This window comes from Leucopleurus acutus (assembly GCF_964270905.1).
Source record: "Leucopleurus acutus genome assembly, chromosome: 14".
NCBI lineage: Eukaryota > Metazoa > Chordata > Mammalia > Artiodactyla > Delphinidae > Leucopleurus > Leucopleurus acutus.
Genome location: NC_139156.1, coordinates 59,581,524 through 60,158,239, shown reverse-complemented (window position 1 = coordinate 60,158,239; position 576,716 = coordinate 59,581,524). Strand labels below are relative to the sequence as shown.

Genomic DNA, 576,716 nt, shown 5'->3' with positions numbered 1-576,716 from the left:
CTACTAGGTATTTCTACTGGGATATCTCTCAGGCACCATATCAAAAAATTGCCTCATCATTCTCCACCCAAACCTGGTTCTCTCAGCCTCCCTACCCCCGAAGAGCACTCTCACACACCCAGTTACCCAAACAAATTTAGGTTTCATGCTGAATTCTTTCCTCTCCCTTACCATCCTCCAATTTATATGCCCCACGCTTACCCCTCAGGCGTGATCTGAACATCTTCCAAATCTCCAAATCTGTTAGCACCTCTCCAACTCTGCAGCCATTCCCCTAATCCAGGCTTCCAGCATCTGTTAACTGGATTATTATAGCAGTCTCCAACCTGGATCCCACTCCAATCCATCTGTAGCCTTGCAGGCAAAGTCATCATTCCAAAATGCAAAGCTCATTATGTCATTTTCCTGCTTAAAACCCTTCAGTGGCTCCCAAGTGGCATTAAGATAGAAGTCCAAACTCCTTATTGGAGCTTACAGGATCCTATAGAACCTGGTCCTATTTTCTTTTTTTCTCCCTTATATAAAGCCATCTGGGTTTGGTACTCTTTGTTGTAAGCAGATTTTTAACTATTGATCCAATTTACTATAGCTATTGAATATTTTGTTTATAAATTTTAAAAATTATTTATTTATTTTTATTTTTTGGCTGTGTTGGGTCTCCGTTGCTGCGTGCAGGCTTTCTTTAGTTGCGGTGAGCGGGGGCTACTGTTCGTTGCGGTGTGCGGGCTTCTCACTGCGGTGGCTTCTTTGTTGTGCAGCACGGGTTCTAGGCGTGCGGGTTTCAATACTTGTGGGACTTGGCCTCTGTAGTTGTGGCTTATGGGCTCTAGAGCGCAGGCTCAGTAGTTGTGGCGCATGGGCTTAGTTGCTCCGTAGCATGTGGGATCCTCCCGGCTCGAACCCGTGTCCCCTGCATTGGCAGGCGGATTTTTAACCACTGCACCACCAGGGAAGTCCCTTTTTCCAACTTTTTGAGGCAGATGCTTAGCTTATTAACTGTCAGCCCATCTTCTGTAAATAAGTATGGAAGTTAAGATGTTTCTAAGTTTCCCTTTAGCTGTGTCCCACAAGTTTTCATATCTAGTATTTTCATTATCATATTCAGTTCCAAGCATTTAAAAATTTCCATCATGATTTTTTCTACAACCTATTAGTTATCTATAAGTGTGTTTCAAAACGCCCAATGGTATTTTTTGTCATCTTTTTTTGTGAGTGACCGCCATCTTAATTCATCCTTGGGTAAGAAAATCATTCCCCAATCTGTACTTACTGGATACACCCTAGAACTTCCGTTCCCAGAAACATGCTTTTTGGCCTTTGGACCTTTGTACATTCCGTACCTGCTGCCCGGACACTCCTCCTTACCCCTTTGTTAACTCCTACTCAACCCTCAGGTCTCAGTATTTTTAATAAAAAAAAATTCTCTGCAAGCCTGCCTTGAACTTCCAAATCTGGATTAGATAGCCTTCTGCTTTTCTAAGTGCTCTCACACAGCTTGTACTTAACCTTTTTGCTTCTTTTCTGTTTTTCTCACTTTTAGATTCCTCCTGCAAACTCCTTGAAGACCTTGCTCAGTGCCTGGCCCACAGTAGGTGATCAGTAAAGAGTTGTAGAATGAATGGTGACTCTTACCCTGTCACTTGCTGGTAAAAATTCCCATTTTGGAGCCACAGAGAACAATACACGGCTGCTTCCCTCCCCTCAGGTATCGTCATATCCATTGTGTCTCTTCGTGGTTATGGTTTATCTCTGGTTGTTCATCTCCCTCCACCCCATGCCACCCAGGTCCCTGGGAGGCCTATTCTCTGGAGCAGGACTGGGGCTAGGCTGGACTCCAGCAGCTGCCCCTCCCCTGCCAGTGACTCCTGGCGCTAAGCCCTCTTGCCAGCAGGTGGCACCTAAAGCCTGAAAGCTGAACCACTCTGTTCCACGTTCCTTTTCTGAGCTGCTTGTTGGGACACATAACCTGGCTTGGGCTGTGCTTGGGCTTGGAGAGGATGCTCTGGCCTGGGAACCTGACTCCGGGCTCCCCTGCTGCTGTCCTTTCTTCCTTGTCTAGCAGCAGTCACTGTCTGGCCTTTTCCTTTGTCTTAAGAGTCTTATTCAGTGCCTGTGCTCCAACCAGACATAAAACTTGGTGGGGCACTAAAAACTATGAAAATGATGATTTTTGTATATCATGTATGTTCTTATGCTCTTTCCTTAGTAACTCTCTCTCCACATTCTCCCTGCTTGTCCTCTTAGATCATCTAGGAAGCCCAGCTGAGCCCATCAAGGAAGCCTAGCAGCCTGGCTCCTCTCTTAGTTTCATTTCCTCTCCAAAGCTTAGAGGCTAGAACTGGGGAGTTATTTATTTTTTTAAGAAGTAGAGAACAATAACAAAAGTAGACAACAGCTGTGGGTGTGTAGGAGTGCTACTGACTTGGGTCCTTGGACTCTTTAACCAACAGAAATTGATAAGAGGCCAGATGAGGAATTCAGGCAAGGCTTTACTGGGACTTGTGCTGCAGCACGAGGGAGTGACAAGTAACAGGTGCCCTTGCTCGCTCTCCGTGGAGGGCAGGCTGGCTCCTTCAGTGGGGTGAGGACAGAGGCAGATCTGCAGATGGGGCCGGAGGAGTGGCTTAGGTGTTCTGCCCACCCCCTTGGTGGTGCCGTGTGCAGGGATCATGCACAGAACCCTGCTTTTGCTCCCAGTACCTAAGTGGCAGTCGATTTGTGGCCTTTTATCTTATAATTGCCTGGACTGCTGCATGCATGCAGTTATTTTTAATTCCATTAGTTTCTTTGTACTCTGTTGCTGTGGAGATGTGTGTCCAGGTGCAAGCACTGCAGTAAAGGCCCCAGGTCACAGCCTGTCTCAGGAGGAACTTATTGAGGCACTGCTAGTATCACTTTTACCTCGTCCGAGAAATATTTTAAAATTTGCTTTTGGTGGTGGACTCTTTCTTTGATTATGTCACTGCTTTGGGTCTGAACTTTGTGGGTGACAATCTCACAAAAATTACATCAAGTTACAGCAGCGTTGTTATGGGTGGGCAGGAGATCCTTGGGAGGCAAAGGAGGGGCCATTACTCTTGTCTGGAAGAGGATTAAGGAAGGGACAGTTTGATCTGAATCTTGAAGGCAGAGGGGAAGGTTATTCTGTCTAGGTATTAGAAACAATGGGAATAAAAAGAGAAGCACATTATCAGCCTTCTGTATTCCCAAATGCTCCCAGCCTTACCCCCAAACTCTGCCTACTAAAGTCCCCTCAGCCTGCTCACATGCTTCCTTGGTGAAAGCGCCAAATCCTAGCCACTAGACCACCAGGGAGCTCACATGCTTCCTTGGTCCCTTGGTCAAGGACTTCCTTGGGGCATCCTGGCCTCTTCTGGGTGACTTAGCTTGTACCTTTCACCTGCACATTTGCCCTGTTGTGCCAAAGTGTGGCCGTCCTGTCTTCTTGAGCACCTGGACCGCCTCTGCTTCCTCCGGCTCTCCTAGGAGCTAATGGAGTTCAGTTGGAATTCCATGTACTTGTCATAGGTGCTCTTGACCCTGGGTTTCAAGATGTTGCAGGTGAGATCCTTATCCTTTCCTGCTATGCTTTGGCTTTCAGCTTCAGTGAACCCAGGCCAGTTGGCAGGTCTCTCCTGGTGAGGGTGTGAATGCCCCACAGCGGCTGTGAAAGGGACTTCTCTTTCAGGCTGGAGAAATGAGGATTGGGGAAAAGAGTGATTTGGGGATTATGGGACAAATTTAAGACAAAGCTCACATTTTGCTGATGCCTCAGCCCTGGGGCAATGAGCAAGGCAAAGGCTACACTTGGGTGCCAGGAATACGTGCCACAAGAAAGGAAACAGTGGAAGACAGATGAGGTGCATGAGTGGGAAGCTCCTTTGAGAGATAATCTAATCTGCTCCCAGAAAGGATGTTAGAAGTGAGGTTATTAAATTGCTCTGGAGAAAATGCTGGGGTTAGTACTGTCCTTGTGGAGCCACAGGTGCAGACCTATGTCTCTGCTCTTCTCTGCCTGATAAACACTCCCTACCAACTTCTAGGCCTTGCAGGAAGCACTGGGTTTTTGGTGTGGTGGTGCTATTACATTGGATGCGAGACCCTGTCGTGCCAAGGAGCACTGCCTGGAGGTTCTGGAGGTTGTAGGAATTCTGGAGAAGAGCTGAAGGAGAGGTTTCTGGACCTGGAAGAAACCTCTAAGCCCATTAAGCTCAACCCTATCTGTCATTTTATAGTTGAGAAAACATGGGAAATTGCTTGCTTGCTCAAGGTCACACTGAGTTAGTGGCAGAGTTGAATCCACATAAAACACTGGTTGCTATGGTTCATTTCTTTTTTCTTTTTCTTGGCTGTGCTGCGCGGCTTCTGGGATTTTAGTTCCCCGACCAGGGACTGAACCCGGGCCCTCAGCGGTGAGAAGGCAGAGTCCTAACCACTGGACTGCCAGGCAATTCCCGGTTGCTATGGTTCTTAACACTTAGGTCCACCGTACCAGATGATGTCTCATATCCCCCACCACCCTGTCTTGGTTCCTTCTCGTGGGGCATGAGTAATCAAGGACTACATTGGACCTGGTAGCCTTGGTCCAGGATGAAATGCTATCCAAACTTTGCTGGAAAATGCCACCACTAACCTCCAAATGCCCGTTTTGTTTATGCTTAAAGTGCCTTCTCAACAGGAAGGACCAGGCTCTGGTGGAAAGAAAACAGGTCTGCTGCTAGGATCTCAAAGCCAGTGGAGAAGTGAAATGAAAAGGGCCCCAGAGGACCCTAAAATAAAGGAGACAAGAGCCTTTGGCGGTGATTGGTGGGGCTTTACTGCAAACCGTTATAATTAAAGTGCTATTTTACAAGTGTTTAAGACAGGGCAGACAGGCTCTGAGCCAGGACTCAGCTTCAGAGGCACACGCCTGGAGGGGAAATGGCACTCGCAGGGGCCATGAGCTTAATCACTGCCGCTCATTTAATAAGCACAGTCGTGCTGGAGTCTTCTTAGGGAGCCTGGGAGGAAAAGAAGGGAGTGGAGAGAGCCATGCAGCAGCTACTTTAAATTCCTAATCTTGCTCCATTCCCACTGTGCACACTGCCTCAGAGCCACCCTGGGGACTGACACAGATCCTTCCTCTGGCCCAGGCTTCCCACCAGCTCAGGGTGCCTGGGTCATCCTCGTTATCATTCATCACTGATTTCCTTTTTCTGCCAGAGGTTTTCCCAATTTGTAGCTTAAAAAACACCAGCAGGAGGAGAAGCAAGGAATGTTCTTGTTAATATAAATCCACACCAAGATGACTCAAGAAATGGGTGTTTCCCAGGGTTGGCAGGTACATGGATGGGTCCTGCATTCTTTGTCTGTAGGGTGCTTGAATGGGTAGTACTGTTGAACGTGCCAAAGGTCTGCGCTTTTAGGACCTGCTCATGTTTTTGAGGACCTCTAGGGAGAATCACTGGTTTAGAACCAGGGCCTATCAGAACACTGGGAGAGGGGAAACTTGATGAGTCCTGAGATCATTCCCAGGAGGAGGGGAGCACTACTTCCGGAAGCAGCAGCGGGGAGGACTGTGCCAAGGCTCTGCCCAAGGGGCCAGGGTGCTTGGCCTGGAGGCGCGGCTCCTCATGCAGTTCTGGGTTACTGTTTGGGCAAAGCGAAGTCCCAGGCAGTTTCCTGTGCACATTTCCACATGGCCTGCATGAGGCGGGTGAAGCCCATGTCTTTGGGCTTCTCCAGGCCTCTCATCAGCCGTTGCTTCATGATAGAAACAAATTCCTTATTGCTCAGCTCTCCGTTGCCTAGAAGAAGAGGCAAACACAACAGGGATAAGTGACAGCCTTGGAACAAAGACAATGAGACAATTCCATTGCTCACATCATGTAGGTCCCAAAGCCTAGCGCTCTCTCACAGCCAAACTCAATTCTCTTGGTTAAAAATGAACTGGTTTGTACTGTCCTTGATGTTTCCAATTGCAACTCAGTGATAGTTCCGTGTAGTGTGACAGAAGTTGAATGAGAATATATATGTCAGGTCCTGTGCTAGGTGTTGAGAATAAAGAGATAAAAATGACTTTGTCCCTTGAAATACCATCAGGTTATGGGAGAGGCAAGTACATTATTTCAATAGTATGGTAAATGCCATAATGGGGTAAACAGAGGATGCTATGGCGGCACAGAGGAAGACTATCTAACCCAGGCTGGGGAGGGTGCAAGTACAGGTCAGTAAAGGCTTCCTGGAGGTGACTCCTAAGTTGAATCCCAAAGGATGAGCAGGAAGTGGCCAAGCAGAGGGGAGTGAGACGGGGGAGGCATTCCAGTAGTGGTAGTAGCATAAGCAAAGGCACCTGTAGGAAGCAGCACAGCTGTTAGAGAACTACAAGGAGTTAGGTATTGCTGGACACACAAAGATAGGGGTATGGCCAGTAAACCAAAGAGGAAGGCAGGAGACAGGTCCTCAAGGATCTTGTATCCTTATGAAAGGGTTTGCACTTTATCTTCAGGGCAGGAAAGGACTGGGAGAGGGGAGTAAGATGTAGTTAGATTTCCATTTTGGGTAGATTTCTCTAGCTGGATGATGGTGATAGACTGGAGTGGCACAGATGGAGTGAGTATGGGAGCCAGTTAGGAGGCTGCTGCAATAGTCCAGGTAAGACATGATGAGGCTTTTCATGGTGAAAACTAAAATCAAAACCTGGCTTTGGGTTAAGCCCATTTTCTCATGGCTTCTCATTTGACCCTCTTCAGTGGCAGACTCTCAGGTCTAGAGGAGAACCTTAAGAGCATCTGGTCTGACCCAAGGTCACTTCTCAAGCCACATGGAATAGTAACCACTCCAAAAGTAGAGGACAGTTACCATTTGACTAGATGCTCAGGAGTAAATGTCTGCTGATTAAAAGAATTGCAGCCATTACTGGTGGTGACAGGAAGCTAGCAAACAGACCTCTACTAATGATCAGTCCGGGAAGAAAGTGGTAAGAGGGAATAACTGGTTTACTTCTGTATAGAGTACCTGAAAATCTAAACGGGCCCATGTTTGCTGTCTGAAAAGAGCATGGGCAGCCTCAGGGATACCTCAGAGCAAGATTAAAACAAACAAAAAACGGGTAAAGCTAACCTATGGCACTAGAAGTTAGGGAAGTGGCCGCCCTCGGGGGTATAAGTGACCGGAGGGCAGCAGCACCAGGCAGCTCTGCGGTCCTGGTGATGTGCTGCTTCAGGATGATGCATGGGTGTGTTCAAGTTTTAAAAATTTATCAAGCTCCACACTTATGGTATTTGCATTTTTTTGTATGTATATTATACTTTAACTTAAAAAATAGCCTGGCTGGGCTGAAAGTTAATCAGTAATATGGCTTATTAAGAATGCAATTAAAAGAACAAAAAGGTCTAAATAGGATTCTTCATATTTTGTATAAAAAGAAGCTTAAGATGAGAAAACCTGAAGTTATTTTTATTTATTTATTTTTTGGTGGTGGGGCTTGCAGGATCTTAGCTCCCCGACAGAGGATCAAACCTGTACCCTCGGGCAGTAAAAACGCAGAGTCCACTGGACCACCAGGGAATTCCCCAAACCTGAGGTTATTTCATTCAAACTACTCTGGGATTTGCTTCTTGCTTCCCTAAGGCCAGGGCTGACCAGTCTGAACGGCCTTTGTTACCTGTGAATTGGATATATGACTGAATGTCATTTGTGTGCATGTGTGATCTGTGACTGCAACTCTAAATTCTGTGACAAACAAGTCTGTTTGAAAATTGGAGTTCTCTGTCCCCTGGCATTTTGACCTAACATCTTGCACTGGTAGAAATGACAATGGCTTTCGAATTTAATATCTACTTCCCTTTTCTGTAGATTAAGAAAATGAACCCCGGGCTTCCCTGGTGGGTTGGAGCCCTGGCCCGGGAAGATCCCACATGCCATGCAGCAACTAAGCCAGTGAGCCACAACTACTGAATCCCGTGTGCCACAACTACTGAAGCCCATGCACCTAGAGCCTATGCTCTGCAACAAGAGAAGCCACCACAATTAGAAGCCTGCGCACGGCAATGAAGAGTAGCCCCCACTCGCCGCAACTAGAGAAAGCCCGTGAGCAGCAGAAAACCCAATGCAGCCAAAAAAAAAAAAATTAAAAAAATTAAAAAAAACAAAAACAAAAAACCCCTAAAACAAACAAACAAAAAGAAAATAAACCCCATTTACCACCAAAAGCAAAGGTAACAAAAGCAAAAATAAACAAGTGGAATTATATCAAACTAAAAAGCTTCTGCACAGCAAAGGAAACCATCAACAAAATGAAAAGGCAATCTACTAGACAGGAGAGGATATCTGCAAATCATATACTGATAAGGGGTTAAAATGCAAAATATACAGAGAACTCATGCAACTCAACAGCAAAAAACCAAACAACCTGATTAAAAAATGTGCAGAGGACCTGAACAGATGCTTCCCAAAGAAGACATACAAATGGCCAATAGACACGTGAAAAGATGCTCAACATCACTAATCATCAGGGAAATGCAAATCAAAGCCACAATGAGATACCACCTCACACCTGTCAGAATGGCTGTTAACAACAACAACAACAACAAATAACAAGTGTTGGCCAGGATGTGGAGAAAAGGGAACCCTGTGTACTGTTGGAGAGAATGTAAATTGGTGCAGCCACTATGGGAAACAGTATGGAAGTTCCTCAAAAAATTAAAAATAAAACTACCATATGATCCAAATTCCACTTCTGGGTATTTATCTGAAAGAAACAAAAACACTAACTTGAAAAGATATATGCACCCCTATGTTCACTGCAGCATTATTTATAAGAGCTAAGACACAGAAACAACCTAAGTGTCCATGGACAGATGAATGGATGAAGAAAATGTGATATGTGTGTGTGTGTATATATATTGTGTGTACGATGGAATATTATTCAGCCATAAAAAGAAGGAAACTTTGCCATTTTTGACAACATGGATGGACCTTGAGGCCATTATGCTGACATAAATCAGAGAAAGACAAATACTGTATGATCTCAGTTATATGTGGAATCTAAAACGAACAAACAAAAATAATTGAGTTCATAGATATATAGAACAGATTAGAGGTTGCTAGAGGTGGGGGATGGAGGTGGATGAATTGTGGTGCAGGGCTTCAAAAGGTACAAACTTCCAGTTATAAGTAAGTCATGGGGATATAATGTACAGCATGAAGACTATATTTAAAAACACTGTATTGCATATTTGCAAGTTGCTAAGAGAGTAGATCTTAAAAATTCTCATAAGAAAAAAATTTGTAACATGTATGGTGACTAGACTTATTATGGTGATCATTTTGCAATATACACAAATATTGAATCATTATGTTGTACACCTGAAACTAATATGTTATATGTCAATTATATGTCAATTAAAAAATTAGGTCCCAGAGATAAAATGATTTTTTAAAGATAATAGAAGTAGATATTGATAGAGCCTCCTTCTAAAAGGCTGGAAAATCAAACATTTCCCAGGACTTCCCAGGAGAAGAGGGGAACTGTGATGCTGGTTGCCATTACTCCCATATTCACTTCACAAACCAGCTCTTGGATACTGGCTTCAAAAATTATAAAAATGTTCTTTGGAAAAAAACTCAAACTACCTAAAAGTGATTAGAGTAAAAACAAAACCTGGGGAGAGTTACTCTCTCTGCAGCAGTGCTGTCCATTAGAACTCTCTGCGATGAGGGAAACGTTTTTATCTGTGCTATTTTCAATACAGGAGCCACCAAGCCACGTGTGATACTGGAAGAAGTGAGTTTTAAATTGTATTCAATTTTAATTAATTTAAATTTAAATAACCACATGTAACTGTGGTATCATATTGGACAGGGCAGCTCTAGAGAATAATCACCCTTCCCTGTGGATGAGGACTCTCCTTGTCCTCGCTCTGGGGCTTCCATTCACTCAGACCTTGGTTGTGGGTTCAGGGGGGAGATTTAAATAACTCAAGTTCAACTTAAAAAGTTAATGAGGACTTCCCTGGTGGTGCAGTGGTTGGGAATCCACCTTCCAATGTAGGGGACGTGGGTTCGATCTCTGTTCAGGGAACTAGATCCCACATGCATGCCACAGCTAAGAGTTTGCACGCCACAACTAAGTAACCCACCTGCCGCAACTAAGACCTGGCACAACTAAAAATAAAAAACAAACAAAAAGTTAATGAACACCTGTTATGTGCAAAGTACTGTCTGAGGTCCTATTTGCAGGGGAGGGGGGTTCCAAAGGTGGATAGGACTTGTAACTACCCATAAAAAGCTCACAATTTGGTAGGGACATTAAGTCACATACACAGAGATGGAGTGTAACATGCAGCAATGTGGACAAATTGAACCAAGTTAAGGAATAAAAAAAACAGAGTGATTCATTATGCTGGGATTAAAAGGGAAGGTTTCACACATGCAGGAGCTTTTGATCTGTTCTTGAATTCTGTGAGCCTAGCTTCCTGGAAGAAGATGAACAGTGAATCCTGGCTGTGAGACAGGGAATGGAGGTCATATAGTACAGAGGGGGGCAGTGCACTTTTGGTTCAAATCCTGGACTTGCTATCTAATACTACTTTTGTGCTCCTGGGAAAACTCCTTTACCTCTCTGAGTTGCAGCTTCCTTATCTGTAAAATGTGGTTAATAACTACTCCTGTGTCAGAGGATTAAATGAGCAGCTTGCACAGTGTATCCGGCTCATAGTAAGCAATGAAAAAACTGTGAGATAACTAATAAGGACCTACTGTATAGCACAGGGGACTCTACTCAGTACTCTATAATGGTCTATATGAGAGAAGAATCTAAAAAAGGGTGGATAGATGTGTATGTATAACTGATTCACTTTGCTGCATGCCTGAAACTAATACAACACTGTAAATCAACTATACTCCAATAAAAATAAAGTAAAAATAAATTTAAGGCAAAAAAAAAAAGAGAGAGAGAAAAAACTGTGAGCCTCCATTGTTAATATTATCATCATTGTATCAGCCAACATAGCTGAGAAATAAGGCCAGAGCAGAACCAGGATCTCTTAAATGGGCTAAATAAACTGCAGAGTGCTCACAGACACAACAGACCTTGGTGTGCAGCTGGAATGCTATGATGGGTTGTAAATGACTGAAATGTGCCCTGGGTGGTGGAGTGACCAGTACCATCTGATTCCTAGAGACATTCAAATATTCAAGTGTTCCTATCTACTAAGCAGTAAGCTGGGTCTAATTTTTTTTTTTTTGGCCGTGTCACACGGCATGCGGGATCTTAGTTCCCCAACCAGGAATCGAACCCGTGCCCCCTGCAGTGGAAGCGGGGAGTCCTAAACACTGGACCACCAGGGAATTCCCTTGTTTTTATTTTTAAGATCCTTAGGGTCATAAATGAATTTAGGCCTATAGGCAAATTAGAATTATAAGAAGAAATGGAGAACACAAACCAGGACCAGGGGTGATATTTCTCAATGTCATGAGTCTGAGGGCTGAGCTACTGATGTGGGAAATGGGGAAGTTGAAGCAGTCTAGGCTGGTACCCTGGAGCTGGCTGCAAGGCTCCATCATAAAAGTGTCTACTTCAAGGGCAGTAAGGCTTGGTTTTTCCGCCGGACTCCAGAGGGCCCCACTCACCATCACAGTCAAAGAGCGCAAACACCACATCACACACGTGATCTGAGAGTTCCACTTTAGCCACTGTCCTGGCCACCTGCTGCATGGTTACTGAAAGAAGAGAGATGTTGAGTTAGCACAGCAGAGGGACTTTCATTTTGCTTTCTCTGAATGGAAGGATAAAACTATTCAGTCACAATAAAAAATTTTCAAGTGTATTTACGTCACATTTAAGAAAATGGTAATTCAGTTTTTAATCCATAACCCCCTTTCCTTTTCACTTCAGATTCCATTTTCTTTCTACTGCTGCCACAATTTAGGAGGTATATATAATTAAGTAAGAATGCCTGATACTAAATTTATAGAGAAAGTAGATTGGAGGTTACAAGGGGCTGGGGAGTTAGTGGTTAATCGGTACAGATTTTCTGTTTGGGGTGATGGAAAAGTTTTGGAAATAGTGGTGATGGTTGTACAACACTGTGAATGTCATTAATGCCACTGACTTACATACTTAAAAATGGTTTAAATGGCAACTTTTGTTATATATATTTTACCACAATAAAAATTTAAAAAGTGAAAATCCACATAATATTTAAGGATGGAATTCTAAGTCTTCAGCATGCAGTGGTGGCTTTTCTAATAAATTATTACCAGAAGAGTGCCTTGAAAAAAAATAAAGAATGCCTGATAGTCTCCGTCTTGGCATTTCCCTCCCACTGGAAAGAACACAATAACAAAAAGTCAAGGAAATAATGAGGCAGAGAAAGGATGGGGAAGTGGGGAACAAGGAGACTTGTCTGAGTGCACTGAGGCTTCACCCACCCGTTACTGACTAACAGTGGAGAATCTGCATGGCTGAGCTCCTGCCCTTCCTCCCAACAGGTTTTCCATCAGCCACTTTGTCTTTCCCAACTGTGCCGCTTGGGAGAAGCAGTGGCCCCATCTCACTAGATCAATACAGTCTCTCTTTTTTTTTCTTTTTCCAGATCTCATCAGAAACTCTCTTCTCTCTTGCCATTTTTTCTTTCTCTGACATTTACTGTTAAACACTAGCAATCACGTGAGAACTGGGTTCTCACAAAAAACAAGCCAGGAGGGACTAGGCAATTTCCCCTGCCTTCTTTGCCATTTATCCTCAAGCCTGATCCAGCTACATCTATAAATTATATTATTGCTTATAGACACACTCTTAAGTGAGGTAAAACTCAGAGGAAAGAAAAAGATGAATTTCTATTTATGAACCAACCAGCAATGAAGTGTTCCTATCTATAAACCTCAGATTAGATTCTTCTAGAAGCAATGTGAACTTAAACTAAAGGCAGTGTGCCTTCTCTGCTTATTTCATTCCTATAATTTCAGTTCTTTCTTGTCATTGTTTTTCTGCATTTGCTCTTTCACTTCACCTCTATAGCCTCCATTATATTCACCACAGGGCCCCTGAGGTCAGCTGATACAAATGCCAGAACAATGCAGAGGAGCAAGGAGATGCAGTAGAAAAACTGCTTGCAAGTCACAAGACCTGAGCTCTAGTCCTGGCTCCATCAACTTGCTGTGGTGGAGTCACCTGATTTCTTTAGGTATAATATTCTCTTTAGGTATAATATTCTCATATTCAAATGACAGGATGCCACAGGATAGCTGCTGAGGTGGCTTAGTAGTGCAAGGAATGGTTTATTGGCGTTTTCTAGAATCTGAGGGTGAGGGATAGGGGTGGAGGCACAGAAACAGCTGAAGATCTTGTGTGGCGAAGGGCAGAAGAAAAGTATAAAGGCCACAAGCTGGGCTGTACCTTAGTGTCCACAGCCTCTGGCTGGAGGGGGACTAGGCTGCTCACGAGAGCGGGAAGAGTCAGATTCCTCCTCCTGCAGCTTTAGGTTACTGCTCATACCGCCCCTCTTCCCGGGATGCGACAGTGAAAGAGGAATCAACATCCCCTGGAACTAAAAGACTTAAGCAGAATATATTATTGTGTGGATGTTCACGAGATGTGGTTAAGTGCTGATGGGGGAGATGGGGCCTCTACTAGACTGTAGAAATTCTAGGGTTTAGAAACTTAGCCTCGTAGGTCTAGACACTTGATTCTCTCAGTCGGCTCAGGAAGAACTGATTCCTGCTAACTAAATGGCCCGGGGAAAGAGGAGAAACCAGAAGGCCAATTTACAATGAAAATAGTAACTGTTAAGAGAACTAAACTGATGACAGCTGGCCATTATACTTCTCAGTAGGAAAATCTACTAAGGAAACTCAGTTCACCACAGAAGATTGCTCAGTGAAAAGAGAATCAGATCAGAAAACACTGGATGCTCTCAAACTGTGATCATTTACTGAATTACCCTTTGCGGCCACAGAAATGTGTCCTGAGAAGTGGCTCAAAACCTGTTCTACGTAGATAAACATGAATGCTTTATGTTAACCATTCCTTTCTCTGCCAATGTTTGTTAACCAGGCCTTTTTCACACTAATACCACACCTGTTATAACTGATAACTACCCTCTTTTTCTCTTTCCCAGTTCCATTTTCTCAGGGCAGAGTGCCTACTGCCAATTCCTTTTTAAAAATTGGAGTATAGGTGCTTTACAATGTTGTGTTAGTTTCTACTGTACAGCAAAGTGAATCAGCTATACATACACATATATCCCCTCTTTTTTGGATTTCCTTCCCATTTAGATCACCACAGAGCACTGAGTAGAGTTCCCTGTGCTATATAGTAGTGCTAATTCTTCTTGATGCTCCAAGTGCCTATCCTTTTCCCCATGAAGATAGACTCTTTCCTCTAAATAAACCATTAACTAAATAATATCCAAGAATGTCAGTGAGAGCTCTTGGCTTTTTTTTTTTTTTTTTTTTTTTTTTTTTTAGTGGAAAGCTCATTAAAGTGGTACTAAGTGGTTGTAGAACAGGGACTTCTGGAAGCCACTGTCAGGAATCCCTCATTACAAATACCATCTCTTGACAGAACAGTTACAGAATATGTTCCATCTCACATGGAGAGGGCTCTGATGCCATCTGTACTACAGGAGCTAAGTTATTCAAACCACTGGGATGTTACCAGCCAGCAAAGAGCCTGGCTGGGGTGCCCTTTCACAGTTCAAGATCCTCAGATAAGCCCCCAGGGTGTGAATCACAGCAGTGGAGGAAACAAACATTAAACTGGCTGGTGAGCTGTACAGCCAAGAGCACTTGGGACAAGTAGGATGACAGCAGATTACAAGCCAAGTGCTTGACAGCTGGTCCTGAGAGTTGGCTCATTCAGATTTGCTTCCACATCTCTGAACCACAAAGCCATAATTAAATCACAGAAAGGAGAACAATCCCTCACCCCCTCTGCCCCAGATCTCAACTTCTCCATGCAGACCAGTTGTTGGTACTGGAATTTGGGCCTCCCTTATTTCATGATGCTAATTGATTGATGGTTGGGGTTCTAATCTGAAAGATGTCTCTATGGAGCATGAAGTCACCCTGGAGAAGCCTACGTTTCCAAGGCCTATCTATTCCTTTGGTACAAATCTGGGCCAGCTGCCTGAACAATAGATGGACATGAGATTGGGTGGTTTCTACTAGATTGGGGTGGGAAGGAATTTGCAGAAGCGTGCTGAATTGGCACTCAAAAATGTGTTAACCATCTGGCTTTTTGAAAAGTCCAGGCAGAATCTGAATTGTGCCAGGACCCCCAATTTACTCTCTGGCACAGTCCATGACTGGGCAATTCAGCCTCAGACAGAAACTCATACTGAGTTTGTGTGACTATAATGTCAGAAGCTATATTACATAAAAGTATTCACAACAGTAGTTGAACAGAGGAAAGGAGAGTTCTGGAGGGATAAGAGCCCAGACATCCACTTGGAATCAGAATCTTAGAACTGGAAGAGACCTCAGACGAAAGGTAAAATGCAGAGAATTTGAATAACTTGCTCAGGGTCACAAGCTAACTAGTAGCACAGCTGGGTCTAGAATCAGGGTCTTCTGACTTCCAGCCAATGCTCTTTTCCCTATACACACTGGATCCACTCGACCCCTTATATGGACAATGGATCCCCCCATGAATCTGTCACTCTGTTGTTTTTTTTTTTTTTTTTTTGGCCGAACCTCATGGCTTGCATGATCTTAGTTCCCCGACACCCTTGGCAGTGAAAGCGCGGAGTCTTAATCACTGGACTGCCAGGGAATTCCCATTAATCTGTCACTCTAAACAAGAGAAAGAGCTCAGATGAAAGAAAAGCCAAGTTGGGGATTACTCCTTGCTAGTGGGCAGGGACGAATAACTGAGTAACAACTAGGGGTTGTGAAGAGCCAGCATTATAGTTTGACCACAGATCTGATTGCCCTACACATTAGCATTCCCTTGGAATGCATACTGACAATTTTAAGAACTTAAAGAAGTTTATTAAAATGCAACCCAGTGAAAAGCATATAAAACAAAGGTGGCCCTGGGAGCTTCTATACCTCTGATGCATAGATAGATCTACAGACAGTGTGACCCAGTTAGGAACTGCCTGTCTCTTCCTAATGCAAAGATGTTTAGAAAGGTGATATGCCACGTTGGGTTGACAGTCTCTAGCTGTGCGGCCATGTGATTATTCCTGTCTTCCTGGACTGCAGTGGAGAAAATCAAAAGCTGGCTGGTGACTGCCAAGGTTAAGTAAGGGAAGACATTTCTGCTTCAGCTTTGGAAGGGCTTATGATGCAGAGGTCCTAGTTTCTTAAATCCATACCTAGATGACTTCGAGGAAGGCAGGGACGGGGAAAGGATTTTCCTTTAAAAAGCACCTGTCCTTTCTTGGAAGTATCTTCTTCCAAGATACTTTGGCTAATACAACATACACATTTCAGCCTGACTGAGGGGGTGTGGGTGGGGAGGAAAGGACAATATTTAGGATGACAAGCAATTTAAGGAGCCAAGAGCAATGCAGTATACTAATAATGAAAAATATAACAATTCTGTGTTCTGCACGGTGCTTCTGAGCTGCAGGCAGGTTGACCCCCTCTGTGTGCTCAGGCAGTCCACCATCAGAGGTGATGCTGGTGATCCTGGCTCTTAAATACTGGTGTATGCCACAGAGAAAACCTGTGGTCAGGTTTTCTGAATCTCAGAGCATCATCCCAGATGACTGCTTCAATGGGCTTACATGATTAATCTAGTAAAACTGATTTACAGTAAGGTTTATTGCCATTGTCCAGTATTGTATCTGGCGTCATTAACGCTCAACACATTTTGTCCACAAAGGGCAAGCATTTCTATCAGTACCATTAGGCAGTGGTTTCAGGTGCCATGCTCAGAGGGCAATCACAGTTCAGTGGGAGAAACTATACAAACCATTAAGATGGAGAAGTACATAGGAGAACTATCAGACATTAACGGACACATATGGGTCACAGTGGAATAGACTGTACTTCGTTGGAGGTACATTTTGGATCCTAATTCTAAAGGATTAAAGAGACATACTGCTCCAGAGTTGGCAGGTACAATAGTAGGTGATGGGGGGTGGTGGTCTGAGTAAAGTACTGAAAGCAGGAAAGGATGCTAATGCCTGATTAGAGAGCTAGAACAGAGGTGCAGGTGGGGATGAGATTTTGCAGGGGGCCAGTCAAGTCTCCTTGCAGGGAAACCTTTATAACACAGCCAGGTCTTATTCGGAGACCAATTTACCATATTAACTTGCTTTTCCCTCTTTGACTCTTTAAATTTTCATTATTTTTTATTTTAAAAAGTTATTTTTCATTAGATAATACATTCAGCTGTTTCAAATGGTACAAAATGGTACAAAAGGGCTGGTACAAATGGTACAAATGGTACAAATGGTTTCAAATGGTACAAAAGGGCTGAAATCTCCCTCCCAAACTTATACCCCCGCCCCCTAGTTGTCCAGAGGCAACCAATATCTCCAGTTTCCCCAGAAATATTTTATAGATATAAAATCAAATATTTATTCTTCACTTTTTCCCACAAAATGGTGGTATATTAAATGGTTTTGCTTGACTCATTTAACAATATATCTAAGAAATAATTCCATTCCAATACATAAACAGTTCTTTTTTAACAGCTGCACAGTATTCCACCAAGAGGATGTATCATTATTTAGATAACCACTTCCTCATATTACTCTAACCTCAATCTTGAGGAGGAAGTGCCTTTTATCCCCCCCTTTACAAAATGACTTCTTTGGTGGGCTATGGGTGGGCTGTGGGTTGTCAGCTTCAACACAGTCTGAATCTCTGATGGCTAAAGTTGAAAGCAACTGAGATATTTAAGTTCAGTTTGCTGAAATTATGCCAAAAGGCTAAATACTCTTCACCTTAGCAAGTGTCTTATAAAACCTTCAGAGGCTTCTAAGGGTAGTAACCCCTTAAGCCCCCCAAAAGCAGCACATGCGTTAAAAAGTAATCTCTATACTTCCCCAGTTGGTATAATTCCTTTCTGATCCTTTTCATAGTAGGATGTAAATGTTGGCTGATGTTCTCACTTATCTATTTAAGAGGATGTTTTGGCAGTTTAGCCTACCCTCACTCTCCTCTCTCCCCCAGTGGTAATCATGAATCCCTAAAGCAGCTCCCTTCCTCCTTGGGGTACTTATATATAATTTTACTAAATCACAACATATTCAAAGCAACATAGTTAAGCCAGAATCAATCTTTAGAATTGCTAAGTAACTTTAAATTAGGGGAAAAAAATCAGGTCTCTGCAGAGAAAGTGCCTCATGAAGCAAATATTTCTTTCAGAATTTGAGCTTCCCTGCCTACATCATGAATAATTGTGTTTAAAAAATTGATGACTTTGTCTTAAATGAATGAAATCCTGGCCAACACTCTTCTTCACACATAAATGTTTTTACAAAATGCAATAACAAACTGAAGCATAGGGGCTTGCCTCCACAAACTTTAAAAGAATTTAGAAAATAGGAGCTTTTTTCCCATAACCTCTTCCCCACACGTCTTTATGACATTCCCATTTCCTGCCTTCATTCTATGGCTGTCTGGGGATGCTCTCCCATACATTTTTGCTGTGAACTTTTCCCTATTTCTGCCTTCCCATAAAAGCACTGAGTTCCCAATAGAATTCTCTAGGTCCTTCTCATGGCAGTGGATCCCGCGTACTAAAGAGAACAGTGGTATGGACGTGAGTGAACCTGAATCTCTGGTCTCAGTTTTGCATCGCGCTAGCTGTGATTTGAGCAAGTCATTTTCCTTCAAGTGTAAACAAAGAGGTTAAAAGAATAAAGCAAGGGTTTAAGTAAAATGATTTCTAAGCTCTTTTCTAGCCCTAAAATTTTATGACTGCCATTCTTAACGTCTTTTTAGATAACATGGCTTAGATCAGTTAAAATGTCCATATCTTCAGAAGTCCTCAAAGAATAGAATGGTGGTAATTTCTGGTATGGTGGGTAGAATTCTGAGATGGCTCTCAACATCCCCACACCCTGTAAAATCTCCTCTCTTTGAATGTGGGCAGGATCTGTGAATAGGATGTGATACCACTCTTGTGATTAGGTTACTTTATATGGAAAAGGTAATGGGATAGTCACTCCCATGATTACAGTTATATAAGAACCCATCTCAGCACACTGGGGGAAAGAGATTCTCCTGCTGGCTTTGAAGAAGTGAGCTGCCATATTGTAAGAGGGCCTGTGAGAGGGCCGCACGGCAAGGAACTGCAGCAGTCTGCTGCGAGTGACAGCCAACAAGAAAAAGGGACATCATTCCTACAACCAAAAGGAAATGAATTCTGCCAAGAACCCAGGTGAGCTTGGAAGAGGACTATGAACTCCAGATGAGAAAGCAGTCCTACTGATGTCTTGATTTCTGCCTTGTTAAGACTCTGAGCAGAGAACCCAGTTATGCTATTCTCAGACCCTGATTTATAGAAACTAGGGCATAAATAGGTGGTATTTTAAGCTGCAAATCTGTAGTAATTTGTTATAAGCAAGAAAGTTAAGTAGGGAAGGTATTTATGGTTGGGAATGTCCTTTTGACGTTCCTCAAATCATACTTTATATACAGCTACACTCATTCTAGGTATATTTTATGGAACTGTCACTTTTCTGCAACTACTATACCAAGCTCCATAAACTAGCTCTTATAGAGGCACTAGCCAAGATCTAATTAAGTTTTAAATTTCTTAACAAGAAAACAAATTAAAACTGCCACACTTCTCTTGGGAATTCAACAGCCTTGCTCTGATTTCAAATGTATCTGATAATTATAAGTTAGTTCATTTTCACACAGATTTGGGTATTTGGGCTAAAACATGTCCCTTAAAACATTACAACATTCAGTAAGAAGCTGATTATTTATAGAATTTCAAATCTGGAAGAACGCTTGGAGGTAATTAGTATAACTCTAACTTGAGGTCAGAGAAATTGTGACTTGCCCATGTGTCAAGGAAATTAATGACATGGGAAGGTGTCATACTCCTATCATTCTCCCCCTCACCCTAGGTTTTTATTAGAGCTTTAGCATCCTTTTCAGGATCTGACCATGTTTAGAATTAATTCACTCATTTATTCAACATTAATTAAATATCTACCGCATAAATATACATAATTCTTCTAGGCTCAGAGTAGGACACAAAGATGTGGAAAACATTGTTCTCGTCCTCAAGAGTTTACAGTCCAGTAGAAAATTCCCCCTTGAATGCTGTGGATACTAGAGATATTAATACTGCTTAGATATTCCTAGGAACAGAGAAGTTAAATAATGATAATGCCTTCTGAAAGCAATGATCCCAAGAATTTTTGGATGAATGATGAAACTTAGGAGAAACTAAAAGCTCCAATTTTCCTATTTAAAAAATACCAAAAAAAACCCACTTACAACTTCTAAACTAATACGAATCTCAAAAAGTACTGAAAAAAGCAGTAGATACTACTTTCTAAGAGAACAAAATTAAGCCTCATCAGGTTCTAGGATTATTATTTTTTTAAATAACTTTTTGGGACTCCTCTGGTGGCGCAGTAGTTAAGACTCTGCCTGCCAATGCAGGGGACATGGGTTCGATCCCTGGTCTGGGAGGATCCCACATGCTGCAGAGCAACTAAGCCCGTGTGCCACAACTACTGAGCCTGCGCACTAGAGCCCGCAAGCCACAACTACTGAGCCTGTGTGCCACACTACTGAAGCCCGTGTGCCTAGAGCCCATGCTCTGCAAGAAGAGAAGCCACTGCAATGAGAAGCCCGCGCACCACAAAGAAGAGTAGCCCCCGCTTGCCGCAACTAAAGCCCGCACGCAGCAATGAAGACCCAAAGCAGCCAAAATAATAATAATAAAAAATTAATTAATTAACTAAAAAAATAAGATAAACAGGCAGAGGAAAGTCAGTACCTTGGGGCTGAAAACAGAGCAGGCAGCTGTGTATAGTCATAATTTCAATCTAGTATAGTAATTTAGGGTTATCTCATTTAATTTTCACAATAGCCCTGAGGCAAGTAGCCTTTATCACCGTTCTACAGATCAGGAAACTGAGGTTTTGAGAGTTTCAGTGATTTGTTCAAAGTCCAAAGCTAGTGAGTAGCAGGGACTCAAAATCAGGTTTGAGTTTAAACCCAAAATTTATGCTTACAAATGTCTTGCATATATTTAGCTCTCAATAAATGCTAGATGTTGGAATCGTCTCTAAAAGTATAACAAAGTATTGCTACACCAATGAGTAGAGGTGATGAGGAACAGCTGGATCGTTAAAAGCTGAGAAGTCTATCCACATCTGTATATCCTATAATTTGATGTTCAGAAACTGACAGCTTAGTATATACATATGTCTTTTCTGTTCTGTGGTATCCTTTAAAGGGATACTAACTTTCCTTGCTACATGACCTTATTTAAGTAACTTTAGGCTTTTGTGTATTGGTTTCTTCACCAAAAAGTAATATAGGGCTTCCCTGGTGGCGCAGTGGTTGAGAGTCTGCCTGCCGATGCAGGGGACACGGGTTCGTGCCCCGGTCCGGGAAGATCCCACATGCTGCGGAATGGCTGGGCCCGTGAGCCATGGCCGCTGAGCCTGCGCGTCCGGAGCCTGTGCTCCGCAACGGGAGACGCCACAACAGTGAGAAGCCTGCGTACCGCAAAAAAAAAAAAAAAAAAAAAAAAGTAATATGGTCAGAAAAGTGAAGAACACAGATGTGTCTACTAAGATGTTCCTGTGTGGGATAAGAAGCTAGATTAGACAACTCCAGGAGTCTGTGTCACTGTAGGGTATGCATTACAGACGTCAGAGCATGTCTGAGTGGGAGAACCTGGTCCTGAACAGAAGAGACAATTGTAGGGCGAAAATGTCATATTTCATCTTCAAGAGAAGGACACTAACTCCAAAACATCATAGTTTACCAAAAGGACTTTATTCTCACCCAAGAATGGTCAACTCTTAGCCAAAGGGAACTGGGAGGAAATAGCCTAGAGCCTGTCTTCCCTAAGCTATTGAGAACCACAGTTCAAAATGGTGAACCTGCATTGTCTCCTCCTGGATTGCGTTTCAGCAATGATTTTCAAATTCCAGCAGCATTTTGGGATATACTGAGAGACAACATGATGGTGTGGAAAGAACACAGACTGGGATCAGAGAGACCTGAGCTTGAATTCTAGCTCTACTTAGCAGGGTAACCAAGAGTAAGCTGTTTCATTTTATATTTCCTTATTCATAAAATGGGGGATAATACTACCTAACTTTCAGTAAAAATACTTGGGATTGCAGAGAGTATCCTGTAGGGGATATGCCACAGGTTTTACTATTTATTTTCTTGGCTTGTCAGGTAATAAGGTAAACTGTATGTATAGGACAACTATAAAGAATTAAGGACAACCATGTCATAAATTATGATTTTCAGTTTAAGTGGGCTTGTGCTGGGGCATGAGTACTAAAGGCCATGGCCTATATCTGTGTGATTATTTCCTGTATTATAGTTCAAAGTACACGGGGGACACAACTGAACCTACAAGTTTCCCAAATCTCTAATATCCTAAAGTGCTTATAATGGGGCTTTACCATACCTGGAAACCTTTTATTCTCTTGGCAGAAATAAGAATACTCTAAGTCATACAGGCCATAGCTCATTCTAGAGCTCCAACTCAAATAATTTCTAACTCTTCCATCATAGGATGCCATGGGGAAGGACCCATGTTCAATTTTCCATTACCTTCTTCAGCAGACTAGGTAAATCATTCAGACAGCCCTTGAGAGGTTATATATCTAATTTTATGCCCAGTATGTATATGAATAAGCAATAGAACCAATTCCTCTTAAGTGCTAAACAAAAGAGATGACCTATAGTAGAAAGGTACTATAGTTCATGCAGAAAGGTTCTTTCTCCAAATGGTCAAAATTCAACAAAGACATGTCATTCTTGCCTGAGAGTTGTCATTCTCACATGAACCACGTAGAACTAAAGAAATAGCCACAATGAAATTTGGCATTTTCACTCTGAGGGACTACATCACGCTGGAATGTAAATCTGCAGTTGCCACCTGCCTGGGTTCTCCAACTGTTCTGAGGAACATTAGCTCTATAAGTTGTTAAAGACATTCTGAGGCAAGTCAAGTTTGGGAACTATATCACTCTCTTGGAGATTAATAATGCACATTAGCATATTAAAAAGTTGGCAGGAGTAGTGCTGCAGGAAGAAATTCTGTATAACCTGGCATTTTCCAAACTTATTTGAACCATGGAACACTTTTTCTGGGTTTTGTTTTAAACCCACAAAACCATTAACATATTGCAGTATATAATGTCCTTCACGATGCCGTTTCAGAAATTCTGTACTAAATTATGTCTAAAGACAGGTTTGCAAGCTCTAAAGAAGCCAAGGAAGAGAGAGTGCCAGGGCCTCTAAAAGGTGCCAATTTCTGAAGGTCCTAACCTTTTGGGAAAAAATGAAGACAGCTGAGACAGAGCAGCAGGCAGACAAAAGTACTCCTGTGCCAACCCCTGCCTCACTCTTTCCCCACCCCTCATAGGGGTCAGAGGCCCTCATTAGCACCTATCACAACAACGTGAACAGCTTGTATCCTTTTCTTTCTCCCCTAATAGACTATGAGCTTCTTGAGAGTAGAACCCTGTGCCCAGCATAGTGCCTATGCTGCTAGCTGAATGAATGGATGAACCACACTAAATCTGGTTATATCATCAACCTCATAATGGAAGCAGCAGGCATTTATTAAACATTCACTGCTTGATAGGCACAAGGTTAAGTGCTTTGTGTAGATTTATCCTCAGAACAATCCTATGAGGTGGATATTATTATCCTCATTCTAAAAACATAGAAACCAAATTCAGAAATTGCCCAGAGCTACTCAGCTAGTCAATGATGGAGCCAAGATTCAAATCCAGTATTCTTATCTATTACACTTTTCTTCCTCTCTTCTAAGATTCATCTCAGCAGTGAAATTCCATGATTCAGTGGAAGGAGAATTGGTATAGAACTCAAACGAATGGAAAAATCACTAGTATGACTATTAGGATCAGGAATGTTTAAAAGCAAAGGGGAGAGTGCAAGGAGAGCCTGCAAAAGACAGGCACATCTGGCAGAGCAAAGGAAGTGAAGACAGGCACATCTGGCAGAGGGAAGGAACTTGGAACGGTAGCCAAGCACAGGCTAGTCTTTGCATGCACCCTGCAGTACATCACTTAACATTGCTGATATCATGACCCCCTTAAGCTCGGATGAAGGTGAAATGTATGTTAAGTCTAAAAGATAGGGGTTATAGTACACAGTGAATTCATGACATGAATTTGTTCTCTGGGTCTACTGTCAAAGGTGAGGGGTTATTGGCTTGAGATCCTATGTCTTTTTCACATCTATCAAGATGTTCATTCACTCATTCATTTATTGAGCAAATATTTATAGGGTGTCTACTATATCCCAGATATTGTCCTAGGCACAGGGAATATATCCAGGAACAAGACAGATAAGCATTCTAGTAAACAGAGACAGATAATAAATGCACACATAAATATACAAGAAAATATCAGGTAGTGATAAAGCCTATGATACAGGCTGATGGAGTTACCAGGAAAGTGATTTATATGAGACCTGAGTTACAAGGAGCCAAATACACAGAGATCCTGGGAAAGAGCACTTGAAGTGAAGGAACAGCCCGAACAAAGGCTTTTGGGTGGGAATGAACTTGATATATCTAGAATATAAAAGAACATGTGGAATGGAGTGAACTGGTAAGAAAGTGATATTTGATGTACTCAAAGAGTATATAAGAGCCATGCCATATGGAGCCCTGTAAGCCTAGGTAAAGAGATCAGGACTAGAGTAGGCTAGGTGGAGAAACAGAGTCAGATTCAGGATGTTTTGGAAGCAGGGACACGATTTATTGAAGAAATAAATATGGGGATGAACGAGTACAGAATCAAGGATAATGCTTACTTTTGTTTGTTCGAGCTCCTGGACAGATGAGGCATAATTCAGTTAATAAGTATTTATTGAGGGCCTACTATCTATGTACAAAATATCACAGTTAGTAGTCTCTGCTCTACCTGATAAGTCATATTTGTGAAAATTCAAGACCATGTCTATAATTTATGGATAGGAATTGATGACAGTAGTGAAGGCAGAAGATTTTAGGTTAATGCCTCTTTTTTAAAAAACTATAAAAGCTACAGACAATATAGTTAGTTTTTTTATAATTTATATTGAGTAGTCAGGTAAGGCCTCTTTGAAGAAATAGAAGTTAGCCATGCAAAGAGTATAATTAGGTTTAAAAAAATGAGTTTTTTTTTTTTGCGGTACGCGGGCCTCTCACTGTTGTGGCCTCTCCCGTTGCGGAGCACAGGCTCCGGATGCGCAGGCTCAGCGGCCAAGGCTCACGGGCCCAGCCGCTCCACGGCATGTGGGATCTTCCCGGACTGGGGCACGAACCCGTGTCCCCTGCGTCGGCAGGCGGACTCTCAACCACTGCGCCACCGGGGAAGCCCAAAAACGAGTTTTTAAACAGACAATACAAATATTCTCATGGTAAATTAAACTCATATACTTTTTTGTTTCTATTTTTGCCTTACTTTGTAGACTATGTATGAGTGATATTTAGGTCTTGGTTGCTACAGTGCATTGAATGGTGGCCACCCCAAGAGATATGTCCTACATCTTAGCCTCTAGAACTTGTGAATATGACTTTGTTTGGAAGAAGGGGATTTGCAGATGTAATTAAGGATCTTGAGATGATACCAGGTGGGCCCTAAATCCAATGACAAGTGTCCTTACAAGAGATATAAAAAGGATAGACACACAGATATACAGAAGAGAGAAGGAGGGGGAAGACCACGTGAAGACAGAAGTAGTGATTGGTAATATGCAGCCACAAGCCAAGGAGTGACTAAGCCACCAGAAGCTGGAAGAGGCAAGGGAAGATTCTTCCCTAGAGCCTTCAGAGGGAGTGTGGCCCTGCAAACATCTTGATTTCAGATTTGTGGGCTTCAGAACTGTGAAATAACTTTCTGTTGTTTTAGATCACCATGTTTGTGGTAATTTGTTACAGCAGCCCTGGGAAATGAACACACTTGGCTTCTTCCTCTTACTTAGTATGAATCTAGGGCAGTTTCCCCTAGATATCTATCTTTTACACTCAGGGACTCCAAAGTTACACAGATAGAACAATCTAAGAAGTCAAAATAAATGCCAATATCATCTATCTCAAAACCAAACATATTTTTGGATATCAGATAAGACTGTATAATTTGTACCACTGCCTCTGTTAACAAGGATAATGAGGCATGAACTCTATGGAGAGACTAAACATCCCAGGAAATGGTTTGAAGTCATTTGAAAGAAACACTTTATCTTTTTTTTCTTTAACCACTAGGTTGCACTTTCCTTTGCTACCATTACCCTGAATCATTCTATTTTGTACATCCTATAATTTTAACACAGACAGTGATTCATCCTACATAATTGTTCTTTAAAGTGAATCTATTGTCTTTAGTTGGACTTTTCAAAAAAAGGTATGCAAATATAAATAGGAGCTTATTAATTTTATTTTAATAATGAGTGATGACTTCAAATCTTACATCTTTGGATTTGCAGATGCTGTCAAATCTGTTTTGTGAAACAAAGCAATACAACCAAAGCTATTCTGGAGAAACGACCCTGTGGTATTACACATACACATACATAACCTCCATGATTTCATTAATTTTTTCCAAAGGCTTCTACAAAGGTAAGAGGAGGTATTATTTTAAACAAACAAAAATAAATATGTAAACAAGCAAGGAGACAAATGCTGTTTTAAAAAGTTATGTGGATCAAGAAAATGAAATAAAAGGCATCCAGGATGGAAAGGAAGAAGTAAAATGATCTCTGTTTGCACATAGCATGATCTTATATTAGAAAATCTTAAGAAATCCATCAGAAAGTGTTGAATAAGCAAGACTGTGCTTATAAAACCTGAGTCGGTGCTTTGGAGAGATTTAAAAATCACAAATCACAGTACCCAATGGTGAAATAAAAACATTGTCAGATAAACCAAAAACTAAGAGAATTAACTGCCAGCAGATTCGTACCATAAATGATAAAGGAAGTTCTTCAAACTGATGGAAGTGATACCAGATAAAATTTTAGATATTCAGAAATAAATGAAAAACACTCAAACTGGTAAGTATGAATAAATGGTAAATGTGGCTAAGTATAAAAATTATTTTTTTCTGTTAATTTACTGAAAAATATAATTGTAGAAAACAAACATGCTAACATTATATGATAGGGATTATAACATATATAGAGGAAATACAAAATGACAACTATGGCATAAAGGATGGAATGACGGGAAATGGAACTGTACGAATGCAAGGTTCTTACATTTCACTTGAAGTGGTACAATATTAACTTTAAGTAAACCATGAAAAGTTATAATTTCTAGAGAAACCACTAAAATATAAAATGCAAAAAAGTATAGCTAAAAGGCCACTAGACCCAACTCTATGTCTAGAAGAGATATACCTGAAAGACACAGATAGGTTTAACATAAAAGAATAGACATACCATGCAAACAATAACTACCCAAAGAGCTGGAGTAATTAAATCAATACCAGACAAAATAGAATTCAAGAAAAGGCGTATTACAAAACATAAAGGGGGAATATTTCATAATGATAAAATGGCCAGTTCATCAAGAAAAGACAATAATCATAATCATTAAGTATGTATGCACTTAATACCAGAGCTCAAAATTAATGAAGCAAAGACTGACATCATTTAAAGGGAAAAACAGATGAGATTGGTTCAAGATGGTAGAGTAGAAGGACATGTGCTCAGTCCCTCTTGTGAGAGCACCGGAATCACAATTAACTGCTGAACGATCATCAACAGGAAGACACTGGAACTCACCAAAAAAGATACCCCACATCCAAAGACAAGGGAGAAGGCTCAGTGTGACAGTAGGAGGGGCGCAATCACAAGAAACTCAAATCCCATAACCCCTGGGTGGGTGACTCACAAACTGGAGAGTACTTATACCAGAGAAGTTCACCCACTGGAGTGAAGGTTCTGACCCCACGTCAGGCTTCCCAACCAGGGGGTCCAGCAACGGGAGGAGGAATTCCTAGAGTATCAGACTTTGAAGGCTAGTGGGATTTGATTGCAGGACACCGACAGGGCTAGGGGAAACAGAGACTCCACTCTTGGAGGGCACACACAAAGTACTGTGCACATCAGGACCCAGGGGAAGGAGCAGTGACCCCATAGGAGACTGAACTAGACCTACCTGCTAGTGTTGAAGGGTCTCCTGCAGAGGCGGCCGGTGGCTGTGGCTCACTGCAGGGACAAGGACACTGGCAGCAGAAGTTCTGGTAAGTACTCCTTGGCATGAGCCCTCCCAGAGTCTGCCATTAGCCCCACCAAAGAGCAGGGTAAGCTCCAGTGCTGGGTTGCCTCAGGTCAGACAACCAAAAGGGAGGGAACCCAGCCCCATCCATCAGCAGACAAGCGGATTAAAGTTTTACTGAGCTCTGCCCACCAGAGCAACACCCAGCTCCACCCACCACCAGTCTCTCCATCAGGAAGGTTGCACAAGCCTCTTAGATAGCCTCATCCACCAGAGGGCAGACAGCAGAAGCAAGAAGAACTACAATTCTGAAGCCTGTGGAATGAAAACCACATTCACAGAAAGATAAACAAGATGAAAAGGCAGAGGACTATGTACTAGATGAAGGAACAAGATAAAACCCCAGAAAAACAACTAAATGAAGTGGAGATAGGGAATCTTCCAGAAAAAGAATTCAGAATAATGATAGTGAAGATGATCCAGGACCTTGGAAAAAGAATGGAGGGAAAGATCGAGAAGATGCAAGAAATGAAGATGCAAGAAGAATTTAAAAACAAACACCTAGAAGAGTTAAAGAACAAACAAACAGAGATGAATGATACAATAACTGAAATGAATATACTAGAAAGAATCTATAGCAGAATAACTTAGGCAGAAGAATGGGTAAGTGACGTGGAAGACAGAATGGTGAAATTCACTGCCATGGAACAGAATAAAGAAAAAAGAATGGAAAGAAATGAAGACAGCCTAAGAGACCTCTGGGACAACGTTAAATGCACCAATATTTGCATTATAGGCATCCCAGAAAAAGAAGAGAGAAAGGACCTAAGAAATTATTTGAAGAGATTATAGTCGAAAACTTCCCTAACATGGGAAAGGAAACAGCCACTCAAGTCCAGGAAGCACAGAAAGTCCCAGGCAGGATAAACCCAAGGAGAAACACACCAAGACAGAAAGTAATCAAATTGACAAAAATTAAAGACAAAGAAAAATTATTAAAAGCAACAAGGGAAAAACGACCAGTAACATATAAGGGAACTCCCATAAGGTTAACAGCTGATTTCTCATCAGAAACTCTACAAGCCAGAAGGGAGTGGCACGATATATTTAAAGTGATGAATGGGAAGAACCTACAACCAAGATTACTCTACCTGGCAAGGATCTCACTCAGATTCGACAGAGAAATTAAAAGCTTTACAGATAAGCAAAAGCCAAGAGAATTCAGCACCACCAAACCAATTCTACAACAAATGCAAAAGGAACTTCTCTAAGTGGGAAACACAAGAGAAGAAAAGAACCTACAAAAACAAACCAAAACAAATAAGAAAATGATCATAGGAACATACATATTGATAATTACCTTAAATGTGAATGGATTAAATGCTCCAACCAAAAGACACAGGCTTGCTGAATGGATACAAAAACAAGACCCAGGGCTTCCCTGGTGGCACAGTGGTTGAGAGTCTGCCTGCCAATGCAGGGGACACAGGTTTGAGCCCTGGTCTCGGAAGATCCCACATGCCACGGATCAACTAGGCCCGTGAGCCACAACTACTGAGCCTGCGTGTCTGGAGCCTGTGCTCCGCAACAAGAGAGGCCGCAATAGTGAGAGGCCCGCGCACCGCAATGAAGAGTGGCCCCTGCTTGCCGCAACTAGACAAAGCCCTCGCACAGAAACAAAGACCCAACACAGCCAAAAATAAATAATGAATTAATTAATTAAAAAAAAACAAAAACACAAGACCCATATATATGCTGTCTACAAGAGACCCACTTCAGACCTAGGGACACATACCGACTGAAATTGAGGGGATGGAAAAAGATATTCCATGCAAATGGAAATCAAAAGAAAGCTGGAGTAGCAATAATCATATCAGATAAAATAGACTTTAAAATAAAGAATGTTACAAGAGACAAGGAAGGACACTACATAATGATCAAGGGATCAATCCAAGAAGATATAACAATTATAAATATATATGCAACCAACATAGGAACACCTCAATACATAAGGCAAATGCTAACAGCTATAAAAGAGGAAATCGATAGTAACACAATAATAATGGGGGACTTTAACACCTCACTTACACCAATGGATAGATCATCCAGAAAGAAAAGCAATAAGGAAACACAAGCTTTAAATGACACAATAGACCAGATAGATTTAATTGATATTTATAGGACATTCCATCCAAAAACAGCAGATTACACTTTCTTCTCAAGTGCACATGGAACATTCTCCAGGATAGGTCACATCTTGGGTCACACATCAAGCCTTGGTAAATGTAAGAAAACTGAAATCATATCAAGCACCTTTTACAACCACAATGCTATGAGATTAGAAATCAGTTACAGGGAAAAAAACACAAACACATGGAGGCTAAACAATATGTTACTAAATAACGAAGAGATCACTGAAGAAATCAAAGAGGAAATCAAAAAATACCTAGAGACAAATGACAATGAAAACATGACAATCCAAAACCTATGGGATGCAGCAAAAGCAGTTCTAAGAGTGAAGTTTATATCAATACAATCCTACCTCAAGAACTAAGAAAAATCTCAATCTAACCTTACACCTAAAGGAACTAGAAAAAGAAGAACAAACAAAACCCAAAGTTAGGAGAAGGAAAGAAATCATAAACATTAGAGCAGAAATAAATGAAACAGAAACAAAGAAAACAATAGCAAAGATCAATAAAACTAAATACTGGTTCTTTGAGAAGATAAACAAAATTGATAAACCTTTAGCAAGACTCATCAAGAAAAAGAAGGAGAGGACACAATAAAATTAGAAATGAAAAAGGAGACGTTACAATGAACACCGCAGAAATACAAAGCATCCTAAGAGACTACTACAAGCAACTCTATGCCACTAAAATGGACAAAGTGAAAGAAATTGACAAATTCTTAGAAAGGTATAACCTTCCAAGACTGAATCAGGAAGAAATAGAAAATATGAACAGACCAATCTCAAGCAATGAAATTGAAAATGTGATTAAAAATCTTCCAAAAAAACCCAAAAATCTTCCAACAAACAAAAGTCCAGGACCAGATGGCTTCACAGGTGAATTCTATCAAACATTTAGAGGAGAGCTAACACCCATCCTTCTCAAACTCTTCCAAAAAATTGCAGAGGGAGGAACACTCCCAAACACATTCTACGAGGCCACCATCACCCTGATACCAAAACCAGACAGAGATACTACAAAAAAAGAAAATTACAGACCAATATCACTGATGAATATAGATGCAAAAATCCTCAACAAAATACTAGCAAACAGAATCCAACAACACATTAAAAGGATCATACACCATATCAAGTGGGATTTATCCCAGGGATGCAAGGATTCTTCAATATACGCAAATCAATCAATGTGATACACCATATTAGCAAATTGAAGAATAAAAACCATATGATCATCCCAATAGATGCAGAAATAGCTTTTGACAAAATTCAATACCCATTTATGATAAAAACTCTCCAGAAAGTGGGCAGAGAGGGAACCTACCTCAACATAATAAAGGCCATATATGACAAAATCACAGCAAACATCATTCTCAATGGTAAAAAACTGAAAGCATTTCCCCTAAGATCAGGAACAAGACAAGGCTGTCCACTCTCGCCACTATTATTCAACATAGTTTTGGAAGTCCTAGCCACAGCAATCAGAGAAGAAAAAGAAATAAAAGGAATACAAGGTGGAAAAGAAGAAGTAAAGCTGTCACTGTTTGCAGATGACATGATACTATACATAGAGAATTCTAAAGATGCCACCAGAAAACTACTAGAGCTAATCAATGAATTTGTAAAGTTGCAGGATACAAAATTAATGCACAGAAATCTCTTGCATTCCTATATACTAACAATGAAAGATCAGAAAGAGAAATTAAGGAAACAATCCCATTCACCATTGCAACAAAAAGAATAAAATACCTAGGAATAAACCTACCTAAGGAGGTAAAAGGCCTGTACTCAGAAAACTGTAAGACACTGTTGAAAGAAATCAAAGATGACACAAACAGATGGAGAAATATACCATGTTCTTGGATTGGAAGAATCAATATTGTGAAAATGACTATACTACTCAAAGCAATCTACAGATTCAATGCAATCCCTGTCAAATTACCAGTGGCATTTTTTACGGAACTAGAACAAAAAATCTTAAAATTTGTATGGAGACACAAAGGACCCCGAATAGCCAAAGCACTCTTGAGGGGAAAAAAACAGAGCTGAAGGAATCAGACTCCTTCACTTCAGACTACAGGGCTATAGTAATCAAGACAATATGGTACTGGCAGAAAAACAGAAATATAGATCAATGGAACAGGATAGAAAGCCCAGAGATAAACCCAGCATCTATGGTCAACTAATCTATGACAAAGGAAGCAATGATATACAATGGAGAAAAGACAGTCTCTTCAATAAGTGGTGCTGGGAAAACTGGACAGCTACATGTAAAAGAATGAAATTAGAACACTCCCTAACACCATACACAAAAATAAACTCAAAATGGATTAGAGACCTAAATGTAAGCCCAGACACTATAAAACTCTTAGAGGAAAACATAGGAAGAACACTCTTTGACATAAATCACAGCAAGATCTTTTTTGATCCACCTTCTAAAGTAATGGAAATAAAAGCCAAAATAAACAAAGGGGACCTAATGAAACTTCAAAGCTTTTGCACAGCAAAGGCAACTATAAATAGGACAAAAAGACAACCCTCAGAATGGGGAAAATATTTTCAAACGAATCAATGGACAAAGGATTAATCTCCAGCATATATAAACAGCTTATGCAGCTGAATATTAAAAAAACAAACAACCCAATCAATAAATGGGTAGAAGACCTAAATAGACACCTCTCCAAAGAAGACATACAGATGGCCAAGAAGCACATGAAAAGCTGATCAACATCACTAATTATTAGAGAAATGCAAATCAAAACTACAATGAGGTATCACCTCACACCAGTTAGAATGGGCATCATCAGAAAATCTACAAACAACAAATGCTGGAGAGGGTGTGGAGAAAAGGGAACCCTCTTGCACTGTTGGTGGGAATGTAAATTGATATAGCCACTATGGAGAACAGTATGGAGGTTCCTTAAAATACTAAAACTAGAATTACCATATGACCCAGAAATCCCACTACTGGGCATATACCAAGAGAAAACCAAAATTCAAAAAGAGACATGCACCCTAATGTTCATTGCAGCACTACTTACTATAGCCAGGTCACGAAAGCAACCTAAATGCCCATCGACAGACAAATAGATAAAAAAGGTTTGGTACATATATACAATGGAATATTACGCAGCCATGAAAAGGAACGAAAGTGGGTCATTTGTAGAGACATGGATGGACCTATGGACTGTCATACAGAGTGAAGGAAGTCAGAAAGAGAAAAACAAAATCATATATTAATGTATATATATGGAATCTGGAAAAGTGGTACAGATGAACTGGTTTGCAAGGCAGAAATAGAGACACAGATGTAGAGAACAAACGTATGGACACCAAGGGGGGGAAAGTGGCAGGGGTGGTGGTGGTGGTGGGATGAATTGGGAGATTGGGATTGACATATATACACTAATATGTATAAAATAGATAACTAATAAGAAACTGCTGTATAAAAAATAAAATAAAATAAAATGCAATATGATATCCTTGATTAAATCATGGAGATATGAAAAAAGAAATAAAGGGAAAAACAGACAAATTCACACATCATGCTTAGAGATTTTTTTTTTTTTTTGCAGTATGCGGGCCTCTCACTGTTGTGGCCTCTCCCATCGCAGAGCACAGGCTCTGTACACGCAGGCTCAGTGGCCATGGCTCACGGGCCTAGCCGCTCTGCGGCATGTGGGATCTTCCTGGGGGCATGAATCCGTGTCCCCTGCATCGGCAGGCGGACTCTCAACCACTGCGCCACCAGGGAGGCCCCATACTTGGAGATTTTCACATTCCATTCTCACTAACTGATAGAACAACTAGCCAAAAATTCAGTAAGGACATCCAAGATCTGAACACTATCAACCACCCTGACCTAACTGACATTTTTATAACACTATATTCAAAAGCGTAGAACGCACATTCTTTTCAAATGTATATGAAACATTTATCAAAAAACTGACCATATGCTGGGCCATAAAACAAGTCTCAATCCATTTTAATGAACTGAAATGTTATGGAGTGTGTTGTCTGACCACAATGGAATTAAATTAGAAATTAAAAACAAGAGTGTCTCTAGAAAAAACAAAATATTTGGAAATTAAAAAACATATCTTTAAATAACATGAGTCACCAAAGATCATGGGGAAAATCAGAAAATATTTCAAACAGAATGATGGTGAAAATACAACATATCAAAATATAGATAAAGTGATGTTTAGAACAAAATATATAGCCTCAAAAGCTTATCTTAGGTCTTCCCTGGTGGTGCAGTGGTTAAGAATCCGCCTGTCAATGCAGGGGACACAGGTTCGAGCCCTGGTCAGGGAAGATCCCACATGCTGCGGAGCAACTAAGCCCATGTGCCACAACTACTGAGCCTGCGCTCTAGAGCCAGTGAGCCACAACTACTGAAGCCTGTGCACCTAGAGCCCGTGCTCTGCAAGAAGAGAAGCCAACACAATGGGAAGCCCACGCACTGCAAAGAAGAGTAGCCCCTGCTCACCACAACTAGAGAAAGCTCACTTGCAGAAACAAAGACCCAACACAGACAAAAAGAAAAAAAAAAAAAAGCTTATCTTAGAAAAGGTAGGTAAAGTTCCGTGTTAAGAAGCTAAAAAATGAAAAGTAATGTATACTGAAAATAAGTAGAAGGAAGGAAATAATAAAGATATGAGCAGAAATCAATGCAATACAAAAAACCAGAGAGAAAATTAACAAAGTCAAAAATGGGTCCTTTGAAAAACTTAACAAAATTGCTAACCCCCGAGGTAGATTAAATAAGAAAAAAAAAAAAAAAAAGAGGGAGAGAGAGAAGACATAATTCATCAATGTTAGGAGTAAAAGGTAAGATTTCAGATTTTATAGAATCCATAGATATTAAAAGGATAATGATGGAATATTATGAACAGCTTTATGTCAATAAATTAAATAACAGACAAAATGGTCAAATTCCTAAAAAAAAGACAACGCATTAAAATTCACTCAAGATAAAACACAAACTCTGAATGCCTATGTATTTATTTTAAAAATTAAATTATTAAAATGTTCCCACAAAGAAAACTGCAGGCCCAGATAGTTTCATTGGTGTATTCTATCAAACAATTCAAAATGAAAGAACAGTGATCTTTCACAGGCTCTTACTGAAAATAAAGAAGAAAAAATTCCCCAACTCATTTTATGAGGACAGTATACTCTGATTACAACATCTGAAAAGACATTACAGAAAAGAAAATTACAGACCAATATTCCTCAGTATTTTACAAAATGCTAGAAATAAATTTAGCAATATACAAAAAGACTAATACATCATTACCAAGTTGGGTTTATTTCAGGACAATAAAGGATAATCAATGCAACTACCATATTAAGAAAATAAAGGAGAAAAGCCATATAATAATTCCTATGTATATATATAGAAAAAGTTTTGTCAAAATTCAATATTGATGACAAAAACTTTTTTTTAAATTAGGAAAAGAAAGGAATTTCCTTAATCTGATAATGGGCATCTATGAACAGTCTAATCTAATATCCAACTTAATGGTGAAATACTGAATGCTTTCCCCCTAAAATCAGGAAGAGGCCAAGGATACCCACTCTCAGCACTTGTATTCAACACTGTATTGGAGGTTGAAGCCAGTGCAATAAGGCAAGAAAAAACGGCATAAATATAAAAAAGAAGAGGTGAAACTCTCTTCGCAGATGACATGATTGCTTACATATAAAAACCTAAGGAATCCACAAATACCTAGAAGAATGAGCAAATTTAGCAAGACTACAGAATACAAGATCAATATACAAAAATAAATTGTATTTTATAATAACAAACAATTGGAAAATGAAATAAAAATTCAATTTTTAATAGCATTAAAACCATAAAATACTTGGGCATAAATTTTTAAAAATATGTGTAAGACCTGTGCATTTAACACTACAAACCACTGATGATAGAAATAAAATAAGACCTAAAAAAATGGAGAGAGATAATATGTTCATGAACTGGAGGACTCTGTCACTAAGATGTCAATTCTCCCCAGATTAATCTATTTATTCAATGTTATTGTAATCACAATCCTACCTCTTTTTTCTTTTTTTTACATCTTTATTAGCATATAATTGCTTTACAATGGTGTGTTAGTTTCTGCTCTATAACAAAGTGAATCAGTTATACATATACATATGTTCCCATATCTCTTCCCTCTTGCATCTCCCTCCCTCCCACCCTCCCTATCCCACCCCTCCAGGAGGTCACAAAGCACCGAGCTGATCTCCCTGTGCTATGCGGCTGCTTCCCACTAGCTATCTACCTTACATTTGGTAGTGTATATATGTCCATGCCTCTCTCTCGCTTTGTCACAGCTTACCCTTCCCCCTCCCCATATCCTCAAGTCCATTCTCTAGTAGGTCTGTGTCTTTATTCCTGTCTTACCCCTAGGTTCTTCATGACATTTTTTCCCCTTAAATTCCATATATATGTGTTAGCATACGGTATTTGTCTCTCTCTTTCTGACTTACTTCACTCTGTATGACAGACTCTAGGTCTATCCACCTCATTACAAATAGCTCAATTTCGTTTCTTTTTATGGCTGAGTAATATTCCATTGTATATATGTGCCACATCTTCTTTATCCATTCATCCGATGACGGACACTTAGGTTGTTCCCATCTCCGGACTATTGTAAATAGAGCTGCAATGAAGATTTTGGTACATGACTCTTTTTGATATGGTTTTCTCAGGGTATATGCCCAGTGGGATTGCTGGGTCATATGGTAGTTCTATTTGTAGTTTTTTAAGGAACCTCCATACTGTTCTCCATAGTGGCTGTACCAATTCACATTCCCACCAGCAGTGCAAGAGGGTTCCCTTTTCTCCACACCCTCTCCAGCATTTATTGTTTGTAGATTTTTTGATGATGGCCATTCTGACCGGTATGAGATGATATCTCATTGTAGTTTTCATTTGCATTTCTCTAATGATTAATGATGTTGAACAATCTTTCATGTGTTTGTTAGCAGTCTGTATATCTTCTTTGGAGAAATGTCTATTTAGGTCTTCTGCCCATTTTTGGATTGGGTTGTTTGTTTTTTTGTTATTGAGCTGCAGGAGCTGCTTATAAATTTTGCAGATTAATCCTTTGTCAGTTGCTTCATTTGCAAATATTTTCTCCCATTCTGAGGGTTGTCTTTTGGTCTTGTTTATGGTTACCTTAGCTGTGCAAAAGCTTTGAAGTTTCATTAGGTCCCATTTGTTTATTTTTGTTTTTATTTCCATTTCTCCAGGAGGTGGGTCAAAAAGGATCTTGCTGTGATTTATGTCATAGAATGTTCTGCCTATGTTTTCCTCTAGGAGTTTGATGGTTTCTAGCCTTAGATTTAGGTCTTTAATCCATTTTGAGCTTATTTTTGTATATGGTGTTAGGGAGTGATCTGATCTCATACTTTTACATGTACCTGTCCAGTTTTCCCAGCACCACTTACTGAAGAGGCTGTCCTTTCTCCACTGTACATTCCTGCCTCTTTAATCAAAGATAAGGTGACCATATGTGCGTGGGTATATCTCTGGGCTTTCTATCCTGTTCCATTGATCTATCTTTCTGTTTTTGTGCCAGTACTATACTGTCTTGATTACTGTAGCTTTGTAGTATAGACATTTCTCCATAGAAGATATACAGATTGCCAACAAACACATGAAAGAATGCTCAACATCATTAATCATTAGAGAAATGCAAATCAAAACTACAATGAGATATCATCTCATACCGGTCAGACTGGCCATCATCAAAAAATCTACAAACAATAAATGCTGGAGAGGGTGTGGAGAAAAGGGAACACTCTTGCACTTCTGGTGGGAATGTGAATTGGTACAGCCACTATGGAGAACAGTATGGAGGTTCCTTAAAAAACTATAAATAGAACTACCATATGACCCAGCAATCCCACTACTGGGCATATACCCTGAGAAAACCATAATTCAAAAAGAGTCATGTACCAAAATGTTCATTGCAGCTCTATTTACAATAGGCAGGATATGGAAACAACCTAAGTGTCCATCATCGGATGAATGGATAAAGAAGATGTGGCACATATATACAATGGAATATTACTCAGCCATAAAAAGAAACGAAATTGAGTTATTTGTAGTGAGGTGGATGGACCTAGAGTCTGTCATACAGAGTGAAGTAAGTCAGAAAGAGAAAGACAAATACTGTATGCTAACAGATATACATGGAATCTAAGAAAAAAAATGTCATGAAGAAGCTAGGGGTAAGACAGGAATAAAGACACAGACCTACTAGAGAATGGACCTGAGGATATAGGGAGGGGGAAGGGTAAGCTGTGACAAAGTGAGAGAGTGGCATGGACATATATACACTACCAAACGTAAAAGAGATAGCTAGTGGGAAGCAGCTGCATAGCACAGGGAGATCAACTTGGTGCTTTGTGACCACCTAGAGGGGTGGGATAGGGAGGGTGGGAGGGAGGGAGATGCAAGAGGGAAGAGATATGGGAACATATGTATATGTATAACTGATTCACTTTGTTATAAGCAGAAACTAACACACCATTGTAAAGCAATTATACTCCAATAAAGATGTAAAAAAAATTGGATAATAATAACACTTAACTTTCAGTATTATTAGAATTAAAAGAAATTGTTAAGCACTGAAAAAAAATAAAGAATGGGAGAAAATATTTGCAAATGAAGCAACTGACAAAGGATTAATCTCCAAAATTTATAAGCAGCTCATTCAGCTCAATATCAAAAAAAGAAACAATCCAATCCAAAGATGGGCAGAAGACCTAAATAGACATTTCTCCAAAGAAGATATACAGATTGCCAACAAACACATGAAAGGATGTTCAACATCACTAATCATTAGAGAAATGCAAATCAAAACTACCATGAGGTATCACCTCACACCAGTCAGAATGGCCATCGTCAAAAAATCTACAAACAATAAATGCTGGAGAGGGTGTGGAGAAAAGGGAACCCTCTTGCACTGTTGGTGGGAATGTAAATTGATACAGCCACTATGGAGAACAGTATGGAGTTTCCTTAAAAAACTAAAAATAGAACTACCATATGACTAAGCAATCCCACTACTGGGCATATACCCTGAGAAAACCATAATTCAAAAATAGTCATGTACTACAATGTTCATTGCAGCTCTATTTACAATAGCCAGGACATGGAAGCAACCTAAGTGTCCATCGACAGATGAGTAGATAAAGAAGATGTGGCACATATATACAATGGAATATTACTCAGCCATAAAAAGAAACGAAATTGAGTTATTTGTAGTGAGGTGAATGGACCTATAGTCTGTCATACAGAGTGAAATAAGTCAGAAAGATACAAACAAATACTGTATGCTAACACATATATATGGAATCTAAAAAAAAAAAAGATTCTGAAGAACCTAGGGGCGGGACAGGAATAAAGACGCAGACATAGACAAAGGACTTGAGGACACGGGGAGGGGGAAGGGTAAGCTGGGACGAAGTGAGAGAGTGGCATGGACTTATATATACTACCAAATGTAAAATAGATAGCTAGTGAAAAGTAGTCACATAGCACTGGGAGATCAGCTCGGTGCTTTGTGACCACCTAGAGGGGTGGGATAGGGAGGGTGGGAGGGAGACGCAAGAGGGAGGAGATATGGGGATATATGTATATGTATAGCTAATTCACTTTGTTATAAAGCAGAAACTAACACACCATTGTAAAGCAATTATACTCCAATAAAGATGTAAAAAAAAAAAAGACCCCATTAAGAAAATGAATAGGCAAGCCACAGACTAGGAAGCTGTTCACAAAATATATATCTGATATAGGACTTATATTAGAATATATCAAGAAATTCCACAATTCAATAAGACAAGCAAACTTATAAAAATGGGTAAAAGATTTGAACAGACACTTCACCAAAGAAGATATCTGAATGATGAGAACACAAAAAGTTGCTCAATAGCAGAGGTCATCAGGGAAGTACAAATGAATAACACAATGAGGGGACTTCCCTGGTGGTTCAGTGGTTAAGAATCTGCCTTCCAATGCAGGGGACATGGGTTCGATACCTGGTTGGGGAACTAAGGTCCCATACGCCACAGTGCAACTAAGCCCACGCGCTGCAACTACTGAGCATGCAAGCCACAACTAGAGAGCCTGAGTGCTGCAACTCCAGAGCTCACGTGCTCTGGAGCCCTCGTGCCACAACTACAGAGCCCACACACTCTGGAGCCTGTGCGCCACAACCAGAGAGTCTTCGCGCTGCAAATACTGAGCCTGCCTGCTGCAACTACTGAGCCTGGGTGCCACAACTAGAAAGAGAAGACCGCACACCTTAATGAAGAGCCCGCGTGCTGCAACAAAAGTTCCTGCATGCCACAACGAAGATCCCACGTGCTGCAACAAAGACCCAACGCAGCCAAAAATAAAACAAAAAAATAAATATTAAAAAAAACCAAACAAACATGAGATACCTTTATATACATTCCAGAATCACAAGAATTAAAAAAGACTGATACCACCAACTGTTGACAAGAATGTGGAACCACTTGAACCGCTGTACATTTTTAGTGGGAGTATAAAAAAGATACACTATGAAAAAGGGTCTGAAAGTTTTTTTTATAAACGAAATACCTTTCTCTGGACACAGCAATTTACTCCTAGGTATTTATCCAAGAAAAATGAAAATACATGTCCTCAAAAAGACTAACATAAGAATGTTCATAGTGGCTTGATTCAAGATAGTCAATAACTAGAAACAGCCAAGGTGTCCAACAGAAGAGTGGATAAACAAATTGTGGTGTATTCATACAACGGATTACTATCCATAAAAAAGGAACAAACTACTGTACATGCAACAACATGGGTGGATCTCAAGCACACACTGAGAGAAACTTTAGAAAGAGTGTACATTGTATAATTCCATTTGTGTGAAGTTCTAGAACAGACAAAATTAATCTATGGTGGAAAAATACACAGAATTAAGATTGCCTCATGATAACCAGGGCAGAAATTGACTGTGAAAGGGCACAAGGGAACTGTAAAAATCTACTGAACTTCAATTAACATTCATGCTGAAGTATTCGGGAGTGAAGTACTTATGTCTCTAACTTAACTTTGAATGCGTCAAAAATTGAGAGAGATTGATAATCAGAAGGATGAATATATGCATAGATATTCTATCAGGGAAATATAGCAAAATATTCATTGAGCTGGATATATGGATGTTCTCTGAATAATTATTTCAACTGTTATGTATGTTTGAAATTTTTCATAATAAAATATTGGGGAAAAAACTGTTTTCAATTCCTCTGCTCTCTCACCTTGACTGTACAAACTGGAACTGAATTTGTATGAAGTAAGCCAATAGGGGGTGCTATTTTCAGAATCACGATTTTATCTTTTAAAGAAAAACACAAAAACTTTAACATGAAAAACAAAACAAACCATTCCTTCTCAACAAAGAATGAATTACAATGAACAGCAACTTTAGCTTCACATTATATATGTCATAACTCTGGCTCTAAAGAGAGAATTTCTGAATTTCATTCACTGTGCCTCAGCTTAGATGCCTGTTTCCAAGACTAATCATTTAAAGATGGGAATCTGCCTTGACTATATAGCCTTTAGCACAAGACAATATATTTGCTGAATTTGGCCTCCCAGGGTGAAATGCAAGGCTCATACAGTGTCAACAAAACAAATCAAAAAACAATGTCAAGAAAAATTCACGTATTACTGTTAAGAACGGGTAGTCACCTAATAGATTACAGATTCAGTGTTTATAGTGTCAAGAAAAAAATTTTGGGTTTCATTACCTTTATCAAGAGATGCCCCAGCCATATGGTAAAAGCTCAATGCAGTGTCTACATCATTAATGTTCTTTAAGAAAGTAAAGAAGTTCTCCACTTCCTGAAATGTCAGACCCTGAAAGAAGAAAGACAGTTAAGTAAGGCAGGAACCTGTACAAAAAGCAGCATAAAAATGCAGAAAACTAGGCAGTTATTCATGCCTATAAATCAGAAATTTATGCTGTGTCTAGAACAGAGACTCAACAAATTAGTCAAGGAATGTCAAATTTGTACACAACAGGGGAACAAAACTCTGGTATTTTACCCTGAGAAATGCACGTTGGCTAATTGCTTTCCCCTCATATGTAAAATCTGACATGAAGCTGTTTAAAGTTATGGCTGGATATCTTTAAAGAAAATATTTCTAACTATACCCTCCAATTAGTCACAATATCTGTTGTGACACTTCCTAAATGAGCTGTAGCCACTTGATCTGTTATACATCGTAACAAGTAAGACCCATCAGGACTTCCATTTTAATAATCTACTCATAGGCCAGTCAAGCTTTTTGAGGCTTAAGCTAATTGAAGAACCACCAAAGCCAGTAATATACATGGGAACGGTTTCAGCATTTAGCAGAACCCAAGCAACTGGGAAAGTTGTTCATTATCTCAATTTAAAAGCTACTAATGAAGCAATTTGCCATGTAACTTTAATCTGATGAAAGTCTGTGAATGAGGAAATTCTTTTCAAAAGCTGGTCAAAGATTTGCTGATCTTTGATGCTACTTTCTATGATGGCTCAAGAGAGTAGTTGGATAAACAGGGATTAGAGGGAGGAAGATTTGTCCTATATGCCTGTTTCCCATTTCTCACACATCATGCTGTGATGGAAATGAATACAATCTCTAAGAAATGAGTAACACTGGGGAGACACTGAGGTTAACGCCTTCTAATGAAGCATCAGGTCCTTTTATGGACTGCAGATGTTGACGGGCTTCTACTCAGTACTGATCCTCTTCCGATCTCCATTTCTCCAAACTACAGAGCTCAGGAATCCACATAGGTAACTCAGTAAAAAGGAAACCTTAATATAGACAATCTATAGCACATTCCTGGTACTCTCCAAACTGGCCAATGGTATCTTTCTCATTTCATCAATCAAACTAAAAGCTAAAATACTGTGTGTATGATTATGTCACATGATTGTTTTAGTTTTTCTCCTTAGAATCATAGGACTTAAAATTTTTTTAATTGTGGAATATGATGACCATATAGAAAGGCACATAAAACAAACTGTTGTAAAATGAACACCCATAAGATCTCGATTCAGGTCAAGAAACAGACAATTATCAGCATCCCAGAAATCTCCCTCTCTTCCCCAACGTGACTCTTCCCAGTTATGAGCCTCTTCTCCTCCCAGTGATAACTACTGCGACTTTTAGAATATTCATTTCCTTGCTTTTCATAAAAAATAGCTTTACTATCTATTTATGCATCCTTAGACATATGTTTAAGGAGTTTAAGTATGTCTGTTTAATTTTATAAATGGAACCATGCAATATGTATTCTATTATATATGGATTCTCTCTTTAAGATTTTTCAATGTTTTTGTGTATATCTGTAGTTCATTCATTTTTATTGCTGTAAGTATTCAATCGTGTGACTATACTATTTGGGCTATTTCCAGTTTTTGGCAATTACGAACGGTTGTCCATCTGTATTTAAGCATTCATTCAAACATTTATGGAGCAACTACTATATACCAAGCTCCATAACTTCTGGCAGTGAAAAAGGCCTATATTAAATAATTCTGCCCCAACTTGAGGTCATTCTCTTAAGGTCATTCTCAGAGGTAGGGTTCATTCCTTGTACAAATGCCATAGTATGCTATCTAATGTAAGCACTAGGCTAGAAACAACATTATAAGAGGGAAGAATTCCACTGGAACAGAAGCACAGGTTTTACAATATCACCTGCTTGTGGATGGATACACTAATACCATCTTCTCTTCCTCTCCATCTAAAGATGTGCAGAGGTGGGAACAACCCAAGTGTCCACTGATATATGAATGGATAAACAGAATGTGGTGTATACATATAATGGAATAGTATTCAGCCTTTAAAAGGAAAGACATTCTGATACATGCTACAACAAGGATGAACCTTGAAGACATTATGCCAAGGGAAATAATCCAGCCACAGAAGGACAAATGCTGTATGATTCCACTTATACGAGGTACCTAGAGCAGTTAAATTCATAGAGAGAGAGTAGAATGGTGGTTTCTAGGGGTGGGCGGCAGGGGATAATGGGGAATTATTGTTTAATGGGTATGGAGTTTCAGTTTGGGAAGATGAAAAAAGTTCTGGGGATGAATGGTGGTGGTGTTCTTTGCACAGCAGTGTATACTTACTGCTACTAAACCATTTAAAAATGGTTAAAATGGTAAATTTTGTTATGTATATTTTACCACAATTTAAAAACAGACACGCTAAAGCTTTTCTACTTCTTTTTATTAGGGTGTGAATTTCCACAGGCGAGGTAAGGATAGGGGTCTGAGTTTACGAAAGCGTTTTTAAGGCTAAAAGGTTGACATAAAATTCCTAAAACAGAAAGGGCATGGTAAAGGAATTGCATCCCACTCTGATAAACAACCTCTGATGTATGTTAGTTAATTTATTGTGAAACATCAAATGCTCAAGACCACAGTGCTTATGTTGAGAATTATTTGAGAACAGATATAAGAATCTGAACTGAGTGGTTATTCATTTGATGATTTAGAAAAACAGTGGAATACAACTCATACTATGCCATTATTAAATAAAAATGTGTAACATTTTGCCTTTTATTACACAGATATAATAAAAAATATTTATCGAGCACTATGCCAGGAACAGTGAGGAAAATAAAATTACATTGGACATGGGCCTCCTTAAAGAGAAGATGATGCCATTCACGAAATTCTTATTTCTTGGTAATTACCTTAGTAAAAAATCCAGAGGTCTATTAGAATAAAGCTAGAATAAGACTATAGCATGAGGTTCGTGGATAGAAAGTGCAAAGATAGTCTTTTTGCAAGTTGAGTTGCTCAGACTTAGAAGGCTACAGTTTAAGCACAATCTATTGTCAGGTGACTTGAACTGCAGACATAGTAGTGAAAAGGAAATATCCTTCTCTGAGGCTTGGCATTAAAGGGATTTTTTTTTTTTTTTGACATACTATGGCGAAGTGGAAGAAGCAGGAGTTATTTTATTCTGTGACTAACTGTTCAACAAACCAGTTATCTATCTATCTTCGGAAAGAAGAACATATTTAAGACTGGGCTCTAAATAACTAAAAAAAGAAGATAAAATTAACAGTACTTTGACAATAGAAGTACTTCTTTATGTTGTTTAAAAATGAATTTAACATTAGAGAAGTTGTTAAACAAGCAAATAGAATTGCCTTTCAAAACTAAAAGCAACTGATAAAATGTTTAGGAGAAAACAGAAAATCTTCATGACCTTGGGTAAGGCAAAGAGTTTTTAGATATGACACCAAATGCACAATCCATAAAAGAAAAAAAATTGATAAATTAGATTTCATCAAGATTAAAAACTTTTTTTTTTTTTTTTTTTTTGCGGTACGCGGGCCTCTCACTGTTGTGGCCTATCCTGTTGTGGAGCACAGGCTCCGGACGCGCAGGCTCAGCAGCCACGGCTCATGGGACTAGCCGCTCCGCGGCATGTGGGATCTTCCCGGACCGGGGCACGAACCTGTGTCCCTTGCATCGGCAGGCGGACTCTCAACCACTGCGCCACCAGGGAAGCCCTACAGTATCCACTTTTCATCGCCCATCACAATTTGTTTTAAAACAGAATGTTTTTGTTATGTTTAAGTAGAGAATCACACGTGGAAATACGGTCAAGGTTTTTTTCGCTGAACTTTATGGAACCCAAACATCAAAGTGATTAACATAACAAGCTAGTGCAAATGACTACATTATTGTATGAATGCATTTATATGAAATTTCCAGAAAAGGCAAATCTATAGAGACAGAGGAAGATTTATGGTCGTGTAAGGCTATGGCAGAAATGGGGATTGACTGCAAACTAGCATGAGGGATCTTTTTGGGGTGATTGAGATCTTCTAAAACTAGATTGCAATGATGATTGCCTAACTCTATAAATTTACTAAGAATAGTTGATGGGTAAATTGGTGAATTGTATACTTAAAATAATTTATATATCCTTTATGATATACAGATTATACCTCAATAAAACTGTTAAAAAATAAAAAGCAGTTATAGTAGAATGAGAAGAGGGGGAAGGAAAATTTGGCTTCCTCTGGAGTCAGCTCTAAAGCCAGATATCTAGTGCTGACAGGCCATAGGTAGTACAAACACACTGTAACGATGATTTCTTGCCTTGTCTTTTAATTGGTCATAGCAAATCCATCTGCCAAGAATCAATCTAATTGCCTGAGCTCTCTCTGTGGCCCATTAAAAAAATAAGTCTCCTTCCTTCTTCCTTCTATGCTATGTTTCTCACCAATCTAATCTCTCATCTGCTCCATTTTCTGCTTAGTTTTTAAAAACATTTAAATTATTTTTACACCAGGTAATATATGGATATGGTACAAAATGTTACACAGCACCAAGTAATTCTTCCTTTCCCTTGTCATCCAGTCTCCCTCCCTACATGTGGTCACTGTCACCAATTTCTTGGGTACCTTTTCAGAGATGTTTCTGTACTTGTCTTGCTCCAATAAAGCATTTCCCCATTGCAAAGTGCAGACTTTTCTTCAACTGGTTGGTGTCTGGCAGCAGGGGGAAATTACACCATTTCCATTACTTACATTTCTATAAGAACCTAATAGTCCTGAAACATCACTTTCTTCATATGTTCATTCCTTCTGCTGACAAAATATCAGTGACATCCACTGTCAACTGGAAAGACCGCAAACTTCTTAGCCTAGTATACAAGGTCCTCTACAATCTGATTCCATAATTTACCTTTCTAGCTATCTCACTAAGAACCTATAGGTTAGAGTATAGCAACAGTGTTTTTCTTGTTTCCTCTAAACCTTTCTGCTTATCCAAATCATGGAGAATAAACAGTGACAATAAACAGGTTCATTAGTTGGAAGATTATGGATTCTGGAATGAGACAGTCCTGGCTTTGAATCCTAGTGCCACCTCTTAAGACACTGTGTGATCTCAGACAAATAACTAAGGCTCAGAAAAAGTATTTTTCATCTCAAAAATGGGGATTCTATCCACCAAGCAGGATGTGATAATTAGGGAGAAGATAAGTAAAATGCCTAGTACATAAAAAGTACTCAGTAAATAGTAGGGCAAAGTCCTTAGTAAGCTGGCAGGCTCATTACTACAGAGCCAGCGGCAGTGAATTTACTCAGTTATGCTCTGAAATACACTCTCTTCTCTGGTATGTGTAGGGCCTTGAGGGATAGGAAATAGGGAAAAGGTTGAGGTATATGAAACTAATTGTGTGTGGGGAAAACCAAAAATAAAACAGGGGAAAAAATCCATAAAATTAAATCTCTTAATAGTAATTCACAGTTTAGTACTCCTTTGGGGGAAGTAAAGGTTTCAAAGCTAATCAGTAAAACAAAGCAAATCAGTAGAGTTCTAATCTTTTTTTAGTTTAAGGGTCACACCTCGGGTGCTATACATAGTGGCTTTGGTGGGCACCCAATAATTGGAGTTAGAGTTTTTCAAGGGCTCTGCTAGCAATGTTTCTAGAATCTGATATCCTCTGAAGACCACAATGTGGTTCACCTCTCAAATATCTGTGAGAATATGTGAACAGGGGAGCCCACATGAATATTATCCACAGAAAACATGAGAAGTTAATAATCTAATAGTTTTATTAAAATTGTTTTTTTAAGTACTAACTCTACTTAATGGCTAGTAGCAAGATTAATAAGTAATGCTATACACAAAGACTGCTGAGGAGAGGGCCGTAAGAGGAATCACATAGCAAAAGCAAATACCTTTATAACCTCTGTTTGTCAAAATCCTACTCTGCCTTTCAGGCAAAGTTCAAATTATACTTCCTCCAAGGTACAAGAATTCTTACTTAGTCTCTTCAGCTGGTTCTAATCTTTCTCATTGGTGCTCCCAAAAGATCTCATTATCTTTATTAGGGTACTTAATATACATTCATCAATGCATTTGACAAACATTTGCCTATGCAACATCGTATAGAGGATGGCAAAGATGAGTAAGACAGTGCTCTCAAGAGGCTCAAAGTTGAGTGAGTTGTGCCATAACTGTTTATTATCTGTCTCCCTCCACTTGAGGGCAGAGACTTGGTTTTGCTCATTCCTGTGTTCCCAATATTTAGAAGAGTGCCTGGCACATGGTGGATGCTCAATAAATACTGAATATGAAATTATATAGTTCTTTGCATACATCTATTTTTTACTAAACTATTACAGATAGGTGATGGTTTTATCTTTTATCTTTCTCACAGCACCTGGCTTTGTGTCTTGAACATAGCAATGTCTGCCACTGAACTGTAATTTTCAATTCATCCTTGAGTGGATTTGCTAAATTATTAAAGTTTGCAGTTTCTGCACTCTTTTTTTTTTTTTTTTTTTGCGGTACGTGGGCCTCTCACTGTTGTGGCCTCTCCCATCGCGGAGCACAGGCTCCGGACGCGCAGGCTCAGCGGCCATGGCTCACGGGCCCAGCCACTCCACGGCATGTGGGATCTTCCCAGACCGGGGCACGAATCCGTGTCCCCTGCATCGGCAGGCGGACTCCCAACCACTGTGCCACCAGGGAAGCCCAGTTTCTGCACTCTTAACCATAGAGAACGACCACTGTGAATTATACTTATGAAGTCTCAGAAAACTCTGTCTTTCTTTTAATGAGGAGAAGAAGGTAATTTGGAGGATGGAAAGTAAAAGAAAAGTTAAAGTTGAGTCAGATTTGACCTAGAAGAAAAAGTCACAGAAAAAAATATACTGAGGGGAATGGGGACAATCTGATAGAGGATAGGGACTAAACTTTAAAACAAAGCAAAAACAAAACATGTTTCTCATAAAGCAAAAAATGAAAGAAAGAGAAGAAAAATCTGTCTTTGTTAAGTAAGAAACATGGCAGTTACCCAGAGCATGAATAGAGTAATTTTTCCAGGCATGGCAGGTTCCCCAATTCTTCCAGCTATTACTCAGGAACAAAACTAGAGATGCTGATGGAGCAGGCCTTTCCAGAGCAGTGGCTCGCAAGCCTAACTGCACATTAGAACCACCTGGGGAGACTTTTAAGAACTATTGATGTCTGGACTCACCCACTGAGCTTCTGATGTAGTTACTTTTAAGAGGGTCCCAGCACCACTTCTGTGAAAAATTCACCAAGCAAGCCTACTGGGAGACCAGGTCTAAAGCACCGCTTTACAGCAAGAGTATGGTTAGGAGAAATAGAATTTTGCTAGAGAAGGGACAAGATCTGTAATAGGAAGCCCTGGATTTTATTAGTCCAGACTCTGGGTGGATCATTAATTTCTCTTTCTCTCTGTCTCTATATTTTCAAAGGTGAAATGAGATCTAACAAAGCTGTTAGAAACACAAAAAAGAAAAATGGCTGTGAAGCACTGCATAGTCATAAAGTAATACACAAATATTTATTTAATGCCACCACTAGGACCTTCAATCTTTTAGGTCTGGTTTCATATTTTGTACAGAACCCCACACAGAAAATGATTAACATGTGCCAAATGAAAACACATTTTCATGTTAACAAATCCAAAGTGGAACAAAAGAAGCAATTAGGAAGCAGACAGTGATCCCCCTATAATGGGAAATGGTCCCAGAGAGATGGGCTGGTAACCTTAGGAGCAAAGGCCCGTCATTAACTCTCATTTTAGTTAACTGCTATATTCACAAACTATTTAATCAACACGAGAGTACAATCAATCTCAATCTCCCTGCTAAGGCAGGCTAGAAATTCTGGGCCAGAAATAATTTAGCACCCCAGATTTTCATCATCTGACAAAATCTGTCCTTTCATTTCAGGGCTCTTTTGCAAGGTCTTCAGGTCTTAAATTAACTCCTGCCAAAGCTAAAATACTTTATTCCTTTAAGGGAGATGTCTCCAACACCCAATTTATTGCTTTTAAATATAAATTCACAACAAAACATGAATTAGCCTATCATGATAGATAATTATTTTAAGGTCAAATCAATGCCTGGACTAAACTTTAAAAATAGGTCTGGTCAAAGGAAAGGAGTGTTCCCTATAAAATCCACCTGTATTTGCAATTAATTTTCTGAATTACAATTTCCAACAGATATGAGCTGGTTACTAGGTAGTGTAGGAGTTCTCTCTGGGAGAAAAGCATTGTCCTCTGTCACTTTCTGTTAATGACTCTTCCTCCATAGCCAAGGGAACACATTGGGCTGGACTGAACTCAGAGAAGCTGACACTTTTTCTCAGAATCCAGCCTGTTCTCAGTTGCAGTCCACAGCCTGTTCAGAGGCCCGTTTAGCTTTTCAACATCCAAGACAAGGAGGAAAAAGTCTAGCTGATAAGAATTGTTTTCCACCAACTTGGGGCGATGCTATTCATGCAAGATTTCATGCACGAAGACTAATAACTAAGAAAACTGAGACAAGCACTAGCAATCCTATTTCTTATTTTCAGTTACTGAGTCTTTAAAGCTTAGAGTCTGCATCTAGGATAAGGCTCTTCAATTCATGAGGCCAGGAATGTTAAGTGATTTGTCTAATGTCCACAGAAATCTCTGAGGCAGGACTTGAACTCATCTTCTAGCTCCATGTCTACCACACCACGCTACCTTGGCAATCCCTCATGGAACATGTTTAGTGCCAGTTCAGTTTCCCAGTCATGGCCAAATGGTAACTGTTGTCAGGTGGAAAGGGTATTGAATTGAGAATGAGATCTGGGTTCTAGCCCTTGCATTGCTCTGTGTGTGTGTGTGTGTGTGTGTGTGTGTGTGTGTGTGTGTGTGTGTGAGACCTTTAAGAGATCTGGCCTCTTTACTAGTTTCTGGTTCAGTTTGTTCATCCCACCCCCTGGAAAACCCCACATGCTGACTCAATTCTACCATCTGCCTCTTCCTGTACGAGGTACAGCTCTGAAGGGTGTCACAGAGCAGAGTTGACAAGTGTCATCACAAATCCATGGTCTCTAATCTCAATGCTGCTCAAAAAAGGCCCAATCATCTCCTGAAATCTCTAATAATCTTATTCTCAATCTTTTTGCTTCTATGCTTGCTCCTTTCCAACTGCTCTTCATAAAGCAACTAGAGTCATCTCTTTAAACATACACACAACCATGCCATTTCACTGATCACAACCCTTTAATAGCTTCTCTTTGCACTATGAATAGAATCCCAACTTGTTCCACACCTACAAGGGCCTGCATGTTCTTGCCCCCCATCTCCCTCTCAGACCTCACCTTAGACCATTATCCTCTTTGTTAGTATGCTCCAACCACAATAGTCCCCTTTTAGTTCCTCATACATGCCAGATTCATCTTTCCTCCTTGTTATGGACTGAATGTTTGTGTCCCCCCCACCCCCAAACTCACACACTGAAGCCTTAACCCCCACTGTGGCTATATTAGGAGATGGGGTCTCTAAGAAAATAATTAAGGTTAAATGAGGTCACAAGGCTGGGGCCCTGATCCTATAGGATTAGTGTCCTTATAAGAAGACACATTAGAGAGCATGCTTTCTCTCTCTGCACAAACACTAAGATCATGTGAAGACATAGCAAGAAGGTGGCTGTCTATAGGACAGGAAGAGAGCCCTCATTAGAAACCCAGTTTGCTGGCACATTGATCATGGACTTCTAGCCTCCAGAACTGTGAGAAAAGAAATTCCTGTTGTTTAAGCCACCCAGTCTGTAGTATTTTGTTATAGCAACCTAAGCAGAGTAATACACTGCCTCAGAGTTTTAAACATATGCTATTTCTTCTTTCTGGAGCTTCCTCTCCATTCTTCCTCTTTCCTTCTTTTCTACTTCCTTACTTGTTGTTCTAATATGCCTTCCAATTGGACCACTGTAATAAAACAGCTCTCCCAAAGGTCACCATTTTACCAAAACCAATGGGTATTTATCATCTCATTTTACTGGACCCTTTCGGTTCCATATGACACTGTAGACCCCTTAGTTCATGAACACTCTTCTTCCTTGGCTTTGATTTCACTACTTCCTCTAGGTATTTCTCTAACCATTTCCTCAAGATTTCATTCTGGAGCTCCTTAAATGTTTCTGTTCTAACTTGATCTTGCCCTTGGCTCATAGTTCTTTTCTGTTTAATATCCTCCTTGGGCAACTTCATCCATTCTTGTGGTTTTAATTCCAATAGTGTGTTGATGATTCCCAAATCTATCTCAGTTCTCTAAAGTAGATTTGAATATCCAGTTGGCTGCTAACCATCTCTGCATGGACAGTCCACAGGCATCTTAAACTCAAGATATCTACAAGTGAACACTTTATCTCCCTCTGTAAACCAGCCTGTCTCTTTAAATTCGCAATCTCAGTTCATGGTGCCACCCGTGGTCTGAACAAAAAACATGGGGTCATTTGGGGCTCTCCCCTCTCCCTCACTCACTGCTCTTTTTTTTTTTTTTCAGGTACCAGAGATAAATTGAAATCAGTCATAATTAGTCATTATTTCACTCTCATTATGTTAGTGTCTTTGCAATAACAATATGCTCCCATGGTTCCTTTTCTTCCTCTAGGCAAAGATACCTACCTTTCCCTCTTTGAAGTGCTTCTTGAGCTGCTTCTGCATGGCAGTCAACTTCTTGGACTGTACCCCACTGTAGGCCAGCAGCATGCCACCAAACTGCCTCTCGGTGATTCTCCCATCCACAGGGTCATGGCGTTCAAACTGGGAAGGGAACAGAAAGAGTGTTCATGGGGTCAAATGGAAAGTACTTTGACATGGAATGTGGAATGATCAACTGTGTTGGATGGCAGAGAATAGGTGATGGCTGGGACCATATTTTGAACTATAATTCTCACCAAGATTTAAAAAAATCAGTCAGAAACAAAAGATTTTTGTTTTTTTTTTTTAAATGTATCTATTTTATTTATTTATTTTTGGCTGTGTTGGGTCTTCATTGATGTGTGTGGGCTTTCTCTAGTTGCAGTGAGCGGGGACTACTCTTCTGTTGAGGTACACAGGCTTCTCACTGCAGTGGCTTCTCTTGTTGTGGAGCATGGGCTCTAGGTGCGTGGGCTTCAGTAGTTGTGGCATGTGGGCTCAGTAGTTGTGGCTTGCAGGCTATAGAGCACAGGCTCAGTAGCTGTGGTGCGTGGGCTTAGTTGCCCTGTGGCATGTGGGATCTTCCCAGACCAAGGCTTGAACCCTTGTCCCTTGCTTGGCAGGCGGATTCTTAACCAACGCGCCACCAGGGAAGTCCAAAGGATTTGTGTTCTTATTCCAGTTCTGCCACTAAGTTACCCAACTACTCTAAGCCTCAATTTCCTCACGGATAAAAAGAGCTGCTATAACATCTTATATACCTTCTAGATGAGGAGCTTCCTTCTGGGAATAAAAACAATGTTAAAACTCCATTCAAATTCATGAGTAATAGTATTAGTAATAAGTGCTCTCTGGATCATCCATGTCCCTGCTACTCAGAGAAAACTTAAAAGCTAATTATTACAAATTTGATCAAGTATACATATGTAAAAGTCATATCAGTTCCTTGATCTGTACTTAATATTGTTATACATTCAGACCTCTAAGCATTTCAAAGAAGAGTAGTGTCTTCAGATTTCCCCCAAAATGGTAATCAAATGCTAGAACAACAACAGAGCTTGAAAAAAATGTATAGAGCGTAGGATGCCTCAATTAGACATGCATACTTATCATAAAGCTACTAAAAAATCATGAAGTGTATTTAAACATGCAGATGGAGAGGTTAAGTATAAAGGACCTCTAGCTAATCTAAGTAATATCAGAAAACTAAGATTTTCATTTAAAAATGGAGAGAAGGGGCTTCCCTGGTGGCAGAGTGGTTAAGAATCCGCCTGCCAATGCAGGGGACACAGGTTCAAGCCCTGGTCAGGGAAGATCCCACATGCCGCAGAGCAACTAAGTCTGTGCGCCACAACTACTAAGCCTGCACTCTAGATCCCGCGAGTCACAACTCCTGAAGCCCGGATGCCTAGAGCCTGTGCTCTGCAACAAGAGAAGCCACCGCAATGAGAAGTCCATGCACTGCAACGAAGGTAGCCCCAGCTCACCGCAACTAGAGGAAGCCTGTGCGCAGCAACAAAGACCCAACACAGCCAAAAATAAATAAATAAAATAAATTTAAAAATAAATAAAATAAAATAAAAATGGAGAGAAGAAAGTTATCTCAATGCCAGCTGCAGTGTTAATGATACTTATAAATGCATAAATAATAAAATGGCTAAAGAGAGGCCCAGAAACCAATTAGAAAGCAAAATGATTTCAAGACGGTAAAATTTCCCCATGGTTTTATTGGAAAATATCAGTTACCAGGAAACTTTCAGATTCCTATGTGGCAGGGCATAATCCTCTTCTCCTAAGAGGGTTATATATATAGACATAAGACATGGCCAAGTAAGGTCATGTCAACAAACATTTCCTGAATGTCTACTAGTTATTTAGCAGTGTGTTCGTCATTGTGGAGTATGGGAAAGAAGAAGATTCAGTTTCTGTCCTTAGGAACTTCACCATCTAGTAACAAGATAAGATTTACACATAAGACACAAAATAAGGAAATATGTAAAGAATGAAATTCTCTCTCAATTTTTTTTTTTTTTTTTGGCTGCACCACGCAGCATGCAGAATCTTAATTCCCCAACCAGGGATCAAACCCATGCCCCCTTTAGTGGAAGTGCAGAGTCCTAACCACTGGACCGGCAGGGAATTCCCCTCTCTGTTTTTATTTCCTCGGTTAGCTTGGTAAGTTGATATACACCTTAATTTGTCTCCTCACCGGTCAGACTTATGTCAGTGAGCAAGACACAGAATTACATTTTAACAACAGCAATCACTTACTGAAAATGTACTACAAGCCAGGTACTTCACCCATATATTCTTTCATTTAATCACTGTAACAACCTCGTGGAGTAGGTATTATGAGCTCCATTTTACAGATGAGAAAACTGAGCGAACATGAAGTTAGAGCTTAGAGTCAAACGCGGCTCTATCTGGATCCAAAGACTGTATCTCAATATCATACTATTTCCTCCTTTTAAGCAGTAGTACATATTCATCCTATAGGATAGCATTATGTTGTTTTGGATAAACTTATAAAGCAATGGGATTTAATCTTATTTGAGTGAGAAGCAAAACTATTTCCAAAGAAATCAACATCATCAATATTAAGTGAAAGCCTCATTTGTAACTCAACCACTCAGTATTTCATGTTTGTCATACCATTACTTCTACAGAGCTGATTAATTTTTGACAGTACCAAAAGTTTTCAGGATTTAAGTTTGATTTATGATTCAGTTTACCATCCTGAAACAAAATGGAGGACTGATAAAATTTTTACACATGGGAGTACTATCTGCAGTGTTTAAATCAGATTTGCAGTGAAATGTGATACCCCGGCCAAAGTTGGGCTTCTTCAAAGCAAGCGAAGCAAAGCTATGGTCCTAGGCTTCAACAATTTAGGGTGCTCACTTTACCTTTATCTGGGAGATTTCACAGCTGTGGAGAAATCCCATACATTTGAACTAGATGAGTTAAGCTGCATCCTACAAGATAGATTCAAGGTTGCAATGTCTCTTTTCATAGTGTTGGCAGCAGCAGCAGTGTGCTCAAGGTTTATGAAAGACTGCATTCATCTGCTCTCCACAGGTGCATAAAACCTCACCTCTGCTATGTTTCAAAGGCAGTAAAGAATTTCCAGTGGACATCCCCAAGTAACAATTCCAGTGCTCAAATCAGCATTTTTACTCATGTTCTTTGAAAACACAGACTTATCTTTTTCTAGCATTATTATTATTGTTAATATTTTGATGTGGTTGGAACCTGAAACGGCTTAAAAACTATAAAACTCAGCTCCATGCAGTATAGCTCACTTCAAAGTTTACTACCTCCTCTGTAATTTGATTTGGGGCGACACTGAAGACCTACTAGGCTAGGGAGCTTTAATAGTCGTTTCTCAAGGACCTGCATTAGGGCTAAATTTTCAAGGGCAATAGCTTGACATCATGTGGCACCATATGAATGTAATTCTCAAGGTCATGAGAGGGTCTTTGGGGAAAGACATAGGTTATTGCAAAATTATCACAGTGTAGAAAGTTCCTAATTGTATATCTGGAGGCAATTCATATGATTGGCTTGTATTTTATTTACCAAATATTGCTTGAGCATCTTAAGTTCCACTTCAATGACAATTAAGAAATCCCATTCTATTTGATCCTGTGGCACAGAATGTGTGTGTTCCAGGACACCACCCACAATTTTCATTGCTCCTTCAGACTATACGACAAAGCTACAGCAATCCAAACAGCATACTGGCATGAAAACAGACGTAAAGATGAATGGAACAAAATAGAGAACCCAGAAATAAACCCACACACCTGTGGTTAACTAATCTATGACAAAGGGGGCGGGAACATACAATAGAGAAAAGACCATCTCTTCAATAAGTGGTGCTGGGAAAACTAGACACATGGAGAACAAAGAGACTAGAACATTCCCTCATACCATACATAAAAATAAACTCAAGATGGTTTAAAGACCTAAACATAAGACCTGAAACCATAAAACTCCCAGAAAAAAACAGTTTAACATAAATTGTAACAATGTTTTCTGGGATCAGTCTCCTAAGGCCAAAGGGGAAAAAAAAAACAAAAACCAAAAACCAACGGACCTAATTAAACTTAAAGTATTTGTAAATGATGAGACCAACAAGGGATTAATATCCAAAATGTACAAACAGTCCATACAAGTCAATATCAAAAAAACCCAAACAACCCAATCAGAAAATGGGCAGAATACCTGAATAGACATTTTTCCAAAGAAGGCATACAGATGGCTAACAGGCACATGAAAAGATGCTCAACACCGCTAATTATAAGAGAAATGCACAAATTGAAACCACAATGAGGTATCACTTCCCACTTGTCGGATTGGCTATCATCAAAACATTTACAAATAAGTGGTGGAGAAGGTGTGGAGAAAAGGGAACCCTCCTCCTTTACTGTTGGTACAAATGTAAATTGGTGCAGCCACCATGGAAACAGCATGGACGTTCCTTAAAAAACTAAAAATAGAAGTACCATATAACCCATCAATTCCACTCCTGGATATATATCTGGAAAAAATGAAAATGCTAATTCAAAAGATACATGCAACCCAATGTTCATACCAGCACTATTTACAATAACCAAGACATGGAAGCAACTCATGTGCCCATCAATAGATGACTGGATTAAGAAGATGTAGTACATATATGCAATGGAATACTACTCAGCCATAAAAATAAGAATGAAATATAGTCATTTGCAGCAATGTGGGTAGACCTAGAGAACATTATATTTAGTGAAATAAGTCAGAGAAAGACAAATACTGTATGATATCACTTACATGTGGAATCTAAAAATGATACAAATGAATATATATACAGAACAGACACAGACTCAAAGATATAGAAAACAAACTTATGGTTACCAAAGGGGAGAGGAAAGGAGGGAGGGACAAATTAGGAGTATGGGCTTAACAGATACAAACTACTATGTATAAAATAGATAAACAATAAGGATATACTGTATAGGACAGGGAATTATACCCATCATCTCGTAGTAACCTATAATGGAGTATAACCTGTAAAAATACTGAATCACTGTGCTGTACACCTGAAAAGAACACAATATTGTAAATTGACTATACTTCAATAAAATTTAAAAAAAAGAAATTCCATTCTTTTGGATCCTGTGGCACAGAACATGTGCATTCCAGCACACCACTCACCATCTGCATTGTTTCTCTGAGTCTAGGAAGAGAAATGAACAACTTAGCATTTTCTCTTCTGTGCCACTGCCACTTTCTCAAATGGATGTAAGCTGTTGGCTCCCTGTTGTTTCCCCAGGGGCCTGCAGAGCAGGCAAAGAGGGGCCAGAGAAGAGGAGCCGAAAGACTGTCTGTAAGATTTTTCTTGGCTTCTTGTTCCCACCCTTGCCCCTTGTTGAGAGAAAGAACAGCTTTTTGGAAGGACAGATGGTCTATATATCCATTAGCATCTAGAGATGAAATGATTTAAGGAAGAAGGGAAGTCAGGAAGGGAAGAAAACATGTATTATAAACAAAGGCCAAAATAAGATTAGAAAAATAGTAAAAGGAAAAAGAAATCAGTATCTGCAACTGGGTCTTGATTTATTAAAGTCTTTTGAAGTTAATATATTTCAACAAATGTAAACGTCAACCTTATTCTCTTTCACAAAATTATGTTTCAGGAGACTCTGTCTATCCCTCAGAGTAAACCCTGCCCTTTTACAAGTATTTCAGAATGATAATTTTATTCATAGGCTTTTTCTAGCTTCTGAACTGTACGATTCAAGTAATGCATAGTAATCTCAAGCCACTGAGCTGAATATATCTGTTTTTCAATCTGACAGTATTTGGCTTTTGAGATCTGAACCATGTCACTGCTGCTACTACCAGGAGTCTCAGAAAAACTGTCTGTTTTGCCATCAGGAGGAAAAATGATTACAGGCAAAGTTCTCTACTGCAAACCACCCAGTGAGCATAACATACATTTCACAGTTTGAATATGCAATCTGTTTCTACAATTGGCAATGGACATCAGAGAGCCCCAGGTCAAACTGCCTGGAGCCTGAATTTTCTTGATCTTTAAATATAAGATGCATCTTCACTGTCAACCCTAATATGATTGTCTTTTGGCTAAGGAAGAAGGCCTACAATTTGGAATGAAGGCAACATGGTTCAGTGCCCTGAGCAAGGACCAAAACAATCCATTAGCATCTGGGACCATGAGGTTATAGATTACCAAACTAAGCTGCTTGACTCTTCTGCTTCAAATCCAAGAATTCTTTCCATTTAAAATGGTTTTTAAGGGACTTCCCTGGTGGCGCAGTGGTTAAGAATCTGCCTGCCAATGCAGGGGACACAGGTTCGATCCCTGGTCTGGGAAAATCCCACACGCTGCGGAGCAACTAAGCCCATATGCCACAACTACTGAGCCTGCACTCTACAGCCCGTGAGCTACAACTACTGAGCTCGCATGCCCCAACTACTAAGCCCACGGGCCGCAACTACTGAAGACCGCGTGGCTAGAGCCCATGCTCCACAAACGAGAAGCCACCGCAATGAGAAGCCCGCACAACACAACAAAGAGTAGCCCCTGCTTACCGCAACTAGAGAAAGCCCGGACGCAGCAATGAAGACCCAGTGCAGCCAAAATAATATAATAAATTAATTAATTAATAAAAAATTAAGATAAACAGGCAGAGGAGAGTCAGTGCCTTGGGGTTGAAAACAAAGCAGGCAGCTGTGTATAGTCATAATTTCAATCTAGTACAGTAATATAGGATTATCTCATTTAATTAAGAAAGTTCATGCTGGCGAGCAAATCAAGTGACTAAAAGACATGAGTACCAATCACACAGACCAGAAAAGGATTAACTTTCCAGTCTGATAGTAAAAATTAGGAAGATAACAAGACTGATGTATGAACTTAATACAGGCTAATAAAAATCAGGGTATATTTGACTAAGGGTGTTGGAGAAAAATATTTTAAATCTGGAACAAAGGGATTCAAGGTTTGATAAGTTTGGGTTTCATTCCATACAAGGTAATATATTTAAATGACTAAGAATACAGGCTTTAGAAACAGCAAGCCCTGGGTCTGAATTTCAGCTTGAACCCACACTTGCTGCTGTGACTTACTCCCTCTAAGGCTTCAAAATCTTCCCACTAAAAAATGGAGATAATATTCACAACCTCAAAGTGCTGTAAGGATTAAATGGGATAATGTATGTAAAGAAATTAGTACAGAGTTTGGCGCATAGTTAGAATTCCAATAAATGTAGCAATTAATATTCTTATCACCATGATATCACTTCTCAGGAAAGTGCCTCAATTGATTATTCTGTTCTCAGTAGGTTTTAATTAAATTCAACGTACTAGGTCTCACTTTTCTTTTCATAATTGCTTTTGGCCAGTCTCCGTTTACAGAATATTACTTTCATATTTGAAGAGCAGAAAAAGTGAATGCAACAAATTTTATTTATTATTCACAACAGAATCATTTCAAGATTAAACTACTTAGAGGTGGCTGAAGCAGAACAACTTAAGTCCTGTAATCTGGCCATATATTACTAGACAGAAAACTTCCATAGAGGAGGTGCTCAATAAATATGTAGCCAGTGAACAGAGACAGAACACCAGAAAATTAATTCACAGCACTCTGTCCTACTGTTGAGAGGATTTCCTATCTGAGGCAAGGATTACCTCTCCATTTCTCCCTTAATACCTACTTCCATGATATAGATTTCTGTAAGAATACGCTCGAGAATGTCATTTTTTTTGGCCTCACCTGAGGCTTGTGGGATCTCAGCTTACCAACCAGGGATTGAACCCGGGCCACAGCAGTGAAAGCCCGGAATCCTAACCACTAGGCCACCAGGGAACTCCCGAGAATGTCATTAAATATGGCTAATCAGTAACATATTTGAGTGCTTACTAACTTGCCAGGTGCTGTCCTAGGAACTTACCTGATGTAATCCTCACAATGTTATATAACAGGTATTATTATTGTTGTTGTTTTATTTTATAGACATGGACACAAAAGCAGAGAGAAGTTAAATAACTTGCTCGCACAGTTAATTTGGGGAGAAACTTCTCTCTGGTCTCAATCAAAACAGTTGATTTGTTTTCTTATCTTAAAGGCACCAACAATCATGTTTCCTTTTTTATCCTGGTTACTAAAAGCTTAGAGTCAAGTTTGTGGCCCCCCTCTAATAAAAACAGGAATTTATGACATATTTTTCATAATAACCTTATTCCTGGCTTTCTCTCAACCTTCTTCCACCTCTTTTTTTTTTAAGATTTATTTATTATTTATTTATTTATTTTATTTATCTTTGGCTGCATCGGGTCTTAGTTCTGGCACGCGGGATCTTCGTTGAGGCATGTGGGAGCTTTTGTTGTGACGCCCGGGCTCTTTGTTCCTGTGCACCAGATTCTCTCTAGTTGTGACACACAGGCTCCAGGGTGCGTGGGCTCTGTAGTTTGCGGCACGCAGCCTCTCTAGTTGAGTCGCACTAGCTCAGTAGTTGTGGCACATGGGCTTAGTTGCCCTGTGGCATGTGGGATCTTAGTTACCTGAACAGGGATTGAACCCACGTCCCTTGCATTGTAAGGTGGATTCTTTACCACTGGACCACCGGGGAAGTCCCAACCTTCTTCCATCTTTTAACTTTCATTTCTCAGCAAGTTTTATTTTACTTTTGTCTCACTGAATATATTCTTTAAGCCTTTCTTAAATCATTTTTGAACAAAGCAGGATATAAAAAATAGTGTTGGACATCTAGGTTTTTTCAATTTTTGGTTATAATAAATATCACCACTGGGATAAACTTTTTCTGTATTTATTTTTTCATCATTATTTTGGGGTTGATCTCTAGAAATGAATTATGAAATAAAAATCTATAGGCTCTGACAATATTTTATTATGAAGTATTTGATATATACAAAATAATATATATAATAGACAAGTCATGAAGCATAATAAAAAAAACACTCATGAACCTACCACTAATCTGAGAGAGGAAGCATTAGAACGAACAGTTGAAGCTCATCCCTCTGCCTCCCCTAAGAGGTAACCACCACTGGACTTCTTTCTTTATTGTCTTGTTATTTTTGTTTAGTTTAAAACACGTTTGTGTCCCTAAACAATATTATTTATTTCTTCTTGCTTTTGAACTTTTTTTTTTTTTTTTTGCGGGACGCGGGCCTCTCACTGTTGTGGCCTCTCCCGTTGCGGAACACAGGCTCCGGATGCGCAGGCTCAGCGGCCATGGCTCACGGGCCCAGCCGCTCCGCGGCAAGTGGGATCCTCCCAGACCGGGGCACGAACCCGTGTCCCCTGCATCGGCAGGCGGACTCTCAACCACTGCGCCACCAGGGAAGCCCACTGCTTTTGAACTTTATAAAATGGTATCATGCTGGATGTACTCTTCTGAGATTTGCTTTTTTCAATCAACATAGTTCTAGAATTCATCCATGTTGCTACATTTAAGCATGCTTCTTTCATTTTTACTCTACTATAGATTTCTAGTATTTGAAAATACCACTATTTATCAGTTTTCCTATAGATGGACATCTGAGTTATTGTCAGTCTTTTGCTATTAGGAACAATGCTATTATGAATATTCTTATACCAGTGTCCTGGTGAAACAGTAACAAGAGTTCCAAGTCTAGGGTATATATCTAGAAGTGGAACTGCTGGCTTATCAAGGTAATATCTAATTATTTTCCGAAAGACTCACACCAATACTTTTATCAGCCATGTATAAGAGCTCCCATTGCTTCACACCTTCACCAGTACTTGGTATTGTCGGACTTTTAATTTTTTGCCAATCTAGTGTGTGTAAAAATGGTAGGTATAGGGCTTCCCTGGTGGCGCAGTGGTTAAGAATCCGTCTGCTAGTGCAGGGGACACGGGTTCAAGCCCGCAAGCCACAACTACTGAAGCCCACACGCCTAGAGTCCGTGCTCTGCAACAAGAGAAGCCACCGCAATGAGAAGCCCGCGCCTGCAATGAAGAGTAGCCCCCACTTGCCACAACTAGAGAAAGCCCACGCAGCAACAAAGACCCAACACAGCCAAAAATAAATAAATAAATAAATGTATTAAAATAAAAAAAAAAGAATAACTTGGAGATATCTTCAAGCTATGTTTCAAAAAAAAATGGTAGGTATAAACTCTTTAATGCTTTTGACATATATTGCCTAATTAATCTCCAGAAAGATGTACCAATTTATAATCTTAATAGTATATTAGAACACCCTTGACAACATCAAGTATAATTTTTAAAAATCTTTGCTAGAGTAAAAATGGTAACCCATTTTAATTAGTATTTCTTTGATTACTAGTGAGGCTGACCGTTTTTCAAACATGTGTACTACTCATTTCTATTTCTTCCGCTGAATTTTTTATGTTCCTTGCCTATTCACTTACAGAAGTGCTGATATCTGTCTCATTAATTTATAAGATTAAAAATATTTACCCTTAATTAATACAGTATAAATTTTTTTACCCAGTTTGCCCATCTTTTAATTTTAAGTCCGTTTTATGTACACAAGTTTTAAATCTTTATTGTGGTGAAACGCATGGATCTTTCTCTCTGCAACTTGTTTCACTGGTTTATATCTAGCAACTCTTTCCTTGTTAGATAAGAGGCTAATTAAGTATTGACTTATCATTTCTTCATTTAAAAAAAGGAAACATAACCTAAAATATTAAAACATATTCCTCAGTGTCAATCAATGAAAATGATTAAATCCTCAGAACAAAAGCTAAGTTTGTTTTAAAAAGTCCTCCAGATACTGAGTGAAGTAAGTCAGACAGAGAAAGACAAATATCATATGATATTGCTTATATGTGGAATCTAAAGAAATGGTACAAATGAACTTATTTACAAAACAGAAATAGAGTCACAGATGTAGAAAACAAACCAATGGTTAACAAGGGGGAAGGGGGGAAAAGATAAATTGGGAGATTGGGATTGGCATATACATACTACTATATATAAAATAGATAACTAATAAGAACTTACTGTATAGCACAGGGAACTCTACTCAATACTCTCTGATGACCTATATGGGAAAATAATCTAAAAAGGATTGGATATATGTATATGTATAACTAATTCACTTTGCTGTACAGCAGAAATTAACACAACATTGTAAATCAACTATACTCCAATAAAAATTAATTAAAAAAATAAAATCAACTGGGAATCTTTAAAAAAACCCAATAAATAAATAAATTAAATTAAATTAAATAAAAAATAAAATCCTCCAGTCTGCTGACTTTTTTTTAAACTAGTCTTAATGTTTGGGAATTTAGACTAAAATGGGGTCATTTAAGCCTAACTTAACCAGATTCTCCTTATTGAGGGAATAAGCTCAAGGAAATTCACTCCAGTTAACTTCCTTTTTTTGTTTAAATGTATATAATCAGCTACAGAGTGATGGAGAAAGCAAGAAAAAAATAGTCAGTTCCAAAGAAAAGAAGGCCTAAAAGGACTTAGTTAGAAAAATTCCTCAGGTTGTTAAAGAATAATCCATTCTCTATCATTCATAATAGCAAATACTTATATAGCACTTATTATGTGCCAGATCCTGTTCTAAGTGCTTTCTATACACTATTTCACACAGCATTTTGAATTATACAAAATTTGTGTGCTTATTTTTTCCTAAGATATGACCTTGATCAATATGAACAAGCCCCCAATTCTGGCAACGTTAACAGCTATTTAATATTCCAGTCAATCCATGAAGTTAGTGTTTCCACATGGAATTGCTATATCACGTTAGTCTCAAACTATTTTTTTTTTCAAACTATTTTTTTCTCTGAGATAACTCTTTCAGCAAGCAGTAGATCTTACCATATCCAATTTCTGCTTTCAACAACCATTTTATTCTAAATCACAGCAACATGAACAAAACCTTAGTCTTGGCACTATATATTCCTTTGAGATTTGAGGCCCAACGTTATTCAGAGTTCAAGGCCATTCTTCTTTTCATAAGATCACAATAGTTTTGGAAAACAGAAAGACTATCTATTGGAAAAAAATATAAAAGCTCCAATTTTAGGCGATAAGAACCAAGGACTAATCCTGGTAGGAGAGCAAAGTGCTATTTTTTCTCATTTGAGTGTCAGTTTGTTTTCCTCTGACTTCATTATTTCTGCAGATAGCTCTCTGGGATCTACTGTCTAGCTGAAAATACAACATATTTCCATACTGCTTTTGTCCGAGCATTGCTGACAGTACGTCAGCACTCAGAAAAAAGTTGGAGGTTTAGCGTGTTCATTACTTGACACCTAATGACCACTAGAGAAGGCCTGATGTGCTGATTTTACCTATAGGTGTAGTGAACTGGAAGGCACGAGCCAGTGTGAAAAGCTGTTAAAAAATAATGATGACAATTAAGACATACAGTTTACTCTGGGCTTGGTGTATTCATATTTGATCACTTCCTCATCACAGTGAATGACTGAATAAAGAAAAATAAAAGCCTCAACAAAATATTAGCAAACCCAATCCAGCAATATATGAGGGATTAAATACTGTGACCAAGTGAAATATATCCCATAAATGAAAGGATAGTTTAACAACTGAAAGTCAATTAAGGTAAGACATATCAATAAAATAAAGGTCAAAAACTACATGATCAAAAAAAAAAATGGGGAGAGAAGCAAACAATTCTTCTTGCTACGATTTTTCATATGAGAATACGGGTAATTTCTCCCACTTCCATAATGGGAGAAAAACTCTCTAAATCAGCAGACAGCAATTACTGGCAAATGATCAGAATATCAGAACTTGCCTAATAGAGGCAAGGAGGATATACATTTTTAGTGGGCCCCAGTGAAAGAGCAGGGAAGGGCGCAGAGCACAGCTTCTAAAAGAATGATGGCCGTTGAGGATATGACAAAGACTGGTTAGAACCGGTTAGGTCTAAGATGGCAGAAGATTTGACTTCCAGTGGACCTTAAATTTCATTATACGCTCATTGTAATATGTTAGCATGTTAAGTGACACACCCACCAGCACCATGACAGTTCCAAGGCTGACCATAAAAGGCCAAAAAGTGGGCAGTGGCCCAATTCCTGGAAATCTCTGTCCCTTCCTCAAAAAATACACTAGAAGGAATCAATAGCAGAATAACTGAGGCAGAAGAACGGATAAGTGACCTGGAAGACAGCACGGTGGAATTCACTGCCATGGAACAGAATAAAGAAAAAAGAATGAAAAGAAATGAAGACAGCCTAAGAGACCTCTGGGACAACATTAAATGCAACAACATTCGCATTACAGGCGTCCCAGAAGGAGGAGAGGGAGAAAGGACCCGAGAAAATATTTGAAGAGATTAGAGTCAAAAACTTCCCTAACATGGGAAAGGATGTACCCAACCAAGTCCAGGAAGTACAGAGAGTCCCATATAGGATAAACCCAAGAAGAAACACACCGAGACACACAGTAATCAAACTGGCAAAAATTAAAGACGAAGAAATATTACTAAAAGCAGCAAGGGAAAAATGACAAATAACATACAAGGGAACTCCCATAAGGTTAACAGCTGATTTCTCAGCAGAACGTCTACAAGCCAGAAGGGAGTGGCATGATATACTTAAAGTGATGAAAGGGAAGAACCTACAACCAAGATTACTCTACCCAGCAAGGATCTCATTCAGACTTGATGGAGAAATTAAAACCTTTACAGACAAGCAAAAGCTGACAGAGTTCACCACCAGCAAACCAGCTTTACAACAAATGCTAAAGGATCTTCTCTAGTCAAGAAACACATGAGAAGGAAAAGACCTACAATAACAAACCCAAAACAATTAAGAAAATGGTAATAGGAACATACATATCGATAATTACCTTAAATGTAAATGGATTGAATGCTCCCATCAAAAGACACAGACTGGCTGAATGGATACAAAAACAAGACCCATATATATGCTGTCTACAAGAGACCCACTTCAGACCTAGGGACACATACCAACTGAAAGTGAGGGGATGGAAAAAGATATTCCATGCAAATGGAAATCAAAAGAAAGCTGGAGCAGCAATACTCATATCAGATAAAATAGACTTTAAAATAAAGAATGTTACAAGAGACAAGGAAGGACACTACATAATGATCAAGGGATCAATCCAAGAAGAAGATATAACATTGTAAATATTTATGCACCCAACATAGGAGCACCTCAATACATAAGACAAATACTAACAGCCACAAAAGGGGAAATCAACAGTAACACATTCATAGTAGGGGACTTTAACACCCCACTTTCACCAATGGACAGATCATCCAAAATGAAAATAAATAAGGAAACACAAGCTTTAAAGGATACATTAAAAAAGATGGACTTAATTGATATTTATAGGACATTCCATCCAAAAACAACAGAATACACATTTTCTCAAGTGCTCATGGAACATTCTCCAGGATAGATCATATCTTGGGTCACAAATCAAGCCTTTGGAAATTTAAGAAAATTGAAATTGTATCAAGTATCTTCTCTGACCACAATGCTATGAGACTAGATATCAATTACAGGAAAAGGTCTGTAAAAAATGCAAACACATGGAGGCTAAACAATACACTACTTAATAACGAAGTGATCACTGAACAAATCAAAGAGGAAGTCAAAAAATACCTAGAAAGAAATGACAATGCAGACACGACGACCCAAAATCTATGTGATGCAGCAAAAGCAGTTCTAAGAGGGAAGTTTATAGCAATACAGTCCTACCTTAAGAAACAGAAAACATCTCGAATAAACAACCTAACCTTGCACCTAAAGCAATTAGAGAAAGAAGAACAAAAAAACCCCCAAGGTTAGCAGAAGGAAAGAAATCATAAAGATCAGATCAGAAATAAATGAAAAAGAAATGAAGGAAATGATAGCAAAGATCAATAAAACTAAAAGCTGGTTCCTTGAGAAGATAAACAAAATTGATAAACCATTAGCCAGACTCATCAAGAAAAAAAGGAGAAGACTCAAATCAATAGAATTAGAAATGAAAAAGGAGAAGTAACAACTGACACTGCAGAAATACAAAAGATCATGAGAGATTACTACAAGCAACTCTATGGCAATAAAATGGACAACCTGGAAGAAATGGACAAATTCTTAGAAATGCACAACCTGCCAAGACTGAATCAGGAAGAAATAGAAAATATGAACAGACCAATCACAAGCACTGAAATTGAAACTGTGATTAAAAATCTTCTAACAAACAAAAGCCCAGGACCAGATGGCTTCACAGGCAAATTCTATCAAACATTTTGAGAAGAGCTAACACCTATCCTTCTCAAACTCTTCTAAAATATAGCAGAGGGAGGAACACTCCCAAACTCATTCTACGAGGCCACCATCACCCTGATACCAAAACCAGACAAGGATGTCACAAAGAAAGAAAACTACAGGCCAATATCACTGATGAACATAGATGCAAAAATCCTCAACAAAATACTAGCAAACAGAAGCCAACAACACATTAAGAGGATCATACACCATGATCAAGTGGGGTTTATTCCAGGAATGCAAGGATTCTTCAATATACTCAAATCAATCAATGTGATACACCATATTAACAAATTGAAGGAGAAAAACCATATGGTCATCTCAATAGATGCAGAGAAAGCTTTTGACAAAATTCAACACTCATTTATCATAAAAATCCTCCAGAAAGTAGGCATAGAGGGAACTTTTCTCAACATAATAAAGGCCATATATGACAAACCCACAGCCAACATTGTCCTCAATTGTGAAAAACTGAAAGCATTTCCTCTAAGATCAGGAACAACACAAGGTTGCCCATTCTCACCACTCTTATTCAACGTAGTTTTGGAAGTTTTAGCCACAGCAATCAGAGAAGAAAAGGAAATAAAAGGAATCCAAATAGGAAAAGAAGAAGTAAAATTGTCACTGTTTGCAGATGACATGATAGTATACATAGAGAATCCTAAAGATGCTACCAGAAAACTACTAGAGCTAATCAATGAATTTGGTAAAGTAGCAGGATACAAAATTAATGCACATTCCTATACACTAATGATGAAAAATCTGAAAGTGAAATTAAGAAAACACTCCCAGGGCTACCCTGGTGGCGTAGTGGTTGAGAGTCCGCCTGCCGATGCAGGGGACATGGGTTCGTGTCCCGGTCTAGGAAGATCCCACATGCCGCAGACAAGCTAGGCCCATGAGTCATGGCCGCTGAGCCTGCGCATCCGGAGCCTGTGCTCCACAATGGGAGAGGCCACAGCGAGAAGCCTGCGTACCGCAAAAAAAAAAAAAAAGAAGAAGAAAGAAAACACTCCCATTTACCATTGCAACAAAAAGAATAAAATATCTAGGAATAAACCTACCTAAGGAGACAAAAGACCTGTATGCAGAAAATTATAAGACACTGATGAAAGAAATTAAAGGTGATACAAATAGATGGAGAGATATACCGTGTTCTTGGATTGGAAGAATCAACATTGTGAAAATGACTCTACTACCCAAAGCAATCTACAGATTCAATGCAATCCCTATCAAACTACCACTGGCATTTTTCACAGAACTAGAACAAAAAATTTCACAATTTGTATGGAAACACAAAAGACCCCGAATAGCCAAAGCAATCTTGAGAACGAAAAACAGAGCTGGAGGAATCAGGCTCCCTGACTTCAGACTATACTACGAAGCTACAGTAATCAAGACAGTATGGTACTGGCACAAAAACAGAAATATAGATCAATGGAACAGGATAGCAAGCCCAGAGATAAACACACGTACATATGGTCACCTTATCTTTGATAAAGGAGGCAGCAATGCACAGTGGAGAAAGGACAGCCTCTTCAATAAGTGGTGCTGGGAAAACTGGACAGCTACACGTAAAAGTATGAGATTAGAACACTCCCTAACACCATACATAAAAATAAGCTCAAAATGGATTAAAGACCTAAATGTAAGGCCAGAAACTATCAAACTCTTACAGGAAAACATAGGCAGAACACTCTATGACATAAATCACAGCAAGATCCTTTTTGACCCACCTCCTAGAGAAATGGAAATAAAAACAAAAATAAACAAATGGGACATAACGAAACTTCAAAGCTTTTGCACAGCAAAGGAAACCATAAAAAAGACAACCCTCAGAATGGGAGAAAATATTTGCAAATGAAGCAACTGACAAAGGATTAATCTCCAAAATTTACAAGCAGCTCATGCAGCTCAATAACAAAAAAAAATAACAACCCAATCCAAAAATGGGCAGAAGACCTAAATAGACATTTCTCCAAAGATGATATACAGTTTGCCAACAAACACATGAAAGAATGCTCAACATCATTAATCATTAGAGAAATGCAAATCAAAACTACCAAGAGATATCATCTCACACTGGTCAGAATGGCCATCATCAAAAAATCTACAAACAATAAATGCTGGAGAGGGTGTGGAGAAAAGGGAACACTCTTGCACTGCTGGTGGGAATGTGAATTGGTAAAGCCACTACGGAGAACAGTATGGAGGTTCCTTAAAAAACTAAAAATAGAACTACCATATGATCCAGCAATCCCACTACTGGGCATATACCCTGAGAGACCATAATTCAAAAAGAGTCATGTACCACAATGTTCATTGCAGCTCTATTTACAATAGCTAGGACATGGAAGCAACCTAAGTGTCCATTGACAGATGAATGGATAAAGAAGATGTGGCACATATATACAATGGAATATTACTCAGCCATAAAAAGAAACGAAATTGAGTTATTTGTAGAGGTGGATGGACCTAGAGACTGTCATACAGAGTGAAATGTAAGTCAGAAAGAGACAAACAAATACTGTAGGCTAACACATATATATGGAATCTAAAAAAAAAATGGTTCTGAAGAACCTAGGGGCGGGACAGGAATAAAGACGCAGACATAGAGAATGGATTTGAGGACATAGAGAGGGGGAAGGGTAAGCTGGGACGAAGTGAGAGAGTGGCATGGACATATATACACTACCAAATGTAAAACAGATAGCTAGTGGGAAGCAGCTGCATAGCACAGGGAGATCAGCTCAGTGCTTTCTGACTACCTAGAGGGGTGGGATAGGGAGGATGGGAGGGAGACTCAAGAGGGAGGAGGTATGGTGATATATGTATATGTATAGCTGATTCATTTTGTTATAAAGCAGAAACTAACACACCATTGTAAAGCAATTATACTCCAATAAAGATGTAAAAAAAAAGGAGTCTAAAATGTAATATATATTTGTATGTATATATGTATAACTGAATCACTTTTCTGTATACTTGAAAGTAACAGCATTGTAAATTAACTATATTTCAATTAAAAAAAAAAAGAGCAGACTCTAGAGGCAGACTGCCTAGAATCCAATCTCAGCTCCTCCTTTATTATGTGAGAGACCCTGGGCAAGTTACTTAACTTCTTTGTGCCTTAGTTTTCTCATTTGTTAAATGTGGATAATTATAATACCAACCTCACAGTGTTGTGAAGATTACAGGAAATAATGTACATACAGCACTTAGAGTAGTGCTTGGCTTATGGTGAACGCTCAAAAGATGTTGGCTAGTATTTTTATTAGGAATATGTACTCAAATTATTGTTAAAATGCTTGGTACTGCTAGAGGTCTACACCCACAGACTGTTGTGGCTAGAAGAGTAGGCACAGATTATACATTCACAATCATCTTCTTTCATACTACTTTTCATTTTACTGTATCACATTCAACTATATTGTAAATTAAATATTCTGCTGTAAGACTAAAAAAATTTTCACTGTATTCTGAATTCCAAAGCGTTGACCTATGAACTTTTGATATGCTGGTACACAGCTCATTCATAAATTGAGAAGCATTTGTTTTCTACTAAAAAATGGTTGATAAGACTATTTGAATGACAGACTGAGGAAAAATTTCCCTCAGAGAAAGATCTGATTTTCATGATTTATTTATGAGCCCCTTTTTTCTTGTGGCCAGTTTAAAATTAACTTAGAATGTAAATTAGAGACATGTGACGACAGGAAAATCCTGGTGATTGCCAAGTATGATAAAAGGTATGACTAACATATTGACTTTGGAATTGCAACACTATCTGCAAATAAAAAAACAGTATTAATCTCTAAGAGTTTTCTGCACTTTAATGATCAATCTGAAAGGTCAGATTCAGAAGTACTCATTAATGCCTTTTAAAAATCACGCCTAGATCATGTATTTTAAGCAACAAAGTGTCACTCAACTTTTCCCTTCATTGTCCAAAAAATATGAAACAAAAAAGCACTGTTTTGTATAGTTTTTACAGAGTAATTGTCAAGGTTACATTTACAACCTCAAAGGAGCTTTATATCACCAGGGACATTCTACCATGTATAGTATTTCCAGTCTGATTCTACCTATAAGCCACAAATGATAGCAAACTTGAGCTACAGGGTGTAAAGGGAATTGCAAGTTAAATGAGTTTGGTTTTGGGTGTTACATATCTTCTTCTAATGAGAAGATATATGTAACTCACCCTGAGAGCTAACTTGGTTTCATCAGGGCAAGACTTTGAACCTACCTGACAATGTGGTACAGAGAGAAGACAGAATTAGCTTTAAAAAGTATTGACATCAAGTCATGGGTGACTGATTTATAAGGAATTATTGAGGGCAATTAAATTTTTATTCTATTATTTTATATATTTCTATTTTTTAAAAAATATTTAATTAATTAATTTATTTAGGCTGTGCCGGGTCTTAGTTGAGGCATGTGGGATCTTCACTGCAGCATTCGGGATCTTTAGTTGTGGCATGTGGAATTCTTAGGTGTGGTATGCAGATTCCTTAGTTGTGGCATGCAAACTCTTAGTTGTGGCATGCATGCGGGATCTAGTTCCCCGACCAGGGATTGAACATGGGTCCCCTGCATTGGGAGCACAGAGTCTTACCCACTGGACCACCAGGGAAGTCCCTATATTTCTATTTTTTAAAGTGATGATTATTTCCTAAAAAGTCCCTTGGTGTCCTAGGCAAAGAAAGACTAGGTTTAAAACAAGGTTATTAAGATAATAATAAAGGTTTTTTTTTAAACCTTTAAACATGTACTTGGCTCCTTAAAGTTATAAATCCCTAAAAGAGACAAGTACTCTTTAATAACCCTTTTAATGACTTTTGGAAAATTCAAGCTGAAAACATCTAAGGATGGAATAAGAAACTATAGATTTATTACTATCCACATTCTGCTTTGTAGAGGCAAAAGTGGAAGAATAAAACTAAAAGAAACCCAATGAACATATCACATATTGTTTCTTAGATTTAATTAAATCAAAGCCAACTCTCATCTTTAAGTTTACATAATAAGTGTCAGTTTCCCAGGGGAAAAAAACCCCAAAACAGGATGCTAAGATAAGAAGAAATCTGCTCTGCCAAGAGTGTTCTAGTTCCAGAAAGTGTTTGGTTTAGTGTTTGGTTGAAAGCATTCTGGTCTCATTTCCCACAATCTTTCAGCCAAGAAAAGAGCTGAAGTTTGTCTTTCAATACGGCCCTCTGTATCGGGACAAGAAAGATTTAATTCTACTTTAGTACTTTAAAGAGACGAGTACAAAGATGTCAGCCTGATGATCTAAAGGGTAGGTGATTCTGGAATTCCTTAATATTGAGTTCCTAAATATTTAAATTAAATTAACCCTCATTTTTTTGCTCTACTCTTATTGGCAGATGGGAATAATTAGCATAGTTCTTTATGTTTCCCTGTTATCTTTCTTTCTGACTGAACAAATCTAGTTCACTTCAATATTTTTTTTCTTGAAGACTGGGAATGTAAGACAGTTACTGTTACCCTTTGAACTATATCTAATTTACCTTCAGATTATTGATACTTATTCCATCTTAAAATGTGATAATCTTGTTGGTTATGCAATAAGCATGCGAGCCCCCAAAACTAATAAAAAAGATCATGCTACAGATTGGAATTCCATTAGATGATACTGTTTCAGTTTCCTTGTTGCGTATTCTGGAGTTGGTTTCTTCCTTCTTGTATAAATTAGTTTTTGCTTTTCTTTGACATAATGACAGCTCCTTTTTCTCCTCCCCCCAAATTAAAATTAATCATAATCTTTCAAAGAGTTCTGTATTACCTTTCATTTTTGACTGACATCCTACTTGCTGTAGTCCTCAAGAAATCAATGAATATATTAACTGAAATTAGACTTGGCACCTGTCTCCAAGGAACTCAGCTAAATAGCTCTTGGGAGACTTAGATGGAATTTTTAATAACTTCAAAAGGGATTTTTAAAAAAACTGTGCATTCTTTTTTTGACATTAAGCCATTGCGATTTATTAAAATGCATGTATATGTGGCTCTTATATGCATGTGAAAATTTAAGTATTTAATTAAATAGTTCATAATTTTATTCCAAGTCATTATAACTCCTTTTCCCAACAGCCTTAAACACAAAGGTATTTCACTATTGACTTATCTTTTCTTATAAAACTGTGCATTCTTAAGTCACTCTTTCAAACCCATGCTTTCTGAGTTCCCAAATAAAGACATAAGGGTAGAATAAAACAAATATGACCAGAGGTAAGAGCTTTAGAACACTCTAAAAAAACTAACAAGTTAATGATTGTTATGAAAAGAAACTAAACGGCTAGTTTAGGTAGTATCTTATCAACACAAAAGAACAGTGTATTTCTTCTCAGCCACAACATTCAACTTGAAGGGCAAAGGAACTGGAAAAACATGGTGCTGAAGAAGGGAGACTACAAATATTCAAGACTTTTTGTTTGTTTGTTTCTAAATTTCAGAACGTTTTGTTTTTCTTTAGAGCTCTAAATAAGTCAGGTACAGAAACCTCATCTCAGACTAAAAGTAATAACAATCAGATGATGAATAGAAAAGAGTTTAGTCTGAAAGAGTGAGTTGGAATCCTGGTTGTACCATTTAATAGCTCTGCAACTTTTATCTTTTCGAATTTCAGTTTCTACCTCTGTAACACCGGTATAATACCGCCAAACCCAATAGGGCTGGCAAGAACTAAAATAAAGAAGGCATGTAATATCTGTACAATGCCTGGCTCATAGTAGGCATTTGATAAATTTTCATGGACTTTCTCCCCTTCCCTAACCACTGTGGAAATTAAAATTGACAGATAAATAGTGTTCTCTTCACTCTCAAAGCTATTGTGGTGAGAAAAAGATAGAAATAACCAAATGGAGCTATAAGTCTCCTCGATCTAAAATTTTAAAGTAGATAAGTAAGCAGTGAAATAAAACTGGTAAGAGATAAATAGAATAATGGAACTATAAAACCCATATGAAAGCTAAGATACTGTTAATCATTCCTATTTTCCTCTTGGCTGTGATGATATTATATTTCATATTCAGTGAGGGGATAAATTACCCAAACTTCGAAAAGTAAAATTAAAAGTGTTTCACAAAAACAAAAAATGCTTCTATTTTCTAGATGTTTTATCAGAAAAATATTTCAAAATGAAAGTAAGGCCTTTCAGTCATTCATCTGAGATGACCTGTTTACGTGTCTATTACATGCCAACTGTCATACTAAAGGGCAGAGCGTATACAAAAGAAGGTGGAAGAATCTGTTAAAGGCGTAGTACATGCCAAGTGTTTCAGGCATGCACCACTGTGTTAGTTCACTAGGGATGCCATAATAAAACACTACCAACTGGGTGACAAATAGCAGAAATTTATTTTTTCACAGTCCTGGAGGCTGGAAGTCCAAGAACAAGGTGTAGGCAGTGTCGGTTTCCTCTGAGGCCTCTCTCCTTGGCTTGCAGTTGGCTACCCTCTTGCTGTCTCTTCACATGGTTGTCCCTCTGTGTACGTACACCCCTGGTGTCCGTGTCTCTTTCTGTGTCCAAATTTCCTCTCCTTATAAGGCTACCAGTAAGACTGGATTAGGGCTCACCTTAATAGCCTCATTTTAACTTAATCACATCTTTAAAGGCCCTATCTCCAGACTGGGGGTTGAGATTCAACATAGCAATTCTGGGGGAAGACACAATTCAGCCTATAAGAAACATCATCTCACTTAATCATCACCACATTGTATAAATGAGGATATAGGCTTTGAGAGAATAAATAACTCATCGAATGTCAGATAGCCAGTAAGTGGTAGAAGGAAAATTTTAACCAAGGTCTCGTTATGAGTACACCAAAGCCTTTGCTCTTTCTGCTATTCACATCTCCTCAAAGAATTACACATCAACTTGGGAAGACATAGTACTGACTGATGAAACTGTAAATATGGGGCTTACTGATAAGGAGACAATTATTCACTGAACTTGTGTATTATATGGAAAGAAGGGACTCAGGATTAATAACCATTTATATAATAAATAGAATATTTATTACATTTTAGGCTGGGTTCTTTCACAAAAGAGTCTATTGGTTTCCTTACAGGAGGAACTGCTGATTGTCAAACAGAACAGTGTTGGTATGTCTTGGCCCAAAGCCTACAGAAGATCCAAGTCAATGTCAAATACAAGAGTGTTTTCTAGAATAAATATCTTAGATATACTCTTTTAGATCTCTTTTCTTCTACATTTGGGTGTAGGTTATGTGCAGGTATACATGTATGAAATCCCTAATCTGCTTTAAAACATTCTACATTTATCGTTTAGAGTTTGTTAAAAGTACCATTCTAGCTTGTGCTTTATTCTCTAACTACATTTGATGGATGTATACTATATGTTAAACTGTAATTACATAATTAATAAGTTAAATAATTTACACTCCTAGATTATGTTATAAGGCTTCCAAAGAAGACCATTACAGGTATGCATACTAAGGCATAGGTCTAGAATCCTGGTACATACCAACTCTTACACAAAAACTGTTGGACTCCTCAAAGCCGGAAGTAAAACTCCCATGTGAAAGATGTCCTCCTTATACTACCAGGAAAGAAACAAAGAGAGGCAACTGTGGATGAGTAACTAAAGTATATGGGGGACTAAAGAAAGATAAGAATTATTTTAACAAGATCTGTTTGTACAAATTACTCTCGACTTTGACTCCCCTTTTCTGGTGATAAGAATGCAAACTTCACAAAGCTAAGTTGCCTCTCTTTGTTCAACTTAGTATATAAACAATTAGGCCTAGCCACTCCTTTGGGTCTTCATTTTCCTATGGGGATTCTCATGTATGTGTAAAAATCTGTATACTTTTCTCTTGTTAATCTGTCTGATGTCAATTTAAGACTCAGGCCCAGGTGGAGACCCTAGGAGGGTAGAGGTAAAGTTTTGTGCCCCCTGCACTATATATATAATAAATATATAGTACTTACCATGTATTATAAGGGCTACAAGAGCCTCCTGAAGGAGGCTGAATTGTGGAAAACCATTATTTTGAGGTAAGTTCCTTGAATATTAATTATACCATTTCCCAAAAAAACAGTACAAAAGCACATTCCAAAGTTAGATCTGATTTTTAGTATGATTTATTCTTCTGCTTCTCTCCTAGAGAATGAATATTAAACAGTGTTCTTATCAGTAATGGGAATTCAGTTGTGATTTTTCAAACTGTCTCAACTGAGGGAAGTGGGTGGAAGAGGTGGGAGTAGTATATTAGAATCTCCAGGGAAAAAATGGGAGAGCAGATAGAGAAGTAATATTCAGAGTTTAAAAACAAAGCAGTGCTTTTCTCCAATACTTTTATGTGTTTTTAGTCATAGGATTTAATGTTTTGAAATTTCAAGTAACATTAAGGCAGGGCATATGTTAACCAAAAACAGAGGTTGAGGAACACCAGCATAAGGGAATTTTTAATAATCAGAAGAAATCAGACACTTCATTTTTTTGTCTCCAGACTAAAGTGCATATAGAAGGCATTTAATGAACGTTTTGAACTGAACAGACTCAGTAGCCAATTAACCCCCAATTACTTACTTAATTCAACAAGTACACGCATAGAAAAAGGTAATGTTCTTACAGAGTTGTGTCCAGGAACTGAACACCATGATGGTCTAAACTTTCAGTGGAAAAGTAAATCCCCAAACCCAGTATGACACCTTTGTAACTCTGAGCACATATATTTTTATTTCTGACATTTTGTGTTTCCAGCTGTTACTACCTTTGTAAACTTTCATAGAAAGAGTTCCTTATTATCCCCCTCTCCTTACCCCTTTGGTGCCTTCTACACAATAAACATACATGCTCAGGTTGAGAACTGCTCTGACCCCTGAACTTCTTTTTCCTCAAGCTGAGTATCCAAAGACAACTAAGATTTTCAATTTGACTTTTTTGGCTTTCAGTCCCAGAACAAACTTATTGTAAGACATATTATTTCCTACCTGCTGTCTGGCTGTAGATCACTGATAAGGCTCAAACTAATCAGTTCTCATGGTTGGAGGCAGATTGAAAGAATACTTACAGTACAGGCCCCTCCCAACCCAGCAGCTCTACATGCATACATGATGGACAGTGCCCTGAAGTCCAAGGAATACCTACTTCCAGCTTCAGAACATCGTGCTGAAGTTTACGCTGAAATTCAAGGAAGTTTTTGATTGTCAGCTTCCCCTTGAGATCAGCTCCAAAAAAGTAGGTTGTGAGGGCTGAACACAAGCCAGACTTGAGGGTGTTACCAGTTGTAGAACGATCTCTGTGACGCATTCCCATGCTGGTTTGGGAGCGAATGATGCTCTGAACCTAATGGAGAAGCAAACCCCCGTCCAGAAAAACATTACAAGGTGGAAAATATGGAAAAGTAAGAATAGTAACTGACTATCAACTGCTTACTGTTTGCCTACACTGCGTTACAATGCTCTCTTTTAATGCTCACAACAGTCCTATGAGATAAGCCCCATGATTATTCTCATTTTACAGATGAGGAATTTGAGGTACACTGCTAAATAACTTGCTTGAGGTCAAGTAGCTAGCAAACAATTGAACTGGTATTCTAACATACATGCTTGACACCTTTATAATTGGGATGCCTTTTAAAATCTCTCTTTAGAAAAAAGTATGCATTTGTTGTAGGTTCAAAACCTCACACACAACATTAAAATAATCATCAACCTCACAGTAATACCTTCCATATCTCAGGAGACTTTCAAAAATTTCACACTTCTCACTACTGACTCTCCAGTTGTGATGAGAGGCGGTATAGCTATAGGCAAATACTTGATATCACACAGATATTGAGATAACACATTTATTAGAATGATAATGTGAAACATAAAGTTGGTATGAAGTAATTCTCCAAGAGAAGATGGAGAATTAATCTGAGAAGTTTTAAATGAGCTTTTGAAAACAAACAACCCAATCCAAAAATGGGCAGAAGACCTAAATAGACATTTCTCCAAAGAAGATATACAGATTGCCAACAAACACATGAAAGAATGCTCAATATCACTAATCATTAGAGAAATGCAAATCTAAACTACAATGAGGTATCATCTCACACCAGTCAGAATGGCCATCATCAAAAAATCTACAAACAATAAATGCTGGAGAGGGTGTGGAGAAAAGGGAACCCTCTTGCACTGTTGGTGGGAATGTAAATTGATACAGCCACTATGGAGAACAGTACAGAGGTTCCTTAAAAAACTAAAAATAGAACTACCATACGACCCAGCAATCCCACTACTGGGCATATACCCTGAGAAACCATAATTCAAAAAGAGTCATGTACCACAATGTTCATTGCAGCTCCATTTACAATAGCCAGGACATGGAAGCAACCTAAGTGTCCATCGACAGATGAATGGTTAAAGAAGATGTGGCACATATATACAATGGAATATTACTCAGCCATAAAAAGAAACGAAATTGAGTTATTTGTAGTGAGGTGGATGGACCTAGAGTCTGTCATACAGAGTGAAGTGTAAGTCAAAACAGATAGCTAGTGGGAAGCAGCCACATACCACAGGGAGATCAGCTCAGTGATTTGTGACCACCTAGAGGGGTGGGATAGGGAGGGTAGGAGGGAGACTCAAGAGGGAGGAGATATGGTGATATATGTATATGTATAGCCGATTCATTTGGTTATAAAGCAGAAACTAACACATGACTGTAAAGCAATTATACTCCAATAAAGATGTTTAAAAAAATACAAAAAAAAAAATGAGCTTTTGAGAAAGAATAATTTGGGGGACTAGCAACCATGGCTTAACTATATAAAATGAGCTTTTTGAGGCAAGTCTATGATTGATATAGCATTTTTTTTCACAAGTTCCTGCAATCTTTTCTACCTCTTCACAAGCTAAAATAACAACTATTCAGAATAATTAAAATTGTGATATGTAAGAACAGATAATAAAGGTATATTATATAAATAAACAATATATATAGCCTTGTGGATGATGATTTTTAAATTGCCAAATTAGAAAAGCATAATACTTTAAAACTTAAGATTTGTAACAATGGATTTCCATGGTTAAATGTCTTTTATTTGTTTTATTTATTACCTATGACCATAAAAAGACTTGTTTAACACAATTTAAAAGTCTCTGGCTCTAAAAGGTAAAAGTAGTATAATGGAAAGACACAAGATGGGGAATCAGGACACACGGGGTCTAATTCTGTTGCTCTGCAGTGAAAGCACAATTTATGCAGTTCATTTAACTTCTTTGGGCCTTAGTTTTCTCATTGGAAAAGTTCACGGTTTTGTCTCTAAGTCTCCTTATAACTCTAGGTTAATATCATAAATGCTTCTGATTATGATTTTTTTCTGGGTTCATGTTTTATCATGTAAATAAGATTTCTTGACATTTGTTTTTCATGCACACGGAGACTTGAAAGATAGGTATACAATGGATTTTAAAATTATTTAAGTTGAAGTTTTTTAGACATTAAATTGAAATACAGGATAATCAGTACAGTGCTGCTTCTATTTGAAGGCAATACACAATTCATTTTCTCTGCCTGGGTATGAGAACTGAAGAATTTTCCAATAGCAGTGAACCAGTATTGAGCATCAACGTCAAGACCTGTCATGATTTAAATTTTGTCTGTGCTATAATATTGCAGCTTATACCCTTCCTATGGTGGAAATGTATATGTTAGCTTCAAAAATGTGGTGCTGAAGAGTGTATGTGGAAATTTCATTCCCTTTCTCCTGTCTCACAACTCATACTTTCATACTAAAAAATCATTTCTGTCACAGCCTCGGGTGAATGTAGCCCAAACAGTTATGAGATTTCTTAAAAAATATCTTTTGCTAGGTTAGTTCTGTTTTATGATCTGCTATGAAATGGGTTAAAGAAAAGGATCTGGGGGCTTCCCTGGTGGCACAGTGATTAAGAATCTGCCTGCCAATGCTGGGGACATGGGTTCAAGCCCTGGTCTGGGAAGATCCCACCTGCCGTGGAGCAACTAAGCCCGTGCGCCACAACTACTGAGCCTGCGCTCTAGAGCCCGTGAGCCACAACTACTGAGCCCACATGCCACAACTACTGAAGCCCGTGCGCCTAGAGCCTGTGCTCTGCAAAAAGAGAAGCCACCGCAATGAGAAGCCCGTGCACCACAAATGAAGAGTAGCCTCTGCTCACCACAACTAGAGAAAGCCCACGTGCATCAATGAAGACCCAGTTCAGCCAAAAATAAATAAATAAATTAAATAAATTTATAAAAAAAGAAAAGAAAGGTCAGAGAAAACCTACACTATTTACAGTCATGTAATGTTTTTTAGTAATTTATGTTTATGCATGATCAAAGTGATTTTTGAAAAAGATGAATAAAAGAGTAATATTAGGTATTAGCTTGCTTCACACCACATTGACTTTGAAGATACACAATGATGAAATGTGTGTGTCCTCATACTGGTTCTGTTTTACGTTTTTTGTAAGCTTGACAAATTTACCGTCAAGAAAATACCTATTTAGCTGGAAATCAAAGTTTGAATGTTTTAAAGCTTAGTGCACTTTCAACTTAAAGAATTATTATATTGCCCAAAAATGTAGAACGTAGAACAATGAAGCAGAGAAACTTCTAATGAGAGCTATTCACTCCTGAACCACCTCATAATTATTTTTGTTTCTCTAAAGAGTTTTTACATCAAAATTCCTTGTGATCAATATTACAAGTTCCATCCGTTTAACAAGGCCAGTTATCAAGGGATCATATTAGATGAAATTAATACTCCCTTCTCTGTCAAGTGAGCAGAATGGTGGAGTGACTGCTCCAAGTCATTCAGCATTTCAACAGCAATGCCAAAAATGTTGGTGAGGATGTGGAGAAAAGGGAATCCTCAGGCACTAGTGGGAATGTAAATTGGCGTAGCCAGTATGGAAAACAGCATGAAGATTCCTCAAAACATTAAGACTAGAACTATCATATGATCCAGCAATTCCACTTCTGAGTATTTATCCAAAGGAAACCAATCACTATGTTGAAGAGATATCTTCAGCACCCCCCACCACATTCATTGCAGCATTATTCACAATAGCCAGGACATGGAAACAACCTAAGTGTCCACTGGCAGATGAATGGATAAAGAAAATATGATACATACACACACACACACACACACACACACACATACTGGAATGTTATTCAGACATAAAAAAGGAAGTAAATCCTGCCATTTGTGATTAACATGGATGAACGTTGAGGGCATTATGCTGGATGAAATAAGTCAGAGAGAGAAAGGCAAATACTATATGATCTCACTTATATGTGGAATCCAAAAAAAGCTGAACTCACAGGCACAGAGAACAGATTGTTGGTTGCCAGAAGCAGGGGATGGAGGGTGGGCAAAATGAGTGAAGGTGGTCTAAATTTCCACTTATAAGATAAATAAGCCTTGGGGATATAAGCATGGAGACTATAGTTAACAAAACTAAATTGTATATTTGAAAGCTGCTAAGAGAGGAGATCTTAAAAGTTCTCATCACAAGAAAAAAAACTACGTGTGGTGATGGATATTAACTAAATTTATTGTGGTAATCATTTCAAAGTATATACATAGGTCAAATTATTATGTCATACACCTAAAACAATGTTATATGTTAACTATATCTCAATAAAAATAAAATAGTTCTGTGTAAAATAAAATTAAAAATACCAAAATAAGTCTATTTATAATCATTTGAGGCTGCCTGGTAACACCAGTGAAGTGCAGAATTACGAAAAGTGAAGGTATTAGACAGACATAGCTTGCAAATTTGAATAAGTATCTGTAGGTATTTTGAAATATTTGTCTCTGTGCATTTCTTATTTAAAGATACACTATTCCTGATACTTTCTCCCACTTCCTTTTTGCCTCTTTACTCATTGTGAATACAAAATGTTATCTCCCACATATATATTTTTTTCTGTTTTGAAACCACTTCTACCAAACATAATAATTATACCTGGAGAGACACCATGGCCCTCCAAGAACAGAAGTTTGATGGAAATGTAATCTCTTCCTAGGATTCAGAAGAAACTATATACTTTTATGGCTGGAACCTGCTACAGTAAAAGGCATCGTACCATTTTTCCTTCTCTTACAGAAATCCTTTCAGAACATATGTCATTCATCCTTGTATTCTGGAACTGCCTAGCACAAAGGAGCTATTTAATAAATGTTGATTGGATATATGATTGAATAACCGTAACTTAGCCTCTCAGCATTAGATCTAATTCATGTTGGGGAATCAGAGCAATGTTGACCTTAGTAATATGCTCAAATAATTCCTTACATTTAGAGTAAAAACAAACAAAAAAACTTCACCTATTAAAAGTGGAGATAATTCTGAAAAATGATACATTTGGTACTTCAAAAACTGGATAGCATCAGAATATACTGACCAAGACCACAGTAACTCCAAGGCACATGAAAATGTGTTAAATATTAATGTATTCAAAGGAAATTTCCAGGAAAACTTGCCTGTTCAAACTCCTCCATGTCTACTTCTCCATCTCCATTCAAGTCAAACATCTTGAAGGCAATTTCAAAATTTCTCTGAGGAGCTGCAAGTTAGGAAGGAAGGAAGGACAGGAGGGAGGGAGGAAGAAAAAAGAAAAATATTTAGAAGGTATTGACCAAAAATAATCATTCCTTTAAGAAAAAAAGATAGTTAAACATTAAAATGTAATATCAAGTCACAGAATGCCACCATATGTATCTTAATCAACCTTTTAGCAATAGTCCTTAAAACCAAAAGAGAATTTTACCCTGGCCAGTAAAGATAGCACTTGTCTATCTTTGTGTTTCAACACTCTCTTTTTAAATACTTCAGCTTTGCTTTCTTAGAAACCATCCTCTTAACTGAATAATATTAACATTGTTCTGTTACTTAAATATAGTGTTATTTATCTGGGCATGAAAGTCTATTTGGGGTGAGATATACTGCTGCAAAGTAAGAAGCTAAAACTCTAAGTCTTTGTCTTGCCTTTTTAAAACAAGCTAGCTTTCTACTTTGTTTTTTCTAGTCTCTCCACTGTAAGTACAACCAGGAGTTCAGTGGATATCATTCTGCCAACAGGTTATTACCTACACCGCTCTACTCAATGTCACTATAGCTCTGTGGTAAGGCAGAAAAGCACAATGTCAGCTACCCAGCCCCCTATTTTAACCATGTCAGCTGGGTACACAAATTACTAAGCAAAGTACACTTAAATGTTTAAAAAACAAAATGAAAAGTGCAAAGCTTGAGAAGACAGTATATATTTTTTTCCTTTAAGTGAATGATGAAAGTGTTTCAAGACTTCTTTAATGTTCCTAGGTTAATCAAAATAAAATTAATATATTTGTGCATTAGGATAAAATATAAATAGAACAGCCCTCCTTCCTTACCAATGCTAAACGTTCTACTAAAGAAAATAGCGACTTCCCTGGCAGTCCAGTGGTTAGGACTCGGCACTGTCACTGCAGGGGCCTGGGTTTGATCCCTGGTTGGGGAACTAAGATGCCACAGGCCATGTCGCGTGGCCAAAAAAAAAAAGAAGAAAGCTAAGTCGTTTACCTCTTTCCTTTGGTGCTTCAAATTTATATAGCTATAGAGAATAAACCAAAATAAAATTTCCTATATATCCTAATACTACTGAATTAAATTTTCAGTTAATTATCACTTTTAGTAAAAAAAAAAATAACAATTAAAGATTATATGTAGACAAAAGGGCTTAGTGTATTATGCATTGTTACAGACAGTCCATATTCCCATCATGCTCATGAATTTGTCAGTATCAACACTTTCTAGGCTTAAATTCCATTTTCACCTAGCTAGCCAACTAAGTGGGTAAGTTCCTGGTTTTTAGTTGCCTGGGTGAATCACGTGCTTGTCAGTTTCCAATTGCCTGTTTCACTTGATAATGGCTTCCAACAGGTTTGCTCTTCTTAGGCCACCAGTATGATTGCTGAGAAGGATGCAGTGGGGGGGGGATTAGATTTTCGTATATTTATTGTCACTTCTCAAATTATTCCTACCTGTCTGGATGCTATCGTTTACTGAAGAGTTACTATGTACCAAGCACTGGGCTGAATAATTCTAAGCTGTTATCTGATTTTGTATTCTCAATACTGAAAATTTTATTTCTTTCTTAATTTTTTCAACAGAGTAGGAAATTGGGGCTCAAAGTCACTAAATGACTAATTCAAAATCACACAGCTAATAGGCAGCAGACCTGGTAAGTGAACATAGGTCAACACTGACTCCAAAGCCCATAATTTTTTCATTATGTTCCACAGCCTCCAATATGAAGACAGTGGTACTTAAAATAATAAACCAATACTCTTTATTCTGGTATGTTTTGACTTAGAAACAAAACAACCAAACATGACTCACTGGTTACATCAGTCTCTGCAATAGCTCAGAGTTTCAAGTGGTCCATCTAAAGGATTTACCTGATATCAAAGAAACATTGTATGTGAGGAGCTCAGTAGTTTAAGCTTGGTTGCACTCATAGGCATAGACAACATCAGATTCTCTGATAGACTTGTCACATATTTTTAAAAATTCTAAATATGAATTTCTTTAAACAGGAGTGCCTCCCTGTTCTCCCCTATTGTCTCAAACTTGGACCACTGCACTCACATACATTATTTGCCTAATCCTTACAGATTCTTGAAATTGTAAGAACTGCAGACAATATGAGGTCACTGAAAGTTTTAAGTGGAGGAGTGCCACAATCACACAGGCATTCAGAAAGAACTTCTCTGGCTACAGTGTGAAGGATGAGTTGGAAAACAAGAAGCAGCCTCAGAGAAGATCATAAAAGCTCTTGTAAATGGTGCAAATGTGAACTGAGGTGATGGCGGTGGTCATGGAGAGAAGGAAACGTATCTGAAATAACTTGAGGCAGAAAGTATATAACTTAATGATTAATTAGCTGTGATGAGTTAAGAGTAAAAAAGGCGGACAGCATGACTGGCTTAGGCTACCAGGTAGCCTGCATATCACTAATCAAGAGATAAAAGGAATGGAAAAGGTTTGAGAAAAAAAATGAATTCAGATAGGACCTCCTGAATTCAAGGAGTCCATAGCATATTCAGATGAAAATGTTCAGGAGATAGGTGGAAATATGGGTCTAAAGCTTAGAAGAGAGAGGTTAAAGCTGGGAATCATTAGCATAAATATGTTAGCCGCAAAGACCTGAAATGAAGTTGTCCATGGAGAACTGAAGGTTGAGGAGAAGGGTAAAGAAAGGGTAGAATGAGCTGGAAACCAATACTTAAGGTGAAAGGAAAAAGAAAGGAAGCAGTGACAGAGGAGGCGGTATCACAACATCAAGGGAAATGTGGTCCAAATGAATAGAAATAGGGAAAGATCTGGCCAGAAGCAGTCAAAGTGCTGCTACTCCTGAATTAAAGCAGCATTCTCATTCCCTATCTCCACTGATTACAGAGGGGACACAGAGTTCTCAAAATTTTAGCTTTATCATGATCTGTTATTCCTACTATCCTGTGAGTTCTGTGATGGCATATGCCCAGTCATTTATATGACTGAATGAGTTATTATGGCAAATCATACTTATATGTTCTCCTACAACTAAGGTTAAATTCACTTTACCGAACAAAGCACATCCTATACTGCTTGAGGTTTCTTTATCTTTTTATCCTGGCTTACTCCCAGGATATCTGCTTTATGTGGAGCGACTCAGAGTGTTTATTAAAGAATATGTGCTGACACTCTCAGGCTGAGCTCCTGTGCCCTGGTCACTGATATGGCAAGTCAGGGCAGCAGCTGTGCACACTCCCACTTAGGCCTTAGCAGTCTATCAGGCAAGGAGTAGTTCTCTCAGTCTATTCAATCTTCATCTGTTGATCATGTCAAAGCACTTAAGTAAAAAACCAGCTTGCTTTAAGTGAAACATGCTACACAGGAATATGCTGCTAGGCAATTTTCTCATACTCTCCTGTCTCCCTTTAAATGTAGGCTTTGGAGTAATTTTTAAATCTAGCTGCTCTGGAAAGCTAAAGGTGTCTTGAGTTTACATTAATTCACAACCTATTTCCATAGAAAGGTACAGAGAGAGGAATTCTTTTGAATTCCAGGCTGCTTGTAGAGTGACAGTGAAGCTCTGCTCTGCCCGCTCCTTGTGTTAATGGCTTAATCTACTTTCTGCGCATCAATTTCTAAAACAATTATACATTGGAACTGATCAAAACAATGGAATTCTATACAAAGTTCATCACTATACATCCTTTACTCATAATTCCATGATAGTCTTTGCTATAAGTAAATGGATATACATTAGATCTGTTCTAGTTAAGAATAAAACATTTTTACATTATTCTATCATTGACAATAATGACAACAGCAATAACAACTCTTGACTTGCTCAAAGCACAGTAGATTTTTCTACGTTGTTTTAGTAATAAGAAAAAAAAAAGTTTTTCTATATGTGGTAAGTCAAATAATCAGATAGCAACAACACTATCTGTCTCAAGATTTTCATGACTTTCACTTATTTTTCTTTAACAGAAATGCAAATGACTTGGGCTCTAATTCTGGCTTTTCCACAACATAATGAGTCATTATGCCTTAAATTCTCTTTTGGTAGTACTGACGGAATGAACAACAACAAAAAAAATGGACAGGTTATAACATAAACAAGTTTCTTATTTTCTTTTTTTTTTTTTAAATAAATAAATAAATAAATTTATTTATTTTTGGCTGTGTTGGGTCTTCGTTTCTGTGCGAGGGCTTTCTCTAGTTGCGGCAAGCAGGGGCCACTCTTCATCACGGTGCGCAGGCCTCTCACTATCGCGGCCTCTCGTTTCGGAGCACAGGCTCCAGACGCGCAGGCTCAGTAGTTGTGGCTCATGGGCCCAGTTACTCTGCGGCATGTGGGATCTTCCCAGACCAGGGTTCGAACCCATGTCCCCTGCATTGGCAGGCAGATTCTCAACCACTGCACCATCAGGGAAGCCCAGTTTCTTATTTTCTGTTGGTTTGATTCTCCTACCACAAAATTCCCACCTCTACCATTCCTGTTTTAAAATGATGCCTAGGACAAATGAGGTATTAATATGCAATATCAGAGAACTCTGAGTTAGAAAAGAAATTCATATAATATGACACACCTCTCTTCAATGATGAACCTGCCTACTGAATTTATAAGGATGATCACACAGCCTCTGATTATTTCTGAGAGGGAGGTCACCACTTCTGCGGTGTAACCATTGTTGGCCATATTAATTGAACTTTTTTCCTCATGCAGAGCCCAGATCTAATTCTTTGTAGCTCTTACAAATTGTCCTAATTTAATTTTCTAGAGAAATAAAAAAATATAACCGCTTCCTCATATATGCTGGCCCTCTGAATACATAAAAGCATAGTGTCATGTCTTTACTAAAGGTTTCTCAGAACTTGTTTCCAGAACTTCAACATCCTAATAGCCCCCTCTGGGGTACTTGAGAGGGCCAATGCCTCCCATAAATGCAGTATTCTAAATATAGTTAATTCTGGAATGACTTATCCTTTCTAATAACAATAGGACTTCTTCTTTGCAGACTAATATATTAACATTTTTCTTATATAAGGGCTTAGTGTCTTGTTTTCTCACATTAGGCTTGGGAAAAGGAGAAGAAAAACCTGCAAGATTAGGTTTCAAAAAAACTGCCCCTCTCTCAGTTCTTCTGAATTCTTCAAGGTATGATGCCTAGGTGCAGCCTGGAAGAATCTTTCTGCCCTTTTTACACAGAGTGGAGAAAAAAAGTTCCTATGGTATGATGCATTGTAGTTGTACTATAGCATTTCCTTGGGATGATTTAGCTTCCAAAGAAGGGTGCTACATTAAATGAAAATGTCCTAAGAATTTTTTTAAAACATACTTAAGCAACAGCAGATCAATTTTCTTTTCAATGACCTAATTGCCTTCTAAGTCTGATTTGACTTCTGTTAATAAAGTATTTTACAGTTACTTTGATAATCTATTAGTCTCTTCAGCATTTTCTAATATTAGGTTTCATGATAAGAGCCAGTCTAACATTATACCTAGTAAAAGGACTGCAGATATTTGAAAAACAGAAGACTTACAGAATGATAAAAGATAAGGACAAAGTCAAGGAATATTTCCTTTTATAAAGCTATGTATCTTATTTAATTTTTATACACAGTTAACTTTGTAAAAAGGTGTATTTATGTGAAGCAAGGCATAGCATGAACAATATCAGTGGCTCAAAAATTTAACAATTACACTTTCTGCATCAACTCAGAAGTCCCATAGTCAGGCTTGCCCTCATCATTGTCTTGTAGAATTATCTACTGACCAAAATATCCACTATTAATCATGTCATCTGAAGTCAATGGTGATGATGAGAATAACTAAGGCATTTTGCTCTGAAATCAGGCAAATGATTATTCTTGAAATGCAAGATCTGAAATGACAAATTAAAAAAAATCCACATCTACTATAATTGGTTATAGAAGACACTGTGTTATGATATACAGTTAAACCAAGGTTTTCGCTGTTGGTTGTGCTAGAATTACAATTTAAAACACTGTAGGGACTTCCCTGGTGGTCCAGTGGCTAAGACTCCATGCTCCCAATGCAGGGGGCCGGGGTTCGATCCCTGGTTGGGGAACTAGATCCCACGTGCTGCAACCAAGAGTTCGCATGCCACAACTAAAGATTCTGTATGCTGCAACTAAAAGATCCCACATGCCACAACGAAGATCCCGTGTACTGCAACTAAGACCTGGCACAGCCAAATAAATAAATAAATATTTTTTAAAAAACATGGTAATAACTTTCTGACTATACTAACAAATTTTAATTAATAACCATTTAGTGATTGAATATGCTCAAACATGGGTAAGTTATTTAGACTGTTTCCTGAATATGTTTTCTGTGGCTGTGCAGCTGTATGCTCCCATTAAATTGAAATACAGGGGGCCCAAACTATATAAAATAGTAAACATTCTACCACTTAAAATATCTAGTTTTTCCCATGATTTGCAATTTGAAATGATAAAATGATATGACATTTTTATTGCTAACTTTTGGAATATAATATCCAGAAATTTTCCTTAGTGGGGAAAAAGGAAAGACAATAAAGTGATCTGAAATAGCTGAAGTTCATGGTGTGTAAATGTAACAATCTAGCTTTTCTTCTTGGGCTTGCTCTTTTAAGACAGGAAAAAAAAAACCCTCCCCTAGTGAAATGACAAACGCCATGGATAAAGAAAAAGAGACCCCAACTATACAGGAAGAAAAAAAAAGTTATCATAAAGAAGAAAATATTGGGTTGTATCATAATTCTCAACAACATGAACACCACAGAGCAAGTTCTATAGAATCTTGAGGGAAAACAAATTTTATTTATTCATTTATTTATTTATAAAATTTATTTATTTGGCTGCACCAGATCTTAGTTGCAGCACATGGGATCTTTATTTGTGGCACCAGGGAAGTCCTGGGAAAACAATTTTCATTTAAGAATTACATACAAGTCAACTCATCATTTACCTATATTAGCAACAGAAGACTGTCTCAGACAGGCAAGGACTTTGAAACTATATAATCCACAGATTTTTCCTAACAAAATTCCACAAAAAACAGTAACAAAATTCTTAAGCAAGGATTGGTAAACTATGATCTGCTGGCTAGCCATTTGATTATGTATTGTCCATGGCTGCTTTTGAGGTACAAGGGCAGAAATGAGTAGCTGTGACAGAGACCTTATGGCCAGCAAGCCTAAAATAATTATCTTGTCCTTTAAGAAAAAGTTTGCCAACCCCTGGTTGAGGAAATTCTTCAGCCAGCAATGACAAAAAAATCAATCAAAATAAAGAAATAAAGATGGGGAAGGTGAGATCAATTCAGAAATGAGCAGTAAATTAAGTGAGCAATAAAATCAGTAGAACAGAGTTAAGCTTAAATAATGGTTATTGATAAAATAATCATGGCATGTCGACTTATTAAATGTTTATTATGTATCAGGCACTTTATATGAATTATTTAATCCTCCCAACCACTCTGTGACATTGTACTATTATACCCATCCCCTGTTAAAAAAGAGGAAACTGGGACTCCCCTGGAGGTCCAGTGGGTAAGACTCCACGCTCTCAGTGCAGGGGACCTGGGTTTGAACCCTGGTCAGGGAACTAGATCCTGCATGCATGCTGCAACTAAGAAGTCTGCATGCCGCAACTAAAGATCCCACCTGCCGCAACTAAGCCTAAATAAATAAATATTTTTTTTAAAAAATAGAGACTATTCTTAAAAAAAAAAGAGGAAACTAAGGTATTGGGTGTCCAGAGTCAAAGAGCTAGGATTCAAATGCAGACAGTCTACCAGAGTATGCACCACTCTTAGCCATTATGAGAATGGCTATAGAATAATGAAGTGTAAGATTATTAAAAATGTAAAAACTGTGTGGAGAGAAGAAAGTGAAAGGAAGATAAACTTCTTGACTTCCAATAGAAGACATCAAAACACATAGATGATTCTGTCCTACATAAAAAAGCTACATACTGGGACTTCCCCGGTGGTCCAGTGGGTAAGACTCCATGCTCCCAATGCAGGGGGCCCGGAACTATCAGAGAACTGGTGGGGGAACTAGATCCCACATGCCACAACTAAAAGATCCTGCATGCCAAAACTAAAAGATCCTGCATGCCGCAACGAAGATCTTGCATGCGGTAAACAAGACCCAGTGCAGCTAAAAAAAAAAAAAAAAAAAAAGCCACGTCTCCCCGCAACCCCCACAGATACATATACAATACACATTTAAATTAACTCAGATTACCACGAATAGGAGAGCATTAAAATTACTTGGGAGAAAAACCCAATGAATAAAGCAAAAGCTTAACAGAAAAAAAAAATGGAAAGAAAGCACAGAAAACAAGACATAAGGTGATAGATGTAAGAACAAATAAATCACAACAAAGTTAAATGAACTAAACTCCTCTATTAGAACACATGCTCTCAGACTGGGTCTGTTATTTATAAGAAATATACTGAAAACAAAATAATATAGAAAGATAAAAAATAAGAGGAAATACAAGAAAACGAAACAGTAAGAAAGCAGAGGTGGTAATATTAATGAGACAGAAATGAACTAAGAGCAGAAGGATTAAGAACAAACACCATTTTTATATTACTCATAACTACCATCCATAATGAAAATCTATTATATATTTTTATGTACAGGACAACATCACAGCAAAATATATAACAAAATATTAGTTAGATGGAAAGAATAAATTACAAAAATTACTGTAATATCTAAGCCTTTGACATATTTTGTAGAAAACTTAATGAGGTTATGGACACTTTATATAATACAAACCACAAGTTCAATTTAACAGATATATATATTGAACACTGCTTTCTGGTAAACAGAGACTGCATATATTTTTTAAATCTTCAAGGGAAATTTAGAAAGACATTAGATATTAGTCGACATACACACACACACACACACACAACAAACACAAGTAAAAGAAGAAATTGCAAATGTAGAATTTTTACAACTATAATGCAATAAAACTAGGTCACAGGAATAAAGCCACTTTGATCATCAGGCTAGATGCTGAAAAAGCATTTTGACAAAATTTTAGGTCTTCCTAATCTTTCTTTTCCTGAGAAATAGAGGGAGGAGGAACTTATTCAATATGGCAAAGAATATTTATCTGACACCAAGATTCACAATATACTTAACTGAAAAATGCCAAGGACATTTATTTTAATATAATAAACAAAGTGGGGATGCTCACTATTACGGATATTATTTTGAAAGTTCTAGCCAAAGCAAATATATAATGAGATGAAATAAGGCACACGTTAGAAAAAACAATTATCATTATTTGAAGATTATATAAATATAAATGTCTTCCTAAAAACTCCAAGAAAATGAACGAAAAACTTTCAGAACTACTAATAACAGTAACGTGAAGTTATAAGATAAATATATAATAGATATATTTATATCTGGGATAGGTGGAGTATATAAATATGACTGGAAAGTCCTGTTTCTAAGCCTCTTGGGGGTTGTGGGGGGAGAACTCATGAAACCAATGATTGGTTGGAACAATTCTGGAAGTTGAAGAATGTTGACTTCTTTTGATTTTACCTGCTTTTAGTTATTGACTAAATGGTGTGTGTATAGGGAGGGGCAAATAATGGGAAGAGAAGAGAACGACTTTTAGGGGGATAATACTCATTTACACATAGAACTTAACATGTATTTTTTTCCTTGTGGTTTTACTGAGATATAATTGGCATTCAGCACTGTACAAGTTGAAAGCATTATAGCATAATGATCTGACTTACATATACCATGAAATGATTACCACAAAAGTTTAGTGAATATCCATCATCTCATATAGATATAAAATAAAGAAAAAGAAAAAATATTTTTTCCGGGCTTCCCTGTTGGCGCAGTGGTTGAGAGTCCACCTGTTGATGCAGGGGACACGGGTTCGTGCCCCGGTCCGGGAAGATCCCACATGCCGCGGAGCGGCTGGGCCCGTGAGCCGTGGCCTCTGAGCCTGTGCGTCCGGAGCCTGTGCTCCGCAACGGGAGAGGCCACAACAGTGAGAGGCCCGCGTACCGCAAAATAAATAAATAAATAAATAATTTTTTTTCCTTGTGATGAGAACTCTTAGGATTTACTCTCTTAGCAATTTTCATAAAAAACATATAGCCGTGTTAATTATATTAATCATGTTGAATATCACATCCCTAGTACTTATCTTATAACTGGAAGTTTGTACCTTTTGACTACCTTCATCCAATTCCCCCTCCTGCCACACCCAGCCTCTTGTAACCACAGATCTGACCTATTTCATGTGGTCTTTCTGAGTTCATTTGTTTGTTTGGGATTCTTGTTTGTTTGTTTGTTTTTGAAGTATAATTGACTTACAACACTATGTTAGCTCCTGTTACACAACACAGTAATTCAATATTTCTGTACATTACAAAATGATCATCATAATAAGTCTAGTTACCATCCATCACCATACAAAGATATTACAATATTATTGACTATATTCCCCATGGTGTACATTTTATTCCCATGACTCATTTATTTTATAACTGGAAGTGTGTACCTTTTAATCTCCCTCACCTATTTCACTCAACCCACAACCCCTCCCCTCTGGCAACCACCTGATGTTCTCTGTATCTATGACTCTGTTTCTGTTTTGCTATGTTTATTTATTTTGTTTTTTATGTTTATTTATTTTTATGTTTATTTATTTTGTTTTCCTTGAGAGGGATGGTGGTGGCGAGAGCACATAGGATCTTGAAGGCCACTGTAATGACTTTGGCTTTTACTTCGAGATTAAAATCCAAGAGAGAATGGAAGCCTTGGGGGATTTTGAGCAGAAGGATGATGTGATTTTATGGCGGGATTCTGGATTATTTCAAAGTAGAGCTGACAGAATTTGGGGACAGATGAAATGCAAATATTCAGGCTATTTTAAAAAACACACACGTACTTGACACACACACACACTTTTTCTTTTCCCAAAATGGAATCGCGCAATATGTATGTTCTGACTCATCAGTATATTGTGAACAGTTTTCTATGCTAATAAATCTCTGCATTACATATATGAAGTGCTGTATTAAATTTCATTGCATAGATTTTATTGTAATTTGTTCAGCCAGCTGTTTGATATTTGAGTTCTTCCCAATTTATTTTTTGACCATCAATATCATTATACATGTGATCATTTTATTAGTCTAAACTTGTAGAATTGCAATTCCTGGGCCAAAGTGTAAGCACGTAATGAAAGTGTTTGGGAAACACTGCCAAGATTCTAAAAAAGCATGTTAATATTTTATACTTTCACCAACAGTATACTGTCAATTAAATTTAAGTGTCATTCCAATAGTTAATTCTGATGCACAAAGAGCTTTGGGTACACTATGGATTTGGTAGTCAAATGAGAGGAGGAACAACTAATCGCCCCTTCAAAAGAGGTAAACAACACTAATCTTTATCCTAGTTTCTTGGAGTCCTTTAGACCTTTGAGAGTGATCTCAGTTTAGGAAAGACTTCATCACCCCATGTAGTTTTGAGGACTAAGCCCAAGTCTAAGCTAGTTTAACTGTAGGGTAGACCAGGTGGTAAAGCTGCCTGAGATGCAAGGTAGAGCCACGATGCCTACACTTTGTATAGTTCCTAGACAAACCCATAACCTTTGATTTACAGGTCTATAGTCAGCCACAGGGTAGCCAGGACCCCATGAATATGGGGTAGGAGGAAGGGAATTAAGTTGCTATTCCTAGCAGCACTAATTGGAAGGATTTGGTTGGAAGACCCATGTTTCTACTTTAACAGATTTTGACCATAAGGAAAAAACACTGAGAAATTTAACATATATTCTTATAACAGACTTAAAATTCATATTGACTTAGTCTTGCTTTTATTTGAAAATCCTAAGACAATGAAAGAAACCACAGAAGACGTTACTATGAGCTTACCACCAGCAATAGCTACAGAGAGAGCTCTTTATTCTTTATTGTGTCTCAGTGTGATTTATTTATTTAATGTCAACTGGCAAGGTTTTCTAAATAATATGAAACGCTACCTGTCAAAAACCTGAGTTTAAAAACTTCATAAGATTGTGAAATGTTTCTGAATTCCTTCAACAAGGTTTTAGCTGTATAGACACTTATTCCTTCGAACTACTGCTCTTCTTCCATTTACATCTTTTCTAGAAAACACATTTCAGCCCTGATTCTAAAATATTTTATATCTATATATAAAATTTATATGCTTATCTATCTATCTATCTATATATCGCTAAATAAAATTTTACACCTGAAGAAAAGAAATAGCTAATGTTCATAGTTCACAGTACATAACCTGTCTTTGAGTTATACCTCAGCCTTACTTACTGGATGACCTTCAGAGAGCTGCCAGAAACAGTCCTTCATTTAAATTGCTCTTCCTTAACACTGTTATTTGACAGTTGTGCTACAGGAAGAGTATTCAATGTCAGAGATGTCAAAAAGCTTTGATTCCCCAAGAGTTCCTGGGAGATAAATTCTAAAAGGCATGCCAGTGTTTTAGCCTTGTATTAAGGTCACGTTCTTTCGAAATATATTTTCTTCAAATGCATGTTACTATTTTTATGCCCAAGTTACATATGCCTGTGTGATAGATTCCCCACCCCTATCTTCAGAGATCTAAAAAAAAAATAATCATCTGCTTGACATTCATTTCATTCTATGTGGTTTCATTCCATTCCATGTGCTTAATAACAGCCACACTTATGCCAAGATACAACTTAATGAATACATGCTTACAATTAGCTGCTTTAAAAAAGAGATTGGATATTTGATACTTAATTTATGCTCATTTTGAAGGACCCTCTTTACATGTGACTTAGTTTGGTGTTCACCCAAAAAACTATTCTACTTTTCAGTTTAGTGTCCAAATAGAAAAAAATTTTCTATTCTAATTAATTTTCTAGCTTTCATCATGTATATATAGATAGAGAATAGCTATAATTTTAAAAGTTTTAAATACTAGGCAGGATGCTAAGGGTACTTGGAGCAATATAAAATTTTAGTATGTATACTAAAGTAACTACTCAGAAAAATTCTTAGATACTTAGCCAACAAATATACATGGAGTACTTATTATGTGCCAGATACTGGGCTGGATACCTTCTCCAGAAGGGATAGTGATTAGGTAAACCATTCCATGACAACCACTATTTCTTTCCCTGGTTTCCTTTCAAATTCTTCAGCATTAACAAATAAGCATTTTCTAAAGCTATTCCAGGAACAGGTAAGCAACACATCATTAAGCCTAAGCATAACCAAATACTATTAAGTTGTGGGTTTTTGGGAAAAGTCAGACATATAGAATGGACAGATACATTTGATTCCAGTCCAGCTTCTAAGAGGCAAACAATGCAAAAAAGTGGGACACATAGACCACAGCAAAGATTTTTACACATCATCAATTACTGAGGGCTGAATTCCTACAGAGCCACCCCAATCATAAACAAAACAAGACATGGTAGAGGCTGAGGAGGATAGGACAGATGTTGGGTGAGTTATAAGAAGGGAAGTTTCTATAATCTGTTCTTGGGAAATGAAGGGAAGACTCTGGCAGGAAGGTAAACTGAGGTCCATTTGACACTGTAATGTATGGAGATGGATGGGTGGCTGGGTCACCTTTCTACCTAGAAGAGACCCAAAGAAGCCACATCCCAAATATCCTTTCATTCAAATATTTTTGGAATGACTAGTATTAGTAAGATACAGCGTTAGGTACTTTGGAGATACAAAGCCATATGGCATAGTTCCTACTTCAAGATATTATTTAGTGATAACACAGACACTGTCTAAACTTGCATCAATTAGAAATTCCTTCGAATTAACAAATACCTCTGGAGCTGTTATGAGGTACCATAATTCATTCACAGTTCAATGTAAAAAAGTTTTTAAAATTCTGATGTTTAAAACAAGTAAAATCTTAGCTAAGATATGCTATAATAATAATAATATTATAATAAATAATAGATAATGTTATAGGTTAGGGTACTTTCTAGAAGGCAGAGAATTTAGCCTATTTGGAGTTTTACTTTTCTTGCTTCAGGAATTTTCTCCCATTGATAAATGAGACCTAAGAAAGAGGGAAGCCTTCCCCTGTTAGGCCTTCCTTTCCGAGAACCTAAGGAGCAGAGAAGGAAAACCAAGGGCAGACCTCCTCCTCTTCTCTGTTCTAGAGCTCCTATATGAATCTCATATATCACAGAGAAGGGGCTCCCTGGAAAAGTGGCAGAAAGCTTTACAGGCCAATATAAGCCATTCAAGAGAAGACAAAATGTATGCAGACATAATAATAATTTTAGTGGCAGCATCAGCTCATAGAGCGTACAGAAAACACTCTTAATTACCTCACTCAATACTCTTTTGTTGGGACTTCCCTGGTGACACAGTGGTTAAGAATCTGCCTGCCAACGCAGGGGACACAGGTTTGAAGCCCTGGTCCGGGAAGATCCCACATGCCACGGAGCAACTAAGCCCATGCGCCACAACTACTGAGCCTGTGCTCTTGAGCCCGGGAGCCACAACTACTGAGCCCGTGTGCCACAACTAATGAAGCCCACGTGCCTAAAGCCCATGCTCTGCAACAAGAGAAGCCACCCCAATGAGAAGACCACGCACTGTAACAAAGAGTAGCCCCTGCTCACCACAACTAGAGAAAGCCTGTGTGCAGCAACAAAGACCCAACACAGCCAAAAATAAATTAAGATAAATAAATTAAAAAAAAATACTCTTTTGTTTTTAGAAAATAGGCCCATCTTGACTACTTGTATTGAAAGGGTAGAGCTACAGAAATCATGTGGTCTCAACCAGATTTCCATAAGATTTTAGGTCAATATTAGAATTCTATTAGAATTATTATAATATTACAATTAAAAAAATGAAAATGGATCAATTCAAATAAAACTATTCATAAAAAGCATGAAAAGGCTAACAAGAACTGATTTTCTAATGGGTGTAAAATTATAAAATCTTCCTCAAGATACAGTCAAAATACATTTAGACCTTATTTTTGTATAAGCCACAATTTTGCTTCTTTAGTCTCTGTTCTCCCCTTCGCCTTGTGAACCCTCAGAACAAATCTCAAGCAATTGTTCCCAAAGGATAAACTTCCTTTTGCAGATGAAATAGTTTGATCTTCTAGTATAGTCACAAGGAGATCTGAGAGAGTTAAACACAAACACCACTTATTTCTTGTTAATGTGAACAAAATTCTTGTGTGGTTGTTGATACAAAGATGTAAATGCTTCAACTTTCTGTAACAATGGGCTCTACTGAAATGACACATTCAAATAAATCTCTGGCTCAAAATGAATTTAACTTAATAAACATTTAATATATTTAAATGCATTATTTTATTGTTTTGATAGAAGCTACATTATTATAAAATCAATGAGTTAACCATAAGAACAGGTTATGCTAGCGAAAGAAGTTAATGGTAAACAACACAGTGAAATATAATACTTTTGGCCTTACGGCATGCAAATGAGTCTTTCTGAAGTTCTAAGCACTTTTTATAGGGTAAAATACCACTGAATAAGATTAACCCTTTTCTGCTTTGTCTTACCCTTCATAATATCAATTAGGCAATGGCAGATAATCCTAGACACAAAAATTACACAGAAAATAGCTAAACCAAATTCTCTCTATAACTTCCCCAACTCTGATGTGTCAATAAAACAGATTTGTAACTGCCTTAGATCTGTTAACAGAACTCAGTATGTTGCCTTGCCCGTATTTTTTTTAATTTTTAAAATTAAAAAAATTTTTTAACATCTTTATTAGAATATAATTGCTTTACAATGGTGTGTCAGTTTCTGCTTTATAACAAAGTGAATTCGTTATACATATACATATGTCCCCATATCTCTTCCGTATTGCATCTCCCTCCCTCCCACCCTCGCTATACCACCCCTCTAAGTGGTCACAAAGCACCGAGCTGATCTCCCTGTGCTATGTGGCTGCTTCCCACTAGCTATCTATTTTACATTTGGTAGTGTATATATGTCCATGCCACTCTCTCACTTTGTCCCAGCTTACCCTTCCCCTTCCCTGTATCCTCAAGTCCATTCTCTAGTAGGTCTGCATCTTTATTCCCGTCTTGCCCCTAGGTTCTTCTGACCGTTTTCTTTCTTTTCTTTTTTTAAATTCCATATATATATGTGTTAGCATACAGTATTTGTTTTTCTCTTTCTGACTTACTTCACTCTGTATGACAGTCTCTAGGTCCATCCACCTCACTACAAATAACTCAGTTTCATTCCTTTTTATGGCTGAGTAATATTCCATTGTATATATGTGCCACATCTTCTTTATCCATTCATCTGTTGATGGACACTTAGGTTGCTTCCATGTCCTGGCTATTGTAAATAGAGCTGCAATGAATATTTTGGTACATGACTCTTTTTGAATTATGGTTTTCTCAGGGTATATGCCCGGTAGTGGGATTGCTGGGTTGTATGGTAGTTCTAATTTTAGTTTTTTAAGGAACCTCCATACTGTTCTCCATAGTGGCTGTATCAAGTTACATTCCCACCAACAGTCCTTGCCCATATTTTTCAACAGACTCACTCAACCTGAAAAACTTATTTTCATCTATAACTTCTATAACATTTTCATTAGCCAGAATGGCACAGAATGGTACCGCTATCTCCAAGCCACATACACTTTGTGATCAGCTCTTGACTTCAATATGGCAAGAGGAATAAAATATTATAAACTTTCACTTGAATGCTGCTGCAATTTCCCAAAAGGTTTGTATATTTGTGAGAAAGATGCATCACAATGAGGATGTAGTTTGTCAGTAAATCGAATTCTCCTACAGTGAAAGCCCACTTAATTAAATTTCTCTACTAATTCCTTCAAATATAAAGAGGGAATCAAAATCAGAACACATTGACCTATGCCTGATTTTCATTAGGTCTGTCCTAGGTACTGAACATGCCATAGCATTTTTTGCTTTTGATTTTTCTGGTGGCTTTTCAAAGATTAATAGTAAATAGTAAGAATGCTTAATAATCAACTTTTTGATCATTTTATTACTGTCTCCTCAAGCTATCTAGAACTGTTTTTATGTTATTAGCCCACAGGGTCAATAACTTTAGTTAGAAAATGTGTGAAGACAAAGAACAAAAAATAAATATTTCATAACTGTCAGTGGCAAAGATCCTGATTCCAAGTTATATTATCATAACCTAGTGAATCTTAGCATTAGCTATTGAATGCTCCAAATCAATAAATAATATATAGCATTCAAGAGAAACCTTGACAACCTTTCTCTGTACCTAGTTATGGAGAAAAATCTCTGACTTCAACTATAAGATTTAAGACCATCGCTAATGTTGTAGTTGGTTAGTGCAGAGAACTAAGCCATGCTTCTGTGTTCTCATTCAATTCCTATTAACCTACTTTAAGGATCAAAGGCTCTTTGGAAATTATTTAATAATAATTATTATTAACAGTCTCTTTATCTTGCCTAGAATGAATCTGAATTTATTTTATTAATGAGTAGTTATTTAGTAAATACTTAATATTCTACTTAATACAGATGCTATGGCTCACGTTGACAACTCTTCAAGTTAATCCTTCAAACCTGATCAGAGAGATAGGGTATGAAGCAACAGAATTTATGGATTAGGGTAAGAGGGGGATACAAATATGTGCATTCTGAATTATAAGAAACCTTGTAGTTATTAGAAAGTATATATACTTCTTATAAGAAAGCTTATTTAGAAGTAGATTAATTTAAAAACATGTTTCCCTCACTCCATTGGTGATGCAGACTGAGGACATCAATGGCTAAAAGAACGGCTCTCAATTCAGGATATAAACAGCAAAGTCAAGTCTCATGTTTGATAAACTTCCTTTTGGAGAAAATTGAAAAAAAAATTCTTGCTTTGTTACTTTGTCACAATGCTTTTTATACAGTAGATATGTTTGTGATGAATATGATTACAAATTTGTAGTGAGTATCATTACAAACCTATGATCACTGTCAGGCAGTTACATTCTAGGTAGGAAGATGGACAATAAAGAAGATAAATCAATTATCCACTTCTGGGTAGTTATCCAAAGAACACAAAAATACTAATTTGCAAAGATATAGGCATCCCTATGTTCAATGTAGCATTATTTACAAAGCCATGCCATGGAAACAACCTAAGTGTCCATCAATGGATGACTGGATAAAGAAGATGTGGTATACATATAAATATAATAGAACATTATTCAGCCATAAAAAAGGATGAAATCTTGCCACTTGTCCAACCTGGATGGACCTTGAGGGTATTATGCTAAGTGAAGCTAAGTCAGATGGAGAAAGACAAATACCATATGATTTCCTTCACACATGGAATCTAAAAAAACAAATGAAGAAACAAAATAAAGCAGAAACAAACTCACAGAGAACATATTAGTGGTTACCAGAGGGGAAGGGGGTTAAAGGGTAGGCAAAATGGGTGAAGGGGGTTAACTGTATGGTGATGGATGGTAACTAGACTTGTGATGGTGATCACTTTGTAGTGTATGCAAGATGTTGAATTATAATGCTGTATACCTGAAACTTACATAATTTTTTAAAAAAAGAAATCAATTATATAGACTGTTAAATAGTGACAAGTGCCAAGGAGTAAAAAGAAAGCAAAAATGGGATTTAGGAGATGTGTATGCATAAGTGTGTGTGTATGACACAATAAAAGGTATTTAAAATTTTAGGCTGGCCAAAGAAGGCCCCCATTATCCAAAGCACATACAAAGAAGAGTGAGAAATTTATGCCACTGCTTATTGTAAGCAAAGCTATTGCTGCCAAATTGGTTGTTATTCTGGGTGTGTCCAAAAAATTCTTGTTTAGCTAAAAAAATGAAACTTCTAAAAAGTTTAAGAAGAATTAACTCTATTTAATGCAGGAAATTACACTGCATAACATGCATTTTTAGTAAAGCAGCTTTCCTTTTTTTTTCCTTTTTAAAAGTATTTATTTGTTTGGCTGCACCGGGTCTTAGTTGAGGCACATGGGATCTTCGTTGCCGTGTGCAGGATATTTAGTTGTGGCGTGTGAACTCTTAGTTGCGGCATGTGGGACCTAGTTCCCTGACCAGGGATCAAACTCGGGCCCCATGCAATGGAAGCATGGAGTCTTAGCCCCTGGACCACCAGGGAAGTCCCAGTAAAGCAGCTTTCTTAATTTTATTTTTAGGAGACGAATCATGAATCGAAAGAGAGAAAACAAATAATTTACTATATAAGGTTGTCGAATTTTATTTTAGACAACATGGTAGAGTTTCTAAAGTACTGAGAGGTTCCAAGTGTCAATCCATTTGGGCAGAGTGTTTATATTCTTCAAAATGATGACAATTTCTTGAACATCATTGAGTCTATTAATTTTGAAAAAAACCCCAGCTAATTAGAAATACAACAGTCTTGCATTATCTGGGCTATGCTGTTCACGTTGCTGTGGCTGGTTTTCCACTGGAAATCTCAAGAACGGTCCATGTTGTCCACCAGAGTAACAGATGAATAAATATGCTAACGCACTTCCCCTAGTCCCAAGCCACTCCCTAGCAAAGCTTTTCGTGTTTAAAGAACTGCATTCCTTCTTGCAGGACAACCTGGGAACAATTTAGTGTATTTAGATGTAATGATTCCTTGTTATCCACAAAGAAGTTGATCCACTGAGTGCCTCATTTCTTATCGTCCTAGCAGCAATTAGAGTGTGGGAAATAACTTGTCTCAATGTAATTTCTGTGGCATATTTTCCTCCATGTCTTGTTAAATAAAGTAAACAATGCAGTGTACAACATTCAGATTGCAAGGATGCGTGAACTGCCCATTATCTACAGGAGAGTTTTATGACCAGCCTTTCCACAGCCCAGCCTTAGAGAAAGAAGAGGCACTATGGTAAGCTATGGCTTATCACTGCTGAAAATGTGACCACAGCAGTAAAGCCAAGTGACAGGAGCCCATATGATGGGATGGCCTGGGTTCAAACCCTGAATCATCTACTTACTGTGGGACTTGAGGAAAGTTCTTTAATCTTGTGTATGCCTCAATTTCAAAATGAAGATAATAAACTACAAACATTATAGGGTTGATATGAGGAAAATATATGTGTAATTGAAGTCCTCAAAGGAGAGGATGAGGAAGCAAAGTATTTGATGAAATAACAGCTGAAATTTTTCCAAATTTGATGAAAATTATTAAACCCACAGACCCCAAAACTCAAAGAATCCCAAGACAAGAAACATAAAGAACACTATTTCGAGGTACATAATAATACAGAAGCCAAACAACCCTGCTAAAAACCACATCTGTGGTTCTCAACCAGGGATTATTCCTCCCCATTCCTACTCCCCCGGGGACATTTGACAATTTCTGAAGACATTTTTGTTTGTCACAACTGGGAGGGGAGGAGTATGTGTGACTGGCATCTAACGGGTAGAGGACAGGAACGCTGCTAAACATCCTATAATGCACAGGACAGCCCTCACAACAATGAATTATCCTGCCTAAAACATCAGTAGTGCTAAGGTTGAGAAATACTAAAAGCAAATAATAATCAAGGCTTAAAACTAGTGATAAAGAGAAAATCTTAAAATCATATCATAATTTCCTCATTCCTGACAAATATAGAAAGTATATGATATTGTAATATTAAGCATTTTTTGGTAAATTAGTCACCATGGTGAGCCAGGAGCTGAGCACCAGTAAGTAAAGGCGCCCAGACCTGTAGAGCTACTTGGAGGGGTTTCCAGAACTCACAGGTCAATGTGACCTTTTTTTTTTTAACCTAAATTTACAGAGCTACACAGTGTGCAAAGCATTCTGAAGATTCTGCTGTGGTTCTCCTGACACTTAATCACAGGTAAGAAGTGATGGGACCAGAATTTGAACTGAAGTCTGTTTTGGAAACACACCAAAATAATAACTAATAATACACAATTTAAGATCAAAAAAGTGCTCTTAGTTTACTATCTTGGATCTTCATAACAAGTCAAGGCACATCTACGTTGCTAGAGCAGTGGTCCACTACAAATTTATTCAGATACTTTGGTAGCCCAAGACAGCTGTGGTGAGGCCTATTAGTCTATATTTCTTCATTTTTCTGTCAATTGGAGGGAAGAAGAGTGAAGAGTAGTCATAGCTATGGCAGGAACCGTGTACGTCATTTATTGAAAACTGTTTATAGTTTTTAAAAAAATTTTTATTGGAGTATAGTTGATTTACAATGTTTTGTTAATTTTGCTGCACAGCAAAGTGAATCAGTTACACATATGGATATATCTACTCTTTTCTAAATTCTTTTCTCATATAGGTCATTACAGAGTACTGAGAAGAGTTCCCTATACTATACAGTAGGTCCTTATTAGTTATCTATTTTATATATAATAGTGTGTATATGTCAATCCCAATCTCCCAATTTATCCCTCCCCACCCCTTCTCCCCTGGTAACCATAAGTTTGGAAAACTGTTTATAGTTTTATCTTTATAGATGCCTAGCCTGGAGAAGGGAAGGAAGATATGGTTATTTTTGTTTGATATGTTCCCCCATGGAAAAAAAATTGAGAATCACTTCTTTGAAATATATAAATCAGATCTCTTTGGATCAATTTAGGTAGATTTTAATAGAATGTACACAGAGAGCTAGAGACATACTTTTTTTTTTTCTGAATGGTTAAAAAAAGTCACACTAAAGGAAAATAATACTAAGAACACTCATAGTAGCATACTAATCAACAAAACTGTTTAGTTTAGAAAAATTAGAAATTCATCAGTGCTCTAAATGAGTCAAATTTGAGTTCTGTGTTTTAAGAAGTTATCTTCCAAGGTTGAAAAATTAATATTGAACACAATTAGAACAACCGAGCCAATCTTCTTCTTTAGTAGAGGAAATACTAGATCAATATGTGTTTTACTGAGGAAGTATAAATATTAATTAGGGCTAGAGGAGTAGGCAATATATAATTTATCTTGAGTTTCAAACAGTTAAAAGTAGATGTGACTTCACAGTTTTGTTCTTTTTTTTTTTCTTTTAACTTTACCTTTTAACTTTATTTTCCTTCCTCTTTCTCAGGTGGTTCTATATACAAGTTACAGAGAACTCGAAATGAAATTTGATGTAACTTATCATTCATTAACTTTGCAAACATGCCTTGTTTCCCCCTCCAATCGACTTAACTCTTTTTACAGTCCTATATATTCCCTATAAATGAATAATAAGAAAAGTTTATACTTACTAGAAAGAACAGTCGTAAGGAAAATGTAGTCTGAAAAGGATATGAGTCCACATTCTCCAAGGGTGTAAAATATACTGCCTTCGTCAGCAAATTTTTCTCGTTCCTGGGCAATTTTCTATTGAATGTATGGGTTCCACCAAAAGATAAAAAGAAGATATAACAGAATGAGAATATAAATAGTTAGAGATGAATCACCATTTATCTGACAGTTTTATGCTATTTATCATAAGCACTTCTCTGATGGCCATTCCAAATTAATGGATCCTTTACAGTTTTTAAGATGATTAAAATTATAAGAAAAAAGATGATTTTGTTTGTTTGTTTCAACACTGGTTTAATGTGAACAATGGAATAAAATTTTCAATTTTATGAACTTCCATTTAACATATAACAGGCCCACTTCAGGGCTGGTTTTATCTCTTAGTTTGAAAAACAATCTACCTTTTTCTATAGAGGTATATAAGGTAGAGAAAAAAAAAAAGAAAAACTAAAATAAAATCAGTTCTAAATGCCCAAGAGAAACTATACAACTAGTAATGAGAAATGAAGAGGTAAGCAACTATTGTAAACACCCACACAAATGCTCAGAAAACTAATTTCTGAAATGCTAATTTTAACTTTTACCTTATGAACCCCAAGAACCTTAGTTTGGGAATGTAGAACAGTTTACAAAGTAAACAGCATCTCTGAAATATAATGTCAAGTCAGACACACACCAAACTTTAGGCATGAGTTAATTTAATTATATTTACTGTGACCTTGATGGAGGCTCCTAAATTTCAGCTATTTGAAGAAACTCTCCCAAAACTTAGCTTTTACTCTAAGTATGTATTTATTTTCTTTAATCTATAAAGCTCACAAAGAGAGTTAATTCTCAGGTTCAGTAATGGTCTATCTGGGAAGCAGTCTCTTCCTGGGTGTTTAAGGAAACTTACCCTGTTTTCTGATTTGCTACCAAACCATAAACTTAGTGGTGACATTGAAGATACTTTCAAAAACTGAAAAGGATCCACCAAAGAGTTAGACTTGAAACACATTTCCATAAGTTCTGGACCAACCAAAGAAATTTCAGGAATTATTCTGGGTACCAAAAAAAGAAATAGGAGGTTTTAAAAACCCAAACCAACAAAGCACAATCAAAGTAATAATATCATGCAAGCACAAAATAAGAAGCAGCACTGCAAGCATAACCTTGGGAGGAGTATCATGAAAATTAAACCAGCAAGCACCACCACACCACCATCCAGGTACACAACTATCCAATAGGTTACCTCTGTCTAGTGAAGGTCCCATCATACACCACAAAGGAAAGAAAACTGGTTAACCAATTGAAGACACAAGTACCAAATGAATCATCATGATCTTCTTAGTAAACCCACTCAAAACAGCCTCTACTGGATATCTGCTTGTAATAGGAAACAGTAACCATGGACAGGCAAAAATCCATAGTTGAACGCCTGCAAAGTGGTAAGAGGTTTTGATGGCAGTTTCTACTTAGGAAAGTGCTTCTGACTCATTTGTGATGGGCAGAAAGCCTGGTCCGGCCTGACAGAATTTAGAGATTACGTCTTTGAGCCAAAACCAAAACTGAGCCCCCAGTCCAGTATGTTCAATTAAGGTTAGATCTCATATCACACTTGATCATCTACCAATAGATTAAACACAAATTTCAGACAAAAGAAGGCTATTGGATGAAAAGAGCAGCAAAGCTGTTCACTGGGAAGTTAATATTTTAATTTCTCAAAAGAAAAAAATGTACATTTTTAACATTATCCAAGATACTGCAAAAGTAAAGCATGTGAATAAGAAAAAATTCACAAAATGAGAACAGGCTGTCAAAGGCATACCATTACTAGCCAGAATAAATTTGTATAGAAGCTGAGTAACCCATGTTAATTATGTAATAATCTTAAGGAGAGACTGCTATAAGCAAATAAAATAAATAATATATTGCGATCCAGAAGTCGAGAAACAGACAAAAGTCTAAGGACAAACTGAAATGAGGCAGATAAGCCAAAAAAGCATATCTAACATTATTTTTCTAAGAACCATCTGGACTATGCTGCTGCTCAGAAGATAAAAAGAAAAATCCAAGTTTGTCCACAACTTTGTATTTTGATATACTTTCAAACTCATAAAAGTGGAAAGATCCGTATAAGGAACTCTCATATGCTTTTTACTCAGAATCACCAACAGTTTATGTTACCACTCTATTTGCTTTTCATTTTATGTAGATACATATTTTCTTTTACACCATATTGAAAGTTGGAGACATATGCCCCTTTACACTTAAATACTTCAGTATATATTTCCTATGAACAAAGACATTCTCTTACATATTACAGTACATATTTCATAAAACCAGGATATTTAATACTGATACATACTATTATCTAATCCACAGTCTATTATCAAATGTAGTGAATTGTCCCAATAATTTCCTTTCCTTTATCTTCCCCCCAGTCCAGGATGTAGTCCACAATCATAAATGGCATTTAGTTGTCCTGTCTTTTTAATCTCCATTAATCTAAAACAGCTTTCTTTGCCCATCTTTATTTTTTCCTTTGGAGGTTTATGCCCATCTTTGCTCTTTCCTTTGGAGGCTTATTATTATTTTTGATTGTGGTAAAATTCACATGACATAAAATTCACCATTTTAACCATTTAACCATAAAATGTGTGGGCCTTTTGGGTTTGGCTTCACGTATCATATTTTGTAGGTTCATCCATGTTGTAGCATCAATCAGTGCTTCATTCCTTTTTATCGCCAAATAATATTCTATTGTATATATACCACAAATTGTTTATCCATTCATCCACTGAAGGATATTTGGATTGCTTCCACCTTTTGGCTATTGTGAATAGTGCTACCATGTACATTCATGTACAAGTATTTGTTTCACTATCCGCTTTCAGTTGTTTTGGGTATACACCTGGGAGTGGAACTGCTGAGTCGTATCATACCCCTATGTTTAAGTTTCTGAGGAACAGCCAAACTGTTTTCCACAGCGGCTACACTATTTTGCATTAATACCAGCAATGTAAAAGGGTTCCAATTTCTCCACATCCTCAATTTTCTTTTTCTTTCTTTTTTTTTTTTTAAATTATATCCATCCTAGTGACTGTGAAATGGTATGTTATTAAGGTTTGACTTACATTTCCCTAGTGCCTAATGATGTTGAACATCTTTTCATGTGTCTGTTGGCCATCTATATTATCTTCTTTGGAGAAATCTCTACTCAAATCATTTGCCCATTTTTGAGTTGGGTTATTTGTCTTTCTGTTGTTGAGTTTTGTAAGTTTCATTATATCAATATATTCTATACACTAAACATATCAGATATAGGGTTTGCAAATATGTTCTCTCATTCTGTTCATTGCCTTTTCACTCTCCTGATAATGCCCTTTGGTGTACAGAAATTTTAAATATTGATGAAGTTCTATTTGTCTATTTTTTTCTCTTATTACTTGTGCTTTTGATGTCGTATCTAAGACTCTATCACCAAATCTAAGATCATGAAGATTCACCCCTGTTTCTCTAAAAGTTTTGTAGTTTCAGCTTTTATATTTAGGTCATTGATCTACTTTGGGTTAATTTTTGTATTAATGTGAGGTAGGGGTCCAACTTCACTATTTTGCATGTGATATCCAGTTGACCCCCTACCATTTGTTGAAAAGATTATTCTTTCACCACTGAATGGTCTTGGCACCCTTGATCAAAATAAATTGACCATATATACGTGGGTTTATTTCTGGACTCTCAATTTCATTCCATTGATCCTTGTGTCTATTCTTATGCCAGTACCACGCTGCTTACATTTTTATAATTTTTAAAAACTGTGGTAAAATGTACATAACATAAAATTTACCACAGAACCATTTTAAAGCATAAAATTTGGTGGTATTAAGTACAATCACAATGTTATGTAACCATCACCACTACATAGTTCCAGAACATTTTCATAACCCCATTTGGAAGGAAACCCCTTATCCATTAAGCAGTCACATCCCACTGCCCCCTCCCTCTAGCCCCTGGAAATCACTAATTTGCTTTCCATCTTTATGGATTCATATTTTTGGATATTTCATATAAATGGAACCATACCTAGTTATTTTCTTAGTGGCCACTCTGCAGATTACAATTAACATCTTAAATTTACAGCAACCTAGTTTGAATAAATACCAACTTAGCTTCAATAGTATTAAAAAACTCTGTTCTTGTAGAGTTCCATTTCCCTTTATGTTATTTTTGCACATTACATTTTTATACAGTGTGCCCATTAACATAGATTGATAATTACTGTTTCATGCATTTGTCTTTCAAATTACAGGGATAGATAGGAGTTATAAACCACAAATAAAATAATGCTGGCTTTTATATTTACCTATGTTGTTACTGGTACTGGTGTTATTTCTCAATATAGCTTCAAGTTACTATCTAGTGTCCTTTCTTTTCAGCCTTAAGTATTACTTTTAGCATTTTTTGTAGGGCAGATCTACTAGCAACAAACTCCTCCACTTTTGTTTATCTGGGAATGGCTTAATATCTATCTCCTTCACTTCTGAAGCATAATTTTGCAGGTATAGAATTCTTGGTTGACAATTTTATTTTTCTTTCAGCACTTTAAATATGTCATCCCACTGCCTTCTGGCCTTCATGGTATCTGATGAGAAACTGGTTGTTAATCCTATTGTGTATAGTTTGTGTGTGGAAAGTTGCTTCTCTCTTCCTGTTTTCAAGATTCACAGTCTTTAGCTTTTGACAGTTTGATTATAATGTATCTCAGTGTGGGTCTCTTTGAGTTTATCCTATTGGAGTTATTTAGCTTCCTGGATGGGTAGATTCATATATTTCATTAAAGTTGGAAAGTTTTGAGCCATTATCTCTTCAAATATTCTTTCTGTCCCCTTTTCTCTCTGCTTGCCTTCTGAGATTCCTATTGTACATATGTGGCACACTTGGTAGTGTCACATAGGTCTCATAAGCTCTGTTCATTTTCTTTTTTTGTTTCTCAGACTGGAAAATATTAATTGACCTATCTTTAAGTTCACTAATCATTTTTCCTGTGTATTCAAATCTGCTGTTGAACCCCTTCACTAAAATTTTCCTTTCAGCTATAGGAAATTTTCAGTTCCAGAATTTCTATTTGATACCTTTTTATAATTTCTATTTTTTCCTATTAGTTCATACATCATTCTCCTTGTTTCCTTTAAGTTCATTGCCTGTAGTTTCTTTTAGCTCTTTGAGTATATTTAGGACAGTTGATTTTAAGTCTGTCTGTAATAAGTTGCAATATCTGAGCTTTCTCAAGGATAGTTCCTATTCCTTTTTTTTTCCTGGGCCATACTTTGTTTCTTTACAAGCATAATATTTTTGAAAACCGGACATTTTGTATATTACAATGTGGTAATTCTGGAAATAGGATTCTCTCACCTCCTCAGGGTTTGTTGTTGCTGCTTGCATGGGTTGTAGTCATTTCTTTAATAATTTTTGTAAATTCTTTTGTAAATACTTTGTCCAGCATGGTCACTCAAGTCTCTGTTTCATACCTTAGTAGTCAGCTAGTGATTTGACAGAGATTTCCTTAAGTTCCTGGATCCAAAGGGTGGGGAAAAAAAAAAACCTCTCAAGATCCTTGCAGACTGGCTCTGTGTTGGCATTCTTTCAATGCTTAGTCACTATTTATAATTCTGCCCTTGCCTTCATTTCTTGCTTGCTTGGAAGCTAAACATCAGCCAGAAGTGAAAGGTTAGGGTCTGTTGGGGTTTCCTCTAAGTATTCATTTGGCCCTGGGTGTGCACATGGCCTTCCAGATTCACCAGTATATGGTAGAGCATTTCAAAGTCCTTGTTCTCTCATCTATCTCCTGCTGCAGCCTCTTCTTTCCCAGCTGTTTTGGTTTGTCTGCTGCTTGTCTTCAGCTGCTGTGGCTAGTATATTTACCTTTATGCTTTTAACAAATGCCACCTGGGAGGTCACCCCAGCCTTAAGAAAGCTCCAAGGTAGGCAAAACAAACACAAACCCCCAAGCTGATTCCTCATTGGCCAGACAGATCAAGGCCCACATTCACATTCTCTGAAAACAAGGTCTGCCCTGCCCCCTCTGGCACCAGGGAGCTATACCAAGAACGCACAATCTTTACGGCTGCCACTGTGCTGGGGGGTGGGGGGTGGTCATCAGAGAAGTTAAAACACCACAACATTCTCTTACCAAATTTCAGCAGCTTCTTTCTTCTTTAAGCATTCCCCTAGTTGCTTAAAGTCTGATTAGTTAGATTCCACAGATCTGAAAAAGCTGATTGACAGTTTTCACTACCTTAATTATTGTCTTAGTGGACGTGTGTAGTTTTGGCGTTACCTACTCTGCCAATTTTGGTCTCTTTATACTTTTTGACCTGGAACAATTTGAAAAGTACAGGTGAATTATGTTGTAAAATATCCCTCAATTCGAATTAGGCTGCTGTTTCCTCATGATTACGTTCATATCTATTATATCTATTATAAACTATGAATTCATAATGATATCTCTAATTCCATTCTAATACCACAGAGCACAATTTAGTCTTGTCCTTTACACACGTGTTACTCCCTTCTGCAACAGAGAGAAATCTGGTTCCCATTATCCACAATATATTTACTCATTTGCTCAAGCTTAGAATACAAGGAAGACAGTTTCACAATTGCTAATTATCCCTGCAAAAAACGAATGTATCATCTAGAGTTCAATATCTGTTACAGTTTTAAGTAAAATCTACTTATGGTGAAATGCACAAATCCAATATACGATTCAATGAGTTTTATAAATACATATCTGAGTAACCCAGATATATATTTGGGTTATAGAACATTTCTGCCATCCCTGATGTTTCCTTTATGCCCCTCCACAGTTAATTCCCACCATATTTTTGCACCACAGATTAGTTTTGCTTTTTCTAGAACTTCCTATAAATGGTATCACCAGTATATACTCTTTGATGTCCAGCTTCTATGGTTCAGCATAATGTTGGGGAGATTCATCCACACTCTATTTATCAGTAACTCATTCATTTTTATTGCAGAGCAGTATAATACTCACCAATAAAATTAAAAATATTAAAAATAAATAATTTATGCAAATTATTTTGCATATAATTGTGCATATAATAATGCACACAAGTAATATCACAATTTATTCATTCCTTTAATGATTAAACAGGCACTTTTCAGTTTTTGGCTATTTTGAGTTTCCTCAAAGTTGTACTTCTTTTACTTGCACCATCAATGTATGAGAGTTCTAGTTGCTCCACATCATTGTCAACATTTATGTGGCCAGTTTCTTTAATTTAGCCATTTTAGTGGTATCTTATTGTGGTTTTTTTGAGCATTTCCCTGATGACCAAGTGTTTTAAGCACTTAGTTTATTGACAATTAATATATCTTTCTCTGGGAAGTATCTGTTCAAGTCTTTTGCCCATTTTTAATAGTTGATTGACAATTAATATATCCTTCTCTGGGAAGTATCTGTTCAAGTCTTTTGCCCATTTTTAATTGGGTTGTTTGTCTTTTTATTATTGATCATTATATGTTCTGGATGTGAGACTCTTTTCAATGTGTTAGCCAGACTCCAAAATAACCCCAATGTTTCTTGCCTCCTTGTGTATTCATGTCCTTGTGTAGACCTAGTCTCTTCCCACACTGAATCAGGGTTGGTCTGTATAACTAATAGAATACAGCAAAAGTGGTATTTCTGTTTGCAGGGCTATCTATGAGACCTCTGCTGTACTGAATACAGTTACAGGGACCAGGAGAGGCCAAAAGAAGGTCAAATTGCTGTACATAAGAAAAAGTTGAAGAAGACATCTGGGAGAAAAAATATAGAAGGAAAAGGGACCCTGGAAAGGTGAGCCAAAAAGAGGAAGGAGACGTGACCAGAGAGTAATAGAAAGTATCAAAGTTGGGAAAACAGAGAAAAGAAAGCATATGAGCACATATGTGCACACATGTGTTTGAGAGAAAGGACAGAGAATACATGTTTTGCAGTAGCTCTTTAAAAGCAAGAAAGGGACTTCCTTGGTGGTGCAGTGGTTGAGAGTCTGCCTGCCAATGCAGGGGACACAGGTTTGATCCCTGGTCCAGGAGGATCCCACATGCCATGGAGCAGCTAGGCCTGTGCGCCACAGCTACTGAAGCCCCCCTGCCTGGGGCCCATTGCTCCACAACAAGAGAAGCCACTACAATAAGAAGGTCCCACTCGCCACAACTAGAAAGGGCCTGTGCGCAGCGGCGAAGTTCAGTTGGGTCTTCGCACTTGGTGAAGACCCAACACAGCCAAAAATAAATAAATTAATAAATTAATTTTAAAAATAAATAAATAAAATAAAAACCAGAAAGAAAGATGTTTAAAGAGGACTTTTAAATTAGCCATGCTTTGTGATGTGCCCTGTGCAATACAGTCTTCTAATTCTTTAGTAAAGGTCTACATTGTTCTTCCATGCTTCAGGAGTTGGGGTGGGGGTAGAAGGAGACAGGGAGAGAAGTTACATTATGTTTTCTGAGGCATCCACTTGTCAAAGAGTAGTTCAGGTACATTTAGGATTACACAACTATCTATCAATATTAATTCTAAGAATTTATAAGTGTGTTTTCAAGTATCTAAAACTCCAAAGATAACTGTTATAAAATTCATGACATATATTAATCACAAACACCTAAACTGTCATAAAACCATCATATTTGATCCCTCAAATTATTTAAAGTTAGGAGGAGAATTAAATAAATATGTCAAGATTTGGAAAGAAGTGGGAATTACCAGAAACCAATTTTTAGACTATTTTGTGTTGCATGACAGTTTGTTAGCTGGTATTCTTAAATCAAAGGCCTGATTCTACCATAAATGATATACTCAAGTCAAACAGCCAAGGCACAAGGAGAATCTGTGAAAATAGATATATTGGAGTTTAATAATGAATAAATTTTTAAAAGCACCAAAGTACGGTGAAAATGGAAAATCAAGATTCAAAGGAGAGTGGAAGGAAGGTTTTTGGTTATTTTTTCTTATTCCTAAAGTCTTATCAGTGTTTAATTTTGCAAATTGAGAATGTCAAGTAAATCGTTCCTTCACTTAATCTTTTGGATAAAGTTTAATCTTTGACTAAATTTTAAGTCATTTTTGTCCTAAGCAAATACCATTTATATACTTCAGGGGTGATATGGAGTCACACTGCAAGGAAAACATAATCTTCCTTAGCAGATTGGTAGTAATGTTCTTTTTCTCTCACTGTCTCAGAGGTGGTTATTTATATTTTTTGTTCCTAATGAACATTTATATTAATATGCATTTTTACTAGTGTAATCTATCACAAGGATTTGTATTTAATTCAATATAAATAATAAATTCAATATAAATAATAAACATAAGACAAACTAAAATGAAGAACTCTATATAAAAGTCAAAAGAAATAGAATATATTTCAATTCTATTGTAAGACCATATAATGTGAGATTAAGTAATACATTAACATATCATTCAGTAAAAAAATTTATAGAAACTTATATTAAAGCTCCTGAGGTAAAATTCTAGCAACTACTTCAGTGTATATGCTGAAAATTAAACAGAACTGGGTATTTTAAAAAGAAGCTATAATTGCAGATACCTTACAGAGCATTATACTATTTTATGCATCTTAGAAGCTACATATCAGACATTACTCTAATCACTTGAAACTCTGAAGTTAAGGCTGTGAAAGTGGAATGCAGGTAAACTGCTCACAATAGAATTTCTATTCAATTTACTGACAAATGTTCCTCCTGTTTTGGAGAACAAGACTATGCAAAATATTTCAAAGCAGTGTGCTCACTGACTTAAAATGAAATTTAACTGTTTTACTATTCATTTACATGACCTAGTCTTAGATCTTATATGTTTTAAAACTTAAAACATGGCTACAGACTCAACATCACTAAAACATTCAAATGACTGACCTTAAGTACAGGCAAATAAATTAATAACCTCATAAGAATCCTGGTATTGATCTCAACTGCAACATACCCTGAATCTTTTAATTTTTTAGATAAGCAGAAAGACTTAAGAGTAAACTTACAGCAGATCAGCAATTACATGTGTAACTACTACACTTCTCAGGTAGTCTAAAACCTCAATTGTTTTACCAGGATGGCTTTGTGCTGAAGCATTCACACTCTGGTTTCTGATCAACCACAAAAACTTATAAAACATCTGGCTAAAGTTGCAGGTACCATCAGGAGCCCTGGGACTGGGAATTCCAGACATGATTCCAAGTTGTTAATACTCACAGTGCTCAAACAGTGAATCCTGTTATAATAGGATTGAACAAAATAGGGTCAATAATTTTGTCTTCTAGGACTCGACTGGATAAAGCCAAAGAGAAAAATCATATCTAGGAGTTTAACCTCATTATTTATTCTAGTTAAGATCCACTTTTCAAGTTCTATAGTTTGAAGTAAACTTTTTTCTATCGAGTAGAAGTTGATGCACTATGCCAGCAAAATAGATGCTAACACATCATCTAGAACCTCCAAACATCTCTGGTATATAGAAAATCTGATAAAGAATGCAGCTTTACTATTTAAATTAAGATGTCATCCTTTATGAAACTGAAATAATTGGACTGTTTTAATATTAACATTTCTCTATATTGCTGAAATACATTTCGAAGCCTATCTAAATCCCTCAAGAAGTACTTGTGTTGTATTTCAAAAACAAATTACTGATAATAATATGCTTCTCCCAAAAGATGCAATTTCAGCATATAATTTCCAAATTACAAATAGTATTTCTACCTAAGGTTGGGGTGAGGGCAGGGAGAACAGGTGTTAGAAAGAGAAAATTCAGCAATTTCCCCATGCAATTAATGCTCACTCTTCATTATTTAGTTGGTGTACAGATAGATGCCAAAGCCTTTTGTAAGATATCAATCTTAAACAATCACACTATTCTCAATCAAACAGAAAATGTTGCACAGTTAAAATATGAGTTATTTTTCTTCCCCCATCCCATACCTGAACTTGCAGAAGATAGAATTTGGGGATATGTCAGATAAAAATTAAACTGAGATGTTTCTAATTTACAGTACTTTATGATTTCTACTTCTGACTCAGAGTTTCCAAACTTTTTAAAGGTATTATTGCATTTGAGGCAACAAACACAAATTACTGTGCAACAAACTGTGGAAGGTGAATGCTTAAGATTCTGGAAACTTCACTCTGCCAGAAAGCCATTCTCTTTTCAGTCCCCATTCTAACCACTTTAGCTCTGAGAAAAACTCCAAACACCTAGAATGCAAATGTTTTCCTATTTCATTAACTAGATGGCTAAAGAGAATATGGATACAAATGAAGATGCTTAAAAAAAACAGTGGCAGAAGATTTGATTAAAGCAATGATAAAAATTCAAAAGTCTACTGGAATAGCATTAACTTCAAAGAAATGATATAACTTTATTGAAATGATTTATTTCAGTCCTCAGTATCTGATGAGGTGTTCTCAAAACCCTAGATGGGAAAAATCATCAACTCTATTAGTTTCTACCACATTATGCCTGCAAACTTGCTTCAAGGCAGCTCTGGGTGGGAGAATCTATATTTTGTCATTATTGATTATCTGCTACCCAAATCTAAGAATTTAATTTTGAATGTTGGCCACTCAAGTCAATCAGTGCTGAGAAGAACTGTCCTGAGCTCAGCAGCAGTCTTGGCTTCAGTCACATGGGTTAGAAAAGGCTTCCCTATCACTTCATGGAAAAACAACCTCACATACAAATTTTGAAAAATAAGTCAATATAGTATTTCACCTTCTCCCATTTGGAAAAAATTATTACAAGAAAAAATGCACCATAAGAACAAAAAAGAGTTTCATTCTGAGGATCACTGTTCACACCCTTGATTTACACTGTTCTAGTAACTATCATCTCCCAGGAAATCCTTTAGAAGAAGAATTTTTCAATCATTTTGAAATCAAACATTTTTAGGTATTCCTTGAATACCACCAACCATTAAAGACATATCAAGAATTTTAAAATTATAGTTTGCACGTTCTATGCCAGGAACTGTGCTAAACACTTGCATTATCTCTTTAAGTTCTCACTGCAATTCTATGAGATAGGTGATACTACTGTCTGCACTTAACAGATGAGAAAACTGAGGGTTAGAGAAGTTAAATAAGAAGCCCAAGGTGACAGTGCTATAAAGTGGCAGGACACGTCATGGTCTGACTCCAGAACCCATGCATGAACTATTAAATGTTGTACTGTATCAAATGCACAGAAATACATCAGGTGTCTATACTGTTTGCAATTTCTAAAATTTAATGCAGATTGAATATTTTTGGAGCAAAACATAGTTTATTATTGTAAAATATTAATCTCGAGGCTTAACTTGTATTAGCTCATTTATCTTGAAGTTGAAAATCTAGTTAATGATGTAGGTGCACATCATATTTTTATACCCTGATTTGTTCAAATGTATATTTTAATCATTTTCAAAATGAGTATCATTAAAAGAATGTAATGATTCTCTATAATCTTAATTAATAGATGTTACATTGATCTATAACTGGAGAAGCTTTTTATTTATATATAAAACTTCTAAAAAATGCACCATGGCAAAGCCAAATATGCAAACCAAGAACTATCCTCACACTTTCTCTGCAACCAAAGGTCATCAATACATACCAGCTGAGAACCCATTTTTACCAGAACAGAAGAAATAAAATGTTTTGAGTGGTTTTCATAGAAATCTATTTGTGTAACTTTGAAACATGCTAGAGTGTTTGTGCTAAAATAATTTTAAAACGGAAGTTAGTTTGGAACGAAGTCCTCTCATATCAAAGTGAATTTCAAATCTTGTTTCATGATGGAAAAGCTAAACATAAAGGTGTTGGAAATGTAATGGTTAGTCATGTTTATGCTTTCAAATCAACAATGATAAATCAAATGGGTTCACAGATGATCCCAAATTCAAACACAACAGAATCTAAAATAAAAATGTATTTAAAGACATCTTAATAGAAGTCTTAATATTTGGGACAACCAAGTAAACTATACCCTCCTTGGGAGCACTTAACGATTATATTATTGTTTCTCTGTTCAAGATGAAAAATCAAGCACATGGTTTAAATCAACAGACTTTAGTAGTGGTGGAACTCAGAGACTGGAAAGAGACATTATGGATACTCCTCACAGCAATATAATAAGTACTGACACCATTCATAAGCTGCATCTGAAGAACAGCACTCATACTATGCTACCAGAAAAACAAAATGATTCCAGCCTCTCCACAGGCAATAGGAACTTAGCATGCAAAGGACAAATTCCTGTAAGGAAGCAAGCAAGAAAGTCCTCTTGTATAAAGTAACTGCTTATTGACCTTTGGAAGCTTAAACAATTTATACTAGTGTCACCAAAATGAGTGATATTTATAGAACCCAGTATAAACAATTCCTCCACTACCTATTCTAAGAAAAAGAGTTTATTATTTTTAATATAAAATATAATTATTTTATATATAATATAAAAAGCTTATTAATAAGATATCCTTAAGAATCCAATAAAACTTGATTCTGAATCCTTGATCAACAAAGGATACTACCTTCAATAGTCAAAGTTTAAAGAAGGCTGATGCTCTTTGTCAACTACAGAGGTTAACTACTCAATGCTGCAGGTTCTGGAGACTTTCAAGTTCTTACCAATTCCTACCTCTCTTCTCTTCTCCTCATTGTCTAGTAAGGACACCTAAGTGAGACAAGTCATTTTAAATCTCTAAGCCTTAAACCACACAATTATCAAAGGAGAGGAAGAATTTTTAGCTGCCTCCTACAAACTGTCCTGCCATAAACAGAGAACTGGAAGTGGCTGTCCTCAATCACAGGTGTTAACACCTCATTTGATTTACACTCCTTAGCACTCTGCATGATGGTTGTGCCACAGCTATTCTAAAACAAAATCTCCAGGATTAGAAACATTGATAATGGGATTATCAATAAATTATTCTGATACAGTAATTTAAATATTTGTTGGTTTGTTTCAGAATGCAATTAAAGGTAAAGGTGGTAAAATAATCTACTGCACCAATAACAGGATGATTGGTTTGGGGGTTTGGTAAGGAGACTACTAAAAATATATACCATTTTAAGAACAAGGAAGCACAAGAAAAATGTATAAAAATAAACAGCACCTTGTGACCTTCATTAATTAAACAATTATTTTAAACCAAAGGATGTTCTAATTAAGCTTAGTTTATATTTTTATTAAGAAATGCAAGAGTAATGTTTTTTAATGAATATATTTTGAATACATTTTAATAGTTTATAAACTATAATTAAGAAGTCTAAGCCTTCAAAGATCAATTTGAAAAGTACTTCTTAGGCGTGTCCTTGAAATTCTCCTTTGTCAGCCTACAATCTATATATTCTTTTTTATGATTTTCTCCATGTATTTGCTGCTTTTCCATTTAAAGTTGTTGATTAGCTCAAAAAAGCAAAATGAAGTCTTTCTAAATGTTCCATCTGTTTCCCTTTAAGTCATTTTATTGAGCAAAGTACAACTAAGCAACTGCTTATCTGTATTTATTATTTAAGAAATTTCAAAAGAAAAAAAAAACTACTAATTTTTCACTTGAAGTTACTGTTGTCTCACCATCACTGCTACAGTTCAACTAGGAACATGGCATCCCTACTAAGACTATTTAAATGACCCAAGTAACTGAGTATCCATTATACAATGATTAAAACAGTTTCTTGACCTTTGGTGTGACACATAATGTTAAAACTTCCTTTTAAGTTATGCTAGGTACTACATTCTCAAGGACTTGTGCAGTGTTTGAATTGTCATATTAAAGATTTGTTAATTTAAAGTGACAGGAACTGAATCATTCTGAAGGGAGCAGGGAAAGGACATGAACATGCACTGAACCTTTGTCCCTGAAGCGTTACTATGGGTTTTGAAACATTAATTAATTTAAGGCACATGCTGCTGAGTCAGTACCTGCCAGAAATCCTGATCAGAAGATGAGAAAAAGAAAAAAAAAATAACATTGTTTGATTATATGAACAAAAACTCCCAAATCAAATATATTTATATCACAAACTATTATAACATATAAAGGACCAAATGTGATTTGGAATAAAATCACTGAACACCCGAAACAGGAAATGAGGAATACATAAAAATATTTTATATATTATCTGCTAGGTACAGTAAGACAAAACGAAACAAAAACCCAAATAACTCAATTCCTAACCTCGCTGAAATAAAACATACAATTACAGAAAAACTTCACATTACTATAAAAAGAAAACACATGAATAATTACCTATTTCTTAAAGAAAAGGGAAAGCAAACACTTAACTTTTTTCCATGGGTAGTGAAACCATTTCTTTAATTAAGGTTTCCTTTAAGGGTATGTCACTATCATTTCATGATATACTATTTATTAACTTCATGGCAAATTCATTGCTTTACCACCTATATTTAACATATAGGCAACCAAACTCAGATGAGTTTAGAGGATTAATAACTACTCTAAGGAAGAGTTCAGAATGACTACTTAGAAACAGGTCTCTTGCAAAATTATGTTGCACTAAATAAGGTACTATTCATGTTAGTAACAAAAAGCCAGCCATCATGGAGGCTGGCACTGTTGAAGCAGTTTAAGTTAGCTAATTCAGCTGGGTACCACTCCAAAGTACCTTCATATACCAAATGGTTTTAAAGATTTTTTTTCAACAAATAAACTTCACTGGCTGTGAAATAAAATTTGACCTGAACTTATCATACTTCTCAAACCAACCTTAGTAGCATGATAAAAGTTCTTGACTGAAAAATATATGCTATCGACAATTTACAAGCCCAAGGCTAGGACTGATGTGACAGAGACCCAAAGGATTTTACAGTACTGTGATGAGATGAATCACTGTGAACACAGAACAGCTCAGATATGAGAAATCAAACCAGAGGTCTCTCTTCAGTTCATAGACTAGCCATTTAATCCCGGCCAATTGCTCATTACAGAGATAGCACAAGGAGATTTTTATAGCTGATTTAACTGGAAAGGAAAGAACAACGGAGAGAGCAATTATGAAGAGCACATGCTTTTCTATAGCATTTCATACAAACCGAGAAAGAAGATAACATACATGATAGCAGCTAACTCCTTTCATAAATTGAGTAAAGTGCTGAAAGTCATGCAAAATAGCTATAATTTGTAGAGCCAGATAGTTTGCTTATTGTCCTGATTTTATAGTTACAGAAGATAATTGACACTCAGATGTTAAGTGGTCTCTTGCCCAAGGTTATCCATCAAGTATGTGGCAGTGTCCATATCTGAATACAGGATTGTCTATATCCAAAACCACATTCTCTCATCCTGCGCTATTACACACTAACAAGTACAGCAATCCATAATTTTGTATTTTTCATATTCGATGCAGAATACTTACATCTACTAACTGTTTACATGTAGCTTGTCAAATACTTAGATGCTCAAATTGGAAATCCCTTGTAAAATATTTCAGACACCAAAACCAGATTTTCTGAGGACTGCAGTGTGTTAAAGAGAACTAAAATTGCTAATTTGTAAGAAGAGAGAAAAATGAGAAAATGGTTTTAAAATAATTTAAAGAACTTTGGATGGGAAAGAAGGAAGACAAAAAAATCTGAGACTAAAAATAAAACAGGAAATTACAACAGGTGTCAAAGGATTTTCTGAAATGCTGAATCTGTACTTGATTTCATTTTGGTAATGTAATTACATTTTAAACTTTTGCTTGTCTAAAGACTAACTATAATGAGTAGCTCTATTCAAATTATTCTACATTTAACACACAACCGATCAGTATTTGAAAGAGTAAATAGTTTAGTTTGTAACAGAAATACCATTTTCTCTGCTATCTTGACTACAATGAGCCAGGATCCAGTTTTCGAAATACAGATGACACTTTTCACCTTAAGAGTGATGCCTTCGATTAAAAAAAAAAAGAAAAAACGACAGCATTTTCAAAATGCAAGTGGTGTTCATGGCATATGAGAAAACAATGGTGCAAATAACAGTGAAGTTGAAATTCTAATTTCTAAATTCAGGCATTATAATTTGTATATCTCTTGTTTTCTTCCTTTAAAATGAAACACTATGTGGTTTCTCAGGTTAATATTGGCTTCTAGCTGTACTTCATCAAAGCAGAAAAAATTAACTTCAATACTCTTACCAAAAACAACGTGAAATAGCAAGTTCTTTCTCGCACAAATAGCATTAAGTTAGTAAAATAAAAGAAATATTTGATGAGAAATTTCTATTTACAAATAGATCATACAGACAAATAGCTTAGCTATATGAAAGGTGATATAGCATGGTCCTTAAGATGGTGAACTCTAGAGCCAGACTACCAATTTGGAATCTTGGCTCCACCACTTACTAACTGTATGATCTTAGGTCAAAAAAAAAAAAAAAAAGTTACTTAACTTTTATGTACTTTAGTATCTTATTTGTAAAATAATGAAAATAGTAAGCTATCTAAAAGGGTGGCTGTGTGGATTAGAGTAATTATGTATAAACACTTAGAACAGTGTTTGGCATATTATAAACACTCAAAAAACTTCAACTATTCTTCTTTTTCATATTATTATGATTAGTAGTAGTAATAGTTCCCTCAAGAGACAAATAGAGTCAAGCATTTTTCATTTAGATTTTACTTTCAACTGGAAAAATAAACCACTGACAACCAATGAGTGGATATGTTAATGGGGTTTTTTAAAAGGGCTCAATTATCACCCCTAAAATAATATATAATTATGAAAATATTTGTGGAGAACTTCAGCACTCGAAGAACTGAAATACTTTATCCTCTTAGAATCTGTTACACTTTTTAGGGCAAATGGAAACATGGATCAAAAAGACATGGAGCAAAAATAAAAAAATTCTGCCTATACATTCACATTTATCAATAGAAAGACCTGAATAAATACATCAATTCACCAAGAATTTAGAATTGACTGGTTTCAAGTCTCTGGAAACCAAAAGAAAGAGTGAGAGAGATGTGCCCAATTAACAATGCAGAATTCATAAGAACATCAATCCTGCTATAAAAATTTGAGCAAAATTAAAGCAATTCAAATAAATGTGAAGATTCACCAAACTCTATCCTATAAGAATTTCAGCAACACCCCCCCAATTTACATTTGTTTGATCTGCAATACAATGTACTCTCAGAAGACAGGAAATCCCTCACATAACTTACTATACATGTCAAGGAGTAATAGTAATACTAGACCTTATTCCAGACTCATATTTTATCTGTGATATGAAGTAAATAATCACAACTCAAATAAAGCATTAAGAGTATTACATTGCAGGAAAAAAAAATGTGTCCACACTCCCCTTGGGGAACCACGACTTTCCCTTAAAGGGAATGGAATTTTAAACTTCACTTACCAATATTTTTAAAAGAACTTTTACCTAGTAAGCAATTAAAAGCATTTTGTTATATTAAAGCTTTGCTTTTTAACTACAGCTCCATCTTTTTTTCTGCATATCTTTTCTATTATAAACACTGTAATTGGTATTTCCTTTTCTAGACTTTGACCATACTTTTATCTCTTTCACCTCAATGTGGCCATTTCATCTTAATTTGATTTAAATTGTTTTCCTGTTCCATGTAAACAAACATTCTTGTAAGTATCATAAAGGAGATGGGAATAAAACACATGTTAATTCTTTCTCCCAAATTAGGAGAGATCCTAAGAGGACTGTAATTACAAATAATGAAAAAATTCATTCCAGAGGCAGGACTTCTGAAATGTTCAGGGAGAGGTTAGGGAAAAAGGCAACTTCATAGAAAGGAAAGAATAAAAAAAATCTATTTTCCAAAAAAAGAAATACATGGTGGAATGATAATGATGGACAATTAGTTTCAATGGGCGATTCACTGTTACTTAAAAGAAGAGTATGAACTTTAAAGTTTTTAGAAGAGAGAAGAGGACTACATCAAAGCTCTGGAATACTGGTATTCTTTGCTTAGAAACAATTTTACCCAGACCATGCAGTTTTCTACTGTAACTTAAAAAAAAAAAGGTAGGGTTTGAGATGGAGAAAGTTGTCTATTATAGGCGATAGGAACAGAAAATACAAACCATAATTTCTATATTTGGTATGCTGAGGAAAACAAGGAGAAGTAAGAGAAACAGGATAATGAAGGGTATAAACCACTTAAGATAAACCACACCAATACAGGACAGCAATTAACTGATTAAATGAACAAATATTTGACGATTATGTAAAATACAGGCTCCACTTAGAAATGGTGCTTTGTTTTATAGACCAATTATTGGATGATAAAAAATTAAACTCAGGAAAAAATATAGTTTTCATTAAAGAAATAATCTAAAATTCATGAAATAACTGCATTAACAAATCATAAGGAGAACGCATAGACAATGTAGGGAGAGAGTGCATTTCTAAAAAATCTGTGATATATTACCCTAAAACAAAAGCCAGACCATATTTTGTATTATCATCTATATACTAGTGCTAACACTCTATTTATAATAATTTTCAAATATCCTCTAATAGAAAATCTGAACTCTTTCAAGCTTTGAAGTTTTTAAACTTTTAAACATATTCTGAATATTTTTACAAATATCATTTAACTACAAAATATATTCTTAAAACCAAAGGTCACTGACTATAGCTTCTTTATATTGAAATACGCCTGTGTTAGTAGATGGTAGATAGTGAAATGCATAAATGATGCAAGTGCCAATAACAAGGTACTGCAAGACTCTTCTACAAAGGAAATTGCTAAGCATCCTTAAAGGATTAGCATACATTAACATAAGGCAGTGATAAGCTCTGGAAAAAGATCTTCCCCCAAATTCAACAGCTGCTTAATCAAATTCAGTTTCACAGACTATCAGTTGAAACAGGAATGTTTCATTTACTTCTTGAGAATTTTCTAGTCAAAAAGAATAGGAGAAAAGATGACAAGTATCAAAGTAAGAAATAACTGTTCAATTATTTGTCAATATCAGTTGGGCCATTCTTTTCTACTTTGTATCTGGAGTTTATATGAAATTCAAGTACAAATGAGAAAACACCCCAGGAAGATGATACTACTTCTACATTTGTTCTTGCTTTCAATGACAAAAGCATTAAAGTGCAATTCAACTAGAAGGCAATAAAATAAGCTAGTGTTTCTTACTGGTCAAATGATGGACTTAATTAAATGGTGTGCCTAATGTTAAAACAATGGGGGGAATAAGAGGATGAGAATAAATATTTCTCTAAGCAATTTATAACTAGTTCATCTTCCAAGTTGAAAAAAAAGAGAGCGAGAGAGAAAGAAAATTATCCATTAAAAAAATCAAAGTAAGTTTGAAAGGAAATTCCTCGAGGGTGTTAACTTTCTACTAATTTCTAATCATCATGCATGAAATTTACTATAATTGCCATGTACATCTGTTTTTTCAACAGGATATTATCTTAGGAGTTATATACTCTGGAAACTGCTACTCAAGAATTGAGATTTTCTGATTGGGAAAACGAAAGAGTCATGAAGATCCAAAGGAAAATAAGATCGACAGTTGAATAAGCATTGATTCTTATAATTATCGAGTGAAGAACTTGATGCATGGCAAAAACCCCTGGAAAAACTACTAAACTGATTAAACACTGAATGAAATTTGTACTCTTCATTATATAAGATTTAAGAACAGTATAGAAACTACTTTCTTAGACTTCATATGAAATAAAAGGCAATTCATAAAGATATAAACTAGAGGTGAACTAAGTTTAAGAATCCTATTTAGGAAACATAACCTTCACTCCAAAACAAAACCTTAATAAATATATTTGATAGAAATTAATACAGGACTTAAATGAAGAACCTGGCAAAGGAATTAAACATGCATATCACAACATGGATGAAAGGGAAATCTGTGCACTCTGCTAGGGGAACAAGCTATCTGGCTCAGGGTCACTGGCTCAGTTTTATACCTCCTTATATAAGTATCCCATTCCTCTATTTGCTTTCAGAACCCGTTCCCCTGGATGAAGTCAACTTTCATATGCCTGACTTTCATGTAGGTCATACTTTCAAATATTATACATTAATATCCTTAAATCTTGCCTTTCCTACTCTGATTTCAGAATTTTATGCTTCAGTGCATAAACACTTGCAACTATAATCTGCTAAGATTGCCTTCCAAACATAGAAGCACTGCCATTTCTGTTTCCATAGCAAGATGGGTACACAAATACTTTATGTTTTACTGCATTTTACTCTTGCTATTTCATAAAAATGAGTGGAAATCAAAAAAAATGCAAATGGCACAAATGATAAGAAATGTAGAGCTCATAAATTTAATACAATTGAAACAAACGTGGAGCTCATCAGTCATGCCAAAAGTTGCAAATTTTTAGGATCAAGTGGACAGGTACTGGCCAAAACAGGAAAAAATTAAACAGCACATATGAAACATGAGTTACCATTAGGACTTTTATATTCGGGAGCTCTCTAGGAATGGAAATTCCCCTTTTAACATGTAAAGTTGCTGTTTAACTTGCACATATTCAACTTCTTTACATGCTTTCAGGTTTATGAGAGAGGACTGAATTCTCATGCTACTCTGGATTCCTTCAGTAGCCAAAAAAAAAAAAAGTGATCTATAAAATTGATTTTGCAATAAGATATTAGTGGCATAATGAGTCATACTTCCAAGAAATATGTGATTAACTGATTTTCTTCCAAGTCATCAAACATTTATTGATTACCTCTTATGTGCCAGGCATGCTCTGGACTCTGAGTGACATAAAGACAGATAAGACAGGGACCTAACCTGCCAAAGACTCTGAAATCAGAGCCTGACATCAATGTCTGCAGCAACTCCTCACATGGATAAGGTATTTTATCATACATAAAGCAGAGACACCAAGGATCAGAGAGAAGATTGGTCTGTCCCAAAGCAGAGCCAGGACTCTAAACCTGGGTCTCCTAACATCTAAATGCCCTTTTTGTTCATGCTTTCTTTTAGAATATGTGACTTTAAAAAGAGGATACCCACAGATGGAGGCACGGTGCCACCTGAATAGAAAAGGTAATTTTTAGGCTGGAAGCCTTGGCTGAGATCTCGCAGCTCTTAAGGCAGCCACTCATTCCTTCTACTTGTGCAAAAGACCTTAGCACTTATATCTTCACCTTACCAGTACATGTAGTTTTACATAAGGATGCAGGATTGACACATTCCTGCAAGATCAGTCCCTACTAACCCTGACTTCTACCCACCTAGACCCTTGTTTGTAATCCTGCCTTTTCCAGCCACTTCATCATTTTCCTTCTGATTTCCTTCTCTTTAAGCTTTGTAGAGCCATCCCTGACTCGCTCTTCTTCCTTCTGCGCTTTCTTCCTCCTCTTTAAAATTGACCTTTTACTTTTCTTTCTGACCCTGTGTAATATTTTCTTTTTCTTTTTGGAGAATTCAGCCTGAAAGGGGTAAACATGTTTAACTGACTGCTTTGAGATAATAAAATTTAAAGTTTTATTTTCTATACTAAATGATTTATTATATGATTTATTCAGGCATAAAATAAAGAATTGAAAGTAAGTATAATGCAAATTTATATGCAATTTGGGGTGCTCTTCATAATTGTTATAAAGCTGTAAGGACTTCTGTAATTTTCTAGTTAGGATTATTGCTATATACTATCAAAGCCTAAGGAAGGTCAAATCAGATAGGTGTTTTTATAAGAAATGTAAATGTAATATTGGGGGGCTTGTTAACCTTTATAATGGCTATTGAATTAAAATTCAAATGTCAACATACACTGAATTAGCCCTTAATATATACAGCGGGTAACCCATCAGTATTACCCTATACGGAAAAACACAGAAGAGCCTTCTGCTTGATTTTTTTCTGTAGAAGCATCTGAAGCACTTACAGGCCTCCCAATCTAAACAACTAACTTTTTTGATAAGACAAACAGGTATTCAGAAATTTCTCACAAATAATTCTAGAGGAACTTAAAAATCTTCTTAGTAAACAACAGGATATATACGTTGTATCATAGTTCACTCACCTTTCCATCAAAGCGTTTTATTGTATATTGATCCAGACCCAAGTCTGTAAAAGAGAAAAAAACAATACTTAGTCACTGATTATAACTCAGGTGAAACATATGAAATGACAGCTCTGTTTTGTTTCCAATCATTCAATTAAATGTACTAGATGGTTTAGCCACAACATTATTCAAAGTCCATATAAATGAAAATTTTGTCCCACAAAGTGTCAGTGCTAAAAGATACCAACCTTTTATTTTATATATGAGAATATGAAGCTCTGAGATAAAGAGGGTAAAAGTTCATGAGCAAACCTATTCAACAGTAGAGCCAAACTAGAACCCTGGACTCTTCCCAAGGTGATGTTCTTTTCCATTACATCAAAATGATATATATTACCTCTACACAAGGTGAGGGATATTAGTTTAATCTGAATGCATAATAATTTTTTGTATAAAGTTAAAGAGAGAAGACTTTAATATCAGAAGACATTTTGCAACACACCTAAACAGATAAATAGACCATCTCAATATTACTTTTTAAAGGTGGGTTAAGGGATTTCCCTGGTGGTCCAGCGGCTAAGACTCCGTGCCCCCAATGCAGGGGGAAAGAGTTTGATCCCTGGTCAGGGAACTAGATCCCACATTCCACAACTAAAGATCCTGCATGCTGCAAGTAAAGATCCCACATGCCGCAACGAAGATCCTGCGTGCTACAACTAAGACCTGGCACAGCCAGATAAATAATAAATTAAATAAATAAATAATAAATAAATAAATAATAAATAAAGGTGGGTTAAATAATAAATTTAACCTTGGGAATCCCTAGCATTGTGAAATCCTAAGCACTATGAAAGATAAAAGCAAGTATATTAAGTGCTCCTGAGTGCTGGGATTTTCTGTCTTTGCTGACTGCTTTATCCCAGTACTTGGAACAGTGGTTGATCAATAAATACCTAAAAAAAAATTGAATGAGTAAGATACAATCCCTGCCCTGAAGAGTCACAATTCAGTAAGAAAGACATATACATATAGTAATATTACAAGGAAGGATACAATGAGTTCAATAAGAGGGTGGTGTGGGAGTTTTTAAAGTGGAGAAATCAGTTCCCAATTACACTTATTTTTCTTGCATAATTACTCAGTTCTTTTCTTTCAGTTCTCACTTTATTCATGCCAGTTCAGACCCTTACCTCATTATGCCCAGAGTACTACAAAGATAGGATTATCACTGCTCCCAAAGGAAGCTTTTTGCATTTCTGCTTCCACACATTTGGTTACACATGCTCCTTATCTAAAATATGCTTCACCTTCTAGAAGCCTGCCCTGAACAAAATGAACCACTGACTGAAAAAGAAAGAGATAAGTCAGCAAAAAGGAAAATTTAAAAACAAATCTAATTTGAAACCTCACAGATACTCAAAAAGATACCAGTCATAAAGGTAGAACATGCTTCTATGATAAGAGAACAGAAAACAAGAAAGAGTTGTAGACAATTAAAACTATGATTGCCTATCTCCCCCCTATTTCTTAATATACTGTCAAAAGATTAGGAAAAGGTTATCTCAGGACCCCTGCCAAAAAGACAACAGGATGGAAAACAGAAGAGAGAATTATAGAGAAACAGAGACTCAATACAAGATCTTATGTCATACAAGACCTTTTCTCATTCAGAAATAGGTAAGAAATAATCCAAAAAGTATTACCAGAAAATTTCTCAGAGCTGAAGAGTGACACAAATTAAAGAACTTATTTAAGCAAAATGAACAAAACCTACTTGTAATCCAGTTGTATGCTTGTAAAATTTTAGAATACCAAGAAAAAGAAAATCCTCAGAATTCCCAGAAAAAAACCTTCCTAGTCCTTTAAAAAGGAATGAGAATTAGTCTAGGATCAGATATCTCATGAGTAAAACCTGGTACATCAACTAAGGGAAATATATGCTTACTAATTAGAGCAACACTGTCCAACAGAAATATAATGTGAGCAATAAATGTAAGCCACATGTATAATTAAACATTTTCTAGGGGCTTCCCTGGTGGCACAGTTGTTGAGAATCTGCCTGCCAATGCAGGGGACACGGGTTTGATCCCTGGTCTGGGAAGATCCCACATGCCACGGAGCAACTAAGTCTGTGCGCCACAACTACTGAGCCTGCGCTCTAGAGCCTGTGAAGCCACAACTACTGAGCCCACGTGCCACAACTACTGAAGCCCACGCGCCTAGAGCCCATGCTCCACAATGAGAGAAGCCACCACAATGAGAAGCCCGTTCACTGCAACGAAGAGTAGCCCCCGCTCGGCGCAACTAGAGAAAGCCCACGCTCAGCAATGAAGACCTAACACAGCCAAAAATAAATAAATAAATAAATTTATTTTAAAAAAAAAATTCTAACAGCCACCTTTAAGAAAGCAAATAGAATGTATAACTGATTCACTTTGTTATAAAGCAGAAACTGACACATGATTGTAAAGCAATTATACTCTAATAAAAATGTTAAAAAGAAAGCAAATAGAAACAGGTAAAATTAATTTTAATAATACATTTTATTTAAATGAATATATCCAAAATAGCATCATTTCAACATGTAATCAATATAAAACTTACTGAAATATTTCATATTACTTTTTACAATAAGTTTTCAAAATCTGGTGTCTATTTTACAATTATAGCACATCTCAGTTCAGACTAGCTACATTACAAGTTATTATCGTAATATCCAAAAGAACTCAAAAGTTAAAAAATATTAAAGTGATTGCTTCTGTGACATAACTGGGAGGGTGGAGAAATTGGAACAGATCTGTGTTTTTCATTAAGTGTTCTTCACTATAGTTTGGAAAATATTTTACCATGTGCATCTGCCAAATAAAGGAGGGGCATGTAAGGACAGCCTGGCATGTAGTGAGAATTCCTTCATTTAAAAGCAAATACAGGGACTTCCCTGGTGGTTCAGTGGTTAAGACGTCATGCACCCAATGCAGGAGGCCAAGGTTCGATTCTTGGTTGGGGAACTAAGATACCACATACCGCAACTAAGCCTGTGCGCTGCAACTACTGAGCTCGTGTACTCTAGAGCCCACGTGCCACAAGGAAGACCCAGAGCAGCCTAAATAAATAAATAGAAGCAAATACAGACATAAAGTAGGCCAAGAGATTCATAATTTCAAGTTGGAAGAAATGATTATTTCATCTTATTATATTTAGATTTCTTTACCTGTCAAATGAAGCAGATGGTTGGATTAGATCAATTCTTAACATGGTTGGGGATGGAGTGTGGAAAGTGTGGATGGATTAAAGAATTCATGCTATCCTTACTCACTACTCCTCTTGAGATTCTAATAGGGCAAATTATTGGGGGAGGGAGAGTATGGAGAAAGAAAGGAAAAAACACAGCATGTGTAGTTTGAAAATATAATCAAATGACTATCCTTCCATTTCTCCACCCTCATTCTTTGGGTCCCAGCTTAGAAACACTGGATGTTATGCCGTTTTCCCTAGGGTGCTTTCTATGAATCTCAGACTTCTCTTCAAAGAACTCTCACAGTCATTTAATGCTGACACTATCTCCCCCTTTTCATTAATGAGAAAGCTGACGCTCAAAAGGATTAAACGATTGTTTCTGATTTTAAGTCTAACAATCTTTTTAAATAGTGGCAGTTGCCTGTCTTTTTGAATCCATGACAAAAATAATGTAAACATGCAGAAATACTATAAGAATAGTCTCAGTTTAAGCTTCAGAGTGAATATCTAAAAGGAGGCTTATTTTAAAGATGATAGCTACTCATTTTGCCAAAAGAAAAAAGTGAAACAATCAAATATGTCATTTTGATATCTATAAATTAGAGCTTAGGTAAATGGAAGCTCTATACAATTTTACTTAAGAAGTCCCAGCTATCTCTCAAAAATTTAGAGATTCATTTTTTCAGTTTAATACTAGAATTTATCCTAAAAATTGTACCCAAAGAATACCCTAAAATTTTATTAAAATAATTATATTTTCAGCTTATGTAAGTCAGCAAAAGTACAGTTCATCAGGTATGAGATAATTTTTTTTTTTAATCGAACTGCTGAAAACCAACGACAAAGAAAAAAATCTTTGAAGCAGCCAGTTTAAAGTGCTGAAAGAAAAGAACTTCAACCCAGAATTCTTTATTTAGTGAAAATATTCTTCAAGAATGAAGACAAAGGGCTTTCCTGGTGGCGCAGTGGTTGAGAGTCTGCCTGCCAATGCAGGGGACACGGGTTCGTGCCCAGGTCCGAGAAGATCCCACATGCCGCGGAGCGGCTGGGCCCGTAAGCCATGGCTGCTGAGCCTCCATGTCTGGGAGAGGCCACAACAGTGAGAGGCCCGCGTACCGCAAAAAAAAAAAAAAAAAAAAAAAAGTATGAAGACAAAATAAAAATGTTCTCAGATGAAGGAAAACGTAGAAGATTCATCACCATCAGAACTGCTCTAACAGATGTTCTATCCTTCAAGGCAGAAGAAAATGATACCAGAAGAAAGTATGGAACTTAAGGAATAAATAAAGAGCAACAGAAGTAGCTAATATCTAGATATATATATAACAGACTAGTTTGATGGTTGAAATAAAAACTTAAAACAATGTCTGGCAGAGTTTTCAACATATGTAGATGTAATACATATGACACTACACCATAAACTGGGGAGAAATCTTTATAGTGGTTAGATATCTATATTCCACTTGAAGTGGTAAAATTATAAATTCTCAGCAAACTGTGAAAAGTTAACTATGTATATTATAATCCCAATAGCAACCATTAAATTAAAGATACACAAAGAAGTATCGTCAAACCCCCTGCCAAAATCAATTAAAATGAAATATTAAAAAAATCTTCAAATAATCTGAAAAGAAGGCAGGGAAGGGGTAAAAGAGGAACATAAAAAAGGGAAAACAAATAATAAAATTTGTTAAATTTAGGTAGACCTAAATTTAAACATATCAACAGTTACATTAAATATAAATCATCTAAACACATTAATTAATAAAAGGTAAAAACTGTCATATTGGATAAAAAACATGATCCAACTATATGTTGTCCATAAGAAACCCATTTTAAATACAATGATATAGGTATGGTTACAAGTAACACGATGGAAAAAGATATATCATGAAAAATGAATCAAAAGAAAGACTGAGTGGCTACATATCAGACTATGTGGACTTTAGAGCAAAAAATATATATATATTAGCAAGGATAAAGAGGGTCAATTATATAATGATAAGAGGGTCAATTCACCATGAAGCTAGAATAATCCTAAGTGTGTATTCACCTAATAAGAGTTTCAAAATATTTGAAGCAAAAACTGATACAATGGAAAAGATAAATAGACAAATCCACAAATAAAGTCAGAGATCGACATCCTTCTCTCAATAATTGACAGAGAAAGGAAACAGATAATCAGTAAGGATATGGAAGACAGAAAGATGGGCTGCCTGGGACTTGCCTGGGAAAAAGTGGGAAGGCAGGATTACAAATGGGTATGAAAACATTCTAGAGGGTGATGAATATGTTCATTATATTGATTGTGCTTATGGTTTCACTAGCATATACATGAGATTAGTATATCAAAACTCATCAAACACTTTAATTAATGCAGATATTCTATGTTAATTATACCTTAATAAATCAGTAAAAAGAAAGAGACAGTACAAACAACCAAGGAGAAGAATGGTATGTTTGAGAATATTGACACCTTCTGTATATTAAAAATTATCAGAAACAAAATAAAAAGATGGGCCACAGACTAGGAATAAATATCTGCTATATGGCAGACTCCAATAGAGAACACACATAATACTTTTACTAATCAAAAAGAAATCAAGGCTTCCCTGGTGGCACAGTGGTTGAGAGTCCGCCTGCCGATGCAGGGGATGTGGGTTCGTGCCCCGGTCCGGGAAGATCCCACATGCCACGGAGTGGCTAGCCCGTAAGCCATGGCCGCTGAGCCTGCGCGTCCGGAGCCTGTGCCTCGCAACGGGAGAGGCCACAACAGTGAGAGGCCCGCATACCACAAAAAAAAAAAAAAAAAGAAATCAAATAGAAAAGTGAGTAGAGAAGATAAATAGGCAATTCATACACATGGCAATGTGAACAGCCAATAAACATTTGGAGATAAGCCTTACTGGTTACTAATGAAATGCAAAACAAAACCAGATACAATAATTTCCATCAGATTGCTAAAAATTTAAGTCTGATAATACCATGTCTTGGCAGGAATGCAAAGGAGGAAACTCATACATTCCTGGAGAAAATAAAAATTATTTTATCCACTCTGGGAATCAATTTGGCAATGTTTAGCAAATTTGAAGAGGGTATCCTACAGGCCAGCAAGTCCAACTTCCAGGTATACATGTTGAAAATAACTTTTTGTAAATATGCACCAGGAGACATACAGAAGAATGTTCACTTCAGTATGGTTTACAACAGAAAAAACACTGGCATGTTAGATTTTTGTTCTCAAATCTTCACTTCCTCCTCCTTGACCTCTGTGGAAAATCCCTTAACTTTGGGCTTAGCCATGTAATTTGCTTTGGCCAATGGGATACTGGCAATTATGACATGACTCAATCCTTAAAATGGACTTCTGACATTGGCTTGCTTTCTTGCACCTCTGCCAACAGTATGAGAGGATAATATCCCAGATAGCCCTTTGGTTTAAAAAGGATGAGAAACATATAGAACAAACTAACAAATCTGACAAAACCATCAAGCAGAGATGACCTAGACCAGATTAGCCAGCCCCTAGACTATCTAAGCAAGGCCAGCTGAGATCAACAGAGCACACCCTTTGTGACCTGCAGATGCATGAGGTAAATAAATGCTTGTGTTTTATGCCACTGACATTTTGTATGGCTGTTTGTTATACAGCAATAGCTGACTGACAAAATTGGAAGTGTTCATCTACATGGACATGGGTAAATTAAATACTGGCATATTTATACAAGTTTAAACAACTGATATACACAACTATATAGCAGTGAAAATAAGAGAACAACAGCTACCTGTGTCAACAAAAACACACATATAAACATAATATTTAACATATAAAAAAAGCATGGGAAACGTAGCAGCTTGAAAAGGCTAAGTTATGCTACAGTAACAACTTTAAAATCTCAGTGGCTTACAACAAGGAAGGTTTTATATAGTGCTCATGCTACCTATCTATCATACTGGCTACAGCTCTGCTTCACATGGTATTGAATCTGGGATCCAGGCTGACAGGGCAGCAACCTCTATTTGGAACATAGCAGAGGTAAAAGAGAACACAGCAAATCACAAACTGACTATTAAAGCTCTTGCTTGAACATAGTGTATATAGTTTCTGCTCACATTTCATTGGTCAGAGGAAATCACATGGTTAGGTCCAAACTCAATGCTAGGAGATGAATACAATCATTCCCTGGGGAAGGACAGTGGATATACGTGAATGTTATAGTCTTCATCAAGAATGATAAACACCAGGGACTTCCCTGGTGGCACAGTGGTTAAGAATCCACCTGCCAATGCAAGGGACATGGGTTCAAGTCCAGGAAGATCCCACATGCCAGGGAGCAAGTAAGCCTGTGCACCACAGCTACTGAGCCTGCGCTCTAGAGCCCACAAGCCACAACTAGTGAAGCCCCCGTGCCACAACTACTGAAGCCCATGTGCCTAGAGCCTGTGCTCTGCAACAAGAGAAGCCTGAGCACCACAATGAAAAGTAGTGCCCGCTCACTGCAACTAGAGAAAGCGATCAACGAAGACCCAACGGATCAACGAAGACCCAATGCAGCCAAATATAAAAATAAATAAATAAATAAGAATGATAAACACCAAATTAAGGACAGTGGTATCAGGAACCAGGGGCAGAGACCCTTATTTCTTACTATAAGAAACCCTTGTTTCTTATTATTCCACAAGAAGTCAGCAAATATTTTTTTGTAAAAGGCCAGATAGTAAATATTTTAGGCTTTGTGGGCCACTTATAGTCTCTATTGGAACTCCTCAACTCTACTATCATAGTACAAAAGCTGCCATGGACAATACATAATGAATGAGTTCCAATAAAACTCTTTTTATGGACACTGAAATTTGAGTTTCATGTAATTTTCAAGCAGCACAAAATATTCCTCATGTGATTTATTTTTTTTAATGTAAAAAATATTCTCTGCTCATGGGCCATGCAGAAACAGGGAAGTTCACTGTAGCTGACCAACACCTCCTCTATACTCAGCATCACTGCAGGAAATTAAAATAAAGGATACATGCACCCCAATGTTCACTGCAGCACTATTTACAATAGCCAAGTCACGGAAACAACCTAAATGTCCAACGATAGATGAGTGGATAAAGAAGATGTGGTACATATATACAATGGAATACTACTCAGCCATAAAAAGGAACAAAATTGGGTCATCTGTAGAGATGTGGATGGCCCTAGAGTCTGTCATACAGATTGAAGTAAGCCAGAAAGAGAAAAACAAATATCGTGTATTAACATATATATGTGGAATAAAATGGTATAGATGAACCTATTTGTAGGGCAGGAATAGAGACGCAGACATACAGAACGGACATGTAGACACAGTGGGGAGAAGGGGAGGGTGGGACGAATTGGGAGATTAGGTTTGACATAAATACACTACCATGTGTAAAATACACAGCTAGTGGGAACCTGCTGTATAGCACAGGGAGTGCAGCTCGGCGCTCTGTGACAACCTAGATGGGTGGGATGGGGGGGGTGGTTGGAGGGAGGTCCAAGAGGGAGGGGATATAGGTATACATATAGGTGATTCATGTCATTGTACAGCAGAAAGTAACACAACATTGTAAAGTAATTTTACTCCAATAAAATTTTTTTTTAATAAAATAAAAGTAGAAGACAAGGTTCTTGTATGGAAGGAACTTACCTTGTTGGGGCAAAAACATTAGAACAAAATTGTTTCAAAAATACATTCATTGTATATACTTTCATGTGTTTCTTGTTACTTAATAGTGCCCTTTCATTTCAGCTTAAAGAAGTCCCTTTCACATTTCTTGTAAGGCCAGTCTAGTGATAAAAAATTCCTTTAGCTTTTGCTTGTCTGAAAAACTCTCTCTCCTTCAATTCTGAAGGGCAACTTTGCTGGGTAAAGTATTCTTGGCTGGCATTTTTTTCTTTCAGTACTTTGAACATACCATGCCACTCCCTCTGGCTTACAAAGTTTCTGCTGAAAAATCTGCTGATAGTCTTATAGGGGTTCCCTTGTATGTAACAAGTTGTTTGTCTCTTCTTGCTTGCAAGGAGTCTCTCCTTGCCTTTAACTTTTAACACTTTAATTATGTGTCTTGGTGTGGGTCTCTTTGGGTTCATCTTTTTTAGAATTTCCTGGGCTCCTGGATCTGGATGTCTGTTTCCTTCCCCAGGTTAGGGGAGTTTTCAGACATTATTTCTTCAAGTAAGTTTTCTACCCCTTTCTCTTTTCTCCTTCTGGAACCCCCATAATGTGACTGTTGGTCTGTTGATGTTTTCCCATAAGTCCCTTAAGCTATCTTGACTCTTTTTCTTTTTTTCTTTTTGCTGCTCTGACTGGATAAGTTCCACTGTCCTCAAGTTCACTGATCCTTTCTTTCACTTCATCTAGTCTGCTATTGAACCTCTCTACTGTATTTTTCAGTTCAGTTATTGTTTTTCCATTCTGTGGCTTCTATTTGGTACTTTCATGTATTTTCTATCTCTCTGTTGAAATTCTCACTTTATTCATGCATTGTTCCTGTGAGCTTGCTAAGCATTTTTATAACCGTTATTTTGAACTCTTTATCAAGTAAGTCACTTATCTCAATTTTATTAAGGTCTTTTTTTGAGGTTTTATCTTGTTCTTTTGTTCAGAACATATTCCTCTATTTCTTCACTTTTTGTAACTGAGTTGGTTTCTAGGCATTAGATAAAACAGCCACCTCTCCCAGTCTTGAAGGAGTGGCCTCGTGGGGAAGCTGAACCTTATTCAACCCTGCCCTAGCTCTTGGTTGTCCCTCAAGCCTCTGTGATTGTCCAAGTAGCCTACTTTATTCTTGGAGGCTCCCAGTAGTTGAGGCTCCTACTTTGCTCTTAGAGGCTCCCAGTAGTGCCAAGAGCCATCAGTGTCCCAACAGGGAGGATCTCAGTCAGCACCTAGATTCAGGCTGACTGGAAGCCAACACTCAGGCAGCAGTTTTTAAAGTATGCAAATAAACTTCTTTCAGGAGAAGGCTGGGAGATGAGTGTTTGTTTGATTCCTCTACACTGAGCCCTGGGGTGATAGCCAGTTAAGAACTGTTACTTTGTTTGCTACCACCTATGGAATCCATGAACACAAGCCCCACTGGTCACCAGAGCCAAGCTATCAAGGGATGTGTCCTCTGGGTGGCAGCCACAAAAGCTGGGGAGCCAGACATGTACACAAGCTCCTTTTACATAGATACCAGCAACCTGGGTCAGGGCAGAGGGAGGGCACAAAAATGATGCTCACTGGCCTCCCCAGTCTCTGGAGAGGACTGTAGTCAGACCATAGATATGTGTTTAATTAGAAGCCTGCCCCTCAGGCCACAGCTATAAAGATAAGTTAATAAGCCTCTTTTACAGAACAATTGGGGTATATTTCATGCTGGTTATCTGTGCTGTGCCCTGGGAATGGGATAACCAGTTAAGAATTGTTTCTCCATTTGTTACAGTCCTACGGGACCCCGAGAACGTAAGCCCCAGTGGCCACCAGAGCCAAGTGATCAAGGGATGTGTCCTGGGCGCCAGCTGCAAAAGTCAGTACGCCAGACATGTACACAAATTCCCTTCTGGGAGATACCAGTGACCTCAAGCAAGGCAGAAAGATACGCAAAGATGGCTCCCACTGGCCTCTGCAGTCTTCGGAGAGTATTTCAGCAGGCATTCAGATGTGTTTTATACCAGAAGCCTGCCCCTTAGGCCAAAGGCTCAAGGCAAGCAAATGGGCCTCTTTCACAGAAACACTGGAGGTGTGTTTCAGTCTGCTGTCTCTGTGCTGTGCCCTGATGGTGGTAGCCAGTTAAGAATGGTTTCTCTGTTTGTTACAGAGCCCACCAGCCTGTCTTTGGAGAATATTTCAGTAGGCCCCTAGATATGTGTTAAATTAGATGTCTGCCCCTCAGGCCAATGCTTTAAGATAAGCAAATAGGTCTCTTTCACAGAAAGACTGGGCACTTTTCACTCAGCTGCCTTTGCACTGGGCCCTGTGGGGCAGCCGGGCATGAGCACTCTATGCTCCCCAGTTCACTATAGCCTTGTGGGTCTTGTAGATGCAAGCCTCTTCGGCTTTCAAACCTAGATGCTCTGGGGGCTCATCTCTCAGGTGTAGGTCTCAAAAGCTGGCATGCCAGATTGAGGTTCAAACCTCCTGCTCCTCAGATAGAAGCTCAGGTCTGTGAGTTCTCTCCTGACCACTGGTTACTGTAACAGGGGTAGAGTTTATGGTGAAATTGTGTCTCGGCCTCTTCTATCTGTTTGGTTTTGGGTTTTTTCTCATTTGCCTGATGTGTAGGAGTTGTAGATTTGGTGTGTCTGTGGGAGGAGGTGAGCTCAGGATCCTCCTACACCACCACCTTGAACCAAAACCACTGTATATAATCGAGTGTAAAATTATGTGTCTCAAACTAAAAGTGCTCTAGTAAGAGTATCACTAAGGGCATGACTCATCCTAGAGAGAATATGGAGTCGAGGACAAGTAAATCACAGTATGATCTGTGTTTCCCCTTTTCACATCCTTTTTGTCTTCCATGAGACAAAATCAGATCAAGATGAATAGGTCAGCCAGTGGGATATGGTGGAAAGGAAACAGAGATCCTCTTTGCTCTGACGAAAGCTCAAGTATGCTTTGCCTGACAAAAGCTTAAGATTTTCTATATAGTACTTTAAAAGCTCCCCCCATGCTGCTGCTTCTCCAAGTCATTGGCTAGCTATGCAAAACTGGTTACTACAAGCAGCACGACCCAGAGCTTGAAGCAACTGCCTTATCCACTATATCCAGAGACTTTGATGATACTAAGATTGCACAGAAAGGGAGATGAGATGTATTCCAGTCATACACTATATATATTTTTTCCTTTTAATGTCCTTCTTACTTACCTATGGCTACTCTAAATTCTTTTGGTATTCAGTACAAAATTATTCTTAATCAGCTTGTTACTGAAATTCATCAGCACTCCACTCATTTAAAAACTGCTTAATTTTAGGGCTTTGTGATTATTTTTGAACTGTTCTAAAACTAAAACTTACAAGTTTAGATCTGTTAGGTATCCTGGGATACGGTATGTGTGAAAGACATGACAAAACAAAGTTGAAATATGAGCTACTGGCTAGAGTCCAGCCATCTGATGATAGAAAATCAAATTACAATTTGAATTACAGCCTCACTCTTTTCTTTATTTCAACCCACATGGGAATAACACATATTTTTACTTCTGCTACATCAACATTTGTGGAAATCTGTGTTCATGAGCAAACAAAAATGAAGCCAAATTTTCCATTAAATCTCATTTTAATATACTACAATTTTCCCTCATGATTATTATCTTAAAAGAAAAGCCATCATTCATTATTTTGGCTTTTTATGAAAACCAGAAATGTGCTTGGTATATTAGACATTTAGTAACTATTCTGTCCATGTGACAGGTCTTTCAATAATTAAAAAAACAAAATTACAAAGTTAAATGCCAAAATGTGTGTAAGCAATTAGAGTATATAATGATTTCCACAGGAAAAAAACTTCCTTAAATGTCCAGATAATCTTTAGTAAACTACCTAAAGTGTTGCTTCATTTTCACTGTCACACTGGAAGCAAAGTACAGTTTTATTTAAAGTTACTGTTACATATTAGATTTCATCTGGTTTTAGAAATAATTTGACAAGTACAAAATATTTTACCATCATAAAACCCAGGAATATATCTTGCAATCCTTTTTTCTGTCTTACACACAAGTCTTCTTTAATCCTTCCTTCCACATGTCACAAAACAAGGTGCTAAAACTAATTCAAAAGGCTCAAAATCTAAAATTCAATGCAATTAATGGAAACTTTATATACCTTCTTTCTGATTATAAAAGATTGTATACTCTATAAAGGAAGAAATTTTTGTCTGTTTTATTCATTCCTGCATGCCCTGCACATAAAATAGTGTCTAACCCATAGCAGAGCTAATTGATCAATACTTGTTGAATGAATGCATGTGAAGTTTATTAGAAAATAAAGGAACAAGGAATAGTCAAAGAAGAATAAAATAATTCCTCAAAATTTCAACATTCAGAGAGTTAACATTTTGGTATATTCTCTTTCACCTGCTTTCTACATATTTTCTACATGGCGGAAATACAAAGTATAGAGGAACATATTAAATAACACCATGGAGATACAATCAGTAAAATCCAAAATGTGGGAAATTCTAGAATATAAATGACTTACATTCTTTCACAAATAAATGATGTACAGTTTGAGTTTCAAAAGTAGAGAGCCAGTGCAAGAGGACCAGGAAAAGTGAAACAGGAAAGGAAGGAAAGCCAGTTCAAGGGTGTGTCATTGAGCTGATTACTGCTGTAGAAAACTAGGGCTCAATACTCCTTAGCCCACCCAAGAAACCATGTAGTTTGTATCCTCAGAATTGACCATCCAAGACAGTGGAGAGGAGAGTATTTATGCACCAAGTCTCAACAAAGAGTAAAGTCCTTTATACCTCTGTATGTGTGCACGTGCCAACACGGTTGAGCAGGCTCCCGAAGGGGACCCATGCTATAGCAGCAGAGATGCTCTATAGCAGAAACAAGAGACACATAGTGTAGCTGACGGTCTTTCCTGTTAGGCTGTATCTCTATCCTGATAAATGCTGCAGCAACAATCTAAGCAAAAGGTAAAAGGTGGGCTGAGAGATGTGAAACAAGGCATAAAACTGGTCTTGCTTAATGGCAAGGAAAAAATGGCAAGAAGAAAAAGAGAGAGAGAAAAACCCATAAAGAAAGACTGAAGAGATATCAAACATAGCGTGTGGCCATTTTTGGAGGTTGATTTGAATAAATCAACTGTAAACAACATATTTTAGATAGGGAAATTTGAACGATGCCTAGATATTTGCTATTAAGAAATTACTGTAATATTTTAAAATTATTGTTATTACTGGTACTACTGTTTTTTTTTTTTAAAGTACTTATCTTTTGGAGACACATACAGAGGTGTCTTTAAAATTGCTTTAAATTGGCTTTAAAACAATCTGGGGTGAGGAGAGGAAGTAAAAAGGTTATAGATGAAATAAGATTGGCCACGTGTTCATAGCTGTTGAATCTAAGTGACAGGTACATATGGGTTCATTATACTACTCTGTACTTTCTATGTTTGAAAATTTCCCTAAGAAAAAAATTTAAATATACGGCAAATTTCCTGCACCTTTGAAGATTTCATTTTTCCTAGAGATATATGAATGTTAATAAACATGGGCAGGGGCTTCCCTGGTGGCGCAGTGGTTGAGAATCTGCCTGCCAATGCAGGGGACACGGGTTCGAGCCCTGGTCTGGGAAGATCCCACATGCCGCGGAACAACTGGGCCCGTGAGCCACAACTACTGAGCCTGCGCATCTGGAGCCTGTGCTCCGCAGCAAGAGAGGCCGCAACAGTGAGAGGCCTGCGCACCGCGATGAAGAGTGGCCCCCGCTTGCCACAAGTAGAGAAAGCCCTCGCACAGAAACGAAGACCCAACACAGCCAAAGATAAATAAATAAATTTATATTAAATAAATAAATAAATAAAAATAAACATGGGCAAAACATTATAAATTCCTTGGTTAGAAAACACCATAACTGTTTCTGGTTCCCCAAGCTCACACTGTTATTTCACATGTCTGTATTTCTTTTTTTTTTTTTTTTTTAACATCTTTATTGGGGTATAATTGCTTTACAATGGTGTGTTAGTTTTTGCTTTATAACAAAGTGAATCAGTTATACATATACACATGTTCCCATCTCTCTTCCCTCTTGCGACACATGTCTGTATTTCTGACCACACAGTTTACTCACTCTGAGTGATGCCCACACAATTTACTCACTCTGAGTGATGCCTCTGCCCACTCGTGTATACAATGATAATAATATAATAATATAATATCATAATATAATAATAACTATTATTCACTTTTTGAAACCCATCTCAAATGCCACCCCCTTTAGGATGCCTTCCTTATAATGCATAGTTTCTTTTTCATAGCCTACTACTGTAACATATATGATTGATTCTCACTAATTGTGAGAGTTATGTTCTATAAAGTTGCCATGAACAAAGAATCAGTGAATACTGACCTATTACTCTTAGGGGAAATACAGGGTTAGGTTCCTATGAGCCTCTGGTCACAAGTTTTTTTTTAAACCAATCAATACATAACCTTATTTTATGTGTTTTTTTTTAGAGACACCTTTTTTCCTCTCCCCTCCTTCCATACATATTTGATATATCTATATATATATTTGATTCATTCTTTCTCTATATATATCCTTGATTAATTAACAATGAACTCACAGCCAACTCAAGCCTGAAGAAAGCTTATCTCACACACATATTTTCTCCTTAAGGCACATTATAGCCTTCTTATGTTTAAGAACACTAGACAGCACATCGATACTACATGGAGCAGGGGGAAGAGGGACAGCAATCACCAAGATAAAGCACAAAAATTCTAAAAACATGGCACTAAATAAACAAAGCAAAGGACACATATGAAAGCTGAAACAAAAAGGCAGAGCATTACTTTGTTTGACCTCAGCTGGGAACATGTACACGGGGTGACTCAAGCTTTTTGCTGCACTGCACATAACCACAGATGACTGCAAAAGTACCATTAAGTACTGATTATGGGGTTACAAGTAAGTTTTAGTGAGCATGCAAATTTGCAAATACAAAATTTGCAAATAATGAGAACTGACTATATATTCTTTATTCCCTTTTTAAATTGAGGTGAAATTCAAATAACATAAAATAACCATTTTAAAGTGTCCAGTTCAGTGGCATTTAGTACACTCATAGTGTTGCATAACTACCACCTCTACCTAGTTCCAAAATATTTTCATCACTCTAAAACAAAAATAAAAACAAAAAGACCCACCTTGTATCCATTAAGCAGTCAGTCCTCATTCCCCCAACCCAGCTGCTGGCAACCAACAACGTGCTTTCTGTCTCTATGGATTTATCTAGATATTTCATACAAATGAAATCATATACCAATATAAAATAAAAATAAAAAAAAAGAAATCATATGACATGTGGCCTTTTGTGCCTGGTTCAGGGTTCATCCACATTTGAATAATATTCCACTGTACGTATTTATCACAATTTGTTTATCCATTCATCTGTTAAAGGACATTTAGGATGTTTCTACTTTTTGGGTATTGTGAATTGTGCTACTATGAACATTCATATACAAGGACTTGTTTGAATACCTGTTTTCAATTCTTTTGGGTTTATACTAGTAGTGCAATTGTTGGGTCCTATGGTAACTTTTTACTTACATTTCTGAGAAATTGTTTTTCATAGTGGCTGCACCATTTTACATTCTCACCAGCAACATATGAGGGCTTCAATTTCTCCACATCTTTACCAACACTTGTTTGCTTTTAAATTAGAGCCAACCTGTGAGATGGTATATCCTGGTTCTGATTTGGATTTCTCTCATGACTAATGACATTAAGTATCTTTTCATCTGCTTACTGGCTATTTGTATATCTTATTTGGAGAAATGTTTATTCAAGTCCTTTGCCCATTTGTTAATTTCTTGTTAAGTTGTTAGAGTTCTTTTTCACTTCTGGCAGTTTGTGTATTACTAGGAATTTGTTTCATCTAGGTAATCCAATTTGTTGGAATATAATTGTTCACAGTATTCTCTTATAATCGTTTTTATTTCTGTAAAGTAGGTAGTAATGTCCCCACTTTCATTTCTGACTTTAGTTATTGGCTCCTTTTCTCTTTTTTTCTTAGTCAGTCTACCTAAATGTTGTTGATCTTTTCAGAGAACCAACTTTCTGTTTCATTGATTCTATCGTTTTCTATTCTCCATTTCATTTATCTCTGCATTAACTTTCATTATTTCCTTATTTCAGCTATCTTCGGGTTTTGTTTGCTCTTTTTTTTTAAAGTTCCATAAGGTGTAAAGTTAGGCAAGTGATTTGAGGACTTTCTTCTTTTTATTTTATTTTATTTACTTTTTAATTTATTTATTATTTTATTTATTTTTGGCTGTGTTGGGTCTTCGTTGCGGTGCGTGGGCTTCTCATTGCAGTGCCTTCTCTCATTGTGGAGCACAGGCTCTAGGTGTGTGGGCTTCAGTAGTTGTGGCACGGGGGCTCAGTAGTTGTGGCTCGCGGGCTCTAGAGCACAGGCTCAGTAGTTGTGGCACACGGGCTTAGTTGCTCTGTGGCATGTGGGATCTTCCCGGACCAGGGTTCGAACTCATGTCCCCTGCATTGGCAGGTGGATTCTTAACCACTGCGCTACCAGGAAGCCCTATTCTTTTTAAATGTAGGTGTTTACAGCTATAAGTTTCCCTCTGACCACTGCTTTTGCAGCATCACATCAGTTTTGTTAAGTTCTGTTTTCTTTTTCATTCATCTCAAAGTATTTTTTAATTTCTCTTGTGATTTCTTCTTTGAGCCATTGGTTGTTTAAGAATGTATTGTTTTATTTTCACATATTCAAAAATTTTCTATTTTTCCTTCTGTTATTGATGGATAGTTTCATTCTGTTGTGATCAGAAAAGATATTTTGTATGAATTTAATCTTTTAAAATTTATTAAAATTTGTTTTGTAGCCTAACATATGGTCTATCTGTCTATTCTGGAAAATATTTGATGTGTGCTTGAGAAGAAATGTATTCTAACGCTCGAGTACAGTGTTCTATGCATGTCTATTAGGTTTAGTTGGTTTACAGTGTTAAGTCTTCTATTTCTTTAAAGACCTTCTGTCTAAATGTTCTGTTCATTGCTGAAAAAGGGTTATGAAGTCTCCAACCATTATTGTAGAACTATTTCTCCCTTCAATTCTGTCAGCCTTTCACATATTTTGGGGTCTTTCATTTGGTGGGTATATATATTTAGCATTGTTATAACTACTTAATGAACTGACCCTTTTATCAATACACAATGTCCTTCTTTGTCTCTTGCAACAATTTCTTACTTAAAGTCTATTTTGTCTGATATAAGTATAGTCACCTCAACTCTCTTTTGGTTACTATTTGTACCCTTCATTTCCAACCTATTTGTACTCTTTCATTTTCAACCTATTTGTGTCTTGGATCTAAAGTGAGTTTCCTGTAGACAATATAGAATTAGATCATATTTTCTTCTCCTGTCAATCTCTGTCTTTTAACTGGTGAGTATACTTTTATATTTAAAGTGATTAAAGATAAGAAAGTACTTGCTTCTTCTATCTTGTTATCTGTTTTCTATATGTCATATCTTTTTTTGTCCCTTGATTCCTCCAATCTTGCCTTCTTTTGTGTTTGATTGATTTTTTTCTAGTGTACTATTTCTATTCCCTCCTCAATTCCTTTTCTGTATATTTTTTAGTTATTTTCTTAGTGGTTAACCTGAGGAGTACAATTAACATCTTAAATTGAAAATAATCTAGTTTGAATCAACATTAACATATTTAAATTGTTGTTTTACAAATTTGTCTTTTAAACCATACAGGAAAAAAAAGATTGTTAAAAACCAAAAATAAAACAATACTGATATCTCCCTATGTAGTTACCTTTACTGGTCTTTATCATTTTAAATTTTTCTTTGTATAACTTTGGTTACTATCCAGTATACTTTCACTTCAGCCTAAAGGATTTCATTTAGCATTTCTTACAGGGAATGTCTACTAGCAACAAACTTCCTCCACTTCTGATTATCTAGAAATGTCTTCATTTCTCCTTCTGGGACTCCTAATATGCATATGTTGGTACACTTGATATTGTCCCACAAGTATCTTAGGCTCTATTCATTTTTATTCATTCTTCTTGCTCTGCTCCTCAGACTGGACATCAATTGACCTATCTCCAAGCTTCTGGTCCTTTTATCTTTCTGCTCAAATCTGTGTTGAACTCTTTCAGTAAATTTTTCATGTTATCTACTTTCCTTTTCAGCTCAATAATTTCTACTCGATTCTTTTTGACAGTTTCTATTTCTTTATGGGTATTCTCTATTTATTAATACATAATACTCCCTATTTCCTACAGTTCTTTGTCTATGGTTTCCTTTAGCTCTATGAACATATTTAAGATAGTTGATGTAAAGTCTTTGTCTAGTAAGTGCAACGCCTGGGTTTCCTCAGGAATGGTTTCTGTCAATTTCTTTCTTTTTTTTTCCTATTAATGGGCCATACACTCCTGATTATTGTTGATACGCCATGCAATTTTTTAAACTGAAAATTAGATACTTTGAATATTGCTATGTGGTAATTCTGGAAATCATATTCTCCCTTCTTCCTAGAGTTTGACATGGTAACCTGCTGAGGACCACAGTCATCACTTTGTTGAGCGATTTTTCCAAACTATTTTTGCAAAGATTATATTCCTCATTACGTGTCATCATTGAAGTTTCTGCTCTATTATCTAAGCAGCCATCAAGTGACCTCAGAGATTTCCTTAAACGTTGGAGGCAAAAAGAATGAAAAAACAAAACAAAACAGAACCCAGCTCTCCTAGTGTTTGTAGATTGGCTCTGAGCTAGGGCCTTCTTTTGATGTTTAGCTAGATTCTCCTACAACTCCACCTTAACTTTCACCTCCTTCTTGCATGGAGCACAACTATACAAGCCCACTCAAGTCTTTTCCTAGTATGTGTCTGGCCTGAGCATCACTCTGGATTCCCCAGGCAGTAGCCCTTCAAAGCTCTTATTCCCTGAAATGTCTTTATCCTCAGCCACCTCCTTCTGAGGCTTTTCAGTCTGTCTGCTGTTGGTCCCATCTGCCCTCTCTTGGCCCAATGGCTACAGGTGGTATATGCCTTTAAATTTTTTCAGTAGATGACACCTGGAAAGGTACTTTAGCTTGAGGTGGGTGAAACAAAAGGCAAGCCTTTGTGCTGGTAGCTCAGGAAACTACCAGATGAGTCAAAATGCACAACCACTTTTTTTGGAGAAGTGGTCTATATTGCCTCCCAGCGATCTCCCCATCACTAGTAAGCCAAACTAGGAATGCAGGCTGCCATCCTCATGGCTGCTGCTAAGCTGGGAAACAGGGCATGGTAGGCAGGTAAGCAAAAGGCCACAACACTTTCTTTCCAAAATTTAACAGCTTCTTTCTTCATTAAGCAGTACCCTGGTTGCTATAACTTTTTTATTAGATTCCAGTGATCCAAAAAAAGTTGATTCCATCCATTTTGGGCAGCATAATGATTGCTTCAGTGAAAGAATTGATTCTTGAAGCTCGCTACTCTGTCATTTTTTCCACCATGTCTCCCATATACATTTGTAAGTAATTACCTTTAACTTATAATATTAAGCCCTTTATCTTCTTTCCTCACAACTTGTTTGTTCGGCCATTTCCTCTAAATAAGACTCTTTCCTCTATTCTTTGTTTGTCTAACTTTTATTCAAACTTAGATGTATTCTCTAGAACCATTCTCTAAACTTCCAGACTGAGTTAAGTGTTCATTCTTTATACTGCCATAGCACCTGTTCTTTAACAAATCACCACATTCCTGAAATTACCTGTTACTGTCTCTGTCTATCCCACCAAAGAGTAACTTGACAGCAGTCACATATGTAATCCATTGCCTTCAGGAACAGTCTAATTACAAGCAATGACTCTCAGCCAGAGGTGTATAATCTCCTTAGCGCTTTAGATTATATGCTCCTCTTTTCTACTCCTAAAGCCTAGCATAATGCCTAATATTCAGTAGCTACACAGTGAATATAATTATTACATGGACTTATACAGTTTAGGCAATACATAGAGAAACAAAGAAGCATATCAAGAAATAAATATCACAATCTTATTTTTCACTTCAGCAACTTACGTTCTGGTTGTTTTTCATTGGGTGTTATGGATCGCACAAAGTCTTGTGGTGTCATAAACACTTCAGATTCACCATGCTCACTGATTACTTTCAAGGTAGCAAAATATCGGAAGATTTTGTCTGGTGTGGAATATGCGCGAATCCTATTCTCATATTCCATCACCTAAAATTGGAAATTCAGAGAGTGTTACTGTATTAAGCATCTCATTTTCATGTATATTCTCTTATTTGGGGGGCAATTTTATATCATTTTTTTCTCTAACTGGATTTTTTATATTAGAAATTACTTGCGTCTCAAAAACTTGTGATATACGATTCATACTCCAGTTGAGGCAATGCTTGTATAAGTTTTCTTCAGAATTTTAAATATTTTCTAATTTCTTAAATCATTGAAAGCTAGCAAAATTGAAAAATGTCATAAAAGAATTCAAAAGGTCTCAGTAAAAGAGTATAATACCATATATATGGGAGCCTATCATTTTTTAAACACCTACCAAATTTTTAAAAAGGGACTGATTTTACAGTTTTTACTTCCATGCAATTTCTTGAATTCAAAAACAAAACAGACGTGGGACTTCACAGGTCTGAATAGCTAACAGTCCTTCAAACAGAAAGTACATTACACAATAGCACAAAAAAATAAAATTACATATCATGGAAACTCAATTATTAACAGGTCTGAAGCAATAAGACTTTTACTTTTGATTTAAAAATTAGACTTCCAGGGACTTCCCTGGTGGCTCAATGGGTAAGACTGCGATCCCAATGCAGGGGGCGCAGGTTTGATCCCTGGTCAGGGAACTAGATCCCACATGCATGCCGCAACTAAGAGTTCGCGTGCCACAACTAAGGAGTCCGTGTGCCACAATTAAGGAGCGGGCAAGCTGCAACTAAGAAGCCCACCTGCCACAACTAAGGAGCCCACCTGCTGCAACTAAGGAGCCAGTGAGCTGCAACTAAGTAGGCTGCCTGCCACAACTAAGACGCAGCATGACCAAATTAATTAATTAATTAATTAATTTTAAAATGTAGACTTCCAGAGAACATTTAAATATAGCATATTTAGAAAAGAGTGGACTTGGGAAGAACACAAGCAAATATTTGAATAGGAGCAAAATTATATATGGCATACATTTAATTAAAAGATTATAATGTTAATATAAAAGCCTGTTTCCTTATCCAGCACCCGAGTCCCCATTCTGTACACGAAACATACAAAATACTGTATCTTCTGCATAATATTCTTCTACAGCCTACACAGTACCTTGGTGAAAAGATGTCTCTCATACCTGAATTTTATATGTTGAGTTAACCAACATTAAATAGTATCTTATAAATAACTGGTTAGAAAATGTGTCAAGGCAATACGATCTAAAAATCCAGTGAAATAATAAAATAAATAAAATAAAAATCCAGTGAATTCAATGTCTATAAAGCAATTCACTATATTTAAAAAAACATTATTAATGTTTTAATTTAACTTATTAACGCAGCTATTAGTGTAACTGTCATTTCTGGCTAGATGGTCACTTGACGTCATTGATGGCAGCTGCTTAAAAATGGTCTCAATTCCACTATGAGATATGCTTTCAACCACTAAGAAAGGAATGCTAATTTGTAACTATACATGACAGGAACCTTTCTAATGCTAATTTGCATTAAAGTCTGAATACTTATTTCAGAAAATTTTTCAATAGATTTGGCATGTGGCAAACACACTAAGCAGTCCCATGGCACAGCAGTCGCCAACTTTTTGGCACGAGGGACCGCTTTTGTGGAAGACACAAAAAGCTTGGGGGGGGGATGGTTCAGGTGGTAATGAGAGCAATGGGGGGGGATGGTTCAGGCGGTAATGCAAACAGCAAGGAGTGGCAGATGAAACTTCACTCACTCGCCTGCTGCTCACCTCCTGCTGTGAGGCCCAGTTCCTAACAGGCCACGGACTAGTACCAGTCTGTGGCCCTTGGGTTGGGGATCCCTTCCTTAGCAGCCTTTCAACCCCTTAGCAGCCTTAAGACTTAGCTATGAGTCTTAAATCAAAGGCATTTTATATTTAACTACAACTATCTGCTGGATCATACCAGCTATAGAACAAAAAATAATCAGTTTACAATATTTAGGGTATGGGCTACAGCTACTGTCAAAGATGGCTTTGTAAACTAAAAAGTCAATCATATACAAGATAAAGATAGAAAAATAACAACTTAAAAGTCAATGATTTACAGACTGAAAATCAGATCCTTGATTGTTACCAAAAAAATATGCTGCTGAATATTATTAATTAGTTTTAGTTTGAAATAATAGGTTGAGGAGATAGACCTTCTCCATTCCTGCACTGGTAGAGTTTAGTATAGACATACTGTATAGTATATTTTTGCTTTTTTTCACTTAGCAATGTATCTTAAAGACCATATCACACAATTTGATATGCAGCTGCCTCCTTTTAAGTAGTCATGTTAAAGGAACACTAACAACTATTATATAAAGGGTTTAAAATATAGCATCCAAGATAACAAAGGCTTGGAAGCTAAGATATATAGAAAACTGTTGAAGAATTTTGGAATGTTTAACCTGGTGAAAAGATTTACTAAGGAAATTATAATAGTTACATTCAATCATCTACTTAAAACATTCTTGAGTTTCATGATGTTAAGAGAGCTGTCTTCACTAAAACAGCCAGACTTACTTGTATCAAAATTCAGCATTATATTTCCTATATGAAAGGCACAAGTGTAGCCAAATAGAAGCTGCAACCAACTACTCTGAGAAATGGCAGGGTGGATAGGCTGGGTGGATAGGCCAGGTGGCTGGCACTTCCCAGATCCATGCCTTCAGCCAGCCAGCCAAAGCCCCCTCCCCACACCCCCACCCTGTGCCTAGTGACCCTACCCTAATGCCGCACAACCCAGCTGGGCTCACAATATCTGCCCTGGGCATTTTACTGCATCCAAGACCCTTGCTCCTACCCACAGCTGTAGCTCCAGAGACAAGGGTCCTGATCTACCCCCACTCTGAGTCTGCTTGGATGGAACCTCTCCCAACCCCCATTTTTCATCAGTTTCCCCTGATGGCTTAGGGGGCTCATGTGAAGGGAAGTCAGCACTGAGATGCAGCCTCTGTTTCTGGAGCCTCTTGTAAAGCTCAGAAGATCCTGGAAACGGCCCAGACCAACTTGGATAAAAGAACCCCCAATCCATCCCCAAAATTTGTGCCTGGGAGAAATAGGTCCCTCTCAGCTCTACAGTTCACAGCCCTGACAACTACAACCCCTGCAACAAAAGTAAAGAACCAACGTCAAGATGAAAGCAGCCAACATGTGGCTTCCAAGGTCAGTTCTACTCAGGGCCATTCCAGCCTGCAAGAAAGAGAGAAAGGGCATTGAAGAACCTTGTGGGAGATATTGTGTGCCAGGTCTAGAAGTGGCTAACATCACTTCTATTCAGTGGAAAACTAGCAAACTAGTAATATCCATTAAAAAAGGTAAAGTAAAAAAACAGGGCTCAGGATCACCTTTAGAAATCTGAAATGGCATGATGTTAACTGACCTAGGGTACACCATGAGCAAAATTTTGTAACCAAAACATGTTATGTTAGAAGAATGCAATGGAAAGAGCAAGGGTTTTAGAGTTACACAGGCTTATATTTGATTCCTTCTATTATAAGTAACCAGCTATACTACTTTAGACAAGTTACTCAGTTGCTTCAAGCATTAAGTATATATGTAAGTATGTATGCATACATGTATATGTGTGTATATACACACACATATGCACAAACATACACACATTTACATGTGTGCATATGTATGTACATATACTATGCCTGGAAGACAGAAAATGCTCAATAAATGTTACTTTCCTTCTGTTTTTCATTTGTTCTGCTATGTGTGTAATAAGTAAACTTACTTGGGTTTTCTAGTCACCTAAGTTCTTAAGGATTTTGTTTGGTATATAGAGCATATTTTATGTCTTTTATTATTCATGTTCACCTATCAATCAATTTAAAAGTATCTACAATTGTACTGAACCAAATAATTTGGCTTCTTAATATGAAGATGCCATTCCAAATCCAAAATAGCGACATCAGAAGCTCTGAACTCCCCATCTCCCATGGATGCACCAAATGTACAGCTATACATGGAGTATTTCCCTCTGAAAGAAATCCAGAAACTAGCTGAACAATGCCTATACATTGGGTTAACGAGAAAGTACCAACATCAAAACTGGTAGGAAAGACTGAGACACACTCTTGCCATAAATCCCACCTCTGGCACAGTGCCACACAAATGGGAGAGAACTCTCAAACTCCAGCTTCTCCCTGAGCAGTAAAGGGTTTGGATGCTGCATCTAGCACCCCAACTTGTAAGACTCCCACTTGAAGGATGGGCCCCCAAAACAACTACTATGAAAGCCAATGGGACTTGCATCCATGAGACCCACAAGACGACAGAAAACAAAGAAACAGTTTTTAACAGGCTCTGGAGAACTCAGAGTACCTGTTGCCCCAGGGATCAGCGCAGAGGAAGAAGGCAAAAAACACCTACCTCCCAGTCTTCCCTTGAAAAAGGTCTATTTGCATATATTAAAAGCTGCTGCCAGAAGGTCAGGCTTCTAATTTAGCACACATCTAAGGGCTGGCTGACATCCTCCATGGGGACTGGGGAAGAGAGTGGATGCCTCATCCAACTTCTCCATCTAGCCTACTCCAAATTGCTAGGATCTCCCTGGAAGGAGCTTATACACACGTCTGCACCTCAGCATTATTAGCTGTCATCTGAGGTATAAGTCCCTGAATCACCTGGCTCTGCAAGTCAACAGGGCTTGCATTCTTGAGTCCCACAGGACTGTAGCAAAAAAAGCAGATTGTAATGGGTGCAGGAGCACAACCCTATGGCTATACACTTGGGCCAAGCTCAGGGAAAGCAGGCAAAAACCCCCATCTCCCAGTTTCTCCCTGGAAAGGGCTTAACTAGTTAGTTTCCCAGATGTTTCCTGAAAAGCCAGCTTCCAATCAACATGCATCTAAGTGCTGACTGTGATCCTTTGCTTTGGGACACTGACAAGTCTTGGCACACTCTCAACTACAGGGAGGCACCAAAAACAAAGAAGGCAACTTGGACAATCAAAAAGGTTTTAGAGACAATCAAGAGCTTGGGCCAGGCTGATTGGCAAGGTTCATCTCATACATGAGACCATTCTGCCAAGACAGGGAGAGATGGCTGTTTCAGCTAAGGACTAGAAACCAACACAGAAAGTCTAGGAAAATAAGGAAACAGACAAATATGTTCCCCAAAAAGAACAAGTTAAAACTCCAGCAACAGACCTTAATGAAACAAAGGTAAGTGATTTCCATGATCTAGAGTTCAAAATAACACTTATAAAAGGATGCTCACCAAGGTCAGAAGAACAATGCATGAACAATAAAAAGAATTAAAACACAGAGACAGGGACTTCCTTGGTGGTACAGTGGTTAAGAATCTGCCTGCCAATGCAGGGGACACAGGTTCGATCCCTGGTCCGTGCAGATCCCACATACCACGGAGCAACTAAGCCCATGCACCACAACTACTGAGCCTGCGCTCTAGAGACTACAAGCCACAACTACTGAGCACGTGTGCCACAACTATTGAAGCCTGAGCGCCTAGAGCCCATGCTCCGCAGCAAGAGAAGCCATCACGGTGAGAAGCCCGCGCACCACAACGAAGAGTAGCTCCCACTCACCGCAACTAGAGAAAGCCCACATGCAGCAACAAAGACCCAATGCAGCCAAAAATAATAAATGAATAAATAAATAAATAACTTTATTAAAAAACAAAAAACCCCCACAGAGATAGAAATGTACCAAAGAGAAATCACAGAACTAAAGAATGCAATAAATGAACCGAATAATTCAATAGAAGGGTTCAACAGCAGACTAGATCACACAGAAGAAAGAATAAGTGAACTCAAAGACAAACAGTGGAACTCATACAGAGGAGCCAGAAGAATAGAGAATGAAAGAGAATAAAGATATCTTAAGGGACATATGGAATACCATCAAGTGAACCAAAATACACATTAAAGGGGTCGTAGAAGTAGAAAGAACAAGAAAAAGGGGGCAGAGTGGGAGAGGGTTGGATTGGGAATTGGGGATTAGCAGATGCAAACTGGTATATATAGAATGGATAAACCACAAGGCCCTACTATATAGCATAGGGAACTATATTCAATATCCTGTGATAAACCATAATGGAAAAGAATTTGAAAAAGAATGTATATATATATGTATAAATGAGTCACTTTGCTATACAGCAGTAATTAACATAACACTGTAATTCAACTATACTTCAATAAAAAAATGAATTAAAAATAAAAATTACAAAAAAAGAAAAAGGGGGCAGAAAACTTAATCAATGAAATACTGATGAAAACGTCCGTAATCTGGGGAAAGAAACAGACATCCAGATCCAGGAAGCCTATAGAGTTCTAAACAAGATGAATCCAAAAAAAAACACACACTGTCAAAGTTAAAGGCAAGGAGAGAATCATAAAAGCAAGAGAAAAGCAACTTGTTATATTCAAAGGAACCTCCCATAATACTATCAGCAAATTTTTTCAGCAGAAACTTTGCAGCCAGAAGGGAAGGGGATATATTCAAAGTGCTGAAAGAAGAAAACTGACAACCATGAAAACTCTACCTGGCAAAGTTGTGATTCAGCATTGAAAAAGAAATAAAGAATTTTCCAGATAAGCAAAAGCTGAGGGAGCTGCATCAGCACTAGACCAATCTTACAAGAAATGTTAAAGAGCTAATTAATTCCTCAAGCAGAAACAAAAATGTAATAATTATTAACAGGAAAACATGTCAAGATATAAAACTCACTGGTAAAGGTAAATATATCCAGAATGCTCTAATTTTTAATAGTAGTGGGTAAATCACTTCTAACTCTAATATGAAAGGTAAAAGGAAAAGGTATTAAAATAATTACAATAATTTTAAAATGGACATACAATATAAAAAATATAAATTGTGATATGAAAAACATAAAATATGGGGGGGAGTATATAGAGTTTTTGTATATGTTGGAAGTTATCAGCTTAAAATACACTGTTACAAATATAAGGTGTTTTATGTAAACCCCATGGTACACACAAAGCAAAAGCCTATACTGGAAACACAAAAGACGAAAAGAAATCTAAGCATATCATTGCAAAAAATCATCAAATCACCAAGGAAGAGAATAACAGAGGAACAAAAGGACAGAGGAATTATAAAACACCAAGAAAACAAATAACAAAACAGCAATCATAAGTGCATATTCATCAACAATTACCTTAAATGTAAATGGACTAAACTCTAAAATCAAAGACACAGAGTGGCTAAATGAATTAAAAAAACATCCAACTATATGCTGCCTACAAGAGACTCACTTCAGCTTTAAGGACACACCCAGACTGGAGGGAAATAATGGAAAAAGGTATTCCATGAGAACACAGCCAACAGAAATCAGGGGTAGCTAAATTTGTATCAGGAAAAATGAACTTTAAGCCAAAGACTGTAACAAGAGACAAAAAACAGAACAATATAATTATACAAGATCAATTCATAAGGAGGATAAAACATTTGTAAACAGTTTTATACCCAACATGAGAGAGCCTAAATTTATAAAGCAAATATTAATAGAACTAAAGGGAGAAAAAGACAGCACTATAATAATAGAAGGGAACTTTGATACCCCATTTTGAACAACTGATCATCTGAATATAAAATAAATGAGGAAACATTGGACTTGAACTACATATTAGACCAGATGAACTCAAAGACATTTACAGAAAATTCCATTCAAAAGCAGCAGAATACACATTATTCTCAAGTGCACATGGGACCCTCTCCAGCAGGGATCACATGTTAGGTCACAAAACAAGGCTTTATAAATTTAAGACTGAAATTATATCAAGTATCTTTTTTGACCATAATGGTATGCAGCTAAAGTTCAACTACTAAAAGAAGAAAACTAGAAAATTCAAAAATATGTGCAGATTAAACAACACATTCCTGAAAAACCAATAGGTCAAGGAAGAAATGAAAACAGAAATCAGAAAGTATCTTAAGAGGAATGAAAGTGGAAACACAAAATATCAAAACATGGGATGCAGCAAAAGCAGTTCTAAAAGGAAATTCATAGCAATAAATGCCTACATTAAGAAAGAAGATTTTGGATTGGAAGAATCAATATTGTCAAAATGCCTATACTACCCAAGGCAATGTACAAATTCAATGCAATCCCTATCAAATTACCAATGGCATTTTTCACAGAACCAGTACAAAAAATTTTTACATTTATATGGAGACACAAAAGACCTGTGTCTGTGTGGAGACACAAAAGACGGAGCTGGAGGAATCAGGCTCCCTGACTTCAGGCTATACTACAAAGCTACAGTACTCAAAACAGTGTGGTACTGGCACAAAAACAGAAATATAGATCAATGGAACAGGATAGAAAACCCAGAAATAAACCCACGCACCTATGGTCAATTAATCTATGACAAAGGAGGCAAGAATATACAATGGAGAAAAAACAGTCTCTTCAATAAGTGGTGCTGGGAAAACTGGACAGCTACATGTAAAAGAATGAAATTAAAACATTCTCTAACACCACACACGAAAATAAACTTAAAATGGATTAAAGAGCTAAATGTAACACTGGACACTATAAAACTCTTAGAGGAAAACATAGGCAGAACACTCTTTGACATAAATTGCAGCAATATCTTTTTGGATCCACCTCCTAGAGTAATAAAAACAAAAATAAACAAATGGGACCTAGTTAAACTTAAAAGCTTCTGCACAACAAACGAAACCATAAACAAAACAAAAAGAAAACCCACAGAATGGAAGAAAATATTTGCAAACAAAGTGACCAATCGGAGATTAATCTCCAAAATATACAAAGAGTTCATTCAGCTCTGTTAAGAAAACAAACAGGGAATTCCCTGGTGGTCCAGTGGTCATGACTCCACACTTTCACTGCCAAGGGCACAGGTTCAATCCCTGATCTGGGAACTAAGATCCTGCAAGCCGCATGGCACGGGGGAAAAAAAAATCGAAAAATGGGTGGAAGATCTAAATAGACATTTCTCCAAAGAAGACATACAGATGGCCAAAAAGCACATGAAAAGATGCTCAACATCACTAATTATCAGAGAACTGCAAATCAAAACTACAATGAGGACCTCATACCAGTCAGAATGGCCATCATCAAAAAGTCCACAAACAATAAGTGCTGGAGAGGGTGTGGAGAAAAGGGAACCCTACTACGCTGTTGGTGGGAATATAAATTAGTACAGCCACTATGGAGAACAGTATGGAAGTTCCTTAAAAAACTAAAAATAGAGCTACCATATGATCCAGTAATCCCACTCCTGGGCAAATATCTGGAGAAAACCATGGTTTGAAAGAATACATGCACCCCAATGTTCACTGCAGCACTGTTTACAATAGCCAAGACATGAAAGCAACCTAAATGTCCGTCGACAGATAAATGGATAAAGAAGATGTGGCACATATACACAAGGGAATATTACTCAGCCGTGAAAAAGAATGAAATAATGCCACTGGCAGCAACATGGATGGACATGGAGATTATCATACTAAGTGAAGTAAGTCAGACAGAGAAAGACAAATATCATTGATATCGTTTATATGTGGAATCTAAAAAAAATGACACAAATGAACTTATTTACAAAACAGATTCATAGACTTAGAGAACAAACTTACGGTTACCAGCAGGGAAGGGTTGGAGGGAGGGAGACACTGGGGGTTTGGAATTGACATGTACACACTGCTATATTTAAAATAGATAACCAACAGGGACCTACTGTATAGCACAGGGAACTCTTCTCAATATTCTGTACTAACCTAAATGGGAAAAGAATTTGAAAAAGCGTAGATACTTGTATATGTATAACTGAATCACTTCGCTGTACACCTGAAAGTAACACAACATTGTTAATCAACTATACTCCAATATAAAATAAAATTTTTTTTAAAAAGATAAAGAGATAACAAGTGTTGGTGAGGGTATGGAGAAAAGGGAACACTTTTACACTGTTGGTGGGAACATAAATTGATTCAGTCACTATGGAAAACAGTACAGACGTTCCTCAAGAAATTAAAAATAGAACTACCAGGCTTCCCTGGTGGCGCAGTGGTTGAGAATCCACCTGCCAATGCAGGAGACACGGGTTCGAGCCCTGGTCCAAGAAGATTCCACATTCTGCGGAGCAACTAAGCCCATGTGCCACAACTACTGAGCCTGTGCTCTAGAGCCCGTGAGCCACAAATACTGAAGCCCGCACACCTAGAGCCCGTGCTCTGCAACAAGAGAAGCCACCACAATGAGAAGCCCACGCACCGCAATGAAGACCCAACACAGCCAAAAATAAATAAATTTATAAATTAAAAAAAAATAGAACCATATGACCCAATAATCCAGCTTCTAGGTATATATCCAAAGGAAATGAAATCAGCATCTCAAAGAGATATCTGTACTCCATGTTCACTGCAGCACTGTTCACAATTGCCAAGGTACGGTAACAACCTATGTGTCCATCACGCAATCTCAAGGGACTCCAAAGACCCAAAATAATTTTGAAAAAGAAGAACAAATTTGGAGGACTCCAACTTCCTGATTTCAAAACTTATTACAGTCATAAGAAAAATGTGGTACTGGCACAAAGACAATCATATAGAGCAGACAAATAGAAAAGAAAGCCCAGAAATAAACCCTCAGACACATCATCAAATGATTTTGACAAGGGTGCCACAACCGTTCAATGGAGAAAGGACAGCCTTTTCAACAAATGATGTTGGGAAAATTGGATATCCACATGCAAAAAAATGAAGTTGGGGGCTTCCCTAGTTGTCCAGTGGTTAAGACTCAGCGGTTCCACTGCAGGCGTGTGGGTTCAATCCCTGGTCAGGGAAATTCCATGTGCCACAAGGTGTGGCCAAAAAAAAATTTTTTTTCTTAATTAAACAAAATTCTTAAAAACGGGATATGGCTTCCCTGGTGGTGCAGTGGTTAACAATCTGCCTGCCAATGCAAGGGACATAGGTTCGAGCCCTGGTCTGCTAAGATCTCACGTACCGTGGAGCAACTAAGCCCATGTGCCACAACCCGTGAGCCTATGCTCTAGAGTCCGCGAGCCACGACTACTCAGCCCACGTGCCACGACTACTGAAGCCTGCACGCCTAGAGCCCATGCTCTGCAACAAGAGAAGTCACCCCAGTGAGAAGCCCGTGCACCGCAACGAAGAGTAGCCCCCACTTGCCACAACTAGAGAAAGCCTGCGCACAGCAATGAAGATCCAACGCAGCCAAAAATAAATAAATAAAAATTTAAAAAAAAACGGGATAGAAAAAGAGTACGTTTTTAAATAGGTTCTTGGGGAGACAAAATGACACATGGAATGGTTACCCATTCACTGAGACTTTAGTGAAAGAAATAAGAACTATTTCAGATATAGATTAGAAAGGTTTTATAACTACTAATTAAGTAAATTACACTGATAGCTTTCATTTTTTCTGTGAAGCATAAGATATAGTCATCTGCTAAGCAGAAAGCGGGAGCAGAAAATGGAAGATTCAAAAATAAACATTTACTTGGGTCATTTTTGCCCAACACTGTAAAATGTAAAGTTTGACTATAAGTGAAGCTGATTGTGCAAGATAAATTTGAACTTTCCTCAAATTCACTCAGGGCAAAAGATTAAATAAATGTGTCATTTTGTAAAAAATGGCATGATAGATAATTAAGTTGTGATACATAACTTTTGTTCAAATTCAGTTTAATCAGAAGTGGATTTGGGAAATGAGAAGACATATTTAACAGCCTTATCCAAATAAACAGAAGATCCAAATTTCTCTTGCTTGAAGTTATACAGCCCCCCCAACACACACAAAGTAACTCAAATTATCTTGTTGCATTGATTAGCTATATTTTAGCAAGTAAAGGTAATTCCCTGAATTTCAATGCTAACATGCAAAATGTCTAAGAAATTCAACCTTTTGACTTTTCATCACTGGTCTGCTGAATTCAAATGCCCAATATCATAGGCATTATTACAGAGGAGTTAAACTTTTCTCAGGTAAAACTGTATACAGCATATTGTGTTAAAGATATAAAATGCTGGAATTATGTTGAGTTTATGCTGTCCTCAAAATTAGTTGATTTTTTGGAAATATTTGTATATTTCCAAAGAGATTTTATTCTGCCTTTACAATTTGGCATCATGACAAATCAGTATAGCACAGACTCAACTTCACATATATGAAAACATTCAGAATCAGAAAGATCTAAAAAGCAATAATCACCTTAGGTGGTTGAATTGAAAGAACAAAGAAAATACATGTTAATCCTGATTACCAATCCTAGGTCCTTTTCACTATCCCAATTAACTTCACATTCAAAGAGTACATTTGCCTTAGAACATGATGGAAAATAGCAAAGAGGTGAATAACTTCAAAGTGAATATAAGCCATCTGAAATATACGATAAAAGACTCAACAGCATTATTCTAAAATAGAATTAACTATAGTTCTAATAATTTATAAGACTGTGTTCCATACTTTTCTGTCTCTGAATCCAGAACGTTTCTTCTTTTTCTCTTCTGGATAAGGCTCAAGACAAATACCTGAAGCCTTTTTTTCGTGGTTACAATCTTCCCCTTCATCTTTACTCTTCCCTTTATCACCAAGTTCACTCTTTAGGTTGTTTACAGATGGTGGGGATTGTGCAAGGGCCCTGGATATTAAAAAAAAAAAAAATCTATCAATCAAGAAGGTCCATCATATTAAACAAATAAAGACTTTCAGATAAAGCTAAGCAGGAGCAACAGCAATGAAATGCGTGAAAAGTTCGACATGAACAGGTTCCTCAAAAAATTAAAAGTAGAACTAACATATGATCCAGCAATCCCACTTCCGGCTATATATCCGAAAGAACTGAAAGCAGGGTCATTCAGAGATTTTTGCACATTCATGTTAATAGCAGCATTATTCACAATAGCTAAAACGTGGAAGCAACCCAAATGTATACTGATAGATAAATGGATAAAGGGAATATGGTATATCTGTATAACAGAATAATATTCAGCCTTAAATATAAAGGATATGACACCAAAAGCACAGGCAACAAATCAAAAACAGGCAGGATTATATGACACTAAAAACCTTCAGCAGAGCAATAATCAACAAAATGAAAAGACCATCTACACAATGGAAGAAAATATTTGCAAACCATATATTTAATAAAGGGTTAATATTTAAAATGTATAAAAGGAACTCTTACAACACAATAGCAACAAAATAAATAACCTGATTAAAGGTGCTCAACATCAATAATCATCAGGGAAATTCAAATCAAAACCACCACGAGATATCACCTCACACCTGGTAGGATGGCTTTGCTCAAAAACAAAGAAACAAACAAATAACAAAACAAAAACCCAAAAGATAACAAGTGTAGGCAAGCATGTGGAGAAAAGGGATGCCTGGTACACTGTAGGTGGGAAAGTAAATTGATACAGCCACTATGGAAAACAGTATGGAGGATACTCAAAAAACTAGCAATAGAATATGTTAGTTTTCTAACTAGAATATGATTAAGCAATCCCACTTCTGGTTACACATCACAAGGAACTGAAATCAGGATCTCAAAGAGATATATACACTCTCATGTTCAGTGCAGTATTATTCACAGTAGCCAAGATATGGGAGAAACCTAAATTTCTATCAATCAACACAGAATTTGCAAACGAAGCGACTGACACGGGATTAATCTCCAAAACATAAAAACAAACAACCCGGGACTTCCTGGAGGTCCAGTGGTTAAGACTCTGTGCTTCCATCACAGGGGGCAGGCACGGGTTTGATCCCCGGTCAGGGAACTGAGATCCCACATGCCACGTGGTGGGGAGGAAAAAAAAAAAAAGTATCTCTTTAAAAAAAAAAAACAAAACAGCTCAAGCAAAAAATGGGCAGAAGATCTAAAGAGACATTTCTCCAAAGAAAACATCCAGATGGGCAACAGGCACATGAAAAGATGTTCAACATCACTAATTATTAGAGAAATGCATATCAAAACTATAATGAGGTATCACCTCACACAGGTCAGAATGGCCATCATCAAAAAACCTACAAAAAATAAATACTGGAGAAGGTGTGGAAGAAAGGGAACCCTCCTACACTGTTGGTGGGAATGTAAATTGGTACAGTCACTATGGAGAACAGTATGGAGATTCCTTAAAAAACTAAAAATAGAGCTACCATATGATCCAACAATCCCACTCCTGGGCATATATCTGGAGAAAACCATAATTCAAAAGGATACATGCACCCCAAAGTTCACTGCAGCACTGTTTACAATAGCCAAGACATGGAAGCAACCTAAATGTCCATCGACAGACGAATGGATAAAGAAGATGTGCTACATATATACAATGAAATATTACTCAGCCATGAAAAAGAATGAAATAATGCCATTTGCAGCAACAAGGATGGACCTACAGATTGTCATACTGAGTGAAGTAAGTCAGACAAAGACAAATATCATATGATATCGCTTATATGTGGAATCTAAAAAAAAGGGTACAAATGAACCTATTTGCAAAACAGAAATTGAGTCACAGATGTAGAAAACAAACGTATGGTTACCAAGGGGGAAAGTGGGGAAAGGCATAAATTGGGAGACTGGGACTGACATATACACACTACTACATATAAAATAGATAACTAATAAGAACCTACTGTATAAAACTGAAGTATAGTTGATGTACAGTAAGTTACAGGTATACAATACAGTGATTCACAATTTTTAAAGATTATACTGCAGGATGGTGAATTTTATGTTATACATGTTTTTTACCACAACAACAACAAAAAATGCACTGAAAGAAGAAATGTGAGACCAAAAGAATCACAAACAGGTATTTAGATAAAAACTTGCACTTGAAAGAAAATTCTACATGAAGACAAATCATCTGATGGGCTTCCCATGTTCATTCTATTATGAACAGCAAGAAAAAAACTGAATGTTCAGTAAAGGCTCCTTGGGCTAACTAGAGATTGAAACTGATAATCTATTCTATAAAGATTTTCCCTACTTACTCAGCCAAGGTAATGACTCTATTCCTTCAAATTCCTACACTATTTAGTGACTGAGCCTTAACATGTAATTTAGGCTGGTTTTACAAGACCTTCACTGTGCTTACCACCCTCTGGTTTAATGAAAAGGACTAAAGGCATTACTAAGACTCTATTGGCAAAATTTGTAGAGGCCCTCCAAATACCTTGACCAAAGCATTGTCCCTGGTCCTTCTAAATCTCAGATCCACCCCTTTTGGAACTCATAAACTCTCACCCTTTGAAACAGTCATAGGATGCCCAATGCACTTGTCTCCTTCTTCTGACCCACTACTGATAAAAGAAGAGATACTCCAATATTCCAAAGACCTAATTGCTTCTATTAAAAATAATCATGCTTTGGTAAAGCAATCTTTTCACAGTGCACTGTTCGGAGATGAAGACCTTAAGCATCACACCTTGCACCTGGAGATTCTGTCTATTGGAAAAGACACCTCCAGAAGAACTCTCTTCAAGCTTGCTGGAGAGGCCTCTGTCGGGTACTGCTAACCAACCTTTGTGCTGCCAAACTCCAAGGAAGAGACTATTAGATTCACGTCAGAAACCTAAAGAAAGCGCCAAATCCTGACTGGACCTGCACATCATCTGGTGACCTGAAACCAAAGATTTCCTGAAATTGAAGGAGACAACTTCTGATGAGACAGCTATCCCAAGATATCTGAACAAGGCCTGTTGGAAATGTGTTGCCGAAACTTTTAATGATGACAATGTTTCAGATGATTTCCAATGTCTATGATCTTGGTAACAGTGAACTTCAGATAAAACGTGCATGAGAGTTCTCCCTCTTACACCTCCTTGTTACTCAAATGTGACCTCAACAGTTTTCCAATCTATGCACTTCCTCTCCAACATGAGACATTAGACCCAGGAAAGTTCCTCCCTGGCACTGAAATATGAAAACTCACTGATAGTAGAAAACCTGATTCTTGATCAGCAATGCTTTCAGAGAAAGATCTTGGTCAAAAGGGGGAAATGTAAAAAATTAATAAACAGAAGCCTCAATTACAGTCAGCGGGAGCTCTCACACTCTGTAATGATAGCAGAGCCCAACAGGAAGAAGAAAGACACCTCTTCTTTCCTGACAAGGACTCAGCCAATAAAAAGCCATGGACTCTTCGCTTATTATGCCCCTCCCAACTTCTTTTTCACCCTATAAAAGACAGACAGACCTTGAAGCAGAATATTTCCTATTTGTTGCTTTGACATGATAGCCTAATTCCCTGAAACATCTTATTTCATAGACAAATATTATCAATGCCAAATGATTTAGCAAAGAAATTTCGATACAAAGTCAAGCCAGAAATCAATCCCTTTTAGATAACAGAGACAACTGGAAGAATAAAAGTACATGCAGGAACAGGATGCTCAGATAACACTCACCTCTTCCACAAGAGACCAGTACTTGCAGTTACTGCAGATGCTCCAAGAAAAGCCACCATCATCAGCCGTCGCCTGATCTGGGTGGGCTGTGATGCTCCATGGTACCATCGAGAGCCCACTGCCAGCTCTGCCAATGCAGAAAGAGAGTTAAGACGAAACATCCTGTGAACAAAAAGTAGAAATGTTATTCCTAGCTGGTGGCAGTGACAGTGATGATGATGATAATAACAGTATTAACATCACCAACAAATACTAAGTACTTAATGGCAGACAGTATTCTAAACACTTGGCAATACTATGCATTATCCCATTTAATCCTCAGAACAATCTGATGAGAAATGTACTACTACTTATAAACCTTACATATCAGTCAAGGTATAATTAGAAGAAACCAGATGGTAATTTGAACAGGGAAAATTTAATATAAAGCATTATTAATTACAACAGGCAATTGAGTACTAAGCGGTAAAGAGACATTAGATACAGGGAGCAGTCACTACTTAAAGGGCTGTTGCAGAGCAACAAAGAAGGAATAAATCTGTAAACAGGCCACTCCCAACAGGATTGAGATCTGGAAACTCTGGTGAGGATACAGCCATGGATGTCAGAGAAATTTACTAAAGTGCTACACCAAAAGAACTCACTGTAAAGCCATCTACAGGTGACTGAAGGAGAAACAGATATTTCTTCTTGATTACATGACTTTTTGTAGTGGCAGTTCATTCAAATCACACAAAGTATCCATACTTCTCCCCTTTGATTTTCTCAAAGCATAGTTTATTTCTTCCTGATTTAAATTACCTTGCACTTTGTATGTATATTCACATATTCACGTATTTGTTCATACATAACTTTGCCTCCCCTCAACCCCCAACATACACAATTGGTTCTGAGGCCAAAATTATTCTTTTCCTCTTTGAAAACACACAGTCTAACACAGAGCCTGTTACATTACAGCTGCTTAAAATATTTAACTATTTTACTTTAACATGAAAAATGTCAAGTTGCAAATTATACAGGTACTGGCTCTGAACATTTAAGTACATTTCTCAACCCCAATACACTAAGAAAACTATGTCTTTCATTGTTTGGGTTCAGGTCAAGTTAGACTATTTAGCTGTCTCCTAACATCACCGAGGTGGTTACTGATTCTTCTCTGGGACCTATACCTATAATCTCTTAAGTAAACCTTTCTCTTAGCCTCCTTCATTCAACCTAGGTCCAATGCCAAAGCTGGAGCTAAATCTTGCCCTTAAAGATAAAGTGGGAAATAATTAATTTTTTCTCCTATATGCTATGACCTAAGCTTCAGCACCACAATTCTTACATCCCTTCCAATCCTAGAAATCACCTCATTTTATTGCACATACTCTAGCAAATTCCAGCACCAAGGAGATTGTCTTTTATGTTTTCTTACATCCGTCAACTTCTGATTCATTTTTAAATTAACATTTTCCAAACCCACAAGTGCATTCATACATAGCATTGCTTTTGTCTGTAACAAAGACAAGCACAACTAAAACATTCATATCTGGAGAAAACATTATTCAACATTGACAACAGAAAGAAAAGAGCATTTGAAAGTTCTCAGTGTGAAAGACAAATAACATAACCAGTTCAAAAGCTGGACTAGGCAAGGGGTATAAGGCTGGAAGATAAGTTTACAACATCTGATCAGATATGGAGAATATATAAATGATCAAATAGGAAAGCCATGATCACTTGAGAAGATCCTTTGAATGCTGGACTGAGAATTTTGATCACATATACAACAAACAGGGAGCCACTGAAGTCCTTAAAAGGAAAATAACATGATGCAAACATTTTTAAAAGAATTCCAATCTATCTAATAGCAGTGAATAGAATAAACTACAAAGAACCATAGGCAGAGAGAGCTAACAGGGAAGTAATGAGTACAGTCAGAGGCAGCTAATAACCAAAAGTATTGTGATGAGCACCTAGATCAGGATGGTTAAGTATAGAAACCAAAAATAAAATAAAATAAAATTTTCCAAAGAGAAACAAAACTATCAGATATCAGTGTTTGACATACATCAATATCTAACTGCATTGGAATTCCCTGATGGTCCAGTGGTTAGGACTCTGCACTCTCACTGCTGAGCGCCCGGGTTCAATCCCTGGTTGGGGAACTGAGATCCTGCAAGTCGTGTGGTGTGGCAAAAAAAAAATCTAACTGCATAGAAGATGAGGAAGACAAAAAGGGAAAAGAAATTAAAATAATGACAACACTGAGGAATATGGTAGAAAGTGAAATGGAATAGGAATCCAATGACGCAAGATCTAGTCTCAATTCTACTACTAAACAGTTAAGCACAAAGGAAGTTCATCTCTCCTCCTCAGAGAAGAGTATACCCATTGATGAGAGAACTGCCTACAGGAGCTTTAGGGTTTCTTTTATTTCTTTAATGTTCTCATACCTCTGGTGAAAAAAGGTATGGCAAAACTTAATCTATTTCAATTCGGGGGGAGGGACTAAGACCATATGATATATTCAAGATTTATTAGCTTTGGGAATCCATATCCGTATGCTATGGCTCCAGAGAATTTTAAACTTTGGAGGTTCTGAGTTACACTAACATTCCACTTACATCTGATGTTGTAATTCAAATGTTACTGCCTACATCTCTTTTCACCACTGGTTTTAATCTCATTCCCCAAAGTACACATCAATATATATCTAGTCATCTTCTCTAGTGTAATTTCCAATAGATGCCAAGTAAACTGAGGAAAAGAATTATCCCACTGAGAACAGGCTCTATTATAATTTCTCAGCTTTGTACTGAAGAAATAGTGTAACTAGTCGAATGTGTTAATTTTTGATGAGAGACCGTTTAAACAGATTTAAGGAGATCAGCTTTCCAACTGAGTCTGGAAAACTGAATAGGCCAACTGGCAGTTACGCAGTAATGAAGATTAACATGCACATTTATGACATGGATTAAATTAAATCAAAATCAGTGCATTTTTCTCTTTCCTAACAGTCCCTATTCTTCTCCCAAAAAAAGGCATGCCTCTAAAAAATAGCTTTGATTGCAACTGAAAAAAGATGAAGACGTATTTCTAATCAAGAAATGTCAAGAGAAGCAAGTAAAAGATAATCTTGTTACCAAAGAAAAGCATTATCTACCCAACAAGAAACAGAACAAGTTGTTTTTTTTAAAAAAACAAAAAACCTGTAACAGTATATCACTGCTGTGTTTCTATATCTATTATTTTTAAACTATCATGCTTAATGTATTGCTTTTGGTAACTTTCAAAGGGCCACAGAACCAGAAAATCACTTAATTCAACATCGTTACTTTACAGGTGAAGCAACTAAGATCTAGATAAGTTATGTAGTTTACTTATAGATAATTAGTACAAAAACCTACAATAGATCCCAAAATTCTTGATTCCCAAATAAATAACGTAAGGGGGGGAAACCTCTTCAAAACTGTTCCCAGAAAAATAAATATAATAGCCGCACTTCAAAAGGAGATCAAGTGTCGAATTACAGAAAGATACCCAATGTAATGACAGAATACAATGTAATATAAATATTAAAAATGATAACCATTAAAAAGTATTAAAATATTATTTCACAAAATAACAAAGTTGGGCTAAAGATATAAAAAGACAGTTGAAAAACAGAAGTAAACATGGCTCTATAATCTATGAAAAGATACTTAATATCACACATAATAAGACAATGCAAATTAAAAATATATTGACAAACTGTTTTTCACTCCTTAAGCTGGCAAAATCCAAAAGTTTTAAAACATACTAGTTGGCAATGCTGTAGAAATGACACTGCTGAGGAATGTGTAAATTGGTACAATCTACAGAGGGCAATTTGGTAATATCCATCAAAATCACCTATATAAACTGCATATATTGACCTAGCAATTCCACTTCTGATATAATACGCTATTGATATACTTGCACACCTTTGAAACTACACACACAAACATTCATTGCAACATGGTTTGTAACAAACAGCAAAAGACCAAAAACCACCCCAGTGATCACCAAGAAAGAACTGGTTACACTACGATAAATATCAATATATACAAGGCAATATCACATAGCAATAAAAAGAAAATGAAAAAACTATGTATAGATTTGGAAAGATTTTCAAGACATACTGTTATCTTAATAAAGCAAGGTGTGGGACAACATATATAGTATGATACCTTTCGTGTAAAAAGAGGGGAAACAAGAATGTGTATTTGTATGCTCTTATTAATTAATTCTGGAAGGACACACAAAACAGTAATAGCAATAGTGCCGGTGGGGGTGGGAGGTGGGTGAGATATGAGACAGGGAGATTTTTTTTTCTAACATCTTTATTGGACTATAATTGCTTTACAATGGTGTGTTAGCTTCTGCTTTATAACAAAGTGAATCGGCTATATATATACATATATCCCCATATCTCCTCCCTCTTGAGTCTCCCTCCCACCCTCCCTATCCCGCCCCTCTAGGTGGTCACAAAGTACGGAGCTGATCTCCCTGTGCTATGTGGCTGCTTCCCACTAGCTATCTATTTTACATTTGGTAGTATATACAAGTCCATGCCACTCTCCCACTTCATCCCAGCTTACCCTTCCCTCTCCCCATGTCCTCAAGTCCATTCACTACATCTGCATCTTTATTCCTGTCCTGCCCCTAGGTTCTTCATAACCACTTTTTTTTTTAAGATTCCATATATATGTGTTAGCATACAGTATTTGTTTTTCTCTGACTTACTTCACTCTGTATGACAGTCTCTAGATTCATCCACGTCTCTATAAATGACCCAATTTCGTTCCTTTTTATGGCTGAGTAATATTCCATTGTATATATGTACCAAATCTTCTTTATCCATTTGTCTGTCGATGGGCATTTAGGTTGCTTCCATGACCTGGCTATTGTAAATAGTGCTGCAATGAACGTTGGAGTGCATGTGTCTTTTTGAGTTATGGTTTTCTCTGGGTATATGCCCAGTAGTGGGACTGCTGGGTCATATGGTAGTTCTATTTTTAGTTTTTTAAGGAACCTCCATACTGTGCTCCATAGTGGCTGTATCAATTTACATTCCCACCAACAGTGCAAGAGGGTTCCCTTTTCTCCACACCCTCTCCAGCATTTGTTGTTTGTAGATTTTCTGATGATGCCCATTCTAACTGGTATGAGGTGATACCACATTGTAGTTTTGATTTGCATTTCTCTAATAATTAGTGATGTTGAACAGCTTTTCATGTGCTTCTTGGCCATCTGTATGTCTTCTTTGGAGAAATGTCTATTTAGGTCTTCTCCCCATTTTTGGATTGGGTTGTCTGTGTTTTTAATATTGAGCTGCATGAGCTGTTTATATATTTTGAAGATTAATCCTTTGTCCATTGATTTGTTTGCAAATATTTTCTCCCATTCTGAGGGTTGCCTTTTCATCTTGTTTGTAGTTTCCTTTGCTTTGCAAAGGCTTTTAAGTTTCATTAGGTCCCATTTGTTTATTTTTGGTTTTATTTCCATTACTCTAGGAGGTGGAACAAAAGAGATCTTTCTGTGATTAAGTCAGTGTTCTGCCTATGTTCTCCTCTAAGAATTTTATAGTGTCCAGTCTTACATATAGGTCTCTAATCCATTTTGAGTTTATTTTTGTGTATGGTGTTAGGGAGTGTTCTAATTTCATTCTTTTACATGTAGCTGTCCAGTTTTCCCAGCACCACTTATTGAAAAGGCTGTCTTTTCTTCATTGTATATTCTTGCCTCCTTTAACAAAGATAAGGTGACCATATGTGTGTGGGCTTATCTCTGGGCTCTCTATCCTGTTCCATTGATCTATATTTCTGTTTCTGTGCCAGTACCATACTGTCTTGATTACTGTAGCTTTGTAGTATAGTCTGAAGTCAGGGAGCCTGATTCCTCCAGCTCCGTTGTTCTTTCTCAAGATTGCCCTGGCTATTCGGGGTCTTTTGTTTCCATACAAATTGTGAAATTTTTTGTTCTAGTTCTGTGAAAAATGCCATTGATAGTTTGATAGGGATTGCACTGTATCTGTAGATTGCTTTGGGTAGTATAGTCATTTTCACAATGTTTATTCTTCCAGTCCAAGAATATGGTATATCTCTCCATCTGTTTGTATGATCTTTAATTTCTTTCATCAGTCTTATAGCTTTCTGCATATAGGTGTTTTGTCTCCTTAGGTAGGTTTATTCTTAGATATTTTATTCTTTTTGTTGCAATGGTAATGGGAGTGTTTCCTTAATTTCCATTTCAGATTTTTCATCATTAGTGTATAGGAATACAAGAGATTTCTGTGCACTAATTTTATATCCTGCTACTTTACCAAATTCATTGATTAGCTCTAGTAGTTTTCTGGTAGCATCTTTAGGATTCTCTATGTATAGTATCATGTCATGTGTAAACAGTGACAGTTTTACTTCTTTTCTGATTTGTATTCCGTTTATTTCTTTTTCTTCTCTGATTGCTGTGGCTAAAACTTCCAAAACTATGTTGAATAATAGTGGTGAGAGTGTGCAACCTTGTCTTGTTCCTGATCTTAGTGGAAATGGTTTCAGTTTTTCACAATTGAGGATGATGTTGGCTGTGTGTTTGTCATATATGGCATTCATTATATTGAGGTAAGTTCCCCCTATGCCTACTTTCTGGAAGGTTTTTATCATAAATGGGTGTTGAATATTGTCAAAAGCTTTTTCAAGATAGATTTTTATGAAATACTATTTCAGTTTTAAAACTATGCTTATGTATTTTTCCAGACAACAGACAGTATTTCATGCAAGCATCTTGAGTGAAGTTTAAAGACAGAATACAAGGTAATATGTGCATGCCAATTAAAATAATGTAAAATATGTGTACCTTTTTAATTTATAAAAAAATTTAGATGATGCAAATAAAATTTAAAGATTACTCCGGGGGTAGAGTTTTACTCAAACTTTTTCATTTAAAGAAAAATAAAGGCAGACCCAGGTTGATGTTTCATCCTCCTCAGCCAAGAACTGTAACTTGCCAGCCCTATTAGTGGGCTCAGGCCCAATAATGTCTCAGAAATCAACCCATATCATGGTAAATTTCCCTAGTAAGATAAGCGTTACTTAAATCAAATTCATATCCTGATACTCTGATTACTGGCACATCCTGATTCAACTTACCAAACTATTAGAATTCCAGACCTTATCCTGAGCCTGACTTATCTGCTTGCACTTTCTATGTTATTATGCCTCTGGTATTTATGATCTCTGGCAACTGCACATTCATAGAACAACTGCTTGGCTCTTCCACTCCTGACACTGGCCTACATAAACCTCTTTTGTACTATTTCTGACTGTTACCCAGCACTATTGTTAAAAGCAACATCTGTTAATACTGAGGCCAAAATAAATTTCTGAGATCTACCTAAATTTGGCTATCAACAAAACTCAGACCTCAGTTAACTAAAACTTCAAGGTTTCAAAGTGTTTAGTCTACATGAACTAAGATTCTGAGAAAACAAGGACTGAGTGTCCTTTATATCTGTATTTCTAGACTCTGATACAGCACCTGTCACAGCTAGTATACATAGCTGATTGGTCAGTGCACTCCATGAACCTGGAACATTTTTGCTCTCTGAGAACCACATTATAAAATCAGCACTATCTGGAGTGCCCACAAGAATTCCCTCTAGTCATTCCAGTGGCAGCTGGATACTAACCATAGATTTGGATTCAGTAGGCCATCAGAGCCTCAGCCATTAAGTATCTTAATTATACACTTAACTCTCTTTTATTCTATTTCCATGCTCAGTAAGTAATTTGTACTTCCTACTTACATTGCCTTCAAAGAGAGAACATGTTGATCAGAAGATGGGAGTTTCTAGTTCTTATGGTAAATTAATAAATTGGCAATCTGCAATCTGGTTTATAATTTTAATCTCCCATGATATTACACAGTCTAAAGAAGCTTCTCTGAATCCAACCAATTCCAAGGCACTGATATGATCCAGTTTAAGGACTTCCAAGGTTCAAAGCCAAGGTCTTGGACTATGGTGACATCTTGTCCCTCTGCCTCGCCATTTCAATCAAACTTACACCCCAGTGAGAATTTCTCAAAAGCTTTGTATGGCCAGAGTCATTGAATCTAGGGATCCACACTCACTCTTCCTTCTGCCCGGGGTGTAATCAAGTTAGGGGAAGAGAATAAATGAAGAGTCTAAATAAAGGAAAATCATGGGAATATTGTTTTGCTGGACATGATACAGATTTTTGTGTGGAATAAGCAAGACTACTTGCATTTTTGTTACAATAATAATACAGGAATACACTTTTATTGTTGAAAATGTTGTTGTAGAGAAATACATAAGAAACTATGTATTCTTTTTCACACATCTGAAATTCCACCACTCTCCCTAAAAGAAAGAAGAGGGAAAATAAGATGCATATTTGTATATCCCATCAAAGGATATACAGACATACTTCTTTAACTGCTACAGAGTATTTCATTCTATGACTGTTCCACTATGACTGTTTAACTATTCGCCAATTAATACAGTAAGTTGTTTCCATACTTTGCCATTACAAATATAGCTCAGGGACTTTTTTCCCTATGCATTTATTTTTATTCAAGTATATCTGTGGGACAGATACCTAAAAATGAAACTGTTAGGTTAGAAGAGTGTGATCGTTTTTAAGTTTTTAAAAAATTTTATTGAAGTATAGTTGATTTACAATGCATTAATTACTTCTGTACAGCAAAGTGACTCAGAGATATATATATATATTCTTTTCCATATTCTTTCCCACTATGATTTGTCACAGGATATTGAATATAGTTCCCTGTGTTATACAGTAGGACCTTGTTGTTTATCCATCCTATATATAATAGTTTGCCTCTGCTAATCCCAAACTCCCATTCCTTCCCTCCCCTACCCCCATTTTTGACTTTGATAGATACTGCCAAATTACCCTTCAATACTGACATTCCAATTTACACACCACCAGCAGTGTATGAGGGTATTCCTTTCCCTGTACTTGCTATTCTCAATCTTTTCCATTTATATGAGAGATAAATAATCTAAGTAAATGAGTTTGATAATATTTGATTAGTAAATGAATTTGATAATATTTACTTTTCAAGAGTTCACCTTTGGTGTTCTGAGGACCATTAGAATATTAGGCTGCATTTATTTTCTTTTGTTCTAGTAATATTCCCAGTCCTCAGGCTTCATCTTTCCTTATTTGCAAAAAAAAAAAAAGGCGGGGGGGGGGCATTTGTTTCACCTAGATTATTTTAGATATAAAACAGGATGTTTACGCTAGATGTAATATTAACACCATTTCATTCAATGTTATTTTTGAGTAGAATGTTATTTTTATTAAACAACAAAAAGGCTATAACTTCCTTAATCTGAACCATTTCAATACTCTTCTTATTCAATCTGACTGAGCTCCACCAGATCTGACTGGGAAGATTTTTTCCATCTAATGTTTTGCTTTCTAATGGCTAGTTATACTTTCAAAATACTTGAATTGATTATCCATTCATCACATTACTGAAAAGAATTATTTAATCTAAACAGTAACAAAATTCTCAAATATACCCCTCAAGTGTTTCATCTTCACACAAGCTAAAATTTACACTTCACACATACTAAAAATTACAGTGTGCCCAATTCAACTTCAGTACAGGGACATAGCTACTTCAGTGTTTCACAACAAAGACGGATGCACTTTTTCATATGTACTTTTTTGTAATTTATTTTACGAAAGCTACAACCTAGAACAACTTACTAAATACACACTAGGCAGTAGTGCAAACATCAACAAGTGTATTTATTTCACTGATATTTGTAATACTTCTTCTCTGCAAAGGGTGTGTGTTATCCCCAAAGTACATGCAATCTATGAAAGCAATAGTTGCAATGAACATAGGAGAATAAATAACAAGGAAAAAATGAGTATCTCCTATTGCTATATTTAAGATTTATGGACTTCTGAGAGCAGAATTAAGTAGCTTCAGATTAGCCAGTCAAGTTGTTCCTTGGGCAAACTATAATGATTACTGTAGTTAATATTTTCATAATTCATTTCATATTCATAGTTTATATACCCACAGAGCTCAAGAAACTGGGCTTATATGTCTTCATGAAAGCACAAACATGAGGACTGTAACTAATACAATACACAAAGCCTAATACAATACTTTGGGCATTAGATAGATTTAAATAGAAATATATTTTGAATAATGCCTAATAATTATAAAAATATTGACTATATAATAGGCTATTGGACTGGAAGTAAGGATAGTCAAGTTTCTGGCTTGCTTTTATTATTGTTTCTAAATGTCTTAACATGACAAACTATTTCTGTATTACTCCTCTGGCCAGCCCCTCTTTATTTTTTAAATTTATTTATTTTTGGCTGCATTGGGTCTTCATTGCTGCGCATGGGCTTTCTCTAGTTGCAGTGAGTGGGGGCCACTCTTTTGTTGAGGTGCGCAAGCTTCTCACTGTGGTGGCTTCCTTGTTGTGGAGCACAGGCTCTAGGCATGCGAGGTCCAGTAGTTGTGGCACGTGGGCTCAGTAGTTGCGGCACATGGGCTTAGTTGCTCCATGGAATGTGGGATCTTCCCGGACCAGGGCTCGAACTCGTGTCCCCTGCATTGGCAGGCAGATTCCCAACCATAGCGCCACCAGGGAAGCCCGAGGCCCTCTTTAGATGCAAATGAAATCCCACGTCGTCCATAAAAGCTATGTAAAATAATCACCACTCTTGATTTCTTCCTCTGATTTCCTGTAGAATTAACATTCTGTACCATTATTATGGTACCTTGTTTATTAAATCATTTTCATGTATACCTGCCAACTTACCAAAGAGACTGCAAATCTAAAGATATGAAGTATATTTTAGGCTTCTTAGTATCCTAAGTGCCAGTTAATAAATCTGAAGTTATTACTAACAGTAATAACAGATACTAATGTTCAATTACACTAGAGTTCATATAGAAAACTTAGGGCCTCTTTCTACCTCTACTACCATCCTGTTATGTGACCAGTAAAAACCTTATCTTCTCTAATAATGCAGGGAGATGCACGGCACAGGTGGTTATTCCTAAATCTTTTCTGGCTTTAAGAGTTCATTTCAGAAAAACAAAATGTAAAGGTGTTTTGTACTTTTTGGAAGAAAGTCATCCTGAATGGTTATTAATGACATAACATCCTACATTAGCCTCACTGGCTTAAGAAAATTTCATATAATCCAAAATGTCCAATTGTCATTATTTCATTTAAGTCATTAGCTATTTATTGAGCAAGGTACTGTGATGGTACTGCAAGAGGCACAAAGATGAACAAGACATAATGTGCCCAAGAACATCTTATAATTTGGTAGTGGACATAAAACAACTATTCAAATAACCATAATGCAAAGCAGGAAAAAAGGTAAGAGCTATAAGAACACAGTAACATAGAGTCAAAGAAAGGAAAAATTACATTAGGTGGGTAAGTGGAAAGGGCATAAGAAAGGATCCAAGGAAGATTTACTTAGGGTAGGAAAAAGCTAAGCATTCTTTACAAAAGACTTTGAATGCATTATCTTAGAAGCCTTTGTTATTTTACCTGAGGAATGAGATAAGGTACCAGAAATATAATCTTTACCGCACAACTATGACATTTCTAAAAATGCAATAATATATTAGATTTCAATTATGCCAAATAATTTTTAAAACATCTCTATACATTTCTTTTAGATGAAATGAATCAGACTGAAAGTTCTGCAATGACACCAGGATGACTGCCAAAATACAGTAAAGATTAATATTCACGTCTAGAAAAGATGCATTTTCATACCTCAAAGTGACATTACTGACGGCATAAATAAGGAAAGCTCACACTTCAGCTCACTCTGTTCTGAGAAGTGAGTATTTTTCAACAGCAGAGAAAGAGCTATTTTAATGATCTGGGGAATGTAAAGTTAATTTTAAGTCACAGAAGTCTCTAACAGAAAAAAAAAAGAAAAAACCAGTTAACTGTAGGCACAAGAATCTTCTCACAGAAATGTTAGGTTTGACACAGAACTTTTGTACATATTCTTGCTAAATGAAGATGCTATGGAAAAGCAGGTCAATATCCCATAGTACTCAACTTCCTGAAACTCTGTGAAACATTCCTTCATCCAGCTAAGAACCTCCGAAGTTCACTTTTTCAAAATACATACACACCCGGATGCACACACATATCATAGAGCCTTTTTTTTTTTAAACATCTTCATTGGAGTATATTTACTTTACAATGTTGTGTTTCTGCTGTATAACAAAGTGAATCAGTTATATGTATACATATATCCACATATCCCCTCCCTCCCACCCTCCCTATCCCACCTCTCTATGTGGTCACAAAGCACCGAGCTGATCTCCCTGTGCTCTGCAGCTGCTTCCCACTAGCTATTTTACATTTGGTAGTGTATATATGTCAGTGCTGCTCTTTTACTTCATCCCAGCTTACCCTTCCACTTCCCCGTGTCCTCAAGGCCATTCTCTACATCTGCGCCTTTATACCTGTCCTGCCCCTAGGTTCATCAGAACCACTTTTTTTTTTTAGGTTCCATTTATATGTGTTAGTATTTGTTTTTCTATTTCTGCCTTACTTTACTCTGTATGTTAGACTCTAGGTCCATCCATTTCACTACAAATAACTCAATTTCATTTCTTTTTATGGCCGAGTAATATTCCATTGTATATATGTGCCACATCTTCTTTATCCATTCATCTGTTGATAGACATTTAGGTTGCTTCCATGTCCTGGCTATTGTAAATAGAGCTGCAATGAACATTGTGGTACATGTCTCTTTTTGAATTGTGGTTTTCTCAGGGTATATGCCCAGTACTGGGATTGCTGGGTCATATGGTAGCTCTATTTTTAGTTTTTTAAGGAACCTCCATACTGTTCTCCATAGTGGCTGTATCAGTTTACATTCCCACCAACATTGCAAGAGGGTACCCTTTTCTCCACATCCTCTCCAGCATTTATTGTTTGCAGATTTTTTGATGATGGCCATTCTGTGGCCATGAGTTTGGGAGTGTTCCACCCTCTGCTATATTTTGGAGGAGTTCGAGAAGGATAAGTGTGAGGTGATACCTCATTGTGGTTTTGATTTGCATTTCTCTAATGATTAATGATGTTAGCATCCTTTCATGTATTTGTTGGCAATCTGTATATCTTCTTTGGAGAAATGTCTATTTACATCTTCCTCCCATTTTTGGATTGGGTTGTTTGTTTTTTTGATATTGAGCAAAATGAGCTGCTTGTATATTTTAGAGATTAATCCTTTGTCAGTTGCTTTGTTTGCAAATATTTTCTCTCATCCTGAGGGGTGTCTTTTTGTGTTGTCTATGGTTTCCTTTGTTGTGCAGAAGTTTTTAAGTTTCATTAGGTCCCATTTATTCTGGTTTTATTTCCATTTCTCTAGGAGGTGGGTCAAAAAGGATCTTGCTGTGATTTATGTCAGAGAGTGTTCTGCCTATGTTTTCCTCCAAGAGGTTTATAGTGTCTGGCCCTACATTTAGGTCTTTCATCTATTTTGAGTTTATTTTTGTATATGGTGTTAGGAAGTGTTCTAATTTCATTCTTTTACATGTAGCTGTCCAGTTTTCCCAGCACCACTTATTCAAGAGGCTGTCTTTTCTCCATTGTATATTCTTGTCTCCTTTGTCAAAGATAAGGTGACCATATGTGCATGGGTTTATCTCTGGGCTTTCTATCCTGTTCCATTGATCTATATTTCTGTTTCTGTGCCAGTACCATATTGTCTTGATTACTGTAGCTTTGTAGTATAGTCTGAAGTCAGGGAGCCTGATTCCTCCAGCTCCATTTTTCGTTCTCAAGATTGTTTTGGCTACTTGGGGTCTTTTGTGTTTCCATACAATTGTAAAATTTTTTTGTTCTAGTTCTATGAAGAATGTCATTGGTAGCTTGATAGAGATTGCACTGAATCTGTAGATCACTTTGGGTAGTATAGTCATTTTCACAATGTTGATTCTTCCAATCCAAGGACACGGTATATCTCTCCATCTGTTTGTATCATCTTTAATTTCTTTCATCAGTGTCTTATAGTTTTCTGCATAAAGGTCTTTTGTCTCCTTAGATAGGTTTATTCCTAGGTATTTTATTCTTTTTGTTGCAATGTTAAATGGGAGTGTATCCTTAATTTCTCTTTCAGACTTTTCATCATTAGTGTATAGGAATGCAAGAGATTTCTATGCATTAATTTTGTACCTTGCTATTTTACCAAATTCATTGATTAGCTCTAGTAGTTTTCTGGTAGCAACTGTAAGATTCTCTATATATAGTATCATGTCATCTGCAAACAGTGACAGATTTACTTCTTCTTTTCCGATTTGGATTCCTTTTATTTCTTTCTCTTCAATGACTGCTGTGGCTAAAACTTCCACAACTGTGTTGAATAATAGTAGTGGGAGTGGGCAACCTTGTCTTGTTCCTGATCTTAGTCAAAATGGTTTCAGTTTTTCACCATGGAGAATGATACTGGCTATGGGTTGGTCATATATGGCCTTTATTATGTTGAGGTAAGTTTCCTCTATGCCTACTCTCTGGAGGGTTTTTATCATTAATGGGTGTCTGAAAGCTTTTTCTGCATCTATTGAGTTGATCATATGGTTTTTATCCTTCAGTTTATTAATATGGTGTATCACATTGACTGATTTGTGTATATTGAAGAATCTTTGCATTCCTGGGATAAACCCCACTTGATCGTGGTGTATGATACCTTTAATGTGCTGCTGGATTCTGTTTGCTAGTTTTTTGTTTGTTTGTTTTTGCGGTACACAGGCCTCTCACTGTTGTGGCCTCTCCCGTTGCAGAGCACAGGCTCCGGACGCACAGGCTCAGCGGCCGTGGCTCACGGGCCCAGCCGCTCCATGGCATGTGGGATCTTCCCAGATCGGGGCACGAATCCATGTCCCCTGCATCAGCAGGCGGACTCTCAACCACTGTGCCACCAGGGAAGCCCTGTTTGCTAGTATTTTGTTGAGGATTTTTGCATCTACATTCATCAGTAATATTGGCCAGTAGTTTTCTTTTTTTGTGACATCTTTGGTTTTGGTATCAGGGTGATGGTAGCCTTGTAGAATGAGTTTGGGAGTGTTCTGCCCTCTGCTATATTTTAGAAGAGTTGGAGAAGGATAGGTGTTAGCTCTTCTCTAAATGTTTGATAGAATTCACCTGTGAAGCCATCTCCATAGAGCCTTTTTATTGCAATAATAAAACCTGAAACTCATGTCTGATGAAGGAAGAATGGAAGAGTAGCAGTTTCCCTTCCTTGAACAACTGCACAGAAAAACAAATCAACCTAAGAAAGTCTATTCAAACCAAAAGCAAACAAACCATCCAGGAAACTACACAAGTAATGATAACCAATATAAATTTTCTAAGACCACTAGGATGTGCTAATGTGTTGAGATAAGTAAGCTTTTTTCAATATTTAAAATTTCCATAAAACTACATCTCCAGGGCTTCCCCAGTGGCGCAGTGGTTAAGAATCCGCCTGCCAATGCAGGGGACACGGGTTCAAGCCCTGGTCTGGGAAGATCCCACATGCTGCGGAGCAGCTAAGCCCATACACCACAACTACTGAGCCTGTGCTCTAGAGCCCGTGTGCCACAGCTACTGAAGCCCATGTGCCTAGAGCCCATGCTCCGCAACAAGAGAAGCCATCGCAGTGAGAAGCCCGTGCACTGCAACGAAGAGTAGTCCCTGCTCACCGCAACTAGAGAAAGCCCGTGCACAGCAACAAAAGACCCAACACAGCCTAAATAAATAATAAAATAAGTAAATTTATAAAAAAAAAAAAAACTACATCTCCAACTTTCGATTCAACCTTTGGAAATTAGGTAGCCATGGAGTTTTAATGGTTAATAAATACTTTTAATGTACTTAAGAACCATTAGAAAACTACAGGGTGAAAAAAAAATCAGCTATCAATAAGGACAGTTTAAGCACTGCTCCAAAAGAAAACAGTGCCAAGAAAGTACTAACTGCACAAAGCAAAGGTCAGGGTGTGTAGAATTGAAGAGGAAGAAGAGCAGTCTAGAAGAAGCACTGTGGAAAACCACTTTTTACTCGCCACCTCGCCTAAACATCTTTGGTTTATCCAAAATTAAGATACATTTCAATTTCAAGCCCTAACTATGCCTCAAAAATTTTATGGTCACTTTGCCATATTTTTGGCAACACCAGCAGTCACAAAATCTTAGTATATAACAGAAAATTTCATTTAAAATGTTTCTGTTTAAACAATTCTTATTATAGGATAATCCAGTAATATGCTGCTAACCAATATTTGATTATTCATTTGGAATATTCTAAATGTTAACTCTCACAGAATACAAAACTTAATCTTTATCATCAAATCAAAGTAGAAAGTGTTAGGTTAGGATTTGCTATGATGTATATGATTTCAAGACAACAAACAGGCGTAGCTGAAGACATTACAGACGTCTCATTCCTATCTCCCAATATTTTCTCCAAAAGAAATGCAGAACAAGAAACGGAAAATAACTACATGAAAACCATGCATAAGGGCAGAAGGTATATGGGAAATCTCTACCTTCTCCTCAGTTTTGCTGTAAACATAAAATAACTCTTAAAAAAAAGTAAACTCTTTTACAAAATTCATGTGGAATCTCAAGGGACCACAAATAGCCTAAACAATCTCGAAAAAAAGATGAACAAGGTGGAGGACTCTCACTTCCTGATTTCAAAACTTACTACAAAGCTACAGCAATCAAAGCAGTGTGGTATGACATAAAGACAGACATATACCAATGACATAAAATATAGAGAGCTCAGAAGTAAATCTTCACATATATGGTCAATTGATTTTCAGCAAGGGTGTCAAGACCGTTAACAAAGAGAAGACCTCTTTTCAACAAATGGTGTGGAGAAAACTGCATGTCCACATGCAAAAGAATTAAGCTGGACCCTTAGCTTACACCCTATGCAAAAATTAATTCAAAATTGACCACAGATGTAAGCATAACATCTAAAACTATAAAACTCTTAGAAGAAAACACAAGGGAAAATCTTTATAACACTGAATTTGGCAATGGCTTCTTGGACTGAACATCAAAAGCACAGGTAACAAAAGAAAGAATAAACTGACTTCATCAAAATAAAAACTTCTGTGCATGAAATTACAGTATCAAGAGAATGAAAACACAACCCACAGAACAGGAGAAAATATTTGCAAAGCATATGTCTATTAAGAATTAATATCCAGACTATATAAAGAACTCCTACATCTGAACAACAAAAAACAAATAATCCAATTTAAAAAGGACTTGAATAGACATTTCTCCAAAGAAGACACACAAATGGCCAATAAGTACATGAAAAGATACTCAACATCATTAATCATTAGGGAAATGCAAATCAAAACCACAGCGATATACCACTTCACACCCATTAGAATGGCTATTGTCAAAACTAAAAATGCACTTCTCAAACCTTTAAGGTTTTAAAGCTAGAACTCAAATATGTAATGTACTGACATGATAACAATACATCATGGGAATAATATCTCCATCATATGTAGTCCTAAAGTTCTTAATTGTTAATTTCTAGAAGAGCTTAAAATAATTAAACAAAAAATTCAAGGCCACAAAAAAAAATTTTTCAACGCCCTGGAACACAATATATTAGACTTGAATAACACAACTACACATTATTACCTTACAGAACTTCAATCTTTGTGGATTGAAGGATTGTGCAGGATGAAAAAATGCATCAGAAGGAATATTTTAAAAACCAGAAAGGATATATTTTTATCACCATGATCAACAACTTAATGTAATGGACACATATATAATAGAACACTGAACAGCTGTATATTACACACTCCTTTCAAATACACACAAAAATTATAGAAATTAACCACATGAAATGTAATGACGTCAGAGTTTCGCATTTAGAAGTCAAGTGACAGTGGGAGTGGGAAGTTACAGATGAAGGACTGGCCAAATGTTGATAAATAATGAAGCTGGGTAATGGGTACATGGGGATTTTGTATTGTATATTAAGACATTTTTCATAATTTCATATATGTTTCAAATTTTTCACAACAAAAAGTATTTAAAAAGTGATTATAGAGGTTCTGGCTCCAGTTAAGATGAAATGAGCACACTCCTTCCTGTCTGTCCCACTGAATGCAACTGAAAGCCCTGGATGGAATATCTATAGCCCTGGATGGAATATCTATCTAAGGACTCTGAAAAGTAAATGTCAGCAGGCAGAATGGAAAAGGAAATAGATCTCAAGGTAGCGCTGAAATGGAAGTGAGCTTCCAAATTTCTTCCTCTGGTCTCTCCATGCCAGAATTCAAACTTAGCCTGACACTAAACATGTGTACTGGATGCAGACATAAAGATCTCCAAGAAGAGCCATTTATTTCTGGTTTGATGAGTGGGAAAAGGGACTTACATGAGTAAGAGAGAGTGGGAGAAATTCCCTGGATTTGCATGTGTGTGTGTGTGTGTGTGTGTGTTGTGTGTCTTTTTTTGTTTTCTCCCATCCCAGCAACAAAGCACTCCTACAGAGGAACCAGCAGCTGGGAAGTCATGTAAAATCAGAAGAAGGGAAAAATTCTTTTCTAACCAGAGGAACTGTGCTCCAAGAGCACTGGGGCAGCTCTTCTATTTTTCTATCCTCTGTTCACTAGACCCAGGAGGCTGATGTAGTTGAATTATATGACAGGGTAGGGAAAGGAAAATTTCAGGTTTGAATCACAAGAAGCAGGGTCCTTGGGAGCAAGTAAGTGTTGGGGATATCACAAAGAAGAGGAGCTCAATAAAGTGAAACCATAAGGTTCAGTATGATCTCCTGAGCTCACCTCCAAGGTACACATGTAGATCTTACCCTAAGCAGCATAGCAAAGGATCTATGAACTAAAATATGGGGTAGACCACCACCAAGGTTCAAGACTGGGCACTGTGTGGGGCACAAAAGGGTCAAATATGGATAGTACTGAAAAGGCTAAGAAAACTGAACTGACACTGGAACTACAACTCATAAAAGGTGGGTTGGAATTTGCAGCCTGAACCTAACTAGGCCAACTGCCTGCTAAAGAAAAAAAACCAACATTCTTTACAGGATTTAAGTAAGATCTGTAGTGTCAAAACATGATATTCTAGGAGAATTATTTGCTCACAGACCCACTCCAAAAAACTATATAAAGTTCTTCAGATGGAAAAAAAAAAATACTGGAGGGAAACTTGGAAATTCGGGAATGAAGGAAAAGCAACAGAAATTGGCTTTCATCGTTTCTGAAAAGTTTGCTGTAACTCTTACCTTTGTTCCTTTGTGTGTAATATGTCATTTTTCCTCTGAGTACTTGTTATTTGGTGCATGCTAGACTGGTAGCAATGGGTTCTCTGTTGTCCTGGGATAGCCACAATTTTCAACAGTGACCTTGTGTCACTGGGTCTTGTGCATGGAGCTTTCTCAGTGGCCCTGTCTCTCCTCAGATGTAGAGTTCTGAAGATCTCAGCTTCTGGCAGTTTCCTGCCCCTCCCCCAGAGGTTGAGGATTTCTTTTTCTTTTCCTCTTCTCTAGAGTTAACGGATTTTCACCTGTGCTCTGAGGTGACAGGGTTGCCTTACACACTGGTAAAATTAAGTCCAACAACACCACATATTGGCAAAGATGTGAAGCAATGGGAACTCTCACACTTGATGTTGGAAGTGTAAATTGATTCGATCACTTTAGAAAAGTTTGACATTATCTTGATAAATTGTAGACATGAATACCTTTAACCCTGCAATCTTACTGTAGAAAAATTCAAACATATTCTGAGATATGAACAGGAATGTTCATAGCAACACTGCTTGTAATAACCAAAACTAGCAACAACCCAAATGTCTATCAACAGTTAAATGGATAAACATGTCCTAATTCCTAATGTGGATAATGAATAAACAGGGATCCACGTTATAGTCATTAATGAGTAGCTTTATTTTTTTACACACTTCACTTCAAAATAAAATATATTTTTTAAAAAAGCAGTTACTAAATTAATTTTGGAAAATTTATATCCTCCCCCCAAATGCTTTACAAATAACACACTGTAAGTCTCATAAATATAATGTTCAGTGGAGAAGCATATCATAAAAGAATATACATGATTAGATTTCATCTATATAAAGTTCAAAACAAAGTGTTTAGTGATACACATAACCATGATTATAACCAAAATTCTGGAAGATAATTTATCTCCTGAAGAGATAAATTGTTTTATCAAATTATGCTCAGAGACTGAGATTGTCTTTGCCAATGACTTATTTAACACAGGTTAATTGCGGGAATCATATAATAATATGTCACAAGCCAACAGCATACAGGATAATGTCTCTTAATAAGCCAATAAAGAAATATACTCTAAAGCAATGGTAGATTGCTTTGGGTGGTTGATTCAAATGATTACACTATTGTTCCAGGCAAAGGGGAGATGAAAGAAATAAAGCCCAAATTGAGTTGAGGTGTTCCTTTTCTATAAGTTGGTTTTCCAAACAGTCAGCTTAGCCAACCAAGAGCTGCCAGAGCAAACTGAAGTCCCTTGTTGCTAGAGCTGGATGCTAGTGGAATGAAGGCACCAGTGCTGGCTGACAAGATGATCTCCTTCACAAGACCGCTGCACTGTTTTCATCACTGCTGGCAAAGAGTAACCTTGCCACAGCAGGTCTCTGGAGAGTTATTTTAGATCAGCAAAGAGTAGCCTTGCCCAGACTGAACACTCTCAGTAAGTCCTCACAAGTTCTTGGTATTTAAAGTTTAAATGTTCATTACAACATAGTCACTCCTCCATATGTTCACATCAACAAGCACTAGTAGCACAACAACTTTGATGATATCATCTTGACACAGCCTTAGATCACCCTTAGATCAAAACAACTTCACTTAAGCCATAAACAAGTAGGTATGAAATCATAACAAACCAACACACAACAAGCTGTGTGATCAAAGAAGGGCACATCGGGGACTTCTGGGGTGATGTAAATGTTCTTTTTGGCCTGATATGGCTCACTTTTTAAAATTATTCTTTAAAGTGTACATATCTGTTTCATGTAGTCTTCTTTATGTGCTATATGCCATATCTATATGTGATATATACAATATAAAATTCTTTTTTAACGATACCCAACCATTCAAAAGCTGATATTAGGCTGAGTTAATCTAACCATACAAGAGAACAAATCTAAATGGCCTATGTAAACCTACAACCATATCCTCATTTGTAATTTGCTAACTGTCTAATTCATTCATTGCTAAGTCTGTTTGCTTTGCTCATAAAGCTGTAACATGGGAATGTATAGCAAAAGCAGCGGTTGACTAAACCTAACTTTACAAAAAGCTGAGACTAACCCCAGGAAGAGCACATTTTTTAAAAATAAGGGAAACACAAAATTTTGATCAACAATAATGTATTATATGTACCATAGAACAAAGAATACTTTATGCACTTCCCTATTAAATTAAAAAGCTCTAAATCCTACTGAGATATAGAAATATGTGAACATAAAATGAAGGAATCAATATTTAATAAGAATGTCACCTTACATTTGCAGAGAACTTTATATTTTAAAATGCTCCAACAAATACTCTCATTTGCACTATACTCAATTTCCAGACATGGAAAACGAGGTACCTGTATTAAAATGTAATAACAATTCCATGTCAGAACTCAACTGTGAGGCCATGACATGTTTCTCAGAGTCTCATTCAACAGCAAAGAATCTGTAAGAATAATATACATTTCTGCCAAAGGAAGTCTCTTTCTACATAAATAACAATTTCAGCAGAATTTTTTAGTGTTCACAACAACAGACATCTTTATTGATACTCTTTTATAACAATCTGTCTATATTTACGTTCTCTCTAGAAACAAACCTCCTAGGCTGACAGCAATATTAGATATTTCACAGGATGTTTTCCTGCCTTTTTTACCTTTACTCCAATTTCTATTTACCCAGGTACTTCTTTTTTGTTAAAACTTTCGCTTATTTACTTGAAGATGTTTTAAATCTTAGGATTTAATTAAAGCAAAATTAGAACATCACAAATTAAAGTTCTACTAAACATGTAGATAAGTTTGTATTGTTGTATATTGTTTTGTTCTGCTTTGTTTAATAAACTGAGGCCCAGAAAGTTAAGTGTCTTACTCAAGGTAACCTAGTTAACTTGACCTCTCACTGGCCATTAATTTTGAAGTCAGCCAGACCTGTGTTTCTGACTTTGGCAACTTTGTACTTCCACAGAACAGGGATACTTACTGCAAAGAACTATGAGGAGGATTAAATGAGAAAATTCTTGTAAAAAGCTGAGCACAGTAGCAAATTATGAATAAATGTTTGTTTGGAAGGTAATATAAGAGAATGCTGCTAACGGTGATAAATCAAATAAAAACTGTATAGTGTAACATAAATTTCACTAAAGTGTTACATAAACATATAAGGCCTAAATATTTTCCTTTTAATGCAAACCTTTAATTAAAACGCAGAGTAAGGGCTTCCCTGGTAGCACAGTGGTTGAGAGTCCACCTGCCGATGCAGGGGACACGGGTTCGTGCCCCGGTCTGGGAAGATCCCACATGCCGCGGAGGCCGCGGAGCGCTGAGCCTGCGTGTCCGGAGCCTGTGCTCCGCAATGGGAGAGGCCACAACAGTGAGAGGCCCGCGCATACCGCAAAAAAAAAAAAAAAACGCAGAGTAAGACTCCAATCATAAACTTATCTATAATCTATCCTTGCTATCTAATCAAGGAAATGGACATTTTTGTTTCTTTTTCTAATCTAAATACATGGAATACTAATCAAATACATGGAATCACTTTGCCACTAATCAAATACATCTAATCAAATACATGGAATCACTTTGCCATTTCTAAGAAACCTTGTATTTTGACTCAAAATTATCTACTCCAACAAGAAAAAAACAAACAACCCAATTCAAAAATGGGCAAAGGATTTGAATAGACATGTCTCCAAGGAAGATATACAAATGGTCAATAAGTACATGAAAAGATGCTCAACATTATTAGGGAAATGCAAATCAAAACCACAATTAGATACCACTTTACACCCATGAGGATGGCTATTATCAAAAAAACAAACAAGAAACAGAAAATAACAAGTGCTGGAGAAAATGTGAAGAAACTGGACCCTTGTACACGGCTGGTAGGAATGTAAAAGAGTGCAGCCGCTATGGAAAACAGTTAAACATAGAATTACCATGTGATCCAGCAATCCCAACCTTAAGTATATATCCACAAGAATTAAAAGCAGAGATTCAGGGACTTCCTGGTGGTCCAGTGCTTAAGAATCCGCCTTCCAATGCAGATGACCGGGTTTGGTCCCTGGTCAGGGAACTAAGATCCCACATGCTGCAGGGCAACTAAGCCCATGCACTGCAACTACTGAGCCAGCGCACTCCAGAGCCTGCACACCACAACTAGAGAGCCTGCGTGCAGCAAGTACTGAGCCCGTGAGCTCTGAGGCCCGTACACCACAACTAGAGAGAAGCCTGCGTGTGCCACAATGAAGAGTTCGCATGCTGCAACAAAAAGATCCTGCATGCCGCAACGAAGACCCGACACAGCCAAATAAATAAATAAATGCAGAGATTCAAACAGATACTTGTATACCAGTGTTCATAGCAACACTATTCACAATAGCGAAAGGTGGAAATAGCCCAGAAGTCCAACAACAGAAAAACAGATTAAAAAAATATTCTGTGTACATACAATCGATCATTTGGCCTTAAAAAGAAATGAAATTTCGATACATACTACAACATAGTAGTCAGATTCTATTTTTAGCTTTGGGTCCTTTAAATTCCCCTGTACCCCTTATGGCAGCATGTAGTGCAGCTGCAAACGCCTCCAGATCATCATCCACTCTATCCTGCCTGTATGTAAGTTACCCACAACAAACTTCATAAATGCACTTTATGGAGTTGCCTGCTTTGTTTTTTGGTCTCAAAGTTCCTTCTCAGTTCAGAAAATATTATTCAGTATCTCTGCTTTCCAACATGGGTCAACAGTAGGCTATTAGTAGTTAAGTTTGGGGGGAGTCAAGAGCTGTATGTGGACTTTTGACTGCTCGGCGGGGGGCGGGGGGGTGTCGGTGCCCCTAACCTCCACCTTGCTCAAGGGTCAAACATAATTATCAACCTACAAAGAGGGAACCAAGAAACTATATACCCAGACCTCACTCTCCTCCCATCCGCTGCCACTGGCCAAACCCTACTGGATACCAGAGCGAATGGAGCTAGTAGCATGTAGTCCATAAAGGTCAGCTTCTTGGAGCACAAGCAGGATGGAGAAGGGTAAAGAGTGAATACAGGGACTTCCCTGGCGGTCCAGTAATTAAGACTACACACTTCCACTGCAGGGGGAATGGGTTCGATCCCTGGTCAGGGAACTAAGATCCCCACATGCCGCAGCAGCCAAAAACAAAAGAAGAGTGAATATAGAGGGGGCAAATGAAGACTATCGGGCACAATATGACATACTGCTTTCCTTCACATTTCTATTTTATTATACAAAAGGAGGAATTATAATCAACATATTTTTCAGTACAAAGAAGTTGTTCCTGTTGCCACAAAAAGTAGGGAAGTGAATAGGTTAAAAAGAGAAAGGTTTTTTGTTGTTATTTAAAAAGAAAAGGAACGTACACATTTTTGACAAGAGGATTCAGTACACAGTCTGCCACAATACCCTTACAAACACAGAGATAAAATATGAAGAAAGAAAAAGGAACAATATACCAGAATATTAGAGCTAAAAGAGACCTCAGAAATTTTCAGTACAAAAGGAAACTGGCCAGAGAGGATGATTCTTCAAGAAACGTCATCAAAATCATAAAGCTACTTAGCAGCAAAGTTGGAAACAGAAACTAGGTCTATAACTCCCATAACTCCTTGTCTAATTTTTTCATCATACTTATACTATAGAAATAAAGCTGGAAATGCTTCATATTGGGAAAATTAACTAGCAAACAAGTTAAAAAACAATAACCACCACTAAGACTCATAGGTTAGCATGCTTCTTATAGTAGTAGAACCCTAGGTTTCCCACAATAACAACATTCTGCCCTCTACCCTCTTAACCAAAAAATGACACTTTGTGAATCTTAATACAGTACACATAGTACCTAGAAGTTGAACAGAGACTTAACCTGAGCTTAAAGAAAATATGCAGTCAGGAAAGAAATTATCAGTGAGTTGAGAGCCATTTTCCTATAGAGCATGAAATTAAAACCTCTGGGTTAAATAAGTAATGGGAGTAATCTAAAGCTTTGACAATTGAATTGCTCCTTCAAAAGCTAGGCTATATATGAAGAATGCATACTCCATTGGTCAGGATGAACACAAAAATCACTTCCTAAAAAGGACACTAATTACATACTTAGTTAAAAAAAAAAAAGAGTAAAAATGGAGTACCTGGAAGACAAAACCCATAACATCAGTTATAAAGAGAAACTAATGAAAAAAAAAAGGAGAGAGGAACTAAGTGTTAAGGATTAAATTATTTATAAAAGTAAAAGCAAATTAAAAATGGCTTCTTTTGGGACATCCCTGGTGGCGCAGTGGTTAAAATCTGCCTGCGAATGCAGGTGACACAAGATCGATCCCAGGCCCAGGGAGATCCCACATGCTGTGGAGCAACTAAGCCCATGTGCCACAACTACTGAGCCTGCACTCTAGAGCCCGTGTGCCACAACTACTGAAGCCCGTGCACCCTAGTGCCCGCCTGTTACAACTACTGAGCCCGCATGCTGCAACTACTGAAGCCTGTGCGCCTAGAGCCTGTGCTCCGCAACAAGTGAAGCCACTGAAACGAGAAGCCCACGCACTGCAATGAAGGGCAGCCCCAACTCATTGCAACTAGAGAAAGCCCGCACACAGCAACGAAGACCCAAAGCCAAAAAACAAAAAAAGGCTTCTTTTCCAGAAAAGAAAGCTATTAACGGGGCTTCCCTGGTGGTGCAGTGGTTAAGAATCCGCCTGCCAATCCATGGGACATGGGTTCGAGCCCTGGTCCAGGAGGATCCCACATGCCACGGAGCAACTAAGCCCGTGTGCCACAACTACTGAGCCTGCGCTCTAGAGCCTGTGAGCCACAACTACTGAAGCCCGCGTGCCTACAGGCTATGTTCCGCGACAAGAGAAGCCACTGCAATGAGAAGCCCACGCGCCACAACGAAGAGTAGCCCTCATCGCCACAACTAGAGAAAGCCTGCGCGCAGCAACAAGGACCCAACTCAGCCCTAAATAAATAAATAAAATTTTTTAAAAAGATATTAACATCAAACCTTTATAGTTCATTTAAAAACTTTCAGACACTCAAAAAATTTCAAAGAATACTATTATGAACACCACATGTACATTACCTAGATTGAACAATTAACATTTCACCTATTTGCTTCATCTATCTATATCTATCAGGCTATTTTTAAGGCAGACAACTTCAAAGTTACAGACATTAAAACACTTCAAATATTTCAATAATGTTTTCCTACATAGCTACAATACCATTATCACACTTATTCAAATTAACTGCAATTTCCTAATATCTTCTAATAGTAGTACGTATTCAAACTTCCACAAAATATATAGCTGATTTTTCAAACTAGGATCCACACAAAAATCATGTATTATCTTTGGTTTTGTTTCTCCAATCTCTCTAATCTAGGACAGTTCCTTCATATACAACCTTTTTCTCCCCTGACCACCCTAATCTTATTTTATTAGCTATACATAACATAAAATTTATCCACACCCAGTAGAATGACTATTATGTTTGTTTGTTTATTCATTATATGAAAGTGGAATCCTTAGAAAAAAAAACAAAAAAAGAAAGTGGAATCTTTGTGCACTGCTAATGGGAACGCAAGACGGTGCAGTCACTACAAAAAACAGTACGGCAATTCCTCAAAAAATTAAACATAGAATTACCATATGATCCAGCAATTCCACTCTGGGGTATATACCCAAAAGAACTGAAAGCAGGGACTTGAAAAGGTGTTTGTACACCCATGCTTATAGCAGCACTATTCACAGTAGCCAAATGGTGAAAGCAACACGAGTGTCCATCAACATGAATGGATAAACAAAATGTGGTTTATAAACACAATGGAATATTACTCAGCCATAAAAAGGAAGGAAATCCTGACACATGCTCCAACATGTATGAATCTTGATGACATTATGCTAAGTGAAATAAATCAGTCACAAAAAGATAAACACTGTATGATTCTGCTTAGATGAGGCACCTAGAGTAGTCAAAATCACAGAGACAGAAAGTAGAATTGTGGTTGCGAGGGACTGGAAGGAGGGGTATTGGAGAGTTATTTAATGGATGCAGCAATTCACTTCTACATGATGAAAATAGCTCTTGAGATGGATGATAGTGATGGTTTCACAAGAATCTGAATGTACTTAATACCACTGAAGTGTACACTTAAAAAATGGTTAAGATGGGGCTTCCCTGGTGGCACAGTAGTTGGGAGTCCACCTGCCAATGCAGGGGACGCGGGTTCGTGCCACGGTCCGCGAGGATCTCACATGCCGCGGAGCAGCTGGGCCCGTGGGCCATGGCCGCTGGGCCTGCGCGTCCAGAGCCTGTGCTCCGCAATGGGAGAGGCCACAACAGTGAGAGGCCCGCGTACCGCAAAAAAAAAAAAAAAAAAAAAAAAAAGGTTAAGATGTTAAATTTTATATTATGTGTATTATACCACAATTTTTAAAACTGAAGAAAAAGGAAGGAAATTCTGATACATCCTACAACATGCATGAACCTTAAAGACTTACATTAAGTGAAACAAGCCAATCACAAAAAGACAAATACTATACGATTCCACATATATGACAAACCTACAGTAGTGAAATTCAAAGAAACAGAAAGTAGTATGGTGATGCCAGAGACTGAGGGGAGAAGGAAGTAGAGAGTTATTGTTTAATGGGCATAGTTTTCTGTTTGGGAAGAAGAAAAAATTCCAGAAATGAATGGTGGTGATAATTGTACAACAATGCAAATACACTTTATGCCTGCCAATTGTATACTTTTAAATGTTTTTTTTAAATGGTAATTTTTTTAAAACAGTGGTAAAATATACATGAAATTTACCATTTTAACCACTTTAAAGCTTATATTAAGTATATTCACCACACTGTGCAATCACAGCACAACCCTAATTTTTTAACAGAACAGGACATTTATATTGCATTTCTCAAATTCTGTATTTATCTAATTGCTTCCTTGTAGAATGGTTTAAATATTTCTCTAGCCCCTTTATTTCCTGTAAACTGGAAGTTACATCTTGACTTAAGTTTTCTTCTCCCATGTCTAATCTGCCATTAATAACATCAAGTGTATCTTTCATCTCACACTGTAGTTTCCATCTCTGGAGGTTCAGTTGGGTCTTTTTCATATCTTCCATGTTTCTATTTAAACATTCAATCTTTCTTCTAGTTTCCCGACCATACAGAATACAGTTTTAAAAAACTGTTTTACCATCCCTCTCCACTAATTCTATCACCTGTGTCCTTCTGCTTCAGTTTTCATTGTTTTTCTTGTCATTATGAGTCATATTTTCCTGCTCCTTTGCATGCCTAGTAATTTCTGATTGGACGCCAGACACTGAATTTTACCTTTTTGGGTGCTGGATATTTTTGTATTCCTGAATCTATTCTTGAGCTTAGTTCTAGGACATGAATACGTTACTTGGAAACAGTTTGACTGTTTCAGGTCCTGCTTTTAAGTTTTTTGGCTGGGTCAGAGCAGTGTTTAGTTTAAGACTAATTTACCCCACTGTGGTTTGGCTTTCTGTAGCTTGTTACCAACAGTTAACCTTGATCCAAGAATATTAAATGCAAAATTCCAGAAATAAACAATCCATAAGTTTTAAACTATGTGCTATTCTGAGTAGCCTGATGAAATCTCACACTGTCCCACTCCATGCCCCGTCCCCTGTCCCGCCTGCCCCCTGTATGAATCGTCCCTTTGTCCATCATATTCATGCTTAATATGCTACTCACCAGTTAGTATATACAGGCTTTGGTACTCCCCAGTTTCAGGCATCCACTGGGGGTCTTCGAATGTATCACCCACAGATAAGGGGAGACTACTGTACTCCACCTGGTGACCTGTTAAAATATATTCCACTCTGGCTGGTAGGAAAAAACACTATCCCTGCCTTTGTTCGCTCTTTTCAGGTAGTTCTTTTCCTAGCCTCGGTGAGTTATTGTTTAATGGGTGTAGTCACTGATCAATTCTCAGCTGAATACATGAGGGTTCTCCCTCCTTCTGACTCTCTCATCTCTAGCATTCTGCCCAGCAAACTCCAGCTGTCTTGGCCTCCCCAGACTCTCTCAATTCAGGAAGACCACTGTTCTCTGCCTGGGTTCGCCCTCCCTACTCTGCAGCTGGGAAATGCTCTCCAGGCAGCAAGCCAGAACAATCACAGAGCTCACCTCGTTTGTTTCCCATCTCTCAGGGATCACTGTCCTTTGCTGCACAATGTCCAAAATCCAGGAAACAACTGTTTTGTATATTTTGTCTCCCCTTTTAGCAGCTCCAGGTGGGAGGGTAAATATGGTCCCTGTTATTCCTTCTTCACAGGAAATGGAAGTTAAGATCAATTTTTGTCCCTTTTATTCCTCATTGTCTTTGTAAATTATTTTAAAGCAACTCTCAGACATGGTATCATTTCACTGCTATATAGTTTAGTATGCCTCTCCAAAAATATCGACTTTCTTTTTAGATAAACATGTCACTGTTATACTTAACAAATTTAACAATAATTCCCTGGTATCATCTAATGTCCAGTCCATATTCCAATTTCCCCAACTTTTCAAAAAATTCTTTTGCTTGTAAACAACTGGTTGTTCAAATTCTCTTTAATGCTAGCATCTAATGAACACTACTCTGTGAGGGATACTATGCTAAATGTTTGATATCCATTACCTTATTTAATCTCAATAACCCTGAGCTAAGTATTATTATCACTTCTATTTTACTGAGAAGGACACCAAAACTCAACACTTTTAAGAAATTTGCCAGTGGATGGCAGGGTAGAGTTTCTCTGATCCCAAGGCCATTGCTCTTAACCATTATGCTTCATTACCATCTCAGGAATTATGAGGATAGAAAGTCAGATGATATCAATGCTTAAGTTGATAATCAAATTCTGAAACAACTTAATTTAAATGTTATCATAGATCAAAGACCCAAGAAAATTAGCAATGCTTCTTTATTTGAAATACATTACAATAGAATCTACTTGATCATTTTTAAAAATACAATTTCCAAATCTAAAAGTAAGTTTTATTTGAACAAGGAAAATGATTGAAATACAAATTAACTATCATCTGAAACTAGCAAATGTAGATATAAGTGTATTTATAATAATCCACAACAATTCTGTCAAATAGAATGTGTTGGGATGATAGAAATGTTTCATATCTGCACTGTTCAACACAGTAACCACTAAAACAACCCAATCAAAAAATGGGAGGAAGACCTAAATAGACATTTCTCCAAAGAAGACATACAGATGGCCAAGAGGCACATGAAAAGATGCTCAACATCGCTAATTATTAAAGAAATGCAAATCAAAACTATAATGAGGTATCACCTCACACCTGTCAGAATGGTCATCATCAAAAAATCTACAAACAATAAATGCTGGAGAGGGTGTGGAGAAAAGGGAACCCTCTTGCACTGTTGGTGGGAATGTAAATTGATACAGCCACTATGGAGCACAGTATGGAGGTTCCTTGAAAAACTAAAAATAGAATTACCATATGATCCAGCAATCCCACTACTGGGCATATACGCAGAGGAAACCATAACTCAAAAAGACACATGCACCCCAATGTTCACTGCAGCACTATTTACAATAGCCAGGTCATTGTAGCAACCTAAATGCCCATCAACAGACAAATGGGTAAAGAAGATTTGGTACATATATACAATGGAATATTACTCAGCCATAAAAAGGAACGAAATTGGGTCATTTGTAGAGATGTGGATGGACCTAGAGACCGTCATACAGAGTAAGTCAGAAAGAGAAAAACAAATATTGTATAGTAACACATATATGTGGAATCTATAAGAATGGTACAGATGAACCTGTTTGCAAGGCAGAAATAGAGACACAGACGTAGAGAACAAACGTATGGACACCAAGGTGGGGATGGGGCAGTGGGATGAATTGGGAGATTGGGATTGACATATATACACTAACTAATATGTATAAAATAGATAACTAATGAGAACCTGTTGTATAGCACAGGGAACTCTACTTCACTTCACTATACAGTAGAAACTAACACAACATTGTAAAATAACTATACCCCAATTACCTAAAGTCACCATAAATTCTGATCTGAACTTCCAAGGTGCTCAATGCTTAGCTTCCCTTGCATAGTGAAGGAACAGGCTATCTTCCACTTACTGAGCTTTACTGAGCTCAGAGTTTGTGTAAAGTTCACTCAATACATTCCCCCAGCCTGACAGTTATACTTGGAGGAGGCAATCTTTACTTTTTATGTTTTTTTAATTGAAGTATAGTTAATTTACAGTGTTGTGTTAGTTTCAAGTATACAGCAAAGTGATTCAGTTATACACACATATATGTGTGTGTGTGTGTCTATATATATATATATTCTTCTTCAGATTCTTTTCCACTTTAGGTTATTACAAGATATTGAGTATAGTTTCCTGTGCTATATAGTATGTCCTTGTTGTTTACCTATTTTATATATTGTAGTATATATATGTTAATTCCAAACACCTAATTTATCTTTCCCCTGCCCCAGCCCCACTATCCCCTTTGATAACCATAAGTTTGTTTTCTATGTCTGTGAGTCTGTTTCTGTTTTGTAAATAAGTTCATTTGTATCATTTTTCAGATTCTACATATAAGTGATATCATATGTTTGCCTTTCTCTGTCTGACTTACTTCACTTAATATGATAGTCTCTAGGTCCATCCATGTTGCTACAAATGGCATTATTTCATTCTTTTTTATGGCTGAGTAATATTCTGTCGTATATGTGTACCACATCTTCTTTACCCATTCATCTGTCAATGAACATTTAGGTTGTTTCCATGTCTTGGCTATTGTAAATGGTGCTGCTGTCAACACTGGGGTGCATGTATCTTTTCCAATTAGAGTTTTCATCTTTTCCAGATACACGGCCAGGAGTGGGTTGCAAGATCATATGGTACTCTATTTTTAGTTTTTTAAGGAACCTCCGCACTGTTCTCCATAGTGGCTGCGCCACATTACACTCCCACCAACAGTGTAGGAGGGTTCATTTTTTTCTACATACCCTCTCCAGCATTTATTATTTGTAGATTTTTTGATGATGGACATTCTGACTGCTGTGAGGTGACACCTCATTGTAGTTTTCATTTGCATTTCTTTAATACTTAGTGATATTGAGGCTTTTCATGTGCCTGTTGGCCATCTGGATGCTTTCTTTGGAGAAATGTCTATTTAGGTCTTCTGTCCATTTTTTTGACTGGGTTGTATTCTTTATATATATCAAGCTGTGTGAGCTTAAGCAATCTTTAAAAACTTAGGCAGTCTGCTAATAATTATGTAGTTTAAACAAAGTTTTCTCATTTATTGCTATATCTGCAATATAGAATTTTAAAACCTGCTAACATCAAGACAAACTGAATAAAGAACCATCTTGCTAATTCTGCAGACCCCTATATATTTTAAACTCTCTGGGGCTAAGCATTCTGAAATTGGGAAAATAAACTCTTCTAGACATTTTTTGTCATTGTTATTATTAACAATTACATTTAATGAGAATCCACTACATCCTAGGCACTTGGCATATGTTAATTAATCCTTACAAGACCCTTATGAGATAGGTATTATCATCTCCATTTGTAAATGAAATAATCTCAAGTTCAGAAAGATTAAGTAACTTGCTCAACATCAAGAAGTGATGGAGTTGGGTTTTAGAATATAGACCTGCCTGTCTAAACTAAAGCCTGTTAGCCAATTGTTAGCCACCAATGTTAGCAATTAAAGTTCAAATGTCCATTGAATCAAGCTACTAACATCTTTTAAATGAAAACAAGAGTAAACAATATGTTGCTTCTATTATATTTTCTCTTAAAATATAATGAATTGTCAGAATAATCCATAAAGATATAAAACCAGACATTAATGTTAACTGTAGATTTAAAGTTAACACCCAGTGACAACAATTAGCGACAATTATCTTTTATATTTTATACAATGCTCAAAATGAAGTCGTTTCTATGCAGATTTTTGAACATGGAATAATTAAAAGAATCAGCATGTAATCATATTTACTATATACACTTAAATATTTAAAACACTTTTATTTACTGTTTATAAACTACAGTTTATATAATCAAGTTCACCCACAGTACAAAAAATACTTACCAATAATCAATTTTAACAAGCTGGCCAAATATACAATATATTTAAAGTTAGAAAACCTGAATACTCCAGAGCATGTGTACTTATACATGTAATAACAATACAAATAGGCGCAAAGAGTTTAAATTTCAAGTTTTATAAATTAATAAAATAATACACATTAAAAAAGGAAAAATCAACATGTAAATTTTAAAATACAATTAATTTATACTGGGAAAGGAAAGAAATTAATTTTTTTAAATATATGTAAAATTATTTTAGTGAACATCTGCTGTTTTTGTCTGCCCAGCAATCTTTCTGCCTTCTCCAGGAAATGATACCTCAATTTTCCTTTAGGAACTGTATGTCACCTACCCTTAATTCATGTGGTTTGAAAATGTATCCCCCTCCACCCCACTCCAGGGTGGGAATAAGGTCCAATCCTGGCCACACAAAGCATTCCATCTGTCTGGCCACAGAGATTGCCTCTAAGATGGGTAATGACCCAAGTCAGGCCAAGGAGACTCCCACACAGTAGTTTGGTGTTATCATAGAGAAAGGGAAATCTCTCTTCTGGAGTTTCTGAGGTTGTAGGATGTAAGCCTAATACTATTAGTACAATTTTTCCCAGGGACTCTGACTCCAGACTCTACATTTCCACACTGATTCCCAAAAATGCAAGGGGAACTAGTGGTTACCTGGTGGCAGGGAAAGGATAAATTAGGATTTCAACTTTGTGTCATACTTTCTACAATGTTTCTATTTTTCAAAAATAAGCACATATTACTTTTATAATAGGAAATATAAAACATTTAAAAATACTACCCCTGTGTTTTCTTCTCAAATACGCTGAGATATCAATATTTCATGTCTTAAAAGCATTAATAATTTTCTCATAATTTACCAAAGTGAGTAAACATCTACTTAAAAAGAATCAGCTTTTTCCCTTGGCACGAAATCAAGCTATTTTCATTTTGAGTGGGCGGAAAAAAGCTGTGAGTAAACTTTTTTAAAAAATTGGCTCTCTTTTAAAGGAAATAGTAAAAAAAACTCTACTCCTTACGGAAAAAAAAATGGTAAACATTCAGCAATTGCTGCAGCCATTGTAAAAATTGCTCAAGAGGGAAAACTAAAGATTGAAAGTGGCCAAATTAGGTATAATAACTTTATCACTTTTGTCCTATAATTCTGAATAATATAAAATCTTAAGTGTCTGTTAAATCTTTCAGTTATAATTATTTTACATAATATTGCATTATGGGAGAAATTACATACCATTGTTAAATACAGGAAAGTCACTCTCAAAATGCACCCCTTGGAATTGTTAAAAAGTCTACTGAATATAGTAAATGTTCTATAGATTATAAATGAAGATAGCAATACACTCTTTTGTTCTCTTGCTCTTATTAGTTTCTATCACTCTTTCCTTTTCTCCCCAGGCACAAAACCAACTCCTGAATCTTTCCTTTTTGTTAGCATTACTTTGTGTCTTATAATCCTCAGTAAGGACACTTAGAGCAGCTGGAGGCCAGAGCCACCTTCTCACAAACAAGTGGCAGTGGGTTCTAAAAATTTTTTAGAATAAGGCAATATTTAACAAGCTCAATACCTTACCCAACGCTAGGAAGATAACGGGTGGTCGAACTGGCCAACACCTGTCTCAAGATGCTGACATTTTATTAATTTGTCATACAGTTTAATGAAACCTAAACTCTCCTACAGCTATCAACCCCAAACTGTTTCACTCCTTTCTACTGCTAGATCACTTGCACATGTAACTCAAAGGAATACTTTAACATAAACAAAGGTATACCCAAGAAACTGCCCCCAAACCGATAGACACATCTATTGATACTTATAAAACAGAAATAAAATAGGACTTTCCAGGTACCACAAGGAAAATAAAGTATTTTACTCTAGTCCCTTAACTATAATATGGTTATTCTACTTATATTTACAAATATCTACAATACTTTTTAGGCATCTGAAAGAGAAGATAAAGAAACCATAAACCATAACACAACAGAGATCGCAACCTAAAGAACAGTTCGTTTTAAACTCTTTTCCCAACAGTCACACTGAGTCAATAACGCCCGGCTCATTCTCAAAGCATCGTATTGTGGGCCAGGACAGTATGGTGAGAAGGAAACTCGACAGAGAATGAAAACTGGTTACGGCACTGGGAAAGAGAAAAACTGAACAGTCCAAGAAGCCTGCACTTTGTTATGTTCCTTCAGGTCCCAGTGATTTTTCCACTTCTTCCTTCGTTTCAAAGATTAACACTTCCCCCATAAGAGATCTAACTGTAAACTCCGCACCCACTTCCAACCACATCCACAAATCCCAAGGATGTGTCCCTGGTCACCCGTGAGAAGAGGGACGTCAACGCTCAAGTGAACCCTGAGGTTGGGAACTCGGTAGAAGTTCTCCTGGCACAGGGAGAAGGGACTGGGTGAGGTGAAGGAAAGCTGAGGAAGGGAAGCAGGCAGGATTAAGGACTGCTCTCAAACCCCTAAACTGAGCACATCAGGGAGAGACAGCTATCCCGCTCGACCAGAGAAGTCGCCTGACCCCAGAGCAGACAAACAGCCGGAAACAGCCGGCCCCGGAGGTCAAATCCGTAAAGCTGTTTCGCATCCCCTTCCCTTTCGTCTTTCCTAAAAGGCTGTCTCCTCATACCCTTCAGAGTCCAGGACTTACCCGTCCACGCTGGAGCTCCAGCTGCTTCTCCGTCAAAGCCGCCCACCTCTGAAAACCATAGAGACGAAGAAACAGGCGAGACCAGCCTCCAGCTCCACCGCCCATCCTCACGTGACGCTCCTAGCCGCTGAGCCTGTCGGGATCGTGGTGAAATGCGTGTGGGAGGGGCACGGAGGAAAAGGAGTGGGGAGAGCCCAGGGAGGCAACCGGCCCCTCCCCGGCCTCGGGCCCCGCCCCGGCCTCGGGCCCCGCCCCCTCAGTGTTTAGGCGGGAAGGTGAGAGAGTACCCAGAAGCTCTCTGGCCGTTTCTCTGGCGTTCGTCCCTCCCCGCCCCCGACACACAAGGGGTACAGGAGTCTTTTAAAGAGATTTATTGTGCCTGCTGCCACCTTGTTGGTACCCTTTTACGTGTTGGCTATGCAGAAAGGAGTCAGTGAAAAGGAAATTGGACCACAGTAAGTTGGGAATTGTTCTTTTTGAACTGCATCTATGAGATTTAGGCGTCTGACAAAATTTGCCTATTTCTTGACCTTGAAGTTTTTTCCAATTTAGAAACCACCTCACCGCTTCCTCTACTGTGAGGTTTCTCAAATGTTCTCTTTGCAAACTAATGTTATTGGAGAGTTTAGTCAGTAAGCTGTTAGGAGCATGTTTTTCTCTGATGTTGTTATCCGAACTGAGGCTCCAGAGGGGTCTTCTCTTCTGCTGTGGAAATAGAATGACAATATTTTGATAATGATATGACAGAACTTTTAAATAAAAATTTCTTCAAGAATTTACTTAGAGCTGTAGAAAAGCTGCAACCATGGAAACAAAAGGAGGCAGACAGAACTATCACTGGGTTAAGTTGTGAAGTAAGCAGAACAACTATTCTCCATTTCTTCTCAAAGGACCGTCCCTCCCCACTACCCTAAGAACGACAAATTATTGTGTTCATGGCACTGCTGCTAGCACTTTACAGGCAACCCAATGTTTCTTTACAACCACCCTGTCGATGGAAACTTTTTTTCCATTGCAGGTAGGGAAGCAGGTGAAGACCCTTAAGTGACTCAAAAAATGCTGGAGCTGGTAAAGACCTAATCGAAAGGTCACCAAGGACATCTTAAGCAGTTTTCTTCAATCTGCTGTCCTCTGAATCTACTTGCCACAGGAGTTAGGAATCTGCTGATTTGCTTCTCAGCTATCAAAATGTGCCTTTTCTGTGTTACTTTCCATTTAGAACCTGTTCTCTGTTAAATGATAAATCTGATAAAGACATCCTTCCAGGTTTACTTAGTAAACCAGGTTTACTAAGTTACTAGGCACTTAGCACGGTATCCTTCTCAGGCAGCATGTCCATTCACGCTAATGATGGGAATTTCAAGTTGTGTCATAGATTACTCTCCAGAACTCTGGGGGCTCCTGGAATCTTAACTCGTAGCTCAGTCAAGTGTGTCTCATAATAAGAAAAAGAAAGTTATCAATAATATTTATATATCTATAAGTTATAAATGTTGAACAAAGATCAATTTTTAATACTTGGTGAAATTCAATACTGATTTCGGTCAAAATTTGTCTGTATAAAACTAAATAACCAGCTCAGCTAATTATTAAGTAACCTGTAAAAACATAAATCGCTGGTCTCAAACTCTTTGGTCTCAGGACCCCTTTACACTATTAAAAATTATTAAGGACCCCAAACAACTTTTGTTTATGTATGTATAACTATCAATACTTATCGTGTTTTAGAAATTAGAACTGGAAATTTTTATTTTTATTTTTTTTTTGGTACGCTGGCCTCTCACTGCTGTGGCCTCTCCCGTTGTGGAGCACAGGCTCCCTCAGCGGCCATGGCTCACGGGCCCAGCCGCTCCGCGGCATGTGGGATCTTCCCGGACCGGGGCACGAACCCGTATCCCCTGCATCGGCAGGCGGACTCTCAACCACTGCGCCACCATTGAAGCCCAATTTTTAATTTTTTTGGTCATTAAAAATAAGCCCATTATATGTTAACATAAACAACATATTTTTTAATAATAACTATATATTTTCAAAAATATAAGTGAAGCATGGTTTTACATTCTTGTTAATTTCTTAATGTCTAGCTTATAGAAGACAGATGATTCTCATATTTTTCTTCATTAATATGCTTCAATATCACTCATCACGTAGCCTCTGGGAAACTCCACTGTACACTCAGAGAATGAAAATGATAAAGGCAAATAACAGCTTCTTATTATTAGGGAAAAAGTCTTGACCTTATAGATCACCAGAAAGGATTTCAGGGAACCCCTGGAGTCCATGGACCATATTTTGAGAACCTCTGTTTTAAACCATACAAATGTTATCTACTTTTTTTTTTTAAAACCATTTGTCATCAAGTGGAACATTTAGTGGAAAGAGGAACAAGACAGATAATTTACAGAATAAACCAATCTTGTAAACGGGAGTATTCTTTCTTCATTTATCAGGAGCATAGAGTAAGTTAGCAGAATTCAGGTTCATAACTGAACACAACTACATTCTGCATTAGAAATCAGTCTACCAATCCAATACTGTCTTTCAGCTTGCTATGCAAGGAGGTTCCTGTCACATGAATATATAATATCACTAAAGTGGGTTTATATCCCCTGCACAAACTAATATTAAGACTCAAATAAAATTTGAAGTTAAAATTATTTTCTTAAGCATATATTGAATGTCTACTATATGCAAGGCTCATAATAGGTGCTGGGCTTATAAAAATTTATAAGCACAGTTCCTGCCCTCAGGCAACTTATGTATATATAATCAGACTTACACCCTGAAATAAATATATTTTCTGCCACGTTCAGTAGTTCCCAAATCAGCTTTATGATCAACTGTCTCAGAATTATCTGGGGAGATTTTAAAGATACATATTCTTAGAGTAAGAGATATGATGTTTAAGTGCACCAGGGTGATGCTCAGGAATTTGGATTTTTAAAAAGTGACCCGAAAAAAAAAAAAAGAAAAAAAAAAAAGAAAAAAAAAAAAAAAAAAGTGACCCGAGTATTCCCATATAATGATGGGTTTGGGAATGAATACAAAGTACATGCAACAGAGAAATGCACTTGGTCTTTGTCCCTAGTACTGTCACACATAAAATGTGATCTCTTTATTTCATCTTCAATATTTCAAAAGTATATCATTGTTCAAAGACCCGTGTTATCAACAGAGTACATATTTAATTTCATTCAGTTAAAATAGAAATTGATGTACTTATTTCAAACATTTTATAGTTCATCTGCCTTTATCACATAAAAATAATGTGAGATGTTACCACAGCAGTTTGCAGCACAAGAAGCAAAACATCTTTTGCAACAAGAATCTGATGACAAAAAGTGTTATTTTATAGAGCTTTGATTCAATTTCTTTAAAATGAATTCAGTGAGATGTCCCATGTTTCATTACACTTATCTTCAGGATTCCACAGATTAGCTTATAGTATTTCAAAACCTACGCAATCTTCCATCACAAATTTCTTTTGAGGATATATTATATTCAAGCAACTATTGAGAGACTTATGATCCATAGTTGCTATTGCAATCTGTGTTCTTTGCTAATATTGTAGCCAGAATTATATTCAAGTAAATATGAAAAAATTTAAAAATAAGCTTAATGTTTCCTTTCTTCTTACCACAAAGGGAAAAAAAGGAAATAGCTAAATCAGCCGTAAATATGATGATTTATAAAAATTGATATATATTCCTCTCGATCTTATGATTGAAAATAACTTCAAAATTAAAGACTCCCTACACAGATCTTGATTTCTAAATAACTTTCCCCATGACAAGGAATCAAAGCTTCTTGAAGAAATGGCTGATTTCAGGGCTAGAGCAGGAAGGTACAAGATGATCTGGAATATCTTGTTGGGCCAGAAATAAGAAAGTGCTCAAAAAATAAAATGGGGGCATACCAACAGCAACCAGCTTGAAGGACCTCTCACTGGGCAAATCTGGGGTAACTAGAGTATGAAAATAAGAACAGTAATGAATTATGATCTATTGAATAAAATAAGAATTCATTCATATATTCTAATGAGAGAGAGAAAGAGAGGGAGATGGGGGGAAAAGGAAAGCTGTTCTCTAAAGAAAATGCCCACTGATAAATACAGAGAGAGTGGTGGAGTTGGAAAATCACCATTTTGCAACTATCATAGAAAAGATTGGTTTGGAAAACATCATCAATGGATTCTAAATCTAGGGGGAAATTTTGATAAGCAGTATACTTTCAGATCTTCAAAGTATCTCTCCACAGATTGTATATTTGTTAAAAGGGGGAAAAAGTAACTATACAGTGGAGAAACTAGGCAACACTTTGATCAGTGACCATATGCCTCCTGATGTGATACCCTGAGAAAGATATAATATCACTTGAATCTAATCGTGAGGAAACATCAACCAAACCCATATTGAAGAACATTCTATTAAATAACTGTCATGAGGAGGACTTCCATGGTGGTCCAGTGGTAAAGAATCCGCCTTCCAATGCAGGGGACGCGGGTTCTATCCCTGGTCGTGGAGCTAAGATCCCACGTGCCACGGGGAAACTAAGCCCGCACGCCACAACTTTGGAGCTCGCGTGCCTCAATGAGAGAGCCAGTGTGCTGCAAACTACAGAGCCCATGTGCCCTGGAGCCCACAGGCCACAACTAGAGAGAGAAAACCCTCTGCAGGCCACAACTAGAGAGAAGCCTGCGCACCGCAACAAAAGATCCCACATGCTGCAACTAAGACCCGACACAGCCAAGAAAATAAAAAAATAAAATAAATAAATATTTTAAAATAAATAAATGTCATGAAAGACCCCCCCTCCAAAATGCTGAGGAACTGTTACATATAAAAGGGACTAAAGAGACTTGGCAAAGTCAATACGTGATCTAAACTGGAACTTGTACCACAGCAGGGGAAATACTATAAAAGATTTATTGAAACAGTTGACACAATTGGAATATGGACCATAGATTAGAAAAAAGTAGCTCCCACATTTGATAACTATGTGGTGATTATATAAAGTAATATATATATTTATAGTAAATATACACCGAGGTATGAAGAGGTAAGGAGGCATAATACATGCAATCTATTCTCAAATTGTTCAGAAAAAGTAAATGAAAATATCTAGAGAGAGAGAATGCAAATGCAGCAAAATGTTAAAAGTTGGTGAACTTGAATAAATAATATTCAGGAGTTCTCTCTCCTATTCTTGCAATCTTTCTGTAAGTTTAAATTGTTTTTAAAAAGAAAAAAGTTAAGGGCTCTCCAATTTCTCTCTCTTAGACTTCATTCCAAAATGGGCTAGAACATTCATCATGAACCTTTTAATTTATTTAGTTTTTTTATTTTCACTATTATTACTAGTCAGGTGGTAATTATCTTTTATAACTTTAGTTGATTATATACTACCAGTAAGAAGGAAAGCAACTGACATTACAAAAGGCAAAAACAATTCCTTTTTTTAATTAAATAGCATATTTTTATTGAACCCAACATATCCAAAATATCACTTCAACATGTAATCAACATAAAATATTATTAATAAGATATCTTACAGTCTTTTCTTTTTTGATAACATGTCTTTGAAATCAGTGTGTATTTTATACTTATTTTATACTCACATTTTGATTTGGATTTTTTTTTTTTTTTTTTTTGGGCCGCACTGCATGGCTTGTGAGAATCTTAGTTCCCCAGCCAGGGATTGAACCCCAGGCCATGGCAGTGAAAGAGCTGAGTCCTAACTGTTAGCACTGTTAACACTGACTGAAACCGCCCACCCTGGCCAGGCAAGATAGTAGCCATTTGCATGCATTATCTTAGAACAGGGGATCCTGGTAAGGAATGTGGAACTAACAAGTTATCACCAACTGGAAGAATTCGGGAAAGGTCAAAAGGAGAGAGGGGACACCAGTCCATGCATCCTACCAACCTCCCAGGATCCTTCTTGCTGGAATCCATCTTGGCTGAGCAATGTGCACACCACCAGGAAGGACCCTGAGTCAGAAGGATTGGCCAAGGACTTCCCTGGTGGTTCAGTGGCTAAGACTTTGCACTCCCAGTGCAGGAGGCCTGGGTTCAATCCCTGGTCAGGGAACTAGATCCCACACGCCACAACTGAAGATCCCGCATGCCACAACTAAAGATCTCGCGTGCCACAGCTAAGACTTGGTGCAGCCAAATAAATATTAGAAGAAAAAAAAAGAATGATTGGCTAGAGACAACCCTGAAACTAACCCCATCACCATAAAACCTGAGACTGTGAGCCATGTGGCAGAGCAGTTCTGGGTTCCCTTACCCTTCTGCTCTCCACCCGGGTGCCCCTTCCCAATAGTCTCTTGCTTTGTCAGCATGTGTGTCTCCTCAGACAATTCATTTCCAAGTGTTAGAAAAGAGCCCATTCTCGGGCCCTGGAAGGGGTCCCCCTTCCTGCAACATAACCTGGACTGCCAGGGAATTAATTCCCCATGGATTTTTTATTTTAATTGAAGTGTAGTTGATTAACAATGTTGTGTTAGTTTCAGGTGTACAGCAAAGTGATTCAGTTATACATATATATCTATATATATATATTCTTTTTTCAATTATAGGTTATTATAAGATATTGAGTATAGTTCCCTGTGCTATATGGTAGGCCCTTCTTGTTTATCTATTTTATATATAGTAGTGTGTATATATTAATCCCAAACTCCTAATTTATCCCTTCCCCCCAAGTACATCTCAGTTTGGACTGGCCACATTTCAAGAGCTCAGTAGCCACACATGGCTAAATGACAGCATTTGACAGCACAGGGCTAGGGAAAAGATGCAGTCAAGGGGACTTTCTAAACACAATAGTAAATACAGTCACAGATTATGTTCAGGATCACTCAACTGGTGGAGTTTGGACTTGAGCCTCCAGTTACCATCCAACCCCAGACCTGTTCATTCTGCCACACGTAAGAGACTTTGCCCACTTCAGTGGCCTCATGGCTGGCTGGCCTCAAACAACGAAACTTAATATATCCAAAACAAAATTCATCCTCTTACCACAAATACCTCCTCCTGCTCTCCCATTTTCTATTTCAGTTGATGGCACCATTATCTACCTGTTCACTCAAGTCATCTTCATTACATCGTTGAGCAAAAGAGCACCTTATCTAGAAGATAATTTAAAATCTAAATGCTTATCAAAAAATGCACCCTCCACTCCACCCCAACTAACTGAGCTAGTTCAGGCCACTTTCGTCTCTCACATGGGTCTCAAGACCTTTTTTTTCCCCCAGTTTTATTGAGATATAATTGACATACATCACTGTATAAGTTTAAGGTGTACAGCATAAGGTTTGATATAGATACAATAAAAAACTGAAAAAGAGGGCTTCCCTGGTGGCGCAGCGGTTGAGAGTCCGCCTACCGATGCAGGGGACACGGGTTCACGCACCGGTCTGGGAATGATCCCACATGACGCGGAGCGGCTGGGCTCGTGAGCCATGGCCGCTGAGCCTGCGCGTCCGGAGCCTGTGCTCCACAGCGGGAGAGGCCACAACAGTGAGAGGCCCCGGGTACCACAAAAAAAAAAAAAAAAAAAAAGCTGAAAAAGAAAAATTTCCTTAAAAATATGAACCCCTTCACAAATTTTCATGGCATCCTTGTGTGGAGGCCATGCTAATCTGTATCACTCCATTTTAATGTTCTGCCCAAACCCGCGCTGGTTGGCTGGTTCCCTTACTACTTCATAAGGCCCTTCATGGCTCTCCATCCCCTACTTAACAAAGGCCATGATCTTTTTTATGTAGCACAGAATTTCCTCCAGGGTCTGATCTTTCCTTATCTCTTTAACAATGCTCAGTTGTTTACCTTTCCTAGTCCTTGAACAAGTTCAAGTTCTCTCACCTCCTCTGAGCCTGCTATTCTTTTGTAAAAATAGCCATCCTAATCTCTCAAAAAGTTGAAATGAAACAAAAAAGTTGCCCTGAGGTTTTAAAGGAATATACTTTAAACAATACACAATCAAGGGCTTACTGTACCCATCACTCCTTTTTATCTATATCTATCTACCTAGATATTTATTGAATACTTACTAAGTGCTAGGCACTTTGTGGGACACAAGACAGAGGGAATACAGAAAAATAGATTGAATAACGTGACCTTTGCCTTCCCCAAGCTCATTACAATATAGTTTCTCAACCACTACCTTTAAGGACTAGATAATCTCTAATGTTAAGAGCAAATCAGGGGGTCCCCAGAAGTTCACACTGGGCTGCCCCCCCAGGCACCACCACATCCCAGCGCCTCTCAAAAAATTCCTAAGCCCAGTTGCAGGAAATTTTTATATTTGCAACTAAAATTTGATTCTAGATGTTTTAAGAAATTAACTAATTGAGATAATTGTTTAGATGAATCAAGGTTAAACAAAGGAGAAAAAACAAAGTTGGTACACTTATTCCAGTTTCCTTAAATTATTTTAGAAAATTAATTTTTCAACTTCCTATAGGCATCATCAAAAGTTTCCTCTAAAATAATTGGTAAACTGGGGGTGGGGTGGGGTGGGGTGTCCTATTTTTTAGTTTTAGTCTGTCCCATAATTCTTAATTACTTTCTAATTACAAACATATGCATGCCCTTAAATTCAAACAATTGAGAAGTGTGTGAGACAAAAAAATATAAGTCCTTCTCTATACTCTGATGTTACCCACAAAGATAAAACCGCTGTTAAGTTTTTCCATGCTTCTATCAATGTGTCTATCTATGTGTGTAGACAGTTTTTTTAAAAATGGGAATCATTTTGCACAATTTGTTAATTTCTTATTTAACAAGCAAGTCTTTTTAAATTTAATTTTTAGTTTATCAAAGCTATGCATATATAGTTTTTTATAAGTAGTATAAAAGTCAAATAATTTGACTAGTAAAAATCGTTTCTAGGGCTTCCCTGGTGGCGCAGTGGTTGAGAGTCCGCCTGCCGATGCAGGGGACGCGGGTTCGTGCTCCTGTCCGGGAGGATCCCACATGCTGCGGAGCGGCTGTGCCCGTGAGCCATGGCCGCTGAGCCTGCGCGTCCGGAGCCTGTGCTCCGCAACGGGAGAGGCCACAACGGGGAGAGGCCACAACGGTGAGAGGCCCGCGTACCGCAAAAAAAAAAAAAAAAAAAAAAAAAAAATCGTTTCTAATCATTTATAACACATTCACATGGTTTAAAATTTTAAAAGTACAGTGGTATATGCCATGAAAAATCTCTCTTCCACCTCAGTCCCTGAGACACCCAAATCTACTCATGGCAACAAATGACATTAATTTTTATACATCCTTCATGCGTGTACAAATATATACACACCCACATACCCTTTGAAGACCTTTTTATATATAAAGGGCTTCCTCAGTTTTTTATATAGCTATGTGGTATTACATTGTATAGACATGCCTTTATTTAATCAGTCACCTGATTTGTTTAGTCAGACCTTTAGAGTGTTTCTAATTCTTCCTCTAAAAATAATCTGCTAAGAGTAACCTCAAATATTTATTGTTTTGCTGATATGTGGGTAATCTATGGAATAAATTCCTAAAAGTGGAGTTGTGGGTCAAATTTTTCACAGGTTAGGTTTTCTGGGAAGCAGATTCTGGGACAGAAATTTAGAGTTCAAGGTGTTTGTTTATTAAGGAATGCCCTTGGGTTCAACATCTGCGGAAGGGAGAAGGAGGAAATGGGATTGAGCAGAAGGAGGAGTTGAGCTTTGAAGGTGCCCCATGCAGCCTCAGCCAACCCGACAGGGAAGCTGTGGAGCTGAAATGACCTACCAGAATTGACCCACATTGGGTGGAAAAGGCTTTTATACCCCTTCCTCCATCAGTGGGCTGCCCCAAGAAGGCACTGACTTTAGATGGGGCAACTCTTTGCAGCTGAGGCAAAACTTGCAAGGGCTGACAGTTGAAGATTGTCAGCTGACAGATCTTCCAGCAGCGGGGACAAGACCTTCCTTGAAAGGGGATATCTGGGAGGCCCATCTCCATGTCCAACCGAAAAGGGTATGTGACTTTGGTAGATTTTGCCAAATTGCCATACCAATTTATACTTCCACCAGCAACATATGAGAATGCCTGTTTACTCATATCCTCCCCAACACAGAATTTTATCAAACTTCTGGATCTTTGCCAATCTGATTAGGTGAAACATGATGTCTTGGTATAGGTCTAATTTTCTTTTCTTTTATTCAGAGGGAAGTTCAACTTCTTTTTGTCCTTTTTTTTTTCTTTCCTTTGAACTATCTGTTTATATCCTTTGCATATTTTCCTACTGGGATAATTTTTTTTTTAAAGTAATTTGTAGGAACTCTTAGTGTTAAAGAAATTAGCCATACTCTTGCCACATACCCTCCCAATATAACCATATATCAATAATATTTGATTAAATTAACATTTTGTGTTTCCATCATTATGACCTTTCCTTTCTTATATCATTTCTGGTTTGTTTGGTTTCTTTTTAAGATGTTGGGAGTAGGAGTTTATTAATTAATTAATTTATTTTTGCTGTGTTGGGTCTTCGTTTCTGTGCGAGGGCTTTCTCTAGTTGTGGCAAGCGGGGGCCACTCTTCATCGCGGTGCGCGGACCTCTCACTATCACGGCCTCTCTTGTTGCGGAGGACAGACTCCAGACGCGCAGGCTCAGTAGTTGTGGCTCACGGGCCTAGTTGCTCCGCGGCATGTGGGATCCTCCCAGACCAGGCTCGAACCCGTGTCCCCTGCATTAGCAGACAGATTCTCAACCACTGCGCCACCAGGGAAGCCCCATTTCTGTTTTTCCTATAGTTAATACTTTACTCATCTCTTAACTTTGCTTAGTTTTGTATGTGTCTATCACTAATTCCTCTTTCATCCCTTCCACCATGTACCACTGTAGTGTGTGCTACCAACATCTCTTGCCTGAATTATTGGGATAATTGCTTCTTTATTAGGCAATTACTAGGCAATCCAATTGCCTCCTTATTATAGTAAGTCCCCTACATACGAGCCTTCAAGTTGTGGACTTTCAAAGATGTGAACATGCGAACGTTTATTCAAGAGGTTGGATAGAATTGAATCCAGCAAGGAACCAGAACCTGTGCCGTCAACGTCAGGCATGAGGGATATTGCAGCTTGCCCTCTGTCTCTTGTTGCTGATGATCCCTCAGCTCTACCATCTCCCACCTCCTCTCCCTCCTCCAGTCAGTAACTCTTCTTGCCTGTTCACTTGATGCCAGCCCCTGTATGCCAGCTATTGTACTGTACTGCTGTACTTTTCAATGCACTGTACTGTAAGATTAAAAATGTTTTCTTCATTTTTTGTGCTTGTTTTTTTATGTATTATTTGTGTGAAAAGTATTATAAACCTATTACCGTACAGTACTACATAGCTGATTGTGTTTGTTGGGTACCTAGGCTAACTTTGTTGGACTTATGAACAAATTAGACTTGTGAACTTGCTCTTGGAACAGAACTCATTCGTATGTAGGGGACTTACTGTATCTCCCTGTTTCCACCCTTATCTGCCTATAGTCTATTCTCCCAAAGCAGCCAGAGTGATCCTTTTAAAATGTAAGCCAATCATTTCACTCCTACAATGGCTCTCCATTTCCCTCAGAGAAAAGCCATTTTCTTCAGTGATCTGCAAGGCCGTGCATGACACATCCCCCACCACGCACCTCTCTGACCTCATTTTCTACTACTGCTCTGGCATCTCTCCCCCTCATGTTTCTTCACCTCCACTGGCAGTTCCCTCTGCCTAGAAGGTTCTTCTGCCAGATAGCCACATGACTAATTCCCTAATTCCAATCCTTTCCAGTACAATTCTTGGGTCTTACCTGAAGTGGCACTTTACAGTGAGGTTTATTCTCACCATCGTATTTTAAATTGTCATATACACGCTACCCCCTCCCCACCTAGAGCAATTTTAATCTTCCTTACCCTGCTTTACTTTTTCTTTTTTAATAACATTTACTGCCTTCTAATATAGAATTTATTCTTTATTATGTTTATTATCTTACTCCCTGTGCTAGAATGAAAGCTCCATGAGGATAGTGTTTGTGGGTCAAGGTGAATATTCAATAAATATTTATTGTGAATTAATATCTTTTTTCTTTATATGTTCCAACTCATCAGAAAAGCTATTTCTGTGCGTCTTGGAACTCCCTGTCTTTACCTTTTGTTTTGTTGGCCTCCTGTACATCTGTTATTCATGAACTTGCCTTCATTTTCAATTTGAGAATCCCCTTCACCTCTCTGCTATGGTAGATCTCCTAGTACCTAGACCCTTGTCTTCTTTATTGCTTTTCTCCCTCTTTTTCATGAGCATTTCCTTTTTCTTAGTTTATTCTTTCTTTTTGGTGGTAGCTTTCTAAGAAAGAACGCAAAGCTTCTGAGATTTTATATGTCAGGAATTGTCTTTCATCTGGCTGTAAGCTTAATTGATAGCATGACTAGGTATAGAACTCTAAATTAGAAACAATTTTCCTTGAAGATTTTTGAGACATTATACCACTCTCTTCTAGCTTCCAGTGTTGGTCTCAAGAAGTGAGATGAAACTTTAGTTCTTGATCTTTCATATGTTTTTTCTCTCTGAAAGTTCTTGGGTCTCCTTTTTTCCCTAGTGCATGATATGTCATGTTGTGGGCCTTTTTCTTATTTAATCTGCTGGCCACTCAGTAGGTCCTTTCTCAGGAGACTTGAGTCCTTTAGTTCTAATAAACTTTGATTTGTTTCTTTGATAATTCCTCCTGTCTGTTTTCTCTGTTCTCTCTAGAATTTCTTCAGGTGTGGGATCTCTTTTCAAAAAACACTCAGCAGATTGGTGTCTAGATTCTATTTATTAGACATAATTTGCACAATAGTACAGAAAGAGAACTGAAAGAAACAACATAATCCAGGATTTAATAACACATGAAATCCTCATCAAGAGACAGAATCAGTAGGCTATCACTTTCTAAGAATAGCTGAGCTAAAGGTGTCTCTTGCGCCAAACAGGAAGTCATCTCCCCTTTCAAGTCTCTCCAGATATCCTAAAACCTAGAATAGTACCTAGCACATTGTGCGAAATTGGTAAATATTAATTGAATGAATAGATGTCCTTCACAAGTATTTGCACTTAAGTACATTCATTAGATAATAGAAAATAAACACTGCACACACACCCCAAGCAGCATTATCTCTGGAGAGTCCCTAATTTTTATCCCTTAAAACATTTAAAATAATGAAGATCTAATATTTACATTTTTTATCACATTTACTTCTCTATCAACCTGGAGTCACAATTCACATTCACTCTGGAGAAAAGGGAGCTATTTTGCTACAATACAAAAGTATCATTTTTGATATTTCAAAATTTCAATATCATTTTGATGTTTGACATTGTCAAAAATTTAGTATACAGGTTTTTTTTTAAATTTTGTTGTTGGCTGCACTGGGTCTTTGTTGCTGTGCACGGGCTTTCTCTAGTTGCGGTAAGCCGGGGCTACACTTCGTCACCGTGCATGGGCTTCTCATTGTGGTGGCTTTTCTTCTTTGCAGAACATGGGCTCTAGGCTTGCGGGCTTTAGCAGTTGCAGCATGCGGGCTCAGTAGTTGCGGCACCCGGGCCCCAGAGTGCGCAGGCTTCACTAATTGTGGCGCGCGGGCTCAGTAGCTGTGGCTTGAGGGCTCTAGAGCACAGGTTGAGTAGTTGTGACGATGGGGTTAGTTGCTCCGTGGCATGTAGGATCTTCCCAGACCAGGGATCAAACCCGTGTCCCCTGCATTGGCAGGCATATTCTTAACCACTGGACCACCAGGGAAGTCCTAAAGTTTTTTTATTAAGTGCTGGATATTTTCTAAGTTGAGGGGCTTAGAAATAAGCCAAGAAACTATGATACTGTTCCTTTTTCCCCAAATCAAACTTCCTTTCATTTTTCTTCATGGATATCATATGATTTTGTCACATGATGAGGAAAAAAGCCAAGTGACTATGACTTTATTTTTTCTTTTAGGAAATCAAGACAAATACCCTCAAGGAATCCACAGCTTTCCCAGCATGGTATAGAATGGTATTTGAGACACAAGGTAGGTGAATTAGGTCCAGTATCAGTTGGCTTTGAGGATGCCCAGGGTTTGCCGTTTCCATTTTTGTTTGCTTTGCACTATAAAATATGAATAAACCGTGAACTATGATTGACCTCTTTTTCTTTTACTTTCTGTTTTTACTTCTGCTGATATGCCCTCAATGGCATGTAGAAATACAGGTCCTTAATAGCTCATAGCCACCCTTAAGAGCTAAGAACAAGTGAGAGGGTAGAACTTGATTCTGAATGGAGAAGAATTCTGCTTTACATAATCACGCCACCCCAAAACTAGAAAATAGTGCTTAAATGATGGATAGATACACCTTCTAAGATCAAACCCAGGAGATATTCTGATTGCTAATAAAGACCTTAAAACCATTCAGTAATTTACATGTATATTTGCATTAACATTATTTTTACGTTAAAGTATGTATTCTAATATTAAGCCATCTATTTGTCTATATAGTTTTCCAAGAAATTGTTTATTATACTTGCTATAAACAGTTGTGAGTTTCACCCAGGGGGGCTAAATTCTTATGTAACGTGTGTCAATTTGAATCCTTGGAGAAGCAGGCAGCAAGATGAAATCTGATGTATAAGGGATTCATTGGGGAGAATGCTTATGAAAGACAAAGGGGAAAGGAGAAGGGGCATATAGGGAGAGTGAGGTAGGTCTAACACCTGTAACAGGAGAGAGGGAAGGAAGGATTGTGTGGGAAGAGCCTCAAACCATAGAGCAATTCTGAGAAAATCTCACCCAGGCCAATGGGAAGTCCCTGAGGTGAAGTTGCCAGTTAAAGGAATCCTGCTTTGTGTAGGAATGGACTGGTTCTTACACCCTGCTGTGCTCATTGGCTGGGAGTAGCCTAGAGGAAGTATGGCCTGACCCAAAAGCATGAGAGCCAAAAGTGTATCAATTGTCAATCAGCTAGGCTCCCTGCAGCAGAATCTCTTAAAGGGAGATCTGGGTGTGGTACCTCAGTGGCTACCACAGTAAACCTCTCGTTCTGCACAAATCCATTTCTTCATTTATGTTTGGGAAGTAGATTTGCCGTGGTTCCTGTGGGCTTATTTTCCTAAGGGGAAACCTAGAAAAGGAAGATTAGTGGGACAAGCTACAGTTTCCCACAACAGCAGTTAATCTCAGGTCACAACTAGTGTTCATCATTTCCCTCCTTCACTATCCGTTCTAAGTTTCTCTTGCTCCCAGCTATTACCTCCACGGGTCATTAGCATGAATCAGGTAAGTGTAGTATATTCAACAGAGTATATGTCCCAATTTTAGGAACGTACTTTCCAGTAATATGTTCATGAGGTAGACAATGTGAAAAGTTCCTTCAAGAACTATCCAAGGACCCCATCTTACATGTGTGTTTAAAAATTTGGATCATGCCCTCTTAATTTCTTTTTTTTTAATTAATTAATTAATTTGTTTTTGGCTGCCTTGGGTCTTCGTTGCTGCATGCGGGCTTTCTCTAGTTGTGGTGAGTAGGGGCTACTCTTCATTGTGGTGCGTGGGCTTCTCATTGTGGAGACTTCTCTTGTTGCGAAGCACAGGCTCTAGGCATGTGGGCTTCAGTAGTTGTGCTGTGTGGGCTCAGTAGTTGTGGCTCACAGGCTTACTTGCTCTGCAGCATGTGGGATCTTCCTGGACCAGGGATCAAACCTGTGTCCCTTGCATTGGTTGGCAGATTTTTAACCACTGCACCACCAGGGAAGTCCTGGATCATGCCCTCTTAATTTCTAAACAATTGTGGTGTCTATATTAGTGAGGAAAATAAAGTAGATAGTGAAACACAGGGAATATGAAGAGACCACTGTTTTATTGGAAACCCTTTTTGATTGATTACTAGATATTTATTCTTTTTCAATGGTTCTAATATTATGTAATATATTTTACTATTAGAAAATTAAATTTGCTCTACACAGGTAGATTGTACAGTATTTGGTTGAAGGGAAACAAGTGACATGCCATACCTTTGTAGAAGGGTTATATTCTTTTATATTTTTATTACTAATTCTCTTTAATAATTCTGTGTATTTATAGTACTGAAGTCCCTTAGGCCACTTTCTTTAATTCTCTGGGTCTCAATTCCTCAGCCATAATCTATTATGGTATTTGTCACTAGATCATGCAAATTAAATAAGAATAGTATTTATTATAATTAAGTTTTAAAACATCTGTGAGGACTAATTGTTAATACCAGTTAAGTGCCTGGAATATTTTGGCTCAAAACAAATATACTATAGTCATTTTCTTTTTTAGGCAACTTAACAATTATCCTTGCAACATGTTTTTGGTCAGTCTTCATACATGGCAGAAATTACTTAGAGGAAGATGAAAGCCACAGCTTTTGACTAGCAGTATAAGACATTTTCTTTGTACTTTTGTGCAAGTAATTTCAAAGTTAAAAGTAATTGGAATTTCTCACGCATATCACATGGGTATATTATAATCATTAACATTTAGAACCATTAAAATCTATGCAAGATAAATTGTTCAGTATTTCAAAAGTAACCAAGTACCTGAGAATGGAAAGTTCTTTTTTATAGGAGAATTCTAGCTAATACTTACAGGAGAAATCATAGAATTTTAAATTATGCAGCTCCTAATGAAATAATGGACCTAGGCCACGATAACCAATAGATGCTAAAACCATTAAGAGGAAGGTTGAGTGGAGAACTTTATGATGGATCCATCTACCTGAAAACACTTGAATCTACTGGTCAAAATGAACATCATTAAAAGTAAGGCAGCCTTGGGATCCTGGTTGGGATCCTGGAACAGGAAAAGGGCATTCAGTAAAAAACTGAAGAAATCTCAATACTGCTGAACTGAGCTTGGATCTGTTGGCCCACCACACAGCAAAACCAACCTACTGACATCAGGTTGTGGTGAAGGAAATTACGGCATTGTTTGCAGGGTGCCAAGCAAGGAGAAAGGGCAGCTAATGCTCAAAAGACCGGAACCCCCAAATGGCTTTCAAGGAAGTGTTTTTAAAGGCAATATATGAGGTGAGGATTGCAGCTCATGGACTTTCTTCTGATTGGTTGGTGGTGAAATAACAGGGTGATATTTGGGGCATCTTAATAATCATCCCTGGGACTTCCCTGGTGGTGCAGTGGTTAAGAGTCCACCTGCCAATGCAGGGGATACAGGCTTGAGCCCTGGCCCAGGAAGATCCCACGTGCCGTGGAGCAACTAAGCCCGTGCACCACAACTACTGAGCCTGAGCTCTAGAGCCAGCAAGCCACAACTACTGAGCCCACGTGCTGTAACTACTGAAGCCCATGCACCTAGAGCATGTGCCCCACAACAAGAGAAGCCACAACAATGAGGAGCCCGCGCACCGCAACAAAGAGTAGCCCCTGCTCACCGCAACTAGAGAAAGCCCATGCACAGCAATGAAGACCCAACGCAGCCCCAAAAAATCAATCAATAAATAAATTTTTTTAAAAAAGAAAAAAGAATCCATCTGACAATGCAGGGGACACGGGTTCAAGCCCTGGTCCAGGAAGATCCCACATGTCGCGGAGCAGCTAATCCCGTGCGCCACAACTACTGAGCCTGCGCTCTAGAGCCTGTGAGCCATAACTACTGAGCCTGCATGCCACAACTACTGAAGTCCCCATGCCTAGAGCCCATGCTCTGCAACAAGAGAAGCCACCGCAATGAGAAGCCTGCGCACCGCAATGAAGAGTAGCCCCCACTCGCCACAACTAGAGAAAGCCCACATGCAGCAATGAAGACCCAACACAGCCAAAAATAAATAAAATAAAATAAAAATAAATTTAAAAAAAAACTTAATTTCTTTCTAAGCTAAAGCATTTAGTCAGCAATACTAACCATTTATTGTTGTGAATCCAACCCTTGCTTGTCCTATTTCTCCACAAGCACGTTAAATATTTCTCTTCCAAGGGACTACTTCTTGACCAGAGGCTAGAAAACCACCCCTTTTTTCCCCTTGCTTACCATCATTATGCCCTAGGTAGGAAGAGTTTCTCAATGAGCAGTAATGAACACAACTCCACAGCCTAGATAAGGCTTTATTCTGAGTAGCAGTTAAAGTACAGCCACATCCCTTGGGAAGCTGCCTCCATGTCTCCTGAATTAGTTTAGGGATGGGAAATCAGAGCTCAAAATACTTGCTCTAGCTAAGTCACATTAAAAAAATAGTACTTTGCTGTGTTTTAATTTTTTAATTTAAAAAGTGATATATGCACATTAACATTTTTTAAACAGTACTGCAAGGTACAAAATAAAAATAAAGATATTTCCATTTCTTGATTTATCAACTTTCAACAATATATATTGGTTGCTAATTATGAAAGATACAAAATTTAGCACTCTTAAATTACTTCTCGCTTTTCCTTATTTTCTCTCCCTTCAGTTTTAGTTGTTTTTTTCTAGTAGTTGGCTTTATAACTTTGTTTATTTATTTATTTATTTATAAATATCTTTATTGGAGTATAATTGCTTTACAATGTTGTGTTACTTTCTGCTGTACAGCAAAGTGAATCAGCTATATGCATACATATATCCCCATATCCCCTCTCTCTGGAGCCTCCCTCCCACCCTCCCTATCCCACCCATTTGGGTTGTCACAAAGCATTGAGCTGATCTCCCTGTGCTATGCGGCAGCTTCCCCTTGCCATCCATTTTACATTTGGTAGTGTATATATGTCAGTGCTACTCTCTCACTTTTTCCCATCTTCCCCTTCCCACACCCCCATGTCCTCAAGTCCGTTTTCTACATCTGTGTCTTTATTCCTGCCCTGCCACTAGGTTCACCAGTACTGTTTTTTTAGATTCCATAAATGTGGGTTAGCATACGGTATTTGCTTTTCTCTTTCTGACTTACTTCACTCTGTATGACAGACTCTAGGTCCATTCACCTCATTACAAATAACTCAATTTCATTCCTTTTTATGACTGAGTAATATTCCATTGTATATATGTGCCACATCTTCTTTATCCATTCATCTGTCGATGGACATTTAGGTTGCTTCCATGTCCTGGCTATTGTAAATAGTGCTGCAATGAACATTGGGGTGCATGTATCTTTTTGAATTATGGTTTTCTCAGGGTATATGCCCAGTAGTGGGATTGCTGGGTCATATTGTAGTTCTATTTTTAGTTTTTTAAGGAACCTCCATACTTTTCTCCATAGAGGCTGTATCAATTTACATTCCCACCAACAGTGCAGCAGGGCTACCTTTTCTCCACACCCTCTTCAGCATTTATTGTTTGTGGATTTTTTGATGATGGACATTCTTACTGGTGTGAGGTGATACCTCATTGTGATTTTGATTTGCATTTCTCTAATGATTAGTGATGTTGAGCATCTTTTCATGTATTTGTTGGCAATCTTATGTCTACTTTGGAGAAATGTCTATTTAGGTCTTCTGCCCATTTTTGGATTGGGTTGTTTGTTTTTTTGATATTTACCAACATGAACTGCTTGTATATTTTGGAGATTAATCCTTTGTCAGTTGCTTCGTTTGCAAATATTTTCTCCCATTTTGAGGGTTATCTTTTCATGTTCTTTATGGTTTCCTTTGCTCTGCAAAATCTTTTAAGTTTCCTTAGGTCCCATTTGTTTATTTTTTATTTTATTTCCATTACTCTAGGAGGTTGGTCAAAAAAGATCTTGCTGTGATGTATGTCATAGAGTGTTCTGCCTATGTTTTCCTCTAAGAGTTTTATAGTGTCTGCCCTTACATTTAGGTCTTTAATCCATTTTGAGTTTATTTTTGTGTATAGTGCTAGGAAGTGTTCTAATTTCATTCTTTTACATGTAGCTGTCCAGTTTTCCCAGCACCACTTATTGAAGAGGCTGTCTTTCTCCATTGTGTATTCTTGCCTCCTTTTTCAAAGATAAGGTGACCATATGTGTGTGGGTTTATCTCTGGGATTTCTATCTATAACTTTAAATTAGTTCTTTCTTTCTTAATCTCTCAATTCTGGTTTGAAAAATATTTCATTTCACCAGGCTAATGTTTTGTGGGATTGCCATCAATGTCTAGAACAAGACAGGTGCATTATCTAGTGCATTTAAAATACAGCCAATAATTCTATGGAGTTGAAAACTATCAGCATTCTTTAACTAATGGAGCATTTAGTATCAAACTAATAAAAAATTAGCAATAGGTTTATAGAATTTCTAGATTTTGAGAAAAAAATATTTTACAACCCTTGTTATAAACTCAGACTCTATGAAATATGAAATCTCATTTATATGAAAATGAATTTTAAAAATTTACCCCAGAATTTATCACCATTTTTATATCTCCTCAACAATTCACTTTTATTAGAGGAGGTAGAATTATTGTAATTCAGCTAGATTAAGTCCCTCTTTATAAATAAATAGTTCTAATTAAATTTTCAAAATAAGAACTTACAGTAATAGTATCAACAACTTTAATTTTGAATAGTACATAGTACTGCTTATCCGATATCAGGGTGCATTTGCTAAGCTCTTTGTCATGTGATAACCATAAAAAGTACCAATTTAGATCCTATGGGATAACATCTAAATTAAGATGAAGCAATAGAAATACAAGTGATTATCTAAGAAGGATCCCCAACCACTTCTTGTTCTTTTATCTACAGGAAAAAAATTCTCCCACGAGAGAGTTAGGGGAAGATTAGCCCAAAAGAAAATGAAAACCCTGAACTTTCTACACAGATAAAGATGCAAAATAGATGTACTGTGTGCTATCAATCATTACACCTTTGCAATAGGTCAAAGGCTGTTCTAAGTAAAATAAGATGAAAAGAGAAAAGCAAAAGTGGGAAATGATCCTCAGTCAATGTTTATATACTGGTTAAATCAGAAACAATATTCCAGAAAGAAATTACTTTTACCTGGTGTGGAGTACTTTATAGTATAAATTCTTATTTTGCTGAGAATTGTATTTAGGATGAAGGAGAATAATAGTTGTATCTATCTCAAATTTTGCAAATAGTTACAGTCCTAATACTATATCCTGAAAATTTCAGATCTCCTTTGTTTCCCTGTAAAAGCATATTTTGCAGTGCAAGCATGAAAATGCCACCAACTGTTAGTTTTCTAAAAATAAAGTTCAGTCTTTTATCCTGCAAAGATTTTATACATTAGTACTAACTGGAGACTGAAGTATCCACCTGAATTCTGTCAAGAATGTTGGTAGGCCAAGGGGAAAGGCACTCTGAGTTGGCATTTGAAGCAGAGCTAGGTTGTTATCTCTGCTAGTTTTTAACCTCTCTGAGCCTCAGTTTCCTCCTCTGATAGTGAGGATATAATATTATCTGCCATCCTACTTCTCTGGGGAATTTTGAGGATCAGAATGAGATAATGTATCTGAAAATGCATTATCATCTATAAAACAGTATATGAGTATTTATTATTACCTCAATAGATATTCATGGAGAACCTAATATAAGAATAACATATTAAGTAATATGAAAGCAGAGGAAAAGAAATGGATCTTGTCCTCAAGAAGAAAGAGACACCCTGCAACAATAACAACTAGGAGGAGGGAGAAGGGAAGAAGAGAAAGGGAAGGGGAGGAGGTGGAGGACGAAGGAGAAAGAGACATGACCAACATATTTTATTGTTTTGCTCAGAGCCATATTTGACAGTGTCTTTTGGTCTTCAATACAGGGGTCCTAGAAAAGTAAAAAGGTTTTGCCATAACTTCTCAATGTTCTTCCCTCTACTTTCATGGTGATCATAGTTAATATTTTATTTTATTGTATTTATTATTTTTTAATTAATTTTTATTGGAGTGTGGTTGCCTTACAATGTTCTGTTAGCCTCCACTGCACAACAAAATGAATCAACCATATACATACAGATATCCCCTCCCTTTTGGACTTCCCTCCCATTTAGGTTACCACAGTGCAAAGTTAATATTTTAAAGAAAGGTTAAATGTGTGAATTATTTTATTTAATCCTCACAAAACCCCTCAAGGCAGGTATTATTAATCTTCTTTTATGAATTAGGGAATCAAAGCTCAACATGTTTAAAGTTATTGGTCCAAAGGCCCACACCCGGATCTTCTGACTCCAGGTCCAGTGCTTTGAATTTCCATTTACTGAAGCAATTTCTTCTAACATCTGGTCTTCCAGAAAAATATTATTCCTAATCCTACCTGAAAATTGACAGTTGTGTAATAGCCCAAACTGAAAACAAGCCAAATGTTCACCACTGCATGAATGGACAACCACAAAAGACCCTGAATAGCAAAGCCATCTTGAGAAAGTAAAACAAAGTTGGAGGCATCATGCTTCCTGATTTCAAACTAAATTACAAAGCTATAGTAATCAAAACAGTATGATATTGGCATAAAAACAGACACAAAGATCTTTGGAACAGAATAGAGAGCCCAGAAATAAACCAGAAATAAACACATATATGGTCAATTAATTTATGAAAGAGGAACCAAGAATACACCATGGGGAAAGGACTGTCTCTTCAATAAATAGTGCTGGGAAAATTGGACAGCCACACACTGGATCACTAGCTTATACCACAAAAATTAACTCAAAGTGGATTAGAGACTTGAATTTAAGACGTGAAACCATAAAAATCCTAGAAGAAAACAGGCAATAAGCCCCTTGACAGTAGTCTAGGTGATTGTTTGTACGGATTTGACATGAAAAGCAAAGGTAACAAAAGTAAAAATAAAAAAGTGATACTACATCAAACAAAAAACTTCTGCACGGCAAAGGAAACCATCAGCAAAATGAAAAAGCAACCTACTGAATGGGAGAAAATATTTGCAAATTGTTTATCTAAAGGGTCAATATCCAAAATATATAAAGAACTCATACAACTCAATAGCAAAAAAAAAAAGAACAATCTAATTTTAAAATGGTTAGAGGATCTGAACAGACTTTTTTCCAAAGAAGACATACAAATGACCAACAGACACATGAAAGGATGCCCAACATCACTAATTATTATGGAAATTCAAATCAAAACCACAGTGAGGTATCACCTCATACCTATTAGAATGGCTGTTATTAAAAAGATGAATAACAAGTGTTGGCAGAGATATAGAGAAGTGAGTAGCCTTGTGCACTGTTACCAATAATGTGAAACCACTGTGAAAAACAGTATGGAGGTTCCTCAAAAAATTAAAAATAGAACTACCATACAATCCAGCAATTCCACTTCTGGGTATTCTTTAAGAAAGTAAAAGCACTAATTTGAAAAGATATTTGCAACCCCATGTTCATTGCCGCATTATATACAATAGCTAAGATGTGGAAACAACCTAAATGTTCATCAATGGATGAATGGATAAACAATATATGGCAATTATGTTATTCAGCCATAGAAAAGTGAAATCTTGCCATTTGCAACAACATGGATAGACCTTGAGGGCATTATGCTAAGTGAAATAAGTCAGACAGAGAAAGACAAATACCACATGATCTCATAGACACAGAGAACAGTTGGAGGGTGCCAGAGGCAGCAGGTGGGAGGAATGAAATGGGTGAAAGGAGTCAAAAGGTACAAACTTCCAGTTATAAAATAAGTGAGTCATGGGGATGTAATGTACAGCATTGTGACTATAGTTAATATGGTATTATATATTTGAAAGTTGCTAAGAGAGTAAATCTTAAAAGTCCTCATCACAGAAGAAAACTCTGTAACTATGTATGGTGATGGATGTTAACTAAACTTATTGTGGTGCCAGTTTCACATGTTCAAATATCAAATCATTTTGTTGTACACCTGAAACTAATATAATGTTGCATGTCAATTATACCTCAAGTTTTAAAAATACATGAATGGACAAATTGAGGTATAGCCATACAAGGAAAATAATTTAGCAATAATAAAGAACCATTGATTTGCACAACAACATAGTTGAATCTCAGAATAATTATACAGAGTGAAAAAAAGCAGATAAAAAGAATATATACGGTTTGATCCATTTATATAAAATTCTAGAAAATGCAAACTACTGTATAGTGACAGAAAGTAGATTCGTGATTGCTTGGGGACGTGAGTAGAGAGGGAGGGCAGGATTACAAAGAGGTACAAAGAAATTTTTGGAGTGGATGGAAATGTTGTTATTTTAACTGTGGTGATGAATACATGTATCTAGACTGATCAAATTGTACACTTTAAACATGATCAGTTTAGTGTATCAATAAATAAATCAAGCTGGAGGAGGGAGACAATTAAAGAAAAATTTATTGTTTTAATCTCCTATAGAATGATCTGTGATTCTTTCGAAGAGCAGCCTACGTTGTCCATAATTCAAGAGTTCATTTAATTAGGTCAGTTTAATAATTTCTCAATTTGACTTGTAAGTGGTTTTTACAACACTGACACCTTTATTTTAAAATCTGGACACTGTACAAAAAGCTGAGGAGAGTGTTATGATTCTTTCTCAGTAGGTAGCCTACCTGTCTCCAATATCTTTGCAGAATTTCTAAAAGGAATAAACTTTTCTCATTGTACCTAGCATTTTCTTAAGCTTTGGAGTTGCAAGAAATGGAGAATTACTCGTAGGCTATTTTAAAGAAAGGAAGTCTATTGTAAAGCTACACTTAGACTAAAACTGGAACTGGATTTCAAACTGGAAAGTCAGCAGGATCTGAGGCAACTCTAGGAATTAGCTGTCCTTTCAGTCTTTCTTGCGGGCAGCATGCTCTCTCTCTTTCTCTTTTTCTTTCTACATGTCTACTCTATTGTCTTCCCTCTACCCATTGTTTTATTCTCTCTTTTTATCTTGCTGTACCTAAAATATCTTCCATTTGCCCTTCTGGATCCACTCTTCAGCCTTCTGCACAGTGCTCTCTTTCCTGGAAGCCTGGCCCTTACAGATTATGTCAACAGAATGAGGTCAGTGTATTTATTCTCCTGGCTCCCTCTTAGCAAGGTTACTTTAGGCAGACTGTATCCCTCAACCAGACCACCGCTCCTCTCAAGATGACTCACTCTACACAACTCTCCCCTTTCAACCACTTCTTTCGTTTGCCCCTTCAGGTCTAGGGGTGGTAATAGCTCCCTTGCTACTTAGATTGGGTTCCTCCACTATCTCTGTGGTTCCCCTACACCCTGCCCACACATTTGTCATTCGTTCCTTTGTAGATAAACTCTCCTCACCTTATCCTCATTTGCACGTCATGTTTTTTGTTAGGATCCTGAGTTACATACTTGTTTCTCTTTTGTTTTTGTTTTTGATCTTACACCTTCTCCTTCAGTTCACCATGTTCCACCATGGCTCTAGTTCTACCATTTCCCGACATTCTCTGTATTTTCTAATTCCAATATTTGAGTGAGAAAATCTGAGGCAATTGACTCACTTTGTTTTGTTTTGTTTTGCTTTTCATGCCAGGCTGTGTGGGAAGACACAGGCTAGAGTAAAGACTGGCAGCTCTTAGGACAGATGCTTGTCCCTGGGCCACACACCTGGGGAAGGGAAGTATGAAAGAGAAAAGTAACAAAGCACAGATTGCTCTGTCATCAGGAACCATGAGTGAGATGATTTAGAAAGTACTTTGAGTATGGCAAGTACAATAATTGAAATGAAAAAACTTAAGGATGAATAAAATATTCTTGTTATTCTTAACCATGCTAACATTTGGTAATATACTAATATCCATTCTCCTATGGCCTTATTACATTAAGCTTGCTTGTTCTCATCATTTATGATGATGACCTTGAGGAATCCAAGACTTGAGGTTGACTGAAATCACAGTCTCAATAAGATAGCATAGGCAGCTGAAGTATCAGAAGTAATACAAGCTTTAAAGACAAATAAGCTTGGATCAAACCCCTAAAGCTGCTACTTATTTGCTTTATTACTCTAACCTCCCATTTCCTCATCTGTAAATTAAGTATACTTATATCTACCTTATAGAGTTTTTATGCAGATTAATGAGAGCATATCTAAAGCATAAAACATAGTACTAGATACCCAGTAAATGGTAGTTATTATGATCTCATATGCTTGTTTTAATTATTCACAGCAAAAGTTTTTGGCTTAATTTAGAAAAAAATTTTAAAGGGAGGGGAGAAGAAAAAAGAAAGCAGTTTATTACTCCTTTCCCTGTCTTGCCCTACTTAGCTGCAGGTGCCTAAGATCTTCTAACTTGGTGAGTTCAGTCACAACTGAATTTCAGAGTCAATCCACATCATGCCTAATAATAGATTGGAAATACCATTTCCACCAGCAGATGAGTCTGCAATCAATCTTGCTTTGAAAACGTATCCTATATACCTACTGTATGCCTTTTCCTCAACTCTCATTGTTTTGACAGTCTGCAGAATTTTTAATTTGATTGCTGATTTGCATTATTTCTTCCCGTAGGATCAGTATCCTAACTTGAACCTGGCCTGGCTGTCTGGGGCTCAGAAAAAAAATCTGCATAGTGTAGTGCTTGGCAGTCCCTTCTCCCTGAAGCTGACCCAAACTCTGTATCCCTAGCTGATGGCTAGGGACCTTCTACAAACTGGAAAGATCCTAGTAACCCTACTTCTATCCTTATGTGACCAGAACCAGTTTGGCAAGTAGGTTTCATATAAGGTAAGAGCACTTTACTGGTAGTCACTGCCTGGAGCACTGTGTTGGGTAGTAGAGGGCTTTTTCTGGTGGGAGAGAGAACCATAACTGACAAAGAAAGTCTGCCTTGGGGGCCAGGTTGGGGGATGTAAAAGAGAAGGGTTGGTGGTGCCACACATCAGCCAGCCTTGGCTCAGAGATTCCTACTGCTTGATCCCCATACTAGGTTAGAGTCCTTATGCATTAATGCCAGCCATTAAACCTCAAGTTTTCCACATGCTTTTGAACACTGTGATTTGGACTGTGGTTACCCTCACGGTCATGGCCATTCTAGCCATTAGGTGGCTGTGACTGACAGTCATTGTTCTTCTCAAGTCAGAAGAGCCCACTCTACATAACCTCTCCCTTTAGACTTAGGGTGGTTGTAAGGTTTCTCACTGTTAGAAACCCTGTGTTACTTCACTATCATTTGCGGTTCCCCTGCATTCCACCTATCCCTTTATAAATGGTCTCTCCTCAAGTTATCCTATTTTGAGTGTGCCAGTTTTTTCCTGTTGGCACCCTAATTAGCACGAGTACTTACTATGTACCAGGCACTGAAGATATAACAGTAAACATAGTGATTAAAATTCACACTTTCTGGAAATTACATTCTAGCCAGTTTCAAAATGCCTTATAGTCAGGCCTGCATAAGTTATAGCCTTGCCTGTCTGAAATTCATATGCCTGTCTTGTTATGAGTCATGATTAAGGAAGTGCACACATGTGCCTGCAAGTATATTTTTGTGTAAACCCCTATAATTAGGACCTTAGGAAACTCTAAGAGTAGGAACTCTCAGACTTCCTCAGATCTCTCATGTGTTGCCTTCATTTATTAAACAAATATTTATTAAGAGCCCAAGTTCTCAATACGTGTAAGTTGCCTGTTACTATGTTCTAGGTATGCTGCAAGCTGAGAGATGGATGGTGGGTAGGGAAAAGGAAGGTACAAAGATGCATAGGATAGGTTGTGTGAGAAATAGACTCATAAACAATCATTGCACAATGTAAAAAGACTATAATAGAGGTTTGTGAGAGGTGCTGTAAGAGTGCAGAGGAGAGAATGACAATTCATTTGGGAAATTGGGAAAGTCTTCTCAGAGGTAATGTTGATGTATGGTCTGAACTTGGATGGATGAGTAATACTCTGCCAGAAAGAGGAAAAGGGAAGGATGTTTAGGGAGAGGAAAGGAGTTTTGAAAGGTATTGAAGGTGTGTCAGGAAATGACAAATAGTTTGCTTTGCAATGTAGACTAGGGGGGATGGTGGCAAGGAATGGTGGCAAGGAATGAGACTGGTAAAGGAATGCAGGGTCCAGATTTTGAAGGGGAATTGTGTATGAAGAATTTGGAATTTATTCTAGTAAGTAGTGGGAAACTCTTTAATTTTAAACAAAGGAGTGAAACAATCAGATTTATGTTTTAGAAAGAAAATTGGGGGAGTTGGGTATATGGAAAAAGATTAAAAACACATAGACAGGGCTTCCCTGGTGGCACAGTGGTTAAGAATCCACCTGCCAATGCAAGGGACACGGGTCGAGCCCTGGTCTGGGAAGATCCCACATGCCGCAGAGCAACTAAGCCCGTGTGCCACAACTGCTGAGCCTGTGCTCTAGACCCCTTGAGCCACAACTACTGAAGCCCGCGTGCCTAGAGTCTGTGCTCTGCAACAAGAGAAGCCACCACAATGAGACGCCCACTCACTGCAACGAAGAGTAGCCCCCGCTCTCCACAACTAGAGAAAGCCTGTGCAACAACGAAGACCCAACACAACCAAAAAATAAATGAAATAAATTTTTTTAAAAAACCACATAGACATAGACTTTTATTGCAACAGTGTAAGAGAGAAATGTTGAAGGCCTAAACTAAAACAATGACGATGGGAATGGAGAGATGAGGGGTGGTGAATTTCACTGATACTTGGAAGGTAGAATCAAAAGGTTCCAATGACTTATTAGATGTGGACGAAGATGGAAAGGGAGGAGACCAAGATGATGCAAATGTATGGAAGAGCAGTCACTAATCTGATAAAACTAATTTGATAAAAAGAGAAATTGAAATCTGTCTTGCCAAACGAGAAGCCAACAAGAAGCAAGCTGATTATGTTGCAGAAGCTGAAAAAGTTCAGGAATTGGAGGTATCGGATATATCAGAAGCTGAGAGGTGAGCTGAAAACAGGTGAGTAGGTTGATAATTCTAATGTACAATGAGCGTTAGACCCACAGATCCTCTCTGTCCCCTTGGCAGAGTCAACAAGCATCCCTTGTCCACTCTAGCAATATCTTCTTGAACTAGAAAGGTCTTGAGGTCAGAGATATGAGGCAAGGTAGAGGGCCCAGATGAGACATAAAAAGAGGATTAAGTGAGTCTCCCAAATCCTGAGATTGCCCCCTTCCCACTCAACTCCTGGAACATTAGTACCCAGTCAGAGAGTCCCCAGGCAGATGCCTCTGAGCAGCCTCTCCCCCTATGGAAATGCCCGCTAGGCAACAAGCCTCTCTCTTACACAGTAAACTTATAATCAGTTCTTTGAGTCCCTCTTAAATATGAATGGACACTCAAGAATCAACAGAAAAGTGAAGAAACTCTGTTAACAAGAAAGCCAGAAACAGACGCAGAGAAAAGTGTCTTGGAGTAAACAGAGAGAGCATAGGGAGCTGAAGAAAATATTTTTAAAAATTATTTTCCTCAGATAAAAGAAGATATTTCATTCTTGAAACCATTTAAAGAACAATAAATAACTGGTAGATTAGACATATGATATAATTAAAGATTAAAGGAATTTCCTAGAAGGTAACACAAGAAATCAGAGGTGAAGCATAGGAGAGAAGAGAGAAGAAAATGAAAAAAATCAATCCAGGGACTGTGAGAGAAAAGAGAAGGTGGAATGGAAGAAAGGATCAAATAAATAATATAACAAAATCATCAAAACTATTCATCAAGTGTAACAATAATGACATTTCAGACTTCAAGGACTCAAAAAAATTTATCTCCTTTATACTTTTCTCAGGAGGCTACTGGAGGATACCCAAATGCAAAACTAACCGCCCCCCTCCAAAAAAAAAGGGAAGAAAAGAGATCCAGGAAACAGAAATTCAATACAGAAGGAAGGTGTAGAGAATCCAAAGGAAAGCTGTAAAATTGAATCTCAGGATGACAGTTAGTAGGCCTAGAGACAGCACCACATCCGAATTAGAGCAGGGCAGAGGTTTCTAGAAGAAATTACTCTAGGAGGAGAAAAACAACAACAACAACCAGATATAGTGAGCATATTGAAAGGATGAAAATGTCAGCTTACCATTTCGGTCTTTCTCCCAGAAACATATAACCCCAGTCTAATCATGAGAAGAATATCAGACAAATCCCAATTCAGAGACATTCTATACAAAATACTTGAGCAGTACTCCTCAAAACTGTCAAGGTCATCAAAAACAGGGGAGTCTGAAAAACTGTCAGATGTAAGTCCAAGAGGAACCTAAGGAAACATGAGTGCAAAGCAGAATGATACCCTGAAACAGAAAAAGGACAGTAGGTAAAAACAGGAAATCTGAATAAATTATGAACTTTAGTTAACCTATCAACATTCGTTCATAAATTGTAACAATAATTAATTAATTGTAACAGTAGTATACCATACTAATGTAAGATGTTAATAATAAGAGAAACTGGATATAGTTTAGGAGACCCCCTGTACTATCTTTACAATTTTTCTGTAAATCTAAAACCATTCTAAGTTTGTTTGTTTTTTAAAGAGCTAATTGGGAGAAGTGGGAGGCAATCATTAACTTCAGGAAAGCCAAGAAATTATATAAGGAAATGCTCTCATAGTATATCTCATGGCTTAGCAATTAATAATATTTATTTAATCCTAATAATGTAAACACTAATTATCGACTTCATGAGACATCATAATTAAATTGAGTTAAGAAAGAGGAGAAGTAAATGTGTGGGTGTAGGTATAAGATTTTCAAATCCTCATCTTCCATAGAAAGAAGTTAGTAAATAACGTCTAAATTAGAAAACTCAAGAAATAATAGCATAAATATATTATTTAGAAATATGGATGGAGGTAAGTGCCAGTAGAAATAGTTTTTAAAAGTTGAAAATGGCTGCCTCTGGGTAGCTAGTTGCAGGGAAAGTGTTGGGAGAGGAGAGGCAGTGCGCTATCATTTTTTGCTATAATCATTTTAGTGTTACTGACCTTTAAACCTATGTTATATATTACAATAATTTGATAAAAATAAAAGTTTTTAAAAGAATGGAAAATATCTAGACTAAAATAGGGAGAGAATGATATTTCCTTGATGCTAATAGTCTAATAGTTAAACCTATGGTAGTTAATAAAAGGGAGCAAATGAGATGTCTTTCAAAAAAAATGGGTATTAAATTGCCCTCGGAGAGACCACAGAAATAATATGTAGATAGATACATATCTGAAAGATACAGAACACTCGATGTACTGACTAACTGTACTAATATGGTTAAAGAACGATTCAATTAGAATATGGATCAGTCAGCCACAGAAGTCTAGAAAATAAAGGCTCTCAGAGACCGACAATGGCAGTGCCTGTCTAAAGCCTGGCCAAGTGAAAAGGTGCCCTGTAGCAAGTGCTCTATTCTGGAGATGATGCATAAACATTTGAAATATTTAGCAAACTTCTTTTTCTCTGATTCCATGCTCACCCAGCAACCTTGTAATTATAATTTGCCTTCCCATGTAAACTTCCTAAATGATGAGAAAGGATTACAAGGGTTAGTTTTCTTGACAATTATACTTTTCATTGTGAGATAAATAATCCGTGTTCTTATTTTACGTTAGTTTCTATGAACTAGGTTAATATCAGTCAGCCCTCTGAGTGTCTTGACACCATTGTGTGGCTGACATATGAGGCCTCTGAGCCTTTGAAACTGAGGCTAGGTCCTAGCCTGTGAATTCACTCAGGTGGTGACCTTGGCAATACCCTGACTTCTCTATGTACGACCATCTCCTTTGAACTTCCTCACTTATGCATGAAGGGGTATTTTAATAATGTGACACAAGATACACATATCATCTTTTGAGAATCAGTGCCTACATACACCCACACAGACTGAGATTTTGAACCCCATTGCTACTGGCAGTGATGTTAAAGGACAACTCACTGTCCACTACATCTGGACAGGATAATACCACTAGTCAGGTTGCAATTTCTTCTAAAGCTCACTATCATAGAGGTAGGTTCATGACAGAGAAAGGAATCAAGTTTGCTGTTACCTTCTTGCATTATAGTTCAGGCCTTGCCCTTAAAAGGGTAATATATGAACCAGCAGCATTAGCAACACTTGGAAGCTTGTTAGAAATGCAGACTCTCAAGCCCATCCCAGTCTTACAGAATTAGAATTTGCATTATAACAAGATCTCTAGGTGATTCAAATGTACTGAATCCACCCCCATCCCAGGTGTAAAGTTTGAGAAGCACTGATCTGGGGCCTGTTTTTCAAGCTGCGGTTGCAGCCCATTAGTGGGTCATGAAATCAATTTAGTGGTTCTGCCACCAGCATTTTTTAAATGAAATAGAAAATATAAGAGTGGATTGCATGTACAAGAGTAAGTATTATTTTGTGAAACTCTTTTTTTCAGTTTTTTTAAAAAAATTATTGAAACATAGTTGATTTACAGTGTTGTGTTAGTTTATTTCGTGAAACTCTTGTTTTAGTTAATACATTTTTTAATATATTTATTTATTTTTGCCTGCGTTGGGTCTTCCTTGCTGTGCGTGAGCCTTCTCTAGTTGTCGGAAGTCCCTAGTTATAAATATTTTTATATTCACTAAATCCTGATGTAATGTATGGGTCCTGGTCAAAAAACGTTTGAAAGTCTCTGGTTTAGGGCACTGTTTCTCAAAATGTTGTCTACATGGAAATTCCCAAAAGTATTTTAAAATTTTAGGCCCACACTGAGGAAGGAATAGGAATTTGAATTTTAAACAAATACTCCAGGTGATTCTGATTGTGATGAACACTAAATCGGAGAACCCCTAGTCTGGCAGTGATTCTCAGTCTTTAGCATGCATTAGAATCACCTGGAGGGCTTGTTAAAACACAGGTGGCTGGGCCTTACTTTCTGAATTTCTAATTAAGTAACTCTGGGGTGTGGCTGGAGGATTTCAATTCTAACAGATTCCCAGGTGATGCTGCCGGTGGTCTAGCCACAAGTCCAGAAACATCAAAATGCAACTGAGAAGGACTTAGAATCAGGATATTTGCTTTAAGCTGAATTATTTCTCTAATTTATGGCTAAACCCATCAACTCAACAAACACTCCCATTAATTTTTTTATACATCATCCCAGTATCATCATATAGCAAATGGCCCTTTATAAATGTTTCAAGAAGGTTCTCTATTGAATACATAGAGCTTTTTACAATTCTAAGAATCATGACTCTATCCAGCCAAGAAATATATACCTTTTGCCAGTTTCTCCTTTCTCTGAAGTGTACCTTCTATAGGCATCAGATTTGCACTCAGACAGGACTGTGATTAAAGTTCAGAATTTGTGAACTTTTTTATTTACAGATTCTTTTATATCAGTACTAACCAATGCATGGTCCTTGGATAGGCAGATCCCCTCTCACCTAAAAATGATCATCAGAAATGCAAATTTTTCTATACCACCCCAGACCTACTGAATCAGATTCTCTGAGGTGGGGACTAATAATCTGCTTTAACAAACTCTCTAGGTTGTTCTTGTGTACCATAAAGTGGGAGAAGTACTGCTCTAGGTTTCTTACAGTTGATAAAGTGTAATATCCCTGTATCACCATACTTAGATTCAACTATGCTACTGGGGCACCTAGCAGCAATATCAACTTTGAGGGTGTGACCCTCGATTTTCAGACACCACAGCCAACACAGGGTATACAGCCTGTAGCCATTAGTCAAAATTTTCCTATATTTATTGGAAATGTTTGTGTGTATACACTTCAAGAGGTTACCAAAGCAAGTTACACATTTATATTTCCTGAAGCTCATCATCAGAAATTCTTTTTCTCCTTTCCTGATACAGTGATTTTTTTCTTTAAACCTTCCAATACATACATGGAAGTTAAGTATCATGGAAATATGTTAAACTGAAGGTTATGGGTGGTAGATTTTATAACAGAAGAAAAGTTTTAAAATTCAGAGGTTGAATAGAAACCTAAATTGGATGTATGTAGGCTGTTCAAGCATATGGAAATGTAAATCGTGGGCCAAAACCTGTCCTAGCAACTCATGATCAACTCCTAATGAAGTAAGCTCATTCCATTTGGTGCAGTACAATAGAGTTGCCATTGCCAGAGAATCTTCATTTTTTAAAAATTCCCTGAAAATTGATTACTTCCCTATCACATTACTAGTATAAATCCCCCCAATAGAGACTGAAGCTGCTACTTTAGCACAACATACCTGATAACCCCATGAAGCTAACAATGTCCAAGATTGCTGGAGATTGTGTGTGTGTGTGTGTGTGTGTGTGTGTGTGTGTGTGTGTGTTTACTACTTTTCAATACAAAGTGAGAATAGTTTTTTTAAACATAACTTTTAGCTCCTTTTTTTTTTTTATTTTAAACAGGAGCAATTAGTCTTAGCAATATTCTTTCTAGTAATTAGTTACCAAAATATATATTGATGTGCTTTGCTTTCTGCTTCACATATGTACCCAATTTGCTGCAATCCCTAACTTTGTACAGTGTACACTCAGCAGCTGCAAATTACTTCCATTTCAACTACCTGCCAGGGTATTGTATCAACATTAGAGATTTGTTTATTACTGGTGACAGATACATTGCAAAAGGCCCAGAGTAGTTACAAAAAGTACAAAAGTCTTAAAAGTACTGTAAGCCCCTCTGAGCCAGATGGTTTAGCTATGTAATCTCTAGTTGTAAATTAGGAGAGTGAGTTGTGTAATAGTTAAGAGCATGGGTTTTGGAGTCAGACAGGTCTGGGTTTCAAATCAAAGCTTGAGTATTAACAAGCTGTGTTACTTAAGCAAGTTACATAAATTCTCAGAGCTTCATTGTTCTCATCTGGAAAATAGGAATAATAGTAAATAAGGTTGTTGTGAGGATTAAATAAGATAATGCATGTCAAGCACTACCAGTGCCTGGCATAAAATAAGTGCTCAGTGATTGTTAGTTATTAGTAGTAGTAACTGTAATTATTTCTCAGGCCACAATGATTTATTCATGGTGAGTACCAAATGTTTATATATCTCAAAAATGTAAATCCATCTGCCCCTAGATATAGAATTACTTTATTCTCTTCATGTTGACTCTCCTTTTTTTCCTTTGATTGTATTTTTCTTCTTGTGAGCTAACTCATGCTTCATAATAACTATATAATTTTATGGTAGTACCTATATCAAATATCAGGTTACAGGGAACTTCATGGTGTGGATGAGGCTTGCTGTCTTGGAACCCGTTAGCTTTGAATCTGTTCTTGGCAGGAAGAGTGTTCTTTCTTTATACCCTGCACTGTTTTCCTACTGATGTTGATTTTAATTCAAAATATTTCTCTTTTGCCTTTGGGTGTTGGGTGGGTGCACTATTGCATCAGATATGATTGTGGTGCTTCTGTGGGTGAGGTGAGCCTGCATTTGTTCTTAGTTTTAAATATGTGTCAGCAACTACTTCAATAGTATGATTACGTCCAACTTCCTAGGAGGGATCTGGCAGTCCTAGTCTCGGACCACAGAAGTGGGTTTTTGACCAGCTGCTATGCTGCAACTTGGAGCTTAAAAATGGAGGAAATGGCATGAACAGTCCAGAGGAAAGTATCTGCTTACCTTTAAATATTCAGGGATCCCCTTTCATCTGCATAGTAACCAGATTTTGGAATTGGTTATGAGCCGAAGATGAAGCTACATGGCTGGACTCCGGGTGGGATTTAGTATATCGGCAGTAAAAGAACTTCACAAAATATCCCCAAAACAAACATCTGAGGAGTCATAAATTAGAATAATTCCTAATTAAAGTTGATAGTATCTCTAAATCTTTTCTTATGGTAATTCCCTGGCAGTCCAGTGGTTAGGACTCGGAGCTTTCACTGCGCCGCGGCTCAGGTTCAATCCCTGGTCAGGGAACTAAGATCCCTCAATCCACTGGGCATGGCCAGATAAAAGAAAATAAATCTTTTCTTATGTAGAACCTAATGAATTATAGGCACTTACCTCCTTTCATTCAATATACAAAAGATTGAAAATTACACTGTGCAGATGTAGACCTTATTATGACTCATTGAAAGCACGATAGGTCAGGAATGTTTATATTTGCCTAATACAACAACTCAAGCTTCAACACAAGCTTTTGCAAAGTAAATCAAGGAGGGGAAAGATTGGTGTATATTTTTTGCAACTGTTTTTTAAAAATTGAACTTCATTTGAGAATCTCAGGATGACTAATTTATATGTGCTACCTTATTAATGAAACTACTACTTGAATGAAAGTATGAATTCGATTTCTGTATCCTTAGTACCTGGCACAGTACTTACCCTATTAAATGCTGGTTTGATGAATTGTTGATTGAATGAGTGAATGAGAAAGAGAAAGAGAAAAGGAGAAAAAGAAAGAAAAAGAATGAAAGGAAAGAAGACAGATGGATGAATGGATGAATGGATGTGGGATCATTTATCCCTCTTTTGAAGGTGGATAAATGATAAATTAAAGTGATCCATTGATGAAAGTCAGACTGGCAATAAAACAAATATACCCAAGTGTTCTAGACTAAAAATATTCACTCCCTGTCCCCCCCACAGTGCATATGTCTTATCCTTTAGGTAGTCCTCAAACCTAGCTATTATATTACATATTATATTAAAATCACATACAGTACTTTTTAAAAGACATCGATGCCTAATCCCCACCCTCCACCCCATCCCAGTATTTTTAAAAGGTGATTCTAATGTGTAGTTAAAGCTGAGAATCACTGCATTAGAAAATTATAATTGCTGTTTAAGATTTATAAAAAAAAGTGAAAAGATACATTTGCCAAAACATTTTTTTTAAGATTTTTTTGATGTGGACAATTTTTAAAGTCTTTATTGAATTTGTTACAATACTGCTTCTGCTTTGTGTTTTGGTTTTTTGGCCCCAAGGCATGTAGGATCTTAGCTCCCTGACCAGGGATCAAACACGCACCCCCTGCATTGGAAGGGGAAGTCTTAACCACCGGACTGCCAGGGAAGTCCCCAAAACTTGTTTTTGCTTTCCTTCCAAAGCTTTTAAAATTCGGGGTTAGGTGTTTGCTATATCAAAAATAGTCTTAGTCTGTTTGGTCTGCTATAACAGCATACCATAGACTGGGTGGCTTAAACAACAAAACTTTATTTTTCACAGTTTTGGAGACTGAGAAGACCAAGATCAAGGCACCAGCAGATTAGGTGTCTGCTAAGAGCCACTTCCTGATTCACCAATGGCCATGTTTTTGCTGTGTCCTCACAAGGCAGAAGGGGCAAGGGAGCTCTCTGGGGTCTCTTTATAAAGACACTAATCCCGTTCATGAGAGCTCCACCCTCACAACCTAATCACCTCCCAAAGGCTTCACTTTGAAATACCATCATATTGGGGATTAGGGCTTGGAGGGGGGCGGCAGTGGGAACAGAAACATTCAGTCTAGGGCAGGTAAACACTAACAAGACACAAAACAGAACAAGATATTTTTGTTCTGACCGTGTACATTAACCTATTAACCTGAAAAAGGAAGTTTGCTCACTGCTACTGTAGTCAACTGTAAAAAAATTTTTTGTTTGAAATTAAATATACACCACAAGATTGGTTTGCCCAGTGTCATTGTAACGGCAGGTTAGGTAATCCAGAAGTTAAAGCTCAAGGGTGCTACAGAACACCCTGGGGTGTGTCTAGGTAATGCAATATTCTATTAATTCCAAGGCAGAAAAGCCTGTACTCTTCTAACTTGCTTGTAAATCTCATGACTCATTTCAGCTTAGTTTCTTTTAAGGATATGATCTTACTATGGTGTCCACAGACAAGTAAAAGAAAATAATTGTATGAAAGCCAAATTGCATTTTCTTTTATCTCAACTACTGCAATAAAATTTCCAGCCAGAGGCCAATTTCAGACTCATGTTTTAGAGTTGTTAATGATGTCTGAAAATATAAGATCCCTGAGGGCAGGAATATTTTGTTTGTTTTTTTGTTTACTGCTCATCCCAGTAAGATAGACTACTATGCACATAGTAGATACTTGATGAATATTTTGTTGAATGAATAGGTATTGTAATTAAGGTGTTGAATGGTGATACCCAATTCCCAAACACTGAAAAACTCTGGGAACTCTTTAAGAACTTCATTTTTGTCACTATTATTATGAGAGTCTACAATGAATGTTACAATGGATATCTGTTATTTTAGTCCTTTCAGCATCACTTCCTCCTCCTTCAGATGATGAAACTCCTCTTTCCCATTGGGAACCAGCTCAGTGTAGACTCCTTCTCGTCACAGGCCGTAGGGAGTGTACAGTGACCAAGACCTATCCCATCAGAAAATGATTACATCCCTTATTCGCTCCCACTCACTCCCCTCCACATTTTAGTTCCTAATCCAAGTCAAGACACTCAGCCTGCCCTATGACTTTCTGCTGGAGCTAATAGGGAAGATTGTTTCTATCTGTTAGAGTTGATTGTAGATACAGTTTTGGAGTCTGGAGCCAGCGACAGTCGTCTTTCCCACTTTGGGACTAGAACCTGTATGTAGTAGTGAACCCGTAAGTAGTAGTAAGCCAATTAGAGGCAAGCAGAATTGAAAGATGGAGAGAGTGAGAGCACTTGTTTTCTCATCAACAAAACCTCATACATACTATTTTTAAAGTAGAAATATCCTTCTTGTTTTTTCTGATTATGAAAGTAATAAATGCTCATTGCAAAAAAATCAGAAAATATGAAGAAAATTAAACTTATATTGAGTTCAACATCCACGAAGTATCTTTTTGATATTCTTCCCATGCATATATACATGTGCTATTTTTTCCTTATTTTAAACAAAAGTGAGATCCTGTTTTTTATAAGCTCCTTTCATCAATTTATGTATCATAAATCTCTCTCCATGTCAATAAAGACATATTTAATCATTATTTTTAAAACTATGTAATATTCCATTGTGTAAATTAATTATAATTTACTTAACCACCCCTGTTGTTGCAGACAGCTCTTAAAAGCTTTTGGTTGTTTTCTGAAAAAGCACTAAATCTTACATTGATTGATTCCTCATCACTCTCTCCTTATTCTAAATTTTCCTGGCGTAATTCAAACCGTTGCAGATTATTGTAGGTGAGGTGGAAGCAGATTTTTTGAGCTGTAGAAAGCATAGAAAGTAGTACTTTTGTAACCATGAGATCTTTCTTACCAAATTTTAAGCTTATTAATTTCATAGAAATGAAGAGAAAGCACAATTGAGCAGAATGGGGCCTTCCCAGGACAGACCGCTCCCCCAGAACACTTTCAGCTTTAGCTCCTCTGCTTTAACTCCGCTCTGAAGTACCTGGATAATAGTAGCTGATGCACATTTCCTGAGTTTTTTTTACAGATGCTAGACCCCCCACCAAATGGAAGAAATTAACTACTTTGATGAGCACGTGGCCTAGGGATTGATAATGTTAACCCCTGTGTCAATGCCCTGTTATCTCACCAGCAACCAAACAGAGAACTGTGCATGAGCTGATCACATACCCTGGGACCACCCCCCACCACCACACACACACCTTACATCGCCTTTAAAAAGGTTTTCCTGAAACCCATCTGGGAGTTGGGGTATTTTGAGCACTAGCTGACCTGGATTCCTTGCTTGGTGCCCTGCTATAAACATAGCTCTTTTCTTCACCACAGCCCAGGGTCAATAGATTGACTTTACTGCATTCGGGCAAGAGGAGCCAAATTTGGTTCCGTAACATAAGCATTATGTCCCTAGTGTTTAGTCAAGAGATGCCTCTTGGGAGGGAGGGAGACGCAAGAGGGAAGACATATGGGAACATATGTTTATGTATGACTGATTCACTTTGTTATAAAGCAGAAACTAACACACCATTGTAAAGCAATTATACCCCAATAAAGATGTTAAAAAAAAAAGATAAGTAGAAGAGAAAAATCAGGATTTATTTTTAGCATATAAAATAAAAAACAAAGGAAAGCCAAAAAAAAAAAAAAAAGAGATGCCTCTTGACTAGTTTCCAAATTCATTAAAAATTCATTACGGGACTTCCCTGGTGGTGCAGTGGTTAAGAATCCGCCTGCCAATGAAGGGGACACGGGTTCCATCCCTGGTCCGGGAAGATCCCACATGCCGCGGAACAACTAAGCCTGTGTGCTACAACTACTGAGCCTGCGCTCTACAACCCGCGGGACACAGCTACAGAGCCCGTGTGCAGCAACAACTGAAGCCTGCGCGGCTAGAGCCCGTGCTCCGCAACAAGAGAAGCCACCGCACTGAGAAGCTCACCCACCGCAACGAAGAGTAGCCCCTGCTCGCCACAACTAGAGAAAGTCAGCGCGCAGCAATGAAGACCCAAGGCAGCCAAAGATAAATAAAATTGAAAAAAAAACTTATCTTAAAAAAAAAAAATAGTGTTTTCATAATACCTGTGGCGTACTATTTTGCTGCTGACTGTACCACTCTCTGATGACTACCAAATCTCTAATTATAAGGGTGTGATTATTCAATAGGATGTGTAAAACCAGTTCCACAGCAGACACCATTTATGCTTTAAGATAACAAAGCAAGGCTTAGTAACCGGAAATCAAGTAATTACAGAGATCTAGAAAAATGTATAAATAAATATTCAGTGTAAAGAAACTTGATAAATCAAAAGCAGAAGATATATGTTTCATAAGCAAGGGCTTTTGAAAGCAAGATGAGAAAATGAAACCATATCTCAAAGACTTTTAAAATGACAAAAGGCAACATATAAATTAATAAGTCTTGGACACTCTTGACATTATTTTCCAATGTAGCCAGCTTCTTTTGAAATGGGAGCCAATTATAACAGAAGCCAATAATATAATGAAATATCTTTGATAGAGCCATTTTGAAAAAGAGATGTAGGGCACATGAAGCTGCTTTTTGTGAGTGCCCGCTCATGCCTTATGCTTTCCTTTTACAAAAAACAGTTCCGTTGCTATGGGGCAAGTCCAGTTTCCTGGTTATTTTTGGAGAACTAATGCATTTGTCATATAATTAAGAAACTTAAACATTGTTAGGAACAACTGTGGATAAGACTCTAAAGCATTACCATAGACTCCTAGGAAAATACTTCAAAGTGAATGTTTCTATTACCTTTCATCTGAGTTATATATTAAAGAAAAGATGACATAGTGGAGCTCTGTAGAGACCTATCCAAAAGCATGAAAGCTAAGTAAGTAGTTCATGTTAGGACAATGGAATTTAATTTTCGTTTTTTTCCCCCAGCTTTATGGACATATAATTGACAATTTAAAAATTGTATATATTTAAGTATACAACTTGATGTTTTGATATACATACACATCATGAAATAATCATCATAATCAAGATACTTAACATATCCATCACCTCACCTAATTACCTTTTGTGTGTGTATGTGTGTGTTGACAGCACTTAAGATCTACACTCAGCAAATTTCAAGTATACAATATATAATACAGTATTGTTAACTATAGTTATATTGTACATTAGATCTTGCATAACTGGTACTTTGTATCCCTTGACCTACATGTCCCCATTTCTTCCCCCTACTCTCAGCCTCTATCAGCCATCACTCTTTGTTTCTTTGAGTTTGAATATTTTAGATTTCACATATAAGTGAGATCATGCAGTATTTGTCTTTCTGCATCTTGCTTATTTCACATAGGATGATGTCCTTGAGGTTCATCCATGTTGTTACAAGTGGCAAGGTTTCCTTCTTTTTAAAGGCTGAATAGGGCTTCCCTGGTGGCGCAGTGGTTGAGAGTCTGCCTGCGGATGCAGGGGACACGGGTTCGTGCCCTGGTCCGGGAAGATCCCACATGCCGCGGAGCGGCTGGGCCCGTGAGCCGTGGCCGCTGAGCCTGCGCGTCCGGAGCCTGTGCTCTGCAACGGGAGAGGCCACAACAGTGAGAGGCCCGCGTACCGCTAAAAAAAATAAAAATAAAAAAAAAAATAAAAAAAAAATAAAAATAAAAAAATAAATAAAGGCTGAATAATATTTCATTGTATATATATACACCACATTTTCTTTATCCATTCATCATCAGTGGATGCTTAGGTTGTTTCCATATCTTGGCTATTGTGAGTAATACTGAAATGAACATGGGAGTGCAATTTTTACTTTTTTAAGTACCAAGAAATATGTACCATAATTAAGAGTCTTATAGAGATTCTTAACATCTCTCAATTTCTACAAGGTATCTAAGAATTTTATTATTTTAGAAAAAAAATAAAATTGAGAAAGAAAATCTTTCCTTTGTTAACTTCTAGGAGGCTATAAGTGATTCATAGGCAAATTAACGTATGTGGAAATAACTTGAATTAGGACAATGAGTACAAGTAGCTCTATTGTTAAATTGTTCACAATGCTTAGGCTTAAGTTTCAGGAGCATTGTGAAAGGTTTATTGCAAGATATAAAATATACTCAAAGACATGTAAATTTATACTTTCAATCACTTTGAGTTTCTTATTTTTTTTATTTATTTGCTTCAAAGAGAAATATTTCTTCTTGCAATTCATAAGAGAGTTTCCCAGGGAGAACTTTGCATAGATGTTTTTGTCACTTTTAAGTCCTAAAAAATCTTCTTCCATCAAACTTCTGAGACATAGAGGTATTGTTTCAGACAATACTGTAGAATTCAATAGCATGAGTTAACTTTATAGACTTCTTTCCTTGTGGTTAACCTAATAAGTAATTGTTAATATAATTAGTAATATCGGGGAAATAACATTGTTCTAGCAAAGAAAAAAAGACTGTTGTTACTATCAAAGTCTTTGTAATAGGTACAATGATTCTGAAAGTTGATGTGGGAGAGTAAGAATGCAAATAATAGAAGAGAAAAAAAATTTTAGGACTAAGTCAACTGAATATAATAATATACCCAAACTACTATATTAAAACAGGGAAGTACACATTAAAAAAATAGCCTAGTGCAGAAATAGTCCCATTACGTATAGGAACTTACTGTGCAATACAGGAAATTTCATAAATCAGTAGAGAAAAAGGACCATTTTGGAATGGTTATCAATTTAGAAAAAATAGCTTAGATCAGCTTCTCATACTATACATCCACATAAATTCCAGATGAATTAAAGAGTAGGTATAAAATTATGGTTAAACAATAAAAAACCAGAAAAAAATAGAATGGAATGTGTAATAAGCCTCTGGAAGGTGATTATTTTTTATACTTAGCAGCAATTTTTTTAAAAATCAAAGGAAAATATGAATAGATTTTCAGATTTTTCTTTAAGTAACCAAAATGAATAAGTAATAACAGAATGGGGAAAATATCTGCAAAAACTACTAAATCTAAAGGGCTATTATCTTTCTTATATAAAGAGTTCATGTAAATTGATAAAAGTACACTAGGCCTCAAAGAAATGGAGAGCAAAAAGACATATTAGTGATCAAAAATGTAGAAAAAATATTGTTTCACTAGTAATCAAAGAAATGCAAACTCAAACAATATTAAAGTATCCATTTTCACTTAGGAACTTATAAATATTTTAAACAATCATATCAAATAAGCAAGGGTGCAATGAACAGTACTTTCATACATCACTAAAGTCTTTTTTTTTTTCCTTGTCTGCACCACACGGCTTGCAGGATCTTATTCCCCAACCAGGCATCGAACCCATGCCCCCTGTAGTAGAAGCCTGGAGTCTTAACAACTGGACTGCCAGGGAATTTCTGACTAAAGTTTTGATAAACCCATAAGTCATCAAAATGTTCCTATCCTCTGACCCAGTAATTCCACATCCCCATACACATAAATATGTCTGGCAAAACAAGACTAATGCTCAAACCAAGTGATTCTGCTAAATAGGGAGTTTTACCGAGCTATGGAAAACAACTTATGAAAACATTTTAAATAAAAAAATATTAAAGCTTTGAACAAAAAGCCAGTAGGGGAGAATGGGAAATGGAGAATGAATATATTTAACAAAGGGAAAAAAGAACATTTGTGGAAATATTTAGAAACAGTGAAGTGGAAAGATTTGGGGAAAATTGGGGATCAAAGACGCATTTTTTTCATAGTCTCCTTTGTCATTTTCAAGTTTTTGTTGTTTTAATTACCATGTTTGCAATTAATATAGATATTTTTATTCCCGCTTCTCTTGAGAAATGAATCACCAAATGCTGCGCTTTTTCATTGTTGTCCATATATATTCTGTGTGTATATATATCTATATATATACTGTGTGTGTGTGTATATATATACATATATATATATATGTGTATATATAGTAAAACTAAACTGTATTGTTTTTCTAGCTGGTTCACAGGAATATTTAGACAATTTCTTAAGTATCCTTACTGTTTCTTTCTTACGAGGCCTAACAACATAATATAAAATTCTGGATATAGGAAATTCTCACAGATATGCAGTCACCACTCACGGCATTGACTCATCCCCATTTTCTCTTCATCCCTTGCAATATCAGATATACAAATAAGCAGTCCAAAGCTGTTAATCTCCCTTGTTAACAGTTTGTAATTTGTTCTAGGTTTAATTCTATTAAGGCATTGATTGAATATAGATGCTAATCTCTTTTAGCAATTCCTAGTTTGGTCAGTAATTAAGGCCTTTCTTTCCTTATGTGGAATTCCTTGTGTGTCTGTCTCCTACCACAATTTCCTCAGTCCTCCACCCTCCCTTGCCCCAACAGGGAAGACCTCCTGTAAAACCATACTGTATGTAAATATGTTGGTTCATCCCCTATCATTGCCTTCAGAGCTGGTACCACTAAATTCTCAATTACAGATTTAACCAGCTCTGGGGACAGGGAAGGACTGGGGAGCCCTCATTTGTAGCATTTGCCAATTTTTGTATTGTAAATACTCACACCATGGCCAATTTAAAGCTACTGACATAATATCACTGAACACAGAGTTGAGAAGAGATGCACAGTAGCACACCATTATACAGTATTTCTGTCATATAGACACAACAAACATAAATAACCTCAAGAGCATAGATAATAGTAAAATGTATTAAAATAATTAGGAAGTAATGAATTTCAATATTTTTACCTTTGTGTTTAATATAATTTTCTAGCTGTAAGTGTATATACTTAAGTTTAAAACATGGCTATGTTTAACACCTGGCTTGCAATAATATCCTGAAAATAGCAATTGGCTCCTGCTAGCTAGAACAACTTAGCTCTAACGTACCAATGCTTTTAACCTTGCCCCAGATTCTAGAACCAAGCCCTAGTTTAGTAACTCAAATGAGTTTAGTAACTCAAATGAGTCTTCTATCAGAACAACTCATCTCAAATACATGGAAACTAGATTCAGATTAGATTACTGGTGTGCACTGAACATTCCCATTTGTTTCCTATTGTTCTAGACCATAAGGATGCAAAGTAGGTTAAGACCCCTCCCACAATTTTCCCTGTGTCAATAAACAGCCACTCCGTTTTCAAGTTTTTCAGGCCTAAAGTCTGTGTCATCTTTGACTCCTCTCTTTCTCTTCCCTCTTATTTCAAGTCCATTAGCACATCCTGATGGCTCTACCTTCAGAATATAACCATATTCCCATCACTTCTCACCCCTCTACCACACCTGGATTATTGGAATAGTATCCTAAATGGTCTCGCTTCCATCTTGCCTCCTTGTGGTCTAGTCTCAAAACAATAGTCAGACTGATCCTTTTTAACTGGTAAGTCACGTTGTGCCCTTCCTCTGCTCAGTAATCCCCTATAGTTTCTCATTTCACACAAAGTAAAAGCCAGAGTCCTCACAATGATCTTCAGGACCCCAAATAATTGGTGTGTCTCTCTCTTTACTTCTCTGACATAATTTCCTATTCTTCCCCCTTCCTCGCTCTGCTCCAAATATGATGGCCTCCTTACTTTTCCTTAGATGTGCTGGGCAGGATCCTGCTTCAAGCAAGGTCTTTACATTTGCTGTATTCTCTGCTTAGAACACTCTTCCTTAGCTGCATGACTCTCTTCTTCCCTCTTGTCTTGTCCAAGTCTTTGCTTTTATGCCCTCTTCTCAGCGAGGCCTTCTCTACCACCCTATTTAAAATTGCAACCCCACTTCCCACTCCCAGAATTGGCCACTTAAATTTTCTCCATAGACTCATTTCTATTGATATACCATATATTTTACTTATTTGTTTGTTTATTTTCTGCTTCCCCCCTTAACTAAGATATAAGCTTCACAAGGCCAGTGAACTTTGTTCTGTTCACTGCTGATTCCCCAGTGTCTAAAATAGTGGCTGGCATACACTGGTGCTTAATATATATTTATTGAATGAATAAATGAAGATCTGTCCTCAAGTAGTTTTACAGGTTTTCTTTCTGTATTTTTTGTAACCAAAGTAACTGGATTTCCTACCTTAGTAACTGGATTTCCTGCCTTCACCAGTTTCCTAGTGATTAATCCTCAACACTTGTTACCAGGCACCTACAGTTCTGAACAGCCTGCAAGGATCTCTGTCAGTTACCAGCCTATTTTGGGTCTTCCTTGGCTGAGTTTTTTTTTTTTTTTTTTTTGGTACTTATGTTCCTCTATTCCTTTAAATTTGCCTTTCGGTTTCAGACCTGTCTTTGAATTAATATGATTTTCTGACTCAGTCTGAGAATTTTTTCCTTCACTGTCTGAGTTTTGGATTTGCTAGTACGCTAATGTGACAAAGAGATTGTATAACAAAATACATTATCATCACAATCTTTAAAAATTAAAATGGGCATTGTAAGGATAATACTTCTTTTAGCAATTAAGTAGGTTATTACTTGTTATCTATCAACCCTCCTATTATCTACATGAGATAGGTGAATATCCCTATAAAATTCTTATGTTTGACACACACAAACCTAAATAGAGTAGCTGTCAACAATGGTTAGATTTTAAGATCCCTCACTACCTACACACTTTTTTCAGGCACTTACAAAAATCCTGGAATAACTAGGATCAACTGAGTAGTATCCTCATTTGTTAGCTGGTATTTGCTAGCTAGACAAGATAGCTATGGACAACTCTAAATTAGTAAGCAGTCTCCCTCAAGTTAAGATGATTAGGGGTGATAATGTGAATCAGAATTTTTAACTGCCAACAATCACAAATTTTGTGGAATAATTTTGTTTTCTTAAAGCATATTCTCTATAGCCTATTTTATTTTTGCAAAGATTCTGCAAAGAATGGCAGTATAAATAGTACTCTTTTCTAAGTAGAATTGATATGTCTCAAACTCAGGGAGCATTGGTACCTAAAAATACCAGTAGATATAATAAAAAGGACATTTCTCTTTATGTGGCAAAAGTCTAAAGAGATCAAAAATCTTTTTCTTTTATTATTTATTTATTTATTTGGCTCCACTGGGTCTTAGTTGTGGCATGTGGGATCTTTTAGTTGCAGCATGCAAACTCTTAGTTGCAGCATTTGGGATCTAGTTCCCTGACCAGGAATCAAACCTAGGCCCCCTGTACTGGGAGCATGGAGTCTTACCCACTGGACCACAAGGGAAGTCCCTCAAAAATCTTTTATAGCGCTGACACAATTTCCATCACTGTATTTCTTTGAGGAAACTGGGGGAAAGAGGAGCAAATAATTTATCATGTTTTTACAGGTAAAGAAACTGAGGCATCAAGTTAGACAATTTCTTGCCTGAGACCATAATGGTACATCCATTGCAGGAATAAGACTGCTGCATCCTCTTAGTTGTTAGCTTACAGGGTGGTTTTTCCAGATCATTCTGCACTGCTAATATAACTGAGATTCTGAGTAATAATAGAAGATGGTCAGGGCAAAGTAATGGTAATGAGCCAGAGCTAGAAATGAAAATAGAGTCCAAGTCTTCTAACTCTCTGCCCACTGATCCTGCTGTTAAGCTGCAGGACTAAATTACTGGACTTCATCAAAAAGTGGCAGCGTAATGCTATTAGAGATTTACCAGTGTCAGTTCAGTTAACTTTTCATTATAAGTGGACAGAATAATTCATATTTTAAAAATCTCTAAAGGAAAAAAATCTCAAATTGAAATTCTTTTTGGACGTTGTCATATTTCTTCTGTTATTTAAGTGTTTACTTGTGTAATGTGAAAAAGGACCTTGGTTGACTGAGGCTCATTAGGAACCAGAAAAAAAGACCAGAAAAAAAATACTTATCTCTTTGCTTAAAGATAGTGTGAATCAGCAAGCTAGAGAGCTCAGGTTTTCAATGGGTTGGCTAGTCCATTGTGTCAGTCTGAGAATAGGCCAGAGGAGGAGAAGAAAATATAGAAGAGAAAGGGAGGAGGGTCATCTTTTGTCTTACATTTAGGAAATCTATTGCTTAACGTGGTAGATTCAGATGAATGAGACCAGTCATAATTCAGAAATCAAGAAACTTTTCACTAGATCCCAGATAACAAAAGCAATCTTGAGAAAGAAGAACAGAGCTAGAGGTATCATGCTCCCTGATTTCAGACTGTACTACAAAGCTACAGTAATCAAAACAGTATGGTGCTGGCATAAAAGCAGACACATAAATCAGAACAGAATAGACAGCCCAGAAATAAACCCAGGCACATAGAGTCTATTAATCTGTGGCAAAGAAGGCAAAAATATACAATGGGGAAACACACAGTCTCTTCAATAAGTGGTGCCGGGAAAACTGTACAGCTACATGATAGAATGAAATTAGAACATTTTCTTGTATGATATACAAAAATAAACTCAAAATGGGCTTTCCTGGTGGCACAGTGGTTAAGAATCTGCCTGCCAATGCAGGGGACATGGGTTCAAGCCCTGGTCCAGGAAGATCCCACATGCCGTGGAGCAGCTAAGCCTGTGCACCACAAATACTGAGCCCACGTGCCACAACCATTGAAGCCTGTGTGCCTAGAGCCTGTGCTCAGCAACAAGGGAAGCCACTGCAATAAGAAGCCCATGCACTGCAATGAAGACCCAACACAGGCAAAAATAAGTAAGTAAATAAATAAATTTATAAAAAAATAAAATAAAATAAACTCAAAATGGATTAAAGACCTAAATGTAAAACAGGAAACCATAAAACTCCTAGAAGAAAACCTAGGCAGAATAGTCTTTGACATAAATCATAGCAACATTTTTTGGATCTGTTTCCTAAGGCAAAAGCAAAAGTAAACAAATGGTACCTAATTAAACTTAAAAGCTTTTGCACAGCAAAGGAAACCATTGATAGAACCTACAGAATGTGAGAAAATATTTGCAAATGATGTGACTGAAAAGGGGTTAATATCCAAAATATGTAAACAGCTCATATAACTCTATATTAAAAAAACAAACTATTTAAAAAATGGGCAGAAGACCTGAATAGACATTTTTCCAAAGAAGACATACAGATAGGCAACAGGCACATGAAAAGGTGCTCAACATTGCTAATTATTAGAGAAATGCAAATCAAAACCACAATGAGGTATCACCTCATTCCTGTCAGAATGGCTGTCATTAAAAAGATCACAAATGGGACTTCCTGGTGGCACAGTGGTTGAGAATTCACCTGCTGATGCAGGGGACACAGGTTCGATCCCTGGTCCAGGAAGATCCCACATGCTGAGGAACAACAAAGCCCGTGTGTAACAACTACTGAATCTGCACTCTAGGGCCTGCGTGCCACAACTACTGAGCCTGTGCACCTAGACCGCACGCTCCACAACAAGAGAAGCCACTGCAACGAGAAGCCTGTGCAACCACAACAAAGAGTAGCCCCCACTCGCCGCAACTAGAGAAAGCCCGCGCGCAGCAACAAAGACCTAATCCAGCCAAAAATAAATAAATTTAAAAAAAAGAAAAACACCACAAGTAACAAATGTTGGTGAAGATATGGAGAAAATGGAACCCTTGTGGAAAAAATGGGAATGTAAATTGGTGGAAAATAGTATGGAGGTTCCTCAAAAAACTAAAATAGAACTACCATATGATCCAGCAATTCCACTCCTGGGAATATATCCAAAGAAAACAAAAACACTAATTCGAAAAGATACATGCACCCCAATGTTCATAGCAGCATTATTTACAATAGCCCAGATACAGTGGTGACCTAAGTTCCATCAACAGAAGAATGGATAAAGAAGATGTGGAATATACATACAATGGAATACTTCTCAGCCATAAAAAGAATGAAATTTTGCCTTTTGCAACAACACGGTTGGACCTAGAGGGTATTATGTTTAGTGAAATAAGTCAGAGAAAGACAAATACTGTATGTTATTACTTATATGTGTAATCTAGAAAATAAAACAAATGAATGAATATAACAAAACAGAAACAGACTCAGATATAGAGAACAAGCTAGTGGTTGCCAGTGGGGAGAGAGAAGGGGAAGGGGCAAGATAGGGGTAGGGGATTATGAGGTACAAACTACTATGGATAATATAAATAAGCTGCAAGGATATATTGTATAGAACAGGGAGCATAGCCAATATTTTATAATAACCTTAAACTTTAACTTTTATAATAACTCTAGAATGTCATATATCTAATATTGAAACTAATATTGTAAATCAACTACACCTCAATAACAAAACAGAACACTTCACCGAATGAAAAATGTTCTAAGAGATGCACAATAGTGAGCTGAGTTCTCATTATATAAGCTGACACGTGGTACTCTTCTCATGTATTTTCAAGGGCATGGACATTTTGCCCTGCTGGAAGAGATATAAATCTCATGTAGACGTGCTCAGTGGTGAAACTCCTCATATAAATCAGAACCGCAGAAAGGTAGGGGACAAATGAACAAAGACTTTATTATCTTCCATAATTCTTTTCCTAGTTTTTGACAACAATTTAGTAGATGAAGAAACATTAGTTTCCCTGGGTATCTCTCATATATACAGGGCATATACATGTCATTAAACTTGTGTTGGTTTTTCTGCCGTATAAAAAAAGAAGGAGAGAAAAGAGAAATATCTTTAACATAAAATTTCTGGTTTTGATTAAACTGATATTTTTAAAGGTGCCACATAGCTTTATGTACATTATTATTATTTTTAACCTTTACAACAACTCAGAGAGGAGAATGTTGTTTTACAGATAAGGAAGCTGATGTTAAGTATTTTGCCCAAGGTCACACAGATTACATAGTAGTTAGACCTGGGTTTAGAATCTAGATCTCCAAAATCACTTTTTTTTTTTTTTTTTTTTTGCGGTACGCGGGCCTCTCACTGTTGTGGCTTCTCCCATTGCGGAGCACAGGCTCCGGACGCGCAGGCTCATCGGCCATGGCTCACGGGTCCAGCCGCTCCACGACATGTGGGCTCTTCCCGAACCGGGGCATGAACCCGTGTCCCCTGCATCGGCAGGCGGACTCTCAACCACTGCGCCACCAGGGAAGCCCCAAAATCACTCCTAATACCCTTTCTACTATGTCACAGAAGGCCATGGTAATACTTTAATTTTTACCTTTAAGGCAATTTCTAGGTAAACTTTAGGCTACTCAATGGCTTTTTGAGAAATAGATTCAAGAATATTTGTTTTTCATCCCTATTTTTCTTCTTGTATATTTCTTCAGCAAAGTGTAGACATTAGATATCAGATTGTGGGTATTTTTGTTGCAATATTGTAGAAATGCATTTCCTCAAAAGTGCTGGGCACTATATGCCTGTTTGTTTTGGGTTTACCAAGGGTACTGTAAGTCGAACTTGACGGTTGCAGGCAGAGTCCTGAAGTGAGAACTGTGAGTTGACTTGCTATAAATAAAGGATTTCCTATACTTTCTAAAACAAGGTAGAGGACCCTAGTGGATAAACTGAGCTACAAACTTTTTTTTTTTCACACACACACACTGTATTTTATTTTTACAAGAGAGAAATAGACTGACACCAAGCATTGTAAATGGATGACCACAACAAAAGCAACAATGATTGCAATTACCAAACATGAAACACACTCATACTATGTCCTAATATTGACATTCAGTCCAGTAATCTTCCACTGTAACATGAGCTACAAACTTTTAATATTACTGCAGGCTAACATATCAGAGAGCCTTTAAATTTTAGAGGAAAGGGCAAGCAAGTATTATTTTCAATTTACTTACTTCCTAGAAAGGTTATAATTATTGAGCATTTTCTGACTACCACCAATTCACAAGTTGTCACGTGAAACATAGATTCTAACTCAACCGCTACCCAGTGAAATGTTGTCTCAGTGATTTGGTGATAAAATTGTCAAAATCATTAATTATTAATTCCTATGGGACTACACCTAGAGAACTTGAGGTAAAGCCTCTGCCTTCTCTAACCAATCAATAAACCAAATAAATATTTGAATGTTCTCCATTATACACCAACTTCAGTGTTAGGCACTGTAGTGCCTTCTCCATAGCAAAAGCTCAATATCATTCAATAATGATTGAGTGAAGGAAACAGAAGAAAATCAAAGGCATGGCATTTGCCCCAAAGGTGCTGACTATCTAGTACACTAAAACATAAAAAAGAAAGTAATGTAGCAAAGAAATTATTTTAAAAACATCAAATCTCTTTTTTATTTTTATCATGATGCTACTCTCTGTGGGCTCAGAGTGATTACTTTGGAGCTAATAGTCTAAGTTTCTGTAGAATTTACTCTGAGACCACGTCCTGAACTATTCCATACCAGGAGAGGTAGTATAGTGGAATAAGTTAAGTGTGTGGACTCTGGTGTCAGATATCCTAGATCTTGGCCTCACTACTTACCAGCCAGGGGATCTTTAGCAAGTTACTTCTCAATGTCACAATTTTCTCATCTGAAAAATGGGGGCTAGTATAGTATTTTCCTCATAGGGATATTGTGAAGATTAAACAAGAAGTTATAATGTAGTGTTTATGTAGAACACAGCCCAAAACCTTGCAAATATCTAGTACTCAATATTGTCGCTAACAATATTTCTTTCTTTCAGGTTAAAAAATACTCTAAAATTTGGACTTAATTAACCTTCTTATCACCTTGCCAAAGGGCCTGCTTCCACATGCTGCCTGCCAGATGGTCCACTTACCAATGAGAAACCCATGTGCTTACCTGTGATAAATTAGACCACTGAAGCTCAATGCTTTGTAGTAAAGAAGAGAGTTGGCATAACTGAAAATATACAACTACACAAATTATAGGAAAGCAATTTTCTGTATAGGGGCATGGTATAGTGAGACAAAAATAAGCATGAGTCATCTCAATTTGATTCAGCTCTGCACAAAGTGTTTAGCCTCTTCGAATGATTTCTTAGTTAGGTGCCTTTGGGAAATTACTTAAACTCTTTGGGCTATTATTTTTCTCATCTGCAAGGTTGGGGAAATAATAGCTAATTCACTGATTTTTTTGTGAAGACAGTGACTACACAGAGTAGGGGCTCAGTGAATTGAGGGCGGTGGCCAGTACTGTGAACGTTAGTTCTCTTCTGTTTTTCTGTAGCTATCTTGGGAAAAGAGTAGCAACAGCAGGGGTGGCAGGCAGGGCAGCCGCTCGACAACATTATGATGGATGTGATTTATCCAAGTCTGTCATAACTGGTCGGTCAGTGTACGAGGGGGCCAGTGAGGGTAGAAATCCAGTCTGGGCTCCATTCTCCAAGATGTGCAAGGGGCCTCTTTTGCTAATTTGTACAAAGATGCTCTATTCTCCACCCCTTTTCTTCCTCTCCCGTTGCGGAGCACAGGCTCCGGACACGCAGGCTCAGCGGCCATGGCTCACGGGCCCAGCTGCTCCGCAGCATGTGGGATCTTCCCGGACCGGGGCACAAACCTGTGTCCCCTGCATCAGCAGGTGGACTCTCAACCACTGCGCCACCAGGGAAGCCCTCTCCACCCCTTTTCTAAGCCACTTCCTGACTTTCAGTTTTTTCCCACCCTCCCCAGGTGCTCAGTAGCCTCATAGGATCACAACCCGTCACTGCTGTTCCCACTGTAACCTACTTCACACCTCTCAGGTCTTCCTATGCTATTGGATCCTGCCATGAAAATCCTAGTCTTTCCAGAGTCCCACTCCTCCAGTACTCTTCTGAGAGACGAGTACTAATTAGGTAAACGATTTCCAGCTAAGGAAGACCTTCCTTTCGTTATACCGTCCATTGGTATCTTAATAAAGTATTTTTCCAGTGTTTCAACCCAAAGGAGCAAACAGTGTGAGGGTTTGAGGTATAAAGGTAAAATGAATGTAGAGAAGCAGTTTGAAAACAGAGGGGACTTTTCAGCACAGCACACAGTAGCTGTCCATCTGGAGATGGTATTGAATATGGACCAGGAAGTAGAAACTGTGTACATTTAATGAACAACCTTGCCTGTCCCATATCAGCCAGTCCAATTAAAGAGTCAACAAGAACTTTGGACCCTATACCAATACCAACTTCTGAAAGAAGAGAATGTGGGAGGGGAAGATTTTGTGGTGTAGTGAAAAGAGAACTGCCTTGAGACTTAGGAAACCTGGCTCACATTTCCGCCTGCACCTCCAAACAGCTTTTGGCATTGGGAAAGTCAGTTGCGTGCTTAGAATTCAATGACTTCACTGTGGACTATGAGACTGAATTAGAAAACGCTTTTTCAGGTCTAACCGTCTGTGTTGCTTTTTTTCCCACTGCAAACTGATTAGCCTGGCAGTGGGCAGGTGGGGGAAGCAATGCTAAATTGTAGCTTAAAGAGTACTATACTGAACTTAAATCAATGTAGTATAATGCTGGCTTCCAGAGAGGCAGATTATGTTAATGGTTAAGAGTGTAGGAGCTGGAGTCCTTCATTCCTGGGTTTTGGTACTGAACTTGGACAAATCACTTAACCTCAATTTCCTCATCTGTTGTTCCTCATCCTAATTAATATTAGGAATACTAATACCTATGTCATAATGTTAGAGAGAGGATTAAATAAGCGAATACATATAAAAGCACTCGGCACAGTGCCTGATACCTAGTTAAGTCCTCAGCAGTTGGTGATGGCATGTTTCATCCTAACTCTGCTACTAAATTAATTCTTGATTGGCTAAGTCACTCACTTCTCTGAGTCTCCTTAAAAGAAAAATGTTTTTTTTGGTCCAGTCAGAGTATAGGACTAGATTATTTCTAAGGTGTTTTCTATTTCCATCTTTCAATCTCTATTTTTTATGTTTGTAATAGAAAATTTTGTTTTAGAAATTTGGCCAGTCTTGAATTAAGTAGCTCAATTATCCCTCCTATGTGCACAGAATAGTTTCCCAGAAAGATCACTAAGTCTGAACTACTCCCATTGTATGTGGGAGGATCATTGCTTGCTACCAGGATATGAGTTGTACAATTTTAATCCTCATACCAGTGGCTGCTGTACCTCCACTCCCAGTAACATGAGAACCTACACCTTTAGATTTCTGGGTCACCGGCCACACGAGAGTCCTAGGAGTCATCATTATTGTCACATTGCTAAAATGCAGCAGCCACTTGGAGCCCCCAAGACATTTGTCTCAGCAGGCAAATAATCACATTCACTCATAGGTCATAATTTGATTGTGTGAATATACTGCATGTCACTGATTACTAGCATCATGTTTCTTTTGGCAAGGAGCTCAGCACTGTAGTCAAGCCCAATGACTTGATCATAACAATCCTTAAATCCCATATTTGTGGGTCTGTTTCCTGGATCATTCCTGGTGCCAATTCTGTATCAATCAGGAGAAAAAAACCATACCAGTTCCATGAACAGAGACAATTTAGTATAAATAATTGTTAACTAGATATAAAGATGTTAACAAGGGTAAAAAGAAAACTTGAATAAATCATTAGGTAGCAACTGCAGGAAGCAGCTACAATCCCTAGGGCTGAGAAAACAAAGGAAAATGGTTAGAATTATTAAAACTTAGAGAAGAGGTTCTTATTAACAATTCTTTATATTAAATTGTCTCTTTTCAAGTAACTGGTGTGGTTTCTGTCTCCTGAATGTACATACTGTGACTGATACAGTGGTTGTACCAATTTACAACTCTCATCAGCAACAATGGAGGTTGAGATTGCACCATAGCCTTACCAGAACTTGATATTTTTCATCTTTTTCATTTTAACTATTCTGGTGGGCTTGAAGTACTATTGCATTGTGGGTTTTAATTTGCATTTCCCCCATGGGGAATGAAGTCAACCAGCTTTTCATTCGTTTACTGGTTATTTTGATCTCCTCTTTTGTGAATTATCTGTTCAAGTCTTTTGCCCATTTTTCTGTTGAGTTGCTGCCTTTTTCTTATTGATTTGTGAGAGCTCTTTATATATTTTGAACATGAGTTCTTTGTTGGATATATCACCCCAGCTCTCTCTCAATATGCCCAGTTAGACTTACTAGTTCAGATGTGCTTCTCTAGATTAAATGTTCCTAGGGACTGAATTACTCTGTTGTTCTTATTGTAGTACCTCAACAAATATAAGAGTAGTGGAGTGGAAGTACTATAACTTTCTTTGGGACTTCCCTGGTGGCACAGTGGTTAAGAATCTGCCTGCCAATGCAGGGAACACAGGTTCAAGCCTTAGTCCAGGAAGATCCCACATGCTGCAGAGCAACTAAGCCCGTGAGCCACAACTACTGAGCCTGCGTTCTAGAGCCCGCGACCACAACTACTTGAGCCTGCATATCACAACTACTGAAGCCTGCACACCTAGAGCCTGTGCTCCATGACAGAGAAGCCACCTTGATGAGAAGCCTGTGCACTGCAATGAAGAGTAGCTCCTGCTCGCTGCAACTAGAGAAAGCCTGCACGCAGCAATGAAGACCCAACGCAGCCATAAATAAATAAATAAATTTATATTAAAAAAACTTTCTTTATTGTGAGAAGACAGGAATATGTATTTCATTCATGTGTTTATTCATTCATTCTACAAATCTCTTTTTTTTTTTTTTTTTTTTGTGATACGTGGGCCTCTCACTATTGTGGCCTCTCTCGTTGCAGAGCAACAGGCTCCGGACGCGCAGGCTCAGCGGCCATGGCTCACAGGCCCAGCCGCTCCACGGCATGTGGGATCTTCCCGGACCGGGGCACGAACTCATGTCCCCTGCATCGGCAGGCGGACCCTCAACCACTGCGCCACCAGGGAAGATCTCTTTAAATACACAGATCTCTTTAAATACATGTTTATTGAGCATGAATTATGTGCAGGGAATTATGCTGTATATAAGTTCGCTTCTTTCTGAAGTATTAGAACTCAGCTTGGGAACTTTACACATATTGTCATTGTAATAAAATAAGAATCTTACATTAGATTTAAAAAACTTTTTCAGGAGCCCAGAACATTTTTGAAGACCAAACAACTCATTACCACTATCTGAGGCCAGTGAATGTCAGTCACCTGAAAAATTCCTGTGCAAATATTAAAAAGGCCTTCTAGTATTTGTTGACGTTTTTATTCATTTACTCAAATCAAATATTTGTTAAGCACATATTATGGAAGCACATTAAATGGAAACTAATTTCTTAGATCTTCTTTTCTTCTGCATACTCATCCTTGGTGGTGTCATGCGGCTTCAATTACCAACTATCTATATGCTGATGACCCCCACATCTATTTCTATAGCATAGATGTACTTCATGAGTCTTAGATTCAAAAAACCAAATGTCTGATGAATATTTTTCCTGGGATGTCTCAAGGCACCTGGCATACATTTTCAAAACTGAACTCATCATCTTCCCCTAGCAAATCTTTTCTTTCTGTGTTTCCTCTTTCAGTGTATGGCATGAGCATCTACCCAGTTGTCCAAGTGAGGCACCTAGAAGTCTCCCTTGACACTTGACTCTCCTTCCTTCCCACCCACTAATATCCTACTAATTAACAATACTTTTCAATTCAACTTCTTATACAGTCTCTCTCAAATTAATCTGTTTTTTTCTATGGACAATACTATAAAACATGTCACCAGTATTTCTTGCTTAGATCTCCTAATTTGTCTCCCTGCCTTTAGTCTTTCTAGTCTCCAACTATTCTCTAATGTCTCCCATTTCTATAATCCTTCAAGACTTATCTATGCTCTTTGGGTTAAATCAAAATTCCTTAATAGTGTTTATAAAATCCTATGTAACCTGCTCCTGTTGCCTCTCCCATCTCACGACTCTTTGGCATTTACTCCTACTCATCTTTCAGGTCTCACCAAATATTACTTTTCCTGAGATGCCTTCCCAGATCCTCAAAAATGGGTTAGATGCCCTCTTACAATACTCTCCTGCTTCCCTTATCCCTTATCATTAAACACTAGGTTCTGTGAGACCATAGCCTTTATTTTGTTAGCTGTGGCAACTCAACCAACAAATCACATTATTTATGGAAATAATGAATGAATTTCTTGAAACTCAGGGAAAGCCACTACTGAAGTTACAGAAGAAACTCTTTTATTATATTAAAGAAATATTTCAGGGCTTCCCTGGTGGCGCAGTGGTTGAGAGTCTGCCTGCCGATGCAGGGGACACGGGTTCGTGGCCCGGTCCGGGAAGATCCCACATGCCGCGGAGCGGCTGGGCCCGTGAGCCATGGCCGCTGAGCCTGTGCGTCTGGAGCCTGTGCTCCGCAATGGGAGAGGCCACAACAGTGAGAGGCCCGCGTACAGCAAAAAAAAAAAAAAAAAAAAGAAATATTTCAGATACTTTAATACACAGAGACATCTGGGCATAATGTAGTTACAACTAACACACTTGGAATCTGTATAAGCCAAAGTTTGTCTTATTTATTCAGGTGCTTTTAGTGAGCTATTATTTGTGATGAGCATGTGTGAAAAATTTATCTGCCAAGATAGAACAAAGATCGAGAGTTACCATCCTAAAAGATTCATTTCAGAAATGACTAACTAGGGTTTTACTTTTCAAAATTGCCCTATATGTAAAATTTAATTTAAAAGTTCATTCATTTCCCAGGATTATTTCTGAGAGAACGACCCATGTTGGCAAACAGGAAGATTTTGTGTATGTTTATATTTTTTCACCTTCTAAAATACAAAATTGATAAGAAAGCAGAAAAGTCCATTTTAAAAGAACCATCAAATCTTTACAATCTTTCTCAAATCCTCTTAAGTGGGTTCTATATCATGGGAATTAATAAAAATGGCATTTTCCAATTAACTTGGGATTCTGAGTTTGGATCCTTTCACGTGCTCTCCTGGGTTTATAATCTAGAGGTATTTGTGAAATTTTCTTCTTGACAATAATTGTGTTTTGGGTTTTTTGGGTTTTTTTTTTGCGGTACGCGGGCCTCTCACCGCTGTGGCCTCTCCCGTTAAGGAGCACAGGCTCCAGACGCCGTAGGCTCAGCGGCCATGGCTCACGGGCCTAGCCGCTCCGCAGCACGTGGGATCTTCGCAAAAGGGGGCACAAACCCGTGTCCCCTGTATCGGCAGGCGGACTCTCAACCACTGTGCCACCAGGGAAGCCCAATAATTGTGTTTTTCATTGAATAGGTAATAGGTCTAATTGCTTCAGGGCCTTAAAGTAGTAGCATCTATAAATGCTATAAACCTTGCTTAAATTTTAACAAGTTATTGAACGTGTTATTTCCTCTGATGCTGGATAAGCCAAAGGACCCTGTTTCAAACTAATATATATATATATATATACATATTAGCAAAGCAAGGCATGAAGATAGGAATGCAATGTCCTCTTAAAATGCTCTGAGACTAGGCTTCCCTGGTGGCGCAGTGGTTGAGAGTCCGCCTGCCGATGCAGGGGACATGGGTTCATGCCCCGGTCTGGGAAGATCCCACATGCCGCGGAGAAGCTGGGCCCATGAGCCACGGCTGCTAAGCCTGCGTGTCCGGAGCCTGTGCCTCGCAACGGGAGAGGCCACAGCGGTGAGGGGCCCGCGTACCGAAGAAAAAACAAAAAAGCTCTGAGATTAAATTTTGTTTATACTCTAGGCAGTAAAACAGAAATTATTTAAGTAGAACTGAACCCTACCACACATTGATAGCAAAAACTACAATTTCTTCATATGTCTTCCTAGTAATGTTGTTGGGTGTGGTGGTTATTACATTAGTAGTATGTTTTCAAATACACGTTATATTGATGCTCTGATATAACTCAAGCGATCTTTCAGGAATTCTGAGTGATATATAAATGTTATGGGAAGAATTGATCCCGTTTCAAGGTTAGGATGGATAAATGAGCATTTTAGAAAAAGAAATACATGATGCAGAAAATGTGAATTTTGGAAAATTTCTCCTAGCATATTGCCTGGCATATAATAGGCATTCAATATATTTTTCTTGATTGACTGATTGAATAAATGAATAAATAAATTATACTCATTCAGATCTTGTCCCCTACTCTTATCCCATCTCTCAATCAATAGTAATTATTTTCTTAGTCTCCACCCAAATTTGAGATAATTTGGCTCCCAAGTTTTGGGAGCTGGAATGATTTTAAAGTGCCTAATTAAGAACAATTTGTTAATGATTATTATCTCTTCCCCTTTTCACTCTAAGCTGTCTTTACACTTTCCAAGTCTCATGCTGCTTTTTATTCCTTAGGCTAGTTTTTATTAAAGAAAAGAGAACAAAACTGTTTCTCTCTGTCTTTTAATAAACATGACTCTTTCTGTCATCCTTTCCTTGATCCTTTCCAAATCAGCCGTGGTTGCCATAAGTGATGGCTGAGAGACAAGATGCCAAGTGCAATGGCTAAATTTAAAGAGCAGCATTCGCACCTGTTGTTAACTGGCAATGACCAGTCTCACACCCACAGTTTCCTCCACCCTCTGCCTCCCACCAAGTGCAACCCATAGCCCAGAATTTGTGTTCATGTATAAAAGTACTGATGACGATTATATACATTACATAGAAATGGAGAATGAATACAGCATTTGACACTAAATTAGTTCAGTTTCAGAGGAGCTGAACTTTGGGCAACACCCAGCATAATATAAAGATGTATCTGACCTTGAAATAAGCAGGTGGAAGTGACTAGGTATTTGATGAATTTCTGAAGACTATTAATGGACTGTCTCACCTGAGAATAATTTTCTTAGACCTGCCATACTTTGTGAAATTATTTTGCCTTTTAGCATTGGAGAGTCCTCTAAATGTAAATGTTTTGTAAAAGAGGCAATCCAAGAAGTACTTATCTAAAAAGTCAGCTTAAATTAATTTGCCAGATTGGCAACTCTAACCTGGAAGAGCTGTGTAGGAGAAAGATGGTAACATAAATAATTCTGATAGAAAATACACATAAAAAGTGAGAGAAGAAAGGGACTGTGGCCCAGCGAGGCAGATTAGTCTCATCAAGTAGGTTGGATACACAAGGGAGTGGCAGCCTCATTGTCAGACCAGGTCACATCAAGTACCAAAGTACTGTGATAGAAAGTCAAACAACAAATTCTGAGAGTTTAATTTTACCTGAGCATTTCCTCTCAGAGGAAGCCAAGCCGGTCTTCAGGAGAATAGAACAGGTGACTTATGGGTACAGTAGGAGCAAAGAGTTGGAGGTTGGAAGGTCAGGGCATGTTCAGGGTATGGGTAGTAAATACCTGGAGAGTGCTGAGAGAGGGGAGCCCTTTACCAATTTGGAATTTTGTTGTAATTCAGCCTTGTCAGAGAATGTTCTTAGGATTTTGGGGGGCACTTTTGAATACTCTGGAATGGATAGTGTTGGGTTCCATAAAAATGTGTGCTGAATTCCTATACACTTAGGAGGTGTGGTTTATTCAAGTTCAGAATCAGTGTCTTGCCCCTTTGGATCATTTCAGATAGGGACAAAAGACTTCCTGACTCCAAAGGTCTACTGAATAGCAAAGGCTATAGGAGGCCACAGGCCAATCCAACACAAAAAGGACAGTGTGAGGGACTTCCCTGGTGGTGCAGTGGTTAAGAATCCGGCTGCCAATGCAGCCAACACGGGTTTGAGACCTGGTCTGGGAAAATCCCACATGCTGTGGAGCAACTAAGCCCGTGTGCCACAACTGCTGAGCATGCATTTTAGAGCCCGTGCGCCACAACTACTGAAGCCTGCACACCTAGAGCCCGTGCTCCGCAACAAGAGAAGCCACTGCAATGAGAAGCCCAAGCTCCACAACGAAGAGTAGCTGCCGCTCTCTGCAGCTAGAGAAAGCCCGCGTGCAGCAATGAAGACCCAACGCGGCCAAAAATAAATAAATAAATAAAAATTTAAAAATCGATTAAAAAGGACAGTGTGAAAGTTAGCTGCCAACCTCTCAGATCCTGAGAAATATGAACAAAGACAGTCCTATTTGAACAAGCCCTGCCCTTCTCAACTCAGTGTTTTCCCAGTGTTGCATGCTTGACAGACATAAATAAATAAATAAATAAACTTGCAGACTGGATGTTTCGGACCTAAAAGAATGTTAGATTAGGGTCACTAAGTTATAAATGAATGTGGAGTCAGTCATCCTTTGGAGGCCGGGGCATGAGTATTTGAGTCCTATAGATGGGTAGGTATAAAAAATAGGAATAATGACATCTGGAAAAATAGTGAAGCCAAATCACCAGAAAACAGATCTAAGCTGTGGTTTATGATATTTATTTAAAGGCTAAAACCCCTTTCTTCTCCCTCTCCTTCACATACTTTTTTTGATCTTTAAGAATTGCTGATCTCACTTGAATAATAACTCATATCATCAGTAAACCATGAAACATAGCCCCCAGATCTCTAAGCAGATCCCTTTCATGTTTTCTTGTTCACGTCAGTAAGCTGTGTGCATCACCTACCCTGGCTATTCTGGAATGCTTAGACAAATACTCCATTGAGTTGAGTCATACTTTGGAGCTGACTTTAGTGTACATTTTAGTAGGGAATCTAGTTAGAGTTTCACGCTCCAGAAAATCTGTTCTGATTAGTTTTAGCTAAAAGAAAAGATCAACCTGTTTTAAGGATTGGCACAGAAAACAATTCTGCAGTCATGTAGGTTTCACTGAACATATTTTTGTAATAATAAAAATAACATGCAGATGGGAAAAAGTTAAACCATTCAAAGGGATAGCTACCCCTTAAAATTTCCCAGAGGTAACTTTTTTTTTTTGGTTTATTCTTCCAGAAACCACTTTGGGTGTGTGTGTGTGTGTGTGTGTGTGTGTGTGTGTGTGTGTGTGTGTGTGTGTGTGTGTATCTGTCTAGAGGATGACTTTCTATTGAGCTATCTACATTTTCTCCTTATTTGGCCTAGCCAACCAGCTGGTATGAGATATGTCCTTTGCAGCTGTGGAAAGGTTTTCTCTGTGAAGAGATAACTGACATTTGTTTTTTTTAATTTATTTATTATTTTTTTTTGCAGTATGCGGACCTCTCACTGTTGTGGCCTCTCCCGTTGCGGAGCACAGGCTCCGGACACGCAGGCTCAGTGGCCATGGCTCACGGGCCCAGCCGCTCCGCGGCATGTGGGATCTTCCCGGACCGGGGCACGAACCCGTGTCCCCTGCATCGGCAGGCGGACTCTCAACTACTGCGCCACCAGGGAAGCCCTGACATTTGTTTAGATTAATTTCTATCCCTGTATTATTAGAACTCAGTTTAGTCAGTGGATCCTCAAAATATGCAGCCTATCTGTGGTTAATCAATGGTTTCATCTTGGTAGATAAAAAATGACACATTTTGGTAAATAAAGAGGAAGCTTTTGGTAATCCCTCCAGTTTCAGATTTATGCACTTGAAAAACAAAAAAACTATCGTGGTTCTTTTGCAAATCCACAGAACTAAATCTCAGTAATGCAGGATGCATGTCTCATTTTCATATTTCGATAAATAGGGGAAAGGCAATTCCAGTAGAACTTTTCAAAGTGTAAGATGGAGTGGAGGGCACAATTCTGATTCATAGCCAGATTTGCGAAGACAAAGTAAAAACAAAACTAAAACCCGTGGTAATACTAGTAAGAAGGTGTAAAGGGGCAAGAGAGAAGGGGAAATGGCAGAGCATGGGTAAATACATAAAATGCAGATGGGATAAATATAGATGAGTGGAAAATGATTGTAAGTGAAGTTACCCCAGGAATGTCACAGATTTCCAACTAGGGGGATTAGTGTGTGCAGCTGTTGAATGGGGGCCTTATCTCATTCCTGAGCTCTCATGTTCCACTGTTGAGCAATAAATGCCTTTTGGGTGAGTGGTTTGAGTGTCTCACCTGGAGAAGCCAATCATCTTACAGTTCTGGGGTGGGTGGAAGGATTAAACAAACTAAAAGCTTCACTTCATTATTTAGCTATTCTTGGCCAAAAAAGTAACATTTCAGTCAAACTTTAAAGAATATTATTAGAATAAGTGATACAATAAAATTGTGTGCGTGTTGTTTTGTTTTAAATTTATCACCTTAGGGTACACTAGAAAGATGTTTCCCAAAATTTAGGATAATACTTTTATTTGCTTACCAAACTGTTTTGCTGCTCCAGACTTTATTTTATTTATTTTTATTTATTTGCTTTTTTGCGGTAAGCGGACCTCTCACTGCTGCTCCCGTTGCGGAGCACAGGCTCCGGACGCCCAGGCCCGGCGGCCATGGCCCACGGGCCCAGCCGCTCCGTGGCACGCGGGATCCTCCCGGACCGGGGCACGAACCCGCGTCCCCTGCACTGGCAGGCGGACTCCCAACCACTGCGCCACCAGGGAAGCCCCTGCTCCAGATTTTAAAAGGAGGTGTGAGAATTAACTAGCTCATAACAATAAACAGACAGCAAAGAAATCCTCTTCTGAGGAAATTCAGGAACCTCAAATCTTTCTTTCAGTCTTCAATGAGCTATCATTATGAGCTTGTCTCTGTGGAAGGATTTTTCAAGAGAAAGGGTTATTCCAAAGTGTATTCTAATGGCTAATTTAGCTAAATTATGAAAATTAATTAAGGTAACCTTTACGTGATTTTTATTACATTATCAGCATGCTCTGTTTCTATAGTTTAATAAGTTGCACATAAGGTCAAAAGTCGTAAGAAAATAGAGTGTTGCTTCTGGAGAGTGTAAGAATATCAGTATAAAGGTGCTGTAAAAGTGAACTGAGTATCTGAAATGTATACAGTTCTGTTAATTCACTTTGATAACATGTACTCATTCTGGGACTTTGGTATCATAATCATTCTAGCCCTCCTGTACTATGCTACATATCACAGTCATTGGATCACTCCATGACGGGATAATTTCAGCATATCCAAATACCATTATTTATGAATGATAACTCTGGGCGTGTCGTTGGGAGTTCCAACGTACATAGCTAATGATTACTAATTTGGTGTCTATTTTGCCAACTTAAAACACGAAGCACAGAGCTTTGTACAAATATCCATTTCCCCAGTTACCCTTATCTTAGCTGTATCTTTGGTGAGGATTAGCCGAATCGAATATGCCATCTCTATTGGTGGTATTCTGAGGGGCTCGGGTGCCAATTACCGGTTCCCTAGAATTTGCCCGTAATTGACTATGTCCCACAATAGGTAACTCTGGAAGTGACAGGCAGTCTCTAGTGTGGTTCTCCCGCCTGTCGATTGGGCCTTGCAAGAAGCCCCGCCTCATCAACTCAGTCAAGGGCGACAATTGGACCGGCGCCGGTGAGTGGCGGGTCTTAGCTCCGCCCCGGCCGTCCGCTGCGCTGCCTGGGTCGGCGCCGTTTCCAGTTGAGAGATGGCGGCCGCCGCAGGTAGATCGCTCCTGCTGCTCCTCTCCTCCCGAGGCGGCGGAGGCGCCGGCGGCTGCGGAGCGCTGACTGCAGGCTGCTTCCCCGCGCTGGGCGTCAGCCGCCACCGGCAGCAGCAGCACCACCGGACGGTAAGCGAGCGCGCCCGGCGGCTCCGGGGAGGGCGGGGCGGCGCTGCCGTGTGGGATCAGCAGGCGGGCAGGCCGCCGGGGCAGCGGGCGAGTTACCTCAACTCGCGGCCGCTCCAGAGGTTGCCGGGCACCGAGGAGCCGCCGTGCCCTTCAGGCGCCTGCGGCGGCAACCAGGAAAAAAGGCAGGGCGGAGGAAGCCGAGAGGAGGAGGGGCGACGGCAGGGATGTTCCCGCAGGACCGGGGACACCAGGGCGGGGAAGGGACGGGACTTGAACCTCTCTCTGACCCGCCCCCGATCTCGGTCCCTCCCTCCTTTTTACTTAACAGCTCTGCCCTATTGCTCCCGAACTGAGCCTCGTTCAAGTTGTCCCCTTTCCCTCCTCCTCCAGGCGGGTTGGGGTGTCCTGAGTTGCCGCGGCTGCCTTGTGTATGTGTCAGGAGAGTGGCAGTGCCATACTGCTGGGAACTGTCCCCCGGAGGGCAACCCAGGACCCCAGCGGGGCCGCTCCCTAGTTCTCTTCTCGACCCTCTGGGAACGGGCAAGACAGAAAATCAAACTTTATCCCCCTGTGTGACTTCCTGCGTGTGGGCATGGGGAACAGCACCCTTGCGATGGATGCTGCATTGTTTCAGGAGGCAAGCTCCAACCTCTTAGTTCCTTAAAGGTCCTCGGTGGTGCTTTTGGAGGGCTGCTTTATAAGCTTGTTCACGCGTGCCTGAAGAAGGAAGGTGGGCAGCAGGCAGAGGGGAAGAGAATATGACAAGTTGTTCACAGCGGCAGGGATTTGGTGGTTGTATTAGCCAGTTATTGCTGGCTTTCATTGGCTGGCAACGCACGGGAGTTTCTATTTGAACAGCCTTGGTGTGTGTGTGTGTGTGTGTGTGTGTGTGTGTGTGTGTGTGTGTGTGTGTGTGTGTGTGTGTGTGTGTGTGTGTGTGTGTGTGTGTGTGTGTGTCTTTTTCAGTTGCAAGAGATCAACTTGGCATGGGGTTCTTGACCTAACAAGTCAGCAGGTTCTCTTCCCTTGGACTTTCTAGACCCATACCGTTGGTCTCGAGAAAGTGTAGGTTTTATTTCCTAGGGCTAAGTTGTATAGTGTGGTAATAAGAGAATCACTGCAGACAGCCTGATAGCAGAAAGTAGTACCTTCAGCTCTCAACAAATACACCCACCTGTCTTGTTCTGATCACATAGCTCTTGAGGGAAAATTGAACTGGAGCTTTTCAGAGGATACCCCAAGACTGATGACATTGTAAAATTAAGTGTCTGAAAGAGCAGTGAAAAGAACTAATGCTCTTTAAATGCAAGATGGTATTGTTATTATTAGTCATAGGTATGGACCTATCCTCGTTCTTATGAGAAAACTGTACTTCTTCATTTTGGCATACTGACATATTGCTTTGCTGAAGCTTTTGGGTGAGAGCCGAGCTTTCCACAGTTCAGTTTAGATTTGCATGTTTCATAGCCTCCAGTTATGTGTTTTGTTCTCTTAAAAACATAAGGCAATCCAAAAATCTGATTGCATTCCCCTCCCCCTCAAACTATTTAAAGACTTACCAAGTTGTCTTTATCTCTGTATTTTGATAATACATCTTCTGACTTTGCAGTTTGTTTTTAAGACTATTTGGGTGTGGTATTCATTTAGCATTTTGAAATTTGTGCCTTGTATATTTTCCACTGTGCGAATCTTTCAGTCTGTGAGTGCCTTCCTTGTGCGGGTACTTCATGAAAGTGTTTTTCTGTGCTATTCTGGGGTGGATAAAAGTGATGTGCTGAATTTGAGGTGAAAGCACAACTAAAATGAAGTGTTATTTCTGAAGGGCAGAAGTGTTATATGCATGGTGACTTGCAAATGAACTTAGAATTGTAAGATTTTGAAAAAAGTTGTGCCTGATTATTTAAAATATGTAAACAGTTTTTTTCTTTTTCTACGATTGCTCCGAAGCTATCATGTATTTAGCTCTCTCCATCTGTTATTCTATGATTCCTCGCAAGACTCAATTTGAAAGGTATCTCTTAGAGATTTAACTGTTGACATTTTATGCTTGAAATTAAGACCCAGAAAGGGAGAGACTTGGCCAGGATTACACGATGAATATACAACAGTTTTAGGACTCCCACCCACTCCAGATATTCTGACCCCCTTATTGTGTTCTTTTTATTATAAAGTACAATTTCTCCTTCACATCTTTCTCCTCGCTTATAAAACTTACTATTGTTTGTTATGAAAGTACTGGTATCTCAAAACCCGGTGAGTGAGAATTCTCCTCTGTTAGTTTGAGACACATGTATTAGGCAATATAGGAACAAACCACTGGCTCTTACAAAGGTCCCTGAGAGACACTAAGGTTGAATCTTGCAGAGGTGACATCCTGTGTATGTGCAGCAGATGGCACTCTGTGTCGGACTAGATCACAAGTCCTGCTTTTGCCACTTTTGTTCTGCTGTAGTAGGTATGGTAAATTAGAGCCAGGGGGACATAACCAATTATAGTACTGGTTAATTTTTTGCTTGAGAGGTATGTTTTTTGGAATTCATTTTTTCCAAGTTTGAAGAACAAGTCCAGAGCAATACAGTTCAGCTAATATAGGTAAATGTGATTGCAAAGTAATAAAACATAGCTTGTACCGCCCCCCCCCCCCCCCCAATTAAAACATCATTCAACTGAGTAAATAGGAGAAAAGGTTCAGGGGCTTATTCAGTATTTGTAGCACCATCTAGTGTAATTTTTCCTTTCCTATGTGAAGAGCCTGTTATTGCTTCCCAGCTTGTGACTGTAACTGAGTCTGATGTAAAATATCTGTTGCATGCTTTTCTGTGTGGTTAGTGAAGGTGGCAATTTTCAAGGATGATTCTTTGAGGGGAACAGCCTTTCATTGTGAACTGTGTAATTTCTTTGCTAAATCAAACTGTCTCATCTCTGATTATGACAGCCTGACTGTTGGCATTTCCTAGTGGTCAACGGCTATGCTGAATTGCTAAATCTCTTACTTAAGTCTGTCATTATACTGTTATAGATTGTGGCTGTCCCTTTTTACTTTACACATTGTAGTTCTTTGGCAGTGATGTCATTTCAGTTTAACCTGAAAGTTTTTTTTTTTTACTTTTCTTTTAACCTGAAAGTTTTAACAGAGGTTACATTGCCTGACACAGAGGTAAGTCCCAGTTCTTTAATTGGGCTCCTCATGATCTGGCTAAGTCTTACTTTGCCAGATCCACCCAGCACAAATACTCCACTGTACTTAAGCCAGTGTCTCCTATACCCATATTAAATGTCTGTGCAGTTTTTGCAGGGGAATTTCAGTCTTAACTACTCCACTAACAGCTAAGGTTCATTTTAGGTGAGAGACTGTGACCTTTGACTCCTCTTTGAATCTAACTCCCTCACTTTACAGATGAGAAAACGGACCTAATGGGAACTGAGGGAAGTGACTTTTCTGTTATGTTTGTGGTTAATGACATCTGGGATAAAAATTCTTTTAAATGGAGGTGGATTCAAGGAGAAATCCTAGTCTGAATCTTCACATGTGTGTTTCCTAGCTCTTAATCCCTTTCCATTGTTCTATTCTGTCTTCTCTGAATGCTGATAGGACTTATTATTTTCAGGACACAGATTGACACTGGCTTGTTCTCTAAATGTTTCATTTGTGGGTACCTTATCTTACTGGGCAGCGATTGTGTATCTTGTTACCTTTTTGTCTCTCATAGACTCCAGAGCAGTACTAGGTACGTAGATAACACTCAGACAAGCATTAATTGAATACGCACCCTTTTGTCTGCTTGCCAGTGAAAAGGTGTGCTCTACTCCCCACCCCACCCCACCCCCCACCCCCCCCACCCCCCCCCACCCCCGCCTCCCGGTTTGACTTTTTTAATGACCTGTTGCTTAGGTAACCACATTTGGGTTACTGCTTTAAGTTTGGTATTGCCAGTGCTGTCTTTGGTTGTACATTACACTTCTTTATGGTGGACTGATGCAGAGTTGGTAACATTGGATTAGCTCTACAGTGGTACACACTTTCTATCCAAAGAAGCAAAAGTATGATAAATACCCAGATTATTAGGAATATATGTTTGAATCAGAGTCTAGATTTATTGTTGTTTTAGTTGACGATAATATTAAGATTTTGAAGGTTGTGGATAAATATGCTTAGAGCAGATTTATTATGGAAACTTTATCTTAAAATCTTGCTTATTTTGAACCCCATAAAATAGTCGAATGAGTAAATTTGGATTTAGTCAACAAATTCTGATTATTTGAACTTTTCTGAGTCTCAAGGGGCTCTATTTTATGCTTTATGGAACTCTAAGAGGGAATCTAAATAGAAATGCAGCATCAAGAATGGTGTATGTTGGACTTCCCTGGTGGTGCAGTGGTTAAGAATCCACCTGCCAATGCAGCGGATATGGGTTCGAGCCCCGGTACAGGAATATCCCACATACTGTGCAGCAACTAAGCCCATGCGCCACAACTACTGAGCCTGCTCTCTAGACCCCGCATGCCACAACTACTAAGCCTGTGTGCCACGACTACTGAAGCCGGTGCGCCTAGAGCCCGTGCTCCACAACAAGAGAAGCCACTGCACTGAGGAGCCCACACACCACAACAAAGAGTAGCCCCTGCTCGCCGCCACAACTAGAGAAAGCCGGCGCGCAGCAATGAAGACCCAATGCAGCCAAAAAATTAGTTAATTAATTAATTAAAAAAAAAAGAATGGTGTATGTTGAAGACAGTAAATTGAATGCGAATTTTGGTTTTGGGGCTGCCTACTGTTTGAAAGGGAAATCAAGGAGTGGTCATGGTCTTCTATAGTAGCACTTCGTTGATACCATAGTCTGAATAACTACTAAGATGTTGCTTTTATTTCTTTTTATATTCTAGCTTTGTGCTCTGTGGGTTTTCTTTAAAAAATTACTGTTTGTTTTCCTGTGATTAAGGACAACATTACCTTTTAAGATCTCAAGATAACCACTCAATATAGGGGAATCCTCTATTCTTTATTTGACTGATTAATACAATACTGGAACAACGTGTTATTAGGAAAACTAAGATGTTACCATGGAAGACATGTACTTAAAAGAGTCCTAGAATTTAGAGCTCAACAAGACAAGGTTAAGTAAATAAAAGTTCAGGAACAGTAAAGTGGCTTTTTCCTTGGTAGCCCAGCAAGTTACTGCAGAGCTGAAAATGGCTCACACATCTGCTGGTTTTCCCATTAAGTTCTTTTTCTATGAAATTACAAAATTCTGTGTTTCATTCTAAAAATGATTAAGCTGAGACTGGTTGTTAGAAGTGAATTGGGGGAAGTGATGCACGGCCCTGTCTGGGAGGCTGCCCTGCCCCCGCTTCCTTTCACCCTGTCGCTGCCCGCAGGTGGTTGTGGCCGCAGTGCCCAGAGGGAGGTGGTGGCAGCGGTGGCTGCGAATGATGCCTGGGAAGCTCCTATGCGGGGACATTATGGAGTTGGAGGCGCCTTTGGAGACAGCCAGAGGAAGGAGAGGCAAAAGAGCTCTGTGGATGTCGGAATTTCAGATAAGGGATTATGGACGTGTACTTCCCTTATAGGGTTGTTAGGAAGATTTAAACTAGATAAGCTGAAAACTTATTACACAATGCTGGAGCGATAGAAGGAAGTCAAGGCACCATTATGACCCAGATGAGAAATCAGAAACAAGAGGAAATGGTGTTGCAGGTGACCTGGATGCTCCCAAACCCAAAAAAAGCTAAAATGAAAGAGAAGCTAAATGGTGACACCAAGGAAGGATGTCATAGACTTTCAGATGAATTTTCTAAATCTCATAAGTCAAGAAGAAAAGATCTGTCAAATGGAGATACTGATGAATATGAAAAAAAAAGTGAGTGTCATCCTTAGATAGTTCTACTCAGAAATCAAGTGATAATAAACTAGAAGAGACCCTAATACGTGAACAGAAAGAAGGAGCCTTCTCCAATTTCCCTATTTCTGAAGAGACTATAAAGCTTCTGAAAGGTCTAGGGGTAACATATCTCTTTCCTATTCAAATTAAGACTTTTGGTCCTGTATATGAAGGAAAAGATTTAATTGCTCAAGCACAGACAGGAACAGGAAAGACATTCTCTTTTGCCATCCCCTTGATTGAAAGACTCCAAAGAAATCAAGAGACAATTAAAAAAAGCCACTCACCAAAGGTACTTGTTTTGGCTCCTACAAGGGAACTGGCAAACCAAGTAGCCAAAGACTTCAAAGATATAACTAGGAAACTCAGTGTGGTGTGTTTTTATGGTGGAACATCATATCAAAACCAAATGAATCATTTTCGAATTGGTATTGACATCTTGGTTGGGACCCCTGCTCGTATCAAAGATCATCTGCAGAGCGGCCGATTAGATCTTTCTAAACTGCACCACGTTGTGCTGGATGAAGTGGATCAAATGTTAGATTTAGGTTTTGTGGAACAAGTTGAAGATATTATCCACAAATCCTACAAAACTGATTCTGAAGACAATCCTCAGACTTTACATTTTTCTGCAACTTGCCCACAGTGGGTATACAAAGTTGCAAAAAAATACATGAAATCCAGATACAAACAGGTTGACCTTGTTGGGAAAATGACTCAAAAGGCTGCAACTACTGTGGAACATCTGACCATCCAGTGCCATTAATCTCAGAGGCCAGCAGTTATTGGAGATGTCCTTCAAGTCTACAGTGGGTCTGAAGGGAGGGCTATTATCTTCTGTGAGACCAAAAAGAATGTAACTGATATGGCCATGAATCCACACATAAAACAGAATGCCCAGTGTTTACATGGCGACGTTGCACAGTCACAAAGAGAAATTACACTGAAAGGCTTCAGAGAGGGTAGTTTTGGTGGCAGCCAATGTTGCTGCCCGTGGTTTGGACATTCCTGAGGTTGACCTGGTTATTCAGAGTTTACCTCCACAGGATGTTGAGTCCTATATTCATCTCTCTGGATGCACAGATAGAGCTGGTTGGACAGGGATTTGCATATGTTTTTATCAACCAAGAGAAAGAGGTCAACTAAGGTATGTGGAACAAAAAACAGGAATTACTTTTAAACGTGTAGGTGTTCCTTCTACAATGGATTTAATCAAATCTAAAAGCATGGATGCCATCAAGTCTCTGGCTTGCATTTCTTATGCTGCTGTTGATTTTTTCTGACCATCAGCTCAGAGACTGATAAAGAGAAAGGGGCAGTGGATGCATTGGCTGCAGCATTAGCCCACATCTCTGGCGCATCAAGTTTTGAACCACGTTCTTTGATCACCTCTGATAAGGGGGTTGTGACCATGATTCTGGAAGCCCAGAAGAAATACAGGATGTTAGCTGTGCTTGGAAAGAACTTAACAGAAAGTTGAGTAGTAATACTGTGTCCCAAATTACCAGAATATGCCTCCTAAAAGGAAATATGGGCATTTGCTTTGATATTCCCACAACTGAGAATGGTTACAGGCAGAGTGGCATGATTCAGACTGGGTACTCTCAGTGCCAGCCAAGTTGCCTGAAATTGAAGAATATTATGATGGAAACACATCTTCTAATTCCAGACAGAGGAGTGGCTGGTCAAGTGGCTGGTCAGGTGGTCGATATGGTGGCCGGTCAGGTAGACAGAGTCGACAGGGGAGTCGGTCAGGAAGTCGACAAGATGGTAGAAGACGAAGTGAGAACAGAAATTGATCGAGAAGCGGGGGCCACAAACAGAGTTTTGACTGAGATAGTTAATCTACCAGTGTGAGCTTGCCTGTTTCTGCCTAATCATGTACATTATCCACCAAAAATTAGGTCATCATAGTTGAGGTCTGTGTCTGCTGTTTGCAAAGAAGTTGGTTGTATTTTTTTTAACTATTTCGCAAGAATGGTTGTAAACAAATCTACTTATCCAGTTATACCTTTGAACAAAAAAACCTCCTTTAAAAAAAAAAAAACGTGGGCTTCCCTGGTGGCGCAGTGGTTGAGAGTCCGCCTGCCGATGCAGAGGACACAGGTTCGTGCCCCGGTCTGGGAAGATCCCACATGCCGTGGAGCGGCTGGGCCCATGAGCCATGGCCGCTGAGCCTGTGCATCCGGAGCCTGTGCTCCGCAACGGGAGAGGCCACAACAGTGAGAGGCCCGCGTACCACAAAAAAAAAAAAAAAAAAAAAAAAGTGAATTCGGGTCAGATTCTTCCAGTAAGACCCTAAAGTCAAACTGAATCTTGAATAGTTACTTCCTGATTTAGATCAAGCTTGAGGACATCTGATAAAAAATTGACCTCTGCAGCTGAACACAGAAGGGAAACAATCTGTTTATTTATTTCACTGCACTTTGCTTGCATTGAGACAGCCTGTGTAAAAATGAAAGTTGACTTCAAGCAAAGTAATTTTAATAAGTTTAGTGAATTCTTGACTCATAAACCGTGTACAGGCTTGATTTTTTTTTATTGATAAAAGCATAACTTGGTAAATTATATCATTGACTGGGTCTAATAGCATACTAAAGCTGAACTTTTTCTAATACAGTTCTGGAATAATTGGATAGTATGACATTGCATTTTGACATCTCTCTTAAAAATAAGAGGCTTTCCCAAAAGTTCTTTAATGACATTAATAATATTTATTAATCCAAAAGAGTGAGGTCTTTACCTTTTATGCTTCGTTACTAAAGTTTTCAGTTTTTACATTTTTTAAATTTATTGTCCACTTTATTTTGGGGAGAGCACTTGTAATAATCACCAGAAAATTGTTGAGCAGAGCCCATTGGGTGTATGATACTATCCAGAGGACAGTCTCAAATGTACAGTCCTGAGCCGTACTACCTTATAGGTTTCAAGATTTTTTTTTTTTTTTTTGCGGTACGCAGGCCTCTCACTGTTGTGGCCTCTCCCGTTGCGGAGCACAGGCTCCGGACGCGCAGGCTCAGCGGCCATGGCTCACGGGCCCAGCCGCTCCGCGGCATGTGGGATCTTCCTGGACCGGGGCACAAACCTGCGTCCCCTGCATCGGCAGGCGGAGTCTCAACCACTGCGCCACCAGGGAAGCCCAGGTTTCAAGGTTTTTTAAATTCTTTTTTTGCCTTCTCAGACAGGCCCACTTTGTATAATACTTCTTACTTACCTATAGTAAATGGTGTTACAGGATGTTTAAGAGTATTAATGTCTGCTTTAAACTTTAGAGGAAGTTAATGCAACTGATAGTTTATAAAATAACAGGAGAGCAAATAGGTCAGCTGAACTACCTGACCTGTAAAGATAGAGGAGTAGATACGGAAGAAAGCATTTAAGAGCTAAACGCACTGTGTTTCCATGTTTAATTCTCACCATAACCCTATAAGAGGTATTATTGTGCTAGTTTGATATATTGTGCTAGTTTGAGGAAATTGAGGACGGGATAGGTTCATTTCTTCTTACGTGTCATAAACTGTTTTAATGATAGGGATGCAAAGATGGACAAATGTTTTGGAGCTGGGATTTAAGCCTACGTCTGGCTAGAATTAAAGCTGTACCATGCTGGTTGTCAGTGTGGGTCTTCCTTCCTTTTCAGCACCTGCTCCTTCAGTTTTGTTACTTTCTCAAGCATCTGCTGCAGTTTTTTCCAAGACACCTCACCATCCCTCCCACTGACTACATTTCTTAAATCTCTTTCTCCACCCTCTCCCCCCCCCCCCGTATTAACTGATAAGAGTCTAAGGTATTACGCCTACCCCCCACCCCCCTCCAAATCTTTGAAGTTTAGTTTAAGATTCTAAAAAGTCCCACCCAGTAAACCTGGTAATTACTGAGCATTGCTTCTATATCAAGCACTTTTATAACATTGTGTAGTATACTCCACAACAACCCTTCAGGCAAAATACCATCCCCATTGTACAGATGAGAAAATAAAGACCTAGAAAGGTTAATACCTAGAGTCATTCAGAATATATCTGTGGAACTCCTATTCTGTGAGACACTGTGCTGGTAAGGAGAGATGTTTCTGTTGTGGTTCTAAGAGTTCACAGTCTGGCCAGGAGACAAGACTATAAACAAGACTGTAACTGGCTGTGCTTTTTTTTTTTCCCTATGGAGGTCAGTGGGAGCACTTAGACTTACCCGAGGATGTTGGGGAAGGTTTCAATGGTGAGGCCTTGCTTGAGCTGAAATATGAGGAAATATAATGTGTGGGGGACTGAAAAGGTTGGTTCATATTCCAGGCAGCACTAGTATCTAACATGACAATATGAGGGAGTATGATGTATTTGAGAAACAGCCAGTAATTTGTTACAACTGGATATGAGCAAGAATAGCTGAAGATTATTAGGCTGGACAGTAGCAGTGATACCAATAATAATTAATATTTATGAAGTGCACCATGTGCCAAGCACTGTACACAGTCTCACTTAATTCTTGTGACACCCTGTGAGTAGGTATTGTTATTATCCTCATTTTACAGATAGTGAAACTGAGTTGCATCAGATTGGTTAAGTGATTTGCCCAGACAGTCAGTTAGTGACACATAGCTAGTAAATGACTTGCCTAGGATAACGCAGCTAGCGAATGGCATACCCAGCATATAAAGCCAAGTAGTCTGGCTACAGAGCCTGTCTCTTCACCACTTGCTGTGGTGAGGGATCAGATTGTGAAAGGACTTGTGAAGGAGCTGACATTTTATGTTGTAGTTCAGTGGTTTTTTAAAAAACTCAACCCACAGTAGAAATACCTTTTATGTTATGATTGAGCACATGCATGTGTGCATAAAACTAGGAAAAGTCTCATGAAGCAATATTTTTACTATGTATGCATAGTTTCTGTTCTCTTTTCTTAAGGAAATTCTGGTTGGGACTCATTTAAACTGATTCTACAATTTAAGCCACAGTTTGGAAAATTACTACTTGTCCGTAGGTGAGCATTGGAAGAATTTCAAGTAAGGGAATCACATGGTTATGTTTGTGCTTTTAGGTAGGTCACACTGACAGCAGTGTGAAGGCTTAATTGGAGAGGATGGGACTGGAAAGACAGACACCAGTAAGGAACATCTTAATGGACCAGGCAAAAGATGTCTGAACTAGGACAGCAGCCTTGACGATGGAGAAAAGAGAATAGAGAGAAGGGAGATATAGGAAGTAGAGTTGATAGTCCACAACTAATCATCAAGTTCTATCACTCATCTACTAAGTACTAGGTAGAAAGACAGTTCAATTCAAGACCTGTGTTACTGTGTTACTCAGGTACTGAAATTTTATTTCTTGACTTTTTTTGTGTGTTCCTTTTTATCATCGTGTGAAACATGCTTCTTTGTTGTCTTTTCTACACCTCTGCTTTTTTTGTTTTGTTTTGTTTTTTTGTTTTTTTGCGGTACGTGGGCCTCTCACTGTTGTGGCATCTCCCGTTGCGGAGCACAGGCTCCGGACGCGCATGGCTCACGGGACCAGCCGCTCCGCGGCATGTGGGATCTTCCCGGACCGGGGCACGAACCCGTGTCCCCTGCATTGGCAGGTGGACTCTCAACCACTGTGCCACCAGGGAAGCCCCTGCTTTTGTATTTTAAAAAAACTGGTTTAATTATTTTTAAATGATTTAAAAATTTATATATAAAATCAGACATCCACCTTATCCCCTTATTTCTGCCTCCCCCTGCCCCCACCTCATACTATCAGAATCTGGAAGATTTGCATAGCAGTATGAAAAAGTTCACATAGCATGATGAGCACTCGGCAAATCTTTGCTGAAAGAATGTGTCCTGTGTATTACACTCTCCCAAAGCAGAAACTCTTAACATTATGTTCATTAACTAGAGGAATACTTTTGAGTAATTTTCTTGAACTCTGTCCTCTTTAACTTTCCATTTTTGTAATATTTGACTCCATTTAGGGAATAGTAAGCATTGTATGTGTGATGATCTTTTTAAAAAACAAACAAAATAAACAACATAACTAGCCATTCCTAAGCATGAAATCTTAGTAAAATTTTAGCAGTTTTTCTTCCCATATTATAAATGTAGATATACAAGATTCCTACCGCTTCTGCCACTCTAGTTTCTCAAGAGCATTATTATATATATATATAATTGAGAACAAGTTATTTGGAGTGATTCTCTAACACTTTAATTGACTGGACCTTACTGGATTGCTGTTTTTAGAGAGCACATATTCTTTGGTCTTCTAGGTATTATAATACAAAGGTAAGTATTTACTTGATAATTATAACAGTTTTTTAGAGACATTACAGTATCTGCTCTACCAGAGGAGATTGTATTTGAGATGTAGTTGATGAACCTTTTGAAATCTTATGGGAGCAAAGAATAGCTGTACCATCACAGAATCTTTTAATAGTTTTCTGAGAGTTAAATAAATGAAAAGATGGAAGTGGTGAGAGAGAGAGAGAGAGAGAGTGTGTGTGTGTGTGTGTGTGTGTGTGTGTGTGTGTGTTTTGCAGTCACCAAAATAAAGAGTAAGTAATTGAAGAGAATTAGGTGCCATGTGGTATAATAGTTAGGGGTCTGGGTTCTGCTTTCTCTTCCATTAACTTGCTGTTTGACCTTGGACAAGTGATGTAACCTCTTTGATCCTATTATTTTTGTTGCTTAAATAAGGATGCTTGATTAGGTGAGCCTAAAGGGCTTCTTTAATTCTAAGTTATGTATCATTTTTATATAACACTTGACAAGTAACTTTTATGTTGTTTCATTGGGTAGCTTGTATAAAATCATAAACAGACGGACATATATTTGCTTATTCTCACAAGGGCCAAGGACTTGAAGTGAAGAAAAAGAGCCTTCCAATTCCTTTTCAGGACAGTTTGCATAATTACTTTCTGACATCTTGGTGAACAATTTACCCTGCATTCCTCATAATTCATCAAGCCTTTATTCCCATCTTTCTCTTTTTTCTTATCAGTTCAAACTGCTGAGGGAGTTGGGGAAGAGGTAGAGATGTGGTGGGGAATTCAGAGTTGGAGAGAGAGGAGGAGGAAAAAAGCAGTTAATGCTGGAGTGTTTGAGGGGAGACAGGACTGTGCTAATAATTTAATTATGAGTTGTGGCCTGCCAGCTTGAAACAGAAAATGTTTCTTTGTATTTACACTACAGGAATCCCCAGTGGGAAAATCTTAAGTGATTAATTGCTGGTAGCAGTCTGTTCTCCCAAACTCTGTGAACTGAGTCTAATATAGTGTCATGAATGTAGACATTCAGTCAGTGTTGGACAAATGAGAGTCCAGCACTGAGTTAAAAAATCCTAGGGACCATTGTCTAAATCCTTCAACCTGGTGAATAATGCAGGTGTGTATCATCTTGTTCTCTGCCTAGATTCTGCAGTAATGGGAATCATAGAACTATGAAGAAGGAATTACTTTTCTTTGATTCAGGCAGCAGCTAGTAATCTTAAAAGAGTGCACAGATTGTGCTGAAACAAGCATGGCTGTATAAAACGCTAAGTAAAAATAGTAACGGAAAAAGATTGTAGTGCTGTTATGCTATAGGTAATTTAAGAAATTGACACAATGACAACTACCTGGTAGGTGTTTGGAGCAAGTGAGGGAGAAGAGAGAAGAGTGAAGGACTGGGCACTGCCGAAGAGAGAAAGGAACTATTTAAACAAGGTGCTGCCAACTCTAGATTCCCTACAGATATATATTTCCAAAGATGACAGATTTTTGGAGGTGTTTATTTTGGAGCTAATCTTCTGTTTTTCCATTCTACCCCTACTGTATCCTGTATCTTGTACTGCCAGAATTCTGCTAGCTGCCGTGAAGCAGGGCTGTGGCAAGTGGCCAAGTGTGATTAAAAATCTCTTTTTCATTTTAAAACAGAGTATAGATATCAGAATACTTTAAAGAAGTATTTAAAGATAGATTGAATGGAGTGGAAAAAATAGTAAAAACCTAATAAGAAAATTGAAAGTTTTTGATTTGGTTTTGATGGAATAACATTTCTTTTGTAAACAGAATACCAGCTTATGTCTATCTCTGTCAGTTTCTCTTTCTTAACCTCGCTTTCCCTGATCTTTGAGTGCTGGGAATAGAAGCTGCTGAGCAGACAGGGAAAATGAGTTTTCTGACCAGAAAGAGGTAGTAGTGATTTTTTGTTTGTTTGTTTTTGAGGGGATCCCAAGGGTATATGCTGTGTGAGTGTCTCATCTATATGCATGTTAATAATTGGGTTTTGTTTCCTTATTTTGTTCTCATTTTAACCCCAAAGAAAATGAAATTTATTTTTTCCATTTCTAGCCCTGACTTAAGCTTCAAAACAATATGTTGTTCATGCACAGTTGAGATGATAGAACAGAATTGTAGTATACCATATTACAGAATTTTGGAATATTCATTTATTAAAAGGAGAATTGAACTCCAGTCAGTACTTTCTTTAATTTTAATATCTCAGACTGCATTAGTTGATTCAGAATCAACTACTAATAGAGTTCATAGCTTGGCCAAGTGCCACAAAGTCTGGTGAGCTTTAGATACATAATGGCTCTCTTTTCAATGATTGCTAGAGCTTTTGGCAGTAAAAGGGGGAAAATGAAAGGGAACTATGTGTAATAGCTTTCTTGCCTGAAACGAGTATTCTTGGTAAGATTAAAAGTAGAGACAAGCTGAGGCTCTGAGTTACGGATCCGAGGTCACATCACAGCCAGCATCAGAAAGTAGCAGCCCTAATAGAAGAAAAGACAGAAAGTAACTACTGAGGAGCAGGCTCTCAGAGAAGCTCACTTGGAAAGGCCATACCAACGTAGAGGGTTGTTGTTTTTTGGGGGTGGGGATGGGGAAGGTGGATGTCCTTCATAAGGAAATTATGTTGTGTTCAGTCAAACATATAAGGGGAAAGTATTCTTTTTAAATTATGAAGTATGTAATATCTATAAAAACAAGTAGAATAATGTATTTCCTTTAGCTTGAGAAATTAAACAATACAGCTATAATTGCTACCCCAAGTTTCCTTCCTTAATCCTGTTTCCTCTCCTGTTTTCCCAAAAGTAACATTCTCTCCAGTTCGGTGTTTCCTGTGCATGTGTTTATGCCATATATATCTCATACAATATTGTAAACATGTTTTAAACCTTATTTAGAAGATATTATACTGTATAATATCCTTATGCAATTTGTTCTTTTTTGCTTAATACTTTAATTATGTAGTTGATACCTGTGGTTCTGATTCATTCATTTTTAACTATGTGGTATTTCTTTCTCTATTGCACATATTTAACTATTCTCCTGTTGACTGAAAGCCTTTTTAGCTGAATATTTTAGGGGGGCAGGAAAGAGAAATACGTTATGTCATTTTAAAAGTTAGATTACGAATGTTGTTTTGACTTTCAAAAAAGCCAGTTTCCTCTTTTGGTGTGGAATGTCCTCATTTATCGTTTTCCTGGGAAAACCCTTTATACTTCCTGTGAGAAGGCGGAGAAGAGTAATGTTTCATTACACAGATGAACGTGTCTTGTACAAAATGCAGAACAGCATCTGCTATATTACAGTGAGCTCATGAGGGACTGAGCTGCAGCGAAAGCTTGGTTAGTTCTATTGAAATTCTCAGATTTTTCAAGCGCAGAGAAGCTGTGAATGAAAACTTGTTGGTATTTATTCATTGTTTCTTTTCTGTGTTTGGAATAATTTGCAATTTGGAACTACCTGCTTTATTTTGTAAAAGGATATGTCACTTATATGGTTAAAAACACAACTGTTCTTGGATTGTGTCATGGTTTTGATGGAGTGAAGGAAAAACAAGGTGTGGGTCTGAGGGGAAGTACTTCTTTTTGAGGAAGGTAATTGGTGTGAAATAAGTATTTGTTTTAGTAATAAATCATATATATATATATATATGGCAGTGTATATTCTTTCTTTGTAGTCATTGATTTAAAAGATCTCTGATAAATATTTTTTCTTCCCAGTTTCATGCTGTCTTTTATTTGCAATATCTTTGATATGGTTTGAACAATTTTGCAGAATACACAGTATAGAACTTCATTCAGGTTTCCCTCCAAATGATTTGCCATAATGCATTAACCAGAAATGCTGATGCAGTGAGGGAAACACTAATAAATGGGATGCTTTCCAGGGACTGTAGCTAAGGCAAAGCAAACACAAGCCAAAACTAAGAAGAAAACATTAGTTAGGCACCCAAGATGTAGGCTGGTCAGATATGCTATTAACAGTGAATATCCCATTCTAATTAAATTAATTGAGGCCTGGGCAATTTGAATCACCAGACTGTCTATTAAAAAAGTGACCCAACTTTAAGCATATTAGAATTAAGGGCTAGTGCAAGAATAGTCTTTCGGCTATAATTTATTTAGAATGAAAACTTAAATTATTTGCTTTTTCTTACTGGATGGATTCTGATGCCTCAAGAATGATTAAACTCAACTGTCTGTTTTTTCCATTGTGGTTCTGATGGAAAGGGTGCTGAATGGACCTGCAAGTAAAAGAAGAGTTTTTTGTTTGTTTTGTTTTGGTAGGAATAATTAGATGGAAAGAGGAGAGAGGGTATTGCTAATTAAGAATGATTTTTGTTTTTTCACTATTGCTATTTTTCTTGCAAATCACACTAATTTTTTTTTACATCTTTATTGGAGTATAATTGCTTTACAATGGTGTGTTGGTTTCTGCTTTATAACAAAGTGAATCAGCTATACATATACATATGTTCCCATCTCTCTTCCCTCTTGCGTCTCCCTCCCTCCCACCCTCCCTATCCCACCCCTCCAGGCGGTCACAAAGAACCGAGCTGGAGCTGATCTCTCTGTGCTATGCGGCTGCTTCTCACTAGCTATCTGCCTTACGTTTGGTAGTGTATATATGTCCATGCCTCTCTCTCACTTTGTTACAGCTTACCCTTCCCCCTCCCCATATCCTTAAGTCCATTCTCTAGTAGGTCTGTGTCTTTATTCCTGTCTTACCCCTAGGTTCTTCATGACATTTTTTTTCCCTTAAATTCCATATATATGTGTTAGCATACGGTATTTGTCTTTCTCTTTCTGACTTGCTTCACTCTGTATGACAGACTCTAGGTCCATTCACCTCATTACAAATAGCTCAATTTCGTTTCTTTTCATGGCTGAGTAATAATATTCCATTGTATATATGTGCCACATCTTCTTTATCCATTCATCTGATGATGGATGCTTAGGTTGTTTCCATCTCCTGGCTATTGTAAATAGAGCTGCAATGAACATTTTGGTACATGACTCTTTTTGAATTATGGTTTTCTCAGGGTATATGCCCAGTAGTGGGATTGCTGTGTCATATGGTAGTTCTATTTGTAGTTTTTTAAGGAGCCTCCATACTGTTCTCCATAGTGGCTGTACCAATGCACATTCCCACCAGCAGTACAGGAGTGGAGTGTTCCCTTTTCTCCACACCCTCTCCAGCATTTATTGTTTGTAGATTTTTTGATGATGGCCATTCTGACCAGTGTGAGATGATATCTCATTGTAGTTTTGATTTGCATTTCTCTAATGATTAATGATGTTGAGCATTCTTTCATGTGTTTGTTGGCAATCTGTATATCTTCTTTGGAGAAATGTCTGTTTAGGTCTTCTGCCCATTTTTGGATTGGGTTGTTTGTTTTTTTGTTATTGAGCTGCATGTGCTGCTTGCAAATTTTGGAGATTAATCCTTTGTCAGTTGCTTCATTTGCAAATATTTTCTCCCATTCTGAGGATTGTCTTTTGGTCTTGTTTATGGTTTCCTTTGCTGTGCAAAAGCTTTGAAGTTTCATTAGGTCCCATTTGTTTATTTTTGTTTTTATTTCCATTTCTCTAGGAGGTGGGTCAAAAAGGATCTTGCTGTGATTTATGTCATAGAGTGTTCTGCCTATGTTTCCCTCTAAGAGTTTGATAGCTTCTGGCCTTACATTTAGTTCTTTAATCCATTTTGAGCTTATTTTTTTGTATGGTGTTAGGGAGTGATCTAATCTCATACTTTTACATGTACCAGTCCAGTTTTCTCAGCACCACTTATTGAAGAGGCTGTCCTTTCTCCACTGTACATTCCTGCCTCCTTTATCAAAGATTAGGTGACCATATGTGCGAATCACACTAATTTTTTTCCACAAATTATTTCACCCATAAATAGTGTAGGTATGGAGAGAGGAGATAGGTATGTAAACAGGCTTTTAAAAATTGCTGTTCTTGTTTTTGAATGATCTCTGACTAATTGGCCAAGAGTCAAGCATGTTAAAACAGGACTCCTGGGCTTCCCTGGTGGCGCAGTGGTTGAGAGTTCGCCTGCCGATGCAGGGGACAGGAGTTCGTGCCCTGGTCCGGGAAGATCCCACATGCCGCGGAGCGGCTGGACCTGTGAGCCATGGCCGCTGAGCCTGCGCGTCCGGAGCCTGTGCTCCGCAACGGGAGAGGCCACAACAGGGAGAGGCCCGCATGCTGCAAAAAAAAAAAAAAAAAAAAAAAAACAGGTCTCCTAAACCAGAGAGTTGTATAGCTAGGCAAGTGAATTGGATTTTTTTATTTTAACTGTACCAAGATTTCTAAGTTTTGTAAACTTGTTTCTGAAATTAATGAAAGTTGCTGAACGAACCTGGGTAGCCTGAGACTTCCATTGCCAGGGACCCCTTAAATTTTTTAAAATATTTCTTATTTCTTCCTAGTTTATCAGGGTTCTATCTGTTTTTCAAATGCTGGAAGGGTAGAGGTGGGGTGAAAAAAAATTCCCCTTAATACTATTTCTAGAAGTATTGATTTATGAGTTGTTGCTTCAAATTCTCTGTTTTTATTTCTCTATGAGCCTACTATGTGGTTTTCTAGGATTTAATACTTTCTTTCCTTGAAGAAAAAAAGTATTATTTCAGAGTTTCTCATAACCAGTCTGGATTTATTCTAGGTTATAACTCATATTCTTTTAAAAGTGCCCTCTTGTCCTAAGGGTCACTTGTAATAACCAGCAGCTAAGAATGGCTTAAACAAGAGATTTTCAGACATTCTTTGAGAGATTTTCAGACTTTCTTTTCTTTTTTGGCATTATATGCTGAGGTACCCATGTCAGCAGGCTCAGGAAGGCCTTTACCTTTGACATTGACTTTACTTTTTTCTATTCTTTTAGGTCTTTCACTACCATTCCTACAGTGGTTGGCAAGATATCGTTTCCACCTCACTCTCCATGTACCATGCCAGTGACATCTTAGCTGCTAGAGTGTGGAGCTGGACTGTGGGAGTCAAGTAAGTGCCTTTTTTACTATTTGGCATGGTTTTTGCTTACTTTGCAAAGCCATGGAGAGGAACTCGAACTCCTTAAGATTAGTTTTTAAAAAGGCACTTGCTTGATCCTTGTGGGCCGGCTCTTTGCTCCAGCCTGCTATTGAATACCTGGTAGCTAACATGATGCTGCATTTAGCAAGGTGACTTATCACAGAATGGAACATTTTTACTAAGGTAGACCCTAAGGGAGGATAGATCTGATCTTGGCTTGATTAGACCATTTATAGCGATGAGCAACCCCTGTCCCATCCCAGAATGAATCAGAGCTTCTACATTAGCACAAACAGTTAGTTACTCTGGCCTCCTGGAAATTTAACAGGTTATGGATGACCAAGCGTCTGCTGGTCTAAACCACTTGAGTTACGTGGAAACTGAACAGCTCTCCCAGGGAAGCCAATGACCTTGGCAATTTTCTGAATTTATTTAGCTTACTATAAGGAAGCAGTGACTGTTGGTGTTAATGAGGTTTGGGTTTCTGTATTTACTGCTAAAGTTGCTAAAACCTGGTATTTTACTTTTGCAGGTCACCTTGTAAATTTTGCCTATGTAAATTAACACCCCCCCTGTTATGTCATTAACAACCATGTAAGGGAGAGTGTTTTCCTGCTCTGTCTTAGGTATTGGTGATGTGACCTGTTCACGCAGGGGAAACTTGAACATTCTCAGGTATGTGAAGATCCTGATTCATAAGCATTTTCACCCTGCAAGCAAAACACAGTTTATTTCAGTGTGCACTCATGTTGCAGTTTTACAAAATCAATCTTGCCAATTGATTTTCTTGCCCCTGATATTACAGAATAGGGATTGGCAAACTACAGCCGAGACAACTGCTTGTTTTTGTAAATAAAGTATTATTGGAAGAGATACATTTGTCATTTACATGTTGTCTATGACTGCTTTTGCACTACAGCAAGAGTTGAGTTGCAACAGAGCCCATGTGACCCACAAAGCCTAAAATACCTGACTCTTAAAGAAAACGTTTGATTTCTGCTATAAAAGAACCAAACTTCAAGTTGTATTTAGATATAAACTTGGTAGAACCACAGTTGAATTCATTAGGTAGCAGATTAGGGATAGAACTAAAGCTAGAAGCTAGGTCTCCTGCCTCGTTGCCCAGGGTTCCTTCTACTAGGCCGTATACCATGTTAGGGCTACTTGTTTTCCCTACTAGCTGTAAGGCACAGTCTTTTTCCTTTATTTTCCATGAAGTAAAAGCAAAGACTCAATGATTTAAACCACAAAGAAATGATATATTGGAGAATTGACCTTACTTGGAGTTTAGATACTTTTATCATTTGACGATAACTGGGGAATTGCTTCTTAATGAATCACTAAGTGCTTGTAGTGTATACTCAAAAAAGGTTAGGTTAGTTGGAATAAAAAGAAGTTTGAGGCTTAATAATAATTTTATAGCTAGGAGCAAAACTAAAATTGGCGCAGAGAGAATGTTTCCTTCATGTAACTATGTGTCTAAGCTCACAGATAGCAGGATTGTATGTATGCGTGTGTGTATGTATGTCTGTATGGGTGTCTTTCAGCTCTCAGAGTGCACTTGGATTGCATTCTGAGAAGAGTTTAGCAGGTGTATTACAATCTGCAGATTACGTTACAGAGTTTTAAATGGAGTTTTAAAAATAAATTTTATTTTAAAACAGTTTTGGATTTACAGGAAAATGTACACAGAATTCCCATATATACCCTATCCCCATTTCCCCTATTATTAACATCTTACATTAGTACGGTACATTTGTTATAATTAATGAACCTATATATACATATTTTTGTAATGAACCAATATTGATACATTATTATTAACTAAAGTCCATGCTTTATTCAGATTCCCTTAGTCTTTGCATAATATTCTTTTTCTGTTCCAGGATTAAATGAATTTTTATTAGTGTGTTCACTGGTGTAGAAGGCATTTATATGACCACCTGAAGGTTAAACTAGTTTTGAAGTCTCTTTCAATTTCCAGGGGTGTGATTAAATGAGTACAGGCTTAACTACTGCAGAGTTCTGACTTGTAACATTTATATTCTGTAACTTGTCAGGAAGGTGGTTACTTTACCTTATTGGTAATAATGGCTTTTCAGTTGTTGATCCTAAATTTTTAGCATCATCAATTCCAGAAAGGATAAGACAGACTTGGTTACTTCTGTTATTGTCACATGCAGAATTGCTGGTGAAAATATTCAAAAGTAAATTGCTTTCTTTGGAAGCAGTGTGGGTCAACTGTCCTATTTAAGTATGTTTATCCTTCTGAAAGTAGTTTTGGAAGTCAGCACCTTCTGATGAATCATTAATCATTCAAATTTCTCTGTAAAGACCTTAAACTATTTTCTTCCTTAAGTTTATTAGTTATTTACCAAAGTTAAACACATGGATGTTCTGTGACTTAGCATTTCCACTTCTAGATTTATATACAACAAAATTGTGTGCATATCGGCACCAGAAGAGATGGACAAAATGTTCATAGCGGGCCTAATTGTAGTAGTCCAAACTGGAATTTTCCTAATGCCTATCAACAGTAGAATGGGTAGATAAGTTTCTGGCATAATCACACAATGAATGTTAAACATTGGTCACAGTGAACAAGGAACAGCTATATATAATAATATGTGAATCTCACAAATATAATATTGAACAAAAGAACCCAGACACTAAAGAGTGTCCATTTACATAAATTTCAAAAACAGGTAAAACTATCTGTGGTGTCAGGAGATTGAATACGCTTGTGGGAGATGGAGAAAGTGTTCGGATTGGGATATGAAGGGGCTTCATGAGGTGCTAGTAATGTTCTGTTTCTTGTTTTGAGTGCTGGTTACGTGGGTGTGTTCACTTTGTGAAAATTCACCAAGCTTATATATTTTTCTGTATTTATGTTATTCTTCAAAGAAAAAAGTGTACAAAAGTAATAGCAACTCTGAAAAACACACACAGAAAATTCACTGCTAACATTTGAGGGTTATATGGAGAAAAAAACTGAACAAATTAACCTTATATCCTAGAATATATGGTGTCTGAATTATAGGGTTATCAAAGTGTCATTGTGTTACTGGAGCTGTTATAGTCCCCTTTGTATAATGAGATGAATAAAGTAGGTGTTAATGGCTGCTCTTTATTGTAACAAGGTTTGGGGAATGCCTCAGAAAAGACATCTTTTCTATTTAGTCTGTATTAGAAAGAGAAACCAAGTCACAATGTCCATCAATTCTTTTTTTAAAAATTTTTAAATTAAATTAAATTTATTTTTTATACAGCAGGTTCTTATTAGTTATCTATTTTATACATATTAGTATATACATGTCAATCCCAAGCTCCCAATTCACCCCACCCCCACCCCCACCACTTTCCCCCCTTGGTGTCCATATGTTTGTTCTCTACATCTGTGTCTCTATTCCTGCCTTGCAGAGCAGTTCATCTGTACCATTTTTCTAGGTTCCACATATAAGCGTTAATATAGGATATTTGTTTTTTTCTTTCTGACATACTTCATTCTGTATAACAGTCTCTAGATCCATCCATGTCTCTGCAAATGACCCAATTTTGTTCCATTTTGTGTCTGAGTAATATTCCACTGTATGTATGTACCACTTCTTCTTTATTCATTCATCTGTTGATGGTCATTTAGGTTGCTTCCATGACCTAACTATTGTAAATAGTGCTGCAGTGCACATTGGGGTGCATGTGTCTTTTTGAATTATGGTTTTCTCTGGGTATATGCCCAGTAGTAGGATTGCTGGGTCATATGGTAGTTCTGTTTTTAGCTTTTTAAGGAACCTCCGTACTGTTCTCCATACTGGCTGTATCAATTTACATTCCCACCAACAGTACAAGAGGGTTCCCTTTTCTCCACACCCTCTCCAGCATTTGTTGTTTGTAGATTCTCTGGAGATGCCTGTTCTCACCGGTGTGAGGTGACACCTCATTGTAGTTTTGATTTGCATTTCTCTAATAATTAGTGATGTTGAGCAGCTTTTCACGTCCTTCTTGGCCATCTGTATGTCTTTGGAGAAATGTCTATTTACGTCTTCTGTCCATTTTTTGTTTTATTAATATTGAGCTGCATGTGCTGTTTATATATTTTGGAGATTAATCCTTTGTTGATTCGTTTGGAAATATTTTTTCCCATTCTGAGGGTTGTCTTTTCATCTTGTTTATGGTTTCCTTTGCTGTGCAAAAGCTTTTAAGTTTCATTTGGTCCCATTTGTTTATTTTTGATTTTATTTCCATTACTCTAGGAGGTGGATGAAAAAAGATCTTGCTGTGATTTATGTCATAGAGTGTTCTGCCTGTGCTTTCCTCTAAGAATTACATAGTGTCCGGTCTTACATTTAGCTCTCTAATCTATTTTGAGTTTAATTTTGTGTATGGTGTTAGCGAGTGTTCTAATTTCATTCTTTTACATGTAGCTGTCCAGTTTTCCCAGCACCACTTATTGAAGAGACTGTCTTTTCTCCATTGTATATCCTTGCCTCCTTTGTCATAGATTAGTTGACCATAGGTGCGTGGGTTTGTCTCTGGGCTTTCTATCCTGTTCCATTGATCTGTATTTCTGTTTTTGTGCCAGTACCATATTGTCTTGATTACTGTAGCTTTGCAGTAGAGTCTGAAGTCAGGGAGTCTGATTCCTCCAGCTCTGTTTTTTCCCCCCAAGACTGCTTTGGCTATTCGGGGTCGTTTTTGTCTCCATACAAATTTTAAGATTTTTTCTTTTAGTTCTGTAAAAAATGCCACTGGTAGTTTGCTAGGGATTGCATTGAATCTGTAGATTGCTTTGGATAGTATAGTCATTTTCACATTATCGATTCTTCCAATCCAAGAACATGGTATATCTCTCCGTCTGTGTCATCTTTGATTTCTTTCATCAGTGTCTTATAGTTTTCTGAGTACAAGTCTTTTACCTCCTTAGGTAGGTTTATTCCTAGGTATTTTATTCCTTTTTTTGCAATGGTAAATGGGACTGTGTCCTTAATTTCTCTTTCTGATATTTCATTGTTAGTGTATAGGAATACAGGAGATTTGTGTGCATTAATTTTGTATCCTACAGCTTTACCAAATTCATTGATTAGCTCTAGTAGTTTTCTGGTGGCATCTTTAGGATTCTCTATGTATGGTATCATGTCATCTGCAAACAGTGACAGTTTTACTTCTTCTTTACCAGTTTGTATTCTTTTTATTTCTTATTCTTCTCTGATTGCTGTGGCTAGGACTTCTAAAACTATGTTGAATAATAGTGGCGAAAGTGGACATCCTTGTGTTGTTCTTGATCTTAGAGGAAATGCTTTCAGTTTTTCACCTTTGAGAATGATGTTTGCTGTGGGTTTGTCTTATATGGCCTTTATTATGTTGAGATAGTTTCCCTCTATTCCCACTTTCTGGAGAGTTTTTATCATAAATGGGTGTTGAATTTTGTCAAAAATATTTCTGCATCTATTGAGATGATCATATGGTTTTTATTCTTCAGTTTGTTAATGTGGTGTATCAGATTGATTGATTTGCATATATTGAAGAATTCTTGCATCCCTGGGATAAATCCCACTTGATCATGGTGTAGGATCCTTTTAATGTGTTGTTGGATTTTGTTTGCTAGTATTTTGCTGAGGATTTTTGCATCTATATTCATCAGTGATATTGGCCTGTAGTTTTCTCTTTTTGTGACATCTTTGTCTGGTTTTGGTATCAGGGTGATGGTGGCCTCATAGAATGTGTTTGGGAGTGTTCCTGTTTCTGCAATATTTTGGAAGAGTTTGAGAAAGATAGGTGTTAGCTCTTCTCTAAATGTTTGATAGAATTCACCTGTGAAGCCATCTGGTCCTGGACTTTTGTTTGTTGGAAGATTTTTAATCACAGTTTCAATTTCATTACTTGTGATTGGTCTGTTCATATTTTCTATTTCTTCCTGGTTCAGTTTTGGAAGTTTATACCTTTCTAAGAATTTGTCCATTTCTTCCGGGTTGTCCATTTTATTGTCATAGAGTTGCTTGTAGTAGTCTCTTACGATGTTTTGGATTTCTGTGGTGTCGTAACTTCTCCTTTTTCATTTCTAATTTTATTGAGTTGAGGCTTTTCCCTCTTTTTCTTGATGAGTCTGGCTAAAGGTTTATCAATTTTGTTTTTCTTTTCAAAGAACCAGCTTTTAGTTTTATTGATCTTTGCTATTGTTTTCTTTGTTTCTATTTCATTTATTTCTGGTCTGATCTTTATGATTTCTTTCCTTCTACTAACTTTGGGTTTTGTTTGTTCTTCTTTCTCTAGTTCCTTTAGGTGTAAATTTAGATTGTTTATTTGAGATTTTTCTTGTTTCTTGAGGTAGGATTGTATTGCTATAAACTTCCCTCTCAGAACTGTTTTTGCTGCATCTCATAGGTTTTGGATCATCATGGTTTTGTAGTAATTTGTCTCTAGGTATTTTTTGATTTCCTCTTTGATTTCTTCAGTGATCTCTTGATTATTTAATAATGTATTGTTTATCCTCCATATGTTTGTGGTTTTTACGTTTTTTTCCCTGTAAATGATTTCTAATCTCATAGTGTTGTGGTTGGAAAAGATGCTTGATATGATTTCAGTTTTCTTAAATTTACCGAGGCTTTGTTTGTGACCCAAGATGTGATCTGTCCTGGAGAATGTTCTGTGTGCACTTGAGAAGAAAGTGTAATCTGCTCTTTTTGGATGGAATGTCCTATAAATATCAATTAAATCTATCTGGTCTATTGTGTCACTTAAGGCTTGTGTTTCCTTATTAATTTTCTGTCTGGATGATCTGTCCATTGGTGTAAGTAGGGTGCTTAAGTCCCCCCTATTATTGTGTTATTGTCGGTTCCCTCTTTTATAGCTGTTAGAAGTTGCCTTATGTATTGAGATGCTCCTATGTTGGGTGCATATATATTTATAATTGCTGTATCTTCTTCTTGGATTGATCCCTTGATTATTATGTAGTCCTTGTCTTTTGTAACATTCTTTATTTTAAAGTCTATTTTATCTGATATGAGTATTGCTGCTCCAGCTTTCTTTTGATTTCCATTGGCATGGAATGTCTTTTTCCATTCCCTCACCTTCAGTCTGTATGTGTCCCTAGGTCTGAAATGGGTCTCTTGTAGACAGCATATATATGGTTCTTGTTTGTGTATCCATTCAGCAAGCCTGTGTCTTTTGGTTGGAGCATTTAATCCATTCACATTTAAGGTAATTATCGATATGTATGTTCCTATGACCATCTTCTTAATTATTTTGGGTTTGTTTTTGTAGGTCCTTTTCTTCTCTGTGTTTCCCACTTAGAGAAGTTCCTTTAGCATTTGTTGCAAAGCTGGTTTGGTGGTGCTGAATTCTCTTAGCTTTTGCTTATCTGTAAAGCTTTTGATTTCTCTGTCAAATCTGAGTAAGATCCATGCCAGATAGAGTAATCTTTGTTGTAGATTCTTCCCATTCTTCGCTTTAAATACATCGTGCCACTCCCTTCTGACTTGTAGAGTTTCTGCTGAGAAATCAGCTGTTAATCTTTTGGGAATTCCCTTGTATGTTATTTGTTGTTTTTCCCTTGTTGCTTTCAGTCGTTTTTCTTTGTCTTTAATTTTTGTCAGTTTGATTCCTGTGTGTCTTGGTGTGTTTCTCCTTGGGTTTATCCTGCTGGGGACTCTCTATGCTTCCTAGACTTGGGTGGCTATTTCGTTTCCCATGTTAGGGAAGTTTTCGACTATAATCTCTTCAGATATTTTCTCAGGTCCTTCCTCTCTCTCTTCTTCTGGGACCTGTGTAATGCAGATGTTGTTGCGTTTAATGTTGTCCCAGAGGTCTCTTAAGCTGTCTTCATTTCTTTTCATTCTTTTTTCTTTATTCTGTTCCATGGCAGTGAATTCCACCATTCTGTCTTCCAGGTCAGTTATCCGTTCTTCTGCCTCAGTTATTCTGCTATTGATTCCTTTTAGTGTATTTTTCATTTCAGTTATTGTATTGTTCATCTCTGTTTGTTTGTTCTTTAATTCTTCTAGGTGTTTTTTCTTTAATTCTTCTAGGTCTTTGTTAAACATTTCTTGAATCTTCTCGATCTTTGCCTCCATTCTTGTTTTGAGGTCCTGGATCATCTTCACTATCATTATTCTGAATTCTTTTTCTGGAAGGTTGCCTATCTCTACTTCATTCAGTTGTTTTTCTGGGGTGAATGTGGTTTTCGTTCCATAGGCTGCAGAATTGTAGTTCTTGTTTCTGCTGTCTGCCCTTTGGTGGATGAGGCTTGTCCTTGCAGTCTTTATTATGGAAAAGACTTATAAGCAAAGTAGTTGTGACTTGGGTGTATTGGTGTGTTTATACATGCTGGAATTTCTCCTTCCCTCTGATTGTTGTTAGATCAGTGAGTGAGCTTTCAAACCTAACCAGAATGTAGAGTCCTTTTTCCAAGTGGCACCCCTTTTCGTGACTTTACTGTTTTTTTCTTATTGGTACCTTTGGTTCTTCCAGGTACTTGAATTACAATTATTTTTTGGCTCTTCCCTTTTCCTTTGCACCCCTTTCTTACTCTTAAGAAAATTGTGGTTGAAATACACATAACACAAAATTTACCTTCTTAACTGTTTCTTAAGTGTGCAGTTCAGTACTGCATACCTCATTTTATTGTACCTTGCTTTATTGTGCTTCACAGATATTGCATGTTTTACAAATTGAAGGTCTGGGCAACCCTGCGTTGAGCAAGTCTATCAGCACTATTTTTCTGAGCATTTGCTCACTTCATGTCTCTGTGTCACTTTTTGGTAATTCTTGCAATATTTCAAACTTTTTCATTATTATATTTGTTATGGTGATCTGTGATCAGTGATCTTTGATGTTACTACTATGACTGGCTGAAGGCTCAGATGATGGTTAGCATTTTTTAGCAATAAAGTATATTTAAAGCAAGGTATGTCCATTTTTTTTAGCGATAAAGCTATTGCACACTTAACACTACAGTAAACAGAACTTTCAGATGCACTTGGAAACCAGAAAATTCATGTGACTCACTTTATTGCAATATTTGCTTTATTGTGATGGTCTGGAACTAAACCTGTAATATCTATATCTGTGTCCCACCCTTTTATTTGGTAACTAAATCTTAGTTGGAGTCTACCTTTCTCATCTCACTTATCTTGTACTTTGTGTTCCCATTGTCACCATCCTTACTTGCATGTAAACTCTTATCGTGTGTCTGGACTTTTGTCTAAATAGCATCTCAACTTTCAATGTTTCCTCTGCAGTCAGTCAGCATTTCCTCCCACAAAACTTTTGGTTGACACCACCTTTAGGATTTAGTACAAATTCCTTAGTCTGATATTCAGGACCTTCTAAAATTGGGTTCCAGTCTGTCTTTCCACCTTTAATAATAATTTTTTTTTTTTTTTAAGAAGAGGTTGGGGTTAGGAGTTTAGTAAGTTATTTATTTATTTTTGCTGTGTTGGGTCTTCGTTTCTGTGCGAGGGCTTTCTCTAGTTGTGGCAAGCGGGGGCCAGTCTTCATCGCGTTGCGCGGGCCTCTCACTATCGCGGCCTCTCTTGTTGCAGAGCACAGGCTCCAGACGCGCAGGCTCAGTAGTCGTGGCTCACGGGCCCAGTTGCTCCGTGGCATGTGGGATCCTCTCATACCAGGGCTCGAACCCGTGTCCCCTGCATTAGCAGGCAGATTCTCAACCACTGCGCCACCAGGGAAGCCCAATTATGTTGTTTTGATAACCAGTGATTGCTTATTAACTTCCAGGTTGTGTGAAGCACCATACATGCATGGTTTTATTTAATTTATTCCTATAAAGTAGGTACTGTAATTACCACTGTTGAGGAAATAGAGGTGGAGGGTTCTAAATAACATGCCCAAGCTAGTACAAGTTATAGTTGTAACTTCTGTCTCCTGAATGCCTTGAGTAGACCTATCCCTAACCACCAAGTACATTTCCACCTTCATCCTAGCTCTTTCACTTTGCAGATCCACAGCTTGGAAGGCCCTTGCTTGTTCCTTTCTTCTCTCTCTCAGAGTCTCATTCTATTCACCCTTCAATGCCTAGCTCAAGTTCCATCTGTTCAGTGATTTTTTTTTTTTCCCTCCCTGCCTCCTGGCAGTTTATAGAATACTCACTAGCCTGACCACATATTGTTTTACTTTTATTGCCTTGAATCTGTATTTTTTAATATATGAATGATTTAGTTTAGTCTTTAGATTTTTAGCCTCCTTAAGGTTGAGGGCTTGGATTATAGGGTTTTTTTGTTTTGTTTTGTTTTTTTGCGGTACGCAGGCCTCTCACTGTTGTGGCCTCTCCCGTTGTGGAGCACAGGCTCCGGATGCGCAGGCTCAGCGGCCACGGCTCACAGGCCCAGCCGCTCCGCAGCATGTGGGATCTTCCCGGACCGGGGCACGAACCCGTGTCCCCTGCATCAGCAGGCGGACTCTCAACCACTGCGCCACCAGGGAAGCCCCAGCAGGCAGGTTCTTAACCACTGTGCCACCAGGGAAGCTCCCACACATTTTTTATGGAGTTCATCTTGCCTCTGATAAAAGAATCATTGATCTTTATATACAACATAAAAGTATGTAACTATATTTTGCTGCATTTGCTTAGCCTTTTACCAAATATTAAACTTGTCATGAACATTTAATGACAGCATAATATTCCAAAGAGTGGCTGTACATTGCTTTTTTTATTTTTTGCGGTACGCGGGCCTCTCACTGTTGCGGCCTGTCCCATTGTGGAGCACAGGCTCCGGATGCGCAGGCTCAGCAGCCATGGCTCATGGGCCCAGCCGCTCCGCGGCATGTGGGATATTCCCGGAGTGGGGCATGAACCCGTGTTCCCTGCATTGGCAGGCGGACTCTCAACCACTGCGCCACCAGGGAAGCCCCACATTGCTTGTTTTTATAATACAATTTTCAAAATAGATTTTGTTGGTGGCACATTTGGGAATTTTATTGTTATTATTTTTTAACATCTTTATTGCAGTATAATTGCTTTACAGTGGTGTTAGGTTCTGCTTTATAACAAAGTGAATCAGCTATACATATACATATATCCCAATATTTCCTCCCTCTTACATCTCCCTCCCACCCTCCCTATCCCACCCCTATAGGTGGTCACAAAGCACCGAGCTGATCTCCCTGTGCTATGCGGCTGCTTCCCACTAGCTATCTATTTTACATTTGGTACTATATGGAGTGGCTGAATGGATACAAAAACAAGACCCATATATATGCTGTCTACAAGAGACCCACTTCAGACCTAGGGATGTATACAGACTGAAAGTGAGGGGATGGAAAAAGATATTCCATGCAAATGGAAACCAAAAGAAAGCTGGAGTAGCAGTTCTCATATCAGACAAAATAGACTTTAGAATAAAGACTATTACAGGAGACAAAGGAGGACACAGCATAATGATCAAGGGATCAATCCAAGAAGATGATATAACAATTGTAAATATTTATGCACCCAACATAGGAGCACCTCAATACAGAAGGCAAATGCTAACAAACGTAAAAAAGGAAATCGACAGTAACACAATCATGGTAGGAGACTCTTAACACCCCACTTTCACCAATGGACAGATAATCTAAAATGAAAATAAATAAGGAAACACAAGCTTTAAATGGTACATTAAACAAGATGGACTTAACTGATATTTATAGGACATTCCATCCAAAAACAACAGAATACACTTTTTTCTCAAGTGCTCATGGAACATTCTCCAGGATAGATCATATCTTGGGTCACAAATCAAGCCTTGGTAAATTTAAGAAAATTGAAATTGTATCAAGTATCTTTTCCAACCACAACGCTATGAGACTAGATATCAATTACAGGAAAATATCTGTAAAAAATACAAACACATGGAGGCTAAACAATATGCTACTAAATAACCAAGAGATCACTAAAGAAATCAGAGGAAATTAAAAAATACCGAGAAACAAATGACAATGAAAACACGACGACCCAAAACCTATGGGATGCAGCAAAAGCAGTTCTAAGAAGGAAGTTTATAACAATACAATCCTACCTCAAGAAACAAGAAACATCTCAAACAACCTAACCTTACACCTAAAGCAATTAGAGAAAGAAGAACAAAAAAACCCCAAGGTTAGCAGAAGGAAAGAAATCATAAAGATAAAATCAGAAATAAATGAAGGAAATGATAGCAAAGATCAATTAAACTAAACACTCGTTCTTTGAGAAGGTAAACAAAATTCATAAACCATTAGCCAGACTCATCAAGAAAAAAAGGGAGACGACTCAAATCAACAGAATTAGAAATGCAAAAGGAGAAGTAACTGACACTGCATAAACACAAGGATCATCAGAGATTACTACAAGCAACTATATGCCAGTAAAATGGACAACCTGGAAGAAATGGACAAATTCTTAGAAAAGTACAACCTTCTGAGACTGAACCCGGAAAAAATAGAAAATATAAACAGACCAATCACAAGCGCTGAAATTGAGACTGTGATTAAAAATCTTCCAACAAACAAAAGCCCAGGACCAGATGGCTTCACAGGCGAATGCTATCAAACATTTAGAGAAGAGCTAACACCTATCCTTCTCAAACTCTTCCTAAAATATAGTAGAGGGAGGAACACTCCCAAACTCATTCTACGAGGCCACCATCACCCTGATACCAAAACCAGACAGAGATGTCACAAAAAAAGAAAACTACAGGCCAATGTCACTGATGAACATAGATGCAAAAATCTTCAACAAAGTACTAGCAAACAGAATCCAACAGCACATTAAAAAGATCATACGCATGATCAAGTGGGGATTATTCCAGAAATGCAAGGATTCTTCAATATACGCAAATCAATCAATGTGATATACCATATTAATAAATTGAAGGAGGAAAACCATATGATCATCTCAATAGATGCAGAAAAATCTTTTGACAAAATTCAGCACCGATTTATGCTAGAAACCCTCCAGAAAGTAGGCATAGAAGGAACTTACCTCAACATAATAAAGGCCGTATATGACAAAACCACAGCCAGCATCATTCTTGATGGTGAAAAACTGAAACCATTTCCTCTAAGACCAGGAATACGACAAGGTTGTCCACTTTCACCACTATTATTCAGCATAGTTTTGGAAGTTTTAGCCACAGCAATCAGAGAAGAAAAAGAAATAAAACAAATCCAAACTGGAAAAGAAGAAGTAAAGCTGTCACTGTTTGCAGATGACATGATATTATACATAGAGAATCCTAAAGTTGCTACCAGAAAACTACTAGAGCTAATCAATGAATTTGGTAAAGTAGCAGGATACAAAATTAATGCACAGAAATCTCTTGCATTCCTATACACTAATGATGAAAAATCTGAAAAAGAGATTAAGGAAACACCCCCATTGCCATTGCAACAAAAAGAATAAAATACCTAGGAATAAAGCTGCCTATGGAGACAAAAGACCTGTATGCAGAAACTATAAGACACTGAGAATTTTAAAGAATAAACATTCTTTCCCCTTGAAAAAAGTTTCAGGAAAATTGAAAACAATAACAACAAAAACACCCCTGTGATGATCCTTCTGTTGTGTGTTACTATGTGAACAGAATTGGTTACTGTTCTGACCACAATCTTATACACTCAAAAGTAACAGCCACAAATTACAATAAAGTTATTTAAAGCATCTTTAAAAGTGCATGTATTTGAGATGCTGTCTTCTGAAACCTTTTGCTATTTTAGTAAAGACTGTTAGGTTCCTCTATGGCTGTTGGAAAGCTTATCCTTCTGTCTGTAGATTTGGTAATCAAGAACGTTAAGAAATAAACTCAAAGTGCGGATGGAGAGAACCTACCTCAACATAATAAAGGCCATTTATGACAAACCCACAGCCAGCGTCATACTCAATGGTGAAAAACTGAAAGCCTCCCCACTAAATTCAGGAACAAGACAAGGATGCCCACTCTCACTGCTTCTATTTAACATAGTGTTGGAAGTCCGGGCACAACAGTCAGACAAGAGAAAGAAATAAAAGGTATCCAGTGGGCTTCCCTGGTGGCGCAGTGGTTGGGAGTCTGCCTGCTGATGCAGGGGACACGGGTTCGTGCCCCGGTCCGGGAAGATCCCACATGCCACAGAGCGGCTGGGCCCGTGAGCCATGGCCGCTGGGCCTGCGCGTCCAGAGCCTGTGCTCCACAACGGGAGAGGCCACAACAGAGAGAGGCCCGTGTACCGCAAAAAAAAAAAAAAAAAGGTATCCAAATTGAGAGCAAGAGGTAAAACTGTCACTATTTGCAGATGACGTGATACTCAATATAGAAAACCCGAAAATTTCCGCACAGAAACTATTAGAACTAATAAATGATTTCAGCAAAGTAGCAGGAAAGAGAAAGTGAAAAAACCATCCCATTTAAAATTGCATCAAGCGAAACAAAACAAAACAAAAAACTTAGGAATAAACTTAACCAAGGAGGTGAAAGGCCTATATGCTGAAAACTATAAAGCATTGATAAAGGAATTGAAGATGATTCAAAGAAATGGAAAGATATCCAATGCTCTTGGATTGGAAGAATTAACATTGTTAAAATGGCCATGCTATCCAAAGCAATCTACAGATTTAACGCAATGTCTATCAAATTTCCCATGACATTTTTCACAGAACTAGAACAAATAATCCTAAAATTTATATGGAACCACAAAAGGCCCAGAATTGCTAAAGCAATCCTGAGAAAAAAGAACAAACCTGGAGGTATAACCCTTCCAGACTTCAGACTATACTACAGAGCTACAGTAATCAGAACAATGTGGTATTGACACAAAAACAGGCACAAAGATCAATGGAATAGAATAGAGATCCCAGAAATAAACCCACACATCTATGGTCAATTAATCTATAACAAAGGGGGCAAGAATATATGATGGAGAAAAGACAGTTTCTTCAGCAAGTGGTGTTGGGAAAGCTGGACAGCTGTATGTAAAACAGTGAAATTAGAACATTGCCTCACACAGTATACTTTGTAAATAAACTCAAAATGGTTTAAAGATCTAAATGTAAGACATGACACCATAAAACTGCTAGAAGAGAACATAGGCAAAACATTCTTTACCATAAATCATGGCAATATTTTCTTAGATCAGCCTCCAAGGCAAAAGAAATAAAAGCAAAAATAAACAAATGGGACCTAATTAAACTTAAAAGCTTTTGCACAGCAAAGGAAACCATCAATAAAAGGAAAAGACAGCCTATGGAATGGGAGAAAATGTTTGCAAGTGATGCGACGAACAAGGGGTTAATATCCAAAATATACAAACAGCTCATACAACTCAAAAGAGACAAACAACCCAATCAAAAAATAGACAGAAGATCTGAATAGACATTTTCCAAAGAAGACGTACAGATGGCCAACAGGCACATGAAAAGATCCTCAACATTGCTAATTAGAGAGATGCAAAGCAAAACCACACATACCAGTCAGGATGGCTATCATCAAAAAATCTACAAATAATAAATGCTGGAGAAGATGTGGAGAAAAGGGAACGCTCAAACACTGTTGGTGGGAATGTAAATTGGTGCAGCCACTGTGGAAAACAGTATGGAGGCTCCTTACAAAACTGAAAATAGAACTACCATATGATCCAGCAATCCCACTTCTGGGCATATAAACAGAAAAAATGAAAACCATTTGAAAAGATATATGCACCCCAGTGTTCATAGCTGCACTGTTTACAATAGCCAAGACATGGAAGCAACCTAAGCATCCATTGACAGATGAACCAATAATGATGTGATACACACACATACACACACACACACACACACACACACACACACACACACACCACATCAATGTAATATTACTCTGCCATAGAAAAGAATGAAATAATGCCATTTGCAGCAACATGGGTGGATCTAGGGATTATCAGACTAAGGAAGTAAGTCAGACAGAGAAAGACAAATATATGATATCACTTAGATGAGGAATCTAAAAATATGATACAAAGGAACTTATTTACAAAACAGAAATAGACTCAGAGACATAGAAAACAAATTTATAGTTACCAAATGGGAGGGGCAGGAAGGGACAAATTAGGAGTATGGGATTAACAGATACAAACTACTTTACATAAAATAGATAAGCAACAAGGATTTACTGTATAGCACAGGGAATTATACTCAATATCATGTAATAACCTATAATGGAATATAATCTACAAAAAAAATCACTCTGCTGTACACCTGAAACTGACACAATATTGTAAATTGACTATATTTTTTAAAAAAAGAATATTAAGAAACAATCATATAGGGACTTCCCTGGTGGTGCAGTGGCTAGGACTCTGCGCTCCCGATGACGGGAGCTGGAGTTCGATCCTTGGTCAGGGAACTGGATCCCACATGCATGCCACAACTGGGAGTTTCCATGCCACAACTAAGGAGCCCACGTGCTGCAGCTAAGGCACTTGCCTGCTACAACTAAGACCCAGTGCAACCAAATAAGTTAAAAAAAAAAAAAAGAAATAATCATCATATAAACTCTTCTTTTAGAATTGCTATCTGGTGTTTTTATAGCTTGGGATTCTTTCATGTAGGTGTGTACTTGTACTAAAAAAAAATTAGTTCCCTCTGTTATACATTTGTTTCCAGTTTTTTTGCTATTATTTGCATTGCTATAGTAGATAACTTGGTGCAATCATCATTGCTCCTGTATGAGATTATAGAATGTGTTCCTAAAAGCAGAAGGTATGAGAATTACTGTCTGCTTACATCTTTGCCCCTGTAAAGTGTTACCAACTTTCGATAACAACACCAAACTGTCTAAATATACATTGGTACCTCAGTGTATATTTAATTTGCATCAAGTGACTGAAGTTGAACATCTATTTTTTTTTTAAAGATTTTTTTTTAAAGACCTAGACCACTTTTAAAGTCTTTATTGAATTTGTTACAGTATTGCTTCTGTCTTACATTTTGGTGTTTTGGCTGTGAGGCATGTGGGATCTTAGCTCCCTGACCAGAGATTGAACCTGCATCCCCTGCATTGGAAGGCAAAGTCTTAACCACTGGACTGCCAGGGAAGTTCCTGAACATCTATTTAAAGAACTGTATGTTTTTGTTTTTTTTTCTGTGTACCACGTATCTTATTTCTTAAGTCTTATAGTGATGTTGGTCTTTTTCTTTGTGATTTAACAGGAGCTCTTTGGTGAAAAAATGATACCTCAATGTATATTTAATTTGCATTAACTGAGTGAAGTTGAACATTATTTAAAGAACTGGGTTCTTTTTGTTTGTTTGTTTCTCTGTGCACCAGATCTCCAATTTATTAACTATTATAGTTATATTGGTCTTTTTCTTTGTGATTTAATAGGAGCTCCTTTTTTTTTTTTTTTTTAACATTTAAATCCCTTAAGTCTGAATCTACACATTCAACTTCTAGGCACATTTTAAGGGCTGTATTATGTATGACAGTAGGGAGCTACCTGTAGTTGCTGAGTGAATAAAATATTAGTCCTTAAAATATCTGAAGACAATTATGTGCATGGAGGTTAGATTAGATTCATTCCTTCTCCTTGTGGAGAAGCAAATTTCAGCTAAACACATGCAAGAATTTTCTTTGATTATGTCAGCTTTAACATTGAATGGGTATCCTTGGGACTAGATGGATTCTTTATTAGATCAGTTACTGGAAAGGAGATACTGACCCTTGTTCCTGTTCATTGCGCAAAATAGGCACTTAGTGTTGAATAAGTGAATGTTTGGATGATCAGGAAGGTTAGATTAGCTGCCTTCTAAAAACGCTTCTTTTAAATTTCCATATTGTTTTTATTTTAAAGATACTAATTTCAATGTCTACATATATTTTTATATAACTATGAATGTATTTTTTTTCTCCTTTCTTGCCTAATTTCCTTTCTCTCTTTTTGTTCCATTTGCTGTAAGGTAACCATGAGTATTTATCCTTCCTTATTTTTCTCCATACTTGAATCTTTATCCTATCTCTTTCTTGTCTACCTACCTATCCATACATACACACTCTCCTACATGCATATATGTAGTGTTTTTCATTTAACTTTGTTTTATAAAATTGGATCATATTATGCCTTCTTTTCTGTATCTTGTTTTTCTCGCTCAGTAATAATTAGTAGAACTTCCTCTAAGTCAACTAGTTTAGCTCTAAGTCATTCATTTAATGGGTATATAAAATATGGCATTATATATGAGATTACTCCCTGGTGCAGCTGGTACCATTGTTTATTTAGTTAATTCCTTGCCCATGAACATTTACTTTGTTTCCCATTTTTGTTGCTGTGAACATTGTAGTATTCATCTTTTGTGGCACATTTATTCTTTTTTTAAAAAATAAATTTATTTATTTACTTATTTATTTATTTTTGACTGCGTTGGGTCTTCGTTGCTGCACACGGGCTTTCTCTAGTTGTGGCAAATGGGGGTTACACTTCGTTGTGGTGCACGGGCTTCTCATTGTGGTGGCTTCTCTTGTTGTGGAGCACAGCCTCTAGGTGCGTGAGCTTCAGTAGTTGTGGCTCACGGGCTCAGTAGTTGTGGCTCACAGGCTCTAGAGTGCAGGCTCAGTAGTTGTGACACACGGGCTTTGTTGCTCTGTGGCATGTGGAAACTTCCTGGACCAGGGCTCGAACTCGTGCTTGAACCCATGTGCCCTGCATTGGCAGGTGGATTCTTAACCACTGTGCCACCAGGGAAGTCCCACATTCAGGACTTCCCACTCCTCAGCAATCAGGAGTGGGATTGCTGGTTTAAAAGATGTATACGTATGATATGTGTATATTTAGTAATATTTAATGATTACTGTCAGGTTGTTTTCTAAAACCAACTACATAAGAGAGTCTTTCTAAGGTCCCTGCTGATTCATGGAAGACCATAAAATATAATTATGTAGCCTTTTAATAGTTGTTAGTTACAGGATTTGCTGGATTCTTAAAAGACTTTATCTGAAGAGTTATCCTTATAAAACCGATTGTCTTTCTGTGTTCTGGGTGGCTGTGTTGCTTTAATACAAAGTAAAATTTCCTACTCAAAGCTCTAGTTCATGTACTTAGTACCAGTATAATAGTTTAATAGACTAGAGAGTAGATGGAATTGAGACAGTTTTTAAAATCTGACTTTGGGGATGAGGTTGGGAAATAAAGGCCATTTTGGTAATTGATTTTTATCTTTAAATTGGGTATTCGCTTGGTTACAGGAGGATTAATTAAAGAATCTCTTCCTCTGGTAGTCTCTCAGCTTGAACAGATAAATATAGAGCACCAATGTTCAGAAGGGGAATGCTGTAGAAAATGTGTGGGTAGCTGTTGTAGTTTTACACAGCTGATAACATCTAGAATAAAGAATAGATGAAAATGCTCATTGAGGTTTAGTGTTCTTGAAACATCATCAAATATACCATTCCCCAAGCCTGGCATTCAGAGCCATTCATAATATTGCCTATCTTGCATATCTAAGATATTTTCCACCCAGCTCAACACACTTTTCCTTAATTCCATATTTCATGTTTGCCACACTCATTCCCAGTGCTATTCATTTGTTCTCATCCTTTAGAAGTCATATATCTCCCCTTCTACACCCCTATAGAAAGATGGATTACAGTCCATCGTTTCAGTACTCAAGTGCCAGCTCCTTCATGAAGCCTCTGACATCTCCAATCCACACTGATCATTTTTAGCTCTTAACTCCTATAGCACTGATATTTTGAATTTCTTCAAACTGGTTCCCAAGTACTATGCATTTATGTAGCAGTAAAGAGGTTTTTTTTGTTTTGTTTTGTTTTTTAGTTTTTATTGAATGCCTCTTGTATGTGCAGCACTATTCTAAATACTAGATATATGGGGATGAACAAGCTAAACGATGTCCCTGTCCTCATGGAGTTTATATTCTTGTGGGGAGAGGCAGCCAATAAATAAAATAATTAATAAGAAAATAGCAGACAGTAAGAATATGATGAAAGCATTTATGAAGAATGAATCTGATATCTTAGTTGCAAATGGCAGAACCCCCTCTAGTTATTTAAAACAAAAAAATTTTTTTTCCCATTTTAAAAAAATGAAGTATAGTTGATTTACAGTGCTTCAGGTGTATAGCAAAGTGATTCAGCTATGTACATATTCTTTTTCAGATTCTTTTTCATTATAGGTTATTACAAGATATTGAATATAGTTCCCTGTGGTATATAGTAAGTCCTTGCTCTTTATTTTATATATAGTAGCTTGTATCTGTTAATCCCAAGTCCCTAAATTTATTCCCCCCTTTCCCCTTGGGTAACCATAAGTTTCTATGTCTGTGAGTCTATTTCTATTTTGTAAATAAGTTCCTTTGTATCATATTTTTAGATTCCACATCTAAGTGATAACATACAATATTTGTCTTTCTTTGTCTGACTTACTTCACTTAGTATGATAATCTCTAGGTCCACCCACGTTGCTGCAAATGGCATTATTTCATTCTTTTCTATGGCAGAGTAATATTCCATTGATTGTGTGTGTGTGTGTGTGTGTGTGTGTGTGTGTATGTGTGTGTGTGTGTACACTACATCTTCTTTATCCATTCATCTGTTGATGGACGCTACTTAGCTAGGAACATTGCCCAATTTATACCACTGGTGACTCCACCACTTTTGCCACTGAGAACAGGTATTTGAATTTGCACTGTCTATGCTGAGTATGAGGTGCACCTGCCAGGACCTTTGCCATTTCTGTGTCTGAAAGAAAGCTGATATTTCTATGAAATGTTCTTCAGAATGGATTCCAAAACACGGTGTCTCCATTATATCATATTTGTGATTGGACTGTCTTGTGGATGTGTTTGATGGACAGAACATAGGTCACATACCTGCTTCCTGTTTGCAAGAGAGGCTGGGAAAGTGAATTTCTGACTTCTGACGTGGAGAGGCAGGACTTATGAGATGAGAAATTCTCCAAACATGGAAGCTGATTAAAGGTGCTAGGTAGTTAAAAACCACAGGGAATCTGATACAATAGAGAGGGTTGCAGGTTTAATTTATATTTGAGTACAGTGAAGGTCTTTCTGGGGTCAAAGTACTTAACCTGAGACCTAAATGACAAGAAGAAATCCATGTAATGATAAGGGTGAAGAATATTTCAGTAGAGGGAACAATGAAAAGGCCCTGGTTTGGGATCAGGATGAGGGGCTGGGGCACAAGATAGTGAATGAGGTTGGCCTATTAGAGGAACAGAAGGATGGCTGATATTGCTGGAGTGTGTTGAGTGCGAGGGATTATAGTGTGAGATTATGGAGAGAGAGTTTTGTTTTAATGTGCTCATCTTACTTCCTTTTTCTTCCCCTGAGATGTCCTGTTGAGAGTAGGGATGTAATTGTAGATGTGGAGAAAAGAAAGACATTTCTGTGTTATTAAACCCCATGACCTGTTGGATATCATGGAGTGACTGAAATTATTTATATACTGTTTAGGAGGAGAACACCATGAGGTTTCAAGCAAAGATAAGAAATACTAGAAAGGCTATGTGCCAGTAAGTATTGGGATTAAGCCTTCTGTTTTCATTCCAGTGCCCCAACACGGTGGGCCTTGAAAGAAATTGCTTCTTTATCCCTCTTCCCTTGATGTACAGGAACAGTGTTTTGTGGTTACAGTTACTTGTAATGCACTAACTCTAGTGACTGCCTTCAGATTAGCAAAAGTCTCCAACCCCAAATAGCACTGACAGATCTTTCCTATTAAAGAATTGCATTATATAATGAAGTGATAGAAAACTGCTTTTTAGACTCCTTTTTAAAAAGAAATCAACTACAAGCCACAAGAAATATATTTTACATCAAAATTCAGTACACACACATATACACATACACAGACAAGTTAACAATCATTCTATGAAATAATACTTATGCTTACTATGCACAATGCACTCAGATATTTTTTGTATTACACTTATTTTTTTTTAATTGATTCTCCCTCTACTAAACTGATTTTATGACAGTTTAATAGGTCATATCTGGCAGTTTCAAAACTACTAGCTTAGGCTAATCACAGCTCACATGGGAGACAAGGGTCAAATTCAGAAACCATACTGCTACTGCACAATGGGGAAAAGGTGAAATCGTTATTGAGGCATCAGCCATTACAGCAATTAACATTGCCCACAGTGAACTTTCACATGCATTATCTTGTATGATCTTACAAAAGTAGTATTGGAAAAATCCAAGGGATATGCACACAAGGAAAAGAGATTTTATCTTCTCATTTTGAAGCTATGTTAAATCTTTCTGCATATTTAGGATAAGGACGTCATATTCAGAAACTGTACATGGATGCATTCTCTGGAAAGCACCTGCAGGATATGGCCAGCAGACATTATTAGAAATGACAATTAGAAGAATACATTTTAAAAGAAGGCAGAAAAGATATAGTTAGAGCAGAATGTCTAAAGACATTTTTCTGACCTCAGAAAATAGCTATGGGGCTTCCCTGGTGGCGCAGTGGTTAAGAGTCCGCCTGCTGATGCAGGGGACACGGGTTCGTGCCCTGGTCCGGGAAGATCCCACATGCCGCGGAGCGGCTGGGCCCGTGGGTCATGGCCGCTGAGCCTGCGCGTCCGGAGCCTGTGCTCAGCAACGGGAGAGGCCACAACAGTGAGAGGCCCGCATACTGCAAAAAAACAAAAACAAAAACAAAAAAAACAGCTATGTTTTTTTTTTTCTGGTATGTTTGGTTGTATTTATTTCTCTTCAGAGTATTTAAAAGGAAAAAAAATGATTTGTCTCATCCTTTTTAAATGGCCAAAAATGTTAATAATTAAAGATGTACAGAGAACAAGCCTGTGAGAAAACAAAAGTTACTACCTCATTTAGGCTTAGAGTCTTTTATTCTAGTCTGGTATTCTTGTCAGTGAGCACCCATGGAATGGATATTGGGAGGCTCAATGAGGTAGTAACTTTTAATGCTGTCCTTAACTTCAGTGTCACATGATAGGAATCTCTCTCTTTTTTTTTAAATGACAGCTTTATTGAGATATAATTTACGTACCATAGTTTTCACCTTTTGTATACAGTTCAGTGGTTTTAAGTATATTCACAGAGTTCTGCACTATCCAATCCCAGAACATTTTCATCACCATAGAAAGAAATCGTGTACTTATTCGCAGTCACTGACCGTTCCCTCCTATATCCATCCCCTGGTAATCACTAATTTAACTTTCTTATATCTATGGATTTTCCTAATGTGAACATTTCACTTAAATGAAATCACACAATGCATGGGCTTTTGTAACTGATTTCTTTCACTTAACATAATGTTTTTAAAGTTCATCCATGTTATAGCATACTTCAATAATTCATTCTTTTTAGTGCATAATATAATCCATAATATTTCATTGTGTGGATATACATATTTTATTTATCCATTCATCAGTTAAATGATGTTTGGGTTGTTTCCATTTTTGACTAGTGCGAGTAATGCTGCTATGACCATTCCTGTACAGGTTTTTTTGTCGATGTATGTTTTCGTTTATCTTCGGTATATACCTGGGAGTAGAATTGCAGGGTCATAGGATAATTTTATGTTTAATTTTTTGAGGAACTGCCAAACTATTTGCTAAAGAGGCTGCACCATTTTACAATCCCAACAGCAATTTATGAAGGTTCTAACTTCTCTGCATCTTTACCAACACTCATTATTGACTTTTTTATTTTAGCCATGCTAGTGGGTGTGAAGTGGTACCTCTTTGTGGTTTTGATTTGCATTTCCCTAATACCTAATGATGTTGAACATACTTTCATGTGCTTATTAACCATTTGTATGTCTTCTTTGGAGAAATGCCTATTCAATCCTTAGCACAATTTTACTTTGGGTTGTTTGTCTTTCTCTTGTTGAGTTGTAATAGTAGGAATGCCTTTTAAAGCTTTTCTTCATTATGAATCTATCATCCATTCATTTTGCAAACTGACAACTCAGAGAATCTTTTCTCAAAGAAGGCAGTCATGTGTCCTTTTCAGTGTCTTTCAGTTTTTCAAAGTGTTGGTCATAAAGAGAGTAAGTCATGTTTTTTAAAAAGTAAAATGGAGATTGTTGATGTACAGACAGATAAATGGAAGAAATTATAAAGCACTATAAATTTTGATCAAGTGTTATAGGATCTGGTGAATTGAATTAAATCCCATTAATTCCTGTGGGAATCTGATTGAGCAAGGAAGACATGACTGCTAAATGTGTCAAACAAATGCTGTTGGTTTCTGGCACACTCCTTCAGCACATTCCCTCACCAGGAATATAAGAAACATTTGTACCTAGTATTGCAAGGTTTTGTGTGTAACATTTAGATTATGTTTGTTTTACTCTCCCTCAAAATGAATTTGGGTATTCAAAGAACTCATAACTGGTTTAACTGGACCGTGAGAACGATTTACATAGTTATCATATGTACCATCTTTTGTAGTAGCAAATGGAGGCTATAAGTGTATTCTCAGCTTGATTAAATTACAGGAGAGAGCATCCATGAGACCAAAAATGTCCTTTTGATTTATTTTTCTCTACATTTAGTGGGTTTAATGAGTGTAATCTTTCAGTAAGAGCTCTTATGCCTGATTAGTATTAAATGGGAAAAAATAAACAAATAGAATATCTGTAAGGAGTACTGAAAGAAAGGTAGAGAGAGTTCACACAGGCTTTGGTGCTAGACTGGGTTTCAGAATCTACCATTTTCTCCTTGGTTGACCTTGGACAAGCCACCTTAGTCTCACTAAACATTGGTCTTCTCATCTATAAAATGGGATGGATAAAATCTATCTGGTAAGGTTGTCGAGGCAACGTATGAAAAGCATATAAGCTAGTGCTCAGTTGATGATACCTGCTATATAATATGTTTCGATTTAGATGGTCTTAGTCTTATTTAGCTCAATCTTTTTTTTTTTTTTTTCCGGTATGCGGGCCTCTCACTGTTGTGGCCTCTCCTGTTGCGGAGCACAGGCTCCGGACGCGCAGGCTCAGCGGCCATGGCTCACGGGCCCAGCCGCTCCGCAGCATGTGGGATCTTCCCGGACCGGGGCACGAACCCGTGTCCCCTGCATCGGCAGGCGGACTCTCAACCACTGCACCACCAGGGAAGCCCTGCTATTTATATTTAATGATGTTAAAACAAATGACAATGAAAGCATAATTTCTTACCTCTTATTTCACATTTCAGATAAAGAACCTCTTTTGACTTGAAGGATAGTATGAGGATAGTGAAGAGTCTGTAGGAGCGCATAGAGTTATCCCAGAAAAAAATAAACTACATGGTAGTCAGAACTTACATATGAAATTGTCTGAGGTACAGATAACTTACATGTGAAATTATCCGAGAAATCTTAGAAAATGAGAGAAATACCGGAAAATTGAAGATGGTTCTTCTGAGAAAGAGAAGAAAGTAGATTTGCAGACCAAAGAGAGATTAGTGACACAGGCAGGATTCTAGAATAGATGATTAAAAATGGATTTAAAAAATTGTAAATATATTAGGGACTTCCCTGGTGGTCCAGTGATTAGGAGTCCGTGCTTCCACTGCAGGGGGCACGGGTTCAATGCCTGGTCAGGGAACTAAGATCCCACATGCCGCATGGTGTGGCCAAAAAAAAAAAAAAATTGTAAATATTTCTTAAAGAAGGAAGTAATAGTTGCAGAGTACCCTAATGTTCTTTCTAAATAGAGTTGTGAAACTAGTAGTTGAGTGAAATGCTTTGTCTATGCTGTCCATTGTGGTAGTAACTAGCCACAGGTTACTTGAAATTTGCCTAGCTCAAATTGAGATGTGCTGTAAGTGTAAAATACACATCAGATTATTTAGATGTTGAAATGGTAATATTTTGGATATATTGTGTTAAAATATTTTATTAAAATTAATTTTACCTGTTTTCTTTCTTTTGTTAATGTAGCTTCTAGACTATTTAAAATTGTATACGTGGCTCACATATTTCTCTTGGAAATATATTGGATAGCACTGTGCTTTAGACATAGTAATAGTTACTAAGTTATTTTTGAAAAATTTAAAGTTAAGGTATTGGATATTGAACCAAAGTTATAATAATTTCTTTGTAAACAAGAGGGGAAAAATGAGGACTTTACATTCTTATAATTAAGTGGACTTATAAGTAGTTAAACCCAAAGAATTCTGATAAAAAGAATGCATATGTCTAATGGTGGGATGTTCTAGTTGTACTGACCATGATACGAACAGACAGTGGGAACATGGTAGCAATAGGCAGACACTATACTTTTCATCTTCTGTTCAGCATTTTAAAATTTACTTATTTTTTCAAATTAAACTTTTAACTTTGAGATAATTATAGGTTCACATGCAATTGTAAGAAATACTGCAGAGAGATCCAGCGTGCCCTTTACCCATTTCCCCCCAGTGGTAACATTTTGCAAAAGTGTAGTACTATATCCCAACCAGGATATTAACATCAGTACAATCCCAAGATTTTATTAGATTTTCTGTTTTACTTCTACTCATTTGTGTGTCTGTGCGTTAGTTCTATGGAATTTTATTATGTGTGTAGGCTTCTGTATCTGCCACCACAGTCAAGATACAGAACAGTTCCGTCACCACAAGGATCCTTCCTCTTGTCCTTTTAAAATCCTACCTATCTTTTTGCTCCCCACTCCCTAACCCCTGGCAATGACTCATCTGTTATCCATTTCTATAGGTTTGTCATTTCAGGAATGTTGTATAAATGGGCTTATGAGGTATGTAACCTTTCGAAATGGGCTTTTTTTCACTCAGCATGTATCAATACTTCATTCCTTTTTTTCTTTATTGTGGTAAAATATACATAACATAGTATTTATTTTAACCATTTGTAAGTGTACAATTCAGAAACATTAAATACATCATCACTATACGTAAAACTTTTTCATCATCCCTCCAAATACTCTAAAAATTAAACAATAGCTTTCCCTTCCCCCAGCCCCTTGTAATCTCTACTCTTCTTTCTGTTCCTATGAATTTGCCTGTTCTAGGTACCTCATATAAGTGTAATCATACAATAATTTTCCTTCTGTGTCTGGCTTATTTCATTAAGCATAATGTTCTCAGGGTCCATCCATGTTGTAGCATGTATCAGGATTTCAGTCCTTTTTTAATAGCTGAAAAGTATTTTTGCATTCAACATTTTTATTAACATGGATGAACTATTGATGACTTGCTTTGCAAATCCATATAGCTGGCAATAAGTTATATAGCTAATGTGTCATTTTTTCAAAATAGAGATTGAAAATAGTTATTAGACTAAAAGGATGGACTAAATGATCAAGATGTGTTGAACATCAGTAAGTGTAAAAATCCATGTATGATTCAAAAAATAAGTGTAATTGTAGCTAGATGTGATGTGGTTTAACAGCAAATAACATGAAAAATACCTGGGGGGGTTTCATTTGACAGAATGTTCATTGTGAGTCCACAGTGTGATTTGAGCTCTGTTAATAGAAGTAAAGTGTCCAGAATAAGGACTATGATTGTTGCAGAGTATTGTGTTCATTTCTGGGTACCTTATTTTATGGGTGCAAATTAACAGCACACATACTCAAGAGAGAAACCAGCATGATCTGACAGGAAGGTAATAGCCACTCAGTATTAGAATAAAGGCTGTTGTGAAATGCCTTTGGGAGGTAATCAGGTCCTTTTTTGTTCAAGCAGAGGCTGGCTGAACACTGGCCAGGGACATTGTAGTGTATTTTAGTATCTCTAGCTGGGAGTGGAGGAGGTGCTCCATTATACATACAACCTATATGGATCCTCAACCTTGAGATTTTGTAATTATAGAACATTATAAGATCCTGGGGTTTAAACTTTTAATAATTGTTGTCTCCGGGGGATGAGTTGCAGGGGACTGTCACTTTCCGTGTTATGTATTTCTGTATTTAATTTCAGTTTTTACAATTATTATGTATTATACCATTTTTTAAAAAAGCAAGGAAAGCCATAAATGTTCTTGTTTTGCAAATCAGCACAATTTAATACTTTAATTTTTAAAGTTTCAAATATAACAGTAAATTAGTATAAGCATTTTTAGTGTTTAAAACCCTTTATGTGTATTGAGAGGTGTGTGTACACATGGAGGTTGGGTACATGATTTTTTTTTATGCCTTTGGGAGAGTACTTTGCTTAATGCTTGCCTTTGTTCCTTTTAGTAGTTCTCTGGATGGTGACAGTGAAAGTTGGTTGGGCTTTGGCAGATCATTCTGCATGCTCAGATTTACCTCTAACCTCAGGTCTGGATTATCAGATAACTAAATAGTAAGATTCTGACTAATTTCTGTGATTCATTTTCTGCCCCACTGACTGCTGCCTAGTACCCCTGTACTTGCAAAGGCTGATAGTTCTAAAAGGAAGTGAGAGGGGAAAAAATTGTTACATTCTCTTAGGAAAATGTTTCTTTCTAACCCAGACATCCTTTGTTTTCTCTCGGATGGTTCTGTTTTATCCCCTGGAGACCGAGTGTTGGCCCTTTATTCTTGTTGGGAAAGAAGGATTATGACCAACATTTGCCTCCTGGAGGTGTTAGGAGAAATGTTGCTAAGCTGCCTTTGTAAATAGGTTGTAAACAAAAACTCTGAGATACACCTCCTCCCCCTCATTATTATCTTAGTAAGTTTTAGCTTTGTTTTTAATTTTATTTTTGGCTGTGTTGGGTCTTTGTTGCTGCGCCCGGGCTTTCTTTAGTTGCCACGAGCAGAGGCTACTCTTTGTTGCAGTGTGCAGGCTTCTCATTGTGGTGGCTTCTTTTGTTGCAGAGCACAGGTTCTAATTGTGTGCTCCAGTAGTTGTGGCTCAAGGGTTGGCTTCTCATTGTGGTGGCTTCTCTTGTTGCGGAGCACAGGTTCTAATTGTGTGAGCTTCAGTAGTTGTGGCTCAAGGGTTCTAGAGCGCAGGCTTAGTAGTTGTGGCGCACGGGCTTAGTTGCTCCACGGCATGTGGGATCTTCCCGGACCAGGGCTTGAACCCATGTGCCCTGCATTGGCAAGTGGATTCTTAACCACTGCGCCACCAGGGAAGCCCCTTAGCTTTGGATTTTAATGATTTAAATGCTACAGTTCTCTCATGTATTTTAAAATCCGTAACATTTGTCAGGGAAGAGATTTATTACCATACTCCTTTGCCTTAGCTTAACAGTACCCTTTTGATGATTTTTAGGCCAAGAATTTAGCAGTTAAGTGGTGGATGATCTTGGATATTGTTGCTTGATGTCAGCATGAAGTTGTTTGGTGTTAGAAACTGTAGTACAAGAAGAAATGGTTCTGTTAGCATTTGATCAAAGTGCTTTCACAGATTGGTTGCTTTCAATGTTTATGAAAAGTTTCTATAAGAACTTATTTATAATTCACTACAGTATTATATAAAGCTTCTTAGTCTTGTTAGTGAAGCATACAGGGCATGTGACTTGTGGCTTAAACTCTAAATGGCCACAGACATTTTTCTTGAAAATAACTTGTTTTTTCCAAACTTCAGGAATTCTTCAGTTAGTACCATAATAGTGAAAAGTCCAAATGAAAAGTCCAACTTTCCACTCATGATTTGAATCTCAGAGATGTTAAGGAGTAACTGTGTCTTGGAAGTAAGAAAACAAATAAAGAAGGGTGATCACAAATGTAATAGTAGGAGCTTTCTGTTAGAGCTGGATAGGAACAAAAGTGGTAAAACAGATGAGCAGAAACCTCAATTCAAGAAATACTTATTCAAGAAAAATGCTTAAGAAAAAATTGACTTTTTTGTACCTTCCATGTAAAAGACCCACATTGCTAGGCCATGGCCCCAGACCTCAAACAGCACATAACCTAATTGTAAGAGGTTTTATAACTTAAAGCTTAAAAGGAGGGAATAAGGGAAGCAACCCTGTATGAACTCCACAAGAGGAAAGTTGTCAGTATTTCCCCCTTTTCTGCTTCTTAACTTTTTATCTGATTTTCAAGAGTGGACAATTCCGGGCTTCCCTGGTGGTGCAGTTGTTGAGAGTCCGCCTGCCGATGCAGGGGACACGGGTTCGTGCCCCAGTCCAGGAAGATCCCACGTGCCGCGGAGCGGCTGGGCCCGTGAGCCATGGCTGCTGAGCCTGCATGTCCGGAGCCTGTGCTCCGCAACGGGAGAGGCCACAACAGTGAGAGGCCCGCGTACTGCAAAAAAAGAAAGAAAAAAAAAAAGAGTGGACAATTCCTTTATATAGGCTTCAGGTGCAGCAAGCTGTTGATTACATGCTAACAATTCTTTGTCTAATACTTGTAAGTTGGCGTAGGAGTAGGGATAAGCCATGGTATAGATGGGCTGGGTACGATTGTAGGTATAGTTGCTGCTTTAGTAGTCATGAGGACTTGCAGGCTTCTGGGAGTTAGTGCAGCTGGAGAAATCCTGTAATAATTTAAAAGAATGAGAAAACTTAGACTAGAACTGGGGACAGAGTTATAGTCTGTTATATAAAACCACTGGAAAGCTTTCTAACTCTCTTAATGGAATAAAGCTTAGAATTATAGTCATCAAAAAGTTTTTCTGAGGAAGATGAAGGGGGGGAAAGGAGTAAAGTTTTATGAGTATGTTCCCTGGAGGCACTGAGAAATTCCTCCCACTCATCCCTCCCTTACTTATATGTTCACCAAATCAAAAATAACCTCATAGAGTGGGGAATAGCACCAGTCATATATAGTAGTAAAGTAGTGTGTACCCTATGTGCCAGATTTAGCTTTCAGACTGAGCAAATGTTAGAAAAGCCTCTACTTTTTCTTCTGGTTTGTGCTGTTTGTTTTAGGTAAAATGGGACAAAAAGACAAAGCCTTTCTAGAAAGTTTATCCTAAGCAAGGAAATGTGGATTTTTGTCTTGAATAAAGAGATGTTGAGTACTGATAACCATAGTGTTGACATTCTAGCTTCATATTTCAGTAGTTTAGGGTTATAAATAACAGAACGTGAGGCAATGTTATGTGAAACTTGTAATTTCTTATCTGTGGAAATTCTGTATTTGGTACACAGTTTTTAATGGTCACCCTTCTTCAACTCTTCTGCCTGTTGCCTGGAGAATAAAGCTTACAATTCGTGAGCTTTGGTATTGAAAGTCCTTCATGGTTTGAACCCAGTCTAACTTTACAGGTTCTTCTTTTTTCTTCTCTCCCTTTAGCAACATAGGCTTTTGCTGTGCTAGATTCCTGAGACGTGCCTTGTGGTTCTGTCTTTGTTCATGGCCTCTTTTTATGTCAGCTGTCCTCCTGACCCTTTCTATTGGTCAAAATGCTGTTGGTCCTTCAAGGCCCCAGCTCTTTATTCAAGGCCCCAGTAATTTGTACTATTATTTGAATACCCCCTCATTATTATATTCAGCTAGAGACAAAAGTATATTTGGATATGTATTAGAAGGCAAGTAATATGTGCACTTAGTATAAATACCTAGGCTTAAATGTTGTGCCACAGGGATATGCTGCTCATAGTAGAGGCACAGGAAATTGTTTGAATTACTAAAGTCCGAACTGTAAATTGGAGTGTCTAGGAGTAACTTTCCTTAAACTTTTTTTGACTACTAGTGACTAGTTGCCAGAAAAGAAAAGGCTGGAATGATGAGTATACATTGAAGTCCATATTAAGATTTGAGATAGACCATTCCCTTTTATACACTTTAAAAATAACATTTGAGATTATGTTTAGCATAATTTGAATATTGTAAAATTACATTGTGTCAAATAGGGTTTTTAAAAATCTGAAGTGCTGGGAATTGGAAAGATGATAAAGTCAGACTAGATATATATATATGCCTGTTTTCTTTGACTTCTAGCTAAAAAGTGTTAATTTCAGTTCTAGACAAATTTAGCATTTTAATAGCCTTCCTTGCAGCAGTCCTTCAGGCTGCTCTGTTTATGAGATAGAGGAAAAAATTTCATTTTAAAGAAAGCCAACTTCTTATGCTCCTGTAGTCTGACTTTTTGCTGGAGTAGGGCTGGGGGCAGGGGGCGGCTGTGGTTATTCAGCCTCTTTCTCCTTAAAGCAGGCTTAATATATGAAGTTAACCAGTGAAGAAAATTAAGACATTTAATGGTACTCTGCCTTGAACCTGTCAGTCAGTGTTTTTTTCACCTTGCTGTATTTTAATTAACAATAGCTGGAAAAGTGTATTCTCTCTCATCATGATTTTTTCCCTTCTAGTGTGAAGCTTTTTATTCTCTTACCTCAAAATAGGAAGCTCCATAGTTCATGGCTGATCGTGACAGTGAAATGTCAAACTATCCTATTAGGAATGATTTTCCCAAAATAAAACTTCTTATTTATCAGTGTTCTTGGAATTTCTTGAACAACGAAGCTTCAGAAGTGTGATTTTTAGTTCTGCATTACTTTCTGACTTCTGACTCCTTTCTGTATGCATATCCTAGGTGTTATTTGTTTTCTTGATTTCTGACTTTGACTCCAGTGAGGTCATAAAAGCTGGTATAATTCAAACCAAAAGGTACTGTGAGTCATTTGCTCCTTTGCCCAGATAGCCAGTGTGTTGCTCTTAGGTGTGGTCATATCTCTTAATGAACTATCTGTCAGGACAGATACTTAAATCCAGTTGTGGCGGTGGGGAGATCAGAGCGTGGTTCTGAGAGAGAAGGGTTTCTAAGTCTGATAGGCACAGACTTACTGAGTGTGTAAAACGTTTCTAGCTGTGTTTGGCATAATGTGGGCTGATCCAGCATATTTCAGTAATTGTTAATAAAATATTAATGCATGTATTCATATATTTAATTATAAACACAATTAACTATCTTTTTTCCCCCCTCAGATACAACAGTTCATGAGTTTAATAATTGAACTCTTGAGAGAGCAGCATTTAACTGGCCATGACTGAATATAGGTTTCAATTCACATAGGCAAATTATGTCAAAAATATGCCCCTGTAATTTATAGACATTCACTGCAAAAGATAAACATAGAAACAGTCTTCTTTTGAAAGTGGAAGGTATTTTCATACCAGGTAGAATGAAAGACATCTGTACTGCGAGAAGAGTGTCCATGTTCCCTGCGGTCAGTGGTCACTTGACATTTCCTGTGCCATGCTTCCGAGTTGACTGTGGCTTGTGGATTATTTATATCTAAAACTTCTGTTTGATTAGTGTTCTTGATTCCACTTGTTTCTGTTTTTTCTGTGTAGTCTGTCCGTCTATGTCAACATGGAGGTTTCTTGAGACTTGCAGTTCTATTTAATTTATACTCTGTTGCATTACCATTTTTCCTTAGAGCTTTTCAGCATTTTTAGATACATTTCAGCCACTTTTTAGACTTCTAGGCCTTTGATTAAGTAAATAGTGCTCAGAAATGAATACAACTCTTATAGTCACAACCTACTGGTCACCACTGGTCAGTGTTTTTATTTATAAATTAAGAGCCATCATTTTCATGTGTACATTGAGTGCTTGCCTATTCATTGACTAAAGTCACTGTGTGAAAACTGTAGCTAGTAGGGTTCATGTAGGACACACTGGAAGATAGGCAGACATATGTCTTGCCCAACAACTTTCACACATATGGGTATGACTGATAAGGAAGAGCCATTAATTATAAAAGGAATCTGTTGGCCATGGGCAGGAGTATGGCTAATTTTCAGGGAATGATTTTCCCCATTGGAGGAGATAGAAAGCACCAGAGAACCTGAGTTAGGAAAGGTCTTTCTCCTAAAGACAGAGTTAGAATGGCTGCTTGCTCTTTGGACAACCCTGAGCTGATTTTTAGGGGGTGCAAAGCTGTAAATACTACTAGGAATTTTATGCAAGGCAGGAAGTCAGGGAAAGGGGGGAAACAAGTACTTGATATTTGGCTTTGGTATCAAATGTATATGTGTGTGTGAGTGGCGGGGGTGGGGGTGTGGGGGCAAGAGAGAGTGTGAGCGTGAGAGTGAGCCACTCGGTCACCACATTATGTTTCACGGCCTTGCCTGCTGATCAGCTGTCTAGAGAAGGGTTTCTCGATCCCCTTTAACATAAACATCATTATGAGGGGGAGATGGTCAACTTATCCATAATTCATTCCTTTAGTCATTCAGCAAATATTTGTACTTAGTACCTTCTGTATATCAGGCACTGTTCTATCATTGGAAGCTTTTCTTTTTTTATACTTGTTCATTTAAGGTGCTATATAAGCACCTATATTTGAGGTGCTATATAAGCACCTATAAGCATATTTCTACTTCCAGAAGCTTGCAGTGTAAGCTTTATGATGTAGATTAGTTTATTATGAACTTAGAGGCAAATGAAAGAAACTTTAACAAAAAAGATGGATTTTGCATTATCAACTAGTAGAGCTCTTATTGGAAGAGTAGCTGTGAAGAAACTGTGAAAGATGAGTATATGCATGGTAGAGTTTGAGACAACTAATTGTACTTGAAAATAACCCTTGTTCTATATAGTAGCTTTACGTCTACTTGAAGTTCTCTTGGTCCATGATGGCAGCTGATTCTGAGATGCTGAGCAGATACCATTCTATAGTATAATTAAGCTCTGGGGATCTTTCCAGTAATCCAGCCATTTGTTTTTTGTAAATTATGCTGTAACTCATCTTCATATATTTTTTGTTTTGTTTTGTTCTATTATTTGAAAATTATTTTAACCCAATTCCTTTTAAACCCACCCTTAATATAGGAAGTATTTTCTATATATTTTATAAATTTTGTTTTTGTAGTATGTAATAACTGTCTTTTGGCTTCATTTTTCCTATCCTAGATCTAAAGCAGGGTTTTTTTGTTTGTTTTTGTTTTTGGATGGTTAATGTTAGCCGTAATATGATGTTCCTACTTAGTGACAGACTGAGTGCAGACTTGATCAATGGACTGATTTCATTTTGTCAACTAGCTCCTTAAAACCAGAAGAGTTTGGTGAGGAGGAGAAAATACTAGAATTTTTGGCTGACAGGTCACAGCTTTGAGACAGAACATAAAACTGCAAGGCTGGTGGTTGTTCAAAGTCACAGGCCCCCTCTCCTTTCTTAAAAACATCTGGTTCATACCAGATTTCTTTGAGCTGCAGGGCAGATTTCCTTCTGCCAGACCTGTGCCTGTGAGTTTTATTGGAGAGTATGCAAGAATGTTCACATAGACCTCTGAGTCAGCAGATAGTCCCCGTATCACCAGTTGAGATTTCATATTTTCTTTCAGCCACTGAGCGTTTGGTTTAAGAGTTTTCTCTCCTTAAAGCGACCTGCCCCTCTTCTTTTGGATTTGTGTAATAAGATCTGCAATAAGTATTTCATATTAATATTATAAATTGTTTATGTGGTTAGTTTATGTGAGTTAAAGATATATATAAAATTGAAGAGCTTATGGACAACTTAGAACAGTTTAATTCAGTTTTTTATTTTTTTGTGGTACGCGGGCCTCTCACCGCTGCGGCCTCTCCCGTTGCGGAGCACAGGCTCCGTCCGGACGCGCAGGCTCAGCGGCCATGGCTCACGGGCCCGGCCGCTCCGCGGCATGTGGGATCTTCCCGGACCGGGGCACGAACCCGTGTCCCCTGCATCGGCAGGCGGACTCTCAACCACTGCGCCACCAGGGAAGCCCCTAATTCAGTTTTTTAAGCAAGCAGGTTTATATCTAAAGGCTCAAATTCTGTCTACCTAAAGGTATACTTAGTTTTTCTTCCAATGGAGCAAATAGTATTTAATATTTTACACATAAACAACTACCATAGTATGTTACTTTTTGTGACAAGGACTTAGCAAACACAGATATTTTGTAAAACAGAGTATCCTCACAGTACAACTTTTTCAGTGAGAGCCTTTTTGCTTATTTTAAAGTTTTTTTTTACTGTACCATGTACCATAATATTTTACATGGCCAGAATTTCTCACCATAGTCTCAGTATCTTCCTGTGAAAGCTGGTAGTCACACTTGGCTGAGGAGCTGTTAAATATTTTTTAACTGTGTTACAATATACATATTAAAAAATTTACCATTTTAACCATATTTAAGTGTACAGTTCAGTGACATTAAATACACTGACATTGTTGTGAACCGTCACCACAATCCATCTACAGTACTTCTTCATCATTCCATACGAGTAGCTATTTTTTTTTACATCTTTATTGGACTATAATTGCTTTACAATGGTGTGTTAGTTTCTGCTTTATAACAAAGTGAATCAGTTATACATATACATATGTTCCCATATCTCTTCCCTCTTGTGTCTCCCTCCCTCCCACCCTCCCTATCCCACCCCTCTAGGTGGTCACAAATCTCTCTGTGCTATGCGGCTGCTTCCCACTAGCTATCTGTTTTATGTTTGGTAGTGTATATATGTCCATGCCACTCTCTCACGTTGTCACAGCTTACCCTTCCCCCTCCCCATATCCTCAAGTCCATTCTGTAGTAGGTCTGTGTCTTTATTCCTGTCTTACCCCTAGGTTCTTCATGACCTTTTTTTTTTTCTTAGATTCCATATATATGTGTTAGCATACGGTATTTGTTTTTCTCTTTCTGACTTGCTTCACTCTGTATGACAGACTCTAGGTCCATCCACCTCAATACAAATAACTCAAATTCATTTCTTTTTATGGCTGAGTAATAATATTCCATTGTATATATGTGCCACATCTTCTTTATCCATTCATCCAATGATGGACACTTAGGTTGTTTCCATCTCCTGGCTATTGTAAATAGAGCTGCAGTGAACATTTTGGTTCATGACTCTTTTTGAATTATGGTTTTCTCAGGGTATATGCCCAGTAGTGGGATTGCTGGGTCATATGGTAGTTCTATATGTAGTTTTTTAAGGAACCTCCATACTGTTCTCCATAGTGGCTGTACCAATGCACATTCCCACCAGCAGTGCAAGAGTGTTCCCTTTTCTCCACACCCTCTCCAGCATTTATTGTTTGTAGATTTTTTGATGATGGCCATTCTGACCGGTGTGAGATGGTATCTCATTGTAGTTTTGATTTGCATTTCTCTAATGATTAATGATGTTGAGCATTCTTTCATGTGTTTGTTGGCAATCTGTATATCTTCTTTGGAGAAAGGTCTATTTAGGTCTTCTGCCCATTTTTGGATTGGGTTGTTTGTTTTTTTGTTATTGAACTGCATGAGCTGCTTGTAAATTTTGGAGATTAATCCTATGTCAGTTGCTCCATTTGCAAATATTTTCTCCCATTCTGAGGGTTGTCTTTTGGTCTTGTTTATGGTTTCTTTTGCTGTGCAAAAGCTTTGAAGTTTCATTAGGTCCCATTTGTTTATTTTTGTTTTTATTTCCATTTCTCTAGGAGGTGGGTCAAAAAGGATCTTGCTGTGATTTATGTCATAGAGTGTTCTGCCTATGTTTTCCTCTATGAGTTTGATAGTTTCTGGCCTAAAATTTAGTTCTTTAATCCATTTTGAGCTTATTTTTGTGTATGGTGTTAGGGAGTGTTCTAATCTCATGATTTTACATGTACCTGTCCAGTTTTCTCAACACCACTTATTGAAGAGGCTGTCCTTTCTCCACTGTACATTCCTGCCTCCTTTATCAAAGATAAGGTGACCATATGTGCGTGGGTTTATCTCTGGGCTTTCTATCCTGTTCCATTGATGTATATTACTGTCTTGATTACTGTAGCTTTGTAGTATAGTCTGAAGTCAGGGAGCCTAATTCCTCCAGCTCTGTTTTTCTTTCTCAAGATTGCTTTGGCTATTCAGGGTCTTTTGTGTTTCCATACAAATTATGAAATTTGTTGTTCTAGTTCTGTGAAAAATGCCAGTGGTAGTTTGATAGGGATTGCATTGAAACTATAGATTGCTTTGGGTAGTAGAGTCATTTTCACAATGTTGATTCTTCCAATCCAAGGACATGGTATATCTCTCCATCTATTTGTATCATCTTTAATTTCTTCATCAGTGTCTTATAATTTTCTGCATACAGGTCTTTTGTCTCCTTGGGTAGGTTTATTCCTAGATATTTTATTCTTCTTGTTGCAATGGTAAATGGGAGTGTTTTCTTGATGTCACTTTCAGATTTTTCATCATTAGTATATAGGAATGCCAGAGATTTCTGTGCATTAATTTTGTATCCTGCTACTTTACCAAATTCATTGGTTAGCTCTAGTAGTTTTCTGGTAGCATCTTTAGGATTCTCTATGTATAGTATCATGTCATCTGCAAACAGTGACAGCTTTACGTCTTCTTTTCCAATGTGAATTCCTTTTATTTCCTTTTCTTCTGATTGCTATGGCTAAAACTTCCAAAACTATGTTGAATAATAGTGGTGAGAGTGGGCAACCTTGTCTTGTTCCTGATCTTAGTGGAAATGCTTTCATTTTTTCACCATTGAGGACGATGTTGGCTGTGCGTTTGTCATATATGGCCTTTATTATGTTGAGGAAAGTTCCCTCTATGCCTACTTTCCAGAGGGTTTTTATCATAAATGGGTGTTGAATTTTGTCGAAAGCTTTCTCTGCATCTATTGAGATGACCATATGGTTTTTCTCCTTCAATTTGTTAATATGGTGTATCACATTGATTGATTTGCATATATTGAAGAATCCTTGCATTCCTGGAATAAACCCACTTGATCATGGTGTATGATCCCTTTAATGTGCTGTTGGATTCTGTTTGCTAGTATTTTGTTGAGGATTTTTGCATCTATGTTCATCAGTGATATTGGCCTGTAGTTTTCTTTCTTTGTGACATCCTTGTCTGGTATTGGTACCAGGGTGATGGTGGCTTCATAGAATGAGTTTGGGAGTGTTCCTCCCTTTGCTATATTTTGGAAGAGTTTGAGAAGGATAGGTGTTAGCTCTTCTCTAAATGTTTGATAGCATTCGCCTGTGAAGCCATCTGGTCCTGGGCTTTTGTTTGTTGGAAGATTTTTAATCACAGTTTCAATTTCAGTGCTTGTGATTGGTCTGTTCATATTTTCTATTTCTTCCTGATTCAGTTTTGGCAGGTTGTGCATTTCTAAGAATTTGTCCGTTTCTTCCAGGTTGTCCATTTTATTGTCATAGAGTTGCTTGTAGTAATCTCTCATGATCCTTTGTATTTCTGCAGTGTCAGTTGTTACTTCTCCTTTTTCATTTCTAATTCTATTGATTTGAGTCTTCTCCCTTTTTTTCTTGATGAGTCTGGCTAATGGTTTATCAATTTTGTTTATCTTCTCACAGAACCAGCTTTTAGTTTTATTGATGTTTGCTATCGTTTCCTTCATTACTTTTTCATTTATTTCTGATCCGAGCTTTATGATTTCTTTCCTTCTGCTAACCTTGGGGTTTTTTTGTTCTTCTTGCTCTAATTGCTTTAGGTGCAAGGTTCGGTTGTTTATTCTAGATGTTTCCTGTTTCTTAAGGTAGGATTGTATTGCTATAAACTTCCCTCTTCGAACTGCTTTTGCTGCATCCCCTAGGTTTTGGGTGGTCGTTTTCTCCATTGTCATTTGTTTCTAGGTTATTTTTGATTTCCTCTTTGATTTCTTCAGTGATCACTGCATTATTAAGTATTGTATTGCTTAGCCTTCATGTGTTTGTATTTTTTACAGATCTTTTCCTGTAATTGATATCTAGTCTCATAGCATTGTGGTCGCAAAAGATACTTGATACAATTTCAATTTTCTTAAAATTACCAAGGCTTGATTTGTGACCCAAGATATGATCTATCCTGGAGAATGTTCCATGAGCACTTGAGAAAAATGTGTATTCTGTTGTTTTTGGATGGAATGTTCTATAAATATCAATTAAGTCCACTTCTCTAGGCAACAGTGAGAGGCCCGTGTCCAGCTAAAAAAATAAATAAATAAAAAGAAGAAGCCTCCATAAAATATTTGAATGTGGCCAGATTTTAAAGGAAAAATACTTAAAAGGAAAAAATACTTGATCAGAAGCTCTAAGTCATAGCACATACCTGAGAATCCAAAAGATTTTCTGTGGTTGTAAAAAAAAAAAACCTTTGTACAGTAGATTTTTAGTTAACTTTAAGTATCAAAGAGGCATAAATGTCACCTGCTGTCTATATAAATATTACCTCCTTTTTAAATTGGATAAATCTGGCTCTAGAGAGATATATCATTTGAATTTTTTTTTTTTTTTTTTTGTGGTACGCGGGCCTTTCACTGTTGTGGCCTCTCCCGTTGCGGAGCACAGGCTCCAGACGCGCAGGCTCAGCAGCCATGGCTCACGGACCCAGGCGCTCCACGGCATGTGGGATCTTCCCGGACCGGGGCACGAACCTGTGTCCCCTTCATCGGCAGGCAGACTCTCAACCACTGCGCCACCAGGGAAGCCCTGAATTGTATTTTTTGAAGCTCTGTCTGTCCTAAGCAGTAAGTCTAAGGTCCATTATTTTTAGGTCTCCTATTCCTTCTAGGATATGTAATAAGATTCAGTGCTTGAAATATCTGAAATTGCTTCCAAACAGAGATTATACTAGCTGCTTTGTGTTTGGAGATTTTATGCTATTTTTATAATTGTAATGTCAGGAGCCATCTGAAATTAATGCAGATTTGTTACAATTGCTACCATGTAAGGTAAGCCAGGATATAGGAGAAAGAATTTATTTGGTTCTTCTAATGCCAACTCTGAGATATCAAGACTTGTCAGTACTTAGGGGGATTGGGCGGGGCCTGATTTATTATCTCTCACTTAGGAGTTTGGTAAACACTTCATGGTAGGTTGTGAAGCATGAAGTTACTTTATTTGAAATTTGGAAATAAAAGGGGAATTCTGAACCCAACAATGAAACTGTTTAGGCCTTTTCAGCCTAAATCTGGAGATGTGACCAAAGCAGCTAAAAATATAAACTAAAAAAAAAAGGAAAAGTTTAGGAGGAGATGCAGGACAAAGTGTTATGGAGTAATAGTTTGCACTTATTTTTGTTTGAACGTAGGTTGCCTCCTATTTGCTGCATTTAGTCCAGCGGTCCCCAACCTTTTTGGCACCAGGGACTGGTTTCGTGGAAGACAGTTTTTCCACAGACGGGGGCGGGATGGGGGCGGTATTGTTCAGGCCGTAATGCAATTGATGGTTCTGGTGGTAATACAAGCCATGGAGAGCCATGGGGAGCAGCAGATGAAGCTTCATTCGCTCGCCTGCCAGTCACCTCCTGCTGTGCAGCCCAGTCCCCAACAGGCCACAGACTTGTACTGGTCCACAGCCCAGGGGTTGGGGACCCCGATTTAGTCTGTGTACATGGCCGAGGTCTTGTTTCCTCATCTTGCATAGTACTCCTCTGTAGATGTGGGTTTCCTAAGCTGCCATTGTGGTCTTAGATCTATGGTTGGTTGCTTTGAGATATTTCAGAGATTGCAGAGTGCCCAGACAAATAGTTAAGAATACTCCTTGAACCAGTAATTTTTAAAAAGAAAAAAAAAAAAAAAAAGAACCAAAAAAATGAGGAGCATTACATTTAAAAAATATTCCAAGTTTTGCTTTGGTTTTCATTTTCTTCTTTTAAAAATCTGTTAAAGAGAGTATAGTGCTTATTACTATAGAGATAACAGGGACTGTTCTTGTTACAGATAATTTTGTTGCTTTGGAACTTTTGGTGCAATTGCAAAGACTTTATAACTAACTCAGTATTATGACTGCTATTGTTACTATGAAAATGATTATGGAAACACATCAAAACATAGTCTATTACAGGACTGTTCAGTAGAAATATAATGCAGACATATATGTAATTTAAAACGTTTTAGTAGCCGCATTAGAAAAGGTAAAAAGAAACAGGTGAAAAAAATTGAGTTATTTTACATTTTTTGGTACTAAGTCCTCAAAATCTTACCACACGTCTCAATTATCACGTGACTAATGGCTGTCGTAACATACAGTGTAGGTCTATTGTTTTATTCTCTTTATCCCATCACATCTATTACCAAGGAATGATAGCAAGTGTTAACTGTTTCCTGTCCAGTGACCTGTACAAAGGGTGAATGTTAAGAAGGAGATATAAGGAGTCTGGGTAGTTCATTCCCTGAGGATGTTAAGTTCATTGTTTTAGATAGACTTTAAAAGAAATTCATCCTGGTCCATGTTTGTTATAGTCTCAAGAAATAATTGTAATTTGAAACCTGTCCTTTCTTTGATAATGATAGCACATCAAAGAAACAGAGGTAAACTTTCCATCTGGAAAATAGCACCCTAAAAGCACTGGCCTTGGATAAAGAAGGTGTGGCATATATACACAATGGAATATTACTCAACCATAAAAAAGAATGAAATTTTGCCATTTGGAGCAACATGGATGGACCTGGAGGGTATTCTGCTTAGAAAAATAAGTCAGACAGAGAAAAACAAATATTGTATGTTTTCACTTGTATATGGTATCTAAAAATTAAAACAAACAAACAAATATAACAAAACAGAAACAGACAGATACAGAGAGCAAACCAGTGGTTACCAGAGGGAAGAAGGATGGGGGAGGGGGTAAAATAGGTGAAGGAGAGTAAGAGGTAAAAACTATTAGTTATTAAAATAAATAAATTACAAAGATGTAATGGACAGAACAGGGAATATAGTCAATATTTTATAATAACTTTGTATGGAGTATGATCTATAAAAATATCAAATTACTATATTGTACACCTGAAACTAATATAAGCGTGTGAGTCAACTATACTCCAGTTTTTTAAAAAAAGCACTGGCTTCTCTACACATTAAATGGCTTTAAAACAAGAATGGAGACATGGGTAGAGATTTTAAATGGGTGATTTGTTTTTCTTCAACATGACTCATAGGAGAGTTTCTCCTAAAGTATTAACCCTATGGGTATGGATTAAGTAGAGTTTCAGGTTATTTATAGAATCCCAAGAAGAGAATTTTATTAGCTATAATTCACAAAATAAGTAAGTACAACACATTAGATTAATTAAATTCATTTTTTCCTGCCTTTTTTTAAAAAAAAACTAGTACAAGGGCTTCACTTTGTAGGACTACTTTGTATGTCTTGGTGATAGGTAGGGTTTGTGAGTTAGGTTTCTAAAGGGAAATAGGTTAAGGGTGGAATGGCCATATAATTTGTTGTCTAAACCTCAGCACCTTTAGGGTGAAAGAAGGTGCTGTTAAAACTTATGTCAGCACAGAAGGTGTTAAACCAGGGCTGTCCCAGGCAGACTAGGACACATGGTCACCTGAGTTAAAGGGCGCTGTTTTAGCTTTGCTACCTTTTCTTTAGGTAATCCTGGTAGGCTGTGGAAAGTGAATTCATGGAAGTTTTCACCATTAATGTCCTGATCTGTGGGTGGGGTCTCCTTCATCTAAGGATTTAGATAACTTTTTATTCAGGGAACACTGAAATTGAGAAGTTGAATGAGAAGGAAAAGATAGAGAATTTTAATTTAACAGACTGGCAGTGTCTCCCATCCCTGCAAGAAAGTTTTGCAGGCATGAAACCATTGTGACAGAAAAATGTTTCCTTTAATTGTGCAAAGTTATTGTCTTTAAGTTCCAAATTAACTTCATAAAACAAGTACAAAAAACTGAGCACGTTCTTCCTAAGAAAATTTTGTTGTAAGACATTGATTACATATTTGACTTTTATTGTTCAGTGCCCTTATTTAGGCTTTTTGTTAACCATCTTTGAGGGAGATGTCATAGTATTTATGTGGATGGTCATCTAACTGCATGATGGCCTTTTATATTATGTATAAAAGTATATGATCTATGATTTATATATTTATATGTATTATGTATAAAAGTTATATGATATATGGTGTCGTAAATCTCAGATATATATCTCTCTGGAGGAGAGCTTGATTTTTTTCAGACTTTTAAAGTTTATATATAATAAAATTGGCTTTCTTGGGTATACATTTATATGAATTTTACACACATGGAGATTTTTTTTTTTTGCTTTTTATTTTTTATTATTTTTTTTTACATCTTTATTGGAGTATAATTGCTTTACAATGGTGTGTTAGTTTCTGCTTTATAACAAAGTGAATCAGCTATACATATACATATGTTCCCATATCTCTTCCCTCTTGCGTCTCCCTCCCTCCCACCCTCCCTATCCCACCCCTCCAGGCGGTCACAAAGCACGGAGCTGATCACCCTGTGCTATGCGGTTGCTTCCCACTAGCTATCCACCTTACGTTTGGTAGTGTATATAACACATGGAGATTTGTGTAACCACCTCAGCAGTCAGAGTGCAAAACAGTTTCATCACCTCTAAAATTCTCTTGTGCTCTCTGTTATACTCAAACCCTCCTCTCATCCCTAATCCCTGGCAACCTTTGATCTGTGTTCTGTTCCTATACTTTTGCCTTTTGCAGATTTTCATATAAATGGAATAAAATAGTTTGTAACATTTGGAGATTGGCTTCTTTTACTCAGCATAATGCCTTTGAGATTCATCCATGTTGTTCCAGTGGTTCCAACAACATATTCCATGTTGTTCCAATGGTTTGTTCTTTTTTATTGCTGAATAGTATTCAATTGTATGGATGTACCACAGTTTGTCTTCCATTTTTGTGTACCATATCTTTTTCTCCTCTGATGACATGGATGTTGTGCTTTTTGGTATTGTCCCACAGATTCCTGAGGCTCTGACCTCCTTTGAGAACATTGCCATTCATCCCTCAGTGTCATTCATTCAGCAAGCAGTTTTTGAACATTATCTATTCATCTATTGATCGTCATACAGCTATTTCCATTTTTTTTCTTAATAAAAATGTGGCTGTGAACATTATTGTACAAGTCTCCTTCGGTACATGTGCCAGGCTATCTCTGTGGTTTGCCTGTGATTAGGATTGCTGGGATATAGGGTTTACATATTTTTCTTTACAGATGCTACCCAAAGTGGTCATAGCAATTTACTTTTTCACCAGCAGCGTTTAAGAGTTTACATTGTTCCATATCCTTTCAACACTTGTTATTGTCAGGCTTTTTATTTTTTGCCTATATGATGTATATGAAATGGAATCTTAAAAGTCTTTTAAATCATTTTCCTGATTACGAGTGAGGTAGAGTATTTTAAAAATATTTGTTAGCTATTCATGTTTTTCCTACTGTGAGTTGCCCATTTATACCTTTAATCCATTTTTTATTTAAAATCAGCTCTCAGGATCAATTTTAAATGCTTTCTGTATAATTACACTGTTTTAAATGTCATTACATCAGAAAAACCCTTTTAATGGCCTCTGATATGAAATCAGTGGTCCTTAGTTTGTCTTTTTAGATCTTCTGCTTCAGAGATCATTGCTTGGAGCTTCCAGGTTGGTGAACATGTGGACATGCAGGGAAAATGATCTGCCTGGAGAGGCCCTCCTGCCCACACACCTTGCCCTGTGCATCTGTTCCATCTGGCTGTTCCTAAGTTTCTGACTCTCTCTCCAGGTAGATAGTGTCAGAATTAAGTTGAATTCTCGGACACCCTGCTGGTGTTCAAGAATTGCTTGTTGGTGGTGTGGGAAAACCCTCCATGCACATATGTTGGAATTGAGTCCTGGAGCCCAAAATAGTTGTTATGTGTCAGGAAAGGGAAGATGGCACAGGAGAACAATCCCAGATGAGGTTTGGAGCATCTGTGAACCATCAGAGTCAGCCAGCCAGCTCCTCAGAAACCATAACACAGTTTTCATGAAAGAGAGAAAAATTAAAGTGAATAGACTATACCTTAAAGAGTTTCAAAATTTAAATTTGACTTTAAATGGTTTTTAAATACATTTCATATAAACTATGGCCACAGGAGCATAGATCGTCTATCAGATGCAAATCTTCAATAAGAACCTCTGTGTCAAAACCTCTGTGTTTCAACTTTAAACACACATCTAGTTAAAAAAAGCAAAACAAAACGTTGCTCATTTCTGCCTTCTGAAAATTTGCACACTGTTTTATTATATATTTTATGGACTGTGTTCTCTGTATAAATTCAAATTGGTGATGCATTTCAGCAGCTGAAACATATTTAGTGTTTTAAAACCAAATCAACATTTACTTCATCTGTGGACCTCAGGTCTAGATGAGCAGCCATTTTAAACTTGTGATATGTGATATCAGTGTTGCCGTACATTGTTAGCAAAATATTGTGCCAGTGACAACATATTTGTACACTATTTAGCACACGAGTATTTCATTTTGGAATATAATTTTGGAACTATTGTGTTTCTGGCTTCTAGCTAAGTCGTCTTTTAAAACCATTTGAGGTGGTTGTTTTATTTCTTAGGGGTATGTTTATATGTGAGATTAGAGATGTTGTGCTTTAGTAATAATTAATACACATTAAGTAAAGAAAATAATTCCTCTCTAAATGTGGAAAGTGCACATTAGCAATAGCAGTTCAGTATTACACTTGACGTTTGGCAGCTGTGTTCATCTGCCTGTTCATGACACAGGGAGACTTGTCCTTTGACAGATTATTTTGCTGGATGTCTAGTGTTTCCTTCCCAAATGGAGAAGCTTGAGTCACATGAGTCTGGCCTTGATCTTATTGGAGGTCAGTTTATATATAGTTTGTAGAGCTGCCAAGTAGAAACCAAAGATTACATGAAGTTAATCCCTTGAAATGCCTCATAGGACAAACTTTTTTGCTTCTGTGCTCTGTTGCGCATGATTCTCAGGTAGTAAAGGAGCCTGGGAGAAAGAACAGGGAGGTTTTTTGTTGTTTGCAGTTTGGAGGTTTGTCCTGCCCCAAGGAAGGCAGTGCATTTTAGGAAAAATAACAGTGAATTTAGCCTATTTATTGCTCCACTTCTGGCTTTATCTTTTATTTCATATGTTTAGGTGATTGCTCAGACTTTCCTCATTTATTAAATGGAGGTGTCCCGTGCCCTGAGTAACCCTGAGAGATGTGAGGATAGGCATATTTGAAGCTCTACTTTTACTGCCGTTGTGGGATAGCATGCGCCACATGAAATGCTACTAAACAAGCCAAAAGAATGCAGCAGGTATTGGCAAACAGATTGTATTGCTGTTGAAGCTGATTATCCCAACTGTCAATACTTATGCTTCCAGAAGTTTCCAAATTATGATTACCTTTTGATTGAGCCATTTGTGTGTAGTACCTGTAGCAGGTACTGTAATAAGATTCCAAAGAATTAAAAGGTGATGCAATTCATAAGGCTTGCATTAGAATGTTTCTATTCTTGAGAAGCACTTTCACTTTTCTTTTGTCGTTTATTGAAATAACTAAAACAGGGATTTTTTTTTTTCCTCACTGGACATTCTACTTTCTTTTTTTTTTAACATTTTATATTTGAGTAGAGCCAATTAACAATGTTGTGATAGTTTCAGGTGCACAGCAAAGCGACTCAGCCATACATATGCATAAAACAGGAATTTTTATACCTATTTGTATGACATAGTATTGGCAGAAATAATTATTTCCATATGTATGTCATTTTATAATAGAAAAAATCTTTTTCATACATTATCTCAGGGGAAACTCACAGAGGTTAAATGATTTACTGAGGACATAACACTATTTAGTGACAGATTCAGATTTGAATACAGAGCTTCTTGGTCTCTGTCCTATCAAAATGTGTCTTGATGGGGAGAATAATCCACAGTAAATATAGAATGTGCTTTTTGTTAGAGTGCCAAGAAGATACAGGCATAAAGTTGGGAAAACATTCTTTTCGTTCTTTAATACTGTATCAGCAAATGTGTAGCAAGCATTCTGGTGGTGGGATAAGATCTGATAGCAATCTTAGGTCTTTTATTTTGCGTTTTTCCTGCTGTATGGTCAGAGTAAGCATCATTCAGTTGCAGAATTGGAGACCTGTTAAATCCACTGGTTTGTAGGCCTGTGGTATATGTTCCTTGTGGCTGAATTATGGCTTCTGTGAGACTATAAGCTTGGAATTTATGGTAATAGAAGCTTTAAATATCCCAAACATTGCCATAGGGGTGGAAGGAGCTCTTTTCTTAAGGGACCAGGATCAAATATCTATTTTGAAGTTGAAATGAATCAACAGGCAGTTTCTAAGGAACACTGTTTCCAAGTTCAGAGAAACTGCAGCTTTGCCACTATGTGTAAATCTGGTGATTTATGTGTGTTACGTGGATATAAAACACAGTCTTTCCTATTGAGAGGTTCTAATGTTAATCAAGAAGGTTTAGTGTTCTTTGAGATGATTTTTCCTTTTTTTTTTAGAAATTATCTCAAACCTGATAGATTGTAGGATTTGTGGGTTTTTTTTTTTTTGGACTGGATACCACTTAGTCTTAGACCCCTTAAATTTGTATTGTTTACAGAGCTCTCTAATGAGTTAATTTTCCTCTCACAATTTAAAATGACCCATGAGCATGATTATTCTCCCTAAAATAAGTAATACGCCCAACATGAATATATGGTGTAAAACTGTTAAATAAATTGTCAATTCTAACAGCAACAATATTATTTAACGTTCATCGTGCGTTTACTAAGCACTAGGTACCAAGAACTTTCTGTATTTGCTAATGCTTTAGATAAAAATTATAAGTAAACATGAAGTAGCTTATTGTCACAATTCAACATTCATGGAAATGGCTTACAAAGTAGATGGTATTCATTTTAACAGATGAGGAATCTGAGGCTCAAGAGAGGTGTGATACTACACATGGTTGTTATAATTTATTGGTTACAATTTATTGACCACTTATTCAGTGCCTGGCACTGTACTACACCCTTTACTTGCATCATTTTATGTAATCCTAAAAACCTCACCATGAGGGAAGTACTATTTTCAAACACTTTTTCCACAAAAGGAAACTGAGGTTTAGAGTGGTTAAGTAACTTGCCCCAGATTACCTAACTAGTAGTAAGTACTGGAGTAGGAAGTCACCACTAGCTTATGAGACACTTTTTTTTTGTTTGTTTTGTTTTTTGCGGTACGCGGGCCTCTCACTGTTGCGGCCTCTCCCGTTGCGGAGCACAGGCTCCGGACGCGCAGGTTCAGCTGCCATGGCTCACGGGCCCAGCCGCTCCGCGGCATGTGGGACCTTCCCGGACCGGGGCACGAACCCGTGTCCCCTGCATAGGCAGGCGGACTCTCAACCACTGTGCCACCAGGGAAGCCCTATGAGACACTTTTCAAATAGAAAAAGGCACCCCCTGTGGTGAACCAGTAAAATAACTGAAACTTCTTCTGGGCTGCCACACTACTCTAGTCAGCAGCTTAGGGCCTGGGTTAGGTGCCACCTCTTCTAGAAAATGGAGCTTCCCTTCCAGGGTGGATGGCTTGGTGCGCTGAACATGGGCAGAATTTCATCCCCATTTTGCTTTCTTGATCAGGTGCCTTTGTTCTATGCATAAACTTTATCACCCTACACAGTGGTCTCAAAGCCAGGATTTCAATCTATTGGGTTGGCCAAATAGTTCGTTCGGGTTTTTCCATTAAATGTTATGGAACGAACTTTTTGGCCAACCTAACGTGTCTATCTGACTCCAGAGCCTGTAGTCTGTTTAATTGCATACTGTGAATTAATTGCAAAGTTACCTTCAAACCAGTTTTTCTGACCATAAACACTTTACTCTTTCTGTTGTATACCATGCAGGTTGGCTGACTTACAAATGACACTGGAGTTCCTATACTATGCTATGCCCATTGCCCAGTTTCACAGGCATTGTTTGTTGGTGTGATGGTAAAGACTTCTGACGGTTTAGCAGGGAAGAGCTAAAGAGTTATAACCCACATGTCTCATAACAAAGTGTAACTTATACTGAATTCCTGGCTTCACCACCTGCTTAACTGTATGACCTTGACCATGTTAGGGAAGAAATATAGTATAATGGTTAAGAGCACAGACTCTGGACTCTGACTACCTGGGATCAGATTCTAGCTGTTACTTAACTATGTGAACTTGGGAAATTTACTTTATGTCTTTAAGCCTTGTCTATAATTTTAGAGGTGGAGTGGGGAAAAATAGTTCCCATCCCAATGAGTTGTGAGAATTACTGTATGAGTTAAATATATAAAGTACTTAGAACAATGCCTGACACATAAATATAATAAGTACTATTTAAGCGTTAGTTTATATTTTGTTGTTATTGTTATTAGTATTACATCATTATGAGTTTGTGTCTATAAGTCAAAGCAGTTTGATTTGCTAAAACATCAATGATCATCTAAATATGGTCTCTTGGGGGAATTCCCTGGCGGTCCAGTGGTTAGGACTCTGTGCTTCCACTGCAGGGGGCATGGGTTCGATTCCTGGTCAGGGAACTAAGATCCTGCATGCTGCGTGGCGTGGCCAAAAAAACCCCCAAAACAAAACAAAAATACATATGGTCTCTTGGGACTTTTCCCTGCCAAACAGGAGTTTTCAAAGATTGTGTCAAAGTACTTGCTTTAGGGATACTAGCCCAATTCCTAAAAGAGGTTTGCATAGCCATATAGTATTCTCCATTCATTTTTTTCTGGAATAAATAATGTTTGTGCTGTGTTGTGCTTTAAGAATTGCAGTTTTAGTAGATTGCTCTAGGTTATAGCCACTAACAATTACTCATACATAAAAAATTTCTTTTGGATCATTAGTCAGTTTGGGGAGCCTTTCTGAAGAAACTTCATAATTCAGTGGAGGTTTTTAGAGGTTATAATAGCATTATCATCATTTGCTGTATTCATTGTCGGTATACTTAACTGTTTTTTTTTTTTTTTGGCGGTACGCGGGCCCCTCACTGTTGTGGCCTCTCCCGTTGCGGAGCACAGGCTCTGGATGCGCAGGCTCAGCGGCCATGGCTCACGGGCCCAGCCGCTCCGCGGCATGTGGGATCTTCCCGGACCGGGGCACGAACCCGTGTCCCCTGCATCGGCAGGCGGACTCTCAACCACTGCACCACCAGGGAAGCCCTAGCTGTTTGTTTTTTGTTTGGTTGTTTTTGGTTTTGTTTTTTGGCAGTGCCGTGTGGCATGTGAGAGCCTAGTTCGCTTATCAGGGGTTGAACCTGCACCCCCTGTATTGGAAGCACGGAGTCTTAACCACTGGACTGCCAGGGAAGTCCCCCTTACCTGTTTTTAATGGTACTTTTGCTGTATTCAAAGAATAGCTCAACCATAGAGACTCCCTGGTTGACATTACTTTGGCACACCCAGCATAATACCTGAGAAGGCTTTGCCATCCATTTTGTTTGCTGACCTTCGCCGTCTGCCTTTTCTCCCCTCTCCACTCTCCGTCCTTATTTCAGCATGTGCCCTGAGAAATTTTGATCTCAGAATCCATAAATTCAAGCTTAAGATTTTTCTATTTTTCAGTACGCGGGCCTCTCACTGTTGTGGCCTCTCCCGTTGCAGAGCACAGGCTCCGGACGCACAGGCTCAGTGGCCATGGCTCACGGGCCCAGCCGCTTCACAGCATGTGGGATCTTCCCGGACCGGGGCACGAACCCGTGTCCCCTGCATCGGCGGGCGGACTCTCAACCACTGTGCCACCAGGGAAGCCCCAAGCTTAGGATTTTTACTTGAGGAATTACATTCAGTATTAAAGCACAGAGTATGTGAAAAAGCTAATTAACATTTCAAAAAGCAATAAATGATACAAATTGCCAGTAAGTGGTTTTATCAGTCAAAATCTCACTAGGAAGACAAACCGTCTCAGCGATTCTCAGGTATTTACAACACAAGGAATTTTATGCAGGAAAATTGTAACACAGGTAATGAAGGAGCTGAGAACCAAATAAGAGATGGTGAAATAATCTAGAGATTATCAACAAGAAGTCACTACTAGGAGGGACCTTCAAGATGGTGGAGGAGTAAGACGTGGAGATCACTTTCCTCCCCACAAATACATCAAAAATTCATCTACATATGGAACAACTCCTACAGAACACCTACTGAATGCTGGCAGGAGACCTCAGACTTCCCAAAAGGCAAGAAACTCCCCACGTACCTGGGTAGGGAAAAAGAAGAGAAAAACAGACAAAAGAATAGGGATGGGACCTGCACCTCTGGGAGGAAGCTGTGAAGGAGGAAAAGTGTCCACACACTAGGAAGCCCCTTCACTGGCAGAGACGGGGTGGGCGGGGAGGGGCAGCTTCAGAGCCACGGAGGAGAGCACAGCAACAGGGGTGCAGAGGGCAAAGTGGAGAGATTCCCACACAAAGGATCGGTGCCAACAGGCACTCACCAGCCCGAGAGGCTTGTCTGCTCACCCGCCGGGGTGCGTGGGAGCTGGGAGCTGAGGCTCGGGCTTCGGAGGTCAGATACCAGGGAGAGGACTGGGGTTGGCTGCGTGAACACAGCCTGAAGGGGGCTAGTGTGCCACAGCTACCCGGGAGGGAGTCCAGGAAAAAGTCTGGAACTGCCTAAGAGGCAAGGGACCATTGTTTCAGGGTGCACGAGGAGAGGGGAATCAGAGCACCGCCTAAACGAGCTCCAGAGATGGCTGCGAGCCGTGGCTATCAGTGCAGACACCAGAGACGGGCATGAGACACTAAGGCTGCTGCTGCAGCCACCAAGAAGCCTGTGTGCAAGCACAGGTCACTATCCACACCTCCCCTCCCGGGAGCCTGTGCAGCCCGCCACTGGCAGGGTCCCGTGATCCAGGGACAATTTCCCCTGAGAGAACACACGGTGCGCCTTAGGCTGTTGCAACGTCAGGTTGGCCTCTGCGGCCGCAGGCTCGCCCCATGCTCGGTACCCCTCCCTCTCCCCGGCCTGAGTGAGCCAGAGCCCCCTAATCAGCTGCTACTTTAACCCCGTCTTGTCTGGGCGAGGAACAGACGCCCTCAGGCGACCTACACACAGAGGCGGGGCTAAATCCAAAGCTGAACCCCAGGAGGTGTGCGAACAAAGAAGAGAAAGGGAAATTTCTCCCAGCAGCCTCAGCAGCAGTGGATTAAATCTCCAAAATCAACTTGATGTACCTTGCATCTGTGGAACCTGAATAGATAATGAATCATCCCAAAATTGAGGCAGTGGACTTTGGGAGCAACTGTGGACTTGGTGTTTGCTTTCTGCATCTAATTTGTTTCTGGTTTTATGTTTATTTTAGTTTAGTATTTAGAGCTTATTATCATTGGTAGATTGTTTATTGATGTGGTTGCTCTCTTCCTTTTTATATATATATAAATATGTTTTTTCCTTTTTGTCTTTTTTTGAGTGTGTATGTATATGCTTCTTTGTGTGATTCTTTCTGTATAGCTTTGCTTTTACCATTTGTCCTGGGTTCTTTCTGTCCTTTTTTTTTTTCGTATAGTTTTTTATCAGTTGTTATCATTGGTAGATTTGTTTTTTGGTTTGGTTGCTCTCTTCTTTCTTTTGTTTTTTTTTATTTATTAAAAATTTTCTTTATTTTTAATAATATTTTCTTTCATTTTTTAAAATAACTTTATTTTATATTTTTCTTTCTTTCTTTCTTTTTCTTCTCCCTTTTCTTCTGAGCCGAGTGGCTGACAGGGTCTTGGTGCTCTGGCCAGGTGTCAGACCTGTGCCTCTGAGGTGGGAGAGCTGAGTTCAGGACATTGGTCCACCAGAGACCTCCTGGCTCCATGTAATATCAAACGGTGAAAGCTCTCCCAGAGATCTCCATCTCAATGCTAAGACCTAGCTCCACTCAAAGACCAGCAAGCTACAGTGCTGGACACCCAGTGCCAATCAACTAGCAAGACAGGAACACAAACCCACCCATTAGCAGAGAAGCAACCTAAAATCATAATAAGTTCACAGACACCCCAAAACACACCACTGGATGTGGTCCTGCCCACCAGAAAGACAAGATCCAGCCTCATCCACCAGAACACAGGCACCAGTCCCCTCCACTAGGAAGCCTACACAACCCACTGACCCAACCTTACCCACTAGGGGCAGACACCAAAAACAATGGAAACTACAAACCTGCAGCCTGCGAAAAGGAGATGCCAAACACAGTAAATTAAGCAAAATGAGAAGACAGAGAAATACACAGCAGATGAAGGGGCAAGGTAAAAACCCACTAGACCAAACAAATGAAGAGGAAATAGGCAGCCTACCTGAAAAAGAATTCAGAATAATGATAGTAAAGATGATCCCAAATCTTGGAAATAGAATGGAGAAAATACAAGAAACGTTTAACAAGGACCTAGAAGAACTAAAGAGCAAACAAACAATGATGAACAACACAAAAAATGAAATGAAAAATTCTCTAGAAGGAATCAATAGCAGAAAAACTGAGGCAGAGAATGGATAACTGACCTGGGAGATAAAATAGTGGAAATAGCTACCACAGAGCACAATAAAAAAAAAAGAATGAAAAGAATTGAGAACAGTCTCAGAGACCTCTGGGACAACATCAAATGCACCAACATTCAAATTATAGGGGTCCCAGAAGAAGAAGAGAAAAAAAAGGGACTGAGAAAATATTTGAAGAGATTATAGTGGAAAACTTCCCTAATATCGGAAAGGAAATATTCAGTCAAGTCCAGGAAGTGCAGAGTCCCATACACAGGATAAAGCGAAGTAGAAACACGCCAAGACACATATTAATCAAACTATCAAAAGTTAAATACAAAGAAAACATATTAAAAGCAGCAAGGGAAAAACAACAAATAACATACAAGGGAATCTCCATAAGGTTAACAGCTGATCTTACAGCAGAAACTCTGCAAGCCAGAAGGGAGTGGCAGACATAATTAAAGTGATGAAAGGGAAAAACCTACAACCAAGATTACTCTACCAGCAAGGATGTCATTCAGATTCGACAGAGAAATTAAAACCTTTACAGGCAAGCAAAAGCTAAGAGAATTCAGCACCACCAAACCAGCATTACAACAAATGCTAAAGGAACTTCTCTAGGCAGGAAACACAAGAGAAGGAAAAGACCTACAATAAAAAACCCCAAACAATTAAGGAAATGGTAATAGGAACACACTTATCAATAATTACCTTAAATGTAAATGGATTAAATGCTCCAACCAAAAGACACAGACTGGCGGAATGGATACAAAAACAAGACCCATATATTTGTTGTCTACAAGAGACCCACTTTAGACCTAGGGACACATACAGACTGAAGGTGAGGGGATGGAAAAAGATATTCCATGCAAATGAAATCAAAAGAAAACTGCCAGAGCAATTCTCATATCAGACAAAATAGACTTTAAAATAAAGACTATTACAAGAGACAAAGAAGGACACTACATAATGATCAACGGATCAATCTAAGAAGAAGATATAACAATTGTAAATATTTATGCACCCAACATAAGAGCACCTCAATACATGGGGCAAATGCTAACAACCATAAAAGGGGAAATCGACAGTATCACAATCATAGTAGGGGGCTTTAACACCCCACTTTAATCAATGGACGTATCATCCAAAATGAAAATAGATAAGGAAACACAAGCTTTAAATGACACACTAAACAAGATGGACTTAATTGATATTTATAGGACATTCCATCCAAAAACAACAGAATACACATTTTTCTCAAGTGCTCAAGGAACATTCTCCAGGATAGATCATATCTTGGGTCACAAACAAGCCTTGGTATTTTAAGAAAATTGAAATCGTATCAAGTATCTTTTTTGACAACAATGCTATGAGACTAGATATCAATTACAGGAAAAAATCTGTAAAAAATACAAACACATGCAAGCTAAACAATACACTACTAAATAACCAAGAGATCACTGAAGAAATCAAAAAATACCTACAAACAAATGCAGCAAAGGCAGTTTTAAGAGGGAAGTTTATAGCAATACAATCCTTCCTCAAGAAACAAGAAACGTCTCAAGTAACCTAACCTTACACCTAAAGCAATTAGAGAAAGAAGAACAAAAAACCCCCAAAGTTAGCAGAAGGAAAGAAATCATAAAGATCAGGTCAGAAATAAATGAAAAAAAAATGAAGGAAACGATAGCAAAGATCAATAAAACTAAAATCTGGTTCTTTGAGAAGATAAACAAAATTGATAAACCATTAGCCAGACTCATCAAGAATAAAAGGGAGAAGACTCAAATCAATAGAATTAGAAACGAAAAAGAAGTAACAACTGACACTGCAGAAATACAAAGGTTCATGAGAGTTTACTACAAGAAACTATATGTCAATAAAATAGGCAACCTGGAAGAAATGGACAAATTCTTAGAAGAGCACCGCCTTCTGAGACTGAACCAGGAAGATATAGAAAATATAAACAGACCAATCACAAGCCCTAAAATTGAAACTGTGATTAAAAATCTTCCAACAAACAAAAGCCCAGGACCAGCTGGCTTCACAGGTGAATTCTATCAAACATTTAGAGAAGAGCTAACACCTATCTTTCTCAAACTCTTCCAAAGTATAGCAGAGGGAGGAACACTCTCAAACTCATTCTATGAGGCTACCATCACCCTGGTACCAAAACCACACAAAGATGTCACAAAAAAAGAAAACTACAGGCCAATATCACTGATGAATGTAAATGCCAAAATCCTCAACAAAATACTAGTAAACAGAATCCAACAGCATATTAAAGGGATCATACACCATGATCAAGTGGGGTTTATCCCAGGATTGCAAGCATTCTTCAATATACGCAAATCAATCAATGTGTTACACCATATTAACAAACTGAAGGAGAAAAGCCTATGATCATTCTCAGTAGATGCAGAAAAAGCTTTTGACAGAATTCAACATCCATTTATGATAAAAACCCTCCAGAAAGTAGGCATAGAGGGAACTTACCTAAACATAGTAAAGGTCGTATATGACAAACTACAGCCAGGGTCATTCTCAATGATGAAAAACTGAAACCATTTCCACTAAGATCAGGAACAAGACAAGGTTGCCCACTCTCACCACTATTATTCAACATAGTTTTGGAAGTTTTAGCCACAGCAATCAGAGAAGAAAAAGAAATAAAAGGAATACAAATCAGACAAGCAGAAGTAAATCTGTCACTGTTTGCAGATGACATGATACTATATGTAGAGAATCCTACAGATGCTACCAGAAAACTACTAGAGCTAATCAATAAATTTGGTAAAGTAGCAAGATACAAAGTCAATGCACAGAAATCTCTTGCATTCCTATACAGTAATGAGGAACAATCTGAAAGAGAAATTAAGGAAACACTCCCATTTGCTGTTGCAACAAAAAGAGTAAAATACCTAGGAATAAACCTACCTAAGGAGACAAAAGACCTGTATGCAGAAAACTGTAAGACACTGATGAAAGAAATTAAAGATGATACAAACAGATGGAGAGATATACCATGTTCTTGGATTGGAAGAATCAACATTGTGAATATGACTATACTACCCAAAGAAATCTAAAGATCCAATGCAATCTCTGTCAAACTACCAATAGGATTTTTCACAGAACTAGAACAAAAAAATTTCACAATTTGTACGGAAGCACAAAAGACCCCGAATGGCCAAAGCAATCTTGAGAAAGAACAACAGAACTGGAAGAATCAGGCTCCCTGACTTCAGGCTATATTACAAAGCTACACTAATCAAGATAGTATGGTACTGGCACAAGAACAGAAATATAGATCAGTGGAACAAGATAGAAAGCCCAGAGATAAACCCACGCACCTTATCTTTCACAAAGGAGGCAAGAATATACAATGGAGAAAAGACAGCCGCTTCAATAAGTGGTGCTGGGAAAACTGGACAGCTACATGTAAAAGAATGAACTGGACAGCTACATGTAAAAGAATGAAATTAGAACACTCCCTAACACCATACACAAAAATAAACTCAAAATGGATTAAAAACATAAATGTAAGGCCAGACACTATAAAACTCTTAGAGGAAAACATAAGCAGAACACTCTATGACATAAATCACAGCTAGATCCTTTTTGACCAACCTCCTAGAGAAATGGAAATACAAACAAAAATGAACACATGGGACCTAATGAAACTTCAAAGTTTTTGCACAGCAAAGGAAACCATAAACAAGACGAAAAGACAACATTCAGAATGGGGGAAAATATTTGCAAATGAAGCAACTGAGAAAGGATTCATCTCCAAAATATACAAGCAGCTCATGCAGCTCAATATCAAAAAAACAAACAACCCAATCCCAAAATGGGCAGAAGACCTAAACAGACATTTCTACAAAGAAGATATTCAGATTGCCAGCAAACACATGAAAGGATGCTCAATATCACTAATCATCAGAGAAATGCAAATCAAAACTATAATGAGGTATCACCTCACACCAGTCAGAATGGTCATCATCAAAAAATCTACAAACAATAAATGCTGGAGAGGGTGTGGAGATAAGGGAATCCTCTTTCACTGTTGGTGGTAATGTAAATTGATACAGCCACTATGGAGAACAGTATGGAGGTTCCTCAAAAAACTAAAAATAGAACTACCATGTGACTCAGCAATCCCACACTGGGCATATACCCTGAGAAAACCATAATTCAAAAAGAGTCATGTACCACAATGTTCACTGCAGCTCTATTTACAATAGCCAGGACATGGAAGCAGCCTAAGTGTCCATTGACAGAGGAATGGATAAAGAAGGTGTGACACATATATACAATGGAATATTAGCCATAAAAAGAAACGAAATTGAGTTATTTGAGTGAGGTGGATGGACCTAGATAGAGTCTGTCATACAGAGTGAAGTAAGTCAGAAAGAGAAAAACAAATACCATATTCTAACACATATATATGGAATCAAAAAAAAAAAAAGTGTTCTGAAGAACCTAGGGGCAGGACAGGAATAAAGATGCAGACGTAGGGAATGGACTTGAGGACACGGGAAGGGGGAAGGGTAAGCTGGGACGAAGTGAGAGTGTAGCATTGACATATACACTACCAAGTGTAAAATAGATAGCTAGTGGGAAGCAGCTGCATGGCACAGGGAGATCAGCTCTGTTCTTTGTGACCACCTAGAGGGGTTGGATAGGGAGGGTGGGGGGGAGACGCAAGAGGGAGGAGATATGGGGATATATGTATATGTATAGCTTATTCACTTTTTTATACAGCCGAAACTATCACACCATTGTAAATCAATTATACTCCAATAAAGATGTTAGAAAGAAAAAGGTCACTACTACCACCACCACCCCTTCCATCTGAAGAAACTCAGGGAGGTACAACATTATTGCACAGAGTACAAACATCATTTCAGGAAAAAAAAAGAAAGAATATTTAATTTGGTTAGGTAGAGAGAAGTACAATGTGATTCAACTCTCTATTTCTCTTTCCCCTGCTCCCCAGAAGCACAGAAAGCCCTGTAAAAGTTGCTATTTTTGAAGAGGAAGCTTCTCACTTTTTCTAGGAGGTGCCAGCCTGCATGTCAATGCTGAAGGGTAAAAGTATTTTTAAAAAGCCATAAAAATTGTAATCACATCACCTCGTTTTATGGGTTTTTAAAAAATCTCTAAAAAGAGGGAAGGAACTTAATGTGTAGCCAAAGTAGTGTGAGGAGTGATACCGATCACATATAAGCCAGTGTTTTTCCCTACTGAAGAAGTGCATACCCCCACCCCATGAGAATGTTCTTTGAAGTAACCTTTATGCTGTATCATGACCAAAGGTATGGTCTATTATTTGATTCTCAAAGAGATGGTTTATAAAATCTCTGCCACTCAGAGGAAGTGAAATATAGTTATTAAAGTAATACATTCCTGTTTTCTGCAAGCATGAATAGGCAACTTTTAGCTTCTGGAAATGATTATCTAACTCCAACTTGCCCGTGGGTGGATTAGCATCCTTGATGAGGGTTGGTCAAGAAAGAAGCCAATGACTTTGCTGAATGTGCCAGTTTTTTGGCTTTCTCTAAAAGAAGAAATCACAAAACCATAAGGTTAATTAAACTGATTTTCGTGGCTCTGTTTAATCTATTTCCTTGGCTTTGAGAACTTCATTTTTTTCAACTCTTCCGTTTCTTTAATATTACTTAAAATTTCTGTTGAAAGAATTTTAAGACAGATTTTAGAAGTAATGTGAGAGAGGACAATGATAAAACATTTAGAAATAGAAGTTTGAAAAATGCAATGTTATTTAATAGGATGAGCTTCAAAGTTAAAAGGCTCAAATTCTATTTGTAATTCTGCCTCTATTCAGTTGTATTGTTAATGTTATATTCCTTAACCTTTCCATGTCTGTTCCCCGAGTCTGCATGTAGGATAATAGTATTTCTATTCATTGCAGAAACTTTGCATGAGGTTTGAATGAGGTCTATAAAATTTGCTTTAAAATAAAAGCCCCTCAGTACAAAAATACAGTAATACTCTTTGTTATGGACTGAATGTTTGTGTCCTCCCAAAATTCGTACGTTGGAGCTCTGACCTCTAATGTGACTGTATTTGGAGTCAGGGCCTGTGGGGAGGCGATAAAAATTAAATGAAGTCATAAGGGTCGGGCCTCAGTCCAGCAGGGCTGGCACCCTTGTAAGAAGTGGAAGGAACGCTAGAACTCACAGCATGAGGATGGCTGTCTACAGGAAGAAAGTTACCACCAGAAACCAACCCCATCAGACCTTTATCTGGGACTTCTAGCCTCCAGAACTGTGAAAAATAAGCCTTTTGTTTAAGCCACCCAGTCTGTGGTATTTTTATTATGGCAGCCCATGTAGATTAAGGTACCCTTGACATTACATTATCTTTAAATCCTACAAAACTTTTAAATCTTCATTCAAGAAATGGCTCGCTGAAAAACCTGGTTTTACCACTTAAAAGTCACACTTTAAGAGAAAGGAATACTACTAACACAACACTGTAAATCAACTATCCTTCAATAAAATATATTTTAAAAGAGAAAGAAAGGAATATTTAATGAGTACTTACTTAGCACCAGACATTGTTTTAGGCGCATTTTAAAAAATGTATTTAATAATTTAACCCTCAGAAGAACTGTAGGTGGTAGATATTTTTGTCCCTATTTTACAGATAAGGCAACTAAGACTTACCCAAGGTTGTATAGTTAGTTAAGTGATAGGAATGAGATTCAGAGTCCCTCTGAAGCTTTTAAATTACACTCTAATTCCTTCTGTGTTTCTACTACTGTACTGCACTCAGTAGAATGCCAGGCAGAGTGCAAAGACCAGAAACTTAGTGAAGTGACTTACGATCGCAGAGCTAATTAGAGAAGTGAAGATCAATATTGCTCACATTTTGCACTCCATTTTTAAGCCTGTGTAAGTGCTAACTATTAGTCATGAGAAATATCAGAAGATGTTGAACAAAATGAGTTGCATATGGAACCAATCTTAAACCATAAAATGAGCCTGAAATTTAGAATCTTTCTACTTTTTGTCTCTCAAAGAATGGAAGTAACAGTTGATAAGAAAGATGGATAGTAGTGACATATGATGTACTGACCTGTCTTCATCCTAGAAAACAGATTCTAAGGTACAAAGAAGATGAAGTTATGGCTAGATACCTTTTCTCACTTTCAAATGATGGTACTTTTTGGTATTTTATGATAACCACTGCCATATCTTCATGGGTACCTGTCACTCTGAAAACTCTTTGTCAAGTGTGAAGGTTGACTTTTCCCAAATTCCATTTTTGATTAGTAGAATGAGCTATATAGGTATTGATCTGAAAAGTTCACTTCTTTTTACTCTTTAATTGACTTTGGATTTGAATTCCCAACTCCACGACTTTTGAGCTGTATAATTAATCTTGGGCAAGATACTTAATACCTCTGAGCTCCCACCCCCAACCCATTGGGGGTAATAGAATCACATTCAAAGGGCCATTGTGAAGATTAAGAACGCTTGGGACTTCCCTGGGGGTCCAGTGGTTAAGAATCCGTCTTGCAATGCAGTGGACATCGGTTCGATCCCTGGTCAGGGAACTAAGATCCCACATGCCACCCAGCAACTAAGCCCACATGGCACAGCTAATGAGCCTGCGTGCCACAGGTAGAGAGAAGCCTGCGCACTGCAACGAAGAGCCTTCATGCCACAACGAAAGATCCCGCGTGTCACAACTAAGACCCGATGCAGCCAAAAAATAAATAAAAATTTTTAATAAAAGAATGCTTGTGAAACAATTACCACAAGGTGGGCACATATTATGGCCTCAGAAATGTTAGCTGATCTCATTGTGAACTATGGTATTGACCATACCTCTGAAGATGGGAAAATAACATCAATTTTAGAGGGTTATAAAATGGTACTTTGTACCTTCTGAATATTTCTAAAACCTTGATTCAGGAGATGAACTTCCAGTACTTATTTATTTTGTCAGATACTCAGGATACCTAAATTAAAAACACTGTGGATGAATAAAATACAGTTGACTCTTGAACAAATTGGGGTTAGGGCCGCTGATCCTCTATGCAGTGGAAAATCCCTCTATAACTTAGTAGTTAGTTAGCCTTCCATGTACGCAGTTCCTCTTTATCTGTGGTTCTGCATCCTCGGATTCAACTAATCTTGGATAGGGTAGTACTGTAGTATTTACTACTGAAAAAATTCCACGTGTAAGTGGACCTGTGCAGTTCAAACTCATGTTGTTTAAGGGTTAACTGTAGTTCTTAATGGATATTGGGATAGATAGAACTAAAAATATGTTCCTAATGACAATATATATGATTTAAAAAATATTGATATAGGTGGTAGGACAGGAACATGGATAAAAAAAGCTACATACCTTAAGTTCCATGAGAAGACTGTGTCATAGTGAGTGAGTACTTACCTGTTAATAAAAGGAGACAAGTCAGAAGAAGTAAACAAGTATTAATAGATCTCTGTGCCTGAAATGACTGGTGAGGAATGAAAGCAGTTCATGTTGCCAGTTCTGAATTGAAGAAAAATGTTTTAATTATAGTAGTAGGATCTTTGTAATTAAATAATGCACATGTATCAGTTCTAAAATACTACTGAGCATCTCTATAGACAAGAACAGTGCTAGGTTACTGGGAATACAATTTAAAGTAAGATAGAGTTTCTACCCTCAAGCAGACACAGACAGTAATAGAAAAAGTCCCTAAGTATATTAGATTTTATTGCTGCAGTAAGAAATTACCGTAAACTTAGTGGCTTAAAAGAGCATAAGTTTATTAGCTTCAGTTCTGTAGGTCAGAAATCTTATGTGGATCTCACTGGGTTAAAATCAGGGTGTCAGCAGGGCTGTGTTCCTTTCTGGACACTTTACAGGAGAATTCATTTCCTTGCCTTTTCTAGTTTCTAGAAGCCACCCATGTTCTTTGGCTCATAATCCTTTCCTCCATCTTCAAAACCAGCAGCAATGGGGGTCCAGTTCTTTTCACACTGCCATCTCTTTGGGTCTCTGTAGCTGGGAATGGTGTTCTGATTATAAGCACTCATGTGATTAGATTGGGCCCACCTGGATAATCCTGGATGATTATTTATTTTTAACATCTTTATTGGAGTGTAATTGCTTTACAATGGTGTGTTAGTTTCTGCTTTATAACAAAGTGAATCAGCTATACATATCATATATCCCCATATCTCCTCCCTCTTGTGTCTCCCTCCCACCCTCCCTATCCCACCCCTCTAGGTGGTCACAAAGCACTGAGCTGATCTCCCTGTGCTAGGCAGCTGCTTCCCACTAGCTATCTATTCTACATTTGGTAGTCTATATATGTCAATGTTACTCTCTGACTTCATCCCGGCTTACCCTTCCCTGTCCATGTGTCCTCAAGTCCATTCTCTATGTCTGTGTCTTTATTCCTGTCCTGCCCCTAGGTTCATCGGAACCAATTTTTCAAATAGTTTAGCAAAAACCAGTAGGTGGGAAAGTGTTACTCAAGAGATTGTTCCTTGTGGGGTGGGCGGAGGGGGGGGGGAACTCTTCTAAAGCACCTGGCCTTGATTCTGTGGCTTCTGTTCCTTTTTAAATCAATTGTTTTGAGGTATAATTTACTATGCAATGAACTAAGCCTAAGTGTACAATTACTGAGTTTTGACAAGCATATAAATCTGTGTAACCACCACCACAGTCACATAGAATATTTCCATTGCTCCAGAAGTTCCTTGTGCCTCTTTGCAGTTAATTTCTTTCTGCTTCTGGCCACAGAACGGCAGTTAACCTGCTTCTGACATTACAGATTAGTTATAGATTCTGTATTAAAAAGTATTATTTTTTTGAAATTCGGATTATTTTATGGTTTTTAAAACTATTTTAATGGATTACGTTGGTTTAGAACTTCAGGGGTTTCCAAATTAAAACAGTTTTCCTTCTGCTGTTTATGCTGGTCCTCTCAGCACTGAGGTTTCCTAGGAAAGATATTACCTGCAGTTTACAGATAAGAAAACTGAGACACAGTTATAGAGACCCAGAGTTAGTATAGGACAGTGTGAATTCTTGCTTGTTGAAAAAGGAGCTCAGTTGGAAGTTTTATGAAGGGAATGAAAATATCTATCTTGATTTGACTGTGTCTGTGCATTTTTGTTTCAAATCAGTTCTTTTTACCTCTTTTGTCTCTAGCACATTAAGTTCTGATTTTTTTTGGTTAAGTTATTTTATTTATTTTTGGCTGCATTGGGTCTTCGTTGCTGCATGTGGGCTTCCTCTAGTTCAAGCAAGCGGGGGCTACTCTTTGTTGCGGTGCTCAGGCTTCTCATTTGTGGTGGCTTCTCATTGCGGAGCACAGGCTCTAGGCGTGCGGGCTTCAGTAGTTGCAGCACGCAGGCTCAGTAGTTGTGGCTTGCAGGCTCTAGAGCGCAAGCTCAGTAGCTGTGGCACATGGGCTCAGTTGCTTGGCAGCATGTGGGATCTTCCCGGACCAGGGCTCGAACCTGTGTCCCCTGCATTGGCAGGTGGATTCTTAACCACTGCTCCTCCAGGAAAGTCCCAGTTCTGATAAATTTATAAAGAATGAAAATAAGGATTTAGGATTTGTGCTGAGTCTCTCCCCCTCCCCCACTTTATAAGTGACTTTGATCAAATCACCAAGTTTCTGAAGTTTAGTTTTCTTATCTGCAAAATGAAAATTAAAATTCAGAGTTGTCATAGGAATTAAAACAAAGTGTATGAATGGACAGAAGTCTATTTAATTTTGGGAGAGATTGTACTGGTTGTTTTGTCTTCTTCTTGTTAGGTTCTTTTAATTTAGGCACATGCTAGATGATCAGATCAACTTAAAAAAACAACCTCTAAGGGAACATAGAGAATGCTAAGACTCTTAAAATGACATGTACTATCTGTTGGAGTGAAAATTTTCTAAGGGGAAAGAAGAAGATTGGAAATAAAGAGTAGTCAATTTTTGATCCTGAGAAGAAAACAAGAAAAAAAATGACTTATAATTTTCTTTTTTAAAATTGCATTTATTTCTGCTCAAAATAAAATTACCATAGAATCTTTCATACATCCTATCTCTTGAATCCTAGAATCCTCTTAAATGAAACTACTTGACTCTGATGTCATTTTGGTATTATAAAAATTCACCCCTCTTGCCCAGGTTGCAAGATAGACATGTTCTCTTTAAAAATCTGCTTTATAGGGACTTCACCGGTGGTGCAGTGGTTAAGAATCCACCAGCCAGTGCAGGGGACATGGGTTCCATCCCTGGTCTAGGAAGATCCCACATGCCGTGGAGCAACTAAGCCTATGCACCACAACTACTGAGCCTGCGCTTTAGAGCCCACGAGCGGCAACTACTGAAGCCCGCACGCCTAGAGCCTGGGCTCTGCAACAAGAGAAGCCACCACAAAGAGCAGCCTGCGCACCACAATGAAGAGTAGCCCCCGCTTGCCACAACTAGAGAAAGCCCGTGCGCAGCAACAAAGACCCAACACAGCCAAAAATAAATAATTAATTAATTTAAAAAAACAAACAAAAAAATAGGTTTTAAAAAAAATCTGCTTTATAGTCAATAATAATAGGTTCTGAAGAATTTCTCTACTCGGGATTCTGGTAATTCATTTCTTGATTTAAAAACCTTTCAATAGGACTTCCCTGGTGGCGCAGTGGTTGAGAGTCCGCCTGCTGATGCAGGGGACACGGGTTCGTACCCGGGTCTGGGAAGATCCCACATGCAGCGGAGCGGCTGGGCCCGTGAGCCATGGCCGCTGAGCCTGCGCGTCCAGAGCCTGTGCTCCGCAAGGGGAGAGGACACAACAGTGAGAGGCCCGCGTACTGAAAAAAAAAAAAAAAAAATATATATATATATATATACTCCAATTTAGCTCTATTTCCTCCTCCCCTTCTGTGCTATTGTTATTATATATATTATAGCTATGTATGTTAAAAACCTAATAGTGTAATAATAATTATATAATTTTATGCTTTTTAAAGAAGCAGAGAGAAGAATGGAAGCAAGTTTTTTTAATAGAGTTTCTTATACTAAATCTTATTATTTATCATTTGTTATCTTCCTTTCTGTGAATTCAAGTAACTTTTTGGTGTCATTTCCTTACTCCAATACAACTTTGCTTCTTCTTACTTATCTTATGCTGTTATTATCAAATATATTACATTCCTAAATGTTGCAGGCTCAATAATACAACTATATACATATTGTTTTATATATTCATTAATTGCTTTTTAAATAGTTGAGAGGTGAAGAAATATTATATCTTTGATTTTTTAAAGTGGATTTGAATTACTTTGGGGGTCATATGCTTTCAACCTGAATAGTTTCCTTTACTATTTCTTGTAAGGCAGGTCTGCTAGCAATGAATTCTCAGCAATGAATTCTTTCAGTGTTTGTTTATCTGGGAATGTCTTTATCTGTCTTCATTTTGAAAGATGGTTTATGGTTTTACTGAATATAAGATTCTATTTTTTTGGGGGGGAGGCTGCAGCAAATGGTACGTTGGATATTAGTTCCCCAACCAGGGATTGAACCCATGCCCCCCGCAGTGGAAGTGCAGAGTCTCAACCACTGGACCACCAAGGAAGTCCCCTGAATATAAGATTCTTGGTTGACGTATTTTTTGGGTTTCAGCACTTTGAATATGTCATCACACTGCCTTTTAGCCTTCATTATTTTTGATGAAAAATCTGGTGTAATCTTTTTGGGATTTCCTTGTGAGTGAGAAGTTGTTCTCTTGCTGCTTTCAAGATATTTACTATGATATGTCTTGTATATGTATGATGTCTCTTCGTGCTTTCCTACTTGGAATTTGTTGAGCTTCTTGGAAATGTAGATTGTTTTAATCAAATTTGGTAAGTTTTTAGCCATTATTTCTTTGAATATTTTTTCTCTTCCTTTCTCTACTTCTGTGAAAAAAGTTTTCTTCTCTCTGCTCACCATGTATATGTTACAGTGCTTTATGGTTTTCCACTTTTCTCTGAGACTGTTCATATGTGTTCTTTCTTTTTTTCTCTATGTTCTTCAGATTGTACAATGTCTATCCATCTATTTTCAAGTTCGCTGATTTTTCTGCTAATTGATATTTACCGTTCAGTCCCTGGAATGCATTTTTCTTCTTGGTTATTGTACTTTTCAACTCCTGAATTTCCATTATTTAAAATAATTTCTATATCTTAATGATATTGTCTATTTGACAAGAAATTATCAGGGCTTCCTTTACTTTTTTAAAGCATTTTTTCCTTTAATTCTTTAGACATATTTATAATAGTTGTTTTAAAGTCTTTGCCTGCTAAGTCCAACATCTGAACTCTTTCAAAGGCAATTTCTGTTGCTTGCTCTTTTTTCTTATGTAGGGACCATACTTTTCTGTTTCTTTGCATGTTTCATAACTTTTTACCAAAAACTGGACATTTTATTTTATTTTATTTTTTAAATTAATTTTTATTGGAGTATAGTTGATTTACAGTGTTGTGTTAGTTTCTGCTGAACAGCAAAATGAATCATTTATACATATTCATATATCCACTCTTTTTTAGATTCTTTTTCCGTATAGGTCATTACAGAGTATTGAGTAGAGTTCCCTGTGCTATATAGTAGGTCCTTATTAGTTATCTATTTTATATATAGTAAAAACTGGATATTTTAGATAACGTATTGTAGCAACTGAGGATATGATTCCACCCCCAATTCCCACACATTCACCAAATTGGATGTTGTTGTTTACTTGTTTATTTGTTTAGTGGCTTGGCTGGACCATTTTAGTGAAGTCTATTTTCTCTATAGTGTGTAGCTACTGATCAGGAGTCACAGTCTTTGGCATGCACAGAATCATCCTAGGATGATGGTGGTTTTAGCAGGGCTGTCTTTGGTTGTCTCTTTCTCTGTTCTCTTTGTTTAGCTGTCTGTCTCTATAGGTATCACACCCATCTGTTAGCTTCCACTAATTGCTCATTATCATTATAATTAGCTCATTATCAGTACTGCCTGTAACATAAATTCTTCCACAGGCTGATGCAATTAATATTGGTCCTCATTGCAGGTGTAATTTTGCAGCCAGTCTTTGAGGTTTTCTTCTCAGGAGGACTCTTTTTAGCTGCTTCTTTCCCTGGTTCTCCCTAGTAAAATTCTAGCTGTTGTAGCTTGTTACTCTCAAAGATTTACCAGTCTCTTAACTGCTTACCACCAAAATCTCTATTATCTTCTGTAGTGCCCTCACTATTAACTTTCCCACACTGTGTTCCAAATAAAGTCATTTCCCTTGGGGAACACTTTGGAGCTTTCTCTCTTTTTCTGTCCTGCCTTTACCCCTGGGCTAAACCTCTGCCACTGCCTGGAGTAGGAAGTGAGCTAGTGGCCCCTTCTCTTGGAATGACACTGCTGCTTGGTCTTCTGGGTGTCTTCTGTTGCAGAAACTTTAACCGTATGAGCAAGCTGGGGCAAGGGCATTTGGGATCCCAGTGTTCCTGGCTTGCCTGCTGTGGTAGAACTTCTGTCCCACAAGTGGGGGCTGGCTGGAAGAAGTGAGGACCAGACCTCTCAGCTGCTCTTGTCTCTTACAGAGCTTCTGCAACAAAGAGGTGGAAGTAAGAGAAATGCAGGTGGACTGCCCCTCCTAGCAGATATCATAATCCTCAATTGGGATTTGGGTGTAGAGGAAGGCCTACATTCTTGGTTGCTCTCATTTGAAATAGCAACTGTGGCTTGATAGTATCTAAATTTCCTTACAACTTATTTACAAATTTAGAAAACAGTATCTATTTGTAAGCTGCATAATGTTGCTCTAATAATGTCTTTAACACTCATACAAAAGTGTAGTAATATCAGGATAGCTTAAAATAGCAAAAGTTGCAGTAATTTTTTTACATAGGGTTTTTATATGTTATATATGTTACAAGCTAGTGAAGAACATGTAGCACACACATGAAAGGATATATTATTTACTGTTTTCTATTATGCCTAAACAGTTGAAAATACTGAAAATGTATAACCATTTGTCCTTGGGCCTTATTGGATGTTGAATGCAGTGAAGTATTTTTTGGATCTAGGGTATCTGTGATTAGCTCATGACAGCATTAAGCAATGAGGTTGCCTTTTATTGCTGTTACTTGTTATCAAATAGAAAAATGCCTTTAGGCATTAGGTAGCAGAAGGTGAAATACTTCGTTTCATTAGTTCCAGAGACTTGATGCAATATAGTTACACACCTCACAGCTGAATGACAAATCTTTGCTACTCTTAAACTCTTTGGGAAGGTTATTTTGGATTATATAGATGGGTCTGATATAATCACAAGGGTCCTTATAATAGGGAAACAGGAGATGAAAGTTAGTGGTAGATGTGATGTGAGGAAGGGGTCATGAGCCACGGAATGGAGGAGGCCTCTAGAAGTGGAAAAGGGTAAGGAAACAGATTCTTGTCTCAGAGCCTCTAGAAGAAACCAGCCTTACTGAAACCTTGACTTTATTTAGCCCAGTGAGACTTACTTCGAATTTCTGACCTCCAGAACTGTAAGAGAATAAATGTGTTATTTTAAAACACTAATTTTGTGGTAATTTATTACAGAAAGAATAAGAAACGAATAAAACAAGGAAGACCTGACTTACTGTAACTGTGTGGTAAAGGTAGTCTAGTGCTAATAAAATATTTGTATTTTCTGAGTACTTTGATTTTTGTTTCAGGAAAAACTTGTCTGACTTTTAAAGTTTTAGGCATCTTCATAGTTTTATATCCTAGCAGTTAGACTGCACTAGGATTATCTGATGTCACCTTTCTTCTCTTTCTAAAAGTGAAATGAGAAGTAGATCAGAGCAGAAAGGTTTAATTAAATTCACACAAATAATCCCATAGGTTAGTATTATACATTACCAAATTAATGCTTTCCTTTTTGTTCTGTATTACTAATATGATTGCTTACATTGTTGCCTCAAAACCAAGACTTAAAATCAACTATTAAAGGCAAATAAGTTCTGTCATCACAGGCTTATCTGAGACTTCTGTTCTGAGCAAATACAGGCTTCTTTCAGAAGTAAATGGATTTTAAAAGCACAATGAAAGGAATGTTCCATTTAAATGGTTAGCTAATAAGTGTCAGAAATACAGTATTTTTTTGGAAAACATTTAATGTTTTTTGATTAACATTTAATGCAGTTATAAAATTTACTGCATAATTCTCAAATTGTGTCATTGGGAAGCTGTATGAAAACTGCCATATATTAAGTAATTATCACATGAAAGATGTTCAACACTGAGAAGAAAATTTGTAAAATGACATGCTTTTTTTTTTTCTCTCCTTTTTTTTTTTTTTTTTTTGCTTATTTATAGGTAAATCCTCACTGAGACTACCTAGTATAAGAAACAGGGAAAGGATGATTTTTTATTTTTAAGCTGTTTGGAACCTAAGTCATAATTTGTAACTAGAGCATGGGGGTCTTTTTGCCAAGACTGCCCTGAATGACTAGGTTGCCCAGGCTAAGTCTGTTGGCTGGTTTGATTTTTATTATTTAAAACTCTGTTGTTGTTTAGCAAGTGATATTTATTCACTACAAATAAATTAGAACATGCAATTGTGTGAAAATAAGACCTAGTGATACATTCACTTTTAACAGTTTGATATAGAACCTTCCTGACTTTTCCTGTATATGTTATTTCTAAGCTGTTTTTATCACATAGCATTACATTGAATATCTTTTCATGTGACACTGACATGAGAATTTTAATACGTGGCAGTTTTTCATAAAGCTTAAGTTCAGAATCTAGAATCAGACTTTGATTCTGGACTTTTCAACTTAACACATGAGTTGGAAAATAAACCTCAGTTGTAAAATGGAGATAAATTATAGGATTGTTGTAAAGATTAAATGAGATCATATGAAGCATTTAACACAAAATCTGATATACAGTATCATTTAATAAATGGTCACTATCTTTATTCAGGTGTTCTGTTACATGAACATACTATTGGTAATGTAACAATTCCTTATTGTTAGAAAACTTTTTCTAATGTTTCACAGTTAAAAAAAAATGCAACATTTAAGCAACCTCTAAAATGCCAAGAAGCCTTACGAGGTGTGGGATTGGAGGATTGAATTTTGGGACGGCTCATGATCAAGAGTAACATCCATATACTCTTTTTTAGTTTTTAATAGAATGATAGCTCGGTCTTATTTTGTAGGCAAATACATGTAAAATAATGTACTGCTATAGTCTGTTTATACTGTATCTCTAATACTGAGTTATTTCACTGTTTATAAGTTCAATTTAGAATGTGGTAGGCGAAAAGAAAAAACTTCCAGTTATGTTTACCTAACTATGTTGTTTAAACAGGACACTGAGATATACAATAACAATTGGTGCATGAGATGACCTATAGTTGTAATGCTCTCTTTGCCAGTGGTTAGGTGTGTGATTTTTGGACAAGTTACTAATACCACTGGACTATAGTTTCTTATGAGTAAAATGAAGACAGTGGACTAGATCAGCAATTTTCAAATTTGAGTATTGTGCAGATCCTTTCAAAGGAATATTCAAATTCTTAAACTATATTGTTGTTTTTAATTATGTACTCAGCTTTAGTGTAGACAAACATGAAGCTAAATAAGAAGTTCCCTTTGCTACATCCATGTAGAGCTACAAAACCAAAACAAGTGTAGTACAAACAAAACTACAAAACCAATGTATTAACAACATCAGCATGATGAATGATAATGGTTTGCTGAAACTAAAATGCTGCTGCTTCCCATGTGAATATGTTATTCCTTGCTACACTATAGGTTCTTTTGCATTGGGCTACCTAGACTACAGTGCATGAGATGCCAATTTAATTCTCCTGACATGTTGTTTTTATTAAAACTATTATAAATCTTTGGTTTAGTGTATCATGATATCATTTGGCCTTCACTGGCTCAACTGTATTACCTGCCTCTCTACTTTTCTCATTAGCCTAGGATAGTGAGGGAAATTGATGATTTCCTGTGTTGGTAAATACAAATATGGGCACAAATATCCTGGCAACACTTAATTATAAAGTATTCATTCAAATGACCCAAATTTTCAAAGATCATCCATGGTAAATGCAGAAAATTTTAAACGTTTTATAGAGAACTCCTAAATTCTTGAATATACAGCCACAGATTTGGGCTGTGGTCCATATTGAGAACATCAAACTAGATCATTAAGACACTTCTGTGATTCTGCGACTAGGAAGCTGTTCCTGTAAGTAATGATGGCAACATATCCACACATTCCAGGGTGTCTTACTCTCTTAGATTAGGAAAATGTATTTATGAAGTAAGGGTATTTTTTTTTTTAAGATTTAATTTTATTTATTTTTGGCTGCATTGGGTCTTCCTTGCTGCGTGGGGCTTTCTCTAGTTGTGGCAAGCAGGGGCTATTCTTCATTGCTGTGCACGGACTTCTCCTTGCAGTGGCTTCTCTTGTTGCGGAGCACGGGCTCTAGGCGCACGGGTTTCGGTAGTTGTGGTGCACGGGCTTAGTTGCTCCATGGCATGTGAGATCTTCCCGGACCAGGAATCGAACCCGTGTCCCCTGCATTGGCAGGCGGATTCTTATCCACTGCACCACTGGGGAAGTCCCGGGTATTTTTTAAGTAAGCAAAAATTATATTGTCTAATTGCTGGAGGGCGGTGGTTCTCAAGAGGAGGTAATTTTGCCACCTCCCCCCCTTCCAGCCCATAGATATTTGGAGACATTTTTGGTTGTAAAAAACTGATTGGGGGCAGCATTGATTCTGGCATCAGTGGCTAGAGGCCAAGGATGCTTCTAAACATATTACAATGCACAGGACAGCCCCCTACAACAAAGAATTATCCAGCCCAAAATGTCACTAGTACTGAAGTTAAGAAACCCTGCTGTAGGCCAAGGGTCCCCAACCCCTGGGCCCCAGATTGGTACCGGTCCTGTTGGGAACCAGGCTGCACAGCAAGAGGTGAGTGGCGGGCGAGTGAGCGAAGCTTCATCTGCCGCTCCCTATTGCTCCCCATAGTTCACATTACCGCCTGAACCATGCTCCCTCCCCCACCCCCCACTGCTGCTGTAGGGCATTATAACCAAAACCAAGGATAGTTTTAGAGATAGGGAACAGCATGATCATATTCATAAAAACTTCATTATTAGAAGTACAAAACGCCCTGTAGCTTATCCTATAATATCAACCAGGACTACTTAAAATCAAGTATTTGTGAAATAGATACTAACTTTAAGAAAAAAATTTTTTTTCTGTAATGGATCGAGGAACAAAAGAATGCAAGTATGGTGCCACTCGGGTTTTTTTTTTTGCCCGTGTTGGGTCTTGCTGCACGCGGGCTTTCTCTAGTTGGGGTGAGTGGGGGCTCCTCTTCGTTGCGGTGCGCAGGCTTCTTATTGCGGTGGCTTCTCTTGTTGCAGAGCATGGGCTCTAGGCGCGCAGGCTTCAGTAGCTGTGGCACGCGGGTTCAATAGTTCTGGCTCATGGGCTCTAGAGTGCAGGCTCAGTAGTTTTGACACACGGGCTTAGTTGCTCTGTGGCACGTGGGATCTTCCTGGACCAGGGCTCAAACCTGTGTCCCCTGCATTGACAGGCAGATTCCTAACCACTGCGCCACAGGGAAAGCCCACTACTCAGGCTTTCTTAAAGCAAATGTGGTTTCTATATGTCAGTTGCAGAAGCTGTTACCTAAGAAAATAAACTTTGATTTCTCATACATTTTCTCTTTAATTTTTGGTATAAGTCTTTATGTTACACAATTGAATTTGAAAGAATAACCTTTCTAATTGTGGTTCAAAATCATATCAAAGCGATGCCTGAAATATGAAAATCTACCTACCTATCCTGTATGAAACCTTGCTGAATGAAAAAAGCATTGTGTTTTAGCACTAGGGTCGCTTTTTCTTTTAATATTTTTTGGTTTAGTTTTACTTCTTATCATAGAAAAATTTCAAAATACACAAGGTGAGGAGAAAAATATAATTAATCCATGAACCCCAACGTACCCATTATTCAGCTTCAGCATGTGAACATTTTGCTAATCTTGTTATATCTTTCCCCTCCCCCCACTAGCTCCCTTCCCAGAATTATTTTAAATCAAATTACAGATATCATATTATTCCATCCATAAATACTTTGTAACTAAAGTGAAGTCAGAGAAGGTGTTATCTTGTGGGTACGCTATGGGGGAAGTGGAATTGTGGCAAGTCTTTGGAATGGTGGCTTATTGCAAATAAGTGGATAACCCAAAGCCTTCCATGTAGTAGAAGCTCTATTAAATATTTATTGAATTGAAAAATCTAAGTTATTGTGTGAAGTAATATTACAATTTTAATGTGCCACAAAGGCAATTTACTCATTTTTAAAAATAGTTTTTATGCTGCCTTTAATTTTAGCATTGGCTTTAATCACAGCCTGGCCCCCACTGCTGCTTCTCTCTTTCCTCCTGGCATTTTACTAATCCATATCTTTTCCTTTGGCCCTTTCCCAAGTATATACTCATGACAGTGAACTCTTGGAAATCTGTTACTGCTTTTGTTCTTCCCCTTAAATATTTGCACTTTTAAAAATTCTTAAAGCTAGTGAAATGGGTTTTAAGCAAGAGAGTGACATGAAAAGATTAACATTTTAGAAAGATAATTTTGGTTATGTTATGGAGGATAGATGGGAGGCAGGGACTTGGAGATATAGAAACAGATGGATTTAACAGCTATATAAAAGCTAGAACTCACAGTTTTTGGTGACTGAAGGAAGGAAGGTGGGAGGAAGGAGTTAAGAATGATAGCCAAGTTTATAATTTCAACAACTAAATGATAGTACCATTTTCTGAAAGGAGGAGTACAAGGGAGAGAGCAGATTTGTGGGGAAAATATTCTTCTATGTGATTTCCTAATTTGGTGAGTGGCGCGGGGGAAGAATCTTCTCTTGACTCTCAGTATGGTGTTCTAGTGAAACGAGAATTGTTTCACTTGGGCAGTACTGTGATTTCATTCATGATTTTAAACTAGTTTATGAGAAGAAAATCTGCTGGGCTGTTTGTATCCCCATTTCTTCATGGCATGCAAGTTTTGTGTAGTCATTATCTAGACCAACACTTGTTACCTGACAGTCACATGCCAGAGGTGGTAGACAAGAGAAATAACAATCAAAGTTGGATACATGTTATAAGGGAATCCTCCAATCCCCCGTCCATTCTTTACTTAGTTGTCTTTTATAACCTAGAGACCACTAGATGTTTGATTTACACTGGTGATAGAAGCCCAAGTCCTGAGGGAAAGTGACCCCAGATTTTCCTTGTTCCATGTACCCCTAAGCTTACTTTCTTAGAATACTGTTCCATTGTAGAATTTTCTTTGCCTGGTGAAGGGTCAGTGTAATATATGTACTAAGAAACTTTCAAAAGTTTCATTTATTCATTAGTTAAGATAGATTTCTTCCTTCTTTCCTCCCTCCCTCCCTTCCTCTCTCCCTCCCTCCCTTTCTTTCCTTCCTTCCTTCCTTCCTGCTTTGGAGCAGTTTATTTTTTAACTTCTTTATAAATACTTAAATTCTCACAATTAACAACTCTTGTTTTTAGTAGACACATAAGAAATTTAGTGTGTAAATCTTCACTAATTTCTGTATTATCTTCACAAAAGAACATTTTACTCCTCTTTCTTTTCTGTTTCAGGTTATATATATGATCTTTATCCAAAATAGTTGGCACTAAGTCATCAGTAGTTTCATCATTCTCATCATTTGAATCAGGTGTGTACCAAGATAGGGCTAATACTAGTACACTAATTGAAGCTGAGTGCATTTGTTTCATGTGAGTTTCTATGACCAAAGGACACTGAGAACGTCTCAGGGTAAAAGCTGGAGCCACTGTCATCTCGGGGGCTGGGTCTCCCTTGTGGATAATTACTGGCTATTCTAGGGTCCCAAAGCTCCAAGACTAGATGGTTCCACCAAATTGTAGATTTCTGTACCAACTGTAATAAAATACATGTAACTAATAATTCAGAAGTGACAATTCTCCCAGGTAAGGTTCAGAGGTTTTGGAGGGTTTCATAGTGATCTCAACAGCTTTAAATTCTTGATATTTGTTTCACTGCTGATTGTGTCACTCTTTGGGGAATCAAAATTTTCCACCAAGTGAGTAGTTCATCAATGAAGTTCTGGAAGAAGATCAAGTCCAAAAGGATCTCCCAAAGTAGCTTTATTTGGTCTTCCCATTTTTAAACCTATCATCGGAAAGAAAATAAATAGAATACAAAGTGACAAAATGATACAAGTCCTTTTTTGAAACTTCGATGATGGCATGCTTTAAACTCCAAAATAGTAAATGTTTAGCTGCTTATTTCTGGGAAGGACCAATTCATACAGTCCTTCAAACTCTGTACTGCATAACTCTAGGGGGTAAAATTCCTATATATGGAATGTAGCAGCCCAGGGTCTAGGAAGCTGGCTGTCAGCAGGGAGTCTGCCAGCAGAGCCAGTGAGGCTGGGAGTAAAGCAAAAGCCAGCAGCCTCAGCACAGCAGAGACCCAACCAGCCCCGCCACCCAAAAGGAGCCTGAGGGGCGGGACAAAATAGATTTTCTTTATGAAACTTAAAGACAGTAAGGAAAATGGTACCCAGTGGAAAACATTTAGAAAAATAACTTTTGAAAAGAAGTGATTTGCTTCTCCTCAAGTCCATCCCTATGTCTCCCCACCTCCATTACTCTTTTTTTTTTTTTGATAGGTAAGACGTGGATTTATTTAGAGAGATACACATTCGATAGACAGAATGCAGTCCATCTCAAAAGTCAAGAGCAGCCCCAAAATAGGGAGTGGTTAGTTTTTATGGGCTGGGTAATTTCATAGACCAACAAGTGGGAGGATTATTCCAACTATTTTGGAGAAGGGGTGGGGATTTCCAGGATATGGGCCACCGCCCACTTTTTGGCCTTTTATGGTTAGGCTTGGAACTGTTCTGGTGCCGGTGGGTGTGTCATTTAGCATATGCTAATGCATTTCTATGAGTGCCACCTTCATTACTCTTATCATTCTTTAAAACAATAACAAACATCGCAAAACCTTGAAGTTAACCTTCCAGCTACCATTGGCCATCAACACCTAATGGTTATTAGAATATTATACTTTCTTCTTTCTCAGCTTTGTGGCAAATTTTAAAGGCTGGGGGAAAGTATAGTAGACAGTGTACTTTAACTTTACTGTTACTATTTATCACCAAGATAGCTTTTTGGAATTTTGTGGCGTGATCTGTCCCTGGATTTTAGTATTGGATTTCAGATATGATCTAAATAAATGCGGGTGCTTCCAGTTAAAGATGGTAGATTTTTTTTCCAGCTTTATTGAGAAATAATTGACATACATCACTGTATAAATGTAAGGTGTAGAGCATGATGGTACAGTTTGATTTACATATATTGTGAAATGATTGTCACAGTAGGTTTGGTTAACATCCGTCATTTCATATAGATACAGTAAAAAGAAAAGAAGAAAAAAATTCTTTTTGGTGAGAACTCTTACGATGTATTCTGTTAACAGCTTTCTTATAAGTATACCCTTATTCATGGTTTTGCTTTCTGCAGTTTCAGTTACCCATGGTCAATCACGGTCAGAAAATATTAAATGAAAAATTCCAGAAATAAACAATTCATAATTTTTAAATTGTGAGCTGTTCTGAGTAGTGTGCTTGCCATCCTGCTCTGTCCTGTCCAAGATGTGAATCATCCCTTTGTCCAGCATATCTCTCCCATTAGTCATTTAATAGCCATCTAGGTTATCAGATGGACTGTCTTGGTATCATAGTGCTTGTGTTCAAGTAACCCTTATTTTACTTAATAATATCCCAAAGCACAAGAGTAGTGATGCTGGAAATTTGGATGTTCTCTTACTGTGCCTAATTTATAAGTTAAACCTCATCATAGGTACGTATGTATGGGGAAGAGCATAGTATATCTAGGATTCGGTCCTATCCACAGTTTCAGGCATCCACTGGGGGTCTTGGAACATATACCCTGCAGATAAGGGGGGACTACTGTATATCGTTAACTACAGTCAGATGGTTCATTGAACACAGATTTACCTTCACTCTTTCTCAAAACTCCACTAAAATAACAAAGGTTTTTGGTTTTTTAGGCATAAATCCACAATGGGAACAAAAGACAAAGGAAAGGGGAGGGAAATGGAAGGGACTGGAAATTTTAGGTTTAGAAATCTGAAGAGAAGAAGAATGAGTACTTCTTTACTGAATCCTGAAATTAATAATGGTGTAAATTGAAAAGGAACCTGGCTTACCCTGAAACATCTTCCAATACCTTCGTGAAATGGGAATGAGACAACAGGAGAAATTACTTGAAGGATTCATTGAAAATCTCTTTACATGGTACTTAGTCCCCCAGATTCTCTTCCCCCATCCTGGAAGAAAACTGAAAATTCAATCCCCCCAAAAAAATGAAACAGATTTTGTGGAATGAGGAACCCTGGACACCATGAGGGCAGGGGTAATGTACTGAAAGAGGAGGAATAAGTGGAAATTGACATACTGAATATTGGTATTTCTAGCCTGCTTCCCTCATTTATCTGAGAACATTGGCAGACAAGCTTTTACCTTCAAAATAAGAGATTGGTAAGTTTCTCTGGAGAACCTGACATAATCTGAAAGAAAAGACTTAAAGATACTAATCATTTGGGTATCCCCAGGGAAATAGCAGAACCAGAGCACTTTTGCAGTGAAGACCACTATTTGCATAAAGTTTCCAATCAGCTTTTTAGCCATCACTCCCCACTCCTAAATATGAGGAATCAGTGAAAGATCACTAGATATTTGAAAAACAATTTTAATATGAGCAAAGCCAAAGCAAATAGGAAACAGCAACTTAAAGGGAACAGAGCTCATGAAGGAAGAAGGAAAAAAAATTTTAATGTATCACTAATAATCCTCAGAAAAAAAGTAATGCATCTAGTATAGGGTGCTCTAAAAAAGGAACTTTCAGAAAACCAAACAGATTTTAGAAATTAAAAACATAACAGAGTATTCCATAAAAGTTTTGAAGTGACCAAGAAACTAGAACTAAAAGAAAGAAATATAATTTAGGAGAGGAGAGTAAGAAAATTAGAGGACCCGTCCAAGAGATTCAGTAACCAAAAGAGGTTCAAGTAATAGGAGTTCCAGAAATAGAGAATAGTAGAAATGGAGGAGAAGAAATCATCAAAGAAGCCATTCCAAGAAACTTTCCATAACTGAAATACAAGTTTCTATATTGAAATAATCCAACAATTGCCAAGCATAGTGAGATCCCCATCAAAGGACCTCTTAAATTTCATAGTAATGATTTTAAAAAAGAAAATCCTGCAGAATCAAGAGAAAAACAAGTTTTACTGCAAAAGATCAGAAATCAAAGCTCAAGCTTCTCAACAGTGAAATCTACTAAATATTGGAGAAATGACCTCTAAATTTTGAAGGAAAATAGGTTTTTTTAAAAAAAAATAAATTTATTTATTTTTGGCTGCATTGGGTCTTCGTTGCTGCGCACAGGCTTTCTCTAGTTGGCGGTGAGCAGGCCACTCTTCGTTGTGGTGCACGGGCTTCTCATTGCGGTGGCTTCTCTTTGTTGTGGAGCACGAGCTCTAGGTGCACAGGCTTCAGTAGTTGTGGCACGTGGGCTCCGTAGTTGTGGCTTATGAGCTGCAGAGTGCAGGCTCAGTAGTTCTGGTACATGGGCTTAGTTGCTCCGCGGCATGTGGGATCTTCCTGGGCCAGGGCTCGAACCCGGGCCCCCCTGCATTGGCAGGCAGATTTTTTTTTTTTTTTTGATGTTGGGGGTAGGAATTTATTAATTAATTTGTTTATTTTTGCTGTGTTGGGTCTTCGTTTCTGTGCGAGGGCTTTCGCTACTTGTGGCAAGCAGGGTCCACTCTTCATCGCGGTGCGCGGGCCTCTCACTATCGCGGCCTCTCTTGTTGTGGAGCACAGGCTCCAGACGCGCAGGCTTAGTAGTTGTGGCTCACAGGCCTAGTTGCTCTGCAGCATGTGGGATCCTCCCAGACCAGGGCTCGAACCCGTGTCCCCTGCATTAGCAGGCAGATTCTCAACCACTGCACCACCAGGGAAGTCCCAGGCAGATTCTTAACCACTGTGCCTCCAGGGAAGTCCCCAGAATGTTTGTTTTAGTTTGATGATATTGTGATGCCCATTTAATTGGTCTGACAGGCACTAGAGATAGTAATTCAATGAACAGTTTATTCATTTATTTCTGGATATTTTTGCCACCTTAATTTAATTTTAAGGATTGGAACACTGGAATGGGGTGAAGGGGGATGATACTATGGAGGGAATGTTAGATAGAGAGCTTTTTGCTGTAGAATTTGGGGTCTTGTTATTGGTAATCAGGAAAGATTTGATGGTTTGAATTTGTCAGGCAAGGAGTTTGGGGATAAGAAGTTGTTGAGGCTGAGGCTACTTGGAGCCAGTAGGGACCTCTTTGTTTAGATGTATAAACTGATCATATCCTCAGCCTGGGCTGCCAGCTTTTAAAATTTTTCCCCATGTGTTACTTTTTGCTGCTGACACTTTGCTTTTTGATACAGCCTCTTCAGTTTCTTAGATTTAATAATTTTAAATGAATTGTGGGGTTAAATTCATCTTAAGACCAGCCAGGCTTTAGGTTGTATTCTCAAAGGCAAAATATACACAAAGTATACTGTGTGTGAAACATCATCCATTCATTCCATTTTTGATTAAAACAAGGCTTTGGGAGTTGGGGTGTTTATGTCTGTTTTCAGAAACAGATGGTTGTGTGGTTGTACTAGAAGCAGATGTTTTGTTTTTCTGGGAGTTGATTGAGACTTAAGTGTGAAAGCTTAACCTGAGCTAATTCTTAGGGAAGGATGAGAAAGACAAGTTGCTTAGTTCCCAAACATACTTTAGAAAAATAGCTATCTACTTTTCATGTCAGTTCCTTTTTTTTTTTCCTTCCTTCCTGTGGTTGCTCTGATATAGTTAAAGTCTTTGTGGCTTGGCCAAAGGGCCAGTGATCCTGGAACCCATTTTAGTGAGAGGATCTGTAGATGATCCAAATGGTCAGTTCTAATGAAATGAGGACACTGTGATCTGTGGTCATGCAGAGGCCACAAAAAGGGGAAAATCCTTTTCACTCTCATCAGAGTGGGGGGTCACTTCCATGAGGGAAACCAGTGGGTATTGCCAGGACTACAGACTCCTCTCTGTAGTCCTTGGATCATGATTCTCCATACTCTGTCCTGGATCTGTTCTTCACCATTGCTGATTCCACAAAATATACCCTAACCACACATCCAGTGGGAGGAACTCAAGAATTGGCAATACAGAAGAATGCATATCCCTTCTCAGTTTACCCAAAAATCTCTGTTGTGAAGTGGTTATAGAGGTGTAGCAGTACTTGAACTGGTCCATTTCCACTTATAGTGTGCCTGGTACATTCTCACCTTCATACCATACGTATTCCTTAGCCCATGCACTCCCAAATGTTCTTTATTCTTTCTCTAAATTCTACTTATTTTTAAAAGTCTAACTGAATTTCTACCTCTTCTGAGGAACCCAGTTTTAACTTTCGTTTTCTTATTTAACGTTGCAAGGATGTGTGTCTAGTTTCCCTTACTAGTTTTAAATTTTTTTATTTATTTATTTTTGGCTGTGTTGGGTCTTAGTTTCTGTGCGAGGGCTTTCTCTAGTTGCGGCGAGCAGGGACCACTCTTCATCGCGGTGCATGGGCCTCTCACCATCGCGGCCTCTCTTGTTGCGGAGTGCAAGCTCCAGACGTGCAGGCTCAGTAGTTGCAGCCCATGGGCCCAGCCGCTCCGCGGCATGTGGGATCCTCCCAGACCAGGGCTTGAACCTGTGTCCCCTGCATTGGCAGGCAGACCCTCAACCACTGCGCCACCAGGGAAGCCCCCTTACTAGTTTTTAAGTCCCTTATATGTAGGCTTTATTTGTATCTTGGCTGGTAGTTAGCAAAGCCAGGAACAACAGAGGTTATTGTGATTTTAGTGTAGCTGTCTAACCATGAGCCAACATCCTGCAGTAGTATGTCAGGGACTAGCCCATTTATCAAAAGATAAATGATCAAGAATCCAGAGAATTTAGAAATGTTTGTGACTGGTGGTGTCTCTCACTGGACCCTTCTTCTGCTATGGCAAACCTGAGTAATTTGTAGCCTATAGTTCTACAGGAAAGTGTGAAGGGAATTCCCAGACCAAAAAAAAAAAAAAGAAACAGTAACTCAAGTGGTTTGAATTTTTTGCTGAATGTACTTTAAGCATAATCAATATCCACCCTAAGTACTTCACTGAATAGTTTAAATGAAACCACTGCATTGCTCGTGCTCCACCTTGGCTAGAGAATGTCATTATGTAGATTGTTTTTAAGTTGGATTTTATTACCTGACAAAGGTATGCCATCTGGGTGCATCTAGTGAAACTTCTAGATATTTGAAGGATTAGATTATGGTTTTTAATTCCCTCCGTTCCTTCACCCCTACCCTCATTTCCAAAACAAGTGTGATGCTATTCATTTTAGAATATTATTTAGGACAAAAGGTATGATAAAAGCAAACTAGTGGCTCCTTGAAGGAGTGTGTTTTGGACTCAGATATGGAATTGCCACATGCCACTACTTTGGGCCTGTCTTTAGCATCTGAGAGACTTTTGCATGTACTGTGTGAACACTCTCTTCTTCCCTAGGAGAGCTTGGTTAGTGGAACAGTGTTGGGATTTCTAGCCCATTTTCTGCTGAGGGAAAAATCTGTCAAGTTAAACACTGCAGGATGAATAGAGGCTTTTGGAGCAGGGGCATGGGGAGAGCTGTAGTATCCAAAGTGTTATCAGAGGAAGGGAGAGAGCAGAGCTCATACCAAGAAAAACACAAGAGTGGAGTGAGGTGGAGAACAAAATGTTAAGTCCCTAAAATCAGATGCATGTGGGAAGGATCTTCTTCATACTTAACTACAAATGTTTAAAAAAAAAAAAGCAATACTGTTTTTTTCTTTCTTCTTTTCTTTTTTAAAAAATTCTTTTACTTTGAGTTTTTGGTTTCAAAAGCAGGTTAAATAGAAGCTTATTATGAAGTCTAGAACCATAGGCATTATTGAAATTTACCAGCCCCCAGAAGTCAATATCTAATTACTGTACCTTTTTGGCTGTTCCACATAATTAACCCTGCTGCTTGATCCAAGGGAAGCCAGGGGGAGACCAGGCACTGTTGGATGATGTAGCTCCTTGCTTAAGCCTTCATGTTGTGCTGCAAGGTTGAATAGCCCATTTACTTGCATCTGTGAGGGGTTGCATTAAGATACTTACTTCTGCTCCCTCTTGAGAACCAGTGAAAAGAGAATGCCTAATTCAGAGAGAGAGAGAGAGATTGCTTGCTTTGAATTTGACTAAAAGGAAGTACATAGGCTTTTGTTTTCTTTACTTTTGTTTTTTTCAGATCTTCTCAAATTAATACTGCCAAATTTGGGAAAATGTGGCTCTGTTTTCTTAATAGATCTCTTAGAAGCACGTGTCTTATGCAGATAGTAATTGTGGTTTTAAAAAGCTAATGTGTGTAAGTTACTTACTTAAAATCAAGCTGTCTTGTAGCCATGCATAATTTTCTTGAGCATTTCGTTGAAGGTAGTTACACTTTTTAACTGGCTACATATAGTTTTAGGAGAGGTTAAAGAATAGATTTAAGTAAGCTGGCTGCCTGCTGGCATGTCTAAGAAGGGCAGAAAGTCCTGCAAAGCAGTTGTTGGCAGGGATTAGATCTCTGGATGCCCTTGTCTGTCAGGAAAAGCCCTCTGTGCACCCAGCAGCTCCCATAAATGTTAATGTTGCACTATGCAGGGAGCCAGTGCTGGGGAAAAGCCTGTCCCTGGGTAGGCGTGGGTGAGTGTGAGAGGGCTGCTGGGTGATCTGCCTCTCTGGCTGAAGTAGATTGCAGAGCGACCTTGCCTTTTCAGGGCACTGGTGTGGGGAATTCATGCTACCCAGTGAATTTGGGGAGATTCCTAAATGCTGATATATTTTCAGCTCTAAAGTGATAATGCCCTTGTCGGAGTGAGGAGCAAAAAGCACATAGGGGGTTATTTTAAAACATGAATCAACCAATTCCTCGTGTATGTCGTTTATTTGCTTGATAGAGCTGTTCAAGCAGAGTCTTACTGTTGTCAAAGGAGTTGGGATTCCACATAGTTCAGGGATTGCCCTTCTTTTCCATTCCCCAGGGCTCCTTCTTCCTTTAAATATTTAGCATGCAGATGCAGTTTCATGATCCAGCAGGAGAATCTCCCCAATTTCCACATATATCACAGGGTCAGCGAAGCAAATGATTATAGTGGCAGCTCCACACAAACCTGGCAATGCTACTGCTAGCAGGTTTCCTGTAACCTTGGTGTCTCTGCAGCAAGGTTAGTGGCTGTGTATTTACTGAAGCTACAACTTTCTTTTTCTCTTCTCTCTCTGCTTCCACACATTTCCCCACCTCCCCTCCTGCTACCACCCCCTACCACTTAGGTTTATAAACTTGCAAATGGTATGCAGGGACTAGATGTGCATTTAAAAAATACATTTTAGAGTTTTTTAAACAGTGTATTACAGAAATATATTTCAATGTCCAAAAACATGCTCTAATTGTCGCAGTTAGTGGCAGATTAAGGAAACAATATAAAATAGACTATATTCTAGGAAGTCACGCTTCTTGAGTAGGCATTTATCCGACAAATTGAAATGAGCTGCTTTTGTGTGTTGGCATATATTCCAGAGTTGCAATTGTATTCACTTTTTAGTGTTTATGTAATTTTTGTTGGCTCCTTTCATGGAAATAAGGGCTCACTTTATCTCTGACCCTTTTCTTATTACAAGTAAGATCCTACAAGAGCAGCAATATTCACCTTAGTATAATTTGTAAAAAAGAAAAAAAACCATTATATGTGTAGCCACTTATTTTAATTTAGTGTTAGTTATCTAATAGTAGAAGTGGTTGAAGGAATCCTTTTGGAAAGGAGATTTTTTTTTAATAGAAATTAAAGGGGTGTTGCTCAGCAACTCTTAATTCTTCGATGTTTATCGAATATATACTATGGGAACATATAGAGCACTTTACAGATTCTAAAGAAGAAGAATATGTCCTTGTCTACAAGGTGTTTCTTACCAATTTGAGGAGATGAAAGTTGCCTATGGAACAGTAAGTGAACAAGACTGTTTTAAATAAGGTATTAAGCAATGCAGTAGAAGTTCAAGAATAGAATGATACATAATGGACTGATTTGCCATAGAAATGTTTTCATTAGACATGAGATTAGTGTTCAGAGATGTCACCCAGTTTAGTTAATGTAGTTCAGGGTAGCTGTTGGTGGAATTCTGGCTAGGTTTATACACACAGACATACACACACACATACCTGTTTTATGCGGTATTTGAACACATCAGCCTGGAGTGAGCAGCCATTATTTTTTGCTACCTAAAAACAAGTCACATATACTAGAAAGAGATGAGTTTTTAGAATCAGATACATCTGATTTCAAATCCTAGCTGTGCTTATTCTTAGCTGTATAACTTCCCTGCACCTCAGTTTTCTCATTGGAAGGATTAGGATAATAGTTACTAATTCACAGATTTGTTGGGATTAAATTATTTTGAAACACAAACATTGTTTCTCCAGTTTTCTCACTGAATTCAGTCCTCCTGGAAACATGCCAACACTGGTAGAAAATGTGAGTTTGAAGCTTTAGGTATTTCCTACAGTACTTGTTCTTATGCAAACCAACAAATTAGTGCTTTCCTACCCTCTCTTATAAATCTATACCTTCTGAACTTCAAACAGCAAAATAGCCAAGAAAATTTCTATAGAGAGAGGGAAAGATTTTTCAGGGACCATATTTTAATCTCAAACTTAAAAGGGTAAACCTTCTCTCAGCTTAATAATGTAATATAAAAAGATTTTAGTATTAAGCCAAACAAAACATAAGTTGAAAGACAAACCTGCTGCCCCCTGCACCTTATAAAATATATTGCTGGACCCAGCTGAGGTCCCACCTCCAAGAAGGCTTCTCTGGTCACCCCTGCCCACAATAATCTTGACTCACTGAAAATTCAGTTTCTCTTGGTTATTTAAATTTCATTGAGTTTCCTCTGATTTGGCACTTAAACATTGTTATAAACCAGTGTATGTGCATTTTATGATTGTATCACATCTTGCTAATTAGATTGTATCCTCTTAGCCATCACAGACCTTGGCTTAATCCTCTCTATTTTCTTCACAGCACCCCAGTGTTGCTCTGTACATAATACATACTGAATTGATACCTTTTTCTTGAGGAAAGTGATAACAATTTTCAGGAAACAAGGACAGAGTCTATTCTGTACTCTAGTCTGTGGAGGGAATTCTGGCCTGTTCATTTAATAGATATCTAGGCCATTACCTAAACAAGTAGTTGTTGACTTTGAGAATATGACTCCAGCTAGTTAAACAACTCAGTGACTGCTTTCCAATGTAGCACTGAAATTATGGGGTTGTAGTGAAACCACATAGGTAGTAGGCTGTATAAATAGTTGCACATACAAACTAGGGATGAGTACATTTCATCTAATACGTTCTCTTTAGAAACATTACACCACAACATATTGCTAAGGGATAGGTAAAGAAGATGTGTTTAAAAAATCATTTTGTATTTTTGCATTGTCACCTAGTAGCACATCTTGAGTAGTTGACTCAACAGAGTGCTTTGCTTGGTAGTCTATAACATCCCCTGTTTTAAAAGCTGCTGTAACGGACCAGGTGGTTTGTTGGAATAAACCTCACATTTGCTAGGTAGGGACTCGAGAGAATAAGCATTGGGTATGTCTGAATTTCTTCCTCTGGCAACAGTCTAGAATGGGGCATGATGTCTTGGAGCCAGTTTTGCTGTTTTCCTGAATCTTTTATGTCTTGTTATCTCTTTCCTTAAGTGGAAGAATAAGACGGTGCTTAGAGTCCTTGAGTCCTGTAACTGGTTCATTTGCGCCTATCTCGAATGATTATTGTGTCTACTCCTTGAGGCTTATAAGGGGTGAGTTTGGGGTATTAGATGAGTAAAAATTAGAGGGCAGGCTTGTAATTTCTCACTTCTTTTCTTTGGGTCCTCCCATTGACTATCTCTAAGTTCACCAATGCTCAGGTACACTCTAGGGACCTTAAAACCTACCACAGTCAAGTGAGCAGAACTGAGACGCTGGATAACTTGACCAGTTCCAAAAATGGGATTGAATGGCTAGAAATTTTGGAAACAGGGTACTTAAGAGTATAAGCTTAGCACAATAGGCAGTAAGATGTTTTAGATTTAAATAATATTATGTAATTCACATTCTATCATTGGTAGTTGAGTACCAGTTAATACATAACAGTCAAATGGCTGGAATTTGAGTGATTGCTAATGCATATTCATTATATTACGGCATTCCTCAAATGTCTATAGCTTCTGTGATGTATTTAGAACTACATTAGCTTTAGCTTGATATCAAGCAAGTGTTGAAGCTATAAGAATTTATAATGCTAGCTTTATATTATTTTATAGCCTAATCATCTTATTTGAGCTTTCTCTCTCTGATTTTGTTTTATGGGGAAATTACTCCATTTTCATACTACATCCAGATAAAATAAGGTTAAACCATATTTGACACACAGGATTAGCTCTTCCTCTCATCCCTTCATTCAAATGTAAGATTGGGGAAGTTCATCTCCAAGGCTTCTAGCTTTCCCTTTCTGTTCCTATTAACCCCTATTGAGTCCTGTTCGCTCAGAATTCTCCATCAAATTTGCATCCAGGAAAAAGATAGACTATCACTACATTAATCTTTGTGACCCTTCTGGGCTTCTGAAATTAGATTCATATTTCTAATCATGGTACTTAAAGCAATTATCCTCTTTCAAAGGCATTTCGGACTTCATCAAGCCATCTAAGTCACACAATAAAATATGGAGTACTAGAAAAGAAATTTGAAGACCAGCTAGCATGATCAGAGATCCTCAAAAGGATGTCAGTTCTTCTTCTCACCACATGGCCCACCAGCCACTTCTGATATATTTACTGGCTTTGGTTCTGGTTTGAACAGTGGCTCAATTCAGGAGACTTTGTGGGGACCTGTTCTGTACCATGCATTGTCATAGACCACTTAAACTGTAGACATATACATCAGAATTCTGAATTCTGTAGATCTTTCTTACCCCTACAGCATTACAGTCCAGCATTTTGGTCTGGTTCTAGTGTATGTCTTTCACGTTGCAAAATTTAGCAAAGGAGAGGGAGGAAAAGCTGTTCCCTGAATCTGTATCAAGTGAATGTTGGCTTTTTTCAATAGAATGAGAAGGGCAGTAACCTTTAGGCTAGTTCCAGACTTGTCTATTTTCAGTACTTTCTGTCCCCCTTCTTCCACCCTCCTTTGGGGTTGGGTGGGGGGGGTAAGATACACAGGAAGTTGTATGTGTCATATACTTCCCAGCAGCCTAAACAAACATACGAAGATTGTTACCTGAATGAGGTCTAAGATGAATCATATATACTCCTCTTAGAAACTGTGGTGTTAAAAAGAAAACTCTGCAAGATAATTCTGATGTGTTTTATTTTTGAATTCTATTTTCTTGTAAGTAAATGCAGATGAAAGTATAGTAAGTGTGGAGTTGAAATACACACCTCCTGTTGGGTTTGGTTTAGTTTGGTTTGGTTCTTTTCAGCTGCGCCTTGCAGCATATGAGATCTTAGTTCCCTGAGCAGGGATTGAACCTGCACGCCTGCAGTGGAAGCACGGAGTCTTAACCACTGGACCTCCAGGGAAGTCCCCATCTCCTGTTAAACTGAATCTCTTTTTGCTTTATAAAATAATAACCCTGGGTATTCCTGGGATTCCCTTGTCTTTATTATTTATAAGTTTGTATCTAGGGAAAGCTCTGGCTACACAGTAAGAGCTGCTAGGCATACTGTATGGCACTATGCTCAGAAAGCTTTGATTGCAGAAGTAGTTTTGTGAATAATAGCACTTCATTTGAAATGTAATCTCCTAGGATCTCATATCCAGTATATAATTTAAATCATAATAGTGCTTTTCGTTTTGATTATAGAGAAATAAGAAGCAAAGAAATATATTGTGGTCTGACAAAGATAAATCAGATACTTTAGAGGCATTTCAAAATCGTGAAAGCCTTGCTCTATTGGTATATATTTAGTGGATATTCTTCAGAGTGATTGATTCTCCCTGGAAGGAATAATGTTCATATCGATATACTTTTTTTAAAAAATAAATTTATTTAGTTTATTTATTTATTTTTGGCTGCATTGGGTCTTTGTTGCTGTGTGCGGGCTTTCTCTAGTTGCGGTGAGAGGGGGCTACTCTTCGCTGTGGTGCGTAGGCTTCTCATTGCGGTGGCTTCTCTTTGTTGTGGAGCACGAGCTCTAGGTGCGCAGGCTTCAGTAGTTGTGGCATGCGGGCTGTAGAGCGCAGGCTTAGTAATTGTGGCACATGGGCTTAGTTGCCCTGCAGTATGTGGGATCTTCCTGGACCAGGGCTTGAACCCGTGTCCCCTGCATTGGCAGGCAGATTCTTAGTCACTCCGCCACCAGGGAAGCCCTCATATGATATACTCTTGATAGTCTTTGTAGATGGGGGAGGGGTTGAAAGTATTTTAAGAGAAATGATCGTATTGTTGGGGGCTAAGAAGTGGTGGGTGCCACTTTTTGTCTTTGTTGCCCTACTTGTTCCCAACAATTTAAAATTAGTGAAAGGTCTTATGTCTTAAGTTTCTTTATATTATTAAATGACTATAATGTTTTCAAGTCAAATTTAAGTCTATAAAACTCAGCTGCTGGCCAGCTGCCTCTTAAAGTTGTGCAAAATGGACAAAAGAGAATTTTCATTTAATGCCATATATGGACTGCAAACTGTAATCATTAGTATTTATTATTTTCACTCCTTTCTGTATTATTACTCTCCTTACCATACCATCTATACACCTAGTCTAGGGGGAAGGGTATCAAAGTTTTTTATGCTAGTCCTTAGATGGATTCTCTTTAGAGAATGTTTTTCTCTTTAAAACAGTGCTGAAAAAGTTATACTCTTTCTCTTTCTCTTTCTTTGAAGTTTCTGCTTAATTATATATCCTATTTAGATATAGGATAAATTACTTTTGTTTGTATCAGGAAGGCTTTCAGCCAATTTGCTTTCCCTTAGTTATTGAAATTCCATGAATCACCAAGTACGACTAATCTGAATAATTACTATTTGAGTGCAGGTATATTACTTGTAAGATGATCTCTGCGTATTTATGTAAGAATATGAAATTCTATTAATTTATTAAAAAATTTCCCCTTCTGAACATGTTTTCTTCTGTGTGGGAAATTCTTTCTAAATGCTGAAAAGCAACAGAGATTTTTAAATGACTTTATCCAGAGGAGATTGCTACCTCAGTTCCCTTTATCAACAGGAACCATATGAATAATAAAGTGTGGGGCCTTTGAAGTCAAGTTTGAATCCTGGCTATTCCGCTTCCTAGCTGTGTGACCTTGGATAAAGTCATTCAGTATCTCCATGTAAATATGGGAATAATGGTAGTACCACCTCAGGAGTTTCTTTTGAAGATTAAATGACATCAATGCATGTAAGGTATAGTGTGTTACATGGTTAGTGCCCAATAGATGCTGGTGGCAATGATGATTATGCTGCTTTTCAAGGTTTACTGCAGTAATCTGAGTAGGAGCAACAGCTATTGAAACCACTCAAAAAGAGAATAACCAGAAAAAGGAAGAACTATCAGAAAATTTTTATAGAAGCTCAGTAGTCTTGGGCCACTTAATATATAGGTAAATAGGCCTCTATCCTTTTGTGGCCATGAGGGTTTAGTTTATTCAGGAGGGGTAGACTGGGTTCATGTTATATATTACTTTGTAACAAATCACCTTGAAATTTAGTGACTTAAAACAACAACAGTTATTATTATCTCTCATGGTTTTGTGGGTTGATTGGGTGCAGCGAGATAGTTCATGCTTGGGGTGTCTCATGTGGTTACAGTCAGATGATGATGGGGTCTTCCTCAACATGTCTGGCTGGGCTAGCTGTCAGCTTGTACCTCAGCTGGGGCTGTATTATGGAATATCTATATGTGGCCTCTCTATGTGACCTAGAATTCCTAAGCACATGGTGACTGGCTTTCAAGAGTGAATCTCTTGAAAGAGCCAGGTGGAAGCTTTGTTGCCTTTTATGACTTAGTTTCAGAAGTCATATTGTTACTCCTTCCATGTTCACTGTTCTACCCAGATTCGAAGAATCATAGATCCTTCTTTTGATGGAAAGAATTATTGGCTTCACCATATTGTGAGAAAAACCTGTGGGATAGGATATGTTGTGGTGGCCATCTTTAGTAAACACAATTTTCCAGTCTGCCCTCTATCCATAAGCATTCATTTTCCTCATGCAAAATACATTCAACTCCTCTACCAAGATCCTCAATTCACATTCCATTACAGCAGCAACTCCAAGTCTAGGATCTTATCTATATCAAGTCCAGGTGTGAATGAGGCACCACAGGTACAAGTCCCTGCATACAACTCCTTGAGAACCATCCCTTCTTGATTTGAAGACCTGTGACTAAAGAGGTAAGTTATCTGCCCCACATACATTGCAACATATAATGGCAGTACAGGTACTATAGGATAACCATGATAGATGCTCCCATTGAAAAAGAGGGAAAAACAAGCGATACATAGCAGTCACGGATTGATAGCAGTTCTGGAATCCAGCCAAACACATATTGCCAGTTGCTTGATTAGGCTCAATCTTTGTGTCTTTGAAGTTGTTTGCTAAAATTCTTGGCTCTGCCCTCTGGACTCTTGATTCTGCTGAGTCATCCTTTCTTTTGCATTAAAAATTAGTCTCTATTAGTCTCTTTCTTTCTTTTTCTTTCTTTCTTTCTTTTTTTTTTTTTTTTTGCTCTTGAGTAACCTTATAGAAGTTTGGGAGGTCCAAAGCCTCCCTTCATTTTGTTTTGTTTCTGACCTTTTCTGTCCATGTCAGTACAGTTTCTGCAACCCAACTTCTGTGGGCTTCTTACTAAATCAGTTTATAAATTCACTCCATTAGACAAACCCGCACCAAAATTTTCTTCAAGGTAAGCCCTTCTCAACCTCGAGCTCCCAGTGAGACTGCAGTGGGACAAGACCCTTCAGAGTCTCAGAAACCCTGTTGTTAAACAGAGAGTATCTGTGAGGCATACCCTCATTGATAGCCTTTTTGTTTCTGTTTGAAAGGATCTATAAGGCATCACCTTAAGTCTTGTCAAGGTCTTAATGAAGGATCTTAAAGGTTCATTTTCAATTTGATGTTTGCCTAGAACCTACTTCTTTTTTTTTTTTTTAACATCTTTATTGGAGTATAATTGCTTTACAATGGTGTGTGAGTTTCTGCTTTATAACAAAGTGAATCAGCTATACATATACATCTATCCCCATATCTCCTCCCTCTTGTGTCTCCCTCCCACCCTCCCTATCCTACCCCTCTAGGTGGTCACAAAGCACGAGCTGATCTCCCTGTGCTATGTGGCTGCTTCCCACTAGCTATCTATTTTACATTTGGTAGTATATATAAGTCCATGCCACTCTCTCACTTCGTCCCAGCTTACCCTTCCCCCTCCCCATGTCCTCAGGTCCATTCTCTATGTCTCCGTCTCTATTCCTGTCCTGCCCCTAGGTTCTTCATAATCATATTTTTTTGTTTGTTTAGATTCCATATATATGTGTTAGCATACGGTATTTGTTTTTCTCTTTCTGACTTACTTCACTCCTTATGACAGACCCTAGGTCCATCCACCTCACTCAATTTCGTTTCTTTTTATGGCTAAATAATATTCCATTGTATATATGTGCCACATCTTCTTTAGCCATTCATCTGTCGATGGACACTTAGGTTGCTTCCATGTCCTAGCTATTGTAAATAGAGCTGCAATGAACATTGTGGTACATGACTCTTTTTGAATTATGGTTTTCTCAGGGTATATGCCCCGTGGTGGGATTGCTGGGTCGTATGGTAGTTCTATTTGTAGCTTTTTAAGGAACCTCCATACTGTTCTCCATAGTGGCTGTATCAATTTACATTCCCACCAACAGTGCAAGAGGGTTCCCTTTTCTCCACACCCTCTCCAGCGTTTATTGTTTTGTAGATTTTTTGTTGATGGCCATTCTGACTGGTGTGAGGTGATACCTCATTGTAGTTTTGATTTGCATTTCTCTAATGATGAGTGATTTTGAACATTCTTTCATGTGTTTGTTGGCAATCTGTATATCTTCTTTGGAGAAATGTCTGTTTAGGTCTACTGCCCATTTTTGGATTGGGTTGTTTTTTTTTTTGATACTGAGCTGTATGAGCTGCTTGTATATTTTGGAGATTAATCCTTTGTCAGTTGTTTCATTTGCAAATATTTTCTCCCATTCTGAGGATTGTCTCTTCGTCTCGTTTATGGTTTCCTTTGCTGTGCAAAAGCTTTTAAGTTTCATTAGGTCCCATTTGTTTATTTTTGTTTTTATTTACATTAGAACCTATTTCTTAATTTGAGAATAGTTTGCCTACTGTAGAGATAAGTTTTGAAATGAGAAAAAGTTATTTTCAAACCCAGAAAATCCCAGGTTATTTATATATCCTCTAAAATTTTTTTGAAAAGAAAAAAGGTAGATTTTTTTTTTAATAGCTTCTCTCTTCCACTTGTATTTTACTATAGATAGCTACAAGAAGGTAGGTAGCACCTTTAAAACTCTGCCTCAAAATCTCCTTAGCTAGAACATTGAGTTCATTAGGTACATTTCCTTTTTTCTATGTTACCGCAGGTTACAATATTGCCAAAATTTCCACCACTACATATATTTCCTCTAGCTTCTGATGAAATTGTCCTCATTTTCCTTTAAGCTCTCAACAGCAGTCTCTTTGAGGCCTATCGTGCCTCCACCTGCCGCCCCATTTCAGAGTCAGCACCACATGTTTTAGGTTTTTGATATAGCAGCACCCCACTTCCAGGAATATTGACTTTGGATTGTCAAATAAAAGTTGTTTCATAATCCATAACTAAAATGAGTAAATTTAAGAAAAATTTCCATTAAAACTGCTTAAAAATTGAAAATGTGTGTCTGTGATCATTGTGATTATGTTTTAAAATAATTTTATCTTTTAGAGATATTGAAATATTAGTGTATAAAATGATATAGCTTCTGGGAACTTGCTTCAAAATAATATATAAGTGGGGGAAATGGAGTGTGGGGCAGATGAAATAAGATCAACTATAAGTTAGCAATTGTTGAATCTGGGTGATGGGTACATGGGAATTCATTGTACAATATATTTGCATAAAATAAAATATAAAGTAAAAATACTTTGGGAGTTCTTCAGAGGAAAATTAAAACTTAAAAAGGTTTTATACTTAAAAGGGTAAGCTTTAGTTTCATGGAAAAGTCACTTATGTGGAATACTCAATTTTCTGATCGTGCCAAGCAAATGAGGTATTATTATATGGTGCTTTTGGTCACTTACAGTTGTGCACTGAAACTTCTGTTCTCAATGTTTTCCTTTTTTTTTTTTCTTAATTTTATGATTACTTTATTTATCCACAAAAGCTACCTCATTGTTTACTTTACTGGATCTCGCCTGGCATTGTAACCAAAAAAGTTACTATACCAGGTGATTTTCAAGCTATTCTCCTGCAGTACCTCTAACTACAGAGAGTGAGAAATAGACCCCCTCAGGATCCTAGGGTATCTTTGGCAGGTATGAAGTTTCTTTGAAATTCCATTTTCAAATTCCCATTTGAAGCTTGCATACATTTTTAAATTCTACTATATACTAATTATGTATATCTTTTTTTAAAATAAATAAATTTATTTATTAGGTGCGCAGGCTTCAGTAGTTGTGGCACGTGGGCTCAGTAGTTGTGGCTCGCAGGCCCTAGAGTGCAGACTCAGTAGTTGTGGCACGCGGGCTTAGTTGCTCCACAGCACATAGGATCTTCCCAGACCAGGGCTCGAACCTGTGTCCCCCGCACTGGCAGGCAGATTCTTAACCACTGCGCTACCAGGGAAGCCCTATCTTTTTATGTATAAGGTTTCACTGGTATCCAAAAGTAGAGCATTCCTATGAAACTTTGTAAGCAGAAATGGCATAAAACAAAGAAGCAATTACTTTAGGACAGCTCTTGCTAATGGGTGCACAAAGTAAATCTAAGTAAAGCACAGATTCTCACAGACACAATTGAAAGCTCTGGTGGCTTGATGCCAAGATGCTGAGTGTTGTTCCCAGGGAAGGAGGTTGGCAGTGCCGCTCTCATAGCTCGGGTTGTGCACTGCCTGTACCATGGCTTATTGCAAAACAAATACTGAATGCTATTTTTGCCTTTTTTCATAAAAATGAAAATCATCTTCAGATTTCTTTTCGTTAGTGAAACCAGGTACTAATGTAAGTCTTCCATAAAAGTGAAGTAGGTAAAGCAAACTTTCAAAAAGTGGGGGAATATCAAAATACTTTCTATCAGATTCCAAGATAAATAAACTCTAGGGAGTTGTGCCAAGTTTTCCTCTAACACCAAATAACACCTGGGCACACTGTTAACTTATTCATCCCTCAGTTGGATCACAGATCCTGGTGACTGGAGATGCTGGCTTCTGATAAGGTGCCTATGATGTGGTATCTGTTTCTTGGCCCAAGTGAACAGATTGGTTTAAAATAATGCTACTTTGTAACTGTTAGAGCTCATTGATCCACCAGGGGTTTCCACAAAACACCAGGAAAGCCAGGTCCATTCTCTGATTACCTTTGCCCTAAACTACACACATTAACATTTCTTGAATAGAAACATTTAAAACAATTATAGAGATATTGCATCCTATATAAGGCAAGGCCAAAGCCTTAAGAAGGAAATTTAAACAATCCTTATTTCCTCTTTGACCAAGAATTGCTTAACAAACAGTTTTTGAATTTCCAGGCAGAAGGACTTTTTTATTTTCTGGTTTTGCTACAAATTTCTAGTTTTATTGCACTATGATTACAGAGTGTTTCCTTTATTTTTGCTACATTTTGGAATTTATTTGTATTTTCATTGTGACTTAATGTGGTCAGTTTTCATAAATGTTCCATGGACATTTGATAGGTACAGAATATACCCACATATCTATATACATACATATTCTAGCTTATTAACTAGATTAACTAGCCTTTTCCCTATTATTTTTGTCTACCTGATCATGTTGGTCTAAGAAGTGAAAGTCTCCTGTTACTAATATATTTCTGTGTGTTTCATCTTGTATCTCTTCTCTCTACTTTATGATAAATAGCTTCTGTGCTATTTGGTGCACAGATGTTCATAATTGTTATATTTTTGTTGTGAATCATAACTCTTAGGGAACTGCCTTAGATATCTTTTTCTAGCTATGTGACCTTGTAAATGTTATGTAACCTCTATGAGCTTCAGTTTGATGGCAAAACAGTATTAACATAATTAAATAACTTGAGGTTTTGACATTTTTTATGTTATTTTTCCCTAATTACAAAAATAATTCATGTTCTTGATACATACAATTTGTTTTTTTTTTTTTTTGGCCACGCAATGTAGCTTGCAGGATCTCAGTTCCCCAACCAGGGATTGAACCTGGGCCATGGCAGTGAAAGCCTGATATACTAACCATTAGGCCACTGGGGTACTCTCCCAATTTGATTTTTTTATTTTTAATTGGAGTATAATTGCTTTACAATGTTTTGTTAGTTTCTGGTGTACAATGAAGTGAATCAGCTATAGGTACACATATATCCCCTCCCTCTTGGACCTCCCTCCCCACCTCCATCCCACCCATCTAGGTCATCACAGAGCACTGAGCTGAGCTCCCTGTGCTATACAGCAGGTTTCAATTTGATTTTTATAGAAATGAATAAAGGGGTAAGAAAACTACCCAGTGTGGCATTATTTTTTATTAAACTAAATGCATTAAAGGGAAAAAAAAGCTACCCATTATCCCAGCATCCACAGGTAACCACTGTATTTTTATTGCATCCTCCCAGAACTTTTTTCTATGTGCATTAAAAAAATTTTTTTTTAATTTTAGAAATCTTTTCTTATTAGAGTAGTATGTGATATTTGTAAGTAAGTCAGAAAATACAAAAGTGTTATAGAGTAAAAAGCGAGTCATCTCTCCTAAGAGATAAAACCATTAACAGTTAGATGTAGATTCCAGACTTCTCTATGCATATACAAATGTGTGGATATATTTTAAGCGCAAATACAGGATCATATTATATATTTTAACATTGTATTTAATTTTATAACTTAATTTTTGTACATAAGAGGTCCATGATACATTCTTTTCAAAGATTTGTATGTGGATCAACCTCATTCTTTTTTAAGAGCTATATAGTATTTCATTGTATTGCTATATCATAATTTATTTAGATTGTTTCCAAATATTCACTATAATAAACAGTGCTATAGTGAACATTCATTCATTCAGTAAATATTTAATGAGCACCCTCTGTGTGCTAAGCACTGTTTTTGGTTTTGAAAACATGGTGGTAAACAAAACTAAATTTGGAGGCTTCATGAAGTTATTCTCCAGTGAACACTCATATCTATATACTTGTGACAAGTTCAGTATTAAAAATGAAAGCAGAATTGTTGGGGCAAAGAGCACCTGTTAGATACTACTAAATCTCTTTATTCTAAAGAAAAGCCCAACTCATTTCATTGTTTTTAATAATTGTCATTATTAAGATTGAACATTTTTTCTGGTTATTTGGCCATTTGTATTTCTTTTATGAATTGCTTATTTGTATCTTAAGGATTGTAAATAATATATGAAAAGTGTGTCATAAATTACTTTTGAAATATATTAGACATCTAACACTTGGTTGGATCATTATAGTTTCTATTAATTTTTTTATAGTGAATCTGACAAGTAATGCAAAAAGATGGAAAAGCCTCTTTTTCATCTATCAGCAAGTAAAAATTTACTTACTGAATGACTTAATGAATCTATTAGCAAGTAAAAATTTACTTACTGAATGACTTAATGAATCCATATATCTACGCTGTCTAGAAATTATGTCCTCTGAGTTAGTCTCTTCATTTGAAAGCCTGAAAATCACTGAAAATAAAAGCAAACATCCTCTAAGAGAATACTGAAAAAAGAGAAAGTTGTACTTTCCTAAAGAAAATCTTTGAGTTGAATTGTGTTTGGATGATTTTTTTAACCTTGCCAGCAAGCACTAAAACATTTTTTTAACCGAAATATAATTTACATCCAAATAAGCACACAAATTTTAGGTGTTGGATTTTTTAAAAACTGTTTCAGTGAAGGGAGAAACCAAAAAGTTTAGCATACTATCATTAACTTGGGGAGGTGGGGGTAGGCAGAGACCATATCCATGGTGCTTTGAAGACTGCCCTCTAAAAAATTTATAGTACTTCTAGTGTTATAATACAATATCATCTGTTAAGCTAGGTAACTATTACTGTGTGATAGAAATTTAAAATGCTTTAAAAATAGAGGTGGTGAGGGGTTCAAATTGATTAAATAATTTTCTAGATAATTAGTATTAACTTGACACTTCTAGTCCTTTTTGCTGAAAGTATTTTCAAAAGATCTATTCTGTTGATTTTATAGGTATACACTGTGTTAATATGACTTTTGAATGATTATAATGCCAGGTATAATAACTTCAGGGACATTATTTTGAATATAAATTTATTTTTCATCTTCTAGGATTGTATTATAGAAACTGTAGGATCAAAATGACTTGATAGAATTTTATAGTCAGGACCTTAAAAATCATCTAATCCAGTCCTCACGTCACAGATGGAGAAACTGAAGTTCAGAGAAAGGTGAGGGAGTTGAGAGAGGTCGTGGTCTTAGCCAGTAATGGAGCTAACATTAGAACTCTGGCCTTCTGACTCGAGTCATGTGTTCTTCCCACAAGCCCAATTTCCTTTTGAGAGGCTTGGACTGACTCTGACCCACAGATTTCTTAGAAGATTATCTTTGGTAATTCTTTGCCAGCTTGTTTTCTTGAAAATTGCTACAATATTCTAAAAGAAAATAGGAAACATATCTTGTTTCTTGAGGGTTCTAGGTAATTAATTCAAGGTAACCCTCAATTAAGCATGTTTTCCACATTCATGTAAGATTTCCTTTAAGAATACATATGTGGCCTTTGAGGAATTGTGATACCAAGTGTTCAACTGAAAAATGCAAACTTCCACAGTTGAGAGATCAGCCCTTACTATCCTGAAGGCCATAAGGCATTTCCTGATACAAATGGTTCTAGAGGCAGACTCTTAGTGTATTCTGAGGATTTTCCTTGCCTCCTTTGAGACAATCATCTATCCTTTGCTTCAGTAACTTCAGCATTTTCAGTGAGTCTAGCAAGCATAAAAGATAAACAAGACAAAGAACTTTTGTTAACCCCATTTACATTTAAAAATAATTTTGTATTTAATTGAACTACAAATCAAGCCTATTTGAGTTTTCTCTAAAAAAGAAAATAAAGGTTAATGAGTGACTCAAAGCTAATAGCTCTGGTCAGGGCTTCTGAATGTCTTAAAAGTTCTTTAGTGAAACTGTCAGGAACCTATAAATGAGGCCGACAAATTTGTAATTTCATCAGAAACTGAGTGAAAAAGGAAAATTATGGTGAAGGCAAATACTTAGCTGCCCTAGGCTGTTGGATAGCCGCTGCTCTCAGAGACAGCCTTGTGCCACTGTATTCAGTATGTATATATCTTCAAAATATTCAGCCTTTGTTTTTATTTATTTATTTGTTTGTTCATTTGTTTAGGCTGTGTTGGGTCTCCATAGCTGCACGCAGGCTTTCTCCAGTTGCGGTGAGCTGGGGCAACTCTCTTTTGTGGTGCGTGGGCTTCCCATTGCGGTGGCTTCTCCTGTTGCGGAGCACAGGCTCTAGGCATGCGTGCTTCAGTAGTTGTGGCTCACGGGCTCCAGAGCGCAGGCCCAGTAGCTGTGGCGCACGGGACTAGTTGTTCCGCGGCATGTGGGATCTTCCCCGACCAGGGTTTGAACCCGTGTCCCCTGCATTGGCAGGCGGACTCTTAACCAGTGCACCACCAGGGAAGCCCTCAGCCTTTGTTTTTAAAAGCAAACAGAACGTTGATTTCTTTGCATAATCTTTAAAGATTCACCTTCTGTTTTCTGTTTTCTGCCTTTATTTCAACATTAAAATAATATTTGTTTATATATTTCTTCTTATTCTATAAATGCCTATAAAAAGTGAGCTCGTAAATCTGTACAATCCTTTACAAAAACAGCACCACTCAAACTTATTTTGAAATATTTGTAACTCCCATGTAATTGGGTTGAGTAGCTTTTCACTACAGCTTAATCTACGTGGTTTCATTCCCTGTACAACCTTCAGGTCATGTACCAAAAGAACCAAAAGAATTGTATCTTATTTCATTTGTATTATTCATGACTCATTGTTTCTCTATTTCTCTTATAATAGAATAATACCCTGCCCCATTCTTCTTTGTGAGTTTTATTGTCAGAGAAGATAGAGTTAAAACAGAATACTTTGCAGGAGCAAAAGAGTTAAAACAGAATACTTTGCAGGAGCAAAATTAGGTGGGTTTTTCCATCTGAATAATCTGTTTTGTTTTATGTTATTGTGGAGGAGAATATAGCTCACAGAGTAGATGGTTATTTTTTTCCTGCTTGTGTGTTTGCTTTAGAAACCATTTCTTCACAAAATCAGCAGCAGTTCTCTCTAATTTTTCCTGTATTTTTTCGTCCAATTGGCTCTGATTTTCCCCTGCTTTCTGCTTGCCTATTGTAATAAAGACTCAGTGAGCCTACGGACACTGCAGAACTTTCATTGAATAATGCGGTAGTGGAAAGAATGAAAAAATACTTGCCACAAAGAAACAAAAATCCAAACCTGTGAATCTGGATTGTTCTGTTTGTTCCTGAGTAGCATCCTCTACTATTAATTTATCTATACACACTGAAAACTCAGGAAAGGGGGCTTGTCTTTGAAGGCTTTTCTTGGAGAATCCCAGTATGTACTGAATTCCTATCCTCCTAGTTTTTTTGTAATCAATAACTTTAAGCTTCCATTTTATATTCTTAGTATTTTATTATGAAAATTTTAAACTTTTGTGAAAGTTGGAAGAATGGCTTAATGAATCCCATGTATCCATTACCTAACGTCATCAGTTATCAACCCTATGGCCGATATTTCATCTTTACCCTCACCTATTTCCTTGCACACACACAAACAGATACTGGATTGTTTTATGCAAATCATTTATCATATCATTTTCAAAAAAAATACTTCAGTGTATTTCTCTGACATATAAGGATAACCGTAGTACCATCATCACATCTAAAAATATCAACATATTTCCTTCATATCATATTTAACTAGTAATTGTTCAAATTTTCCTAATTGTCCCATACATGTTTTATTAGAGTTGGTTCACTTAAAGCAGAATCCAAACAAGGACCATACATTATATTCTCTTTTAATCTATAGGTTCCTATTCCCTCACCTTTTTTTTAAGCAATGTAAGTGAATATTTATTTAGAATGAGAAAAGAGCTCTAACAATTTGTACATTTCAAAAGCCAACAAATACATATTCCAGAATAATAACAAAATTTTTAATTAATTGACTTCCTGAAACACTTCTATAGTACTTTTTGATGCCTACATATTTTTGTCTTCATACTCTTTGATCACTTCTTCATATGACAACAGTTTTTTAAGGTATTTTTCTATAGAGGGCAAAAACTAATTCAGCCTTTTCTCTAGCATGGTTGATTGAAATTTGTTTTTTATTGTCGAAAGTTTGGGTGCAAAAAAAGAACAAATTGACACACAGATGCACTCATTGTTTATAGTATTACTACACATAGGAGTACCAAGTAATTCTGTTTTGTGCTATTTCCAACAAAAATGAAAAAAAGGTATGGTGCATTATAATTGTATGCATGTGTTATCAAATATATTTCTGACAAAAGAGAACTTCATTTTGCCTAGGTATGATTGAGAACTAAATCTTCCACTTAAATTTTTTCCCCTTGTCATTTATTTGTTGAGACAAATCAGATCACTTGTGCTGTAGAAATTCCCTATAAACTTTGCTAATCCTTGTGATATCTTTTAACATATTTTCCTCTCACCTGTATTCCTACATATTGTTAATTAAATGTAGAGGTGCAATCACATTCTAGTTCAATTTTTTGGCAAGAATACATCACAGGTGATCCTGTATACTTCCTATTGCATCACATCAGAGGGCACAATGCTTATATATCTCTCCTTTTGTTAAGATATATTAACACTACCCCCAATTTTCAGTTTAACTTTTTTAAGCAGTCTAAAAACCTGATGTTGAAACTTTGCTTTAATATATCAATTTGGAAATTTTAACATCCCAAAACAAATTTATGTTTTTCTTTTGTAATGTTAGACATGTAATGTTTTCTTAAAAAAAAAAAAAAGACTCAGGTCAATTCGAGTACCCAGAATAGACCTTTTTTTTTTTTTTTAACTTCTTTATTGGAGATTAATTGCTTTACAATGGTGTATTAGTTTCTGCTTTATAACAACGTGAATCAGCTATACATTTACATATAACCCCATATCTCCTCCCTCTTGTGTCTCCCTCCCACCCTCTATACCCCACCCCTGTAGGTGGTCACAAAGCACTGAGCTGATCTCCCTGTGGTATGCGGCTGCTTCCCACTAGCTATCTATTTTACATTTGGTAGTACATATAAGTCCATGCCACTCTCTCACTTCATCCCAGCTTACCTTTCCCCCTCCCCATGTCCTCAAGTCCATTCTCTACGTCTGCATCTTTATTCCTGTCCTGCCTGTAGGTTCTTCAGAAACATTTTTTTTTTTTTAGATTCCGTATATATGTGTTAGCGTACAGTACTTCTTTTTCTCTTTCTGACTTACTTCAATCTGTATGACAGACTCTAGGTCCATCCACCTCACTACAAATAACTCAATTTTGTTTCTTTTTATGGCTAAGTAATATTCCATCGTATACATGTGCCACATCTTTATCCATTCATCTGTTGATGGACACTTAGGTTGCTTCCATGTCCTGGCTATTGTAAATAGAGCTGCAGTGAACATTGTGGTACATGACTCTTTTTGAATTGTGGTTTTCTCAGGGTATATGCCCCATAGTGGGATTGCTGGGTCATATGGTAGTTCTATTTTTAGTTTTTTGAGGAACCTCCATACTGTTCTCCATAGTGCCTTTATCAATTTACATTCCCACCAACAGTGCAAGAGGATTCCCCTATCTCCACACCCTCTCCAGCATTTATTGTTTGTAGATTTTTTGATGATGGTCATTCTGACTGGTGTGAGGTGATACCTCATTGTAGTTTGGATTTGTATTTCTCTAATGATTAGTGATGTTGAGCATTCTTTCATGTGTTTGCTGGCAATCTGTATATCTTCTTTGGAGAAATGTCCACTAGGTCTTCTGCCCATGTTTGGATTGGGTTGTTTGTTTTTTTGATATTGAGCCGCATGAGCTGCTTGTATATTTTGGAAATTAACTCTTTGTCAGCTGCTTCATTTGCAAATATTTTCTCCCATTCTGAGGGTTGTCTTTTCGTATTGTTTATGGTTTCCTTTGCTGTGCAAAAGCTTTTAAATGTCATTAGGTCCCATTTGTTTATTTTTGTTCTTATTTCCATTTCTCTAGGAGGTGGGTTAAGAAGAATCTTGCTGTGATGTATGTCAGAGTGTTGTGCCTATGTTTTCCTCTAAGAATTTTATAGTGTCTGGCCTTACATTTAGGTCTTGAATCCATTTTGAGTTTATTTTTGTGTATGGTTTTAGGGAGTGTTCTAATTTCATTCTTTTACATGTAGCTGTCCAGTTTTCCTAGCACCACTTATTGAAGCGGCTATCTTTTCTCCATTGTATATTCTTGCCTCCTTTATCAAAAATAAGGTGACTAGGGGCTTCCCTGGTGGCACAGTGGTTAAGAATCCACCTGCCAATGCAGGGGACATGGTTCAAGCCCTGGTCTGGGAAGATCCCACATGCTGCGGAGCAACAAAGCCCATGAGCCACAAGTACTGAGCCTGGGCTCTAGAGCCCGTGAGCTGCAACTACTGAGCCTGCATGCCACAACTACGGACTCCTAGAGCCCGTGCTCCGCAACAAGATAAGCTACCGCAATGAAAAGCCCATGCACCACAATGAAGAGCAGCCCCCACTCACTGCAACTAGAGGAAGTCCGCACGTAGCAACGAAGACCCAACGCAGCCAAAAATAGGATAAATAAATAAATAAATAAATATATTAAAAAATAAGGTGACCATTTGTGCGTGGATTTATCTATGGGCTTTCTATCCTGTTTCATTGATCTATATTTCTGTTTTTGTGTCAGTACCATACTGTCTTGATTACTGTAGCTTTGTAATATAGTCTGATCAGGGAGCCTGATTCCTCGTACTCCGTTTTTCTTTCTCAAGATTGCTTTTGTTATTTGGGGTCTTTTGTGTTTCCATACAAATTGTGAAATTTTTTGTTCTAGTTCTGTGAAAAATACCAGTGTTAGTTTGATAGGGATTGCATTGAATCTGTAGATTGCTTTGGGTAGTATAGTCATTTTCACAATGTTGATTCTTCCAATCCAAGGACACGGTATATCTCTCCATCTGTTTGTATCATCTTTAATTTCTTTCATCAGTGTCATAGTTTTCTGCATGTATGTCTTTTGCCTCCTTAGGTAGATTTATTCCTAGATATTTTATTCTTTTTGTTGCAGTGGTAAATGGGAATGTTTCCTTAATTTCTCTTTCAGATTTTTCATCATTAGTGTATAGGAATGCAAGAGATTTCTGTGCATTAATTTTTTATCCTCTACTTTACCAAATTCATTGATTAGCTCTAGTAGTTTTCTGGTAGCATCTGTAGGATTCTGTATGTATAGTATCATGTAATCTGCAAACAGTGACAGACTTACTTCTTCTTTTCCAATTTGGATTCCTTTTATTCTTTTTCTCCTCTGATTGCTGTGGCTAAAACTTCCTAAACTGTATTGAATAATAGTGGTGAGAGTGGGCAACCTTGTCTTGTTCCTGATCTCAGTGGAAATGGTTTCAGTTTTTCACCAGTGAGAACGATGTTGGCTGTGGGTTTGTCATATATGGCCTTTATTAAGTTGAGGAATGTTCCCTCTATGCCTACTTTCTGGACGGTTTTTATCATAAATGGGTGTTGAATTTTGTTAAAAGCTTTTTCTGCATCTATTGAGATGATCATCTGGTTTTTCTCCTTCAGTTTGTTAATATGGAATATCACATTGATTGATTTGTGTATACTGAAGAATGCTTTCATTCCTGGGATAAACCCTACTTGATCATGGTGTATGATCCCTTTAACGTACTGTTGGATTCTGCTTGCTAGTATTTTGTTGAGGATTTCTGCATCTGTATTCATCAGTGATATTGACCTGTAGTTTTCTTTCTTTGTGACATCTTTGTCTGGTTTTGGTATCAGGGTGATGGTGGCCTCGTAGAATGAGCTTGGGAGTGCTCCTCCCTGTGCTATATTTTGGAAAAGTTTGAGAAGGATAGGTGTTACCTCTTCTCTAAATGTTTGATAGAATTCACCTGTGAAGCTATCTGGTCCTGGGCTTTTGTTTGTTGGAAGATTTTTAATCACAGTCTCAATTTCAGTGCTTGTGATTGGTCTGTTTATATTTTCTGTTTCTTCCTGGTTCAGTCTTGGAAGGTTGTGCTTTTCTGAAAATTTGTCCCTTTCTTCCAGGTTTTCCATTTTATTGGCATTGAGTTGCTTGTAGTAATCTCTCATGATTCTTCGTGTTTCTGCAGTGTCAGTTGTTACTTCTCCTTTTTCATTTCTAATTCTATTGATTTGAGTCTTCTCCCTTTTTTTCTTGATGAGTCTGGCTAATGGTTTATCAATTTTGTTTATTTTCTCAAAGAACCAGCTTTTAGTTTTATTGATCTTTGCTATCTTTTCCTTCATTTCTTTTTCATTTACTTGTGATCTGAACTTTATGATTTCTTTCCTTCTGCTAACTTTGGGTTTTTTTTTGTTCTTCTTTCTCTAATTGCTTTAGGTGTAAGGTTAGGTTGTTTATTTGAGATGTTTCTTGTTTCTTGAGGTATGATTGTATGCTATAAACTTCCCTCTTAGAACTGCCTTTGCTGTATCCCATATGTTTTGGGTCATCGTGTTTTCATTGTCATTTGTTTCTAGGTATTTTTTGATTTCCTCTTTGATTTCTTCAGTGATCTCTTGGTTATTAAGTAGTGTATTGTTTAGCTTCCATGTGTTTGTATGTTTTACAGGTTTTTTCCTGTAATTGATATCTAGTCTTATAGTGTTGTGGTCAGAAAAGATACTTGAGGGCTTCCCTGGTGGCGCAGTGGTTGAGAGTCCACCTGCTGATGCAGGGGACACAGGTTCGTGCCCCAGTCTGGGAAGATCCCACATGCCACAGAGTGGCTAGGCCCGTGAGCCATGGCCGCTGAGTGTTTCATCCGGAGCCTGTGCTCCGCAATGGGAGAGGCCACAACAGTGAAGGTCCGCGTACCACAAAAAAAAAAAAAAAAAAAAAACTGAAAAGATATTTGATACAATTTCAATTTTCTTAAATTTACCAAGACTTGATTTGTGACCCAAGATATGTTCTATCCTGGAGAATGTTCCATGAGCACTTGAGAAGAAAGTGTATTCTGTTGTTTTTGGATGGACTGTCCTATAAATATCAATTAAGTCCATCTTGTTTATCATTTAAAGCTTGTGTTTCCTTATTTATTTTCATTTTGGATGATCTGTCCATTGGTGAAAGTGGGGTGTTAAAAACCCCTACTGTGATTGTGTTACTGTCGATTTCCCCTTTTATGGTTGTTAGCATTTGCCTTATGTATTGAGGTCCTCCTATGTTGGGTGCATATATATTTACAATTTTTATATCCTCTACTTGGATTGATCCCTTGATCATTTTGTAGTTTCCTTTTTTGTCTCTGGTGATAGTCTGTCTTTTAAAGTCTATTTTGTCTGATATGAGAATTGCTCTGCCAGCTTTTTATGATTTCCATTTGCATGGAATCTTTTTCCATTCCCTCACTTTAAGACTTTATGTGTCCGTAGGTCTGAAGTGGGTCTCTTGTAGACAATGTATATACGGGTCTTGTTTTTGTATCCATTCAGCCAGTCTGTGTCTTTTGGTTGGAGCATTTAATCCATTTACATTTAAGGTAATTATTGATATCTGTGTTCCTATGACCATTTTCTTAATTGTTTTGGGTTTGTCATTTTAGGTCTTTCCCTTCTCTTGTGTTTCCTGCCTAGAGAAGTTCCTTTAGCATTTGTTGTAAAGCTGGTTTGGTGGTGCTGAATTCTCTTAGCTTTTGCTTGTCTGTAAAGGTTTTAATTTTTCTGTCAAATCTGAATGACATCCTTGCTGGGTAGAGTCATCTTGGTTGTAGGTTTTTCCCTTCTATCACTTTAATTATGTCCTGCCACTCCCTTCTGGCTTGCCGAGTTTCTGCTGAAAGATCAGCTGTTAACCTTATGGGGATTGCCTTGTATGTTATTTGTTGTTTTTCCCTTGCTGCTTTTAATATTTTTTCTTTGTCTTTAATTTTTGATAGTTTGATTAGTATGTGTCTTGGCATGTTTCTCCTTGGATTTATCCTGTATGGGACTCTCTGCACTTCCTGGACTTGATTAACTAATTCTGTTCCCATATTAGGGAAATTTTCAACTATAATCTCTTCAAATGTTTTCTCAGTCCCTTTCTTTTTCTCTTCTTCTTCTGGGACCCCTATAATTTGAATGTTGGTGCATTTAATGTTGTCCCAGAGGTCTCTGAGACTGTCCTCAATTCTTTTCATTCTTTTTTCTTCAGAATAGACTTTCTTAAATGAAAACTATACAATGAAAAAGCTACTTAGTTACATTGAGGAAGATTCTCTTAAGTTTTGTTTTCCTTCTTCATTCCAGAGGTATTTATACATATGATAAATACTTATTGAGAGCCTGCTATGTGCCAGGCGCTGTAAAAGTAACATGGTTCCTGCTTTCATGGAGCTTATAGTCCAGTAAAGGAACAGATATTAATCAAATAATCTAGCAATTAAATATAAAGTTATAATTTTTAATTGCTTAGAATAGAGCTATGAAGAACTCTGAGAGCATTTTTTAAGGGGATTGTCCTAGTTTGGTTATCAAGGAAGTAGTGATTGAATGAGATCTGCAAAAATGAATAGTCATTAATCAGCTGAAGGAATAAACTGGGGTCTTTCTTTAAATGGACTGAATGAGGAAAGACCCCATGCCCAAAGAGGAGAATGTAGAATGTAAGTAAGTGCAAATGTAAGTAAGTGCAAAAGCAGTGTATTCTGACTTACAGAGAGTGAGGAGAAGTCTGGTCTGAGACATAGGTCAGCAATAGGTCATGAAGGGCTTTACAGCTAATGAAAGAAAAAACTTGAAAAGCAATCACTGATTTCTGTCCAGATTCTATTTACTTATTTAAACATCTAATTACTTTTCCAAATAGAAACAGTCACTTAGATACAATCTAGTCAGTAAGCAAGATGAAATAGGAAACTTTATGATAATTTTTAGACACACTTATTTTAGTTTACTTGATTATAAATGATTTCTGTAAGAAGTACTTAGGAAAAGAATAACATGAATTTTAAAAATAGATATATTTTACAACAACAGATCATCCCTAATGGATATTAGGTTTCTTTTGTCATTATATTTAGAAGTTGGCTTACCTTTTCTCCCACCTGCTATCTCTGAAACTCAGCCAGATCCTCTTGTCTTTAGCTCTGATGCAGAGCTCATGACCAGCCAAATAAAAAAAGGATTCAAGTTAATGTTTGCCCTGAAATTAGATGAATCTACTGTAGAAGTTTTTTGTGAAATAGGAACAGTTATGGGCATCTGAAATACTACAGAAGGCTTATAGAATCCCAAGAAAATTTTTTACAATTTGACAGAAGAACAAAGTTTCCCAAAGAAAAAAGAATTGTTAAATTTTCAGGTGAATTCTTCATATTCATGGGGTAGACAGCTGTTAGATAAAGGAAATAATAAGCCTCTAATAACACACATTTTTAAGGTTATGATTTAGAAGGAAGTATCCTTCTAGTACTTTGAGGAAGAGCTGGGTTCGTTTATTTTGTGGAAAACATTGAAAATTATAAGAAGTGTTGGCATTATCCTTTAAGCAAAGAGAAGCGAATGAAAGTGTTTTGAAGAGGGGATAGTATCATCCCGTCTTTATTTAGGGGGTGACTGGTACCACTCTGATGAATATATTAGAAGGATGGGGCTATTACAGGAGTCGTTAACAATAGCAAAAAAAATTTTTTTTTTAGTGTTTTTGAGTGTCAGTGCTTTTATACATTAGCCCTTTGATACCTCACCTCTGGACTTACAGATGCAGAAACTAAGGTTTGAGGTAGTTAAAAACTAAAACAAAACTTGCTCACAATCACAAAGCTAGTAAATGGAGCTGAGAATCAAATCCATTTGCAACTTCAGGGCCTGTGATCTTAACCTCTGAATTATACCAATATTGGTTTAAAAAAAAAAAAGATTTAAAAGGAGTAAAAAAGGAGCTAAAAGGGTGGTGGTGGACTTAATAAGCTATGGAATTGGCTAGGAGTAGGAAGTGAAGATTCTAAGATGGCTGTGAGGCTTAAAGCCTGAGGGAATAACCAGAAGATTGGAGTTAATTAATCAAAATGGGAAACACAGGAGTGGAACAGGTTTGGGAACATACAGTTCAAGAAAATGTAGGTATATTTGATAGAGATATCTAGCAATTGGAAATTTGGATCCGAAAATCAGTACAGAAAGGACTCAAGTTATTATTTTCATTGTGATAATAATTTGAAGTTCTAAAAAAGATTGTGCTCTCTAGGCATAATGAAGTGTGACAAGAGAAAGGCAAAGAAGAGACCTAAATAAGGAGTATTTTGGGGATAGCTGAAAGAGCAATAGTCAATGAAGGAGACAACTAATCAAAGACACAGTAGGAAAAGAAGTAAATTCAGAAATTCTTATAGCGTGATAAAATTCAAAGAAAAGAATTTCAAGAGGGAGGAGGTAGTCAATAGTGTCAAATGTTGCCAAAAGGTATTAATATTTGAGAAATGGGGAAAGGGTAATGGAAAATTTGACAGTGAAAAGACTAGTTTGGGTCGATAGTAGTATCAGTGAAGGTAGAGTTTGTGAGGTGGATGAATGTATATAATACATAAATAGACATGTTTAAGGTTGGGGAAAAGAGCCAGAACTGAAGGAGTAAAGAGATTAACTTTGAAAAGAATACAGATGCTTCATCTCCTGATATAGATTAAGAGAGAAACTAATACAACATTGTAATTCAACTGTATGATAGATAGATAGATGGATAGATGGATAGATAGATAGATGGATAGATAGGAGGTAGATAGAGAGGAAGAAAGAAAGAAAATTGAGAAACTTTTCTATGGAAAAGAAAGAAGTCTTGGGAGTGAATTTCAAAAGATCTTGACCTTGGTATAGTAGGAGGTGAGGTCATTTACTGAGAGGTATAGGAAGCAATTCTGTAAGGCTCTTTAGGGAAAAAGTCTGAGTGTCTACTAGAAATGTGTGAAAGCATTTACTGAGCAAACTTCATCATCTGGCTAAGGTTGGATAATGTGAATTTGAAACAATATCTGTTAAGACAATTATATTGCCTTTTTTAATAATCCTTGCCTCATCCTATGATAGGAGTTTAAACTCAGATCTTGTACTGCCAGTTTCTTTAAATGAAAATGCATAATTTATAATGTAAGAAAAACAGACTATAAAATAGATGATCGGATTTAAGTACACACTGCCTTTCAGTTTTTTTTGTAATGGTTGTTGTTTTGAGAAAAAGGTTATTGATGTTAAAGGAAACTCACATTGTAGTGTCGATGAGCCAAAATAACATTTGTTGATATCTTGTTGATGTGTTCATATATGTTTTTTGTTGAACTGAATTGGCATTTTTATGAGATAAGCATTTTCTTGTGCCTTTTGTAGTTATTCGGGTAACAACCAGTAGACTTGATCTTCTATAAATACGTTTAATAAGATTTGTACTGTAAGATCAGTGGGACTCATTCAGATTATTTTTACAGTTGAATTTCCTTTTCCTGATCAGGCAGCCACCCAATCCTTGTTTGCTTTTCTTTCAACCAGTGCACTTGAATTTCAGAGCAGGAGGAAAGGAATCTTTCAAACTCGGTTTAGTTTGATAGAAAAGGCACACTGTTATAAAAATGCGTAAGTTGTCTTTGAGCTTTTCCTTTTATCTCTGTATTCAGAGACTGAGTAATGAGACTGTTTAAATATTTGAAAAATATATTTCATATTAACCAACTTATCCTTGAAGATAAATGATAATTTCTCAAGGTAGCATGAATATTTTTTTAAAAGAATTTTACCAAAAGACCTTACTTGCTTTTTCAGTCTAATTTTGGTACCTGTAGAATTCTAAATGATGTCTTTTCTTTCATTACAGGTATAACCTAAAACATTCCCCTGTGTCTTCCTTACATTTCAGGAGAAAAACAAATTTCACTCAGCCAAGCCTGTGTTCCTTGTCATTTATATGCTCGATACATTTGAAGGCAATTTCCTATATTTTATATATTTAATATTTTATATATATTAGATATATTTATATATATTTTAGGAAATGATATTATCTCTATTCATTTTGGATGTGTATAGTGATTTTTTTAAATATGGAAAGTATAATGCTTTTAATTGTAATTTCAGTGTTTCTTATACTTCATTATCGATCTGAGGTGGAGACAGTGGGCAGAGCAAGAGACAAAAGGAAGAAAAGGGACCTCTGATCAGTGACCAGAGAGAACAGAATTCTATAAAGAGATTTAAAGGTTGAATACAGGATGTGAAGGGGCAAAGGAGCTTCAGGGGTGGTCTCTAGTGAATAATCTTTAGTATTCATTATTGAAGATATGCTCTAAAATAGCATTTGAAGTGAGAGGCTGTTTTCTGATAATACCTAACAAAACATATTATTGTTGCAATATGAAGCAAATTTTTGCAAAGCAATATAAAGAGGAAGTGAGCTTTCTCCCCATTACTGCTTTAAATAGTATTTTATCAAATACTTAGGTTTTATGTTGTCTGTTTATTAGTGTCCTGTGGGAGATTGGTGGAGCGGGACATCCAGCCCTTGAGTAAACATAAGATCTACAGCTTGACGGTTTAGTCATCTCTGTGGCTTGGAGATTGAAAATGTGCTTTAACTGTCACATCTTATTCCTGGATCACTTTCATCAGTGTCATTTCTAAGCTGTAATAAACATTAAATAGCATGAGGACGCACTGCTGCCAGCACTTGGAACACAGTCTATTTGTTAGTCCAGAAGCCCAGCCCAATGTTCTGGAATTTCATATATTGAGGATGACTCATGTCATCCAAACAGATTCCCAGAAGGAAGCTGAAATGAGGCAAGCTTTTAGCAAGATGAGTAGAACCCACTGGAACACAAATTCAAATGATATAGTCAGCCATACACTGCTGGTGAGAGCTGCTGACCAGCTAACTTGGAAATTAACACTTAGGGACAGAGAATCCTTTTATGAGCGAAGGCATCAACCAGCAATGTGATGTAAGACTCAAGAGCTACATGTAAACAACTCTGAAGACTGCAGAAACCCAAACCTTCACTTATAGACAGTGATTTTAAAAAATCAGGCAAAATTTGGGAAAGGATGTAAGAGGGTTTGTTAATGTGAATACCATATCTTTTGATATCTGCACTATGGATAGCATATTTTTGTGATTTTTTTTTCTGATTGTGAAATAATACATGATTACTGTAAATAATTTGGGAACTATACAGATATAATCACCTAAAATCTGTTTGGCACATGTCCTTCAAGTCAATACATAGATGTTTTTAAAACATAATTCAGCTTCATACTGCACAATGTGTATTATAACTAATAGCATGACCTAGACCCAAAGAATTTTAAGCATTAAAAATCACTTAATCTAACCTTCTAAAATTGGAGGAGATATTTGAACCAGAGTGGCAGAAGATGGAAACGTAAAAGCAATTATATACATATGTGTCAACAAATAAGGGCCAAATCAAATAAAAGAGTACAACAAGGGATTTCAGCGATGCTCAGGTGAAACTGCTAATAGTAACCCTAAACCTAATTGTAAGCATGCTGTGGAAATCTTTTAGAGTACAGCATTCTGCAACTACATTTAATCCAAGTGATACAACTGATTTGGCACAGCTGCTCGAACAGATCTCCAAACAAATGTTGTACCTGGCACAGGCTTCTTCTAAGCAGTTCTTTCATACTGCTGATGTTGGATTTTTATCTTCCATTCCCCTATGCATTAAAACCTATCAAGCCTATAATTTATTGCTTTAAAAGATTAACTCATTTTAAAGTATAGTGTGTGAGGAGAAGACTTCAGTTAAAGGTAGCAGAGTGAAGAAAGTTTTACTCTTCCCTTCTCCTTTGAAACTCACTAAAAATAAGAAGACAGGAAAATAGAAAAGAAGTCCATCATTAGAGAAATGAGGCATAAGGCTAAGCCCCAAAATACAAACAATGAAACATAATTTGCTGGGACTTCCCTGGTGGTCCATTAGTTAAGACTGTGCTTCTAATGCACGGGGCCCGGGTTTGATTCCTGGTCAGGGAACTAGAGCCCGCATGCCGCAACTAAAAGGGCCCGCATGCCGCAAGGAAGATCCTGCATATGGCAACAGATATCCTGTGTGCCACAACTAAGACCCGGCGCAGACAGATAGATAGACAGACAAATAAATAAATAATTTAAAAAGGAAAGAAACATACTGTAAATACTATAAAATCTAGACCACACACAGGAGGATGTCTGAACCCCTCCTTGGAACCCCAAGCAATATACTGATTTCACTAAAAGTAAGTGTTGTAATACTTTAAAGGTCTAACCAGTGAGCCTTTATTGGAGTTGTGACATGTCATTGTTCATAGACTCAAAGAAATTATATGTATGATCTGTAACAGAAAATATAGTAACAATTTTTTAAAACCTCACCAACACAGATGTTAAGAGATATTAGGACAATAGAAGGAGATGAAATATCAGTGGGTAAACCTCAGGAAAGAAGTATAAGAGAAAAGGAAAAGCATTAGAATAATGAAAATCATATTAGAAATTTTAAGAGAGAGTAAATGTAGTCAGAGACATGGCTGAAAGGCTTGAAGAAATTTAATAACGTTAAATAAGAAAATATAAGATAAAAGTTATAGAGAAGATGATAAGGGAGAATAAAGGAGATCTAACATCTATATGGAGTCAGCAAACTTATTCTGTAAAGAGACAGTAAATATTTTAGGCCTCTGTGGTCAGTACAGCTTCTGTTGCAGCCATTCAGCTCTGTCTCTTATAGTGCAAAAGAAGCCATAGATGCTACGTATGGCTTTGTTCCAATAAAAAATTATATACAGAAACAAGTGGTAGGCTGGATCTTGCCTGCTCTGTTTGCCAACCTGTGTTCTTAATGAAAACAACAAATGGAACTGACAAAATATTTAGAACTATAATAGAAGAAAAATTTTCCTGAAATAATCAAAACCTTGAATCAAAACGACTACCCTTTGGCCTGGGAATAATTAATATAGATGAGCTGATATCAAGGCATGTTTTGGCCAAATTACTGAACTTGAAGAATAAAGAAAGAGTTTTGTGGACATCTAGATAGTGGGGTGGGGGACAGAACTTTAGCTTTTTCTTCAACAAGAAACAATGTTAGAAAACAGCAGGGGAATGTCTACCATGTCCTGAGGTTTATCTAGTATTTTTCAACCAGCCAAATACTTTAAGCATGACTACAACACATAAATGTACTCTAGCATGGAAAAACTCAACAAACATAATACCCATAAGACCTTTTTAAAACAAATTATAGGACTTCCCTGGTAGTGCAGTGGTTAAGAATCCGCCTGCCAATGCAGGGGACATGGGTTCAAGCACTGGTCCAGGAAGATCCCACATGCTGCAGAGCAACTAAGCCTGTGTGCCACAACTACTGAGCCTGCACTCTAGAGCCCGCAAGCCACAACTACTGAGCCCATGTGCCACAACTATTGAAGCCCCTGTGCCTAGAGCCAGTGCTCTGCAACAAGAGAAGCCACCTCAATGAGAAGCCTGCGCACCACAATGAAGAGTAACCCCCACTCGTCGCAACTAGAGAAAGCCCACTAACAGCAACGAAGACCCAACGCAGCCAAAAATAAATAAATAAATTTATTTTAAAAATTTTTAAAATAAAAAAATTATATCATAATAAAATACGATATAATCAAAAGATGAATCAAAATATTCAGAAATAAACCATGACGAAATAGTGTAACAGTGAGAAATTGAATTCATTTCATTCCAGAACTTATATCCCTCAGTGGAAATTATACTTTTAGAATAGATTATAAATTTATAAACTGTAATATTATAAAAATAATAAAATTGACAAATCAGGTGGGGAAGGGGGATAAAAGGAAGTATAAATGTGCTCCTTTCTTCATCTTTCATAGCATGTAATCAATAAATACTCCTTAAAATTGAACATAGGTAAAAAATTGCTCTGGGCTCTTAATATTTTTCATAATGTTTTTTCTTTAATCTAGAGGGATCTTTTAAGAATGTCATATGATGCAGCACTCATTAGCAATTCTTCAATTTTACATCAGATCCTTTTTCTTCAGATAATTCAATGAAAACTTTTATGTACTCTAAGAATAACATTTAAGAATGTGTTGGAAGGGGCCAAAAATAAGAATTCATTTGGTTGTATAGTAGAGTTTTTAGTAGTCATTTAAACAAAATGAAATTTCCTCTCGCTTCCTGTACTTCAGTCACTGAAAAGTATTGCATTTGGTGTGTGCTTTCGAGTAGCTAATACAGGATATAATTATAAGGCATAACCTAAGGCATAAACTGGTGAAGTTACTGAGCTTCATTATAAAAAGTCTTCTGAGAAACCAGGCAAACAAGCAAGTCCATATAAGCAGGATGAGGAGTTGGTAGCATAATGTCATAATTTAAATAGTTGAATTTAACAGTTTGATTGATTAACAAAAAGTGTTATGCAGCAAACTTTTTGTCAATCTTTTTTTTTTCTATTTCTTTTCATTGCTGTGAATTTATAGTTGCTTATTGGAGTTGGTTTCCTTCATACTCCTCCCCTGGCATACACTCTAAAATCCGTTTAATCCAGAAGGATTCAGAAAATAGTGTTTGGTTGGTTCTCTCCTTATAACCTCTATTACTCTGTTGCCTTGTATATATACATTTCAAATAACATGATTATGTAAGTAAGTTTTTACTTTGGAGGGTAGACTCTCCTCAGGTATGTTTGTTTCTTACCTTTCCACCTGGCAGCATTTACACAATACAGTAATAGAACCCTATAGTCTTAGCTAGTTTCATCTCATCACATACCCTTTCCCTGCAGAGTGCCAATATTATTTGGTTTTATTGACCTTACCACCTTCTTTTTTTAATATATAAATTTATTTATTTATTTATTTATGGCTATGGCTGCATTGGGTCTTCGTTGCTGCATGCGGTCTTTCTCTAGTTGCGGCGAGTGGGGGCTACTCTTTGTTGCGGTGCACGGGCTTCTCATTGCAGTGGCTTCTCTTGTTGCAGAGCACAGGCTCTAGGTGCATGGGCTTCAGTAGTCGTGGCTCATGGGCTCAGTAGTTGTGGCTCACGGGCTCTAGAGTGCAGGCTTAGTAGTTTTGGTGCAGGGGCTTAGTTGCTCCGCGGCATGTGGGATCTTCCCAGACCAGGGCTCAAACCCGTGTCCCCTGCATTGGCAGGAGGATTCTTAACCATTTCCACCAGGGAAGTCCCAGGCTTACCACCTTCTTGATAGTGGCCTGAGGTATGCTGGCTTGCTAATACTTTATAAGGAAACCTAATGTTATTTTATTTTGGATACGCATTTGAATCTGTTCTTTAGGTGTTGCTTGCAGTGGCCAATGGCCTTGGTATTAGAATTATTATTGTCTTTAACATGACAGTTACTAAGTGGCTACTATAAATTAGTATTAGGAGAAGTACATGACACTGTTTTCAAAGGGCTTGCAATCTATTTGGGAAAAGTATTATAAATGTTAGTAAAAGCTGGAAGTATCTTATTTTGTATTAATAAAGTGATAGAGGGAGAGTAGTGGAGACTTAGTGAACTTGAGTGACCCAGAGGACTCTGAAATGTTATCCCAAAGGAAATTAACGTTTACTGAGTGCCTTGCATGTACTAAGTACTTCAAAAATTCAATCAAGTAGTAATTCTAATCTCTAAATGTGGATAATATTTTGACTTGTTTTATTCTTTTAGAATTATTTAAAATGGAAAATAGCTGTTTGAAAATAGGCAAAATCAACAGTGTTCAGCTTCCTTCTTGGAAAGGAATTAGATGATAGGGTGATAATAGAGTAGAAAACCTAAAAGACTTAAACAGCTTATAATTGAACAACTGTTCTAGCTGTATTATAGGATTGAAAACATGTGATTTTGAATGTAAAGTTTCACTTGGTAATATAGGTCTTTGTCCTCTTCTGTGACTTTTCAGATTTTCATGTGCTTCAAATGTAGAATGATTAATGGGAGGGGTGGACTAAGTGTGAGCAAGTCATGATTGGTCTGTTGTGGTAATAATGATGTTCACAGTGTTTTTGCTAACTTACTCTATGAAATTAAAACAGAAGGTACCGTTCAGAGAAGCCACTTAAGTTTCCTTTGGCCTTCCTGACTTCTGTGATTATTTCTATTTTAGAACCTTGAACTCCTTTAACACACCCTGATTAAAGAATCAACTAGCTTCTATTTATTGCAGTTGTTACTGAAGATCAACTATTGAATTATTTAGTAGTGTTGAATTAAAAGAGAGAGAATTTAATATTGTGGCCATCCTCAAAGAGCTTGTGTTGTCAAGGTATGTAAAGACAACATTGACTCAGAGCATTGTTTAAATGATGCTATTCAGTGACATTAAACATATTGGCACTGGATGTTCTTATACACTGGAAATAAAAATAACTTTTAGGGCTTCCCTGGTGGCACAGGGGTTGAGAGTCCGCCTGCTGATGCAGGGGACGCGGGTTCGTGCCCCGGTCCGGGAAGACCCCACTTGCCACGGAGTGGCTAGGCCCGTGAGCCATGGTCGCTGAGCCTGCATGTCCGGAGCCTGTGCTCTGCAACAGGAGAGGCCACAACAGTGAGAGGCCCGCGTACCACAAAAAAAAAAAAAAAGGTCAGGTATGTATGTATGTATTTATTGGCTGTGCCAGGTCTTAGTTGCAGCACATGGGATCTTTTGTTTGCGGCGCACGGGCTTATCTCTAGTTGCAGCACACAGGCTCTTTTGTTGTGGCGCATGGGCTCAGTAGTTGCAGCGCACAGGCTTAGTTGCCCCGTGGCATGCAGGATCTTAGTTCCCTGACCAGGGATCGAACCCGCGTCCCCTGCGTTGCAAAACAGGTTCTTAACCACTGAACCACCAGGAAGTCCCAGAAGTAACTTTTAACTCTTAATGCTCTTACTCCTCCTTTTATAAGAACATTAATTCAATATATAAACAGATGTCAGTTTTGATTGTTGTATTTCTAAAATACTTTCTTCTGCTCCGTATGATAGGAAAAGATTTGAGATATTGAGTGCCATTTGAAAATTTGGTGGGTGAACCTCATAGAGAATGGTTTCTGGATCCTAACCAGCATCTCTAAAAATCAATAGCCAAGAGAGATTTAGGTCAAATTTTATTATTTTGACAAATTGGGGTGAACCAGGATAGGCCTCATAACTTGCATAGTTCAACTGAAAAGCTGCTTTGAGGAAATAGCTTTCAGTGCAAGTCCAACATTTTGGTGAGAAGGGAGAATGGTAATAGAGAAAGAAGAGAGAGGAGAAAACATGTTTGCATGTTTATTTAATGAAAGATGGGCTTTAGGGATTGACACTGCATTTCATATAGAAGCACTAAAGGAGGTATTACTGAGACCCTCCCATTGGAGAGTAGTGAGGGCAGAGGTAAATCTCCTGAACCACTGCCAGTCTGTCACCATTAGACCTCCATTTAGATATTGCAAAGTGTTTTTGACTAACAAAATAACCCATCATGACTGTAGCAGCTCCTATTTGACTTATTAATAAGGAATTTATTACCTTCCTTCTCTTCTGCTTAGATTAGCTTTGGGATATTGAAGATCTTAATCTGTCCTAAAATTAAGAGTATTTTTTTAGGCAAGGCTTTCAAGGAAGAACTAAGACACACATGTATGCACGTGCACAAACACACAATGTTAAGGCAAGTTGTTAGTCCTTTCATCACTTGTTGCTACTCCTATTTCCCACTGTTTGCTTCACCCCAACATGTTAAATACTCATCAGGAAGTTTAGATATCAGCACACTAAGTTTAAAATATCAAGATAAATATAAGAAGCAGTCAGAGAAAAAAGTTTTTTCATTCAAGGAGCTTAGAATAGTATAAGTATTTAGTACTTGTAGTTCTCTTGTCTGTAATAACCTATCAGCCTTTGCACTTGTGGATTTTTAGTAAATGCTTTCCTTTTTAACTTTTTATGTAGAAAAATTTTAAATCTACAGAAAAGTTGAAAGAATAGTATAGTGGACATCCAAATTCCTTTTATATAGATTCACTAATTGTTAACATTTTGCCAAATTGATTTTTTTCCCCTACTGAGCCTTTTGAGACATCATTAACACTTCATCCATAAAAAAGTGCAGCCTGTGTTCTCCAAGAATAAGAATATTTTTCTGTGTAACCATAATGTAATTGTTACTCAAGAAATTTAACATTGAAACAATGCTATTAACTAATAGACAGTGTATTGAAACATATCATAATTAGATGGTATTGTTGACTTAAGGAAACATGTTTTTTCTGCCCACCTCAAAGATAAATACATTTTCCCCCTTGAAAATGTTTGGGGACTTGCCTGGTGGCACAGTGGTTAAGAATCTGCCTGCCCATGCAGGCAACACGGGTTCCAGGAAGATCCCACATGCTGCAGAGCAACTAAGCCCGTGCGCCACAGCTACTGAGCCTGCACTCTAGAGCCCACGAGCCACAACTGCTGAGCCCACGTGCCACAACTACTGAAGCCTGTGCGCCTAGAGCCTGTGCTCTGCAACAAGAGAAGCCACTGTGATAAGCCCGCGCACTGCAACGAAGAGTAGTCCCTTGTCGCCACAACTAGAGAAAGCCCGCACGCATCAACTAAGACCCAACACAGCCAAAAATAAATTAATTAATTTTAAAAAAATTTATTTTATTTATTTTTTTATACAGCAGGCTCTTATTAGTCATCCATTTTATACACATCAGTGTTTACATGTCAATCCCAATCTCCCAATTCATCACACCACCACCCCCACCTCCCGCTGCTTTCCCCCCTTGGTGTCCATACGTTTGTTCTCTACATCTGTGTCTCAATTTCTGCCCTGCAAACAGGTTCATCTGTACCATTTTTCTAAGTTCCACATATATGTGTTAATATACAATATTTGTTTTTCTCTTTCTGACTTACTTCACTCTGTATGACAGTCTCTAGATCCATCCATGTCTTTACAAATGACCCAATTTCATTCCTTTTTATGGCTGAGTAATATTCCATTGTATATATGTACCACAACTTCTTTATCCATTCGTCTGTCTGTGGGCGTTTAGGTTGCTTCCATGTCCTGGATATTGTAAATAGTGCTGCAATGAACATTGGGGTGCATGTGTCTTTTTGAATTATGGTTTTCTCTGGGTATATGCCCAGTAGTGGGATTGGTGGGTCATATGGTAATTCTATTTTTAGTTTTTTAAGAAACCTCCATAGTGTTCTCCATAGTGGCTGTATCAATTTACATTCCCACCAACAGTGCAAGAGGGTTCCCTTTTCTCCACACCCACTCCAGCATTTGTTGATTGTAGATTTTCTGATGATGCCCATTCTAACTGGTGTGAGGTGATACTTCATTGTAGTTTTGATTTGCATTTCTCTAATAGTGATTTTGAGCAGCTTTTCATGTGCTTCTTGGCCATCTGTATGTCTTCTTTGGAGAAATGTCTATTTAGGTCTTCTGCCCATTTTTGGATTGGGTTGTTTGTTTTTTTAATATTGAGCTGCATGAGCTGTTTATATATTTTGGAGATTAATCCTTTGTCCATTAATTCATTTGCAAATATTTTCTCCCATTCTGAGGGTTGTCTTTTGGACTTGTTTATGGTTTCCTTTGCTGTGCAAAACCTTTTAAGTTTCATTAGGTCCCATTTGTTTATTTTTTTGTTATTTCCATTACTCTAGGAAGTGGATCAAAAAAGATCTTTCTGTGATTTATGTCAAAGACTGTTCTGCCTATGTTTTCCTCTAAGAGTTTTATAGTGTCTGGTCTTACATTTAGGTCTCTAATCTATTTTGAGTTTATTTTTGTATATAGTGTTAGGGAGTATTCTAATTTCATTCTTTTACAGGTAGCTGTCCAGTTTTCCCAGCAACACTTATTGAAGAGACTGTCTTTTCTCCATTGTATATCCTTGCCTCCTTTGTCACAGATTAGTTGACCATAGGTGCATGGGTTTATCTCTGTGCTTTCTATTCTGTTCCATTTATCTATATTTCTGTTCTTGTGCCAGTACCATACTGTCTTGATTACTGTAGCTTTGTAATATAGTCTGAAGTCAGGGAGTCTGATTCCTCCAGCTCCGTTTTTTTTCTCCAAGACTTCTTTGGCTATTTGGGGTCTTTTATGTCTCCATACAAATTTTAAAATTTTTTGTTCTAGTTCTGTAAAAACTGCCATTGGTAATTTGATAGGGATTGCATTGAATCGGAGATTGCTTTGAGTAGTATAGTCATTTTCACAATATTGATTCTTCCAATGCAAGAACATGGTATATCTCTCCATCTGTTGGTATCATCTTTAATTTCTTTCGTCACTGTCTTATAGTTTTCTGCATACAGGTCTTTTGTCTCCCTAGGTAGGTTTATTCCTAGGTATTTTATTCTTTTTTTTGCAGTGGTAAATGGGAGTGTATCCTTAATTTCTCTTTCAGATTTTTCATCATTAGTGTATAGGAAAGCAAGAGATTTCTGTGATTTTGTATCCTGCAACTTTACCAAATTCATTGATTAGCTCTAGTAGTTTTCTGGTGGCATCTTTAGGATTCTCTATGTACAGTATCATGTCATCTGCAAGCAGTGGCAATTTTATTTCTTCTTTTCCAATTTGTATTCCTTTTATTTCTTTTTCATCTCTGATTCCCATGGCTAGGACTTCCAAAACTATGTTGAATAATAGTGGTGAGAGTGGACATCCTTGCCTCTTTCCTGATCTTAGAGGAAATGCTTTCAGTTTTTCACCATTGAGAATGATCTTTTGCTGTCGGTTTGTCATATATGGCCTTTATTATGTTGAGGTATGTTCTCTCTATGCCCACTTTCTGAAGAGTCTTTATCATAAATGGGTATTGAATTTTGTCAGAAGCTTTTTCTGCATCTTATGAGATGATCATATGGTTTTTATTCTTCAGTTTGTTAGTATGGTGTATCACATTGATTGATTTCCATATATTGAAGAATCCTTGCATCCCTGGGATAAATCCCACTTGATCATGGTGTATGATCCTTTTAATGTGTTGTTGGATTCTGTTTGCTAGTATTTTGTTGAGGATTTTTGCATCTGTATTCATCAGTGTTATTGGTCTGTAATTTTCTTTCTTTGTAGTGTCTTTGTCTGGTTTTGGTATCAGGGTGATGGTGGCCTCATAGAATGAGCTTGGGAGTGCTCCTTCCTCTGCAATTTTTTGAAAGAGTTTGAGAAGGATGGGTGTTAGCTCTTCTCTAAATGTTTGATAGAATTCACCTGTGAAGCCATCTGGTCCTGGCCTTTTGTTTGTTGGAAGATTTTTAATCACAGTTTCAATTTCATTGCTTGTGATTGGTCTGTTCATATTTTCTGTTTTTTCCTGGTTCAGTCTTGGAAGGTTATACCTTTCTAAGAATTTGTCCATTTCTTCCAGGTTGTCCATTTTATTGACATAGAGTTGCTTGTAGTAGTCTCTTAGGATGCTTTGTATTTCTGCGACGTCTGTTGTAACTTCTCCTTTTTCATTTCTAATTTTATTGATTTGAGTCCTCTCCCTCTTTTTCTTGATGAGTCTGGCTAATGGTTTATCAATTTTGTTTATCTTCTCAAAGAACCAGCTTTTAGTTTTATTGATCTTTGCTATTGTTTTCTTTGTTTCTATTTCATTTATTTCTGCTCTGCTCTTGATGATTTCTTTCTTTCTGCTAACTTTGGGTTTTGTTTGTTCTTCTTTCTCTAGTTCCTTTAGGGGTAAGGTTAGATTATTTATTTGAGATTTTTCTTTCTTGAGGTAGGCTTGTATAGCTATAAACTTCCCTCTTAGAACTGCTTTTGCTGCATCCCATAGGTTTTGGATCGTCATGTTTTCATTATCATTTGTCTCTAGGTATTTTTTGATTTCTTCAGTGATCTCTTGGTTATTTAGTAACGTATTGTTTACCTCCATGTGTTTGTGTTTTTTACGATTTTTCCCCTGTAATTGATTTCTAATCTCATAGCATTGTGGTCAGGAAAGATGCTTAATATGATTTCAATTTTCTTAAATTTACTGAGGCTTGATTTATGACCCAAGATGTGATCTATCCTGGAGAATGTTCCATGCACACTTGAGAAGAAAGTGTAATCTGCTGTTTTTGGATGGAATGTCCTATAAATATCAATTAAATCTATCTGGTCTATTGTGTCATTTAAAGCTTCTGTTTCCTTATTAATTTTCTGTCCTGATAATCTGTCCATTGGTGTAAGTGAGGTGTTAAAGTCCCCCACTATTATTGTGTTACTGTCGGTTTCCTCTTTTATAGCTGTTAGCAGTTGTGTTATGTATAGAGGTGCTCCTATGTTGGGTGCATATATATTTATAATTGTTATATCTTCTTCTTGGACTGATCCCTTGATCATTATGTAGTGTCTTTTCTTGTCTCTCGTAACATTCTTTATTTTAAAGTCTATTTTATCTGATATGAGTATTGCTTCTCTAACTTTCTTTTGATTTCCATGGAATATCTTTTTCCATCCTCTCACTTTCAGTCGGTATGTGTCCCTAGGTCTGAAGTGGGTCTCTTGTAGACAGCATATATATGGGTTTTGTTTTTTAATCCATTCAGCGAGCCTGTGTGTTTTGGTTGGAGCATTTAATCCATTCATGTTTAAGGTAATTATCGATATGTATGTTCCTATTACCATTTTCTTAATTGTTTTGGATTTGTTTTTGTAGGTCCTTTTCTTCTCTTGTGTTTCCCACTTAGAGAAGTTCCTTTAGCATTTGTTGTAGAGCTGGTTTGGTTGTGCCTAGTTCTCTTAGCTTTTGCTTGTCTGTAAAGCTTTTGATTTCTCCATCGAATCTGAATCAGATCCTTGCTGGGTAGAGTAATCTTGGTTGTAGGTTCTTCCCTTTCATCACTTTAAGTATATCATGCCACTCCCTTCTGGTTTGTAGAGGTTCTGCTGAGAAATCAGCTGTTAACCTTATGGGAGTTCCCTTGTATGTTATTTGTCGTTTTTCCCTTGCTGCTTTCAATAATTTTTCTTTGTCTTCAATTTTTGCCAATTTGCTTACTATGTGTTTCAGCATATTTCTCCTTGGGTTTATCCTGTATGGGAGTCTCTGCGCTTCCTGGACTTGGGTGGCTCTTTCCTTTCCCATGTTAGGGAAGTTTTCGACTATAATCTCTTCAAATATTTTCTCGGGTCCTTTCTCCTCTCTTCTCCTTCTGGGACCCCTATAATGCAAATGTTGTTGCGTTTAATGTTGTTCCAGAGGTCTCTTAGGCTGTCTTCATTTCTTTTCATTCTTTTTTCTTTAGTCTGTTCTGCAGCAGTGAATTCCACCATTCTGTCTTCCTGGTCACTTATCCGTTCTTCTGCCTCAGTTATTCTGCTATTGATTCCTTCTAGTGTATTTTTCATTTCAGTTATTGTATTGTTCATCTCTGTTTTTTGTTCTTTAATTCTTCTAGATCATTGTTAAACATTTCTTGCATCTTCTTGATCTTTGCCTCCGTTCTTTTTCCGAGGTCCTGGATCATCTTCACTATCATTATTCTGAATTCTTTTTCTGGAAGGTTGCCTATCTCCACTTCATTTAGTTCTTTTTCTGGGGTTTTATCTTGTTCCTTCATCTGGTACCTAGCCCTCTGCCTTTTCATCTTGTCTATCTTTCTGTGAATGTGGTTTTTGTTCCACAGGCTGCAGGATTGTAGTTCTTCTTGCTTCTGCTATCTGCCTTCTGGTGGATGAGGCTATTTAAGAGGCAAGTTTCCTGATGGGAGGGACTGGTGGTGGATAGAGCTGGCTGTTGCTCTGGTGTGCAGAGCTCAGTAAAACTTTAATCCACTTGTGTGCTGATGGGTGGGGCTGGGTTCCCTCCCTGTTGCTTGTTTGGCCTGAGGGGACCCAACACTGGAGCCTACCTGGGCTCTTAGGTGGGCGTAATGGCAGACTCTGGGAGGGCTCATGCCAAGGAGTACTTCCCAGAACTTCTGCTGCCAGTGTCCTTGTCCTCATGGTGAGCCACAGCCACACCCCGCCTCTGCAGGAGGCCCTCCAACACCAGCAGGTAGGTCTGGTTCAGTCTCCTATGGGGTTACTGCTCCTTCCCCTGGGTCCCGATGCACACAGTTCTTTTTGTGTTTCCTCCAAGAGTGGAGTCTCTGTTTCCCCCAGTCCTGTCGAAGTCCTGCAATCAAATCCCACTAGCCTTCAAAGTCTGTTTCTCTAGGAGTTCCTCCTCCCGTTGCCAGACCCCCCAGGTTCAGAAGCCTGACGTGGAGCTCAGAACCTTCACTCCAGTGGGTGGACTTCTGTGGTATAAGTGTTCTCCATTTTGAGTCACCCACCCAGCAGTTATGGGTTTTGATTTTATTGTGATTGCACCCCTCCTACCATCTCATTGTGGCTTCTCCTTTGTCTTTGAATGTGGGGTATCTTTTTTGATGAGTTCCATTGTCTTCCTGTCGGTGATTTTTCAGCAGTTAGTTGTGATTCCACTGTTCTTGCAAGAGGGAGTGAGAGCATGTCCTTCTACTCTGCCATCTTGAACCAATCCCCCTAAATCAATAAATTTTTAAAAAATTATATTAAAAAAGAGAAAATCAGTTTGAAGGGAAAGTGTTTGCCATTTATTCTATGAATTTGAGTGGTATATATCCACTACAGTGCAGGAAGTAATAATTGTGCTTGAATTGGGCATCTATTATCAGTGAAAATCTGTTGAAAGGTGCAATCCATTTGCCTTACATTTGTTCTTCAAAGAATATTTCATCTGTGCTGTGCATGTGTGTAATATATATTTACAAACCTTTTGTTTTTATTGCTATTGCTTGCTAACATTTGTAGAGAATTTCGTCAGTAAGAAATAAGATATTATGTGCCATGTATCATAAGGACTGTTAGATTTGATTCTTAATAATTTTTCTCATTCTCCTCTTAGACAAGCTATACTCATGAACTGCCCAGCTTCACTGTTGGAAGGAAATAAATATTTTTTGTATCTCGGTGCTGCTTTGCCTTCATGCTTATATTAGCTGGAGGGCAAACGATTAGCTGATTGTCACAATTACTCATGCTTTGCTTTGAAAGAGAGGCATAACAAGGAATTATTTGATATTTTACTGGCAGATGGTCAGGTAGATGTCTCCTTTTGGACTTCTTATTCATCCATTTGACAAGGATTTTTTTAATGGAATAATAACATGAAGTTTCACAGTGTTTTGGTCAGTAGTTATTCCCTACCACATCCTGTATGTGTTCTGTCTGTTTGTTTGTTTTTCCCCAAATGCTGACATGATACTAGATTCCACACAGTCATATGCTGTCAACTCAGTTTTGACACCAGGATTTGAACTTTGTACATCAAATTCTATTCCTCAATTCAGTGCCCATTCTGCCAACTGAAATTAATTTTTACTTTATCTCTAAAGCATTGTCCCATTTTTAACTTTCTAACTCCTTTGTGATCATTACTCCTGTCTAGGAGAAGCAATAGGCTTCTGTATTGCAGGAAAAAGACTAGAAAGGGAACAATGATCTGTGATGAAACTCAAAGAGCAAAAGTTTATAAGGGCTTAAAAAATTCTTTTTCATCAAAACATTTGGTCCCCAAAGCCTGCATGAAATACAAGATAGATATTTTCTTAATGAAGTGTTCCCTTCATGTAAAATATAGTGAAGTAATCAACTAATTTTAAACTTCATCTGGTGTTTAAGTATTATCAGTTATATGTGATAAGCTTTTTGAAGAATGTATATTCTTTCTAGAAAACTGGTTTAAAAACCAATTAGTCATGTAGCTCTAAAGAGTAAAACAACCAGTCCAACCTTTGCTTCCAGCCTCAGTAAGATTAATGTGCATGCCTGGGTTCTTAACATGAAATCTATCTAATCATCAGAAGGAAACAAACATGCTTTTCTGCTTGACTTTAACCCCACCGTGTTTAGGGAAGCAGTTTATTCTGTTTGGAAAGTTCCCCACAATAGTTTCTTGAAACAGCATGTTTCTTTACAGGAGTCGAATTGCTTTCCAGTCAAGCAAGAAACAAACTTAAGCCCTTTAATTATCACCAAAAATTGTCAGCTTTAACTCAGTGGTATTAAAAGCCTCTGGCAACACCACATCCAACAACTGTAGGTACTTGGCTATTTTCAAATGCACATTGAACGTTTTCCAAAATTGACCATAAGCTAGGCCATAAAACAAATCTTGGAAGACTAAACATTGTTTGATTGTCACTTCTCCCTAAATTGATCTATGTATCCAGTACAAACCCCAGGAAAAATTTTTGTGAGAATTAATAAGCTGATTTTAAAATGTATAAGGAAATGCAGAGGGCTAAGAATGGTCAAGACTATCATTAAGAAAACAAAATTGAAGGATTTACAATATCAGATATTAAGACTTAGTAAAGCTATAGTAAGTAAGATAATGTAGAACTGGTGCAAGAATAGATGAATAGACAAATGGAACAAAGTAGAAAACACAGAGATAGATCCACACACCTGATTATGGCAAATCCTCCATCTCAGTTCAGTGGAGAGAGGATGGTCTTTTCAATACATGGTGCTGGGTCAATTTGATGCCATATAGAAAAAATAAATTTAATCTTGGCTTCACCTCACAGCAGGTAAAAAAAAAACTTCCTGGTAAAATATAGATATAAATATGAAAAGTAAAATAATAAAGCTTGTTAAAACACAGAATATCCTTATGAACTTGGAGTAGGAAAACATATCTTAAATAAGATACAATAAGTACTAACGATAAAGGAAAAGATTGCTAATTGGATTAACATTAAAAATTTTTGTTCATCAAGATACCATTAAGAGAGAAGCAGCAAGCTACCGACTGAGAAAAGATACTAACAATATGTGTATCTGACAAAGGGCTCATATCCCAACTATACTAAGAAATTTAATAATCAATAAGAAAAAAAGGTTATCTGACAAAAAACTGAGTGAGAGTCTTGAATGGATACTCACAAGAGGGTATCTAAGTGTTCACTAAATATGGGAAAAGGATCTCAACCTCATTAATCATCAAGGAGTAAAACTACTAGGAGATAACATACACACCTACCAGAATGGCCACAATTTAACAAAACTGACAGTACCAGGTATTCACAAGAATGTGAAGTTGGGCTTCCCTGGTGGCACAGTGGTTAAGAATCTGCCTGCCAATGCAGGGGACATGGGTTCGAACCCTGGTCTGGGAAGATCCCACATGGCGTGGAGCAACTAAGCCCGTTTGCCACCACTACTGAGCCTGCACTCTAGAGCCCGTGAGCCACAACTACTGAGCCCACATGCTGCAACTACTGAAGCCTGTATGCCTAGAGCCCGTGCTCCGCAACAAGAGAAGCCACCGCAATGAGAAGCCTGTGCATTGCAACGAAGAGTAGCCCCCGCTCACCACAAGTAAAGAAAGCCTGCGCACAGCAACAAAGACCCAACACAGCCAAAAATAAATAAAATAAATTAAAAAAAAAAGAATATGGAATATCTGGAATGCTTTAACGCTAGTAGGTGTCTAAGTTGTTACCTGCTATTTTGCAAAACTAGCTATATCTGTTGAAACTGAACATATGCATATCCTGTGACTGAGCAATTCTACTCCTAGCTATATACTCAGACAGAGGATGTGCATACATAAGTGCACCAAAAGACGTAAAGAATGTTCATCAGAGCATTATTAGGCAAATCTGGAAATAGCCCACATGTCCCTTTTGGAATATTCACTCAATGGATTCATATAATGGATACATAGATATGCAACGATGAAAAAGAAGTAACTACTGCTATACTCAACAACATGGATGAATCTAATACATATAATGTTGAAAACAAAAGCCAAATTCAAATTAATAAATTCTGTATGGTTCCATTAAAATAAAGTCCAGGCCTTTATCAGAAAACAAAATCTAACTTTTTTCCAGCTCCCATGGAAAGCCTAACTGGAGAAATGGTGTTTGTCAAAGACTGTTTAAAGGATAAACTGTTCTTTTTTTTTCTTTCTTTTTAATAATTTGGAAATTTTTAACACAGAAGATTATGGAGAATTATACAGTAAAACTCACACTTAATCTAAATATTTATATTTTGATATATTTGTATCAGATTTTTTTTTTAAATACATGTGTTTATTTTGTTTTTGGCTGTGTTGGGTCTTTGTTGCTGTATGTGGGCTTTTCTCTAGTTGTGGTTGAGGTGGAGCTTCTCTGTTGCGGTGCGCAGGCTTCTCATTGCGGTGGCTTCTCTTGTTGTGGAGCACGGGCTCTAGGCACAAGGGCTTCAGTAGTTGTGGCACGTGGGCTCAGTAGTTGTGGCTCACGGGCCCTAGAGCGCAGGCTCAGTAGTTGTGGCGCATGGGCTTAGTTGCTCCGTGGCATGTGGCATCTTCCCGGACCAGGGCTTGAACCCATGTCCCCTGCATTGGCAGGTGGATTCTTAACCACCATGCCACCAGGGAAGCCCTGCATCAGATCTTTTTTACTAAGAAAATAAACAATAAATATACAGTACAATACAATAAAGTTAATGCTACCTTTGTTCCCATCCCCAATTCCAAAACCCTTTTTCCCCAGAGAGTATTACCATAAAAATGATATCTTTCCCATTTATTTTAATAGTTAATATTTAAATATATTATTGTATATACTATATATAAATACATGTGAAAAGGAAAACAATAATATGTATGTATATATTTGTTTCTTTTAAACTTAACATACAGAGTACTCTAATTTTCTTATCCTTCTATAATTTTTAAATCTTGAGATTTATCAACTTATAGATCTATTAATAGCTCTTAATTCTAAATGAACTTTACTATATGAATTATTGCACTTAATTGTCCATAATATTTTATGCTGTTCTAAATTATAATCTTTTGAAATCAAGCTGACACTGCCAAAAAAAACAAACAACTTGATTTGTATTGTTTTACTCCCTCAAAGATTGCCTTTACTCAATTGTATTTTAAGATGATAAAGATAGTCTCATCTTTCATCAAAAAGTGATATAAGAAACAACCTTGTGAAATTTCTTATTTAATATCCAGAATTTGGGGGGAATCCCTGTATCCACTATTATTACTCAGAGCTTACTATATCAAGTGCTGCATCAAAAATTTCTTTTAGAACTTTGTGCTAGAAAATATTTGCCTTTCCTGACAAATTGCTATGCTTTGTCCCTTCTATTAATGAGAATTATCACTGATTATGTCGCCTTTTTGTCTTGGAGGCTAGGAGGCTGTAATAGTTTTTTATTGTTTCTCTAACAAATAACAACAAACTTTGTGACTTAAAACAACATAAATGTATTATCTTATATAGTTCAGTAGGTTAAAAGTCCAATACAAGTCTCAATGGGCTAAAACCAAGATGTCAGCAAGTCTGTGTTCCTTTATGGAGACTGTAAGGGAGACTCTTGTTTACTTGCCTTTTCCAGCTTCCAGAGGCTACACCCTTGCCATGGCCTCTTCCTCTAGCAACACTGGGGAGAGTCCTTGGTCTTTGTCACACTTAACATCTTTTTGGTTCTCTATAGCCACACCTTCCTCTATTTGAAGGTCCCTGTGATAACATTGGTCCTATCCAGATAATCTCCCTATTTTAAACTCAGTTTATTGGCAACCTTAATCCCATCTGCAGCCTTAATTTTCCCTTGCCAAAGTAACATGCCCACAAAATCCAGAGATCGGGACATGGACATCTTGTGGGGCGGTGGAGGGGGGGGGCGGGCGGCAGGGGAAGGGTGTTATTCTGGCTACTGCAGAGACTTAGAGCCAAGTATGGAACTTAATTTAGCCTTGTTGAAGGTTTTTGGTTTTGTTTTTAATATTTATTTAGGCGCGCTGAGTCTTAGTTGCAGCACACAGGATCTTCGTTGAGGCATGCAGACTCTTAGTTGCAGCATGAGGACTTTTTTTTTTTTTTTTTTTTGCGGTACGCGGGCCTCTCACTGTTGTGGCCTCTCCCGTTGCGGAGCACAGGCTCCGGATGCGCAGGCTCAGCGGCCATGGCTCACGGGCCCAGCCACTCTGCGGCATGTGGGATCTTCCTGGACCAGGGCACGAACCCGTGTCCCCTGCATTGGCAGGCAGACCCTCAACCACTGCGCCACCAGGGAAGCCCCATGCGGACTTTTTAGTTGTGACATGCAAGCTCTTAGTTGCAGCATGCACGTGGGATCTAGTTTCCCTACCAGGGATCAAACCTGGGTCCCCTGCATTGGGAGCATAGAGTCTTAACCACTGTGCCAACAGGGAAGTCTTGACCTCATTGAAGATTTTGATGGGCCATATCAAAACTTCTTTTCTCAAAAAAAAAAAAAAACTTCTTTTCTCCCAATTTTTATTTTCTAATATTTTTATTTTTATTGGTCCTGGTTTTTTAATTTCAATTTCAGAATTCTAAAAACATTTACCACCATTTTATGGTGTGTTTATATTGTAGTTACCTCAAATTCTTTGTACAACAGATGAAGGATAAATAAAATAATTTGAAAACTTAGACCTTGTGCATGCTTAGAAGATGAAGATGATGGTAATGATAGTGGTAATGACCTCTCTCTGTATATAGATAAGGATCTGCTAGTCTCTCAATCTCAGTCTCAATTGCGTAAAGTTGTGACCAGAATTTAGCTAAGACAGCACACTATTCACATGTTAGCCAAGACATGGAAACAACCTGAATGTCCATCAACAGAGAATTGGATAAAGAAAATGTGTTATTTGGGCTTCCCTGGTTGCTCAGTGGTTGAGAATCCCCCTGCAAATGTAAGGGACGCAGGTTCAAGCCCTGGTCCAGGAAGATCCCACATGCCACGGAGCGACTAAGCCTGTGTGCCACAACCACTGAGCCTGCGCTCTAGAGCCCATGAGCCACAACTACTGAGCCCGTGTGCTACAACTACTAAAGCCCACATGCTTAGAGCCCATGCTCTGCAACAAGAGAAGCCACTGCAATGAGAGGCCCGTACACTACAACGAAGAGCAGCCCCTGCGCGCAGCAACAAAGACCCCACGCAGCCACACAGAAAAAAGATGTGGTATTTATATACAATGGAATATTACTTAGCCATTAAAAAGAATGGGGGCTTCCCTGGTGGCGCAGTGGTTAAGAATCCGCCTGCCAATGCAGGGGACACCGATTCGAGCCCTGGTCCGAGAAAATCCCACATGCCGCAGAGCAACTAAGCCAGTGCGCCACAATTACTGAGCCTGTGCTCTAGGACCCGCAAGCCACAACTACTGAAGCCCATGCACCTAGAGCCCGTGCTCTGCAACAAGACACTGCGATGAGAAGCCCTTGCACCACAATGAATATAAGCCCCTGCTCACCACCACTAGAGAAAGCCTGCGTGTAGCAACCAAGACCCAACCAAAAATTAAAAACATTTTAAAAATTAAAAATGAAATAATGCCATTTGCAGCAACATGGATGGACCTAGAGATTATCATACTAAGAGAAGTAAGTCAGAAAGACAAATACCATATGATATCGCTTATATGTGGAATCTAAAATACAACACAGATGAACATATCTGAGAAACAAAAACAGACTCACAGACATAGGGAACAGACTTGTGGTAGCCAAGGGGGAGGGGGGTGGGGGTGGGAAGGATTGGGAGTTTGGGATTAGGATATACAAACTATTATACATAGGATGGATAAACAACACAGTCCTACTGTATAGCATAGGGAGCTTTTCAATATCCTGTGATAAACCATAATGGAAAAGAATATGAAAAAGAATATATATATGTATAACTGAGTCACTTTGCTGTGCAACAGAACTTAAACACAACATTGTAAATCAACTATACTTCAAAAAAAATTTTTTTAAAAGAAAGAAAAAACAGAATTGTTAGCTAAGAGATTGGCCCCCATGTGATTCCTAAACAGATGGAGAGGTCAGCTGGAGTTAGAGTGGGCTGAGGAACATTCTGGGTTGAGTGTTTTCAGCTTTGAATTACATGAAAATCATCTTAACTATCATATTTGTTCTTACCCTTTGTACTTACTAAAACCTTTAATGACTATTATTCCTTTGTATTAATTTTAAGTAATGTATTTATTATCTGAAGTTACACCCTGGAACAGCTTTGTTAAGAATATTTTTAAAGATCAAACAAATTAAAATAAATCCCCTTCACTAAAGATAGTAAAAGGAGGAAAGTTAACCAAAATCTGTGCATCTATATGAGGCCAGAGTGGTAAAGACAAATAAGACTTATGAATGTTTTAAAATTTCCAATTAGTTGAAGCTGGATTTGTTGTTCTTATGGTGTTCCTGTTGGATAAATTCTGGAAGGAATGAAGGAAGAACACCAGTCAGCTAGTACATGATTCTTTTGCTCGTATTCCAAATTGAGATTTACAATTACACAGGACAGTTAACGTTAGAAATGTAGGCAGCACGTTTATTTTGTTTTTAATTAGGTACAATAACTTACAAGAAACGAAAAAGGAATTCTGAAACAAAATAGCTACTTTCCCATTTTATGTTTTGCTCTTCTCATGGTATAAGTCTGTTACACTTACACAATACATGGGAGGGTAGAGAGTGATTTTTATAGCAGCTGTTGTGTCCCTCTCATTGCAGAGGAATAAAAAGAGCCTGTAGTTACTTATATTCGTGAGTGTTAACTACGTTCTTTTTCATTATTAGCTGAAGCTAGAGTGAAAATAAAAATCACAGAATGGGCTTCCCTGGTGGCACAGTGGTTGAGAGTCCACCTGCCGATGCAGGGGACACGGGTTCGTGCCCCGGTCCAGGAGGATCCCACATGCCGCGGAGCAGCTAGGCCCGTGAGCCATGGCCACTGAGCCTATGCGTCCGGAGCCTGTGCTCCGCAACGGGAGAGGCCACAGCAGTGAGAGGCCCGTGTAATGCAAAAAAAAAAAAAAAAAATCACAGAAGGCCTACTTTTGGCTTGAAATCGTTTACTTCATTAATGTAAGGAAGATGTGACACAACTTCTCACTACCACTTCTTTCTCCCCTTTTATTTTATCCTAAGCTAATAAAAAATTAAGCAAGTCTGTAACTAAAAGACAAAATATAGAAGCAATATGGGAGTATAAGTTACTGCAATTTTATATGTAATGATTTTTTTTCCCCTTCCATCCTAGCTTTTCTCATGCATTTTAAAGGTTTCAGAAAAATAAATAAATCCACTATATTTAAAAAAGAGAGAAGAATACAAGAAGATATTTGGGGGTCAGTAAATATTATATTTATGTTAATTATTTTTCTTTCTCAACTTTTATTTGGAAAAAATTTCAAACCTACAGAAAAGTTGCAGAGAGATTACAATATACAGTCTTACACCTTTTACCTAGATTCATCAATTATTAATACTTTGCCACATTTGCTTTATTTCTCTCTCTTTACATACATGTGTATATATGTATACAGGCATACTATTATTTATTATTTTCTGCTTTATTTGACAGTGTCATATATCCTAATCCTTCAGCTCTAAATGCTTCAGCCATGTTTTTCCTAAGAACAAAAGTATTCTCCTGCTCTTGTTCAAAATACAGACTCTGATTTTACTTTTTCGTGAATCCTATTACCTGTGTCTTATCAGCATTCAAGAACAAAGGAAGCAGTGAGGGGAATTATTAATAGCAGCCACCCACTTCCTAAGTTATTCACCACTATGCATCTTTTGGAAACCAAGTGTGAAAATGAAAGATAGAGGTTGATTTTCAAACCTAAATAAATATAAAGTAATTGATGGACAAGGCCCCTGTAGCATTAAAAGTAAGCCCTATTTCGTAAGATATCGCATACAGTTGAATCATTTCCGCAAATACCTATTAGTGTTTATTTTCATATATTCATAGACTTTCAGAGTTGGAAGGGCCTTACAATGTATGTTGTATAACTCATTCATTTTACAGATGAGAAGAACTGAAGTTCAAGGTCACACACCAGAGATGAGATTAGAATCTGGCTTTTCAAACTTTTAATGCAATATTCTTTCTTTTATGTCATGTTGCCTCCCCATGAGCTCTTGTTGCTTGTGTTGGGGTCTTGATAAATGCAAAAGGTAAAATGTCTGAGACTAAGACACCTAACTAACTAATGTATCCCTAATGTAATCTAATCTGGATGAACTACAGCCGTGCTTCTCAGACTTTAATGTGCATGTGAATTTCCTAGTCATGTCGTTGAAATGCAAATAATGAATCAGTAAGTCTGAGATAGGGCCTGAGAATCTGCATTTCTAACACATTCATCTGATGCTGATGCTGCAGATCCATGAACTACATGTTGAGTAGCAGTTATCTAGAACCAGCACAGAAATCTCATAGCCTCCGGACACTGGCAAAGTAGAAAAAACTACAAAATACGTAGGTTATATAAAGTATAGAGAATAATATAACTAATACCTATTTACTCATCATCAAGCCAAAATAAAATACTTTTAAAAGTTCTTGTTTTCCTCAAATATCGTATGTTAACGCATATATATGGAATCTAGAAAAAAGGTACATATGAACTGGTTTGCAAGGCAGAAATAGAGACACAGATGTAGAGAACAAACGTATGGACACCAAGGGGGGAAAGCGGGGTGGGGGGTGGTGGTGGGATGATTTGGGAGATTGGGATTGACATATATACACTAATATGTATAAAATAGATAACTAATAAGAACCTGCAAAAGAAAAATTTTTTTTAGAGTTCTTGTTTTCCTAACTTTTATGTCACTTTAGAGAAGGGAGTTTTATCCCAATACATTAATTTACAGATGAAACTACCTATTTCCCCAATATTGTTATATACTGAGATTCCACAGACTTTAATGGTACTATGGAAGGAAATATTAATTCAGGTGATGAAAAGAACCATAGTCAAACTGAACTGTCAGTCAAAAAGCACAACCAATGAAGTTCCATTTTTACTCTCAATAAAAAGATCTTTTAAACCAGCTACCTTTATTCATTTAACAAATACTGAGAGTTCACACTCCCATGTAGTTTACATTCTGATTTCATTCCTTTATGTCTAAGTCTGTGTGCTGTTTTGAACTGTCTAAATGATTATTGAAAGGTACAAATGCTAGGTGTTAAGGATTTTGCATTTAGGTTTTTTGTTGTTGTTTAAAAAAGAATAACTAGCAGTATACTTAGTGCCATCTCAATACAACATGGAATACATTTGTACCTGGAGCAACTAAAAATAAAAGACATTTCATATATATGAAGAAATTTGTTCTCTGAATATCTCCCAAAATGCTTATAGAAGTAATAATTACTTCATTGTTACTCAGAGTAGTTTTAGCAGTAAAATAACAAGGCAAAGTCATAAAACATGTCAAGGATAGTGAGGTATAAGGAGGAAGACAACTCAATTAGGTAAATATTAATTAAGCTTCTACTTTCTCCTAGTGTAGGGGGGTGGGGTACCAATATATAAAGAAATGAAGGCAGTCTTCAAGGTGATCATTGCTCTGAAGGGGAGGCAGGCATCCAAACATAATTAGAATACAGTGTGACAAATGAAAACAGGTATGGACAAAATCTAGGAGCAGTGCAGGAAAGTTGCCGAGGAAATGGAGTTAGAGAATGTAATATATTTTAAAAATGATTAAAGAAACTATGAGAATTCAGAATTTCTATAAAAGAGAAGGATGGATAGATAACATGATAATATAGAGTCTAGGTGAAAGGTATAAAAGGGTGTTGACTGTAAAATTCAACTTTGCTGTTTGTTTGAAGTTTCATAATAAAATGTTGGGTAAAATAATAGTTATAAAAAAACAGGTAGTATGATATAGAGTGGTCACAATTTTTACTTTTCTTGTGAGTGAGCGTAGGTTCTTAATAAATAGAAGGAAAGGAATAAAATAGAAGAGAACTTCCCAGTTTACAGTGGGGAAGGCAGGTTGTCACTGAAGTAAAGCAGAAATGCCTTACACTGGTGTCTTTTTTTTTTTCCGCGGTACGTGGGCCTCTCACTGTTGTGGCCTCTCCCGTTGCGGAGCACAGGCTCCGGACACGCAGGCTAAGCGGCCATGGCTCATGGGCCCAGCTTCTCCGCGGCATGTAGGATATTCCCAGACCGGGGCATGAACCCGTGTCCCCTGCATGGGCAGGCGGACTCCCAACCACTGCGCCACCAGGGAAACCCTGCACTGGTATCTTTAACGTGTCTGTCCCAAGACCCAAGAGAGTAAAAGTGCATCCATTAAGGAAAATGTAGCAACCATCAGGGTGTGAGGACATTCCAAACGTAGGTGTAGAATTGCCTCAGACACTAGGAGTTTCGACTACACAATGAAATTTTAATAGATATTGGACTCTAGTTCTTATGCAGTATAAACGATAGGTTGTAATTTTGGGGTAATATCAAAATCTTAAATAGAAACATTGTTTATCAATGAATTTATACCAAATTAACTTAATAAGTAGTGATATACTAGAAATATTGGTAATATTTTCAATCTTAGAGCCTAGATATTGATTTCAAAACCTAATTTAAGAGAATTTGCTTGAATGAGCATTTCTTGATACTATTAAATGGATAGCTATTTGTATTTACTTGGATTTTTTTTTTTTTTTTTTTTTTGCGGTACGCAGGCCTCTCACTGTTGTGGCCTCTCCCGCTGCGGAGCACAGGCTCCGGATGCGCAGGCTCAGCGGCCATGGCTCACGGGCCCAGCCGCTCCGCGGCATGTGGGATCTTCCCAAACCGGCACACGAACCCGTGTCCCCTGCATTGGCAGGCGTACTCTCAACCACTGCGCCACCAGGGAAGCCCTACTTGGATTTTAAAATGACCTTTATGTCAATTTATATTACGTTAAATGATATGATATGCAGCTAGTTATGGTTAAGGTTTAAATGCTCTGATTATTTTAGTCTGTTGTTAGATCAGCAGTGAAGATTTTGTGGCTAAGGTCTTGGCTTTGTATGCTTTTATATACATGTATGCTATTATATACATATGTCTTTGTCTATGTTTGATCCTCAGAGCACTGTGAGTTGTTGAACAAGTATTACTTTTTAAATACCTTATTGATAATTTGGGAGCTAGATTTGATTTCCTAATTAGAAAACTGATATTGAAAGATACAATGAAAAGTCCTTCATATTGCCTTGTTTTGTAGATGTGAAATTCTCTTGAAAATCAAAGGTATATAAATTGAATCATGACTTCCATTCGAAGTCACAATACATTCTAAGAGGGAAATGTTGCCAATGTTATAATAAAATGTAGGAACCATTTAAAATAATATATTCAAGGAGAAAATAATTTTCCAGTATTAAACTGTATTATATAATTTAACTCATACTTTCACTTAAACTGTATCAGGAACTTTGTTTCCTTGGTGAGTTATTGAAAGAAGAATAAAATATGCCCTGTAGGTAGTCTAACCCTTTAAGTGTTTTTTACAGTGCTTTCTGAAGAGATCCTCGTTTAAACCTTCAGGTTTCTAACTTTAACATCACATGGTGTTTATATTGTATAATATCTCTTTGTTTAGAGATAGTTTTGGCTTTTGAAATGTGTTAAACTTACTAAATTCTTTTTAATAAGAGACCCTTAAAGAGATTGATTTGTTTTAAGTTTTGGGGTTTTTTTTTTTGGCTGTGCCACGCAACATGCAGGATCTTAGTTCCCAGACCAGGGATCGAACTCGTGCCCCCTGCAGTGGAAATCACTGGACCTCTAGGGAAGTCCCTGTTTTGAGTTTATATTTCTGAATATCTTAAATTTTGGTAGGATGTTGGTCATTCACATGTCCCATTTATACTGTCACTTATCCTTAAATGAAATCAGCCTTGTGAAATAGTTAGTTTTGTTGTCATTGCTGTCTTTAATTTAACAGCTGGGGAAACTGAGACTTTGGGGTTGAAATTCAAGATTTCAGCTGGCCCCAACTCTTCTAACCGCAAATCTCCTATATCTTGCGGGTTTGAAGTCACGGTGCTTATTTTAGTATGTTTGTAGAGTTGAAGTAGTGAAAAATTATTGCCGATGTAATGCTTCAACAGTTTTATTACGTCAAGGGTACAGATAAAACTGATGCCAAATTGTAGAAGCTGTTATAGGTGTGTCTTGCTTTAGAACACCTGAAATAGGTTTACACTGTTAATCCTAGTATGCTTGTAAGCACTGGATTCTAAAGGTAAGTTTGGCAAAGTTGTTGAAACCTGGGTACCCTGGTCTTAAAGAAGAGAAACTTTTGGAACATGTATTGAAAGGATCCATTCTCATAAGCATTCCTTGTTATTACTACGGGAAATGTAATGGGAATATCATTTGACATCTAAACTCATGAAATAGTAAGGCTATTTATAACAAGATTTTAGCCATGGACAAGTATATATAATTATTCCATCTAAAGCTTTTTGACATAATTAATGTAGTATTTTTTATACAGTTTAACATAGGTAACAGATATTTGTTTCCTAATAAAATTAGGTCCCAAGATTTTCATAAATAAAGGGAACTGGGTTAATAAGGAAATACCTTTTTCCTCTTTCTTTTGTTCTCTATTTTTTTCTATTTCCCCGCCTCTGGTTTAATGTCCAACTGGCTGTGAATATTTGCAGGGTATTGACAGGTTATTTAGACTTGACAGTCTTCCCAAGTTGCTGGCAGGAATACATTGCTGAGTTTGCTCTTCTGAACAGTGAATGGTGTGTGTAGGGGAAATTGCATAATTTATGATAGAACTAAAGGATTTTAAAGTTAGTTTTGACTTGAATTTAATAATTTGCTCTGGGGTCATGGAATGTCTTTTTATAATAATAAAGTTTGATTTTTAAAATTATCCTGAATCTTATGACTTGGGAAAATAAAGTTACAGTGCTTTGTACTCAGACTCTTAACTTGATAATACTAGCATTTTTCTTCTCCTGGGGTTAAGATTTAAGGGTAATGGTTGTAATACCAGGGCAGTTGTTAATACTTTCCTTTACTTCACTCGAAGCCCTGTTTTTCCTAGAGGTTCTCAAGTTACTTATCAAAGATGTGGACTATCTCATACCAAAAGTATAAACTTGTATTTTCTTTTCAAGGGACCGAGTAGGCACCAAATCACCTTATTCAGTTGACATTGATTGCCTAGAGGTTTACTCTTTCTCTGATGATTTCTGCTCATTCTGAATATTTACTTTCTTAACCTTAATCTTGTTCTCTGCCTATGAAGTTTAAATATGTGAATAATACATGCCATTTGCCTGAATGTTTTTCTTTTTTTACTTTCTTGACATATTTTTAAAACGTTCAGCATCAATTAAGTATTTATTAAACTCTTCCTATTTTCTTGTGATTTATTAAGAACATACAATTTAAACAACAAAATACATTTCAGTCTAGGAGAGTCATGGAATACAATTTAGAATGCCAGTGCCTCTTTGGTCTTGAACACCTATATTCCTTTCCTTATATTTTTTTGTCTTTGTTTTGCTTTTGTTTGTTGTTGTTATTGTTGCCATATTTCAAAGAAAAAAGGCAAGAGCAAAATCATTTTTGTTCCCATTGGCCTTATTAGACTATAGGCTGTTAGAAGGGTTAAAGAAAGGAAAGGACCTATGTGTGTTTGTGGACACTTACTAAGTAATATTTTGTAATTGCCAATGTCATTGTAGAAGTGACTGGGAAGACTTTGGGAAAGTGGGAAAGTGAATTATCTCAAAACAACAGAGGGGTTCTACAGCAAAGATCAGCAAATATTTTCTTAAAGGGCCATATGGTAAATAGTTTGGGCTTTGTGGGCCGTATGGTCTCTGTTGCAGCTACTCAACTCTCCTGCAACTACACAGCTACTCAATTCTGCTGTTGTAGTGTCAAAGTAGATGAATGAGCTCTACATAGTAAGTAAATGAGTTTGTGTTCTAATAAAACTTCATTTACAAAAACTGGTGGCTGGCCTGCCAACCCATGTTCTATAGCATTCTAACAAATAATATTCATAAACAGCCATGTATTTATTTAGTTCTCTGCCCCAGATATACATCTTTTATTAATGTTGAGGATAATCTGTAAAATCATAGAGGACAGAGGATTTCCTGTTTTAAAATGGCCTAGTAGATGTATACTGAAATATTTTCAGGTAAAGCAATATGATGTTTGGAATTTCCTTTAAGATACTCTGTGGAAAAGACCTGGTTCATATAGATGAACCAGGTTTGACCAAATGTTGGTAAATATAGAAGCAGGTGATGGGTGAATGGAAGAAATTCATCACACTGTGTTCTCTACTTCTGTGTAAGTTTGAAAAAGTCCATATTAAAAAGTTACCACTTAAAGAAATAATGGCCCAGTAATGGTAGCAGTTTCTTCCTTCTCTTGGAATCACTTTGAAATAGAAAGGAGAATAAGAAACAGAAATACAAGCTCCATCTTCAGTACAACCAGAGACATCTCTGCAATCCCAAAGCACAATACTGAAGAACGGCTGCCAGATCTAGTAAAGGGAGTGTGTGAGAAGACCCCAAAAGAGGATGCCTATGATATGGTTGCAGATCCCCAGCAAAGTTCAGAGAGCTTGGTTCTCCAAAATGAGTGGCTGGCCTCAGACTTCTACACAGCAGCAATCAACACTAAAACTTTACCCACGAAGTCCTCAAGGAAAGATTAATTTAGGAATCTTGTGCCAAGCCAAATAATCATTCAATATAAAGGCAAAGACAAATATTTTTTAACATGCCAAGCTTTAGGGAATTTAGCTCTCATGAGTCCTACGTCTGTAAGATGAAGTTCAGCCAACCAAGAAATGAAAGGAAAAACGACAGTTGAAGTATTGGTAGTAAGCCTAGAGTCCATCAATCTATAAAATTATAGATAATGAACTTGCAAAGATTGCAGTTAGAGTAAGTTACAGAATCAGAATCTGAACTCAGGAGTGATTATAGATTCTATGCTCTTAATCACAGTGCTGTGTTATTTTTGAAGCTGATTGTGTGTGTGTGTGTATCTGTGTGTAACTGGAAATACTGACTCTGAAGTTCATATGGAGATACAAATAAGCAAAAATAGCCAGGAAAATTCTTAAAGGAAAGTAATAAGGGAAACTATCCCACCCTGCCAGATGTAAAAATATAAAGCTAGGATATTTAAAACAGTGTGGCTACTACGACATGAGCATATAGATCATTGGACAGAAAAAGATCCAAATTCATATAGGTATTTGGAAAATTATCAAGGTAGCATTTCAAATAAGAGGGAAAAATGAATTATTAAATATAACGGTTAGCTGTGTTATCATTAGAGGTTAGTTGGATTGCTGCTTCTTAACTGACTAAAATTAATTCCTAATAAATCAAAGATTTAAACTTGAAAAATCAAACTAGAAGCCATGGAAGAATTTTATAGTATTCTCGAAGTAGGGAAAGCTGCTGATATATGACACAGGACCGTTAAACCACACAGAAAAGATTGAAAAGTTTGACTCTTAAAACATGAAAATTGTGTGCATACAACAACACCATTAACAAAGTAAAAATAAAAACAGGGAAATTTTTATGACATATTTCGTTGACCAAGGGATAATTTTCTTAATATTTAAAGAACTTCTACAAAATAATATTCAAAGACCAAGATCCAAATTTTAAAAATGGCAAAAGATGTAATAAATACTCAGTGCATAGAAAAGCAAATACAAGTAACTCAGATTAAAACATGTATAGATTATCACTCTTAGTACAAAAAATGCAAATTACAATTATGGTGAAATACTGGTTTATCTTGAAATAAACCAAAATGTTCATCACTATCATCTTAGGATGATAGGAGTTTGAGAGACTTTTCTTTTATCTGTATTTTTAAATTTTTCTACAAAGAATACATACTATTTAAATAATTAAAAAGCTATTATTTATTATATACATACACATGTGCATATAACATTTGTTGTTGTGTACTGACAATGGATGTGTCTTTATGTATTTTCTAGGTGCACCAGAGGCTCTCTTCTTGGCCTAGCGGAGTTGTTTATTGCAGTACTGTTGTGCCCTCTGATGGTGAGTTTTGGCAAATCCATTTTTATGTCCAATGCTTTTTTTTCTTTAACTGTTTCCCATTCTCAAACTGACATATAGATTTATAAACCATACTCTTTCACTTGAGATGGGCTTGGAGTCAGAGGGAGAAGGTGTTGGGGGGGACTAAAGAAGAGAAATAAAATTTGAATGAGGATATAGTAAATTTAGAAGAGAAATCAGGAAGAAAAATTAATAGACTTAAGTTTTCATAGATCATGGAATAATACTGTCTACTCTTTCCATTTATGTTTTAAAACTGGGAACATAGTTAATGTGAAGATCGCAAAAGGACCACCTTTGGAATTTCCTAACCATTGAGTCTTCATACTATGGATAATGATCAAACACTCCAGCTCCTTCAGGGTATCAGAGCCTAGACAGAAGCAATTCAAAGTCTTGAAACCTCCTGTCCTTTCTTGTCTTTTTCTTCCCTTACGCTCAGGGCTGTAATACTCTTCTCTGTTGCGAGAAAAAATTGAAATAAGATGCTTGGGGACCACAGTCCTTTGGAAAAATCCATGATGATGCAAATTGGCAAGAGGATCTAAGCTTTGATTTTATTTACAGTAGTGGAGGAGATAAGTTTACAACTCTTCTTGTCATTTCTTTTACCTAGCATTACACATTTACAGTTTAGACTGTTTGCTTAGGGTTGACTGTTAAATATATTTTCTCTTTGTAAAGTTTAGTATGATAGAACTCTAACTTCAACCTTATAAACATTAATTCATAGGCATAGCAACCATTGAAGGAGCATCCTGCAAATTTACAAGGACACCTGAAGTTGAAGAAACCTCAGATGAACCATTTGAAACTCCTAGGATCCCCTGTATTTAATCAGTGTAGCTATTTGCAGTGTTATCAGAACCTGTCCCAAAGCTGTTTAGTTATTGGAATACACAGACAGTGTGCTCATATTCCCTGAACTTGGAGGAAGTATCCATTTTTGATTACTCAATTGTAGTATGGAAAGGTTAAAAGGAAAAATAGGCCAGAATCAAAACAATGAAAAATGGTAGCTGGCTTTCTTTTTCCTATCTCTTAGAGACATAGAGAGTTGATAAAGTGATATTAGTATATAAATTAAAAAGCAGTAGGTGGGTATCACTCTTGCTCTTAGAACTGGCTTGGCCCATTAAACAGCCAAATGGGGGCTGTCCACATCTATACCAGCACCACTTCAAGGTCTTATTACTGTCCTCCATTGCCACTGCAGGATTACATCATTGGATAGTTTCAATAAAGAGAGAATTTCTCCAATATAAAAATATTGTTCATAGTGCTAAATCCTCTCAGCTTTTGCTGAACTAGCAGCAATTCATTTAAAAATTTCTTATTTTTATAATGTTGTCAAAAACTGTTAAATATTCAGTGTCAGTATTTATATATATTCATTAAGTTATATATATTCAGTGGCAACTAAGTCACACTACAACAGAACACTTGTGCCAGTAGTTGTTATTACATTCAGTGGCAAATAATTTGAACTAATGAATTCATACTGAAATTTTTATTATGAATTTTACCATGTAATACAGTTACTATTATCCTAATAACAATCTGTATAGAAGCCTTTCAGTAATGTAACAATGTACAGTTGTACTGGGGTATCTGGCTGAATGTTATCCCAGGACAAAAATGCTAGTATGTTGCCTCTATGTTGTGTGAGGGGTTGAAGACAATATTTTTACAGAGGTAAAAAGATACATACTTAAAAAAGAAAAAGAGATGCTCCCAAAATTCCTACCAATACTATTGCCCTTCTTAAGAAAATCAACTCGTGTTCATTATCAAGAAACAGAAGCAGAAAATGATTTGATTTAATGCAACTCAGTGTCCTTACTACTCCCAAATTATATACCTTTCTTATGTTGTACTTCTAAATTAATCTTACCTTAGGCTGGTATAGCATATATGAAAACTCTGCTTAATACACAGCTACTTCAACAGAATTTAGCCACCAGTAGTAAACATCTCTACCATCATTCATTGCTTCTTGTTATGACTACTGGGTCATATTCTATAGCAAGTGAGAGCTTGACCCTTTTTTTTTAAATACAAAATCTAAAATACCACATTATATAATTGTGATATTTACATACCTAGTATATAATATATATACCTAATATATACTGCCTCTCGATACTTGCTTGTTAGTTTTGTTGTTTGACAAAATCTTCTAGAGGGCTTCCCTGGTGGCGCAGTGGTTGAGAGTCCGCCTGCCGATGCAGGGGACATGGGTTCATGCCCCGGTCCGGGAGGATCATATGCCGCGGAGCGGCTGGGCCCGTGAGCCATGGCCGCTGAGCCTGCGCGTCCGGAGCCTGTGCTCCGCAACGGGAGAGGCCACAACGGTGAGAGGCCCACGTACTGCAAAAAAAAAAAAAAAAAAAAAAATCTTCTAGATATGACTGATATCCGATATGTAAAATATATAGGTTATCTTAAAAGTTTAACCTCCCTACCAAAGCAATCTAAAAGGTTCTTTATTTTTCTTGTGTCATAAATATTTTTGAGGATCTGGTGAAAGCTCTAGATTCTCTCTCTCGAAAAAATATTTTTATATACACATAGGAAATGTTATGTATAATTTCTTAATGATACAGGCTCTCAAACCAGCTCATGGAATCCCTAGTCTCATGAACCTCAACTCAAGAACTGCTTTGGCTACACTGCACACAGGTGCACATGCACATCCCTGTACCCAAGCCCGTGTTCCTTTTCATGAGAGGCATTAGGCTTAGAGGTTAAGTGTCAAGCTTTGGAATCAAGGTTTGCATCCCAATTCCACAACTTAACCACCTTTTAACCTTAGGCAAAGTAATGAACTTCTTAAAACCTCCTTCCTCATGTGTGAAATGGAGATAGTAATAATTACCACCTCCAAGAGAAAAATGTACTTTGCCTACAGAAATAGTACTTACCCATCAGAAGCTCTTATTCTTTTCTTTTTTAATATATATATTTATTTATTTTATTTATTTATTTGGTTGCACCAGGTCTTAGTTGCAGTAGGCGGGCTTCTTAGTTGCAGCTTGCTGGCTCCTTTAGTTGCAGCACATGTGCTTCTTAGTTGCAGCACGTGGGCTCCTTAGTTGAGGCCGGTGGGCTCCTTAGTTGCAGCTCACCGGCTCTTTTAGTTGTGGCACGTGTGCTCCTTAGTTGTGGCATGCAAACTATTAGTTGCGATATGCATGTGGGATCTACTTCCCTGACCAGGGATCAAACCCAGGCCCCCTGCATTGGGAGCTCGGAGTCTTAACCGCAGCTCTACCAGGGAAGTTCCCAGAAACTCTTATTCTATAAAAAGTGCTGTGGTAGTGTTAAAGACCCCTAGTCAAAAAAATGTGGTTTGGGGCTTCTTGTTTTAATTTTTCTGTGCCCCATATCCTCAATTGTAAAATGACTAACTGAAATTTTTATGATTGTATGGCTTGTAGCTTATTTAAGGTCTTTCAAATCTTTCAGGAGTTCCCCTTCATGGTAATGAAAATTAAGGATTAATGTTGAAAGTAATTCTGTTATAGACAGGTTGACTGTATTATTTCTCACTCGACCCAGGACACTTTTGAGAGTAAAAAGAGGACACCCAGAGTTGTCCTGACAATTTTAAATATGGTAAACCAGGACACATCTTCACTGTAGGTAAGCTAGAGTAAGAGCAAGAAAAATAGTCTCTCTGGTTGCCTTCATTTCTCTATCCAGAAATATAATGTTACTCAATTAGCCTTGTATTGGGAATTGCGGTAGAAAGCTGTGTCTTTTGTGTAGTTAACAAAAAATGTAAGATTTCCTTACAAAAATTGTTTGAGGACAAATAATTTTAGCATTGAACAGTTATTGAAATTCCTGTTTAATAATAAACAATCATCTGTTTAACTAACCCAAATATAGATAATATATATAAATTCTTAACCTAAGTAAAGTCTGTGGATGGTTTGGGGAACTGGATATATGCCCCAGTTTTTCCTTTGGTTTTTGTCCCATTCCTTTTTTAAAAAACTTTATTGATGTATATTTTATATATCATAAAATTCACCTATCATCATGCAAGCATAATAACAATCCAGCTTTAGACTATTTCCTTCACCCCTAAAAGTTCTCTTGTTCCTGTTTTGCAGCCAATCCCTGCTCCTACCCTAAACCTGAGGCAAACACTAGTCTGCTTTTTCTCTCTGTAGTTAAACCTTTTCTAAAAATGTCATATAAATGACTCATTCAATATGTAGTCTTTTGCATCTAGCTTCTTTTACATATCCTGTATGGATATATGTTTTCATATCTCTTGGGTAGATGCTTAGGAGTAGAATGACTGAGTCATACGGTAAGTATGTGCGTAATATTTTTTAATTGAAGTACAGTTGATTTATAATGTTTCAGGTGTACAACAAAGTGATTCAGTTTACACACATATATATATTCTTTTTCAGATTTTTTTCCCATTATATATTATTACAAGATATTTAATATAGTTCTCTGTGCTATACAGTAGGTCCTTGTTTTTTAACTATTTTATATACAATAGTGTGTATCTCTTAATACCAAATTCCCAATTTATCCTTACCCCCCTTTTCCTTTGGGTAACCATAGTTTGTTCTCTGTGTCTGTGAGTCTATTTCTGTTTTGTAAATAAGTTCATTTGTATTTTTTTTTAGATTGCACATATGAATGATATCATATAATATTTGTCTCTCTGTCTGACTTACTTCACTTAGTATGATAATCTCTAGGTCCATCCATATTGCTGCAAATGGCATTATTTCCATTGTATATATATACCACTTCTTTATCCATTCATCTGTCGATGAACATTTAGATTGGTTCCATGTCTTGGCTATTGTAAATAGTGCTGCTGTGAACATTGGGATGCATGTATCTTTTCAAATTAGAGTTTTTGTCTTTTCCATATATATGCCCAGGAGTGGGATTGCTGGATCATATGGTAACTCTATCTTTAGTTTTTTAAGGAACCTGCATACTTTTCTCGTAGTGACTACATCAATTTACATTTCCACCAACAGTGTAGGAGGGTTCCCTTTTTTCCACACCCTTTCCAGCATTTATTATTTGTAGACTTTTTGTTGATGGCCATTCTGACTGGTGTTAAGTGGTACCTCATTGTAGTTTTGATTTGCATTTCTCTAATAATTAGTGATGTTGAACATCTTTCCATGTGCCTCTTGGCCATCTGTATGTCTCCTTTGGAGAAATGTCTATTTAGGTCTTCTGCCCATTTTTTTTATTGGGTTGGGTTTTTTTTAGTATTGAGCTGTACAAACTGTATATTTTGGGAAGTAAGCCCTTGTCAGTCAATTCATTTGCAAATATTTTCTCCCATTCTGTATGTTATCTTTTCATTTTGTTTATGGTTTCCTTTGCTGTGCAAAACCTTTTAAGTTTAATTAGGTCCCATTTGTTTATTTTTGCTTTTGTTTCTATTACTCTAGGAGACAGAGCCAAAAATTATTGCTGTGATTTATGTCAAAGAGTGTTCTGCTTATGTTTACCTCTAGGAGTTTTATAGTATCCAGTCTCACATTTAGGTTTTTAATCCATTTTTAGTTTATTTTTGTATATGGTGTTGGAGAATCTTCTGATTTCATTCTTTTACATGTAGCTGCCCAGTTTTCCCAGCATCACTTATTGAAGAGACTTTCTTTTCTCCATTGTATTCTTGCCTCCTTTTTTTTTTTTTTTTTTTTTTTTGCGGTACACGGGCCTCTCACTGTTGTGGCCTCTCCCGTTGTGGAGCACAGGCTCCGGACGCACAGGCTCAGCAGCCATGGCTCATGGGCCCAGCCACTCCACGGCATGTGAGATCTTCTTGGACTGGGGCACGAACCCGTGTCCCCTGCATCGGCAGGCAGACTCTCAACCACTGCGCCACCAGAGAAGCCCTTGCCTCCTTTGTCATAGATTAATTGACCGTAAGTGCGTGGGTTTATTTCTGGTCCTTCTGTCCTGTTCCATTGATCTATGTGTCTGTTTTTGTGCCAGTACCATACTGTTTTGATGACTGTAGCTTCATAGTATGGTCTGAAGTCAGGGAGCATGACTCCTCCAGCTCCGTTCTTCTTTCTCAAGATTGTTTTGGCTATTCAGGGTCTTTTGTGTTTCCATACAAACTTAAAAAATTTTTTGTTCCAGTTCTGTGAAAAATACCATTGGTAATTTGACAGGGATTGCATTAAATCTGTACACAGCCTTGAGTAGTGTGGTCATTTTAACAATATTGATTCTTCCAATCCAAGAACACAGTATATCTTTCCAACTGTTTGTGTGGTCTTCAGTTTCTTTCATCATGTGCTTAACTTTTTAAGAAACTGCAGAATTGTTTTCCAAAGTGGCTGTCCCACTTTGCATTCCTACCAGCAGTGTTTAAGTGTTCCAGTTTCCCCGTATCCTCCCCAACACTTGGTATGGTCAGTCTTCTTGATTATAGACATGGTAGTAGATTTGTAGTATTATTTCATTGTGGTTTTAATTTGCATTTCACTGATGACCAAGATGTTGGGCATCTGTTAATGTACTCATTAACCATTCAAATATTTTCTTTGATGAAGTGCCCAAACTTTTTGCCCATTTAAAAAAATGAACTGTCTTTTTAGTATTGATTTGTAAGAGTTCTTTTTATTCTAGAATTTTTCCTGTTACTTTTAAAATAATTTTGTGGGAAAGGGTGGACTTTTTAAATCATGTTTTATTATTAATGGCTGCTCATATACAGTTGGAGATTCTATATTTATTGTCATCACTATATTGAGGACATAAACATACCCCACCACTGTCTTTCATTCCAACTTTTAAAAACTTGACAACAAAAAAGAAATGAAAGTAATGAAATCATGAACAATGATAGAAGAGAAAGCCACAGTGTTTTAATGTGGGCAGAGTTCTCATCAACCCAAATGTGAAGTTGGGAAAGCTGAAACACCATTTTATTTTTCCATTTTAAAAATGTATCCTACAGTTTGAGGTTTTTTTTGTAAGTAGAAGTTTCATATTTTGAAAATACCAAAATATGGTTGAACATGTTCCATCACAAAAGTCTTTTTTTGAAGGCTTGTATAAAATTGGCTTTCACATTGCTAAGAAAAACAGCCATATGAACATGGAAAGACGTTTAAGCTTTATGTGCTGACAGTATTTAAACTGGCTTAGTGTGGAGCAGAAGTAAATTTATGTCAAATTTCAGATGATATTATCCATTCTAGGATTGCTGTCATTTGTTTCAATATTTTGAAGTAAGTTTTGAGGGAATTTGGAAACTATCCAGTTTTGTCCAGAGTGCATGTGACTTCATGAAATTACTGATATTGCTCTAAGGAGTTAGTTTCTAGTTTTTGTCTGTTAATACGCATGTTGATACAAAGAAAAATCCCAAATATGTGATTTCTGGTGGAAATTAGAAAAGCTGTTAACATTAATGGCTATTACCATCTTTGAAATAGTGTTAAATTTCTTTTCCAAAATAACTACCAGGAAAAAATTTTTTTTTTACTCTAAGGAAGATCTTGGTACTCTACGAACAGATGGCACATCTTCCAAACTTAGAGCCATGCATACTTATATGGCCTCAGAGAAGAAAGGAGCTCTACCCAGTGCAATAATACATTGGTTTTTTTCATTGGCACATACTGGCAGTGAAGACTTCGAACAGCCCTAAAAGAAGGCCTGCCTGCTACCACAGAAGTAATCACTGTTATGAGAACAAGATTTTATGAGAAAAAGAATCAAAATAGAAATTTTTCCTTTGCTAGATTAAACTTGGGACAGGAGTTTGCTTTTTAAGAGAAGAGAAAATTTATCACAAGGAAGTGTTTAGTTATGGCTTGATTTACTTGGGGATATTTGGGCCTTTATGAATGAGCATAATCTTCCAATTCAAGACCTTACAGTCATTATTATGGATTTGGTAGAAAAATCATGAACCCTTTCAACCAAGCTGTAGCTCTGAAGTAGGTAGAAATAGACAACCTTGTGAATTTTCCAGCTGCTGAATGAAGTTTCTCTCTAGGCTAGTCACGAATGGAGAGGTTTGTCAGTTTCTCTACAAGAATTAGAAAAACCTTAGAGCTCTTGAAGATTACCTCCACTCAGAAACCTTAAAACTGGAACTCAGATTTCCAATCGTTTCACTATTGATATTGCATCAAAACAGTGAGTGATATGAATTCAATTCTAAGAGTCTTAGAAAAATCTTTGGTTCCTTGCATATGCCTAGCCAAGCATCATCTGGTGAAGTGAACTATGAGAGCTGCGATTATGTTTGTTACCACATACCTTTCCCAGAGTCTCAGAGTTTTTACAACTTCTTTTCATCAAAACAGAAAGGTACAACCTTTTTAGATATCAAAGATAATGTGCAAGTTATCATGTTCCAAAACCAGGCCATTATGTGACTTCTTTATTCAAGCCAAACAATAGCAGCCTTGTAATTGAAATGTTCTTTTATATAGAATTAAAGTTTATTTTCTGTTTTAATTTGTAAATTTTTGTTTTATTTCTTAAAAAAAAAGAAACAACAGAAAATGGCTGTTAATTTTGATTTAAAATGAGGTAAAATGCTTCAGTTTTTGTAAACATTTATTTTTAAAATACTTCAATGCAGTAGTCTGCTCATAACAAAATACTGTAGACTGGGTGGCTTAAACAACAAAATTTTATTTTCTCACAGTTTTCGAGACTAGAAGTCCAAGATCAGGGTGCCAGCATGGTTAGGCTCTGGTAAGAACTATTCCTAGCTTGCAGATGACCACCTTCTCACTGTGTCCCCACATGGTGGGGGCTGGGGAAAGCTCTTACTCCTCATGTAAAGCCATTGTCCTATCAGATTAGAGCCCCACCCTTATCTTCTCCTTTAACCTTAATTACCTCTTAAAGACACTATCTCCAGATAGTCACATGGGGAATTCGAGCTTCAAAATACAAATTTTGGGAGATCAAAATTCAGTCCATAGCAGGTAATATGAAGGAAATCATTTTCCAATGCAACAAAATGATTGTATCTAAAATTTTTATGTATAAATCGTTTTGAATTTTTTCAGGAAGTAGGTCTAAGAAGGGAATCCTTACCTTCTTCGGGTTCTTAAGGAGGTCTATTATCCAAAAATACCTGTATAACTTAAGCTTTTCTTCCCCTGTTGCCCTCAGTGGAACAAGTCATTTTTGTTCTCTTGGGGTTTAAAGGCATGATTGGAAATTTTCTCACGGAAACTTATATGATTTTAGGCTTTGGGTTTTAAGACTGTAGATTTTAGAAAAAGCAAGAAAAACTATTAAGGCAAGCGTTTTTCCATATTCTCATTGAATCTCCTAAGCAGCCTTCTGAGGTATTAGACTCTCTGCATTATAGGTAAGGAAACGGAGGTAAAGTTATATTCAGTGATGGGCTCATGTATTCAAGGTGTCTCCTGTGGTAGAACTTCAGTACTACTAAATCTGAGATTCCAAAATCCATCATTCTTCTACTGCACTTCACTCTCTGTACTTTAGGATTATATTCAACTTTTTACCACCCAGAAATTAAAATGGACCAAGGGTCAAGGTTTAATGAAGTTACTTTCAAAGCAGCACCATAAAAAGCATTATTCTTTTTTGTTTGTTTAAATATTATTTATTTATTTATTTTGGCTGCATTGCGTCTTCATTGCCAAGTGCAGGTTTTCTTTAGTTGTAGTGAGTGAGGGGCTATTCTTCATTGCGGTGCATGGGCTTCTCATTGTGGTGGCTTCTCTTGCTGCGGAGCGCGGGTTCTAGCCATGCGGGCTTCAGTAGTTGTGGCACTCAGGCTCAGTAGTTGTGGCTCGTGGGCTCTAGAGCGCAGTCTCAGTAGTTGTGACACATGGGCTTAGTTGCTCTGCGGCATGTGGGATCTTCCCAGACCAGGGCTCGAACCCATGTCCCCTGTATTGGCAGGCAGATTCTTACCCACTGCACCACCAGGGAAGTCCCAAAAGCATTATTCATAGAAAGAAAAATATGTTAGAGCACTATATTAGGACAGGATTTTATTTTTACAAAAGCAAAATAAAATAGTTAATTCTCAGTAGAATGAGTAGATGAACGGAAGGAAGGAAGAGGATGACCTTTTACTTAGCACAAATGCTTTTGACATTTATGAGAGATTAATTATCTTCATAAACAGATTTTAAAAGAACCAGATTTAATGAAAGCTACATAGGTTGTACTACTATTTAACATAAAACCAATAATACCATGCATTTTAAAAAGATTTATAACTTTAAGTCTTTTCACAACTTTTATCATTTAAGCCTCGTAATAACTTCACACAAATGTTTTTACATAGTTCTACAGAGAGAGGTTCAGTTGTACAAATACTAATTCACCTTAGGTTCACAATGAAATATATAGCTGATTTCACTAAGTTCATTTATACTACCAGTTGGAAGGACCCAAATGACTGGATTTATCAAACTACTAAAGTTATGATTCTATAATTGGGCTTTCTTATACTGATATAAAAAGATTTTTTTACATAAATATTTACCTGCTTTTCAAAATGAGTGTTCTTCAAATGATAGTATGTGACAGATTTAGCATTTTTAATATACTATGAATAATTTTTTTGCCTTAATGTATGCCTTAATGTATAAGGAAGGGCCTTACTATCACCTAAATAATATTTAATTTATTCTATTAAGATGATAATCTTATGTTTTGTCTAATATATCATAATTTAATGAAAAAGGATATGGACTTCCGGAATTATATTTATGAACAGAGAAGTGAATATTAAAAATAAATTATTTGAAAGTATCTATGAGTGAAAACTAATTTAAAAATCTGTAAAGCATTTATTGAGAAGAATAAACTTTATTGAAGGACCTAAAAAAAGATAGAAATAAATGCAGAGTTATAATATGTTAATGAATATGAGGACAACATTGTAACAATTGTCAGTTTCCCTCACATAAATTTATAAACTCACTACAGTGCTAATATGAACCTCAATAGGAGCTGATGAACTTATTCAAAAATTCATATGAAAGACTAAAACTATACAAATACTTAACATAAATTTGGAGTAGAAAGGGGGGGAAAGGTTTACCGAAACCACATATTAAGATGTACTTTTAAAACCATAATAATCAAAACAGTGGAGTATCGGTACAGGAAAGATTGTAGGATCAGATTAGAGAAACCTTGCATATATGGAAATTTGACATGTGATAGAATTAGCTTTGAAAATCAGGAGAAGGGGCAGAGTCAATGGTGCTGTTACAATTGATTTGTTATTTCACAAAAGTATATTTCAGACGACATAAGGAGTAAAATGTGAAACAGCTCTAGAAGAAAAAAAAAGTTAGCCTAATTTATATCAGAAACTAAAACATGCCTCCAGAAAGCTATTAGAACTAATAAATGAATTCAGTTAAATTTCAGGGTACAAAATTAATATATAGAAATCTCTTGCAGGAATTCTCTGGTGGGCCATTGGTTAGGACTCTGCACTTCCACTGTGGGGGCACGGGTTTGATCCCTGGTTGGGGAACTAAGATCCTGGAAGGCGCATGGTGCGGCCAAAAAAAAAAAAAAAAAACTTATGTTTCGATAAACTAACAATGAACTATCAGGAAGAGAAATTAAGAAAACAATCTCATTTACAATTGTATCAAAAACAATAAAATACCTAGGAATAAATCTAACCAAGGAGGTAAATACTTGTACTTAGACAACTGTAAGACATTGATGAAAGAAATTCAAGATGACATGAACAAATGGAAAGATATACCATGCTCATGTATTGGAAGAATTAATCTTGTTAAAATGATCATACTCCCCAAGGCAATCTATAAATTCAGCACAATCCCTATCAAAATACCAACGGCATTTTTCACAGAACTGGAACAAATAACCCCAAACTTTGTATGGAAACACAAAAGACCCCGAATAGCCAAAAGAATCTTGAGAAAGAAGAACAAAGCTGGAGGTATTGTATTCCCTGGTTTCAGACTATACTACAAAGCTACCATATCAAAATAGTGTGGTACTGGCACAAAAACAGACACATTGATCAATGGACCAGAATAGAGATTGCAGAAATAAACCCACACTTACATGGTCAATTAATCTAAAACAAAGGAGGCAAGAATATACAATGGGGAAAAGACAGCCTCTTCAATAAATGATGTTGGAAAAACTGGACAGCTACATGTCAGAGAATCAAAATGGACTACTTTCTCACACCATATACAAAAATAAACTCAAAATGGGTTAAAGACTTAAATATAAGACCTGAAACCATAAAACTCCTAGGAGAAAACATAGGCAGTACACTCTTTGACATAGGTCTTAGCAATATTTTTTGGATACATCTCAGGCAAGGTAAACAAAAGCAAAAATAAACAGATGGGGCCACATCAAACTAAAAAGCTTTTGCACAGCAAAGGAAACTATCAACAAAATGAAAAGGCACCCTATTGAATAGGAGAAGATATTTGCAAATGATATATCTGATAAGAGGTTAACGTCCAAATTATATAAAGAACTCATACAACTCAACATCAAAGAAACAAACAACCTGATTGAAAAATGGGCAAAGGACCTGAAGAGACATTTTTCCAAAGAAGACAAACAGATGGCCAACAGACACATGAAAATATGCTCAATATCACTAATCATCAGGAAAATTTAAATCAAAACTACAATGAGATATCATTCACACCTGTCAGAATGGCTATTATCAAAAAGACGAGAAATAACAAGTTTTGGGGAGGATGTGAAGAAAAGGGAAACCTCATGCACTGTTGGTGGGAATGTATTGATAAACTGGTGTAGCCACTATGGAAAACAGTATGGAGGTTCCTCAAAAAATTAAAAATAGAACTCCTATATGATTAAGCAATTCTACTTCCAGGTATTTTTCCCTGTGTTCATTGTAGCATTATTTACAATATCCAAGATATTGACACAACCTACGTGTCCATAGGTAGATGAATGGATAAACAAGAGGTGGTATATATGTACAAGAGCATATTACTCAGCTATATAAAAGGAGGACGTCTTGCCATGTGGGACAACATGGGTGGATCTTAGGAACTTCATCTAACCTTGCTGGACTTTATTGTTCTTAGCTGTAGAAGAAGGGCTTAGTCTGTATGATTTCTCTGACCCTTCCAACACTAAAATTCTATTATTGTATTTCACATTCTTGATGCAGAATAGAACAGAAAAGGGAAAGAAAAGAAACAGATGATGGCAAGATCATAAACCACTGGAATCATCCATCATATAATATAAAGTTCAGTTCAAAGTATCTCTGCAGAAAACACCCTAAATGTGCTTCCTTATTGTACCAGTTCCCGTTCATAATAAGTCCTTAAGAGATATACAGTCATGTTGAAACCAAGCAGGACCCTGTGGGGCTCCTGGGTACAAGTCCTTTCTGTGTCCCTGTTTCTTGTTTGTAGAAAATGGGCTTCATTCAGCCTCAGCCTTCCCTGAGTTCCTAAGGGCTGATTCAAACAGTTGCTAATCAGGGAGGGGAGTGAATGCAGAAACAAGGGAGGAACAGTTAAGAAGCAATAGTGCAGCCTTGGGGCAGGGTCCTGGTTCCTCCTCAAGGAATATACATGATAGTATCTTGGAGTTCTTCTGCAGGAACTAAGGCCCCGACCCAGGTGGAAGATGGTAACTTCAGGCTGGGCACATGATTCCTGGGGCACCGCCCTGTTACCTCACCACCAACCAATCAGAAGAAAGTCACAAACCCTGCAGCCCTCACACCAAACTTTGCCTATAAAAACTTCTCCCTCAAAACCATTGGGGAGTTTGGGATTTTTGAGCACAAGCCACCCATTCTCCTTGACTGGCCCTGCAATAAACCTTTCTCTGCTTCATACTCTGACGTTTCGGTTTGTTTGGCCTCACTGTGCATCAGGCACACGAATTTGTGTTCAGTAACAGTGTTCATAAAATGATATATTTTAGAGGAGATTTTACTAATTATTTTGAGCACCAACTAATTTTCCTACTATGAGTTTTTAACAGTTGGCTAAATAACAAGCATTTGTATTATATGACTTTTTCTACACCTAATGCTCCAAAGCTTTTTTTTTTTTTTTTAATATATTACTTCTTCAACCCCATGTGTCTGTTGTCCTTGCACTTCTCTTCTTACTCTGGAAAATTCCTTGTCTTTACTTTTTATTCCTAAATCAGTTGTCATATTCTGTCTCTCAGTATTTGTATGGGATGCCCCATAATTTCTAGGTTTCTTTGAACCACACTGCTATAGAACATACCTAGATTATTTCTTACTTATTGAAATGGAAATCAAAGCAAAAGATTTTTTTTAACCAACCAAAAAGTTACTTGATGCAATTTACACTTAAAAAGAGTATTTATCTCTAGAGAATAGTAGCTGACAGCTGTCATTAGCTTGTAAATTCCCATTGTGACTTCACTACAACCAACAGCAATTTTTTATATTGTTAAACTTGAGGAACTATGGTAATTGTTATTCTTTGGTTGCAAAACAAGAAATCTAACATTTGCATTACAATCCAATGTGTGGGAAAGAAGGAGACCTGGGGATTTATTTCAAAAGCAGTATTGTAATAAAGGTTTGTCAGTTCTGAAATGTGCTATCCATGCAGAGTTTCTCAAAGCTTTCATATTTAATTCCTTTTAAAGGCTTCATAATCTTTAAAGGAAAAAGTTAAACTGAGTGATAAAGACCTTAATTTTATCTGTTGACTTTGTCTCAGTTATTTAAAAACAGTAACCCCTAAGCACTTTCCTGTGAAACTGATGTATTAGTGAAATCTTCCATACTTTATGTGTTTAAGATTCACAGATTCCTATCTTTTATTTAAATCCAACTCTGTCTACTTCTTGAAATCTGTGTGTGAATATTTTTGCATATATCAATAGAAAGAAGACTGGATTGGAGGGAAGAAAGCACCAGGTAGACAAGTTAATCACCTAATTTTATGACCCCATCATCATTACTGCTTATAGAACAAATAGGCATATTTATGTTGCTGGCTCTGACTTTACGGAAACAATGGATTGCTAAGGATTCTTTTAAAAATGAGAAAGAAAATGAAAAAAATTTCAAGTTACTTTAGATATTGAAAACTTTAGGTGGTACATGCTATGTATTAAGTTTATATTACTATTTTTGGCCTCTTTTTCCTTAGGAAACTCAGACTCTCCTTTTGGAAGGAATAAACAGAGATTTCTGACTTTGCTTCTTTTTAGTTTTTATGTAAAAATTCAAATCATGTATCCACAAAGGATTAACTGCTGTGGGAATTGCTGTCCTGCTGTCAACAGCTAGAACACCAGATAGAATACATGAAAATACTGTTTCTAAACATTGGACAGTAGGCAAGACAGGACTTTGATCTCTGAGAAAAGAGAAACAAATGAAATTAATCTTACATTGCTTCAGCTTGTAGCCTGAGGGTTTGGTTAAATTCTAAACCACAAGGCCAGGCTATAACAACTTCCAAGGAAATAGCAACTACCAGAAGCTGTAAAATGAATAACTCTTAGTGCTCACTCAGGGCCAGAAATCATTTGACTTCCCAGCAGCTAGAGAGGAGAGACATCACTGAATACATGAACATTCAGCAGAGACTCCCAGAAGAACCATAACTTGGAAGTGGGGCCAAATTGGCCCTAGAATAAAGGATTCTCTAGATCTGTCTTAAAAGACCTGAGAGGATCAAGCTAATATGCAAGCAACTTAACTATACAACAAGATCCGGTATTCAGCAATGTAAAAGTCACAATGTCTAATCTCCCATCAAAAATTACTAGGCATGTGAAGAAGCTGCAGGGTGGGGGGTGGGGGTGCCAGAATCAGTCAATAGAACCAGATCTACAAATGACAGAAATGATGGAATTAACAGAGGATTTTAAAATAGTTATTATAAATGTGACCCTTATATTCAGAGAGAGAGAAGAAAACATAAGCATAATATGAAGAAAAATAGAAAATAGAACAATAAACAAAGGGAACTTCTAGAGGTGAAAAATATATCTGAAATGAAAACCAATATAAATGGAATTAATAGCAGATTAAACACTACAGAGGAAAAGATCAGTGACATTGACATACATGGCAATTAAAACTATCCAAAATGAATCTGAGAGGGAAAAACTAAAATAATATGAACAGAGTTTTAGTGCCCTGTGTGACAGTACCACATGGTCTAATATAAGTATAATTGGAATCCCATAAGGAGAAGGGTGGGAGACATAAAAAATATTTGAATAATGGCCAAAATTTTTCCAAATTTGATGAGAACGATGAGCCCCCAGAGCTAAGAAATTTAACAATTCCCAAGCAGAATAATCATAAAGAAAACCATAGAAAGGAACATTATAATCAGATTGCTGAAAACCAATGATAAAGAGAAAATATTAAAAGCAGCCAGAGGGAAAAAGACATATCACATACAAAGGAACAAAAATAAGAATGTACATAAATTTATCATATACTGTGCAAACCAGAAGGGAATTTCTTTAGAGCACTAAAAGGAAAAAAAAAAAAAGCCAACCTATAATATTTTACATAGCAAAAATGTCTTTCAAAATTGAAGATGAAATAAAGACTTTTTCTCACTTTACCAAAACTGAGAGAACTTATTGTCAACATATCTGCACAACAAGAAATGTTTAAGGAAGCTCTTGAGACAAAAGGAAGATGATACCAAATGGAAATGTGGATCTATACCAGAAACAATGAGGAACACCAGAGGGTAAATATGTGTATAAATATAAAAGACATTTTTCTCATTTTAAAATTTCTTTAAAGTATAATCAGTTATCAAAGTAAAAATAATGTGTGGTTTATAACATGTAGAAATAAAATATAGAACAATACAGGGGGAATGGAAGTATATTGTTGTAAGGTTCTCTACACTATACCTAAAGTGGTATGATATTACTTGAAGGTTAACTGTGATAAGTTAAAGATGTATATTGTAAACCCTTGAGTAGGGTTCAGCAAACCCAATAGGCCAAGTCCAGTGCACTCCTTATTTTTGTAAATAAAGTTTGTTGAAACAGCCATGCATATTCGTTTACATATTGCCTAGGGCTGCTTTTGCACCACAGTGCAGAGTCTAAAGTTGCAGCAGAGATCTTATGGCCTACAAAGCCTAAAGTATTTCATGTCTGTCTAACCCTGAACAGAAAAAATTTGGCAATACCTGCTATAGAGTAACCCCAAAACATGAAAAGGTACAGTTAATAAGCCAATAGTAGAGATTAAATGTAGTAAAAAAAAATACTCAGTTAATCTAAAAGAGGGCATGAATCGAAGAAAAGTGGAAGAAAGAAGAGTTGAGTCAAGAAAAGTAGCAAGGTGGCAGACATACACAACAATATTTATAATTTATTAAATGCTAATGATATACACACTTTAATTAAAAGACAGATTGTCAGATTGGATAAAATAGGAAGACTCAACCATATGCTGCCTGCAGGAAACCCACTTGAAATATAAAGACGTGGGTAGGTTAAACGTAAAAGGATGAGAAAAGGTATACCATATGTCCACACAAAGACTTGTGAGTAAATAATCATAAAAGGTTTATTCATAGTAGTCCAAAACTGGAAACAATCCACATGTCAATCAACAGGTGAATGGTTGAACAAATTGTGGTGTATCCACAATTTTAAATGCTACTCAGCAATAAAAACAAATTAACTACTAATGCATGCAGCAACACTGGTGAATCTCAGAATCATTATGCTGAAAGAAAGAAGCCGGATACAAAAGAGTACATGCTGTATGATTCCAGTAGTGTAAAACTCTAGAAAAACTAAATATAATCTGTGGTGAAAAAATCCAATCAATAGTTGCCCAGGGGTTAACTTGAATCGGATCAAGAGAATTTGGGGGGGCTAATGGAAATGTTCTTTATCTTGATTATTATGTCAAAATTCATCAAATGTTCATTTAAAATAAGAGTGTACATTGTTATTTATAAACTATGCTTCAATAAGGGTTACTTTTAAAATTTAAGTCACGGAACAATGTAGTGTGAGGCTTTTGTATTCATTGTAGGCATTATAATTTACTAGACCAGGCGAGGAAATAAGATGTAAATGACTACAACTATGAAAAGTTTGATGTATTTAGAATCTCCAGAACATTATTATTCTATGTATATTTCCTCTCGGCTCTTCAATTTTGAGCGATACGAATCCTTAAAAACTTTATAGAGTGTATCTTTTGAGTCTTAAAAAAAGCTAATAAAGAAACATTATTAGGGACTTCCCTGGTGGCGCAGTGGTTAAGAATCCGCCTGCTAACACAGGGGACAAGGGTTTGAGCCCTGGTCTGGGAAGATCCCACATGCCGCAGAGCAACCAAGCCCGTGTGCCACAACTACTGAGCCTGTGCTCTAGAGCCCATGAGCCACAACTACTGAAGCCCGGGCGCCTAGAGCCTGTGCTCCGCAACAAGAGAAACCACCGCAATGAGCAGGCTGCACACCGCAACGAAGAGTAGCCCCTGCTCGCTGCAACTAGAGAAAGCCCGCGTGCTGCAAGGAAGACCCAACGCAGCCAAAAATTAATTAATTAATTAAATTTAAAAACATTTTTTAAAAAGAAACATCACTCATCTTAAAGCAGTATGCTAAGTGGGGTTTTTTAATTTATTTATTTATTATTTTTGGCTGGATTCCATACCAGATTTGATTCCAAACCCTGTTTTCCTTTCACAGACTAGTGATAAATTATCATCTTTATTTATTTTTTTAATATTTATTTATTTATTTGGTTGCACCAGGTCTTAGCTGTGGCAGGTGGGCTCCTTAATTGCAGAACATGGACTCCTTAGTTGTGGCATGTGAACTTTTAGTTGCAGCATGCATGTGGGATCTAGCTCCCTGACCAGGGATTGAACCCAGGCCCCCTGCATTGAGAGCACGAAGTCTTATCCACTGTGCCATCAGGGAAATCCCTAAATTATCATCTTTAAATGCTTGGTTGCTTGTGTAAAAAATTCTGGTTCAAAATTTATTTATTAAAAGATTCATTTGAAAATTTTTTTGAAAGAGTTATTCTGGCATTTGTTTTAGGGACTAAGGTTCTATAAATCAAGACAGTTAAGGAACAAGATAAGGAAATAAGGAATTCTGTGCCATTCTGTTGTAGAAAATCCTTTCAGTTGTGTAGCTTATTATAATGGTTCCCTTAATAACGTTTTGTTAGTAAATCCCAAAAGTTGAGCTTTGGCCTCTTGCTAACCTCAGGAAAATGTTCAAGAGAACTTAAAAGGAATTGTTTTTTATTATATCATAATATGTCCAAGTTGTATAAGAGAATGCTTACTTATCAAGCACCTTGGATATAATATTATACGTACTACAGAAATATGAGTTGATTGTCCTTGAGTAAGTCTCACTTATTAGTGTACTTTCACATGTCATTCCCCACAGATTCTTAAAAAAGCTCTGGCTCCTGAGAGCCACCTCCTACAGGGTATAGAATTTGGCCCAGCAATCTCTGGCTACTTAATAAAAATTTACTAAATGGATTCAGGGTTTGTATTCACCAATACCAAGAACTGTACCTTAAATTCCTGGGAAAGCCTCTCCTTGACCCACTTAAAAGATAATCCTTTGCATATTTTCTTTTTTCTGCAAAGTGTTGTGTGATAGATATGATCTTCCATAAGCCATTTCCTGGAATAACCTTCAACTAAAGCTAAAGGGCATATTCTTGAACCTTAGAAAACATTTTAAGCCACACTAATAATAATAAACCCCCATTTAAGAAGATTAATAATGTCACTTTAACTTATAATGAAATCTAATTATCATATGGTTATGGGTCTTTTTCATTCAGATGTGACAGTGGTGTATCAAAATGGGTTACCTGTGATATCTGTGAGGCTACCATCCCGGCGTGAACGCTGCCAGTTCACACTCAAACCTATCTCAGACTCTGTTGGTGTGTTTTTACGACAACTACAAGAAGAGGATCGGGGAATTGACAGAGTTGCAATCTATTCACCAGGTATAGTCACCTTCATTATTTTTTTTTTTTTAATTTTTATTGGAGCCTAGTTGCTTTACAATGTTGTGTTAGTTTCTGCTGTACGGCAAAGTGAATCAGTTATACATTTACATATATCCACTCTTTTTTAGGTTCTTTTCCCACATAGGCCATTAAATAGACATTTCACCAAGGAAGACATACAGATGGCCAAGAGGCACATGAAAATATGCTCGACATCACTAATCATTAGAGAAATGCAAGTCAAAACTACAATGAGGCATCACCTCACGCCAGTCAGAATGGCCATCATCAAAAATTCTAGAAACAATAAATGCTGGAGAGGCTGTGGAAAAAAGGGAACCATCCTGCACTGTTGGTGGGAATGTAAATTGATACAGCCACTATGGAGAACAGTATGGAGGTTCCTTAAAAAACTAAAAATAGAACTGCCATACCACCCAGCAATCCCACTACTGGGCATACACCTTCATTATTAATTCCCACCCACCCATCATTTCACTCCAAATTGTTTTTACACACACACACACACACATACACCACTGCAAAAGAATCCCATGCTCTTAACTTTAGGACACAATCTTTTGCTTAGCAAATGTCAAGAGAGACAGTGATTTCTCTCCCAATTTTCAGAATATGATTGCTCAGTTTTAGCAAGGGTATATACACAGGGATCTCATTCAAAAGCACCTCACATATAATGCCATGGGCAAAGATGAACCATCAATCACATTTATACTTTTGAGACCTTTTGTCATTACCTTAGGTGTAGAATAAACTTTTCTAGTAGTTGAGCCATCATCTCTGAAGATATGAAATATTACGCCTTCTTTTTAAATCTTCTTAGGTCTTTCACATAAATGTTTACAAAATGAAGACATATGGTTTGAAAACAATATAAAATAAGGCACTAAAAATTCCCATTTGACATGATATCCATTTCATTTATTTACTTTTTAAGCGCCTTACATTTTTCCCACTTTCACTTTGAAAAATTTTAAACCTACAGAAAAACGTAAAAGCCTAGTACAGTAAGTACCTATTTACCCTTGGATTTACTCAGTTGTTGCTAATTTGCCACATTTCTGTAGTTTAAATATTTTAAATATTCTTAATTCTCAACTCATCTTGTAATGTAATTAATAGATCAGCTTGGTGTACTTTGCTAACCCTAGCATCTGCCCCTACTGGATTATTGGCAACTAATCAGTAACTATACTGCAAAGTACCATATATTAGAAAACATTGGGTGTTTTACTCAACCAACTTCCATCACAGACATCCATGCACCTCTCCCAGTGACCCTAGATTTCCAGCTGACAGCTATACATCTATGTAATTATTTCACTTGTTCATAAATTTCTTCCAGAAAAACACGTTGTTAAATCTTCACCAAAAAGATTGCCATGAAAACAAAAAGCCTCAGATAGTATAAGCTTTGTTTAGCATAGAATTTAGGGATAAGGCAAAAAGTTAACTGAAATTTACAAGAGAAGTCATAATTTTAAAATCTATTTTGAGGATTGCTTTTTTCCTGACCATTCTTGAATAATTATGGACATATGACCTTAAAATTTTCACATTTAAATTTTCACAGATGGCGTTCGAGTTGCTGCCTCAACAGGAATAGACCTCCTCCTCCTTGACGACTTTAAACTGGTCATTAATGACTTAACGTATCATGTACGACCACCAAAGAGAGGTAACAAGTAACCTTGATAAGGTCAGAGAAATGTGAGAACGGCTTTTGGAAAGAACTTTTTTTCCCCTGGGTAAAATTGAGAAAGTATTCAAAGAGCAGTCAAAGTTTTACATATAGGTAGCACTTCGCTAGTACACTGACTAAAACATAGACACCAGAATGCTTTATTATCGGCTCTTGTCACTGTTTCGCATAAATGAGTGTTCTACATAACTTAAACTCCTTCCTTCCATACAAGCTAAAAGTCATATTATTTTAATAACGTTACTGGGGGAATCTTTTTTTTTTTTTTTTGCCGTACGCGGGCCTCTCACTGTTGTGGCCTCTGCCGTTGCGGAGGACAGGCTCCGGACACGCAGGCTTAGCGGCCATGGCTCACGGGACCAACTGCTCCGCGGCATGCGGGATCCTCCCGGACCGGGGCACGAACCCGCATACGCTGCATCGGCAGGCGGACTCTCAACCACTGTGCCACCAGGGAAGCCCACTGGGGGAATCTTTTTTAAAAATTATGGAATTCCCTGTCCTCTTAAACATTTGTAACAGGAATTAACCCCCTTTTTTGATGGCTCAAGGTTAGCAGTTTGAAAGTCAACTATTGTACAATAATAGTCCTTGGGAACTTCGGACGAGAATATGCTTTTATGCGAAAAAATGGGATATTTGCCTCCAGTGCCAGAAAACTCAGTAATCAAATATTTTCATGAACTACTTTTAAAAACCAAAGTTAATGCAAAAAATCTATGATAAAGAAAATATCAAAAATTTAAATAAAGACAAAGTTAGTTTTACTGATTTTTCTTTTTACCCCACACTCCAATATGGCTTTGCACAGTACTGATGCTATTAAATAGCCCTCTAAAATAACATTTTGAAGTGTGTCTCTTTTGGTCATCTTTCTCTCTTTGCCCTTGATGTTCATTGTCACTCACTGCTGTCGTTAATTCCCCTTCCACCACCACCACCCCCTCCATCAGCTTCCTAGGACATTTGTTATTTTCCATTCTGCTTTTGAGAATTGTGTCTAATGTAGAAAAAGTTCTAAGTAAAAGCCTAAGTATTGAATGCCTCCAAAATCTGGTCCACATCTACCTTTAAAGTTTTTCTCTTTTCCTCTTAAAAGATTCCTACTTTTCCTCCACCCTCTAGTTCCTTTGCTCTTTCCTTTACCATCTCAGTGTTTTCTCACCTTTCCTCTAAGATGCCTTTTTCTTTTATTCCTAACCTCCTATTTCCTCAGGTCAAAATCATCAATGTCGGCTCTTCCATGATCCCATTCTTTCTTTTTCTTACTCCCAGCCAACCAGAAGTGATCATTCTCTTCTCTGAATTCTTCATTCCTTTTCTTTTCAAATGATCAGAGGGAAGGCACTGTGATTTTTGTATACCCCATTGACTTAGGTAGTCATCCTATATTGAGCGAGTTAAATGAGTTAAAGAATCCTTTAAATAGTAAGACATTACTGAATCAGATTTTATTAAGTTGGAATAATTGAACATGTAGACCAAGGATTGTTAGCTATATATTAGCTATACTAATATGTTTTTCTTCTTTATTCCCTGATTCTTGGACTAGACGTTCTCTTTAAAATAACAGAAGTACAGGCCTTATTTTACTTAGTTTTTTTTGTTGTTGTTGTTCTTTAAATTTGCTCTTTATTTTTTTCTGGCTTTATTGACATATAATTGACATATAGCATTGTGTAGTTTAAAGTATACAGTGTGATGATTTGATACACTTATATGTTGAGAAATGATTACCACAACAGGATTAGTTAATACCTCCATCATCTCACATAATTACCATTTCTTTTTGATGAGAACACTTGAGATCTACTTTCTTACCCACTTTCAAGTATACATTACAGTTTTGTTAACTATAGTCACCATGCTGTACATTAGATCCCCAGAACTTATTCATCTTATAATTGGAAAATTGGTACCCTTTGACCAACATAGAACTACTGTATGATCCAGCAATTCCACTTTTGTGTATATATCCAAAGGAAATGAAATCAGAATCTCAAAGAGATATCTACACTCCCATGTTCATTGCAGCATTATTCACAATAGCCAAGCTATGGAAACAACCCAAGTGTCCATCTACAGATGAATGGCTAAAGAAGATGTAGTGTGTGTGTGTGTGTGTGTGTATCTAAAATATTATTCAGCCATGAGAGAGAAGGAAACCCTGCCATTTGCAACAACATGGATAGACCTTATGTGTGTATGTGAATTTCCTAGGGAGTTCATTCTATTTTGATTTTCTACTGCATTAGTAAAATATTAAAAGTTGACTAATATATTCTTATATAAAGTATAACAGTCAGGAAAGTAAAGATTTATGTTGTCAAAAACTAGAGGTATTTTAATCAATGAATAATTCTAACCATCTTGTCTAATACTGTGTTTTTAAAAGAGAAATGAAAGTTTTAGTTTTTTAAATAAGGCTATTCTCAAGTTGAATAGGGAAAGTAAAGGTAGAAACTGAAAAGGGGAGAAATTATATTTGATTGTCTGGTAATCAGTTTGGCAGCCTTCCAACTCTTTGTTTTATCTGTATCTCAGAACTGTGGGATATCTGTCCACCTTCCCTAGAAGTCAATTAGAATGTGAAGTTTGCAAGGGTCAGAAGTCTATAATTCATGGGATAATTGTAATTTGAAGTATGAAATTTGGTAATCTCAATAGTAGCATTAGTATAAAACTTTAAAAGACCATTTTAATATTTAAATTTAGACATCAAATCTCTCTCAGCTCTGTTATTATTAGTCAATGAGCGATTATGTCATTATATACTTTTGTCACAGAAGCTTAAATAATACTGTTTTAAGTTCATAAACACTTTTCCCTCAATTTTTAAAACATAGTAAAAAAAATCTTTTTGTCTTTTGAAATAAATGTAAGATAGGTTTTAATTTTGTTTCCATCATATTATCTTCCTCCAAGTCACCACTGTTTGTCAGCTGTGGTGAGTAAGAGGACAGTTGAATTTCTGTATTTGAGAGGGATGCCGATCATACAGATGAGTAAACTCTTCCCCACATTGTAACTGTTTTTAGTGAACAAGCTAAATGGAGAAAAGAAGTTGAAGGCACTAGGTTTTGGGTATTAGATAATGAGAAGAAAGAACACTAGGATTTTATATATACATGAAGCAGATGGAACAAATATACTTTATCTAATAAAAGTTAAAATAGTTAATGAAGGAAAACTTTTCCAGAATAGTTTTAAGTTTTGACACAGTTTTTTTCTACTCATTCCTTACGCCCCTTTAACTTTCTCTTTTCTCTCCTATTTTTCTTTTCCCTGTGCATGGATAGCACTTTAGAACTAAAAATGCTCTATGAATGTTGTGCACCAGTAAACCTTAACTTCACATACTTCACCAGGCACTGAGGATAGAGGGCTTATTCATATAGGATCTAATATAGCCATGTTTGATGTTTATGTGGGATTGGCAGTCATAGGTATTACGAATACCTAAGTACTGACAACCCTTGTACCTAATGCCAAAATTGGAGGGAAGAGGCAGGAAAAAACTGAAATGGCACAGGGGGCAGGTCATAGCAGCAAGGCTAGTTGCAAGTTCCATTGCATTCTTTTGGTTACCAAAGCTGTATATGGCTGGGTTCCCCTGTGACCACTGGTCGTTGAAAGTTTTTGTGCTAAGGGAACTCATCTTGATTGGCAACACTAAGCCCTTTCCCCCATTTATCCATCCAGAGGATATTGGAGACCTTGCTTCTCTCCTAATAATGTAAGTAATTGAGAGAAAATGTTGAACAGGCAAACCAAATACCAACTATAATGAATACCTTATCAGAGACTCAGATAGCCAGAATCCTTCCCAAACCATTATAGTAGCTGAAAAGACTTTTTAATCCCCATTATTTGTGCACATCTTCCTGTCTTTGTGTACCTTAATTATCCTGGCACTGATGGCATGTGAAGAAACATTAATAAACATCTTAATTGCATTTTTAGGGAAGCATACACGGATCATCCAGAAGTGTTTTTGTTAAGCCATTAGCAGATTTACCTTCTCTTTTCCTATAATTTCATCTCCAAATAGGTGGGCAGATTTTTGAGGGTCAAGGGTTTGAGGTTGTTGTTTTCCTCCACCATGACAATACCTTGGAAGCATATTCTTCCTGTCAAGAAAATCTAACAAAATAAAGCTAAGTCTCTTGAGTTTTCCAGGGCTTTACTGATCAGAAAGATAACAACTCTCTGTTCAGCCAGGTCTAGAATTGGACATCTGTGAGATTGATCCTATGAATTATCATTTTATAGTCTTTTCATTGCTGTTTGAATGTATGTTGTAGCACATTAAATTTTATTTGTTTTGAATGATAATGCATTCACAATGTTCAACTCCCAAAGTCAAAGAACATATGGGAAAAGATTTTCTCATCCCTGTTTCACAGCCACCCTTTTCTCCTCTTACCAGTAAGCATTGTTCTTAGTTTCTTGTTTCCTATCAGAGAGTCAGTGCATTCATAAGCAAATGTGAATGCATAATCTTTTTTCCCTTTTTATGCAAATAATAGAATATCATACATATACTGTTCATGTCGGTCAGGGTTCAATTGGGGAAGCAGAAGCATGTGAATAAAGTGGAATAAAAGATTATAGGAATGAGACTTTGTACAGTTGTAGATGAAGGTAAAGAAGTAAGAGTCTGTAAAGGGGAGCTTGGAAGATCAGAGAAAAGTTACTAAGTTTGAAGTGATGGCACATGTGGACAAATCAGAGCTTGCCAGGGAACCTGGAAATTCAAGTGCGTCCAACTACTAGGATAAGAAAAATTAACAAAGGAGGGCTGGAAGAGAGATCCCTAGGACAGTGTTATCAAATAGAACTTTCTGTGACAATGAAAATGTTCCATTTCTGCACTGTCCAATATGGTAGCCATCAGTCACATGTGCCTATTGAGCACTTGAAATGTGGCTAGTATGGCTGAGAAACTGAATTTTAAATTCCATTTCATTTTAATTAATTTAAATAGCCACACACAGCAAACAGTTCCTGTTTTGGACAGCACAGCTTTAGAAAGCTGCATCTGGCTGTGGGTGTGGATTTGCTGTTAATCATCAGAGGTGGCAATTGAGAAAAAAGAGCTGGATGCAGAGCCAGGGAGAGCAGGCACACACTGGCATCTCCAGGCACCTCTGCATCTGTCTCTCACTACTAACGACAACCTTCAGAGCATGATGGCTTCTGCTTCACTTCTGCCTTCTAAAACCTCACTTGAATCTCTGTTTTGGCTAACTCTAATTCAGAACCATACAGGGAATTTGGGGGAATGTGGGATATATGGGGAAACATAACTCCAGTTTAACTAGATGTCAAGGTATAAAACCACCAAACTGCTTTTCTTACCTAACAGTGTATTCTGAAGATCTTAAAATACCAGAACATAAAGAATTCCTTATTCTTTTTCACAGCTGCTATGTATTACATTGTATGAATGTATATTATCATTCACTTAGCTGCTTATTTTATAATTTATCATAGTGAAAAAAATCAAAAGAGAAATAGTTTTACAAACTTGGAGTGAGAAATATGTTTCTACCTATAACATAAAACACAGAAGAAGCCATGAGAGAAAAGACTGATATAAAAAATAAATTTTCTACACAGGAGAACCTGTAATATGAATATTAATTTTAAAAGAATAAGTCTTCGATGAATGACATTCTAATAGAAGCTCTTTTATAAAACAAATACCAAGCCTGAGTTCAGATTTTACAGATTTTCAGGTTATGATTGTCTATACATATTTGATCATTAATGTGTGTGTGCTTCATTAGGAAAAGGAAGAGGAGAGGGTCTGTTTAGTTTGTTTGCTTGCTTCCTTCTTTCCTCCCTTCCCCCCTCCTTTTCTCCCTCCTTGGATTTCTAAGCAAATACAGTGTAATTATGGTATTGAAAGTGGAAATGGAAAAAGAAAGGACATGGAATAGAAAAGTCATTGGACTACCAGTCAGAAGATCTTTTCCCACTCCCTGCTAGCCATGCAGCTTTGTGAATATCATTATTAGACCTCATTAAGGAGAGAAACCACCTCATATTTGATTTTTTCCCCTCTCTAGTGAATAGATCAGTACCTAACACAAAAATGTTTGTTCATCTTATCTCTCTAGGACTCAAAATTCCTCATTTATAAATTGTGGATTATATGCTGCCATGAGGATAAATATGGGATAATATATGTGAGAGAATTTTGTTTACCATAGATAATTTATACCTACCTAAAAAATTATCTTTTTGAAAGAGGACTGAGGACTTCCCTGGTGGCGCAGTGGTCAAGAATCTGCCTGCCAATGCAGGGGACACGGGTTTGAGCCCTGGTCCGGGAAGATCCCACATGCTGCGGAGCAACTAAGCCTGTGCACCACAACTACTGAGCCTGCGCTCTAGAGCCCGTGAGCCACAACTACTGAAGCCCGCGCGCCTAGAGCCTGTGCTCCACAACAAGAGAAGCCACCGCAGTGAGAAGCCCGTGCACCACAACAAAGAGTAGCTCCCGCTCACTGCAACCAGAGAAAGCCCGCGTGCAGCAACAAAGACCCAACGCAGCAAAAAATAAAATAAATAATAAAAAAGAAAGAAAGAGGACTGAGCTTGCAGGAGAAATATTAATATTGATATAGTAAAAGCCTCATAACTCAGTTCCAGGCCTGGGGGGTCAGGAGGCATGGACTCTACCACTTCACTATGACATTCTAGAGTACAGTTTTCTCTTTTTGTAACTTTGGAAAGTGTAGAACCATATGTGAATGTGAGCTGCAACTTTAGTGCAAAGCAGACTCTGTTGACATAGACGACTTCTAGAACTCAAAGTGTTCTTGCTTTTATCTGTTCCCATTAATGCAGCACACATTCATTGAAGCATGCAAGATACTATGCTAGGTGCTATATCCCATTTTACTATATCAGCTCTTCTCTAATCCAATTTGCTACCCTTATTTGAATTTTTTTATTGATTGAATTTCTGTGATAACTATACTAAAGGACATCCTTGAAGAATATTTGAAATACACACATGACTAATTCTGACTGTGGCTTATTTTGACTTAGAAAAAGGCTGACCTTCTGCTGTAGCTAACAAAATGTCACATTTAAGGCTAATAAGATTCTAAAACAAAAGCTTTACTTCTCGTGCTTTTTAAAAAGTTATTTGACAGCTGAGATCAGCTGACATTTTATTAAATTTTCAAAACATAATTTTTAGATTTCTAGAAGCACATGCTACTCACAGAAGAGGATATTGAATCAAAGAATTATTTAATCTTTTACCTTTTTAGTTATTCTCATAACTTCATGCCCTTTCAAGCTTGATATTGAGATCCATACAGCTATTCTATGTCTTTGCCCAACGGGAATAAATAAAAATTGATATGCTAGGGGGAAGGTATATAGGGGCTAAGATTATTAGGATAATGGTATTTTTATTTATACCCTTGTATTTGCAAATTTGAAATACTGTATATTTTTTTCTTAAGTGTTAGTTACTAAAGGGAAAAAATGACCACTTAAAATGGCAAGACCACAGATAAATTTTAGATCTGAATTTTAATAAGCATGATAATCAGATTAATTCTAAGCCTACTAGTTTTTGACATATTACTTTAAATTTTTTGTCTTTATCTAATGAAGATTATTATTACTCGTAGCCTCATTTGTAGCACTTATACTTCCAAGAATATAATGGTGGATGTTGGCTTCAAAATTTTCAAGTTGCCCAAATATGAACTTACTTTGTAGGATTTATAGACTCTTCCTTTTTAAAAAGGAACTATCCCTTTCCTTCAGTTTAACATTGAAGGTGGGACCCCTATAGTGGATGAATCTGCCTTGTTCTTATCACTAATAGCCCTAAGAATAGCAACTCTTCATTTAAGGCATATTTTTTTTTAAATGTAATCTTTTTCTTTCAGACCTCTTAAGCTATGAAAACGCAGCAACACTGAACGATGTAAAGACACTGGTCCAGCAGTTATACACTACTTTGTGCATCGAGCAGCACCAGTTAAACAAGGAAAGGGAGCTTATCGAAAGATTAGAAGATCTCAAAGAACAATTGGCGCCCCTGGAAAAGGTGCAGATTCAAATTTCACACTTTTCTCTTCACCAGTATTTTTTCCAGAGCATATATGTTTGCTTTTTTCCCCTCCGAGTTTTGTGTGATTGCATTGTGTCAATCAAACTAGTCCACTAGTTTTGGGAACTGAATCATAAAAAGCTTCTGATTAAAGCTAAGAAAGGACTTAAAAAGGAATAGTTTGGAGCCTTGATAATGGACATAGAGCTTTGAGATCTAAATATACTGCCCTTAACCAGACTTACTACTTTTACAACAAAGATTGGAATAATTGCTGATCAAGAAGGGTTTCTAAGTGAGGTGGATAATCATTTTAGCCAACTTAAGAATTAATATTATATGGAATATTATGCAACTGTTAAAAACAATCATGTAGATCTAATATTCTATAGAAAACACTTCATGATATTTTATGAAAAGTAAATTACAAAATGTGTATATTAGTGCATACTATGATCCAGTTTTTAAGTGTATTATGCATATAGCCATACACACAACACACATACACACACACACACACATACACATATATACAACGAAAAAAATCAGAGGGAACATATTCCCAAATGCTAATAGAATAGTAGGATTATGAATGATTTTTCTTCTTTATACTTTCCTAGTAAGTGTTTTACAATGAACGTGTGTCATCCTTTTTTTTTTTTAATAAAAATACAAGTATTTCCATTTTAAGAAACCAGACTATATTAGAGATTAAGGAAGGGAACAAATACTCTTAATACTGTGCTTTTTCTGATTTCTTTAAAAGTAAGGAACACATATCTCAAGGTTGTTTTCATTAAATTTAAGACCATTAGAAATGTTGGATAAATTAAATTTGAGGAACTGTTGTGAAGGGGGATGAAATTTAAATCTGGTATTTTCAAAATGTAAAGCATTTTTTAATGTACCAACTATAGCAAAATAATTATCATCCCTTATTGAATATTTACTATGTGCTAGGAATTATCCTAAGTATTTTACTTGTATTCTCTTATTTAATCCTCAGAACAACTCATTAATGAAGTTATGGTAATGTGCAGATCAGGGCCTAAACTCAGCCGTTCTGAATCCAGAGTCCATGCTCTGACCCACTGTGCTGTTTTGCCCCTAGTAGACCTTTTGAGTAAAAAACTAATGATAGATTAAATCTTGTACGCTACAGTGAGAGAACATTGGCATGTTTTTATTTCTGTCTTTCAAAGAAAGCAATCTTGTGGTTGGATAAAGACCCGCTGAAACTAACTTATTCACTCCCATAATTTCACCATATTTTCAGCTACTTCTAGGATGAAACATAAAACACAAGTGTATCAAAAATGTTATGCCTATAAAATAGTACTCAGTAAAAACTACAGATATTATTTAGGAAGACAAACTATATTTCCTAGAATTGAGACTAACATATCTTGATTACAAGCCCTGTTTCTTTAGTGAACATTGAACAGTTTAAATAAGAGTTTAAAATTGGTTCTATGTCAAAATGCTTTACAGTTGACCAGTCATGTGTGCCCTGTAGGTACGAATTGAGATTAGCAGAAAAGCTGAGAAGAGGACCACTTTGGTGCTATGGGGTGGACTTGCCTACATGGCCACACAGTTTGGCATTTTGGCCCGACTTACCTGGTGGGAATATTCCTGGGACATCATGGAGCCAGTTACCTACTTCATCACTTATGGAAGTGCCATGGCAATGTATGCATATTTTGTAATGACACGCCAGGTAAGAATTCCTCTTCAAGTAACTTTCCATGAGATAGTACAATGTTGGTTGTCAAAGTAGTTCTCTTTTCTCTCATCTTCTTTCTAAGGCCAGTTCCCTTGAAGTAATCATTTATCCTTTATACATACTCACTCATACAAACACACATATGTGCACATGCATGTGCATGCCAGTTATGTATGAGGCACTGGTCTGGGTGCTAGAGATAGATAGATATGACATGGCTTTGGCCCCCATGGAGCAAACAGACTATTAAGAGAGCCATATAAACCATTAAATTCATAAAACTATTATAGTAAGATATAGAATAAGAAGGCAAAGGAGAAGAGTGGTCAGCTGTAGGATAACTTAATCAGTTGGCTTGTCTTTTTATGTACTGTGTAATTAATTTAGCAGTCAGATGGTGTAGTCCCAAGCTTTTGGGTTTTTTTGTTGTTGTTGTTTTGTTTTTTAATTTTATTTATTTATTTATCTGTTTGTGCCCAGTCTTAGTTGCGGAATGCATGTGGGATCTAGTTCCCTGACCAGGGATCGAACCCGGGCCCCCTGCATTGGGAACGCGTAGCCTTATCCACTGCACCACCAGGGAAGTCCCAAGCTTTTGGGTTTTATTGAATGTTTGGAATGGAGAATTGGTGATAACTAATCAAATAGTTAAACTAAACTCTGGGCTACTTCTAAATATATTAGGAGTATAGGTGTGTGTTGTTGTTTTTACTTCATGGAAGAGAGGTGAAAATTAGATATCTAATCACTATTCTATTCTTTATCATCCAAGGCTCATATTTTAAATATCAGTGTCTAGAACTAATTTTTATTGTTAGTGCTGTATTTTTAGTAGCTTGGAAATCCATAATGGTCACTTTAGGAAATATGAAGGATTTATTATCACTTATTTATTACTGCCATGTGTGATACAACCACAGATCCAGGCTCCCTTGAATAAAAAGTATTTGAGGGCTTCCCTGGTGGCACAGTGGTTGAGAGTCCGCCTGCCGGTGCAGGGGACACGGGTTCGTGCCCTGGTCCAGGAAGATCCCACATGCTGCGGAGCGGCTGGGCCTGTGAGCCATGGCCGCTGAGCCTGTACATCCGGAGCCTGTGCTCCACAACGGGAGAGGCCACAACAGTAAGACGATCGCGTACCGCAAAAAAAAAAAAAAAAAAGTATCTGAAATAGCTGAGAGATATGAGAAACCTTTTCTATTTTCTTAGGTATCAGAAGAAAGTTGAGAGTTGCTTCTCTTATATTTTTATATGGCCGCTATTGAACATAGGCATTTTGTTTCTGTTGTCATTAGACCAATGGTCATAGGCCTATTTTTGTGCAGGAAAATGAAAGCCCAAGGGTGTTATTTAACCTTTCCGGGCCTCCCAAATATGTCTAGTGGAGAAGAGACAGTAAACTGTTCGTGTCCTGCTATTGTTTGCCCAGTGTCTCTAGCACCTAATCCCTTGTCTGGCTCATGTTCGTCACTCTACCTGAACAGAGCTGACAGCCAAATCAATCTTATCTAACCACACCTCTGGACATGGCTTGCATATGTGTATATGTCTGTCTGTGTTTCTTTCCCGCTTCCTCTGCCCTGTCACTGTCCCTCATATACCCCTTTAATGGATTCTTTTTATCGACTGAAATCCAGACTCCTTAGCCCAATATTCATAACTGGTTGCTGTCCTTTCCAAATGTCTCTCAGCTCCTCTGTGTATGTACTAGGTATTTTAAACACATCAAATTACAGGTGACCCTTGAACAATGGGGGTTAGGGGCGTCAACCCTCTGTGAAGTAAAAAAATCCATGTATAACTTAAAGTCAGCCCTCCATATCATGGTTCCTCTGCATCCATAGTTTTTCCATATCCATGATTCCACATCTGGGGATTCACCCAACTGCAGATCGTGTAGTGCTGTAGTATTTACTATTGAAAAAAATCCGCATATAAGTGGACCTCTGCAGTTCAAACCCATGTTGTTCAAGGGGCAACTGTGTAGTCTGTATTTCCCCCCAAATGCCCTGAGTTTTTCACCACTTCCTTCCTTACTTCATATCATTCTATTAACTGGGAAGGTTTTCCCTGTAGATCGCTACCTGTCATATTTCAAGGTTTACTTAAATGCTTATTTTTCATGAACCTTTGACTACTTCCCTGCAGCCAACTTTGATCTATCCCTCTTCTGAATACCTATAGCACATTGTGCCTCTCATTTCACTTATCCTATGCCATCTTGTATTATAATTATTCATGTTCAATGTCTTTTCCCCTCTACTAGACTATGATATCTTTTGAGGCAAGGCGTTCGGGTGATTTTTTCAATTTTTATTTCCTTACCATGCCTAATACAGTGCCTATCTGTCCTACTGTTTAAATGCTGTCCTACTTCTGTGATTCCTCAACGTTTTTGCTGCCCCCAAGTGACAAGTTGTAAAATAGCAGTAGTAAACAATTTAGTCTTTTGTGAATAGGAAAACACTGACCAAATAAAATGTAAATAGTTTCTCATGTTAAATATTCTTCCCCATATCAGTATCCATAATTAACACCCATGAAACAAAATGCCTGTTCAACAGCATTTAAACTGGTCAATGAGCATTTATTAGCAACCTAAATATATTCCAAAAGTATATTAAGTTCCAAAGAGTTTTCAAAAGATAAGTTCCTTGACATCATAAAATCAAGTGAAATATTGAATTTTACTGACTAATATTTCAGTGAGACCTGAGTACCATTTTCTATCATGTGAAAAAGGAGCCTGACAATAAGAATTGCCATTCAGCAAAGTTACTTCAGCAGGCATGTGAACCACCATTCAGCCCCCTAGCCCAGGAGTTTTCTACAAAGGGGAGGTCACCCTCAAGGGTGTGAAAATTGGTTCTGGGGGAGTAAAACATCTTAGATATTACAACAGATAAACAGATACACAGTATATTTGTGGTGTTGAAACTTCTTTGAGGGACTTCCCTGGTGGTCCAGTGGGTAAGACTACACGCTCCCAATGCAGGGGGCCCGTGTTCGATCCCTGGTGGGGAAACTAGATCCTACATGCATGCTGCAATTAAAAAGCCCGCATGCCACAACAAAGATCCCACGTGCTGCAGCTAAGACCTGGCACAACCTAAATAAATAAATAAATATTTAAATATTTTTTTTAAAAAACTTCTTTGGGGAGGAGGGGCAATTAAGGAAAATATATCTAAAAAGGCAACTTAAGGGAACAATGATGAATAAAGGTTGAGAAACACTGACCTAGCCTTTAATACCCTTTGTCATCTCAATTCCAACATCCAGCATTTATATTCTACTCCAGCAAACTACTTCAGTGGCCATTCAGGACCTACTTAGAATAAAAATTAGCATGCCTAATAATTTAGTATGCCTAAACCTTTAGGCTCCTGACGTCTCTCAACTTTTTTCCTTCCTTCCTCGTGTGTTGCTTCCTTTTCTGTCGAAATTAGACCATATTGTCATTCTGTTCAATCTCTGCTCCATTGTCTTTCCACCATATATACTCTATAAACTCCTAATCTTGGATAAATTTAACCATTTATCCTATATCCAGGCTACTGAACATTGCTAGAGAAAAATCATGTAATAGTGTGGATTGGACCACTGCTTGTGTTTCTAATTAGATTTTCTTCCCCCATAACCCTCTCATTAGTTATTCTAAGACCTCACATCAGGCTCCTCATCCCACATTTAACTTTGCCTCCTACCTCTCCTGGAAAATTGAGCTTAACAGATACAAGCTTGCAAATTCCTAAACCCTGTGAGTTTAATAGTATCCATACCTACTTTCACACTATTTCCTTAAATTCAAGTAAGAGGTGGCATTTTCCTGCTCAGGGCTAGCTCTTCCACCTGTTCTTAATCCCATTACCCCCTTCCAGAATCTTATGCCAGTATATTTTTTGTGTTCCCTATGTTATCAAACTCTCCCTCTCTGACTCTCTTTCCTTCATAACCAAGCTCTATGTGTATGTCTTCTCACTTACTATCAAAGTACCAAATTTCTAGAAGAGAGTCTAGCATGTAGTCGCTTAGTAAATGCTTGTTGCCCAAAAGAGGAAGCATAGAATATATCTGAATAAATTGAATTAGTGTGTACATTTACATCCTCAGCAAAGATAGGTAAGTGGCCTAGTAATAGCAACTTAGATGAAACCTAGAGGGCTTTCCCTCAAGTTTTTAATCCAACAGTTATCCCTTAGGTCAGTATTACTTGATTCAGACCACGATTCTATCCATTTTTAAAAAGCTTCCACAGTCCCTTCAACCACTATTTGTTCATTATCTGTCGTCATCAATAATTAAATATTTACTTCTGTTTCTAGTTATGGCATCCTAGGTAATCAGAACAATGCTCCCACTAGGAAATGTTAAAATAGTTAGACAAAACATAAAACACATCTGCCTGTAGATTCTAGAGAGCTAACAAGATAGCAAAAATTACCAGGCAAGAACCAGAAGAAGAGAAGTCCCAGGAAGGTGAAGCTGGTGTTTAGATGTGCTTTTTCCTCTGGGGATTTGTATTGATTAAAGAGGGTAAGGCTGAGAGGCCAAGAAGCTGAGCTATACTTGATAACCTAGAAAGACCAAAGCCATAGAGATTCATGTCCAGGGATTGCTAAAGTAGGTTGAAACATTTTTGCTTTGGTTTGGAATTTTAAAGGCCACTACTGTAGAACAGAAGAACCTGTTGTAGCCTCTCTCAGAGACTGTAGCTCATCTTTCGATCATCCCAATCTTGTAAATTGGATTGAGGTAGTCCTAGAACACTGGTGATCCCAGAGTGCTGATATCGCTGGTTCCAGGCCAAAGAAAACATTAATCATCCCTGGGAGGAGATAACATTATCCTAAACCTTACATTATTTCTACAAATAATTTTGCAAATACAAAGTTAGTCATACAATAAAAAATAAGCAGATACACAGGAAAACACCTACAGAAACAGTAGACATTTGAAACAGACACAGATAGGAGATCTAGTTACTGGATTTATCAGACATAGCCTTTAAAATAATTATACTTGCTAGATTCACGGAGATAAAAGGTAAGGTTGAGAGTATTGGCAGATAACTTGATTTTTTAAAAAACAAATGAAAATTTTAGAAATAAAATTTAATAGATGGATTTAACTGCAGATTAGACAGAAGAGAGATAGAGTGACCTGGAAATAAATCAGAAGAAACCATTCAAAATAAAGTATGGAAAGACAAAAAGAAGTAAAATATAGGAGAGGGTGAGAGATACAGAGGATAGAGTGAAAAGGCCTAATATATTTTTAATTTTATTAGCATCTCAGAAGGAGAGGAGGGAGAGAATGGGAAGAAACAATATTTGCAGAGATGGTGGCTGAGAATTTTCCAAAATGATGAAAGACATTAATTTATAGATTTAAGAATTCCATCAAATACAACCAATATAAAGGAAAAGAAATCCACATCTAGACACATCAATAGTAAAACTGCAAAAGACAAAGACAAAGAAGAAATCTTAAAAGTAGCCAAAGAAGAACAAGAAAGGCTTGCCTTCAAAGGAGTCACTGTTAGATAGCTGACTTCTCAACAGCAGAAATGAAAGCCAGAAGGTAATGGAATGGTACCTTCGATGTGTTGAAAGAAAATAACTGTCAACTTAGAACTCTATACTCAGCAAAAATATCCTTCCAAAATAAAGGTGAAATAAAGATGCTTCCAGACAAACGAATAGAGAACTTGTCACCAGTAGATCTGTACAAAAGGAAATACTAGAGAGTGTTCTTTGTGCAGAAAGAAGATTATCACAAGTTGAAAGTAAAAAAAAGCAGGAAGGAATGAAGAGCAATGAAAATGGTAAATCTGTGAGTGAATCTAAATGAATATTAAATGTATAAAATAATTATAATAAACTCTTATGGAATTTAAAATACAGAAAAAACTAAAACATGTGACAATAGCATATATGTCTGGAGCAGGTAAGTGAACTTGAAATGTTCTAATGTTCCTTCATTGTCTGGGAAGAGGGTAAAAGTACCACTCCCATTCAACTTTGAATGAGAAGTCCTAGCCAGTACAGAAGGCAAGAAAAAGATACAGAGGATGAAAATATTGGAAAGAAAAACAACTGGCATGATTCATAGATTTTGTACATAGAAAAATTTTAAAAGCGTATATAGATAATTAGTTAGAATTCATAAGTGAGTTTTATAAGTTTACTAGATACAAGGTCAATATATATAAATGAATTGCATATCTATATGCCAGCCAAAAATAGTTAGAAAATGAAACTTTTTAAGAGATGCAACTCAAAATGACTTTTAAAAATAAATCATGCAAGAGATAGCTTCAAGAAGGCAGAGGATTAGAGATCACCTTCTCAGATGATGATACAAACAGATGGAGAGATATGCAATGTTCTTGGATTAGAAGAATCAACATTGTGAAAATGACTATACTACCCAAAGCAATCTACGGATTCAGTGCAATCCCTATCCAACTACCAATGGCATTTTTCACAGAACTAGAACAAAAAATTTCACAATTTGTATGGAAACACAAAAGACCCCGAATAGCCAAAGCAACCTTGAGAAAGAAAAACAGAGCTGGAGGAATCAGGCTCCCTGACTTCAGACTACACAAAGCTACAGTAATCAAGACAGTATGGTACTGGCACAAAAACAGAAATATAGATCAGTGGAACAGGATAGAGAGCGCAGAGATAAACCCACACACATATGGTCACCTTATATTTGATAAAGGAGGGGAAAATATACAATGGAGAGAAAATTGCCTCTTCAATAAGTGGTGCTGGGAAAACTGGACAGCTACATGTAAAAGAATGAAATTAGAACACTTCTTAACACCATACACAAAAATAAACTTAAAATGGATTAAAGACCTAAATGTAAGGCTAGACACTGTAAAACTCTTAGAGGAAAACATAGGCACAACACTCTATGACATACATCACAGCAAGATCCTTTTTGACCCACCTCCTAGAGAAATGGAAATAAAAACAAAAATAAACAAATGGAACCTAATGAAACTTAAAGGCTTTTGCACAGCAAAGGAAACCATAAACAAGCCCAAAAGACAACCCTCAGAATGGGAGAAAATATTTGCAAACGCAGCAACTGACAAAGGATTAATCTCCAAAATTTACAAGCAGCTCATGCAGCTCAATATCAAAAAAACAAACAACTCAATCCAAAAATGGGCAGTTGACCTAAATAGACATTTCTCCAAAGAAGATATACAGATTGCCAACAAACACATGGATGGATGCTCAACATTGCTAATCATTAGAGAAATGCAAACCAAAACTACAATGAGGTATCACCTCACACCAGTCAGAATGGCCGTCATCAAAAAATCTACAAACAATAAATGCTGGTGGGAATGTAAATTGATACAGCCACTATGGAGAACAGTATGGAGGTTCCTTAAAGAACTAAAAATAGAACTACCATATGACCCAGCAATCCCACTACTGGGCATATACCCTGAGAAAACCACAATTCAAAAAGAGTCATGTACCACAATGTTCATTGCAGCTCTAATTACAATATCCGGGACATGGAAGCACCCTAACTGTCCATCAACAGATGAATGGATAAAGAAGATGTGGCCCATATATACAATGGAATATTAGTCAGCCATAAAAAGAAACGAAATTGAGTTATTTGTAATGAGGTGGATGGACCTGGAGACTGTCGTACAGAGTGAAGTAAGTCAGAAAGAGAAAAATGCCGTATGATAACACATATGTATTGAATCTAAAAAAAAATGGTTCTGAAGAACTTAGTGGCAGGACAGGAATAAAGACGCTGACCTAGAGAATGGACTTTAGGACATGGGGAAGGGGAAGCTGGGATGAAGTGAGAGAGTGGCATGGACATATGTACACTACCAAATGTAAAATAGCTAGTGGGAAGCAGCCACATAGCACAGGGAGATCAGCTCAGTGCTTTGTGTCCACCGAGAGGGGAGGAATAGGGAGGGTGGGAGGGAGACGTAAGAGGGAAGACATATGGGGATATATGTTTATGTACAGCTGATTCACTTTGTTATAAAGCAGAAACTAACACACCATTGTAAAGCAATTATACTCCAATAAAGATGTTAAAAAATAAATAAGTAACCAAATAAATAAATAAATCATGCAAAATATGTACAAAACCTCTATGTAGAGAAACATAAAATTATAGGAGAGTTAATAAATATAATGATAGAGCATGTTCATGGACTAGAAAAGTAAATACTGCAAAAATGTTGGTTTTATGCACATTGATCTATTAGATTCAGTGCAGTCCCAGTCAGAATCCCAACAGATTTGGAGTTGGGGGAAGATATTTTAATAAACTGATTCTAAAATGTATATTGAAATACAGAGGACTAAGAAAAGTAATAAACACTTGAAGAAAAACTAGGTAAGAGGATTTATTCTCAGATATGAAGACTGCAGCTTTAGTTACAATACTGCAGTGATTAAGACAGTGACACAGGGATGGACGAATAGTCCGGTGGAATAGAAGAGAGAAGTAGAAATAGACCTAGTATAAATGAACTTTTGATTTTAAAAAAATGGCACTGCAGGGAAAGAGTTTTTTGATAAATGGTGCTAGGACAATTGAATATCCATATAGAAAAAAGAAATGACCCCATCCTTACACTATAAACAAAAATTAATTCCAGACAGATTGTTGATCTAAATATAAAAGGTAACACGATGAAGCTCCTGGAAGATAATATAGAATATCTTAATTACTGTGGAATAGGGAATGATTTTTTATACAGAATGAAAAATGCTAACCATAAAGAATAGGAATGATAAATTAGGCTATATTAACATTAAGGACATCTATTTATTAAAGAGCACCATGAAGAGGGAGAGTGGGCTGGGAGGAGATGTTTCCAGTATGTATATCCAACAAAGGATCCATATCCATAATATAGTAACAAATCCTACAAATCAGTAAGAAAAAGACACACAATCCAGTAGGGAAAAAGTGGCAAGAGGTTTGTACAGGCACTTCTAAACGAGGATATGCAAATGGCCAATAATATAAAAGAGGATATGAAAAGGCCTCAGCCTCATGAGTGATCAGGAAAATGCTATATCTCTTCAAGAGAAATAAAAACGTGTCCACACAAAAATTTTTACACAAATGTTCATAGCAAGATTATTCATAATGGCCAGAAAGTGGAAAAAACCCAAATGTCTATCAATTGACAAATAGATAAATAAAATGTAGCACAGTGGTCCCCAACCTTTTTGGCACCCGGGACCGGTTTTGTGGAAGATGATTTTCCCCTGGGGGAGGGGATGGCAGGGGATGGTTCAGGCGGTAATGCGAGGGATGGGGAGCGGCAGAGGAAGCTTTGCTGGCTCACCCACTGCTCACCTCCTGCTGTGCGGCCCAGTTCCTAACAGGCCGCGGACCGCTACCAGTCTGCAGCTGGGAGGTTGGGGACCCCTGATGTAGCATATTCCATTTGATGGAATATTATTTGTCAATAAAAAGAAATAATGCACTGATACATGCTACAAATAGATGAGCCTTGAAAGAAGCCAGACACAAAAGGCTTTTTTACAATTCCACTTGTGAAATATCCAGAAAAGGCAAATCTATAGAGACAGAAAGGCTAGTAGTTAACTTAGAACTGGAAGTATGGAGGGAAATAGGAAGTGATGTTAAAGGGTATGGGGTTTCTTTGGGGGATGATGAAAATATTCTAAAAATTATTGTAGTAATGGTTGTACAATTCTGACTATGCTAAAAAGCATTGACTATTATACTTTAAATGGGTAAATTGTATGGTATCTCAAGTAAAGTTGTTTTTAAATGGGTAAATTGTATGGGTAAATTGTATGGTATCTCAAGTAAAGTTGTATGGTATCTCAAGTAAAGTTGTTTTTAAATGGGTAAATTGTGGGTATCTCAAGTAAAATTGTTTTTAAAATGTAGTAATATATTGGGTAAATTGTATGGTAAATGGGTAAATGGGTAAATTGTATGGTATCTCAAGTAAATGGGTAAATTGTATGGTATCTCAAGTAAAGTTGTTTTTAAAATGTAGTAATATAAATAATATAAATTAGGAGTTTGGGATTAACATATACAAACTATATAAAATAGATAACCAACAAGGACCTATAGTATAGCACAGGGAACTATACTCAATATTTTGTAATAACCTGTAAGGGAACAGAACCTGAGGTAGTATTTCTGCCTAACTCGTTTTTTAACTGACAATACCAGGTATTGGCAAGTAGGTGAAGTGATGGCAACTCATGTCCTGCTTATGGGAGTATAACTGGTACAACCATTTTGATATCTACTCCTTAAATTTGAACACAAGCATACACTATGGTCCAGAATTTCCATTCATAGGTTTATACCGAACAGAAGATAAGTCCAGAGATGATCTTGACAGCATTATTTACGACAGCTAAAACCTAGAAACAACCCAAAAATCTATCAGTAGTACAACAGATAAATAAATTGTGATGTAGCCACACAATAGAATATAACATATCAATGGAAATGAACAGACTACAGCTACACGCAAAAGATGAATATCACAAACATGATATTGAGTGAAAGTAGCCATACACAATGCATACTATCTGACTCCATTTTTATACATTTCAAAAAACTCAGCTGTAGAGCTCAGGGGAGTGTATGCTTAAGTAAGAAAGCTGTAAAGAGAGCAGGAAAACAGTTACCATAAAAGTCAAGATAGTGATTACTTTGGTGGGGAAGGAGGGGTTAGTAATTGGAAAGGGGCAGGAAGGGGGCTTGTGAGTTACTGGTGGTATTCTATTTTCTCTGTCTGGTGATGATTAACATTTATTACATGATGATGATTCTTTATGATGTACATTTTTTGTGTGTGTACTCTTCTGTGTGTGTTGTGCAATAAAAAATGTTTAAGAGGGCTTCCCTGGTGGTGCAGTGGTTGAGAGTCCGCCTGCCGATGCAGGGGACACGCGTTGGTGCCCCGGTCCGGGAAGATCCTACATGCCGCGGAGTGGCTGGGCCCGTGAGCCATGGCCGCTGAGCTTGCGCATCCAGAGCCTGTGCTCCGCAACGGGAGAGGCCACAACAGTGAGAGGCCCACGTACCGCAAAAACAAAAACAAAAAACAAAACAAAACAAAAAAATGTTTAAGAAATAAATATTTAATATAGCACATGTCAGTAGTGTATCTTTATATATGCTCATGTATATTGAATCTAATCAACAGTAAATGCTTATTTTGTGAAGATAGTGTGCTAAGGAGTATAATTTAATTTCTTCTTTATTTTTGTAGGAATATGTTTATCCAGAAGCCAGAGACAGACAATACTTATTATTTTTCCATAAAGGAGCCAAAAAGTCACGTTTTGACCTAGAGAAATACAATCAACTCAAAGATGCAATTGCTCAGGTAAGTTTTACAAAAATTAAAGTAAATCCCAGCCTCATCTTGTATGGCATTATCGTCATCATCATCGTCTACAGTCAAGTACTTAGATGCGTAAACTCTGAAAGAATGATCCAATCCTCTTCTTCCTATGTAAATTATTCCTCAGTTGATAAAAATGACTATTTTACATGGTCAACGCTCCAGAAAGTTTTATAACACAAGCAGATGAAAAGATAATGAGTCCTATCTATCCTTTTATCACTAGCATATTGAAATTTTTAAACCTATTTTTATATTTTTCATTTTGTTTCTTTAGAGAGGTCTGTTTTTACTTTTCTCTCTTTTTTTATTCTTTCTGCAATTGACCCAAAGATCTCTCACCTGAGATGTGTGGTAGCAATGGAGCCAAAATAAAATCCAGGTCAGAGAGAGACTACTAGAAATGTTTGCTAGGTGCAGGTGAGAGATTATTGAGCTAGAAATTTTTTTTTAAAGACTGATATCTTATTTTTCATAACAGCTACCTCTTTCACATTTCTGATTGTGCCTCCCCCTCACTCTGATATCTTTGATTTTGGTGAAGAAATCCTCATTTCTTTTCTCTGCAGTCTTCCATGACTTGAGAGATTTTTTTTATAAACCTCTGGAAGCCCTTCCATTCTCTTTAATGTTTAATTACTCTTCTCTGGACCTTCTCCGCCTTCTAAGTAAGGCACTAAGTAAGGCACTCTTACTTTGAGAGTGATTGAGATGATTTCTCTGACTCATAGTGATGGAGGAAAGACAGTTTCCTCTTCTCGGGAGACAGTAATATCATTGAAAGCTTGGCTAGCCAGTTTTCTCACCTTTTGTTTCTATTTTAGGCAGAAATGGACCTTAAGAGACTGAGAGACCCATTACAAGTGCATCTGCCCCTCCGACAGATTGGTGAGGAAGATTGATCTGCAGAGAGCCTCTGAATCCCAGCAGAAAGAACACCTGTTTATAACTATGGCCTTTTTAATTAAAGCATTGCAGGTGGAAGCTGGGAGCCACGTCTGGGTAGAGGGTTTTTAACTTTAATTAAAAAACAAAAACAAAAAGATCTTAGGGAAGAAAGGAATGTTAAAATCTGACCATCAGGCTTTGTGGAATATAAGCTCAAAGGGCTTAGTGAATATTGTCTTAATCAAGAATCTCAGTTTCTGGATGAAAATCATGTATTATTATTATAGTTGAGAGAAAGTGATGCTAGGGGTGTTGTTTCTTGCATCTTCTTTTCAGGGTCAGCAAAATAGTAACACACCAGCACCCCACTCAGCTCTAAATTTTTTTTTAATTTAACTTTTCTTATTTTTGACATAGCAGTAAATAAATGTACCAGAAAAGCAAACCCTCGAGATATGTGGGTGGCAAACAGAGTCTGAGCCCATGTCATTAGCATTTATTTTAGATTGGACCCAGTCTCTGCAAAGTTACCAGGAATCTCTCCCGTTTGTGCCCCATTTCTGACCACCCACACCTGTTGGTACACTAATTTTATCCATATAATTGGAACCAACTTATGACTGTTCGATAATTGACACTTTGGATTATCCCTTAATACCTTCTTAAATGTCTCAATATTCCACTTCTCTGGATCACTGTCTAGAAATAATTGGCAACAATGCATGAGGTTTTTTTGTTTTGTTTTGTTTTTTACTAATTAATCTTTAAGAGGAGGACAGATTTCCCTCCTTTATTTGACTATCCCATTGATACTCCCCTCTCCCTCCACAGCTAAAGCCAGAGGCGGAGTGTTCAGCTGTATTACCAAATCAGGAAGATGTAAGGTTTACAAAATGGCTAAAAACCATGGCTCTGTAGCCATTTCAGAACCAGAATAGTTTCACTGCTGTTAATCTGTTTGTGTGACAGCATTCCAGGCCACCCAGATGGCACTACCTTGTCTGGAGGCCTTGTTAATCTCGAAGGACACACACTCCCACACTGTTTGTGAGCCCTCCCACCTCCACCACTTCAGTAGTTGTAAATCAAGTGTGTGGATCTCAAAGGGTGCAATTTATCTTTGTACAGGAATACATTTCTATGGCTTCTTTCAGCCTACCCTCTTCACCCTATTTTTTCTTAAATTGAGAGAAAAAGGAGTTAATCTTATACTCTATCAAAATATTTTCTACCATATTTCCAGATGACATCACACTTGAAGAGTCAAAGGAATCTGTGTCTACTATCCTGCTTTTAACTACTGCGGGGGCAGGATGGAAAGGATGTTGGGGCTTGCCGCACAGCTGATTGATTGGCTTTTTTCTTTCACATGATTGATCCCTCTTCATTGTGGCAAGGGGTTTCTTTCTCTTTTTCTTCCTCCTTTGGGATCATTGTGTATGAAGAGAAACACTTTAAACGACAAACCCAGACTGCAGGTGCCTTGCAGAGGTTGAAGGCCAGCCAGGATTGCTGCTGCTGCTCCAGCCACCACCCTTTCCACTGGCATGACGGAATGAAAGGATGCATGTCTCCACTTCTCATCCCTCCTCCCACTTCCTTCCCCACCCGCCCCCCCAGTCGTTCAACCCCCTTCCCTCATTTATTTCTGTTAAGTTGTGTGAATTATTTTTAAACCATTTATCCTGTTTGTACGCAGGGTTTTTAAGAAGAAACAGCACAGTGCAATGAGCAAATCCTTTCAGGGTGTGTGGGAGGCAAGGGGAGGGAGAACGTGGAGAAAAGTCCTTTAAACAAATAGCAAAATATTGAACATGTGTAAAATCCTGTATCATTTATGAAATATGTATAAAAAGCAATGTACCTTCTGGAACAATAAATACTTACTCAATTTTTGAACTATAGCTTCTCATTCTTTAAAGCAAAACAACCAAGATCAGAAACAAAAACAAGCTTATTCTGATTCAAGGTGGAAAAGTTTTTACCTCTAAAATTAATTTTTATAAAAATACCATTTTGAAATTAAGTTTTGTTCCTGGAGCCTATATTTTTACAAGGCATTTCATGAATTCTTCCTGAACTTAAGATGGTCAATATTTTCCTAGTTTTCCAGAGCCACTAGAGGTTCGGTGACCTCTGCAACTGTGATAGAGCCAAGGACAGCACTGACACTAATATCCTTATCTCCTGATTAACAGGAAATATCTCCATTATATCAGATCATCAGATTGCCCAGTGTGGTCTCCTGGACTCCAGAAACTTGTTCAAGGATGAATTAAGATCAAATACTCATTATTTTAAGAGTTTGTATCAAATTTATAATGATCACCAAATGGGAAAATATCACATGCCACCTAGTCCATCGAAGGCATATCAAAAAGCATGTATTAAATGTCTGCATTAAGTGCAGTGTGAGATGTACTAAGAACCTCCACAGCTACAGTCCTGCCTCTCCTGGCAGCTCACAGCAACCGAACACAAACATCCCTAAGATATGTAAGGTTTAAGAAGATAAGATTGAAAATATTAAGCCATTGTTTGCATTCAACAAATAATAACTACACCCATGCACCTATGGTCAACTACGACAAAGGAGGCAAGAATATACAATGGAGAAAAGAGTCTCTTCAATAAGTGGTGCTGGGAAGACTGGACAGCTACATGTAAAAGAATGAAATTAGAACACTTCTTAACACCATACACAAAAATAAACTCAAAATGGATGAAAGACCTAAATGTAAGGCCGGATACTGTAAAGCTCTTAAAGGAAAACATAAGCAGAACACTCTTTGACATAAATCACAGCAATATCTTTTTTGATCCACCTCCTAGAGTAACAAAAATAAATGAGACCTAATTAAGCTTGAAGGCTTTTGCACAACAAAGGAAACTATAAACAAAATGAAAAGACAACCCACAGAGTGGGAGAAAATATTTGCAAAGCAACCAACAAGGGATTAATCTCCAAAATATACAAACAGCTCACGCAGCTCAATGTCAAAAAAACAATCCTATCAAAAAATGGGCAGATTTAAATAGACATTTCTCCAAAGAAGACATACAGATGGCCAAAAAGCACGTGAAAAGATGCTCAACATCACTAATCATTAGAGAAATGCATATCAAAACTACAATGAGGTATCACCTCACACCAGTCAGAATGGCCATCATCAAAAAACCTACAAACAATAAATGCTGGAGAAGGTGTGGAGAAAAGGGAACCCTCCTACACTGTTGGTGGGAATGTAAATTGTTACAACCATTATGGAGAACAAAACAGTATGGAGGTTCCTTAAAAACTAAATATAGAGCTACCATATGATCCAGCAATCCTACTCCTAGGCATATATCTGGAGAAAACCATAATTTAAAAAGATACATGCACCCCAATGTTCATTGCAGCACTATTTACAATAGCCAAGACGTGGAAGCAACCTAAATGCCCATCAACAGAGGAATGGATAAAGAAGATGTGGTACATATATACAGTGGAATATTACTCAGCCATAAAAAAGAATGAAGTAGCACCATCTGCAGCAACATGGATGGACCTAGAGATTATCATACTAAGTGAAGTAAGTCAGAGAAAGACAAATATCATATGATATCACTTATATGTGGAATCTAATAAAAAAGTGATACAAATGAACTTATTTACAAAACAGAAACAGACTCACAGATCTCAAAATCAAACTTATGGTTGCCAGAGGGGAAACATGGGGGGAAGTGATAAATTAGGAGTTTGAGATTAACATATGCACACTACTATATATATAATAGATAACTAATAAGGACCTACTGTATAGCACAGGGAACTCTACTAAATATTCTGTAATAACATATTTGGGAAAAGAATCTGAAAAAGAATGGATCTATGTATATATATAACTATTCACTTTGCTGTACAGCTGAAACTAACACAACATTCTAAGTCAACTATATTCCAGTAAAAAAAAAAATTTTTTTTAAGGCAAATAATAACTACATATTCCACAACATCCTCTTAGGCTCTGGTGAATAATGGAGAGTGTTAAATCCATTAGTGAGCATAGGTAATGCAGTTTCGCTAAGGGATCATAGACTTTTAGAGCTGGAGAAAGTAAAAGTGTTCTCAGAGTATGGTTCCAGGAACAGCAACCTACCTCTCCAGAAATGCAAGTTCTCCACTCCCTACTGAATCAAACTAGGAGAGGAACCAGCAATCTGTGTTCAGCAAGCACTCCTGGTGATTCTGATGCAAACCATTGACCTCATCAAACCGTGGCTTTAAAGAGAAGGAAACTGAGGCATAGAGAGGGCATCTGTGTCATAACTCATCAGTGAATTCTATGATCAAACAACCAGACTGAGTGAGGATTGGTGAGTATGGTGACTATGGTAAATGGAAAGGATAGAGATCATGTCACACGTGCGTACTATTGTATCTTGCCTGTGAGGGTGTAGTGGTAAGCACACAGTAGATGCTTACAAAAACAAATACAAATAGGTTGAATTTTTAAAATCTGGAAAGATTTCACAGAAATGTGGAACTTCTTAGATTTCAGAATTCAGTTTCACCAAAACTGTTAAGGGTTGTCATTCATTTTTTTTAAAATTTATTTAATTTATTTATTTTTGGCTGCATTAGGTCTTCGTTGCTCTGCACGGACTTTCTCTAGCTGCGGTGAGTGGAGGCTACTCTTCGTTGTGGTGCACGGGCTTCTCATTGCGGTGGCTTCTCTTGTTGTGGAGAACGGGCTCTAGGCTCACGGCCTGAGTAGTTGTGGCTCGTGGATTCTAGAGCGCAGGCTCAGTAGTTGTGGCACACGAGCTTAGTTGCTCCGCGGCATGTGGGATCTTCCCGGACCAGGGCTCGAACCCGTACCCCCTGCATTGGCAGGCGGATTCTTAACAACTGAGCAGCCAGGGAAACCCGGGTTGTCATTCATTTTTATCACTGACAACAACCTTTAGTTCGTTGCTCCCCAAATAAGTCCAAACTCCTTGTCTTCCAAAATGGACTATGTGGTTATTTCCTTAGGATAAATGTATAGGTTAATTTTAACAAGACCTACTGAATATAAAATGACCCACTTTATAAATATTCATTTATGTATGTTTTATAAATGCATCATCCACCGAGCAATCCTTCCACCTTGAAACTGCCCTCAGCTCTTGTGATGACTACTTCTCTGTAAATCTCTGACTACTTCTCAGCCTATTTTGCAGCATCCTCTTCCTCTGCCCACATCTTTATATTAGGCTTCTCCAAGGTTCCATCTTGGACCCCGTTTTCCATGAATGATCTCATCCATTCTCCTCCCCCAATTTCAGTTACCATTTATATGCTGGTAGCTCTCTCAAATTGTTATCCTAGCTCAGATTTCTCCTGAAGAGTACATTGGTTAATCTATCTCCTAACTGATCTATTTCCACCATTCCTGCCTGTGCATTAAATTTGTTCACTGTCACCGGAGTATTTTTGTTTTAATTTCTAATAGCTCATACTTTAGAAAAATAGATGCTTACATCTCCCTGCGCACCTCCCAGCACAGAGGAGCCCCAGGCGGGCAGGGAGGCTCTGAGTAAGCATCGGTTGGTGGACGTGGTGCCTGCGCGTCGGGCCTGAGAAGCTCTGGGCGAGAGCGCAGAGTCGGCTCCTGGGGCGGTGCGGGGCGCATCTCAGGTCTCACACTTGTAAGTTTCGGCAAAGAATGCTGTGCTTCTTTAGGCACGCTGAGCCATGCCGTACAAAGCTTCAAATCTTGGCGCAAAATCCAGAGACCTTGCCAGAGCAAACAAGAAGTACAAATGGACGACTGGTCAAAAGGGCCTAGATAAGTGGTGGTTGTTATTGTTCTTCCAACCAGCTATGAAAGAAACCTTCATTGCCTGTATTTTATAACCAACCAGTGTATTTTAACACCAGGACAGTGCTGCATTAGTCCAGACATAACCCATAGTTATCTTGAACAAGAGACCACTGGGAGAAATAAAAGTACACAGCCAGATGAGCAACTGCCTGTGAATTCTAAGGGAAGCATGCAACAGAAATCCAATGAATTAGTTAATGAAGCTACATATGAGGGCATAGAACTGCCAGAGCAGAGATCAAGGAATTTTCAAGTCATCAGTCCTCATCTAGGTGATGAGAAAGCTCACTGTACCAGAGAAAAAGCCAACATTATGGAACATAGAAATAATGATTTGCATTACAAATGTATGATTCCTTGTCAAGTTACTTCAGACTTAAAGAGGAGACAATAGCGTTGCTTCGAAAAGAATTGGACATTCTCAAAGCAAGCAATAAAAAGCTTCAAGAAGGGCTTCCCTGGTGGCGCAGTGGTTGAGAGTCCACCTGCCAATGCAGGGGACACAGGTTCGTGCCCCGGTCTGGGAAGATCCCACATGCCGCAGAGCGGCTAGGCCCGTGAGCCATGGCCGCTGAGCCTGCGCGTCCAGAGCCTGTGCTCCACAACGGGAGAGACCACAACAGTGAGAGGCCCACATACCACAAAAAAAAAAAAAAAGCTTCAAGAAAAACTGACTAAAGAAGATAAAGAACAGAGAAAACTAAAGCTTAAACTGGAACTCCAAGAAAAAGCAACAGAAGCTCAAATTGCTGAAAAAACAGCAGCTCTGGTTGAAGAGGTGTATTTCACAGAGGGAACGTGATGAAGCTATTATGTCTCAACTGCAGTTAGCCAATGAGGAGAGAGATGAAGCAATTGCACGAGCCAAGCATATGGAAATGTCTCTAAAACTGCTAGAAAATATTAACCCTGAAGAAAATGACATGACATTACAGGAATTACTGAACAGAATAAACAGTGCAGACACAGGGATAGCTATTCAGAAGAATGGAGCTATAACTGTGGATAGAATCTACAATACCAAGGAATGTAAAAAGAGAATAACTGCAGAAGAAATGAATGCAGTGATTGAAGAACGGGATACTGCTTTGTCTCAGGTGGAAGTTTTTCTCCCTTTGGAAGTAATAAGACCTCTGGATTAGCAGAATCTCAGTTTGCAGAGATGGGAAGCAAAAATCTTGCTGTTGGATCACTACGGGTAATAATGAATGAAGCCACTCCCATTTCAACCCCTTGATTCCTGGACCCGTGAATATTGGCTGTGGATGAAAAAGTACCATATGTTGGATTCTGGTTTAGAGCATATACACTGTCATGGAGAACCTTGTCCTAGCCCCACCAGGTATTGCCACATATCGGGCACTATAATCAAGTCTTCAAAAATCCATTCCACTGTTTTATCAAACTAGCTGTGTCAGGATGATGCAGAACTTGGTAAGATCAGTGTTCATGAGCATGAGCCCATTGCCACACTTCATGTGCTATGAAGTGAGTTCCTTGATCAAAACAATGCTGTGTGGAATCTCATGGTGATATGTAAGGCATTCTATAAGTCCATGGATGGCTGTTTTTGCATAAGCATTGCATTCAGGGAAGCAAGTCCATATCCAGACAAAGTGTTTATTCCAGTAGGAAGAGTAAAGAGCAGTTTTAGTAAGAAGGTAGGGAATGAAAGTTTGTGATCCAAGAGCAGAGTTTCAGAGTTAAGGATTAAAGAGGACTAAGGACAAGATATGGCCAAGGTTATTGTTTGAAGGTATATTTTATTGGAATAAATGAGTCAAGAAATTGTGAGGCTAGAGTGTTGTATGGGTGATTCTTGCTTTTATCTAGAATATTGGCAAGAAAAAAAATTTTTTTAATCTGGGAAAGTAACCTTTGTTGTCAAATCACAGTGGTACAGATGAGAAGCAGGTCATCCAAATCAGTGCTTCTCAAACTGTCTGTGGTGAAAACCAGTTTAAAAAAACGTTGTTCCAATGTGTTATGGGCCACTACTTTTATAATGTATAATAAAAATGACTTATTAAAAAAACTAAAAAATAAATGTGAGAGAAAGGAAAAGACACCACACAAAGTGGTCAGTGAAACTCAGGATGTGAGACGTTCTATAGGACAAAAGACTGGGTTTCTTCAACAAGTAGCATGGGAGGTAGAGGGACTGTTATAGATTAAAAGAATTTAAGAGACCCAACCACAAGCAATGTATAGCTCTTGTTTGTTTTGTTTTGTTATAAATTTATTTTATTTATTTATTTATTTTTGGCTGCGTTGGGTCTTCGTTGCTGCACGCAGGCTTTCTCTAGTTGCGGTGAGCAGGGGCTACTCCTCGTTGCAGTGCGCGGACTTCTCATTGCGGTGGCTTCTCATTGCGGTGGCTTCTCTTGGTGCGCAGGCTCTAGTAGTTGTGGCTCACGGGCTCTAGAGTGCAGTAGTTGTGGCGCATGGGCTTAGTTGCTCTGCGGCATGTGGGATCTTCCCGGACCAGGGATTGAACCCGTGTCCCCTGCATTGGCAGGTGGATTCCTAACCACTGTGCCACCAGGGAAGCCCCTATAGCTCTTGTTTGAATCCTGACTCAAGCTAGCAATACAAAGAAATTTTTGAAACAACTGGGAAAATGTAAATATAGAATGAGTATTAGATGATATTAAGGAATTACTGCTACTTTCCATAGTTGTAATAATGACAATACGATTATATAAAAAAGAAAGGCCATTTGTTAGAAATACATACTGCTGTATAAATGAAATAAGATTGACAAAATGTTAACTATTATTGCAGCTGGGTACTCTTTATTGTTTTTTCTACTTTGTATATATTTGAAATTTTCATCATAAAAAATTAAAATGAAAAGGCTGGTCAACTAAAAAGGAAAAAATAGGAATAAGAAAAATATCCTACCATCCTGGGAAGACTTGTTTACAGAACCAAAGGACTATCTGGTAAAAGTCCTTGACTCTAGCAATCAATCCTGGCAGCAAATCTGGGTTTATCTCACGCACACGTCCTCCGTTTCTCTGCAACACATATGAAGCAGTCAGATGGCTTCTCAGGGACAGGAAATTGCACGGTTTTGTTATTTCTGTTAAGACCATTGCCACTTAGCAGCACTACCCTGCAATGAAACAGTTCCTCAGTTAAGACCATTGCCACTTAGCAGCACTACCCTGCAATGAAACAGTTCCTCAGTTAAGACCATTGCCATGTAGCAGCACTACCCTACCATGAAACAGTTCCTCAGTCCCAGAGTCATCCATTGCTGCCATCAGATTGCAACTTAATAAGCTAATAATGATCAAGTTGCCTGTGTCCCACTAGCATTAGTGATAAAGTAGCTGAGTACAAGTTAAATCAATGGAAACCCCTTGCTAGACTGTAAAGTCTGCTTGTGGGAACCTCTTTTACCTTAATCACTGTCAAATACCCGTGACCAGCATGTTACCTGGCCCTTAGTAAGCATTACTGTTTAACTGAACCGAAACCCTAGAGGAAAGGGGCCACAGTAATTTGAATGCTACTTAGTGTAATAAGAAAATGTGCTAAAAGATTATGAAGACAAATTTAGGGACTACTTCCTAAATGACAATAATATTTCTTTCCCAGGCACTAGAAGTTCTGTTATTAGGAAAAGAAGCATAGATGAAGAAAGTTTAGAAATAATAGAAGCCCAAAGCATCATGTCAAGGTAAGATTAGGAGAGAAAAATTTTGGTTTCACGTGGATCCTTGTTTAATATCATATTTAAAAACAACAAACAAAAACCTATTCTCTACCCTTCTTTTTATCCTTCCCCTTCACATTATCTTCAGTAATAGTGCTTGCCAGTTCTCATTCTACACACTGTAGGATGTCAGGAAGCTGGAAAACTCCAAACGTGTAACTACTAAGGTTATGTCTAGTGACATGTCATATACAGGACCCTACATTGTCCCTCTCTTGTCTAAAACTGAAACTCTAGTAAACTTTGTCACTTACTTTTCAGTGTCGTCAATTTAATGAATAGTTCCTAATCTGAAGCCCCTACCCCTATCTTACTGTGAGAATTAGTGAAATAAATAACACTAAACCATTTTAAATTTGGAGAAGAAAGGCACTATGAAAACATGAGATACTGCTGCTCAAATACAACTTGAACCTTGTTTCTTTAGGAAGTTTTGATACCAAAGACCATAATGAAACAGACTTGGATGTTTGCTTCAAGAGAATATTGTCCTCATTCCACACCTGTCCATACTACTCTTTTGTGTGCTATTGTAAACTCCTTGACCACCTGATCAAGACATTTTCTAAAGATCATTTCCAAAAATTAGGCTTTATCCCATTCTCATGTAATCTGCAATGCTATGGCTGCAATATCATGAAATCAGTTCCTTGAAATCACAAAACAAGATTTTGACGTGAGGGGATGTCCCTCTTTTAGAGTTCCCTTCTGGATAAGATACTGGAGGACTCATTGCAGGGAAGTCTTGAGAAAAAAACAATAGGAGGATGAAGGATTGTGAGGGTTTTTCTTTTTTTTCCCCTGAAGAAAAATATCAATAAACTAACTCTGTTGACAGTGTAAAGCAGTGCTTCTATCTGGGGTCAAGGCCAGAGCAATGGACACCTTATCCCACTCATCCTCTTCCTCTGATAAAGCCCCAGCCAGTACTGAAAAGTCATCTTCACAAGAGCCTAGAGGCCTTTTTAAAAAGTGTTTGAAAAAGAAGCGGACAAAGGAAGACTGAAATTAAGAGGATTTTCCAGTCTGTCTCTGGTGGCTGGTCCAAAAGGATGCTTCAATTCCTGCTCTTCACCTGCCTTTTCACTACAGTAACACTGGGGTCACCAACGGGTAAGTCTTGTGTCAAGTACTTGACACGATGTACTTTTTGTTGGAGGAATTTGCTGTTATGTACAGGTAATTAAGAGCAAGATTCCAGTATCTTAAATACTGGTTCTAGAATAGGAGAAGAAAAGTCATTGAAAACCTGTGGAGATATATTTTCAGAGAATTTCATTTTATGTTCCGTTTAGCCTTTTGCCTGGGCATCCAAAATTTCCATGGATCTGCCAAATCCAAACAACTTTCCATGAGCTAAATATTTCTTGGAGTATCTGTAAAAGGAATCCTAACCTCTTTATATTCTAGGCACTTGTATAGTCCAAACTTTAAGAGGGAAAAAAAAATTTTTTTAGAGCAGAGGATAGAGTTTTTTCTTTCATTAATACAAGGGACTGAGTGTGCCCCTAAAGGCACAGATCTGGATAAATCAGACTTCTTAGTCTTGACATCTGAAAATACGACTTTTTGCAGAGATTGAGTGAACCTTAAACTGTCTCCCCACTTGGTACCTCCAGACTTGATACAAAACTGGCCAAAAAGCAAAGTTTTAATTCCATTTAGTAACAAATGTCTCTCTCCTTTTCCCATTAGAATTTAAGTTCTAACTAGAAGAGAGAGTGAGATGGCAAGAACCATCCTTCTTGGCACCTCTGAGAATCTCAGTGTTTAATTGCCCCTATTTCTTCGGGTAACTAAGGCCTTGCTTCAGTACCTTTAAGAATAAACATTAAAAATAGGCTTGAGACCCTAAGGAGACATGTAAAACTAAATGTCATGTGGTATCCTGGATGGGATGCCAGAATAGACAAAAACAGGCAAAAACTAAAGAAATCTATGGAAAAACTAAAAAACTGAAAAAACTAAAGAAAACTATGGACTTGAGTTAATAATAATGTATCAACACTGGTTCATTAATTGTGGCAAAGATACCACACTAGTGTACGATGGTTTCATAATAGGGGAAACGGGGTGCCAGAAAATGGGAACTTTTTGTACAATTTCCTCAATTATTCTCTAAATCTAAAACTGGTCTTAAAAAGTCTTAAAGATAGGTTTGAGCTAAGTTTAATCACCCTGTATCTGCTACCAGTAAGTAACCAAGAGTCGCTTGAGTCAAAGTGGTCCTGCCCTCAACTTCCTCCCCGCTTTCTCCCCACTCTCTTCCCTGGCTTACTCCTCCCTCTAGTACCTCCTGTACCCTCCCATCAGACACCTTCTCCTTTCCCAAATCTTTTTTATTTTATTATTTTTTTTCCAGCCCTTCTAGGACGTTTGACTCAACGCCATAAGCAAGATAAAGGGAGAACTTTGGGGGCTAGGGATTGGGTGGGGGTGCAGTTGCCTGAGAGGAAAGGGTAAGCGAGAAAAAAGCAGAAGAAGGGAGGGTGGAAGGCGGGAAGCGAAGGGGGAGAGGGAAGGAAGGAGAGGAGGGGCTTCCGGCCCGAGTGCGCAGGGCCAGAATCTGGCGATCCGGACTATCCGAGGGGCGGTGCCCGGGGTTCGGACCGGGAAGGTCAGGGAGTCCTGGTCCCCGGGACGAAAGGGCGGGGGTGCTGACGTTTGCTCTCTGCTTTCGGCCACGGCGAGGTGCCGGCCCTGGGCGCGCACGGACGTCCGGGCTGACGAGCGAACATCCTAGTAAATAAAGGCTGACCGGCTGTCTGCCAGCTGGGGCCCCCTGACTCGAACTTTGCCCACCGGGCTGTTCTCTGAAGCTCTCTCATTTGAGGGATGTATTATGTGTGCATGTGTATATATACGTCAGTAATTCAGGACGCAACATGCATAATACTGAATTCGGGCTCCACATTGAGAGACTGAAAAAAGGAATTAACGCCAGCGGCCAGATTATTAAAGGATTAAATTACTCCCTTTAAAGGGGGTGAGTGGAATGGGTTTATTTAATGTTAGGAAATATTGCATGGGTAACTTTTAAAATATGTATTTAGTTTACAGAAGATAGTAAATTTCTCCTATTTGTGGCATGTATCACCTACAACAAGAGAGGAAGTAAACTTTCAACAAATAGCACAAGAAATGATAGTTAAATTTAAGGAAAAACTTTATAAATCATGAAATAGTTATTGAGGGAGGTTTAGGAATTTCTGTAAAAGCTATTAAAAGTTGAGTACTTAACCATTTCTTATAAAATTAGAGCCAAGGAGATGAACCAAATATTTCTATGAATTTATAATCACCTGTGAAATTGCCCTGGAAATCTGTCTTCATAAGAGAACCACAGCTGGGAGAGCAGATAAGGGAATTTTTCCCTTTTCAGAGGGTAGAGAGTCTGTATGAGGACATTTCTTCCTCTCAAGGGACATCAAACCATGGTCTAGGGCACAGTCAGGAAACCGCAGGGACATTGTAAGGAGAGGGTTGCTCCTGGCACGTGTAACTGCAAAAGTGTTACTTCCAGAATATGCAATATCCTACTTATTTCTTGTCCCAAACGGTTATTATACTCTAAATGGGGACCTTAGCACTAGGCTACACCATCCTCTACATGTGACTGAAGTTTTGAGATTAAACTTGAAATTGAAATGTAGACTGGGAAAACCCAAAATATTTTCTAGATAACTTAGATTTTTTGATCATGGCCTATCCACACTTAATTATTGTGCAGTATTTGCTGAAGCTGAATTTCCTGCCCACAAAGTATTTCAGCCTTAATATGAATTCCCTGCCTACAATGTCTATTAAGTCAGCTTCACATGCATTAAGAAGGATAGTACTCTGGCTAGGACTCCTTTCTAGAATTTCTTGATTTTATAGATTCTTTGTAAGAACAATTTGCCTGTGTTAATTCAATGTTTTCCTGAAATTGAGAGAACCAGTGAACTGGGGATATTGGTGTATTCAGTCATTAAAATGTTTTTGATGAGGTATTTGTCCATGTTATTTATGCACTAAAAATGCATGCTTGAAATGTTGCTATATTCTAGACAGTGATGCCCTGGCTAATTGTGAAGACACAAAGTTCATGGTGTTTTCAATAGGTGATGGAACATATACCAACATTCACATGAAGAATATCTTTGATAATTACTTGACACTATACTGTGTTTTTCAAAGCAGCTGACATATGCCAGAGGCCTATTCCTTCTAAGGTGGAATGAACTTTACACATTCATTATCAAGCCAAACTGCCTGCTAATGCAAAATTCCGTCCAAAATCTTGCTTACAAATGACCATCCAACTACTTTTTGAAAATTTCCAAAGATGAAGAGCTTACCACTCTATGATACAGCCTCTCCATTACTAGATAGCTGAACTGAAATGCACTTCCCCGTAACAATTTGTTCCTGTCATTGTAACCGAAAGCTAATTCCTCTTTCACAAGCCATTCCAGATTTTTGAAGACTGATGCATATTCTTCAGGGTTTGGTTTTTTTTCTCCAAACAGTAGTTCTCAGCTTCTTCCCCAGTAAATAATTGTTAGGCTCCCTTCTAAATCTGATCACCTTCCTCTGGACATCAAGTTTGTCCATTACTTTCATAAAATATAGCCTCCAGGTGTGAACACAGTACTCAAAATATAGTCTGACCAGTGCAGATTTCAGTGAGACTATAACCTCCCTTGGTCTGAACAACTATCCTATCAGATGATTACTCTGGATGAAAGGTTTAGTTCAATGCAAACACAAAACCTTAAATAGATTTGAAATAATTTTTCAAATGTAAAAGGCATTTATGAAATATGTTTACATCAACTTGAGGAATCTTAAACAGCTACTTTTGGGGACTTTAGATTATTTCTTTCTTGAACTAAAAAGCCAGAATGTAAGACCAAGAAGGTGGACTCAGGCTATTGCCACTGTGATCTGAAACATCACAAGGTGCCTCTGAGGTGTCCTTTTCATTCCCAGCCCTAGATCCTTGTTCCGCTTACATCAGTCTGAATGAGCCGTGGAGGAACACTGACCACCAATTTGATGAGTCTCAAGGTTCCCCTCTGTGTGACAACAATGTGGATGGGGAGTGGTACCGCTTCACAGGCATGGCAGGGGATGCCATGCCCACCTTCTGCATACCAGAAAACCACTGCGGAACCCATGCACCTGTCTGGCTCAATGGCAGCCACCCTCTGGAAGGTGATGGCATTGTGCAACGCCAGGCCTGTGCGAGCTTCAGTGGGAACTGCTGCCTCTGGAACACCACGGTGGAGGTCAAGGCTTGCCCTGGAGGCTACTATGTGTATCGTCTGGCCAAGCCCAGCGTCTGCTTTCACGTCTACTGTGGTCGTGAGTACCTTCCCTGGGCTCTTTTCCCTCCCCCCACAAGGCCACATATGGCATCAAAGAGAAAAACACCATAGGAAATTTGGTTATGGTAGTATCTCAGAGCCTGAAGAACATTGATTTAGGGCCACGGATACCTCCAGATCATGATTTCTGAGGTCTGTTTTTAGATTTCTGAAAAATTCCTGAAGAATAGAAAGGGAAAGGAGCTATGACTTTGATCAGTTTTACTTTGTCTTCCACTCCATTCAAACAGAACAGTAGAAAGTGAAATGTTGACTTAGATTATTTAGTGTGGATTTCCAGCCTTTTTGAGCATGGAGGACCCCTTCTCAATATATATTTCAGACATCCATACGGTAGCATTGTGCTTAGTGCCCACTGATTTTTTAAATGATGTATAATGGGAAGAAGCCACTTGAGATCAGTAATACTTTTAAGTGAATTTTCATGTTATTAATCTCATAAAAATCTGTATACATTTAAAAAATAGACTGCATAGAAGGGTAGGACATAATGCTTACTTAATCTACAGCTCATGTTTGGTGAGGTTTTAGATTTGCAGAAACTCCATGGTCACCCAAGGATCTGAAGTTGGGACTCATTGAACTCAATGACAGAACATGTCCCTAGGCAGCACCTCTTGCCAATGGGCTATATAAACGCTGATCAATGAGAATTCTCTTGATGTTGGCTAGGAATTCATACCCCATGATTGAACTCATGAGGCTTTCTCATGGATGAGAGTGTCCTCTGGTCCTCGCCCTTCCTGAAAGGTCCTCTTTATCCTCCATAGATTTTTATGACATCTGTGATGAGGACTGCCACGGCAGCTGCCTGGATACCAGTGGGTGCACTTGCTCTCCAGGAACCGTGCTAGGCCCCGACAGACAGACATGCTTTGGTAAGAAACCCATCTTGCGGTAGAAACAGGCTATTAGGAGTAAAGCACAAATCAAAAACTCTTCCTGACTCAGAGCACCATCATTTTTCCAGTTTGTGTCTCTGAAAACTCAGAATGGGGTTTGTCTTTTTAGTTCATAACTAAAGCCTCAAGCCAAATTTATATCATGTGTCGGGACAGTCTGGGATTGCGTTGTCCAGTACACTAGCTACTAGCCATGTGTGGCTATGTGGCTTGTGTGACTGAAAAACTGAATTGTAATTTTACTTAATTTTAATTTAAAAGCTAATATTTGATTCAGTCATTGGAAAACTAAAAATGTGTGGGGCAACTTGAGTGAACTGTAAATTTAATACTCTAAAATACAGCTCAAGTATTTCTGATGAAAATTTATCATCCAAATTGAGACATGCTGTAAGTATAAAATACACACCAGATTTTGAAGATTAGTTCAGAAAAAGAATAAAAGATCAATAATTTTAATATTGATTATATATTGAAATGAAATATTTTAGACATACTGGATAAAATGAAATCTATTTTTTAATTTATTTTATTTATTTATGTATTATCTTTTGGCTGCACTGGGTCTTAGTTGCGGCCTGTGGGATCACATGGGATCTTCAGTTGTGGCATGCGGGATCTTTCATTGAGGCGCACGGGCTTCTCTCTGGTTGTGGTGTGCAGGTTTTTCTCTCTCTAGTTGTGGCGCACAGGCTCCAGAGTGTGTGGGCTCTGTAGTTTGTGGCATGAGGACTCTCTTGTTGAGGGACGCAGGCTCAGTAGTTGTGGCACACTGGTTTAGTTGCCCCACAGTGTGTGGGATCTTAGTTCCCCAACCAGGGATTGAACCTGCATCCCCTGCATTGGAAGGCAGATTCTTTACCACTGGACAACCAGGGAAGTCCCTAAAATATTAAGATTAATTTTACCAATGTCTTTTAACAAATTTTTTAATGTGACTACTAGGCAATTTTACATTACATGTGTGTCTTGCTTTGTATTTCTGTTGGGTAGCTTTGGTCTAGAATTATCTAAGGACATACTCCTATAGCTTCACTAATATAATTTTGGTTTGTCTGAGTAGCAAGAAAGGGGAGTCGGATTATTTGTAGGAAATCCAGAGTTGTCCAATTGTATACATGTTTTGTTGTCTACAGCAGGGAGAAAATAGAGTTGAAAAACCCAGGACTGAAGATCATCTATTTTCTGTTTAGTGTTATGAAGCTTTTTGTATTCAGACTCAAATAGAGTTAAAACAAGTCTAGAGAGAAAGGGGAGGACTACCCCACAGCTGCCTCCTCCAGAAGAAGAGTAACAAGATCAGGATGGGATAGGGCATCAGGATGAAAGGGATATCAAAGGGTTCTTATTTTAGAAAAGCTTTTGTTCCTCAGTCTCTTTAATGAACCCCACTAGCCATCCCATGGAGCATGGTTAGGCGCTCCCATAACAGTTGTTAGGGCTCTTGCCTGGTTGATTTTGACTATGTGATTTAATGTAAACAGGTTCAGGGTGTGGGGGACGATGGTTCCTACAATTACCCCCAACCCCTCACACTGCACACACACACACACACACACACACACACACACACACACACACACACACACGTGTCTGTTGGAAAACATTTGGCTTCCTCTTAAGGCAGGAGTTGTTCATTCATCTCTTCTTTTGTTTTAATATAACTTTTGAATAGGTAATGTATTTAAATGGCTCCCAAGTTAAACAGCATGAAGGTATACAGTGAAATATCTAGCTCTCTGTCCCCCATTTGCTCCACTTCCCTCTCCTCCAACTCCATCCCAAGTAAACTCTTTTTTTTTAAATATTTATTTTATTTCTTTATTTTTCTTTATTTTTTTGGCTGTGTCGGGTCTTAGCTGCAGCACGCGGGATCTTTCGTTGTGGAACACGGGCTTCTCTCTAGTTGTGGCACATGCGTTCCTGGGCGCGTGGGCTCTGTAGTTGTGGTGGCCCGTGGGCTCTCTCGTCGAGGCGCATGAGCTCAGTAGTTTTGGCGTGCAGGCTTAGTTGCCCCACAGCATGTGGGATCGTAGTTCCCTGACCAGGGATCGAACCCACGTCCCCTGCATTGTAAGGTAGATTCTTTACCACTGGACCACCAGGGAAGTCCCGCAAGTAAACTCTTACATTATTTACTTACGTATGCTTCCAGGGTTTCTTCAGGCAGATATAAAAATAAAAATATACATATTTATTTGTTGCCGTTTTTTAAACCAAAGCTTGCATATTATACACACCATACACATCTCTTGCTTAACAATTTATCTTGGACATCTCTGCCTATCGGGACATAGGGAAAAGCCCCCAGTTCCTGCCTGGAGTCTGTCTGTTGGTTTCAGGGAGATCATGAACTCCCTGAAATTAGAGGCAAAGTTTTGTGTTTATGTGCATGTGTCAATGTTACTTTAGTTTTTTAAAAAATATATAACAATTTTAATTATTTATTATAAATTAGTTTTTTCAGGCAGAGTATAGGAAAATAATATAACAGACACTCATGTACCCAGATTTATAGCTAAATTTTTCTTCCTTTTTGAATTAAAAAAAATTTTTTTAATTAATTTATTTATTTTTGGCTGCATTGGGTCTTCATTGCTGCATGTGGGCTTTCTCTAGTTGTGGCGAGCGGGGGCTACTCTTTGCTGCGGTGCATGGGCTTCTCATTGCGGTGGCTTCTCTTGTTGTGAAGCGTGGGCTCTAGGCACGTGGGCTTCAGTAGCTGTGCCTCGCAGGCTCAGTAGTTATGGCGTACGACTTAGTTGCTCCGCGGCATGTGGGGCCTTCCCGGACCAGGGCTCGAACCCGTGTCCCCTGCATTGGCAGGTGGATTCTTAACCACTGCACCACCAGGGAAGTCCCTCTTCCTCTTTTTAAAATAAAATTTTACAGATACAAATAAAACCATCTCACTCCATCTCTTTTACCTCTCTCACCCTCCAGGGGTAAAAATCACAGTTTTGAAGTTAGTGTGTGTCCTTCTGCTTTATGCTTTTATTATCTATGTAATAAATAACAATAGTAATATAACTTAACAATAGCAATATATAGCATTGTTTTGTGTGTTCTTAAAATTAACATAAAAATGATACGTTACCTCACGTGTGAGATTTTCTCCAGAGTATACCCATAAAAGTGGAATTGCTGGGGCATAGAGTTTCTAAGGCTGTAAGTGACAATAAGCTCCCAGATAACAATGGCTTCAGTAAGCAGAAGCGTATTTCTCTCTCAGGTAAAATACTCAGTCTCCAGGTGAGCAATCCAGGCTTTCGACAGAGGGTGAACCCAAGCACCAGTGTGGCCACTCCCAGGAGGGCTGCTAGCACCTCTAGCCATCCACTGTCCAGGCAGTAGGGGCCCTGATGAAGGATCTAATCTTAGCAACTATATTTTTCATTTCTACGAGTTCTGTATGTTTGTTTTGTTTCAATTCTGCCTTGTCTACCTACACAATTTTATTTTGGTTACTGGCCTTACTCTTACCTGTTTAGTAATTTTTTAAATCCTTGTATTATGGATTTTTCTGGATTATTCTGTTCTCTCCAGTTCAGAGCCTCCCATTGGTTATCTTGTCAGCTTTCTCATAGTGGATCATCTCCTCCTGCATATGTTTTATGATACACCACCTTCTGTTGTCATTGTTTTTCTGTGGTACTCCACTCTTATTATCTGGTTTGAGGAGTTCTTTTTTACTACAGAGAGCTTTTTGATTGCTTGTGTCACAGAAGCTTCACCAGTCCAGGCCAAACTTGACATCAGTTTCTCAGTTTCAAGATCCCCACGCCATGTGGGAATTATGAGTTCATACTTCAACCGTGGCAGGGCCCAACTTGGGGTTTATGAAGGCTTTTCTCTTACCTAGAGCCTCAGGCAGAGAGCTCCTTATTTCTTTCCTGGGCCTCGGAGCAGAGTCCTTCTCCTCCCCCTTTCATTGTGGGGATACGTTTTCCAGGATCCTAGACTTGAGCAGGGTTTCAGTGCTAGCTCGTCTCCTCTCGTGGGCCCAAGGCCATGCCTCCTGTCACCTTGTGGGTGTTTAAACCCCAGTCCCTGGTTTATATCCTGTATCCAAGCCATGGCAAATTTAACTCCTCAAGCTCCCCTGTTTTTGTTTGTAGAAGGAAGGGGATCGACATTTGTTGCCAACTGTGCTTATTCTTTTTATAGCAAGAGTCCATGTCCTTCATCAGATTCTTCAAAATGTTAGCAATCATTGCTTAAGTACAATGGGGGAATATTCCAATATTTAAAATAGATTTGAGGGCAGTTCTTCATGTTTTAAAGAAGACTGCTTCGCAAAAAATTTTATCCAACATATCCTCTGCAATGCAAATTCCTTTAATGCATTTAAAACACAGTTTGATTTATGTTTTATTTATTTAGCAAATCTTCAGGAATTGCAGAAAGTGAGACTCTCCAATACAAACAAGCAGGTGAACCCAAATACCAAAGGGGACTTCATTTCCCCAACAGTTTTGCCCTGAGGAGGGAACTGGCAAGCAACCAACTAACTGCCTTCCGCTCCAGCAGAGGGCAGAGGGACAAATAACTTGGTGGGGAGACCAGGTTAATAAAACTGATTATATTGGAGTTGGTTTGTGGAAAGTCTATGGACAGGATCTGAAAAGATGTGGAGTTTCTGCTAAGGGGCTTGGGAAAAGGTTGCATGGCTCAGCAGTATCTAAATGGTGTGGTCTCTCTTCTACAGATGAAAATGAATGTGAACAAAACAATGGTGGCTGCAGTGAGATCTGTGTAAACCTCAAAAATTCATATCGCTGTGAGTGTGGGGTTGGCCGTGTGCTAAGAAGTGATGGCAAGACATGTGAAGGTGAGATGGGCAAAAAGGGATTCACATCAAGAGCCCCCAGTAAGCCATTGGCTTATTCTTTGATGTTCATAAAACTGGCCAACGTCGGAAGAGAGGAACAATCTGGCTGTGTAAAGAAACCACAAATCATCATCTCTGAGAATCATTGCAGGATGCTCGTGTTGCAGACAGAATGCAGTGTTGATTTTGTCTCCAAGCTTTAGCAGGAGGGAGCTGTTGCATTTTGCAAGAGGCAGAGAGCTGCATTTTAATTGGTGGTATAAAAATAGGGTATTCCGTGTTTCTCAAACTTTAATGTGCCCACGAATCACCTGGGATCTTGTTAAAATACAGGTTCTGATTCAGTAGGCCTGGGGTCAGGTGAAGATATTGCATTTCTAAATAACTTCTAGGTGACACCTGTGCTGCATATCCAGGGAGCACATCTGGAGTAGCAAGATAATGGAGGTAGGTAGCATAACAAATGGTTTACAGCAGTGTTTCTCAAACTTCCCTGCTGAGAATCACCTGGGTGCCTTTAAAGCTGGCCTTTCCCAGGCCTCTCTCCTGGAAACTCTGGTTCAGTGGGGTGGGAGGGGCCTTACAGTTTGTGTTTTTACCAAGTTTCTAGGTGAGTCTTACCATCTTGGAAGTTTGGGAAACTGGCTTACATGAAGCCATTTTTTTTTTTTACTCATATGCTTTGAATTTATTAGAGATTAATACATTTTTAGAGATAAGTAAACTTATCTTTTTTTTTTTTTTTTTGCGGTACACGGGCCTCTCACTGTTGTGGCCTCTCCCGTTGCGGAGCACAGGCTCTGGAAGTGCAGGCTCAGCCGCCATGGCTCACGGGCCCAGCTGCTCTGCGGCATGTGGGATCTTCCCGGACCGGGGCACGAACCTGTGTCCCCTGCATCGGCAGGCAGACTCTCAACCACTATGCCACCAGGGAAGCCCTAAACTTATCTATTTTTGATAGTAGAAATGCTGTATACATTTCATATAATTAAGTGCTAAAAAGAATTTGTAATGTATGTCAAATAATTGAAATGGAAATTGTCTACTATTATGACATGAAACTTAGATAATGTCCCTTCTCTAAGGCCCTTGCAAATTATCCCAAATAAAATTTCATCACTTCCACTTTAATAAGTCTGAATCTCATGATATTGGGAGTTGAGAGACCAAAAAAGGAAAAAATTCTGCAGATTATATGGAGAGATAAATGGCTTAATTATCATTATTTACAGAGGACATATGATTTGTCCCAGAGGGTAATTGAATTTGTGGCATAACAGATTATAATACTGCTTATGATTTCACTTTATTCTGGTTATATTCAAAATAATAAAATACTACCCCAAAAGGAAAAATTATGGCTAGTGCTCACAATTCATTTCATGCAACAAAATTTGCGTTATTAACTCAGGGACCATTAACCAGGATATCAAATTACTGTCCCTTGTAAAAAGACTAAAAGTACTTTAAATTTTATTGAGTAAGAGTGATGTCCTGAATCCTCCTTAAATCTTATTTTATGCAATAATCTTTACATATTTAAATATTAATGAAATGTTCCATGAGGAACATTTATAATTACTCATGAGTATTTCATTGGAAATATTAAGTTAATCCTCATATAATTTTAAAACCTAATAATCATAACTGAAAAGTATTTTAGCAGAAGATAAAATTTGAATATGAATTACACTTTAGGATTAAGATTCATATTTGAAATCCTGTTTTTTTTTTTTGTTTATTTGTTTTTATGGAAACCCTTACATTTTATTGATAGTCCAAACATATTTGTTTCTTTAGCTAGTCTGTTAGATTAGCATATCTTCTTTTTTAAAATAAAAAGCTCTTTTTAATTTTTAAGTAACTTTTATTGTTTTGTTTTATTATGAAAGAGTTATGTTCATAGAAGAAAATACAAAGGAGTAAAAGAACAATAACCAAAATGACCACAATCCCACTTGCAGATATAGCCATTCTAAACATTTTGGTATGTCCTTGGAAGAGACTTAAAATCCTTTAAACCAAATAAGAATTTCAGTTTATTTTGTGCTTTGCAGTTTTAGACCTGGAAATATCCTGAGTGAACATTTAATCCAACACTTTCATTTTACATATATTGAAATTGAGGCCCAGGGAAATTAACTGACTTAAGGAAAACCATTTTTAAGAAAAAAATTTCCTATTAATGTTGACTTTAACATTTTATAGCATATTTTATGCTTTCTTCTGCACCATTATATATCATTTTCAGCTATTTCAAAAACCCATAGGAATACTCTTATCCTTTTTAATTGTACAGATTTATAAACAGGTGATAGCCTAATCTCTCCTAAGTTTTGCAAAGATTAATTCATTGCAAATTTATTCTCTCTCCCTGTTTCACAAAAATTGATTCATCTCAAGTTAATTTACTAAGGACTAATATTTTTATTATTAATGAACTGAGACTAATAGCTATAACTGGAAATTGGCTCATATCTTTTCTTGAACATCTTAAATGATTTGAAAGCATTCCCTTTTTTTTTTTTTGGCCATGCCATGCGGCATGTAGGATCTTATTTCCCCAACTAGGGATCGAACCCAGGCCCCTGACAGTGAGAGTGTGGAGTCCTAACAACTGGACCACCAGGGGATTCCTGAACGCATTCCGTTTTATTATCTTACCCCTAAAACAGGGACCAGCAAACTTTTTCTGCATAAACACAATAGTAGATATTTAAGGCTTCGCGGACCATATGGAATCTGTTGAAACTACTCAACTCTGCCCTTGTAATGAGAAAGCACCCATAGACAATAGGGAAATAAATGGGTATGACTGTGTGCCAATAAAACTTTATTTACAACAACATGTAGTAGGCCAGAGTTTGATGACCCATGATCTAGAAGATCATATCCAGAGCCCACAAAGGTCATTATGTTTCCTCGCTAACTATGACATTATGAGGTAGTTTCTTCGTTTTTCAACTGAATATTTTTCCTTTTTGCACATTTGATTGAGTATGCTTTTTGAAAATGTGAAACTTTTAAAAAGAAAACTTTAAAAAACTATGTCCTAAGAGGAATGTCACAAAGAGCTCAGCTGAGTGGAATCTTTCAGTGTGTTGTCCAGGTTTCATTTTTTTTTTTTTTGCAGTACACGGGCCTCTCACTGTTGTGGCCTCTCCCGTTGAGGAGCACAGGCTCCGGACACGCAGGCTCAGCGGCCATGGCTCACGGGCCCAGCCGCTCCGCGGCATGCGGGATCTTCCTGGACCGGGGCACGAACCCGTGTCCCCTGCATCGGCAGGCGGACTCTCAACCACTGCGCCACCAGGGAAGCCCCCAGGTTTCATTTTTATAATGTGCTGTCAGCCCAAGAAACATATCTCCAGTGCTATTATTCCTAGAGGTTTGAGGAGAGGGGCTGGTGATCCAACCACTGGTAATAGCTCTGACTAACTCTGATCCATTTAGCTGCTCTAGGTGAATTTATATTCTGTCAGTCCCTTTTACTTCAATAATACTCTATAAAATTTCAAACTGGGTGGACTAAATGTTACAGAAATTAAGAAATGACTTTTGGGTCTTCCTCCCCAAAATTGTAGTCTAACCATGAGAAAAACAGACAAAGCTGGGTTGAAGGGCATTCTACAAAATGACCAGCTTAAATAGTTAGAGCTATGTGTGTTGTAAGATTGCTCTTTGTAGCTTTAACATTTAATAAACTTCTTTGTGGACATCATGTCTCAGTGACTGAGTTGGGCCCCAATGATACTGTGGTAAGTCAAGTACAATGCCTGATGCAAAGTACCAGTCCAAGAACCAGAATTCTTGGGGAAGAGGGCTACAATATCATTCCCTTTTCTTTTGGTTTTTATTGCAGACATTGAAGGATGCCACAATAACAATGGCGGCTGCAGCCATTCTTGCCTTATGTCTGAGAAGGGCTATCAGTGTGAATGTCCCCGGGGCTTGGTGCTGTCTGAGGATAACCACACTTGCCAAGGTAGTACATGCTCAACCTCTGCTCTTAATTCCTCCCTCTTAATCTCCCTGCCTTCCTCAACCGAGTGTGTCAAGATTCTCATCTTTTAGAACACCACCTCTTTTAGCAGCATGTGTACACTCTGGAATCATTTAAAAATTGTGGTAAAAAAATATAACATAAAATTTACCATCTAAACCAATTTTAAGTGTATAGTTCAGCAGTGTTATATATATTCACATTTTTGTGCAACGAATCTTCAGAACTTTTTCATCTTGCGAAACTGAAACTCTATACCCATTAAAACAAGGACCCCTCATTCCTTCCTCCCTCCAGCCCCTGGCAACCACCATTCTACTTTCAGTTTCCATGAAGTCAACTACTTTAGGTACCTCATATAAGTGGACTCCTACGGTATTTGTCTTTTTGTGGTTGACTTAATTTCACCTAGCAAATTGTCCACAAGGTTTATCCATGTTGCAGCATATGACAGGATTCCTTCCCTTTATAAAGCTATTCCACTGCATGGGTATACCACATTTTGTTTATCCATTCATCCATTGATGGACATTTGGATTGCTTGTCAATAATGCTGCTATGAACATGGGTGTGCAAATATCTCTTTGAGGTCCTGCTTTCAATTCTTTTGGACCTATGCCCAGAAACAGGATTGCTAGATCATACAGTTTCCTTTGCTTTTTACTTTTGATTTTTTTCTCTAATTTCTATTATTAGTTGTATAACTAATACTTAATTTAGATGGAATTCCTCTCTTTTCTAACAGATAATTGGCTTATGAAAAGTTGAAAGCCCTAGGGAACTGATTCTTCCCCCTACACATACAATCTGATCATCAACAATCCTCTGAGAACTATTTTCTGGAAATCTAGTTATTTATGTGAGAAAATTAATTCACTCATCCATCAAGTATTTAATGAGCACCTATATGTGACTTCTTTATACTAAGCCGTTGCTGTGATATGCCCTCACATATTGATATCGCCCTCACATATTGTCTGACAGTACCCTTTGTACTCCTTTTAGAGTATTTGTACAGTCTAGAGGAGTGAATGCTAAGGAAGAGCAATCTTTTTATATTAAATTAAAGTGAATTTTATAGTTTATGGTTTATTGAGCAATGCAAGGACAATTTAGAACTCTTCCCCAAGTGCGCTAACGCTGTTTTTATTACCTCTGTTTTATGGGGCAGTAATTAATGGGAAAGTCAAAGTGGTAGCGTTATGGAATTTAAGCCTATATCAAAGCAGTGCTTTTTCTGTATTGCCAATAAATTTTGTTTGTGCTAAAAGTTCATCCTTTAGGTGTTTCAGCGCATGGAGTTATGCTAGACACACTTTGAAATAAATGTTTGTTGGATTGAAATTTTGATAACAGTATTTTCTCATTTGGGAAACAATATAGTATTTGAGGAGCATTATTTGACCACAACCCTGGGAGTCAGGAGTCCAGGTTTTATTCACCAATGTGTTTTGAGCCTCAGAGGTTTCCTTGAGGATAGAACAAAAAGTTCAAGGTGTGGAAGGGAGAAGTTATTTCTCCTAGAATCCTCCTTCCCTTCTCCCAGTCCCACTTTTCTGGTTCTAACAGCAGTTCCTGTCCCCGCAGTCCCCGTGTTCTGCAGATCGAACACCATTGAAGTGAGCATCCCCAGGGACCTGGTCGGCGGTCTGGAGCTCTTCCTAACCAACACCTCCTGCCGAGGCGTGTCCAATGGCACCCACGTCAACATCCTCTTCTCCCTCAAGACATGTGGCACAGTGGTCGATGTAGGTTCTTCCTGAAGGACCCTTGGGGAATGACCAAATCCAGTTATTTGGGAAGTTGTTGACAGAGGTGTGCAGTGTGGCTTGCATCATAGATGAAATATTTCCACATAAAAGAACGGAGTTAAAAAAAAATCATATACCATTCATTTAACAAATGTGTTATTGAGCATCTGCTGTGCTGTGGTCCCGACACTGGGAGGACAGTGGCTTAAAAAGAATTCTGCTCTTTCTGTTCTCAAATGGTACCATCTCTCCAATATGTGCAGACATTTTTCTGAGTGCATCAGCACCAGTACCCGGCGGCTGGCTATGTCTCCTCTGACCAATTATTATACTTGAAGATAGTGACTGATATAGATGATGTTTCATTTATGAGGTAGTAAATGAGTTCAGGGATTGAACCAGTTAGAGGTAAAAGGTTTGTACTTTCCTGCAAGAATCTGTGCACAGCCCTGTGCTGGGAGCCTGAGGGATATGTGAAATAAGATTCCTGACTTTTAGGAATATCCACAGTAGTATTGAGATGAAAACACACACAAATTATAAATAAGAGACAGTGATACAGTTGACGGGTGGTATAGGAGTCCAGAAAGGGACAAACAATGGAACAGTCACGACAAGTGGGACTTGAATTGGGGTGGAAGCATGTGTGTGGTTGATACAGGCGGAAACGAAAGGAAAGGGCATTTCAGATGGGAAACAAGTGAGCCAGTCTCAGACATGGGAATTCTTGAGGCTTAAGCTGAGTGAATGGGCAACACAGCCTGACTGGAAAAGGAGACTGGAAAAATAGATGGGGGGAGACTATGCTTCCAGACATCTGCTTTGTGTGCTGGGGTGAGACGTTTGGGCTTTTTCCCATAGGAATGGGATTAAGCAGGCTCTGTCATAATGAAATCAGAAGTGGGCAAGATGGATAGAAAAAAGAGGACCTGGACCCAGGAGATAAGTGTAGAGGCCCTTGCAATGAAATAAATACTTACTTATTGAATCCAACTTAGAGAAAATCAGAGAGCTAATGAGATTTGGGGTGAGACATGGGGGAGATATATGAGGAGAATGTCCCGCTTTAGGCAAATTGTGTTTGTTGTATCTGTGGATAATCAAATGGAAATGCCCTACGATGAGCCAGGGGTTCTGGCACACAGGAGAGCAGACAAGGCTGGAGATGAAGAACTGAAAAATCATCTGGGTAAACGCGACAGCTGAAGTCTGCGTGGGGTTGAGCTCAGCACAATGTCATGCTGCAGCACCATCACCAGGTCTAGGATTCCAGAAAAAGAATAATGTACAGAAGCTGTTCTTTTCTAAAATATCAGAGCTTTGAATTGGCTGATTCTGCATAGCTCAGGTTTTTATGACTAATACTCCAAAAGAATGTGTGGGTTGACCATGAAGTGGTATGTAAAACTCTTTAACAGTCAAAATATCTTGCTAAAAGGAGGAGAAGCAATTAAAAAAAAAAAGAAGCCTCAGGCTTCAGCAACCAAATCTCTCATGTGCTTTGATGTAAAAAGAAATTTGGAGAACGTTACGGTGGGCGGGGGGCGGGGGCTGAGGTGCTCTGTGGAAATAAACATAGACTCTCCTCTCCTGGCCCTGGCCTGGCTCAGGTGGTGAACGACAAAATCGTGGCTAGCAACCTTGTGACAGGTCTACCCAAGCAGACCCCAGGGAGCAGCGGGGACATCATCATCCGAACCAGCAAACTGCTGATCCCTGTGACGTGTGAGTTCCCGCGCCTGTACACCATTTCCGAAGGCTACGTCCCCAACCTTCGCAACACCCCGCTGGAAATCATGAGCCGCAGTCACGGAATATTCCCTTTCACTCTGGAGATCTTCAAGGACCATGAGTTCGAAGAGCCCTACCGGGAAGCTCTGCCCACCCTCAAGCTGCGAGACTCCCTCTACTTTGGCATTGAGCCCCTGGTGCACGTGAATGGCTTAGAGAGCCTGGTGGAGAGCTGCTTTGCCACCCCTACGTCCAAGATCGACGAGATCCTGAAATACTACCTCATCCGGGATGGGTAAGTAGGCTGCTTGGACGATGGATGAGCCCCAGTTTACATCCGACCTCTGGGCACGAGAGCAAACTCAGTCATTTCTTAAAACCACCGCAGCACTCTCACCAGCTCTTAATTAGTTCAGAAACCGTTTGTGCGCATTTTGGTGGTAAAAACTGGTGAAGGAGAGGGGAGTCCAAAATGACTCCAAGGGGTCTAGCTCGTGTGACTGACTGGATGCCCTTAACCAAGATGAAAGGACACAGGTGGAGAAGCAGACTTGCTGTGAAAATATTGAATATGATAATTCCAAGTAATAATATTGTATTGTAAATACCTGCAGGATACTAAGGCAGAGAAGTTCAGTGGGCAGTTGGAAATGCGTGTCAGACCCAGGAACAAGGTCAAGACTAGAGACAAAGGACAGAGAATCGCCCCTGTTTATAGTCAAAACTATAGGATTAACCTGCCCAGAGAGATTGTAGAGCATGGGTGGCAAGTGGGGGCTGAGAAATGCAAGAGGGTTAGGAAGTGGGAGCAGCAAATGCAGGCCCCTCTTTTTTTTTTTTTTTTTGCGAGACGCGGGCCTCTCACTGTTGTGGCCTCTCCCGTTGCGGAGCACAGGCTCCGGATGCGCAGGCTCAGCGGCCATGGCTCACGGGCCCAGCTGCTCCGCGGCGTGTGGGATCTTCCCGGACCGGGTCACGAACCTGTGTCCCCTGCATCGGCAGGCGGACCCTCAACCACTGCGCCACCAGGGAAGCCCCAGGCCCCTCTTTTAAGAAGTTTGGTAGTGAAGGAGAGAGAAGAAACACTTGGTCAGTTTTAGGAGAAGAAAGATCAGGTGAAGTTCGTTTCTGTTTGCTTGTTTTATACAAAGGAGATTTCCGTATTCCCTGAGGATGCTTGGATTGAGAACTTTGCTTGTCTCCGTGTATCATTGGAAGCCTGCAGTTACCACACCCACTGCTTACATTCCCAGGAAAATTACACTCACATCCCAAACTCATAGTAGTATCTCATCAGTTTCTTCCTCATCCTCAATGTCAGATGGGGCACATCTCAGGCAGATCAGGACCTGCAGCTTAAGAAAAGGCAAATAGTCTAGTCAGAGCACCATAGGCGTGCCCGGGTTCATGCCCTTTGCTAATTGGCCTGGTAGACTCTGAAATTTCTCCTTTGCTTTTAACTCCCCAGATCTCTCACCACAGGCAAGCTTCACCTGCTGCTATCGATCTCCTGCACAATGATTTTCAACCCTTGATGCACATTAGGATCAACTGAGAAGCCTTTCTAAAAGTAGCAATACTCCAACCTGGTTCTCCACTCTTATTGCCCTAATTCCAGCTCTCATTATCTGTCACCCGGACAGGTAAAACGCTTTCTAAAAGCCTCCTAAATCCCAGCTCTCAAGTCTCAGCTCCACAGAGCCCTGGGTATCCAGCCAAAAGAAAAAATATTATATGTATAGTCAGATCCCTGCTGAAAACATTTTGATGCCTCTTGATTTCCTTTGGTTGGTAAATTTAACTGTTTATCAGCAGGAGTACTTCTAGTTTCAGATTCCTGTAGCCTCCTTAGCTTGTTTTCAGAATCTGGAAAATACATCACTCTGAGCTGCTTTGGATGGCTAAGAGTAGGTCTCATAGCGGGCTGAAGCCCTTAGGTTTCTTGCCATCTTAAAGGGTTCTCCACAAAGTTTTAAAATGAAACGTAGAAGCATCAATTTTTATGTCTTTTTTTAAGTCACATAATTAGTGCTAAGTAGATTAGGAAATGGATTTACTTTTGGGGGAGAATGGATTTGGGTTCCTTTCAAATTTTTTTACAGCTTTATTGCAGTGCTATTTGCATACAATAGATGTACATATTTAAAGTGTACAGTTTGATAAGTTCTGAGGTATACACCCTGGTGAAGCTATCACTACAATCAAGACAGTGAATATTTCTCTTACCCCAAGTCTTCTCCTGCCCCTCGTATTTACTTTTTGCAAACATAAACGTATAGTCTTAACTCATTTACTGGGAAAACATGTAACCTGCAATCTCAATAAAGCTTGTTATTCAGACCCTCAGTTAGGACTGACTATATATTTTTATTTTAGACAGTTCTAAGAAGAAGCTGTGCTATTTAATTTTCTAGCCGTTAGCACACACAAAACAACAACAAAATGCTATGGAAGATGTTAAAATTGTTAAAAAGCATAGACAGAACTCAAAAACACTGCTGTGTGGGCCTGTTTCCACTATTCACAGGAAAACAGTCCCATTTCCGGTGCAATATTGTATAATACAATATCGGCTAGGACAATAATGGTGCATTTGAGATAATCCTTCAAGATAAAATCCAACTCTCAGCTTGGCTTGCTCTTCCTCGCCCTCTGACCTCTACCTTCTCCAGTTTCTGCTCCTGCCAAAGGGAACCATGGGCAATTCCCAAATTCTGTTGTTCCTTACACCCTCCTGACTCTGCACCTGCTGTTTCCACTGCCTGAAATCTTCTTCCCTCTTTCTTCCTGTCTGATTCTTACTGGTCCTTTGAGACACATTGGGATTTCTTTCCTCCATGAAGCCTTCCCTGATTCCTTCTGACCTGAACTAGATATCTTCCTTCCTTCTTCCTCCTCAATGCCTTGCCTATAGTAAAAGTCATTAAATATTTGTCTAATGAACTATTGAATGAGTATTTATCATAATAATAATCTGGGGCTAGTTCAGAGCCCTAAAATAAACATAATGCAGTTTACTTATATTTGTAAATTATTTGATTATTCACTGTCTTCAGCTTAAATTTAATTCAGGCTGATATTTAACACATCTGATTCACTTCCCTCTAGTTTGGTTGGCATATGCTCTGAGAATGCAAAATAATTTAATGCAAACCTAAGCAAAGTAGAATTAGAAAGTTTATCTCCAGAAAAAGAAACATTGAATTCCAAAGTCAAATATTGGACAACTTTTGGGTAATCAGTTATTTTGGATTTTCCTATACCATTGTTACTTTCTTTTAGCACATGAACTTGGAGTTGATGAACTAGCATTGTCTAATCACAGCAAACACCAAATCAAGAGCCAGAATTTGTCTTGGGTTCTATTCCATAACATGTTGCCCTGTAACTCTTTCTGCCACATCTTCTCTTTAAAAAAAAAATCGTATTTTTACTACTCAGCTATAGAAAAGAATGAAATAATGCCATTTGCAGCAACATGGATGGACCTAGAGATTATCATACTAAGTGAAATAAGTCAGACAGAGAAAGACACATCTCATATGATATCACTTATATGTGGAATCTGAAATAGGATAGAAATGAACTTATTTACAAAACAAAAACAGACTCACAGACAGAGAAAACAAACTTATGGTTACCGAAGGGGAAATGGGGGGAAAAGTTAGGAGTTTGGGATTAACAGATACAAACTACTATATATAAAATAGATAAACTTCAAGGTCCTACTGTATAGCAGAGGGAACTATATTCACTGTCTTGTAATAACCTATAATGGAAAAGAATACGAAAAAGAATATATATGTATAACCAGAAACTAACACAACACTGTAAATCAACTATACTTCAATTTTTTAAAAATAGTATTTTTAGGTAAAGATAAATTGAAAATGCTGAGGCATTCACATGAAAAGTGCCATTTTAATGTCACGTTACTATTGTTATCATAGGTACTGGGCTTTAAGCTCCCTGACGTCACAGACCATATTGTTCATCTCTATCTCCTGTGCAGCCCCCAGCAGAGTGTGTATGCATTAGGTATTTATTAGAGAACATAATCAGAAGATGGTATAAATTCATTTAACCTCAGGAAAATGAAAATGCGTACATAAATACAGGAAATAACAGAAACCACATTATATGTTTAGATCCTCTTCAGTTTAGGGGAATAAGGTAGTAGTGGTAATACAAGTCAAGATGTGTTATTTTTAAATAATTTTATTGGATTTTTCAACTGCCCTGAAACAGCAATTACCAATGAACTAGAAAGCGGCCTGTAAGCATGTGGAGCAAGTATCAACTTTTATAGGCTTTTATATCTGATCCCACTTTTTTACTGGCCTGGTAGACGGGAACTATTAAGTGTCCATAAAAGGAAAACAGTCAGGAAAAAAGTTCATTTTGAATTCAGAATGGAAAACATAATACATGTGTGAGCCCCGGCCTTTAGGAGAAATGGTTGATCAATACTACACCGTCGCCTCAAAGTGGAGCGTCACTAACCCCTCTTTACCCTCAAGTAATCCTGAGGCGAGCCTAGGAGTTTCACTTTAAGTGGTAGACCGGAGATTAAAACCCCAAAGCCCTATCAAACTGAAATTTAGCATTAAATCTGGGAAAAGAGGAATTAAAACATTTTGGAGGTGAATGATCTTTCCCAATAGATCCAGTTATTCTCTAAGAAACTGACATCTTTCTTCAGCTCTTTGTTGTACAAATTGGGGTTTGCTCACCTTTGGATCCCCTTCAGGGGCGAGTGTCCATAAATACAGTGAAATCTAGTTAAAGAAAAGCCTTCTCAAATCAATAATAAAGTACGTAAATGCAGAATTCCTGCAATATATTACAAATTAAAATACAGCCTTAAAAAGATACCTTGATTTCAAAAGATATCTCTGAAACAAATGTTGCTGCTGTTGCTAATACTTCAATACAATGACTTAACAGGAGGTCCTTGTGCCCAGTTTGTGGGTACAGAGAATGAGAGACGGGACCAGCAGCGTTAATGAGCAGGCCTGTGTCTGAAGATGCCTTCACAGGGAGGGGATTTCATTTTTCTTTCATTCTCAAAAATCTTGAGTGCAGCCCAGCCTCCTCCACCCAGTTTGCCTCTCCTTGGACCAAACACGTTGGACTGGATTGTTTTTCCACCTCTGTTTAAACAATCAAGTCTTACGTGCTATTCTGCCCTACTTCCAGCTGTGTTTCAGATGACTCAGTAAAGCAGTACACATCACGGGATCACCTCGCAAAGCACTTCCAGGTCCCTGTCTTCAAGTTTGTGGGCAAAGACCACAAGGTGAGCTGAACATCTTTACCTTGTAAAGGTACCTCTCCTCCCCAACCTTCCTTCATGGTGTCCCAGTTTGTTCACATTCTACAAGCCCACAGTTAGGATCTGCATCACCTCTATGAAAAATACTATAAAACTGGCCATCTAGAAGGTTAACACCTCCATGAATGTCACAATTATCTGCCCCCCACCCAGTAAAATAACTGGGCTTGTTCAAAGAAAGTACTATGTGATTATAATATAAAATCCTCGTGAGCAGGTGTGGTTGAAAAAGCCCATGTAGTGGTCACGTGGCAAAGTATATGGACAGAATATTTGCAGAAAAGACAAATAGTGAAATGTTCAGTGAAAATAGTACTTACATGCCAATTAAAATAATTATTATAAGACTATTTTATACATATTAAATTTATAAAAATTATAAATCCCAACTTGCAAGGCTATAGGGAGATGTATACAGTGGCAGTATAAATTGGTATACTTTCTGGAAAGTGGTCTGACAATGTGTAATAACCATAAAATTATGATCATCTAAAAATTTCAATTCTGACAGTTTCTCAAAAACAAAAAGTAAAACATGACTTCTTGAATGTGTTTATAGAGCACTGTTATGAGAGAGGTGTTGTTTAAACCAAACAGTGTATCAATTAATGCAATATTAAGCAGTTAATGCAGAATGAAATATAGAAAAAGGAGATATGAAAAAACTATTGTCATAAAAATTTACATGCAAATTGAATGGGATACAGTTTTTTTTAAATGTATATACATGAATAGAGGTTGTAAGAGGCTTTGTATACTCTGTAAGGTAGAAGGTTTTTGATTTTTGTTTTAGTAGAGTTGTTGAAACACATAAACAAAAGGAAGTTTAAGAGACCAACAGTCTTTTCCATACTGCATTTAAGTGGATTTATGTCCTGTCCAGCTACATCACTGTTCTAGAACAATTGTTAACCATGATGACTAACCCTGATCTTCCTCCTCAGCTAGGCAGCATGCATGGGGAAGTTACTTATAGGAAGAAGCTTGGAGAAAGAACTTGTTATTTTACACAGAAATGCAAGGGAGCCCATGTTATGCCCAGACCTTGATGTGAAGAACCAAGATGTTAACGTTATTAGATGTCTTCACAGAGGTCTCTTGTGTCCCTGCACAAAGGCAGAAGTTATGGATGTAGGGTTTTAAATCACCCACAGGACTCAGTGTGTTTGCCACGTTACTAAATGTGTGAATATGGGCAAGTTCGTTAACCTCCTAAGTCTCAGTTTCCTCATCTGTAAAATGGGGAGGATGATATCTACCTCAAAGGGTAGTTGTTTAGATGAAATGAGATAATACATATGTAACGTTTGGTATTGTGTCTGGCTCCTAGTAAGCAGCTCCCAAGTGGCAGCTCTTCTCACTCTTTTTGTTCATTATCATTATGATCTTTCTAGGAAGTGTTCCTGCACTGCCGGGTCCTTGTCTGCGGGATGCTGGATGAGCGTTCCCGCTGTGCCCAGGGCTGCCACCGGCGAATGCGTCGTGAGGCAGTAGGAGGAGAAAATGACAGTGGTCCAGAGAGCCAGATGTTGACAGGCGGCCCCATCAGCATCGACTGGGAGGACTAGGACAACCCACCACCCGAGTCCTACTTCTGGCTGCCTATCTCCTTGGAATTCTCCCCTCGCCCTCTGAGAACATCAGCCGACACCCTAGGACACAGCGCTGCTTTAAACCTTATACTGTGGGTTTAGACAAACTCCCAGAACTGACTCACTCTGACTCTAGCCCACTGTGTCAGGAAAGATCACCTCACTGCTGACCAGCCTGTCCCAGGTGGGGCTTCATCTTCCTAATGTGGAAAGCTGCGCTGTGCACCAAGAAAGCAGCTAACCCCATGCCCCCCATTTCTTTCCTGCAATAAAACACCTAGTGTTGGATGCAGTAGCCTGACTAAAATCAGAAGTTGGGTATAGTATTTCAAATTAGGAACTTAAAAAAATTAAATAGTTGCTTGAAATTATGACTTAAATACCCACTGACTCCTTAAATATGTAAACAATAATGATACCCTGAAATTTCCATTCAAAGACAGAGTAGTTATAGGGGATTTGGAAGTTTATCACTGTAAGTGTGTACTAAAAAAATACTATTTGGATTTTCTCCTGAACAATATTTTCCTCTGAGGTTTTTATGCTGTCCTAAATAAACTATTTTCAATTAATAAATGTTAATAAATTCACTAACTTGCATTTAAGTGGTTCAATGACTGAACTGTAGACAGAATTAAAATGTGGTACCATATGCCCTGTTATTTGGCATTCTATGCCCTCAGATTGATAAGACAATAGAAAAGGGTATAAAACTATACCGTACTCTATTTTGTAGGTGCTTAATAAATTTTATTGAGATAAATATCCTAAACCACAAAGATTAATGTTATCTGCAGTTAAATCTGCTTTCTTAATATGCCAATTCATTTTATGGCTTTACATAAGATCAGAAAACAGTTTTTCTTCTTTTTTTTTTTTTTTTAGAAACAACTGCAATGAACACTTCGTATTGGAACCAGTGAAATAATTAACAAAAGGAAGGGAAAGGAGAAAATGATGTAGATCGAAGATTGGCAAACTTTTTCTGTAAAGGGCCAAAGGGTAACTAGTTTAGGCTTCCTGGGCCATACAGGCCCTGTCACAACTACTCTGTTGTCCTAGCACAGGAACAGCCGTAAACAAATGTGAGCCTGGCGGCGTTCCAGTAAAACTTTAGCAAAACAGGGGTTGGGCCTGATCTGGCCCATGGGCCTTCATTTGTCAGTCCCTGACTTTAGTGGCCCTCAGGCCTCACAGTGCATCAGAATCACTGGGGGGTGTTTTTAAAATACCAATACATAGGTACCACCCCCCACCCCCCTCCCAGAGATTCTTTGTTTTTTTAATGCTCCTCAGGTGACTCTAATCTGCAATCAGGGCTGAGAACCATAGTTTCGGGAATGGCCCTCAGTCTCTCACTCCCCTCAGTTTTCAGGGATTTTCCTAGCTGTCTTCAGTGGCAGTTTTTACCAAGTGCTTCTCATCTTAACAGGACACTAATACTGCTTAGTAATTGGGAATTTCAACAGGAATAGTTCAATGAAGGAAAAAAATGGAACCTTAGAGGCCTAACGCCATCTGACCTCTACCTCCATTGGCTTCAATCAGGTAAGCCTCTGACCTTGCCTTGTTCTTATCTCTTCAGCACCAGTGGGAATAACTGTTATCATTGATGGAATTTACCAGGTTGGGTTCTGTTCTCTTCTAAGTGAAATGGAAGCATATTGGTGATAATGGAATTCATTCATCTCTTTTCAAATTTTCTAAAAAGTACACTTTATTAAATGTGAGATGCTTACTGGCAATTGAAACATGGACCAGAGGAAAGTCATTGCCTCCCAAATGGTTGGACTCTCCAAAATTTCACTTATGAATATAATTATTAATTCCAGAAATTCTGGTATTTTAGTCTTTAAGAACTGAATTTCCAGGCAAATATGTCTTGGCTGGGGAGACCAGTGTTAAAGTGAAGCATAGTCTTCAAATCACTCCATGTCTTTTTTCCAATTCTCCTCAAACGATGACTCACTTTTCAGCTGTAGAATAGTGTTTCCTTTCTCCTGCTTTGCGGTATCCAAACTTTTGGAAAAAAGAATGAGACGCATCTGCCGTACTACCATCTCCCAGACAGACGGCTGTGGTGTCACTCAAAATGGGAAAGAAATCACCTCTTCCTCATAAGTCTTCTTTCTCCTCTTCTGCACAGATGCAGGCTGCCCGCTGACTGTTCATAAAGGGCCGGCAGCCCAAGGTCCATACAGTGTTGAACACAGTATCAGCCAGAGAATCACAGCCTACTTGAAAAAGATTAAGAGAAATATAAAGGTTAAGTCTAAGTAATTTTGAAGAGGCAGCGTATTTCCAAGGATAACATGATACCCAGAGGAAAGTAGAGGCAGTGATCCAAATACAGAATTAAAATGAAAAAATAGATTTAAGAGAAGCTTTTTCAGAGGAGCTTCAATCCAATCTAGTAAAGCAGAACACACTTTGGGATGCCCTCCTTTTATGGGCCTCCAGGTAGAAACCATGATTAGTAATCAGAATGCCCCACATCACTGTGCTCACTCCATGGAAAATTTACCTTTTTTTTTTCAGAATACTCCCTCAAATAACACTACTATGTTTCCTATAGCTTTCCCTATTCAAGTGTGGGGTGAATAACCAGGTTGCTAATATTTCGTGGAGGATTTTTGCATCTGTATTCATCAGGGATATTGGCCTGTAATTTTATTTTCTTGTAATATCTTTATCTGGTTTTGGAATAGGGTAGTGCTGGCCTCTTAAAATGCCTTTGGAAGTGTTCCCTCCTCGTCTGCTTTTTGAAAGAAGGATTGGATTAATTCTTCTTTAAATGTTGAAGCCATTTAAATGGCTGACTAATTCTTTGAATGTTGAAGCCACTTTAAAAGTGAAGCCAAAAAAAAAAAAAAAAAGTGAAGCCACCTGGTCCTAAATTTTTGTTTGTTGGGAGATTTTTGATTACTGATTCAATCTCCTTACTAGTAACAGTTCTGATCAGATTTTCTATTTCCTCATGATTCATTCTTGGTAGGTTGTATGTTTCTAGGAATTTATCCATTTCTTCTAGGCTGTCTAACTTGGTGTATAATTTTTCATGGTAGTCTTCTATGGTTCTTTGTATTTCTGTGATATTAGTTTTAGTGTTTCCTCTTTCACCTCTGATTTTATTTATTGGCATCCTCTTTTTTTTTTTTTTTCTTGGCCAACCTAGCTAAAGTTTTGTCTATTTTATCTATTTTATAAAACAGCTCTCGGTTTAACTGATCTTTTCTATTGTCCTTTTAGTCTCTATTTCATTTATTTCCACTCTGATCTTTTTTATTTCCTTCCTTCTACAAACTTTAGGCTTCATTTGCTTTTCTTTTTCTAGTTCTTTGAGGTTTAAAGTTAGGTTGTTGATGTGAGATCCTTCTTTTTTTTGATGTTGACATTTATTGCTATAAACTTCCCTCTTAGGACTGCTTTTACTGCTTCTCATAAGTCTTGGTGTATTATATTCTCTTCTGATTTCTTCTTTGGCATGTTGGTTGTTCAGTAGCATGTTGTTTAATCTCCACATTGTTCTCACCACTTCTATTCAATACTCTACTAGAAGTTCTAGCCAGGGCAATTGGCAAGAGAAAGAAAAGGCATCTAAATTGAAAAGGAAGACAATATGCAGATGACATTATCTTGTGTACAGAAAAGCCTAAGGAATCTACTAAAAATTTCTTGGAGGTAATAAATGAGTTCAGTAAGGTTGCAAGATAAAAGATCAGTATACAAAAATCAATTGTAGTTGTATACATTATCAGCAAATAATCTGAAAATACAATTAAGAAAACAATTCCCTTTATAATAGCATCAAGGGATTTCCCTGGTGGCACAGTGGTTAAGAATCCGCCTGCCAGGGCTTCTCTGGTGGCGCAGTGGTTGAGAGTCTGCCTGCCGATGCAGGGGACATGGGTTCGTGTCCCGGTCTGGGAAGATCCCACATGCCGCGGAGCGGCTGGGCCTGTGAGCCATGGCCGCTGAGCCTGCACGTCCGGAGCCTGTGCTCCGCAACGGGAGAGGCCACAACAGTGAGAGGCCCGCGTACCACCAAAAAAAAAAAAAAAAAAAAAAAAGAATCTGCCTGCCAGTGCAGGGGACACAGGTTCGATCCCTGGTCCAGGAAGATCCCACATGCTGTGGAGCAACTAAGCCCTTGTGCAACAACCACTGAGGCTGCATGCTGCAACTATTGGAGCTCACATGCCTAGAGCCCATGCTCTGCAACAAGAGAAGCCACTGCAATGAGAAGCATGCACACCACAATGAAGAGTAGCCCCCACTTGCTGCAACTAGAGAAAGCCTGTATGCAGCAACAAAGACACAACACAGCCGGAAAAAAAAAAAAAAGCATCAAAAAGGAAAAAATACTTAGGAACAAATTAAACAAAGGAGTATAAGACCTGTGCTGTGAAAACTATAAAACATTGTTGAAAGAAATTAAAGAAGACCCAAATAAGTGGAAAGACATTCATGTTCATTGATCAGAAAACATAATTTTGTTAAGATGGCAATACTCCTCGGGACTTTCCTGGTGGTCCAGTGCAAAAGAATCATCCACCTTACAATGCAGGGGACGCGGGTTCGATCCCTGGTCAGGGAACTAAGATCCCACATGCTGCAAGGCACCTAAGCCCACACACCACAACTACTGAGCTCGCACACCTCAACTAGAGAGCCTGCATGCTGCAAACTACAGAGCCCACGTGCTCTGGAACCCGTGTGCCACAACTACAGAGCCCATGCGCCCTGGAGCCTGTGCGCCACAACTAGAGATGAGAAAACCCACACGCCACAACTAGAGAGAAGCCTGTGCACCAGGACAAAGAGCCCACGCACCACAATGAAAGATCCCGCATGCCTCAGCAAAGATCCCGTGTGCTGCAACTAAGACCCAAAGCAGCCAAAAATAAATAAAATGAATAATAAATAAATCTTTAAAAAAAAGATGGCAATACTCCTCAAATGGATTTACAGAGTCAACAAGAGTCCTATCAAAATGCCACCTGCCATTTCTTGAAGAAATTGACAAGCTGAACCTAAAATTCATATGGAAATGCAAAAGATCCAGAATATCTGAAGAAATCTTGAAAAAGAGCAAAGTTGAAGGACACTTCCTGATTTCAAACTTTACTACAAAATTACAATAATAGGAACAGTGTGGTACTGGCATAGATCAATGGAATAGAATTGAAAGTCTAGAAATAAACACTGCAATTATGGCAAATTGATTTTTGGCAAGGGTGCAAAGACAATTTATTGTGGAAAAGAATAGTCTCTTTCAACAAATGGTGCAGGACAAATGTAGGAAAGAATAGTCTTTTTCAACAAATGGTGTATGTCCACATGCAAAAGAATGAAGTTGGACCCCCTTTCTTATACAAAAATTAACTAAAATGTATCATAGGTCTAAATATATGAGCTACAACAAAACTCTTAGAAGAAAACTTAGGAGTAAATCTTTGTGACCTTGAGTTAGGCTAAGCCTTTTTACATATGACACCAAAAGTACAAGAAAAATTTTTTAAAAGGATAAAATGGACTTAATCAAAATGTAAAACTTTTGGGCTGCAAATTATATCATCAAGAAAATGAAAAATCAACTCATAAAATGAGAGAAAACATTTGCAAGTCATATATCTGATAAAAGATTTGCGTCCAGAATATATACAAGAAGTCTTATGACTCAATAATAAAAAGACAACCCAATTTAAAAGGGGGCAAATGAATAGACATCTCTCCAAAGCAGTTATTTAATGGCCAATAAGCACATAAAAAGATGCTCAACATCATTAGCCATCAGGGAAATGCAAATCAAAACCACAATGAGATATAACTTCACACCTACTAGGGTCTGTAATAAGATAGATAATAACAAGTGTTGGCAAGGATGTGGAGAAATTGGAACCATAATACATTGCTGGTGGGAATGTGAAATGGTATAGCTGTTTTGGAAATCAGTTTGTTATAAAATTACCATATAACCCAGAAATTCCCCTCCTAGATATATATCCAAGAGAAATGAAAACATGTCACCACAGAAACTTGTACATAAATGTTCATACCAGAATTATTCATAATAGCCCAAAAGTGGAAACAACCCAAATGTCCATCAATTGATGAATGGATAGAGAAAACATATTATATCCATACAATGGAATGCTATTCAGCAATAAAAAGGAATGAAATACTGATACATGCTACAATATGGATAAACCTTGCCAAGTGAAAGAATCCAGTCACAGAAGACCACATATTTTATGATACCATTTATATGAATTGTCCAGAATAGGCAAATTTATAGAGGTAGAAAACAGACTAATGGTTGCCTAGAGCTAGCCAGGGGAACGATGTAGTGGGACTGCTAATGGCTCTAGAGTTTCTTTTTGGAGTGATGAAAATGTTCTAAAATTAATTTTGGGGCTGATTGCATAACTCTGTGAACTTATTTTAAAAAGCATTTAAATGGTTGAATTTTATAGTATGTGAGTTATATCTCAATAAACTGAACGACAACAACAAAATGAATGATCAGAGTATTTCAAGCAGAGGGAACTGAAGAGGCAGAAAGATTTGCGCCATCAACCCACATAGTTTGGAATAACAGAAGTCAGGAAAGAAATCAGAAATAAGCAAGATGATGCTGGAGAGGTAGGCTAGGACTGAATCAGAAAGCGCTATGAATGTCATGCTAAGGACTTGGATTTAATCCTAAGGAAGAGGAAACTATTGAAGGACTTACACGGAGGGTGGAGATGATCAGATTCGTCTGGTATGAAAATATACCTGGTCTCTGTGGGGTCAATAGATTGGATGGGACCCAGAGATTGGGTTACTCTGTAGTAACCAGGCAAGTGAGCTATCAAAGAGATATTTAGGAGAAAGAATCAATAGGATGTTGCTTGGAGGGAGTAACTTGACCTGACCCTAGATTAGCAGCAGGCACTTTTTCACCTTTTGTAGGTACAGATAGAATGATACTCCCTTTTACAGGGCCTAATTAATTATTCATATTTTCAAGCCCTCACACATTCACTTCAGGACGGCACTCTAGACATTGATCTATAACAAGATCCGAGATTCTTCCTGCAGCTGACTTTCTCGATGGCATGGGGCCAGCTCTTCATAATCCTGAATTTCAAACTTCACCATCTAAAAATATACAATGCTAATACCTGGATGTAATGTTCGGCCTTCAGAAACTAAAGGATTACAACTTTTCCTAAGGTATATTAGGAAAAAGAAATTACAGAATCAGTGCTAGAAATTCGGTAGGTAAGCAGTTGTTTGAAAATAATTATCCTCAAAGATATAGAGACCTTTACACAAAAAAGATAGATTTTTAAATTAAAATTCTTTCCCTGACGAGAACAAAATAAGAAAAAAAAAAAAGGCTTAAACCCAAGCATGTAGTCCTATAGGGAATAATTCCTGATATGGAAAATTATTTAACACTGGAATGGATCACGAAAGCCAGTTGGGCAACTCTTGCTCTGTCCTTAGAGGATAGATTTTATTTCTCTGGGAAGGCTTTGGTATGGCCCTGTCCATCAGGAGTGGTGCCAGCAGCTCCTGGGCAGGACAGCAAGAACTTTAGTGAAGGATTGCCCAAAATCTTCCTTCCCACTTGCTTGCATTGGTCACAGGATAAAGAAAGATCAGTGAGCTCTGATGGTCTCTTTGAGTAAAAGGGCTCTGGCTACATTTCTGTGTGAAAACAGGAACAAAACTCCCTGCTCACGGGTAGATGCACTTAAGATTCCTACCTTCTATGTTGGAGACAAAGCCCAGACTCCGCTTAAGGTCAGAGCAGATAGAGTGGAGACACCATCGGAATTTTGCATCACAGCGATACTTGTTGGCACCGCAAGTGTCATAACAGACGTCCAGCTGGTTGCAGCACTTGGTCATTGCTGGAATGCCCAAGTCCATCTGAGGAAAAGTGAAGGAAGAAAAGGGAAGGAAGAAAATGCCACGTTTAGACCAAGGACCTTAGGCAACCTTGCCTACCTTGTTCTCAAATTCCTGTTACAGATTCAGATCTATTCAGAAGCACCAATGACTGGAAAGAATACATCAGGTTGACAGTCACAGGATGCTAAGTTTTGATCATGATCTAGTTATTAGTTTAATAACTTTGAATGGCCCACTTTTCTTCTTTTTCTTTTGGGGTTTAGTAATTTTCAAATTCACAGGCCACTATAGTGCTAAAAATAGAAATCAGAAAGTTAGGCAAGAGGGCATAGCTTCAAGACTGGCAAATTCAACTAAAACCTATGCTATATGAGATTTTGTTTAAACAAAAGATTCCAAGTCTCAGAAGTATGAAAAATTAAGCCTCAGTTCATAAAGAGGTCACCAGCATTTATCAGGGGTCCATCCCATGCAGCACTGTTTTAAGTATGTGTATATGTGTTTGTATGTGTCGAGGAGCAGACTGGGGATAGAACATAGTTCCTGACCACAAGGGGACTATGATCAAACAACAAAGTAACACACACACACACACACACACACACACACACATTTATAAAGCGTCCTAAACAATTACAAATGTGTCATAAACTAAGTTCATAGACTGCCACATGTAGAGTTACCAAACAGGAATTTTTTTGAAAGGATTATTAGAGATGATGGTAGACTTAAGATACAGCAGGTAAAGAAAGGAAATAATGAGCATATCATATATGAGCAAGTCAATTAGTTTGTTTGATCTTTCAAGGGTCTTAGCAGGGTGATGTATTATATATTTTTATTATATATATATATATATTTATTTATTTATTTATTTATATATATTTTTTATTTTTTTAATTAAGGAGAAAGGCAAGTTGACAGATGGCCTTGACATCCAAAATAGCAAGTTAGATTTGATAAAGACTCTTGACGAAGGAAGGGACATGATGCAATAAGCGATTAAAGAGGAGTAATCATTCTGTGGTTTATAAAACAGATGAGAACAGGGTGAGTTTAGACATGGATCTTTTTTTTTTTAACATCTTTATTGAAGTATAATTGCTTTACAATGGTGTGTTAGTTTCTGCTTTATAACAAAGTGAATCAGCTATACATATACATATATCCCCGTATCTCTTCCCTCTTGTGTCTCCCTCCCTCCCTCCCCATCCCACCCCTCTAGGTGGTCACAAAGCACCGAGCTGATCTCCCTGTGCTATGCGGCTGCTTCCCACTAGCTATCGGTTTTACGTTTGGTAGTGTATATATGTCCATGCCACTCTCTCACTTTGTCCCAGCTTACCCTTCCCTCTCCCCGTGTCCTCAAGTCCATTCTCTAGTAGGTTTGCATCTTTACTCCCATCCTGCCCCTAGGTTCTTTTTTTTTTTTTTTTTTTAGATTCCTTATATATGTGTTAGCATACAGTATTGTTTTTCTCTTTTTGACTTACTTCACTCTGTATGACAGACTCTAGGTCCATCCACCTCACTACAGATAACTCAGTTTCATTTCTTTTTATGGCTGAGTAATATTCCATTGTATATATGTGCCACATCTTTATCCAGTCATCTGTCGATGGACAGTTAGGTTGCTTCCATAGACATGGATCTTTTGCAGTTCTTCTCATAGTATAGACTTGGACTTGGATGGAAGCTGTGAAAATCTGGTTTCGAGGTATGGGTGGGGATTGATTAACCAGCTATCATAGATCCTTTCCTCTTGGGTCTCCTTAAGTGTTCTCTTGTTTGAACTTTTACTACAAGACCACCTAGAGCAGAATATGGACTTTGGTAGTTTAAAAGGCCCTTTTAAGCAAAAACCAAAACAAAGCATTATTACATTAAGAGATAATCTAACTCATTAGACTAGGCAAAGGCCTGGACTCAGCAATTTTGGGTAAATTCCCATCATCTGACACCTGAAGCAAGCTACTTTGCTTGCACCTCACCCCTAAACCTAAGAATACATCACAACAGAGGTAACAGAATTAGATGAGTATAGTGGCTATGATTCAATTCAACTCAATTGGAAATTCTTGAACTAGTTCTAAATAATATTTGTACCAGTAAACAAAATGACATTACTCCCAAAATAGAGTGCATACCACCTTCTTAGCTACTAAATTGATATCAAGTAAAAGATATTAGCCAAAAATACATTGTTTCTCTAATGTATATTTGGAAGGATTATCTTCTGTGTCCATTCACGTATTGATGATTGTGGACCAGGTTAGGTGTACAGCTGTGAAGGTTGTGCAGTGAACAAGAGTGTTATATCTAAGGGGGCACCTTCCCACAAGACATCATAGATTTATATATTTATTAAGAAAAATATCCAGCCAGTGGCAGGCATTTCCTTTTCTTACAAAATCAGTATATTAAGCTTAGTTGGTTTTTTTTGGTTTTGGGTTTTTTTTTGCGGTACGCGGGCCTCTCACTGTTGTGGCCTCTCCTGTTGCGGAGCACAGGCTCTGGACACGCAGGCTCAGCGGCCATGGCTCACGGGCCCAGCCGCTCTGCAGCATGTGGGATCTTCCCGGACCGGGGCACGAACCCGTGTCCCCTGCATCAGCAGGCGGACTCTCAACCACTGCGCCACCAGGGAAGCCCTAAGCTTAGTTTCTGACAAATGGAAGAAAACCATCTTGAGGAAAGGGAACTTTTTTTCAATTTGCACAAAAATGCCACATGGGTGAGCAGCATTTTAGTTAGAAGAATAAACATTATGCTGCTTAGAAAATTACTACAAAAATCTTTTGAACCAGCAGAAAAGTGAAGTTTAGCCTGATTAAGACACCAACTAAAGGCATAGCTAAACTATGATTTTAGATATGAAATCCTTCTACCTACATTTTACATGAAACCTCTTTTCTAAAGTGAAAAAGGTAAAAGGGCTTCCAAGGGGTCTTAAAAGAAATTAATTATTCCTTGTTTTTAGAGGAAGTTGACAGTTTGAGAAACAGTCAGAGGCAAAATGATAAATGTTTAGCCAGTGGCTGGTTGTGTGTATGGGCATGTGGGTGGATGGAGGTGTGTTTGCAGGTTCCTATAATGTTAATACTCCAAACATAGTTGATTTGACGGTACCGTCACCAAGTTAGCCGCTTGCAAAAGTGCTGAGGATACAGCAATCAGCCCTCACTGGTACTGGTCAGTACCAGTTTGCTCCAGTACATCACTGGAAAGTCTCACCAATTTAAATAAGTCAAACTTGTCAGATGTATTTCAAATTAAGTTATGTTTGGTTCACTAAGGCTCAGCTGATATTTGCATTGGTGCTTTCAGAGTTCACTACACAACGGCTTTTCTGCGGGATAGCTGCCTCTAAGAAAAGGAAATCAGAAACTTTCTTTGAAAATGATCTCCCTTTCTCTGTATCCAATTTAAAATACTAATCATATTTCTCAATCATATTCCTTAAGTGTTGAGTTCCATCAGTGGTAACTCTTGGATTGGTTTTAGTTAAAACCAATCAACTAAGAAAACAATGGTGGTGTACATACACTTTCTGGTACCTTGAGACCCAGGAAATAGGAACTGCAGCCGTTGGGCTCCTGAGCCTTGTATCCAGGTCTGGGCATTGGTGCCTTTCCTAGCAGGGGAAAGAGAGGAAAGAAACGGGAAGAACTGTTTAGAAATTAAGCATTTGGGAACATTCACCAAATAAAAATGATCTAAAAAGCATGTTCAGTTTTTCCTTTAAAAGTCACTGCTATATTTTTCAACTACAACAAAGTTAAATTGTTAAAGCAATAATAGAAATATTAAAAAGTACCAAATATTTGGAAATTAAAAGCCACCCTTCTAATAATAACGTAGGTCAAAAAGAAATTTTAAGGGAATTAGGAAATAAACTGAATGAAAAGAAATACAAAGTATCAAAAATTATGTAATGCAGTTAAAGTAGTGATTAAAAGGAATTTCATAGCTTTAATCATCTATAGAAGGGGAATGATTGTAAATGGGGAGAAGGATTTTGGTTTTTGGCCCTGATGGAAATGTTTTAAAATTGGGTTGTGATGATATTGAGCAATTGTATTAATGTACTAAAATTTTTGAATTTTACCATAAAACAGATACATTTTATGATATGTAAATAAAACTAATAAATATTTGTTGGCTACTAAAAAAAAAAAAAAAAGTCACTGCTCCTGGGACTTCCCTGGTGGCACAGTGAATAATCCGCCAGCCAATGCAGGGGACACAGGTTCAATCTCTGGTCCGGGAAGATCCCACGTGCTGCAGAGCAACTAAGCCCGTGTGCCACAACTACTGAGCCTGGGCTCTAGAGCCCACGAATCACAACTACTGAGCCTGCGTGCCACAGCTACTGAAGCCCACACGCCTAGAGCCTGTGCTCCGCAACAAGAGAAGCCACCGCAGTGAGAAGCACGCGCACCACAACAAAGAGTAGCCCCCACTCGCCGCAACTAGAGAAAGCCCACGCGCAGCAGCAAAGACCCAATGCAGCAGAAAATAAAATAAAGAAAATTTTTTTAAAAATTAAAAGAAAAAGTCACTGCTCCTCACCAGACTTAAATTAGGTGGTGATGATGATTATGATGATATCATAAAAGAGTAATAACCTTCAGACCAGGTTAGTGTTTTTCTCCGAATATTGAAAAATTTTATGAGCACTTATTTACTAACAATTCTAATGTTTCTTACATGCACAACCTTGAAGATAAGGTCTGTGGCAAAACCAAACTAAAACTCAAGGTTTCTCATTCTTCTATCCACTGTAAGACCACATACTATGCACAAAGACCTGATCATACACTTAAGGGATCAGAATTAAAACAGTACCACAAACTTTTTTAGAATAACGTGAAGGAAATTTTGCAAGATTCCATAAATGCAGACAAAGCATTGTTGACCAAAGGGCAAAGAAAACACCCCACTGAAACATTTTAGGCATTTGTGTCACAGAACTAAGGCGAAACTATCCGAAAAGCTTTGGATTTCTTAGTTTCTCCTACTTGGCTTTTGGGTAATTTTATAATCTTGCAAATGCATACAGAGAAGCTTTGTCAGTGTGTCAAGGGTAGTCATTATAGATAAAGATAACTTTGACCTGAGATGACCTCAGGACAGTCATCTGCAGTTAGTATTTTTATCCCATTATCCAGATAAGGAATATGGGGCTAAGAGGTTTAGTGACTTGCCTGAGTCATATAGAAAGTGGGGGGAATTGGGATATAAATCCAGATATATCCTGTTTGTCTCCAAAGCCCATGTTCTTTCCCCAGTTCCTTTGCCTCGTGTAGGATATGCAAGACATAACAGAAGACGGAGGAAATAAGCTAAGAATTAATCCTCCAAGTGAGACACATGGCATTTTCTCTTTCTTTTCTTTAATCTTCTCCTGCCAGGTATTTTGTTTGCAATTATTTTGTATTATGAAATATTTCAAAACTGAAGTCAGAGAAACAAATACCCATGTACCCACTACACAAACACAATGAATGTTAACTTGCCAAACATGCTGTATTTCTTCTGTTTAATTAAATGGTGTAAGTACAGTCGAAGCCCCTTTGCACCCCATCTTTCTGTTTTAATTTTTAGGTAGGAAGTCTATGCTTTAGAGCCCTCCCTCCTTATTATTCTTAAAAACTGCCTTCATTACTCTTGGACATTTACTCTTGCATATGAATTTGAGAGTCAAATTAGTCTACATGAGACATGTAGATTATGTCTATAAGAGATGAAATGAGGATTTGTATTTAAAATACATTGAATTTATAGATTAATTTGGAGACAACTGACTTTCTTATAATATTCTGGATTCCCAAACATGGGCCTAATATAGCTTTCCATTTACTTAGGTCTTCCTTTATGTCTTTCAACAGAGTGTTATCATTTTCTCCATATATTTATTATACCTCCTACATACTGTATTATTCAGATGCTTAAACAAGATAGGATATCTCATCAAGATCCAGAATTAAGGCTCAGAAGGCTGGAATGATAAATCTGACCTTTTCTTGAACCCAGGCTGCTTCTAGCCTTCAGCTCTACCAGCCCTGGAATTTAGCCCTGACTCTCATGGTCCAAGATGGAGCTTCAGCCAACACATCCATATTACAAGCAGCAGGATGGAAGAAGGAGGTGGAAAGGTCAGAGCTCCTCTCTTTAATAAACACACTCCAGAATGTTACACACATCCCTTCATCTTACTTCCCTTTGGCCAGACCTTAATCAAATGGCAACACCTGGTTGCAAAGGTGGGCTAGGAAATGAAGTTTTTCTTCAATGGAGGCAACCATGAGCCCTGCTGGAAGTTGGGAGGAGGGCTTATGAATGTAGAAAAGGGGGACAATAAGCAGTCTCTGCCACAGTCTGTTTGGGTATTTGTTGCTGTGGTACAACATGTGTATATGATGGTGTTTCAAGGTGGCCCTCAGTGATCCCCATTTCCTGGTATTCATAACCTTGTGTATTGTCCTAGGGTTGGTCTGTGTGATCAACAGAATATGGCAGAAGTGGAGCCATGTTGCTTCCAAGATTACATTATAAAAGACTACAACTTCTAGGAAGGGTAAGCTGGGACGAAGCGAGAGCAGCATTGACATATATACACTACCAAATGTAAAATAGGTAGCTAGTGGGAAGCAGCCGCATAGCACAGGGAGATCAGCTAGGTGCTTTGTGACCACCTAGAGGAGTGGGATTGGGAGGGAGGGAGGGAGACACAAGAGGGAGGGGATATGGGGATATATGTATACATATAGCTGATTCACTTTGTTATACAGCAGAAACTAACACAACATTGTAACACAATTACACTCCAATAAAGATGTCAAAAAAAAAAGGCTACAACTTCTGTCATGGAAAGGTCCATTGGTAAAAAACTAAAGCTTCCTGCTAACAGCCACATGAGTTTGGAAGGAGATCTCCAGCTTCAGTCATATCTTCAGAGACTAATATCAACAGGCAGTGTGACTACAACTTTATGAGAAACTCAGAGCCAGAAACACCCAGCAGAGCCCCTAGATTCCTGACCCTCAGAAACTGTGTGATACAATAAATGTTTGTTATTTTCTGCTGCTAAGTTTTGGGGTCACCTGCTACTCAACAATACTTAACTATTGCAGTTGCCATTATGATTTGCATCTCTTTTTCATTACCTTTTTTTCTACGACAGCTCTATTGAGATGTAATTAATATATTATACGTTCACCCGTTTAATGTGTGTAATTCAATGGGTTTTAGCTTTTCACAGAGTTGTGAGACCATCACCACAATCTAATTTTAGAACAATTTTTATCATCCCCGTACCCATCTTTAGCAGTCACGCTCCATCTTTCACAGTTCATCCATATTATTTTTATGGCTGAATAATATTCCATTCTCTGGATGTACCACAGTTTGTTTATTCATCCACCGTTGATGGATGTGGTGGTCATTTCCATCTTTTGGCTATTGTGAAGAGTGCTGCTATGAATAATTGTGTACAAGTATTTGTTTGAATATCTGTTTTCAGTTCTTTTGGGTGTACATACCCGAGGAGTGGAATTGCTGGGTCACATAGTAATTCTGTTTAACTTTTTGAGGAACTATCAGCAGGCTTTCTTCAGCAGCTGTACCATTTTGCATTCCCACCAGAAATGCACAAAAATTCCAATTTCCTCAATCCCCACAGTTTCACTACAATGTATCTATGGGTGGACTGTGTATCCTTACCCCACTTGGAATAATCTGAAGACTCGGGTGTCTTTCACCTCTGGAGAATTCACAGCCCTTGTCTGAATTTTTTATTTTCTTCATTATAGTTTCTCCTTCTGGGCCTCTTATACTGAATGGTGATTCTTTTTAATCCTGTCCTTCATATATCTTAATCTCTCTTTCCTATTTTCTATCTTTTTCTCTCTGTACTGAATTTTTACTAGCTTCATCAAATTTATTTTCCATTTTACTAATTATCTCTAGGTTGACTAACTGCTAGGTTATCTGCTATGTAACCCATCCACTGAGTTTTTTTCTTCTGATGACTATAATTTTCATTTCTTGGAGTTCTATGTAAATGTTCTTTAAATCTGTGTATTCATTTTCATTGAGTTCTGTTTTTTAATTGTGTTTTCTATTGTTTCTTTTATTTCTTTAATAATTTCAAATGTTGTTATTTTTTTATTATCTCCCTTCCTTGGGATGCCGTTTCATTTTTTGACGTCTACTGACTCTCCCGCATGGTGGATTATCTTTTCGAATGGTATGTAACTGTTTTCGGGAGGGCTTGTTTTTCTAAATGAATTCCTGTGCCCTATGTCACATACTACAGAGTAGTCCCTAACTGCTTTTGCTGTGGCTCTAGGAGTCCCAAGATAAGTGAGACACATGTCTTTATGTTAATTTCTCAGCTTGGGATACTCACACCAGACCAGCTGTATAGATTCAGATTCCTCACCTATGCATAATGTATGCTTCAAGTAGTGATTTTTTTTTGTTTTGGCTGCATTGAGTCTTCATTGCTGTGTGTAGGCCTTTTCCAGTTGCAGCAAGCAGGGACTACTCTTCCTTGCAGTATGCAGGCTTCTCATTGCGGTGGCTTCTCTGGTTGCGGACCACAGGCTCTAGGTGCGTGGGCTTCAGTAGTTGTGGCTCACGGGCTCTAGAGCGCGGGCTCATTAGTCGTTTTGCACAGGCTTAGTTGCTCCACAGCATGTGGGATCTTCGTGGACCAGGGCTCGAACCCATGTCCCCTGCATTGGCAGGTGGATTCTTAACCACTGAGCCACCAGGGAAGCCCAGGTAGTGATTTTTCTTAGTGGATGTTCTTTATTCCTCCTCCAAGCTCCAGCCCCAGGTGGACAGAAAGCATTCTTGCTACTTCTTGGAATGTTGGATAATCCAGTAATCTAATCCCTTTTAAACAGACTAGACAGTTTCTCAGGCTCTAAGCTTTATGCAGACTGTTCAGTTCCGACTTCCCAATTCTTACAGGTGAAATTTACTTTTCCTCTCTCTATATGAGCAATAAAGCCCATTCCTCAGCCCCTGGAGTCTATATATGTGTCAGACTGATACCCCCAAGGGCCATGGCAGCATCAGCTCCTGCTACCACTTTGGCTTTTTGTTTCCCCTTCATTTCTAGAACTTGAAGTTTTCCCTTTATTTCATTCTAGGTTGAGTGTGTGTTTTTTGTTTTAATATTTTATTTCCACCCTGTCTTTCTTGTTATTTGTAATGGAGAGGTCCTGTACTTGTTGACACAGAGTCCACCAACCTACCAGTAATCCCTGCATTACTTTTCAAAGGTCTTGAGAAATATAACTTAGCATTGATACTCTACTAACCTGCCGTGTGTGTGTGTGTGTGTGTGTGTGTGTGTGTGTGTGTGTGTAGCACTGGGAATAGGAGAATGGGTAAAGTGTATTAAATAATATTAGTAATCAAATTACACATATGAAAATAATCACACTATGTCATACAATTAAAGCGTATTGTCTTTTGGAGGTGAGACTATGGTGATTTTATTTTTTCTTCAGATTGTTCTTTTACAAATGTTCTACCTATACTAGCTTTATAGAAATCAGGGAAAAAATTTCAATGAAGAAACAAATGTCTAAATTTGATGGTGAAATTTAGCTCTTTAATAATTTCGCTGATAAAGGGCTTTTGCAGCAGACTCAGTCCAGTTTCCTGAGTTACCCTCTGCCATTTTTGCAGTTGGTAACTCACAGAAGATAAAACTCTGATATTCCAGTTTGAAAGTTAATGGGACACCAACTATAGATACGTCCCACCTGGCCTGATATTGATGACAGTTTTTTTTTTTTAAATATTTTACGAAAGCTGTAGAAATTCTGTTTGAAGCTTGAGTTAAAAGTTCTAAGAAAAAAAGTGATGGTTTGAGTCCAGACAGAAATAAGGTACTATATCCTCATATTACAGTCGGAGCAGATTTGAGTTGTGTTGAGTCTTTTCAGTTTGATGTTTTGAGTCTAGGCATCAATAATGTACAATGTCCACAAACTAATTTTATTTTTTGGTTTTGGCTGTTTATAGGAGTGGGAGGCTGACCATCTGATCTTCTGGATGAGGGCTTGGCAAACACTGGCCCAAGTCCAACCCATTGCCTGTTCTTGTATAACCTGCCAGATAAAAATGATTTTTATATTTTTAAATGATTGGGGGAAAAGTCAAAACAAGGATAATATTGTGTGACATATGAAAATTATTTGAAATTAAAACTTTAGTGCTCACCAGAAAGTTCTTTTTCAGAACACAGCAACACTCATTCCTTACGTATTAGCTACAGCTGCTTTCACAGAAAAACGAGCCGAATGTTGTTATAACCTTGATGTGAGGATGGTCTTTTAAGCAAGACAAAAAATGCAGAAGCTATAAAGAAAAGGACTGATAGACTGGTTCTCAGGAAAATGTAAAACTTCTGCATAAAGTGAAACGCCACAAAACACTTAAAAGACAAATGAGGGAGTTAGGCATGAAACCCGAAAGTTCTACCCGCAGGAAGGTCCGCTACCTCCTGGGCCCCACTGTTTTTCTCTGTTTTGTCACTGAAAACAACAGTAAAACTGTCTGGCGCTTTATCACCCAGGCCAAGGGTTAAACCTCTTAGAAGGGTGTGGCCCTTCTCCCCACCCAGCTGGTTCCCGCAGAAGTGGCTCTGTGTGTTCCACTAGAGGTCTGCCTAGGAGTCCAAGGGCCATATTTGAAGGGCACATCCTGCTTCCTGCCAGAAACCCTCAAATACAGCATGAGGAACACAACAAGGGAACAAAACAGAACTGTGACAATTTAACTGAAGCAATAAACTCTATTTCAGTCACTAAAACAGATTAAGTTACTGCATGAGGTAAGGCGAGCGACTTGTCCTGGTTTGCCTGGGACCATCCTTGTTTTAGTACTTTAAGTCCCACGTTCCAGGAATGCGCACCCCTTCCCTCCATCACTGGCAAACCTGGACATTTCCTCACCCTTCTCGAGAACAACCATTGCCCTCTAAGTCAGTAGCTGTTTTCTTTTTTTGGGCCCCAGGTCCTCTAAGAATCTGATGAAGGCTGTGAATTGTTTGTCTAGAAAAATGTATAAATTCACAGGTTCATAAAATTTTGCTCTAAGATTTCAAACAGATAAAAATTCTCCTGAAAATAAGAATGCTGATATTTAAGGATACCTTTCTTCCTAGAACTAAACCCAAGAAGAAAATCATCATGAGGTCCTTTTATCAAAGTGTGACGGTGTGGTTGATAGCTTAAATCATGATTTACAAGACACAGAAACTCTGCGTCACAGACCTTCATAAAGGCACAGAACACCTAAATCATCATTTGATGATTTCTTCCAGAAGCTGAGAGGATGTTGTCCAGCCACTGGGATTTCATGTTTTTTAATTTTATTTTGAAAGGGAATCTGAAGAATCCGAATGCATAGTTAACCTGTTCACCAGATTTTCTCATAACATTTATAAAATTTGTTTGGTATCTGCCATGTTCCATACGGCACTAATTCTTTATATATATTATCTTTAATTCTTACAACAACCTTGTAAGGTAGGTATTATTAACATTAGTTATAAACATGAGGAAACAAAGGTTGAGAGACGTAACTTGCCCAAGGTCATCAGCAATGAGATTCCCCAACCCCCACCCCCACCCCCAGTACAAACTCCTGATTTTTCCATTACTAGTATTTCTCAAAATCTAGTTCGAGGACCACGTGTGCAGTTCCTAGCACAGACCTACTGAATCAGAATCCCTGAGGTGGGAGAGGGAATCGTGTTCACATTAGTGCAAACCCCTTAACCCAGCTGTACCATGTGTGCTATTGATCCATGCTGAATCTCGTTATATTTACAGCCCGATCATTTGGCAAGTTCAGATGTTGTGTGTTGACCTGAAAACGAATTGTAGATACAAGAAGTGTGGAAAGCAATATTGATACGCTAGTGTAGGCTAGCAGGATACAAATATACTTTTGTCTGTCTGAACAATCTATGGGCTGAATGACCCCTTAAATAGTGCTCTCTACCTTGGTCACACTTTGCAATCACCTGGGAAACATTAAAAAGAACGATGTCTAGGTCCAACCCATGGGGATTCCCATTTAATTGATTTGGGCAGCAGGCATTTTTTTAAAGCCTCCCCCAGGTGATTCTAAGTGCAGAGCAAGGTAGGAACCACTGTTTTAAGCAGTGGTAAGTACGTACCAAATGGCAATTTTTTTTTTCTTGTAGACTAACTGTTCCTAAATTGTTCCTTCTGACAAAAAAAAAAAAAATTGCAGTTTTTAAAGCAGTTTTTTCCTCAAAGCGTGGTCCCAGGACCACCAGCAGCAGGATCACCTGTGAACTATTAAGAATGCAAATTTTCTGGTCCCACCCCAGACCTACCCAATCAGTATAAGAGGGGTGAGGGCCAGCAGTCAGTTTAAACAAGCCCTTCAGGGGATTTGCAGCACAGCAAGTTTCTTTTGAAGAAAGAGAAGCCTTGTGCACAAGAAGTGTATCACAAAGCAAACAGAGACTCAGTTAGTTATTAGACGTTATCTGTTCAAAAGCCTGCTTGATCCACAATCAACTTGAGAAGAAGTTCTGTACTGCTTGGGCACAGCCTCCAGGTTCTTGGCTCTGCTGCGTTCCAGAGGTAACAAGGCTTAACCCCCTATTTCCTACCTGTTTTTCAGACCCCTGGTCGGACAGGTCCTGTTTTGTAGAGTGAGTGGAGTTATTTGTGTTCCTGCAATCTCTCTGTCGACTATTCTCATCCCCCACCCGTGGCTGCTGCATCGACTGACCCAGGTGCAACCAAAATTTGCTAAAATCTTTTAATGCTGTTTTGCTAGAGAAAAAGAGGTTTGGTTCTTGTTTCCCTTAAAAAAAAAAAAATCCTGCTGTTATCTATTTGCTAAGCCACAGACCTAAGTCTTGTGTTGCCTCCAGGAAGGAAAATAGCACCAGTGTTGATCAAATATCTGAAGTGAGTTAACCCTTTCCTGCCCCATCCATGCAAACTAGGTGAGAACAGTCCTTGTGACAAGGCATCTCTGCATTAGTCTAACACACCTTAGACAAAGACATTGCTAGCGGTACAGGTGGGTCCTAGCACAGATTTACCCTATGGAATCTTCACAGAGACGCTGTAGCTTCCTTTTTTCAACATTCCCCTCTGAGATGAAAGCTTCTGTGCTGTAAAACTTGGTTCTGGAGGATTAACCATGGTCTCTTAGTCACTCCCCGTTTATAAGGAAGGGATTTCCCCCGCTCAAAGGTTAAAAAAGGGACTGTGAGACTGATTGGGTGAGTCCAGCAAGTGTGTAGCTCTTTTGAGTCTCTCTCCAAGCTGAGTTTTATCTGTTGAGTGTCTGGAGAAAATATTTCTCAAGTGTTTTCCTGCTAGGCTCAACTCACCATTTTCATCTCTTAATCCCACGATGAAACATCTGATAACCTAAACAGTGATGCAAATGCTGTATAAGGTTGTGTATGCTTTCAGAAATATCTTCGTTTGCGTTTGAAGTTACCCTTTGCCTCCCAGCTGCAAGGTCCAGGGCTCCATGTTCTGCTCCCGTTACACTGAATTCCAGTGCAAGGTGAAGGAAGAACGGGCCACAGGGTCTGCTCTTTTGCAGCCAGACCTGCACGCAGGCTCCCATGTACCCTCTTTACAACTCAGGTGAGGTAGTGCTCCTACCCATTCAGTTCCACATCCCCAGGCCTGCTTGGGGCCTGCTCCCTGGTGGACAGAAGCAGCTGGCAGACACCCATCCTACCCACCAAAGGACTGTCACTGCCGACTGAGGCAGGGACAGCTCTCTTGGGGGTGGTGGTGGTTAGGCAAATTGATCAGAGATTGACAGATCTGGAAGGAAGGTGTGAACTGCATTCAGGGGGAGAGGCGAATCCATTTCCAAGCTAGGAGCAGAGTAACTGAGGAAGCACAGAGTTTTCTGGCAGAATTTTCCCTGAATGTTCAGCTGAGTTTCCATCCCTAGGAACACCTCCCAAAGACATCTCTTATTCTTTCTCCCCACCCTTGCCACCTTTTCCTAAGTAACTACCTGCCTCACAATAAACCCATTAAATTGTCCCCAGGGAAACAATTCTCGCAAAACTCCTTGGAATAGGTTTGCCAGATAAAACACAGGAAGCTCAGTGAAATTTGTATTTCAGATAAGCAACCAGTAATTTGTCACTATAATTGTGTCCCAAATATCTCACATATTTTAACAAAGTCTTGGTTGTTTATTTGAAATTCAAATTTCATTGGGTGTCCTATATTTTTAGTTGCTGGATCTGGCACCCCTCTAAGAGGTGGATCACAGGAAAAAGTGCATGACAGATTGTGGCCCTGCTCAAGCTCTTCACAGGTCCACCAGTGACAGTCTCACCGGAAGAGAGACCATGCACTCACCATATCGGCATCTGTACTGACAGACTCCATTTTTCCCTCCCAGCAGTTCCAGAAAGGAATCGAAGTAGCTGTTGACAGATTCAAAGCTGCCCCGGATGTGCCGAAGGCCCCAGTCTGAATAGGACTCCTCTGCGTCAGGGCTGGTGTCACTCTGAGCCAGGCCACCCCCCAGGCTAAGCCACAAAATCAAGAAGCTAGTGGCCAGCGTCATCCTGTCACCAGGTAGGCACTGAGGTCCCTCCTCAAACCCCAGCCAGTGTCCCAGGAAGTCTGGGTACACGGCCCACCGGCCAGATGCCAAGCAAGACTGGGAAAGGACTTATCTGGAGCACTCAGTCTGTGTGTTCCCCAGAGGTGGACTTTAAACACAGCTATGGAGGTTGGGATGAGATCAGGGCAATTAGAAAGGGCAAAGGTTAGGCAGTAGGAGGGCCTGTCTGAGGGATGGCCAGTGAGGGAGAGAACACTTCAGAGCGGATTCCCCAGCCCTGGAGCAGGGGGATGTTAGCCAACTTTTCAGAGGCATGAGTTGTGGAGCAATTGGAATTCTACCCCCAACCAGCTGGTTAACCTATGGATTCGTTACAAGTTTGGTCCCCTAGGACAGGCCTCTTGACACAAAGGACGTAGCCGCACCCCGAAGCCAGTCACCTACGTATGGTAACTAGGGAGATGTAGGGAGATGCAGGAAGATGTGTAAAGGACTCAGGAAGCCCCCCGGGATGGCGGGTCAACAGTGTCAACCTGTACCAACGGTCCGGGTATTGTCAGAGTTTGCTCTAAGCGTGCGTGATGGGAGGGTTCAGATTTAGGACCCCAGCTTCTGCGTCGGTCAGTGCTTGGCTCTCAGACTCAGTCCTCTAATCAGGCAGAGCTCCTCATCAAAGCCATCCTAGTGCCGGGGCATTTTTGCCTCTGTATTTACAGCAGTATTTTTATTTACACTCAGCAGCGTCTGGTATCTACAGATTGCCCTGAGATAGAGCTGGGGGAACTCAGCGCTCTTAGTATTGTTCTTCCATTGAGTTGCTTAAAAGTCAGAGAGTTTATCAGAAACACTATTTGAAATTTTAGACTTTAAAAGTGTTGACCGGGGGCTTCCCTGGTGGCGCAGTGGTTGGGGGTCCGCCTGCCAGTGCGGGGGACGTGGGTTCGTGCCCCAGTCCGGGAAGATCCCTAAAAAAAAAAAAAGTGTTGACCGAAGTCTAGTGTTTTGGCATCATCTTCAGTTTATACTTTGCTTTTTCAGTCATGTGAAGAAATAAATTCCATCCATGAAATCACTAAGCTAAAAAACGATGGCTTTATGGACCAAATGAGTTACTTAGCTTCTCTCTCAAAAGTCTGGAAAGCCCCAGAGAAAATAATGAATTAAATTTCTTCCTTTTAGATAAGAAATATATTTGTCTAAAGACTCAGACGCCAGGAAGGGTAGTAGTTATAAAATATATCATATGAACAGCAACAACGCCACCAATATTTTAAAGTACCTACAATTTTTAAAACCACTGTGTGTGTGTGTATATATTTTTTTAAATTTCACATCAATTCTACAAAGGAGGGTAAATACCATTCCCATTTGAGAGGTGAGAAAACTGAGATACAAAGGTTAAATGACTCAGTCAAAGATAAACAGGCTATCAAGGATAAGAGCTGAGGGTCAGAACCAGCTATTACATAATCTGGGGCGCCCAGTCAAAATGAAAATGCAGAGCTCCTTTTCAAAAAGCGGGAAAAGTGCCATTAAAGGACCTAAAATACAAAGTTTTCCTTTAAAAATGTTTTATTGTGTTATCACTGTTGTAAAATATAATTGGGTAATAGTGATAACTGAGTAACAATTTTTAGTGTCATAATTTTATATAATACGATGTGTAATACTTTATTAATATATGATGTGATTGATCATTTTTCTGACTTGCTTTTCTGTAAATTCATCTATTAGGTCATCAAAATTTATACTTTTAATAACTTCATTTTCAATTCATACAATTGAAAGCAATGTCAATTGCTCTTGGCAAATGCAAGGTCACAAATAATATTTGATAATCTTTAATTTTGTGAAGGCTCTGCTGATCCAGCTCTTACTGGAGCTAGTAATAGTATTTTTCCCCCATTTCTTGATACCTTAAAATTTTTTGTAATTGCAGTAAACTATTCATACTTACCATTTTAACTATTTGTAAATGGACAGTGCAGTGTCTTTAAGTACATTAGGTACATTCACAATGTTGTTCAGCTGTCGTCACTTCACATCTCCAGAAATTTTTTATCATCCCAGATTGAAACTCTATGCGTATAAAACAATAATTCCCCATTCTCCTTTTCCTTCAGCCTCTGGCAACCACTATTCTCCTTTCTGTCCATATGAATTTGTCTATACATGGTACCTCATAGAAATGGCTCATACAATATTTGTCCTTTTGTGTCTGGCTTGTTTCACTGAGCATAACGTTGTCAGGTTTCATCCATGCTGAAGTATGTGTCAGTACTCATTATTGTGAATAATGCTGCTGTGAAATTAGTATACAAATACCTGTTTGAGTCCCTACTTTCAATCTTTTGGGTACATACCTAGAATTGGATTTGCTACATCATATGGTAATTCTACATTTAACTTTTTGAGGAATCATCATATTGTTTTCCACTGTGGCTGCACCAGTTACATTGCCCCCAGCAATGCACAGGGTTCCAATTTCTCCACATCCTTACCAATGCTTGCTATTTTCCTTTTTCTTGACAACAGCCATCCTAATGGGTATGAGGTAGTATCTCATTGCCGTTTTGATTTGCATTCTCTAATGATTAGTGATATTGAGCACCTTTTCAGGAGCTTTTTGGTCATTTGTATGTCATTGTTGGAGAAGTGTCTATTCAAGTCCCTCTTTGCCTAGTTTTTTTCCTCAGTGTTATTGAGATATAACTGGAATATAACATTATGTAAATTTAAGGTGTACATCATGATGATTTGATACTTATATATATTGTGCAAGGATTACCACAGTAGGGTTAGTTAACACCTCCATCACTTCACATAATTATCATTCCTTTTTGTGGTGGGAACATTTAAGATCAATTTTCTTAGCAACTTTCAAATATATATAATAAAATGTTGTGAACTGTAGTCAATGTGCTATAGACTACATCCTCAGAACTTTAAAAAAAATTTTTATTGGAGTCTAGTTGATTTACAGTGTGTTAGTTTCAGGTGTACAGCAAAGTGAATGAGACATATATATATATACATATATATATATACACACACACACATACTTTTTCAGATTTAAAAAAAATTTATTGGAGTATAGTTGATTTACAATGTTGTGTTAGTTCAGCTGTACAGCAAAGTGATTCAGTTATACAGGTACATATATTCATTCTTTTTCAGATTCAGTTCCCATATAGGTTATTACAGAATATTGAGTAGAGTTCCTTGTGCTATACAGTAGGTCCTTGTTGGTTATCTATTTTATATATAGTAGTGTATGTATGTTAATCACAAGCTCCTAATTTATCCCTCCCCCTCCACGTTTCCTCTTTGGTAACCATAAGTTTGTTTTCAAAATGTGTGAATCTGTTTCTGTTTTGTAAATAAGTTCATTTATATCATTTTTTTAAAATTAGATTCCACATGTGAATGAAATCACATGATATTTGTCTTTCTGTGTCTGACTGACTTTACTCAGTATGACAATCTGTAGGTCCATCCCTGTTGCTGCAAATGGCATTATTTTGTTCTATTTTTTTTTTGACAGTCGTAGTCTAACCAAGTTTATTTTTTTATTTTTATTTTTTTAACATCTTTATTGGAGTATAATTACTTTACAATGGTGTGTTAGTTTCTGCTTTATAACAAAGTGAATCAGTTATACATATACATATGTTCCCATATCTCTTCCCTCTTGGCGTCTCCCTCCCTCCCTCCCACCCTCCCTATCCCACCCCTCTAGGTGGTCACAAAGAACTGAGCTGATCTCCCTGTGCTATGCAGCTGCTTCCCACTAGCTATCTATTTTACATTTGGTAGTGTATATATGTCCATGCCACTCTCTCAGTTTGTCACAGCTTACCCTTCCCCCTCCCCATATCCTCAAGTCCATTCTCCAGTAGGTCTGTGTCTTTATTCCCGTCTTACCCCTAGGTTCTTCATGACCTTTTTTTCCCTTAGATTCCATATATATGTGTTAGCATACGGTATTTGTTTTTCTCTTTCTGACTTACTTCACTCTGTATGACAGACTCTAGGTCTACCCACCTCACTACAAATAACTCAATTTCTTTTCTTTTCATGGCTGAGTAATATTCCATTGTATATATGTACATCTTCTTTATCCATTCCTCTGTTGATGAATATTTAGGTTGCTTCCATGTCTCGGCTACTGTTCTCCATAGTGGCTCCACCAATTTATATTCCCACCAACAGTGTAGGAGGGTTCCCTTTTCTCCACACCATCTCCAGCATTTATTGTTTGTAGATTTTTTGATGATGGCCATTCTGACCAGTGTGAGGTGAAACCTCATTGTAGTTTTGATTTGCGTTTCTCTAATAATTAGTGATGTTGAGCATATTTTCATGTGCTTTTTGGCCATCTGTATGTCTTCTTTGGAGACATGTCTATTTAGATCTTCCCATTTTTTGATAGGGTTGTTTGTTTTCTTGATATTGAGCTGCATGAGCTGTTTGTATATTTTGGAGATTAATCCCATGTCACTTGCATCATTTGCAAATATTTTCTCCCATTCTGTGGCCTGTCTTTTTGTTTTGTTTATGGTTTCCTTTTCTGTGCAAAACCTTTTACATTTAATTAGGTCGCATTTGGTTTTTTTTCTGTTTGTTTTTATTTTCATTATAATCTAGGAGGTGGATCAAAAAAGATATTGCTGTGACTTATGTCAGAGAGTGTTCTGCCTATGTTTTCCTCTAAGAGTTTTATAGTATCCATCCTTACTTTTAGTTCTTTAATCTATTTTGAATTTATTTTTGTGTGTAGTGTTAGGGAGTGTTCTAATTTCATTCTTTTACATGTAGCTGTCAGTTTTCCCAGCACCACTTATTGAAGAGATTGTCTTTTCTCCATTGTATTAGGTTGACCTAGAAGTTCCTTTGGTTTTTAAGTTAAAATAAAAGACCCTTTTTTCATTTTAACCAAGAATTTTATTGAATAATGTATTCACCATTTTTTCCCACTACCTTCTGCCATTTTTCAGGCAACTTCATAATTCCATCTTCCCAAAACTTTTTATCTTTTTGAGCAAAGAACCATTCCAGATGCCTTTAGAGTCTTCCAGGGAATTGAATTTTTTCCATTAAGAGAATTTTGTAAAGACCAAAATAAATGGAAATCCGAAGGTGCAATGTCTGGTGAATATGGCAGATGAACCAGAATTTCCCAGCCAAGCTGTGACAGTTTTTGCCTGGTCATCAAAGAAACATGCGGTCTTTCGTCATCCTGATGGAAGATTATGCGTTTTCTGTTGGCTAATTTCGGATGCTTTCATGAGTGCTGCTTTCAGTTGGTCTAATTGGGAGCAGTGCTTGTTGGAATTAATCATTTGGTTTTCCAGAAGGAACTTATAATAGAGGACTCCTTTCCAATCCCACCATGTACACAACATCACCTTCTTTGGATGAAGACTGCATTTTGGTGTGGTTGCTGGTGGTTCATTTTGCTTGCCCCACGATCTCTTTTGTTCCACATTATTGAACAGTATCCACTTTTCATCACCCATCACAATTTGCTTTAAAAACGGAAGATTTTCGTTACATTTAAGTAGAGAATCGCATGCAGAAATATGGGCAAGAGGTTTTTTTCGCTTACTTATGTGAACCCAAACATCAAAGCCATTAACATAACGAAGCTTGTGCAAATGATTTGGATATTTTGAGTATGTCGGCTATCTCCTGCATGGTATAACATTCATTGTTCTCAATTAATGTCTTGGTTTGATCACTATCAACTTCAACTTGTCTACCTGACCGTGGAGCATCGTCCAGCCAGAAATCTCCAACGCAAAACTTCACAAACCACTTTTGACACGTTCGATCCATCCCAGTGCCTTCTCTATACACTGCACAAATCTTTTCTTGCATTTCAGTTGCATCTTTACCTTCCTTGAAATAGTAAAAGCATAATATGTGGAAAATGTTGTGTTTTTTCTTCCATCTTCAATATTAAAATTCACCAACTTTAAGGTTTTTTTTTAAATGCATGCTGATATGATACCTGTCACAATACAGTCTAACAAAATTGTTTCAAATGAAGTTAAAGACAACTAAGCACTACTAGAGTAATCATATGGAAAAAACCTGAATGAACTTTTTGGCCAATCTAGTATATTCTTGCCTCCTTTGCCATAGATCAGGTAATCATAGGTGCATGGGTTTATCTCTGGACTTTCTATGCTGTTCCATTGACCCATATTTCTGTTTTTGTTCCAGTACCATACTGTTTTGATTACTATATCTTTGTAGTATAGCCTGAAGTCAGGGAGCCTGATTCCTCCAGCTCTGTTTCTCTTTCTCAAAATTTCTTTTGCTATTCAGGATCTTTTGTGTTTCCATACAAATTGTAAAATTTTTTGTTCTAATTCTGTTAAAAATGCCATTGGTAATTCAATAGGGATTGCATTGAATCTGTAGAATGCTTTGGGTCATTTTCACAGTATTGATTCTTCCAATCTAAGAACACGGTATATCTCTCCATCTGTTTGTGTCATCTTTTATTTCTTTCGTCAGTATCTTATAGTTTTCTGAGTCCAGGTTTTTTGCCTCCTTAAGTAGGTATATTCCTAGGTATTTTATTCTTTTTGATGCAATGGTAAATGGGATTGTTTCCTTAATTTCTTTTTCTGAACTTTTGTTGTTAGTGTAGAGGAATGCAACAGATTTTTGTGTATTAATTTTGTATCCTGCAACTTTACCAAATTCACTGATGATCTGTAGTAGTTTTCTGGTACCATCTTTAGGATTTTCTATGTATAGCATCGTGTCATCTGCAAACAGTGTCCATTTTACTTCTTCTTTTCCAATTTGGATTCCTTTTATTTCTTTTTCTTCTGTGATTGCCGTGGCTAGGACTTCAAAAACTATGTTGAATAATAGTGGCAAGAGTAGGCAGCCTCATCTCTTTCCTGTTCTTAGAGGAAATGCTTTCAGTTTTTCACCATTGAGAATGATGTTTGCCGTGGGTTTGTCATATATGACCTTTATTATGTTGAGGTAGGTTCTCTCTGTGCCCACTTACTGGAGAGTTTTTATCAGAAATGGGTGTTGAATTTTGTCAAAGGCCTTTTCTGCATCTATTGGGATGATCATATGGTTTTTATTCTTCAATTTGTTAGTATGGTGTATCACATTGATTGATTTGCATATATTGAAGAATCCTTGCATCCCTGGGATAAATCCCACTGAAATCATGGTGTATGATCCTTTTAATGTGTTGTTGGATTCTGTTTGCTAGTATTTTGTTGAGGATTTTTTGCGTCTGTGTTCATTAGTGATATTGGCCTATAATTTTCTTTTTTTTTTTTTTTTGGCGGTACACGGGCCTCTCACTGTTGTGGCCTCTCCCATTGCGTAGCACAGGCTCTGGACGCACAGGCTCAATGGCCATGGTTCATGGGCCCAGCCGCTCCGCAGCATGTGGGATCTTCCCGGACCGGGGCATGAACCCGTGTCCCCTGCTTCAGCAGGAGGACTCTCAACCACTGAGCCACCAGGGAAGCCCAATTTTCTTTTTTTGTGATATCTTTGTCTGGTTCTTATATCAGGATTTTGGTGGCCTCATAGAATGAGTTTGGGAGTGTTCCTTCCTCTGCAATATTTTGCAATAATTTCAGAAGTGTAGGTGTTAACTCTTCTCTAAATGTATGGTAGAATTCACCTGTGAAGCATCTGGTCCTGGACTTCTGTTTGTTGGAAGATTTTTAATCACAGTTTCAATTTTGTTGCTTGTGATTGGTCTGTTCATATTTTCTATTTCTTCCCAGTTCAGTCTTGGAAGGTTGCAGCTGTCTAAGAATTTGTCCACTTCTTCTAGGTTGTCCATTTTATTGGTATATAGTTGCTTGTAGTAGTCTCTTATGATCCTTTGTATTTCTGTGGTGTCCGTTATAACTTCTTTTTCGTTTCTAATTTTATTGATTTGAGCTGTCTCCTTTTTTTCTTGATAAGTCTGGCTAAAGGTTTATCAATTTTGTTTATCTTTTCATAGAACCAGCTTTTAGTTTCACTGATCTATTTTTTTCTTCATCTCTATTTCATTTATTTCTGCTCTGATCTTTATGATTTCTTTCCTTCTAACTTTGGGTTTTGTTTGTTCTTCTTTCTCTGTTTGCGTTTGGTGTAAGGTTATGTTGTTTATTTGAGATTTTTCTTATTTCCTGAGGTAAGATTGTTTTGCTATAAACTTCCCTCTTTGCTGCATCCCATAGGTTTGGATCATTGTATTTTTGTTGTCATTAGTCTCTAGGTATTTTTTTAATGTCCTCTTTGATTTCTTCAGTGACCCATTGGTTGTTTAGTCTCCACGTGTTTGTGTTTTCTACAGTTTTTTTCCTGTAATTTATTTCTTATCTCATAGTGTTTTGGTTGGAAAAGATGCTTGATAGTGATTTCAGTTTTCTTAAGTTTATTGAGGCTTGCTTTATGGTCCAGCATGTGATCTATGAGGAGAATGTTGTGTGTGCACTTGAAAAGAATGTGTATTCTGCTGCTTTCAGGTGGAATGCTCTGTAAGTATCAATTAAGTCAATCTGGTTTAATGTGTCATTTAAGTCCTCTGTTTCCTTATGGATCTTCTATCTGGATGATGTGTCCATTGGTGTAAGTGGGGTGTTAGGGTCCTCCACTATTACTGTGTTACTGTCATTTTCCCCTTTTATGGCTGTTAACATTTGCCTTGTATATTGAGGTGCTCCTATGTAGGGTGCATATATATTTACAATTGTTATATCTTCTTCTTGGATTGATCCCTTGATCATTATGTAGTGTCCTTCTTTGTCTCTTGTAAGAGTCTATTTTAAAGTCTATTTTGTCTGATATGAGAATTGCTACTCCAGCTTTCTTTTGATTTCCATTTGCATGGACTATCTTTTTCCATCCCCTCACTTTCAGTCTGTGTGTGTCCCTAGGTCTGAAGTGGGTCTCTTGCAGACAGCATATATATGGGTCTTGTTTTTGTATCCATTCAGCCAGTCTATGTCTTTTGGTTGGAGCATTTAATCCACTTACATTTAAGGTAATTATCAATATGTATGTTCCTATTGCCATTTTCTTAATTGTTTTGGATTTGTTTTTGTAGGTTTTTTTCTTCCCTTCCTCTTTTGTTATTTTTGGTTTGTAGTTCCCATGACGTTTTATTTTTATATATATATATAATATATTTTATATATATAATATATATTATATATATATATAATATATATTATATATAATATATTATATATATATAAATAGTTGTTTTAAGTTGCTGGTCTCTTTCCCTTCTAGAGAAGTTCCTTTAGCATGTGTTGTAAAGCTGGTTTGGTGGTGCTGAATTCTCTTAGCATTGCTTGTCTGTAAAGTTTTTGATATTTCTGTCGAATCTGAATGAGAGCCTTGTTGGGATAGAGTATTCTTGGTTGTAGTCTTTCCCCTTTCATCACTTTAAATATATCACGCTGCTCCCTTCTGCCCTGTAGAGTTTCTGCTGAAAAATCAGCTGATAACTTTATGGGGATTCCCTTGTATGTTGTTTGTTGCTTTTCCCTTGTTGCTTTTAATATTTTTTCTTTGTATTTAATTTTTGTCAGTTTGATTATGTTTCTCAGCATGTTCCTCCTTGGGTTTGTTCTGTATGGGGATCTCTGCACTTCCTTGACTTGAGAGAATGTGTCCTTCCTCATGTTAGGGAAGTTTTTGGCTATAATCTCTGCAAATATTTTCTCAGGCCCTTTCTCTTTCTCTTCTCTTTCTGGGATCTCTATAATGCAAATGTTGGTGCATTGAATATTGTCACAGAGGTCTCTGAGACTGTCCTCATTTCCTTTCATTCTTTTTTCTTTATTCCGTTCTGTGACAGTGATTTCCACCACTATGTCTTCCAGCTCACTTATTCGTTCTTCTTCCTCAGTTATTCTGCTATTGATTCCTTCTAGTGTATTTTTCATTTCAGTTATTGTATTGTTCATCTGTTTATTTGTTCTTTAAATCTTCAAGCTCCTTATTAAACATTTCTTGTACCTTCTCAGTCTACACCTCCATTCTTTTCCGAGATTTTGGATCATCTTTACTATCATTACTCTGAATTCTTTTTCAGATAGATTGTCTATCTCCTTTTCATTTAGTTGTTCTCAGGGGTTTTTATCTTGTTCCTTCATCTACAACATATTTCTCTAACTTTCTGTGTTTGTGGTCTCCTTTCTGCAGGCTGCAGAGTCATAGTTCCTCTTACTTCTGGTGTCTGCCCCCTGGTGGGTGGAGCTGGGTTTTGTCCCTCTGGTGGTCAAGGCTGTGTTAAGGGGTGTGTTTTGAGGTGGCTGTGAGATCAGTATGACTTTAGGCAGCCTGTCTGCTGATGGGTGGGGCTGTGTTCCTATCTTGCTGGTTGTTTGGCCTGAGGAGTTCCAGTGCTGGAGCCTGCAGGTTGTTGGGTGGGGCCCAGTCACTATATTGTTTCTCTTTCTTTTATCTCTTATCTCTCTGAGACACAGTAGTCCATGGAATCCAGAATTATATTATCACAACCCAACTTCCTTTCGTTCAGGTGGAACACATTGCAGTTCTTTTTCTTTTCCTTTGTGCTCAGTGTAGTTTCACTTGCTTAAGGGTACTACATCCAGAGGCCTGTCACCTGGCCCTTCAGAACAGAGTTCCTGGTGTGAAATGGCTCTGTCAACACCTCAGTTCAAGAACTTACTCACTTAGTAACTGAAAGTTTGTATTCTTTGACTGACATCTCCCCAATTTTCCCAGCCCTCAACCCCTGGCAACCACTTTTCTATTCTCCGTTTCTGAGTTTTGCATTTTTAGATTCCACATACAAGTGATATCATAAAGTGTATGTCTTTCTCTTTTTGACTTATTTCACTTAACATAATGCCCTCAGGGTCTATCCATGTTGTGGCAAATGGCAGGATTTCTTTCTTTCTCATGGCTGCATATATATAATTTTTTATTAGGATGTTTCCATATACTGGCTATTGTGAATAATGCTATAGTGAACATGGGGATGCAGATATCTCTTTGATCATGATTATATTTCCTTGGATATATGCTCAGAAGTGGGATTGCTAATCATGGTAGTTCTACTTTTAACTTTTTGTGGAACCTCTATACTGTTCTCCATAGTGGCTGAACCAATTTATTTACCCACCAACAGTGCATAAGGGTCTCCCTTTCTCTATATCCTTGCCCACACTTAACTCTTGTCTTTTTTTTTCTTTTTTTTTTTTTTTTTTTTGCAGTACATGGGCCTCTCACTGTTGTGGTCTCTCCTGTTGCAGAGCACAGGCTCTGAGGCCATGGCTCACGGGCCCAGCCGCTCTGCGGCACATGGGATCTTCCTGGGCCGGGGCAAGAACCCGTGTCCCCTGCATCAGCAGGTGGACTCTCAACCACTGCGCCACCAGGGAAGCCCTAACTCTTGTCTTTTTGATGATAGCCATTCTGACAGGTGTGAGTTTATCTCATAGTAATTTTGATTTGCATTTCCCTGATGATTAGTTATGTTGAAAATCTTTTCATATGCCTGTCAGCCATCTGTATATTGTTTTTGGAAAAATGTCTATTCAAGTTGTCTATCCATTCTTTAATCTGTTTAGGTGTTCTTGTTACTGAGTTATATGAGTTCCTTGTATATTTTGGATAGTAAACCCTTGTCAGATACATGATTTGTAAATATTTTCTCCCATTCTGTAGGTTGCCTTTTTATTGTGTTGATCATTTTCTTTACTGTTCAGAGCTCTTTAGTTTGATGTATTCCCACTTGTTTATTTTTGCATTTGTTGCCTTTGCTTTTGGTGTCAAATCCAAAAATATCATCACCAAGACCAGTTTCAAGGAGCTTACTACCTGTATTTTCTTCTAGGAGGTTTATGCTTTCAGGTTTTAGGCTCAAGGCTTTAATCCATTTTGAGTTGATTTTTGTGTATGGTGTAAGATAGTGGTTCAGTTTCATTATTTCGAATGTGGCTATACAGTTTTCCTAGCACCATTTACTGAAGAGACTGCCCTTTCCCCATTGTATATTCTTGACTCCTTTGTTGCAAATTAATTGATCATATATATAGGGGTTCACGTCTAGGCTCTCTATTCTGTTCCACTGATCTATGTGTCTGTTTTTATGCCAATCCTATACTGTTTAGATAACTGTAGCTTTGTAATATAGCTTGGAATCAGAAAATGTGATGCCTCCAGCATTGGCCTTCTGTCTCAAGATTGCTTTGGCTTTTCAGGTCTGTTTTGGTTCTATACAAGATTTAGGATTGTTTGTACTCTTTCTGTGTAAAATGCCATTGGAATTTTGATAGAGACTGTGTTGAATCTAGAGGTCTCTTTGCATAGTATGGACATTTTAACAACATTTATCCTTCCCATTCATGACCATGGAATATCTTTCCATTTATTTATGTCATCTTCAATTTCTTTCATCAGTGTCTTTCAGGTTTCAGTGTATAGATCTTTCACTGCCTTGGTTAAATTTATTCCTAGGTATTTTATTCTTTTTGATGCAATTGTAAATGAGTTTGTTTTCTTAATTACTCTGATAGTTTGTTATTAGCACATAGAAAGGCAACATTTTTGTACATTGATTTTTGTATCCTATAAATTTACTGGATTTGTCTTTAGTTTTCATAGTTTTTTTGTGGAGTCTGTAGGAGTTTCTACATATAGTATCACATCATCTGCAAATATTGACAGTTTTACTTCCTCCTTTCCAATTTGGATGCCATTATTTCATTTTCTTGCCTAATTGCTCTGGCTAGGACTTCCAATGCTATGTTAATAAAAGTGGTAATAGTCAGCATCCTTGTCTTACTCTTAATCTTAGAGGAAAGCTTTAAGATTTTCTCCATTGAGTATGATGTTAGCTATGGGTTTGTTGTATGTGGCCTTTATTATGTTGAGGTACATTCCCTCTGTACCCATTTTGTTGAGAGTTTTTAATCATAAATGGTTGTTGGGTTTTGTCAACTGTTTTTCTATATTTATTGAGATGGTTATATGATAGTCATCTTTCATTCTGTCAATATGCTGTATCACATTGCTTGATTTGCAGATATTTAATCATCCTTTCATCTCTGGAATAAATCCCACTTGATCATGGTGTATGATCCTTTTGTTTTGAGGTTTAAAAGGATGCTAGATTTCACATTTATTTCTGCCGAAATGAAGAAATAATGAAGGCAACTCCTTCTAGGTTAATGCAAGAGACAGCATTACAAATCAATATATGTCATCAACAGATAAAAGACACATGTCTCTGGTTAATCAAAATTCAATTTTTGTAAGCAAAAAACCCCCAGCAAATTCAAAGCAAACTTTTTTCTACAATTTTTCATTTACACCTGATTAGCCACCTATTTTTTCTTACATATGAAAGTTTTAAAATGGCATGACTGATATTATCATTAAGTGGTATCAGAGAATCAGTTTTTGTCAACAGATTAAACATTTGATTCCAGCTTCTGAGTAATTATATATTTCTTCTTTTTCTTTTTTTATTGAAGTATAATTGACATAAAATATTATGTTAGTCTCACATGTACAACATAGTGATTTGATATTTTTATACATTACAAAATGATCACTATGATAAGTCTGGTTACCATACAAAGTTATTACAATATTATTGACTTTATTCCCCATGTTGTACATTTCATCTCCGTGACTCATTTATTTTTGTAACTGGATGCTTGTGTCTCTTAATCTCCCTTACCTTTTTTACTCATAGCCTTACCCCCTCCCCTCTGGCAACCACCTGTTTGTTCTCTGTATCCATGACTCTGTTTCCATTTTGTTATGTCTGTTCATTTGTTTTGTTTTTTAGATTCTACATATAAGTGAAAGCATATGATATTTGTCTTTTTCTGTCTGATTTAAATTTTACTTAGTATAAATACCCTCTAGGTCCATCTTTCTTGTCTCAAATGGCAAGATTTCATTCTTTTTTTGTGACTGACTAATAGTCCATTGTGTGTGTGTATATATACACACACATACTACCTCTTCTTTATCCATTCATCTATACATTGACACTTAGGTTGCTTCCACATCTTAGCTATTGTAAATAATGTTCACACAGTGAACATAGGGGTGCATATATTTTCAAATTAGTGATTTTGTTTTCTTTAGAAAAATTCCCAGAAGTAGAATTGGTGGATTGTATGGTAGTTTTATTTTTAATTTTTTTAGGAACTGTTGTACTCTTTTTCATAGTGGCTGTACCAATCTACATTCCCACCAACAGTGCACAAGAGTTCCCTTTTCTCCACATCCTTGCCAACACTTGTTATTTGTTGTCTTTTTGATAATAGCCATTCTGATAGGTGTGAGATGATATCTCATTATGGTTTTGATTTACATTTCCCTGATGAGTGATGTTGAACATCTTTTCATGTGTCTGTTGACCATCTGTATGTCTTCTTTGGAAAAGTGTCTATTCAGGTTCTCTGCTCATTTTTGTTTGTTTGTTTTTCTCTGCCCATTTTTTAAATCACGTTGTCTGGGTTTTTTTGTTTGTTTTTTATTTTGGTGTTGAGTTGTATGACTTCTTTGTATATTTTGGATATTAACCCTTGTAAGATAAATCATTTGCAAATATCTTCTCCCATTTAGTAGGGTGCCTTTTTGTTTTGTTGATAGTTCCCTTTGCTGTGCAAAAGATTTTTAGTTTAATATAGTCCCATTTGTTTATTTTGCTTTTGTTTCCTTTGTCTGAGGAGACATATCCAAAAAAATATTGCTAAGACTGATGTCAGAGAGCATACTGCCTATATTTTCCTTTAAGCATTTTATGTTTTCAGGTCTTACCTTTGAATCTAGTTCATTCTGAGTTTATTTTTGTGTGATATAATGTAAGAAAGTAGTTCAGTTTGATTCTTTGCACGTAGCTGTCCAGTTTTCCCAGCAACATTTATTAAAGAAGCTGTCTTTTCCCAGCTTCCTTTGTTGTAGATTAATTGACCATATAATGTGGGTTTATTTCTAGGCTCTCTATTTTGTTCCACTGATCTGTGTCTGTTTTTGTGCCAGTACCACACTGTTTTGTTTACTGTAGCTATGTAGCATAGTTTGAAATCAGGGACAGTGATGTCTCCACCTCTGTTCTTTCTCAAAATTATTTTGCCTATTTGAGATCTTTTCTGTTTTCATACAAATTTCAGAATTACTTGCTCTAGTTCCATGAAAAATGCCATTTTTATTTTGATAGGAATTGCACTGAATCTGTAGATTGCCTTGGGTAGTATGGTCATTTTAACAATATTAATTCTTCCAATCCATGTGCATTTGCTTGTGTCATTTTCAATTTCTTTCATCATTGTACAATCATTTTCTGAATACAAGCCTTATACCTTATTGGTTAGATTTATTCCTAGGTATTTTATTCTTTTTTGCACAATTGTAAATGGAATTGTTTTCTTAACTCCTCTGATAGTTGTTGTTAGGGTATAGAAATGCAACAGATTTCTGTATTTTAATTTAACATCCTGCAACATTACTGAATTCATTTATTCTATTTTTTTTTTGGTGGTGTCTTTAAGATTTTTTTATATATATAGTATCATGTCATCTGCAAACAATGACAGTTTTACATCTTTCTTTCCAATTTGGATTCCTTTTGTTTCTTTTTCTTTTCTGATTGCTATGACTAGAATTTCCAATACTATGTTGAATAAAAGTGGTCAGAGTGGGCATCCTTGTTTTGTTCCTAATCCTAGAGGAAATGCTTTCAGCTTTTCACCCTTGAGTATGATGTTGGCTGTATGCTTGTCACACGTAGACTTTATTATGTTGAGGTATGTTCCCTTTATACTCACTTTGTTAAGAGGTTTTTTTTTATGATAAATGGGTGTTCAATTTTGTCAGAAGCTTTTTTTTGCATCTATTGAGATGATCATGTGATTTCTATTCTTCGATTTGTTGATGTGATGTATCACATTGATTTTTGTGTGTGTGTATATGGGGCCATCCTTGCATTTCTGGAATAAATGCTACTTGATCATGGTGTATGATCCTTTTAGTGTATTGTTGAATTTGGTTTGCTAATATTTTGTTGAGGATTTTTGCATCTATGTTCGTCAGTGTTACTGGACTGTAGTTTTCTTTTTTGGGGGTGTCTTTGTCTGGTTTTGGTATCAGGGTGATGCTGGCCTCATAGGATGAGTTTGGAAGTATTCCTTCTTCTTCAGTTTTTTTGGAATAGTTTAAGAAGGATATGTGTGAACTCTTCTTTAAATATTTGACAGAATTTACCTGTGAATCTGTCTGGTCTAGGACTTTTGTGTTTTGTTTTTGTTTTTTTATTACTGGTTTATTTTCATTATTGGTAATCAGTCTCTTCATATTTTGTTTCATCCTGATTCAGTCTTGGGAGATTGTGTGTTTCTAGGAGTTGATCTGTTTCTTCTGGATTGTCCATTTTATTGATATATAATTGTTTGTGGTAGTCTTTTATGATCATCTGTATTTCTATGGTTTGGTTATAACTTCTTCTCTTCCATTTCTGATTTTATTTATTTGGGACCTCTCTTTTTCTTCATGAGTTTGGCTAAAGGTTTATCAGTTTTGCTTATATTTTCAAATAACTAGTTCTTAGTTTCATTAATCATTATTATTATTATTTTTAGACTCAGATTCATTTATTTCTGCTCTGATATTTATTATTTTTTTCCTTCTACTAACTTTGAGTTTTGTTTTTTCTTCTTTTTCTAGTTCATTTAGGTGTAAAGTTAGATTGTTAATTGGAGATTTTTCTTGTTTCCTGAGGTAGGCTAATACTGCTATAAACTGCCCTTTTAGAATTGCTTTTGCTGCATCCTATAGATTTTTGGATCATTGTTTCTACTTTCATTTGTTTCTGCGTATTTTTTTAATTTCCTCTTTGATTTCTTCAATGACACATTGGTTGTTTAGTAGCATATATTTTAGCCGCCACATGCTTGTTTTTTGCAAATTTTTTCTTGTAGTTAATTTCCAGTCTCATAGTGTCATGGCCAGAAAAGATGCTTGATATGATTTCAATTTTATTAAATTTACTGCCACTTTTATTGTGGCTGAGTATGTGATCTATCATGGAGAATGTTCCATGCCCATTTGAAAAGAATGTGTTTTCTGCTGCTTTTTGAAGGAATGTTCTGTGTATATATATATATATATATATATATATAGTTCATCTGATCTAAGCTGTTGTTTAAGGCCTGTGTTTCCTTATTGATTTTCTGTCCAGATGATCTGTCCATTCATGTAAGTGGGGTGTTAAAGTCCACTATTATTATTGTGTTACTATCAATTTCTCCCTTTTGGTTTGTTAATATTTGCTTTATGTATGTAGGTGCTCCTATATTGAGTGCATATAAATTTACAATTGTTATATCTTCTTGTAGGATTTATTCCTTTATCTTTATGTAACATCCTTTGTCTCCTGTTACATTCTTTGTTTTAACGTTTATTTTGTCTCATTGATACCCCAGATTTCTTTTCATTTCCATTTATGCCAAAGGATGGAATACCTTTTTCCATCCCCCTCACTTTCTGTGTGTGTCTTCAGATCTGAAGTGAGTCTCTAGGCAGCATATATATGGGTCTTGTTTTTGTATCCATTCGGCCACTCTATGTTTTTGATTGGAGCATTTAGTTCATTTACCTTTAAAGCAATTATTGCTAGGTATATACTTATTGCCATTTTGTTAATTCTTTTCTGGTTGTTTTTGTATTTTTCTTTTGTTTCTTCATCTGTTGCTCTCTGTGATTTGACTATCTTTAGTGTTATGTTTGGATTCCTTTGTCTTTTGTGTGTATGTATCTATTATATATTTTTGGTTTGTGGTTACCATGAGCTTCAAATATAAAAGTATAACTATATATAAAAATATATATGGTTATCTTAAGTTCAAACACATTCTAACAACACTGCAGTTTTACTCCTTCCTCCCAACACACACACATTTGGCATAATTTTTTTTTTTGCGGTATGAGGGCCTCTCACTGTTGTGGCCTCTCCCGTTGTGGAGCACAGGCTCTGGATGCGCAGGCCCAGTGGCCGTGGCTCACGGGCCCAACTGCTCCGCGGCATGTGGGATCCTCCCAGACTGGGGCACAAACCCGTGTCCCCTGCATTGGCAGGTGGATTCTTAACCACTGCACCACCAGGGAAGTCCTACCTTGAACTCTTTATTGGATAGATTCCTTATTTCCACTTAGTTCTTCTTCTGGGGTCTTGTCTTGTTCCTTCATGTGGAAAATATTCTTCTGTCTATTCATTTTGCCTAGTTATCTGTATATTTCTATATATTATGTAGGTCAGTTACTTTTCCTGATCTTAGAAAAGTAGCCTTATGTAGATGTCCTATGGGGCCCAGCAGCACACTCGCCTCTTGTTTCCAGGGCTGTACACTCTAGGGTGCCCCCTATATGGGCTGCATGGGCCCTTCTGTTGTGGTGAGGCCAACTAATGTGGGAGTCCTGGTAGGCATGGCTGGCCCCAGGTCTGGTTGGCTGCCAGGCCCTGACTCATGCAGTGGCTGCCAGATCACTGGTGGGTGGGGTCAAGTTCATAGGCATATTTCAGGTACCTATGTGGCCTGGAGGGCCCTGGGGTTGGTGATGGCCTGCTGGTGGGCAGGTGCTACCACAGCTGGCTTCCCAGTGTGTGTAGTCATAGGGCTGGTTTCAGCCTGCTGGTGGGTGGGGCCATGTCCCAGCATGGCTGGTTGTGTAGTCAAGGGAATCACAGGGTTGGTGCCAGCCTGTTGGTGGATGTGTAAGCCCCTGGCACTAATAGGCTACAGAGAGGACTCCAAAATGGAGCTTACCAGCACAAGCATCCTTGTAGTAGAGTAAGCTCCCCCCAAAATGGTGCTATCAGCATCTATGTCCCCAGAGGGAGCTCCAGTTGGCTCCTGGATCTCAAGGATGCTCTCCAAGATCAGTAAGTGGGTCTGACCCAGGCTCCTTTCAAATTACTGCCTCTGCACTGGAACTCAGAGTGTGTGTGATTATATGCATGCCCTTTAAGAGCAGAGTCTCTGCTTTGTACAGCCCTCTGGCTTTCCTATACACAAGCTCCACTGGCCTTCAAAGCAGGACATTCTTGGGGCTTGTTTTCTTGGTGAAGGACCCCCAGGCTACAGAGCAGAGCATGGGGCTCGGTCTCCCCACTCATCAAGGAGAACTTCTGCAGTTGTGATTATCCTCTCATTTGTGGTCGCTTGCCCTGGGGATGTGGTGATTATCCTCCCATTTGTGGTCACCTACTCTGGGGATATTGGTCTTGACTATACTAAATCATCTTGTAGTGCCTTATTTATATATTTAGTTGTGGAAAATCTTTTCTGCTAGGCCTCAGGTCATTCTTATAGATAGTTGCTCTGTAGATAGTTGTAATTTTCCTGTGCCTGTGGGAGTAAGTGTGCTCAGGGTCTTCCTACTCTGCCATCTTGGCCACACCTCCCTGGTGTATGATCCTTTTAATGTATTGTTGAATTCTGTCTGCTGATACTTTGTTGAGGATTTTTGCATCTATATTCATTAGGGATATTGGCCAGTACTGTTATTTTCTTGTAGTGTTCTTGTCTGTTTTTGGTATCACGGTAATGCTGGCCTTGTAAAATGAGTTTGGAAGTGTTTCCTCCTCTTTGATTTTTTGGAAGAGTTTGAGAAGGATTGACATTAATTCTTCATTAAATGTTTGGTAGAATTCACCAATGAAGCTATCTGGTCCTGGATTTTTGTTGGGGGGTTTTTGACTAATTATTCAATCTCCAACTAGTAACTGTTTGGGTTTTTTTTTTTCATATTCTCTATTTCTTCCTGATTCAGTTTTGGTAGATTGTATGTTTTAAGAATTTATCAATTTCTTCTAGGTTGTCCAATTTGTTGGTGAATAATTGTTGATAGTAGTCTCTTATGATCCTTTGTATTTCTATGGTATTGTAACATCTCTTTCCTCTCTAATTTTATTTGAGTCCTCTCTTTTTTTCTAGGTGAATCCAGCTAAAGATTTGCCAATTTTGTTATCTTTAAAAAAAAAACAGCCCTTAATTTTAGTGATCTTTTCTGTAGTCTTTCTAGTCTGTATTCCATTCATTTTCATTTTGATCTTTGTTTCCTTCCTTCTACTAATTTTGGGCTTTCTTTGTTCTTTTTCTAGTTCCTTGAAGTATAAAGTTAGTTTGTTTATTTGCAATCTATCTTATTTCTTAGTATAGGCGTTTATCACTATGAACTTCCCTCATAGAACTTCTTTTGCTTCATTACGTAATTTTGGTATGTTGTATTGCCATTTTCGTTTTTCTCAAGGTATTTTTAAAATTTCACTTTTGACTTATTCCTTGACCCATTGGTTCTTCAGTAGCATGTTTAATCCCCACATATTTATGAATTTTTCAGTTTTGTTCTTGTAATTGATTTCCAGTTATACCATTCATGTCAGAAAAAATGCTTGATCTGATTTCAATATTCTTAAAATTATTAAGATGTATTTTTTTGCCTAATATATGTTATATCCTAGATATGTGCACTTTGAGGAAAATATGCATTGTTACTTTGGGGTGGAATGTTCTGTATATATCTATTAAGTTCCTTTAATTTAATGTATCATTTCAGGGTGAAGATCTGTTCACATTGAAAGAGTTTGGTGACCTATGAGCATCATGAACTTGGATATCCAAATCTCTCTTCAGATTTGGGAAGTTCTCAGCCATTATTTCAGGGTTTTTAATTAATTATTTTGGCTGCGTTGGATCTTCGTTGCTGTGCACAGGCTTTCTCTAGTTGTGGCGAGCGGGGGTTACTCTTCGTTGCGGTGCGCGGGCTTCTCATTGCAGTGGCTTCTCTTGATGCAGAGCATGGGCTCTAGCTGCGTGGGCTTCAGTAGTTGCAGCACGCAGGCTCAGTAGTTGCAACATGTATGCCCTAGAGTGTGCGGGTTTCAGTAGTTGCAGTGCGTGGGCTCCAGGGTGCACGGGCTTGAGTAGTTGTGGCACATGGGCTCAGTAGCTGTGGCTCGGGGCTCTACAGTGTGGGCTCAGTAGTTGTGGCACACAGGCTTAGTTGCTCTGTGGCATGTGGGAACATCCTGGACCAGGGATTGAGCCCATGTCCCCTGCATTGGCAGACAGATTCTTAACCACTGTGCCACCAGGGAAGTCCATCAGCCATTATTTCTTTAAATAAGCTTTCTTTCTCCTTCTCTTGTCTTTTCTGGGACTCCAATAATTCACAGACTTTCTTTTGATGTTGTCCCATAGATTAAGTTAGCTTTTTCTATTCTTTTTCATTCTTTTTTCTCCTCTTACTGGATAATTTCAAAGGTCCTATCTTCTAATTTATATCTATTTTTCTTCTGCTTGATCCATCCTGCTGTTGGTGCTCTCTACTGCATTTTTCTTTTACTTACTGTATTCTTCAGATTTTCTGTTTGGTTCTTTTTTATGATTTCTACCTCTTCATTAAGCTTCTCATTTTGTTCATGTATTGTTTCCTGATTTCATTGAATTGTTTTTCTGTGTTTTCTTGTGGGTCATTGGGGTTTCTTAAAACAATTCTTTTGAATTCTTTATTTGGTAAATTGCTGATCTCCATGTCTTTGGGTTCAGTTACTAAAAAATTATTGTGATCCTTTAGTGTTGTCATGTTTCCTTGATTTTTTTATGTTCCTTAAATCTTGCATTGTTCTCTTTACATTTAAAGCAGGAGTTACCTCCTCTTGTCTTCAATAACTGGCTTCAGGAGAGAAATACCTTCCATCAGCTCTGCTAGAAATTCTCAGCATTTATCAGATTATTTGAATGCATCTGCTCCATGCTACCTGCTCCCTCTTTTGGCTGAATTCTTAAACTCATATGCCTTCTCTCAGTCCTGCAATACACTAGGCCTGGTGCTGACAGCCTCGCTTTTTGCTTAACCAAGGGCAGACTTAAAACTTAAGTTTCTGGTCTCTCCCTGGCCTGCAGAGTCAGGCTGGCTTTCTGTGAGTCCCCACTAGCCATCTGCCAAAGCTCATTCCAGGTACCATCAGGAACATGCACCAAGAGGCAGCCACAAGTTGTGGGGATATAATGGGTGAGGCATGCAGAGTGCTGGAGTTGGGGGGATCAGTGGGTGAGGAGGCATCCCCAGTGACTCGTGGGTGGGCTTCTTGGTGCAGTCCCTGATGTGGCTAGGATCTGCATCCCTTTTATGCTATCCAAGAGTCCTTATTTGCCACTCTCCTGGCCTCTTCCTGTCCCCCAGTGATGCAGCTGATAACTCAGTACTCTGGATGAAGTAAGAGATAAATGGGCCTCATTGGCTGTATCCTGTACAGCTGGGAAAGCTATTTTGCCCAGTTTTAAATTGCAGTGGTGGTGGTTGTTGAGTTTTAGGGGTTTTTGTGTACTCTGGATATTAGTCTCTTATAGGATTTGCAAATACTTCATCCCATTCTGTGGACTGCCTTTTCACTCTCTTGATAGTTTTAAATTTTGCAGAAAAGTTTAAATTTTGGTAATGCCCAATTGATCTGTGTTTTTCTTTTGTTGCCTGTGCTTTTTGTGTCATATCCAAGAAAGCATTGCCATATCTAATGTCATGAAGATATTCCTCTATGTTTTTGTCAATAGTTTTATAGTTTTAGCTGTTACGTTCAGGTCTTTGATCATTTCTGCATTAATTTCTTTTAAATTTATTTCTTTTATTTATTTATTTTTGGCTGCGTTTGGTCTTCATTGCTGCACATAGGCTTTCTCTAGTTGCGGTGAGCGGGGGCTACTCTTCATTACGGTGCATGGGCTTCTCATTGCGGTGGCTTCCCAGAGCATGGGCTCTGGGCGCATGAGCTTAAGTAGTTGCAGCACATGGGCTCAGTAGTTGTGGCTTGTGGGCTCAGTAGTTGTGGCTCACGGGCTCTAGAGCACAGGCTTAGTGATTGTGGCACACAGGCTTAGTTGCTCTGCAGCATGTGGGATCTTTGTTTTTAAAGGCCAGATTTTTAAAAATTAATTAATTAATTAATTTTATTTTTGGCTGCATTGGGTCTTCGTTGCTGCACACAGGCTTTTCTCTAGTTGCAGCGAGTGGGGGCTACTCTCCGTTGTGGTGCACGGGCTTCCCATGCAGTGTCTACTCTTGTTGTGGAGCATGGGCTCTAGGCACATGGGGTTCAGAAGTTGTGGCAAGCGGGATCAGTAGTTGTGGCTTGCGGGCTCTAGAGCACAGGCTCATTAGTTGTGGCACACAGGCTTAGTTGCTCTGTGGCATGTAGGATCTTCCCAGACCATGGCTCGAACCCATGTCCCCTGCATTGGCAGGCGGATTCTTAACCATTGTGCTACCAGGGAAGCCCTGCATGTGGGATCTTCCTGTTCCAGGGCTCGAACCCGTGTCCCCTGCATTGGCAGGCGGATTCTTAACCCCTGCACCACCAGGGAAATCCCATTCTGCATTAATTTTTACATGTGGTATAAGATAAAGGACCAATTTCATTCTTTTGCATGTAGATAGCCAGTTTTTCCAGGATTATTTTTTGAAAGGAGAGTCCTTTCTACCTCTCAATGGCTTTAGCACCTTTGTCAAAATCATTTGACTATGTAAGAGGGGTTTTATTGTGGGCTCTTTATTCTAGTCTCTTTATTCTGGTCTATATTTCTTTTCTTAAGCCAATATCACAATATTTTGATTACTTCAGCTTTGTAGTAAACTTTGAAATCAGGAAGTATGAATCCTCTAGCTTTGCTCTTTTTAAAAATTATTTTGGCTATTTGGGGCCCCTTAAAATTCCACATGAATTTTAGAATGGGTTTTTTATTTCTGCAAAAAAATGTTTTTGGGTTTTTAGTAGAAATTGCATGGAATATATATATCCCTTTATGTAATATTACCGTCTCAATAATATTGTCTTCTAGGCCATGATTAAAGGATATTTTCCATTTATTTATATCTTTAATTTCTTTTAGCAGTGTTACATAATTTTCAGCTGAAAGTCTTTACCTCCTTGGGTAAATTTATTCCTAAGTATTTTATTCTCTTTGATGATTTTGGAAATGGATTTTTTCTTATTTTCCTCTCTCAATTGTCAATTATTATTGTATATAATTGCAACTATTTTTTAAAATTGATTTCATATCCTGCAACTTTGCTTAAACCATTTATTGGATCTAGTGGGGTTTTTTGTGTAATAGTTAGGATTTTCTATATATAAGGTCATGTCACATGTGAATAGAGATAATTTAACTTCTTCTCTTCCAGTGTGAATGCCTTTTGTTGCTTGTCCTTGCTGAATTGCTCAGGCCAGGACTTCCAATACTGTGGTGAATAGAAGTGGTAGAAGTATCTTGGTCTTAGGAAAAACCTTTCAGTCTTTCACCTTTGAGTATGCTGTTAACTGTGGGGTCTTCTAAAATCATGTTGAGAAAGTTCCCTTTTAATTCCTAGTTTGTTAAGTTTTTACCATGAAAGGGTGTTAAAATTTGTCAAATGGATTTTCTATAACATTTGAAATTATCATGTGGGTTTTTCCTCCATTCTATTAATGAGGTGTATTACATTTCATACATTGTACCATCCTTGCATTTCAAGAATAAATCCCACTTGAGAAGAACAAAATTGATAAATCTTTAGCCATAATGACCAAGAAAAAAAAGACAGGATTCAACTACTAAATCAGAAATGAAAGGGGGAGAATTACTAACAATTTTACAAAAATAAAAAGGGTTGTAAGAGTACTATGAACAATTATACACCAATAATTGGATAACCTAGATGAAAGGGACAAATTCCTAAAAATGCACAATCTAGAAGACTGGATAATAAAGAAATGGAAAATCTGAATAGACTTATGACTAGTATGGGATTGAATCTGTAGTCAAAACTGTCCCAACAAAGAAAAGCCCTGGACCAGATGCTTCACTGTGAATTCTATAAAATATGTAAAAAGGAACTAGCACAAATCCTTCTCAAATTCTTCCCAAAAAATGAAAGAACACTTTTAACTCATTTTAAGAGTCCAGGGCTTCCCTGGTGGTGCAGTGGTTAAGAATCCGCCTGCCAGTGCAGGGGACACGGGTTCGAGCCCTGGTCTGGGAAGATCTCACATGCTGCGGAGCAACTAAGCCCATATGCCACAACTACTGAGCCTGCGCTCTAGAGCCCGTGAGTCACAACTACTGAGCCCATGTGCCACAACTACTGAAGCCCACGCACCTAGAACCCGTGCTCCGCAACAAGAGAAGCCACTGCAGTGAGAAGCCTGTGCACCGCAATGAAGAGTAGCCCCTGCTCGCCACAGCTAGAGAAAGCCTGCATGCAGCAACAAAGACCTTAACACAGCCAAAAGAAACAGGAAAGAGTCCAGTATCACCCTGATACCAGTGAGAGACAATAATACTACAGGCAAATATCTCTTATAAATATTGATGCAAATGTCTTAATCAAATATCTAATTGAATTCATCATCATTTTAAAAGATTATGTATCATAACCATGTGCATGCCACCTCTTAGCATCATTCCACCACCACTGGGCTCTCAAAGCTAGAAATTAAATTTCACTTTTGAACATAAGTAGCACTTTATCTCTACTTTCATAATACCATTTCAACCTGGTATTACAGTTATTTGTATATAGTATGTTTCTCAGATTTTCCTCTATATTCAATCATATAATCTGCAAATAATGAGAAAAATTTTTTCCTTTTTATCATAATTTCTTTCCTTGGCCAAGACTTGTAACTGCTATGTTATAAGCAGTTGTGTCTAATTTAAGCAAAAAGATTATTTAAAATGATATGAATTAGGTCACTAAAACTACAGAGGTAGGAGATGCTGAGCTTGGATGCTACATAGCAAGGAAAAATGCTGCCACTCAATATTTATGAAACTCTGCCATAGAAGGGCCAGAAGATCTAGTTGCCACCACCATGAAGCTTGCGAAAAGATCCAGTTTAGCACGTCAAGTGTGTTTGCGTGGTAAAACATACCTGGATTCCTATAGACAGGAAGTCTTAAAAATATTATAGCTTTCAGTCTATTCAGTATAGCAAAATAAGAATTTAAACAGGTAGAGTGAGTCTTTCTAAACTATCTGCCATGTACCTCTTTTCTTTTTCTTGTTATACTTACCTCTTTTCTTTTCTTGTTATATTTACCAGAACCCTGACACCATTTTGAATGGAAGAAGTACTAGCAAGCATTTGACCTTACTTGTGGTATTAAGTGAAGTTCTTAAAAACAAGTTTTATAATCAAGTGTGATATTTATTAGAAGTTTATAGTAGATACCCATAATCAGATTAAGGAGTTTCCCTTCTATTTCCAGTTTCCAAGTTTTTATTTTTTTAAATCATGTATGGATGACAAACACCTTCCCCAACAATTAATATTACCTTTATTAAGGCTGTGGATTCAATTAACAGATTTTATTTTATTTTTAAATTTTATTGGAGTATAGTTGATTTATAATGTTATGTTAGTTTCAGGTGTACAGCAAAGTGATTCAGTTATACATATGCATATATTCATTCTTTTTCAGATTCTTTTCCCATATTGGTTATTACAGAATATTGAGTATAGTTCTTTGTGCTATACATTAGGTCCTTGTTGGTTATCTATTTTAGGTCCTTGTTGATTATCTATTTTATATATAGTAGTGTGTGTATGTTAATTACAAGCTCCTAATTTATCCCCCTTCTCCACGTCTCCTCTTTGGTAACCATAAGTTTGTTTTTGAAATCTGTGAGTCTGTTTCTGTTTTGTAAATGAGTTCATTTATATCATTTTTAAAAATTAGATTCCACATATGAATGAAATCATATGATATTTGTCTTTCTCTGTCTGACTTACTTCACTTAGTATAATAATCTCTTAGGTCCCTCCATGTTGCTGCAAATGGCATTATTTTGTTTTTATGGCTGAGTAATATTGCATTGTATATATGTACCACATCTTCTTTATCCATTCCCCTGTTGATGGGCATTTAGGTTGCTTCCATGTCTTGGCTATTGTAAATAGTGATGCAATGAACATTGGGGTGCATGTATGTTTTCAAATTATGCTTTTCTCCAGATATATGCCCAGTAGTGGAATTGCTGGATCATATGGTATTTCTACTTTTAGGGTTGTTTTTCAAGTCTCTTTTTAAAAAAATTATTTATTTTATTTTTGCCTGTGTTGGGTCTTCATTGCTGCACACAGGCTTTCTCTAGTTCCGGTGAGCAGGGGCTACTCTTCGTTGCAGTGTGTGGGCTCCTCATTGTGGTGGCTTCTCTCATTGCAGAGCACAGGCTCTAGGCACGCAGGCTCAGTAGTTGTGGCACACAGGCTTCAGTAGTTGTGGCTCACGGGCTCTAGAGTGCAGGCTTGGTAGTTGTGCCTCACGGGCTTAGTTGCTCTATGGCATGTGGGATCTTCCCGGACCAGGGCTCGAACCCGTGTCCCCTGCATTGGCAGGCAGATTCTTAACCACTGTGCCACCAGGGAAGCCCTATGTTTAGTTTTTTAAGGAAGCTCCATACTGTTCTCCATAGTGGCTGTACCAATTTACATCCCACCAACAGTTGTAGGAGGGTTCCCTTTTCTCCACACCCTCTCCAGCATTTATTGTTTGTAGACTTTTTGATGATGACCATTCTGTCTGGTGTGAGGTGATACCTCATTGTCATTCTGATTTGCATTTCTCTGATAATTAGTGATGTTGAACATCTTTTCATGTGCTTTTTGGCCATCAGATTTTAAAAATATTGAACCATCTTTACATTCTTGGGATAATGTGGTAATCTTTTTAATTATTAATTCAATTTCTTCACTTGAAATGGGGCTATCCAGACTGTTTCTTCTTGGGTAAATTTTGGTAATTTTTCTCTTTCAAGAAATTTGTCAATTTCAATTAATAAAATAAATTTGTCAATTTGTCAATAAGTTGTCTAATTTTTGATATAAAGATGTTCATAATATTCCATTATCATTTTTTTTGATGGGATCATTTTAAAGTCTTTATTGAATTTGTTACAATATTGCTTCTGCTTTATGTTTTGTTTTATTGGCCCCGAGGCATGTGGGATCTTAGCTCCCTGACCAGGGATTGAACACTCACCCCCTGCATTGGAAGGTGAAGTCTTAGCAACTGGACTGCCAGGGAAGTCCCTCCATTATCCTTTTAATGCTTGTAAAAGCTGTAGTAATGTCCCTTTTTTGATGCCTGATATTGGTAATTTGTTTCTTTTCTCTTGGCTCTTTATCAGTCTAAAGATTTATCAATTTTTATTGATGGATTTAAGAAAATAGCTTTTGGTTTCACTGAATTTCTCTATGGTCTGTCTATTTTCGTTTCATTTATTTTTGCTTTTAGTTTTCTTCTGCTTACTTTTTGTTTAATTTGTTCTTCCTTTCTAGTCTTTAAAAAACAAAACACTTTTATTGAAACAGAATTCACATACCATACAAGTGAACAACTTAAAATGTACTATTTAATGACTTCAGGTATATTCAAAGAATTGTGTTTTCATCATCACAATCAACTTGAGAACACTTTCATTAACCCAAAAAGAAACCTAATGCCATCACTCCCTAATTTCCCCACCCCAGGGAATCTGCTTTCTTTTTTAGATTTGTCTATTCTGGACATTCATATATATGGAATCATACAATATACAGTCCTCGGTGATCAATTTCTTTCGCTTAGTGTATTTTTAGGGTTCATCCATCTTGTAGCATGTATCACTACTTCACTTCTTTTTTTAAAAAAACCTATTTCCTATTTATTTATTTATTTGTTTATTTATTTATTTTTGGTTGCGTTGGGTCTTTGCTGCTGTGCGTGGGCTTGCTCTAATTGCATCGAGCAGGGGCTACTCTTCATTGTGGTGCGTGGGCTTCTCACTGCAGTGGCTTCTCTTGTTGCAGAGCACAGGCTCTAGGCACGTGGGCTTTCGTAGTTGCAGCACCCGAGCTCAGTAGTTGTGGCTCGCAGGCTCAAAAGCGCAGGCGCACGGGCTTAGTTGCTCCACGGCATGTGGGATCTTCCTGGACCAGGGATCAAACTTGTGTCCCCTGCATTGGCAGGCGTATTCTTAACCACTGCGCCACCAGAGAAACTACTTCATTTCTTTTTATTGCTGAGTAATATTCCCCATTGTATAGCTTTTCCAGCTTCTTAAAGTGTAAACCTTGTTACTAATTTTTGGAGCTTTCTTGTTTCTAATGTAGACATTTGGTGCTGTAAACTTGCATCTAAGCACGAATTATTTCCATCATACTTACTAAATGTTTTCTCTGTTTTTCTAATTGAATACATTTATTTTATTATTACATTTTTTTGGTTTTTATAATGCCTTTAATGTTCCAAGAAAAAAAGGAATAGGATGAATAACATGATATCTGATGAATACATCTAGCAGGCTCAACTGTTATACAACCTGAAGATTTTAAAGACAAGTTCTTCAAACCAGCACTTCATCAAAATGAGTACATTTCTTTCAGCTGTTCTTGATCAAGTGACTTAGTCACTTGATCAAGAACAGCTGAAAGAAATGTACTCATTTTGATGCGATCAGGGTTTCTTAACCTTGGCACTACTGACACTTGGGACTAATAATTTTTTTTTGAGGTGTAACTCACATAACATTATATTAGTTTCAGGTGTACAATGTAATCATTCAATACTTATATATATTGCAAGATGATTACCACAGTAAATCATTAACATCCATCACCACACAGAGTTACACTTTTTCCATGTGACTTCTTTGTCTTACAACTGGAAGTTTGTACTTCCTGACCTCCTTCACCTATTTTGACCCCGCCCCCATTCCTCACCTTTGGAAACCACCAACTCTGTCCTCTGTATCTATGAGTTTAGGTATTTTGTTGTTGTGTTATCTTTCTAGATTCCACATGTAAGTAAGTAAGAGCATATAGTAGTTATCTTTCTCTCACTTATTTCACTTGACATATCATCCTGAAATCCATCTCTGGTGTCACAAATGGCAAAATTTACTTTTTTATGGATGATTAATATTCTATTGTGTGTATATATATCACATTTTCTTTGTCCATTCATCCACTGATGGACACTTAGGTTGCTTTCATGTTCAGTGCTGCAAAGAACGTGAGGGTGCCTATATCTTTTCAAGTTAGTGCTTTCATTTCCTGCAGATAAACAGCCAGAAGTGGAATTGCTGGATCATATGGTAGTTCTATTTTTAATATTTTGAAGAACCTCCATACTGTTTTCCATAGTAGCTGCACCATAAATACACTAATTAAAAAAAATTTTTTTTGGTTTTATACTGTAAATGTTAAATATTTTTCTGTAGTTACTGCTATATCCTATGGGTTTGATAATTAGTATTTTCATCATCTTTCATATCTAACTAATTTTCATTCTGGTGTCAGATGTTCATTCTCTAGATTTCTTGGGAAAGTGTCACAGGAACAATATTTTCTGAGTTCTTGCATATTGATAGATTTGTCTGTGCCCTTTATACTTAAAGGGTAGTTATGCTGGATATAAAACCTTTCATTCACATTTTCTTTCCTTGACTACCTTAAATATATTTTATATCCATTTTCTTCTGTGATAAAGTGTTGCTGTTGACCTCTACTAATGATCTAATTCTCTCTCCCTTATAAGTAATGTGGTCTTTTTGCCAAAATGCTCAAAGGAAATTTTTTTGCTCTTTAAAATCTGGTCATTTTATGAGTAGGTATTGATGTTGGTCATTCTGAGTTGTTATTCTCTGGTACACAATGTGCTCTTTCAATATATAGTTTTAAACGTTTTTATTTTAAGAAAGTATTGTGTCCGTCCCAGCCTACTGATAGTGATGCTATTGGGTAGGAATGCCTGAGACACTTGCCTGGGTCCCTATTACTTGTGGGAGTCCCTGCAGACGTTTTCTGGACTGGAGCCAATGTTGTGGCTGGACCAGCCCTTGTGGTTCTTACTATGATTGCAAGGAGCACCTCAGCAAAAACCATCAGGGAACTTTGAAGAACAAGATTACTCAAATATCCTAGAGGGTACACAGCACCTACCAAGGGCCACACAGTAGGTCACGGGTAGAGTAGGAGGGAGGGACCACAAACCTGGTGGTCTGCCTTTATTAAGTTCCGAGGGTGGTGTGCCTGAGATTTTGTGGGTTCACTCTTTATTGGCAAGCTTCAAGTATAAGAGTGGGAATAGGGCATGGGAAGTGAAAAGCAGGTATGCTCAGGTGGTCATTTATCTAGGACACAGGGCTTTCTAAAAGCGAAACTTCATGTGTGGGGCAGCCTGATTCCTTATCTAGTTGTTTTGCTTGTAGCTGTGTCATATAGCTGGCAATATGGTTATTCAAGATGGATGCCTTTGAAATGGATGTCTCAGCACTCAAAAGCTTAATGTCAGGCATACTACAGACAGTTTTCTTGAAATATAACTTTTAAGCATGATTCTCTTTACTTGGTTTTGTTGTTTATTTAGGGATTCCCATTATCTCTGTTAGATCTTCTTTGCTTATTTTCAGTTTCATTTTCTTTTGGATTGTTTTATTAATTTCTTTTTTATTTTAAAAACTGTCCTCCTTTTTATGTTTTATTTATCCATTTATCTGTTGATGGACACTTGGGCTGCTTCCACCTTTTGGCTCTCGTAAATACTGCTGCTATTAAAGTGAGTGTACAAATAAATATCTCTCTGAGTCTCTGCTTTCATTACTTTAGGATATATACCCAGAAGAGGAATATATAGTGAAAAAACTATTTTACATTCCTACCAACGATGTGTGAAGATTCCAATTTCTCCACAGCCTCACCAACACTTGTTATTTTTTATTTTTTTGTGATAATAGTCATCTTAAAGAGTGTGAGAGTTTATCTCATTGTGGTTTTGACTTGCATTTCCCTAGTCATTAGTGATGTTGAGCATCTTTTCATGTGTTGATTAGACATTTGTATTTCTTCTTTGGAGAAATGTCTATTCAAGTCCTTGATCTTTTTTTAAAATTTGGGTTATATTTTGTTGAGTTATGCGGATTTATTTCTAGTCTCTCTATTCTATACTAATTGTCTATGTCTTTATGCCAGCATCACACTATTTTGATTACTGTAGCTTTATAGTAAGTTTTGAAATCAGGAAGTGTGAGACTTCTGTTGTTACTCTTTTTCAAGATTATTTTGGCTATTTAGGGTCCCTTTTGATTCCATATTAATTTTATTTATTTATTTGAAGTATAGTTGATTTACAATGTTGTGTTAATTACTGCTGTACAGCAAAGTGAATCAGTTATACAATATATACATTCTTTTTTTCATATTGTTTTCCATTATGGTTTATCATAGGATTTTGTACATAGTTCTCTGTGCCATACAGTAGTAGGACCTTGCTTCTTATCTCTTCCATATATAAAAGCCTACATGTGCTAACCCCAATGTTCCAATCCATCCCTCCCACAACCCTCTCCCCCTTGACAACCACCAGTCTTCTCAATGTCCATGATTCTGTTTCATACATAGGTTCATTTGTGCCGTATTTTAGATTCCACATATAAGTGATATCATATGGTATTTGTCTTTCTCTGTCTGACTTACTTCACTTAGTGTGATAATCTCTAGTTGTATCCATGTTGCTGCAAGTGGTATTACTTTGTTCTTTTTTATGGCTGAGTAGTATTCCACTGTATATATGTACCACGTCTTCGTGATCCATTCATCTGTTGGTGGACATTTGGCTTGTTTCCATGTCTTGGCTATTGTGAATAGTGCTGCTATGAACATAGGGGTGCATGTATCTTTTTGAATTATACTTTTGTCCAGATATATGCCCAGGAGTGGGATTGCTGGATATATGGTAATTCTATTTTTAGTTTTCTGAGGAACCTCCATACTGTTTTCCACAGTGGCTGCACCAACTTACATTCCCACCAACAGTGTAGGAGGGTTCCTTTTTTTCCTCATCCTCTTCAGCATTTGTTATTTGTAGACTCTTTAATGATGGACATTCTGACTGGTGTGAGGTGGTACCTCACTGTAGTTTTTTTTTTTTTTGAACTCCAAATTAATTTAAATTCTAAATTTCCCCCCCTTTCTGAGCTTGGGCCTACTTCAGGCTGGAAAACTAGCAGCAGTTTCTGACCCCTCTGGGTTGGGTCGAGGAGAGGTAAATGGGGTAGAGAGCAGTGGCTGGTGCTGCTGTAATTGGGCCACCATGTGGCGACAGTTGTCTGTGGAGGTGGTGTGCACAAGGGGGGCCCTTCTTCTCATTGTAGTTTTGACTTGCATTTGTCTAATAATTAGCAATGTTGAGCATCTTTTCATGTGCCTATTGGCATCTTTATGTTTTTTTAGAGAAATGTCTATTTAAGTCTTCTGCCCATTTTTGGATAGGGTTATTTGTGTTTTTTTTGTTATTGAGTTGTATGAGCTGTTTGTGTATTTTGGAAATTAAGCCCTTGTCGATTGCATCATCTGCGAATTATTTTCTCCCATTCTGTGAGTTGTCTTTTCATTTTCCTTATGGTTTCCTTTGCTGTGCAAAAGCTTTTAAGTCCCATTTGTTTACTTTCATTTTTATTTCTAGTGCCTTGGGAGACTGACCTAAGAAAACATTGGTATGATTTACGTCAGAATGTTTTGCCTGTGTTCTCTTCTAGGAGTTTTATGGTGTTGTGCCTTATGTTTAAGTCTTTAAGCCATTTTGAGTTTATTTTTGTGCATGGTGAAAGGGTGTATTCTAACTTCATTGATTTACATGTGGCTGTCCAACTTTCCCAGCACCACTTGCTGAAAAGACTTTTTCCCATTGTATATTCTTGCCTCTTTTGTCAAAGACTAATTGACTGTAGGTGTGTGGGTTTATTTCAGGGCTCTCTCTCTATTCTGTTCCATTGATCTGTATGTCTGTTTTTGTGCCAGTACCACGCTGTTTGGATTACTGTAGATTTGTAGTATCTTCTGAAGTCTGGGAGGGTTATGCCTCTGGCTTTGTTCTTTTTCTTCAGGATTGCTTTGGCAATTCTGTGTCTTTTTGGTTTATATGAATTTTAGGATTATTTTTTCTAGTTGCATGAAAAAGGTCATGCGTAATTTGATAGGGATTGCATTAAATCTGTAGACTGCTTTGGGTAGTATGGCCATTTAAACAATATTCTTCCAATTCAAAAGCATGAGATATCTTTCCATTTCCTTGAATCATCTTCAAATTCTTCTATTAATGTTTTGTAATTCTCAGCATGTAAGTCTTTCACCTCCTTGGTCAGCTTTATTCCTAAGTATTTTATTTTTGGGGGTGTGATTTTAAAAGATATTGTTTTTTTACATTCCCTTTCTGATATTTCATTGTTGGCATAAATAAATGCAGCCAATTTCTGTATGTTAATCTTGTATCCTGCTACCTTGCTGAATTCGTTTATCAGTTCTAGTAATGTTTGTATGGAGTCTTTAGGGTTTTCTACATATAATATCATACCAGCTGCATATAATGATAATTTTACCTCTTCCCTTCCAATTTGGATATCTTTTATTTCTTTTTCTTGTCTGACTGCTGTGGCTAGGACTTCCAATACTATGTTGAATAGAAGAGGTGAGAGTGGGGATCCTTGTCTTGTTCCAGGTTTTATCAGGAAGGATTTCAGCTTTTCACCAGTATTATATTGGATGTGGATTTGTCATAAATAGCTTTTATTGTCTTGAAATCTGTTCCCTCTATACCCACATATTAATTTTATGATGGGTAAAAAAAATCGTTGGGATTTTGATAGGGAATATATTTTCCCATCCTTTTGCTTCCAACTTATGCATGTCTTTAGATAAAGTGAGTCTCTTTAAGACAGCGTATACTTGGGTCATGTTTTTTATCCATTATGTCAATTTACGTCTTTTGACTGGGGAGTTTAATCCATTTAAATTTAAAGTAATTACTGCTAGGGATGGCAAAATTACTTTTGCCATTTTTTCTTTGTATCTTACAGCTTTTTTTTTTGTCCCTCATTTCCTCTATTACCACCTTCTTTTCTGTTTACTTTCTTTGTAATGACACGTTTTGATTATTTTTCATTTCCTTTTGTGCATATTCTATAGATATTTTCTTTGTGGTTAGCACGTGGACTACACATAACATCCTAAAGTTATAACAATCTAATCTGAATTAATACCAGTTTCTGCAACCCCATACAAAAACTCTACCCCTTTACAGATCCACTCCCCTTTATGTTAATGAAGTCACAAATTCAGCTTTATATATTGTACTCATTAACATATTTATAATTTTTTATGCATTTGTCTTCTAAATCCTCTAGGAAAAAAGAGTGGAGTTGTAACCCAAAATCACAATGTTGATTTTTCTGTTGTTCCATATATTTACCTTTATTATATTTATATTTTCATATGATTTCCATTCAATGTCCAGAGTCCTTTTAACTTGAAGCATTTCTTGCAGGGCAGGTCAAGTGGTAATGAACTCCCTCAGCTTTTATTTATCTGGAAATGTCTTAATTTCTCCCTCATTTTTGTAGAATAGATTGACTATGTACTATGATTATAATATGTCTCAGTATTTTCTCTGAGTTTATCCTACCTGGAATTCTTTAAGCTTCTGGAATTTGTCAATCCATGACTACAAATTTGGGAAATAACTGACCATTATTTTTTCAAATGATCTCTCAGAAATTTTCTTCGTCAGGGATTCACATAATGTATATACTGGGCTGTTTGATGGTGTCATGTAAGTCCCTTTGGCTCTGTTCACTTTTCTTCATTCTTTCTGCTCCTTGGACTTGACTTGATAATTTCAAATGACCTGTCCCCAAGTTTGCTGATTTATTCTTCTGCCTATTTGAACCTGCTGTTGAACCCCTCTAGTGAATTTTTCGATTCACTTATTTTTCAGCTCTAGAATTATTGTTGGTTCTTTTAAACTAATTTCTTATTTTTTATCCTTTTGTTGATATTCTTATTTTGTTCATATATCATTTTCTGGCTTCTTTTAGCTCTTTGTCTATGTTCTCCTTCAGCTCTTTGAGCATATTTAAAACAGGTGTTTTAAACTCTTAGTTTAGTACATCCAGTGTCTGTGTTTCTTCAGGGATGGTTTCTTCCAATTAATTTTCTCCTTCTGAATGGGAGAAATGAGAAATGATTTCCTGTTTCTATGTACGCTTTGTGATTTGTGTGTGTGTGGCGGGGTGCTGAAAATTAGGTACTTTAAAGAGTAGCCTCTCCCAGTCTTTGCAGAAGAGCATATTTTAATCCTTGGGATCAGCATGGGGTTCAAGGTCTTTCTTTGGCATGCATCTTGCCTGGACCCTTGTTGATGCTTTTCTCCATCTCCCCATATACATTCCTGCTTTTTAAAGTCTTGTTTTCCCTAGAAGTCTCATCTCAGCCACTTTTCAGGGCCTTCTATTGTATTCCACTACCTGTATTCTCTTGCATCCGGCTACTCCAGGTCTGTAGTTCCTCTGCAGCTTTAACAAGCAGTGTCTGATGCTTCCCAGGGCTTTCCCCAGCTATACCCTTTTCCTTCTGAGCTCTGAATTAAGTGAAAAAGACCAGTCCTTCACACAGCTTCCAAACAGATTAAAAGGTTACAAACAAGATCTGCTCTGCTCCTTCTGGTTAAAGATAAGAACTGGGAATGGGGCAGCTACTTCCTCCCACCTGTGCTGTACCAGGTTTGGGGTGAGGCAAGGTTAAGTAAAAACACTGTGAAATTTCCTACCACTTTGAACATGGCTTTTTCTTAACTTGGCTTTCACTTGGTTAATTTAAACCTTTGGCTGTTTTCCATACCTCTATAAAGTTATTTCATCCAGGCTCTAGTTGCTGGTTTCATGTTTCCATGGGGGAACAAAGGTCTGGAGCTTCCTAGTCCACTAGCTTCTTCTAGAACCAATGTTCTTAAATATGTCTTATACCAACAAGAATAAGTCACATTAAGTTTAAGTGGTCTTAGAACTAGAGGAAATGTTGATCCAAATCTATCACCATAAGGATAGTATGTTGATTCCTTGATAAATTATACGCTAAGCTAATTAATGATTCTGAATTGTTTTTCCCATTATGCCGTGACATAAAAAGTCTGCTCCCACTACTCCACCAAGATCCAAACCACAGATATGAAACTCTTTAGTGCTGTTAAAAATGTAGAATCAAACAAAATTTGTACTGTTCTAGAGCAACGCTATTTAAAACTGGTTCTCACTGAGATACAAGGAGCTTGTACCACAATGTAAATAACACATTGCTTTCTTCATCTTGAAAATCTTGCTATGAAAAAAGTCAACTGAACAAAACCATGTAGTTATTGATGTACTGTATTTACATTTTGATGTAATCTCCTTATCTCATTGTGGAACAGTAACAAACCCCATGGCAACTCTTTTGCAAGCCACACTCTAAGTAGGACTGTTTCAGAGCACTTTTAATTATTGCCTTACTTCAACTTTTCCATAGACTATTTTCCTATAGTTGCAGAAGTAAAATAGATAAAAATTTGAAAGGTGTTTCATGTTACAGAGCCTTAACTTTTGTGCCTTTTAAATGTAAAGTAAAAATAGAACATAACTTACTTTATAGGTGAATTTAATTATTTCATCTTCTAAGAGTTAACAACTGTAAGGTTATTTACATAATATGATTTAACCCATGATATTTCCAAACCCATGTAAAACCTACATTGCAATGGAGCTTAATTACATTTATGACTTTAAGGTAGATATTAAAATAATAATTTTTGCTCTTTGTAGACTTAAATAAGTGAATGCCTTTTCTAGAAGAAATTGACTAAAGCTAAAATTCATCTCCCTAAAAAGCCATGAAACGTCAAAGTGTACATCACTCTACATATTCTCTTTAAAATGTTCTATTCTGAATCTTTTAAAGTGTTTAGCCTAAAACAGATTTGTATTATAAACCAGGCTGTTAGGAATTGGAACAACCAAATGACAAAATTTAAGGATTTTCTTTTTTCAGATTTTAGAGCTCATTTTATCTGTGATTACCTTGTTTTGTACAACTGACTTCAATACAACAGTGCTGCAATGGGAATTCAACAAGGCCTCAAAAAGCAGAATATAGACTAGCACTCCTTTTCAGTGGTTCCTTTTATTTAAACTTTTACGTTTGATAAGACTGCCTGTTAATTTTTTTTTACAAATTAGTCTTCCTGCATCAAAACGTATATTTAATTGAAGGCTACATTCACACAGAAAGTAAACTTCAAAGTCCTCAAATAAAAGTCAATAAAGCAGGCAGCCAAGAAATTTACTGTTCTACTACAGTTACTTTTGCAAAACTCATTAGTGTGGTAGAATAATATCCAAGGACATTAGGAAATTGGAATATGAAATCTATTTCATTCTGATAAATCTGATAATTTAATAAACAGTACTCTCTAGTGCTGACAGTTCATTCTTATTTCTCTAAGTTACCCAATACTGCTCCTGCTAAATAACAAACTTTTACCCCAGTGAAGTAAGCGCTGCCAAGAGAAGGGATTGGTTCTTGTGCTGCTGGGCATCCAGACTAAGATGTTATTTTTCTTTCTGCTTTCTCCTAGCAATCTCCATTTCATAATTCTGTTTATTCCTTCTCAAGTGATTTAGTTATTTAATCATGATTGGGCATTTGTTGTTGTTGTTATTTTGGTATCACACTGTAAGTTTCTTAATGGCAGCCATCTAGTCATTCAATTGTTTAGCTCATTAGGCCCTACACATGGGTTGTTCAATTTTCAGCTATATGGACTTAAGTGGAAACCTGGCATGGAATTTACATATAAGCAGCAACACATGAGTCCGTAAGGATATTTAGATTCTTCTCAGCAGCAATAATATATATCTTATATACACACACATATAAGGTTATTATATTTTTATATCACACATATATAAGGTATTATATGTGTGTGTGTTTACTGCTTACAACAACTCTTCTCAATCCTTTTATATTGTAGTAACCATTTTATTATAAATTCACCAAAGTTCATGGTTGGTTGTGTCTTTCATTACTGCATTTACCATCTAGCTTTCTGAAGAATCTTAGTCACTTCATTATTTTTTTAAATAATCCTACTAGGTTATTACATAGTTATGACATTTACTTACCCTGCTGATTGAGTGTTCTGGTGGATACTTCAGTTAACTTGGTGATATTGGTGATAGCACATGGTTAAAGTTAATGAATGATGAAACTTCCAACCTTAAAGGATGGACACTTAGGGTTGGTGAGGAAACCACAGTTTCCACATTTTCCATGATAGCTCTAGCCCTCATTTATTTTAAAGTTCAGCATAAAAAAAAAGGATTGCAAAGTTTTATACTGGAATTTTTTTTCTCCTTTTCATTTGGAAAGAAAAATAGTTGGTAATTATGAAACTTGGGAGGGTTCTGTAAGACCTAACACTGACAAGAGTTTACCAATCCCTGTGTGGGGTTTGGGGTTGAATATAATGAAATTTGTAAGATTATGGAATATGTTGTTTCCTTGTGAAATAGATATTTTTTATTCTACTTTCTAAAACACGTGGCAATTAAGGATTAGTATCCTTTCTTTGAACACCCATTTTATTTCTTCAATTTTGAATTTACATTGCTTCCATCTAAAAAAGATTTTTAAAAAATCTGTGGTCACAAAATCTGATTAATGAATTTAATTCTCAATATTTCTTACTAAAATACTTGTGGTGGAACAAAGGATAGTTCAGAGAAATAAAGTTCACAGTTCACTTTTCTAAAAAAATGGTAAAGTAATACCCTCTTTCCCAGAGAATTAACCAAATTCTTCCTTATTTAAATACTGCATAAAGGATAAAGAGCCCTTATGTGAACTATGATTCACCATAAGAAATATAAAGGTTAAAGGGTCAATGAACATACTTCATTAGGTTCAGAGCTTTCTACTACCATACCATGTATTTGAACAACAGAAAATCTTAAGTAGCATTACTGTAAAAACTCCATAACCATAGTAATAAAGTTGTAGAGCTCCCTTTTAAGGTAACATATTTTGATTGATTAAATATCTGAAAGTTCAAAGAGCCTTAATTTTCTACCATAACAATGTGACTTTAGAGTGAATGAAAATCAGGAGGATAAACCTAAGTCCTAATTCTAAAGAAATAACCTGTTATTGCTATAGCACACATTCACATTTAAATACGAAAAATACCACACAGAAAACGGAAACATTTAAAAAAGATTTAAGATCATAAATAGGTCACTGTTGTCACAACACATTTCAGAATTTAAAAACAAACATTTTGGCTTTTTAGGAAAAACTCCTTTTATATCAATTCCCTCATCATTGAAAGGACTTGTACATTTTTAAATTTCCAGTCTCCTAAGGCACGATATTTTTTTAATCCAAATGCCAACATCATCATCCCCTGCTGTAGGTAGCTGAAATAAGAGGCAAGGAATTAGCACTAAGAAAAACAGCAAAATTTTTTGGACAAAATCATCAGTCATTTAAGAAAAACAAGAAACAGACTAAGTCATGATCATTTTAGTTAAGAAGGCCCAATCTTTTAATGTAGGACCTTCTGTTAAACATTTTTTTTTTAATCAAAGTATTGTAACTCAGATTTAATTCACCACAGAGGAGCTATGAAAGAAGGGGTTTGGTAAAATAAAGCATACTTTAAAAATGACTTGGGAGAAAAAAAATCAAATTGGAATAGCATATGGAGGGGCAAACATTGTATGGAACCCACTTTACAGGGCTAATTTATTCCTAGTCTTCAGGCAGATCCAGAAGGGAGTTGTTGAGACTAAGTAAACATAATACCTAGGTCCATACTATACGGCATCTGTTCCTTAATCACACGGACCATTCTAGCCTACCACCCACCAACTGAGATGTACTGAAATACTATAATCAGATGCCTAAATTGTATTTTTTATCCAACCAAAAAAAGTTCTTTAAAATATACCATAAATGTAAAAATTTCTCATTTTTTACCCTGCCTTGCTTTGTCCTCTGTGATACCAACTGAACTTTAAGGTTTCATATGTAAAATGTGGTGTTTTAAGTGTTACTTTTAAAAGAAAAAAAAACCCCACAAAGTTAGCGATTGTCCACAGATGAAACATAGGATGAGGTTCATGACTGAATCAATCATGGAGTGTTAGTCAACTGTAAACTCTTCAAAGTTAAGACTGGGAAATGTGTGTATCAGACACATCAGAGTACAACAGGAGAGAAAGGGAAGTCTGTTTGTCATTCCAATTCCGACAAGGTGCATGGTCTTCGAAATTCCTGTCCACGTTCATGGAGCCATTTATTGGATACTGTGAAAGAAAATAATATATTAATGTCCCCCACTATCTAACTAGTATTTTTTTTAACATCTTTATTGGGGTATAATTGCTTTACAGTGGTGTGTTAGTTTCTGCTTTATAACAAAGTGAATCGGTTATACATATACATATGTTCCCATATCTCTTCCCTCTTTCTAACTAGTATTTAATTAACTCCTAGGAGCTAGGACTATAATGAAGTTTCTACATGGGCTAAAAAAGTTCAAGACCAAAACCAGGCAAAGACAGATGCTACTTAGGCTGTCTTTTTAAGAACTTCACTAAATGCTGGAAATAAAAAAGATTTTATACATATGTACGTACATTTGAGAATCTGTGCATGTGTATTTCCTAAAGTTTCTAATGTTCAATGTAAGACTTGAGATGTAGGTACAGACAGAACAAAACACTGTTTTACCTGTTTGCAAAATACCACTTCTAATACAAAGACATTTTAAAAATGAACACAACTCTATGATTAATCTCTCGTATTATGTGCTCATCAAGTTTCCTTTGTTCCAAGATACTGTTTTTTAATATACCCCCAAAGGAATTAATTTCTTTCTCCTCCTCGTATATCATAGAACCCAATCAATGGCATCAACATGTATAAGATATTTAAACTAGCACTCATTAATTCTTAACTACTTTGTTTCCTTTCTTAACCCGTGTATCCAATCTTTTATTCATCAAACCCTGTTGATTTTACTTCTATGACCTCTTCAATCTATTCTTTGCTCTCCAAACCTTTTGCTGCTGCCTTAGTCCAGGCTTTTATCATCACCCATTTAGACAACAGAAAACAGCCTTCTAAACTCATCTCTCCTCCACTAGCCTCTCTTCATTCTAGTCCAGTGGTTCTCAAACATTAGTTATCATCAGGGGAGTTCTTTTAAATCCTGATGATCAGGTATCACTCCTTAATCTTGCTATGTCCAATACGGTAGCCTCTAGACACATGTAGCTACTAAGCACTTCAAGTGTGGAATGTGGCCAAGTGACACATACGGAAATAGATACATGGGGTTAAATAAATCTATATAAAAATAAGTTCACCCATTTCTATTTCTTTTTCTTTTTTTTTTTTTAATGTGGCCAGTCTTATACTTGCATGAACCTGAGAGTACCTCTCTAGCTTCGTATGATTCCTGGCCCTGGTCTGTAACATGCCTGGAAAACTACTGCTCTATCTTCAAGACTAAATATAAAAATTAATTAAACTTCGAAGAAGCCTCCCTAAATGTAAGTAGTTACCGTCTTCTGTTTATATCTTTGTATTAGTATCTACTACAAGAGACAACTGTGAACCCCATGAGAGGAAGATTCAACTTTGAGTCAATTAACGTTTCTTAAATAATGAGTGGAAATAGTGTTAAAAATGTCATAAAAAATCTGATCTGTTGAAAGCAAATTTATATTAAGATAAGAAACTTGCTTCGTTGAATCCCTTTCAGTGTTAAAGTCATATTAGGCAAATCTGTCAGGAGTTTTTTTTCACTTTCTTTTAAGATGTAAACTATAATTTTTAAATAAGAGACAAAAATCACAAATTCTATTCAGAGAATATAGGAACTATTTACCCCATTTGTTTCCAACCAGCACTGGACAGGCTGCATGCCGTGTACTATAATCTCCTTCTCCACTGGCAAACAGATTATACCAGAAAACAGCAGTTCCCTGTGGAAAACAATACAAAATTATCCCCAAATAAAGTATCAGGTTATTGCTTTTTATAGTAACTAAATTTTCCTATATTCTATGGAAATAATTCTCTATGGCAGCACTATATCTTCCTCTAATATAGTTCTGAAAGTATCATATAATGTACAAAATTTTGGTGATCACATGAAAGCATTAATATCAGCATTACTTAACAAAAAAGTGTATTTGCCAAAGCTAACACATCTTACAATAGCAAGTATCATACGGAACCCATCTTAGAAATGAAAACTTCTAAATACTAATCCCTGGTTGTTCATACCTCTAGGTACTCACGGTAAACTGTACAATATCTAAAATCTTCCCTAGGCATAATGTAGTCCTTAAGTATACTACCTTTAAAAATGTTATTTACTACTTAGACTATGAAATATAGGTGCATATATTCCTCAGGGAAAAAAATACAGAGGACCCCCCCCTCTCCCAAATTAAAATAACAAGCCAAGCTTACCTTTTTGGGCCAAACACTAGCTCCTACTTCAGGAAAAACAGTGGCTCCTCCTGCTGACACATCACTCATCTAATAAGAGATGAGAGTATTATCGAAAGTGCTGGTAGAATAAAGTTAAACATGCCACTGTGAGGTAGATTTGATACTAAATACTAGAATGAGAATATCTGGACTTTTACTTACATAAATGGGTTTGTGCATGCTAGTCAGTTTTTAAAAAACAAGATGCTATTTAGGTTTACATAGATATATAAAAGCAGAGGAAAGATGGAAGTCAGCAAGGGAGACTGGGATATACTTTGGGATAGCTATTTCTTTTATAGCCAGAGGTAAAAAGAGATGATTTAAAACTGACAAATCAAGTAACATGGGGTATAAATATGTATTCTATAGCACTAGAATATCATCTCCATGGGGGCAGGAATTTTCATCTGTTTTGTTTATTGCTGAGAATAGCCTCAAAACAGTAGGTATTCAATAAATATTTAAATAAGTGAATTCAAACAAAATAGAACTAAACACCAAGAGAAAAGTAATAAACTAAAACCAGTTTTGTTATTTCTCATGGTAGGGTATCAACACATATTAACTAAAAATTAGAAGATGAAAAGATTTATAAAGTTATATTCTTAATGGTGAATTAGAATAAAAACACAAACCTTCCAAATTAACTGAAGAAGCACATGCATAAAATGAGGCA

The 576,716-nt window shown here is 37.7% G+C and overlaps 5 protein-coding genes and 2 pseudogenes across 17 annotated transcripts in view; 4 read left to right on the top strand and 3 right to left on the bottom strand.

The window, feature by feature from the left end:
• Positions 1–4,809: 4,809 nt before the first annotated feature.
• Positions 4,810–203,059, bottom strand: MICU1 (mitochondrial calcium uptake 1). Of its 2 annotated transcripts, XM_082855096.1 has the most exons (13): positions 202,946–203,059; positions 166,798–166,959; positions 162,844–163,018; positions 150,234–150,396; positions 129,238–129,281; positions 128,471–128,644; positions 106,162–106,276; positions 83,855–83,937; positions 78,493–78,690; positions 53,046–53,183; positions 42,342–42,450; positions 11,614–11,703; positions 4,810–5,786 (listed from the first exon to the last, which is right to left on the bottom strand). In XM_082855096.1, exons 2-13 carry the CDS (start codon positions 166,956–166,958, stop codon positions 5,626–5,628), a joined length of 1,611 nt encoding a protein of 536 aa, XP_082711222.1. In that variant the 5' UTR covers position 166,959; positions 202,946–203,059; the 3' UTR covers positions 4,810–5,625. The 2 variants fall into 2 exon arrangements, with proteins under 2 accessions (XP_082711222.1, XP_082711221.1); XM_082855095.1 differs by lacking the exon at positions 128,471–128,644.
• A 65,131-nt stretch (positions 203,060–268,190) lies between these two features.
• Positions 268,191–476,802, top strand: MCU (mitochondrial calcium uniporter; the record flags this gene model as incomplete). Of its 3 annotated transcripts, XM_082855102.1 has the most annotated exons (9): positions 268,191–268,334; positions 431,037–431,103; positions 450,964–451,134; positions 452,732–452,836; positions 460,783–460,943; positions 462,463–462,666; positions 473,963–474,079; positions 474,922–474,985; positions 476,229–476,802. In XM_082855102.1, the coding sequence occupies 9 exons, from the start codon at positions 268,191–268,193 to the stop codon at positions 476,330–476,332; spliced, it is 1,137 nt and encodes a 378-aa protein (XP_082711228.1). In that variant the 3' UTR covers positions 476,333–476,802. The 3 variants fall into 3 exon arrangements, with proteins under 3 accessions (XP_082711228.1, XP_082711227.1, XP_082711226.1); XM_082855101.1 differs by having other exon boundaries at positions 474,926–476,802; XM_082855100.1 differs by having other exon boundaries at positions 474,922–476,802.
• Positions 273,917–276,235, top strand: LOC309971141 (ATP-dependent RNA helicase DDX50-like; annotated as a pseudogene). Its single transcript has one exon. The product of its transcript is annotated as an ATP-dependent RNA helicase DDX50-like (transcript).
• Positions 476,803–480,707: 3,905 nt separating the features above from the next.
• On the top strand, positions 480,708–481,979 carry LOC309971798 (mirror-image polydactyly gene 1 protein-like; annotated as a pseudogene). The gene is made up of 3 exons: positions 480,708–480,786; positions 480,894–481,306; positions 481,503–481,979. The product of its transcript is annotated as a mirror-image polydactyly gene 1 protein-like (transcript).
• Positions 481,980–485,547: 3,568 nt separating this feature from the next.
• OIT3 (oncoprotein induced transcript 3) lies at positions 485,548–510,999 on the top strand. Of its 2 annotated transcripts, XR_014326763.1 has the most exons (10): positions 485,548–485,674; positions 489,536–489,910; positions 490,704–490,811; positions 495,544–495,666; positions 499,529–499,651; positions 501,257–501,417; positions 503,031–503,446; positions 508,351–508,450; positions 509,881–510,262; positions 510,964–510,999. XR_014326763.1 is itself a non-coding variant. In XM_082855088.1 (9 exons), exons 1-9 carry the CDS (start codon positions 485,614–485,616, stop codon positions 510,052–510,054), a joined length of 1,641 nt encoding a protein of 546 aa, XP_082711214.1. In that variant the 5' UTR covers positions 485,548–485,613; the 3' UTR covers positions 510,055–510,684. The 2 variants fall into 2 exon arrangements, 1 of the variants encoding a protein (XP_082711214.1); XM_082855088.1 differs by lacking the exon at positions 510,964–510,999 and having other exon boundaries at positions 509,881–510,684.
• A 619-nt stretch (positions 511,000–511,618) lies between these two features.
• PLA2G12B (phospholipase A2 group XIIB) lies at positions 511,619–532,736 on the bottom strand. Of its 5 annotated transcripts, none has more exons than XM_082855104.1 (5): positions 532,401–532,736; positions 521,532–521,620; positions 517,839–518,004; positions 516,815–516,931; positions 511,619–512,315 (listed from the first exon to the last, which is right to left on the bottom strand). In XM_082855104.1, the coding sequence occupies exons 1-5, from the start codon at positions 532,609–532,611 to the stop codon at positions 512,194–512,196; spliced, it is 705 nt and encodes a 234-aa protein (XP_082711230.1). In that variant the 5' UTR covers positions 532,612–532,736; the 3' UTR covers positions 511,619–512,193. The 5 variants fall into 5 exon arrangements, with proteins under 5 accessions (XP_082711230.1, XP_082711231.1, XP_082711232.1 ...); XM_082855105.1 differs by having other exon boundaries at positions 521,544–521,620; XM_082855106.1 differs by lacking the exon at positions 516,815–516,931.
• A 39,548-nt stretch (positions 532,737–572,284) lies between these two features.
• Positions 572,285–576,716, bottom strand: part of P4HA1 (prolyl 4-hydroxylase subunit alpha 1) — a 92,132-nt gene continuing 87,700 nt past the window's right edge. For all 3 annotated transcript variants that reach the window (XM_082855090.1, XM_082855089.1, XM_082855091.1), the window contains 3 exons: positions 576,017–576,085; positions 575,427–575,523; positions 572,285–573,837 (listed from right to left, as the gene is read on the bottom strand). In XM_082855090.1, coding sequence (XP_082711216.1) covers positions 573,767–573,837; positions 575,427–575,523; positions 576,017–576,085 — 237 coding nt within the window. In that variant the 3' untranslated portion in view covers positions 572,285–573,766. The remainder of the gene's footprint in view (positions 573,838–575,426; positions 575,524–576,016; positions 576,086–576,716) is intronic.

Bases quoted from the DNA above. Each gene is read 5' to 3' on its own strand.
- MICU1 (XM_082855096.1), bottom strand. From the start codon at position 166,958: ATGTTTCGTCTTAACTCTCTTTCTGCATTGGCAGAGCTGGCAGTGGGC. The intron at 106,277-128,470 runs GCAGGATTACAA...TACATTCAATAG, and splicing joins TGATGAAGTGGCTGGAAAAG to AAAATTGCCCAGGAACGAGA. The intron at 5,787-11,613 runs GTGAGTGGGGCC...CTCTTCTTCTAG, and splicing joins TGCGCTCTTTGACTGTGATG to GCAACGGAGAGCTGAGCAAT.
- OIT3 (XM_082855088.1), top strand. From the start codon at position 485,614: ATGCTTCAATTCCTGCTCTTCACCTGCCTTTTCACTACAGTAACACTG. The intron at 499,652-501,256 runs GTAGTACATGCT...CTGTCCCCGCAG, and splicing joins GGATAACCACACTTGCCAAG to TCCCCGTGTTCTGCAGATCG. The intron at 503,447-508,350 runs GTAAGTAGGCTG...CCCTACTTCCAG, and splicing joins TACTACCTCATCCGGGATGG to CTGTGTTTCAGATGACTCAG.
- PLA2G12B (XM_082855104.1), bottom strand. From the start codon at position 532,611: ATGACGCTGGCCACTAGCTTCTTGATTTTGTGGCTTAGCCTGGGGGGT. The intron at 518,005-521,531 runs GTATGTACACCA...ACTTTTCCTCAG, and splicing joins GTCTCAAGGTACCAGAAAGT to ATGGACTTGGGCATTCCAGC. The intron at 512,316-516,814 runs GTAAGTCCTTCA...ATCTTTTTCAAG, and splicing joins TGATCATCTCCACCCTCCGT to TAGGCTGTGATTCTCTGGCT.